Source organism: Ambystoma mexicanum, chromosome 1p, assembly GCF_040938575.1.
Source record: "Ambystoma mexicanum isolate Mex_15411 chromosome 1p, UKY_AmexF1_1, whole genome shotgun sequence".
Lineage (NCBI taxonomy): Eukaryota > Metazoa > Chordata > Amphibia > Caudata > Ambystomatidae > Ambystoma > Ambystoma mexicanum.
Window position 1 is genome coordinate 244,595,819 of NC_090921.1, and position 575,366 is coordinate 245,171,184.

A 575,366-nucleotide genomic window follows, 5' to 3' on the forward strand; every position below is an offset into this window, starting at 1 on the left:
ACAATCCCATTATCCTTATCTGTTTACCTCCTCACTCTCCCCGAGGGTCAGAAACTGCAGTGGCAGCTGTGCTTATGGCCAGAGCTCAGCACAGGATTCCCCACACGGAGTGCAGGTTGCGAACTAACTGTGTAATTTGGCTGGCCAATCTAGCTTTAATTTCACAGATGTCATTGTGGTTGCCGCGATTAGACCTCTCAACTCCCAGGTTTTTGTAGGAGTCAGTATAGTCGATGATGCCCAAGCTAGTATTCAGGCGAGGTTCATGAAGTCATCTTTATGAAATAGAGCTTTGTTTCATCTCCTTAAAACAGTAACACGCACCAATGGTATATAAGGCGCTATATAAATGCAAAATAACAATAACAATAACAATTAGAGATGAGAAGATATCTGGTGAAGGGTCTGAAGGTAAACTGGAATCAAACCCCATTTTACCGAAATCGTGACCCAAGACAAATAATGTAATTTCTCTGTGCTGTATCTTCCGTAATTGTGATGCCATGTACAGGGTGCAGAGAGGAAGGATATCAGGTATGGGTGTGTGTTGTAGGGGGGTGGGGGGGTGGGGAGGGGTCGCGGGGAGTGGTCATTGGTTGGAGGATACCAGGTATTGGGTTTTTGTTGTGGGGTTGGAAGTGGCAGGATAACAGATATGGGTTCTTGTAGCATCCATATTACTGGAGATCAGGTAAGAGACTGAGAATGATTATTATAAAGGTACATGAGCTTTATTATTAGTTACAGGGTAAGCTTATATATATATGTGAGACAGGAGCTAGGCTAAATGCATCCAGTTGGTAAGCTCTACCATCCTGAAAGTCCCAACTGTAGGATTCAGAACCTTGATGACACATAAGGTTCTAGATGACATAATAACATTCCACTATCTGCACAGTGTGCACCCAGTGCAGACAACCCGTCTAGATATTACAGTTCTGTGGTTGAGAGTGCGGAGGCAGAAGACAGGCATCTTTGGCGGCTCAGCTTGTGTTTTACTCTGAGAGCCAATGCCAGGCACCATGGCTTGACTTTGTCTTGGCTTTAGCCATTAAATCTTTGCCTCCCTCACCTCTTATTGGACGTCGCTATTTGTATCCAAGCTCTTATGTCATGCACCTCTTCTGATAAAATCTACATGAAACTTTGTGTTATTTTTAGTTACGTTGTGACATAATTGTGAATTAATTGTAAACTGGTTTAGTGCTAGTGTCACAGATGGCACAGGAATTACTCCATGACTCAGAGACAGAGAGGGTTTTATTGAATTTTCAATGGGGCCTATGGCCACTCTCTCTCTCTCTCACTCTCATTTTGTAAATCACCTCCGCCCTAACCCAGTTTCTCAGGCCCCCAGGTTAGTAAATAGTGATTAATGACCCCTACTGTCTAAGATCTGACCTGCACTGGATGCGAGGACCTAAAGGCCAGGCGCCTTATCCATATAACCCCTACTAAAAATTAGGCACTTCATAAAAACTGTCCCTTTACTATCCAGTGGGTAATTGCTTAAAGACAATGTGGGAAATGTACCTTACACGTTTATCTATTGGTTATTTATAAGGTGCTTGTACAACAAGACAGTGTTTCAAAGCACCATAAAGCAAAAAGGGAAGGGAACAAGGGAGTCAATAAACAGTGGAAAAGACAATGCATCAATAATAAGGCAAACTGCGGTCCTAGTAGGCCTTGTGACATTCAGAACGTGCAAGTGCAGTGAGAGAGTAAAGGGGGAGGACAGGGGTAAGTTCTATTAGGGTCCCTCGGGGGGGGAGGACAAGAGGTGCCTGTTGAGGGCGGGGGAGGGGCAACAGGTAAATGCATGGATGGAGACTTTCCTGAGTGAAGAGGGAACCGCACAACAGATAAGTGCAGGATGCCCAGTTTGAGTCAAACTGTGCCCTTTCATGCATCTCCCGCTTTGTCTCGCTACCGCTCTCTCTCCTTCCTTGTCTTCTCCTCTTTCCCCAATGTCTCCCTTCTCTATTCACTCTTCCCACCACTCTTCATTCCCTTGTAGTTCCCACTCCTTCTGGTCTTCCCCTCCACCCTTAGATGTTACTGCCTCCTCTATGCCCTTATAACTCCCGTTTATGGTTGCATGTAATTTCCCCGACCCCCTTTTTTCCGACAAGTGTTTTGCCGCAGGAGTTTTGCCGAAGGTTTCCCCCAAGAACTGCTTCATTTAATTGTTTTTAATTTCCCTTCTCCCCCAACGCTTTATTTACCCTTTCTCACCCCCACCCCCAAAATTTAGATGGACATTTTTGGGAAAACTCCAGCGGTAAAACTGGTTGGAAAAACGGGTGTCGGCAAAAAGACGCAATACCCATTTTACTTAATCTCCCACTTCCTCCTTAACACTACTACTCACTCTTCCACACTACTGTTCCATCCTCCATACTACTTCTCCCTCCTCTGCACCACTACTACTCAGTCACCTTTGTTCTGCTCAGAACCATACACTTCACCACAGTCACTCCTTATCCAATCTCCCCTATACTTACTTGCCACACTATCATGCACACTCACACTGCAGCATCACTACCACTCACTATCCAATACCTCACCTTCTCCAGAATACACCTTCTCCTTCTTTCCTGTTGCTGGTCTCATGGTCCACCTCCTCCACCTCCTGTGACCTCACCAAAACAACTCACAATGATTACTTCTTCCTGTGAGCCCGTTTTATATTCCTCTCATTTCCAGGGTTGGTTTGCTACTCCTAGCACGGTCTTCCCCTCCCGGGCTGTATGCTGTTTGCGAATTGCACAGTCCGATTTGCAACCAATTGGAAATGTTCTGCCGTTTTAGAAATCTGCCTTCCTAATCTTTAGTTGCAACCAAGGGGGTAATTCATGGAATTATTGTGCGCTGAAATCTCTAGTGTAAGCGTTAGAAATGCAGGACACGTGTGCGAAACGCACGTGTGTGCCCTTTTACCGAGTCATGGAAGGCACTGTTCGTGGATTACCTGGGACCTGTGCTGAACCTGCGCATGGCGCACATGTCACTGCGACATCCCAAAAGCTGCGCGCCTGTCGCCCACTGAAGGCGCACAACATCCAGCTCACACACCTAAAAAGGGGGCGGAACACGCAAAAAGTGGAACAACAAGCGAAAATGTGGTCGTGGAATGTAGAACCCTTGCAATGCCCACACCCACACTAACAACAAGTATTCATGGAATTGAACAGGGCAAACCGACGCATGCCAAAAGATGTGCAAAGCCGGAAAGACGTCCGCCACGCGAAAGCAGGCAGAAGTGGCCAAGCGCAGCATAAAAGCACGCACAAACAACAAGCAAGCATATGCAGCTATTCCTCCCATTCCTCGCAGCAGTGATCGTGGGACAACGCAGGAGGAGGAGGATAGCCAGGTACCCGCATTTTCTTACCCAGGACCAGCCTTTTTGGGATGCCTGATGACCAGGTCTATGGCAGGTATAGGTCTCCACCTCATATCATCCTAGACCTGGTCACTGAGTTGGAGGATGACCTCACATCACCCACTTTGTGCTCCCAAGCACTGAGCCCCTTGGAAAAGGTGCTCAATGTCCTGAATTTTTTGGCCACTGGGTCATTTCAGCGGACAACTGCCATAGTTGGGGGCGTCTCACAGGCCACGCAGTCACGCTGCCTACACCAGGTGTTGGCAATAATGACTACACGGCCCTCAGTCCGCAGACACATATACATGCCCAGAACACCTGCAGAAAGGCAGGCCGTGGTCCAGGACTTTTACGGGTGGCACACTTCCCCAGAGTGCTTGGTGCCATTGATTGCACCCATGTGGCCCTACGTCCACCTAGGGCCACTGAGCACATCTAGCGCAACCACAAGCACTGGCATTCCATCAACGTGCAGGTTGTATACAATGCCACGGGAATCATCACCTCTGTCTATACAAACTATCCCGGGTCCACCCATGACAGTTTCATATACAGAATGTCAGCCTTACCTGGAAGCTGGGAGGCATGGCAACACATGGCTCATTGGTGAGTACAAATGCCTGTGCACATGCATGCATGTGACACACAGACAAATAAACAAACCCAACTAATGACAACCATTATCACCTCCCCAGGGGACAGTGCCTACCCTTTGAGCACCCACATGATGACGCCAATACGGAACCCCACCACAACACCGGCCGCAGCGCATGGGAGGGGAAAGGGTATGTGGCGGGGCAGTCCGTACCCAGCTTGTGGCTACATTTTTCACCTAAACTCCCCCCCTGTGGAGTACACACAGGCCTCGCACATTCCAGGTGACAATCGATGATGACAAAGGGACTGTCAACTTTCACAACCTTAACGCCCTGAGAATGTGTCCTTGGAATTTCAGCATTGTGTGCATCCCTAGCCACTTAAACAAACACAATCCCGTGTGACCAAAAGGCACACATTCAAGCCACAGATTCCAAACCCCCCATGCAAAATAGCACATCCAAATGCTGTTATGTCACCTACACCTCCCTCAGCCCCAGGTCACCCACCCCACACAGCATGGCATGACATGCAAAGTGAAAACCTCAATAAAATATCAACACACATGACACAGCTGTCACAAAGTGCACTGTTCCAAATAGAAACAGGCCACAGACAATCCCCTCAGACACGCACTCTGAAGAAAAGAGTGAGCAAAAACATCCAACCTATACTAAAAGTAGGTAAATGCATGCCACCAAAGGCCTGAACACCAAAACCTCGAACCTTTGATGGCATGCATTTCAGGGAATCACAAAAAATATAAGAAAATGCGGGTGCTGCCAGTAAGTGGTGTCACTGGCCTGGAAACCGCTGCAGCTGCATAAAAAAAACAAAGGAAAAAAATGAGCCAGCCGCGCCAGTTCACGATCACGAAAGTCAATGTGAACATGTGCAGCAGGGACACAGCATGTCTCGGAAGGCAAATAGTGAGTGGGTGGGTGGATGTTGGGGTGGGGGTGGGCTTGGGGGTGTGTTGTGTGTGTTGAGGGGGCGATTCAATGCATGTTAGCATGGGAAATGCATGAACACACAGTGTAGCATACATTTTCCATGTTAACCACTCTGTTGTGGACACATCTGCAACGGAAACATATTGCTGATCCTGTGACACATCATAAGCAAAGCCAACACAGGTCTATCAATTTACCAGCATAACACATCATGAACCCAGGACCCAACAGTCACAATGTCAGACAGTGAGTAAACACCATAGCACAAGTGCCTCAATGTGACATTGCCACCCCACGTCCCCCTACTATCATGAGAGTGGCCTTGACAGCTAAAGTGGGCATGGGACCGCATACAGCATGAAGTGCATCAACATTGTACACAGACAAGCCAATACATGAATTAGCAGAATGAAATCATGCACAGTCAACAATATACTCACCAAAATGCAGTCCACCCATGCACTGGAGAAACCATCATGAATCCCAACTAGGGGTGTATGCACAAGTTGGACTTCAGACTGGCCACAGATATAACAGAAGTCCAATGCCTCTGTGTAAGTTACTCTCACACGGTGCCATCCTTCTGAGCCCATGGAAAGGGGAAGCAGGAGTGGCATATGTGTCCGGACCCCAAGCCACAAGCACAAGACAAGGCTGTATGGGCCCAGCTGGAACACACAGTGGATGCCATTGGATGCTCCATAGCACCACACTGCAACATAAATGCACAATAGACAAAAAATAAAAATGGCCATAGTGGACCCGGGGGTTGAGGGGCCACCCAGGAGGGGGGAGGTGCAGGGTGCTCCTCAACACCCATATGTGTCGATGTTGAGACTAAAAATAAAATCCTCCATGGGCTCATGGTCTTCACGGCATGACCTGAGTGAGAGATAGGTCGTCGTCACCCCCTAGTTGTACATCAGGAGGTGTGCGTGGCACAGGCGCCTGACCACACATAGCCCCAGCAAGCCCCTCCACGGCTGCAAGCATGCAGGCCTGGTGAACCTGGTTCCATGAATATGGCACGGAGGTTCCCATGCACCACCTCGCGTGTAACACAGAGTTCCTCCTGCAAGGACGCACGTGTTACATGGAGGTCTGCCAGGGAGGCCTCCCGTGCCAGTCGGACCTCCTCCTGGCTTGCATGGAGCTCAGCCGAGAGTGTGCGTTCAAGCTGCACCATCCTCTGGTCTGCCCGTTCATCCTGGGCCATGATGAGAGCACCCAGAGTACTTCTGAGGGAGGAGTAATCTTTCCTCAGGGCTTCGTTGTTGGCCAATGCGTCAGCAGCAATAGCTGAGCGCAGAGCCACCAGTTCAGCCCGGCGTGCCCTGTTGGACGCCGCCATTCCCAGCCTGAGTGAGCGGCACGTGGACTGCATTGCCTGCTGCTGGAGCTCCACCTGCCTATCAGGGGGGAGAATGAAATCAGCCACACGTTCCATACCTTGAGCCAACACGTCAATTGCTCCCCCCTGTTGCTGTGCAATGGCATACATGGATTGCTCCCACCCTTTGTTCCCCGGTGGCGCACGGCCACTGCATTGCTGGGCACCATGCGTGCGGGGCCCAAGGAGACGTGGACCTTGCTGTGAGGGCAGAGCCTGTGACTGCAAGACACCATTCCTCTTTCGATCTGCTGCCCCAGGAACCGGAGCAACTGGTGTGGAGTGTGCCTCTGCACCCGTAACCGCCACAGGTCGACATACCAACACTGACTGGCCCCTTGAGGGCTCTACCCCCACTGCAGGTGTGGCAGAAAGAACAGAATCCATAGCAGAATCACCCACCATCGACGGCATAGATTCATGAGCATCCGACTCAACTTCAGAGTTAGAGGGGGATCCTCAAAGCCATACCCAGAGGCAGGCCTGGACAGGATGGCCTGGAGCTCCGAGGGATGTTCGTGGTCTACCACCCCACGACCATACACTGGTGCTGGGATGGTGACCTGAACCCTCCACCCTGTCTGCCTTCTCCTCCTCCACTGCTTCGGTGCATCATCACCTGTAAAGAAATTAAAATAAACATTAGTACACATATCAGCAGCACATACCACACACATATACAACACTATATTGAGGGCCAACACATGAGGCAGCCATGTCAAACATGACACAAACTCTGGCATGGATGCAGTGGCAATGAAATGGAAGGGGACCCTAAAAGCAGACATGGATGCGTGTCAAATGCAAAACCCACACGAGTACTGCATGTTGCATATCAACTGCATCACACACAACCTTCTGGCAGGCATGAATCTTTGCCAAAATTTACAGATGTCAACTAAGAGATGGCAGGTAGCATAGCCCTGGCACAAATTCCAAATAGCCACAGCAGTATGTCAAATAGTAGTGTCCATGACACATGCAAAATGCATGTCAACATGCACTACAAGAACATTAATATCAATAAAAGCACACGTGTCACAGGATACAACAACGCTAGTGCCTTGAAATACAGTGAAGGGAGGCAAATGGATACATACATGGCAGGTCACTTTGACAACACCCCAGTGAATAAGCATGTTGAAGGGTGAAACATGGCTCAGAAGTGCGTGGGTGCAGAGCAGCACATGGACAATTGGGGAGAAGGGAGTAGGGTACGTGATGTAAAACACACCCCTGTGCTTCTGCAAGGCTGTCTGTGACCCCTGGTGATAAAAGACGGGTCACACAATGCTCAGGCACCCCAAAAAATTATAATAAACATGCACGCAACCCACGGTAGCCCACGTGCGTGGAACAAACCTGCCACAGTACGCTGTGGCACCCAGGGACACCAAAAATACATACGCGTGGAACACACGGGCTTCTCTGACCTCAAAAATGGGTGCGGGATACACAGGGGCAACCACAGTGGGAAAAATAAGCATGCGTGACTCACCGTCTGCCTTGCGTGGAAAAGAAAATATTAAGAGTGTGTGCGCGTAGGCATCTCCCCCACCAAAACAAGAAGTACGAACGTTAAGCGCTGTGAAGTAATTGTGTGTGAACCCACAAGAAGAAGAAACACGCAGTCGATCTCCACGAAAAGCTTGTACAGTGAACTGCTTACCCGCACGGACCTTTAACCCCTGGCGAAGCAACGCCCGCACGTGTCACATCACTTACGCGCGTACACGCTAAGGGCCTTTCCTCGAATTACACGCTCACGTGCTGACTCTGCATGGACTCACTCTGCATCAAGCTGGCCACGCAACAACACATGGAAGACCACGCTCCTGTCCAGAAGGCCATTTACCTGCCCCCCAGAGCCCCGAGCAGTATCATATGAGCCATCTGCTGCTGCCAGCCTGCCTGCTGCCAATGTGCCCTGCCATTTGGTGCCTGCACAGAAGCCATTACAAGGGATCCTGTTCCGGAGACCACCTCTGCTGACCCAGAAGACTCCCGACTGGTGTACCATCGCTCCACAGCCCAGCCCCAGGATCCAGTTGCCCACCCACACCTGCCTCGGGGATTGCCATGTCGGACCAAACACCATCTGGGGCCAGTGGCAACCCCCTGGCAGACAGGCAGAGGGCTGTCAACTTCACTGAAAATGAAGATGGCATCCTGGTGGAGCAAGTCCTGGGGCACTATGATGCCCTCTTCTCAACAACATAGCGCCTCGACAAGGAAGGCCGGAGGAGGATCTGATTGGGCATTGTGGATGCCATAAACGCGGAGGGGGTGGCATCCCATGACTACAAGTACGTCCTGAAGCGCTGGGAGGACTTCAGATCCTGTACCCACAGCAAGGCCCAGCAGGACCAGTTGACCAACATCCAGATGAGGTTTCTAGAGCACACACTCCCAGCGCTTCACTACCACGTCCTCGAGTTGAAGACCCGTCTGGAGTCGAGTGGTAAGTGTCCATGTGTACTTGTCCAGCGTAGTGCATGTTGAGGTGTGTCAAGTGTGTGCACCTTCGACGTATGTCTGGCATGACCCATGTATGGATGTCTGTGTGCAGGGACATGAAAGTGAAGCATGTAAGTCCGGTCAATCATGTGCAACGACAATGGTGTGTGTGTTGCTATGCATGATGTGCACCTGCATGTGATGATGCACACATGATTGCATGCCTGTGTCTGTGCCTGGCCATGTCTGTTGTGTGAATCATGGATGCTGATATCACCCTCATGGACATGCATGGTGTAGATGTGTGTGTTAGTGAGTGGTGAGAGTGTGACTGGGAAACGCCATGGATGCATGATACATGCACATCTCGATGCGTGCATTAACTGTTGTGGCATAGCTGTCCTTGATTGCACTGTGATGGGAGGTGGACACAGATGGATGCATGACTGTGCGGTGGTGTATGTGCATGTGTGCTGCTTGCAAGGACCGTATGTTGTGGAAGGTGATGATGGATATGACATACGACAGTGCCACTCATGTGCATTTGCTTTGTGTCTAGCAGACTTACGTTCAGTACCCTGATGCTTGTGTTCAATGTCTCCCTTTCCACAGCGGCCAGTGAAGAAGAGGGCAGAGGCGGCGCTGTGGAGCAGAGCGGCGGTGATGCCTCCACCGGCAGGAGATGCAAGGCCCAGTCACTCTCCCAGGTTATGGCATCTACCGGGAGCGAGGTGACTGGTGCTGCATCTGCCACCACGGCCGCAGCTGCCGAGGGGAGGCCCAAGAGGCCAAGGTTGGGAGTGGGCTCCTCGGCAGAGGAAGGGGCAGGTGAGCTCCCACAGGGGCAAGACAATGCGGAAGACGGTGCAGAGGTATCCAGGTTGGTGGTGGGTGAGGAGGAGGAGGAGGAGGCCGCATTAGATCCACATTGGGCCTGGTGGGGGTGATTCCACTGGTGCAAGTTGTGCAGTCCAGGGGCAGGAGGCAGCACAGGTCGCCGCGGAGGTGCCTGTGGCTGATCCTGTCCCTGAAACTGAGACTGCATCACTGTGCACAGGAACGGAAGCCTCAGTCCAGGCCCGTCCGCAGGTAGATGATGTGTCCACGTGAACTGAATTTCCTCTACCTGTGGACGAGGCAATCCGTGACAGTGTTGAGCCCATCCTAGTCGGTGTCGTGATGCGCACACGTGTGATTCGTGATGATGTGTGTGATTCCAGGAAGGACAACGCACATCATCACGAACAGCTGTTTGCCATCTTGAACTGGCTAGGACGGCTCATTGTTGCTGGGTTCCTCCATGTGCTGGCCGTTCTTGCGACCCTCTCCTCCTCTGCACCCACTATGCGCCAGTTGTCCTCCATGCCGTCTTCCGGTCCAGATGCCACCAGGGTGGAGATCACATCCCTGCCACAGTCGGGAGTCGGAGGTGCAGCAGAGGTGGTCACCCAAGCAACAGGATCCCTGGCAATGGAGGATGTGCAGGCAACTTCCAGCAGGGCACGTCCACGACAGGCCCGGGGGGCGTCAGCATCCCAGAGGCAGTCGTGGTGGCACAGGCAGATGACATCAAGGCAGCAGCTCCAGGCTCGATGTAGGAGGCGTCCGGACTCGGGGCATACAACATCACAGGGGCAGGCATCGGCTGAAGGGCAGGAGGACCGTGGACTAAGTGTGTTTTCCGTGTGGCAGCGGATGGGCAGGCAAATGGATGCAGAGCGGCAGCGGGCAGAGAGGGCACGACTCACCATGGTCAGTGTGGAAAACTCCATTGGGCAGGCATTGAGGCAGGCACAGTTTCTCGAGGAGACTCTCAGGGAGTTGGTGGAGAGCATGTCAGCGTCTCTGTGAGCCCTCGAGGACAGAGCCCAGTCCCGCCTCCAGGCCATAGACTCAGAGTTTGATGATGCCCTGGCCAAGACTCTTGGGGAGAAAGGTGAGCATTGTATATAGTTTATTAGGCTTAGGTTTCCATTCCATTTATTTTTATTTTGGAGTGCATGGACATTGCTCCACTTTTTGTACATAGTTGTATTTTTGTAGGAATTTTACTAGGTTTCATTTGATTTTGGGATCATGAACCCTAAGAACTTTCATTGTAAATAGTTCTGGAACTGTGGACTTCATTCTTTTTGTTTTTGACACCCATGATGGAATGTTTTTTTTGATTTACCCTTTGGATTCTGATTTTTGTTTTCTGGACATGGACCACTGGGAGGTTTTCCTTTTGTTTTAATCACTTTTATTTTTTTATTTGCATTTCAGTTCAGTTCACATTCATTTATTTTTCCTTGTCATGGTTGTTTTTCGTTTGGGAGATTTCTGTTTTTTAATACATTTTCATCAGTTCACATATTTGTGTTGTCTGCTCTCATTAGTTTGGTGCATGTGTCAGTCGTCATTGCCTCAGTCATGTGTTGCTGGTGTGTGGCCATGTGTAACGTTCACCTGATTCCCGTAGAGGAGCCGGTCTTGACTGGGCGTATACCGTATCTTCAAAGGTGATGTGTAACACACGGCTGGCTCTTTGGGCTGGACCTCTGTGCACTGTATGTCTGACTCGAAGGGTAAGATGTCTGCAGATAGAAAATATGGGATTAAGGAACTGGGTTATTGAATGTCTCTCTCTTCTTCCCTTTCTCTTCTCCTGTAGAACCCCAAAGGTTAACGCTCTCACCTTAGGTAAGTGAACGCCGTGCTCTCCATCTGCCTCGGGGCAGGGTGCTGTAACCAGTTTCTTCACTGGATAAGGGGAGCAGGCCTCTTGACTTCAGAGGACTGCTGTCCGTCGTTTACTGCACGAACGGTAAGTTTCGAGTAATTCTAATGTCTTTAAAGTCTTTAGTAATGATGTTTCTTGTTTTGCAGGGTTCCGCCGATGGCGGATGACGGGCTGAAGTGAGTTGAAGATGGAGCCCGTGTGATGAATAGAAGCGCCTGGAAGCACGTAAGTAAGCGCTTGTTGCCTGCTTCACGATGCGCTCTAACTGTCTTTTTATTTTGCAGGTACAAGTTCGGAGCGGCTGCAGGGTGCCGGAATACCCACTGGGTTAGATGTGGAAAGGAGTAATGGCACGTGAGTATTAAAGTTCCCCAATGTCTTTAAAAGCACCTTGTTTTGTCTTTCAGATGCGGGATGCAGCGCCGAAGGCCTCCGGAGCGTGCAAAGAGTTGGTAAGCTTTTGTCTTTCAGATGCCGGAATGCAGTGTGAAGACCTCCGGAGCGCACGAAGAGTAGGTAAGCCTTTGTCTTTCAGATGCCGGAAAGCAGCGCGAGGCGTTGGTGACAGCCGATGGACCAGGTAAGTGAAGAGCTGTCACTGAAGACCGTAATGCTAACCTGTTCTTTCTTGTCTTTATAGGTGTTGCTGAAGACTGGATTCAGGATGGTAAGCCTTTTTCCTTAGGCCCAGGATCAGATGCAGAAGACACGATGAGCGTTCTGCTGCAGAGGATGCAGAATAACGCAAAGCAAGATTCATCCATCGGGTGTGGTTTAAATAGCCTCCTGTAGTGCTTAGGTGTCTCCTTCCACAGCCACGCCTAGGTAAGAAAAGAGTTCCTGCTTTCCAGAAGAGTTCCAGTGTTCTGAATCTAGGGAGTGACTCCTGCCCCACCCAACAGGAAAAGTAGTTCCAAACAGAAGAGGATCAGAGGCTCAACTGGCAGGCAAGTAAGCAGCATGGTCTGCTGCAGGTAAGTCCACCCAAGCATTATGAGCCCGGCGCTTCCAGCGCTGGGACTGGGCATATTTATGAGCCTGGTGCCACTGGCGCCAGGACTGGGTCCAAAAGGTCCCAATTGGGACTGGTTGGCACTCGGAACCTGGGTTATGGATCTGCTTCCAAGGGAGTTGGGAAAACCCTGACCTTTTGGAAGCAGAGATCATGACAGTACCCCCCCTCAAGGCCCCTCCCAAACCGGGCTTCTCCGGGGGTTTTGGCTTGTCAGGAAATGTTCGGTGAAATCTTTTGATTAGGCGAGGAGCGTGGACATATTCAGCAGGTTCCCAGGATCTCTCTTGGGGGCCGTAGCCTTTCCAGTCAATTAGGTAAAATAGTTTAGATTTGGAGATCTTGGAGTCCAGAATGCTTTTGACTTCAAACTCGAGTTCTCCATCAACTAGGATAGGTTTTGGAGATTTAGTTAGTCGGGTTTGAGGTTGTACGGGTTTTAATAGAGAGACGTGGAAGACCGGATGTATCTTCATGTGCGGGGGCAAGTCCAACTTGACCGCTACTGGGTTTACTATGGTAGTGATGGAATAGGGACCAAGGTATCTTGGGTTGAATGTGCGTGGCCCTTTTAGAGGTAGATATTTGGTGGATAACCAGACTTGATCCCCTACTTGATATTGAGGGGCTTCCTTCCGATGTTGATCTGCTCCTTTCTTGTATTGTTCTTTAGCCCTTTAAAGGTGAGAAACAGCTTCCTTAAAGGCTTGGGTGATTGTAGAATGCAGGTAGTCTACTGCTGGTGTTTCAAGATCTTGGAGGGGATCCAACTCCGAGGTTCGAGGGTGACTGTCGTACAAAAGAAAAAACGGGGTTTTCCCAGTTCCCGAATGGACAGAGTTATTGTAGGCATATTCGGCTATCCAAAGGATGTCTTTCCAAGTTTTTTCAGTTTGTTGCAGCATGCAGCGTAAATACTGTTCCAGAGTTTGATTGGTCCTCTCGGTTTGTCCGTCGGTCTGAGGGTGGTGACTGGTCGATAGTCTCACATCAATTTGAGCCGACCGACAGCAACTTCGCCAAAAATGAGAAATAAATTGACTACCTCGATCCGAAATTAGAACCGAAGGAAAACCGTGCAGTCGGACGATGTTTTCGAGAAATTCTCGGGCCAGAGTTGCTGCTGTTGGCAAGCCTTTGAGCGGAATGAAATGCGCCATCTTGGAGAATAAGTCCACGATTACTAGAATCGTATTGTATCCGGAGCATGGAGGTAGATCGGTGATGAAGTCCATAGAAAGCGTATGCCAAGGGCGAGGTGGGATGTCAATAGGGCGTAAGAGGCCTGCTGGTCTTTCCTTTTGACTCTTGTTTTGGGCGCATACTCCACAGGACATTATAAAGTCTCTGATATCTTTTTTCCAAGACGGCCACCAGAAGTAGCGCTTGATCTTTTCTGAGGTCTTGGCCATACCGGGATGTCCTTCCATTAAAGAATCGTGATAACAAGAGATTACTTTTTTCTGTAAATCTGTGCTGGGTAGGTATAATCGTTCTTGGAAATACAATAAGTTGTCCTTTACTGCAAAGTCCTTTCCCTGCAGATGCCAATTCTGTATGTCTGCTGGAGTTACAAGTTGCCTGGCTTTATCCTTAACTTCCTCTATGGATTCTGTGGCGATTACACCCAGAATTCTTTGTTCGGGAATGATTGGTACAGGTTTAGGGTTGATCAAGTGTTCTTCCACTCCCATCCGAGAAAGGGCATCAGCTTTACCGTTCTTTGTACCAGGTCGATAGGTAATTATGAAGTCAAACTCGGCAAAGAATAATGCCCAACGGAGTTGTCTAGAGGATTGGGCTTTTGCGGTTTTCAAATATTGCAGGTTTCGGTGATCCGTAATCACAGTAACGGTGTGTCGGGCCCCCAGCAGATAATGCCGCCAAGCCTTAAAGGCAGACTTGATAGCCAGAAGTTCCTTGTCAGTAATCGTGTAATTGATTTCAGGAGGCGAGAATTTGCGGGACCAAAATGCCACGGGATGCAACTGATTGGTTACCGGGTCCTTTTGTGATAGAACTGCCCCCATGGCAAGGCTTGAAGCATCAGTTTCCACGATGTAGGGGAGTTCGGGGCGAGGGTGTTTTAAGATTGGTGCAGAGATAAATTTACTCTTCAAATCCTGGAAAGCTTGTTCCGCCTCGGTAGACCATTCAAAACGTTTGTTTTTCTTTAACAAGGCAGTGATGGGCTGGACTATTCGAGAGAATTCGGGGATAAACCTGTGGTAAAAGTTAGCGAAGCCTAACATGCTTTGCACACCTTTTACGGAGGATGGTGATGCCCATTTGAGAACTGCATCTACCTTCTTTGAATCCATACGCACTCCGCCAGGTGATAATATGAATCCCAAGAATTCAACTTCAGTCACGTTGAAAACACATTTTTCCAACTTAGCGAAAAGTTTGTGTTGACGCAATCTTTCGAGGACCATTTTCACGTGTTTCCGATGTTCAGATTCCGATGAAGAATAAACGAGGATGTCGTCAATGTAAACAACAACACACACATCTATGAGCTCTCTGAGGACATCGTTCATAAAATATTGAAAGGCGCCCGGGGCATTGCAAAGTCCGAAGGGCATGACCTGATATTCAAATAGCCCATACTTGGTGCGGAAGGCCGTCTTCCATTCATCGCCCTCTTTTACTCGTACCAAGTGGTAAGCTCCTCTAAGATCCAGCTTTGTATATATGCATGCTTTTCTGACTTGGTCCAGGAGTTCAGGGATCAAAGGTAACGGATATCTATTCTTAACGGTGATCTGGTTCAGGGAGCGATAATCTATACAAGTTCTAAGGTCTCCTTCCTTTTTTGGAACGAAGAACAAAGCTGAAGAAGCAGGGGACTTGGAAGGACGAATAAACCCATTTGCCAGGTATTGATCCAGGTATTGTCGAAGGTGAAGGTTCTCAGGCTCGGTGAGGGCATAAATTCTACTACAAGGAGGAGTAGATCCAGGTATCAGGTCTATCTGGCAGTCATAAGACCTATGAGGAGGTAGAGAGTTAGCCTGATCCTTCCGGAAAACATCTTGGTATTCTAGGTATTCGGGAGGTAACTGGGGAGTCTCTGAAGAAATTGCTGCCAGTGCAACACCAGGTGGAGGGTGACAAGTAGAGACACATTCTGGAAACTGGACCGTTCTTGCTCGCCAATCGATCAGAGGATTGTGTTTCTCTAACCAAGGTATTCCTAGAATAATCTGAAACTGAGGGGCCTTGATCACATCGAACACGATCTTCTCATGGTGTCCATCTTGACTTACTAGCGTCACCTCTTGAGTGGTATGCGTTACTGGCCCGGAGGCTATCTCCGTACCATCCACCGTAGTGATGACGTACTTTACAGCCTTGGGACAAAGAGTTAGATTCATCCTCAAAACCATTTCATGATCCACATAATTGCCGATGGCACCGCTGTCGACGTAAGCTTCAATTGCATGTAATCGATCCGGATTATCAGGGCTAATGAGGACCATAGGTATCACGAAATGCAAGGTCACGGAACTGGTTTTCACGCTCGGCAAGAGGACCTCTATTCTTGTCGGGCGAGGTCGTTTTCCTGCTCAGAGTTTGTAACTTTGGTAACTGCAGCTCCTACTGCCTTCTTGGCAGGTTTCACCGGACAGTCTCGAAGAAAGTGCCCTGAGTTTCCGCAATAGAGGCATAATTGCAACTGTTTTCTCCTTTCCCGCTCCTTTTGTGTTAGAGGACCTTTCAGACCCCCTATTTGCATGGGTTCCCCGGAGTCTACTCCTTTGGAAGGAGTTGGCGGTTTGGAAAATACTCGAGCATCAAACTTGGAACGATCGGCCTTCCTGTTCTGCAGTCTGTGATCTATTTGAACGACTAAGTCTATATAGTCCGAACAATCTTGTGGGGGATTCACTACTTGGGCTAACACATCTTTGAGCTCTCCACGTAGACCTCTATAAAACAGCGTAATCCTTTTGTCCTCAGGCCATTGAGTTTCCACTATCAGTCTGTTGAAAGACGCAATATAAGCCAAAAGGTCTTGATTACCTTGTCGCAACGAAAGAAGCTCATTGTCCAAGGCCTGCCCCTGTGAATGTCTTGCGAACAGTTTTTCCATACTGAGCTGAAAAGCTTGAAAATCATGGAGGACCGGATCATCTTGATTTACTAGAGGGATCGACCAGTCTGCCGCATTGCCACTAAGGTACGAAAGCACGAAAGCTACTTTAGCTTGATCAGTTGGAAAGGCTGCTGGCCGGCATAAGAAATGCAACCGGCACTGATTGATAAATACTGCAAACCTCTTTGGGTCACCAGAAAATCATTTGGGCGGAGCCAGAGGTACATTCCCAGGTAGGTTGATCTGCACTGGATTCATAGAGGATGTAGAAGGAAGATTTCCCCCAGATGCGGGTAACGGGGTCTGTCCGGCTTGTGACTGTAGCAATTGTCTAGCGAGATCATCTGTTCGCTCCTTGGAAATAATCAGTTCCCTTCTTAGAGCGTTCGTTTCCTGACGGGCTGCATGCACTTCTGCCCTTAGTTCCCCAAGTAACTGGGCTAGCTGGTCGGTATCCGAGGTTTCCATAGCGCCTGGACGGGAGTTTTGTGGTAGGCTTTGCGTTCTGTAACGCTCACCTGATTCCCGTAGAGGCGCCGGTCTTGACTGGGCGTATACCGTATCTTCAAAGGTGATGTGTAACACACGGCTGGCTCTTTGGGCTGGACCTCTGTGCACTGTATGTCTGACTCGAAGGGTAAGATGTCTGCAGATAGAAAATATGGGATTAAGGAACTGGGTTATTGAATGTCTCTCTCTTCTTCCCTTTCTCTTCTCCTGTAGAACCCCAAAGGTTAACGCTCTCACCTTAGGTAAGTGAACGCCGTGCTCTCCATCTGCCTCGGGGCAGGGTGCTGTAACCAGTTTCTTCACTGGATAAGGGGAGCAGGCCTCTTGACTTCAGAGGACTGCTGTCCGTCGTTTACTGCACGAACAGTAAGTTTCGAGTAATTCTAATGTCTTTAAAGTCTTTAGTAATGATGTTTCTTGTTTTGCAGGGTTCCGGCGATTGCGGATGACGGGCTGAAGTGAGTTGAAGATGGAGCCCGTGTGATGAATAGAAGCGCCTGGAAGCACGTAAGTAAGCGCTTGTTGCCTGCTTCACGATGCGCTCTAACTGTCTTTTTATTTTGCAGGTACAAGTTCGGAGCGGCTGCAGGGTGCCGGAATACCCACTGGGTTAGATGTGGAAAGGAGTAATGGCACGTGAGTATTAAAGTTCCCCAATGTCTTTAAACGCACCTTGTTTTGTCTTTCAGATGCGGGATGCAGCGCCGAAGGCCTCCGGAGCGTGCAAAGAGTTGGTTAGCTTTTGTCTTTCAGATGCCGGAATGCAGTGTGAAGACCTCCGGAGCGCACGAAGAGTAGGTAAGCCTTTGTCTTTCAGATGCCGGAATGCAGCGCGAGGCGTTGGTGACAGCCGATGGACCAGGTAAGTGAAGAGCTGTCACTGAAGACCGTAATGCTAACCTGTTCTTTCTTGTCTTTATAGGTGTTGCTGAAGACTGGATTCAGGATGGTAAGCCTTTTTCCTTAGGCCCAGGATCAGATGCAGAAGACACGATGAGCGTTCTGCTGCAGAGGATGCAGAATAACGCAAAGCAAGATTCATCCATCGGGTGTGGTTTAAATAGCCTCCTGTAGTGCTTAGGTGTCTCCTTCCACAGCCACGCCTAGGTAAGAAAAGAGTTCCTGCTTTCCAGAAGAGTTCCAGTGTACTGAATCTAGGGAGTGGCTCCTGCCCCACCCAACAGGAAAAGTAGTTCCAAACAGAAGAGGATCAGAGGCTCAACTGGCAGGCAAGTAAGCAGCATGGTCTGCTGCAGGTAAGTCCACCCAAGCATTATGAGCCCGGCGCTTCCAGCGCTGGGACTGGGCATATTTATGAGCCTGGTGCCACTGGCGCCAGGACTGGGTCCAAAAGGTCCCAATTGGGACTGGTTGGCACTCGGAACCTGGGTTATGGATCTGCTTCCAAGGGAGTTGGGAAAACCCTGACCTTTTGGAAGCAGAGATCATGACACCATGTGTCTCATGTCTTTGTGTGCATGCATGTTTGCTTCTGTGAATGACATGCCATGGGGCCTGTTCTGGGAAGTGGGGACAATCGATGGGTGTGGAGTTGCACTGTGGGGTGGAGGGCAGCGTGGGGTGTGATTTGGGTGGACATTTGCTACTTACATGTATGTTATGACAAGGTTGGTTGGGTGGATGGACATGAGTCGGGGCCTGCTGGCAGGTGCCCATCACTGATGGGGGGACATGAGTCGGGGCCTGATGGCAGGTGCCCGTCACTGGTGGGGGGACATGAGTCGTGGCCTGCTGGCAGGTGCCCGTCACTGGTGGGGGCACATGAGTTGGGGCCTGCTGGCAGGTGCCCGTCACTGTTGGGGGACAAGAGTTGGGGCTCGCAGGTGCATGGTGCCATGTTGGCTACCTGTGGGGCATGGTCAGGGGTGATGGGCTGCCTGCGGGGCATGGTCAGGGGTGATGGGGTGTCCCCTGTGGTGTGAGCTGCCTGCGGGGCATGGTCAGGGGTGAAAGGGTGTCCCCTGTGGTGTGGACTGCCTGCGGGCATGGTTAGGGGTGATGGACTGCCTGTGGGGAATGGTCAGGGGTGATGGGGTGTCCCCTGTCTTGTGGGCTGCCTGCGGGGCATGGTATGGGGTGATGGGCTGACTGCAGGGCATGGTCAGGGGTGATGGGGGTCCCTTTTGTTGTGGGCTGCCTGCGGGGCATGGTCAGGGGTGTAAGGGGATCCCCTGTGTTGTAGGCTGCCTGCGGGGCATGGTCAGGGGTTTAGGGGGGTCCCCTGTGGTGTGGGCTGTCTGCGGGGCATGGTCATGGGTGATGGGCTGCCTGCGGGGCATGGTCAGGGGTGATGGGCTGCCTGCGGGGCATGGTCAGGGGTTTTGGGTGGTCCCCTGTGGTGTGGGCTGCCTGCGGGGCATGGTCACGAGTGTAGGGGGGTCCCCTGTGGTGTGGGCTTCCTGCATGGAATGGTTAGGGGTGATGGGGTGTCCCCTGTGTTGTGGGCTGCCTGCGGGCCATGGTCAGGGGTGATGGGCTGCCTACAGGGCATGGTCAGGGGTGATGGGGGGTCTCCTGTGTTGGGGGCTGCCTGTGGGCATGGTCAGGGGTGTAGGGGGTTCCCCTGTGGTGTGGGCTGCCTGCAAGGCATGGTCAGGAGTGTAAGGGGGGCCTGTGTTGTGGGCTGCCTGTGGGGCATGGGCAGGTTTGATGGGGGTCCCCTGTCTTGTGGGCTGCCTGTGGGGCATGGTCAGGGGTGTTGGGGGGACCCCTGTGGTGTGGGCTGCCTGCGGGGCATGGTCACGAGTGTAGGGGGTCCCCTGTGGTGTGGGCTTCCTGCAGGGCATGGTCAGGGGTGATGGGCTGCCTGTGGGGCATGGTCATGGGTGTTGGGTGGTCCCCTGTGGTGTGGGCTGCATGCAGGGCATGGTCATGAGTTTAGGGGGTCCCCTGTGGTGCGGGCTGCCTGCGGGCATGGTCAGGGGTGATGGGTTGCTTGTGGGGCATGGTCAGGGGTGTTGGGTGGTCCCATGTGGTGTGGGCTGCATGCAGGGCATGGTCATGAGTTTAGGGGGACCCTGTGGTGTGGGCTGCCTGCGTGGCATGGCCAGGGGTGATGGGGTGGCCCTGTGGTGTGGGTTGCCTGCATGGCATGGTCAGGGGTGATGAGCTGCCTGCGGGGCATGGTCAGGGGTGTTTGGTGGTCTCCTGTGGTGTGGGCTGCCTGCGGGGCATGATCAGGGGTGATGGGCTGCCTGCGGGGCATGGTCAGGGGTGATGGGGTGTCCCCTGTGGTGTGGGCTGCCTGCGTGGCATGGTCAGGGGTGATGGGGTGTCCCCTGTGGTGTGGGCTGCCTGCGTGGCATGGTCAGGGGTGATGAGCTGCCTGCGGGGCATGGACAGGGGTGTTTGGTGGTCCCCTGTGGTGTGGGCTGCCTGCGGGGCATGTTCACAAGTGTAGGGTGGTCCCCTTTGGTGTGGGCTGCCTGCTGAGCATGGTCAGGTGTGATGGGCTGCCTGCGGGGCATGGTCAGGGTTGTTGGGTGGTCCCCTGTGGTGTGGGCTGCCTGCAGGGCATGGTCACGAGTGTAGGGGGTCCCCTGTGCCATGGGCTGCCTGCTGGTAAACCAGCTTCAAAGTATATACCTATCTGCTCATTCGGACCACAATGACTCCTAGAATGTTCACAAATTCCTCCTTTTTTGAATGGGCCCCTTCTTTTTTTTTTTTATAACTTTTATGAATGAATTTCCCTTGGACAGCCCTGTGACAATAGATGGACGGGGAGCCTCTTCTTCTAGACAGGAAACCAGGGAAAGGGACTGAACATATCAGTGGGCAGTGACAGGAAGAGCATGCAGCTTCCCACTCATCTGCAACATGGGAGCTTCTGGCTGCAACCTTTCCTTCTTTACAACAGAGAATGGACTTACCCACTAGACTTTTGAGGTGGGCCAGCTCTCTGCCTCTCTCCTTCAGCCATTCCAGAAGGAAGAGGTTCTGTGGCAGACGGAGGGACACTTCAGATGCACTCGCGTGGAATAAAGTGGCAGCCACATCTGGTGCGCAAGAGGATCACTTGCTGTTTAGAGTAGACCATTCTGGATCAAAAACCAATTCTGCCCTAGAATGATGTATGTACTTGCATAAAAAGATTTTTATTGGAGCCGGGGACTTTTAAATATAGCCAGTATGCTCCAATCCCCAAACCCAGCAGAGATGTATTTGAGTACAGAGAGACATAGGGCCAGATTCATAAAAAAACGCACATAAATCCTGTAGAGTCCGTGGCACCAAAAACGACTATGCGCATCCTTGAGCGCAAAAGATTCTGTGCACGCTCCGGCTATTCATGGAATTTTGACCGCACAGATACCCAACGCACAAGTAGAGGCCGGAGCGCCCACGACTATCCCCAAAGCAAAGCAATCCAGCAATGTATAGCAACCTATGCACCCTCCTTGTCCATGAAATAATGCACCCCGCCAATACTGTGTGCGGAACATGCATATGGGGAATATGCATGTTCCGCCCCCTATTTAAATCTCTGCGCAGGTCCAGCCCACACTCTGTGTGGAGTTTTGCGCAAGGCACTCGACTGCTCGCAGAGCCGGGCCAGACCTGCACAGAGTCCCCGCAAGGTGCAGAAAAGTCCTGCAAAGTCGATTCCATGAATCTACGGAGGGGGGCGGGGGGGATTTACGCAATGTCCAGCATAGTCCCAATTTTCCACACAAAGAAATCCATGAATCGGGGCCATAATGAGGAATTAGGAAACATGCTGGTGGTGCTCTTATCACCTCTGTAAATGGAGTAACTTGAAGTGCCATGACAAGCTATACTATGGTGATAAATGTGCTTCAATGCCTTGTTGTCATTCATAAACCTTTGGTGCAATGCCATGTTTGACTATATAAGTACTGCAATGTAGACTTGTGTGTAAAAGTCTAATGATTGCATGCATAATGAAAGGGATGCTCTCCTGGGCTGCAAATCTTTCTGAAGTGGAACCGCAACTGTGGGTACTTGTGGTCTGTGCTCTTGGTGTCCAGTGATAAAGTCATCTGGGAAACGGACGCCAGGGGTCGATATTTCCCCAAAAAATGCACCCTCAGTAAAATCAAACACTGGGCCTCATTGCGAAAATGGAGGTAGCCATGGAGCTATTAGCTCCATGGCTGCCTCTGTTACGGGCTCCATTACCGGGTTCCTGCAATGGGGACTTACCAGGTTACTCTGACATAGGAGGACCCGGTAATTCCTCCTGGCAGGAACCCATCCCCATTCCCATTTGAGCCCCCATAGGGCTCAATGGGAATGGGGAGGGAGGTAATAACAGGCAGATTACATCTGGCCTGTTATTTCCTCCCTCTTCCCCTCGTGTGATCCGGGTCTCGCGATGGGAAGCTCGTAATTGGCACTCCCGGAATGAAGGTGGCCGGTCCCATACCGGCCCCCTTCATTACGGGAGTGCCAGACTCATAATGAGGCCCACCTTCCTCAAATGTTCTAGGATTGGAGTTTATAATATAAAATGATACCCCTCCTAGAATATTTGGGGGAAGTATTTTAGGGCTCAGGAAAACAAAGTTCGCCCACCTGGTGACCTTTTCCAGGCAACATTATCACATGGAACCGTGCTCTTGGGGGCCCCAGTTCACCGGTCCTTGCAAATGATGAGTTGCTTTTGGTATCTACTTATCCATTACTCTTTTCTGAGCAGGCGCCAGGATCTTAAGTAGTCTTCCTGGGCTGTATTATGTCTGTGAACCAAGAACCTTAGGCAGGACACTTCAATACAAGCCAGTATAACACAAGTTTATATTTAGTAAATAATGACATATTGGAACCTTTACTAAGCAGATAAAGGCTCCATGTGTTAGAACCTTGGGGACATGCACTGTTTACCACACGCCTTTAGTGGTAGCAAGGCGGATAAGATAAACTACCCTTCGCCCTCCCAGAGTTGGATCTCAAGCCAGAAGTAGAATAGCAGACGAGTCAACCCGTTATCCCAAAAATGCCCTCAGAAATGCCGAACACAGCCAAGATAAAAGCGGCAGCTGGAATTTAAAAAAATTGAATCTAAGCTTCTTGCAGCCGAGGGATCAACAAGCGCCTTGAAGCCAGGAATTGCAGTTCAAATGGGTTATTACCAACAGACAAATAAGATGATTAGGTATAACTGATCTCAAGAAGGGTGAAACTCTAAGGTATGATTACAAAAGGTAAGAACTTGTTTTAGCAGTGTGGTCCTCGGTTCTACACTCTCTCTTCTTGTGTAATTGTACTCTATTGGCAAATAGACAGTAACTCAAAGTCCCTGAAGATTTAAGTGAACACGCACTTCTTTCTTGAGCACTGTCTAGACCCTGGCTTGTCCAAATCTGTGGAAACTTTCTTGGTTGGCCTGGTACTTCTTAGGATGGCCCAATAATTCCTCTTGTGCCGTCTTGAAACCTGGTCTCCGATGTGGTCAGGGGTTAGACTCTGGCAGCAGTTTGACCCTTGGGGTATTGCATGTTCTCTTCCCCTTTCTAGGGTGCAGGCTCAGCTCATTTGCTTCTTGCACCCTCTTGACTGGTGCCCAGGCTTTTGCCATCTTAAGATGATCAGGTGCACTCTCAAAAGTAAGGCAACCCCCTCTGTCCCACTCTCAGATGTTGTCTTCTCTACTCCAGTTTGCATTTGATGTGCTCCTCCTCTCCCGCTACGGCTGATCGCCCTACTTCCTTCTCTCAGGCCTCCTAGATGTCAGCCATGCAGGTTGTGCCTTCGTTCTCTATGGCCTCCTCGAATATACTTCTCCATTTTATTACTACCTAATCCCCCCTGCGCTCTGTCACCTCTGCTCATCTTCTTTTCTCCTCCACTCCTCTTTTTTCGCTCTTCCCCCTTTCTCTGCTCTACTCTTCTCTTCTCTGTTCCTCCTTTAACATCTTTCTTGCCTGGCCTCCCAATCCTCTCGTGCTTCACTCTCATCTTCAGCTCCTTCTCACTCCTCTATGCCTCTGCTTTCCCTCAGACATTCTTCCCACCTCCTTCATCTCCTCTGTTCTTCTCTTCATCTGCCTTTCTTTCTCCACATTCTATTTAGTTTCTGCTTCATCAATACTCTCCTCTGCACCTACCTTAAGCAGCATTTTTTTCCTAAAAACGAACGCTTCTGAGCTGAGAAGGGGCTCTTTCTGGTCCTCTGTCCCGTGCCTGCTTCCTGGAGGAGGCGTGGCTTGAGTGACACACGTGAGGCATCACGTGACCCCCAGCTGCCTCAAAATACGGAGACACTCACCCTCGCAGCGTTAAGCCCGAGAGGAGTAAAGACCAGGGACTGTTGAGCGACTGTTTGGCGCACTGTGGCAGCACCAGATAGCCGAAGAGCACGTGTCGTCCCGATTCCATCGTATAAACCCCGTAGACATCCTCTCACCACACTCATTACACATATGCCTCCTCTATCACCCACGGAGGGCGATATTAGCTGCCGGCTGCGCAGCAGCAGCAAAACAGACCAAGAGAACCTGCAAGATCGCCCTGCCAGTACTAAAACAACCGATAGGCACTGGAAGGGCGAGGCTCGTCCACCAACAACACCTACTACTCCAAAAAAACGTGACCTTGACTCGGATCATGGAAACTTGAAGCCCGCCACACAAGCAGGGGGTCGGGAAAGTCTCGCCACCACAACTGGAAACTCGCACAGTCACCCCAGCCAAACAGCAAGAACGGAGCGACTCCAGCCGCCCAGTCTGACTACCGTCTCGACGAGCGACCCCCTGCCGGTGACCACTGGAGGGTGGGCACGGCAGGGTATTGCAGAGCATGCCAGGCCAAACACGATCCATCTGCAACCTACTCATCCCACTGACGGAAAAAGTGACCCGGAGGCCTCGCCAAGTCACCCTCAATCAGCACCCCAGAAACTGGGGGAAACCCAGATCGGGCTACCACGCGGTCAGCAGCGCGGCGCGCGCTGATGCGACCGCAGCATAAGAACACTTATGCGATACAGCCATCAAGGTTCAGGCTCAGGTACATCAGAGTCGAGCCTATCAGACGAACCCTGAAAAGAGATCTCATTTTAGAAAGGCCCAGCTAACCACGAGACGAGGCACTACAACTTCCTCATGGGACACGGAATCCGAAGACGACGTATTCACGAACAAAGGGCTGGAAGGGTACTTACCATCAGAAACACCCAGCACCACGGTCCCGGAGCAGGCCCGAAATCAACCAGTAGTAACTCAGTCCGTGGGGTCCACAGGGTCCCCAGAAGGGAACGAATCCCCAGTCCAGGACCTAGACCGACATCTGAGTCCTCAACCATCAAAATCACCAGAAGGTACGCCTTTGGTGCTGGCTGAATCACAGCTGAGCGACAACGATCAACACGGCACAGTCTCAACAAACTCACCCCAGAGAGGAAAGACTCCACGCAAAAAGGAAAACCTTAATCTGAATGCAATAAGGGAGAAAAAAATGATATCAAAGACCCTGAAAAAAAAAGTCATCTCTAAACCATTGGGAGGGTACAAAGGTAACCCGACCCTGACAAACCTAAGCAGCCTAAAGGACTACTTCTTAAAGCAACATAAACGAAAGATTAGCCAAGAGTCTGAGCTATCAGACGCTGAAATCCTAGAGGCTATCCAAGACAAATCTCCACTGAGCAAAGCCAGAAAAACTGACACAAATCTTCAAGGACGGATTCAGACGGCATATGCTGTCACCGACCATGAGCCCACGCAACTGGGAGACCTGAACCAAAGGAGACCAGCGCCGCCTGAACTGTCTCAGCAGGAAGAAAGAGAAAAAGACCCGAACAAAAAGAAGGCAGAGGAAATAAACAACTTCCCCAAAGTCTCTTTCAGTCTCCCAAAGCTGCTACACGCAAACTTTCAAAATCCTGTGCCCACCTTAGAGGGACCAAAGCAGACCTACAACTCCTGCCCCAGCCAACAACGAGAAAATTACGCGCGGAACAAGCCGCATACTTTGGGGAACCTGACCCAATCGTCGGAAAAACCATCTCAGCCTCCCCAAAGGAACGTATCATCGGTAGAAAGAAGATCCTCAGAAAGATTTGCGCCACTCTATGCCGCCAAAGACTCAAATACCCCGCAGAAAAGCAGACGCCCTGGAAACACATCAAACATGTCAGAAAACGACTCTCCCGCGACAAAGAAAAAAGACCTTCTGTCAGTGATGTCTGCATTTTCAATAGTGCTAAACCCCTTCACAAAGCTATACGAATCAATACACGAGGCCTTGACAGACAATACAGCAATGATCAGTGAACTAAAGGACAAGCTAATTTACGTGGAAGGCTATCTCACAGCAATGGAAAGAACGTCAAACTCCAAACATTCAAGATGGGAGGAGAAAATAGACATCGTGATGTCAGAACTACTAAAGAAAGAGGGCACTAAGCATAAAAATATGGAACCACCAACCAAAACCACACAGTCTACACAAACCGAGAAGAACAAAGAAGGTGCCCCAATCTTCACAAAAATTCCTCCAAAACATAAAACTGACGAGAATACACTAGCACTGTCCCCCTCAAAATCCACAGCTAGAGGCAAAGTCAAAGAAAAGACCAAGAACGGCACCAAACCCTCTGTGTGGCCGCGCCCAAAGGAATCCCCTCAAAAAACCCTTCAAAATCGAAATTATACTGGGGAAACAGAGACGGGAGCTAAGCAAGGAGAAGTAACCACGAACCTCACACTCACAAACTTGAAGCAGTCGACCGCAACAGACAAAACCAGAATAAGTGTAGACTCAATTTCATCCTTAGACTTATCAAACATATCGTTGTACCCCGACGAACGGGAAACAGATTCCCCACTGCGGTCAAACTGCGACGACGCTCCAAAACAAATGCAAACAAACCCCTTATCTAATGACGAACCTATCCAAGAACAAAAGAAAAAAAATCATTCCCAGGTATCAAGGGAGCCGCCCAGACAACGATCTCGCTCAAACTCCCCATCCATTGCCTTAGAAGCCCTGAAAAACTTAAAGGAGACTCATGAATACGTTGGACACGAGCCTCACAGAGACCGAGATCAGAAACACTACAAACCGAACTATCCTGCCAGAGTTCAGTCATCGAAGGATCATAGAGCAAAAAAGAACACTGCCTCAGACAAAGATAAGATCTCTGAAGGGGGAAAAATTTTCAAGCTAGAACAAACCTCATCTAAAGATTCTTACCTGGTCCTAAACCGTAGAACAGTCTTAAATAGACTAGGGAAAATAGGAACACTCTGCCACCTAAGAACGGAAGACTTCACATTGGTCGAACCCTACCACCGGGAACACAAAGCAAAAGCTTACCTCCATTTAAGAAGAAAAACTGCACTGGAGTTAACTCCCGACGTGCACAAGGACCTCCAAAAAATGGGCCTAAAAATCCACTGCCTTCAGAAACATTCGAAGGAAAACATCAAGGCGACAAAAGAAAAAATTGAAGATCCAACTCGAGACAGGGAGCGACACAGAGAAAACTATGCACAGAGGCTTCCAAGAAAACAAAATGCGGCACACGGCGACGAAAGGTGGGGGCGGAGAAACCAAATTACCCTTCAAACTACGACCCGAACTAACAACTACGAAGCTTCAAAAACACAAAGTCATCACGAGAAAAGAGAAACAAGACAATCTAGAACGGAACTCACAAAGGAGAGTAGACCACCAGCACGCAACCCATGGAAATGGATTTCAGAAACCTTTGCGCAAACTCACAAGAAATAGCAACAAAACCAAGGATCACATTCGAGGGAGAAACAATACATCGGTCCTTTAAACCCTCTACAAAAATGCTCCCTAAACATGGCTTCGTGGAATACGAGAGGTCATCAACATCTTACAACGCCTAGTGACACAAATTTAGGTATGTTCGAACTGATCTGCCTTCAAGAAACATGGTTGGTTCACAAACCAGCCATGGATGGATACGTAACAGAGGCCTCGCCCGCCTGTAAATCCATCCTAGGACGCCCCTCCGGAGGCATACTAACAGCTATCCGGATTGGCTCAGGGATTACTCCAAAAGGGAAAATAGCAGAGGGTTACGGAATGCTGACGACGTTGGCCACATTGTGCCATCAAGACTCAATCAGAGACGCTTGGACAAACTCGGACTTAGGCATAATAAACCTCTACTGGAACCCGGCGAAAACCAGCACTACAGAATTCTGCACCATGGTCGCCAACCAAATTGACGACCTAACGGTGGAGCGGAAAGTACCCAACATCATCATTTGCGGCGATCTGAACTCTAAATGTGAGGGGAGAGTGGAAAACAAACAAAGCCCGAACTCAACGATGGACGAAAGAGGTCGAGCCTGGTCCCTCCTAATGAAATCAAGGAACTTCCACAATGTATCATCACAACAAGATCGAGAATCACAAATCCCTACGTGGGAAAGACTGAGCTCGTCCGCCACGCTGGATTACATATCCATCACGGAAGGGCTGATAGCTCATTTCACCGACTTCACGGTGGTAAAAACGCAGGAAAGCGACCACAACCTTCTAAAAATGTCATGGAACGGAACAGCTCCATTAAGACCCTTCTATCCTGCAGTAGTGGAAACTAACGCACAACAAAACAGGCTTCGCTTAACCCCCGAAAACGTAAAAAACTTTTTTTCTACCGTTGCGAGGAAAACCGTCCAAATAATAAAGAGCAAAAGCGACAGACGACCAGAATACGTGTCGCTCTTGGCCGCACACAAAACGAAATTTGCGGGAACAAAAACAGGGAAACCAATCCATACGCATTCCTTCGACACTGAAGTGGCAACAAAAAGAAAAAAGCTTAACAAACTGAAAAAAACGGCCATACGAGCTGACTCGCCGGAAATATGGCTCAATTACCAAGCAGAACAAAAGTCCTACAAATCATGGCTAAAACAGCACCGGTTGTTCATGTACAAAAACGACGCTGAAGAAATGCTCCACACTTGTGCCACAAGGAACACTCGAGACTTTTGGTCACTACTGAAATCCATTAATGGGCAGAAGGTAAACGTGCTGGCAAACTGTGTCCCAGAGGCAAAGTGGATTCAGCACTTCACGGAGTTATACCGCTGCCCCACCTCCACGTCACTATATCTTCCAGTCCTCTCAGACTCCCCATGGATCACTCTTTCATCGGTCGAGGACATCACAGAAGCAATCAACAATCTTAAATCTTCAAGGGCTCCTGGGCCAGACGGCTTGACTACCACTGACCTTAAGGCACACCCACTTCTATGGGCGCAAGCAATTGGTGAAATATTTACTCAAATTCAGCAAACAAAACAAATTCCCAAAACCTGGACAGAGGCTGTATTGGTACCCATCTATAAGAAAGGAAACAGAGACACCTCTGCCAATTACAGACCTATTGTCTTACTGGATGTTATAGGGAAGATTTTCGCAGCATTACTCCTCCGCCACTTCAAAGTCTGGGCCAGTGCCTCCCCGGCAGCCGACATGTTTCAAACAGGATTCCAGAAGGGAGCAGGAACGTCAATCAACCTACTATTTCTGAACATACTCAAAGCAAATACAAAGAGGGGCATGGGAAAGGTCCATATGGCAATGGTGGACTTGTCCCAGGCCTTTGACCTGGTTGAACGAGAAAGACTGTGGACCAAGTTAGCCAACTGGAAATGTCCAGACTCGATTCTCGCACCAGTAATGGCACTCCATGAAACCACCTCACTCAGAGTCCGCCTAAACCAACAAGGCACACTCTCAGAGCAAATCTTTACAAAACGGGGAGTAAAACAGGGCTGCCCGTTAGCCCCAGCTCTGTTCATCTCGTTTATTGGAGACTTCCAAGACTCAGTGAAATCAGTAAGATCTTTCCCACCGCGAGTGGGTACCTCTAAAGTCCCAAGACTGTGGTATGCCGACGACTTAATTCTGATTGACCAGACGGCAGTGGGCCTTCAGAGACAGCTAACAAATCTGGCCAAATACATGGAAGAAAATAATCTGCAAATAAACAAAAGCAAAACTAAAATCCTGTCCTTTTCAAAAAGCAAAAAAAAGACAAAGAAGTGTTCGGTATGGTTTCTCGAGGAAGAAAAAATCGAAGTAGTAGATGAGTTTAAGTACCTGGGCATTCAACTAGACAACACTTTAAACGACTCTTCACTTCAAGCCTCGTTATGGGCAAAAATCAAGAACCTGACAGCCCAATCTCGAGCTGTCGACAGTAAATTCGGCAAGTTCTCTTGGACCCCGGTACTGCAATTTTACAAGACAAAGGTTGTACCGGCCATAACATACGGAATGGCAGCCAACTTAACTCTACCTGCTGAATTTTGGCTGAGACTGGAAGGATTTCTATGGAAATCGGTCTTGGGACTTCCTATCGCAGCCCCCATGCCAGCCATTCGGCGCGATCTTGGCCTTCCTTCACTAGCCTCAGTTGTCATGCAAAGCGCGATTCTACTTTACAGGAAAATATGAACCCCTGACTCTCTGCCGATTTTTCGGATACTAGAAAACGAACTGGAAAACGGGAAGTGCACACCATTCACCAACTGGGTGAAGAAAATTGGACAAAAATTAGAAGAATTCCACTGCACGGACGACCTTCTCATCTAAAATCCTGGGTGTGTGAAGCAAAAACTTTTAGAACAAGATTGGATACGTACCAACGAGAAAATCCTAACGTACACATCCCTAAAAGATTTGCCACCTACTTGCAACCGCCCAAAGATTCCGCTGAAATATTGCGAAAAATTTCCTGAAAAAAGGCTGAGAAAAATTCTTCTACGAGCCCGCCTGAATCTTTTGCATACGAGAGAAATTTTGGCCAAAAGGGCACTGGCAAATTCTCCTGACTGTCGGGTCTGTGGACTAGTTGACCAAATAGAATCTGTCCGTCATCTACTCACCTCATGTCCTGGACTGACGCACGAAAGAAGGGCTTACTTGACACCACTCATCACGTGCCCGCTCACACTCGACGAAGAGACAATATGGTTTCGGCTAATTGCAGGCGATTCCACCAGATGGTCCAGAGCGGCAGCTACATTCCTTGAAGTAGCTCTGGCAAAAGCCAGTGACAGTACTTTGTCGCCTGCAATACCAGCAAGAGACCTTCAAGGAAATTTGAGAGTGGTGTCGTAAGTTCTGGGTCTAATTTCTTAGAAGTAGCACAAACAGTTCACCACAGCACAGATTTGTAAAAAACCTTAAACAGGTTAATAAACAAACAAAAAAACAAAAAAAAAATACTCTCCTCTTCTCCTCCCATCACCTATTCCACTTTCGCAGCAGATTTTCTCCCAGCCTCCTCCCTTCGCTCTCCAATCACTGGCCATTTTCTCTCAGTCTACTCTTCCACCATATCACCCCTCGCTCTCCTCCTCTGCTTTTCCCCACCACTCCTGCTCTCTCCTCTACCACTTTCATCTCTCTCTGTTTTGCTCTGTTCCCCTTGCCGCACTGCAATGCTTCTAACATCTTCTTCATCCTCCTAACACCCACACCAGCCTCTGACTTGCGCTATGTTTTAACCCCATAAGTGTGGACCATGAACTGTGTGCTTGCGTAAAGAACTGCAGGCGTGTTGAGCGTGGGAATTAAAGACCCAGCATAGGAACTACAGTTTATCGACTGGATTTTAATGGGTGGGCCGGCTACTGCGCAGCTTCTTCCATTGAGGTTACATTAAGTTGGTTTGCCATTTTTAGTTCATACCATGGAATGCTAGGATCACCAGTGTTTGGCCTTGCTGACATCTCGCCATTAGTGCGCTTTTGGATTCCTCAGATCTCAGAAGGCTTGAACGTACCTGTGTGTGTGTGGTCCGTGAACATCAAGCGAGCCGCACTTGCAGATCAATGTCTTCCTGTGAACCACTATACTCAATGGTATGACCTGTTTCATGGTGGTTGAGACTGTGTCTGGTCTCTTTAGCTGTTTATCTGTCTGCATTGTGGCCTGTCTCTAGTCTGCTTAGTGTGTTGTGGAGAAATACTGCTCCCTCTGTGGAATCAGAAAATACAATATTAAGGCATTTACACCATGCAAAGAGAAATACAGCAACATAGGCTTGTAAAGATTCCCAGAATCTTTATTGCAATTCTGTACAGTTTACAAACAAAGTATTTGGCCGTCAATACATCAGAGAGACCACCAGCAGGGTTCAATGTGAGCAGTGAACAGAATTTGCTAGCTGGACATCAGCATATTTATACAGTTTCGTTATAACGATGTCCAGCCTCTTACAAGTTAATCATGTACTGGGCGAGGGTCGCGCCAGGTTCGTTCCTAATTTACATATCTCGTGCATGCGGTTACTTTTTAATACATTTGCTAACAAACACTATTATTCTCTAGGTTTAACTTTACACTCTTTACACATTGCTTTAATACAGATCATACAGATGTTTCACATATCGTGTTTAGATAGCGTTATTGTTCTTGTATACTTGTAGGCTAACATCACCTATTCAAGTAATCCCCTGATCCCGAGGTCAACAAAGGACAAGGCCTACATGACCCTAACATGTAGCCTGAAGGCTGGTTGGACATTAACTCTCCTGCAGAGGTTGAAGAGGTTAAAGCAAGAACAAGAGAACACAGGTCGGCCATTTTAGGCCACAGGGTGACTTTGCACGATAAACTAAAATTGCGGCTTTAACCTAAAATGGAGGCTTGATTCACTTAAGGTCACGACCTTGCAATACGGATTTCCTCGCAAAGCGACTGGGCATAGGCCAACATATACAATGAGGACAAAACAATATTATATCAGCTCTAACAAACCCTCCTTTTGGCCTATGCCAAGCGCTAAACTACCTTTAATCACTCTGCGACTAACTCCACATGTCAACGTCTATACACCCCGAATCATTGTCAGACATATCTATTGCCATTAGATCAGACATTAAAGTTTCTTTCAACACATACTCCTTGGAAATCTTATCTGGGGCGTATATTTTATGCCCTAATGCACTTGTTGTTTGCGCGCAACACCCCCCTAATACTGAACATATACTAGGGAGACACTGTATACAACAACAAATGAACATAAAACTACCCAAGATAATCAACAGGGCCGAAAACAACTTCCATCCCCACGACCGTAGGAGGTCCCAAAACCATGCACTAAATTCCCAGTTTCCTTCAGGAACATGCACTTCTGAACTAGGAACATGTAGATTTTCGATAGCCCTAAAGATCGTTGGAGAGGAGTCTGGTGCGTAAACGCAGCAAGCGTACCCCACTAATTTACATACTCCTCCACGCTCAGCCAGAATGACATCTAATGCCATCCGGTTCTGAAGAGCCACTAATCTTATTGCTTTCTGTTCTAACGTCATATTATAGTCATATGTCATTGGTCCGGTTGATGGTTCTCTCCAATACTCTCGCTAGTCCACTGATATCTTCTGAATTCGTAATTTGCCCAAAAAATGGCACAAAGGATTTCATCATGTCTCCTAGAGTTTGCGCTGGAGTATCCCCTTTCACATCTCGTCGTGGACGAGTCTTCGAAATTTCTGCAGTACTGGCAATAAACACCCCAGGTAATAGAATCCCTAAATAGCAGGTTCCTTGCCAATCCCTGGGTAACCATGGAAATGCCACATTACCGCAAACAAAATAGGTTCACCTACGTACAGAGGTCTGTTCTCACTAGTCAAATTTGCAACGTTGGCGCATTTCCTAAAATTACCCATTGACCATATTCCATTCCTCTGTACGCAGAAGGATACTGAATCGGGGCTATGGTTAACAGAATAAGATGTAGGCGTGGCATCCTTATTGCCTATATGAGCCATTTTGAAAGAGATCAAAGACTGAAAAGGACGAGTCAATCTATCAGAGGGCCTAACAGAAGCAACGTTTGGCTTACTCCTATTTGCAAAAAGCGAGCATCCCAGGGGCATCAAAACATGTTTTTCAAAACTATTCAAATTTGTACCATCAAAGTTCCCTGAGATGCTGTCATTCCATCGGCCAAAGAATAGTGCTCTAAGGGAAGCATAACAAGCAGTTGTCAACGGTAAAGTATGAATATACCAACCTAGCCCCTTATCCCCATGTTGCGGTAGATGTGAGCAGATCCAGCAATTGGTCCTATTTAAAATTGCATGAGTGGCATTCATTATTAACAAAAGGGTATTATTCTGATAGTTCCGTCTATGCGAAGAATCTCTAGGCGATGATGTATGCAATTGCACGAAAGGAGTGGGGAAAACAGATACATTTTCAACAGGTAAAAAGTCCTCTAGCGGATATGCTTCCTCCAGATACCATAACCCAAAACCAGTAGTTACTAAAAACCCAGTTATTATTACAAAAAGGCAACAATACATTTTGGGGGTCCCATTACATGCTTGATCATTGTCTCTGCTAGTCACATATTTATCTAAAAGTTCGGTACGAGCGGTAGCGGGTGCAGGCATCGCAGTATTCAATCGAAAAAATGCCAATTGTTCATTTGCTGGTGACTCCAGTCGCGCGTCTTCTTAATGTCCTTCCCACAACCCTTAGCCAACAGAATCCTTTCGTACAGTCGGGCCAAAAGGCAAGCCCTAAAATGATTTCCTCAATCGCACAGTCAAACCGTGCTGTATTTCCTTGGACGTAAATTATATTTCACAATTTCTGGTGCCGAAGGATCGGATAACAATATGTCTTCACTTCCTACTGGAGGTGGCGAGTGAACGGAAATGGGATCAGAAAATGATTGATCCGGAAGTACCATTGTTGGAGAGTGCGGAGACAAGATGGCCGTGTTGTCTGGCCTTGCAAACGCTGGAACGGTCTCCGATACTCTCGTGTCAGTTGTTGCTGTTTCGGGCACGTTGGTAACAGCAGTGGAAAGGGATTCTGTGTCTTCTGTATCATATGGCATGGGCTGTGGGATCCGTTTGGTGTGCGTCGCGTGGATCCAGTTCTTACGACCCGCTACCCGCACAGCAGTCTGGGTGACTAGCAGGACCTGGTAGGGACCCCTCCACAGAGGTGCAAGGCAAGATGACCTCTCGAAAACTTTCGTGAGGATCCAGTCCCCCAGTTGTAGACTGTGACCAGGACCCTTGTAACGTTCAGGTAATGCCTCTCACACCTGGTGATAAATTGAAAACAGATTTTTAGTCAACTGGTTACAGTAACCTGAAAGAAGCACATTCTCTACATCCCGCAATGAGCGACTTTTTGGCATACCCCAAATATTAGCAGGCCTCCCCATTACCACCTCAAAGGGAGAGAGCCCAGTCTTAGTTTGAGGGGTTGTTCTCATCGACAGCAACACGATCGGTAAGGCGTCCGGCCATTTTAACTTGTTGCCAGCACACGTCTAAGCGAGCTTGTTCTTTATAATGCCGTTATGCCTTTCCACTAATCCGGCACTTTGGGCATGTCTGGCCGAATGGAACCGTTTATCAATCTGTAATCCTTTGCATATTTGTAGAATTACAGCAGCGATAAAGTGTGGCCCATTATCCGACCAGATGACTCTCGGCAGCCCGAACCTAGGAAAAAACTCTTTCAAAAGAGTTTTTGCCGTGGTTATGGCCGTTGCATCTCTAACAGGGAAGGCCTCAACCCACTTACTAAAGCACAAATGACAACCAACACATATTTAAGATTGTTGCAATGTTCCATTTCAATAAAATCAAAGTGGATAACCTCAAACGGAACAGAAGGTGGAGCGAAACTTCCTCTAGGAGTCGAGGTACCCTTTCCTACATTGTGCTGCAAGCAGACCATGCACCCTTGGACAAAGCGCTCTGAAATTTTGAAAATGTTATCATAGGCCCATACACTGTGTAACATTTTAGTCTATTTACGCGTGCAGACGTATCGGACCATGAGCCATAATAACCATCATTGTAATGTAGGCGTCAGGTAGTAACCATTTTCCTTCAACATTGTCCACCCAAAACCCATCATCATCCAATCTTCCTGCACCCACGACCCATTTCTTGGTTTCCTCTATAGTAGCATCTGCTTGAATGTCTTTTACAGAATCGATACTTTCACCAAAAGTGCAAATATTTACAGTTTCTCTTACAGCATACATTTCTGAACTAAAATCAGTGGCAGTTTGCTTAGCTATCTGATCAGCGAAAGCATTCCATTTTCCTATCTCATCTGTAACCTTTTGATGTGCTGCACATTTTATAATAGCTAACTGAATTTGAATGTGGGGAGAAAACAAGATCAATTCATATCTTGTCAATCGTGCGGAAGTGAGGTGTTGCGTTTGAGTTCTATTCAATAAAATATCTACAGAGTGAGGTACCATTAGCGTTAACGCATGACCCAGGACCATTCCCTCACTCTGTTTTACAGATGCAGCAGCAGCAGCGACAGCTCTCAAACATCTCAGCAAAGCGCATGCAACAGGATCAAGGGCGGATGAGAAATAGCTGCACGGTCTATTCTTCCCTCCATGTTCCTGCGTTAACACAGGCAAAGCACATCCATCACGTTCATGCACATACAACACAAAGGCCTTTTCATAATTTGGAGTTCCTAAAACCGGCGCTGAACACAGTCAAATGCTGTCTGGTGTTCCAAAGTCCATGGCAATGGCAAAGAAATGCCCTTCTTTGTCAAAGCCAGCATTGGTTTAATCGGTAACGAAATGTTAGGGATCCACAATCTACAGTAAGAAGCCATACCTTTCAGGGCTCTAACTTCCTTCTGCGTATTTGGGACAGACATGCCAGAAATAGTTTTTATTCGTTCAGGTATCAACCGTCTTCCCTCCTTTGACAGGATATAGCCTAAATAGGCGACCTCCTGACAACAATATTGGAATTTTTTGAGTGAAGCTTTGTGGCCATGTTTTGCTAGATGACAAAGCAACAACATGGTGCCTTCTTTACAGGCACTCTCAGAATCAGCAGCCAAGAGGAGATCATCTACATACTGTAGTAACGTGCAAGTAGAAGGCAACTCGAGGGTATCGAGCTGCTCTTTTAATGCCCTACTAAAAATACTTGGACTCTCAGTGTACCCTTGTGGTGCACGAGTGAATGTGAACGAGCGTTCACCTAGGGTAAACGCGAACAAATACCTACTATCCTTGTGTATGGGAATACTGAAAAACGCTTTTTTAAGGTCAACAACGCTAAAGTGAGTGGCAGAAGCCGGAATCATGGTTAGTATCATTGTAACATCAGGTACAATAGGGAATTGAGGAGCCACAATTTTGTTAATAGCTCGTAAATCAATTATAAACCGAAAGGGAATCGCATTAGCACCTTTTTTGTATACTGGCAAAATCGGGCTGTTACACAAGCTACCCGTAATTTCCTCGATTACTCCACGATGTACAAAATCAGAGACTATACATTTCAAAGCCTGTTCGCCTTCAACTGAGATCTTATATTGTGGGATGCGAGGCAATTTAACTCCATGTTTCAGAATCATTCTACCAGGTTCAATTTGAAGAATGCCCACATCATTATCATCAATTGCCTATAATTATTCCGGAATATTACTGAATTCTGGCGTTAAAGGTCGAGTCAAAAACTGAGAGGCGAGTGATTGCTGAGGTGAAATTGTTAACTGAACTCCATCCGGAGAACAATGTATTACTGCATGCAATTCTTTCAACAAATTTAACCCCAGCAAATTCTCCCCACAGTTTGTGGTAAGTAGAAATGGACACTGCTCCGTGAAGGGACCCAGTGTTATCGGTACCGGCAAAGAGACCGGACAAACTACAGGTGTGCCTGAAAACCCTACGGAAACGTTGGACTGCCCTGACAGGGGAATATTTGGAACCCACGAATGGTCAATGGAACATTTCTGTGCTCCCGAATCTATTAAAAATAGATGCTTACTATTTCCCACCGCTGTCTCAACGTAGGGGCCTTTCTGATGAACGGGAATAGGCGTCGGTTCCAAATCCTGCTTCTGGCAAACCTAGCGAAACAGAATATCGTCGAAAGGAAGCTCTTCAGAGAGGTACGCGGCAGAAGGGTGATAAAAAATGTTTCTATTATCCACATTCGAAACTTGCTTATCCTGTGGAGGAGGTTGCTGTGATTCTGGTGCAAACTGACCTCTGCCAGGGCCCCCTGCACCTGGGCGACCTCTGGATCGTCTACCCATGTTCCCAAATGACCTTTGCTGCAAGGCCGGACATTGGGCACGCCAGTGGCCTTCCTGTCGACAATAGGCACACTGGTTAATGGTTACCGGAGCCAGGGGCGTACTTCCCTGTGAAACGTACTGACCTCTAAATTGATTACCCCCTCTAGGGTTTCTAACAATCTGTTGTAATAGGACTTTTGTTTTCAGGTCACCCTTTTTTTTCTCAAGTTTTTCCTTTTCATTATTCACACGATTTTCATAGTACTGAGCCATGTGCAGTACTTCTGATTGAGACTTCGCCTGCCAAGCGCTTACGGAAGACATAATCTGTAACTGGATGTCAGGCAGCAATCCACGTCCAAATTTGTCGACAAACAGCCTTTTCCCTGACTCTGTGCCTAAGTCTTGTCCACTGAAATCTGAAAATACCTGTTCAAACTGATTGAAGAAATCGGTAGCACCCTCCGACTTTCCTTGGACACAGGCCGTAAGCTTGTCCCAAATTATTCTTTTTTCAGGAACTATAGTTTTTAATTTTACAATAATCCTATCAGGCAAAGTTAATATCACTTGAGGCGGTCGCTCGCCAGCTGGTCTTTCTCTGTCGAGCCTAACCATGTTATCCCATGTATCTCCTAACCCAGGTACATCATCTACAGTCCTAATCTGTTTCCACAAATCAACTGGCAGGAGTACGGGAAATAATAAGTCAATATCACTTAAGGTGAATACCGATGATTGTAAGACTGACTCTATTTCTTTATAGAACCCGCTAGGATTCTTTCTTACATCGGGAATAGATTGCTTTATGGTGTTCACTTCCTGTCTTGAAAATGGGACGTGAACAAACTGTGATACGTAATGTGCAGGAATTTCCCCGGCGAGTATTCCTCGTGCAGGATCGGCCGCCATCTCAACTTTTGGGACAAATGTTGGAGGGACCTCTCTCATAGGCAACTGAGAAGTAGGTAGCTCCGAACGCTTACTAAGCAACAGAGCCAAATCAAGCGCTAAGGCAGTCGAAGAAGTATCAATCGAAAAGGCTCTCTTATAAACACTCAACAATTCTGCGGGACAACAAATCTTTCTTTTTACACACTCATTCTGCAGGTATTCTACCATAACCTGTATCACTTTCTTTTGCATTTCTAACGTATACTGACTGTATGTGTCATATACTTCATCTGGAGTTATCGACATATCCGAAATCCATCTTATCGCATCCTTTGTACAAATTCGTGCTTCCTCACCTTTTAATTCACGGCGAGGAGAAAACCGTTTCTGTAAGAACATAATACCTAAACTATCACCATCTGCCTCCTCATTCTGTAACTCTTCCAACTCCTTCCGATACACAAAAATCCTCTGGACATGCTCATATACTTTCTCCGCAGTATCTCTGGACAACGCTAAGGCGTTCAAATCCCGTAACCCTTGTGGGGGATCTACATCGTTTAATCTATTCCACATTATACTCAAATGAATCCCTAATCCTTTAATAAAGACATTTTTCTCAGGAATACCTTTTAAATTTTCGAGTGTGGAAAAAGCATCAGCTTTTTCACCCTTCTCCATGCAATGTTTAGCCCAAGCAATCAATTAATTCTTTTTATCTGGGGACACAGTATTATGAGTCACAACCCTTCATCCCGCTCCCTGGTCTACTACAAGCCATGCAGAATCACTTGGAAGAGGAAGAGTAGGCACATTCTGAATGTCAACAGGTGGAGGCAAGGGGGCAGGCAAAGGAGCGACTGCTGGAAGAACAACAGGAAGAACAACAGGGAGGACCGGAGGAACCATAGGAGGAGGAATAACAACGGGAAGGGGCAAAGCGCCAGGAGGAGGGAAGTACGGGGTGGCGCGGAGGCATGGGGCCTTCGTTCATGCAAAAGTTTATTAATCAATTCATCTGACGTATGAAAATCTTTTGAAGGGTACATTTTTTGAATGCCTAATTGAAATGCTCAGTCCGTGTTCCTGACTCCAATTGTTTATTTTGATCATATAACCGTGCCTTTTCGACACTTGTCATATGTCGACGCATATGTTTCTCTCTACTCTTTTGTTGCTGCAAAGCTTCTGTTTTCCAACTGTGCAATGCGTCAAATGCTGCAGGTCTAGCCTTTTTCTTTACTAATACAGACTCTAGATATTCTATACGAGAGATTTCAAAGCTACCATTGGTTGGCCACCGAAGATTAGAGTTATGTCTGGTCTGTCTGTGCCAAATGTCATTAAATGCTATACTACCAAAGCCTTTCTTACAGTACATAGTACATGCCGGTGACCCCTCCTGTGGTGCGGGACGGCTATCTTCCAAAGATTGTCTGTCGCTGCGGAATAATGCCCTAAAGCAGGCAGACAATTTCCCAGGCATATCAAAGTTCTGGTGTTACCTGGTCAAATAATTGTGCTCGCGAGTACAATGCGCCAAATTCAAATTGTCAGGGTTAAATTAAGAATCGGGTAACGATTCACCTGACCAAAGGACTGGGAGGCCCGATCAGGTTACTAAGGACAATGCTAAGGACCCACGTGTCTGGTGATTTCGGCAAATTTACCCACCTCGATATATGGACCCTAGTCAAGTCGTCGTCTCGGTCTACAGCTCACCGTTCAGGGATCGGATCGTGCAGTTCTGTCGAGGAATTCACTTCTCGTCCAGAGGGGCCGTTTCTGTTGAAAATACAATATTAAGGCTTTTACACCATGCAAAGAGAAATACACCGACACAGGCTTGTAAAGATTCCCAGAATCTTTATTGCAATTATGTACAGTTTACCAACAAAGTACACAAATATCTATTTGGCCATCAATACATCAGAGAGACCACCAGCAGGGTTCAATGTGAGCAGTGAACAGAATTTGCTAGCTGGACATCAGCGTATTTATACAGTTTCGTTATAACGATGTCCAGCCTCTTACAAGTTAATCATGTACTGGGCGAGGGTCGCGCCAGGTTCGTTCCTAATTTACATATGTCGTGCATGCGGTTTACTTTTTAATACATTTGCTAACAAACACTATTATTCTCTAGGTTTAACTTTACACTCTTTACACATTGCTTTAATACAGATCATACAGATGTTTCACATATCGTGTTTAGATAGTGTTATTGTTCTTCTATACTTGTAGGCTAACATCACCTATTCAAGTAATCCCCTGATCCCGAGGTCAACAAAGGACAAGGCCTACATGACCCTAACATGTAGCCTGAAGGCTGGTTGGACATTAACTCTCCTACAGAGGTTGAAGTGGTTAAAGCAAGAACAAGAGAACACAGGTCGGCCATTTTAGGCCACAGGGTGACTTTCACGATAAACTAAAATGGCAGCTATAACCTAAAATGGAGGCTTGATTCACTTAAGGTCACGACCTTGCAATACGGATTTCCTTGCAAAGCGACTGGGCATAGGCCAACATATACAATGAGGACGAAACAATATTATATCAGCTCTAACAAACCCTACTTTTGGCCTATGCCAAGCGCTAAACTACCTTTAATCACTCTCCGACTAACTCCACATTTCAACGTCTATACAGCCCGAATCATTGTCAGACATATCTATTGCCATTAGATCAGACACTAAAGTTTCTTTCAACACATACTCCTTGGAAATCTTATCTCGGGCGTATATTTTATGCCCTAATGCACTTGTTGTTTGCGCGCAACACCCCCCTAATACTGAACATATACTCGGGAGACACTGTATACAACAAAAAATGAACATAAAACTACCCAAGATAATCAACAGGGCCGAAAACAACTTCCATCCCCACGACCGTAGGAGGTCCCAAAACCATGCACTAAGTTCCCAGTTTCCCTCAGGAACATGCACTTCTGAACTAGGAACATGTAGATTTTCGATAGCCCTAAAGATCGTTGGAGAGGACTCTGGTACGTAAACGCAGCAAGCGTACCCCACTAATTTACATACTCCTCCACGCTCAGCCAGAATGACATCTAATGCCATCCGGTTCTGAAGAGCCACTAATCTTATTGCTTTCTGTTCTAACGTCATATTATAGTCATATGTCAGTGGTCCGGTTGATGGTTCTCTCCAATACTCTCGCTAGTCCCCTGATATCTTCTGAATTCGTAATTTGCCCAAAAAATGGCACAAAGGATTTCATGATGTCTCCTAGAGTTTGCGCTGGAGTATCCCCTTTCACACCTCGTCGTGGACGAGTCTTCGAAATTTCTGCAGTACTGGCAATAAACACCCCAGGTAATAGAATCCCTAAATAGCAGGTTCCTTGCCAATCCTTGGGTAACCATGGAAATGCCACATTACCGCAAACAAAATAGACAGGTTCACCTACGTACAGAGGTCTGTTCTCACTAGTCAAATTTGCAACGTTGGCGTATTTCCTAAAATTACCCATTGACCGTATTCCATTCCTCTGTATGCAGAAGGATACTGAATCGGGGCTATGGTTAACAGAATAAGATGGAGGCGTGGCATCCTTATTGCCTATATGAGACATTTTGAAAGAGATCAAAGACTGAAAAGGTCGAGTCAATCTATCAGAGGGCCTAACAGAAGCAACGTTTGGCTTACTCCTATTTGCAAAAAGCAAGCATCCTAGGGGCATCAAAACATGTTTTTCAAAACTATTCAAATTTGTACCATCAAAGTTCCCTGAGATGCTGTCATTCCATCGGCCAAAGAATAGTGCTCTAAGGGAAGCATAACAAGCAGATGTCAACGGTAAAGGATGAATATACCAACCTAGCCCCTTATCCCCATGTTGCGGTAGAGGTGAGCAGATCCAGCAATTGGTCCTATTTAAAATTGCATGAGTGGCATTCATTATTAACAAAAGGGTATTATTCTGATAGTTCCGTCTATGCGAAGAATCTCTAGGCGATAATGTATGCAATTGCACGAAAGGCGTGGGGAAAACAGATACATTTTCAACAGGTAAAAAGTCCTCTAGCGGATATGCTTCCTCCAGATACCATAACCCAAAACCAGTAGTTACTAAAAACCCAGTTATTATTACAAAAAGGCAACAATACACTTTGGGGGTCCCATTACATGCTTGATCATTGTCTCTGCTAGTCACATATTTATCTAAAAGTTCGGTACGAGCGGTAGCGGGTGCAGGCATCGCAGTATTCAATCGAAAAAATGCCAATTGTTCATTTGCTGGCCACTCCAGTCGCGCGTCTTCTTAATGTCCTTCCCACAACCCTTAGCCAACAGAATCCTTTCGTACAGTCGGGCCAAAAGGCAAGCCCTCAAATGATTTCCTCAATCGCAAAGTCAAACCGTGCTGTATTTCCTTGGACGTAAATTATATTTCACAATTTCTGGTGCCGAAGGATCGGATAACAATATGTCGTCACTTCCTACTGGAGGTGGCGAGTGAACGGAAATGGGATCAGAAAATGATTGATCCGGAAGTACCACTGTTGGAGAGTGCGGAGACAAGATGGCCGTGTTGTCTGGCCTTGCGAACTCTGGAACGGTCTCCGATACTCTTGTGTCGGTTGTTGCTGTTTCGGGCACGTTGGTAACAGCAGTGGAAAGGGATTCTGTGTCTTCTGTATCATATGGCATGGGCTGCGGGATCCGTTTGGTGTGCGTCGCGTGGATCCAGTTCTTACGACCCGCTACCCGCACAGCAGTCTGGGTGACTAGCAGGACCTGGTAGGGACCCCTCCACCGAGGTGCAAGGCAAGATGACCTCTCGAAAACTTTCGTGAGGATCCAGTCCCCCGGTTGTAGACTGTGACTAGGACCCTTCAGGTAATGCCTCTCACACCTGGTGATAAATTGAAAACAGATTTTTAGTCAACTGGTTACAGTAACCTGAAAGAAGCACATTCTCTACATCCCGCAATGAGCGACTTTTTGGCATACCCCAAATATTAGCAGGCCTCCCCATTACCATCTCAAAGGGAGAGAGCCCAGTCTTAGTTTGAGGGGTTGTTCTCATCGACAGCAACACGATCGGTAAGGCGTCCGGCCATTTTAACTTGTTGCCAGCACACGTCTAAGCGAGCTTGTTCTTTATAATGCCGTTATGCCTTTCCACTAATCCGGCACTTTGGGCATGTCTGGCCGAATGGAACCGTTTATCAATCCTTAATCCTTTGCATATTTGTAGAATTACAGCAGCGATAAAGTGTGGCCCATTATCCGACCAGATGACTCTCGGCAGCCCGAACCTAGGAAAAAACTCTTTCAAAAGAGTTTTTGCCGTGGTTATGGCCGTTGCATCTCTAACAGGGAAGGCCTCAACCCACTTACTAAAAGCACAAATGACAACCAACACAAATTTAAGATTGTTGCAATGTTCCATTTCAATAAAATCAAAGTGGATAACCTCAAACGGAACAGAAGGTGGAGCGAAACTTCTTCTAGGAGTCGAGGTACCCTTTCCTACATTGTGCTGCAAGCAGACCATGCACCCTTGGACAAAGCGCTCTGAAATTTTGAAAATGTTATCATTGGCCCATACACTGTGTAACATTTTAGTCTATTTACGCGTGCAGACGTATCGGACCATGAGCCATAATAACCATCATTGTAATGTAGGCGTCAGGTAGTAACCATTTTCCTTCAACATTGTCCACCCAACACCCATCATCATCCAATCTTCCTGCACCCTCGACCCATTTCTTGGTTTCCTCTATAGTAGCATCTGCTTGAATGTCTTTTACAGAATCGATACTTTCACCAAAAGTGCAAATATTTACAGTTTCTCTTACAGCATACATTTCTGAACTAAAATCAGTGGCAGTTTGCTTAGCTATCTGATCAGCGAAAGCATTCCCTTTTCCTATCTCATCTGTAACCTGTTGATGTGCTGCACATTTTATAATAGCTAACTGAATTTGAATGTGGGGAGAAAACAAGATCAATTCATATCTTGTCAATCGTGCGGAAGTGAGGTCTTGCGTTTGAGTTCTATTCAATAAAATATCTACAGAGTTAGGTACCATTAGCGTTAACGCATGACCCAGGACCATTCCCTCACTCTGTTTTACAGATGCAGCTGCAGCAGCGACAGCTCTCAAACATCTCAGCAAAGCGCATGCAACAGGATCAAGGGCGGATGAGAAATAGCTGCACGGTCTATTCTTCCCTCCATGTTCCTTCGTTAACACAGCCAAAGCACATCCATCACGTTCATGCACATACAACACAAAGGCCTTTTCATAATTTGGAGTTCCTAAAACCGGCGCTGAACACAGTCAAATGCTGTCTGGTGTTCCAAAGTCCATGGCAATGGCAAAGAAATGCCCTTCTTTGTCAAAGCCAGCATTGGTTTAATCGGTAACGAAACGTTAGGGATCCACAATCTACAGTAAGAAGCCATACCTTTCAGGGCTCTAACTTCCTACTGCGTATTTGGGACAGACATGCCAGAAATAGTTTTAATTCGTTCAGGTGTCAACCGTCTTCCCTCCTTTGACAGGATATAGCCTAAATAGGCGACCTCCTGACAACAATATTGGAATTTTTTGAGTGAAGCTTTGTGGCCATGTTTTGCTAGATGACAAAGCAACACCATGGTGCCTTCTTTACACTTCTTTACAGGCACTCTCAGAATCAGCAGCCAAGAGGAGATCATCTACATACTGTAGTAACGTGCAAGTAGAAGGCAACTCAAGGGTATCGAGCACCTCTTTTAATGCCCTACTAAAAATACTTGGACTCTCGGTGTACCCTTGTGGTGCACGAGTGAATGTGAACAAGCGTTCACCTAGGGTAAACGCGAACAAATACCTACTATCCTTGTGTATGGGAATACTGAAAAACGCGTTTTTAAGGTCAACAACGCTAAAGTGAGTGGCAGAAGCCGGAATCATGGTTAGTATCGTTGTAACATCAGGTACAATAGGGAATTGAGGAGCCACAATTTTGTTAATAGCTCGTAAATCAATTATAAACCGAAAGGGAATCGCATTAGCACCTTTTTTGTATAGTGGCAAAATCGGGCTGTTACACAAGCTACCCGTAATTTCCTCAATTACTCCACGATGTACAAAATCAGAGACTATACATTTCAAAGCCTGTTCGCCTTCAACTGAGATCTTATATTGTGGGATGCGAGGCAATTTAACTCCATGTTTCAGAATAATTCTACCAGGTTCAATTTGAAGAATGCCCACATCATTATCATCAATTGCCTATAATTATTCCGGAATATTACTGAATTCTGGCGTTAAAGGTCGAGTCAAAAACTGAGAGGCGAGTGATTGCTGAGGTGAAATTGATAACTGAACTCCGTCCGGAGAACAATGTATTACTGCATGCAATTCTTTCAACAACTTTAACCCCAGCAAATTCTCCCCACAGTTTGTGGTAAGTAGAAATGGACACTGCTCCGTGAAGGGACCCAGTGTTATCGGTACCGGCAAAGAGACCGGACAAACTACAGGTGTGCCTGAAAACCCTACGGAAATGTTGGACTGCCCTGACAGGGGAATATTTGGAACCCACGAATGGTCAATGGAACATTTCTGTGCTCCCGTATCTATTAAAAATAGATGCTTCCTATTTCCCACCGCCGTCTCAACGTAGGGGCCTTTCTGATGAACGGGAATAGGCGTCGGTTCCAAATCCTGCTTCTGGCAATCCTAGCGAAACAGAATATCGTCGAAAGGAAGCTCTTCAGAGAGGTACGCGGCAGAAGGGTGATAAAAAATGTTTCTATTATCCACATTCGAAACTTGCTTATCCTGTGGAGGAGGTTGCTGTGATTCTGGTGCAAACTGACCTCTGCCAGGCCCCCCTGCACCTGGGCGACCTCTGGATCGTCTACCCATGTTCCCAAATGATCTTTGCTGCAAGGCCGGACATTGTGCGCGCCAGTGGCCTTCCTGTCGACAATAGGCACACTGGTTAATGGTTACCGGAGCCAGGGGCGTACTTCCCTGTGAAACATACTGACCTCTAAATTGATTACCCCCTCTAGGGTTTCTAGCAATCTGTTGTAATAGGACTTTTGTTTTCAGGTCACCCTTTTTTTTCTCAAGTTTTTCCTTTTCATTATTCACACGATTTTCATAGTACTGAGCCATGTGCAGTACTTCTGATTGAGACTTCGCCTGCCAAGCGCTTTCGGAAGACATAATCTGTAACTGGATGTCAGGCAGCAATCCACGTACAAATTTGTCGACAAACAGCCTTTTCCCTGACTTTGTGCCTAAGTCTTGTCCACTGAAATCTGAAAATACCTGTTCAAACTGATTGAAGAAATCGGTAGCACCCTCCGACTTTCCTTGGACACAGGCCGTAAGCTTGTCCCAAATGATTCTTTTTTCAGGAACTATAGTTTTTAATTTTACAATAATCCTATCAGGCAAAGTTAATATCACTTGAGGCGGTCGCTCGCCAGCTGGTCTTTCTCTGTCGAGCCTAACCATGTTATCCCATGTATCTCCTAACCCAGGTACATCATCTACAGTTCTAATCTGTTTCCACAAATCAACTGGCAGGAGTACGGGAAATAATAAGTCAATATCACTTAAGGTGAAACCGATGATTGTAAGACTGACTCTATTTCTTTATAGAACCCGGTAGGATTCTTTCTTACATCGGGAATAGATTGCTTTATGGTGTTCACTTCCTGTCTTGAAAATGGGACGTGAACAAACTGTGATACGTAATGTGCAGGAATTTCCCCCGCGAGTATTCCTCGTGCAGCATCGGCCGCCATCTCAACTTTTGGGACAAATGTCGGCGGGACCTCTCTCATAGGCAACTGAGAAGTAGGTAGCTCCGAACGCTTACTAAGCAACAGAGCCAAATCAAGCGCTAAGGCAGTCGAAGAAGTATCAATCGAAAAGGCTCTCTTATAAACACTCAACAATTCTGCGGGACAACAAATCTTTCTTTTTACACACTCATTCTGCAGGTATTCTACCATAACCTGTATCACTTTCTTTTGCATTTCTAACGTATACTGACTGTATGTGTCATATACTTCATCTGGAGTTATCGACATATCCGAAATCCATCTTATCGCATCCTTTGTACAAATTCGTGCTTCCTCACCTTTTAATTCACGGCGAGGAGAAAACCGTTTCTGTAAGAACATAATACCTAAACTATCACCATTTGCCTCCTCATTCTGTAACTCTTCCAACTCCTTCCTATACACAAAAATCCTCTGGACATGCTCATATACTTTCTCCGCAGTATCTCTGGACAACGCTAAGGCGTTCAAATCCCGTAACCCTTGTGGGAGATCTACATCGTTTAATCTATTCCACATTATACTCAAATGAATCCCTAATCCTTTAATAAAGACATTTTTCTCAGGAATACATTTTAAATTTTCGAGTGTGGAAAAAGCATCAGCTTGTTCACCCTTCTCCATGCAATGTTTAGTCCAAGCAATCAATTCATTCTTTTTATCTGGGGACACAGTATTATGAGTCACAACCCTTGATCCCGCTCCCTGGTCTACTACAAGCCATGCAGAATCACTTGGAAGAGGAAGAGTAGGAACATTCTGAATGTCAACAGGTGGAGGCAAGGGGGCAGGCAAAGGAGCGACGGCTGGAAGAACAACAGGAAGAACAACAGGGAGGACCGGAGGAACCATAGGAGGAGGAATAACAACGGGAAGGGGCAAAGCGCCAGGAGGAGGGAAGTACGGGGTGGCGCGGAGGCATCGGGCCTTCGTTCATGCAAAAGTTTATTAATCAATTCATCTGACGTATGAAAATCTTTTGAAGGGTACATTTTTTGAATGCCTAATTGAAACGCTCAGTCCGTGTTCCTGACTCCAATTGTTTATTTTGATCATATAACCGTGCCTTTTCAACACTTGTCATATGTCGACGCATATGTTTCTCCCTACTCTTTTGTTGCTGCAAAGCTTCTGTTTTCCAACTGTGCAATGCATCAAATGCTGCAGGTCTAGCCTTTTTCTTTACTAATACAGACTCTAGATATTCTATACAAGGGATTTCAAAGCTACCATTGGTTGGCCACCGAAGATTAGAGTTATGTCTGGTCTGTCTGTGCCAAATGTCATTAAATGCTATACTACCAAAGCCTTTCTTACAGTACATAGTACATGCCGGTGACCCCTCCTGTGGTGCGGGACGGCTATCTTCCAAAGATTGTCTGTCGCTGCGGAATAATGCCCTAAAGCAGGCAGACAATTTCCCAGGCATATCAAAGTTCTGGTGTTACCTGGTCAAATAATTGTGCTCGCGAGTACAATGCGCCAAATTCAAATTGTCAGGGTTAAATTAAGAATCGGGTCACGATTCACCTGACCAAAGGACTGGGGGCCCGATCAGGTTACTAAGGACAATGCTAAGGACCCACGTGTCTGGTGATTTCGGCAAATTTACCCACCTCGATATATGGACCCTCGTCAAGACGTCGTCTCGGTCTACAGCTCACCGTTCAGTGATCGGATCGTGCAGTTCTGTCGAGGAATTCACTTCTCGTCCAGAGGGGCCGTTTCTGTTGAAAATACAATATTAAGGCTTTTACACCATGCAAAGAGAAATACACTGACACAGGCTTGTAAAGATTCCCAGAATCTTTATTGCAATTCTGTACAGTTTACCAACAAAGTACACAAATAGCTATTTGGCCGTCAATACATCAGAGAGACCACCAGCAGGGTTCAGTGTGAGCAGTGAACAGAATTTGCTAGCTGGACATCATCGTATTTATACAGTTTCGTTATAACGATGTCCAGCCTCTTACAAGTTAATCATGTACTGGGCGAGGGTCGCGCCAGGTTCGTTCCTAATTTACATATGTCGTGCATGCGGTTTACTTTTTAATACATTTGCTAACAAACACTATTATTCTCTAGGTTTAACTTTACACTCTTTACACATTGCTTTAATACAGATCATACAGATGTTTCACATATCGTGTTTAGATAGTGTTATTGTTCTTGTATACTTGTAGGCTAACATCACCTATTCAAGTAATCCCCTGATCCCGAGGTCAACAAAGGACAAGGCCTACATGACCCTAACATGTAGCCTGAAGGCTGGTTGGACATTAACTCTCCTACAGAGGTTGAAGAGGTTAAAGCAAGAACAAGAGAACACAGGTCGGCCATTTTAGGCCACAGGGTGACTTTGCACGATAAACTAAAATGGCGGCTTTAACCTAAAATGGAGGCTTGATTCACTTAAGGTCACGACCTTGCAATACGGATTTCCTCGCAAAGCGACTGGGCATAAGCCAACATATACAATGAGGACGAAACAATATTATATCAGCTCTAACAAACCCTCCTTTTGGCCTATGCCAAGCGCTAAACTACCTTTAATCACTCTGCGACTAACTCCACATTTCAACATCTATACACCCCGAATCATTGTCAGACATATCTATTGCCATTAGATCAGACACTAAAGTTTCTTTCAACACATGCTCCTTGGAAATCTTATCTGGGGCGTATATTTTATGCCCTAATGCACTTGTTGTTTGCGCGCAACACCCCCCTAATACTGAACATATACTAGGGAGACACTGTATACAACAACAAATGAACATAAAACTACCCAAGATAATCAACAGGGCCGAAAACAACTTCCATCCCCACGACCGTAGGAGGTCCCAAAACCATGCACTAAGTTCCTAGTTTCCCTCAGGAACATGCACTTCTGAACTAGGAACATGTAGATTTTCGATAGCCCTAAAGATCGTTGGAGAGGAGTCTGGTACGTAAACGCAGCAAGCGTACCCCACTAATTTACATACTCCTCCACGCTCAGCCAGAATGACATCTAATGCCATCCGGTTCTGAAGAGCCACTAATCTTATTGCTTTCTGTTCTAACGTCATATTATAGTCATATGTCAGTGGTCCGGTTGATGGTTCTCTCCAATACTCTCGCTAGTCCCCTGATATCTTCTGAATTCGTAATTTGCCCAAAAAATGGCACAAAGGATTTCATGATGTCTCCTAGAGTTTGCGCTGGAGTATCCCCTTTCACACCTAGTCGTGGACGAGTCTTCGAAATTTCTGCAGTACTGGCAATAAACACCCCAGGTAATAGAATCCCTAAATAGCAGGTTCCTTGCCAATCCCTGGGTAACCATGGAAATGCCACATTACCGCAAACAAAATAGACAGGTTCACCTACGTACAGAGGTCTGTTCTCACTAGTCAAATTTGCAATGTTGGCGCATTTCCTAAAATTACCCATTGACCGTATTCCATTCCTCTGTATGCAGAAGGATACTGAATCGGGGCTATGGTTAACAGAATAGAATGGAGGCGTGGCATCCTTATTGCCTATATGAGCCATTTTGAAAGAGATCAAAGACTGAAAAGACGAGTCAATCTATCAGAGGGCCTAACAGAAGCAACGTTTGGCTTACTCCTATTTGCAAAAAGCAAGCATCCCAGGGGCATCAAAACATGTTTTTCAAAACTATTCAAATTTGTACCATCAAAGTTCCCTGAGATGCTGTCATTCCATCGGCCAAAGAATAGTGCTCTAAGGGAAGCATAACAAGCAGTTGTCAACGGTAAAGGATAAATATACCAACCTAGCCCCTTATCCCCATGTTGCGGTAGAGGTGAGCAGATCCAGCAATTGGTCCTATTTAAAATTGCATGAGTGGCATTCATTATTAACAAAAGGGTATTATTCTGATAGTTCTGTCTATGCGAAGAATCTCTAGGCGATAATGTATGCAATTGCACAAAAGGCGTGGGGAAAACAGATACATTTTCAACAGGTAAAAAGTCCTCTAGCGGATATGCTTCCTCCAGATACCATAACCCAAAACCAGTAGTTACTAAAAACCCAGTTATTATTACAAAAAGGCAACAATACACTTTGGGGGTCCCATTGCATGCTTGATCATTGTCTCTGCTAGTCACATATTTATCTAAAAGTTCGGTACGAGCGGTAGCGGGAGCAGGCATCGCAGTATTCAATCGAAAAAATGCCAATTGTTCATTTGCTGGCGACTCCAGTCGCGCGTCTTCTTAATGTTCTTCTCACAACCCTTAGCCAACAGAATCCTTTCGTACAGTCGGGCCAAAAGGCAAGCCCTCAAATGATTTCCTCAATCGCACAGTCAAACCGTGCTGTATTTCCTTGGACGTAAATTATATTTCACAATTGCTGGTGCCGAAGGATCGGATAACAATATGTCGTCACTTCCTACTGGAGGTGGCGAGTGAACGGAAATGGGATCAGAAAATGATTGATCCGGAAGTACCACTGTTGGAGAGTGCGGAGACAAGATGGCCGTGTTGTCTGGCCTTGCGAACTCTGGAACGGTCTCCGATACTCTTGTGTTGGTTGTTGCTGTTTCGGGCACGTTGGTAACAGCAGTGGAAAGGGATTCTGTGTCTTCTGTATCATATGGCATGGGCTGCGGGATCCGTTTGGTGTGCGTCGCGTGGGTCCAGTTCTTACGACCCGCTACCTGCACAGCAGTCTGGGTGACTAGCAGGACCTGGTAGGGACCCCTCCACCGAGGTGCAAGGCAAGATGACCTCTCGAAAACTTTCGTGAGGATCCAGTCCCCCGGTTGTAGACTGTGACTAGGACCCTTCAGGTAATGCCTCTCACACCTGGTGATAAATTGAAAACAGATTTTTAGTCAACTGGTTACAGTAACCTGAAAGAAGCACATTCTCTACATCCCGCAATGAGCGACTTTTTGGCATACCCCAAATATTAGCAGGCCTCCCCATTACCATCTCAAAGGGAGAGAGCCCAGTCTTAGTTTGAGGGGTTGTTCTCATCGACAGCAACACGATCGGTAAGGCGTCCGGCCATTTTAACTTGTTGCCAGCACACGTCTAAGCGAGCTTGTTCTTTATAATGCCGTTATGCCTTTCCACTAATCCGGCACTTTGGGCATGTCTGGCCGAATGGAACCGTTTATCAATCTGTAATCCTTTGCATATTTGTAGAATTACAGCAGCGATAAAGTATGGCCCATTATCCGACCAGATGACTCTCGGCAGCCCGAACCTAGGAAAAAACTCTTTCAAAAGAGTTTTTGCCGTGGTTATGGCCGTTGCATCTCTGACAGGGAAGGCCTCAACCCACTTACTAAAAGCACAAATGACAACCAACACATATTTAAGATTGTTGCAATGTTCCATTTCAATAAAATCAAAGTGGATAACCTCAAACGGAACAGAAGGTGGAGCGAAACTTCCTCTAGGAGTCGAGGTACCCTTTCCTACATTGTGCTGCAAGCAGACCATGCACCCTTGGACAAAGCGATCTGAAATTTTGTAAATGTTATCATTGGCCCATACACTGTGTAACATTTTAGTCTATTTACGCGTGCAGACGTATCGGACCATGAGCCATAATAACCATCATTGTAATGTAGGCGTGAGGTAGTAACCATTTTCCTTCAACATTGTCCACCCAACACCCATCGTCATCCAATCTTCCTGCACCCTCGACCCATTTCTTGGTTTCCTCTATAGTAGCATCTGCTTGAATGTCTTTTACAGAATCGATACTTTCATCAAAAGTGCAAATATTTACAGTTTCTCTTACAGCATACATTTCTGAACTAAAATCAGTGGCAGTTTGCTTAGCTATCTGATCAGCGAAAGCATTCCCTTTTCCTATCTCATCTGTAACCTTTTGATGTGCTGCACATTTTATAATAGTTAACTGAATTTGAATATGGTGAGAAAACAAGATCAATTCATATCTTGTCAATCGTGCGGAAATGAGGTGTTGCGTTTGAGTTCTATTCAGTAAAATATCTACAGAGTGAGGTACCATTAGCGTTAACGCATGACCCAGGACCATTCCCTCACTCTGTTTTACAGATGCAGCAGCAGCAGCGACAGCTCTCAAACATCTCAGCAAAGCGCATGCAACAGGATCAAGGGCGGATGAGAAATAGCTGCACGGTCTATTCTTCCCTCCATGTTCCTGCGTTAACACAGCCAAAGCACATCCATCACGTTCATGCACATACAACACAAAGGCCTTTTCATAATTTGGAGTTCCTAAAACCGGCGCTGAACACAGTCAAATGCTGTCTGGTGTTCCAAAGTCCATGGCAATGGCAAAGAAATGCCCTTCTTTGTCAAAGCCAGCATTGGTTTAATCGGTAGCGAAACGTTAGGGATCCAGAATCTACAGTAAGAAGCCATACCTTTCAGGGCTCTAACTTCCTTCTGAGTATTTGGGACAGACATGCCAGAAATGGTTTTTATTCATTCAGGTGTCAACCGTCTTCCCTCCTTTGACAGGATATAGCCTAAATAGGCGACCTCCTGACAACAATATTGGAATTTTTTGAGTGAAGCTTTGTGGCCATGTTTTGCTAGATGACAAAGCAACAACATGGTGCCTTCTTTACAGGCACTCTCAGAATCAGCAGCCAAGAGGAGATCATCTACATACTGTAGTAACGTGCAAGTAGAAGGCAACTCGAGGGTATCGAGCTGCTCTTTTAATGCCCTACTAAAAATACTTGGACTCTCGGTGTACCCTTGTGGTGCACGAGTGAATGTGAACGAGCGTTCACCTAGGGTAAACGCGAACAAATACCTACTATCCTTGTGTATGGGAATACTGAAAAACGCGTTTTTAAGGTCAACAACGCTAAAGTGAGTGGCAGAAGCCGGAATCATGGTTAGTATCGTTGTAACATCAGGTACAATAGGGAATTGAGGAGCCACAATTTTGTTAATAGCTCGTAAATCAATTATAAACCGAAAGGGAATCACATTAGCACCTTTTTTGTATACTGGCAAAATCGGGCTGTTACACAAGCTACCCGTAATTTCCTCAATTACTCCACGATGTACAAAATCAGACACTATACATTTCAAAGCCTGTTCGCCTTCAACTGAGATCTTATATTGTGGGATGCGAGGCAATTTAACTCCATGTTTCAGAATAATTCTACCAGGTTCAATTTGAAGAATGCCCACATCATTATCATCAATTGCCTATAATTATTCTGGAATATTACTGAATTCTGGTGTTAAAGGTCGAGTCAAAAACTGAGAGGCGAGTGATTGCTGAGGTGAAATTGTTAACTGAACTCCGTCCGGAGAACAATGTATTACTGCATGCAATTCTTTCAACAGATTTAACCCCAGCAAATTCTCCCCACAGTTTGTGGTAAGTAGAAATGGACATTGCTCCGTGAAGGGACCCAGTGTTATCGGTAATTGCAAAGAGACCGGACAAACTACAGGTGTGCCTGAAAACCCTACGGAAACGTTGGACTGCCCTGACAGGGGAATATTTGGAACCCACGAATGGTCAATGGAACATTTCTGTGCTCCCGTATCTATTAAAAATAGATGCTTCCTATTTCCCACCGCCGTCTCAACGTAGGGGCCTTTCTGATGAACGGGAATAGGCGTCGGTTCCAAATCCTGCTTCTGGCAATCCTAGCGAAACAGAATATCGTCGAAAGGAAGCTCTTCAGAGAGGTACGCGGCAGAAGGGTGATAAAAAATGTTTCTATTATCCACATTCGAAACTTGCTTATCCTGTGGAGGAGGTTGCTGTGATTCTGGTGCAAACTGACCTCTGCCAGGGCCCCCTGCACCTGGGCGACCTCTGGATCGTCTACCCATGTTCCCAAATGACCTTTGCTGCAAGGCCGGACATTGTGCGCGCCAGTGGCCTTCCTGTCGACAATAGGCACACTGGTTAATGGTTACCGGAGCCAGGGGCGTACTTCCCTGTGAAACGTACTGACCTCTAAATTGATTACCCTCTCTAGGGTTTCTAACAATCTGTTGTAATAGGACTTTTGTTTTCAGGTCACCCTTTTTTTTCTCAAGTTTTTCCTTTTCATTATTCACACGATTTTCATAGTACTGAGCCATGCGCAGTACTTCTGATTGAGACTTCGCCTGCCAAGCGCTTCCGGAAGACATAATCTGTAACTGGATGTCAGGCAGCAATCCACGTACAAATTTGTCGACAAACAGCCTTTTCCCTGACTCTGTGTCTAAGTCTTGTCCACTGAAATCTGAAAATACCTGTTCAAACTGATTGAAGAAATCGGTAGCACCCTCCGACTTTCCTTGGACACAGGCCGTAAGCTTGTCCCAAATGATTCTTTTTTCAGGAACTATAGTTTTTAATTTTACAATAATCCTATCAGGCAAAGTTAATATCACTTGAGGCGGTCGCTCGCCAGCTGGTCTTTCTCTGTCGAGCCTAACCATGTTATCCCATGTATCTCCTAACCCAGGTACATCATCTACACTCCTAATCTGTTTCTACAAATCAACTGGCAGGAGTACGGGAAATAATAAGTCAATATCACTTAAGGTGAAACCGATGATTGTAAGACTGACTCTATTTCTTTATAGAACCCGGTAGGATTCTTTCTTACATCGGGAATAGATTGCTTTATGGTGTTCACTTCCTGTCTTGAAAATGGGACGTGAACAAACTGTGATACGTAATGTGCAGGAATTTCCCCCGCGAGTATTCCTCGTGCAGCATCGGCTGCCATCTCAACTTTTGGGACAAATGTCGGCGGGACCTCTCTCATAGGCAACTGAGAAGTAGGTAGCTCCGAACGCTTACTAAGCAACAGAGCCAAATCAAGCGCTAAGGCAGTCGAAGAAGTATCAATCGAAAAGGCTCTCTTATAAACACTCAACAATTCTGCGGGACAACAAATCTTTCTTTTTACACACTCATTCTGCAGGTATTCTACCATAACCTGTATCACTTTCTTTTGCATTTCTAACGTATACTGACTGTATGTGTCATATACTTCATCTGGAGTTATCGACATATCCGAAATCCATCTTATCGCATCCTTTGTACAAATTCGTGCTTCCTCACCTTTTAATTCACGGCGAGGAGAAAACCGTTTCTGTAAGAACATAATACCTAAACTATCACCATCTGCCTCCTCATTCTGTAACTCTTCCAACTCCTTCCTATACACAAAAATCCTCTGGACATGCTCATATACTTTCTCCGCAGTATCTCTGGACAACGCTAAGGCATTCAAATCCCGTAACCCTTGTGGGAGATCTACATAGTTTAATCTATTCCACATTATACTCAAATGAATCCCTAATCCTTTAATAAAGACATTTTTCTCAGGAATACCTTTTAAATTTTCGAGTGTGGAAAAAGCATCAGCTTGTTTACCCTTCTCCATGCAATGTTTAGTCCAAGCAATCAATTCATTCTTTTTATCTGGGGACACAGTATTATGAGTCACAACCCTTGATCCCGCTCCCTGGTCTACTACAAGCCATGCAGAATCACTTGGAAGAGGAAGAGTAGGAACATTCTGAATGTCAACAGGTGGAGGCAAGGGGGCAGGCAAAGGAGCGACGGCTGGAAGAACAACAGGAAGAACAACAGGGAGGACCGGAGGAACCATAGGAGGAGGAATAACAACGGGAAGGGGCAAAGCGCCAGGAGGAGGGAAGTACGGGGGTGGCGCGGAAGCATCGGGCCTTCGTTCATGCAAAAGTTTATTAATCAATTCATCTGACGTATGAAAATCTTTTGAAGGGTACATTTTTTGAATGCCTAATTGAAACGCTCAGTCCGTGTTCCTGACTCCAATTGTTTATTTTGATCATATAACCGTGCCTTTTCGACACTTGTCATATGTCGACGCATATGTTTCTCTCTACTCTTTTGTTGCTGCAAAGCTTCTGTTTTCCAACTGTGCAATGCGTCAAATGCTGCAGGTCTAGCCTTTTTCTTTACTAATACAGACTCTAGATATTCTATACGAGGGATTTCAAAGCTACCATTGGTTGGCCACCGAAGATTAGAGTTATGTCTGGTCTGTCTGTGCCAAATGTCATTAAATGCTATACTACCAAAGCCTTTCTTACAGTACATAGTACATGCCGGTGACCCCTCCTGTGGTGCGGGACGGCTATCTCCCAAAGATTGTCTGTCGCTGCGGAATAATGCCCTAAAGCAGGCAGACAATTTCCCAGGCATATCAAAGTTCTGGTGTTACCTGGTCAAATAATTGTGCTCGCGAGTACAATGCGCCAAATTCAAATTGTCAGGGTTAAATTAAGAATCGGGTCACGATTCACCTGACCAAAGGACTGGGAGGCCCGATCAGGTTACTAAGGACAATGCTAAGGACCCACGTGTCTGGTGATTTCGGCAAATTTACCCACCTCGATATATGGACCCTCGTCAAGACGTCGTCTCGGTCTACAGCTCACTGTTCAGGGATCGGATCGTGCAGTTCTGTCGAGGAATTCACTTCTCGTCCAGAGGGGCCGTTTCTGTTGAAAATACAATATTAAGGCTTTTACACCATGCAAAGAGAAATACACCGACACAGGCTTGTAAAGATTCCCAGAATCTTTATTGCAATTCTGTACAGTTTACCAACAAAGTACACAAATAGCTATTTGGCCGTCAATACATCAGAGAGACCACCAGCAGGGTTCAATGTGAGCAGTGAACAGAATTTGCTAGCTGGACATCAGCGTATTTATACAGTTTCGTTATAACGATGTCCAGCCTCTTACAAGTTAATCATGTACTGGGCGAGGGTCGCGCCAGGTTCGTTCCTAATTTACATATCTCGTGCATGCGGTTTACTTTTTAATACATTTGCTAACAAACACTATTATTCTCTAGGTTTAACTTTACACTCTTTACACATTGCTTTAATACAGATCATACAGATGTTTCACATATCGTGTTTAGATAGTGTTATTGTTCTTGTATACTTGTAGGCTAACATCACCTATTCAAGTAATCCCCTGATCCCGAGGTCAACAAAGGACAAGGCCTACATGACCCTAACATGTAGCCTGAAGGCTGGTTGGACATTAACTCTCCTACAGAGGTTGAAGAGGTTAAAGCAAGAACAAGAGAACACAGGTCGGCCATTTTAGGCAACAGGGTGACTTTGCACGATAAACTAAAATGGCGGCTTTAACCTAAAATGGAGGCTTGATTCACTTAAGGTCACGACCTTGCAATACGGATTTCCTCGCAAAGCGACTGGGCATAGGCCAACATATACAATGAGGACGAAACAATATTATATCAGCTCTAACAAACCCTCCTTTTGGCCTATGCCAAGCGCTAAACTACCTTTAATCACTCTGCGACTAACTCCACATTTCAACATCTATACACCCCGAATCATTGTCAGACATATCTATTGCCATTAGATCAGACACTAAAGTTTCTTTCAACACATACTCCTTGGAAATCTTATCTGGGGCGTATATTTTATGCCCTAATGCACTTGTTGTTTGCGCGCAACACCCCCCTAATACTGAACATATACTCGGGAGACACTGTATACAACAAAAAATGAACATAAAACTACCCAAGATAATCAACAGGGCCGAAAACAACTTCCATCCCCACGACCGTAGGTAGTCCCAAAACCATGCACTAAGTTCCCAGTTTCCCTCAGGAACATGCACTTCTGAACTAGGAACATGTAGATTTTCGATAGCCCTAAAGATCGTTGGAGAGGACTCTGGTACGTAAACGCAGCAAGCGTACCCCACTAATTTACATACTCCTCCACGCTCATCCAGAATGACATCTAATGCCATCCGGTTCTGAAGAGCCACTAATCTTATTGCTTTCTGTTCTAACGTCCTATTATAGTCATATGTCAGTGGTCCGGTTGATGGTTCTCTCCAATACTCTCGCTAGTCCCCTGATATCTTCTGAATTCGTAATTTGCCCAAAAAATGGCACAAAGGATTTCATGATGTCTCCTAGAGTTTGCACTGGAGTATCCCCTTTCACACCTCGTCGTGGACGAGTCTTCGAAATTTCTGCAGTACTGGCAATAAACACCCCAGGTAATAGAATCCCTAAATAGCAGGTTCCTTGCCAATCCTTGGGTAACCATGGAAATGCCACATTACCGCAAACAAAATAGACAGGTTCACCTACGTACAGAGGTCTGTTCTCACTAGTCAAATTTGCAACGTTGGCGTATTTCCTAAAATTACCCATTGACCGTATTCCATTCCTCTGTATGCAGAAGGATACTGAATCGGGGCTATGGTTAACAGAATAAGATGGAGGCGTGGCATCCTTATTGCCTATATGAGACATTTTGAAAGAGATCAAAGACTGAAAAGGTCGAGTCAATCTATCAGAGGGCCTAACAGAAGCAACGTTTGGCTTACTCCTATTTGCAAAAAGCAAGCATCCTAGGGGCATCAAAACATGTTTTTCAAAACTATTCAAATTTGTACCATCAAAGTTCCCTGAGATGCTGTCATTCCATCGGCCAAAGAATAGTGCTCTAAGGGAAGCATAACAAGCAGTTGTCAACGGTAAAGGATGAATATACCAACCTAGCCCCTTATCCCCATGTTGCGGTAGATGTGAGCAGATCCAGCAATTGGTCCTATTTAAAATTGCATGAGTGGCATTCATTATTAACAAAAGGGTATTATTCTGATAGTTCCGTCTATGCGAAGAATCTCTAGGCGATAATGTATGCAATTGTACGAAAGGGGTGGGGAAAACAGATACATTTTCAACAGGTAAAAAGTCCTCTAGCGGATATGCTTCCTCCAGATACCATAACCCAAAACCAGTAGTTACTAAAAACCCAGTTATTATTACAAAAAGGCAACAATACACTTTGGGGGTCCCATTACATGCTTGATCATTGTCTCTGCTAGTCACATATTTATCTAAAAGTTCGGTACGAGCGGTAGCGGGTGCAGGCATCGCAGTATTCAATCGAAAAAATGCCAATTGTTCATTTGCTGGCGACTCCAGTCGCGCGTCTTCTTAATGTCCTTCCCACAACCCTTAGCCAACAGAATCCTTTCGTACAGTCGGGCCAAAAGGCAAGCCCTCAAATGATATCCTCAATCGCACAGTCAAACCGTGCTGTATTTCCTTGGACGTAAATTATATTTCACAATTTCTGGTGCCGAAGGATCGGATAACAATATGTCGTCACTTCCTACTGGAGGTGGCGAGTGAACGGAAATGGGATCAGAAAATGATTGATCCGGAAGTACCACTGTTGGAGAGTGCGGAGACAAGATGGCCGTGTTGTCTGGCCTTGCGAACTCTGGAACGGTCTCCGATACTCTTGTGTCAGTTGTTGCTGTTTCGGGCACGTTGGTAACAGCAGTGGAAAGGGATTCTGTGTCTTCTGTATCATATGGCATGGGCTGCGGGATCCGTTTGGTGTGCGTCGCGTGGATCCAGTTCTTACGACCCGCTACCCGCACAGCAGTCTGGGTGACTAGCAGGATCTGGTAGGGACCCCTCCACCGAGGTGCAAGGCAAGATGACCTCTCGAAAACTTTCGTGAGGATCCAGTCCCCAGGTTGTAGACTGTGACTAGGACCCTTCAGGTAATGCCTCTCACACCTGGTGATCAATTGAAAACAGATTTTTAGTCAACTGGTTACAGTAACCTGAAAGAAGCACATTCTCTACATCCCGCAATGAGCGACTTTTTGGCATACCCCAAATATTAGCAGGCCTCCCCATTACCATCTCAAAGGGAGAGAGCCCAGTCTTAGTTTGAGGGGTTGTTCTCATCGACAGCAACACGATCGGTAAGGCGTCCGGACATTTTAACTTGTTGCCAGCACACGTCTAAGCGAGCTTGTTCTTTATAATGCTGTTATGCCTTTCCACTAATCCGGCACTTTGGGCATGTCTGGCCGAATGGAACCGTTTATCAATCTTTAATCCTTTGCATATTTGTAGAATTACAGCAGCGATAAAGTGTGGCCCATTATCCGACCAGATGACTCTCGGCAGCCCGAACCTAGGAAAAAACTCTTTCAAAAGAGTTTTTGCCGTGGTTATGGCCGTTGCATCTCTAACAGGGAAGGCCTCAACCCACTTACTAAAAGCACAAATGACAACCAACACATATTTAAGATTGTTGCAATGTTCCATTTCAATAAAATCAAAGTGGATAACCTCAAACGGAACAGAAGGTGGAGCGAAACTTCCTCTAGGAGTCGAGGTACCCTTTCCTACATTGTGCTGCAAGCAGACCATGCACCCTTGGACAAAGCGATCTGAAATTTTGAAAATGTTATCATTGGCCCATACACTGTGTAACATTTTAGTCTATTTACGCGTGCAGACGTATCGGACCATGAGCCATAATAACCATCATTGTAATGTAGGCGTCAGGTAGTAACCATTTTCCTTCAACATTGTCCACCCAACACCCATCATCATCCAATCTTCCTGCACCCTCGACCCATTTCTTGGTTTCCTCTATAGTAGCATCTGCTTGAATGTCTTTTACAGAATCGATACTTTCACCAAAAGTGCAAATATTTACAGTATTTTTTACAGCATACATTTCTGAACTAAAATCAGTGGCAGTTTGCTTAGCTATCTGATCAGCGAAAGCATTCCCTTTTCCTATCTCATCTGTAACCTGTTGATGTGCTGCACATTTTATAATAGCTAACTGAATTTGAATGTGGGGAGAAAACAAGATCAATTCATATCTTGTCAATCGTGCGGAAGTGAGGTCTTGCATTTGAGTTCTATTCAATAAAATATCTACAGAGTTAGGTACCATTAGCGTTAACGCATGACCCAGGACCATTCCCTCACTCTGTTTTACAGATGCAGCTGCAGCAGCGACAGCTCTCAAACATCTCAGCAAAGCGCATGCAACAGGATCAAGGGCGGATGAGAAATAGCTGCACGGTCTATTCTTCCCTCCATGTTCCTTCGTTAACACAGCCAAAGCACATCCATCACGTTCATGCACATACAACACAAAGGCCTTTTCATAATTTGGAGTTCCTAAAACCGGCGCTGAACACAGTCAAATGCTGTCTGGTGTTCCAAAGTCCATGGCAATGGCAAAGAAATGCCCTTCTTTGTCAAAGCCAGCATTGGTTTAATCGGTAACGAAACGTTAGGGATCCACAATCTACAGTAAGAAGCCATACCTTTCAGGGCTCTAACTTCCTTCTGCGTATTTGGGACAGACATGCCAGAAATAGTTTTTATTCGTTCAGGTGTCAACCGTCTTCCCTCCTTTGACAGGATATAGCCTAAATAGGCGACCTCCTGACAACAATATTGGAATTTTTTGAGTGAAGCTTTGTGGCCATGTTTTGCTAGATGACAAAGCAACACCATGGTGCCTTCTTTACAGGCACTCTCAGAATCAGCAGCCAAGAGGAGATCATCTACATACTGTAGTAACGTGCAAGTAGAAGGCAACTCAAGGGTATCGAGCTGCTCTTTTAATGCCCTACTAAAAATACTTGGACTCTCGGTGTACCCTTGTGGTGCACGAGTGAATGTGAACAAGCGTTCACCTAGGGTAAACGCGAACAAATACCTACTATCCTTGTGTATGGGAATACTGAAAAACGCGTTTTTAAGGTCAACAACGCTAAAGTGAGTGGCAGAAGCCGGAATCATGGTTAGTATCGTTGTAACATCAGGTACAATAGGGAATTGAGGAGCCACAATTTTGTTAATAGCTCGTAAATCAATTATAAACCGAAAGGGAATCGCATTAGCACCTTTTTTGTATAGTGGCAAAATCGGGCTGTTACACAAGCTACCCGTAATTTCCTCAATTACTCCACGATGTACAAAATCAGAGACTATACATTTCAAAGCCTGTTCGCCTTCAACTGAGATCTTATATTGTGGGATGCGAGGCAATTTAACTCCATGTTTCAGAATAATTCTACCAGGTTCAATTTGAAGAATGCCCACATCATTATCATCAATTGCCTATAATTATTCCGGAATATTACTGAATTCTGGCGTTAAAGGTCGAGTCAAAAACTGAGAGGCGAGTGATTGCTGAGGTGAAATTGTTAACTGAACTCCGTCCGGAGAACAATGTATTACTGCATGCAATTCTTTCAACAACTTTAACCCCAGCAAATTCTCCCCACAGTTTGTGGTAAGTAGAAATGGACACTGCTCCGTGAAGGGACCCAGTGTTAACGGTACCGGCAAAGAGACCGGACTAACTACAGGTGTGCCTGAAAACCCTACGGAAATGTTGGACTGCCCTGACAGGGAATATTTGGAACCCACGAATGGTCAATGGAACATTTCTGTGCTCCCGTATCTATTAAAAATAGATGCTTCCTATTTCCCACCGCCGTCTCAACGTAGGGGCCTTTCTGATGAACGGGAATAGGCGTCGGTTCCAAATCCTGCTTCTGGCAATCCTAGCGAAACAGAATATCGACGAAAGGAAGCTCTTCAGAGAGGTACGCGGCAGAAGGGTGATAAAAAATGTTTCTATTATACACATTCGAAACTTGCTTATCCTGTGGAGGAGGTTGCTGTGATTCTGGTGCAAACTGACCTCTGCCAGGCCCCCCTGCACCTGGGCGACCTCTGGATCGTCTACCCATGTTCCCAAATGATCTTTGCTGCAAGGCCGGACATTGTGCGCGCCAGTGGCCTTCCTGTCGACAATAGGCACACTGGTTAATGGTTACCGGAGCCAGGGGCGTACTTCCCTGTGAAACGTACTGACCTCTAAATTGATTACCCCCTCTAGGGTTTCTAGCAATCTGTTGTAATAGGACTTTTGTTTTCAGGTCACCCTTTTTTTTCTCAAGTTTTTCCTTTTCATTATTCACACGATTTTCATAGTACTGAGCCATGTGCAGTACTTCTGATTGAGACTTCGCCTGCCAAGCGCTTTCGGAAGACATAATCTGTAACTGGATGTCAGGCAGCAATCCACGTACAAATTTGTCGACAAACAGCCTTTTCCCTGACTCTGTGCCTAAGTCTTGTCCACTGAAATCTGAAAATACCTGTTCAAACTGATTGAAGAAATCGGTAGCACCCTCCGACTTTCCTTGGACACAGGCCGTAAGCTTGTCCCAAATGATTCTTTTTTCAGGAACTATAGTTTTTAATTTTACAATAATCCTATCAGGCAAAGTTAATATCACTTGAGGCGGTCGCTCGCCAGCTGGTCTTTCTCTGTCGAGCCTAACCATGTTATCCCATGTATCTCCTAACCCAGGTACATCATCTACAGTCCTAATCTGTTTCCACAAATCAACTGGCAGGAGTACGGGAAATAATAAGTCAATATCACTTAAGGTGAAACCGATGATTGTAAGACTGACTCTATTTCTTTATAGAACCCGGTAGGATTCTTTCTTACATCGGGAATAGATTGCTTTATGGTGTTCACTTCCTGTCTTCAAAATGGGACGTGAACAAACTGTGATACGTAATGTGCAGGAATTTCCCCCGCGAGTATTCCTCGTGCAGCATCGGCCGCCATCTCAACTTTTGGGACAAATGTCGGCGGGACCTCTCTCATAGGCAACTGAGAAGTAGGTAGCTCCGAACGCTTACTAAGCAACAGAGCCAAATCAAGCGCTAAGGCAGTCGAAGAAGTATCAATCGAAAAGGCTCTCTTATAAACACTCAACAATTCTGCGGGACAACAAATCTTTCTTTTTACACACTCATTCTGCAGGTATTCTACCATAACCTGTATCACTTTCTTTTGCATTTCTAACGTATACTGACTGTATGTGTCATATACTTCATCTGGAGTTATCGACATATCCGAAATCCATCTTATCGCATCCTTTGTACAAATTCGTGCTTCCTCACCTTTTAATTCACGGCGAGGAGAAAACCGTTTCTGTAAGAACATAATACTTAAACTATCACCATCTGCCTCCTCATTCTGTAACTCTTCCAACTCCTTCCTATACACAAAAATCCTCTGGACATGCTCATATACTTTCTCCGCAGTATCTCTGGACAACGCTAAGGCGTTCAAATCCCGTAACCCTTGTGGGAGATCTACATCGTTTAATCTATTCCACATTATACTCAAATGAATCCCTAATCCTTTAATAAAGACATTTTTCTCAGGAATACCTTTTAAATTTTCGAGTGTGGAAAAAGCATCAGCTTGTTCACCCTTCTCCATGCAATGTTTAGTCCAAGCAATCAATTCATTCTTTTTATCTGGGGACACAGTATTATGAGTCACAACCCTTGATCCCGCTCCCTGGTCTACTACAAGCCATGCAGAATCACTTGGAAGAGGAAGAGTAGGAACATTCTGAATGTCAACAGGTGGAGGCAAGGGGGCAGGCAAAGGAGCGACGGCTGGAAGAACAACAGGAAGAACAACAGGGAGGACCGGAGGAACCATAGGAGGAGGAATAACAACGGGAAGGGGCAAAGCGCCAGGAGGAGGGAAGTACGGGGGTGGCGCGGAGGCATCGGGCCTTCGTTCATGCAAAAGTTTATTAATCAATTCATCTGACGTATGAAAATCTTTTGAAGGGTACATTTTTTGAATGCCTAATTGAAACGCTCAGTCCGTGTTCCTGTCTCCAATTGTTTATTTTGATCATATAACCGTGCCTTTTCGACACTTGTCATATGTCGACGCATATGTTTCTCTCTACTCTTTTGTTGCTGCAAAGCTTCTGTTTTCCAACTGTGCAATGCGTCAAATGCTGCAGGTCTAGCCTTTTTCTTTACTAATACAGACTCTAGATATTCTATACGAGGGATTTCAAAGCTACCATTGGTTGGCCACCGAAGATTAGAGTTATGTCTGGTCTGTCTGTGCCAAATGTCATTAAATGCTATACTACCAAAGCCTTTCTTACAGTACATAGTACATGCCGGTGACCCCTCCTGTGGTGCGGGACGGCTATCTTCCAAAGATTGTCTGTCGCTGCGGAATAATGCCCTAAAGCAGGCAGACAATTTCCCAGGCATATCAAAGTTCTGGTGTTACCTGGTCAAATAATTGTGCTCGCGAGTACAATGCGCCAAATTCAAATTGTCAGGGTTAAATTAAGAATCGGGTCACGATTCACCTGACCAAAGGACTGGGAGGCCCGATCAGGTTACTAAGGACAATGCTAAGGACCCACGTGTCTGGTGATTTCGGCAAATTTACCCACCTCGATATATGGACCCTCGTCAAGACATCGTCTCGGTCTACAGCTCACCGTTCAGGGATCGGATCGTGCAGTTCTGTCGCGGAATTCACTTCTCGTCCAGAGGGGCCGTTTCTGTTGAAAATACAATATTAAGGCTTTTACACCATGCAAAGAGAAATACACTGACACAGGCTTGTAAAGATTCCCAGAATCTTTATTGCAATTCTGTACAGTTTACCAACAAAGTACACAAATAGCTATTTGGCCGTCAATACATCAGAGAGACCACCAGCAGGGTTCAATGTGAGCAGTGAACAGAATTTGCTAGCTGGACATCAGCGTATTTATACAGTTTCGTTATAACGATGTCCAGCCTCTTACAAGTTAATCATGTACTGGGCGAGGGTCGCGCCAGGTTCGTTCCTAATTTACATATCTCGTGCATGCGGTTTACTTTTTAATACATTTGCTAACAAACACTATTATTCTCTAGGTTTAACTTTACACTCTTTACACATTGCTTTAATACAGATCATACAGATGTTTCACATATCGTGTTTAGATAGTGTTATTGTTCTTGTATACTTGTAGGCTAACATCACCTATTCAAGTAATCCCCTGATCCCGAGGTCAACAAAGGACAAGGCCTACATGACCCTAACATGTAGCCTGAAGGCTGGTTGGACATTAATTCTCCTACAGAGGTTGAAGAGGTTAAAGCAAGAACAAGAGAACACAGGTCGGCCATTTTAGGCCACAGGGTGACTTTGCACGATAAACTAAAATGGCGGCTTTAACCTAAAATGGAGGCTTGATTCACTTAAGGTCACGACCTTGCAATACGGATTTCCTCGCAAAGCGACTGGGCATAGGCCAACATATACAATGAGGACGAAACAATATTATATCAGCTCTAACAAACCCTCCTTTTGGCCTATGCCAAGCGCTAAACTACCTTTAATCACTCTGCGACTAACTCCACATTTCAACATCTATACACCCCGAATCATTGTCAGACATATCTATTGCCATTAGATCAGACACTAAAGTTTCTTTCAACACATACTCCTTGGAAATCTTATCTGGGGCGTATATTTTATGCCCTAATGCACTTGTTGTTTGCGCGCAACACCCCCCTAATACTGAACATATACTAGGGAGACACTGTATACAACAACAAATGAACATAAAACTACCCAAGATAATCAACAGGGCCGAAAACAACTTCCATCCCCACGACCGTAGGAGGTCCCAAAACCATGCACTAAGTTCCTAGTTTCCCTCAGGAACATGCACTTCTGAACTAGGAACATGTAGATTTTCGATAGCCCTAAAGATCGTTGGAGAGGAGTCTGGTACGTAAACGCAGCAAGCGTACCCCACTAATTTACATACTCCTCCACGCTCAGCCAGAATGACATCTAATGCCATCCGGTTCTGAAGAGCCACTAATCTTATTGCTTTCTGTTCTAACGTCATATTATAGTCATATGTCAGTGGTCCGGTTGATGGTTCTCTCCAATACTCTCTCTAGTCCCCTGATATCTTCTGAATTCGTAATTTGCCCAAAAAATGGCACAAAGGATTTCATGATGTCTCCTAGAGTTTGCGCTGGAGTATCCCCTTTCACACCTAGTCGTGGACGAGTCTTCGAAATTTCTGCAGTACTGGCAATAAACACCCCAGGTAATAGAATCCCTAAATAGCAGGTTCCTTGCCAATCCCTGGGTAACCATGGAAATGCCACATTACCGCAAACAAAATAGACAGGTTCACCTACGTACAGAGGTCTGTTCTCACTAGTCAAATTTGCAATGTTGGCGCATTTCCTAAAATTACCCATTGACCGTATTCCATTCCTCTGTATGCAGAAGGATACTGAATCGGGGCTATGGTTAACAGAATAAGATGGAGGCGTGGCATCCTTATTGCCTATATGAGCCATTTTGAAAGAGATCAAAGACTGAAAAGACGAGTCAATCTATCAGAGGGCCTAACAGAAGCAACGTTTGGCTTACTCCTATTTGCAAAAAGCAAGCATCCCAGGGGCATCAAAACATGTTTTTCAAAACTATTCAAATTTGTACCATCAAAGTTCCCTGAGATGCTGTCATTCCATCGGCCAAAGAATAGTGCTCTAAGGGAAGCATAACAAGCAGTTGTCAACGGTAAAGGATGAATATACCAACCTAGCCCCTTATCCCCATGTTGCGGTAGAGGTGAGCAGATCCAGCAATTGGTCCTATTTAAAATTGCATGAGTGGCATTCATTATTAACAAAAGGGTATTATTCTGATAGTTCCGTCTATGCGAAGAATCTCTAGGCGATAATGTATGCAATTGCACGAAAGGCGTGGGGAAAACAGATACATTTTCAACAGGTAAAAAGTCCTCTAGCGGATATGCTTCCTCCAGATACCATAACCCAAAACCAGTAGTTACTAAAAAACCAGTTATTATTACAAAAAGGCAACAATACACTTTGGGGGTCCCATTGCATGCTTGATCATTGTCTCTGCTAGTCACATATTTATCTAAAAGTTCGGTACGAGCGGTAGCGGGAGCAGGCATCGCAGTATTCAATCGAAAAAATGCCAATTGTTCATTTGCTGGCGACTCCAGTCGCGCGTCTTCTTAATGTTCTTCCCAGAACCCTTAGCCAACAGAATCCTTTCGTACAGTCGGGCCAAAAGGCAAGCCCTCAAATGATTTCCTCAATCGCACAGTCAAACCGTGCTGTATTTCCTTGGACGTAAATTATATTTCACAATTTCTGGTGCCGAAGGATCGGATAACAATATGTCGTCACTTCCTACTGGAGGTGGCGAGTGAACGGAAATGGGATCAGAAAATGATTGATCCGGAAGTACCACTGTTGGAGAGTGCGGAGACAAGATGGCCGTGTTGTCTGGCCTTGCGAACTCTGGAACGGTCTCCGATACTCTTGTGTCGGTTGTTGCTGTTTCGGGCACGTTGGTAACAGCAGTGGAAAGGGATTCTGTGTCTTCTGTATCATATGGCATGGGCTGCGGGATCCGTTTGGTGTGCGTCGCGTGGGTCCAGTTCTTACGACCCGCTACCCGCACAGCAGTCTGGGTGACTAGCAGGACCTGGTAGGGACCCCTCCACCGAGGTGCAAGGCAAGATGACCTCTCGAAAACTTTCGTGAGGATCCAGTCCCCCGGTTGTAGACTGTGACCAGGACCCTTGTAACGTTCAGGTAATGCCTCACACACCTGGTGATAAATTGAAAACAGATTTTTAGTCAACTGGTTACAGTAACCTGAAAGAATCACATTCTCTACATCCCGCAACAAGCGACTTTTTGGCATAACCCAAATATTAGCAGGCCTCCCCATTACCACCTTAAAGGGAGAGAGCTCAGTCTTAGTTTGAGGGGTTGTTCTCATCGACAGCAACACGATCGGTAAGGCGTCCGGCCATTTTAACTTGTTGCCAGCACACGTCTAAGCGAGCTTGTTCTTTATAATGCCGTTATGCCTTTCCACTAATCCGGCACTTTGGGCATGTCTGGCCGAATGGAACCGTTTATCAATCTGTAATCCTTTGCATATTTGTAGAATTACAGCAGCGATAAAGTATGGCCCATTATCCGACCAGATGACTCTCGGCAGCCCGAACCTAGGAAAAAACTCTTTCAAAAGAGTTTTTGCCGTGGTTATGGCCGTTGCATCTCTAACAGGGAAGGCCTCAACCCACTTACTAAAAGCACAAATGACAACCAACACATATTTAAGATTGTTGCAATGTTCCATTTCAATAAAATCAATGTGGATAACCTCAAACGGAACAGAAGGTGGAGCGAAACTTCCTCTAGGAGTCGAGGTACCCTTTCCTACATTGTGCTGCAAGCAGACCATGCACCCTTGGACAAAGCGATCTGAAATTTTGAAAATGTTATCATTGGCCCATACACTGTGTAACATTTTAGTCTATTTACGCCTGCAGACGTATCGGACCATGAGCCATAATAACCATCATTGTAATGTAGGCGTCAGGTAGTAACCATTTTCCTTCAACATTGTCCACCCAACACCCATCGTCATCCAATCTTCCTGCACCCTCGACCCATTTCTTGGTTTCCTCTATAGTAGCATCTGCTTGAATGTCTTTTACAGAATCGATACTTTCATCAAAAGTGCAAATATTTACAGTTTCTCTTACAGCATACATTTCTGAACTAAAATCAGTGGCAGTTTGCTTAGCTATCTGGTCAGCGAAAGCATTCCCTTTTCCTATCTCATCTGTAACCTTTTGATGTGCTGCACATTTTATAATAGTTAACTGAATTTGAATATGGGGAGAAAACAAGATCAATTCATATCTTGTCAATCGTGCGGAAGTGAGGTGTTGCGTTTGAGTTCTATTCAGTAAAATATCTACAGAGTGAGGTACCATTAGCGTTAACGCATGACCCAGGACCATTCCCTCACTCTGTTTTACAGATGCAGCAGCAGCAGCGACAGCTCTCAAACATCTCAGCAAAGCGCATGCAACAGGATCAAGGGCGGATGAGAAATAGCTGCACGGTCTATTCTTCCCTCCATGTTCCTGCGTTAACACAGCCAAAGCACATCCATCACGTTCATGCACATACAACACAAAGGCCTTTTCATAATTTGGAGTTCCTAAAACCGGCGCTGAACACAGTCAAATGCTGTCTGGTGTTCCAAAGTCCATGGCAATGGCAAAGAAATGCCCTTCTTTGTCAAAGCCAGCATTGGTTTAATGGGTAGCGAAACGTTAGGGATCCAGAATCTACAGTAAGAAGCCATACCTTTCAGGGCTCTAACTTCCTTCTGCGTATTTGGGACAGACATGCCAGAAATGGTTTTTATTCGTTCAGGTGTCAACCGTCTTCCCTCCTTTGACATGATATAGCCTAAATAGGCGACCTCCTGACAACAATATTGGAATTTTTTGAGTGAAGCTTTGTGGCCATGTTTTGCTAGATGACAAAGCAACAACATGGTGCCTTCTTTACAGGCACTCTCAGAATCAGCAGCCAAGAGGAGATCATCTACATACTGTAGTAACGTGCAAGTAGAAGGCAACTCGAGGGTATCGAGCTGCTCTTTTAATGCCCTACTAAAAATACTTGGACTCTCGGTGTACCCTTGTGGTGCACGAGTGAATGTGAACGAGCGTTCACCTAGGGTAAACGCGAACAAATACCTACTATCCTTGTGTATGGGAATACTGAAAAACGCGTTTTTAAGGTCAACAACGCTAAAGTGAGTGGCAGAAGCCGGAATCATGGTTAGTATCGTTGTAACATCAGGTACAATAGGGAATTGAGGAGCCACAATTTTGTTAATAGCTCCTAAATCAATTATAAACCGAAAGGGAATCGCATTAGCACCTTTTTTGTATAGTGGCAAAATCGGGCTGTTACACAAGCTACCCGTAATTTCCTCAATTACTCCACGATGTACAAAATCAGAGACTATACATTTCAAAGCCTGTTCGCCTTCAACTGAGATCTTATATTGTGGGATGCGAGGCAATTTAACTCCATGTTTCAGAATAATTCTACCAGGTTCAATTTGAAGAATGCCCACATCATTATCATCAATTGCCTATAATTATTCCGGAATATTACTGAATTCTGGCGTTAAAGGTCGAGTCAAAAACTGAGAGGCGAGTGATTGCTGAGGTGAAATTGTTAACTGAACTCCGTCCGGAGAACAATGTATTACTGCATGCAATTCTTTCAACAACTTTAACCTCAGCAAATTCTCCCCACAGTTTGTGGTAAGTAGAAATGGACACTGCTCCGTGAAGGGACCCAGTGTTATCGGTACCGGCAAAGAGACCGGACAAACTACAGGTGTGCCTGAAAACCCTACGGAAATGTTGGACTGCCCTGACAGGGAATATTTGGAACCCACGAATGGTCAATGGAACATTTCTGTGCTCCCGTATCTATTAAAAATAGATGCTTCCTATTTCCCACCGCCGTCTCAACGTAGGGGCCTTTCTGATGAACGGGAATAGGCGTCGGTTCCAAATCCTGCTTCCGGCAATCCTAGCGAAACAGAATATCGTCGAAAGGAAGCTCTTCAGAGAGGTACGCGGCAGAAGGGTGATAAAAAATGTTTCTATTATCCACATTCGAAACTTGCTTATCCTGTGGAGGAGGTTGCTGTGATTCTGGTGCAAACTGACCTCTGCCAGGCCCCCCTGCACCTGGGCGACCTCTGGATCGTCTACCCATGTTCCCAAATGATCTTTGCTGCAAGGCCGGACATTGTGCGCGCCAGTGGCCTTCCTGTCGACAATAGGCACACTGGTTAATGGTTACCGGAGCCAGGGGCGTACTTCCCTGTGAAACGTACTGACCTCTAAATTGATTACCCCCTCTAGGGTTTCTAGCAATCTGTTGTAATAGGACTTTTGTTTTCAGGTCACCCTTTTTTTTCTCAAGTTTTTCCTTTTCATTATTCACACGATTTTCATAGTACTGAGCCATGTGCAGTACTTCTGATTGAGACTTCGCCTGCCAAGCGCTTTCGGAAGACATAATTTGTAACTGGATGTCAGGCAGCAATCCACGTACAAATTTGTCGACAAACAGCCTTTTCCCTGACTCTGTGCCTAAGTCTTGTCCACTGAAATCTGAAAATACCTGTTCAAACTGATTGAAGAAATCGGTAGCACCCTCCGACTTTCCTTGGACACAGGCCGTAAGCTTGTCCCAAATGATTCTTTTTTCAGGAACTATAGTTTTTAATTTTACAATAATCCTATCAGGCAAAGTTAATATCACTTGAGGCGGTCGCTCGCCAGCTGGTCTTTCTCTGTCGAGCCTAACCATGTTATCCCATGTATCTCCTAACCCAGGTACATCATCTACAGTCCTAATCTGTTTCCACAAATCAACTGGCAGGAGTACGGGAAATAATAAGTCAATATCACTTAAGGTGAAACCGATGATTGTAAGACTGACTCTATTTCTTTATAGAACCCGGTAGGATTCTTTCTTACATCGGGAATAGATTGCTTTATGGTGTTCACTTCCTGTCTTGAAAATGGGACGTGAACAAACTGTGATACGTAATGTGCAGGAATTTCCCCCGCGAGTATTCCTCGTGCAGCATCGGCCGCCATCTCAACTTTTGGGACAAATGTCGGCGGGACCTCTCTCATAGGCAACTGAGAAGTAGGTAGCTCCGAACGCTTACTAAGCAACAGAGCCAAATCAAGCGCTAAGGCAGTCGAAGAAGTATCAATCGAAAAGGCTCTCTTATAAACACTCAACAATTCTGCGGGACAACAAATCTTTCTTTTTACACACTCATTCTGCAGGTATTCTACCATAACCTGTATCACTTTCTTTTGCATTTCTAACGTATACTGACTGTATGTGTCATATACTTCATCTGGAGTTATCGATATATCCGAAATCCATCTTATCGCATCCTTTGTACAAATTCGTGCTTCCTCACCTTTTAATTCACGGCGAGGAGAAAACCGTTTCTGTAAGAACATAATACTTAAACTATCACCATCTGCCTCCTCATTCTGTAACTCTTCCAACTCCTTCCTATACACAAAAATCTTCTGGACATGCTCATATACTTTCTCCGCAGTATCTCTGGACAACGCTAAGGCGTTCAAATCCCGTAACCCTTGTGGGAGATCTACATCGTTTAATCTATTCCACATTATACTCAAATGAATCCCTAATCCTTTAATAAAGACATTTTTCTCAGGAATACCTTTTAAATTTTCGAGTGTGGAAAAAGCATCAGCTTGTTCACCCTTCTCCATGCAATGTTTAGTCCAAGCAATCAATTCATTCTTTTTATCTGGGGACACAGTATTATGAGTCACAACCCTTGATCCCGCTCCCTGGTCTACTACAAGCCATGCAGAATCACTTGGAAGAGGAAGAGTAGGAACATTCTGAATGTCAACAGGTGGAGGCAAGGGGGCAGGCAAAGGAGCGACGGCTGAAAGAACAACAGGAAGAACAACAGGGAGGACCGGAGGAACCATAGGAGGAGGAATAACAACGGGAAGGGGCAAAGCGCCAGGAGGAGGGAAGTACGGGGGTGGCGCGGAGGCATCGGGCCTTCGTTCATGCAAAAGTTTATTAATCAATTCATCTGACGTATGAAAATCTTTTGAAGGGTACATTTTTTGAATGCCTAATTGAAACGCTCAGTCCGTGTTCCTGACTCCAATTGTTTATTTTGATCATATAACCGTGCCTTTTCGACACTTGTCATATGTCGACGCATATGTTTCTCTCTACTCTTTTGTTGCTGCAAAGCTTCTGTTTTCCAACTGTGCAATGCGTCAAATGCTGCAGGTCTAGCCTTTTTCTTTACTAATACAGACTCTAGATATTCTATACGAGGGATTTCAAAGCTACCATTGGTTGGCCACCGAAGATTAGAGTTATGTCTGGTCTGTCTGTGCCAAATGTCATTAAATGCTATACTACCAAAGCCTTTCTTACAGTACATAGTACATGCCGGTGACCCCTCCTGTGGTGCGGGACGGCTATCTTCCAAAGATTGTCTGTCGCTGCGGAATAATGCCCTAAAGCAGGCAGACAATTTCCCAGGCATATCAAAGTTCTGGTGTTACCTGGTCAAATAATTGTGCTCGCGAGTACAATGCGCCAAATTCAAATTGTCAGGGTTAAATTAAGAATCGGGTCACGATTCACCTGACCAAAGGACTGGGAGGCCCGATCAGGTTACTAAGGACAATGCTAAGGACCCACGTGTCTGGTGATTTCGGCAAATTTACCCACCTCGATATATGGACCCTCGTCAAGACGTCGTCTCGGTCTACAGCTCACCGTTCAGGGATCGGATCGTGCAGTTCTGTCGAGGAATTCACTTCTCGTCCAGAGGGGCCGTTTCTGTTGAAAATACAATATTAAGGCTTTTACACCATGCAAAGAGAAATACACTGACACAGGCTTGTAAAGATTCCCAGAATCTTTATTGCAATTCTGTACAGTTTACCAACAAAGTACACAAATAGCTATTTGGCCGTCAATACATCAGAGAGACCACCAGCAGGGTTCAATGTGAGCAGTGAACGGAATTTGCTAGCTGGACATCAGCGTATTTATACAGTTTCGTTATAACGATGTCCAGCCTCTTACAAGTTAATCATGTACTGGGCGAGGGTCGCGCCAGGTTCGTTCCTAATTTACATATCTCGTGCATGCGGTTTACTTTTTAATACATTTGCTAACAAACACTATTATTCTCTAGGTTTAACTTTACACTCTTTACACATTGCTTTAATACAGATCATACAGATGTTTCACATATCGTGTTTAGATAGTGTTATTGTTCTTGTATACTTGTAGGCTAACATCACCTATTCAAGTAATCCCCTGATCCCGAGGTCAACAAAGGACAAGGCCTACATGACCCTAACATGTAGCCTGAAGGCTGGTTGGACATTAACTCTCCTACAGAGGTTGAAGAGGTTAAAGCAAGAACAAGAGAACACAGGTCGGCCATTTTAGGCCACAGGGTGACTTTGCACGATAAACTAAAATGGCGGCTTTAACCTAAAATGGAGGCTTGATTCACTTAAGGTCACGACCTTGCAATACGGATTTCCTCGCAAAGCGACTGGGCATAGGCCAACATATACAATGAGGACGAAACAATATTATATCAGCTCTAACAAACCCTCCTTTTGGCCTATGCCAAGCGCTAAACTACCTTTAATCACTCTGCGACTAACTCCACATTTCAACATCTATACACCCCGAATCATTGTCAGACATATCTATTGCCATTAGATCAGACACTAAAGTTTCTTTCAACACATACTCCTTGGAAATCTTATCTGGGGCGTATATTTTATGCCCTAATGCACTTGTTGTTTGCGCGCAACACCCCCCTAATACTAAACATATACTAGGGTGACACTGTATACAACAACAAATGAACATAAAACTGCCCAAGATAATCAACAGGGCCGAAAACAACTTCCATCCCCACGACCGTAGGAGGTCCCAAAACCATGCACTAAGTTCCTAGTTTCCCTCAGGAACATGCACTTCTGAACTAGGAACATGTAGATTTTCGATAGCCCTAAAGATCGTTGGAGAGGAGTCTGGTACGTAAACGCAGCAAGCGTACCCCACTAATTTACATACTCCTCCACGCTCAGCCAGAATGACATCTAATGCCATCCGGTTCTGAAGAGCCACTAATCTTATTGCTTTCTGTTCTAACGTCATATTATAGTCATATGTCAGTGGTCCGGTTGATGGTTCTCTCCAATACTCTCGCTAGTCCCCTGATATCTTCTGAATTCGTAATTTGCCCAAAAAATGGCACAAAGGATTTCATGATGTCTCCTAGAGTTTGCGCTGGAGTATCCCCTTTCACACCTAGTCGTGGACGAGTCTTCGAAGTTTCTGCAGTACTGGCAATAAACACCCCAGGTAATAGAATCCCTAAATAGCAGGTTCCTTGCCAATCCCTGGGTAACTATGGAAATGCCACATTACCGCAAACAAAATAGACAGGTTCACCTACGTACAGAGGTCTGTTCTCACTAGTCAAATTTGCAATGTTGGCGCATTTCCTAAAATTACCCATTGACCGTATTCCATTCCTCTGTATGCAGAAGGATACTGAATCGGGGCTATGGTTAACAGAATAAGATGGAGGCGTGGCATCCTTATTGCCTATATGAGCCATTTTGAAAGAGATCAAAGACTGAAAAGACGAGTCAATCTATCAGAGGGCCTAACAGAAGCAACGTTTGGCTTACTCCTATTTGCAAAAAGCAAGCATCCCAGGGGCATCAAAACATGTTTTTCAAAACTATTCAAATTTGTACCATCAAAGTTCCCTGAGATGCTGTCATTCCATCGGCCAAAGAATAGTGCTCTAAGGGAAGCATAACAAGCAGTTGTCAACGGTAAAGGATGAATATACCAACCTAGCCCCTTATCCCCATGTTGCGGTAGAGGTGAGCAGATCCAGCAATTGGTCCTATTTAAAATTGCATGAGTGGCATTCATTATTAACAAAAGGGTATTATTCTGATAGTTCCGTCTATGCGAAGAATCTCTAGGCGATAATGTATGCAATTGCACGAAAGGCGTGGGGAAAACAGATACATTTTCAACAGGTAAAAAGTCCTCTAGCGGATATGCTTCCTCCAGATACCATAACCCAAAACTAGTAGTTACTAAAAACCCAGTTATTATTACAAAAAGGCAACAATACACTTTGGGGGTCCCATTGCATGCTTGATCATTGTCTCTGCTAGTCACATATTTATCTAAAAGTTCGGTACGAGCGGTAGCGGGAGCAGGCATCGCAGTATTCAATCGAAAAAATGCCAGTTGTTCATTTGCTGGCGACTCCAGTCGCGCGTCTTCTTAATGTTTTTCCCACAACCCTTAGCCAACAGAATCCTTTCGTACAGTCGGGCCAAAAGGCAAGCCCTCAAATGATTTCCTCAATCGCACAGTCAAACCGTGCTGTATTTCCTTGGACGTAAATTATATTTCACAATTTCTGGTGCCGAAGGATCGGATAACAATATGTCGTCACTTCCTACTGGAGGTGGCGAGTGAACGGAAATGGGATCAGAAAATGATTGATCCGGAAGTACCACTGTTGGAGAGTGCGGAGACAAGATGGCCGTGTTGTCTGGCCTTGCGAACTCTGGAACGGTCTCCGATACTCTTGTGTCGGTTGTTGCTGTTTCGGGCACGTTGGTAACAGCAGTGGAAAGGGATTCTGTGTCTTCTGTATCATATGGCATGGGCTGCGGGATCCGTTTGGTGTGCGTCGCGTGGGTCCAGTTCTTACGACCCGCTACCCGCACAGCAGTCTGGGTGACTAGCAGGACCTGGTAGGGACCCCTCCACCGAGGTGCAAGGCAAGATGACCTCTCGAAAACTTTCGTGAGGATCCAGTCCCCCGGTTGTAGACTGTGACCAGGACCCTTGTAACGTTCAGGTAATGCCTCACACACCTGGTGATAAATTGAAAACAGATTTTTAGTCAACTGGTTACAGTAACCTGAAAGAATCACATTCTCTACATCCCGCAACGAGCGACTTTTTGGCATACCCCAAATATTAGCAGGCCTCCCCATTACCACCTTAAAGGGAGAGAGCTCAGTCTTAGTTTGAGGGGTTGTTCTCATCGACAGCAACACGATCGTTAAGGCGTCCGGCCATTTTAACTTGTTGCCAGCACACGTCTAAGCGAGCTTGTTCTTTATAATGCCGTTATGCCTTTCCACTAATCCGGCACTTTGGGCATGTCTGGCCGAATGGAACCGTTTATCAATCTGTAATCCTTTGCATATTTGTAGAATTACAGCAGCGATAAAGTATGGCCCATTATCCGACCAGATGACTCTCGGCAGCCCGAACCTAGGAAAAAACTCTTTCAAAAGAGTTTTTGCCGTGGTTATGGCCGTTGCATCTCTAACAGGGAAGGCCTCAACCCACTTACTAAAAGCACAAATGTCAACCAACACATATTTAAGATTGTTGCAATGTTCCATTTCAATAAAATCAAAGTGGATAACCTCAAACGGAACAGAAGGTGGAGAGAAACTTCCTCTAGGAGTCGAGGTACCCTTTCCTACATTGTGCTGCAAGCAGACCATGCACCCTTGGACAAAGCGATCTGAAATTTTGAAAATGTTATCATTGGCCCATACACTGTGTAACATTTTAGTCTATTTACGCGTGCAGACGTATCGGACCATGAGCCATAATAACCATCATTGTAATGTAGGCGTCAGGTAGTAACCATTTTCCTTCAACATTGTCCACCCAACACCCATCGTCATCCAATCTTCCTGCACCCTCGACCCATTTCTTGGTTTCCTCTATAGTAGCATCTGCTTGAATGTCTTTTACAGAATCGATACTTTCATCAAAAGTGCAAATATTTACAGTTTCTCTTACAGCATACATTTCTGAACTAAAATCAGTGGCAGTTTGCTTAGCTATCTGATCAGCGAAAGCATTCCCTTTTCCTATCTCATCTGTAACCTTTTGATGTGCTGCACATTTTATAATAGTTAACTGAATTTGAATATGGGGAGAAAACAAGATCAATTCATATCTTGTCAATCGTGCGGAAGTGAGGTGTTGCGTTTGAGTTCTATTCAGTAAAATATCTACAGAGTGAGGTACCATTAGCGTTAACGCATGACCCAGGACCATTCCCTCACTCTGTTTTACAGATGCAGCAGCAGCAGCGACAGCTCTCAAACATCTCAGCAAAGCGCATGCAACAGGATCAAGGGCGGATGAGAAATAGCTGCACGGTCTATTCTTCCCTCCATGTTCCTGCGTTAACACAGCCAAAGCACATCCATCACGTTCATGCACATACAACACAAAGGCCTTTTCATAATTTGGAGTTCCTAAAACCGGAGCTGAACACAGTCAAATGCTGTCTGGTGTTCCAAAGTCCATGGCAATGGCAAAGAAATGCCCTTCTTTGTCAAAGCCAGCATTGGTTTAATCGGTAGCGAAACGTTAGGGATCCAGAATCTACAGTAAGAAGCCATACCTTTCAGGGCTCTAACTTCCTTCTGCGTATTTGGGACAGACATGCCAGAAATGGTTTTTATTCATTCAGGTGTCAACCGTCTTCCCTCCTTTGACATGATATAGCCTAAATAGGTGACCTCCTGACAACAATATTGGAATTTTTTGAGTGAAGCTTTGTGGCCATGTTTTGCTAGATGACAAAGCAACAACATGGTGCCTTCTTTACAGGCACTCTCAGAATCAGCAGCCAAGAGGAGATCATCTACATACTGTAGTAACGTGCAGCTACCCTCGGCCTCCTCCTCTCCTTCCCTCATCTCCGACTGTCTGTCTGCTATCCAGGAATGGTGTGCCGCCAATGACCTCTGCCTCAACGCCAGTAAGACTGAGATTCTACTCATCGGCACACCCACTCCCTCCTTCCCTGGAGCTCTCTGGCCGGCCTCCCTTGGCCCCCTTCCTGCCCCTACCTGCAAGGCTAAAAACCTCGGGGTCATCTTCGACTCCACACTCTCCTTCTCTCCTCATATATCTGACGTCTCTAAGAAGTTACACTACCAGCTGCACCTCCTCAGAGGTATTCTTCCCTTCCTCTCCTTCCCCCAGAAGCTCACTGTCTCCCGAGCCCTGGTTCTCTCAAGGCTGGACTACTGTAACAGCCTCTATCTTAATCTGCCTGCCTCCACTCTCCGCCCTCTGCAACTTATCCAGAACAGAACTGCGAGACTTGTCCTTGGCCTCAAGCCCAGGGACCGTATCTCTCCAGGACTGAAATCTCTTCACTGGCTCCCAGTGGCTGCGAGGATTAAGTTCAAAAACCCTCTGCATTGTCCACAAGGCCTTCTGGGGCCTGGGACCTAAATACCTTCAACTCTTCATAAATATCTTCCTTCACGAGCCCTTCGCTCATCCGTCTCCAACTCCCTCATGGTCAGCCGCTTCTCGAAGCAACGAGCTGGGGGTAGATCTCTCTCCGCAGCAGGGGCCTCCCTCTGGAACAGCCTTCCTGCCTCCCTGAAACTTGAGGAGAACCATCTTCGGTTCCGGAAGCACCTCAAAACCTTCCTCTTCGCTTCTGCCTTCTCTCTCCCTCTCCCCTGCTAATCCTGCTTAACTCCCCACTGAATTCAGCACTAAACCTGCATCTGGGCCACTCTCAGCAACCTCGGTCCAGGGCCCAGCCACTCTCCACTTGCACTGCCTCCCTGGCTCCCCCTGCACTGTGGGACTGTCACTGTATCCCTACAGCCCCCTTCCCAGCACTTGCTCTGCACTTACCTCGCACTTGCCACCAGCTGGCCCTTTTTATTTATTATTTATTATTTTTGACGCTACTTGTACTGCACTTCCCTCCCACCTCCTCCCCCTGCACTTCCTCCTTTTCCCCTTACCTCTGCACTTGCGCGATCTGAATGACACCTGGCCTAGTAGGATCGTTTGTCTGTCTTCCCCTTGTTTCCCTCCCTCCCTGCCTCGTCGCGCCTTGAAACACTTGTGTATAGGCGCGTTACAAATACCATATCATATCATATCATATCATATCAAGTAGAAGGCAACTCGAGGGTATCGAGCTGCTCTTTTAATGCCCTACTAAAAATACTTGGACTCTCGGTGTACCCTTGTGGTGCACGAGTGAATGTGAACGAGCGTTCACCTAGGGTAAACGCGAACAAATACCTACTATCCTTGTGTATGGGAATACTGAAAAACGCGTTTTTAAGGTCAACAACGCTAAAGTGAGTGGCAGAAGCCGGAATCATGGTTAGTATCGTTGTAACATCAGGTACAATAGGGAATTGAGGAGCCACAATTTTGTTAATAGCTCGTAAATCAATTATAAACCGAAAGGGAATCGCATTAGCACCTTTTTTGTATACTGGCAAAATCGGGCTGTTACACAAGCTACCCGTAATTTCCTCAATTACTCCACGATGTACAAAATCAGACACTATACATTTCAAAGCCTGTTCGCCTTCAACTGAGATCTTATATTGTGGGATGCAAGGCAATTTAACTCCATGTTTCAGAATAATTCTACCAGGTTCAATTTGAAGAATGCCCACATCATTATCATCAATTGCCTATAATTATTCTGGAATATTACTGAATTCTGGTGTTAAAGGTCGAGTCAAAAACTGAGAGGCGAGTGATTGCTGAGGTGAAATTGTTAACTGAACTCCGTCCGGAGAACAATGTATTACTGCATGTAATTCTTTCAACAGATTTAACCCCAGCAAATTCTCCCCACAGTTTGTGGTAAGTAGAAATGGACATTGCTCCGTGAAGGGACCCAGTGTTATCGGTACCGGCAAAGAGACCGGACAAACTACAGGTGTGCCTGAAAACCCTACGGAAACGTTGGACTGCCCTGACAGGGGAATATTTGGAACCCACGAATGGTCAATAGAACATTTCTGTGCTCCCGTATCTATTAAAAATAGATGCTTCCTATTTCCCACCGCCGTCTCAACGTAGGGGCCTTTCTGATGAACGGGAATAGGCGTCGGTTCCAAATCCTGCTTCTGGCAATCCTAGCGAAACAGAATATCGTCGAAAGGAAGCTCTTCAGAGAGGTACGCGGCAGAAGGGTGATAAAAAATGTTTCTATTAACCACATTCGAAACTTGCTTATCCTGTGGAGGAGGTTGCTGTGATTCTGGTGCAAACTGACCTCTGCCAGGGCCCCCTGCACCTGGGCGACCTCTGGATCGTCTACCCATGTTCCCAAATGACCTTTGCTGCAAGGCCAGACATTGTGCGCGCCAGTGGCCTTCCTGTCGACAATAGGCACACTGGTTAATGGTTACCGGAGCCAGGGGCGTACTTCCCTGTGAAACGTACTGACCTCTAAATTGATTACCCCCTCTAGGGTTTCTAACAATCTGTTGTAATAGGACTTTTGTTTTCAGGTCACCCTTTTTTTTCTCAAGTTTTTCCTTTTCATTATTCACACGATTTTCATAGTACTGAGCCATGTGCAGTACTTCTGATTGAGACTTCGCCTGCCAAGCGCTTCCGGGAGACATAATCTGTAACTGGATGTCAGGCAGCAATCCACGTACAAATTTGTCGACAAACAGCCTTTTCCCTGACTCTGTGCCTAAGTCTTGTCCACTGAAATCTGAAAATACCTGTTCAAACTGATTGAAGAAATCGGTAGCACCCGACTTTCCTTGGACACAGGCCGTAAGCTTGTCCCAAATGATTCTTTTTTCAGGAACTATAGTTTTTAATTTTACAATAATCCTATCAGGCAAAGTTAATATCACTTGAGGCTGTCGCTCGCCAGCTGGTCTTTCTCTGTCGAGCCTAACCATGTTATCCCATGTATCTCCTAACCCAGGTACATCATCTACAGTCCTAATCTGTTTCCACAAATCAACTGGCAGGAGTACGGGAAATAATAAGTCAATATCACTTAAGGTGAAACCGATGATTGTAAGACTGACTCTATTTCTTTATAGAACCCGGTAGGATTCTTTCTTACATCGGGAATAGATTACTTTATGGTGTTCACTTCCTGTCTTGAAAATGGGACGTGAACAAACTGTGATACGTAATGTGCAGGAATTTCCCCCGCGAGTATTCCTCGTGCAGCATCGGCTGCCATCTCAACTTTTGGGACAAATGTCGGCGGGACCTCTCTCATAGGCAACTGAGAAGTAGGTAGCTCCGAACGCTTACTAAGCAACAGAGCCAAATCAAGCGCTAAGGCAGTCGAAGAAGTATCAATCGAAATGGCTCTCTTATAAACACTCAACAATTCTGCGGGACAACAAATCTTTCTTTTTACACACTCATTCTGCAGGTATTCTACCATAACCTGTATCACTTTCTTTTGCATTTCTAACGTATACTGACTGTATGTGTCATATACTTCATCTGGAGTTATCGACATATCCGAAATCCATCTTATCGCATCCTTTGTACAAATTCGTGCTTCCTCACCTTTTAATTCACGGCGAGGAGAAAACCGTTTCTGTAAGAACATAATACCTAAACTATCACCATCTGCCTCCTCATTCTGTAACTCTTCCAACTCCTTCCTATACACAAAAATCCTCTGGACATGCTCATATACTTTCTCCGCAGTATCTCTGGACAACGCTAAGGCATTCAAATCCCGTAACCCTTGTGGGAGATCTACATCGTTTAATTTATTCCACATTATACTCAAATGAATAGCTAATCCTTTAATAAAGACATTTTTCTCAGGAATACCTTTTAAATTTTCGAGTGTGGAAAAAGCATCAGCTTGTTCACCCTTCTCCATGCAATGTTTAGTCCAAGCAATCAATTCATTCTTTTCATCTGGGGACACAGTATTATGAGTCACAACCCTTGATCCCGCTCCCTGGTCTACTACAAGCCATGCAGAATCACTTGGAAGAGGAAGAGTAGGAACATTCTGAATGTCAACAGGTGGAGGCAAGGGGGCAGGCAAAGGAGCGACGGCTGGAAGAACAACAGGAAGAACAACAGGGAGGACCGGAGGAACCATAGGAGGAGGAATAACAACGGGAAGGGGCAAAGCACCAGGAGGAGGGAAGTACGGGGGTGGCGCGGAGGCATCGGGCCTTCGTTCATGCAAAAGTTTATTAATCAATTCATCTGACGTATGAAAATCTTTTGAAGGGTACATTTTTTGAATGCCTAATTGAAACGCTCAGTCCGTGTTCCTGACTCCAATTGTTTATTTTGATCATATAACCGTGCCTTTTCGACACTTGTCATATGTCGACGCATATGTTTCTCTCTACTCTTTTGTTGCTGCAAAGCTTCTGTTTTCCAACTGTGCAATGCGTCAAATGCTGCAGGTCTAGCCTTTTTCTTTACTAATACAGACTCTAGATATTCTATACGAGGGATTTCAAAGCTACCATTGGTTGGCCACCGAAGATTAGAGTTATGTCTGGTCTGTCTGTGCCAAATGTCATTAAATGCTATACTACCAAAGCCTTTCTTACAGTACATAGTACATGCCGGTGACCCCTCCTGTGGTGCGGGACGGCTATCTCCCAAAGATTGTCTGTCGCTGCGGAATAATGCCCTAAAGCAGGCAGACAATTTCCCAGGCATATCAAAGTTCTGGTGTTACCTGGTCAAATAATTGTGCTCGCGAGTACAATGCGCCAAATTCAAATTGTCAGGGTTAAATTAAGAATCGGGTCACGATTCACCTGACCAAAGGACTGGGAGGCCCGATCAGGTTACTAAGGACAATGCTAAGGACCCACGTGTCTGGTGATTTCGGCAAATTTACCCACCTCGATATATGGACCCTCGTCAAGACGTCGTCTCGGTCTACAGCTCACCGTTCAGGGATCGGATCGTGCAGTTCTGTCGAGGAATTCACTTCTCGTCCAGAGGGGCCGTTTCTGTTGAAAATACAATATTAAGGCTTTTACACCATGCAAAGAGAAATACACCGACACAGGCTTGTAAAGATTCCCAGAATCTTTATTGCAATTCTGTACAGTTTACCAACAAAGTACACAAATAGCTATTTGGCCATCAATACATCAGAGAGACCACCAGCAGGGTTCAATGTGAGCAGTGAACAGAATTTGCTAGCTGGACATCAGCGTATTTATACAGTTTCGTTATAACGATGTCCAGCCTCTTACAAGTTAATCATGTACTGGGCGAGGGTCGCGCCAGGTTCGTTCCTAATTTACATATCTCGTGCATGCGGTTTACTTTTTAATACATTTGCTAACAAACACTATTATTCTCTAGGTTTAACTTTACACTCTTTACGCATTGCTTTAATACAGATCATACAGATGTTTCACATATCGTGTTTAGATAGTGTTATTGTTCTTGTATACTTGTAGGCTAACATCACCTATTCAAGTAATCCCCTGATCCCGAGGTCAACAAAGGACAAGGCCTACATGACCCTAACATGTAGCCTGAAGGCTGGTTGGACATTAACTCTCCTACAGAGGTTGAAGAGGTTAAAGCAAGAACAAGAGAACACAGGTCGGCCATTTTAGGCAACAGGGTGACTTTGCACGATAAACTAAAATGGCGGCTTTAACCTAAAATGGAGGCTTGATTCACTTAAGGTCACGACCTTGCAATACGGATTTCCTCGCAAAGCGACTGGGCATAGGCCAACATATACAATGAGGACGAAACAATATTATATCAGCTCTAACAAACCCTCCTTTTGGCCTATGCCAAGCGCTAAACTACCTTTAATCACTCTGCGACTAACTCCACATTTCAACATCTATACACCCCGAATCATTGTCAGACATATCTATTGCCATTAGATCAGACACTAAAGTTTCTTTCAACACATACTCCTTGGAAATCTTATCTGGGGCGTATATTTTATGCCCTAATGCACTTGTTGTTTGCGTGCAACACCCCCCTAATACTGAACATATACTAGGGAGACACTGTATACAACAACAAATGAACATAAAACTACCCAAGATAATCAACAGGGCCGAAAACAACTTCCATCCCCACGACCGTAGGAGGTCCCAAAACCATGCACTAAGTTCCCAGTTTCCCTCAGGAACATGCACTTCTGAACTAGGAACATGTAGATTTTCGATAGCCCTAAAGATCGTTGGAGAGGAGTCTGGTACGTAAATGCAGCAAGCTTACCCCACTAATTTACATACTCCTCCACGCTCAGCCAGAATGACATCTAATGCCATCCGGTTCTGAAGAGCCACTAATCTTATTGCTTTCTGTTCTAACGTCATATTATAGTCATATGTCAGTGGTCCGGTTGATGGTTCTCTCCAATACTCTCGCTAGTCCCCTGATATCTTCTGAATTCGTAATTTGCCGAAAAAATGGCACAAAGGATTTCATGATATCTCCTAGAGTTTGCGCTGGAGTATCCCCTTTCACACCTAGTCGTGAACGAGTCTTCGAAATTTCTGCAGTACTGGCAATAAACACCCCAGGTAATAGAATCCCCAAATAGCAGGTTCCTTGCCAATCCCTGGGTAACCATGCCACATTACCGCAAACAAAATAGACAGGTTCACCTATGTACAGAGGTCTGTTCTCACTAGTCAAATTTGCAACGTTGAGCATTTCCTAAAATTTCCCATTGACCGTATTCCATTCCTCTGTATGCAGAAGGATACTGAATCGGGGCTATGGTTAACAGAATAAGATGGAGGCGTGGCATCCTTATTGCCTATATGAGCCATTTTGAAAGAGATCAAAGACTGAAAAGACGAGTCAATCTATCAGAGGGCCTAACAGAAGCAACGTTTGGCTTACTCCTATTTGCAAAAAGCAAGCATCCCAGGGGCATCAAAACATGTTTTTCAAAACTATTCAAATTTATACCATCAAAGTTCCCTGAGATGCTGTCATTCCATCGGCCAAAGAATAGTGCTCTAAGGGAAGCATAACAAGCAGTTGTCAACGGTAAAGGATGAATATACCAACCTAGCCCCTTATCCCCATGTTGCGGTAGAGGTGAGCAGATCCAGCAATTGGTCCTATTTAAAATTGCATGAGTGGCATTCATTATTAACAAAAGGGTATTATTCTGATAGTTCCGTCTATGCGAAGAATCTCTAGGCGATAATGTATGCAATTGCACGAAAGGCGTGGGGAAAACAGATACATTTTCAACAGGTAAAAAGTCCTCTAGCGGATATGCTTCCTCCAGATACCATAACCCAAAACCAGTAGTTACTAAAAACCCAGTTATTATTACAAAAAGGCAACAATACACTTTGGGGGTCCCATTGCATGCTTGATAATTGTCTCTGCTAGTCACATATTTATCTAAAAGTTCGGTACGAGCGGTAGCGGGAGCAGGCATCGCAGTATTCAATCGAAAAAATGCCAATTGTTCATTTGCTGGCGACTCCAGTCGCGCGTCTTCTTAATGTTCTTCCCACAACCCTTAGCCAACAGAATCCTTTCGTACAGTCGGGCCAAAAGGCAAGCCCTCAAATGTTTCCTCAATCGCACAGTCAAACCGTGCTGTATTTCCTTGGACGTAAATTATATTTCACAATTTCTGGTGCCGAAGGATCGGATAACAATATGTCGTCACTTCCTACTGGAGGTGGCGAGTGAACGGAAATGGGATCAGAAAATGATTGATCCGGAAGTACCACTGTTGGAGAGTGCGGAGACAAGATGGCCGTGTTGTCTGGCCTTGCGAACTCTGGAACGGTCTCCGATACTCTCGTGTCGGTTGTTGCTGTTTCGGGCACGTTGGTAACTGCAGTGGAATGGGATTCTGTGTCTTCTGTATCATATGGCATGGGCTGCGGGATCCGTTTGGTGTGCGTCGCGTGGGTCCAGTTCTTATGACCCGCTACCCGCACAGCAGTCTGGGTGACTAGCAGGATCTGGTAGGGACCCCTCCACCGAGGTGCAAGGCAAGATGACCTCTCGAAAACTTTCATGAGGATCCAGTCCCCCGGTTGTAGACTGTGACCAGGACCCTTGTAACGTTCATGTAATGCCTCACACACCTGGTGATAAATTGAAAACAGATTTTTAGTCAACTGGTTACAGTAACCTGAAAGAATCACATTCTCTACATCCCGCAACGAGCGACTTTTTGGCATACCCCAAATATTAGCAGGCCTCCCCATTACCACCTTAAAGGGAGAGAGCTCAGTCTTAGTTTGAGGGGTTGTTCTCATCGACAGCAACACGATCGGTAAGGCGTCCGGCCATTTTAACTTGTTGCCAGCACACGTCTAAGCGAGCTTGTTCTTTATAATGCCGTTATGCCTTTCCACTAATCCGGCACTTTGGGCATGTCTGGCCGAATGGAACCGTTTATCAATCTGTAATCCTTTGCATATTTGTAGAATTACAGCAGCGATAAAGTATGGCCCATTATCCGACCAGATGACTCTCGGCAGCCCGAACCTAGGAAAAAACTCTTTCAAAAGAGTTTTTGCCGTGGTTATGGCCGTTGCATCTCTAACAGGGAAGGCCTCAACCCACTTACTAAAAGCACAAATGACAACCAACACATATTTAAGATTGTTGCAATGTTCCATTTCAATAAAATCAAAGTGGATAACCTCAAACGGAACAGAAGGTGGAGCGAAACTTCCTCTAGGAGTCGAGGTACCCTTTCCTACATTGTGCTGCAAGCAGACCATGCACCCATGGACAAAGCGATCTGAAATTTTGAAAATGTTATCATTGGCCCATACACTGTGTAACATTTTAGTCTATTTACGCGTGCAGACGTATCGGACCATGAGCCATAATAACCATCATTGTAATGTAGGCGTCAGGTAGTAACCATTTTCCTTCAACATTGTCCACCCAACACCCATCGTCATCCAATCTTCCTGCACCCTCGACCCATTTCTTGGTTTCCTCTATAGTAGCATCTGCTTGAATGTCTTTTACAGAATCGATACTTTCATCAAAAGTGCAAATATTTACAGTTTCTCTTACAGCATACATTTCTGAACTAAAATCAGTGGCAGTTTGCTTAGCTATCTGATCAGCGAAAGCATTCCCTTTTCCTATCTCATCTGTAACCTTTTGATGTGCTGCACATTTTATAATAGTTAACTGAATTTGAATGTGGGGAGAAAACAAGATCAATTCATATCTTGTCAATCGTGCGGAAGTGAGGTGTTGCGTTTGAGTTCTATTCAGTAAAATATCTACAGAGTGAGGTACCATTAGCGTTAACGCATGACCCAGGACCATTCCCTCACTCTGTTTTACAGATGCAGCAGCGACAGCTCTCAAACATCTCAGCAAAGCGCATGCAACAGGATCAAGGGCGGATGAGAAATAGCTGCACGGTCTATTCTTCCCTCCATGTTCCTGCGTTAACACAGCCAAAGCACATCCATCACGTTCATGCACATACAACACAAAGGCCTTTTCATAATTTGGAGTTCCTAAAACCGGCGCTGAACACAGTCAAATGCTGTCTGGTGTTCCAAAGTCCATGGCAATGGCAAAGAAATGCCCTTCTTTGTCAAAGCCAGCATTGGTTTAATCGGTAGCGAAACGTTAGGGATCCAGAATCTACAGTAAGAAGCCATACCTTTCAGGGCTCTAACTTCCTTCTGCGTATTTGGGACAGACATGCCAGAAATGGTTTTTATTCGTTCAGGTGTCAACCGTCTTCCCTCCTTTGACAGGATATAGCCTAAATAGGCGACCTCCTGACAACAATATTGGAATTTTTTGAGTGAAGCTTTGTGGCCATGTTTTGCTAGATGACAAAGCAACAACATGGTGCCTTCTTTACAGGCACTCTCAGAATCAGCAGCCAAGAGGAGATCATCTACATACTGTAGTAACGTGCAAGTAGAAGGCAACTCGAGGGTATCGAGCTGCTCTTTTAATGCCCTACTAAAAATACTTGGACTCTCGATGTACCTTTGTGGTGCACGAGTGAATGTGAACGAGCGTTCACCTAGGGTAAACGCGAACAAATACCTACTATCCTTGTGTATGGGAATACTGAAAAACGCGTTTTTAAGGTCAACAACGCTAAAGTGAGTGGCAGAAGCCGGAATCATGGTTAGTATCGTTGTAACATCAGGTACAATAGGGAATTGAGGAGCCACAATTTTGTTAATAGCTCGTAAATCAATTATAAACCGAAAGGGAATCGCATTAGCACCTTTTTTGTATACTGGCAAAATCAGGCTGTTACACAAGCTACCCGTAATTTCCTCAATTACTCCACGATGTACAAAATCAGACACTATACATTTCAAAGCCTGTTCCCCTTCAACTGAGATCTTATGTTGTGGGATGCAAGGCAATTTAACTCCATGTTTCAGAATAATTCTACCAGGTTCAATTTGAAGAATGCCCACATCATTATCATCAATTGCCTATAATTATTCTGGAATATTACTGAATTCTGGTGTTAAAGGTCGAGTCAAAAACTGAGAGGCGAGTGATTGCTGAGGTGAAATTGTTAACTGAACTCCGTCCGGAGAACAATGTATTACTGCATGCAATTCTTTCAACAGATTTAACCCCAGCAAATTCTCCCCACAGTTTGTGGTAAGTAGAAATGGACATTGCTCCGTGAAGGGACCCAGTGTTATCGGTACCGGCAAAGAGACCGGACAAACTACAGGTGTGCCTGAAAACCCTACGGAAACGTTGGACTGCCCTGACAGGGGAATATTTGGAACCCACGAATGGTCAATGGAACATTTCTGTACTCCCGTATCTATTAAAAATAGATGCTTCCTATTTCCCACCGCCGTCTCAACGTAGGGGCCTTTCTGATGAACGGGAATAGGCGTCGGTTCCAAATCCTGCTTCTGGCAATCCTAGCGAAACAGAATATCGTCGAAAGGAAGCTCTTCAGAGAGGTACGCAGCAGAAGGGTGATAAAAAATGTTTCTATTATCCACATTCGAAACTTGCTTATCCTGTGGAGGAGGTTGCTGTGATTCTGGTGCAAACTGACCTCTGCCAGGGCCCCCTGCACCTGGGCGACCTCTGGATCGTCTACCCATGTTCCCAAATGACCTTTGCTGCAAGGCCGGACATTGTGCGCGCCAGTGGCCTTCCTGTCGACAATAGGCACACTGGTTAATGGTTACCGGAGCCAGGGGCGTACTTCCCTGTGAAACGTACTGACCTCTAAATTGATTACCCCCTCTAGGGTTTCTAACAATCTGTTGTAATAGGACTTTTGTTTTCAGGTCACCCTTTTTTTTCTCAAGTTTTTCCTTTTCATTATTCACACGATTTTCATAGTACTGAGCCATGTGCAGTACTTCTGATTGAGACTTCGCCTGCCAAGCGCTTCCGGAAGACATAATCTGTAACTGGATGTCAGGCAGCAATCCACGTACAAATTTGTCGACAAACAGCCTTTTCCCTGACTCTGTGCCTAAGTCTTGTCCACTGAAATCTGAAAATACCTGTTCAAACTGATTGAAGAAATCGGTAGCACCCTCCGACTTTCCTTGGACACAGGCCGTAAGCTTGTCCCAAATGATTCTTTTTTCAGGAACTATAGTTTTTAATTTTACAATAATCCTATCAGGCAAAGTTAATATCACTTGAGGCGGTCGCTCGCCAGCTGGTCTTTCTCTGTCGAGCCTAACCATGTTATCCCATGTATCTCCTAACCCAGGTACATCATCTACAGTCCTAATCTGTTTCCACAAATCAACTGGCAGGAGTACGGGAAATAATAAGTCAATATCACTTAAGGTGAAACCGATGATTGTAAGACTGACTCTATTTCTTTATAGAACCCGGTAGGATTCTTTCTTACATCGGGAATAGATTGCTTTATGGTGTTCACTTCCTGTCTTGAAAATGGGACGTGAACAAACTGTGATACGTAATGTGCAGGAATTTCCCCCGCGAGTATTCCTCGTGCAGCATCGGCTGCCATCTCAACTTTTGGGACAAATGTCGGCGGGACCTCTCTCATAGGCAACTGAGAAGTAGGTAGCTCCGAACGCTTACTAAGCAACAGAGCCAAATCAAGCGCTAAGGCAGTCGAAGAAGTATCAATCGAAATGGCTCTCTTATAAACACTCAACAATTCTGCGGGACAACAAATCTTTCTTTTTACACACTCATTCTGCAGGTATTCTACCATAACCTGTATCACTTTCTTTTGCATTTCTAACGTATACTGACTGTATGTGTCATATACTTCATCTGGAGTTATCGACATATCCGAAATCCATCTTATCGCATCCTTTGTACAAATTCGTGCTTCCTCACCTTTTAATTCACGGCGAGGAGAAAACCGTTTCTGTAAGAACATAATACCTAAACTATCACCATCTGCCTCCTCATTCTGTAACTCTTCCAACTCCTTCCTATACACAAAAATCCTCTGGACATGCTCATATACTTTCTCCGCAGTATCTCTGGACAACGCTAAGGCATTCAAATCCCGTAACCCTTGTGGGAGATCTACATCGTTTAATCTATTCCACATTATACTCAAATGAATAGCTAATCCTTTAATAAAGACATTTTTCTCAGGAATACCTTTTAAATTTTCGAGTGTGGAAAAAGCATCAGCTTGTTCACCCTTCTCCATGCAATGTTTAGTCCAAGCAATCAATTCATTCTTTTCATCTGGGGACACAGTATTATGAGTCACAACCCTTGATCCCGCTCCCTGGTCTACTACAAGCCATGCAGAATCACTTGGAAGAGGAAGAGTAGGAACATTCTGAATGTCAACAGGTGGAGGCAAGGGGGCAGGCAAAGGAGCGACGGCTGGAAGAACAACAGGAAGAACAACAGGGAGGACCGGAGGAACCATAGGAGGAGGAATAACAACGGGAAGGGGCAAAGCACCAGGAGGAGGGAAGTACGGGGGTGGCGCGGAGGCATCGGGCCTTCGTTCATGCAAAAGTTTATTAATCAATTCATCTGACGTATGAAAATCTTTTGAAGGGTACATTTTTTGAATGCCTATTTGAAACGCTCAGTCCGTGTTCCTGACTCCAATTGTTTATTTTGATCATATAACCGTGCCTTTTCGACACTTGTCATATGTCGACGCATATGTTTCTCTCTACTCTTTTGTTGCTGCAAAGCTTCTGTTTTCCAACTGTGCAATGCGTCAAATGCTGCAGGTCTAGCCTTTTTCTTTACTAATACAGACTCTAGATATTCTATACGAGGGATTTCAAAGCTACCATTGGTTGGCCACCGAAGATTAGAGTTATGTCTGGTCTGTCTGTGCCAAATGTCATTAAATGCTATACTACCAAAGCCTTTCTTACAGTACATAGTACATGCCGGTGACCCCTCCTGTGGTGCGGGACGGCTATCTCCCAAAGATTGTCTGTCGCTGCGGAATAATGCCCTAAAGCAGGCAGACAATTTCCCAGGCATATCAAAGTTCTGGTGTTACCTGGTCAAATAATTGTGCTCGCGAGTACAATGCGCCAAATTCAAATTGTCAGGGTTAAATTAAGAATCGGGTCACGATTCACCTGACCAAAGGACTGGGAGGCCCGATCAGGTTACTAAGGACAATGCTAAGGACCCACGTGTCTGGTGATTTCGGCAAATTTACCCACCTCGATATATGGACCCTCGTCAAGACGTCGTCTCGGTCTACAGCTCACCGTTCAGGGATCGGATCGTGCAGTTCTGTCGAGGAATTCACTTCTCGTCCAGAGGGGCCGTTTCTGTTGAAAATACAATATTAAGGCTTTTACACCATGCAAAGAGAAATACACCGACACAGGCTTGTAAAGATTCCCAGAATCTTTATTGCAATTCTGTACAGTTTACCAACAAAGTACACAAATAGCTATTTGGCCATCAATACATCAGAGAGACCACCAGCAGGGTTCAATGTGAGCAGTGAACAGAATTTGCTAGCTGGACATCAGCGTATTTATACAGTTTCGTTATAACGATGTCCAGCCTCTTACAAGTTAATCATGTACTGGGCGAGGGTCGCGCCAGGTTCGTTCCTAATTTACATATCTCGTGCATGCGGTTTACTTTTTAATACATTTGCTAACAAACACTATTATTCTCTAGGTTTAACTTTACACTCTTTACGCATTGCTTTAATACAGATCATACAGATGTTTCACATATCGTGTTTAGATAGTGTTATTGTTCTTGTATACTTGTAGGCTAACATCACCTATTCAAGTAATCCCCTGATCCCGAGGTCAACAAAGGACAAGGCCTACATGACCCTAACATGTAGCCTGAAGGCTGGTTGGACATTAACTCTCCTACAGAGGTTGAAGAGGTTAAAGCAAGAACAAGAGAACACAGGTCGGCCATTTTAGGCAACAGGGTGACTTTGCACGATAAACTAAAATGGCGGCTTTAACCTAAAATGGAGGCTTGATTCACTTAAGGTCACGACCTTGCAATACGGATTTCCTCGCAAAGCGACTGGGCATAGGCCAACATATACAATGAGGACGAAACAATATTATATCAGCTCTAACAAACCCTCCTTTTGGCCTATGCCAAGCGCTAAACTACCTTTAATCACTCTGCGACTAACTCCACATTTCAACATCTATACACCCCGAATCATTGTCAGACATATCTATTGCCATTAGATCAGACACTAAAGTTTCTTTCAACACATACTCCTTGGAAATCTTATCTGGGGCGTATATTTTATGCCCTAATGCACTTGTTGTTTGCGTGCAACACCCCCCTAATACTGAACATATACTAGGGAGACACTGTATACAACAACAAATGAACATAAAACTACCCAAGATAATCAACAGGGCCGAAAACAACTTCCATCCCCACGACCGTAGGAGGTCCCAAAACCATGCACTAAGTTCCCAATTTCCCTCAGGAACATGCACTTCTGAACTAGGAACATGTAGATTTTCGATAGCCCTAAAGATCGTTGGAGAGGAGTCTGGTACGTAAATGCAGCAAGCTTACCCCACTAATTTACATACTCCTCCACGCTCAGCCAGAATGACATCTAATGCCATCCGGTTCTGAAGAGCCACTAATCTTATTGCTTTCTGTTCTAACGTCATATTATAGTCATATGTCAGTGGTCCGGTTGATGGTTCTCTCCAATACTCTCGCTAGTCCCCTGATATCTTCTGAATTCGTAATTTGCCGAAAAAATGGCACAAAGGATTTCATGATATCTCCTAGAGTTTGCGCTGGAGTATCCCCTTTCACACCTAGTCGTGAACGAGTCTTCGAAATTTCTGCAGTACTGGCAATAAACACCCCAGGTAATAGAATCCCCAAATAGCAGGTTCCTTGCCAATCCCTGGGTAACCATGCCACATTACCGCAAACAAAATAGACAGGTTCACCTACGTACAGAGGTCTGTTCTCACTAGTCAAATTTGCAACGTTGAGCATTTCCTAAAATTTCCCATTGACCGTATTCCATTCCTCTGTATGCAGAAGGATACTGAATCGGGGCTATGGTTAACAGAATAAGATGGAGGCGTGGCATCCTTATTGCCTATATGAGCCATTTTGAAAGAGATCAAAGACTGAAAAGACGAGTCAATCTATCAGAGGGCCTAACAGAAGCAACGTTTGGCTTACTCCTATTTGCAAAAAGCAAGCATCCCAGGGGCATCAAAACATGTTTTTCAAAACTATTCAAATTTATACCATCAAAGTTCCCTGAGATGCTGTCATTCCATCGGCCAAAGAATAGTGCTCTAAGGGAAGCATAACAAGCAGTTGTCAACGGTAAAGGATGAATATACCAACCTAGCCCCTTATCCCCATGTTGCGGTAGAGGTGAGCAGATCCAGCAATTGGTCCTATTTAAAATTGCATGAGTGGCATTCATTATTAACAAAAGGGTATTATTCTGATAGTTCCGTCTATGCGAAGAATCTCTAGGCGATAATGTATGCAATTGCACGAAAGGCGTGGGGAAAACAGATACATTTTCAACAGGTAAAAAGTCCTCTAGCGGATATGCTTCCTCCAGATACCATAACCCAAAACCAGTAGTTACTAAAAACCCAGTTATTATTACAAAAAGGCAACAATACACTTTGGGGGTCCCATTGCATGCTTGATAATTGTCTCTGCTAGTCACATATTTATCTAAAAGTTCGGTACGAGCGGTAGCGGGAGCAGGCATCGCAGTATTCAATCGAAAAAATGCCAATTGTTCATTTGCTGGCGACTCCAGTCGCGCGTCTTCTTAATGTTCTTCCCACAACCCTTAGCCAACAGAATCCTTTCGTACAGTCGGGCCAAAAGGCAAGCCCTCAAATGATTTCCTCAATCGCACAGTCAAACCGTGCTGTATTTCCTTGGACGTAAATTATATTTCACAATTTCTGGTGCCGAAGGATCGGATAACAATATGTCATCACTTCCTACTGGAGGTGGCGAGTGAACGGAAATGGGATCAGAAAATGATTGATCCGGAAGTACCACTGTTGGAGAGTGCGGAGACAAGATGGCCGTGTTGTCTGGCCTTGCGAACTCTGGAACGGTCTCCGATACTCTCGTGTCGGTTGTTGCTGTTTCGGGCACGTTGGTAACTGCAGTGGAATGGGATTCTGTGTCTTCTGTATCATATGGCATGGGCTGCGGGATCCGTTTGGTGTGCGTCGCGTGGGTCCAGTTCTTATGACCCGCTACCCGCACAGCAGTCTGGGTGACTAGCAGGATCTGGTAGGGACCCCTCCACCGAGGTGCAAGGCAAGATGACCTCTCGAAAACTTTCATGAGGATCCAGTCCCCCGGTTGTAGACTGTGACCAGGACCCTTGTAACGTTCATGTAATGCCTCACACACCTGGTGATAAATTGAAAACAGATTTTTAGTCAACTGGTTACAGTAACCTGAAAGAATCACATTCTCTACATCCCGCAACGAGCGACTTTTTGGCATACCCCAAATATTAGCAGGCCTCCCCATTACCACCTTAAAGGGAGAGAGCTCAGTCTTAGTTTGTGGGGTTGTTCTCATCGACAGCAACACGATCGGTAAGGCGTCCGGCCATTTTAACTTGTTGCCAGCACACGTCTAAGCGAGCTTGTTCTTTATAATGCCGTTATGCCTTTCCACTAATCCGGCACTTTGGGCATGTCTGGCCGAATGGAACCGTTTATCAATCTGTAATCCTTTGCATATTTGTAGAATTACAGCAGCGATAAAGTATGGCCCATTATCCGACCAGATGACTCTCGGCAGCCCGAACCTAGGAAAAAACTCTTTCAAAAGAGTTTTTGCCGTGGTTATGGCCGTTGCATCTCTAACAGGGAAGGCCTCAACCCACTTACTAAAAGCACAAATGACAACCAACACATATTTAAGATTGTTGCAATGTTCCATTTCAATAAAATCAAAGTGGATAACCTCAAACGGAACAGAAGGTGGAGCGAAACTTCCTCTAGGAGTCGAGGTACCCTTTCCTACATTGTGCTGCAAGCAGACCATGCACCCATGGACAAAGCGATCTGAAATTTTGAAAATGTTATCATTGGCCCATACACTGTGTAACATTTTAGTCTATTTACGCGTGCAGACGTATCGGACCATGAGCCATAATAACCATCATTGTAATGTAGGCGTCAGGTAGTAACCATTTTCCTTCAACATTGTCCACCCAACACCCATCGTCATCCAATCTTCCTGCACCCTCGACCCATTTCTTGGTTTCCTCTATAGTAGCATCTGCTTGAATGTCTTTTACAGAATCGATACTTTCATCAAAAGTGCAAATATTTACAGTTTCTCTTACAGCATACATTTCTGAACTAAAATCAGTGGCAGTTTGCTTAGCTATCTGATCAGCGAAAGCATTCCCTTTTCCTATCTCATCTGTAACCTTTTGATGTGCTGCACATTTTATAATAGTTAACTGAATTTGAATGTGGGGAGAAAACAAGATCAATTCATATCTTGTCAATCGTGCGGAAGTGAGGTGTTGCGTTTGAGTTCTATTCAGTAAAATATCTACAGAGTGAGGTACCATTAGCGTTAACGCATGACCCAGGACCATTCCCTCACTCTGTTTTACAGATGCAGCAGCGACAGCTCTCAAACATCTCAGCAAAGCGCATGCAACAGGATCAAGGGCGGATGAGAAATAGCTGCACGGTCTATTCTTCCCTCCATGTTCCTGCGTTAACACAGCCAAAGCACATCCATCACGTTCATGCACATACAACACAAAGGCCTTTTCATAATTTGGAGTTCCTAAAACCGGCGCTGAACACAGTCAAATGCTGTCTGGTGTTCCAAAGTCCATGGCAATGGCAAAGAAATGCCCTTCTTTGTCAAAGCCAGCATTGGTTTAATCGGTAGCGAAACGTTAGGGATCCAGAATCTACAGTAAGAAGCCATACCTTTCAGGGCTCTAACTTCCTTCTGCGTATTTGGGACAGACATGCCAGAAATGGTTTTTATTCGTTCAGGTGTCAACCGTCTTCCCTCCTTTGACAGGATATAGCCTAAATAGGCGACCTCCTGACAACAATATTGGAATTTTTTGAGTGAAGCTTTGTGGCCATGTTTTGCTAGATGACAAAGCAACAACATGGTGCCTTCTTTACAGGCACTCTCAGAATCAGCAGCCAAGAGGAGATCATCTACATACTGTAGTAACGTGCAAGTAGAAGGCAACTCGAGGGTATCGAGCTGCTCTTTTAATGCCCTACTAAAAATACTTGGACTCTCGGTGTACCTTTGTGGTGCACGAGTGAATGTGAACGAGCGTTCACCTAGGGTAAACGCGAACAAATACCTACTATCCTTGTGTATGGGAATACTGAAAAACGCGTTTTTAAGGTCAACAACGCTAAAGTGAGTGGCAGAAGCCGGAATCATGGTTAGTATCGTTGTAACATCAGGTACAATAGGGAATTGAGGAGCCACAATTTTGTTAATAGCTCGTAAATCAATTATAAACCGAAAGGGAATCGCATTAGCACCTTTTTTGTATACTGGCAAAATCAGGCTGTTACACAAGCTACCCGTAATTTCCTCAATTACTCCACGATGTACAAAATCAGACACTATACATTTCAAAGCCTGTTCCCCTTCAACTGAGATCTTATATTGTGGGATGCAAGGCAATTTAACTCCATGTTTCAGAATAATTCTACCAGGTTCAATTTGAAGAATGCCCACATCATTATCATCAATTGCCTATAATTATTCTGGAATATTACTGAATTCTGGTGTTAAAGGTCGAGTCAAAAACTGAGAGGCGAGTGATTGCTGAGGTGAAATTGTTAACTGAACTCCGTCCGGAGAACAATGTATTACTGCATGCAATTCTTTCAACAGATTTAACCCCAGCAAATTCTCCCCACAGTTTGTGGTAAGTAGAAATGGACATTGCTCCGTGAAGGGACCCAGTGTTATCGGTACCGGCAAAGAGACCGGACAAACTACAGGTGTGCCTGAAAACCCTACGGAAACGTTGGACTGCCCTGACAGGGGAATATTTGGAACCCACGAATGGTCAATGGAACATTTCTGTACTCCCGTATCTATTAAAAATAGATGCTTCCTATTTCCCACCGCCGTCTCAACGTAGGGGCCTTTCTGATGAACGGGAATAGGCGTCGGTTCCAAATCCTGCTTCTGGCAATCCTAGCGAAACAGAATATCGTCGAAAGGAAGCTCTTCAGAGAGGTACGCAGCAGAAGGGTGATAAAAAATGTTTCTATTATCCACATTCGAAACTTGCTTATCCTGTGGAGGAGGTTGCTGTGATTCTGGTGCAAACTGACCTCTGCCAGGGCCCCCTGCACCTGGGCGACCTCTGGATCGTCTACCCATGTTCCCAAATGACCTTTGCTGCAAGGCCGGACATTGTGCGCGCCAGTGGCCTTCCTGTCGACAATAGGCACACTGGTTAATGGTTACCGGAGCCAGGGGCGTACTTCCCTGTGAAACGTACTGACCTCTAAATTGATTACCCCCTCTAGGGTTTCTAACAATCTGTTGTAATAGGACTTTTGTTTTCAGGTCACCCTTTTTTTTCTCAAGTTTTTCCTTTTCATTATTCACACGATTTTCATAGTACTGAGCCATGTGCAGTACTTCTGATTGAGACTTCGCCTGCCAAGCGCTTCCGGAAGACATAATCTGTAACTGGATGTCAGGCAGCAATCCACGTACAAATTTGTCGACAAACAGCCTTTTCCCTGACTCTGTGCCTAAGTCTTGTCCACTGAAATCTGAAAATACCTGTTCAAACTGATTGAAGAAATCGGTAGCACCCTCCGACTTTCCTTGGACACAGGCCGTAAGCTTGTCCCAAATGATTCTTTTTTCAGGAACTATAGTTTTTAATTTTACAATAATCCTATCAGGCAAAGTTAATATCACTTGAGGCGGTCGCTCGCCAGCTGGTCTTTCTCTGTCGAGCCTAACCATGTTATCCCATGTATCTCCTAACCCAGGTACATCATCTACAGTCCTAATCTGTTTCCACAAATCAACTGGCAGGAGTACGGGAAATAATAAGTCAATATCACTTAAGGTGAAACCGATGATTGTAAGACTGACTCTATTTCTTTATAGAACCCGGTAGGATTCTTTCTTACATCGGGAATAGATTGCTTTATGGTGTTCACTTCCTGTCTTGAAAATGGGACGTGAACAAACTGTGATACGTAATGTGCAGGAATTTCCCCCGCGAGTATTCCTCGTGCAGCATCGGCTGCCATCTCAACTTTTGGGACAAATGTCGGCGGGACCTCTCTCATAGGCAACTGAGAAGTAGGTAGCTCCGAACGCTTACTAAGCAACAGAGCCAAATCAAGCGCTAAGGCAGTCGAAGAAGTATTAATCGAAAAGGCTCTCTTATAAACACTCAACAATTCTGCGGGACAACAAATCTTTCTTTTTACACACTCATTCTGCAGGTATTCTACCATAACCTGTATCACTTTCTTTTGCATTTCTAACGTATACTGACAGTATGTGTCATATACTTCATCTGGAGTTATCGACATATCCGAAATCCATCTTATCGCATCCTTTGTACAAATTCGTGCTTCCTCACCTTTCAATTCACGGCGAGGAGAAAACCGTTTCTGTAAGAACATAATACCTAAACTATCACCATCTGCCTCCTCATTCTGTAACTCTTCCAACTCCTTCCTATACACAAAAATCCTCTGGACATGCTCATATACTTTCTCCGCAGTATCTCTGGACAACGCTAAGGCGTTCAAATCCCGTAACCCTTGTGGGAGATCTACATCGTTTAATCTATTCCACATTATACTCAAATGAATCCCTAATCCTTTAATAAAGACATTTTTCTCAGGAATACCTTTTAAATTTTCGAGTGTGGAAAAAGCATCAGCTTGTTCACCCTTCTCCATGCAATGTTTAGTCCAAGCAATCAATTCATTCTTTTTATCTGGGGACACAGTATTATGAGTCACAACCCTTGATCCCGCTCCCTGGTCTACTACAAGCCATGCAGAATCACTTGGAAGAGGAAGAGTAGGAACATTCTGAATGTCAACAGGTGGAGGCAAGGGGGCAGGCAAAGGAGCGACGTCTGGAAGAACAACAGGAAGAACAACAGGGAGGACCGGAGGAACCATAGGAGGAGGAATAACAACGGGAAGGGGCAAAGCGCCAGGAGGAGGGAAGTACGGGGGTGGCGCGGAGGCATCGGGCCTTCGTTCATGCAAAAGTTTATTAATCAATTCATCTGACGTATGAAAATCTTTTGAAGGGTACATTTTTTGAATGCCTAATTGAAACGCTCAGTCCGTGTTCCTGACTCCAATTGTTTATTTTGATCATATAACCATGCCTTTTCGACACTTGTCATATGTCGACGCATATGTTTCTCTCCACTCTTTTGTTGCTGCAAAGCTTCTGTTTTCCAACTGTGCAATGCGTCAAATGCTGCAGGTCTAGCCTTTTTCTTTACTAATACAGACTCTAGATATTCTATGCGAGGGATTTCAAAGCTACCATTGGTTGGCCACCGAAGATTAGAGTTATGTCTGGTCTGTCTGTGCCAAATGTCATTAAATGCTATACTACCAAAGCCTTTCTTACAGTACATAGTACATGCCGGTGACCCCTCCTGAGGTGCGGGACGGCTATCTTCCAAAGATTGTCGCTGCGGAATAATGCCCTAAAGCAGGCAGACAATTTCCCAGGCATATCAAAGTTCTGGTGTTACCTGGTCAAATAATTGTGCTTGCGAGTACAATGCGCCAAATTCAAATTGTCAGGGTTAAATTAAGAATCGGGTCACGATTCACCTGACCAAAGGACTGGGAGGCCCGATCAGGTTACTAAGGACAATGCTAAGGACCCACGTGTCTGGTGATTTCGGCAAATTTACCCACCTCGATATATGGACCCTCGTCAAGACGTCGTCTCGGTCTACAGCTCACCGTTCAGGGATCGGATCGTGCAGTTCTGTCGAGGAATTCACTTCTCGTCCAGAGGGGCCGTTTCTGTTGAAAATACAATATTAAGGCTTTTACACCATGCAAAGAGAAATACACCGACACAGGCTTGTAAAGATTCCCAGAATCTTTATTGCAATTCTGTACAGTTTACCAACAAAGTACACAAATAGCTATTTGGCCGTCAATACATCAGAGAGACCACCAGCAGGTTTCAATGTGAGCAGTGAACAGAATTTGCTAGCTGGACATCAGCGTATTTATACAGTTTCGTTATAACGATGTCCAGCCTCTTACAAGTTAATCATGTACTGGGCGAGGGTCGCGCCAGGTTCGTTCCTAATTTACATATCTCGTGCATGCGGTTTACTTTTTAATACATTTGCTAACAAACACTATTATTCTCTAGGTTTAACTTTACACTCTTTACACATTGCTTTAATACAGATCATACAGATGTTTCACATATCGTGTTTAGATAGTGTTATTGTTCTTGTATACTTGTAGGCTAACATCACCTATTCAAGTAATCCCCTGATCCCGAGGTCAACAAAGGACAAGGCCTACATGACCCTAACATGTAGCCTGAAGGCTGGTTGGACATTAACTCTCCTACAGAGGTTGAAGAGGTTAAAGCAAGAACAAGAGAACACAGGTCGGCCATTTTAGGCAACAGGGTGACTTTGCACGATAAACTAAAATGGCGGCTTTAACCTAAAATGGAGGCTTGATTCACTTAAGGTCACGACCTTGCAATACGGATTTCCTCGCAAAGCGACTGGGCATAGGCCAACATATACAATGAGGACGAAACAATATTATATCAGCTCTAACAAACCCTCCTTTTGGCCCTTCTGCCAAGCGCTAAACTACCTTTAATCACTCTGCGTCTAACTCCACATTTCAACATATATACACCCCAAATCATTGTCAGACATATCTATTGCCATTAGATCAGACACTAAAGTTTCTTTCAACACATACTCCTTGGAAATCTTATCTGGGGCGTATATTTTATGCCCTAATGCCCTTGTTGTTTGCGCGCAACACCCCCCTAATACTGAACATATACTAGGGAGACACTGTATACAACAACAAATGAACATAAAACTACCCAAGATAATCAACAGGGCCGAAAACAACTTCCATCCCCACGACCGTAGGAGGTCCCAAAACCATGCACTAAGTTCCCAGTTTCCCTCAGGAACATGCACTTCTGAACTAGGAACATGTAGATTTTCGATAGCCCTAAAGATCGTTGGAGAGGAGTCTGGTACGTAAATGCAGCAAGAGTACCCCACTAATTTACATACTCCTCCACGCTCAGCCAGAATGACATCTAATGCCATCCGGTTCTGAAGAGCCACTAATCTTATTGCTTTCTGTTCTAACGTCATATTATAGTCATATGTCAGTGGTCCGGTTGATGATTCTCTCCAATACTCTTGCTAGTCCCCTGATATCTTCTGAATTCGTAATTTGCCCAAAAAATGGCACAAAGGATTTCATGATGTCTCCTAGAGTTTGCGCTGGAGTATCCCCTTTCACACCTAGTCGTGGACGAGTCTTCAAAATTTCTGCAGTACTGGCAATAAACACCCCAGGTAATAGAATCCCCAAATAGCAGGTTCCTTGCCAATCCCTGGGTAACCATGGAAATGCCACATTACCGCAAACAAAATAGACAGGTTCACCTACGTACAGAGGTCTGTTCTCACTAGTCAAATTTGCAACGTTGCGCATTTCCTAAAATTACCCATTGACCGTATTCCATTCCTCTGTATGCAGAAGGATACTGAATCGGGGCTATGGTTAACAGAATAAGATGGAGGCGTGGCATCCTTATTGCCTATATGAGCCATTTTGAAAGAGATCAAAGACTGAAAAGACGAGTCAATCTATCAGAGGGCCTAACAGAAGCAACGTTTGGCTTACTCCTATTTGCAAAAAGCAAGCATCCCAGGGGCATCAAAACATGTTTTTCAAAACTATTCAAATTTGTACCATCAAAGTTCCCTGAGATGCTGTCATTCCATCGGCCAAAGAATAGTGCTCTAAGGGAAGCATAACAAGCAGTTGTCAACGGTAAAGGATGAATATACCAACCTAGCCCCTTATCCCCATGTTGCGGTAGAGGTGAGCAGATCCAGCAATTGGTCCTATTTAAAATTGCATGAGTGGCATTCATTATTAACAAAAGGGTATTATTCTGATAGTTCCGTCTATGCGAAGAATCTCTAGGCGATAATGTATGCAATTGCACGAAAGGCGTGGGGAAAACAGATACATTTTCAACAGGTAAAAAGTCCTCTAGCAGATATGCTTCCTCCAGATACCATAACCCAAAACCAGTAGTTACTAAAAACCCAGTTATTATTACAAAAAGGCAACAATACACTTTGGGGGTCCCATTGCATGCTTGATCATTGTCTCTGCTAGTCACATATTTATCTAAAAGTTCGGTACGAGCGGTAGCGGGAGCAGGCATCGCAGTATTCAATCGAAAAAATGCCAATTGTTCATTTGCTGGCGACTCCAGTCGCGCGTCTTCTTAATGTTCTTCCCACAACCCTTAGCCAACAGAATCCTTTCGTACAGTCGGGCCAAAAGGCAAGCCCTCAAATGATTTCCTCAATCGCACAGTCAAACCGTGCTGTATTTCCTTGGACGTAAATTATATTTCACAATTTCTGGTGCCGAAGGATCGGATAACAATATGTCGTCACTTCCTACTGGAGGTGGCGAGTGAACGGAAATGGGATCAGAAAATGATTGATCCGGAAGTACCACTGTTGGAGAGTGCGGAGACAAGATGGCCGTGTTGTCTGGCCTTGCGAACTCTGGAACGGTCTCCGATACTCTCGTGTCGGTTGTTGCTGTTTCGGGCACGTTGGTAACAGCAGTGGAAAGGGATTCTGTGTCTTCTGTATCATATGGCATGGGCTGCGGGATCCGTTTGGTGTGCGTCGCGTGGGTCCAGTTCTTACGACCCGCTACCCGCACAGCAGTCTGGGTGACTAGCAGGACCTGGTAGGGACCCCTCCACCGAGGTGCAAGGCAAGATGACCTCTCGAAAACTTTCGTGAGGATCCAGTCCCCCGGTTGTAGACTGTGACCAGGACCCTTGTAACGTTCAGGTAATGCCTCACACACCTGGTGATAAATTGAAAACAGATTTTTAGTCAACTGGTTGCAGTAACCTGAAAGAATCACATTCTCTACATCCCGCAACGAGCGACTTTTTGGCATACCCCAAATACTAGCAGGCCTCCCCATTACCACCTTAAAGGGAGAGAGCTCAGTCTTAGTTTGAGGGGTTGTTCTCATCGACAGCAACACGATCGGTAAGGCGTCCGGTCATTTTAACTTGTTGCCAGCACACGTCTAAGCGAGCTTGTTCTTTATAATGCCGTTATGCCTTTCCACTAATCCGGCACTTTGGGCATGTCTGGCCGAATGGAACCGTTTATCAATCTGTAATCCTTTGCATATTTGTAGAATTACAGCAGCGATAAAGTATGGCCCATTATCCGACCAGATGACTCTCGGCAGCCCGAACCTAGGAAAAAACTCTTTCAAAAGAGTTTTTGCCGTGGTTATGGCCGTTGCATCTCTAACAGGGAAGGCCTCAACCCACTTACTAAAAGCACAAATGACAACCAACACATATTTAAGATTGTTGCAATGTTCCATTTCAATAAAATCAAAGTGGATAACCTCAAACGGAACAGAAGGTGGAGCGAAACTTCCTCTAGGAGTCGAGGTACCCTTTCCTACATTGTGCTGCAAGCAGACCATGCACCCTTGGACAAAGCGATCTGAAATTTTGAAAATGTTATCATTGGCCCATACACTGTGTAACATTTTAGTCTATTTACGCGTGCAGACGTATCGGACCATGAGCCATAATAACCATCATTGTAATGTAGGCGTCAGGTAGTAACCATTTTCCTTCAACATTGTCCACCCAACACCCATCGTCATCCAATCTTCCTGCACCCTCGACACATTTCTTGGTTTCCTCTATAGTAGCACCTGCTTGAATGTCTTTTACAGAATCGATACTTTCATCAAAAGTGCAAATATTTACAGTTTCTCTTACAGCATACATTTCTGAACTAAAATCAGTGGCAGTTTGCTTAGCTATCTGATCAGCGAAAGCATTCCATTTTCCTATCTCATCTGTAACCTTTTGATGTGCTGCACATTTTATAATAGTTAACTGAATTTGAATGTGGGGAGAAAACAAGATCAATTCATATCTTGTCAATCGTGCGGAAGTGAGGTGTTGCGTTTGAGTTCTATTCAATAAAATATCTACAGAGTGAGGTACCATTAGCGTTAACGCATGACCCAGGACCATTCCCTCACTCTGTTTTACAGATGCAGCAGCGACAGCTCTCAAACATCTCAGCAAAGCGCATGCAACAGGATCAACGGCGGATGAGAAATAGCTGCACGGTCTATTCTTCCCTCCATGTTCCTGCGTTAACACAGCCAAAGCACATCCATCACGTTCATGCACATACAACACAAAGGCCTTTTCATAATTTGGAGTTCCTAAAACCGGCGCTGAACACAGTCAAATGCTGTCTGGTGTTCCAAAGTCCATGGCAATGGCAAAGAAATGCCCTTCTTTGTCAAAGCCAGCATTGGTTTAATCGGTAACGAAATGTTAGGGATCCAGAATCTACAGTAAGAAGCCATACCTTGCAGGGCTCTAACTTCCTTCTGCGTATTTGGGACAGACATGCCAGAAATGGTTTTTATTCGTTCAGGTGTCAACCGTCTTCCCTCCTTTGACAGGATATAGCCTAAATAGGCGACCTCCTGACAACAATATTGGAATTTTTTGAGTGAAGCTTTGTGGCCATGTTTTGCTAGATGACAAAGCAACAACATGGTGCCTTCTTTACAGGCACTCTCAGAATCAGCAGCCAAGAGGAGATCATCTACATACTGTAGTAACGTGCAAGTAGAAGGCAACTCGAGGGTATCGAGCTGCTCTTTTAATGCCCTACTAAAAATACTTGAACTCTCGGTGTACCCTTGTGGTGCACGAGTGAATGTGAACGAGCGTTCACCTAGGGTAAACGCGAACAAATACCTACTATCCTTGTGTATGGGAATACTGAAAAACGCGTTTTTAAGGTCAACAACGCTAAAGTGAGTGGCAGAAGCCGGAATCATGGTTAGTATCGTTGTAACATCAGGTACAATAGGGAATTGAGGAGCCACAATTTTGTTAATAGCTCGTAAATCAATTATAAACCGAAAGGGAATCGCATTAGCACCTTTTTTGTATACTGGCAAAATCGGGCTGTTACACAAGCTACCCGTAATTTCCTCAATTACTCCACGATGTACAAAATCAGAGACTATACATTTCAAAGCCTGTTCGCCTTCAACTGAGATCTTATATTGTGGGATGCAAGGCAATTTAACTCCATGTTTCAGAATAATTCTACCAGGTTCAATTTGAAGAATGCCCACATCATTATCATCAATTGCCTATAATTATTCTGGAATATTACTGAATTCTGGTGTTAAAGGTCGAGTCAAAAACTGAGAGGCAAGTGATTGCTGAGGTGAAATTGTTAACTGAACTCCGTCCGGAGAACAATGTATTACTGCATGAAATTCTTTCAACAGATTTAACCCCAGCAAATTCTCCCCACAGTTTGTGGTAAGTAGAAATGGACATTGCTCCGTGAAGGGACCCAGTGTTATCGGTACCGGCAAAGAGACCGGACAAACTACAGGTGTGCCTGAAAACCCTACGGAAACGTTGGACTGCCCTGACAGGGGAATATTTGGAACCCACGAATGGTCAATGGAACATTTCTGTGCTCCCGTATCTATTAAAAATAGATGCTTCCTATTTCCCACCGCCGTCTCAACGTAGGGGCCTTTCTGATGAACGGGAATAGGCGTCGGTTCCAAATCCTGCTTCTGGCAATCCTAGCGAAACAGAATATCGTCGAAAGGAAGCTCTTCAGAGAGGTACGCGGCAGAAGGGTGATAAAAAATGTTTCTATTATCCACATTCGAAACTTGCTTATCCTGTGGAGGAGGTTGCTGTGATTCTGGTGCAAACTGACCTCTGCCAGGGCCCCCTGCACCTGGGCGACCTCTGGATCGTCTACCCATGTTCCCAAATGACCTTTGCTGCAAGGCCGGACATTGTGCGCGCCAGTGGCCTTCCTGTCGACAATAGGCACACTGGTTAATGGTTACCGGAGCCAGGGGCGTACTTCCCTGTGAAACGTACTGACCTCTAAATTGATTACCCCCTCTAGGGTTTCTAACAATCTGTTGTAATAGGACTTTTGTTTTCAGGTCACCCTTTTTTTCTCAAGTTTTTCCTTTTCATTATTCACACGATTTTCATAGTACTGAGCCATGTGCAGTACTTCTGATTGAGACTTCGCCTGCCAAGCGCTTTCGGAAGACATAATCTGTAACTGGATGTCAGGCAGCAATCCACGTACAAATTTTTCGACAAACAGCCTTTTCCCTGACTCTGTGCCTAAGTCTTGTCCACTGAAATCTGAAAATACCTGTTCAAACTGATTGAAGAAATCGGTAGCACCCTCCGACTTTCCTTGGACACAGGCCGTAAGCTTGTCCCAAATTATTCTTTTTTCAGGAACTATAGTTTTTAATTTTACAATAATCCTATCAGGCAAAGTTAATATCACTTGAGGCAGTCGCTCGCCAGCTGGTCTTTCTCTGTCGAGCCTAACCATGTTATCCCATGTATCTCCTAACCCAGGTACATCATCTACAGTCCTAATCTGTTTCCACAAATCAACTGGCAGGAGTACGGGAAATAATAAGTCAATATCACTTAAGGTGAATACCGATGATTGTAAGACTGACTCTATTTCTTTATAGAACCCGGTAGGATTCTTTCTTACATCGGGAATAGATTGCTTTATGGTGTTCACTTCCTGTCTTGAAAATGGGACGTGAACAAACTGTGATACGTAATGTGCAGGAATTTCCCCCGCGAGTATTCCTCGTGCAGCATCGGCCGCCATCTCAACTTTTGGGACAAATGTCGGAGGGACCTCTCTCATAGGCAACTGAGAAGTAGGTAGCTCCGAACGCTTACTAAGCAACAGAGCCAAATCAAGCGCTAAGGCAGTCGAAGAAGTATCAATCGAAAAGGCTCTCTTATAAACACTCAACAATTCTGCGGGACAACAAATCTTTCTTTTTACACGCTCATTCTGCAGGTATTCTACCATAACCTGTATCACTTTCTTTTGCATTTCTAACGTATACTGACTGTATGTGTCATATACTTCATCTGGAGTTATCGACATATCCGAAATCCATCTTATCGCATCCTTTGTACAAATTCGTGCTTCCTCACCTTTTAATTCACGGCGAGGAGAAAACCGTTTCTGTAAGAACATAATACCTAAACTATCACCATCTGCCTCCTCATTCTGTAACTCTTCCAACTCCTTCCTATACACAAAAATCCTCTGGACATGCTCATATACTTTCTCCGCAGTATCTCTGGACAACGCTAAGGCGTTCAAATCCCGTAACCCTTGTGGGAGATCTACATCGTTTAATCTATTCCACATTATACTCAAATGAATCCCTAATCCTTTAATAAAGACATTTTTCTCAGGAATACCTTTTCAATTTTCGAGTGTGGAAAAAGCATCAGCTTGTTCACCCTTCTCCATGCAATGTTTAGCCCAAGCAATCAATTCATTCTTTTTATCTGGGGACACAGTATTATGAGTCACAACCCTTGATCCCGCTCCCTGGTCTACTACAAGCCATGCAGAATCACTTGGAAGAGGAAGAGTAGGCACATTCTGAATGTCAACAGGTGGAGGCAAGGGGGCAGGCAAAGGAGCGACGGCTGGAAGAACAACAGGAAGAACAACAGGGAGGACCGGAGGAACCATAGGAGGAGGAATAACAACGGGAAGGGGCAAAGCGCCAGGAGGAGGGAAGTACGGGGGTGGCGCGGAGGCATCGGGCCTTCGTTCATGCAAAAGTTTATTAATCAATTCATCTGACGTATGAAAATCTTTTGAAGGGTACATTTTTTGAATGCCTAATTGAAACGCTCAGTCCGTGTTCCTGACTCCAATTGTTTATTTTCATCATATAACCGTGCCTTTTCGACACTTGTCATATGTCGACGCATATGTTTCTCTCTACTCTTTTGTTGCTGCAAAGCTTCTGTTTTCCAACTGTGCAATGCGTCAAATGCTGCAGGTCTAGCCTTTTTCTTTACTAATACAGACTCTAGATATTCTATACGAGGGATTTCAAAGCTACCATTGGTTGGCCACCGAAGATTAGAGTTATGTCTGGTCTGTCTGTGCCAAATGTCATTAAATGCTATACTACCAAAGCCTTTCTTACAGTACATAGTACATGCCGGTGACCCCTCCTGTGGTGCGGGACGGCTATCTTCCAAAGACTGTCTGTCGCTGCGGAATAATGCCCTAAAGCAGGCAGACAATTTCCCAGGCATATCAAAGTTCTGTGTTACCTGGTCAAATAATTGTGCTCGCGAGTACAATGCGACAAATTCAAATTGTCAGGGTTAAATTAAGAATCGGGTCACGATTCACCTGACCAAAGGACTGGGAGGCCCGATCAGGTTACTAAGGACAATGCTAAGGACCCACGTGTCTGGTGATTTCGGCAAATTTACCCACCTCGATATATGGACCCTCGTCAAGACGTCGTCTCGGTCTACAGCTCACCGTTCAGGGATCGGATCGTGCAGTTCTGTCGAGGAATTCACTTCTCGTCCAGAGGGGCTGTTTCTGTTGAAAATACAATATTAAGGCTTTTACACCATGCAAAGAGAAATACACCGACACAGGCTTGTAAAGATTCCCAGAATCTGTATTGCAATTCTGTACAGTTTACCAACAAAGTACACAAATAGCTATTCGGCCGTCAATACATCAGAGAGACCACCAGCAAGGTTCAATGTGAGCAGTGAACAGAATTTGCTAGCTGGACATCAGCGTATTTATACAGTTTCGTTATAACGATGTCCAGCCTCTTACAAGTTAATCATGTACTGGGCGAGGGTCGCGCCAGGTTCGTTCATAATTTACATATCTCATGCATTTACTTTTTAATACATTTGCTAACAAACACTATTATTCTCTAGGTTTAACTTTACACTCTTTACACATTGCTTTAATACAGATCATACAGATGTTTCACATATCGTGTTTAGATAGCGTTCTTGTTCTTGTATACTTGTAGGTTAACATCACCGATTCAAGTAATCCCCTGATCCCGAGGTCAACAAAGGACAAGGTCTACATGACACTAACATGTAGCCTGAAGGCAGGTTGGACATTAAATCTCCTACAGAGGTTGAAGAGGTTAAAGCAAGAACAAGAGAACACAGGTCGGCCATTTTAGGCCACAGGGTGACTTTGCACGATAAACTAAAATGGCGGCTTTAACCTAAAATGGAGGCTTGATTCACTTAATGTCACGACCTTACGGATTTACGGATTTCCTCGCAAAGCGACTGGACATAGGCCAACATATACAATGAGGACGAAACAATATTATATCAGTTCTAACACCACCCCTTCATATGCTGGAACAGGAGCCCCCCAGCGTTGTTGCCGCCGTGTGCTGCAGGAGCAGCACACCCAACTCAGAATCAACGTGCAGAGGAGGTAAGCTCTAGGCATTTTAACCCACTGCCTTGAAGCCCCTCAATGCACCCCTGATCCGCGCCTGATCCACGCTACCAGCTGTTAGGTTTTCCCTGACATCCACAATCTTCTAGTCTTTAACAAGCTACCTGCATTGAAGTAGATGCATATTTCGTTTCTGTGACCCAAATCCATTAGAAACCACGAAGCAAAAAGCTTCCAAAATGGCCGCCGCCCAGATTTGAACTTTTTCCTGATCTTGTAGCACTGTGTGTCTGGCCTCCCTCGCATTGGATTGGCTGCCGCATTGCTTATTCATTTCCCCAATAGCCGGCAGGCTGCTAGCCGGCCTATGAAGTAAGGCCTAGGAAAGAAGGCCTGTGCTGACAGAGCACCACAGGAGCCAGGTGCCATGTTTCCCAGTGCTCTTGAACTGCCTTGCAAATACTACTTAGGTGAGTCCAGCCCATGCTCGCCACAGCATAGATAACAACAAACCTAATCACGTAAATCCCTTATAGACTACTGACTATCATCTTGCTACTACATCTTCACTCGCTGCGTTATGGACATTGATAACAAATTGCCTCTCTATGCCTAATTTAGCACATTCATTGGTGACTGTGACCACCACACTTAGATGTTGCACATTAGCGTGTGAAAATTTGTGTTCCCCACAATGCATATACGATTAGCACATGACATCCATAACCTGTTGTCTTTCCATTGTTATTGAATGCCTGCATTTACAAATCGCCTTTGTTGATTATCAATACTATTGCCTATAGTTATATCTGACTCATTAATGCTGCCGGCCTTTACCTACACTATCTATTGTTACTGCAATGTTCATTTCATGATAAATATACCCTGCTACCCTAGAGATCCTTTAACTCAATTGCAACTGCCTATGCACTGTTCAAGTATTTGTTTAGTTTGACCAGCCCATTGACTTAACCTAGTTTGTACCAGCGTGCATGCCTGAATTACTCATTTGGTCCATGTTTACAATGTTTATTATCTTCCTTCACCAGACAGCCCTTGGTTGATAATGTCTCCTATGAACACACACCCCCTAGATATGCTTACTGAAATCCCCAAATGTATTCTTAGACTGGAAGTGATCTCCCTAAGCATGGAACAGACCTTAGGAAAGGAATTTACTCCCAAACTTATTATAAATAACATTCCATGTGACCTCACACAAAGGAACTCTAAGCTACGCTTGAGATTACCGAAGATATACGAACTGCCTGCTAGATACCTTACTACCAGTGCTCATAATAGGAATCATCACAAGGATACTGCTAAATTAAACTACTCCTCTGTAAATACTACTACCAACTACAAAGATAAAACAGACAAACACCACAAACGACATACCAGCCTATCCAAACACAATAGATCTGCCTTACCTAGCCCCACCCTTAAAGGAGCACTCATTAATGCCAGGTCATTAATAGCCCATGCCACAGAAATTGCCGACATTATAGAAACAGGTAACTATAACTTCTTAGCCGTTACCGAATCTTGGTTACACCAAGCAGCCGGCCCAGCCCTAATGCTCGCTGTGCCCACCAATTATACCATTTTCAGGGAAGACAGAACTAATTCCCGTGGAGGAGGCCTGGCACTCATTGCCAAAACTGATTTGTCAATCAGAATAGAAACACCCCTGCACACCTGTGAGTCCTTAACTGTCAAGCTTCTAACTTCCAACTCACAAACCATTAACATACACCTTATCTATAGGCCACCAGGACCCAGTGGATCTTTCGAAGAGGACATCTCTACGATACTCTCTGATAATTTAAAAAATACATCTCAAGCCATACTATTAGGAGACCTGAAACTGGGCTTCAATGATCCCAAAGACACTCAAGCCACAAACATTGCCAATGTCCTATCGGAGTCTGGCTACACCCAAAGAGTGACACAGCCTACCCATTAGAAAGGCCGAACACTTGACTGGGTGGCAGACCATAAATGCAACACAACTATTACTTCCATCAGTCCACAAGCTTGGACCGACCACACTCTTATAGCCTTCTTTTTAGACGTTAAAATCCCCCAACCCCAACAGAACAGTATAGCACCTCCAACGCTAACAAGGACCAAAAAAAACATAACCACAGATAGGTTATTACCGTTAATTCTAACTACCCTAAATTCAATGCCCGACACTCTTGATCCCTCATCGCTAGTCGACGAATTCAACACAATTATGGCCAATGCCCTTGACAATATTGCCCCGCTAAAAATAAGAAACAGCAAATCTAGAGCACACGTAAATGCCTGGTTTACTCCCTATTTGAAATCACTAAGGCTAGAAAAACACAAGTGCGAATCCTCCTGGAGACTAGCCCCTTCAGAAGCCAATAAAGCTAGCTTACCGACATATCTACAAAATACATATCTTAAATCAAGCAAGCTAAAAGAGAAAGCTTTGACACTACAATAATGCAAGCCAAATCAGGAACTAAGGAGCTCTTTACAATCCTAAAGGAACTGGAGAACCCTATCCCGGTATCTGATAACTGTGTTAAAAACAAGGTATGGTGTTCTAACATACAGAAAGCCCTGGGCGACACAATCGCCACACTCCAAACTAAAATTGACAAGAAGAAACTAAACCTACCTCCCACAACTACCCAAACTAACACACCTCGCACTACGGCCAAACCTGAACTAAAATTCAACTTCACCAAAGTGTCCATACTGGAGGTTGAAAAAATAATCCTATCACTTAAACCATCAAACTGTCGAGGCAATAACTGCCTGGTACAAATAATAAAAGATGATGCTAGAGACCTATCACCATTTATCTCAAAACTCATCAACTCCTCATTCTCATCAGGTATTATATCAAGTAATCTTAAGCAATCTTGCGTCCTCCCCCTCCTCAAGAAGCAATCGCTAGACCCGGCCATACCCACAAACTATAGGACCATCACCACAGTGCCATTTTTACTTAAGATTTTAGTGGCCTACTTACAGATCCAAAAATTCTTGGAACTGCACCAACTCCTAGGCTCATGGCAATCAGGCTTCCGACCACAGCACGGAACCGAAAGAGCATTCATTGATCTTAAGACACATGTCGACGAGCTGAGAGACCAAGGAAAAACGGCCCTGCTTTTCCTTCTGGATCTCTCTGCAGCTTTAGACCTGGTGGATCATAAAGTGCTCTGCAACCACCTAGAGTCTGCAGCACATTTCTCACCCCAGGCTATAGCATGGATCGAATCCTTCTTTAGTGAAAGAACCATGAGGGTCTTCTCCACCTCAGCGGCTGCAGACCCCGCTCCTATTACGTGTGGTGTACCCCAAGGATCATGTGTCTCCCCTACTATGTATAACATTTTTACTAAGCCCCTGTTAGATGATTTGGACCTTCTAGGTGTCACCTACCCTAACTATGCAGATGACACCCAGATTCTCATCCCACTTTCTGGGGATTACAAACAGGATTTGGCCTTGGTGAAAGAGATATACCTCATCATCCAGGCATGGATGGCACGCCATGGTCTATGCCTGAATGATGACAAAGCAGAACTCATCATTCTGGGGACTACACTGAACATCAGGAAACTTAGCCAAGATTACACCACTTTTGTCATAGATGGCCATACAATAAAAGTTGCCAAGGAGGTAAAAACACTAGGTTTTTACCTCGACTCCTGTCTCACCTTGGCTAAGCAAGTAAACGCTATGGTATCCTCCACAGCCTATACTTGTAAACTGATCAGATCAGCTAGACCTTACCTCTCTACAAATAGTTGCACCACGTTGGCAAGAGCACTCGTGTTGACCAAACTGGATTATTGCAAAGCCCTCTATTTGGGGTCTAATAAATACATCATGCAAAAAATCCAAATACTGCAAAACAATGCCCTTACAACTGCACTAGGAATCTCCAAGAGAGCTTATATATCATCGACTAGAAGACAATTTAACTGGCCTTCCACAGTCGACAAAATTAAACTTAAAACTGCTTCTCTAACTTTCAAGTGTCTCAACAACCTAGCACCAAGCTACCTAACAGAGAGATTTAAAAGAAGAGTCACATCTAGACCCACGAGAGCTGCCTATACGAACTGCCTACCAGTTCCCCTGTTCAAAATAACCACAACTGGAGGAAACAGCTTCCCCGTCAAAGCTGCCCAGTTGTGGAACTCCCTCCCACCCTCATCAAGGACGGGCCAATCATACCCAAATTTTAGAACAAATGTGATTAAGTGGCTTAAAGAAAATGACCAATAGCCCAGCCACACGACCAAGTTGACCTAGCAAACAAATTGGACTTTTTGACCTTCGTGCACGACCCGCACCTGCACTGCACTTGGACTACATATCATATTGAATATTCATTTGTAATGCATATGTATTACCTGCTGCATTCTGTTATGCTCACCTGGTCTCTGCGGGGACGTTGGGGAACGGTTGGAGCCCTACCTGGATTCGGCTCCCCGGGATCGGTTCTCACCCCCAGCTGCTGCCAAGTATACAGTTCTGGATGCTGGTACTGCCCCTGCGGAAACATGAGAGGCAATGAGAAGGGTGCGGAGGTATTGTGACTCCCCTCTGACCTTTCGTGCCAAAATGAGGCAAGTAAGCGTTTACCCATATAGGCCCACCTGAAATATAGTTAGGGCGAGCTATCCATCCTGCTTCTCATCATCAGGGGTGCTTCAAGATGACCCAGTTGCTTCACTGGTCCATAGATGTGGTGGCCCACGCTGGCTTTGACCGAACCACTTTGAAGGTAGGAGTCTTTGTGATGAATATTGTTTATATAAGTATTAATGTCTTGTCACATGATTTAAGTTCGTGCTCTTAATAATGTCTCTTTCTCCCTTATAGGTGATGGCAGCCCAGCGGAGCCATTGTGCCGGTGGAGGACTTCGAAGTGTTCCCAAGAAGATGACTAGTTGGAATCCAAAGGTAAGCGCTAGATGCGATGGCGCGCGACCTTAGCAAATGTCTCAATTAGGTTTCTAACCTTATTTGTTCTTTCCTCATGCAGGTATAGTCTGGCGGCGCTTGGAGAAGAGTTGCGGTGCGCGGACCTGGCGGCAGGTGAAGGATGCCTGCGACCGCGATGAAGCTGGCCGTGTCGAACTTCTGAGTTGGTGTCCAAGCTGAAGGTCAGGTAAGGCGTGCAGTCGGTGGTTGTATTCCACGAGCCAGGTAAGTGCGCTCTGGTCGATCGCGGATGGAGTCACTGCGAGCAGGTAAGAGACGCTTCAGCGATGATTCAGCTGGTTCTGATGGTGAAAACGGGTAAGTCGCGCCGCCGCAATGGTTTGGCTGGCTATGCAGGTAAGATGCTTCTCCGCGATGGTTTCACTGGATGACAGGTAAGATGCTTCTCCGAGATGGTTTGCTGGAAGACAGGTAAGAGGTTTCTCCGAGATGGTTGCACTGGAAAACAGGTAAGATGCTTCTCAGGTGGTGGTGAGCGTTACGCTGCTTAGGCAGAATAACGCGAAGCCTAGGCCTGCGGGCGGGGCAGACTTAAATAGCCTGGTCCCAGCCACGTCCCCTTGCTCTGCTAGATGGTTGTACCCTGCCACTCCCAAATGATGCTGCACGTGCAGCTTCATTGATTCCTATGGCCACGTCCGGGCCAGATACACGTGGTTGACTGATATGAGATGGAATGACACATGACCAAGGGAAAAAGTGTGCAGAGCACACTTTCTTATGAGCCTGGTGCCGAAGGCACCAGGACTGGGTCCAACTGGACCCTTTAGGGGATGTGAACGGGGTTCCTGTCCAGTGGCCATGACACATTTGGACTAATCTGCATTTTTGTCTTTGTAACCTATCTAACTATAATCAACTTGTAAGCCTAAAGTATTCTTATTCCCGCGCCCTGATACCTTCGGGTCTGGTGCGCGCTACAAATAAATAAACAAACAAACAAAGCTGTGGGTAACACATAGAAGGCTAGGGATGGGCTGGGCAACCTCAATAATCCACCTTATTCCTCCTCCAAGGAATTCAACGTAGAGTAGGTATGGTTCTACGCCCCCGGAACTCCCATAGTAACCCCAGCCGGACCCTCCAGCTCAAAACATGTCACCTCTTCGTAGCATTGAAACCACATCATGTTATTTAACTTTATGGCATGAACTCTGAGCTCACACACTTCTACAGGCACATTGTGTAGTAAGATAACACAGGCATGCATTTGAATTGCTTTCGATGGATTGGAAAGGTTTTAGGAACCTACTACTAAATACAAAGCAATATTACAGCAAGCACATATTTACTTAACTTATCAGTAAGTGCAGGTTAAGTTAAATAAATAGTGTTTACGGTGGTATCATTTTTGGATCCACAGATAACACAAGCCAGTGCAATGGCAACAGCAGGCAAATCAAAAACAAGTACACATCACCCCCATCATTTTCAATGCATTACAGTTAGCCTTAACTTAGCCCATCAGCAAAGGCATGGGGTTGATGAAGAAGCCAGAGGTGTTGGTGATAGACAGTGGCTTGTATTGGGAAAGCACAGAGCATGACAGCGGATGTCTGTAATCTCGCGGGCATCTACTGCACAGGGGGAGAATTGGACAATAGTCATGTTCTATACTATGATTGACGAGATCACATGGCATCAAGTGCTAAATCATCCCAAAATCTTGAAATCTGTGAAAAATCACTTAAAAGTGATTAAATGTTCTTCCTAATCAAGTGAAGAATAGATTTATTTTGGTACACTTGATACCATAATGTTCTTCCAAATGTGATTAGGTGTGTTAGGCCATGCTCATTCCATATCCAAGAAATTTATTTTACTAGCTACTGTGGTCCTAAAACGTTTTTATTAGGCCTCAAAAAAGGAGGGGCAGCTCGATGCCCTTTCATCAAAGGAAAGCTATTGCCAACTCAACGTGGCCACCAAGATAAAGCAAGAGATGCTCTGGAGAGAGTCTTTTCTCGCTTTCTATGGAGGTGAAGGGGCAGAAGGTAAGTAAGGGTCACAAGAACGTGAGCGAGTGGGAGCAGAGAGGGAACACAGACAAATGAGGGTAAGGGGGCACAGCTTCAACAGTGACACAATGGAAGAGCCCCAGCGCAGAGGGAAGCAGCGAGGAACAGAGACAAATGTGGGTCAGGGGGTACAGCTTCAACAGTGACACACTGGAAGAGTGCCAGTGCAGAGGGAAGCAGCGAGGGAACAGAGACAAGTGGGTCGGGAGGGAGGATACAGCGTCAACAGTGACACAATGGAAGAGCGCCAGCTCAGAGGGAAGCAGAGAGGGAACAGAGACAAATGGGGTGGGGGATACAGCTTCAACAGTGACACAGTGGAAGAGCCCCAGCGCAGAGGGAAGCAGTGAGGGAACAGAGACAAATGGGGGGCAGGGGGTACCGCTTCAACAGTGACACAATGGAAGAGCACCAGCGCAGAGGGAAGCAGCGAGCGAACAGAGACAAATGGGGACACACAGCTTCAACAGTGACACAATGGAAGAGCCCCAGCGGAAAGGGAAGCAGCGAGCGAACAGAGACAAATGGGGGTGGGGAGATACAGCTTCAACAGTGACACACTAGAAGAGCGCCAGCACAGAGGGAAGCAGCGAGCTAACAGAAACAAATGGGGGGATGAGGGTACAGCTTCAACAGTGACACACTTAAAGAGTGCCAGTGCAGAGGGAAGCAGCGAGCAAACAGACACAAATGGACGGGGGGGGGGGGGGGGACAGCTTCAACAGTGACACACTAGAAGTACGCCACCGCAGAGGGAAGAAGCATGCACCTCCATCCCCAACGCAAAGGGAAGCAGCGTGCACCTCCGTCCCCAGCGCAAAGGGAAGCAGCGTGCACCTTGTCCCCAGCGCGGGAAGCAGCGTGCACCTCACCTCCATCGCAAGCACAGAGGGAAGCGCGTGCACCTTCATCCTCAGAGCAGAGGAAAGCAGCGTGCACCTCCATCCCCAGCGCAGATGGAAGCAGGGTGCACCTCCATCCCCAGCACAGAGGGAAGCAGCGTGCACATCCATCCCCAGCGCAGGAAGCAGCATGCACCTCCATCCCCAGATCAGAGGGAAGCAGCATGCACCTCCATCCCCGTTGCAGATGGAAGCAGCGTGCCCCTCCATCCCCAGCCCAGAGGGAAACAGCATGCACCTCCATCCCCTGTCCAGAGGGATGCAGCGTGCACATCCATCACCAGCGCTTGAACCAGCGTGCACCTCCATTCCCAGAGCAGAGGGAAGCAGCATGCACCTCCATCCCCAGTGCAGATGGAAGCAGCGTGCACCTCCATCCCCAGCGCGGGAAGCAGCATGCACCTCACCTCCATCCCCAGCGCAGAGGGAAGCAGCGTGCACCTCCATCTCCACAGCAGAGGGTAGCAGCGGGCACCTCCATGCCCAGCGCAGAGGGAAGCAGCGTGCACCTCCATCCCCAGTGCAGCAGCGTGCACCTCGATCCCCAGCACAGGAAGCAGCGTACACCTCCATCCCGAGTGCGGGAGCATCGTGCACCTCACCTCCATCCCCAGCACAAAGGGAAGCAGCGTGCGCCTCCATCCCCAGAGCAGAGGGAAGCAGCATGCACCTCCATCCCCAGCACAGATGGAAGCAGCGTGCACCTCTATCTCCAGCGCGGGAAGCAGTGTGCACCTCACCTCCATACCCAGCGCAGAGGGAAGCAGCGTGCACCTCCATCCTCAGAGCAGAGGGAAGCAGCGTGCCCCGACATCCCCAGCGCAGTGGGAAGCAATGTGCACCTCTAGCCCCAGCGCAGAGGGAAGCAGTGTGCACCTCCATCCCCAGCACGGGAAGCAGCGTGCACCGCCATCCCCAGAGCAGAGGGAAGCAGCATGCACCTCCCTCCCCAGAGCAGAAGGAAGCAGCGTGCACCTCCATCTCCAGCGTGGGAAGCACTGTGCACCTCTCATCCATCCCCAGAACATAGGAGGGCAGAGTGCACCTCTATCCTCAGAGCAGAGGGAAGCAGCGTGCACCTCCATCCCCATTGCAGAGGGAAGCAGCGTGCACCTCCATCCCCAGCGCAGAGGGAAGCAGCGTGTACCTTCATCCCCAGCGCAGGAAGCAGCATGCACCTCCATCCCAGAGCAGAGGGAAGCAGCATGCACATCCAACCTCAGAGCAGAGGGAAGCAGCATGCACCTCCATCTCCAGCACGGGAAGCAGTGTGCACCTCACCTCCATCCCCAGCGCAGAGGGAAGCAGCGTGCACCTCAATCCCCAGTGCAGAGGGAAGCAGCGTGCACCTCCATCCTCAGCGCAGAGGGAAGCAGCATGCCCCTCCATCCCCAGCACAGAGGGAAGCAGCGTGCACCTCCATCCCCAGTGCAGAGGGAAGCAGTGTGCACCTCCATACCCAGTACAGCAGCGTGCACCTCCATCCCCAGCGCAGAGGGAAGCAGCGTTTACCTCCATCCCCAGTGCAGAGGGAAGCAGCGTGCACCTCAATCCCCAGAGCAGCGGGAAGCAGCGTGCACCTCCATCCCCAGAGCAGAGGGAAGCAGTGTGCACCTCCATCTCCAGCATGGGAAGCAGCATGCACCTCCATCTCCAGCACAGAAATCAGTGTGCACCTCACCTCCATCCTCAGCGCAGAAGGAAGCAGCGTGCACCTCCATCCCAGGTGCAGAGGGAAGCATCGTGCAACTCCATCCCCAGCGCATAGGGAAGCAGCATGCACCTCCATCTCTAGCACGGGAAGCAGTGTGCACCTCACCTCCATCCCCAGCGCAGAGGGAAGCAGCATGCACCACCATCCCCAGTGCAGAGGGAAGCATCGTGCACCTCTATCCCCAGCGCAGAGGGAAGAAGTGTGCACCTCTTTCCCCAGTGCAGAGGGAAGCAGCGTGCACCTCCATCCCCAGTGCAGAGGGAAGCAGCGTGCACCTCCATCGGAAAGGTGGGTGCTCATCTGCAGAGTTTGCAAAGCATTGGGCGGAGCTGATTGGCTGGCTCCACCGCACCAGGTGCTGAAATGTATTAATTCCACTATCAAGGCATACTTTCATGGAAGTCTTGGAAATTCCACTAGGTGGTATCTTACCCCATTCTGGGTGGGGAAAGATCACAGGACTGTACATTCATCACGAGAGCCAAAGACATGACATCTCCCTGCTTACTCTGAAAACATGTAATGGCGCTGTTGTGTGTGTAAGTCTCTGGCAGAACAGTTACTTTATTCTCAGGTTCCCACCGTGGGCCTCATTACGAGGCTGACGGTAGCCGTGCTTGTAGTAGAGGCACGGCTGCCGCCGGTATCCATTTTTTTCCGGCACCTGCGAATCGGCAATTACCGGGTCATGCCGAGTTTGGCGGACCCAGTAATTGCCCAGTCGCAGGTGCCGCTAATAAGGGACGGGACTCCCCATCCCCATTTGGCCCCATAGGGGTGAATGGGAAAGGGGAAGGCGGTAGCACCAGTACCGTTAATAACAGTACCGGTGCTACAGTCCTGTTCTCGAGGGTGCGGGTACGGCCACTAGGTCAGACCTCGTGGCTGCAAAGTCACCTGCTAGTAGAACTCGTAGTATGGTGGTACGGTAGCAAGGGTGCCGGTAGCGCTACTGGCACCTTTGTTGCCTTACCGCCATAATTGTTATGAGACCCACGTTATGAAACATGGGACCGTATGCTGTGAACGCTCGCTTACTCACAAAATGTACATGCTAAGATCAACTAGTTAGGGTCTTAAACATCTCTTGTCACCTGTGGGGCGATAATTGAAATTGTTTTTACTTTGTGTTGTGTTTGTGTTAGTGTATCTGTAGTTATGTCAATTGATGCCTTTAATATAGGAAAAAAGACAAAAAAATCACAAATAGATTGTTACTGTGCTTACTAGTCTCAAGAAATCCTCTCTCAGTCCTTCTAGCCATTGGCCTATATCACTCCCGTGCTTTCTCTCGAATCTCCGTGAACGCCTGTTCTAGTCTCAGAACTCTAACGATATTAACTATAATTCTTTGTCAAGACTGGAGGTGATCATTATGCTTCAACTTCTATTTATTTGCTCCTCATCAGTTTCAACAAAAACATAAGAAGACACTGAAAAGGATCCTCATCTCACTTTTCTTTTCTTATAAACTACAAATCCCAATGTCTCTGTAGTCCTATCCTGCTCAGTCCAGCTATGACACCCTTCCTGTTCCTGGACTCCTCCTCTTCTTTACGTGCTCTGAACTGCATATCTCAAATCCTTTTACAACAATGCCCAACCAACAGGGCGAACAATTTCAACTTATCACAGACTCAGCATAGCTGCTTCACGCTATTCGGCTTCTCTCAGGCCTTGGTGCCCATTGATCCTCGATTCTCAATTATTCTTCTGGATAATGTTCTCTATATCAACCCTTCCAAGAATGAGGATCTTTTCTTTCTGACTAATACTATGCTTCTGCATGTCCCACCTGACTTCTATTTCTTTTCCCCCTGCTTCTCTTCCTATCGCCCAGTCGGATTGTAACCTTGATTTTCACATTGTTTCTTCCCTTGCCTTTTCTTCTCATATCTCTGTTCTCTCCTGTCTTTTCCATCTCTTGAACAGAAAGCTAGGACTTTCCTTTCTTTCCACACTACAAAATGTCTTGTTTCATTGCTAATTTTTTTCTCGTTCTGTTGCTTTAGCCTCTTTTTGGTCTTGCTACTACCCACATGACTCCTCTCCATTCTTGTCTCTATTTGAACGTGATTCTATTTCCCTGGCACTAGCGTCACTTTGCTGACTTCCTTTCCATCTCATCTGCGCTTTTTGACTTTCTCTGTCATCTTCAAATCTTTTCACAATCTGGCCCCACAAAATCTCTCTTAGCTCCTTCCCTTCTGCACCCCTGCATGCTCTCTTTGCTCTCAATCCCTCATTTTACTTTTTGTCCCTCGACCGACCCTGTATGCAATTCCATTTTCAAACGTTCTCTTACTTGCACCTAGGTACTGGAACCCACTTCCTCGTCCTCTCCTCTCTCCATCCTCCTATCCTCAGTTCCGTTCTCACCTAAAGGACCACCTTCTTTTTTCTTATATCTTAACATTTCCATTACATGCATTTGATTTGTAGCATTTTATAATTTTGTTAAGCGCCTTGGTGTAAAGCACTCTACAACACCACTTGATCAATCGTCTCCTTGACAACCTGGGCATTACGGATCAGGCCCTAGCCTGTGTGGCCACCTTCCTCTCCGCTCGACCCTCCCAGGTCCAACCAGGGGTCCTTTCTCTCCACCATCGTTCTCTCCACATCCGGTGTTCCTGATGGCTCTAACTGGTACCGGGCTCTTCAACCTTTACTTGGCAGCTCTGGCCCATGTCATCTCTACCCTCTCTCCAATCTTTCAGTGTTATGCGGATGACACTCAGCTCTCGTTCAGGTTCCCCGCAGCCTCCTCTCCTTTCTCACTTATTCCTGATTGTCTATCCGCGATTCAGGAATGGTGCACCTCTAACGGTCTCTGCCTGAATGCCAGTAAGACTGAGATCCTTCTCATTGGGACCCCTGCTCCCGCTTTCCCTCTTTCACTCTGGCCACCCTCCTTGGGCCCTCTACCTGAGCCTTTCTGCGAGGCAATAAACCTTGGTGTCATCTTCGACTCCACCCTCTCCTTCTCTCCTCACATCAAGGACGTCTCTAACAAGTCCCACTACTAGCTGCACCTCCTGGAAGGTATTTTTTCTTTTTCTCACTTTCCCCAGAAGCTCACTCTCTCCAGAGCTATGATCCTCTCTAGGCTAGACTACTGCAACAGCCTTTTTCTAAATCTGTCTGCCTCCACTGTTCGCCCTCTGTAAATAATCCAGAACAGGACTGCAACACTTGTCCTTGGCCTCAAGCGCCGGGATCGGATCTCTTCAGCCCTGAGATCTCTCCACTGGCTCCCAGTGGCTGCAATGATGAAGTTCGAGCCCCTCTGCCTTGTCCACAAGGCTTTCTGGGGCTGGGGACCACAATACATCCAACCCTCTCTTCCTCAGCACTTTCCTTTGTGAGCCCTCTGTTTATCCACCTCCAACTCTCTGAGGGTCAGACGCCTCTCCAAGCTAAGAGTGGAAGAAGCCTCTAGAAAAGCCTCCCTGTCTCTCTCATACTTGACCAGGACCAGAAGCAACTTGTTCCAGAAATAACTCAACACTTGTACCAGAAGCAACTCAAGACTTGTTCCAGAAGCAACTCAAGACCTTCCTTTTAACCTCTGCTCTCTCTATCTCTCTCCTCTGCTGATGTTCTTGTCTGCTGTACTAACTGGTGCCTGGGCTCCCTCCGAACCTTACAGGGACCAGGCTCCTTCACGACCAGTAGCCCCATGCACTGCCTCCTGGCCTACCGCACACTACGCACTGTATCTGCAACGCTACAGTCCCCTGCCTCCTTGCACTTTCTTAGAACCGGCCACCACGGCTGCACTTAATTGAGCTTTGCTATTGCACTCTCCCTTTCCCTCCCCCCTGGCACTTCTCCTTTCCCTTCCCCCTGCACAATCTGAATGACACAAGGCCTAGTAAGATCGATTGCTTTGTTCCCCTTTGTCTTCCCCTTCCTTCCCTTGTTGCGCCTAGAAACACTTGTGTACAGGTGCGTTATAAATGACTTATCATATCATATAAATGCAAATAAATAAATACAAAAAATACAAAATATACAAATGTTTGTTGATATGCTGGGTGCCAGTAACCCTTTCTCTTGTTAAATGGGGGATAGAGATTGGGATGTTGAGACACCGAAACCACCCCCTGCAAACCCTCAAGATCTTAGGACTGTAAGAAATATTTCAACCCAGCCAAAAGGTGTCACTGTCATATGTGTAACAAGCATACATGTCTAGGTTCATGGAAAAAGATTTCCTGCACACCAACAGGTGCGATGAAGGTCTAACTTCCTATGAAGAGAAAAAAGGCATGGAACCCAACCTAGCAGTGAGTGACAAACACAGTGACCTGTTCTTATCTACCCTGTGTGATGATGCAAGACCAACAGAACACATTTGACACAGGTAAGATGAGGCAAAACCTTTGTTAAACAAGATGGGTTTGATGAATGCCTATAAGAAAGTTTAGGAAGCAAAGTAGTATGGCCTACCTGGCCTTGGGCTAATCAGTCATTGACCAGGAAGGGAATGAAGAAAAAGGTGAAGATTTTACTATTTATCCTGGGTTTCCTGATCAGCCTGGGACTAAAGTTCAACCTCCTGAGGCAGTCCGAATCTGTCCTCTGGCTCCAGCCTCTCATGGGAGTGGGAGGAGATGATCGCCTACAGAGTCTGGGTGTTTCCCACTATAACTCAAAAGGGGACAGCTGTACTTAAGCTGCCAGGATGGAGAACTAAAACAAGGTGCAGGGGCCCTAGCTACATGCCAGGATTCCCTACTCTAAGGTATACAGTCTCAGGGATATGGGGCTCTGCACACTTCCTCTATTCAATCATACTATCTTGGATATTGCGACCATTCTTAGTTTTTCTTGGGTTTTTTCTTGGTAATGAAGATGTCCCTCTCCGGGCTATAGGCTGCTTTCCTAGGCTCCTTTGTGTCAGCAATGCCTTCTATCAAGTACTTCATAACCAGTCTTGCCTTAAGGGTTACCCTGCATGCAGGATTATCTTATCAGCAAGTATGGCTTCGCTCTTGACAGAGTTATTATTACCCACCAGGACGGGGCTGTCCTCCTGGGCCGACGCTTCCAGCCTTCAACACTTTAAAATCCTCTTGGTTCCTGCTCTTGCTAATGGCATGGTCTGAGACATAGCCTTCAGTAGGCTGTAGGTTTTTTCTTTTGCTTTAGATCTGATCTCTTCCAGTGTCTGGCATTAAGCCCCCACCAGGCTCGTTGGTTCTCTTTCACTGGGTCTGGTCCCGATGATTGTCTGGGATAAACCTGCTGAAGATGTTCTGGTTTCTCTTGAGCCCTGAATCTACATCTGTAGCCCCTTCCGAGGGCCCTTCACTCCCCCCCCTGTTTCATCAGTCCCCCACGGTCTGGCTTTCTCTGCAAGTTATTTCATGCTGCAATTGAGAGAATGCTTTTTTCACCATTGAATGGTATTCACACCCGGGGTAGGTCACTCAGCCAATCAGGTGGCTGGTAAAGTGGATGAGAACACAATGTGTACTGCCAGCATTTTCCAGCCAGCCAAGGCCCTTCCTCGGATGGCACCATCTTGATTATGGGGAGGCAACAGGAAGTCTCTCCTTGTTTCCACCTCAGATACCCATCCTGCCCCCAACGACATCCCGCAGCCTTTCCCCACTGCCATGCCTCCCTCCCCACTTACATGCTGGACCAGAGCTTTGTGCACTGGTCATGACACTCCTTCCATCCATGGCTGCAACCATGGAAATTGATAAAGTACTAAACCCTTTTCCTATTGTGGCGACCATCTTGTTTTTTGCTTTATTTATGGGAAATTGGACTTGTGCAATATGTGCAGGGCTCATCCCCCGTTAAACAAATAAACAATGCACTATTTGCATCCTATTTGCATCCTGTACAAACCCTTGGGTGCGAATATTGATAACCCCCCCACAGGGCGGGGCGTTCAGGGCTGGTAACGGCCCAGGGCTCTACCCTGGCTCTGAGACCACAGGTTTGTCAAGAACATCTGCACTACTGTTTCCCTTTCTGCCAGCTGAGTAAACAGAACCTGTTCTACATTGTCTGAAGCAAGTGTCTACTCCCTGGATGATTGGGGTGGTCAGTGTTTCTCTGCAGTGATCTGCTTGAGAGAGAGACTTTGCAGTTCAGAACTCCAGGCAGGGCTTTAAAAAGTGTGTTGGCATTGTTAATTCATACTATGTGCTTTTGGAGACCTGTGAGCAGCTTATTTTCCTCCCTTATTTGCTTGCTACATTCTTTGCAGATACAATATTTTAGACTGGGGAATTATGAATTTCGGGACCTGGTTGCTTCCTTTATGTTTAGGAAGTGTATATCTGTGTTTCCAGTGTGGTGTTTAGTGTACCGGACCTTTGGCCTTGTGGAGTGGAGCTGGTGATTCCATTTAAAGCAACATCGTGACCCATCGCTGGAACCTAGATTTGTGGGGAATGGGAGGAAAGTTCTTGGAGCCTGACACGGTTTTTGGAAGTCATATCTTCAGTCACCCTGTGCCAAGGGGTACTAGGACCTCAAAGACTTTTACCAGGAAGTGGATTGGGTGATGGCAACACCCCTTATTTCGGAGTTTCACCCTATTAGGCTGCTCTCTACTGTAGAGGGAATCTGAGAAAAGTGCTGTATATCAGTACCAGGGCTCGCAACACTTTGTATGCTGTTTCCCCAAGGCAACATGGCGCTCCTAGGCCCTGTGCATGTAGTTCCTGACTGTTACAGGTTGCCTCTTAACGTCCACAAACATTGATTATTTCATGCTGGGTACACGGAGACAGGACGCACACAAAAAACCCTGAGATCCCATAATGACTGTGTGATCCTGAGACAATTTGGCTTCAGCTGTTCTCAACAAACTGATAAATAATAATGCTCCACAACAGGGCAAGGCATGTGTAAACTACCTGCTTGCTTTATCAAGGCCTGCTGACTGTGTGTCCCCCATTGTCCCAAACACTTTCGGGTCAGGATTTGTGTAACTCTTGTGTCGTGGGCAGTGGTGTGCGGCGTCCAGGATACCCTTACAGCCATGACATGCGATTTGAAATTCCGAGCCATGAGAATTAGCATGGACATTGTTGGTCCCCTTGGACTCTCTCAAACAGGAAACAAGTTCATTTGAGTCATCATGGGCTTTACCACCTGTTATGACAATGTCTTCCTGTTGAGAAGTAGCACCACAAAAGCAATCCTTAAGATGTTGATCCCCTTTTGCACCCAAGTGGGATCCCCCCCAGGAGACTTTGTTAGATCAAGGCAGTAGTTGTATATCAAGATTAATGAGGTTATGAAAGAACTCATGAACATCAAGACATTAGGCACCTTGGTGTACCATTCCCCATCCCGACAGACTAGGGGAAAGATTCAATAAGAACTTAAATAAGATCCTGAGAAAACAGGTTTATGAGGAATGAAAGAATTGTGATGACTTGATATCCTGCTCCCTTTTCGCTGTTCGGAAGACCACCAAAGCATCCACAGGGTTTTCACCCTTTAAGTTGGTCAATGGGTAGCATCTACAAGACATGTTAGAACTTATGCGAGAAAAGTGGGTTATCTGAAAAACCAACCTAGAAGTGACAATCCCTTGATACAGAACACAAGAGAACATATGAAGAAAGTCAGATCTTTGTTGAAATCGCATACCCTGGCCACATAAGTGATAGAATAAAAATCCTTTAATCAGAAGGCAAAGCTGCAAAGTTTCAACATTGGGACTAGGTGATGATCCATCTTCCGAAACCGCAGAATGAGCTGTTGACTAGAGGACATGTCCTCACTGAAGTGGTCTCAAGGAAAAAGTCCAGCAGGCTGACTGGCTGAAGCCATCCCAACTTCATCACATTAGTAAACTTAAAACATTGATGGAGAGTAGTAGCCCTTATCTGAAAATATACCAGGGAACCTTCAAAACACATAGAGCTCCATTCGGTAACGTTTTCTCCCGGCCTGTCGAAGAAAAACATACCCTGTTCATCAGCCATAATTTATACCCTCAGGCTGCAGTTACTATATAGAGGACCTAGAATATTTGGCAGTAAAATGGGTAGAATTATATTAAACACAAATGAGCAAAAGCATGTGAACCCAAAAAAGCAAAACACTAGCTCCTGATGGTCAGTGAACAAAACAGTGAGTATCAATGGCTGCTACTTTAATCCATATTGTAAAACTTAGTAGCCAGTTTTATTTACACAAAAGAAAGTCATAGGATACTTAATGATACACAAAACATACATAGAGCATGTGGGTATAGTACATCAATGGCATGACCCAAGAACAAGTAGCTGGGTTACAAATTCAGCAATTACATTTCAAAAGTACTCTTACTGAGAGTAGCATAACCAATCAAGAAACAATCACAGTACACAATACAGTGGTGCAAAGTAGTAACTGAAGTGACACATGAGAGAGGGGTCAATTGGTCAACACAAAAGTGTTTCGGCCTCTGTGCTATCTTTCGGTAGCTGTTCTTTGGTCGGCCTTCATCAGAACAGAAGACAACAAGTGAACGTGGAAGATCCTATGTGTGCTGTCAAGAGAAATGGACAGGACAAGAGATCAGGAGAGTGTTGGTTTGAAAGTACTATTATATTATTTCATGGGCTATTAATGCATGACTAAGAAATCTCCTGGTGGGAGAATGTAGAGTCTAATCACGGTGCTTACCGTAATCAGATGCACAATGGCATGAGAATCTGAGAGTCCACATCTTCAGAGAGGGATGGGAATTAAATCCACAAAATGTCCAGTCTGTGAAAAATGACCAAACGATGTATGTAAGCGAATAAGTGTGACAGGAGGTATCAAGACACTATATTGAACAAGAGAGTTAATATCCTAGAGGACGAACAATGTCTTACCAGCCACAGTGAGGCGCCAGGGATAAATCTACTGGTACTTAACTTTGGTGAGAGGATAAATCATCTCGTCAGCGTGATTTCACAATCCAAAATCTGGAGGACTGTGAAAAAAAAGGGTGAATCAGTGATTCAACCTAGTCTGGAGAGACTGGTATCTACGGCATTATCTATGGTATGGGGTTGAGTGTATTGTCGGTTGCAAGCTGGAAAAGGTGTGTAATACACCAAAACGTGTAGTGAAACTCTTGCTGTCCAAATAGATACTGTTAGGGCAAGATTAGAGTGATGTTGCCTAGAAAAACACGTACAACAACACTGAGCCATATAATAAAACCCTACTGTGCTAAAAGAGTGGTGTTGAGGCAAGAGCAGGGTAGAGTTGGCGTCAGCGGGACAAATGCCAGTGGTTGAAAAAACTGCTGCCTTGGAGGGAGTCCTAATGCAGAACTAGGTAGTCCTCATGCAAGTACTGTGAGTGGTGTGAGCATGACACTAATATGAAAAAAATGCCCGCTATGTTCCACAGTAAGCAAGAACGCCAGTTATTTTCGTGCTGTATCCTATGAAGCAGTGCATAATGTGTATAATTAAAAAGGAATCCGTTGAGGAAAATGTCCAACGTCATAAAGCTCGTGCACATGAACGCGTGATCGTCTGCTAAACTCCACGAGTCGGCGATCCAGTGCCTGAGAAATGATGATATAATGTACCTGGTGAGGCTGAGGTCCTGCAGCCAGTGAGCTTGTCTCGTCCGTGGCTCGGCTAAGCTAAACGGTCGTCATGGTGATGGCAAGTTTATATGTCTGCGGCCATTTTCTAACTACAGTGTCTATTTAACCAACCCTGACATTGCATGATTCGTTATGGTGTGATTAACATTACCATGTGAGCAAGTAATGTTATTTTTGTAAATAACGTATCACTTCTTTTTTTTGCATATCATGCACTGCTCTTTTTAGTTCTGTAAACTATACCAGTTTTGTGCGCCTCAGGTCGTTCCATCCAAATCAGATTGTTACAACACATGTATGATGATGTACCTAATAATTGTAACATGCCAGACCAGGACAATGTTAGCTCACTCTGTGTGAACAACACCGCACTTTGTTTGCATTATACGTACCCAGCATTTAAAGGAGAGTTCCGGGACTTTTTTTTTATTGTCCCTACGGTTCGGCCATGTGTTTTTAAGCATAACTCGGTAGATCGTGGAAAACTTTCCTATGGACCTTACCCGACTTTTCGTCCATTAACGCACTCGAAATCAGCCGCCATTTTATGATAATCCTATCACTTGCCGCATCGCCCTGGCTCACCTGCTTTTGCGGCACTAAATCAAATCCCCCGCCCCCGAGCCTGACATCAGCAGACGCGTACCGCCCATTTCCCAACGCCAAAGCACGTTTCGTGTCAACAATCGCTGCGCCTCAGCTAATGAAGTGTCGCCATGGAAACGGCAGGACGCCTCTTTCCACAATAAGTATAAACACACCGTTTCACAACACACAGCAGCAGATTTTCGATTCCATTACTCTCGCTGTGTTACTTTGAGTATTCTGTGACTCGTTTCTGTGCTCTGGTCAAATACCTTCGTTGATTGTAGCCCGTGTGAACAGATACCAGTACCACCGCTATAAATTATTTTACTTTCTTTACCACACAATGGCTACAATAATGCCGTATATGTACGAGCCCGAGTACACCGAGGAAGAACTACTGGAAAGGCAAGCACGCGAAAACGATGGGGATTCGGACGGCAGTTGGGAGGACCAGTCAACGGATGAAGAGCCTGGACCATGTCGCATGGACGGCGTCTCCACCTGGTGCACGTGCAATCGTTGCGAGCTAATGCCAACTGAGGAGGAGAACTGCTGCTGCCGTGAAAATTCCGGGTGCTTGGCCTACATTTCGGAAGGCGAGCCAAGTCCGCAATGCATCACCGAGCTGCCAGAGTTCAGGGAAGCCTGCCTCTCACGGACAGTGTTGAGGATGATGATGGTGCTTATGCACGAACTTTGCGGCACTGTTCGTCCTCGTAATCCGAGTAACGAGTAAGTATACTCTGGTTGTGATGTCAGTGATGCCACTACTATTTCATGGTCGTCTCCCACATATAAAACTACATCTACATATCATTCGAATGCATGTAAATTGGTTCCATGTTGTGCATTTTCTAGATAGAATTTTTTTCAAAGCAGAATGACATTTTTGTACCTGAATCGACAGTGATAAGAAAGTTGTCATTTTAATACAGTTTGCATCTTTCATTTTCACAGGTGGTACAGGCTGGTGGCCTATCGTTGCTTCACTTGGTGGCTTCACGGGAGGCTCGGACACCGCGTTCGGAGAGTAATACCTGCCTGTGCGGTACTTGCCATTAGACAACATTTCCCCAGCGACAGTGGACAATACCGCGGCTTTTCCCGGGATGTGCTGCAACCGCAACTTTACAATGTGTAATGTTTATTATTTATGTTCAATTGAAATTAAGATCTAAAATAAAACCCAACATATATTTTAACAATGGTTGTTTTGATTTTTTAAATGAATCTAGTGTGTCTCCATTGAATAGTCTTCCTGTGCCTTGTCTTGTCACACCACATGTCTCCGGCCAGCATCCTCCCTCACGCTGGCCGCCCACCTTCAATCCACATAACCGTTGAACCCATATGCAGCAGACATACATATGTTATTTTGCGGGTTGGCATCAAGCCTCCCGGCCTTGCCTCCTCCCCCAAAAATACTTACCACACCACTTTGTTCAGGGTCTCCAGGGTGAACTGCACCCATATATTCTCCTGGGAGGCTGAGGTATTTATAAACTCACCCCCCTGCCTTCCATGTACTAGATCCTGCAGCCTGCCTCTTACATGCAGTTAGATGGCCTCTCCTTGGTGAGGCCCTACGGCAAACGAGTCTTGTCTGCACGACCACCGCCCGCACCGGGGTACTTGCGCTGGCAAGTGGAGCTGTCAGGGAGCGATAAAGGCCAAGAGGTGCCAAAGACCATGTACACTTCAAAGTGGTCTATAGAGCATGGGTTGTTGTTCCCATGTCTACCGCCAGACCCCGTGTCTCCTGCCAAGCATCTCCCCTCACGCTGGACGGCCCCCTGCAATCCACATAAGTGTGTCTCCATTCACGAGTCTTCCTGTGTCTTGTCTGCACGACCACCGCCCCAATCCACCCCCCGCCCTATCAAAGGCAGTTCGCACCGGGGTACTTGTGCTGGCAAGTGGAGCTGTCAGGGAGCGATAAAGGCCAAGAGGTGCCAAAGACCATGTACACTTCAAAGTGGTCTATAGAGCATGGGTTGTTGTTCCCATGTCTACCGCCAGACCCCGTGTCTCCTGCCAAGCATCTCCCCTCACGCTGGACGGCCCCCTGCAATCCACATAAGTGTGTCTCCATTCACGAGTCTTCCTGTGTCTTGTCTGCACGACCACCGCCCCAATCCACCCCCGCCCTATCAAAGGCAGTTCGCACTGGGGTACTTGTGCTGGCAAGTGGAGCTGTCAGGGAGCGATAAAGGCCAAGAGGTGCCAAAGACCATGTACACTTCAAAGTGGTCTATAGAGCATGGGTTGTTGTTCCCATGTCTACCGCCAGACCCCGTGTCTCCTGCCAAGCATCTCCCCTCACGCTGGACGGCCCCCTGCAATCCACATAAGTGTGTCTCCATTCACGAGTCTTCCTGTGTCTTGTCTGCACGACCACCGCCCCAATCCACCCCCCGCCCTATCAAAGGCAGTTCGCACCGGGGTACTTGTGCTGGCAAGTGGAGCTGTCAGGGAGCGATAAAGGCCAAGAGGTGCCAAAGACCATGTACACTTCAAAGTGGTCTATAGAGCATGGGTTGTTGTTCCCATGTCTACCGCCAGACCCCGTGTCTCCTGCCAAGCATCTCCCCTCACGCGGGACGCCCCCCTGCAAACCGCATAATGCCACGACATATACACGTCATTCATTCACAAACACACCCCTGTTTCGAATTCTTTATAACCCACTTCATATTTCTAATGAGAACTTCTTTGCGCTTTGCTAGTCAACCCGTGAAGGTGCTGGTTGTCTGCTCTTCGTCTCTGTGAACTTCCGTGACCACTTTGAGCAAACTCATCAGTTTGCAACCTGTGAACTGCTCCCTGTTCTACGACAAGAAACTACTCTGATCCCTGCATCTAACTGTTTGCTCGTCAAGGTAAGGCCATGTACCATACTCATTTTGCGTCCAATTTCTTTTCGTTCAAGACAGTACATGCAAGGAACTAGTCACATGTTCTGAGTTTAGTGAAATTATTTTTGTATTTTTTTAAAGTTATTCAAATACTTATCCGCATGTGAATAACGTGTATAGTTCCAAGAACCAAAACATACCTTGCATTGAACCTTTTATGTATTTAATTTTTTAACACAATGGTATTCATAGAGAATTGTTGATCTTTACTTTTCAGAACTTTCCACAATGCCTGCCTGTTCCATTGGCGGTTGTCCTTCGAAGACCCATAATAAATCTGAAGGTACTATAATGCATGTTTTCCCTAAGACAATAGATCAGATAAGAGAATGGGTCCGATATTGCGGATATCCACCCTCTGAGCTTGAAAGTAGAGTCCTAGAAGTCTTTGCGGACAAGAGGGGTGATCGATACCGCATCTGCAGCAGGCACTTTACCTCTGACATGTACTCCACATCATTGCTAATAAAGAAGAACACACCGCGAGCGAGGCGAAAATTGCTCTCAACCGCTATTCCCACTCTATTCGTCCACATCCCTCCACTGGTGAGTCAAGTTTACGTATTTATCTCTCGGCCTTGCGGTAGTGTGTAGCATTAGCTAACAATAATTTCCCCATTTATGTATCCACTCAATATGAAGGCGGAAGATTCTCCATCCGTGTCGTTATTGCAGTCATCAGCCACTTCAAGCGCCTATCGGGTAATCTTACTTGGCTATTCTGCCACTGACTTGTTTTAGGCATGTAAATCAATAGTTTTAATTTATCGTGTAATTATTTTACCTAATGGTACACCCTTGTACTCGTCCTCTAGTCTTTGCTTTCAGTTATAATTATTGTTATCCAAAATAATTCAAGTACTGTCTTTCAGGGAGATGCTGAGGAGTCCAACGTATTGACGACTACCGTTGATGTCACTCAGATGCTCGAGGTACGTTTCAGGACAGTTCCATCGATGGAGATCATCAGATCTTGCATTCTTGTAGCGTGATTGTTACACACAATGTTTCTATCATTTTTAGCCATTGATATGTCCTTCTGTCGTCGCCCTCCTATGTGTCTTCTTTTTTCAATATTGTGTTCATTACTAATGAAAGTCCTATGTTTCAGGGAGTCGATGGAGCATTAGTCCAAGAAGAAGGGGGAGCGTGCAGTTACGGGTCGGCGCAACAGCTTGCAGAAGTGTGCACCGCAGTCACATCGTCCCTTGATGTTCTTATGCATTTCGAGGTATGGATACTGACAGCTCGATCAAGCGAGATCATATGACTTGATTACATCCGCTATACTTCCTTCTTTATTAACGCAAGTACTATGTTTCAGGGAGATGACGGAGCTTCTTCTACAAGAACATCACCCCTAGTAGTTGATGCAGATTTCTGGGTGGTGACACTTCCAACGATCGAGCAAATCGAATCATATTTAGATATCCATTATTTATTTTAGACAACTGATCATTTGTGCAGGTCTATTTAGATGAGCCGTTGACGCCTGCACAAACTTTATGTTCTTTTTATCAAAATAGAAAACCATACTAATGCAATTACTGTGTTTCAGGGAGTCACTGAAGCATCATCTTCAATAATATCATCAATGGAAGTCTATGAGGAGCCCGAGGTATGGATCTTGACAGTTCCATCTAACTAGATCAACAATGCGTGAATAATTGTCGTTTGAATGTTCTACACAAAGCGTTCATTCGTGTTTTGCTATTGAGATGTACGTGGGTATTGGTCCCCAAGTACATTTTGTGTTTTCAATATTATTATACATAATAATGAAAGTTCTATGTTTCAGGGAGTCGATGGAGCGTCAGTGCGTGATGGATGTGCTTATCATGAAAATATAGTCGTTGCAGCGCAAGAGGAAGTGGAGACATGCACACATGAGTCGGAGCAACAGCGTCCTGATGTTGAAGTTCGAGGCAAGAAAGTTTCAAAGAAAAGAAAGCAAAAGAAGGTTAGTGTCCTGTTCACTATATTATGTTGTCTTTCACTGTCAATAGTTCAATACTGTAAGTTGTGTTTAAACTGAACATCCCTTTTCTAATCTGTCCTCTAGTTGCGAGTGGGTGTAAGAACTAGATCTACACAGACAGTGAAGCGAACGAGAGATGTTGCTTGTCAAACCTTTTGGCAGGGACTTGAGACTGGAGAAGCATCGTGCCAATGGGAAGAATATGAAGTGATTGACAACGGAGCTATACCACCACCAGCCATTGATAGTGAATGTCCTCCTGGTAGTTCGGATGCAGTCGGAGATCAATTCACAGAATCCACACCCGCAAAAACTAAGACCGCGAGAAAGTTGAAGAAATTGTTTTATTCACCCATCGCCGGAGAAGGAACAGATGTTGCAATGGAAGAGAATGAAGTAGACGACAATGAAACACCATCAATATCACTGAACATAGCGGAAGACGATATCAGAGATTCTACCTTTCATGTGAGTGACATGTCCTCAACGTTACAGGCCGAACCAGCTGGGATGCAGAGTGACAGTATAAGGAAAGAGGCCAAATTCATTGTATTCGATAGTTGTTTGATTGATATTATTATTCGGATGAAATGTGGGCATTTGGTTGGTGGGGAAGTATGTGGGGAGCCATTGATTAATGTGACTCGTGCAATTCGAGGCACTAACCTTAAAATACATGCCACCTGTACAAAATATCATCCTTTCACATGGTCTGCACAACCTATGCTGGGACAACTGCCAGCAGGCAATCTACTTTGTGCAGCGGCTGCACTTTTTAGTGGTTCAAGTTTTAAAAAATTAGAGTCGTTCTTTCAGTTTGTGGGAATCCATTTCATTGCGAAAACTCAGTTCTACAAATACCAAACCGATTATCTATTTCCAGCCATTAGCGAAGCTTGGAGAATGGAAAAAATGTCTATTGATAGTACATTCGCGGGCAAACGGTTCAGGCTAGCCGGTGATGGACAGTGCGACAGCCCAGGATTTTCAGCCAAGTACTGCACCTACCACTTTCAGGACATGGAAAGTAAGAAAATTGTGAGTTCGGTGGTCGTGCAGGTGTCACAAAGTACATCCTCAGTGGCCATGGAGAAAGTTGGCTTTGTAGCATCATTGCAAGAACTACAATCGCGGGGAATGGTGATCGACCTGATAGCCACGGACAGACACGTTTCAATTGCCAAGACAATGAGAGAACAGTACAAAAATATAAATCACCAATTTGACGTTTGGCATCTTGCAAAATCAATCAATAAAAAATTGTCGGCTGCAGGTAAAAAAAAAGAATTGCAAGGTATTTCACAGTGGTCCAAGTCAATCAGCAACCATCTTTGGTGGAGCTCAAAAACATGTGGAGGGTCGTTGGAAATTCTACTGGAAAAATGGCGGTCAGTAATGCCACACTGTACAAATGTTCACCGATGGAACACGAACCAACATTTCCACAATTGTGAACATGGCCATTTGTCCACAGAGGAGGCACGGAAGAAGAAGTGGTTGATTCCTTCATCACCCACTCACAAAGCCATTGAAAAGATTGTATTTGATAAAACTATAACAAAAGCTTTGAGTGGACTCACGGAATTCTGCCACACAGGAGATTTGGAGGTGTTCCACAATATGTGCCTAAAGTACAGGCCAAAACGATTGCATTTTGGCATGGAGGGCATGATAAATCGGACTCTTTTAGCGGTCTTGGCACATAACCATAATGTTGGCCGTCAACAAAGTAGGACGACCGGAACTTTAGGGACGCTTCGCTACAATAAGGCCTTCACTAAAAGAAGTAAACAATGGGTGATCAAACCAGTGTTTGAGGATATGCAATATGAGTTTATTGAGAAACTTATTGTTGACGTCCTAGATAGGCACATAAATGGAGCTGTGAACGAACCTGTGCAGGGGACAACTGCATTGCCACCCAACATTGCATCTGTTCCATGTCCACCTAAAGAAGAACTCATTGAGAAATACACATCACGGTTTAAATGATTGTAATTTGATTGTCTGTTCTCTCAAGTCTCCTCATGTCGCAGGCCCATTGAATATGTGTATCTATGTATTGTGTAAATAAAAGTGATTCTAATATAAATCATTTTTCAATAAATATAGAATCTCTCCGTATTTATGGTTCTGTGTGGCTGCAAAGCACACAGACAAAATGCAAAGATGGAGTGTAAATTTCAAGTCCTGTGAGAATGCCTTACACTGAATGTAGCTAACTTGGAATGTGTGCTCGTTCGAAGTGAAGGTCAGCTGCTTTGATTTTTTCTCGGGTGCCAGAATGGCCCACGACTCAGAATAAGGTTCTATTGTATTTTGACCTTGACAGGCCTGGACCACGTAAGAAACGATAATGGATATAATTTCAGAAACGAAAGCCATTTCATGTTCGTTCATTAGAAGAAATAACGTCGGCATAGAAGGAGTGGTATTTCGGGGCTGCCCTACGCACAGACGCAATGGAAAATGCAAATATAATGTAAGTAACTCTTTAGATGAGTTTATACCGCCATTTAATTACTATACAGTTGCTTTAAAGACGGGTTAAGTTGTACTTGTTCGTTCTATGTGGCATGTTGTTTTGTACCGCGCACTATCTTGGGGAGAACCGTCTACTTGGCCCCCTTCCCGCCCCTACCTGCAAGGCTAAAAACCTCGGGGTCATCTTCGACTCCACACTCTCCTTCTCTCCTCATATATCTGACGTCTCTAAGAAGTCACACTACCAGCTGCACCTCCTCAGAGGTATTCTTCCCTTCCTCTCCTTCCCCCAGAAGCTCACTGTCTCCCGAGCCCTGGTTCTCTCTAGGCTGGACTACTGTAACAGCCTCTATCTTAATCTGCCTGCCTCCACTCTCCGCCCTCTGCAACTTATCCAGAACAGAACTGCGAGACTTGTCCTTGGCCTCAAGCGGGCCCTTTTTATTTATTATTTATTATTTATTATTTTATTACGCTACTTACCTTGTACTGCACTTCCCCCCCACCTCCTCTCCTTGCACTTTCTCCTTTTCCCCTTACCTCTGCACTTGCGCGATCTGAATGACACCTGGCCTAGTAGGATCGTTTGTCTGTCTTCCCCTTGTTCCCCTCCCTCCCTGCCTCGTCGCGCCTTGAAACACTTGTGTATAGGCGCGTTACAAATACCATATCATTTCATATCATACTTTTACGGAAGCACCTCAAAACCTTTGCTTCTGCTTTCTCTCTCCCTCTCCCCTGCTACAACTGGTCCACTGTCTGCGATCTCGGTCCTGGGCCCTTCCACTCTCCACCTGCACTCCCTGTCAACCCCTGCACTGGGGGACTGTCTCAGTATCCTACAGCCCCCCTTGACGTATAAAACCCAGTTGCACTGTCCTAGCTATGAAATAATTTCCAGACCTAATATATAAAATGAATAATTTTAATAAAGATCTGATGGTGAGACTAATTTCCTTTTTTTATGTTTTTCAAATAGATACATCGTCCATTATTGTCTGTGTCACGAGTACCAGACACCGGCGGATGGGTTTTTTAACCGCCAGTTGCTTCTCCACGTGAACAACGTTAGCACCCTGACCATTTTGTGGGACGATCGCCAAGTACAAGTATGCCCTTACGCGGTACTAACGGCTAGATGCAACATACAGACCGTTGTGGTGCCCTAGTGCCTCGTTGTTGGAATAGCCATGCGATTATCAGTGCGACCGAAGAGCTTATTTTATCGTAAACCAACACCATGTCTACTGCACACGAACATCGCTTGCCTCAAGACGAAATATTTTGGATCGAGAGCAAATAAAAATTCATTTATCTAAGACCCTGTGTACAGCAAAGGAACATCGTGTGCCTCGAAACGAACTTTTCGGAACGTGAACAAATAAAAATGCAAATCGCTGAATATTCTCAAAACATTTGATGTCAAATAAATTTACTTTACCAAATTTACAATCTTGCGGTTTAATTTAAAATTACAGTTTCATATTCCCAATTGTGGCGCGCTGTGTTGTTTGAGCTCATCTGTGTTGATTTCCTGGTTCTGTGTGGAGTCGCGTATAAGACGCCTGGGCGCGTTTGCCTACGCAGCTCAGTCACGTCACGGATAGAGGCGGGGAATATGAATGTTTTGATCAAGTCTTTTTCAGGGGCGGGGGATTTGATTTAGTGCCGCAAAAGCAGGTGAGTCAGGGCGATGCGGCAAGTGATAGGATTATCATAAAATGGCGGCTGATTTCGAGTGCGTTAATGGACGAAAAGTCGGGTAAGGTCCATAGGAAAGTTTTCCACGATCTACCGAGTTATGCTTAAAAACACATGGCCGAACCGTAGGGACAATAAAAAAAAAGTCCCGGAACTCTCCTTTAATATATACTGGGCATTTGCCTTGGATACTGAGTTTTTTAGTTACAATGCTAAGACACATTTTTCTTTATATCCTCAGCTCTGTCTCCCTTTTATCCATCATTGAGATGGTATATACCTTATGACCACGGGGCGGTCTACAGCAATTTGTGTCGCTCACGTTTTGGTCACCATGGCAACCCGTATAACAAACTCACGCTGCTTCCGCCAGAATTAGTGCATTCATGCCACTAAACAAACAAATTAATTTAGGAAGTTTGTTATGCATGCAATTTTTTTTTTTACAGTAATACGTCGGGCGAGGGGCTGCTTAGTCATGCTTTTGCCACATACGCATAAACAAAATGGCAGCAGCCATATAAACTTGCCGCCACCATGACAACCGTTTAGCTCCGCGGAGCCAGTTATTTTGACATTATATCATCATTGCTCGGGCACTGCATCACCGACTTGTTGAGGTTAGCAGACGATCAGGCGTTCATTTGCACAAGCTTTACGACGTTGGGCATTTTCCTCCACTGATTTTTTTCAGTTGCATGTTCACTACCACATTATGCACTGCTTCATAGGATACAGCACGAAAATCACTGGCGTTTTTGCTTTTTTTTTTCTTAAGAACTTTATTTTTGAATTTTCAACTGTTATACAAGCCACATTAGGGCGTGTTCCCATGCATCAACCAAAACCACCTCCACCGCCCCTGCCCCCCGACCCTTTCCTCTCTCAGTCCGTTAGGTTGATGATACATTGCTCAGTCCTCCTCGTATATCTATTATCGGGCTGGCTATTAAATATTAATACCGGTCAGACTCAGCGTCCTGGGAGCCATGCTTTTCTGGCGAGGAGGACTGGTCTCTGTCTGCTTCGTTCATTAGATATGTTACAACTGGCCCCCAGATATTGGGGGGACGTGCGTGTTGGGGCAATATCTTGATGAAATCAGACTCTATGTCCTGACAGTAGAGAATGTCTTTCCGCCAGTTCATAAGCGTCAGCGCTGGTCCCCGGCCCCATGACATGGCGATTCTTCTGCGTGCAAGAGTAAGCAGTAGTCCAGCCAGTTTCCTTACTGCTGGCGACAGCTGGTTTGTCAATCCCAGCAGGGCTATCGCTGGGATCGGCTGTGTTTCCTATCCTATGATCGATGCTGTCATCTGAAGTACCTGAGTCCAGAACGGTGTCAGTTTTGGCCAGTCCCAAGCTAGGTGTATGAAATCAGCCGGCTGACCTCCACATCTTTCACTCTTTGAGGGTATCTCTGGTTGTTGTCGATTCTTTTTGACGGGGTAAAGCACGTTTGGTGGAGGAAATTAAAGTGGATTTGTTTGAAGCGGTAGTAGACGTTCGATCTGCACTATCTGGCTGAGGAACTGCGCCTGGGCTGCCCAAAAATAGCGTTCGAGATCGGGGAGGGCTAATCCACCGCTGGATACTGGAAGTGTCAATGTTGAGTAGGCGACCCTAGCCGTTTTGCCTGCCCATAACAGCTCGAGGACCAGGCTTTTGACTTTCTTTAAGAAGGATTTGGGGATCAGAATGGGGATGTTAGTGAAAAGGTATAATAGTTTCGGCAGGATCACCATTTTGACAAGTGAGGCTCTTCCCCATAGGGTTAGCGGGAGAGACCGCCAGCGGTGAGCTTTCTCTTGTAGTGTTTTTAACACCACCTCGTAGTTGTCTTGGAGCACCTCAAGGTAGTTTATTGACATCAATATCCCCAAATACCGCACCCTAGAGGTTTCCCATGTGAAGTGGTAGTCATCAGTGAATGCTCTGGTCCCTCGGGTGAGTGGGAAGATGATGGATTTAGACTGATTGAGTTTTAGGCCGGACATTGCCCCAAACTTAATTACCTCTCTCATCACTGGGTTCAGGTTTTCACTGGGGTTGCTAGTGAATAGTGATACATCGTCCACATAGAGGGAAGTGATTAGCCTGTGTGGGCCAAAGCTAAGCCCTCTGTGGAGTTGTCAGGCTCGAAGGTTTGACGCCAGGGGTTCCTTTATTAGTGCAAATATTAGTCCCGATAGTGGACAGCCCTGACGGGTGCATTGTAGGTGAATTGTGGAGAGCCCACTAGAATGTTTGCTTGGGGGTTTTTGTATAGCAGGGAGACTAATCTAATGAATCATGCCCCCAGGCCTATCTGCGTGAGCACTGAGAAAAGGAAGGGCCATTCCACCAAATCGAAGGCCTTTTCGGCATCCAGCAGTACCACCACGGTTTGCTGAGAGTGGTCAAGGGCCCGATGATTCCAAACAGTCGCCTAATGCCAAATGTTGTGTTGCGGCCGGGCACAAACCCGGCCTGATCTGCCAGCACGAGGGCAGGCATCAGCGGTAGTAATCTGTTCGTGAGTATTTTCGCTAGACTCTTGTTGTCGAGGTTTAGAAGAGATATGGGCCTGTAGGATGCACAGTCCTCGGGGGGTTTGCCAGCTTTGTGTAATAGTATTATGTTGGCCGCGTGGGTGGACTGTGGAAGGCAACCTGTGTCGAGTGCCTCAGCGTACACTTCCGCCAGGAGGGGGCCTAGGGTGTGGGCAAATGCTTTATAGAATTCTCCCGTTAGGCCGTAGGGCCCTGGAGCCTTTGTGTTTGGGAGGGTTTTGATTGCTTCTATTATCTCGTCTGGGGTGATGGATTAATTGAGGGGTTTGCGCAGCCCCCCTTCGACCCAGTAGAGTTCAGTGTCATCGAGGTAACTTTTTAGGGAGTCAGTGTCTGAGTTGTGTTTCGAGGAGTACGGGTTTTGGTAAAAGGCTTTGAATTCAACTGCTATTTCTTCATCAGTGTGCACCAGTGAGCCCTGTCTGGTCTTTATCCTTTCAACTGTCGTTAGCTCTCTATCAGCGTTCAGGAGCCTCACAAGGAGGGCTCCGGGCTTTTGGCCTTCTCCGTATTGACGGACTTGACTGTTTCTTCCTAAGAATTTTACCTCCCGTTCTGCCGTGGATCTGAACTTTTCCAGCTCCTCTTTAAGCTCTGCCTGGGAGCGTGAATCGCTTGTGGTGGAAAGTTTAAGTTCGAGGTGTTTTAGCTGTTCTTCGGTGGAGGACAGTCCACAACGGATCAGCTTAAGGATGACATTCTCCTTTGCCAGGCAGACGCCTCTTACGAAACATTTCAGCGTTTCCCAGATAGTGCTGATTGAGTTCACGGAGCCTTGATTCGATTCTAGGAATAGCGCAATTTCATCTCGGAGTTCAGAGGCGAACACTTGGTCTTGCAGGGACCCTGGTTTAAAGCACCAGTGTAGTAGATGGGATTTGGCGATTGCCGGGCTGCAGACAAGGGTTACCGGGGAGTGGTCCGAAAGCGTTCTGGGAAGGATTTGACATTGTCCCCATTGGAGTGGACCCTTGGCCGAGATGAACAGGTAGTCAATTCTTGAGCTGGTGTTATGCACTGCTGAGTGGAATGTGAATTCGCGCAGCTCACAAATGCTGTGTCTCATTGCGTCCACAAGGTCGTAGGCTCTACATATTTCATCTATCTGGAGACCGGCTTTGGACCTGGTCGATATTGTGGTCTGTGACTTATCCTTCAAGGGGTCTAGGGTGGTGTTCAGGTCGCCTCCCCAGATGATGGTTGTGGAGGTTTATAGCGATAGGTTTGTGAGCACCCAGTCGAAGTTATTAATTCCATCTATATTGGGACCGTAGGAGTTGACTTGGGTGATGTCTTGGCCATCTACAATCCCTCTCACCAGCAGTGCTCTGCCCTCCGTATCTTTGGCTGTGTTTATCAGCCTGAAGCCTGTTTTTCGGTTGATCAGTATCGCCACTCCCCTGGCGTATGATGAAAATGAGGAGAAGTGTCTATGGCAGCCCCAGTGACAAGCCCATTGGTGTTCTCTTTCAGGTAGGAGATGTGTTTCTTGGAGCATAGCCACATCAATGCTGTGTCTTTTCAGATATTGAAGGATCTTCCTGGTTTTTGAAGGGAGGTTGCCTCCTCTAATGTTCCATGTGGCGACTTTGAATTGTTCGCTCGGCTTGTGAGTTGAAGCTGATATTTGTTCTTTTGAGTTGTAAGCAGGCAGGGTGCCGTTGACGGTTTCTACGCCTGAGTGTTGGAGGTTTATGTAATGCTTGAGAGAGAGGGCATAGTGTAGCGTGGTGGTCTGAGGGGTCGGTGTGGGTGGGTGGCTCGGGGGTGCACGTCCCTCCCTTCTTTCAACTTCCTTCCTTACACGGGCAACCCCCAACTCGCCCATTTGTTTGCTTGAACAAAGTAAGGACTGCAATGGTGTGCGTCCGTTACCTGTAATTCCTCCCATTAACAGTAACAACTGAGGTAACTGTGCTGTGCAAGGGGTGCAAGGGGCCTCCCAGGCTGCACGGCCTCAGAGTGCATGGCTCCTTTGGTTATTCCGGTGTAGAAGCTGTGCTTTATTTGTGGGACTTGTGCCTTCGCTCTTGAATAATTTAATTTGGGTTTCTGTGGAATCTTTCCCACTGCACGTGTGGCTGATTGGGATTGCACGGCACGGCTGATCGGCACTGTCCAGGAAATCATTTGTCTCCTCAGGTGTCAGGAAAAAGTGCACCCTACCCCCATGCTGCACCCTCAGCCGGGTAGGGAAGATCATGGAGTAGGGTATTTGATTGTCTTTGAGCCTTTGTCTAACCGACGTGAAGGATCTCCTTTGTGTCTGGACTGCTGGGGAGAAGTCGGGAAAAAAGTGTATCTTGTCTCCATAGTGTTGTATTTCCCCTTTTTCTCTGGCCAAACGAAGTATGGTGTCGCGATCCCTATAGTTAAGCAGTTTGGCTATTATCGGCCTCGAGGGCGCACCTGGAGCGGGTATGGCGGATGGAATTCTATGGGCTCTCTCTACTACGAACATGTGGGAGAATATTTCTCTGCCAAACAGGGTGGTGCAGAGGGCCTCGATGAAGTCTTCCATTTTGGATTGCGTTGTCTGCTCTCGTACCCCGACAATTTTGATGTTACTTTTTCTCGACCGACCTTCCAGGTCCTCACATTTAGCAATCGTTGCTTTCATCTGTGTTTCTAGTTGGGCAACTTTTGCCGCCAGAGTTACAGCCCCATCGTCTAGATTGGACACTCGCTGCTCAACTTCATTCAGGCGTTCGGTATGGGTGTCCATGCTGCGCTGTAGGAGATCTACTTTGGAGGCGAGGCCGTCCATCTTGTTGTTTAGGTTTCCAATGCCAGCTTTCAGATCGAGGAGGAGTCCCTTGATGTCAGTGGCGGAGGTTTCCTCATCCATTAGGTGTGAGTTGGCCATCGAGGGTTCTGGGTCTTCTTGGAGTCTGGGGGACTGTTCCAGTTTCAAAGTTTAGCTTCCTTTGGAATCTGTCCATTTTGCCCCGTGTGATCAGTGGGTTTCGCTGCTGAAAATCGGGGCTCCAGTGGTACCTTTATGTTGGAGTGGGGTGTGAACTGGTTGGAAGGTTGTTGCTGGTTGAGCCAAGGCCCTTCGGGGGTCGGTGGCAGGGTGGAGCGTATTAACCCGGCTATTTTTATAGGCCTGCTGTTCTCAGAGAGGCTCAGGGTCCCAGAGACCTATTCTCGGCAGGAAATAAGCCATTTTTTGAGAGGCTCAGAGGTCTTTTCCTTGCGGGTGAGGAGGGAAGTTGGGGGCCAAGGGAGTCTCGTAGCTATGCCCGTTATGGGCGAGGATAACTCAGCGCTGTGTAGCTTTATGTCGGAGCACGCAGGTGGCCTTGGAGATGTGGTTTAGCTGGGTGCTGCGGGAACTATGCAGGAGCGCGGGGTGTCATGCCAGTGCAGAGTGAGCTTGCGCTGTACCTTTGCGCCCCACTGCAGGGGGCTGTCTGTTATCAGGTTCCCTTGGTCTTCTTGCAGCAGGCGCTTGATGGTTTTTGTCTGGGGGGGCTGGCGATCACAGCCCCCAGCACCCCTCCGCGCACTCTCTCCCTCTCATGCGCGGGGAGCGGGAAAGCACCGCGGCCAGCCCGGCTCTGCAGGCGAGGAGAGCACAGAGAGATGGGAGGCCTCGGGGAGCTTCACTTGGCCGCAATCCACGGCCCGCCGGTGGCCGCCACTCTCACGGTCCCGGGCCCATGGCCTCGATGCGGTCACTGCGTGGGGGTGGGGAGGGGGGATGGGGGCTCCACACCACAGCCTCTGGATCTCTCGATCCGCACTTCCCAGGAGACAGTTGGAAGGGGGGGAGGGTCCGCCAGTCAGGTTTCTGCTCGGCCCGGGCTGTAGCATGGCACCGCGCGGCTTTTTGGACTCCCCCGCCTCCGGATGGCGTCAGAGCAGGACAATCGCGTTGGAGGTTTCTGCTTCCCCGTTTTGGTTCCAGATTCCGTGCAGTAGCGGGCCAGCGATTCCCCAGCTGGGATATTGTTCGTCAAGGTGACAGGTTACCGAATTACAGCGGATTTCACAGGATTTATTGCGGCCGTGCGGGAGCTCGCTAAGAAGCAGCCATCTTGGGTGGCCCTCTAGCACCCTCTCTGGTCTTCTTGCTTACTGTGGCACGTAGCAGGCATTTTTTTCATATTAGTGTCATGCTCACACCACTCGAACTACTTGCATGAGGGCCAGCCCATATCTCGTTCTGCACTAGGGCTCGCTCCAAGGCAGCCATTTTTTCAACCACTGGCATTTGTCCCGTTGACGCTAACTCTACCCCGCTCTTGCCTCAATACCACTCTTTTAGCACAGTAGGGTTTTATTATATGGCTCGGTGTTGTTGTATGTGTTTTTCTAGGCAACATCACTCTAATCTTGCCCTAACACCAATCTATTGGGACAGCAGGAGTTTCACTACATGTTTTGGTGTATTATACGTCTTTTCCAGCTTGCAACCGACAATACACTCAACCCCAGACCGTAGATAATGCTGTAGATACCAGTCTCTCCAGACTAGGTTGAATCACTGGTTCACCCTTTCTTTTCACAGTCCTTTAGATTTTGGATTGTGAAATCACGCTGAAGAGATTATTTATCCTCTCACCAAGATTAAGTACCAGTAGATTTATCCCTGGCACCTCACCGTGGCTGGTAAGACATTGTTCTTCCTCTAGGCTATTAACTCTCTTGTTCAATATAGTGTCTTGATACCTCTTGTCACACTTATTTGCTTACATACATCGTTTGGTCATTTTTCACAGACTGGACATTTTGTTGGATTTGATTCCCATCCCTCTCTGAAGACGTGGACTCTCAGATTCTCATGCCATTGTGCATCTGATTACGGTAAGCACATTCTCCCACCAGAATATTTCTTAGTCATGCATTAATAGCCTGTGAAATGGTATAATAGTACTTGCAACCAAACACTCTCCTGATCTCTTGTCCTGTCCATTTCTCTTGACAGCACACATATGGTCTTCCCCGTTCACTTGTTGTCTTCTGTCCTGATGAAGGCCGACCAAACACCAGCTACCGAAAGATAGCACAAAGGCCGAAACACTGTTGTGTTGACCAATTGACCCCTCTCTCATGTGTCACTTTTGTTACTACTTTGCACCACTGTATTGTGTACTGCGATTGTTTCTTGATTGGTTATGCTACTCTCAGTAAGAGTACTTTTGAAATGTAATTGCTGAATTTGTAACCCAACTACTTGCAGTCATTGATACTCACTGTTTTGTTCACTGACCTTCAGGAGCTAGTGTTTTGCTATTTTGGGTTCACATGCTTTTGCTTATTTGTGTTTAATATAAGTTTACCTACCTGGGTTGAGCAAGGCATTAACCAGGTGCCCTGTTTATTTTAGTAAAATGGGTAGCCCACAGCCTGAGATGTTACCTTGCTGGTATAGAGTTTAAGCTGGTCACACATCATGCACCTGTGGTTTGGATGGCCCACAGCTGGTTTCTGGTTATGCATACATGTTATTTCTGCATAGAGCATAGGACAGGTTGAAAATAAGCGACCCTGTTGGGGTTACAGCACCTCCTCTCAACCTGGGATAGGCGGGCTACCAGGGCACGTGACAGAGAGGATGCTCAACCGGAAATGGGGGTGAGGGAGTCTGTGGAGAGCCCAGTGCCTGATCCCGTGAACGTGCCTGCCAAACTTGTAATAGTGGTCTCTCGCACCATGCCTCCCAGCTGCTTGGCTGGCCATAGTTCTTTTCTTTTACTTACAGGTCCACATACTCTGGCATTCAGTCACTAGCATAACAGGGGCCCCTACAGCCCTCGCAGTGCGGTGGGCCCCATGCTGCCCATGCCCAGCAGGGGGAGGGGCAGTGGCGGTGGGTGGCCTGGTCAGCAGGGCTTGCAGGGGGGTCCCCAACATTTTGTGTTACGCCACTGCAGCCAATCAATTAACAGCAGAGAACACCTTGGATAGAAACTGATGCACCGAACATGAGTCTCATTCTCCAGTCACCATCCAAACAACTGGCAGGAACACCATTTTCTTGAGGCTGCAGCAAGACCAGGCTGCAGATGCCCGTGAGTAAAAAAGGTGCAATGGCAAGTGGGGTGTTTCAAACCTTGTGCCAGCATAACCCAGAACCCGGGACCAGTCAGGTGCTGGTAGGGACAAATGAGAAGGGACAGGTGGCTGTGAAGAGGAAGAGCATGAGTATAAAAGCCCCAGCTCACAAAAAGAGATGAAGGCTTTACGGGTGAGGTCAGGAGGTAGAGGCTGTTGACCGAGAGAGCAGGTGGAGGACAGAAGCTAGAGCCGAGTGTTGAAAATTTGTTAGAAATTGTAGAGGCGAGGTATTACATGTGTGACAGAGTGGTACGAAGTGTGAGAAACTGTACAGTAGTTGTGAGAGTGAGTTTTCCAACACAAGTGAGAGGGGGAGTGGTAGGAGATAGGTGAGTGAGAGTAGAGGGTGATTAAAATGATACAATTGTTCAAGAGAGGGCAGGGCCGTCACGGGGGGGGAGGGAGTCCATGGGGGGCAAACTGCCCTGGGCCCTGCACCTCCTGGGGGCCTCGCTGCACCCTCTCCTAAGCAGAAGGCAGCAGAGTCCACCCGTGTCCTTTTATTCACACGGGGGACTGTGCTGCCCCTGCAATGATTATGCTGTTTGTTGCGTAGCCGTTTGGCTCCGCAACAAACAGCAAAATAATGGGAGACAATGAGCTCTGCTGCCTCCTGTTATTCAGCTGACAACGCAGACATGCTGCATGGCATGAGAGGACTCCTCTCCTGTCAGTCAGTGTGTTCACGTTGCTCAGCGTGACCACGCTGACTGATGGGAGAGGAGTTCTTTCCTGTCAGGCAGCATGTGTCAGAGTGCCCCGGGTACTTTTGAAGGGTGCATGGAGGTAAGGTAACTGTTTTATATTTTAAAATAAATGTGCATATATGTGTATTTAAATTAGTACATATATGTGTATGAATGCGTGCGTGCATGTTGGTGTCAATGTGTGTGTCAATGCTGTGTTTGGTTTTATGTATGCATGTAAGGAGTTCTTTAACTGGTGGATGAATGCATGGGTGAAAGTGTTTGATGTGAGTGTGTGTTCAGCCCCACCCCTAAATGTAGTCGCCCTGGGGGCCACTTCATTAAGGGATGGGTTCATGGCATCAGAGGTGCACCTAGGCTAAAATGTCAGTGGGGGGAGACTAACACTTCAAATGTTGGGAGAGGCGCTAACTTCCGAGGCTGCGAGGGGGGCAAACTTACTTGTGTGGGGGCATCTAACATCTTTCCACATTGGAATAGGCTGTGAGGGGGGGGCAAACTTACTTGTGTGGGGGCATCTAACATCTTTCCACATTGGAATTAGACTATCCTGGTGAAGCTTTAATGTTACAAGCAGCTAACTCTCGCCCCCATTTCTGAAACGTCACACTTAAGTACTGCTGTGAGAATGAGATGTCAAATTTCACCACTTCTGTTCTAATCTCTCCTCTGGCATTCAAGTGCTAACCCCAGATCACGATTCCAATTACCTAAAAATGTATGCATATGAATGCAGGTGCTAACAGTGAAATGTTTTATGTTAGTAATTGCAGGGCCTTTGTTAACAGCGAGGCCAAGGCCCCATTTAATGTCTGTATCTTGTTCAGTCTGGCCACGCTCTGTTGGTCAGCCCGGCAGGGGCTGGGTGACAGATTTGAAAGCGGATAGTGAGTGAGGCCAATATACCCATTGCGCTGTCAGTCTCCCCAATGAGGGATAGCATCTGGCCCTTACAAATTTTACAGTTGAAATGGCCCACCAAGAAGCTGTCCCCATATTGGCAGTCTTATGACACAGAAACCTACTGATAATCTGCAGCTTTTAACCACCTTGCTGCATTAGTTTGACTTCATTATTGATTTAAGCACTCCACAGGTGCCTGGGACCATATTTCCAATCAGTAAGACAAGGGTTGCCCCCAAACATCAAAATGAAATGGGCACCAGCCCTAACAAGTCTTCAGTCAGCCCTGCTCCAACCTCCCTCCGAATTCCCTGAGCCCAGATAGGAAGCCAAATAGCTTTGCACCTTCCCTTTGGCCACTAATCATACCTTTCACCCCAATTCAGAGGCTGTTTACTTTCATAATGCTATGCTAATCTCCGGAGAGGGGGGCCATCTAAAAGCTGAGACCAGAAGTTAAGACTTTGCTTTTATCAAAGTGAGTCTGTAGAGATCGCATGGATAGGTTTTTGTGTTCTGCATGTTTGAAACAGATGCCGCTCCTTAACGATCTGCTCAATGGTGTTGCACCACTGCACAGCATTCTTTTTGTTTGGGTTATTCGGTGTGCCACCAATAAGCCAAACCCATTGCTTTAGCGAACAGACAGATGTGGAAATAGACTTTTTATCTTAGGCATCCCTCCTCCACAGTGAAAGAGGGTCCAGCGACAGGAGGATTAGGAGGATGTAGGGCAGGTATTTTAGCCACCCCATGAACATTTACCTCTTCCCCTCAGAGGATTTATCATCAGCAAAGTTCAAAATCTTCACCACTATTAAACCTAAAAAATGCACATCAGTATTTCCAGTACTTTGCAACATTGAGAAGAGATTTCACAGGGCTCCCGCTCAGACCCTCAAGTAGTCTTGTGGGGAGGTATCTCACTTTGGAACCTAGCAACCACCGTTCATATCCCTGCCCAACATAGTTTAAAGCTCAAACACACCACAGCATTTTAAAATAAACATATAGTGCACATAGATTTCCCAGATTGTGGAGCTATATCTGAGATCTGGTGAGTAATTATTTGCCAGATCCTGGATCTGGGAAGATCCGTCGCAATGCCAGTATTGAGTACAGATAGGAGGAAATGGCATATGAAGAGGGACACAAAGCTTGTAGATGTTGTTTAGTTATTTGCCCACACATTGACTTCTCATGGCCATGCTAATCCCTATGGGAATTCTCATCCAGTTCCTGCCCTCCCCACCCAAAACACCTAATTGGAACTCTGAGCTAGCTTTAAACAAGCCTTGCCATCAAACGTTGCCCTCAATGTGACTGAAAGTGTTTTCTCAAAGGAGTCTTCTGAGAGTTAAGGACTTCATTGCAGTTGTAAACACGGTATTTATAAACAAAAGGGGTGCCTGGGCAAAACCCTGGTACTCCAGGCTAGTAACAATAGCAAAATACAACAATGGACCAGTAGAAAAGGGAATGGTGCACATTATTACACTTTTATCTTTTTATAAATACCAATAAGTGTCAGTCATTAAATTCAAATTCATTTTATTGTCATAAACATATAAAAATATCAAGTTTAAACACACATATCACAAAGTATTTATCACAAAAAATTCAACTCACTCTCAATCATTCCTACCATTCATTCGCTATTTTAAAATGTATTAAATCACACTTCGCTCGTTAACCGCTTGGTCAAAAAATCATCTATTTCCATATGTAAATGTCCTCCACCTCAGTAGCAGATGGTACTTTCTGTATTTAAACAATTACACAGATTCGAAAAAAGTCTACATATGTTTCGGTTGACTAGATGAACATCACAACTTCGTTCTCTTGATGGAGCAACCTTCTTCAGGACCGTAATAGGGAATGAAATCATTCACCTGTAACCAAGTAGGGTGAGTGCCACCACACGAAAAGCGAACAAAAGAAGGCGTATCTGCTTTCTTTGTCTCAATAGTTTGAAGATATCATATCATTGGTCAGATGGGGAGGGCTTCTTCTTAGCCTGGCCAACGCTCACCACAGGGACATCAAATCATAACATACCTCTAAATGTCATCTACAAACGTGATTTTTAAAAATGTTTGTTTCCTGATTCTGTAGATGTTTTCAGGCTGTCTAAAAAAAGATGGTATTTGCATATAGGGCATAGCCTCTGTATTAGTATGTCTTCATATAAGCATACAGCCACAAATATCCTTCAGAGGAGCCCACCTGTGGAAAGACCCCACCTGTGGAAAGGTTCATAGTGCAGACACTAGGGGGTGACTCAGACTGGGGCCCCCTAGCCCACAGTGGATGAGGAGTGGCCTGGAGGAAAGGGCTCACCATGGATGATGGGCAGTCAGCCCCCCCCCAAGGAGAATGGCAAGCACCCCACCTGTGAGGATCTAGAGAAGAGAAGCAGAGGGCACCTGCGGCTGGTGGGAAGTGAAGGCAACGGGTTGGAAAACTGTGACCACCCCAGAACTTCGGGCTCCAGCCCTCAGAGGGCAGTGTATGCCACCACAGGGTGGGCGTCCCACACCGCCTGAGTTGGAGGCTGTGGGGCCGGGGGGGAGCAAGGTGCTTTGCAGTCTTGGTGGGCCACCCGGCCAGCACAGGAGGAGGCAAGAGGTGGCCGTAAACTGAAGAGGCGGGAGCCCATTGGAGAGGTCTAGGAGTGAACTGTACCCATTGGCGATGACTGGAGCGACAATGTGGGAGCTGACACTGGGAGCATTCGGATACCCTGGCTGAGGTGACTGGGGGCTGCCTCCCTGGAACCCCAACCCACCCCCTGGCCCATGAGCTGGAGTATTGCTACAGAGGTTTCAATTAACAGGAGGAGAGCAGACAGAAGCAGCCCCCCACACACCTGCGGCCAACATGGAAGGGGAACCAGCGCCCACGAAATCCGACGTTGCGGCCCTAATGGAGGAGTTTGGGGCATCAGATCAGCCCTGGACCAGAGGTTAGATAAAATGGACCAGAGAATCCTCTCAGTGGAGTATAAGATTCAAGGGCTGGATGGACTCACCGCTCTGGGCATTATCCCCGGGAGAGACCGCTGGAGCAGGGGCCTTGCGTACGGGCACCAGAAACAGATGCAGAATGGCGGGGGCCTGCAAGTATAAAAAAAAACTCAATACCCCACTGAAGGGCCCCTTGGGTCCATGACCGGCCCACAGGCGAGGGATGGGGCTGGCAAATGTTGGTGTTGAAAGCGAGGGCTGACGTTGGGCTGCTTTTGAGGGTGAGGCCTAGAGAGAGATCTAAGATGGGTTAAAAGTATGCCCTATCGACTCTAGGGTGACGACTGTGTTTCAAAATTGTGGGGGTGGGTGGGTCAGAGGGTGGCTCAGGTACAATAAGGTGTGGTTTGATAGTGTCCTGTTCACTCGGGACCTTCTGGTGATCCTATCCTGATTCATAGTGGTATGGGTGTCAGGGTTAGATTCTCAGGAGTGGGAGGGGGGCAGTTTGGGGTTCACCCAGAGGGTGTTTACATGGTTTGACATTTCTTCAGTGGCTCAGGGGACAGTTCTATCTCAAGGCGGTATGATTTCTCTAGGGGAGGGTGTTAGGTAAGAGGGAGAGCTTTTCCCCCACTCTTACCTGCGTTTTGCTATGTGTTTTTGTGATTGTGGACTCTGAAGTACACCACTTCAGTAGCCCCCTTCTTTTTGTGTGTCACACAGCACCTTCAGTGCCTTGGCACAGGGTTGTCTTTGAGACTTCCCTCGACTCCATTTCTGAGGCGACTACTGTCCCCCAGAAAAGGGAAAAGTTACCATTAACTTTACTTAGTCAATCTACCACAGACCCAGTACACCCCATCGTCCATGGAGTACTGGAAAGGGTTAACTCGTATCCCTTGGTATCTGTACCTCCTAGAGCATTGGTTCGCTCTTTTAACATTTAGACTTGACTGGGGCAGTGGTATCTACCCTAACTTTTCTAACGCGATTATATTAGATAAACGTGATACCGTTCTTGGCTATTATATTAGCCTCGAACATAAACCTGCTTTACCAAATCGTCTTTCTTTTGGCTCCGGTTGGGTTTATTCGCCATTTCTTTTTGTTAAAGTCCTTTTTGTGTTTTACTTTGCGCGGCAAACTAGGTTTGCCTTCTTTGTTCACTGTCTTTTGGTGGGCTTCTGCCCAGAAGCCCTCCTCAAGGCGCCTGGGTGTCTAGGTGGGCTGAATGTGAGGGAGGGGTGTAGTCACCCCCTGCACAGGGTATCCTAGGAAACCCAAGTCGCACTTTGTCATGATTGGCCAGGGTAGTTGTCCGGGCTGGACAACCCCCTTGCTGGGTGATTGACAGCCAGACTGCGTGAATGGGGGTTTTTCGCATAAAAGGCAGGTCTCTTGGGCTGGAAGTCAGATTTGCCACTGGAACTACAAGGAACCGAAGAGAAGCAGAGAGAATGACGGCTGCTGCAACTACCCTGTCCCGGTGAAGGCCTGCTGCAGTCCTGAGCTATCTGCCCTTCAAAGACTCAGAGAAGATCCAGTCCGGAGTCTTCTTCCCTTGAGCTTGGTGGGGATAACCAGCTCATCTTCTATAGCCGGAGGATTCTCTTCTGTGGTCTCTTCTGTGGTCTCTTCTGCACACTGCTGTAGTGGTCCAGATAGCCACCTGAAGAGCCTCTCCTGTTTTTAAGGAGCGCACCTTTTATTCCTTATCGCTAATGCCGGCTTCATTGCTATGTGGTGCAGACCCCCTTCAGATGTCCTCCTTCACACGAAGCTCCAGGAATCATGGCTCTGCGGGAAACCAACAGGAACAACTGCCAGGGCACCAGCTGCACCACTGGAACAAGTACTGTGTTCTGTTGAGGAAACTGGGTGAATCCCTTTTTCTTCATTTCCAAGGCTTGCCCTTGTCTTCCCTTCTTCTTAAAACTTTTGCTTCCGAACATTGACAATATCGAAGTACTTTTGGCTACGTTGAATCGTGAACTATCGGACCGTATGATCTTCGGCAACTGGCCCCGGTGTCTTTCGACCCTGGCTCCAGCCCTTTGACTTTTGACCTCCTGTCTCTGAGTGTTTCTTGATTCTGCCTGCCTAACGAAAATATTGCCTGTGATTTTTGCCTCCAACTCCCTCTGGGTATCTCAGGTGCTAAGTGCGTTTTTGCCCTGGTAGCATTTCATGTCACAGATACACGTTTGTTTAGTAGACCGAACTGTCAAAAAGTGATCGCAATCGTATTTGCGGTAACGTGTTTTGTTCATAACACCGGTTCATTCAAACACAGGGTACTTACCTTGAGACTTACTGTACAAAGTGAATTGGTTTGTTGTAGTATATTTAACGTTTGGTTTTTATTGAAGTTTAATAGAAGTGTTGTGTTTATAACAAATGGTTTAAAAATGAATGTACTTATATTTTTCTACCTGAAACCTTGAGTCAGTGTTTGCTTGAGTCACAGTAATTGTGGTCCCTTTGTGCAATCTCTGCTACTGCTCATATACTCTTGAGATAAGCCTGGCTGCTCTGCCACTGCTACCACTCAGACATAGTAGTACAGGCTTGTACCAAAGGTAAAACTTGTATTGCCACCTGTAGTCTTAATTGTGTGTAGTGGTCCCTAAGGGCACTGCACAGGATTCTGCCTAACAGAGGGATGGCACAAATGGAAAGACTGGAACCGGAGACATGTCAGAGGGCTAAATTCGCCTAGCAAGCCATCATTGACCCTATGAGAACTTAGACAGGCCAAATTGGCCATCCTCATGGTTCAGGAGACACACTGGGAGAGGCCAAGGAACCAAGATTTGGGATGAAACAGGTGGGGATTTGTTCATGGCTTCGGGTGCAAAGAAAAAATGGTGGGGTGGCGATTATCCTATCAGCACACGTGGGACTGGTGGTGGACGGGACACAAAGGGACCCGGGCGGGCGCTATCTGTTCATCAAGGGAAGTCTGAAAGGTGAAAGGATTACCCTGTGTCCGATATAAGCCCCCAACACTGGGCAGGTAGACTTCTGGGAAGGGGTCACGGTCAAACTGATGACGTTTGTGGAAGGCTGTCTGATGGTGGGAGGACATTTTAATATGGTCCTGGACCCAACAAGGGACCACAAGAGATTGGGAGTGGGTGCGGGTGATACCATGGGCAGAGCCGCCTCCAGGAGATTTGGGAGCATTAACTGGGACCTGGGCCTTGTTGACTAACCTTCACAGTTTTCTCAGCAGTTCACAAGTCCTACTCACGCATTGATCAAATACTAGTGGATGTCGAGTTGAAGGCGCAGGTAAAGGATTTGGTGTTATCCCCAGTCCCATGGTCAGACCATGGTATGGTGGTATCCACAGTGGGAAACCCCACAGACCGAAGACTTCTGGTGGGTGGCGTTGTAATGATTTTCTGCTAAAAGATAGAGGAGTCTCATAGTCCGTATTAACTGAGATCATGGATTACTTTGATTTTAATGATAAGGGGGAAATGGGGGCGCAAACTCTTTGGGAGGGTTTTAAGGCCACAATCCGGGGGCGTGCTCATTAGAATAGGCTCCCAAAAAAGAAAGAGGGGGAGCTGAGGCATAATATCTGACACCTACAACCTGGGAGGATGGCTCGCACGCCGTCTAGCGTGGCAGAGCGGAGGCTCCATAGGGCCATACTCAAGACGATCCTAGTTCAGGACACGAAAAAGAAATTACTGTCCCTAAAGCAAAAATACCATGAGCGACGGGAGAGGGCAGATAAAATACTTGCTTTGAGACTGAGCGAGGAGAGGAAGAAGAAGCAGATTGGGACAATAGGAGCAAGGACGGGGTGAAATGCACGACCCAGAGGGAGTGGGGAAGGAATTTTCCAGGTTCTATGAAGGGCTCTATACGTCTGAATTTGAAGGTGACGAGGGGCAAACAGGGATACAATAGGGGGATGCGGTCCACCTGGAGGAGCCCATCTCAGAGGAGGAGGTTGTTCAGTCTATTAAGGGGGCAAAGTCGGGCACAGCCCCAAGGAGCGATGGCTTCTCAGTTCAATTTTATACATGGTTTAGATCCACACTGGCCCCATATATGGCATGGGTATTTAACGCAGTGTTGGCAGGGAACCCCTTGCCGGGCTCAATGTTGGAAGCACTAATTGTAACGATACACAAAGAGGGAAGAGAACCGGAAAAGTGTGCTTCATACCGTCCGATATCCCTACTAAATAGCAACGTGAAGATCCTGGCTACAATCCTTGGTGCTAGACTGGAGAGTGTTATGCCGTCCCTGATTCATGGGGATCAAATGGGGTTTATCAAGGGTAGACAGGGCGCCGATAATATCTGCATAACAATTAACCTGCTGCGCCAGGCCCAGACCCAAGGGAGCGACATGTGTTTTGTCTCGGTGGGCTCTGAAAAAGCGTGCAACAGGGAGAAATTACCCTTTATGAAATTGGTACTGAAGAGAATGGGCCTTTGGCAGGGATTTTTGAAATGGGTGGAGACGATGTACAAACAGCCATCAGAACGAGTCAGGGTGAATGGAATCATGTTGGCGGCATTCTGCCTGACGCGTGGGACGAGACAAGGATGCCCCCTATCCCCGCTGCTATACGCCCTCTCGATGGAGCCGCTGGCGATCATGATCAGTGCCAATCTGGGGATCAGCAGTATTAGATGTGGGGAGGTCAAGTTTAAACTATCCCTCTTTGCAGACGATATCTTGGCCTACAACACCGAGGATGGCTCCTCGCTCCTGAAGTTCCTGGAACAAAAACAGAGCTATGGGCACCTCTCAGGCCTGAAAATCAATGTAGATAAACCCACCATTATGCCAGTGGGTCCTGACTTCTTTCGACCTGGCCCTCGGCTGTGACTTCGTTCTGGGGCCTCCCATTCCATCTGACGAAGCTGTGGATGAGGTGTGCACAGCAGTGGTCGGATGGGGGGCTGGAAGGATGGGACAGCTATTTGAAGAGGGTCACTTTAGGGCATATGAGGAAATCCAAGAGGGACTGGGGAGGTACAGGATTTCGATCTTTGAATACCTGAGGCTGAAGGGGATGTTTACTGACCGAAAGTGGGACACCCGCATATTTAGAGAACTAACTCAGTTTTATAAATGGCTGGACGAGACTACCACCCGGAGGGGCGCTCTCTCTAGCATATATAAGATGCTTATCTCAACTCCAGCGGTGGGGAGATACACTTTTAAGATATATTGGGTGGAACTAGCGGGTGGTGAAATTACTGAGGACTGGGCTAGAATCATCCGGGTGACATCCCACAACAATCTTTTCATCTCCACCATCAAACATAACTTTAAGATGCTGTAAGGGTTGCATGGGGATATGCTGAAAATGTTAAGAATGTTTGCGGGCACATCACCCATGTGCCCCATTGGTTGTGCTTTGGTGGGGTCCCTCACTCACATGTGGTGGGAATGTCCCAGAAGTCGCATCTTCTGGCAGGAGCTCCTTAGCTGGATGAATGACCTCGTAGGGGCCCAGCTGAGCCTCGACCCACTCCAGATAGTACTAGGATTCCTGACCAGGGAGAGTACTGATTGCCTAGGGTATGTGAGGTGATGCTACGAGCTGGGCGACTGGCAATGGGAGTGTAAACTGTGTAACATGATTGAAATGAAGAGGTTGAGGGCCATTGTGAACGACTACAGGGATTCCTTCAAGGAGGAATGGGGGCTGTCCAGGATGGAGGGTAATAAGAGTCTGACAGAGAAGCTGGGAAAGTGTTGATGAGATCTGCTGGGTGTATCCATCCCTGACAGGTTCTATTGTTGTTTGAATGTTTGTCCCATGAACTCAATGTCTGAGAGAAGGTGGGGAAGAGGGAGTGGGAAGGGACTACATTTGTCAAATATGGGTCTAAGAAACACTGTTATTGATTGTTTAAATGCAAATATAAAACAAAGTTTAAATAATGCAGGCTTGGCCTCGCCAAGATACTTTGATTGCGTCTTGGACAGGAGGGTGCACAATTTACAAACCTATTGACAAGAACCCACCAACACCCTAGGCAACAACTATAACCACCCACAACAGACCTAATCATGGCAGATAGCTGTTAAGATGGATTTCTGAACTCTGACCTGATAGGCAGATGTTCAGAAGGCCAGCCTATTTTCTTGGAACAGGATAACCTCTGGACAAGCCAGACCAATCAAGGAAGGTAGCTATGGCAGGCGGTCAAGACTAAGTCTCAGGAGGGGTGAGGGTGACTGAAAGACCTCAATGAGCACACAGAGCAAGGACACCTACAAAATACTCCCAGACAGGTGTATATATGAAAAATATAAACACATGTATCACAAGGTCTTTGTAACTCAACACACAGTAAAATAATCACAGCAATCCAACACAACACAATCGATACATGATATATACAAGACCATTGGGGTCTTAAGGGTTAAAGGCACGGAATATGTTCACAACCTAGAGGGGAAGGAAAATAGGCAGTGCATATAGTCTTTACTCCCCTTCAACATCAAACACACACCTAACTAAGAGGCAGTCCAAACCCTAAGAAGAGAGGTGCCACATGAACAATAGTACATGTAGTACAGGCGCATGCGGTTGTTCCAATGGGCAAAACAGGGTCTCTTCAGTGGTCTCTAGCAGCTCAGGATGGTGGGTGAGGCGATGAAGAATAGATTCCCACTATTCGAGGAGGGCCTCCACTTGAGGGCAAAGTAACTACCACCCCGGGGGCATTACCTGGGGCAGTATTGGCCTGCCGTCTCGTGGCTTATTGCCACAGTTGTCATTCTTCTGTTGACCAGCCTGGTATTGTTTCTTTTTGGCTGGTGTTGTGCGAAACTAGCTTTTACATTTCACAACATTACCTTTTGTTTATGTTTTTGCATTTATTGATTGCAAGGGCTTTTTCCAGTGCTTTCTGTACCATTTCCAATTCCTCTTAACTTTTTTTGGGTCACTTTGTTTTTTTTCCGCTGTACGCTGTATAAAGTTCCCATGTTCGTATGCTTTGATAGCCTGCAATACTACTTGTATATCTTCAACACTCCATTTATTTGGGGATCAAAGTGATTTGGTCTTATTCAACATCTACTGAATGCATGTGGGTTTCCCAGTGCTTTGGCCTTCTATTTCACCTATACTATGCATATGGATTGCTCAGTGCTTTGACCTTCTATTCCACCTATAATATGCATGTGGAATGCTCAGTGCTTAGGCCTTCTCTTTCACCTATATTATGCACGTGGATTGCTCAGTGCTTTGGCCTTCTCTTTCACCTATATTATGCACGTGGATTGCTCAGTGCTTTGGCCTTCTCTTTCACCTATATTATGCATGTGGATTGCTCAGTGCTTTGGCCTTCTCTTTCACCTATATTATGCACGTGGATTGCTCAGTGCTTTGGCCTTCTCTTTCACCTATATTATGCATGTGGATTGCTCAGTGCTTTGGCCTTCTCTTTCACCTATAATATGCATGTGGAATGCTCAGTGCTTAGGCCTTCTCTTTCACCTATAATATGCACGTGGATTGCTCAGGCTTTGGCCTTCTCTTTCACCTATAATATGCATGTGGAGTGCTCAGTGCTTAGGCCTTCTGTTTCACCTATAATATGCATGTGGATTGCTCAGTGCTCTGGCCTTCTCTTTCACCTATAATATGCATGTGGATTGCTCAGTGTTTTGGCCTTCTCTTTCACCTATATTATGCATGTGGAGTGCTCAGTGCTTAGGCCTTCTGTTTCACCTATAATGTGCATGTGGATTGCTCAGTGTTTTGGCCTTCTCTTTCACCTATATTATGCATGTGGAGTGCTCAGTGCTTAGGCCTTCTGTTTCACCTATATTATGCATGTGGCGTGCTCAGTGCTTAGGCCTTCTGTTTCACCTATAATATGCATGTGGATTGCTCAGTGCTTTGGCCTTCTCTTTCACCTATATTATGCATGTGGAGTGCTCAGTGCTTAGGCCTTCTGTTTCACCTATAATATGCATGTGGATTGCTCAGTGCTTTGACCTTCTCTTTCACCTATATTATGCATGTGGAGTGCTCAGTGCTTAGGCCTTCTGTTTCACCTATAATATGCATGTGGAGTGCTCAGTGCTTTGGCCTTCTCTTTCACCTATAATATGCCTGTGGATTGCTCAGTGCTTAGGCCTTCTGTTTCACCTATATTATGCATGTGGATTGCTCAGTGCTTTGGCCTTCTCTTTCACCTATATTATGCATGTGGATTGCTCAGTGCTTTGGCCTTCTCTTTCACCTATAATATGCATGTGGATTGCTCAGTGCTTTGGCCTTCTCTTTCACCTATAATATGCATGTGGATTGCTCAGTGCTTTGGCCTTCTCTTTCACCTATATTATGCATGTGGATTGCTCAGTGCGTTGGCCTTCTCTTTCACCTATATTATGCATGTGGATTGCTCAGTGCTTTGGCCTTCTCTTTCACCTATAATAGGCATGTGGAGTGCTCAGTGCTTTGGCCTTCTCTTTCACCTATAATATGCATGTTGATTGCTCAGTGCTTTGGTCTTTTCCTGTGCCTACAAAATGCAAGATTGGCTCTCAGTTCTTTGGCCTTCGACTATGCATGCAAAATACACACTGGGTTCTCACTGCTTTGGCAGTCTCCTACACTTACAGAATGCATGCAGGATTCTCCATTTTGTAGCCTTCTCCAGCACCTATAAATTGAACATGGTTTTCTGTGTTTTGGCCTTTTCCTACGCCTACAAAATGCACTCCAGGTTGGTAGTGTTGTGTCCTTCTCCAATGCTTAGAAAATGATATTGGGTCTCTCACACCTTCTCCCTCACCTATAAATGGAACATAGCGTTCTCAGTGCTCTGGCTTTATCCTATACCTTGTATATTCACACACATGGGGTTCTCAGTGCTCTGGCTTTATCCTATACCTTGTATATTCACACACATGGGGTTATCAGTGCTCTGGCTTTATCCTATACCTTGTATATTCACACACATGGGGTTCTCAGGGCTCAAGCCTTCTCCCACACCTGAAAAATGCATGCTGTGTGCTCAATGTTTTGGTCATCTCTTCGAAAATGTGCTCATGGTTGTTAGTTCTTTGGCCTTTACCTGTGCTAATTAAATGCACAGGTGTTCTCAGTGATTCAGCGCCTCCTCCCACAAATTGGGTTCCCCCAAACCATACCAAACAATTTATATTACTAATTACCTACCTATGCCTTATTACTAATGTAATTCTACTCTAACCTACACTATCCTAGCTACAATCGCATTCTCTAATAAGCCTGACCCCCTCCGGCCTCTTCAAATGCCAACCATCAAGGTTGAACTCGCCCTCCTTCCTATAGACACAAGCTTGATCCCAGTAAAACCTCGTATCTAGCACCTTGAGAGAAACGTGTAAAGTGTGTTCTTTGCAGACACCATCCCACCCATGCTTATGTGTGGAAACGTGCAAAATATACAGGCTTATAATGGATTCATTTAGTGGGAAGAACTGGGCTCCAGGGATTGGTTCCAGCATGGACTTTATTGATGTTTACAGCACACATTGACTGAATAGATGATTTGTATTGGATGACAATTGGCCGTCTGTGTTGAATGTTGGTTTGATCAGTAGGTGTGGCATCTGACCCATCTATGCCTAGGGGAAGGAAGCTTGCCTAAAGGGAGCGTTGTTGTAGTGTAGTGCCTGCCACTGATGGGTTGAATCAGTAGGTGGGGCAAGGGTTCATCTTCTAAGGATCTGGCTCACTATCCTTGCATGGAATTCTGCACTTAAAATCCAATCCTTCTCACTTTCACCTCATCATCCCTGCTCTCTGGGCTGCCCTCCACAGCTGACATTACTATACATATCCGAAAATCATGTGCCATGCTTTTCGTTTGCCTTTGCTGTCACCATCACGTTCCATGTTCCAACCCCCCCCACGACATCTGACCTATACCACACATGTATTTCAGCATTCTTAAACATTGGCCATGGGTTGGACAGTGGCTGATCTATTCTCACACACCACACTCACCTCTGCTCAGTAAACACACATACATGTTGGGGGTGTGGGATGTGTGTATGGGGTCCGTGTGTCACTGTATTTGTATTTATTTGCATTATTGAGCACATTTGCCAAAGCTAATTCCAGTAAATAAGAAACACGGGACATAAAAATCAGTTCCATGTTCAAGGATAGATCAGTCAGAGACAAGGGGACGGGGACAGTAGAAAAAGTCCTTTAAGATGGGTTCGAAGGATATAAAGGGAGGGAGAGACACGGATCTCAGGCTCTAGATTGCTCCATAGTTTAGGAGCCAGAAGTGAAAATGACCGGAAGCACGAAGGAGCACCGGGAGGATTCATATAGGTAAGAAGGTGAAGGTGCAACGAACGGAGAGAGCGTGCGGGAATGCAAGGAGAAATGATGGAGGACAGATAGTGAGCGGCAGGACCATGATAGCATTTGAATACAATACAAAGAAAATGGAAAAAAAGGACAGGAGTCGAAGGGAAATGGAAAGAAGCGATTGTTTAAGAGAGCAGAGAAGGTGAGCAGCAGAACTGGAGATAGAACATAGAAGGTTGAGATGAGCGGAGGACATGGCAACAAGCAAGGCTGAGCTATTGTCGAGTCTCGAGAAGATAGAAGAGAACAAGAAGAGTTTAGCGGGCCTGGAACGAGAGAAAATTGTGAATTTTAAATGGATTAAAAACAACAGGTACGGGCAGTGGATGAGATGTGTTGAGAGAAGAATAGCGCACAATCAAAGTAACCCCTAGGTTATGGGCAGCAGGAGATGGGGAGATAAGGAAGGGGGGGGATAGAGGGAATAGCAAGTTGGGAGAGGGGGAAAGAAGAGAATTTCCATTTTGGAGGCATAAAGAGTAAGAAAACGCATAGACATCCAGGATGTACAGCTGGGAGATAAGAGACACGATCTGGGAGTCATATCCGTAGAAGTGACACAAAAGATTTAAGGATTCAATTAGAGATGCAAAGGGAATTGTATAGATGGGCTAAAGGAGGTGACCCGGAACCGAACACCATAGACTAAGGGGCCAGAAGAGGATGTGCTGCCAGACCATGAGACAGAAGGTTCCAGCCGAAATATAGGAATTAAGCCATTGTAGAGTTGGACCTTAAGAACCCAGAGAGAACAGTGCTGCGAGTGGAGGAGAGTAGGGTGATCAACAGTGTCAAAGGCAGCAGAAAGATACAAGAGAATTCAAATAGAAGATAGTTTATTGTGTATATTCAGTGGAATGAGCAGAACGAAAACCAGATTGAGTAGAGGGTAGAAAAGAGTGTTGAGTCAGGGTTGAAGAGATCTGAGAATAGGCCCCCAATCTAGGAGCTTGGAAAAAAGGGAAGAAGGGAGCTGGAGAAAGTTAGACTGGATTGAGAAATCCTGGGAAGGTTTTTCTTAAGTATAGGGATAACAGTAGCAGGTTTGCAAGAATAAAGGAAAGGAGAGGTCCTAAGGGAAGTATTAATAATAGTGGTAAGTTCGGGAAATAACAATGGATAGAGTTGGGGAACAAGAAAAGCAGGAATGGAATCAAGAGGGCGAGGATGTAGGAGGAGCAGGAGATAAAAACTTGTGTCAGTCAACTGTGAAAAGCAGGAAGTAGTTGTGGCATGTTGGACAAGAAGGGGAGATGAGGGGAAGCAGCTAATGCAAATGAAGCGGGAATAGCAGGCATTTCTATAGTGAAATAATTCAAGAATTCTGAGGCTGAAAGTTTAGATGAGTTTGAGAGATCATGAGCAGGGGGAAAGTACTTTATTAATACTTTGGAAAAGGTGATGAGGATGGTGTGAGAGGGAAATAGAGAGGAGAAGTTGCATTTTCTGGCAGCCAAAAGAGAGGAATCCTAACAAGAAGGAAGAGCCAACAGGTGGTCGAGATTAGCTTCGGAGTGAGATTTCTTCCAATGCCACTCTGCTTTAGAGAGGGATGAGCGAAGTGTCTATGGAGTGCAGTTTACGAGAGGAAAACCACAAAGAGGGAGTGTGAAGTGTGTCCCAACTAGAGAGCAGATGATATTCAGTGTAGAAACAGCAAGATCAGGTGAAAAGGTAGAGAACGCATCAATAGACGATAAAAGAAAAGAAAATAATTAGAGAAATAGAGTGGAGAAAACTGCCAGAGATCGCCATGAAAAAAGGGGGTAGGAGCGGAAGAGGGGATAGTGGCGAGAGGAGGTTGAGAGGTGAAAGACAGAAGAAAATAGTCAGATGAGAAAATTGGGAGAGAAGAAACAGGGGTGGGAGAGGAAATAGATGAGAAAATCAGATCTAGTGGGGAGCCTGAGATGTGAGAGGGGGCACATAGAAAAGTGGATAGTGTTAGTTTGGAGTAGAGGAATAAGGGCGAAGAGGCATGAGTTGAAGATAGATGGAGGTTAAAGTCACCTAGAAGATAGAATAGGGTCAGGAAGAAGAAGAGTGTAATAAGTCTAGGTCTTCATAGAAGATGCAACGCGAACCAGGAGGATGGGAAATAATCAGAAACGCCAAAGAGTGTGGTTTAGAAAAGGCAGAATAGTGATATGCGAAGGACTAGAAGCAAGGTAAAGTGGGCAAAGGGGAGAACGGGACCAAGAAGGATGGTACAGAATACTGGTGCCACATCCACAAGAGTGATGGCGCGGAGTACGAGAAAATCCAGTAGAGGAGGAGAATAGGGAAGTGGGTGTAGCAGAATTATGAGAGAGCCATGTTTCTGTAAGGCAGAGAAATTGGAGTTAAAATCAAGAATGGAGTGAGTCTTATTACAAATGGAGCGCATGTGGAGTAGACCAATAGATCTGACTGGATAGAGGGTAACTGATCAGGAGGATAGACAAGATAAGTAGTACATCGGAGGGGAAGCATGTTGGGAGAGTTAGTGAAGCGAGAATGAGGAAGGGAAGACTACATAGGAAGTGAGAGACATAGGAAGTGAGAGATTAGGAGAGAAATGGGACAACAAGCAAAATATAAGTCGGAGTAGACCCGCTACCAGTGCTACTGTAGTACAAACAAATAAAACGTTACGTAGGGGTAGAATGAAAAGTGACAGAGGGATAGAAACCTATGAGCGGGGGTATGGCGCACCTCAGCGCAAAGAGGGCATACTCTTGCTCTTTGAGGGTTAGCCCTTTTATTGGACGCCACCCTATGTAGATGAAACAAGTAAGTGAACGATGCTGGTGTGATCCGTCACATGAGGGCGGCGTTGGCTGAGCATGCCCCCTGGTTTCACAGCCATCTCTGTGAGACACCCTCTACTTAGAGCAATCGGAAATCATGCTTTAGTTCTCTGTGCAGCATTCAAATAAACTCAATACTGAACACTTACGCCCTTCAGCCGTTAGAACAACCCACATAATTGCTTCCCGATCATTGTCCACATTACAAAAAGCAAATTGACATATATGCTATAAATGTGCCTGCTTCTGTATGAGTTAGTGTGATTTTACTGAATAAAAACTTTCTTTCTTGAAGACTTTTACAAATCACAAAGTGCACACACTGGCATCCTTAACATTCTTGGCGAGGGTGACTCCACACAGGGGTGCGCATTAAGCTTCTAACACATGCGCATGGATGTGGATCATGTGCGTCGGTACTCTTGGAATACTGGACATCTCAGGTATTCTTCATATTTTAGGCTCTTCATGGAGGAATCGTTTTGATGGTGTTCGATGTGAGTCCAGTAGGTCTTTGGCTTTGTTTTTCTGTTGCTACAAACTAGATGTCAAAGAGCCACTGTCTCACCTGCCCGAGGTGAACCAATATCATCCTGGTGACCCCTGTATTTCCATTGGGAATGAACCTTCAATCAAGCTCCCATATTAATGCTTTAGATATAGGTTGTCTGGATCTGGTGACCATGTTAGCCAGTTGACCCTGAAATGGGTTACAAGTTTAGAACAGAACATCATACATCCCCTCAAATGTCACCTTGAACTTGGAAGCTGCTTAGAACTACAAATAGAAGGGTATCCAGAAAATTGCTAAGAGCTACACACTGACCTAGGTTTAAACCACGCTAAATGCTGCAGTGTTGCACATCTGCCAAGTTACGTACTCGCTCATGGGCCAGTGGCTTGACCACTGTGCCAGGTTCACTGCCGGTTGGGCTCTGTGTTGGAACCAGCAGCTCTCGGGGACAGGGCAATGTGCATTGCCAATATCTTGCCATGCTAGCTTTCCCTGCAGATTGGCTGCTTTCATAATATCCACACGCTTCCCACATGTATCCAGGATCTCTGTACAGTCTACATTTTGTTGCCAATAGCAGCATCCAGGTGCTGCATCAGGCTAGTGCTCAATGCTCCCCTAAACATGTGCCCTTGCAATGCTTGCCTGCAACTCTTTCCTCTACACAGCCCTGGAACGTAGCTGCAGCGCTAGCCATTGGTTCGGAAATTCCATGGGTCTCTCTAGGTTTATACTGTGCTCTTGGTCAATAAATCACCTATTTTAGTTTTATTTTTGGTCTGTCAACAGGGACGTCATTTCACCAAAATGCCAGGGGTAGCGGAAGTGACATCACATGACCCTTGACCTCTGATGTCATTTCACCCCACCCTGAAGTGATATCACAGGAAGCAATGAAAGACGACCTTTAATCCCTGGACAAAACAGGGAGTGGCATCACAGAGCATTGTTCCTAAGTACACTACTAATTATATGGATAAGATATCACTGTAAAGTGATATACATTTCATACAAGAATGGATCACCATATGTATCAATAATATCAGTGTGTACAGGCCCATATTACCACGTTCCTGTGAATGCAAGCAGACGTCCAAACGATAATGATGTGTTATTATACAGCACTTACGCTTAAGCACTTCATATAGAACAAATATACATACAATATCACCCATCCTATGATGGTACTCATTCATCAACCTCAGCAGGGTGAAAGGCTGAGTTGACCTTGCTGGGAGTCGAACCTGAAACCTGCAGACCAAACACACATTGCAGCAGCAAGCAATCAACCTACTGAGCTATCTTATCTCTATAGCCATCAGAAAACCAGCCACTCCAGAAACAAAGAGCCACATGCTGCTGGCCACAGCCCACCTTAGTTGCTGTGTTTCAAGCCAGAAACACTTTTACCCATCTCAGGTATTTCAGAATTTAGTTTCATCCCATTCGTGTGCAGCTGTTTGTAGTCTTTATAGATGGTGGCTAGTTCCTTTTTTTTATGAGCGAGTGGGAACTAATGGAAAATGTTCTTGTTTGAATTAAAGTCTAACTCATTTATATTTTGTGGTTGTATTCCTTATTGTGTTTCCCTATAGCAGTTGCCTCTAAACTGGAATCTCTTTTAGCATGTGTTCAGGAAGCCTGGATGACATCTCACCCTGGATGGACCTAAGCTGCCAGGAATGATGAGGGGGAGCGCCGGCTAACATGGGGGAGGAACTCTCCTCACAGATCTCCTCTCCCTGATTTATGGAAAACTTGTCATCTCAGATCGCATGCTTATATGTTATAGTCGATCGAGGTCCATGGCATTGGGATGCTATTTTCATATCATTTGACTGTGTGATATGTGTCCCTACATGCCAATGTGCAGGTGTGTGGTTGCGATAGGAGGGCGTAGGACATTGAGGGGGAGGGCAGGTGGGACAAAATGCTCTATGTGTCACATTGCTACTTTAACTTTTACCGAGAAAAGAAACGTGCTTGGCTCTCACGGATCAGAGATGTGCATGAGAGTTGTGCTGCATATATCCTGGCTGGAGCCGTTACCATCTACATGCGAGTTCTTCTTGTGCGCTCCTGTGCATTTGACTAGGGAAAATTCACTCGTGGCTCTGAAATGGTTTTAACGTGGGCATTGCCGTAATGCACAGTTTCAGCAATTAATTCTGTAAAGGTTGCTCTCGTGTGTGCTACTGGCCATGTGTGAAGCCCAGTATTATGGGGAAGAACTGCATTTGTTAAACCACATAGAATCTGGCTACTCATGGCATGAGGAATTAAAAGCAATGTAATTGCAATTTAATTTGCTCCCATTTAGAAAACGTGGCATTGATTCCCGCTACCTAAGGTGGAGGAGTGTACAGATGTGTGCCTGGTCTGAAAGAAGTGTGTGATGCAATGTCATTTTGCAAAATACACCTTAAAAATTGCAAAAAAAGAAATAAGTGTTGGTCCGGAAGGGCATCACGCTGACCTGCCAATTGCACTTTCCATCTGGTCTTTGTTTCGTGCAGTGCACTTGTAATTTGTACCTTTTATAACCGGGGCTGCCGAATAAATGGCAATGAGTAAGGAGTAGATTAAGAGAATCCCTTTTCTGACAAGTTCCAGTTCCTCTGGATATGATCGTGTTTTATGTCATTTGCATGCATTGTTCTAGTCCAATCGCTCGCTAAATTCTCAAACTGCCTAAACAGCCCCAGTTGCCCACTCAAACTCCTTTGCAGTCTTTCAAGATACAGGCGCAAACCTGGTTTGTTTAAATCTCACAAAGCGGGCTGGTTCAGTTCTACAATGTCCGTCTCTTTCAAATAAGAAAGAGGGTTATTTTTGTTGTTGTGGCATACCTTTTTAACTCTCGTAAGTCATGACAAATTGCTGCCTGGATGGATGAAAAAGTAAGTACAGGCGGCCACTTTACTAATGACAGGCTAATCTTGGCTAGAGGTGGCCAACAGGGGTGCCCAGTGGGCGCCAATGCAAACGGTTGATATTTCAATGATTTACCGGGTGCAGAACTGAAGTGGAAGATGGTTGCAGCGTTTAGCTGCTGTTGAAACGAAACTGCTGTTGCCGCCTCTCACTCAAAGGTGGGGGATGCACAGCAACAGCAGCCTTGGGGAAAGAGAGCGCAGATGGGGTGCACATTTCCTAATAAAGAAGCATGGGGACCCTGGTGCTAGTTGGTGGTCTTGTGCACATGGCTCAATGCTTTAAAAACAGACTAGCCCACCGGCACCTGAGTAGTGCGGGCTCATCGAGGGACTATGAGAATAACATGGGCAAAGTTATTCAGAGGGTTCAACTTCAGCAGGCAATTTATGGCACACTGTTGTAGGCTAAGGTAGGTTGAATGTACTGCAGTGTCTTGAGGCAAACAAACATAACCATTCCAATTTCGGCCAATCATGATTTTGTGACCCTCGGGCACAAGGCAGGAGTAAACCAAAAACCTCTCAATAATCCCAAAATCTGGGCTTGTTCCATCAAAGTGCAATCAGCTACGCAAACTATTATAACCCAGTGTCCCCTCGGTTTTAGCTGCGTAGACTTTCAGCTCGTTAGCAAGCATCCTGCACCACATCAGTGACATACAGTCTGGAAAGCAGGAAGGAACACAGGAGCTTTGCGGAGATGGTCTCCCGGAGGGTGGAAACATCCTGCTGTGCGCTCATCCTTGCTACCCCACTCTCCAACACAGGGTACAGGACAAAACAAACTGACCAAAACATAATTCTGACCCTTGATTAATTTCTGGGATCTTTGTCATACCACTTGACCACAGTGGGCTGACCTTGGACAAAAAAATAACCAAATATATGTTGGATCTTAGGAAAATCACTGTCTCCATTTGCCCCAACCTACATTTTTGCAAAAACCAGGGGGACAGGGTTAAAATATGTTACTCCCCCAGCAACAAGCACCGATATGTCTGCTGGAGAAATGTGTGCCGCAGGTTGGTTACAGGTTCGAATCCCAGCATGCTCGAAGTACGAATGGGCGGATTTCAGATATCTGTGCATATTCTGTAGGTGACAAATTCAAACCCACTTAGATAGCTCAGGCAGTTAGGGTGACTGCTGCAGACTGCAGAGGTTACACAGTTTAGGGATCTGCCACTAACCCGAAGGTACAAGTTTTCATTTGGAAAGAAAACTCAGTGGTTTGTTGTACCTACTGCAGAGTTCTAGATTTAAACTGGAAGACTTGCACAACTGCAGAGAAAGTAGAAACGATCCAAGAACCAGACCTCCAGGATCAGGTATTCCAAAGCATGCAAATCACATGTGGCTGGGATTAACCAGGGGCAGTGTATCTCCATTCCAACATAACCTAGTTGTATGGGAAAGTGAAACAAGGCTACGGTTTGTGTCCCTTATTACTGCAGAATCCTCAGTTTATAGGTGAGAAATAAACAAGTGGGCACTCATAAAACTGCAGTCCACACCTCCCACACACCCCAGTAGGGGATGCACTAACCCTAACATCTTCCTAGGTTAGGGTGGGAGTGAATGAAAAATGACAAGTGCTGAATATGCCCCCTGGGGTAAGCAGGAAGGACCCCATAGTTTGCAGATAATTCCATGTATCATAGAATAATTTTCCTGAAGACTGTTTTGTGCTGGGGCAAGTGGGGAGGGTGTCCTTCTGGACTGCAGATGGGGACACTACTCGACAGGACACAGTTCTGAGAAGGACAATTTCCTGATGGGTAGGTACTTGGACGATGACACTTCGGTTAGGGAACAGCAGCCAAAGGCTCACCCCGGGATGAGAGGCTATTAAAGAGCGGCGCTCTCGCAAAGTATGTTGTGCCTGAGCACTGCCCCAACCCACAGACACGGGCCAGCAGACCGCTTTCAGTCACAGAGCACTGCCTAGTCTTCTGAAAGCAGTCTTCTAGTGAAAGTTCATGTTCCACTATGTGTTGCTCTTTCCTCAGGCCCAGGAGAAGCAAATCTGAAGCTGCATTAGTATTGCACGCATGAGTAACAAGCTCTTCAACTAGCTTTGGGAAGTCTCAGTACTGGAAACTGCCAAAGCCTTCCAAACAGCGTCACAGCTGTCCAAACTGATATATATGTCCTGCAATTTACAGACATCTCTTTATTAGGGTGAATATTGCGACCATTCAAAACAGAAGAGTCCATTATTCACTTAAAAGGGCTTCTTATTGAATCCATATAGGACATATTTAACATTTAAAAATGTGGACATTATGAAGTTCCGATAATGCTCTTTGCTTTTATGCAGATCGCTAGGATTGGGTTCGATGAAGAGATAAAGGGCCTCATTACAACCCTGGCGGTAGCCAAAGAGGCACGGCTGCCGCCGGAGTTGCATTTTTTCCAGTGCCCAGAAATTGGCAATTACCGGGTCATTACTGCCCTGCCGGACCCGGTATTTGCCCATTTCTGGACACCGGAAAAAATTCTTCCCCATTCTGATTTGAGCCCAATAGGGCTCAATTGGAATGGGGAAGCCGGATGCTGTGCTTGCGGGTGCCTTTCATTCCGCCAGGTCAGACCTTACTGGTACCATTGTATCCAGACTGGCAAACTCATAATGAGGCCCACTCAGTTGTGCAATCTGGCCGCACCCCCTTCCCACAGCACCACCCCTCCAAAGAGGTGACAGGTCCCCCCAAACATTGCTTCCATTTCCAGCACTGGTATTTTCGTATGGTGGCGATAAGCAGCAGCAACGGTTGCTTCACTGGAAAGGGTGCACGCCTGGGCGGGGGAATTAGAGGAGGGAATATCTAGTTCAAAAAGGAAAATTGACAGATTTTACTCTGTGGTTTGTGGCTGTAGAAGTCCAAGGTGTCCCCTGTCCCCCCCAGATTATATGTGTCTCCTACACCCCTACGTGACTAGGTCGCTTGGGCTATTGCAATGTGCACCTGGGGGGTACTTCTATGAAACGTACAAACAGACTACAGGGGGCTAAACACGGATTGGTCTCTGGATGTAGGAAGTGTGAACATGACCAATCAGCTCAGCTTAGAATGCTCTGATCATCTTTACATGCATTCATGGTGCTGCTACTGCCAACCTTTAAAGTGCATCACACAGTATTTGTATTTTATTGAATTTATATAGCGTTTTAATCCAAAACGCTTTATAAGAGGAACAAGCAAGATACAACAAACATTAGATATAACAAGCATTAGATAACAAATTGAATCAAACCAGAAAACAGTACAAGAAACAATTTACATTACAGGTGAGGATTGGTGAGCGAGAAGAAGGAACAAGGCGTGAGAGGGAAAAAGAGGTATGAGTAGTGGTAAAAGCAGAAGTAAAGAGGAAGCAAACAGAGAAAGGGAGAAGAATGGAAGGGATAATAATTAGAGAAACTGGAAGTAGGGTAGGAGGGAGTAGAGTGGAAGGGTTAGGGAGGTGAATGGATGAGATAAGATTTTAGACAGGGGCAGAAGGTATGGTAGGAGGGAATGGAGCGGATAGAGAGGGGGAGGTTCCAGTAGAAAGGAGCGAGCAGTTGGAAAGAGTAGAAGCGGGATGGGGCGCAGGGGGGGAAGAGGAGAGTGTAGGAAGAGATCAGCAGATCGGAGAGAAGGAGAAGGAGTATAGAAAGTGAGGAGGGAAGTATCCTTAGGTTTATTGCGATAATAGCCAATCCGTCCTTAAGACTCTCTGCCAGACCAGAGGAGATCAAATACTTTCATTCTTGAGCCGCAGGCTTAGGAATCCATTTCTAGAGTAGATTCATGACAGCATAAGATGTTTGACTTAAATGCCCCCAATGAAGCATCCAAGGTTGGACTGGGCAATAAAATTGTCTCGGGCACCTAGGAAGAGGCCCCAGTTGCAAATGGCTATTCATTCCTTTTGTGACCTGTTTGAATAGTAACTAAGAGGGAGTTTTTGGAATAAATGTGATGCAAATTGTACATTTTAAAGACTATTTATTCAGCAACACTGGTCAAAACTACTAGCTGCAGAGGGAATGAACTCATCAAACTGGAACAAATTGGCCAAAAAAGTGTCCCTCAAAGTGGGCCACACCAGCATTTTGTGTTTTGGTTCAGCCATGGGCCTATTGCCCTATAGGCCAGTCTGAGCCTGGAAGCATCATCTGTACAGCAGGTTCCAGCAGTTACAATCAGCAAGTAGAGTCCAGTAATTTAACAAAGGCAATATACACATGTAACAGTTGACTGACATATAGATAATAAAGCTGACTGACAGGCAGGACAAAGGAACACAATACAGAGGGGTCTCCTTCCTTGGCCCGTTCCACCACTCGGCTGTCTAACTTCACCGGCCACAACCCCTTCACAAATGTTGGACCATGCTGCCACCTTCTCTGTCCTCTGTTGGGGTTACGGTTCCACTACTTCTTTTGGTACACTTCTACCACTCTGAGAGTAGCTTCCGGCTGATGGCCTGCAAGGTCGTGCACTACCTCAGCAGGGTTGATGCTCTCATTGGCTGTGTCACATTGATTGCAGAACATTCTGGAACATTCTTGCTGGTTGCTTGCTGAAATCAGACAATCTATGACGTGCTTGTGTCTCAGTCGTCAGATACTGGGTGTTCTTTCTGGATATTATTGGAATTTAAGGGTATGTGGGCTTTGGTGGGCAGTGCAGGGGGTGTTTGCTGGCTCCTTATTTACGGTTATATGGACACGCTGTTCTCTATCACTTTGGGGTTCAGGTAGTTGTACTTGATGGGTAAGGATGTGTTTCTGTGCTCAATCTCTCTGGATATCTCAGACAGACGTTGCTGGAATGCCCGGATGCACTGTTTGGGTCCCTCCTCCATGAAATGTTCATCAGGGTAGGTGCCCAGAGGTCTCTGAAAAACAGGACATGTGAAAAAAGATAAGAAAATTGTACGTGAGACAAGGAACACAAGTTGTCTTCATGGAACGATTAATCCAAGCATGCAGTGAAGAGTACTTGGCTGTTCTAGGATTGTGCTAAGATTAATTTGGACTAACTGTGAAAGTACTCCAGCAATATTTAATCAACACTCTGTATCATTTTGAAATTCATTGTTTACTTTAAGTAATTTGGACTACTCGTTTCAATAGTCTCACTATTAGGCTTGTGATCAAATCAATGTGCCTCATTACAAGTATGGCAGTGCGGGAAACAAAAATGGTGGTAACGTGCCAGTAATTCCATTACTGCTTCATTTCTTTACTGCCATACTACGGGTTTGGCGGGGTGTCCACCAAAATCCCCATGGAGTCCTGTGGACTGAAATAAATGTGGACTAATACTGCCTAGCACCACTTGTAATCCAGCTGTAACTCCTTCAGGCCAAGTGCCAATAGCCGTAAATCTGTTTGGTGGGATTTCGGTGGATTTACTGCAGAAATACCACCAAACCTGTAATGATACCCAATGTCCTGACCCCAACAGCTGATTAAGATGCTATTGACCAGGAAGGGCAGCCAACTAGAGTCCTCACGTCAGTGACATGAGGTACGTGAAGGGGGGGCGTGTTAGAGATTCCCAAACTCCTCCTCGTACTACCAATCCAACCCGTTGAGCAACTAATTAGAGACACCACATATGCTGTCCAGGTTTCTTTCCCCTCTCCCCTTTTCCGGTGTTGCATCATTCAATTATCCTAGTAGCAATGGCACTCTACCATCCTGTGAGAAAACAGAAGTATGAGAACACATGTGAGAAACATACATCAGCTTTGTGTCGCCATCATGAAGCTCAGGCTCCATGCATCTCTATTTCTGCGGCACAGACACACGTACTGAAACACAGCACTTCCATCCAATAAGCGCCCGGGGTCCATATGCAGTACTTTTATCCATGACAACGCAAATGTGCCAGAACCCAGCATTATGGTCAGTGAATCTGCTCATCCGTTCGTGTTAGATGCTTGGTGGAGAACAGCACGCACCGGGAGCTGCAGGTTCACCGGATATGACAGACTTACCTGAGCTAAGCAGGCCGCATACCTACACTCATCGATGGAGCCATGAAAGAATGACTTCTTCCGAAAAGAGACTAGTGCTCATGGAGGCAGAAGGAAACTTGTAGGCAATGACCAGTGTTTAACACCTTTAAGGAATAGTTATGCATTAAGACATACAATACAGCATAGAGAATGGCATAGGATGAGCTGGAGTGTGGGTAGCACCATGGAATCGTGGAACTCTACTGAATCTTGAGTTGGGGGTTGAAGGATCAGACTCCTAATGCATGAGGACTAAGGGGTCAAGAGAGCATAGCCGAGGACCCCAAACCAAATCACTTGAGGATCCACAACTAGAAGGTCTTACGCCCATTGGTCTGGATGCCTCCTCCTGATCATTTTTTCGGCAAAGCACATGTCCGTGCAAGATTTGAATGGTAGAGAAGGGAACTGGCCCGCAAGTTTAGTCACTGTGCCACTGGTTTTACGCACCATTATAAGGTTGAGCCACCTCCGTTATACTGAGCTGGTTTTAGATGACCGCTGACTATGCCAATGGGATGCTCAGGTGAAACGCCTGAAGGTCCAGCCAGTATGTTAGCCTCAAAAGGCTCTTCTAACATTAGGAAGGTTTTATACCGAGACAGTACCTCAGGTGAGTACCCTGTATTAGGCCCTAAGAGCACCACAGCGTGAGTGCCGGCTGTAGACCTTGAACAAACCTCAGTGGTGGCCCTTGGTTCGAGGGTCAGACACAGCAGGAGTCAAAGAGCCTCCACTCTTTGTTGCACGTTCTGTAAGAAATAGATCACCAAGTTGAAGCACCTGTGAAAATATAGATTTACCCACACAGATCTTGTTTCCAATGAACTACTTCAGTTCCACAAGTGGAGGCCATCAGAAGAGGTCTTCCCACCTAACAAAGCAAATGATGAGTGGAAAAAGAACAATTGCATTGCAGAACAGACAAGTGGCCCAAGTGACCAAAGACACCCTGGGCATAGGGATTCAAGAGAGTGAATGCAGGTCTGTGCCAGAAAAACTCCACTTGCTTGAAATGTATGGCATGTCCTTAATGGGACAGGACATAGGCGTATGCATGCAGAACCTGTTTGTTGTCTTTCCTAACTCACCCGTCACCTCATGGATCTCGTCTGCAAAGGCTGATCCGCAGAAGGGGTTTTTGGTGGTATACCCCGATTCCCTAGATGGAGTGGATTCTCCCAGCAGCGCTGGTGAACTTGTTTTTCTGCCATGGCTAGCGTTACCATCTGTCCATCATTTCAATCTGTACGTTTACTGTGGTTTTCAACTGTTCATTTTAGATCACGAGCCTGGTTTCTAAGCAGCCATGAGCAGACAAGGGTTGAGGTGTGAAGATTTGCAAAATGTAACTGATCCCTATAAAGGGAGAATGAGGAAGTGAGCCAGAAATAGGAAAGGCTGCAGATAGAGGTAAGTAGATATAAAGCGTCAGTGCTTTAAGTGGGGTAAGACATTGAAGGGGGGGGGGCGGCTTCCATTGTGAGCGTGGCCTAAAACGTGCACAAATGATTGTAAGGTGCGCAAACAAATATATAAATGTATGTGAGCATTTATATATTTGTATGCATACTACTATGGTTTGTGTACTTTCCAAGCCTTATAAACATAGCAATGTTACCTATTTCTATGTTTATAAAAAGGTGGCTTGAAAAGTGCACAAACCGTAGTAATGTACGCACACTTGTATGCTTACCTTACTATGGTTTGTGTAGTTTTCAAGCCACCTTTTATAAGCATAGACATTTATAACATATTTCTATGTTTATAAAAGACGGCTTGAAACGTGCACAATTCAAGGCATCTTTTATAAAGCGTTGATGACGGACAAAACCCAAGGTGGCTTTGTCCGTTGACAAAGCTTTATAAAAGATGCCTTGAATTGTGCACGTTTCAAGCCGTCTTCTATAAACAGAAATATTTCTACGTTTATAAAAGACGGCTTGAAACGTATACAATTCAAGGCATCTTTTATAAAGCTTTGCCAACGGAGAAAGGCGCCTCGGGCTCAGTGATCTCTGCTCAGAGCACATAGATCACGGAGCCCAAGGCGTCTTTCACCCTCTGCAAACCCATGGGCTCTGTGATTTAATCTGCATATTAGATCATGGAGCCCGTGGGTGCGGAGGGTCAGTGACCTGGCGAGGGTAAACAAAGGGACAGTAACTTCCTCTGATGACCACTCAATTTAAAGTGACTATTAGACCGGGAGGCTGGCTCAAGGGCAAGGTTTGTTGCTATGCATTTTCTTGCTTCCAAGATACAGGTTCGAATCCCTCCAAGATGGAGGCTGTGAATGCCTGTAGTGCTAGGCTTGAATTGCGTTCCAACATGGACTCCGCCAATTACCTGTCACATAAACACGTATCAAGGCTGTGATCCACATGCTCCTTGCCTCACTTCTCCCCTTAAAGGACGCATTGTAGGTTTTCCGTTTACTAGGTTTCTTGGAAGCAAGAAAACGCATAGCAACATAGGTTTGAATCCCAGGACCCTCTTGGAAGCAAGAAAACGCAGAGCAACACAGGTTCCAATCCTGGGTCCCTCTTGGAAGCAAGAAAATGCATAGCAACACAGGTTTGAATCCCGGGTCCCTTATATAATTGGAAGCTATATTTTGCTGGTGTGTGACACAGAACATGGTGCAGCTGCATCACCTGACGCTATGGAAAGCTCCGGCTGAGTCTGGGAAAGAGATGATTTTGTTTCCATTTCCCAGACAGACTGACCTTTGTTGCCCTTTGACTTTGGACCGCCAGTTATTCATGTGTTGACTTTTTCTTTGACAAAGGAATCATGTGGAATCAAAAAGATAATGTGAAAGAGTAGTGACAGGGGTAAGACTTTTCACCCTTTGGCCAGATTCTCAAAACGTGTTCATGCACAAGTGAGGAGATGCACTGGCGCCAGTTCGAAAGGGCATCTAAATGACTGCATTGCCCCGTTGCACTTTTGCGCAGAGAGGAAGGCGCGTTTCTGCACATTTTAATGCTCATCAAATGCAAAGAAACTAGGTTCATCAGAACAGGCATAGGGGGATGTGCAAATCCTTATTTGGGGGTTTGGAAATCCTGCTTTTTCGTTGTCTTTTCACTTAGACGGGTCCCTTAAAGGCCCGTCTCGGTGAAATGCGCTCCCAGCAACCACGCGAGCATTCCCTACATTGGTGTTGGGGGTGCGCTCCCAAAACGGATGTATGCAAAGGGGCTGCACAGCACATCGGCGGGCCACTGAACAGCCCCACCTGAAATGCACAGATCAATTTTAAGAATAAAGGTGTTCTGTGCATTTCTAAAAATTGTGCAAATGAAATGAGCGCTTTTTCTATTTTTGGTGAGTCTGACCCTTCGCCTCTTTCATGCTTGTAGAGGTAACGTAGAAACATCCGTCCCAATGGAGCAGACAAACTGGGAGTGGCAAGCAGGCTGCCTTCAGAGTTGACTTGTGCCACCGGTCCATGTGAATCTAAGGTGGAGGGGCAATGGCCATTGGAAAGGTACCCCTGGCCTCGCTGCCTGCTCATGCCCAAGAAATGTAGCCTACAGGTAGGTGCCCCCAGGCCTCGTCTACCCCCTATGAGAATATAACACTGGGGCAACTGGAGCAAAATCTCCACATCAGACACCTCCTAAAATATAGTCCTGGAGGGGGGGACATTAAGTTAAGGGATGTTTCGCAATAATGGCAGATGTCATATTTTGGAGATTTTATTTTGGGCGAGGGGGGAGGTGTCATGTTTTTGCCTAAGGGGAGTTAGGTTTCTGGGTGTGGTCGTGTTAATGATTTGGGATGTTGCACGTTTAAGAATGACTGTCATAAAGTACCAAAGTATTGACTGAAAAGGATACGGTACTCAAAAGGATACAGATGGTAGGGTCTTCCGGATCCCTGTTCACACGATTTGATAGTTGTGAAGTCAAGTTTAGACCTTCCAAATGATACAACTCTCTGACTGATAAAACAGGCAGAGAGATGGATCACTGGAAAGGGCGTGGGTAAGGTATAGGAAGTCAGCCTAGAACAAAATAAAGTATCATAAGAAACTGCCCCAATTTGACTCTCTATGATAGAACAGTAATTGACATTAATGCACACACTGACCTTATGTCTAGGGCAGAAGAATCCAGCAGAAGTCTCTTGAGGAAAATCCAGAAGTAGAACAAACGACAAGGAAGGGAAGGTTAGTAAGGGAGACTTATCCCGAACGGAACGAAGCTCACGCTAGATACCGGGTTGATGCACCACAGGATAGCGTCCAAATTACTGTTCACTGTCACCTTCCAATAGTCCTTGGAAAGCTTCCTTCCCACGTAGAGAAAAATATAGAGATGAAGAAATCCCCCTGTTAATATCACAGGTGCAGGAGTTGGAAATAGCGCCCTTTTATGGTATAAACAAAGTACACGCGGTTCTGAACAGCCGCGAAGACAATAGTGTGCGTGTGTGGAATTACACGCGACTAGAATTCACGCAGTCTTGGAACCGCGCTTGAAGACAACGTGTGCGTGTGGATTTACACGCGAACAGGATTCACGCAGCCTAGGCCAGCCGCGTTTGAAGATAGCGTGCGCTTGTGGATTTGCACGCGAACAGGATTCACGCAGCCCAGGACAGCCGCGTTTAAAGACAACGTGCGCGTGTGGAAGTACACGCAAACTAACCGCTCCAGGAATCAGCGTGTGGCGGAAAACACGCTATAGAAGGCCCAAGAAGCAGCTGAGGAAAACTGCAAGGACGCAGATCAGAGGTTCAGCTACACAACGCCAAATGATTCGATCAGAAGCAGCGAGTGAAGTTTCCACGCTGCTTATATACGTAATGCCGTAGTTCACGTGAGGAAGCAGAATACACGTGAAGTTAGCGACGTGAAAAGTGCAGACGTCGTTTTCCCGGCAACGTATCGAACAACCGCCATTTGGAATAGAACGGTCTAGCTGATCTATGAGCGTAAGAGGTAGAACCACGTCCAGCATGCATGACAATGACAGGATGGCCAGGGGATTGGGAAAATATCATGGCCATGTTTTGGGACAAAGGACGAGGGTCAGCATTTTGGATGTCCATGAGTGGAGGATTAGATAGGTGACTGTGGTGGTCTGGGTGTGCTGGATAAGCTGTTGTGTGTGAGAAGGCTCACATTATTGGACACAAAGGTACATCTGTTGACGCACTGATGGATTGATGGATAAATGCATGGGTAGGTTTGGGCTGGGTAGATTCATGTTTGAATGGATTGGTCATTCATGTGTGGATTGTTTGATGGAAGAGCAGATGGAACATTAGAGTGAGAAGAACTATATGTGGATAGATGGATGCATTGAACTCTCCCACGATTAGCATCACTAGTGAACATAAGCATCCTAGCTCTGCATCCCTCAACCAGCATCTTTAGATCTTTGCAATGGCTAGGTATTCTATGCGTGACATGTTCAGTCATCTCTGTGCTATCGCCCTTCATCCATATCATTCAGATCTCAATATTCACCATCAAACCCTTTGACCTGTTTGCATCCATTGATCAGAGGATTCCCTGTTAATCCATCTTTCCAATTTCATGGGGCAATGTACCCAATATCAATGACCGTCTCTAGTTCAGGCAGGTCTCTGCTACTCTTAAACATAATACAGTAGATCTGCTTCTGAAAAAAACCCAGCCCTGGACACGCCCAACCCCATTATTTTCAACCCACGACCCTGCTCCATTTGTGTAAAAGGTCTTGGAGAGAATGTAACCCTTTGAGACTTTAACAAAGATACAGACCAGATCAGTCCAATCAGCCTTAGGCAGAGGGCGGCTGGCAACACTGTCCAGCTATTGGCTTATAAAACCCCATCAGTGGCTTTTTTACAATCAAACTTCAGCAACAGTTACAGGGTCTCTGAGGCAGATATGAAGGCATTGGTCTAAAAAATAATTTGGCTTTTCTTACAGAACGCACCATCTGGCAAGGGGCTTTTTCTGTCAGTGTCATTTTTTTTGGCTATTAGGTGGTGCTGAAAGCGCTACCTTTAAGCCAAAACTATGGTCATTAAAATAAGAGCCTAAACATAACAGCTTAAAATAGGGGCTTTGAATGCGGGTCTGTAATACTTTTCAATGAAGATGATTTATGAGGATGGATTTGTGTTGCTCGGCTATGTGACCCACCATTTGATGCCCACCTGTAAGTGAAATTTATATGATTTTCCTCCCATTCCTACCCATCTCGCCACAAACCACACCCCTTTTTGAACTCTCTGCTTGCATTTGGATTGTATGCTGAATGAGTCAGCCATTTTTCTTCCAAAATGGCAGCCGCCATATGTCAATAAAAAAGCTTTTTGACTTGATTGATGCTTTAAAACATATTTACTACAGCTTTTAAACTATGTTACATATGTTAATGTATTTTGTAATTTATGAAAAGTTACTGTTACGTGTTGATCTAAAATGTCTCTCAAACTGCCCAGGTACTGAATTGTGCGGTTTGCTCTAGTGTGCAGAATGTTAGTGATGTCACTGTGATTTCATTGGATCTGCAGTATGTCCTTTTTTCGGTAAGATAGCCATTTTCTTTCACACACAAACAACTTCAGTAGAAGACGTGTTTTCAATACATTAGCAAGGGCTGCACTATACCGGGCCCAGTTCATAGGCTCAGTTCCTAACATGGCTTTATGGACATTGTTGGGTTGATAAATAAGTGCGTCCGAGGCTTGTGCACTGCTTTGAGGGTGGGGCGAGGAATCCTGTCCTTTTGCCAACTCTAGCCCCAGTTGCCAAGCTCTGCCATTAATCCCATTATTGTCAGGCTCTCCATTGTGCGGGGGACCAGTGTGCTTTAGCGTTCAGTCTCGCACTGTATCTCGCGGAGATCCTGGGCACAAAAGGAGTGAGCAACTGGTGATTGAATTAATGCTTTGGAGTAATGTCGCCTCCAGCACGAGTGAACCATGTGGAGTGCTGTCAAGTCCAGACGTAAACATACATTTCTGTTCCCCGTGGTGCGTTTACAAGTCTAGTCACTTCTTGGATCGCGTGCCTTTTTTAATCTTTTCAAAACTTGAGGGTTTCCAGGTGAAATGCTTTGAAAACAGATTGGCCCACCAAGAGGCCTGCCTCAGTGCCTGAGGGAGTTTGCTGAAGGTTTACCCCCAGCCATACCGGCTTTTCAGTAGCAAAGCATGTGGGTAAATGACCTATTTCTCCAGTAGGTCCTTCTCAGCATTATCAAGCCCTCATTAACGCCCCTGGGCCAAGGTCAACAGCCGTTTAGGGCCCTGGCTGAGCTTCCGTGCCATCTCTCGCCATTCCCTGATGGATGAAAGGCCACTGGCAGGCTTAGGTTGCCTTGTAATTGCTGGCAATTTGCGCACAAATAGAGCAGATAATGGCTCTGAAAGTTTCTGGCATTGGACTCGACAACAAATTTCAGGGTGTCCTGGTGCCTGTGTTCCATGAGAGCAGCAGTCCAGAGAAGAGCATCCGGCCTAGGGAAAGGTGGAGTGCTTCAGCTTCTGTCAGAAAAGCGGAAGGGTCTTTGTGAAATAAAAGCCCGAGCACTGGTGTATGGCTAAGAGACCACCTCACAGCATGCAAGCAGAAAAGATGAAACACTATTTAAAGAAAGAAAGAGAAAGAGAGTCATACTGGAGACCAGACCATGAACTCTAGAAGCACCAGTGGGGCTTTTTGGGATTAGTAAAATCCCATTCTGACTGCAGTTGTGGGGAGAGGACACATTAAAGTCAGGGCTGAAATCTCATATTTCGTTCCATGTTTTCCTGTGGATTTGAGAAAACGATGTGACGCTTTTTGCGGATTCTGCATGCCTCTTATAATTAACAATAATTTGAAAGGCTGTATCTGTCACTTCAACGCTGCTGTTCACGTATATACAAAATACAGCTCACCGTAGGGCAAGTATCAGATGAAACTTCTCTACAGCAGCTACAGGCAACTAACTTCTAACTGAGCCACCCTTTTTAGTTTTTAATTTTAATTAGTGCTCAAGGGTCATATATAAGCCAAAGCTATTGCAATAGTGTGCAGATAGGAAACGATAGGTTATTTATAACACGCTTAATGCCGAGGTTTCTAAGCGCGGACCCAGGGATCAAACCTGTGTTGCTCCGTATCTTGCTTCCACAGCGAGCATGTTACCCCTGTGATATACTCCCGAGATGAGGAGGGAGATAACATCTGAGGTACACACAGCTTGTAGGGTGTGTTTGGTTATTTACCCACCCACTGATTGCCTAGTGCCATGCTAATCCTTTTGACCATTCCCATCCACTTCCTGTCCCTTTTCACCAAAAAACCTCCTCCAGGGATCCCTTTGAGATAGTTATATCAATCAGTAACATCAAACTTCATCATATAAATCTCTCAAAGTATTATTTCTAAGCAGCCTTCTGTGTGCTAGTGGTTTAATTGCAACTGTAACCTTGATACTGTATCTCCCTGACAGTTAGCGCAGACACAGCGCCTGCAGACGTACCCTCCAAGACACCTCACACACAGCACTGCACAGACACACTGCATGCACAGCGTGTGTAGACTGCCAGCCAGCCTTACAGACAGAACACACCCAGCAAAGACTGTCTGTACCCAAGAGTGGAAAGACATCACCACTGTGCCCTGCTTCCAGATGTTCAATATGGCACCAGAATCAGACCCCCGTGCGTTAGGAAATCTGAGATGTTGGGAGGATGAAAGCCTGGCTGGTGAATGGTTTTTCAGCCATAAGGTGCAGCTACAGTGACCAATATATATGAAAGGCATCCACGGCCTGAGTAGCTAATGTGTGAGGATAGGGAATACATAAACGGTAAGGGGGGGACAAAGTTGTAAATATAAGTAGACAAAGGTAAAAGGAGAATATTACACATTGCAATAAATGAATGAGGAATATGCATACACAGCAACGTGACCAAACCAAATGTATATAACCTTAAGGCAACAGCACTTGTTGACGGGAGTGACGCTGCCTTCATGTAGGACACAGAGGATGGGCTTTAAAAAAATGCTCATGCCTGTCTGCCTCATTACTTTTCATTAAAACATTTCACAATCTCGCCTCACATTCGCCACAGAAACCCACATGGTCAAGAGCACTAGTCCATGTGCTATCTCTATGGTCAGAAGTCATGAGGCAGCTGGGGAGCAGGTGTAAGTGGATCTAGGTCACCTGGCCTAAGCCCCGCTCACCTGGTGCCTTCCTGGTTGCCGCTCTTTTCCCTATTTAAGGAGCCCTCCAGCCTCTTTTCCTTTGCAGCTGGGAGCAGGTGCAAGTGGATCTAGGTCACCTGGCCTGAGCACCACCCACCTTCTTAGCCCTGCCTCTTCCTTTCTGCTCTTAACTCTTAGATCAAGGGTGTCTCTCGACCGGGCATCCAAAGTGAAGGTCAGTCAAAGAAAAGGGTAATTCCTGTTTGGACCTGTTCGGACCAGGAGGATCCAGGGTCCGACCCCCTGCTAAAACGGCAGGTAAGCATGCACCAACACGTTTTTACACCCTCTATCCCGACAGGCCATCCCCACCCTCTCTGGTCCGCGCCCCCCAACCCCCGTGTTCTCTTGTGCCCCCTCGACTTTCCAGCACACAGGAGTCTGTCCGGATACATTCTGGTTTAACCACCACAGTCTTGTGGCCAATGCTGGATTTGACTTTTATGGACTTCATTGATTCATGGTGCGTGACCCTTTCTAGGCTCTCATGCTGGACTTCCTTTGCATCTTGTACTCATGGTGGCCATGAATCATGCTGTTCCCATCTTCATCTTGTATCCTGGCTTGCAACATTATGTGTTACTACTGATTTCTGCAAATGTATTCACTCTCCACTCTTGCTTCTCCACTCTTTTTGACTGCTTACTCTGTTCTCTCCTCCCCTCCCCTTTGTCTATCTCCTCCCCTCCTCCCCTTACTTTCTTCTATGCATTTACTCTCAGAATTGTCTCTGGACCTAGTAGAATAGCAACCTCGTCTGTCGCTCCACCATCCCCTTACTGCCCCCCCACTCCATCCAGCACTATCTGAGACGTTGTCAGGCCTAGTACGATAGTCGCTTGTTTTGTTCCTCCCCTCCCTTTCTGCACCCCTCTCCCTCACCTTTTGTTTTTCTCCTACTCTACCAGAAATGTCATCAGGCCTAGTACGTTAGTCGCTTGTTTTGTTCCTCCCCTCCATTTCTGCACCCCTCTCCCGCACCTTTTGTTTTTCTCTGGCTCTACCAGAAATGTCGTCAGGCCTGTACGGTAGTCGCCTGTGTGTTTCCATTTCCTTCCCACTCTCTGCCTCCCTTCCTTATCTATGTCTTAGCTCTTGCACTATCTGAAATGTCGTCAGGCCGAGTACGATAGTTAATTTCACATCCTTACTGTTCATGGCCTGTAAGAATGACGTTGTATTTTCCCTTGCTCCCTCCCTTGCCTTGAAGCGCTTTGAAACACATTGTGTATAGGCTCTATATAATCAAAATATCATATCTTATCATATCAAAACCTTAACCTATTGGTTTTGGTGCATTTTGGTGGCATAGCCACCAAATTATAGCAAACACCATTGCTACAGATAAAAAATGGATGCCAACAAGCAGTCTGTGGTTGGCATGACAACTGGAAATGAAATTATGGGCCATACAATTGTCAACTCGCTAAGTGTTAATTCCTGCTGTACTACGCAAATGTAATCCAATAGTGGCTTTTTAAATGTATTTTCTTGTCACAGGTCACGTGTCTTGTGACTTTCAACGGTGGAGCCGCGGAGCAGGCCTCCCTTCTGGCCACTGGGCGAGGGCAGCCATATTGTCGTTCTTCGTGGGAGGTTTCCCTTGCCCTTTGTTTACTTTTTTAATCTGTTTCTCTGACACCCACATGCACTCCTGCAGTGGTGGAGGCAAAAGTCTCTGCATGGGCGGCCGGCTGATGGGTGTGTTCCTTTTTAGCGCATATGTGTGGATTGGCAGCCATCAGCATGGGTGATGTAGTGTAGCTGCTGGGAGCCACAAATGGAGGCATGCATTGACTTGCTCGGCCTAACAAAGCCAAATATCATGGAGTTGTTCTGACAAGACCCTGTTGCTGGGTGCTTTGTGGGAGGTGGCGGTGTGGTGTATAAACTGGACCAGGGAGATTGTCACGGTTTTGAACACAGTGAGGCCGATTATTAAATCCCTTCCCCCACAGCCTTAAGGCACAGAACATTATTTGATGCGAAAAAACGGTTGCGGTGAACAGGGGAGACAGACAACGATCCTACTAGGCCAGGTGTCATTCTGATCGCGCAAGTGCAAGGGTAGAGGGGAAGGGGAAAGTGCAAGGTGGAAAGGGAGAGGGGAAAGTGAGGAACAGGGTTATTAGCATACAAGATAAAAAGCAAGGGCCAGCTGGTGGCAAGTGCAAGGTAAGTGCAGACAAGTGCTGGGAAGGGGGGGCTGTAGGGATACAGACACAGTCCAGTCCCGCAGTGCAGAGGTTACCAGGGAGGCAGTGCAGGGGAGAGTGGCTGGGCCAAGGGACGAGATCAGTAGGTGGCCCAGTAGCAGATTGAGTGCAGTTTCAGTAATATTTAGCAGGGGAGAGGGGGAGAGAAAGCAGAGGCAAAGAGGAAGGTTTTGAGGTGCTTCCGGAACCGGAGATGGTTCTCCTCAAGTTTCAGGGAGGCAGGAAGGCTGTTCCAGAGGGAGGCCCCTGCAGCAGAGAGAGATCTGCCCCCAACTCGTTGTTTGGAGAAGCGGCTGACCCCGAGGGAGTTGGAGGCGGATGAGCGAAGAGCTCGAGAAGGAAGGTATTTAGGAAGAGAGAGCTGAAGATATTTTGGCCCAAGGCCCCAGAAGGCCTTGTGGACAATGCAGAGGGTTTTTAACTTAATCCTCGCAGTCACTGGGAGCCAGTATAGTGATTTCAGTCCTGGAGAGATACGGTCCCTGGGCTTGAGGCCAAGGACAAGTCTCGCAGTCCTGTTCTGGATGAGTTGCAGCGGGCGGAGAGTAGAGGCAGGCAGATTTAGATAGAGGCTGTTACAGTAGGCCAGATTCAAGAGAACCAGGGCTCTGGAGACAGTGAGCTTCTGGGGGAAGGAGAAGAAAGGAAGGATACCTGACTGCAATGGGTGACCCGGGGCACGTGCCTCGGTTCCCTTACCATTGCGGAGGAGGGAGTAGAATCTGGTTGCATCACACAGCGAGAGCAACGTGCCAGTGTAACTACATCTGCCCGCTGAGGGGAGCTGGTTTAGGAAAGTGGGAGAGGAGAACGGCTCTCAAGTCTCCTCCGCGCATCAACGCCAAGTCCTTTCCCAGGAGAAGTGGGCGACATGTGGGGTGGACTTCCTCATAAGCAGCACTGGCCACATACAGTAATGAAACGTTAGATGAAAACATCTGTGTGCTGGGCTAGTACTGATGGTGCACCGAGGAGTGCACGTCCAGTCGGGTCTCATTAAGAGTGTCAGGGGCTAAAATTGCAGAGGATTACATTACGCAATTCCAGCGCAGCTTTGTGAATACTAAAGTACGGTTCCTCCGATTCATCGGAGTGGTAAAACGGACCTTCTACAGAAATCAGCCTGCTGGGTTAGTGGGCACCCTCTGTGTGGCAGGTGGAGATAGACAATGGTCACCTACCGCACACTTTGACTCCCAGGTCCAGAATTATTTAGTTAAAAGATGTGTACAAGAACACAGGCTTCGGTTAAGTGGTGAAACCGGGATGTGGCAATTTAGGCACATATCTTCCCTGGTTTAGTTTATATGCATATTTATGAAGGATTGGTTTCATGTGCTATTTAGGGGTAATGCTTCGGCTATATTGGCTCCTTCACAGCACCCTTTTTGGTTTTGGCGCATTTGGGTGGCTAATGCTCCATTCTCCTTCCATTTCATTGTCTTGCACGCCTGCGCCCCTTAGCACATACTCCTTTGAAACTTTGCACCCTCTCCTTGCCCCCTGGTGCCTATAAATGCAAATAACGTCAGTAAACGCCAAAACTGTAGGCATTGCCAATGCTTGTCTTGACAGGTGGTGTCACACGGGGATCCTCAGACTCGCCCATTATTCCTAATATTTATCGGCTCCTTTCCACCAAGATCACTCACTGCGTTTGGGGTGATTTTCTCGTTCCAACGACCTACAACTCCACACCTGTTTGAATGGGGACGGGGCTGGCAACTTGTAAAATTGTTGAGTCAACGAGTGGACAGGCCTGCATTGGTTGGTAAAAAAAAGTGGTCTTCTACCATGGATTTTTCCTCTTGACCTGCAACATGTGGGGTGAATCTGGGGTTCACAATCCACTCACTTGTTCCATAGGTCCAGTCAATGGCAGTTTCTACTACCTTCCGTTACTACTCTACCCTTTCTATCAGCTCCCAGTAAAATGTCTGGCCCTGGCCCCCATTGGTTCTTGGCTGGACTACCACAATTCTCTTTATCCGGCTTGAGCATCGTACCTGATCAACTTAGAACACATTTCCCCCCAATTCTCAGCCAACTACAATGGCTTCCTGTAAAGAAAACATATTAGATGCATGTGCCGGTGTGTTATACACAGGACACTATGGTATTGACCCCCAACCTACAAAACAGCGTCAGGGCATATATATCTGCATAGGCACTATGCATTACATTCTCTTATTTTGGACCCATAGCCTAATATGTGAAAAGGAAGTGATGTCACCTTGAATAAGCTGCATACCTGCCTCTTGGAGCGAGCGAGAGGGCGCGAAAGCCAGGGAACGAGAAGAGTAATGCACACTATTCCACATAGCTGGAAAGAGACAAGCCCGCCATACCGAACAAGTGGCCAAAGCAGGGGCGTTGCTAGGGGGGAGCTACGGGGGCTATAGCCCCTGGTCTTTTGGTTGTAGCCCCGGATAGAATCTCAGGATCTACAGCCAAAAGACTAGATAGCCCCCAGTCCCAACAGTTCCGACATCAGCTTAGCCTCGGGTCTTTTTCAGACCTAGCAACTCCCCTGGGCCAAAGGAAGAGATTGTGCGAAGCCCTGGAGGAACAGAGGGCCGGAAGGAGAGTTTGCCAGAATTACGTAAGGCTGCATAACAGGGAGGTCTAATGCACCATGACCAGCAGGAATCCAGTAAGAGGTTGGAAAGCTCTGTGTGGAATGCTGCATGCTGGGAACATGAGTCCTGAACACTTATAATCATGTTTTCCCAGAGTACTGCATGCTGTAAACACTCAATTGTCTAAAGTGCTGCATGCTGGGAAGGGGTATTAAAAGCCCATCATGAACTAATGTACCAAAACACTGCACGCTGGGGAAGAATTTCTTAAAGTGCTGTGTGACGTGAACTCCTGTTTGGCTAAGAACGATGTATGCTGGGAAACGGTCTTAGGGCACATAGCTATCGTTTGTCAAAATCTACTTCTTGTTTGGGAAAAGAATATTGAAGCCCAGAGCAAACATAATGCTAATGGTCTAAAATATTGCAGACTGCGAAAGTATTGAAGTTCAGGATATGCAATACAGCTGCATGTTTGACAGCTCAACTTGCTGTGAAATAAAGAGTCTTAATTCCACTTTCTTCCGTGTGTCTCAAACCTTTGCAAGCTGAGCAGGAGTTTAACACTTTCACTGCCGAGACATAAATACTTTCCCATATAAATTGGAAGAAATGTGTTCTTCCTTAGGCCATTAAAATGGTTAAAGCCCAGAATGATACTATACCCCAAGAAAGTGTGTTTGAAGCCACAAACTGAGAATCTTCCTAAACAGTGTAATGACCAGCGCCAAACCTAACATGCAAACGTACCAGTTATCAGAAAAATAGTTTTTTTTAAATGTTCCACCTAGTAATCTTTAATACCATCATGTGTTTCACGGGGCAGGGTCCAACTCGAGTCCTTCTCTCCTATCTCTACATGTGGTGTCCCCCAGGGGTCTAACCTCTCTCCCTGGCTTTTCAACCAATACCTGGCACTTCTTTACTACCACATTGCTGCTCTCTGCCCCAACTTTCAGTGCTATGTGGATGACACTCTGCTCATTTTCAGGCTCTCTTCAGCCACCTCGTCTCCTTCTCTCATCTGACTGTCTGTCCGCCATCCAAGAGTGGTGTGCCACCAATGATCTCTGCCATTTTGTGGTTGCGACTGCTTTGTAGGCGATGCAGGTTGTCTTGTGAATGAGGCACATTCTTGAAGGAGTAGCCTATTTTCTTAGTGCTGAAATGAGGCACTGTAGTGTGCTGGATGGGTTTTAGAGAGGGCAAAGCGGAAGCTGGGACTCCTGCAAGTTGGGTGTTGCTACTAGTCATGTAGAAGATGACAGTGGCTTGGACAGCATATCTAAGGTCTGGGATAATGGGATTGACATTGTGGAGGAGCACAAGCTGGTAGAGTGCGGTTTGTGTTTTCTTAGTGATGTGTGTTTTTAATGAGAAGTCACCGTCAATGGTAGGGTCAAAGGATTTTGCTCTAATGAACGTTTGGGCATGAATGCATTGCAATGCATTTCCATTCACTAATTCCATACATGGGTATTCATGGAAAATGCATTTGGGCTTTGTTAGGTTTATCTTCAAGTAGACGCTTGGCATCCAAACTTGGATGTGGGTGAGACTGTCCTTTAGCGGATTCGCATGTGCCATCTGCATATTGTGTCTTTACATCAGCATTGGCAAGGAATACTCCAAGATTCCATGTAGAGGCTGAAGATGACTGGGAATAAGATAGACTCTCGTGGAACTACGAAGGTTATTGGAAAGTACTAGACTCTGTTGAGGACCCTCTGGACAAATTTGTGTCTAGTTGAGAAGTAGGAGATGACGCACTACAGGACTATTCCACCAAAGTACATACAGGTGGTGAGGGTGTTGAGGAGGGCTTAATCATCAACACTATTGAAGGCAGATGAGAGTTCGAGTAGCACAAATTGACAGGGATGATCTTTGTCCCAGATGTGGAATCATGGGCGTAATTTTAGTGGGGGGACAGGGGTGCTTGTCCCCCCTCCAACTTTCATGGCACACCATTTTGTCCCGATTCATTTGGCTTGGGCACCTTTTTTCAGAGGTCATGTCTCCCCCCAACATTTTCAGCAAAGTTACTCACTGTGTGGAATGCATTGTAGATAACTTGGGTGGTGCTTGTCTCTGTGTTGCATTGTGGGCATGTCGGAGATTGCAACGTGTGATCCTTACTGGCAGTTGATGTGGACGGCCTTCCTAATGACCTTGCCAAGGAAGGCTAGATTTGTGATAGCTGGCTTGGCTGATTATGGCCTTCAACCGTGAGAGGATTTGTTCCTGGTTTCAGTGCATCTAGACAGCTGTGTGTTGATGTCACTGAAGAGTGGTGTAAGTGCTTCTCATGTGATTGCCTTGAAGGAGAAGACTATTGTTTTTGTAGTTGGTGCGTTGGAGGGAGGCAAGAGTTATAGTCAAGTCGTCTGTAATACATTTCCTGAATTCAATCCATTTTGTTATTTTACCGGCTGGTATGCACAGTATGCCTGTGGTGCGTTTGGCACAATCAATGGGTTCTTTTAACTTCTCTATGTTGGTGTAGAAGTTGTTAGTTGTGATGCACTTGTCTATGGGTTCCTCAAAGTGATTCAGAGTTTTGAAAATGTATTTGCACTTGTTTAGCACTTCCTCAATGAACGCTGTGTAGTTTGCCTTCCCTGTGATGAGGAGGTTATATTGCTGAGGCAGTGCTGAGCAGTGGGCTTTCAGGGTGAGGATGTTATATTGGTCGGATCTTCTCCAGAACCACTCATGCCTGTGGTTAACACACTTGCTGTCACTGAGTTTGTGTATACAGTGACAAATCCGATGATCTCATCACTGATTCTCTGGAGGGAAGCTTCTCCTACGTGATCAGGGAAAGGCAGAAGCCACCTGACTGACCCTGGGGCGATGACTACATGGGGAGGACCAACTCCAGCGAGGTAGAGGGATATTGCATAAAAACAACCCTTCAGATATATCTTAGTAACATCCATGTACCTTTACAACACGCAATTATGACTTATTGTAATGTGGATGGTGAATTACCACATTTTTCTAACCAACATCACTTTGACTCTCCACCCCTTTCCAAATACAGAGACGAGAAAGACGGATGGAATGATGTGTATGACCAGATGCAGTAAACCAACATTCTAGTTGTTGGAGAATGGAAAATAAAACTGGGACCTTTAAAATGAACATAGGTGAACAGCAAGAGAGAGAACCAGGCACAGAAGCAGCGAGAGTGGAAGACGCTGCAGCAGGGGCTACCTTGTTCTGATGCTGTTCGGAAGGCCAGGAAGGAGAAGTCTGCGGAACGCTATGCGAAGGACAGGGACGGCATACAGAGAAGCAAAACCAGGAGAAATGTGTCGTGTCTGTCAATTGCAGCTGGAGCTGTCGCATACCGACAGAGGGAAGATGGAAGCAGAGCGGCTCGCAGCACGCACCTTTCGCAAGCAGTGGGTGAAATTTGAGGAACACCAATGCAGCCACAGAAGACAGGTACGTCTGGGGAGAGTATGTGTGTTACCGGGGCACATCAGGGTGAATGCTGCGGATGTTACACAGTGCATGAGAGTCCAAGAAAAGAAAGTGAAACCGTTAATAATTACAAATATTGTTCCGTAAATAAAGACATTATATTTGTTACCAATACAAATGTTGTTAAGAGTCCAAGGAAGGACATTGAAACTGGTACAAACATTATTAAGAGCCACATTGTTAAGAGCCAAAACAAGGGAAGTAAAACCGACGCGGACATTGTTTAAAAAGCGTTGGTGACCCGGCATATGAAAAGGATAGTTTTCTGGATACAACAGAAAGTGAGTGAAAGGTGGAAAAGCCCAGGCAGGATAGTGAACCAGGCAATGTGCAATTCTGGTACCCGAACACGTGTAATAAAGTTGTAACACCCTGGCAGGCGAGTAAACCAGAGGCAAAAAGAAGAGCACGAGAAACAAGGGATTGAAATCCCAATTGGATATTGTCAAACATTGGAAAAGGGAGGGCCTAACCCCGTTCTAAAGCATAGTTATAAAGTTGCAATACCCTGGCAGGACAGTACACTAGGAAAAGGGAAAAGACTGAGAAGGTCGAGGCATCAGTATCTCTCAGTGAAGTTGTAAAACAGTAACAAGAGAGTTGTATGGGCTTCTAGGAGGTTCAAGGGAAAGGCATTCCCCATTGAACAAACCATTCAAGAGAGCTGTGTGCATTCAAGTGAAATGTGCACTTAAGGAAATTCAAGGGAAGAGCATTCCCCCTGAACCAAACTGGAATTTACGAGGTCTAATGTGTCGGAGGCAGCCACTTGTGGTGTGGCTTGACACTTTCGGGACATCTCTAGGTCCCTTCCTCTAGCACTTGCATGTGGTGAGCTGAGCAGGGAAGGAGAGACGGAATGATATGGGGTTTGAATCCTCCACTACATCCCCCTTTCCGGAACAGTGCTGTGATCTTTTCTGTCTGTTTGTCTTGACTAGTTATTCTTGAGTCTACTTTGACCTGCCAAGCTCTAGGCAGTGGAGGCACTTGACATACAGTGTTTCCTGTGCCCTGGTGCGGAGTGATTTGGCTTGTTCAGTTTATGTAGGCACTTGGGCTGTCACTAGTGAACAGTCTTTTGCCTCTTCTACTGTGTGCCCCAATTACCCCATTGGTTCAAGTGGCTACTGATCCAGTGCGACCTGCTTTAGGGGAACCTGCTCCTTACATATTATGCCTGGGGAAGGAAAACGTAAATAAAGGTGCTCCAAAAAAGCATGCTGGATGCCTGACAAAAGATGAATGCGTTCTGATCCCCCTGGGACTGGCTCTGTGAAACATATCTCCAGTTGTCTCCTCAGCAGCAGTTAACCCATGTGGTAGCGGTGCCTGGCCGCTGGCGACTACACTGGCTGGCTACCTCCAGGGTCATTTTTCAGACCCTGTAGAAGGTTAGCCTTTCTGAAGTTCAGGCGCTGAGTTTGCCCAGGAAGCAATAGTTGTGTTCGGAGAAGGCGGGCTCGGCCCTCATTGTTGGTGATGTCATTGCCTTGAATAAAGGAAATAAGGAGTTGGCCGGAATGGAGTCTAAGTCGAAGCCTCAAATTCTCTCTACGGTACAATTGCCTGACTTGGAAGAAAACCTACGTGCACAGATCTCACCTGATGGATATTGGTAAAAGCTAACACGATCAAATAATTTGATTTGTACAATAAATTCAATGATTTCTGCAAATGGATGGACTCCCAAGATAATTGTGCAGGGAGCTACCACATAATCAAGGTGAATAATGTATGTCAAACAGATCCAATAATTCCACCTAGGATCCTTCAGCATGTAAGTCAACAGAATGATTGTAGCCAATTGATTCCTTTATTGGAAAAAAAATAGATCGGATACAAGCTGTATGGTTTGTGAGACTCGAGGATTTGAGACCTATCACTGATTCCCAGCCAGTGGCTGAACCTTTCATCTCTCTCCCAGAAGTGGTTGCGTGGTTGAGAGATCAAATAATTTACCATCTGTGGACAAAGGAATTTAAAGTCAGGCCAATCTGTTTTGGGCCAACCTGTAAAAGCTTGTACTTGATCATCCACTTTAAAAATCCTATGAGCAAGGAAACAGACTATGCCGGCACTTAAGGATAAGACTTTAAAAGACTTAATTATGGACAACAGACTTTTTATTCTCACCAATATAGAGAAGCTGGGTGGGAAAGAACTGAGTGATGCACTAAAGAATAAAGTCCTGGCCTGGTTGCATCGAAGAATTGGGCCTGGTGTGGTCAGATCTTTAGATATGAAGATATTGCGTGGTCTTGAGATTAATGAATGGTGTACCCAGGAAAACAAGGACTGTTTTTTGGTTGGTTGTGGGGCCAGCAACTTGCAAGCTTTCCTTAGCAATTGTAAACCTATGCCATGGGGCTCATCGAATTTAAATCTTATAGTGGGTTAAATTCTGGCTATTAATCCCATGTGAAGAATGTTTATGACATATGATGGTGTTATATTTTTGTTCCCTTTATGTGTATGATTTATGTTTTTCTGTTTGTAATGTATTCTTGCGACGAGGCAACGGAGGGGATCGAGGGAAGACAAACAATCCTACTAGGCCAGGTGACATTGAGATCGCGCATGTGCAGGGGAGGGAAGGGGAAACGTGTGAGGGGGAAGGGGCCGGGGAAGTGCAGTACATAGGATAAACAGTAAATAAAAAACAATAAATAAATAAGAAGTGCAGCCAGCTGGTGGCAAGTGCAAGGGTAAGTGCAGACATCAGGTGTCAAGTGCCGGTAGGTGGCTATAGGGATAGAGAAACGCCACAGAGTGCAAGGGTTAGAACTTTGAACTATGGTGTTAACTTTGGGAAAGTTACACGTTTTTAGTTACAAAAATCCCAATGTACACATTGTATTAATTTTAGCATGTAATGGTCAGTTTAGGGATTCTGGACACAGGACATGGAATGCTGTATGGATTAACATCCTGACATGAACATTACTTCGTTTTGTTGGGGCATGGAAACCCCTATTAGAATTTGGGACAGATAGGGTTTCTCCAGCATGTTTTCTTAATTTCATTTGTAAAGTGCGCACAAGCCCTAAGGCATCAGGGCGCTGTAGCACCAGTTAAATGGGGCCTAAAGGCGTGAAGGCATAAAAGTTACAGAGGAACCGGCAGCCGACAACATTCAAAGTATCAAGCAGGTTACAGTTTGCTTTACGTGACAGATTAGTTGAACAATCAGATTTTGAGGACTCTGCGGAAGGCCCAGAAGGAAGCTTCAGCTCTAACAGCAGGTGGGAGGGAGTTCCACTGCTTGGCTGCAATGACAAGAAGCTTGTGCCTCCTGCTTTTGCACTTTTGAATTTAGGTTGCACAAGCCTGTGAGAATAGGGAGTTCTGGTGGGCCTAGAAGGTTGGGACATGGCGACTTTTTGTGACGGGTATAGTGGGGCGGACTTGGAGATGCATTTGTGTGTGATGGCGAGAGTCATGAAGGTGATTCATTCTTTGATGGGGAGCCAGTGGACGTCTCTATGGGTAGTTGAGGTATGCTCTGAGCGGGGTATGTTAAGGGCTGCGCAAAGGGAATTGTTTTGTATAGTGTAATTTCTTTAGATTACGAGACAAGGTGCAGGCACACAGGGCGTTGCAGTAGTCTAACCTGGCTCCCACCACCGAGTGGGCGATGGTTAGACAGTTGTCATTGGTAAGTAAGGCTCTGGCAGCATAGATGAGTTTGGTAGAGTAAGCTGCTGCTGAAGAGATGGCCTTGACTTGGCGGGTAAGGGGATAGCGTTGAAGCATGGTAAACTCTTAGGGTTTTCACAGATGCAGAGACTGGGATAACTGAGCCCTCTATGTTGAAGGCTGAGTACAGTGGGTTCAGTTGCTTCAGGGCTGAGGCATAGTCCATTGGTAGCCATCCAAGCTTGGATGGTGGAGTTTAGTGTGGTAGTATCAGCATGGTAGGATCCAGCTAGGAGAGGGAGGATTAGTGTCATCGGCACTGATCTTGTAGGTGATGCCGAAGGAGTCAAGGTGATCAAAGAGGGGCGTCATGAAAATGTTGTAAAGCACGGGGGACATGCATGACCCTTGTGGCACCCCGCAGTTAATGGGCCGCAGTTAAAGGGGAGGGCACTGCAAAGGCATTCTCTGCAAAGACTTTCATAACTCTACCTTTGAGAAAAGAGGCAATCCAGGAGGCTGCTTCCATGGAAAAGGAGGCTGAGGAAATCAGTTGTTGGCACAGAAGGTTATGATCGACCAGGTCGAAGGCAGCGGACGGATCAACGTGGAGGATTAAGGCTAGTTTTCCCTCATCTCTGATCTTGTCCATCTGGATTTTCAAGTCTAGGAATGCTGATTCCGTGTAATGACCTGGGCGGGAACCAGATGGGCGGGAACCAGATTGGTGCATACCAAGAATTTGATTAGGCCCAAGACGATGTTGAGTTTGGATGTAAGACGCCCTGTCAAGAATTCTGAGGGGGAAGGGAACTGTAGTGATGGGCCGGTAGTTGCTGGGTGAGGTTTGATCGACAGTGTTTTTTTTTTTTTAGAAGCAGGAGTACCCAGGCATGCTGGAACCAGCCCGGAGGTGAAGTAAGCGTTAATGAAAGCTGCAATGAAGGGTGCTGTTTCAGCACAGTCTTTGATAAAGGGGGAGACATCTGCTTTACAACGTGAATGATTGATGTTTCACAGAATGTGCAGGGATTCCTGTGTGGTAATTATGTTGAAGGTGAACAGGGGGACTCCAGGCTTGTTTAGGATGGGGACATAGGAGAGCCTGTGCAGATGGGTGAGGCTGGTTTGTTTGGTGATTTTTTTAATCACATGCCAATTTTTAGCAGCAAGGTCTCCTGGATACTGTGTCACGAGGCCTATAGTGTAATTTCTTTAGATTACGAGACAAGGTGCACCAATACCAATAGGTTTAAGGCCCACTAGCCATGGCATTTCAGCATGATAAGTGGCAGAAAGACCCATTACCCGCTGCCTAGTACATGTGATCACAGCAGGTGAAACATTTCTTTTTTTTAAAAACTATTTTCCGATTCTTGCAGTATTAGTCTGATAATGTCACCAAACTATACAAGGTTTTGTTGCAATGTCTTATTCAACTTAACGGTTTTCAAACTAAACGTTTTTCAGTGAATTTCAAAGGATTTGTTGCTATGTACCTTTCACATTGAAACTCTCAACTAAAGTTTTATCACTGAATATTAAGCCTTGTTTTATACTATAGTTTCTTTGGGGCCTACTAGCCATGGCCTTTGGCCATGGTCACTGTCCATGTTGCACCAATAGCTTTCTTCAGGGCCCACCATCTATGGCCTTCAGCCTCGACCATTGGCCACCGCCGCCCGCCTTGGCCTCTGTACATCTTACATCAGTCGTTTTTTTTGGGGCCCATTAGCCATGGCCTTCCACCATGACAAGTGGCCATGGCCTTTGGTTGTAGCCACTGCACATGTTACACCAATACGTTTCTTTGGGGCTCACTAGCCATGGCCTTCAGCCACGGCCAGTGGCAACAGTCTTCAAACTTAGCCACTGTCCATGTTGCACCAATAGCATTCTCTGGGAACCTGTAGCCATGGCCTTTGGTTGTGGCCCTTGGCCAAGGCCTTTGACAATGGCCACAGTATATGTTGCACCAATTGGGTTATTTGGGGCCCACTAGCCATGGCCACAACCTTTGGCCTTGAACACTGTCCATTTTTGCACCAATAGCTTTTTTCAGGCCCACTAGCCATGGCTGAAAGGCCATGAGCAGTGGCCAGGGACATACGAATTGGCCACTGTCCATGCTACACCAATAGCATTCTTTGTGGACCTGTTGCTATATGGCTTCAGCCTTTGCCACTGCCCATGTTGCATGAGAAGCTTTCTTTGGGGCCCACTAGCCACGGCATGGCCAAAGTATCTACCAAACCAATAGGTTTCTTTGGGGCCTACTAGACATGGTCTTCGGCCGTGGCGACTGTATGTGTTGGACCAATACATTTCTTTGGGGACTACGACCCATGGCCCTTGGCATTCGTCCTTGGCCACTGTACATATTACATCAATAGTTTTCTCTGGTAGCCATAGCCACTAATTACATTACACGTCACATCTCTGATAACATCTCCGATGGCATCACTTATGACATCACTGATATTAGTGGTTTTGTTACATAACATTATGTACATTATTTCATACTTACACAGTACATTGTATTTTTCCCGGGTTTCTTTAAATGTAGTGTGAAGTGCACACTTGTAGAAGCATAAAGAGATTATTACACAAAATCGCAGTATATAAGTATTACATACTTTGGAATGTAATCCGTTATATTGCAATTCAAATCCATAATTTATTTTTAAAGGAAATGACTAAAAATATCAATACAATTGCCATGTCTAATTAAATATTTTCTTTCTAATCATGTTTTTCTTTTAAATTTAATTATGTAGTATAAGTAAATTATTTGTTTTTGTATATTAACCAAACTTAGAAAATGTGTTCATGTAATGTTATTACATCAGGGAGAATTGTAAATTTAAATGTGTAAATTTACTATTTTCATATCACTTACTGTTAAACATGTTTTTACTTCTTATTTTTACTACTACATATACTTTTTATATATTTTTTTGAAATACCCGAAATAGATTTACCTGAATCAGGTAGTTTCCCTGCAATTAAGTATTGTATTTGCTTACTAATATATGAAATTCAACCCATTTCTATAACACAACATTTCAAATAAAAAATATATTATAAGTTGATAAGTATTATAAATGGATGCTCCACACATTATGATACTTCTGTATCAGTATGTTGTTCCATGTTAGGTTATTGTGAAGTGTAATAAAATACACTCTGTATCAAAAGAGGTGACCAAAGATATTCTAATGCATTTGATCAATAATGTCATATGATGTAATTAGTGATATAAGTGATGTCATTAGTAACACCAGTGATGTCATCATTGATGCCATGTGTGATTTAATTCGCAATGTCACCAGTCATTCCATCATTGTGTGTATACGCTGTGCAACAGGGGCCGCATAGTAAGTGCACTTGCTTGAAGTGGGAGTGCTGAATTTTAGGGGGTTTGTTGCATAAAATCTGAACACCTTAACTCTTAACTAATGTGTTTTCACTCAATTTCAAAGGTTTTTTTGTACTTTAGTTTCCTCCCCCAGATCTGACTTCACATGGTGTCTTCTTTGCCACTCATGACTTCTAGGCTGATATGATTGCTATCACTATTTATGTAGCGCCTATGGCCAGGCCATCTAAGCAATGTCTCTCAAAACAATTAGTTTTCCTCTAGGAGTGACCCTGTAAACAGAAGAGTTTTGAGTCTCTTTCTGAATTCAAGAACATTATTAGACTCTGCAAGGATATGGGGAGGCCATTCCAAAGTTTGAGAGAATGCTTTTTTCCTCCTCCAAATAAGTGTTTTGAGTTCTTTCATTTTCAGCTTCTCCCGATGATATCACTTGCAGCATTTCTGAAAAGCCTCTCTGCTGCAATGCTCCAAAGCCTATATATATATATATATAAAGATTTAAAGGGGCAAAGGGTCCCAATCATGAAGGGAATTAAGTCAATGCTTTGTGCCCGCATTGTTTCATATTTGGTCCCAATCTGCCAAGCGGTTTTCATGCTATGGCTGTTCAAAAACTGCACATTTTCTCTATGGGAAAATAAATGGGAGTTGCTGACAACTGCGTTTTTATGTTGTCATAATTATTTCAGTTTTTAACGAAATGTTCCCAAACGTCCAGTTTGGGGGTGTCTTTGACAGCCTTTTTATTTGGAAAATGTTATCCAAATCCTTTCAGCAAGTCAAAAGTAATTCACCTTGCTCAGCCTCACTGCTGCAAAACAGCAAGGCGATATAAGGTTTAAGGAACAGGAGCACCCCCTTCTCTGCTGAATATTTTAAAATCTACTGGATGGATTTTCCCCAAGCCAGTCAAGGAAATTAAGTTAACACTTTGTGCCCAATTTGTTCCAAATCTGCGCAGGGGTTTACAAACTAAAGCAGTTCAAAAATTGTATTGTTCTCAGGGTTTGCAGTTTTCAAAATATCATCCAAATCCATCCAGCAAGTCAAAAGTTCTTCATTTAAACATGTCCAGGAAATGAAGTCAACACAAGTTTCTCATTTGGTCCAAATCCATCCAGCGTTTGTGCTTCAGCAGGCACAACCTTTTCTCTATCGGAAAAAGAATGGGTGTCCGCTAAAAACTGTTTTGCTTTCTTAATTTTTTCATTTCTTAACAAATCTTTCCCAAAATGTCCAGTCTGTGGGGGGGCTGGGACAAATGTTTTGTTTAAAAAATATCAACCAAATCCATCATTCAAGTCAATAGTTATTAGCAATATAATTTCGGATTTGCTATGAATCTAGGCAATCACCTTAAATATAGTGCAGCGACAGCCGTCCTATAATATATATTGGTTGATGGTGATTGTATTAATACCCAGCGCTTGTTTGTGCATAGGGATTGAATATTTAATTAATGTGTGTACGGATGGATGATTGGAGGGTGACACTGTTTATGCAGATGTTGCAACACTCACCTTTAAGGCGGGCATTGAGCTAGAGACTAGGAACCATTGGTGCCAGGGAAACCCACTGCTATGTGATGTAGTCCTTAGGGTGATGTGCAGGTAATCTTAACAAGCCCTTCCACTCTCCCACTTCAGCACCTGCCCAACCTCTCCCGTCAACTTTTGTTTAGATGGTCTTTATTTGTGTTTTAAAGCCTGTAGATATTTCTTCAGTCCATATTTGTGATGGGGTACTCAAGTGGAGTACCTGCTGAGTGCCTCTTTGCCAGTCGTGCTTCCCGTTGGACTTCTCACTCATTTGGACATCACTTGCTGAATCAGCTTGCATGAAGTAAAGAAAACGTAAAATGTGTGTTATTTCCTAAACCCTGCCCTCTTTTGGCATGAACAAACAAATACAAGTACCCGCACGTGCACTAAGCGGAGTACCCGCTGAGTGCCTCTTTGCTGAGTTTGGCGAGGCAGTGCTCAAGCAGCTACTCGTACTTCTCTTGGGTGCAGCGCAGGTTTTTCGTTTCGTATTGTTGTGATTGTATTATCTTCCGCCTAAAGTCGCCACTTTGTGGGTGGCTCTGAGAATCCAGGCCCACCTTAAAAACCGGCATGCCGTTGAAAACAATGCTGCCTTGCAATGGAGCGAGACCACGCTCGCAGTCTGTTAATGGAACAAAACGAGCGTTAAATGTAACATGCTCGACTCCAACTGGCAGAATATATTCCAAATCTAAGAAATGTGCATTCATCGAAGATGTGCATGCAGATATCCGAAAATATTGTAAAGACTATCAATCTGGGAATCTCATGTTTACTAAGCAAACTATAGCTGCCTAATGCACAGACAGTTTTTGCAAGTAGAAATGCCCACACCTACCCCTGTGGTGAGGTTGACAGAACGGAGGCTCAAGGCTTTGGATAAAATAACTCCAATAACATCTGTGATATACTCTCCTCACCTTCGGACAGCATGTTACTAAATAATGCAGTGAACACGGTAGAAAATGCAGTCGCAAATCCGGCTTCACCGCCATTGTTAGATGAGGAGGTAGAAATCGTAATTGTCTCGCCTAACGCAAGGTTTTCAAAAGAAGACTTGCCCGAAAATGTGTCAAGATCTTGTGTATTATTTGTTGATGCAAGTCAATCCAGTAGAAGTTCTATTGCCTCTTACATTGCCCCTACCCCTAGAAAATTAAGAGGCGAGTCCACAACGCCACGTATGGTAGCTCAAAATAATCCGCTCTCTAAAGTATTGGAAGTCACGCTTACCACCATGAATTTAGCGCTCAAAACAATGACTAAATTATTTGATACATTAGATGGTAAAATGAACAAGCAACATAACCAAATTGAAAAAATTCTTCAATGGCAGGCGGAAATGTTCCTCACATCTACAGAATAACTTGAAAGGAAGATCTAAGCGAGATGGCAGCAGTCAAATGGTCAAAAAGTTCTCAAATAATAGATAAAACAATAGAGATTGAACAGCGATGCGTAATTCCCACAATTACTGGAGTCATACGAGATACAAACGGCTCTCCAGATACACCCATTGCAGTAATTACACTGGTGAAAGACAATGAGTCTGCTCAAGTTAAGTCTCCCAAAAATAAAAATGCCTACACAATCTTTGCTAACCCCAAAAGAGCTCCTAAAGGAACAAATGCACAAATCAAATCTAAAAATCAAAATCAGCAGACCAAACCTACCTCTTCAAAAACAATTTTTTTAAAGCCTTTACTATTCCAAAGTCAATGAAAAACTCTATAATAGCTTCTAAGACCATTACGAAAAAATACCATTCGCAAGATTTAGCAAAAGCACAAACTGAATCAGAGCCCAATGAAGCTTCAGCATTATTGTATGCACCACTTGACAACTTAGTTAAAGCTGCTAATCTGTTACAGAACAAAAGCAAACACCCTGAACCTGAGAGCGATCATAAAGAGATTTGCAAGGCCGTAGGTGCCTATATGGCGGGTCGTATGTCAATAGTGACCCCGACCAGTGTACCTACCGGGGACAGTGTGATTATAATCTCCCCCCAATCTCACATCAACCAGAATAAAGAGTCTCTTCCAAGCCAAAATGATAACTTTACAGCTTGAGCAAATCGCGCTCACCCACAGAAAACTGAGCTCAAGTCCTCTCTAGCTCCCACAAAAAGTTTAATAACTCATGCCATGAATGGAAATCAAGATGATTATGTAGCTTTTGCGAGAAATCCTAAAGACCATACAAATGTATCGATGAGGTCTTCCCAAGCTTTACAGTTGTTACAAATGGCCTTAGCCAATCTCATTAGCACAAATGACCCAAGCGGAGAGATCGTGAGTAGTAAGGTATGTGGCGGCGGGACCAACGGAAAGGCCCTTAAATTATCAGCTAAGCGCCCAGCCTTATACACCCTAACCATGGCATGTCGCCCTCATCCAATCACAATATGATCTGAATCGAAAATCAGTCTCAGCAATTTTTTCCGACATTCCACAACTGGAAGACATTATGTCAACAGATATAGCACTTGTTGAATTCACAAAGGACACTGATTTATCATCTGGAAGATTATGGATGAACTCCAGAGTTATACAAAATACAATTTGTTCAGCAAAAGCATGCCTATTCAAAATGGGATTTATAATTCTGACAGAAGAGGTTCAGTCATTAGAAAGCGATCTGGTCAGAATTAAGTCCGCAGAGGATATAGCCACACTTCAGACAGTATATACAAACAATAACTGTTTGACTCAAAACGCTTGCACCTGTAGAGGAAGGGGAGCCCAAAAATAACCAATGCTGTCTAACCAAAGTGACAACTTAATGTTAGCTAGCTAGACCATAAGAGGTTTTAAAAATTTGTTAACACAACTCCAACCATAACCTCTTAGAATATAACATAGTAATGTTACAAGAAACATGGCTCATGAATCCACCGTTATGGGATGACTATGACATATTCTTGAATCCGGCTAGTAGAGTTAATGGACGCCCGACTTCAGGCTTGTCGCTTGTAAAATTAAAACTGGCACACTTGTGGAACTTTGGGCTATGCCAAACATTTTTATGCAAATGTTAGAAAATTACAATCCAATCTTGTGTATATGCAATTAACCTGTACTGGAATCCGGTGGGCTTATCAGACACGTTTCATGGAGGAGTTAAGCAAGTTAATGGTGATAGTCACTCAATATACATCTGTTAATCATATTGAAATAGCAGGTGACCTCAATTTGAACTATATGGGAATAACGACTACAAAAGCCAAATCTAGAGTAATACAATGGAAACAATATATTAAAACCCACAATCTAATAATGCTCAATGGATCGTTTGAATCCGAAATTCCCCCATCCAACGTGGCGTTGAGGCATTTGTTGTGCAACCATTGCCTACATTTATTTTAAGTGACTCCCTTTTTCCTGCTGTTCTGGACTTTTGGGTACTAAAAGTGAATGAAAGTTATCACGATCAGCTGGTTCCAGGTGAATTCCACTACAAAAATATCGCAATGCAAAAATATCGCCATAGCTTTGCGGCAATATTCACACATGGATCCTGCAGGGGACACCCCCGCAACCCTTGCACCCACATAATATCCCCAACAAAAATATCACCTATGGCGAACCAAACAGCCATATCTACGGCAATATTTTTGTTGGGGATATTATGCAGCGATACCGATCAGCTTACCACCAAATGGACTATCACCAACTGGAAAAAGGGCGAACACAAGTGCAGCCATCTCAGGTTTAACTATTAACCCTAGTGAAAACAGACTATGATGCTCGGAGCAATCTTTATGGCTATTTAACTCCTCCCTGGTAACTAACATAACTCAATTGGCCAAGGTCTGCAACCGCGAAATACCATATATAGCAGCATGATGCAAGTATTGCAGCATAAACCATCTAAATTCCAAAGCCAGAAACGTCCTGTACATTGTTAGGTTAGCGAATTGAAAGCTAGGAAAGCCACATCTAGAGCTGATAAATGTGATGCATCTAAGCAACCAAGGGAAATCAGAAGTGCTTTGCTTGGCAGAACTCAATATAAAAATTGGCTACGAGCCAGACGGGCCTCACTTTACCAAAAGGACGGCGGAAATATGCTAAACATATTGCAATATAAAAACATAGCAAAAACCTGGGCAATTTTGAATCAGATGTCCCAAGGCAACCACGGAACAATCCAAGCAAACTGTCACTGAAGGCAAATGGGTAAAACATTTCACCGACCTCTATGCACCACCAGTAAACTGCTCGAGTCTGGATTCCCTGATTCTGCCAACAAAATGTCATCTCTCATTTGATCGTCAGGACATATGTATAAGATCGATTACTCGTTCGAGAGCCTGTGGTCCTGATAGTTTATCAAATTATTTATTTAAACAACATCCAGCCATTTGGGCCGCGATTCTCTTTAATATATTCACCCTGATAAATCTTTCTCAAACAATTCCACCGACATGGAGACATTCCTTAACTGTGCCAATATATAAAAAGGGAGATTGGCAAATGCCAAATAGCTATAGGCCAATTGCGTTATTAGACGCTCCTGGAAAAATGTTCTCGAGTTCCATTGAAAGAAAATCAATGGGCCCGTTCTACACAACTAATGGATCCCTTCCAAGCAGGCTTTGTGACAGGTATGGGAACGACCCCTAACATTATATGCTGCTCAAATTAACCTATATACACATCGCATTCGTTGACTTTAGGGTTGCGTTTCAGTTGATTGATAGGGTTTTACTATATCAGAAGCTAAGGAATTACAATTGTCCACCTTCCCTATTAGCCTTGATTATGCTTTTGCACATGAACACCACCATGCAAGTCAGGCTAACTTTAGATGGAACCCTATCTACCAATATCCTGACACAGAGGTCTCAAGCAAGGGTGCATTTTAGCCTCCACGTTATTTAACATGTTTATGCATTTCGACAGACCAGGAGCGATGCTCTCAAATTAGGCTGCCAACAAAAAAGTTATATTTTGTACGCAGACGATTTGGTTCTCTTGTCCCAAACCCAATTGGATTACATAATCTGTGTGCTCAAGAACAACCTCATAATAAATACAGCTAAAACTCAAATTCTGGTTTGTAAAAATAACAAACACCAGAATTAATTCATACCAGTGGAGTGTGGGAAAAGTGAACCTGGAGAGAGTATTGTCATACAAGTATTTGGGAGTCACTATAACAAACACGTTGAAAGATCATGAACATGAGCTGAATGGTTTATGGTCATAATCTCGAAAAAAAAAATCTCAAATTTTTTTTATGACTTTTTTATTCGAAATGGGGGGTATCCCCCCCCAACACCCTTTTTTATTTATTTTACCATTTTTTTTCAAATCCCGGACCCCAAAATAAATATATAATTAAAAAAAGAGAAATTCAACTTTTTTTTCGGTCTTTTTTTCCCGACCTTATTGTTAGTCGAGATTTTTTTTGGGATATTTTGACTGACCACCGAGCTGAATATAAAGTGCAAACTACAATCCTTGCTATCACAAGCCAAAGTATTGACTTATAGATTTGCAAAATATTCATATAAACTTATCATCATGTTTTATAAACAAAAGGCAATTCCGGTACTTACATATGGCTCAGGAGCCAGTTTACCAAAAAAATAAAAATACAAGTTCTGGGTCATGCTTGAAGGCAAGTTCTGGAAACATATTACAGCATCCAAATAGCACTCCTCTCATCGTAATTCAATTTGAGCTAGGTCTAGCATCGCTATATTCACAAGTACAATGGAAAATGTGCACAATGTTGAGAAAATGCTTGCTAGGTGTACAGTCAGCTAATGTCTTAGGAGTTTTGGCATGTCACCTTTTATCAGCTAAAGATACATTTCCAATAGTAAAGCACCTAAATGCCCTTGCAGATGCTGCTATACCTCTTGAGACGGTGCTATATAATCCTGCTTGAGCAAAAATTAAACTCAACACGATAGGATCCTCACATTAGACAAATGTGACACTTAAAGATTTTGACAATCGTTTTGGGCACAAAAAAGTTGGGAGACTAGTGGATTATCCATTTAAATGTCCTTCCCTGTATATACACAAGCAATATCTACGATTTAAGCTTAACCTGTGGCATAACCGAGATATATTAGCCAGAAGGTGACTAATTTCTCAAGAACAAAATTACAGTCGTTTGTGTAGTGATCAGTCTCAAAAAGAAACCCTCCAACATTGCTTACTATCTTGGCCAAAGTTGACAGCCAAACACAAACAGTATTTTATGAGAGTTAACGCTTCATTAACTCCAATGAGTCAGACACAAGCATGGCATTGGCTATTCACTAACAACAAACTAACAGTACGAATTGCAATCATCCAGTATCTTGATTCAATATTTCAAACTGAAAGCAAGTGGGACAAAATCCAAATAAGTTGAGAGGAATCTCTGAAAATTGATCTAAATGTTTGACAGATCGAAATAGAATTGAAACAAATCTTGTATTCCTATATGATGTATTGTATTGTTGAAGAGTAATTTTTGTATAGATCTTACTTTTATTTTAATTTAGTATTGTCTCACATTGTAAGAAGTAAACCTAAAGAATTCCATTTGAAATGTAATGGATGTAACAAGCATGGTTCTAAACGGTTTTTTGTTTCTTTTTTGAAAGGTTCAATTTTTTGAACCAGTAAAAAAATAAAAAATGGGTTAGTTAGGTTGGGTGGTCATGGCTTCAGGGTTTGAGAGATCTCTGTATTTTGAAGTGTTTGCAGTTTTGCAACTTGTGCTAGGTGTATGCGTGTTTGGAAATTAAATGTTTTTTCTCTCTTGGCCTCTTGTATATAGATTGCAAGTTTTCCTTTTGTGTAGATAGAAGGAAATTGTGTGTGTCTGTGTGGCACCACAGAGGTATGCCTTTCATCACAGTCCACTTATTTTCTGTGAACATCTCATTAATGAACTGGAAGCCCTACAGTCACAGACACAGGAGACAAACACAGCAAGGACAGGAGAAAGGGGCTGGGACCTCCACATAGTACAGAAAATTGAACCAGGCTATGCACAAACAAACTATGTCTAACCTGTTCGGGGCAGGATTACAAATTGAGGAAATTTCACAGGTGCATTAAACAATGCTGTGTACTTGATTAGGTGTATGAAATGTCCCAGGGGATGTTAGAACAAGGGAGAAACTGCCCAACAATAACAAAAGCACAGACATCTCCACCAGCATAAAATCAAGAGATGTAGGAAAGACAGTCCAATAGGTGAGCATGTCTTGGAACCAAATCATACTCTTGATGCGCTTAAGATCACTGCACTCAAATTTACTTTCAGGACAGAAAAAAAAACAAGTGCACCTTCTACTATGAGATTAATAATGAATGTCATTTTCTCAGTGGAATAATATTTCAAGCACTACTTCAGTGAAGTGGCGCTAACATGTAAACCTCCATGGTGATTCAGTACGGTTAGTCCTTCCTCTCTCTCTTTCACAAATGGTTGGGAATTCCTGCACTGCAGGTAGACTGGAAGGTTTCTCCAAAATACAGGTATAGAGGGGAATATACAGAGACTGGGGAGTGTTGCTAGGAGGTGTGAGAATATTCGTGGTGTATAAATGTTTAATAGATACAATAGCTTATGGCATTGGAACATGGTAATGAAAAGGGGAGTTACAATGTTGGATATTTTTTACTTGTGTGGCACATGCATTTTCCACCAGAAAAGGAAGAACATAAAAAGTACTGCTTAACTCTGGTGCGTTCAATCTTAAATCTCACAGTGTGTCACATATAAGGACTATCAAGGATTTCAATAGGCAAAGCAGCGTGACTTAACATGCTTTTTAAACTTCAAAGCCATGGATCTGGTCCATTCACAATGTGGCCCAAGTTATTCACCGGTTGGGTGTGGGAGGCAGCAGGATGAAAGTAGCGAGAAAACAATCCTTACCATGTCCCCAGGCTCTTTACTCAGTGTCCAGACAGTCGTCATTACGCTGGTGCTGATGCCCACCTCAGGCAGGGCTTCCAGGACACTTTCCAGTGTTGCCAAGCCCTTAATCTTGGGAGGAGGCTGGCGCATTGAGCTTGGACTGTTGGGCATCCAGGAGAGGAAATCAAACTACAGCGGCAAATACAAAAGGAAAGAAAAACAATATTTTAGCAAGGTGGGACCTCGGGCAGCAGGAGGTTAACAGACAGGTTATAGGAACACGTCAGAGCGAGAATACACCAATTAAAGAATCATTACTGATGAGGATGACATTGCCACATGATGGGAGCAGGGTAGCTAAGAGGTCATGCTCGCTTGGCCAGGACAAAAGTACAAAAAGCTACCCCTTGCCAGCCACACCTACCAGCCATTATCTATTGGTCCCAATCACCCAATTTCTAGTTCCTAAAAGTACAGAATCACTTTCTAGTGTGTGCCATTGACATTAGTTGATGCTTTTTAAAAGAGTTTTTCTAGGATTTGTGGCAAAAGCAAATTCCAGAAACCAAAAGGGAAAACATTTATTTGTGATATTCAAAATGTGTTCAATGAATTAGAGGGAGAGTCTACAGCATCAGTATGAGCAGCTCAGAGAACAAAATACTCTTCAGTAAATTTAAGAAGGACATCAGTACCATAATCCCAACACTACTGCGGCTTCAGTATTTCCCAATGACTATTAATACATGTGTAGATCTCCTAAGGCAGAAACGTGTTCAAGTCTTATACTCAAATTGCCCAATGTAAGCTTCCCTCGTGCATTTTTGGTCTCACATGTTAGGTCTGATAGAAACATGAAAATATACAATTCTCTCTGCTTTCTATTATATCCAGTGACAGTTTCAAAATGTATGTAATGTTTAATAGGGATGGGTGAAGTTCCCATGGCTTTAGGGATGAGCATGAATCCCGCTTGTATGATTGGGAAGATTTGGCTAAACCAGACAAGAGCAGGGCTTCATCCAGCAATTATATACCTTGCAAATAGATGGCAGATTGGATACCCACTTCAGCAGTTTTATGGGCAGGAGGTTCGCCCGCCTCATAATGTTAATGCAGCCCTTTTTCTTTTTTCTAAATGCTCCAATTGTTGTAAGATAAGGCAGCGGAGGCAGAGAGTGATAAAATATTTCAAGGCTCAGGTATAAAGCCAGAATTAGAATTAGGTTCATCATTGGACCACATCTCCCTTCATTGCAAAGGGCCTGATTTAGCTCATAGCGGCTTCCTTCCGTCCCACCATAAGCTTCTCCCTGTATATATGAAATTCTTTAAGGTGAGTTAAAATGACAGCTGCATTTTGTGTCAGCCTTTAAGTCTCAAATCACAAGTCAAGCATCACTTATTTACAACAGGACAAGTTCAAATTTAGAATGAGGTAAATGTGTTGCAAACCCACATGAGTCTGCTCATAGTTCAATTCAGAATTTACCATAGCATGACCTTCCTTTGAGTTTAAATGTATGTGGTCACATATGTCCTTTACAAACTACTGAAAGAGGTTGGTGCCTCTGAAGAGCAGGCATCACCCTACAGGTTTTACTTCTGTTGAGGCTTAACCACAAATGCCCTTTGGAGAAGGACAGAGGTTCTTGTTGCCAGTGGCCACAGCCAGTGCTATGCAGATATTGATTTCCGAAAGAAAGTGCAGCGCATTCCGACCCACCTGCCCACTGTTGACAGCAGCATGCTGAGCTGAACATGTGAAAATCACCATGGTCAGATACTTAATGAGCTCCGCGCGGGTCTCCAGAGAAGAAGGGATGCCTAAGAGAAAAGAAACCAGGAGAAAACCAGTAACTGCGATGGACATGTTCAAGAGCACCAGAACACTACATACATGAGCAGTCCAGATCCAGACTAGGGTGACAGGTGTGGTCTTGTGATCACATCTCTGGGTTGCTTTTTCCTGTAGCATCAGCACTGCAACACTTTCAGGTTATGGGAAATTGAATACATTTGGGTGCTTGGTGATGGAGTTTGTCTTCGGTTATCTAGATCTGTGGATGCTTGAGCATTGCAAAGAACGTAGCTGTTTTTTAGAAACACAAATCAGATCTTTTTTTGTTTTTTATGTTGAATGAAGGAGAATATTAGTCCACTCCAGTTCACTATAGGTGCTAGTTGACAGCAGCCCATTGCTGTGTGCCGGGCTGTGTGTCCATGTCCCTTTCAATTCCTGCTCCTTTTGAGCATCAGTCTGACCAGCAGTGATAGCCATTTCAGACAAATCTGAGAAATCGTGGAAGGGGCACTCATCACATGAGCCAAAATCTCCAGTAACCTGAAAGGAAATTGCATTGTATGACCTTTTACTCTTCGTGATACATTGTCTATTGGTATCTGTATGATTCAGCAAACCAAAAAAAGTTGATAACAGGCACAAACACCCATATCACAAAGAGTTAAAGGCTTACTTTTTAAAAGCCAAGTATTCAGGGTGTGATATGCTTATTCACTGGGCTTGGAGAAACAGAGGGATATCAAACGTGGTCCGTACCAAACATGAAAGGACCCCGATGCAGCCGAGTAGGCTTACAAAATCTCAATTATATCCAGATAATCAAATAATAAATGTAATTAAGCTGAACCTTTCATGACTTGGGATCTGGTTTACACATACGACAGGCACCAAGTTTCCAGCACTGAAGTTATCCAATCTTACCCGAGGACTTTCTCGCCAAGAAACCTTCTTTGAAGATCTCGGCAACCCAGGCCTGCAGCTCGGGGTCCTTCTGGATGCTCTCCTCACTCTTATAGTAATAGTCAAGAATGCCCGACACATAACTAAGAGAAAAGGGAGGAATTTAAATGAGATACCATCTACTCACCCTAACCCATTACAAGCACTGCGGGATTGTATGACCTTTATAATGCCATCATACGATCAATATATCCAAAACCTCCTGCAAGCACTACAGGATTATGAATATTGCATCATTACTATCAGCATATACCCACAGCCTCCAAGCACTGTGGGGTTTTGAGCTTTGTAGTGCATCAGTACTATCAACATATCTAGGGCTTGGAAGCAAGACACTGAATGAGTAAAACTGGCTTGAATACCGGTCCCATGCTTAGTGACTAGTCTCTGGTATTAAGCACATTATTAAAGGCCAATTAATATCTTCCCCTACAAGCATTACAGAATTATAAAATTTGCATTGCATCAGTACTATCAACATTTCCCAATCCTCTTTCAGCTCTAGGGGTTTATGAGCATTGTGTTGCATCCTTGCTACCAATTTATTACCCCCAGAAAACAACTTAGCATCTACTGTGTTCCTACAACCCTCAGTCCACATGGGAACGCCTGCCACTAAACCTTTTCCTATTCCTTTGGCAGGTAGCTCAGGGAAAAGGTTCATCCCCTCATTTCCCGAAGCCAGTGTCACCTCCAAGACATTTAAATGCACTATTTTCAGTCTAAAAAAAAGATAATATAAACCGAAAATATTTAAACCCTATATTTTTCAATCAATATTTCAATTGGCTACCTGGAAAGCAAAACTTGAATACAGTGCACTAGACACATCTGCCATGTTGACAAAAAGATGAAAAATGTAAGTGCCTACTTTAGATGACTCACAGGGATTTAAATCTATGGCATTCTGGTTACATGGCGATCTCTGCATCAGGTGCATTAACATGCTCAAAAGCTTGTAGGAACTATTTGAAGGGGAAATATCCTTAATGGCTGCGGGAATGCTCTATGAATAAAAGCCTTTTCAATACATCTGAACATGTATTGGTTGCTTGAATTATGAAGCCCATTTTCAGTGAAGGATTGTAGACCTTATTGAATCCAAAGTATGTGATGTTATAGTTTCACCCGAGTCTGTAGTTGCACATGCCATTAATGGGCGAAATCCATAATAAAAGTTCATAAAGCCCGCTGTGCATCTCTATCCTATATTATTTTTTATTTAAAACCGTGTTTGGCTTAAAACAAAACCTTTCACAGTAAAACAAATCCATTCAGCAATATACAAAATCCAGCAGAATATCAGACCCATCATCAAATTCTTCAATGCTTACTTCCTTTTTAAAAGGATGGTTTTACAATAAAAATCACATTTTAAAATGTGATATTTGTACATCCCTTCTTAGTCCACACCCAATAGTAATGAGCGTCCAATCTAAAAGATGTTTTTTACATTTTTTTATTGTAATTGGTCTTATTCAAAACCTTATACACCACATAAATACTTTTAATGATTCCATTTCAACTATCGCACCACTAAAGATACATTAACAATTAGGTATGGAAAAAATATGTTTTGAATTAAAACAAAGTAATATTTACAACCAAGTTGTCACAGGTCATAATTAACAAATCCTCCACCCTACAACAACATTTTAATATGTCATGTGATCATTACTTTTAACTACACTAAATAAAAGAATCAAATGAGTACCTTGTAGGATGCATCTCCAAAAATTCAGTAAACAAATCAGCTAAACAGCTCTTCCGTAATATTCTGCAGTGACGGTCAAGAAAGCATCAGGTGTTTTTGCGTTTGCAATGAATCTTCACAAAACTGACAAATTGCACTCTCCCTTTGACTTCGAATTGATAACACCTCACTTGTTTGCAGAAACTTAATTCTAAACTTCATGAATGTATCTCTAATGCTTATCCGGAAACTTTAAGGTATTTCAAAAGCGTTCCCCTTTTTTAGAATCTATGCTTATTTCCATATATGAACCAAACCTAGTCCTTGCTGCACATATCCATATAATATCTCGCTAACATTTTGACCTATGTGTGTCCAGGATTTACCAATTCCAGGGGCACCGCATAATGTTCCACATGAGTTCATAGTTGAAAATCTCCTCCCCCCACCTCTCCATTCTCCATTTGCGAACCCATTAATGCATACAAGGATTTCTTTCACCAATCAATTTCCTGTATAGTAACAAGGTCCTTAATTGAACAACTGAGATCAAAGAATTCAGACCCAATTCAAATTGGATCATATTTAAGGGTACACAATTAGGCAATGGTAATTCTGTCCTTAAGATCATCCCTTCCAATGTATGCAGTCCCAAATTCTCCACCCAGCAGCTAATTTCCAAACCGTATGATAGTACAGGAATCACTTTGGATCTATACAATTGCATAAGTTGTTGCAAGTTAAACCAGGAGTATTTCTTTCCTCATGTAACACATTTGGGCTGCAGGTTGGTGGCCCCTTGCCCACAGATTCATCTTGCAATTTCTGTACTCTTTTGGCCTAGTGAGTTTATACCCCAAATATTTCACCGAAGAGACAACCGACACTGGAGTACCATCCATCAACTACTGGAAATCAACCGATTTAGATTTACAGCTATTCAATGAGGCACAATCGGCAAGACATTCGAGTAGCCTTTGGAAACCTACTGGTGTTCCATCCATGAGCAAGATATCTGCATAGGCCTCCCAGAAACCCCTTTCCTCATTTATCATAGGGTTGACAAAGAGGATTCTTTCTAATAGTCACCCAGATCTGAAACATGAGTTGAAGAGGCTGGGGGCCAAGACACACCCCTGCCTCAATACCCAGTGCATCTTTATAGATTTAGAGACCTCTCCATTCATATTCAGCCTTACGCAGTTCAATCAGAATCTTCAATATGAATGCAGGTATCCCCACTTAGAAAGCTTCGCCAAATATCTTGCTCTGTTGACTGTATCAAACGCCAAACTGAAGTCTGCACATGCAACATACAAATGGGTCCTTCCCTTCCCTACATGCCTGATCGGTTAATGAATGAATAAGCAGGCCACTTGCATCAGTTCCAGTAGTCCGCCTAATGCCTGTCTGAAATTTGGACAGTCTCTCTGTATCTCTGCACCCAACTTCTATTGCTTTCAGAAGGCATCTTGCAAATACTTTACTTTCTATGTCCATTAATGCAACAGGTCTATAACATGCGGGCTCAAGATGACTTCCCTTCTTGTATATCAGAACAATTATAGAGGTAGACCAAGAGAGAGGGATGCTTTTGCCAACTATAACATTTTGGATCACGATGTTTAACATTCGCCCAGACTCTCGGGTCCTGCTTCAAGATTAAGTTGCACAACCCAGTCAGACCCGGTGCTCGTAAATTGGATCTGGCTTTTATTATTGCTTCCAGATGTTGGGCAGAAATGTCCATATCCCATCCCTCACTACATACCCCTGTAACCGTTTGATTGTTCACTTCTCTATAGTTCTAATAAGTAGGTCTTCCAATCATCTTCCAGAATAGGGTTTATCATCTCTAGCTTGTCCTTCCCTTTTCTTAGATTGATAATATTCCAGAAGTTACTTTTTTCCAGCACTGCCTCAAGCATCATTTCCCGATCCCTTTGGGCAAGCAGCCACCTATGGCTTTTAATCCAATTTTTATAGGCTTTTTATTTCTTTATTGCAGGGATCTTAGCTTTCTCATCTAGGAAACCAGTACTTACTTCCTTAAACTTTTCTACGCATCTCCCTTTTCCTCAGTTGGACCTCCTTCACATATACACGAGGACGATTTGAGTGAGGTCCCCTTACTATGTTCCGGGTACAATTACCCACCTTTTCCATGATGAATGTGGGGAAGCTCTCCACTCCCAAATCCTTAATTTTATTTGGCAATGTGGTGGTCTCTCAGAATTCTCTCATCAACCCATTAATGGTCCTCATACTTTACTGGTTCCAACTAACCCTGTTCATTACTATATTTTTGGTACTAGTTTTTGAATTTGGGATTTTTAAGTAAAAGTTCAAACTCACTATTTAACGATCACTCACTAAGATACTAGTTTATATCCCATCATAGACCCTCTGAGATCACCTTGTAATTCAGCCAAGAGCAAGATTCCTTTCTATGCCAGGTGGGTTTAGCAGGTATATCTCCCACAGTATAGCCATAAAATATAAATAGGCCCCAACCTTCCCAAAACTATCTCCAGTATCTACCATGTTCAAGTAGGAGTTGTACATACAGACTTTTAGGATTCCATTCTTTGTCCAACACTACAGACAGAGGCAAACAGTGGGAGTTCAAATCTCCCACCATTTTCCCTTCCAGGTCCAGCAATTCCAGCTTAATGGTTAGAAACAATTCTTCCAATATCTCCAGCATAACAGCTATTGCACAATGGGAGGGATGCCAATACACGTTAAGATGTTTTACAACCAAGATTCATTTCCATCTCCAACAAAACCCCAGAACACTGCTGTGTTCAGTCAAAATGATTCTTCCCTCAATACCTACCCCATGCTTCATACAAACAGTCCTCGTGAGGGCCGACCAGCATTTAGTCTGAGTGCTAGTTGTTGGAAGCAGGAATAACAATCCCAGACCAGATTTTCCATAGCACATGTTTGCTGAAAGCTTACAATACCATAGGCATTCAGTCTTGCCATCAAATGTAGGTCATGGGTTAGCTTACCAAAACCCTTGATGTTCCATGGTGCCAAGATAAGGCTCTTTGTAATCAATGCTCTTCCAAATTCCCTAGGCTAACTAGACCTATACTCTCTAAATCACAATGTTCCCCATTGAATGGGTGTTGCAGGGCAGAGATAACAGCCAGCCAGTCAATCAATTTGTCCCAAGCCAACTTTACCTTAATTGGCGCCCCTATTGTTGCTTGAACTCTTGCCGTGCACACTTGTCAATTCAAAAATGTTTATCTTCCCAAAATCAACAGGGGAAACCAAGCCCAAATTCAAGGGTCCGTCATGCTCCGAAAGTATACGTTCATGCACGATTTTTGAGTTGAAAGGGACAATGCAGCAGTTTGTATCCCCTTTGTCCAGGAATACTACCCTCTCAATGTCCCTAGTACAAACTGCCCTTAGATTAGGGATTTCAGCCAAAATCAGGAGTGCATTACTTCTATTCAAGCATACATTCTGTCCTCTACCAAACGTGTGTGTGAACATCAATTGAACTCCCTTTGTCACATGCTGGTCTGTCTCCTGATTTCGTCCCAATTGCTTTCTTTGACTCGGGCAATTGAATCTTACCACTTCAGTTGCCCCGGTTTTTGAATTTCTGGGAGGACCAACTGATGTTCTATCACCCACAATGCCTCCTTGTCGACAGAACATAGGGGGTATCCCCTCTCAATTTACCAAATCACTGTCCCAGAACCTGAGTGTTAATGTACACCTCTCTAGGTGGGTTGTACATACGGTTTAATAAGTCACCCAAGTTTACACTTTCTCTAGGACCTTGTTCACCATATTTTGTAAGATCTTAATGCGACAGATTGACCAACAGTTGCACCACCCTGCCTTCTTTCCTTCCACAATATTGCACATCCAGAAGCATGTGGCATACAATCCTTTCTCAACATTTCACCCCTCGAATCCATGTTATCACCATACATCTGGTGACCCATTTTATTACTTGTGTCCCAGACTGCACCCCTATCTTGCTGGAGCCCCATTTCCTGAGCCACTGCATTGGTTTTTACAATAGGAGTCGGTTTCACCCCAGATATCCCCAAAGTCCTTCAATCAGGTTATTATCCTCATGTCCTTTTTGACCCAAAAGGACCAACCTTGTAATACAAGCCTTGTTTTAATTATTTCTTATGGTTAAACTCTGTGGTTATTTGTTATCACCATCTGCTTAAGTTTGATTAGCTGTCAAGCTATATGGGCCATTCAGGCCCAGAAGTTCAAGAACCATTCTCCCCCCTTCCGAGTTCCTCTCCTACTCCTCCCCCTCGAAGGCCCAAAAGGGGTCGGTTTTCTAAAGAAAGACCGCATACGAGTGCTTTTCTTTTTAGTCCCTTTCAAACTTTTAGATTTCTTCATAACCAGACATGCTCCATTTACTTTCCTCTCTCCCTTTTTCACTTGACATATCCTTCGGTTCTAAATTTTGCTCTAAACCCAAATCTCTGCGCGCATCCCATACGCCACGTTTAGTGTTTGCAGCTTCATTCGGTTCTCTGTTTGATTCTTTCTCCTCCTCAGAATCTGTTATAACAATAATAGGAGAGGGGAGGGGATTACACTTTCTTTTTGGGGCCACACACATGATTCATCAACAAATTCCTGATTGCTTGTTGATACACGGTGGTGGGCCATAGAAAGTACCTCCACCTTTGCATTGATGTTTGCCAGTATAATAGAGTGAACACTTACCTCATCTCACATATTGTCATAAAGCATAACAAACTAGCTCAAAACCATATTTAGTGCAATGTTTGTGAGGTCAAACGAATGCGCTCTTCCACATCTCCCAAAGTATGGTAGATGTTACTTGTCCCATCAGAACTAACGTTTCTTTGCGCATTAGTTATATGGTCCGTTCTCTGTTCATTTTCCCAAAAATGTGTGAGATCATTCGGTGAACCTTGAATGGAGGGATCACCAGTATGGTTCATTATTGTATTCCCATACCCTATTCCTACTTCACAAAACAATGAATCTGCATGCTGAATTAAACTGTGGTCATTAAGCTCCTTCATATGAGTCCTATCAAATCTTGCTGGTTTAACACATACCAGTTTGTTCACACTGTTTGTATTTGCAACTTTAAAGAAGTCAGTGATTGTGTTCTCCGCAATAGGCTGCAAGGCTGGATGAGGGGACCAGCTGCAGCTTTGAAACCCTATCGGGGTCTTCCCTATATCTCTTCCTTGTCTAGGACGAGCATGTGTGCGTAGGGACTCCTCAATATTCTGGGCCACCTTGGTCAGTGAACCCTGTGTGCAGATGCGTTTGTCGCCTAAATTGTACACCAAAACAACCATGTCCTGTTCCCCACAAGAGCAATTCATAACTTCTGCCCCAAGTATGACGTCCTCCGAATTAGACCTTTGTTCCAAAGTGTTCCGTCCCTCTTTGGGATGAGTAAGGTTTGCAGAAGTCCCTCCCAATAGGCTTCTCAATTCTGTGCAAGAAGCCATGGGTTCCAACCAAAAGTAAACCTGGGAGTTATAGGGAGGTTTATCCGAGGAAAGTAGAAAGAAAAATGTAAGAAAGTTGTTCCGAGGCAAGATGGATGCACACGGCTCAAAGGACCAACAGTCCCACTGTCACTAGGTATGGAAATTGCACAAGTGATATCCACTTGATCTTCTTACTCTCGGTCCCCCTTTTCTCATGTACAGTATGATGCATAACCGAAGCTCAAAAGGGCGTTGTCCTGCAGTCGCCTCAGTATTTTCTTGCCCACGGTATCTCCTTTCCTCCCTCAACAGGAGGCAAAAGGCAAAACATTTTAAGCAAATTACAGCGAGTAACAGTATCCGTTAACACAACCTGTAGAGATGTACAAGAAGAAAGTCACTGTACCAGAGTACCTGAGTAGTAGGTTAAAGGATCATCCCCCAATGCTGCCCCCGCCCCCTATGGACCATCACAGACCACTTCCTGCAACACTTCACTGATCTTCGTTCCGCGGGTCTCTGGGGTTTAGAGTCCTTCCAGTCAGCACAGGCTTAAGCCACACCTCCAACCAGTAGACATTAAAGATCCTGCACTACAGACCACTTCTTGCATCACTTGTCAGCAATATACAAAATCAAAATCCAGCACAACATCATACCTATGATCACATTCTTCAATACTTATTTCTCTTGTTAAAAGGATGGGTTTACAATAAAAAAATAAAAATAAAAAAAAAACACATTCTAAAATCTGATATTTGTACATCCCTTCTTAGTCAGTCCACACCCACTAATAATGAGCATCCAAACTAAAAGATGTATTACATTCTTGTAACAGTTTGTCTCCCCATTATTAGCATACGGTCAAAACAACTTCCTTCAAGAACTTAATTGTGGCAACCCGTTCTCCACACCACAATATCAGACCTTCTGGTGTGACAGATGTTAGGTCCTCAAAGAACCTAACCAAGTGCAGGTTTCTTTTATTGCTCAATCCACTACATTCCATAACCACGTGCTGTAGTGTTTCTTTGACCCCACTCCCTCGAGTATTACAAAACCTACAAGTCCTAATTTTTCCATAGCTTCCGTGCCAGCAGAATTTCATTTGTTGGGTATAAATTTAAATGAATCTCAAGTTGGGAACAAAGATAGTTACAGGGAAATTTTGTTAAATATCTTGGCAACACATTTAAAGGACAACATTCACAAGGCGGGCTTGGGAATGGGTGAAAGCTGACCTTTGGTCATTCGAGACACCAATCCTTTTTCCACATTTTGTTTTTAACAAGCACAGGGTTCACAAGCAGGGTCCCTTTGCTCATGTCCAAGTCCGCTGAAAGGCTATTAGTCTTCGCCTTCAAAAGCTCTACCCTTGGTGCATCATTCAGACAGGAATTTAATGGCATCCCCAAGTAGGTTAAAGACGCTACTCTTTTCAATGGTTCAAATTCCAGATATCAATTCAGAGTCCTAGCCAATCTACTCAATGATGATGAGATTGTTATAATCTTAGACACGTTAACCTTCATCCAATTCCCATCAACATACAGCTTGAGGGAGTTTAATTTCATTTGTAACCCTATAGGCGTTTGATCATCCAGATCATCTGCATACAAGATGTGACCAATCAGTCTCCTATTTAAGCTAGGAGGGAAACGCCTCCCCTCATTCAAGATTTCACCAATATCTGATATATACAGATTGAACAGTGCCGGTGCCAGGGGACAGCCCTGTTTCAGCCCTAGAGTTGTTTTTATTGGCCTTGATAACAGCCTGGCTCGTTCAGTTTCACTCTCAAAGATGTTCGAGTATAAAGCCCAAAAGGCTTGCACTATGCCTAATGGACAGCCCCCACTGATTCAGTTTGTCCCATAAAAAGGTCCCATTTGTCCCGGGAGGATAGCTCAGTGGCAACGTGATCACCTTGGAAGCAAGACAACACGGAGCGACACAGGCTTGCGCTTAGAAAACTCTGGGTATTAAGCATGTTATAAATAACCTATAATATCATATTTACTAAATAAAAATACTTTGTTTTAGGCTGCAGGGTGCCTGAATTGATTCTATTAGCGATCAGAAGAAGGCTCAATAATCCCACATAAGGACACACCCCAACAGGCAACAAAGTTAAAATGCAAATGTTTAATGTTGCATGGAAATAAATAAAACCAGAAATTGAAATCTCCGATCAGTATGAAAAATAGGCACTAAGGGGACAGTCTCTATCACTCACGGGTGTACCCCTTCTTTATTTCTCCCAAATGTGGACGGAGGTTGTGCCTTTATAAGAGTTACCGGATTTCTAATTATACGAGTTGTTCAACGAGACGGCTCCTGGTAAATGTGTTACCCTGCATTTAGAGACCATACTGAGGAGTGTCACTCTACGCCCTCGCCTTTCTAGGGTTTACTGGCTCTTGCCCACATTGATGGTGTTAGCTCTTGCCTACAATTCTCTAGGCCAGAGTGGAGCTATTTCTAAAGACCTGACACTTCATCTGCGTCTGCGGCTCATTATCAGACCTACAGGTGAGCCATTGGCATTTCACGTTATTTGTTTTACCCAGATTTGAATTTGCAGGAGATCTGTCCTGTTGTAACTTAAGTGTCAAGTTGGTTTTTGCAGCTCATTTGGTTTTTCGTGCATTAGTTATAGGTGAAGGGCTAGCTGACAGCCTTCTTCAACTCAAACTACCCATGTTGTGAGCCCCCACGAGCACCACACAAGGCAATTATAACCTTACTGCTGGTCCTCCGTGAAACGATCAAATTTTAAATTGGGATTTTCGTGTTTCTTACAACCCTCCTGACACAGGAAAAGAACAACTCTAGTTATTCAACAATTATTAGAAACTGATACAATACCAGTTATAGGTTGAATGTATTTTTCAATTTTCTGTTAACCAAACATTTGATTGTTAATGACGAAATCGTATGTGTTTTTTATGTGATAAGTTGAGCATTTGTGTAATGATTTTTGATTTACATATTTTTAACCTTCTATATAAAACACTATCGCTTACCCACAAAGGGCTCAACAACACAGCACCCCCTTACATCTCGGCCAGACTGACCAGAAAATCATCCAGCCACCACACTAGGGCTACCAACCACTTCCTGCTCGAAACTCCTAGAATCAGACGATCCAAAGCGGGCACAGCAAGCTTCCCTGTCAGAGCTGACTAGGCTTGGAACGCATTACCCATTGCGAGCTAACCTACCCTACTCTAACTTCAGATGTAAGGTAAAAAATTGGCTCTGGTACAACGACAACTAATTCTCGTGGTACCTAACGGCCACGATACCCTTGTAACCCAGTCTAAGATGATTCTGCTCTCGCCCCTTTACCTTGTACACTCTCTCTATACTGTAACATGTTAGTTTTTCATTCCAACTGCTTGCATTGACATGTATGTACCGTATTGATATGTTTTTATACTCTGTATGCAACCTAAGCTTAAGTAACCTTGTACCTGCTGCGCCCCGCTACCCCTGGGTTTTGTGCGCATTATCAAATAATAAACATAACAAACATATGTATGAAATTAAAGTTTGTATGTAGGTTTCTTTGTAAACGGACTGTTTATGCAACCTGATCCTTGAGCTCTGTCTCAAATAATTGAATCTTTAAAATAACACCATTAGCTGCCCATGTATGGAACTACACATGTGCTAGTGGCGATATGCCCTGTGGCGGCAGGCCAAACGTGTCGCTAACTGCACCGCCCCCTCGCTAACTGCACCGCCCCCTCATTAAGGGAGACTCGTAACCGACAGGTCAGACCGCCTCCTTGGGGCAAATCATAATCATAGAACGCCTGCTACCTTAAGCCATTCTTGATTTGAGAGGATTACTCTCATCTATGAAGAGAAGGATAGGGACACACTACCCGTCCTGGAAGGATGCTCAGCCCTGGCACTGGAAGCAACCATCAACATAATTACTAAACATGTAGCATATAGGGGCAGGAATGCAGCCCTACCTCATAACCTCTAGCAATATCAAAACCATCTGAAATCTCCCTGCCGGGGCACAGTCGTACCCTAGCCCATGAACCCTCATGGATAGCCTTAATAAAATCAATCTGTTCTAGATCCATGCCTTCTTTCTCCCATACACAGCTCCTGTCAACAGAATCAGACTCAGCCTTGAGGTCAACAAACCCCACAAACAGCAAGCCCTTCCATAGATTCACAATTAGGAGCATCAGGTAGAGACTTTGAAGGTGTAGGCTCCCCATGGAACCCTGCCCCCACTGTACTGAATACAATGCCCTCCCACTTCTGTAACTTTAGATAAGATCTTAAAGTGTCCAGAAAGGAAATAGGCTTGCAATTTGTAGGGTTACACTTGCACATTTGTTATATGAGGTTTCCAGGAAGAAGGGGTAGCTCCTGTAGTTAATATAGAATTGTATCAACTGCAATGAATAGGAACACAAAGGGCAGTGTCTGATTCAAATAGATTAGACATAACCTTTGAATAAGAGACAATGCCTTACTAACCTCCCCCCAGTAAAAAGGGAGTGTTGGCTAGGATTAGGCCGCTGATAAATCCTCCAACCCTTCCAATCTGTTCTACAACCATATATGAAACAAAAATGATTCCTCAAACTGTCTCCAATGATGTTACGCTCAGTTCTATGGGAATAGCCTTTCATTCCGCCAGTGTCCGAAAAGCCCGATTGTCCTGTCAAGAGTTGCCTGGGCCAAAATCATTCCAGGCTCTTCCCAATTCTAAGCTTTGACACTAACAAGCTACCTACATTGGTTCCTAATCAGGTGAACTAGTGGATAGTTCCCCCCCTGCCCCCCTATTTGTTTCATTTTCCTTATAGCCTGGCATAGCTCTCCTCTTGCCACAGCATTCATTACCAAACCAGGAATTCCTTTGGGGCCCATCTTAATGGCAAGAATTAACAGGGATACTCAAAAGACCTAATATCCTGAAGAACTTTGCTCAAAAGAATTTCAGTCCAGGGCCCCTCCTCATAGGTTAAGATACTCTGCAAATTCTGTAAATTAGAACAGTGCATACACTGAAGAATGTTGGTTAAATCTACCTTTCACTACTGTATGCTCCACCCATTAGTTGCAACCAGTGTCCCTACCATGACTTTCCACCTCCACATCTGTTTCCAGATATAGAGAGACGAAAATATGCAAGGGATCATTGTTGCTTTCTATCCTTGAGTCAACCTAAAAGTCACTAAAGTGCACCCAAACTTAGAATGTCAGAACAAACTGGTTGATACTAGAAGACCCCGGATGTGATGTGATATTTTATTTGTATTGCGCTCATACAGAAGTGTTTCAGAGCGCGAGGCGGCAAGGGAAGAAGGGAGGACAAAAACAACAATCTTACTAGGCCTAGTGACATTGAGAACGCGCAAGTGCAGGGGAGAGGGAAGTGGGAAAGTGCCGTGGGAGAGGAAAAATTGGAATGTGCTAAGCAAGGGAGAAAAAGAACAGCAGCAACTGGTAGTGCCGCCAGCAGGACGACAGGGTTTAATGCGCAGCCATGGGGTGTCTGGTAGATTTAGAAAGAGGCTGTTGCAATAGTCAAGCCTAGAGAGAACCAGAACTCGTGAGACAGTAAGCTTCTGAGGTAAGGAGAGGTAAGGAAGGATACCTCGGAGGAGGGGCAGTTGGTAGTTTGACTTCTTGGAGACGTACGAGATGTGAGGAGAAAGGGAGAGTGTGGAGTCGAAGATAACCCTGAGGTTATTAGCCTCACAGATGGGAGCAGGATGAGGGTCAAGAGAGGCCGGACAGAGACAGGAAAGGAGACTGCAGGTATGCCGATGAAGAAAATCCTGGTCTTGCTGGCATTAAGGCAGAGATCATTGGTGGCACACCACTCCTGGATAGTGGACAGTTATATGAGAGAAGGAGAGAAGGTGGCGGGAAGCCTGAAGACAAGCTGAGTTTCATCCACATAGCACTGAAAGTTGGAGCAGAGAGCAGCAATGTGGTGGGCAAGGAGTGCCAGGTATTGGTTGAACAGCCAGGGAGCAAGGTTAGCCCACTGGGGAACACCACAGGTAAAGATTGAGATAGAGGAAAGGAAGGACTCAAGTTTGACCTGGGAGGTTCAGAGAGGAAAGAGGTCAGCCAGGCGAGAGCATGATCGGTGATGCCCAGGTTATCACGGATTTGGTTGAGCAGGATGGCATGGTTTGCCGTAGCAAAGACAGAAGAGAGATTGAGTAGGATGAGGACAGTAGGGATGTTAGAATCAAGGTTGGAGAGCAGGTCTTTGCGGATGTTCAGGAGAGAAGTCTACTTCTGGCAGCTCTAAAGCCAGACTGATGGTCATGGAGACACTCATACTCAGTGTGAAGATTATGCTGGAAGATGTCAGCTTTCCCAGGAGCTTGCACAGGAAAGGAGTGATGGAGATCGGGCGATAGTTAGCAGGCATGAGGGGAAGGCTGTGGGTTTCTTGACAAGAGGGTGCACAAGCGAGCACTTCAGAGGGGAAGGCTCCATAGGTGAAGGAGAGGTTACAGAAGTCAGCCAGAGCAGGAGCAAGGATGTCAATGTGGTCCTTGATGGGTTTTAGACAATCAGGGAAGGATCTGTTTGATGAGACTTTCATAGATTGGACTTGTCTAGAAACCTCATCAGGGGAAAAAAAGAGCAAAGAGAAAGTGGGTGGCAGCTATAGGAGGGCCAGAGGTAGAGGAGATAGAAGGGGGAAGAGGAGGAGAGGACGGGAGGTTGGACAAAATGCGTTTTCCACTGCACTATTCCTTGTGATATCCCATTGAGGGTTCACACATCTGCTCCAACAGCCCATTCTCTTATCAGTTGACCCAAACTATTAGTCACCACTTGAGAACAAATAGCTGTGATACCACTCAGGACCAATAGATGAGCATCCTCACTTTTCCCACACATCAAATTAAAATCTCTAACAACCCTGCCCCTTTAAGACCGGGACCAAACTGCAGCGGGGTTCATAATGGTTAATAGATGGATGGGTCAGGACTTGCCATTAGGGTATTCCGAATGATAGTTAGGAATAATTCCCATAGTACAGCCTCGGCCCCTTTTAAGCTTACTATTAGTCAGCAGAAATGTTTTGTGGCTACCACTAGAAATCCAAAGAGCAACTTCTTTCCCTTGTGTACATTTACTACATTAAATACTATCAAATCTCTACTCAGTTTCTCAATACAGCAACAAGCTTTTATGCTTTCAATATAGTATCCCACAATATTTGTGAAACACGAATACACAAAGAATCATGGCACACTTCTATTTATAGCACATGTATTATTTATAATATATAATTAGAAGTACAGTAGTCAAACAATAACAACAGCCACTCATCTATGTACAGAGCCATCTAAATAAGGCACAGTAAAACTAAAATATGTACTCAAAGTACTCTATGGAAAGGCATCGCTGTAGTCATGGAATGCCAATCCAGCCACTGAAAACCTATTAAAAATGAAAAGCTGAACACATATCAAAATCACTACAAGCTAAATCTAAAGATAAATATGAAGCCACGAGTCAAAAAACACAGGTAACCATAGCAATCCACCTGTTGGGGTCCTCCCTTCTATCCACCAGATGTATGAATGAGAAGTCTACCAACTAGAAGACCTGCAAGAAGGGACACGATTTTTGAAGTGCACTATGCACAGGAGTGTACATGAGCTTGGCTGAGTGCACTATTCTAAACCATGGGAACATGGAAAAATGTAAACTATGGTTATAAATGGTTATAAATGCCCAATTCAAGCTTTAACTACAAACTTATCTAAAATTCCTAAACAAAGAAAGAAAAGAATTTAGAAGAAAATAAAAAAAAAACCAAGAGAGGGACAAGGTGCAGACTATGAAAACAGCAAGGTCTAAGAGAAGTCTAAGAGAAGTAGTATGCTACATATGTGCTGTCAAACCGAGCCATGCTGTAAGCACATCATTCTCTTATTTAGTCAATTTCCTTCAATTCCTCCTAGGACCCCCAGAACCCCATGTTTAGTATCTCTAGTCTGGCCACCTCATTTTAAAATATTTCAAATCTGGTAATATGCCCTTGAAGAAATGTGATAGCGCAAAAATCACTTAAAATCATTTGCACAGTAGAATCATTCCCACCACTCCTAAACATCCACCAACAGGTCGGGGCATTTATGATTAAATCCCCAAGTGTTTTGATCTTGGTGCCCTAAGTGACGCACATTCCAGGAGTAGGTGTTGTAGACTATCTGTATAGTGCTTGCAAAATCTTCAAAGAGAGTCTGTGGCCCCATCCCTTACAAAAAGACCTCTTTGGTGTGTAGAAGGTTCAGCCTGAATCTGAGGAATACATTTCTCTGAGCCAGACCCGGGAATTCCCCCATGTTCAGAGATCTGCTGTTTTTACCAAAGATCCCAGTGTGGTCATTCCCGTTGATCTTTCCGGAAGGTTCCAGTCTGCACACCAGTTTTTGCTTCATCTTTCAGGGTTGGTCTTAAGCTGTTTGGCACAAGGGTCAGTTATTTAAGATTAGTCTGCAATTCGAAGACCAGGATCTCATTACCTCTTCCTGGGTGAATCCCGGCTTTTTCTTGAAGATCTTGAATTGTGCCGGGCTGTCTTCCATGATTATTTTCCTGTATAGACTGAGGGAATTCCGCTGGACTCTGCCATACATAGAGCCAAGGCCCAATCCCCATCTCATGGCAGTGATGGGTAACGAGTTTGGTAAGCCCAGTAACCTTTTCCAGAAGAGACCTAACAGGTCCCAGGTCTCCCAAGATGTAGTAAGGGCTGTCTCTGCGCCATAGGTCAGAACAGAAATAACCATCTGCTTGTAAAATAGATGGTCGGTGAGAGAGAGTTTCCCATACTTCCTGTTAATGGTTAGGGCTTGTGCCCAGAGGTGCTTTGTTTTCCTCTGTAGTTCCGTGTTCTACGGATTCCCATCTCTGTTTGAGTTGATAAACATACCGAGGTATTTCTAAACCCCCACTACTAGCATCAACTCCTTCCCCAGGCACCTGCGAAACAGCTTTTTCTTTCCGGTTGGTTGTGTAGCACTACAATTTTGTATTTCCCTACATTGATATTTAAGTTGTTTTGAGCTGTGTATCTCTGCAGGTTTTCCAGACTTGATTGTAGGCTTACCACTGTTGGGTCCAAAACTACTAGGTCGTCCGCATAGATCATCCAGTCCAGGGGCGCTCTGTTCATTCTCAGGAGACTAGTTGATGTTTTATAAAGAGCACATTTGAAGTCCGATATGTAAAGACAAAACGGGGCCGGAGCCAGCAAACATCCCATCTTAAAAGACAAGTTGCCAGCGCTATCTAGCCTTATTTCAATCATTGTGTCTATATGTAGGGCCATTATTGATGACAGAAGCTCCTGGAGGCACTCCCAGGCTCTCAATTTGTTCCATAAGATGTTCCAGTCAACACTACCGAAAGCCTGTTTTAGGTTGATGAATACTAGATATATTGGCCTTCCTGATTTTAGTGTTCTGATTTTTAAAGCATTAAGTAATAACAGATTAACGTTACATCCTACTCCTTTAGTGAATCAGGTCTGTCTTGTCGAAATTGACAGATTTCAATTCCCAGTTGTTCAGTTGTTTCAATAAGTTCACTGCGAAAAGTTTTCCCAAGACATCCAATGAGGCAAATGGCCAATAGTAAGGTCCAATCGATCCGCCCCTCTTAAAAATTGGAACCAGAATTGCATTTTTCTTGGTTGGAGAGATTTTTGCCATCTTCAAAAACATGTTTGAATCGGGTGAGACAGAAATGTGCCCAGTTCTGGGTACGCTTTCAGTATTAAATTCGAAAGGCCATCAGGACCAGATACATGTGAGGCACTTGCATTTTTTATGAGGCCAAGCAATTTGTGTCCGTCTATTTGGATGTTCCATTGCATATAGCTACTTGCTGCTATTCTCATGTTTTGGGTACCTGGAAAACTGAAGAGTTGAGTGTAGTGGTCAACCCAGACTTCCTCTGTAATGGGGTTAAGTAGCAGTGCTTTCTCCTGGGCACCCAAGTTATTTAAAATTTCAAAGAAATGTCTAAAGTTCTGTCCTAGCACTAATTGCAGCATGAATTCTCAGTCATTCTGGATCAACCAGTTGTGCTATCTTTGTCTTCTTTTCCTCATGGATTCCATTTGTATTAGTTATGGCAGGTCTCTCATGGCTTTTAAATCTTTCCTGAGATATTTCTTTTGTGCCACTATCGTGAGATTGTATTTATGCATTAGAGAAAACTGCAGTTTTCCTGTGGTCTACATCTTTTCCATGTAACCGCTGAGGAGTGTCTGTAGTCTACCCCTCTTACATCCTATTTAATGAGGTCCATTAGGTTGTTACTTAATGTTATGACATTTCATCTGATCCGCAGTCTCTTTCTTCCAAGTTCTACTTCTATCCTTCCAAGATTCATGCCATGTTAGGTTTTTGTGATATGACTCCTATTTATTTCTACGATATTGTGATAACCATTCTCAGTATTTATTACTCTGAATAATGCAATTTCGTCGAATATGTTCCTTGAGACGAAACTTTAGTCTAGGGTGGCTGATTGTGTTCCACGTTGCGCTCTGGTTAGATCTCCTTGGATGTTCCCATTCAACATATGTAGATCCCAGTCTTCCATTGCCTGCATCCAGGTAATTGTCTTGTCCATCTTTGTTCTATGCAATTATCGCTGGTAGTTTGAGTCGTTGGTCGCATATTTAAGTCAATGCTCAAGTCTCCACAGATTATCATCTTCAGGTTATGAGATGTTTTTTGCCTGGGCTATCAAGTCTGTCATCTGTTTGACCATCTTTAAAGTTTTGATCTCTAGCGGCTTCCAGTAGATTTCATCAGAGTAGCCATTTGCAGTTGATCCATGGTTCCTACTACCTTCCAGTCAAGGTTGTTACTTATGATGGTAAAAAGGCCAGATTTCGGTCGGCCTTTCATGGCTGGATTGAGAAATACAGTGAACCCATCAACTAGTGGTTTTTCCCTCGGCCGCGTCTTGTAGGCAAATGATATCTGCTCTTACCCAGTCTTTTCTAGATCTTTTCCAATCCCAGGCTAAATTATTGAAAAGATGTTTGAATCAAGTTCTAGGATACTATTATGATGTTTCCTTTTTGGTTCTCCTGTGGGCGCTACTCCTCAGACCTTGTTGCTTGACTTTACTAGCAAATCCCTAGAATATTCTTTGGATTTACTTCTTTTTGGTATCGCAGTATGTACTTCTAACACCACTCGCTGTCTTCATGTTGATTTTTAGGGGTTTCTTGATTTGGCAGTATTCATCTACTTCCCCCACTCTCTCCACCTCCGGCCAATGTTCATTGACATGTTTGAAAGGGGGGCGTTTCTTTCTGTGTTGGAGCCATTCATTATCCCTCCATGTGGAGGGATCTGCATCTCTCCTAGGGATAGTAGTCAATTTATTTAGTTCTCGGATTCCAAACCCAGTCATTCTTGGGTCTTGGGCAGCAGCTAGAATTTGATTACACACCATATTTGTAAGGATGTGTAAATTAATGCAGCCCATTGTCTCCTCTGTGTGGAATTCAACTATTTGATGTCCCAAGTATTAAGCCATCATCTATGCTTAGGATGTGTTCCAGCTCCAAAACATTGCAGCAAGGTTAGTCTGCTCTTTTGGATTTCACAGAGCGGTCCATCAGATCTGGCTCGGAGTTGGCGGTTTGCTCAGATACGTCCATCTCCTCTTTCCCTAACCCGGTCGATCTCTCTTGGATAATTTCAGATTTCATGTCAATTAGATCGCTGCCTGCTGCTTTTTTCAGTAGATCTTTCTTCCATGTTTAAGATTCCCAGGAAGCTTTTGGAGCAGTTTGATTTTACTTGGCTAGTTGTTTTTACATCCTTAGTTTTTTCCTCTGGAGGTGGTTTTGCTTTTACTGGGCCGTTTGGTTTAAACTTTGCTCCAGAAATGGAGGTTTTTAGCAATTTGAGCATGCAGATCCAATGCAGCATGCTCTGGGCCTTCTGTTTCTAGGTCTGATACCATATCATTAACCATGCCTATTACAGGTATCTTCACGTGGAGTACCGTTTGGTTCTCTTCTGCGATGGCTTTGACCGTTTTGGACTCTATACCAAGGTTACGAACAGTATGACTTCTTGGACACTGGCAATTGCTGCATGTAGATCCGATATCAATGCAGACAGATTGTTCTTTTAGGGGCGAGGTTACATTTTCCCTAGTTAAGTCAACCAGTGTAGTCTCCTCATTTCAACATTGAGTCCCGACACATTCCCTCTGACTCCTTTGGCGGGTTTCACTTCCTTGAGTAGTGTGCTGGAGTGACCAAAACTTTTATTTGGATTGTGGCTTTCAGGATGTCTTTTGAAAGGTTTAAAAAACAACTTTTTTCCTCTCACCTATTTTGGTAGGGTCATAAAATAGTTGTGTGTGGATTTCGGCCCCAATGTTCTTTTCCCAGCTCACCCTTGACAGTTCATGAAGGCTTTGTAGAGGAGAAGCCAAGTATCCCCACTCCAACTACCCCGCCTACATTACCTGAAACGTATGAACCAAAGTATGCGACGTATACTGAACAGGTAAACTGCGCAAGGACTCTGCAGCACACATAAGAATAACTATGTGAGAGCGTATGGGAGGTAAAGTACCCATTGAGGAAACCATACCTGCATCCAAGACAATAGGATGGCCGTTTGAACAATATTCCTGAAGAAACAGAAATTACATGGCAAAGATGAATGGTGACGTCATACAAAATGGAATCGACACCCATATAGAGAGATAACCGGACCAGAGAAGCAGACGATTCATACAGCACAAGAAGGTACCAAGGCTAAGTGACATCTTGAGATCAAGATGAAGAGACTTATGCCACAGACCTGATGAAGATACTTAGTTTGTTTAAATGTGTACAGAAGCAATGAAATGCAAGCAACAAAGCAATCATGAAACTAGCTACATGCTTTTAAATAGACTGTGGCAAGCACCAACATATACATATGTACCTCTACAGACATATGGACTAAAAGGATGGATGTTTCCGCTACGTATATAAGCAGTACTGAACAAAACAGAAGGCCTCATTTCAGTGTCGCAGTCAAGAAAAGCAATTGAATTAAACAGAATGAAAGTTCAGCTAAGGAGTTCACCGAGCCAAGAAAGCCAAGGTCTTATCAAACTGGAATTGGCTGACATTGGATACAATTAACGTGAAAGAACAGATGCTCCTGTTCAGAGAGGTCAAGCAAAAACAAAAGATGTCAGAGGACTATTGAAAATAAAATCAAATACACGAAAAGGATCAATTTCATGGTGTCCAGTCATGTGATAGAAGGAAGTTGGACGAACGAGATGATCACACCTATGCATGGAAGCCGGCTAGTGCCCACACTCCTTAATAATTCTCAGAACAGTACAAACTCAAGGCCAACTTTAAAGCACAAAGGACCCTGGACCATTGAGGTGATGGACGATATTTTAATTGGTGGAAAGCTGGTGCAAAGAAGAGCTCACCCGCACCTGGTTGTTCGGTCTGCGCGCTGCTCACGTAGGTGGAAAAGTACTGACGGGGGTTAGAAGCCAACCAATTGTAGAGGACCACGTAGTTGGGGGTCCTATAGTATGTGTAACCAATGGGACGCCATACATTTAGTGACGTTCATAGTGGCCATTTTAGGGGAGGGCTTAGTTGCCCCACCTGATGTTAACTATCCAATTACCTCTTTCCGTTACTCCATACAGATATAGAATCTATGCTTAGATATTCACTTATAGCCAATCCCACCTCCTGATAGGTGTTTGTAGTTTGCCATGTAGGATGACGTTGGTAGTGACGGAGGTCAGCACGTCAGTGATGACCACATTTGGGAACAAATGCCCAAGTTTTTTATGAAGTAGTTAGAGTCATAGTATCGAGTGATTGCAGATGTTCGTTGTACACCCTGTTTTAGATACTTGACATTAAAACAGATGAACTTTGCCAAACTATTTGTGTCATCTTGATTATTGATGTTTATTTGCAACGCGCGCCAGACCCGGAGGTATCAGGGCTCGAGGACAAGATGATGTTAAGCTTACATGGTTACATATTGCGGTACAAGGAAATGTTGAGGTTACATATTTACATAATGCAATAGCAAAGTTTGCAGAGTATAGATATATTACAAAGGTACAAAGAGATGCAAAGAGGGGATGGCATACAGAGTGACATGTTAGTTAAGAGTCATCAAAGGTAAAGGGTGCTAATGGGACAACATGAAGTGGGGAAGAGATTTAGAGATGCTCCTTTGTCTAAACTAGCGTAGTTATCATTGGATTTAAACCAGTTGATAATGTTTAGTCTGAAATGTGGGTAGGTTTGGTCCGCTCTGAGGTGGGATGGAAGTGAATTCCAGAGTTGGGCGGCTTTAACAGGGAAACTATTCCCGCCGATAGTAACTCGTTTGAAGTGAGGGATTGTCAACCAATTAGAGTATGCCGTCCTAGTGGGTCGGAGTGTCAGTCTTTTGCTAAACGCCTCTATCAGGTAGCGAGGAGCCATGTTATGAAGGGACTTGAATGTTAGTGAGGCGGTTTTGAGTCTGATTTTATCAAAGATGAAAAGCCAGTTAGCATGTCTCATAGCTATTGATATGTCCCCTCTTTTAGGTCATTACCAACGCTGCTCTCAGGGTGTTATTTTGGAGTGTATGAATTTTCTTAGTGATATCTTTGTTAGATCCAATGTAGAGGGCATTGCAGTAGTCCAACTTGGATAGCACAAGTGCTCTTGCCAGTGTTGTGCAGCTGCTTGTTGAGAGGAAGGGTTTAGCAGATCTAATCAGTGTACATGAATAAACTGTAGATGCCATAGCATTTACTTGTTTTGTCAATGTGAGACAGGAGTCAAGGTAGAAGCCTAATGTGTTTACCTCCTTCATCACCTTGATCGTGTTACCGTCTATGTCAATGGAATTATATTTGTGGCCAAGTTTGTTAATGGTGGGTGTAGTCCCCAGGATGATGAGTTCTGTTTGGTCATAATTCAGGCATAGACCATGGAGTGCCATCCATGCCTGCATGATGAGGTATATCCTATTCACAAAGGCCAAATCAGGATTATAATCCCCTGTAAATGGGATGAGAATCTGGGTGTCATCTGCATAGTTAGTTTAGGTGACATCAAGACAGTCCAGAACATCAAAGAGGGGCTTGGTAAATATGTTATACAGAGTAGGTGAGACATCAACCCTGGGGGACACCACATAGGATGGGGATGGATCAGCTGCTTCCATAGTAGAAAGGACTCATGGTTCTTTCACTTAGGAAATATTGAATCCAGGCAATGGCTGGTTGCGAGAATTGTGCTGCTGACTCTAGATGGTTACAGAGAACAGCATGGCCCACCAAGTCAAATGCTGCTGAGCGATCTACGAGAAGTAGTAGGGCAAATTTTCCCCGATCTCTCAGCTCGTCAATCTGGGCCTTAAGGTCAATGAGTGCAGTTTTTGGTTCCATGCGGAGTTCTGAAACCTGATTGCCAGGTACCAAGGAGCTGGTTCTGTTCCAAAAAGCCCTGAATCTGCAGATACACCACCCCGTCTAGTATCTTAAGAAGGAAAGGCACCATTGTAATTGGCCTGTAGTTTGTAGGTATCGCAGGGTCAAGAGTTTGTTTCCTCAGGAGGGGAAGGACACATGATTCCTTAAGGTTACTTTGGATTGTCCCCGAGGTGAATGACGCGTTAATAAGCTTGGAGTTAAGGTGAGAGGTCTCTTGCAGCATCTTTTATAATTTGGGCGGGACATTGGTCTCCTCGACTGTTGGAGGGTTTGAGGGATAGTATTTTTTCAACCTCTAGTATCGAGGCTTTAGTGAAGTTGAAGCATAGTGCTGGTTTTGGTGGGATAGGTGAATTGCTAGTTTGGGGGTAGCTGTCAGGACGTAGAGTTTTTTTTAGCAATTTTAACTTGAAGAATGCAATTTTCTCAGTGAGTGCTTTCTGTATGTCAAAGCACCAGATCTTGTCTGTAGTACTGGTAAATGGGTTCCATGTGTAAAAATCGCAGCAAAAATGGCTGTGAACACAAAATATTGCGGCAAAAATGCCATGGTTTTGACTCCGCAATCCATGTAAAGGATGCGGGGGCACCCCCGCAAACCCCTGGACCCTTTATACCATTTAAGTGCAGCGGGGACACCCCCGCAACCTCCGCTCCCCTTAAATGGTGTAATAGGGTACACCTTTAACGGGTCAAACCACATCATATTATCCACAATTTTGTTTACAGGCAATATTTTTGCAGCGATTTTATCACTGCATACCGATAAATGCACGCATCCCGGGAGGTCAGCGCTCGTATGAATAAAATCTGCATCTCCAGGGTATTGCTAATCATCTTAAAGGCCGGGACGGAACCTCCAGTTCAGCTTCTGTATGAATTAATTTATAGTTCATCATTGCTGTCAGTGTAGTTTGATCCCCGAATTTATCATTTATTGTTTCACAAAGTTTCAGGAACGGGGCTAGGGAAATAGTGACGGTTGACATGAGGATTGCTTGCGAGGATGAGGTGTCATTGTTGGTTGGTCCTGTCGCAGTTAAGTCTGACTGATCTCTTACGCCCAGGTTTTGATTCCAAGGCCTGCTGTCTGTCCCACAGTTGATAGGGTATGACTGAGTCAGAAGAGGACTGGTCTTCACAAGAGTCCATAGACTGATGAGTCCTCACTTGGACATTGGGGCAGTGGTTTTCTGAATAGCTGGTATAAAGATAGGGGCTATCCCTTGGGACAAGTCACACCCTCCAATATCTCCATTAGGGGGCGCAAGGGATCTGTGGTATCAATATCCCTTAGTTGAGTCTATAATTGGCTCGGTAAGGAAGGCCCCTTCTCGCCCTCTTAATACTGGTCAAGTCACTGTAGATACTCTCCTGCCCTCCCTGCACTGCAGGGTACAGGGGTGGACATGGCAGTATTTAGGTGTAGTTCGACCGAGAGGTTTTGTTGTATACAAATAGGCGGGAATGCACCTTTTAGTTTTTCTGAGACTCCGCTGGCCATCGCATTGTGGGCTGTCTCCCACAGAAAGGATTCCTCCAGGAGCAGTAAACTAGTTTTGCTTCTGGCCAATTCCATACAAGTTTGCAAGTACGTCTCCTAGGAAGCAAGGCTTTTGTTATGTCTCCCTGATGCCACAGGAAGCACAGGCAACACTCAGTACACTCCGCTACACTCCACGTTGTCAGGGTGTTTCAAGTTGTAGCTCCTCCTCAGAGGAAGCTCAAAAAAAGACTGCTCATGGCACTGGCAAAATGGGTCACAGGCAGCAGAATGTCCCACCGGTACAGGCAACACTCAGTACACTTAACATTTTAGAAGCAAGAATTAAAGTCAACATGTAGAAAATCTCACAACAACACCAATGTTTTATCATATACTTGCCAAATATATGTCCTTTCTAGCTTTGACCCCAACAGACATGGATTTGTTTACTCAGTGTCCAAGATTCTCTCCTAACTCCTCCCCTTCCACAGTGCATTAAATAGTTTTGAAGTAGGCCTTGTCTTGCGAGATGACATCTAGCAGCCTATCCTGGCTTTCTCTTTTGGAGGGTCATAGCTTCTTAACAAGTCTACTCCTAGTACAGATGAGGTAGAAAGCAGTACAAAGTCTCTTTATAATCATCCAAATCTTTACTATGGAAATATTTCTAATCAAAGTTCCTGGTCTAGTTCATCCTACATATATCATTCTCAAAGAATATATCTGCAATGAGGCTGTGCATGCACATAGCTCCATACGCACAAACATCTTTACCATCAGTTTTCCAGTGTGGTACGTTGAGTGAACTCAGATATCGTTATGTGAGGAGTGTGAGCCACTAGGGAATGGCTGGTTCGGCTGCTATGTGAGGTGCCTCCTAGTGGAGGGAGTGGAATCCATCAGATTGGCAACCCGTGCATGGTAATGTATCTGGAAAGCCTAAAAACTCAACTTCCCACTGGGAGTATTGGGAAGAGTTTGACAATCTGCCAACCGCAAACGTACCTGTAGTGCTGAAAGAAGCAACCGTGGGATGAAGAGCAGTGCAGACAGAGCAAAATACTACATGGTCTGCATACTAGATGCAGAGAGATGAGGAATGCCATGAGACAAGGATACACACTAGACAAGAATTTAAGATGGCTCTGATGTATGTAGTCACTATGTAGCTACAGAAGCATCTGTTCAGAGAAATCAGATAATCTGTACGGGGAGGCTCATCACCACAGATTCCAACATCTGTTAAGAGAAAGCCAGCAAGACCATATTAAAGCCACCAACCAATCCCAGGGGCTGCCAATGATGCCTACTAGACACTATGGAAAGAGCTGATGTGCCCAGTGCAGGGGGCAGCCAGAACAGAAGCAACAGCAGACCGAGAGCAGGAGGATTTGGTTCCTGCTACTTCCTGTCATATCAGGTAGACCAATACTTAGTATAAGGTGGACACTTTGCTGGAGAAATTGATTACTACCTGGAGCCTGATGCAATGCTTTTACCCTGCCAGATGTCTAGGAAAGACTTAAGAATTAAATGCTGAGAATGAAGACATGAGACCCTTTGAAGTGAATCCTGAGAAACCAGGTCATTGTGATCCCTGTCCAAGTGCATGTTGAGAACTAAGGTAATGATGAGACTTGCTCAGGTGAATGTAGAGAACCAATGTAGTGGAGAGGCCTGACTGAATGCTGCAACCCTGAGGTCTGGGGAAATGCCTACTTTGAACCCTCAGGTCTAGGAGAGACCTATCCACTTAAGCAAAGCAGAGGGTGGAGAGAAATTAACATCAAAGCAAGAAATGCTTGCGAGGGTTTATTACAAACTGGGCGATAGAGGCCTAAGTGAAAACTGAAGAGAAGACTGGGAAGCCAGGGGACTAGAAGAGCTCTAATGGAGGAGTTTGAAAGCACACAGCTTAAATAGAAGGTATGTATTGCCACCTACGGCTAAGCACTAACCATTCATACTTGAAGATAGGAATGTTCTTCTCTGTTGCTAAGTCTAGGAATATTCACTATTTCACATTATAGTCAGATGATAACCAGAGATGGTGGCTCTCTTATAAAGGACATTGTTAAGGAACGGTTGAATTCAAAATGCGATCAATGGACATTTCATCCCTATGATGGTCAATCAAGGTGAAGCATCTTAGAGACTGTTATTTCAATTAAAATGTCTAACTGCCACCAGATCATCTCTGGAGGAGAAATACTAATCAAACACCGTATCTGGATATAGTGCATCTATCCTAAAACCTCTGGATGTACTAGCTTTGTACAGGACTCAACATATTTCCTCAAGGAGGTAGAATGTGTACCACTGGATGCACGCTTGGTCAGGCTCGATGTCACCTCAATGTATATGAACATTCCACATGAAGATTCAACTGCTGTATGCATGAGATTCTTATAAAAGTGAACACCAAGAGACACCCCAAACACGGACACCACATATCTCAACAGGCAAAGAGCTTATTTGACAGTTCTATAAATTGCTAAATGGCTTCCACCAATTCATCAAGTTCACCATTATAATATTCTAGGAAGAGCATACACATCTTAAATACAACTATCTCTGTTGGAAGGAACGGCCAACTAGCAACAGCTGTATATAAGAAACACATGGACAAGAATACCTGCACAGGGCAAGTTTCCATACAACCTACACAAAATGGTCTGTTATACACAACTAGGTCATTGGTGGCAGCATATATGTACTATAAGGAAGGCATGGGACAATCAACTTGCCACACTCTTTACATCCTTCTTGAGAAAGGGTCCCTCAACCAGACAAATTGACAGGGAAATACATTGAAAATACCCAGAGAAAACCTGCTGCAATACAGAGACTGTGGAAATACAGAACAAATACCTTTGGTTGCTACCTGCTACCCAGCATTAGCTCAACTGAATTGTGTTATTAAGGGCTTAAAACCAATGTTTTAGCAGAGATGCAGATCTGAGAGATACTTTGAAAGAAGCGCCTCTAATTGCATACAAGAAACTGAGAAACCTAGCCCGGTCTCTGACCAGGAGTACATTGCCACTAGATCAAGAACAAAGACCTGGAATGCACACATGCAATGTTAGGAGATGCAAAACATGCCAACACACCTGCACTGCATGCAACCACATATTTTCTGATGTTGTATACCTCATTTAATGAAAGAAATGGAGCAAGGAGATTATGAGTTTTGCCAGGATCTGCGTAAAAGAATAAACCTATATAGATACACCACCTCATACCACAAATCACGAAACAGAAACACAAGGGCCGACACTTCACACAGGATGGGCACACATTGCAGAATCCATTGCTGATGGTTTTAAAAGGTGACCTCCATGACGGCACACAGAAGAAAGGTGGGAGCTCAAGTAATTGAAGATGCTAAACCTAAAAGATTGTGGGCTAAACAAGTTGTAGGTTTTATGATACTCTATGACCAACTTTTAGCCCAGGGCTAGTCACATGAACAAAGCCAGAAGACTGCCCTCAACTACAACCCTCCATCAACAGCTTATAGACACTACTGTTCCAAACCCCTTAGAGCTGAGAACACAGGGCATCAACAGGGGCAAACTTTGGTTTCAAAGCACAAGTGCCTGGCACCCACTATCAGGCAGGTGGCACACTGAAGCAGACATTGCACAATTCCAAAATTAGTAAAGCATTTTGTATTTGCCACATTGTTTACAAGCCAGGAAGTCATTGCGAAGATTGAGGCATGCTGAGGCAACATTGGACACTGCAGCCATTCAACATTCAGAATATAATTATAGTGTCACATTGTGCACCAGCAGGTCAATCTTAGCATCATATTGAAATTACTACAAGATCCTCACACTATAGAGTCTGCAAAACACACTTCTAGACTGAGGAAAATGCAAAACTTAACTTGCTTTCCAATTGAGATATTTCACTTCAAAATGTTTCTAGTGGAACATCTGTAATTTTAGGAAATTACTCGGGCCTGCATTAAGACTGCCTGTGCATAACTTTAAAAACATTAAAAGTGAATAAGGTTTCATTTCTTAAAATGCAAATAAAAGCTACAGATGTTAACTGTTTTCAGTAAAACTGTTCTGGTATTCCTGCTTCCATCAGTTGTATGTTCCTTTGGATAAGGCATTAACCCCATATTTATTCTCCCTAAATACCATTCCTTCAGCCAAGGGAACTCAAACTGAAACTTTTTTCTTTGCTTGGAGACTGAACTGATTAACAAATCAATGTGACTTCTAAATCGAATGCATTTTACGATCTCTGTATAATATTTCCATTTAGCGCAATAAAAAATATAAAAATGTCAATGTTGTGTGATGAGCAACAAACAGAACATGTCCCACCTCTCGATGGCCAACCAAATTTTCATTCCATCATCTCGGTAGTAAAAATGGGGCAGCGACTCGACCTCACGGGACTGGAGATTTTCAGGCAAACAGAGGGTCGCGTATTTCAGAGTTTCCATGTCTCTCTTTATCAGTTCATTAATACCGGCAATTCCAACTGCGCTGTTCTGGGAATTAAAAATAGCAATTGACCTTAGCCACATTGATCATTTTGATTTATTTAAACGAAATGTTCATTCATACTGGCCCATCACCAGAACCACTCAATTCACCAACCTCCCATATGTAACCATGGGTTGAGGGCTTGTATTGATGGGTAGGCTGGTAGGAGACAGGGCTGGTTAAAGATATTTCTCTTGTCATCCCCAACCTCATCATTCATGTCAAACTACACATGATGTGCTGGTGCTCATTTAATGGCAAGGGCTTGAGTGTAGATGACTTGGCTTCCTCCCAGGTTGCTAAAGGGTCTCCTTTTGAGTTGATGCAATTCTCCAAAAGGCAAGAGCTGGAATAATAAAGCCCCCTAATCCATGTTTTAAATGCTGGTAGTGGACTTAGTCTCATCTAATGAAGCATTACAGTCTGAGCCAAAGGGCTCAAATGTGTGATAGGTGACCACCACCAAAGTTAAGTGTCCACAGTCAAAGGCGGTCACCTTTCACATAATAGTGCCTCAAGGGCAAGGCTACTAATGCTACTGTGGCATACTCAGGGGGAAACAAGGAACCCTCATCTAATGGCTCTTGTGACAGAACTTGTCCATATCCCCGTGCCCATTATCTGGTAGATACACACCACAAAGTGGAGCTTTGAATTTAAGCTTTTACAGGTGGTTAGAGTGTCCATTCCAAGTTTGAATACTTCAGGCACACAATGGGTAGAGAGTCTTCTTTATGGTCTTTAAAACTAGGACCTCTCCCATGATATTCAAAGGTTCTTTTTTCTAAAAAAGCCATCACCCATGACCTGACTGCCTGGACAAATAGAAACTGAAGATGAGCTGTTAGAGGCATTTTCAGAGACTTTTACCCAACATCTCTACTCTAGGAGTCATCGCTAGAGGACAACTGAGTTTTTACACATCCTTCATCATTGACCACTCCTAGAAATAGGGATGGTACCAGGTAAAGGTGCAGTCGGTTGGTCCCAACAAACGTTCATTTCTTGAAATCTCTGAAGGCCCAACTCCAGCTAATGAGATGGGGGAGGGCGAGTTGGAAAATTGTGGAAATCAACTATGCCCCTGTCCTTAAGAGATTAAGTTAAAGTTGCTCTGGGTGTTTGGGGGCTATGTAAGAGACCACAGTAACATCTGTTGCTGCCTTTCGTCTGTCAGACCCTCACATTCAGGCTGGTCTACTTTCTCTCACATAAGGATTTGTCAACAAAATGAACTTGCAAATTTTAAAATGGAAATCTGAACTAATCAGTTTAGCGTGAAAGAGGCTTGATGCATGTGCAGTGCAAATACATGTATGTAATAAGAAAATTAAAGGCGAGCGTGAGCTGAAATTAGCTTGTCTCCCACTGGGTCCTATCAGGAGGCATTCCTGTGCCGCCTCTGTCCAGGAGAGCAGGACTTCTATTCAAGCCACTTTAAGTATCCTCACTAGATCATCTTTTGGTTGCAAACTGGGTGATGGTATGAATGAAATTAAACAAAAGATGTCCCAGTATCTTACCGTATCGAAGGCTCCTCCCGGTCCAATTAGACGCTCTCTCGCAAGCACATTGATCTGCAAAGTGTAGCGATGGTGGGGAACCAGAAGCTGCAGAGAAACATTTTCATGGATTGGTTAGTGGACATTGACAAGTTCTGGGGGTACTCTGAGCAAAGAGTTAGCATAAGCTATATTTGGAGATCTCTGTAGAGTTATGATCTACCAGAATCTAACTTGTCAAATTACTTGCCACTCAACATGGTATGTTAAGAGTGGTCCAGTTCACAGGATGAACCATGGACCTATTTCTCTTCTTTGCTAAAGCTTCGTTGTAAAGTCAGAAACAAAATCATTTTTTTTTCTCACAAATATCATACATTTTCCTTACCTTGTATAGTGGGTGAGCCATTGGTAGCTGCCGCAAGGTGGCCATGTAAAACACCTCTGCAAAGACGTGCGTCCGCAGAAAGTGAGAGACAGCCTGGTGGAAAGCAAAAGTTGTAGACCGTACCCAAATCTTAGCGAGTATCCAATCCCACTCATTGTCGCTTGGCAGGAAGATGGGAGTCTCTGAACCCGGAGTCTGATTTAACTGAAGAATAAGAAAGACAAACTGCAGATATTGGCTGTATCTGACTTCATAGCACCCATCTTATCAGTGAGGATCATAAAAGCAAGAGACATATTTGATTATATCAACTTTTTACATGTACTATGTCTGATTCATTATGCTTTTAAGCATTGCAAGAGGTTTTATGGTTTTATAGACCAATGTAATGGTACCTTATAGACCATCGAAAGAAATCCCTGAGATGACCCTACTGGGTCAAACCTGGGCCAAACCTATGGTGTGCAGGTTCAACAAAAATGTGCAAGTGTTTAACTTAACTTGCTTTGACAAAAAACCCTTACATGTATAAAGAGCTAATGCAGATCGGATGGTCCACCACCACACACAAGCAGAGTCAGCCTTTCCAGAATCTAGACCTGTGGTTTGTGATCTCAGACACTGCAATAATTGCCTTTGGCTAAAGCCATTGGCTTTCTGAACAATGACAACAGCTTTTTGGCCGATTTAATAAAATTGATAGGCTGGATAGCAGATTCAAGAAATTCTTACCTGGATAGCCAATGGGATAACCTCATCCTTAGGTGTGCGGTAGAAGAGACACAAGGGAGCGGCCATGTACTGCTGCTTGCCATTTAGCACATTTGCATGAAGTCCTTCCATCATCTTGTGATCCACAATGAAAATGTTTCCTTTCTGCAAACAAACACATGAGCGTGTGGGAGCATGAAGGCGGAAGAGGACAGAACAAAAGCAGGTCATGTTGAGGGGTGCAATTGCGAAATCTTTGTCGATTATCTGAGCCACAAGCAGAGAAAACACTGCTGCAGTAGTCCTGAAAAGGACAATGTTATGAACTTCCACCAAGTGTTCAAACTTAAGATGCTCACCCTCCTCCACAGAAAAATGATTTGCCCCAATGCAGGTTAATGTAACTGCAAGGATCAAATTCAAGACCCTCAGCATTACCCACTATTAAGGGCTTTGAACAACATTGTGTATAGGTGCTATATAAATAAAACTATCATATTCATGAGGCTTTGAGGCCTGGGACCGCAGTACATTCAATTCCCCCTCACTAAATACTGCTCTGCTAGAGTCCTTCGGTCCTCCAGCTCTAACTCTCTGCAGGTGAGATCGCTTTCTTCTGTCGGAGCCTCCCTCTGGAACAGCCTCTCTGGTTCTCACACTTGAGCCGAATCTCCTTAAGTTCCGGAAGCTTCTCAAGACCTTCCTCTTCTCCTCCTATCCCTCTACTCCTTCCTTGCTCATGCCCCCCTCCGCTGCAAAAACTGGTTTCCTGGTCCCTTCTGAGTCATACAGGAGCCAAGGCCTACCACGACCAGTCTGCCTCAGCACCCCTGCACTTGCCTTGCACTAATGACTGCGTCTGGTCCCCCCCCTCTCGCACTTCCTGACCCTCATCCCTCCCCTCATGGCACTTCGCCTGGCGTCATCTAGCACTTGCCCCCAGACTCCCCCTGACACTTGGCCTACCCCTGTGGCCATTCCCTCCTGCATCTCCCATGCCCTTCCCCTCTCCCTGTCCCTCTACCCCCCTGCACATCCTATTTAGAACAGTCCAAATGTCACAAGGCCTAGTAGGCCTAGTAGGACCATTTATTGTGGTCTTATCCTCCTCTGTTCCCTTCGCCCTTAGCCTTGTGGCACCCGGAAACAGTTTCGGCTTTATAGGTGCCTTACAAATGTTCAATAAATAAACTTCCAATTCACCTAGGCCTCCAAAGATTTCAGACGCAACTAATAAGAGCAATAAGAATGCAGTTCAGAAATTTCAATGTTCTTCCAAAATCGGGAGTTTCTCCCAAATCCACGACTGAAGTTTCAATTCCGTATTGTAAAATGCGACTCATAAAACTTCACCGAATGTATAGAGAACTTCTCAAATGTTTTATTTACTTTCACCAATTGGGGCGTAAGGGCCTTGGCTTTGCTTTTGAAATAATCCCACAAGCAAGACTTAGTGGGCTTTCTGAGTACCGCAAGACCCAAGTAAATCCAATCATCTAGTGGTTTACTATTCAGTTCCCTTGATGTACTCTAGGTCTTACAGTCAATTCCACATTTTCTATTTTAATTGGATTTATCTGCAGCCCATTTTTACCTGCATACTGCGAGAAGGATTTCAAAACTCTTTGGACACCCAAACGAGTCAAGTATTTGCCTTTTTAGAATTTATTTGGTTGAATGGTCTGGCACTTCCAACGGGAGTGCCATACATGGATCAAACAGACCTCTAGTGTAAAAGTACATATTTATAATCATAATTTTGGGGTTTTGGGCATGGGCAGCCAGGCATTACAGGGGTAATGCAGAGGGACAAGTAAAGGGGACATTTGTTAACAGACATTCATCAATATAGTGTACATTTGGGCCAGTATTTACATGAATAAATATTAGCATGGATGTAATGGTTTCGTAATTGCTTTGGTTTCACAATGCATCAGCCACTCCTAAACAGTTTATTATATCAATCCACATTATATACCTGGTTTTAAAAAATCTCATTTGCTACAAACGGTTATTCCCCGTTAAAGATCGGATTTCAAAAAGGGAATGAATGTATTGAGCCATGCCCCTTCTGTATGGGATATCAATTATAAGTCCCAAATTTAGCTACAGAATTCCATGGTCATACAAGATGGAGATGCTCCCAGGTGGTACAGTTTCTTCATCTGTGATGGATAAATGTAGATGATACTGTGGTCTTCAATCCATAAAATGTGTTTTTAAGCTTCATGTTAACAGTGTAAAGTGGTTCAGGAGTGTACGGAGCAAGAATGGGAAAGAGATACATGGGCATGGAAGTGGGAGATGTAATGTGAAAAGGGAATGGTGCAAGACAAGGTTGAGAAAACAATGAAAGTTAACTTTATTGTGACAGCGGCCCCGACACCTACATGCAGCTGAGTATGATAGTCTAAAAGCATTGAACTCAACAGTGTGTGCAATTGTGGTCTCACAGCGAAGAGTGAGTGCTGGACATGCACATCATAAGGGGCTCTTTACTTTTACTTTAATTTATAGTGCGCAGTCCATGGGCCCGGAGCATACAAGATGCAACAAAACGCTGAACACCAAACTCCGCAGAAGAAGCACTCAACGGGAAAAAAGCAGGAACCAACAGAAAGGTGCCCTAGGCAAACATGAAGGTTTTCAATTTCCTTTTGAAAGCATAGGTTGACTCAATGCCTCTTAACTCCAACGGTAAATCATTCCAGGCCCGAGGAGCAATTGCATAGAAGGTTCCCTCTGAGGCCTTCTCAGTCCTACACCTGGGAAGAGCTTAGGGATAAGCAGGCATCTTTCCCTGTCCACACCTGTGTGATGACCAGAAGTCGGAAGAGAATTCTCGACTCAACCAGTAACCAGTGAAGAGCCTGTCTTGCAGTCGAGATGTGGTCTCTACAAGAGAGACCCATTACAAGCCTCACAGCACCATTCTGGGAGACCTATAAACTATTGCAGGTGGACTTATTAATGCCCACTTAGAGGCTGCAACAGTAATCAATTTTAGCTCCCACGATCGCTCTTGCCAATGTCTCAGCATTTGCTTGAGAGACGAGGGGTCTAAGGTGGGCCAGTAATTTGATATAGTATGCACAGGATGATACTAAACAACCTACATGAGTCTTCATACTGAGGTGTTGGTCAAAAATGACCCTCAGGTTTTAACTTTCTTTAGAGGGGTAATTTGAGCAACTCAGATAATAAAGCGGTCATATGCAGTACCCAGTTTCTGAATCATTTTGGGCGAGCTAACCACCAACAGCTCTGTTTTTTGTTTATTCAGGGCCAATTTATTATGTACCATCGAGGTCTCAGGCAATACGTTTTAATTTGAGCTTCATCCAAAACATGATTACCAGACAAGGGTATAACAGACTGCGTGTCGTCAGCGCAGTTTGTAAAAATCACCCCCTCGTGGTCTAGCATGGCAAAAAAAATAAAAAAATAAAAAAGACTGTAAATAGGTTGTACAAGCAGGGCGATGTAAACAGTCCTGCAGAACACCGAAATTGATGTCAATAGGCCTTGCCTCCACTTCTTGATAGAAGACTCTGCTTTCTCGATTACTGACCCATTGGGCTGCTATGGGAGAAAAGTTTGCGACCTCCTCCAACCTGGTGACCTCTATGACAAGATGTGTCAGAAGCCCTTGAATCGCTACTTGTCAGACCAGTCTGCTGGTAACTTTGTTCTGGACAGCAGAGTTGTTGGATCTGAAGTGGGACCTGAGGGAGTTTGCAACCCGTGCATTGGTGGTTGGGAAGAAGCTGATCTTGAGAACATGGAAACCTACTAAGGTATTGAATGTGAAGGATTTATAGGCAGCCATCATGCCCCTGTGCTCATTCGAACAAATGTGTGGGAGAAGGAATGTGCTTGGGAACGTCGAGAAAATGTGTTGTGTTCAGGGTGTGGATGGATGAGCAAAGACAGAATCACTGAGTTTTCTATAAGTGGTGAACTCGAGGTGGTCAGTTAAGGCCTGCACCGTGCCACCTCATTTGTTTGGTTCTTTCTTCTCTGCCCTAAATCTTTGTGTGCAGTCCTCACCCATCTGTAAAATTAGCAGCATTTTTGTACATAGGTTGTGGAACTCAAATGTGATGGGTTTCCATCAGGCAGTAACAATCAAAGAACATATAACTGCCATGAATCTACTTGTGCGGTTCTGGAAATATTGTAACAAACAAAGTCATTAAAAGAAAAAGCCATCATTTAATAGTTGAGATTTGGTGACTGCTTTCTTATCGCCCCTCCTGTGTATGTATTAATTAAAACAAAACGAACTCCTTGCTTTTTAGACAATAACACTTTTTGGGGGTTGGTCCAGGTCCTGGACTGCATTGCCTCAATTTCCAGGCTGAATGTGTGGTGACTGGGTTGCCCGACTGATAATGAAACAACCCTTGCCCCCCACGGCACTTGCCAATCCTTGCTCCCTCCTCCCCTCCCTCCCTCTCTCCTGCACTTCTCTTCACTTGCACGTCTGAATGTTACAATGCCTAGTAGGACAGTGCTGTTTGTTCTGTTTTTCTTATTGTTTTAATTAACCCTTTTTCCCTCCCTACTTTTGCCTTGTGGCATTTTGAAACATTTGTTTTTCAAGAGACTAAAATCCTCAATAAATAAAATAAATGAATGAATGAGAAACACACCGGCAGAGGCAAGCATGGGTCAGCAGAAGAGCAGCTCTAGAACACAGCCAGCAGCAGGCATTTTTCAGCAGAAGAGTAGCTCTATACGTAAGTGACACAGTAGGAGCAGTCAGAGGAGCACGCAATATGCAATAGTATTTCCCTACAGAACAGGTGATGAATGCATTGATGAGGTTTCCAACAGAACTGGAGGCAATAGTACCCAAAACGAACAAGCACAGTGCAGGATCATGGACGCAAAAGGCATAGCCGTGGCCTGAAAATGGGTAGACTGTATGGACTTGGCAGTTTGCACCCGTCTTTGTATTCCTGGTCCCTATGACTGAAGAGCCTGTATCAGGCAAGAGGTTATCAATGGAAACATGAGATTCCTTAAGGAGACTTCTGCTTGCAACTACGATACTTTGGTGGCTTTAGTTTAGCTACCTTTCTAACAGAAACCCTCACACAAAACGCCAACTCATGTGGCCACAAACAAATAGACTAGCTCTCTGGAATTAGATACAGACAGGCGGAGACAAAGGCTGATTTGGATAACCTAAATGGCCCTGGAAGTATATGGGTGAAGTCAAGAGAGAAAGAGAAATTGGCCCAGAGCCGAATTTCGAGGGGGTGTTTGGACCTATGACCATCTGGTTGTCCCATGAGAGGTGGCCGAATCGGGTTCACATAAGGCAATGGATTACTCAAGTCTGCATGAAAGTATCGTCCATCATGTACCTGTGGCATCAATGAACCATAGCTGGTTGTACAGCAAGGCGATTCTGAGCAGCCACCTAGGGCTCGACCATCAGACGCCAGATTGATCACAGACAGAAAATTAGAGTTCATTGCCCAGGAGATGGGGGCAACAAACTATCACTTCACCTCAGGTACCCTTATCTTTGCAACCAACTTGCCCAAAGGAACCAGCAAAGATGACGGACGCTTCAGTGTGTTGTGAAGGGACACAAAGGAAGAGTAGCAGAGCAGTATTTTATCTATGGGTGAGGGAGTACAGGAGGACTGGAGGCAATGCAAAGTAGCAGCACAATAAGAGATCTGCTCAGTTAGAGGTATTGAGCACTCACGCCGTAGTAGTAAAGGTATGGGCAGACCGGTGGGTGGAACTGGAAAGTAGTGGATGACTTCAACTGCAAACAAAGGACCGTTTTTGAAACCCTAGTTCACTGCTAAACAATACAATAGATTGTGGTACACAGGCCCCCCCTGATGTATTGCAGCCCTAACCAGAGCCATCTTGTATGGGCATAATCGAGACTTGCAAAGGACAAAGCTATGAAAGTGAGGATATGTAAGGCATAACTCAGTAAAGAAAGATTTTTAAGAGGGAAGACAGCCAATGAACAGTATGGACTCCACAAACAAATTAATTGTAACTTTTTTTTAAATTACAACATACAGGAAAGACGCAATAAACAAAACAGTTTCACGATTGCAGATGAAATAAATAATAATCAAAACGACGAGTTAAAGAGGTGTACATCTGGGACCAGAAGAACCCGATTGCTATTTTTGATGGTCAAGTCAATCTGCTTCTGCTACTTTGCACAAGTGGGTTTGTTGGGGTGGTTGATAAGGGTCCACAGGTAAAGAGAAGTTTGAATGCACGCGCCATAGTGGTGGCTGGGGTGACAGCGATGTTGACATAATGTGTTAATTTAGTATGAATCCAGTGTAGCTAATGGGAATGGGATATGCTTTATTTTTAGTGTTGTGGTGCTTTATTTGATACATTTTCTAATTGCACGTGCACGGCAAGTGAAGTGTCAAAACTGCTGATACAATATAAACGCAATAAAGGTGCGTCATTCACATAGCGCTTATCAGGCAGAGGGAAGCTCTACATGTGCAAGCAAGGTAAGAGATTGGCAATGGAAAAATCAGTGTGAGTGGATGTGGTAGTCCTGAACATATATGTATGGGTACACATGTATGGGGTTCTCTAGGTAAATAGGTTTTGGGTAGGATGAATATACAGATCTGTTTTGCCACAGAATTCTGACAAGTTAAGAATTGCACTGGCTAAAAACCTGGTTTGAGCAATTGAACTCTGACTGAAAAATGAGTTTTACAAGGTTGGGAAAGACAGCAGCAGTTGCGATGAATATCATATGACCAGTTACGGGCAGGTTATTTTTATGGTCTAGGTACATTGTGAAGGGGAGATGCAATCCCTAAATAAATAGGAGTGTTAGTGAATATTCCGGCTGCCTGTTAGGGCCGGACAATTTAACCGGTTGCGGTCTGCTTGCGGGGAAAGGCACACCATAGACCATGGATTTGCAATAGAGTTGTCAAGATGTGGTCTGGGTTTAGAATGAAATGTGGACCCAAACATGTTTGGGGAATAAATCCAGAAACAATAGATCAAAAGGAAATATGTATGCTCTCCTCTTTTACATCAATGGAATTTCCATAGAATAGCTGTGTGCATCACAAGTAGGAGTAAAGGTCTCTAACCAGATGGAACCTTTGATAATTGAAATTGTTTGTAAGCTGTGTAACCTGTAACTAGGAATTGGGATTATGACCAAATATGCAAAGGCCCCAGAGAGGGTGGTAGCATAAATATGAAACATGTAATTATAAGCTAAAGAGGATGGTTCTTAAATTAATTCATCCAAAAGGAAGTGTGGGTATTAAAGGGAATATGTTTACATTGTATAGGTTTTAGCCAATCATGTGTTTGGGGTAGACTCTGACAGAACCTTTGGGAGTGTTTTAACTGTTGCAAATTGAATAAAATGCATGTTCTCTGTGTGGTTCAGAAACAGGTTAGACTCTTTGATGTCATCCAACCCCTCCCGGCCGTTTGTACAATAAAATTGCTTTATGAACAAAGCATGCACCTACTCTTTAAGGGTGGGCCTGTTTTTGGTTACAGTTCAACTAGAAGAACTTCAGAGAGGAACAGGGAATTATGCTGAAATACTTCAAGCATGCGCAAGCAAGGATGGTCCCAACAACTCGGCCCCACAAGAAATGTAAACAGAGGCATACTGTGGATTGAAAGCAATTCACTGTCCCTCACTAGCACTTTGAATATATTTCCAGGAATGCAGAACTAAAATGATAGAAATATATGTGATCATTCAAAATAATGCATTCATGCCAAAAAATTGATAGATTAAATGACATATCGTTAGACAAAAGGCAGAAAATGTTAAAAGGAAGAGAAATCCATTGCTTTTGAGATATAACTGTTCAATATTATGCTGGCAGATCTTTGCGCCACACTACTTGGTGCTAAAGGGCCGCTGATGTGTGCGAAGGTCAAAATGAAACGTGATACATGGGCAAGAGCCATGCAATTAATATTGAGCTACAGAAGAATAATGCCTCAATCACTCCAAAGGTGACATCTTGTTATTCTTACGTCCAGGAGGCTCTTCCCCCTTCCTAACTCCATGAGACAAATTACAGAACAAAATGATTGTTCTGGGACAGGTGTGATTGCATAGGTCATGTGGCTTCAAGTGTAAATATTTCGCCCCCAGGCCAAAATAAAATCCTGTCTGGAGGAAACAGCCATGTGACCGTACTTAGAGAAGACCAAAGGAGTAGCCCACAGGATATACGATATATGGCATTTACAACACGCCTACACAAGTGTTTCAAGGCACGACTTAGCAAGGGAGGGGGAACAGAGGTAAGACCGATAACGATCCTACTAGGCCAGGTGTCATTCAGATCGTGCAAATGCATGGGAAGGGGGAGGGGACACTGCAGTACATGGGAAAATAGAACAAACAATAGGTGAAAGTAAGGCCAGCAAGTGGTAAGTGCAGGGGTAAGTGCAGACATCAGGTGTCAAGTGCTGGTAGTGGGACTGTAGGTATACAGAAAAGTCCCCAAGTGGGACGGGGGGGTTGCCAGGAAGGCAGTGCAGGTTTGCGACTGGCAGGTGAGGGGACCTGGGCACCGAGTTCATAGGGTGGCCAGGTAACCAGTGCAGTTTCAGCCAGGAATGCAGTCCCGAAAAGCACCCTATAGACTTCAAGAACGGGTTTAAGACTTTTGAAAGCTACTGATGCTGCCGTTGGTCAGGTGGAATGTGTTTGTAGTGTCTTGGTAACAGGGTGATTGTGGGCCACACGGGGGAAAGCCTGCAACTCAATCTCCCTCCATGCAGAAGTGATTGCAATAGGAAAGGCAGCCTTCCAGCAGTGTCCATAGTGGCCACATGAACTGATAGGTCAAAAGGCTTTTCATAAAATAATCTAGAACCAAGTCGAAATCATCCTGAGGGAGAAGATTTCCAACATGGAATGTCAGAGCCGAGTTGAGTCAATAAAGGGTCAGAGGTAAAAATACATCTTAATTAACAGGAAATACTCCTCACTGCGGTAAAAACTCAAACATAAAATGTTGTGACAGTCTTTGTCAACAGTGCTACCAGTTAAAGGATATGTCATTTATTTTATTTTTGTTTATTTATAGTACGCCGGAGGCTGCAGGCATCAGGGCTATTTGTCGAACAGATGAAAGATTTACTCAAATAGGCAGGTCTTCTGGCGTTTCCTAAAGATGGAAATATTCCCTTCCCAAGTTCGACCGGAAGGTTGTTCCAAGCTACGGCTGCTTGAGCCGAGAAGGATTGTCCATTACCTCTCATCCTTCTAGTACGTGGGTATAATAATCGTTTGGTGTTAGTGGAGGATAATGTTCTTCTGTGTTGATACTGCACCAGGCATTGTTTAATGTAGAAGGGGCAGCTCCATAAATGCATTTATGAGTTAAGGTATTCACTTTGAAATAGACTCTGGTGGCTACAGGTAGCCAGTGTAGGTTCTTCCTTGCAGTGGTGACATGTTCTCCCTTTGGGATATTTTTTACGGTCCTAACCGCTTTGTTTTGAAGCACTTGAAGACTTTGCGGACTGGCTTTATTGGCTCCAACTAGGAGAGAATTTCAATAATCAATTCTGGGCATAATAAATACCCTCTCTAGTGGTTCACAATTTTTGCTGGAGTCAAGGGGTTTAATTTGTCACAACAGCCTTATATAGTATTGTGGTTTTTTTGCGGTAAGATTTTGGTGCATCTTCCAGTCACTTAGTCTTCCTTCTCCAAAACTCCTTGCCCCCTGTTGATGGTTGGAAATGACCACTGCTGACCCTAAGTCCTGCAGACGTCTCTTGATCATGTGATATGCCATAGTTCCATCTGCAGTTTCTCTTCAACTTGCAAACAGCTTAGCGATTTGCCAGTTACAGTGGAGCTTAAAAGGGCCTCACCAGCTCCCTTTTCTTTGGTCCAAAGTTCTACCTTCTACTCAACCTCTATCACTCCTCTGATGAACTGGACTGACAGTAACGATTATATGTACTTGTATGTGCTTCTCAACATTGGTCATTTAGAGGATCGGACCCTCGAAAAAGGATCAGGCTTAGGAGATGGATTTGTACGCCTCATACAATGGCTTTAGTATACACTTTTATGAACTACAGTTACAATGTTTTAATGAAATATGTTCTCTCATTTCTTTAACAGATTGGCTAAGTATAAAATAAAACAAGTTATAAAATAAGGGGTCAATTACAGCGAAACGCTGTATCAATCTTCTCTCGATGTCACAACATGTGCTCGTTACTTCTTCCACAGGAGGTTTATGCCCTTTGTCTTTGGCCTCAACCCTACCCACTGCATTGGGCCAAGCATGCCCCCTCACTCCTTTCTGCTCTCCCTAGTCCTTTATGCTTTATCCTGGTTGCCACCTGATGTCTTCCTCCTACCTCATCCTGATGTCTCCCTCCTAATATGTCCCTCCTTCCCCCTCTTGATGTTTCTTCTTCCCCTCTTGCCTCCAGCCACCTCCTCTTTCTTTTCCCAACATCTTCCACCTATTTCTTCTTGAATCACCAATTTGCTCCAAACTGCAACTAAATCCTTTCCCAAATGCCCCCCCCCTCCTATGACATCCTTTTGATATGCTAGCTGGTCCCCCTTTGGGCTGTTCGGGCCTGGACTTGTGCATCCTTATTGGTGCTGCTGTGTGATTGATGTCTATGGGGAAAAAGGCAATTCCACTAATCTAGATTATGTTGTAGCATGTATCCCAACCAGTGGCTGCAACACAGATTTAAGAAGCCAGTTAGTCATCTTGGTTTTCTTGTCTGTGAGACTGTGCATGTGGGTGGGTGTTAGTGGACCCAATTCTAAAGCTGGTCTTGTGGCAAGCAATGTCAGTCTTTCAGGGGTTTGAAGATGGATGCAGGTGAGGTTGGGGCCTCTACGCTGGTGACTCTTGTTTGAGGAGTGTGTGCATTGCCCAGTATGAGGGCAACGGTCTCCTGCTGAGTGCTTGAAAGGATCAGGAACACTTGGACAACATCTGACTGACTCCTTCCAAGTGGCGGAATAAGCGAGGGTGACAAGGGGAACCTCCCCATACTGTCCTGGGACCATCACCCACTAGCTCTGTAAGGCCCCCAGCCCCTTGAGTCACTGAACTAGACGTCCTCAGATTAAGGCAGAGGACTTCGGTGAAGCAAGATGCCCAAGTTTCACTTGATAGCTTTATTCTGCAAGGAGAAAACATTCTCACTCCTGTTTAAACAGCCCCCTAAGGCGATAGGTTGGGTGTATATTGTCGATGTTCGCAGTCAATGGATTGGTACTGTGACCCAGATCACATGACAGAAGAACATCATTGGCTCTTATATTGTTTCCTAGTTGAATTCCTATTGTCCGCACACTATTTTACCTTTGGGTCCTGAAATCTCATGGAGAGAGTGAGCTACCTCCTCATGTACCAAGCTCTCAAGCTAAGCAAGGCAGATCTGCAGTCCCATTTGAACTGACTGCTTTACCAGAGGAGACATTTCCCTTTGTAAATCATTATGCAAAAAAGCTCAGAATCTTTTGAACCCAGATTGAATGGGTCATATCATTTTCCTGGAAGTCTGATGGCCCCTTTGAAGGCAATAGTTCTCACTGAGGGAGGGAAACTAATTTACCATCAATGTGTTGAGACCAAACATAAGGAATTAAATTCATCACCCTGAAGGCAGATTACATTTCTCCTGGTTTACTGCAAATCCAAGGTTGAACAGAGTGCATACACATACATGCCAACCCTCTCGATTTAGGTGGGAGACTCATGATTTTTTTTATTGAAGATGTTACTATTTGTTTCTTAAATTATTATAATAGTCATAAAACTAAATGAAACACATCTGAGATTCAATCAACACATTTACATTTAAGCATAAAATTATAACTGGAGGAAACAATTAGCTGTGAAATTAATATCTAAAGATGTGTTTAATGGTAATGGTGGGAAATTCCATACTGCGCACATCAGCACTTCCTTCAAACAAGATTTTTCAATCATAAAAAGCAGGATGTTAAGTGTCTCTGCAAACATCTAAAAAATGGGGGCTGTTATGATTTGCACAACCCAAAGCAACTTCTAAAGCCCTCTTTTGCAAGTTTGTTTAAAAAAAGATTATCCAACATGTACATGTCCCAAATGCCAGCACAATTAACAGAATACAAACTGAAATTGCCATAGGCCAGCAGCACCTTCCTTCGTAGATTGTCAAAGCTTTGGCCCTCAACGAGTAGGTTATTTGCGGTTTCCAGTATGTCATAGCCGCAGAATCCACAGCAGCGCACAGATCTTGGTATACCAGCTCTAGCACCAGTTACTTCCCTGGAATTCACCTTATAAGCCTAATAATATTTATTGTTGACACATTAAAACAAATAGGAAGGAGTAGATGTGTGTTTGATTCAATATAGAACACATACAGCATTAACTCCTTTAGTAGCTAAATCAACCAGAATGTGCATCAGCTATATGGAGCACTCACCTGAGCTACATTCCATTACCAATGCTACACAAGTTATCAATAACACTGCCTCTCATTTGAGGAATTAAGGTCAAGTACCCATCGTGACAAATTGAGGGATTCAGTCACTTCTCCCTATGGGGGAGCCTTTCCTTTTAAGACTAGGGAGGTGAGCATGACGCTCAACATTCCCCCCAAGAGGTGGCAGTAAGTGGGATCATACAGGGAGAGACTCCCCTCCTGGGGACAAGGCCTCATTCCAATGAGGAATTTCCTTTTCATTTCAATCAGAAACAAGCTATATATCAGTCACCAGAAAACCAGAATCCTTCTACATCTGTTATTGCAACACCTCTGCAGAAGATAAAGATTCGTCTGACACATACGAGTAAAGACCTAGGAGTAAGGAAGAATAATCTGACACTGGGACGAAGAAACGCAAAGGAGTTATGATGAGTTGAAGTCTGACAAAGTAAGTACGGCTACTGGAAACTGGGGAAGCCTGCAAACAGCCTCATACAAGGGGGAGGAGCCACAGATGTGGAGAGAGCGACCCAGAGTTTCAAACCAGCTGTAACCAGGAGAGGACACGGTTATCCACGCAAGCGAGCAGCTGGAACATAGCAGTGCTAGAGTTGCCCTGTGCGAGGGGCAGGTCAGAGGATGCTTGCCAAACAAGTAACAGTCCCTGGAGGGACATTGCAGAAAGTACAGAAGGTAGAAGTCTTGGCTCAGAAGCATCCAAGCCACAAGTGGATGCCCAGACAGAGTACTTACCTGATGGTGGCTGTGAAGGAAAATGAACAGCAACACCTTTCCATGCTGGGACCACATGTGGTGATACACACTGATGCATTGTCAGAACGAGGAGATTAAATGCCTGCAACCTACATTGTGATGCATTACAGAGGAACGCCAAAGGAGAGTGCCGACCAGGTGATGCAACTCTATTACATTACAGGTAACAGGGAGAACAGGAGATGGACAAGGCACATGCAACAATAACCCTATTTACAATAACGGCAGCGGATATAAGGAATCGAGTAAGCCTACGCATCCCAGCCAATGTGAATACATTAAGAATGAGAATCATAAAGGGACTCAGCCTACTCGCCCCAGTGATCCTATAAATAATAAAGTGACTTGTTTACAATCTCAACAAATTAGTTCTAGTGATTTAAAAGCCTACAAAAGGGAGTGAAACGTGTCGCTGGGTACATCACATAGATCCCAGTGTGAAGACGGAGATAGCACAATGGATAACCAATAAAAATCAAGGGGCTAAGAAATTGGAGGAACTGGTGTCAGGAAAAGAAAGGTTTACAATAAGTGAGAGAAACAGAGTAAACACATCCAGGTGCCAAAGCACCAAAAGAAAAGAACTTGAGAGTTCAAACAGAACCAAAGAGATGCGTGGAAAAATCCCTTGAAAGAACTAAATGCATTGGTACAGGAAATAGCAAGAAGCGATCTTAAAAATTGATGCTAAGTACATGCTGACAAAGCAACTCCAGGAGAAGGAAGTCGTTCTCCTGGTCTTAACTTATTTAGTATAACTGGTAGAGTCAGTAAGGATTCGTTTTTGGATGGAGGGTAGACTCACTTTGGACTTTCAACCAGTTTAGTTGCGTTAGGTAGGAAAGTCCCTAGAATAGGGAATATTAGGCATTTTCTCTATTGTTTCAATTAAAATCCTAGAATGGAAATTATTGCTCTCCCTCCTTCTGAATTAACACACCATTAACAGTCCGAGATAGCAAAGAGGAGTCAGGGACTGCCAAGCATTCATGGCAATAGTTGAGACATCTCATAGCTAGCCAAGCGCTGATCCTACACTGATGGAATTCAGAAATAATACATTCAACTGCAGAGCTTACTGGAAGCCTAAATAAAGATTTAAATTATGTTGTCATTAAATGCAATTCACAAATAAATTTAAGGTCCCAAATTTCAGCCCCACAGGTGAGAATGGGGACAATTTTGGCTTTGGCTTTGCATACTTTCAATATAGAGACAACAGAATAGTCACCCTGTTCGTATGCAAAGGGTCTGAGTGCTCCAAGATGTATCCCAACTGAAGGTTTTGTGGAATGGCATCCATTTCAATTGGTTTGATAGTAACACCCAAGTATTTACAATGTAAAAATGTTTCAACAATTTCATCACTAAATCTCCATGTGAAACCTTTTTTGTTCTTTTGACAATGGGGATGGAAACACATGATCTTTGTTTTATTGGTGTTGATTTGCAAACCATGGAGAGTTACATACTCGCAAAGTAGATGCATCTGTTCCTGGAGCCCCTTAAGGGTGCCATCTAATAGAGCAAGGTTCTCAGCGTAGCCTAGAAAGTTCACAGATAAGTGACCGAGTTTAGGAGGGTAGATGGCTTGCAAAGAAAAGACTGAGGGAAGACCAGAGAGATGCAGGTTAAAAAGGGCAAGAGCCAGAATACATTCATACTTAACTCATACATAAAGTGGTAATCCACTTTCCGACCTTGACCTGTCCTTCAGTCTTTCAGCCTTGTGCAGAGTCACAACCATTCTTAGGAGACCCAGGGAGTTGTTCCATCTAATGAGTTTACACCTAAGCAGCGATCTCTGGACACTGTCAAACACAAAAGTACAGTCCATGGACACAGACTAGCTGTAAACCTGGTGTTCAATGCTTGCTGAACGATGGTTACAAAGGCAAGAATGTTATCCAGCATGTTGGAAGACTTGTTCAACCAAGTTTGATTAATGGGGATACATTGTTGGCATTTGGTCAAGTGTTCAGGTCTTCTGAACAGGTGCAAATATTTTGGAGGACATGTCCAGCATGGCCAGTATCCTGTAATTGATAGGATCACAGCGTGCCCGTTTTTTGTAGACTGAGAATGGTGCCATCAGTCCAAGAGGATGGCCAAGTTAGTTTTAAAGATAAATAGACGATGAAGTGTGTATTGGCCCACCAACATGGCTTTCTTTTTAGAATGATATTACAAACGCCATCAGAACCAGGTGCACAAGAAGACTTTGCGCTCATGATAATTCTTATACGTTTTGGTATTTGCAATGAATATGTTCACGATTTGCAAGGAATATACCAAAATCAATGTGGATAAAGAAGCTCCGTTAGGTAGGGGGAACAGTGTTTGAGCGATTAATCATTTGCCAGAAGATTCTCAAATCTTCAGAATGTGAGCAGAGGGCTAATGATTGCCAGTGTTTATCCATATTATACTTATGTTTGAGCAAAGATTGGTGCTTATTTTTCCTTAGGCGTATGGCAGCGTAAATTATGTTACATCTGAATGAGAATTGGCAACATGACGTGTGTTAGGTCTTAGTTACTTTTTGACTTGCAGATGTCTAGATCAAAAGGTCTTCTATGAGAAAAATTCTGATTAGTAAAAGGTCTGAGCCCCCTTAGGATTTGCGGGTAACGTGAGCCAGTAGCTGCTTAATTAAAAACTCCATATCTAAGATATAGTTAGTGGTTGTGGAGATGCTACAAGGAGTTGATATTTTAAAACTTCTATTAAATTAATACAATTCTAACCCAATGAATTACAATGGGAAGATTACAATCTCCAGCTTTCATTGACAGAATCTCCCTCCTGCAAAATCCGGCATGTATGCATACAAGCCAAGACTCCTGGTTTAGGTTGAAGACTCCCATTTTTGTATACCAAGCATGTTACTATTTTTAATGTATTAATGTGTTACATTTTATAAAGAAACTTTTCACATAATTACAAATCATATTGACATTCTCATTAAAAAAATCCATATATCTAAAATAGTTCATAAACATAATCATACTCATGAATCGCATCATATTAACTCAAACACAATAAATATACCAAATAGGCATTGTCTTATAGATGTAATTACTGTTCAGCCTTCCATTTCCATATGAAACCAAGTATACTAAATAGGCTCAAGGTCAGGTACTAAACAAATCAGTTGTGGTCAAATAGAGATCCTAGTAAGCACTCAATCACTAAACAAACATTATACATTGCTATACAACACTTCACGTTTATGGAATTAATGTTACGCCACCAGAAGATTGCCTCCTTTATATGTTCTGTATTATGTACATATTTATCAGAATGTCTTTTGTAGGTACTTGTCATCTTCGGGCAGCTGTAAATAAAGGTTTCCCTGACTCAACCGATTCTTTGTCCTCGCATAATCTGCAACAGCGTTCTGAGCTGGTTAATTCATTTATTGCTCCGGTGTTTTCCAGGACTGGGAGATGATTAATCCCAACTAGCAGGATAAATCTTCTAAGTCTTATTCCTGGACATAGGTTTAAATATTGTTGTGACTTTTCATAAGTGTACAACAGATTTCACAAATTGATAATTTTTATGATCTTCAAGATGAGCATAGTTTTCTAACCAAATGCCTAGATCTATTTTTCTTGACAAAGCATATTTTGCAGTGGGGAGAATTCTCCCTGTCAGTTACTCCAGTTTATCAGAGTCAAACATTTTTCAATATTGACCTTTAAAGGCAACTTCTTAGATTACTTCCACATTTAATGTCGCAGAGAGACCAATAGTTGGTTACTTGAGGTACTCCATATCTTCAGGTAAAGTTCTGCCCTTCTCTTGAGAACCAACGATTTCAAGGATTGCATCCCCAGTTCAAGTCTGATATTAGCCATAGGGATACAGGTAGGGAGGCCCAGAATTAGTTTCCAAAAGTTGCCCTCCACTACCTGTAGCCACTTAAGATCAATCTGTTGCAAAGCTTCAAGGCCATATATCATTGGGGTGTAAACCTGCTGAACAATAATCGTGCACCCATATACTGAAACCCCCATGGGTCTTAGTAAAATGATAGACCAGAGTCATGATTTGGGCAGCTCTAACTTTTCTAGCTTGGATGCATAGAAGATAGTCATTAGTAGTCTCAAATTCAATGCCCAGCTATCTGTATTTAGGAGTATATAATATAACTAGTTCTTGCACTTCAAGTTTTATGCGAGCAATCTTTTTGCTGGAGCAAACCATAACTTGGGTCTCCTCCAAGTTTATTATCAAATCGCTCCTATTAGCATAGAGCCACAATGCTTCAGCTGATCGTAGACCACTAAATGTGTGGTCAAGAATGACCAAGTCATCTGCATAAGCAAGAACCGGGCATCCTTCGGCACCTATTCGAGGGGGACAATTATGAACTGCGGAAATTGCTTCAGGGAGGTCATAAACAAAGATTTATAACGTAGGTGCCGTAACAGCCCTGCTGAACAGCTCGATTCTGTTCAATTTGTGCTGTCATAATACCTTGGGAGTCTAGCTTCAGAGAAGCCATATTATTTTCATGGAGAAGTCTTAAGTAATATAGAAGGCCATACAGGCAACCAAGTGTTTCTAATTAAAAATGTAAAAGCTCCCTACGAACTCGATCGAATGCGGCTTTAAAGTCAAAGAGGGCGGGGGGGTTCCCAATTTGCATGTGTCTAAAATGACCAGGTTGTACATGGTGGAATAGCCCTGCCTAAAACCACCCAGAAAGCGGTTTAAGAGCCCCCTCTTGTCTATCCATCTTTGGAGTTCGTTTAGAAGAAAGCTAGCAAAGATTTTGCCGTTACAATCCACCATAGATAATCTTTAGTTTGCTGGGTCAAACTTGTCGCCCTTTTTGTATATAGAAATGAATGTAGCCTTCTGCCATGAGATCGGAATTCTTCCTTCACTAAATCTTGAGCTCTGCCCAAAACCTCAATTTATTCTTCAGTGCAATGTTCGCCAAGCCATTAGACCCCCGGCACACAGGATGATTTTTATTTTTATTTTAATAGGCTGGTCTACCGTGATTATGTACGGGGGCCTGGGAGGTTCCGTCCAAGTGGAACTGCTCCCTACCTCTCCACAAGGGATTTTACGGTCCCGCAAGAATCTTTACCACCTGTGAGCTCCAATGGGATTAAATCATAGGGGTTAGCCTGTTCCCCTGGGCTTCCCCCAATAATGCCCATATGTTGCGGGTGTTCTTCGTGCACAATACTCATAGCGTCTTGCCGTTGCCTATGTTTTAATTTTTTTTTGTTGGATCCAAGCTTTATGTTTGTTCTTTAGCGACTTGCTGATAGTACGATAAGAAAAGTAGAGCAAGTATTCATGGCTTTAAGAATTGCTGCTCCGAGTGCTCTTTTGGCATCCCTAATTTCTGGATCATACCAGTTTGTCTTAGACTGGTTGATCTTTGCTAGCACCATCCTCGCCTGAAAGGTGGAAGTGTCAGGGTGACGGTCAATGAGAGTAAAGCATGGTCACTCCAGTTATTAGCGATTACCTCAAAGTCTTTAACACATGCCACCATATCAGGCGTGACAAAGGAGTAATCGAGAGTACTCATGCATTTGCCATTTCCCCACCTTTCTTTACCAGGATAGTCGCCAATTGTTCTTTCGTTTATCATTTCCATATACTAATAGTTTAAAAAAACTCATCCATCGCTGCCCCACCAAGTCTTTTATCGTATGAAGCATTCTACTCTCCGATCTTAAGAGAAGGTTGTTTGAGGCCCAGTTCCCTCCCAACATATGACAGTTGAAGTCCCCCGACAATCACAATAGGTTTATTACCCTGCTTTTGGGACCAGATTATCATAATCTCATGCAAAGATTCTTGAATTATTTCATTATGGGCAGTGCCTGGCTGGGAAGAGATGGTAGACAGCAATAAGAAATGTATCGAGCTTGGTCTCAATTTGACAGATTTCACATTATGTGCAATTCCCACAGTTAGCCCCCCATAAGGTCTACCCCGTGGTCCCTTGTTGGAAGTAGATTGATAAAGCATGTAACCATTTAGTACAATGAGAAGTGAGCCATGTTTCTTGTAAACAGAAGCATGGGTACTTTGTGATTACAGAGAATGAGCCTCCTGGCAAGAACCGGTGGTTAAAACCCCTGCAATTCCAGCACGTGATTGAGAAGTTTCATTCCTTTTTGGAGGACCACCGGGAGGGCTTCTGTCAACCACTTCAAGACGTTTTGAATGTCTTCCACCTGTGGCGATTTCTCTTTAAGTATATTGGGAAAACTGTCCTGCTCTTGGACACACCAGCTTTGTCCAAGGGCAGGTGAGATCTTTTTCAGGGTCATCATCAAGTTAAACATATACCTCAACTAGATTCTTTGTGTGATTACATTTGTTGAATAGTAAGTTGAAATTTGAAATGAATAGCAGACTCATTAGTGTTCAAACAACTGAGTGGCTTTATGAATTCCAAGTACTCTGATCTTAATACTCTCAGTTGCAGGATTGAGTGCAGTCGGGTCAAGAATTCGGTTCTCGTAAGCCAATCAGATTCACCATTTTGATAAAGGTTCTTAATGATGCATATGTTCTTCTTGCTCCCCGCTGGAACTAGGACCGTGTCCGTCAATGTTAAATTAATTTTTCCTCTTAACAGCAAAATCTGGCTTCTGCCAAGAGGAGTAGAAGAAATCTTGTCCGGCCCCTTTTCCATGAAGGAAGCCACCGAAGCGTCCTTCTCCTTGTCAGTAATCAACCAGCTAGTCAGGAAGCCCTCCTTTGCTTTTTTTTGCTTTTTAGCCCGCGCCACTTTTTTCTTAGATTTTTTCGTAGTCTTTCAAGGTAAAGCAGTCTCAGGTAATGGTGAGGCCTTGACACACGGACGCTTTATCATGGCAGCCCTTCTTGCCAGTCTCCGCTGCTTACGGGAAAAAAATGAGTTGGACTCATTAATTTCCTGGATAGGAATCTTGTTCGACTCAGCAGCAGCAAGCCCACAGCTATAGACCAGTTACTCTCTGCATCATCCGTCAAATTACAATTTGCTACATTTACAGGAGTCAAGTTGATAGTATTCTCCAAAATGCGTCCACACATTTAATAGTATCTTAAGTGCGAATTGCAATGAGGCAACTGAAGATTGTAACTCCCTCAACGCATCCGGCGTGAAGAAAGAGTCAATAGATGGTTACATAACCAAATGGTCAGCATGAGCCTCCAGATTTAGAGAAACAGATAGTCTTTCTAACGCAATTGGTGGTAACACCAAATTTGATAAAACATTCGATGTGTGGTCTACCAATGCCTTAGGCATAGCAGGGGTCATTTGTCTTTGCATTGAGAGACAGCTCCAAAAGGGAGTTATTGTCTATCTCTCCATCATTAGACTTCTCCTGTGAGTTATTGCCAGGTATAGAGGTTAGTTCCACTGTTTCCAGTACTGTCAGGTTCTTCTCTTCTGGTTGATTAGGCTGGAAAAAGGAGGTAATAGCGCCTGCGGCTACTGGAGCAGGGTTTTTAGTTTTACCTTTACCCTCCCAGTCCCACAATAAGTTGCTTTTTATAATTCGCTCCTGATGTACTGGTACTAATTTTCTCCTAGATTGTTCTATGACAGGAGCCAGAGTGATTACTCAATGTATATGTGTCAGCTTCCTTTTTTATAGTGTGGCAATCTGAACCAGAAAAGTACTAAGAATCGCAGTATTTGAATATGACAGAAGTGTGCCTGTACAATATGGTCGCAGAGATCAAAGGAGTCGCTCCAGCAATCTCCCCACCCACCACTCCAGGCTGTGCAGTGACCACCCACACTAAACTTGCTCAATTCAGCCCAGTATGTGCAAGCAAAAGGTAAGCACGTCGGTCCAGAGCTACAAACCCCAGCTAGGTGTCGTAGTAACCAGCTCGAACCCTCACCCAGCCCAGTTCAGGCTCATGGGCACTCTCCGACCAGCCCAGTCACAGGACGAAGAATGCTTGCAGTGCTCACTCGCAACGTAACAAAGTCCATTCTGCGGCGCCAGCCGCAAGTGATGTAGTCGCTTCTGTTTGCAACTGCCCACTGTTTGTTCCGCTTACAGATCCACAAGCAGCCGTCCACCACTGATGTGGCGCAGCTCAGAGCCGCTTGAAGCCGTGTGCCACTAACAGCAGGCCCAAAAAGCAGAGACGTACGTCTGCCTCTCAATGCCGGCTCTCTGTACACTGCTATGTACACCGCACCCCACTCCAAGTGAGTTAGAGTAAGAGACCCACAGTAGCTACACAAACGTGTCAAGCTGCAACTCACTGGGATCAGAAAGAGGCCGCTTCCGAAACAGGCACCTCACCTTGGTTGCTATTTCTACTTTCCACCCCCCCAATCTAAAATAATTCTAACCCTAGTGAAATCCAAGGAGAAAATTCAGTTCACGCTTTGCGACAGGTCACTCCCAGGTGCACCAAAATGTGGGATGTTCGAGTGTTACCCACCATAGGTGAGGAACCTATGTTAAGCAACTGGGAGGGGAGCGTCGGAAAGCCCGAGAGGAGAACGCCTGCAGGGCAGTACTACAAGGGACACGGATCACACGCAATGTAACGTGGAGGAAGAATACGGAAGGGGATTGAGAGCGGGCCACTCCACAGCTGACTGGACTCACTAATTGTCCCCCAGAGCCTGGGCTCCTCCACCCACTGAGATCTTCTCAACAGTCCACGAGTGGGAAGGGAGGGGTACATTGCCACAAGCTGAGCCATTACCTGCCCCGGACCCGGCGACGCAGGGACCACTGCGCAGAGATCTACAAGTGCTGGATAACAAATAACGCCTAGAAATAGGCTTGGACAGAAAAAGTGAAGCACCTGAAGAGGAGGACTCAGGTGGAGTCAGTCCAACCGTGGGTACATTCCCTGCTTCAGAAAATGTGGTGGACCACCCTGAGACTCATTCGGAGGCCCTGGACCACACTCCACTGACAGTCAAACGGCGGACACCTAGACTGTAGCCCCACAGGGCAACTGACCGCTCCAGGCCACAGGGGACGAGGGCGGGGGAGGCGCTGGCGCACTCGGTTCCCCATCCTGAGCTGCTTCATCTGCCACTGTTCACAGAGGAAATATAGTTGGAAGGATCCCGCTACACACCCGAGTTTGAACAAGCAGCAGGCACGGATACGTACCTGCTCTAGAACAGGCAGAAGAGAGTAGCAGGCCTTGGGAGGGGTGAACCCCCAGTTCTGCGGCATGTGCCCTCGTCCCAGGCCCCCAAAGACAGTGAGCACCCACCCACCAGGTACAGCCGAACTCAGAACGCGAGTACACCCGCCAATAGAGGCTCTGTACAAGGTGGACCCCAAAGGGTTCAAGGAGACGAGATCACGGCGAAGGGAGATAGTTTGAAGCCCTCCGACCTTAAAATCTGGTGTGGGGGACTGAGAGCCGTCAGAGAAACGTGTGCATCTGAGACGGGAGACGCTTCCAAAGAGAAACGCAGGTGGATATGGAGAATTGAGGGGCACGTATACGACAAAGGATCGACGTGCATGGAAGCATGATAGAAATTGGCCACCTACAAATACAAGTCACACTGCTCCGGCCCAGAGACTCCGGTTCAGACAAAAATGGCTTCAACTTGGCTTCAACTTCAGAAGAATTTGCAGCAACCAAAAAGGACATGGCGGCTCTGATGGAGGAAATGAGGAATATGAGGGTGGACATTGGACAGAGTCTGAGCAAGACCTGAAAAAAATGCTTCACAAGGTTACAAAGTTGATGTTTGAGGATGACTATTGATGAGGCGAAGATCGAGAGAATACACAGCCAGGGGAGCCCCCGGGGGATCCAGGACTGTTCTAGCCCGATTCCATAACTACAGTGACAAAACCAAAATCCTGGAAAAGGCGAAGCAGAAGGGCCCTATAACCTATGGCACGGCTAGGGTGACTATTTTCCAGGATCCATCTTCACTGACCCTGGCAAGGAGAAGAATGTGTATGCCCCTAACAAAGTGGCTACATGAAAAGTCGGTGCGGTACAAATGGGGCTTTCTGTTCTCCCTCTCATTTGAACTAGACGGCCACAAACAGACACTTACAATGGAGAAACCGCAGATGCACGTCCAATCTGATGGGTGAATCAGAGAGTGAGAAGAACCAAGGCAAAAGATTAGACGATGACAGGCAGTGGCTTATTCAAGGGCCGAGATGGAGGTGCATTCCAGGCTCCAGGAAGTACAGGAAACTTAATACAATGCATCTCCTGTGGTGGACACATGAAGCAAATGGTTCATTAATGCTGTCGAACGAGTCTGGGGCGATGGTTTCGATAGCACTCTAAGAATGTCCTGGATGCGTTACAGGAAATGTCGCACTCACGGGCCGCACCACAGGTGGGTACCAGACTCCAGAAGCTCCAAGCAAATAAACGTTTTGTGGGTGTGACACCTGGAGCACAATGGATGGGGTTAATGTTGGGTATATGTAAGGAATATAAAATGGTTTTGGAGAGTCCACATATTTGGAGGCGTGACCGTGTGGGAGCTCTGGATTGTGGAGGTCCTGGCGATGCACTGGATGGTGGGATATGTCACCTATGGTAATGGTAGTGGATTTGTGAGGGGTGAAATGTTCAGGGGGAGGGGGCTCAATGTTTGAGGTTGTTTTAAGAAGGGACCGGGACTTAACATGGTCAGAGTTCGGCCTGGTGATGTTAACCGGGTGGTGTTGGATGTCTTTAGAAGGTGTGGGGGGCTTGAGGGAAGAAAGGGTAGGAACAGGACCTTCAAGCAGAACTCAAGTGGCAGCGTGGTGGCAGAGTATTGGGAAGAGCCACCCGGGGAGGCCGATGGGAAGTGGGGTGCGTCAAAATGAAAATGGCAGTAGATTCAGGCTCTCCTAGGGGAAACCAAATATGCAAAAGTAGAGGAACGTAGAATCATGGGTGTGAAACTGGGATATTAATATTGGTGCTTGGGTCCTCTGAGGAAGGATGAGGTGGTCTCTTATCAGGAAAGGGTTGAAAATGGAGGTGACTAAAGTGTGGGCAGATGTAGAAGGTAGGGCCCTGATGGTTGTGGGCACTGTACTGAACGTGAGCTTCACACTGGCAACAGTGTACTCCCCCCAACACGGGTCAATCACGGTTTCTGCTGAGGACGCTCCTGAAAATAATGCTGAGGCCTTGATGCATGTAATTCTGAGAGGGGACTTCAACCTCTGGGTGGACTTTAAACTAGACAGGCAAGTGGGAGACCCTGGAACACAGGACCCACTAGGTGGGGGGTGCTCTGGGGTTACAGAAATGTTGGAGGTTTATGAGCTAAAGGACGCATGGCGGATTTTCCACCCAAATGAGAAGGGGTACACTTTTTATTTGGCACCCCACGGTATTTTCACCAGAATAGATTATTTGTATGTCAAGGGTGGCCTATGGGAAGTGGAATTGGGCTTCGAAATCTCCCCGATTACATGGTCGGACCGGTAACGGTTTACTTAAATTGGACCTACCACACAAGGGGTCAAAGTGGAGATGCAATGAGTCACTGTGTAAGAATCAAGTGTTCCGAGCAGAGATGGCTGGGGAAATAGGGGAATACTTAAAAATGAACAATATGGGAGAGGTCCCAAGGAAGACTGGGAAGCAGGGAAGGCGACATGGCTTGGGATCCTGATTAAGGAAGTGGCTTGGGAAAAGAGGGGGAGGGCTCTAATAAAGGTCAGGCTGAGGGGGGGAAATAGCCCACCTAGATGGGGGGCAAAGGACGCCAGAGAGGAGAGGGAGAGTATGGGCCATGAGGCCATGTAAGAGGATTCAATTCAACACTACAGCTAAGTCAACGCCTAGTCTATAATACTGAATGAAAACCCTTATTGATATATCTTTATGTCCAGTTCATGCGTTCTGGATGACTACCCCTATATAACACCCCTCTCTTGGAATCCCCCTGACCCCACTGAGCCAAGAAGTAGTTCTGTTTTGCAAGTTAAAAGGTTTATTTGATAATTTAAAATATATATATATCACACTTTATAATAAATTAATAATTGAATAGCACACTTAATCTGATATGATAAAGATCAACAACGGAGAATCTGGCACTAGCACACTTCTTATAATCACTAATGAGTTGACATGAAATGGATAAGGTAGCACACTGGTAAATAGGAACAAAAGTATAATGTGGTAGAGGATGCTTTATGTAAGCTCAGGTGGATGCAATATTCAATGAATGCAGTACAGAAAATACTCAATATGATTTCAACCAAACAATGTAATCACTTTTCTCTGGCAATCCCCTCCCCCCCTTGATGCAAGGCAAGGAAATGGAAGGAAAACACACAGTTCTCAGAAATGCAATCAATGTAAATCAGTTCACCCCAGCAAGCTTAGACAACAGAAGTTTAAAACACAGGCAAATGCTTTGATATGTGCTAGCAATGGATGAGAAATATGCTGGAAATGCTTTTTATTCCCTTTCAGAGGTTCAGGGTGAGTGGTATCTAGTTAATATTAGTCCAGGCTCACACTGGCAATGATGCAGGGATAGTTAGCAGGTTAAACGAATTTCTGGCAAATGGAAGGCAAGCAGCAGCAGTTTTTACATGTGAAGAAATTTGCAAATCGCGGTAAAATTCGCGGATGCGCCGAGCGCTATTACAGAGGAGCCACAAGGACTATCTCTATCGTTTTGGGGTCCTAGGAAAGCCTAGGATCTCAGCTTCCAAATGAAAGTTACTGCAAGTCTCTAGCACAAACGGTTGCGGAGATATGAGCGATTTTGTGAAGGTCGTTGTTCAGATTTGAAATTTTAAAGTTCAAAAAGACAAGTGCAGCTTTACAAATGACAGGTGACAGTTAGGAGGCAGTTCTACTTAGATTAAATAGGATTGAATTATATTATTTTAACTAGGAGATTGGTTCTGCACAGTTTTCTAGGTACTCACACTATATTCTTGAGTGAAATGGGCCTCATCACGGATCTGGTCAGGGTTTTAGACTGGGCTCGGGTCTCTCTCTGGGCACAGCACTGCTTTCTCTCTGGGTACAGCACTGCTTTCTCTCTCTGGTCTGGTCTCTAGTTTGGCTTTCTGGAGGTTGATGAATTTGAAGTCTGGATCTCTGGATGTTGTATGGTCCGGCAGAGCGCGTTGCAGCAAATGGAATTGAAGGTCCCTATCTGTCCTGTCTGTCTGCTTTTATGTGTTTAGAATGTGGGTGTGTTCTAGCATCACTGACCCTACCTCTCTCTCAGCTTCTAATTGGTCAAACTTCCATTTATCATTTGATTGGGGAATGAACTGTGAGTCAGAGGAATGTCATTTTATGGCTTGCAGATAGGACACTCCTCTGTCAGATTGCACACATTCTATATTTGATAATAAAAGACATATTTCACAGTTACACAGTTGCTTGAAATTACATATACATGGTGTGGCTGAATTTAGCCATGTCTCTGTCCAAATCTGCTGTTTCTAAGAGCTTGCATTCAGAAATGGCACATATTTCACTTTAACTGATTTTTCAATTTCTGACATTGACCCAACTTTACATACATGTGCGCGGGGAGTATGGACATTAACTGATGAAGTTTCAGACTTTTAACATGCATACATTTAGAGTAATATCCACTTTTCCGCTAAAACCCCCCTGAACATGCCACCGGGTCGAAAAACCTCTTAAAATGTGGGCAGAAAAATCACAAGAATTATGGTATCATTTATAAAATTTTCACATGTCCGCTCTATGAATGATCCATCTTTTTAAAGTTATGTTCTGGCTCCAAAGGGGTGTGGTTTCCTCTCAGCACAAGGTAGAAATACTGGTTTATCCAGTTCTGCCAAGCCAGCTTGCTCTCACAGGCAGTGCCCCTCCCAGCTTCTGCCAAGAGGAAGCTACATTTTACGACTGCTGTAATAAAACCTTTGCCTGAGTGAAGAGGGCTTTGTTCAGAGCTCCTGTAGAGCCCAGGTAATTCAATTATCAGGTAGATGGCATATCCTTAGTGTAGCCAGCAAAAGGCAGATAGCCTGGGAACACAGTTGTGACTCAAGTTTCACTCCTGATGGGGGTAGCTGTCAAGCAAAATCAAGTTCCTTAAGCCAGACCTTCAGCTAACTGTCATGTTTTTTTGTTGCTTTTTAAATTAACTTGCAATTTTACACATGCAGCTAGAATGCTGATTCTAAGTGCAAATCTATGACATTTCAACAGTTACAAAGGCATGTGACACCAAACATAGGTCACTCATTTAATCTAAACATTTTCGATTTTAGTGTCTTTAAATCCAGTGCAACTTAAACTGCTGCAATCCACAGCTCAGCCAGTCTTGTTATAAACCTTGTCTTATGATCTTCATTTCCCAGATTTTGTAGGCACACAAAACTCCATTCTGCCAAATGTCTGCTGGTGTTCAGTAAATATTTTGCACATATTGCAATGTTTGAAAATAGGCATTTTGACTTGCCTTCAGGGAAACACAGAGTGGTTTTAAAACGCCGGCTTTTGGATAGTGGTGAGTACTGGTACTGCACCCATTTTTGGGATTTAAGAAATGAATTCCTCACAATTCTAGGTTGCATTTGGCAATCAGCATTGCCATTCCCAATGGTTTCAGACTACTGTGCGGGTAGTCCAATGGTGGTTTTAAAGCGCTTTGAAGCTAACCGGCGCTACTGTTTTTCCTTTGGCAACCCATTTCCCTCATGGCAACCCGGCCTTTCATTCTCGCACTGGTGGGTGGCAAGTGAGGCAACCATTTTAGTGTGCGCACAAACTGCGCAGCTTTCCTGGATTTCGGCGCACATGTGGGTTTTCCGCCATCTTGAATTTTCTAAGCCCACAGCACCAAATGTTGTGGCATGATAGCTTTAACGTGGGTCAGGACACCCAACAACCCCCCCCCCACGTGACTGCCCCTTGAATTTGAGTCGATGGGGAGTCGCGTGCACAAGGGTTTTGACCCACGCACCGGTCTGTCCGCATAATCTTCTTCCTCTTCTGTAGATGGCACAGTTCAGCATCTTTTCCTCCATCCGGTACTGATCGATGGGTTCGCCTCGCCGGTCCTGATGGGAATATTGGGCGGTCCACTGGGCCCATTGGATCTTCGTTCCCGGTCTCCGGATCGCCCTCCTTGGCCCGTCTTCAGGTTTTCTTTCTCCTAGGACGACAAAGGAAGAGCGGCAATACCTACTCATAGACGTTTTTCCACCACTGTTGAAATAGTGGGGCAGCATATGCATTTCATCATAACGAAACATTACATTCTTATTTTAATAAAAACAGTATGACTAAGAGACAGTTTCATACAAATCACAGTATGTTAGAGACTAGATGTGGTATGTTTTATGATTGGAACTGAATTAGTCTGATACAGTACCCGCTAGGATTCCAGAGGATTCCTCCAGTTGTTGCAGAGTGTGCCTGGGATGGCAACACTTCAACTGGTTTATGTGTACCCACTTGTCTTCCCCCGCTGCCAAAGGACCTTTGGGGATGTGGATTTTGTAGGCCACCGATGAGATTTTGTCGATGATCTCAAAGGGTCCTTTCCATGTAGGCAAAAATGTGCGCTGCTTGGCCTGGTTCCTTTGGAAGTTGTAGAGATAGACCCGGTCCCCCACCTGATATTCCTTCCTGGAAGTTTTCAGGTCATAATGGGTCTTCATGCTATCAGCTGATCTTTCCAGATTCCGCTGAGCATAAGCAAAAGCATGTTGGAGGTGTTTCCTTAAATTCTCTACATACTCATGAGTAGTGGAGGCATTTATCAGTGTCTGCTCTTGGGTCCTGTAGAGCAAATGCTGAGGAAGCACCATCTTGCGCCCAGTCATCAACTCAAATGGTGACATTTTGGTTGCAGATGAAGGGGTAGATCTGATAGCCATTAGGACCAGAGGTAATCGGATATCCCAACTCGGCACAGAATCTGCCACAAACTTCTTTAATATGCTCACAATTGTCCGGTTATATCTCTCTACTGCCCCAGAAGAAGCTGGTCGATGAGCAATATGCAGCTTTCTCTTGACCCCCAGTATCTCCCACATCTTTGTCATTACTTCACTGGTGAAGTGGCTACCTCTGTCTGACTCAATCCTTTGAGGTAGACCAAAACGGGAAAAGATGTGGTTAATCATCAAGGCAGCTGCAGTTTCTGCCTTGCAATTTGGGGCTGGGAGACATTCCACCCACTTGGTAAACAAGCATGTCACAGTCAACATGTACTTATTCCCCCTAGCCGAGCGAATCACAGGGCCTACAAAGTCGATTTGTAAATCTGACCATGGCAGTGTCATCCCACTCTTTTGGAGAGGCGCACGGTGCGTGAGGGATGATGGCTGAAATTGTGCACACACAAGACACCCCTTCAAGTATTGGTCGAGGTCCTGCCCCATGTGTGGCCAGTATGCAACCTCTCTTAAGATTTCCAATGTTGTGTGAAACCCCCTATGACCGGCGGTGGCCGCATCATGGGCGTGACTTAACATCAGGCTTCAGAATGAGGTAGGAACCACCCACTGATCGTGGCCAGCTTTGGATTTCCTTACCAGCAAACCGTCTTGGATCCGGAACATTTTTGGACATTTCATCAACACTCTTAGGTCCTCTTTCCCAATGTAATCGGTATCCGTCAGGGGAAAGTTCTCAGGGTCCTCAAGGTGCTGGTAAAATTTACCAATTATTGAATCCCCCCTCTGAGCTGTAATCAAATCAGCATCAGGGGTCTCCTTACTCCATTGTACAATTGAAAGGTCGTTGTGAGCATTTGTCTGGGACCTAGTGATGGCAGTGACCTGGATTTCCCCCAATAGGGACTCAATCTCAATTAGATCCCCTTGGATGGCCCCGGTTTTGGCCAGCTGATCAGCTAAGACGTTTCCAGTTTTGTCTGGTCCCTCTACTTTAGAATGACCCTTGATCTTTTTCCAATAGATGGTCATCTCATTCGAGGTGACCAGATCATCAATGTTTTGGATCAACTTCCCATGTTTCAAGGGTTTGTTGTTAGCACATAACATGCCTCTGGTTTTCCAATTAACCAGGTGCTCCACGAACCCGTTCCGTACATAATCCGAATCTGTGATTATGACCAGTTCGTGGAGTTGATGCTGGACAGCAGTGAGGATGGCATGATGCACAGCCATCAATTCTGCCACCTGACTACTTCGGGGACCGATTTTGTATCCAGCGGAGGGTTCTGGGGACTCATTCACCCATGCATTCCCTACGCCGGCCACTAGTTCTTTCTCCCCGTCGTTGTCAACATGGTAAGAGCATCCATCCACATACACAGTGGGCATTCCCTCACACTTGTCTTCTTCAAAGACTTTGTGGGGGGAATTAAGGTATGCCTCCATGTTGTCCTTTATTTTTAGACTTTCGTCCTCGAGACAGTTTTCTCTGGCACAATCATGCAAGTCAGCCAGACCTTGCGCGAGGGGACTCTTCTTGTTTTGGCCATATCGGACCTCCACAGGAAAGCCTTGCATTGACAGAATCCAGGAAGTAATTCGGGAATTACTCACATTTCCGGCCCGGATTCTGTCACTTTGGAGATATTGCAGAGGCTGGTGTGGAGTCTCCACTATGATGTGTTCCCCCTGGATAAACGGGCGGTAATTCTTCAATGCCCACACCGTTGCCAGGAGTGCCTTCTCACAATCGTTGAATTTTTCCTCCACAGAGGATAAAGTTTTGCTCGCATAGGAGATTACTTTATTGACCTTGTCATGCTTTTGGTATAATACTGCCGTCAAGCACGTATTAGAGAACCCTGTCTCTAGGAAGAACTCCTTGTTTCTGACAGGGTAAGCTAGGCAAGGCGCTTGTGAGAGGCTTCTCTTGAGTTGTCTTACTGCCTCGGATTGTTCTGGACCCCATTCCCACTTGACCCCCCCCCTTTAGGAGATGAATCAGGGGTCTGGTGATCTCTGCGTAGCCCTCAATGAACTTTCTGCTGTAATTAGTCAGTCCAAGGAGGCTCCTTAGTTCCCGCAGAGTTGTGGGGTCTTTCAGTTTCTGAAGTGCTTCCACTTTCTTTTCCTGGGGACAGAGACCCTGAGGAGTAATCTCATGCCCCAAGAAATTAACACGGGTTCTACACCACTGTGCTTTCTGAAAGGAAAGTTTTGCTCCGGCAGCCCTCAACTGTGTCAGAACATAACGGATCTCCGCTATGTGTTCCTCCACAGATGAACTTTTGATGAGGACATCATCTACATATGCCAGGTTACCCCTTGCACCCAAGTCAGGCATGGCCTTGTGTAGAAAAATGTTGAATTCATTGCCGGAGTTGAGGTATCCGAAGGGAGTCCGGGTCCAGCTGTACTGCTGGCCCCCAAAGGTAAAAGCCAGCTTGTATTGGTCCTCCCTACTGACAGGCACAGTCCAGTATCCATTGGTCAGGTCTATTGCAGTGAATACCTGTGACCCCTGGATCTGGGCCAGCCCTTGGTCAATGTAGGGCAGAGGCCATCGGGAAGTATGGACCCGTTTGTTGAGCTCCCTGAGGTCGGCACAGAGTCTCCACTGGCCGTTTGGCTTCAATATTCCCAGCACCGGATTATTGAAGGTGCTGTGGACTGGACGGATTATTCCCCGGGACTCAAGGTTCTTAATTATTTCAGTAAGGGACTCCATTGATGCGAGAGGCAAGCGATATTGCTTCACAAACACAGGAGTCATGCCAGGGTCCGTGGGGATTGTTGTTGTGTGGATGTCAGTGCGACCACAGTCATATGAGTCTACCGCAAAGAGATCTCGGAAATCCAAGAAAACTTGTTTCAACTTTTGCTTTTGTTCCAGAGTCACACAGGCATCAGCTAGGTTGACTCTCTCTTCCACCATCTGCCTGAAGCCTGGAAAGACTTCTGGTTTGGCTATCTCCGCGGCCTCCTCCAGCTGGGTGGAGAAGTCCCTGGTCAGAGTGCTGATTTGGACCGGAGGCTTCAGGTGGGAAAGGCAGCCCTCATGTACCTGGAAAATCACCTCATCCCTCCTGAAGTCACACGTCACATCTTCCTTACCATAGGGGCAGGAAGTGTACACCAGGAAGTTCCCCCCATGCCGGGTAAAAATCCTGTCTGGTGTTGTATTGTCCTCACTGTCACTGTCAAAACAGTCCTTGGGGATTGGTCCTAACAGTTCATTTCTAAGATCAATGGAGAAATGTCGGTCATCAACCGCCATTCCAATAATGGTGCCTGCGGCTAGAGTAATACTCTTTAAGTCGCTGTTATCCACCTCTATTGGAATGGTGTCATGTTCTATGTTGACTAATGGTGTTGGGTTTACCCCCAACCCTTGCTGTTGGAGAGAAGCATTTAGATGTATGTAAGCATCAGGGTTTTTCAACTCTTGTCCCCTTTTAACTTTCACTTCCAGGGAGAATTGTCGGGTCCTTTCTGGGATGGTGACTTCCTCTTTAACCTGAATTTCAACTGCATAAGGTAGCAATTGAGCTGACCTAAATGCTTTTTCTGGATCATCAAAGCCCATGGGATTATCCGCTAATCGGGACCAAGCTTTGAAGTTTATTAGGTCCAAACTAATGGCAAAGCGATTGAGAATGTCACTGCCTAAGTAAAAGGCGGCAGGGACGTCTCGCACGACCCAACAATTGTGGACTATGCTCTTGTTGCCAATGGAGATTTTGAGCATACACCTGCTTGGCAGGAGATGTTTGGAATTAGGTGCTTCCAGGTCCATTTCCCATTTGTCTATCAGTTTGAAGGTGGGAATGGCTGGATCTTTTGGGAGTTGGCGAAACATGGCTTCGCTGATGAAGCTCTTACCGTTGTTCACACACACTCGAGCGAGAACAGAGTCCTTCCCATCATTTAACTGAACAGGGATGAACAACTGCTCTCCAATTTGCTGAATATCAGCCAGGCTCTGAGCTGATTTCACATCTTTCTGGACTATAGGAGTGGGAGTTTCAGATTGTGGATTGGTATAGAATTTCAGAGTGTTTCCTTCCAGCGTGGAATACCACCTTAAACTGGAAGGAAGGTTGATTTTCAGAAATAGAGAGGACCCCCCATTACTAGTCTGTTGTCCTACTGCTATTACTGTCACGTCTGGAATCTGGTTGTTCTGGAAGTGAAATTCTACTTGGTCAGATTTTTGTTCAACCATGTGGCATGTGCCGTTTAAACTAACATGGTTGACACTCTGTTTTAATTTTATTGGTCGGCTAGTCTGGGTCCAGAGGACCTTGTTTACACAATCTATTAGGGGTGACAACCTTCTCAGGAGGTCATTCCCTAGTAAACAAGGGGTGCCCTCCGGGGTCACAACTATGACCGGGTGTTTCAGCTTGTGTCGCCCAATTTTAATGTCCAAATCTGCCGTCCCCTCGACAGGAATTTCCTTCCCGTCAAAGTTCTGGAGTTGTCCATGAAGAGAGGTGAGAGGAATTTGGTAATTCTCTCCCCTTCCTGCATTCAGTTCATCAAAGGCCCTTCTGGACAGAAGGGTAGCTTGAGATCCAGTGTCCACCAGTGCCGAGATTGTACCCTGCCCCTGTACTTGTACCGGGGCATAATATCTTCCCTCCTTCTCCTCAAGGGGGCACAGGTAATGTACATTTTTGGACAACTGGTGGGCTAACTTTCTGGTTTTGGACATTGCTAGCGAAGAGATTTGGGCAGAATTCTGTGGAGAGCCTTGGGAATCTGAAAGAAAAATTTGGCAACTAGAGATCAGAGCCATTGTGGGTTCCCCTGGCTCCGGTTCTGGGCCGCCCCCCCCTTTTTGGAGGCAGTCACCAGGATGGGTTTGAACCAGGGGATTTTCTTGCTGTTGGTTCTGGGATGAGATGGTGGGCGGCGGTAGCTCAGTCTCCACATCTCCCCAGTCTGGATTTGCATCCCTAGGGACCCATTTTTCTTTGGGAGGAGTTCCCCCCTCTCTGAAGGAGAAGATCCTTTTCCCAGGATCCTCTGAGGATCCCTCTCCCTCAAATTGGAAGATCTGTACCTCCTCCTCAAACTGAGTCTGTTTGGGTCTTTTGTTTCTCCTACCCCCCCTCTGCTCCTTAGGAGGCAGACTTTCAGGGGCAAGAGATTTTGTTTCCGGTTCCTGGGTTTCCAGGGGCTGTTTACAAGTGAGGAAGGAAGCTTCCTCCAAGGCTTTACACCCCCCTTCCCTTTGTGCCTCCTCCCTGGGAACCGGTGAGTTATCGGGGTGCTGCCCCCGTCATTGTTCTGGAGCACCAGGTCCAGAGTTGGGTGCGTTCTGCGCCGGCACGCCCATCTGAGGGTTCTGCTGAGCCCTCAGTATGTGACCCAGGTCCCGCGCCATGTTTTGAACCTGGCGCTCTAACTGGGAAACCCGCTCAGGCTGATACGGGGCCCTGTTTTCTCCCCTGGGCTGATCCCGGGAAGGGTAGCTGTCCCTCCTCTGGTAATACCCCGGGTTGGGAAGATTTGGGTACCCCTCCACCCTTGGCCTCCCCTCTCCCGGATTCAGTGGTCTGGGCTCAGGGAATTGGGGAAAGAAGGATGGATGGTTTTGGGGCTGAAAGTCGGGTGGATATCTGGGGAAAAAGTTCTGCCCAGGGTTTGGTAAATTTCTGCCCTCCTGAGGGAAGTTTGGAGGGAAGTTCCCTGGGTTAGGTGCTTGGCTGGATCCCCCCCCTTGGGCTGGAGGAGTCCACACATAACCCAGGATGGGTCGATTTCCCTTGTAACGGGGACTTACATAATCAGGAGAGCGAGGGACCCCATTTGTGGGGCTGCCTCCTTGGCTCCCTGATTGTGACTGACCCGAGGACCTTCTGGGCCTAGCATTATTAGGTGCAGGTAGGTTTTTAGGCCCCCCCATCTCCAAATCCAAAACGGGGGTGACCTTTACCTCTGCCACCTTGGCAGCAGCAGGGGTGCTGTTGGCTTTGGGGTTTTTCTGGGCATTACTTTTGCTATCTACCGGTTTCTGCACCTCATAGATCCGGGTAGCCTGTTCAATGACCCAGTCTAAAGATCTTTTCTCGTGAAAATCCCTCACGAGCTGGGTCATGATATATTTGGGCAAGGCATGGAAAAACGTATTAATAAATTCCCTGCTATCCGTGCGCACCCTTCTTGTGGTCTGTGCAAAAGCACGCTTTAACTCCTGCACAAATTCTTGTGGGCCCTGATCCTCCCCACATTGCGAATTGTAGGCTGCCTTGCGAGCCTCTTGAGGATTTCTGTGAACAGAAAAATGTTTCAAGATGGCCGCCTTATAGGTGGACCATCTTAAATGATTTTGGTCCTCCAGCCCCGCAAAGAAACTGGAGTATTCCGGGGAGAAGGTCCACTTTACATATTGAATGCAGCTTTGGCTGTCCTTCAAATGGAAAGTCTCCATCATTTGTTCAAACAACTCTAAGTGCTCCCAAACAGAATACTTAGCGTTCTTATGGTAAGGCGTGATGACGCTCCTGATCGCCTTAATCTGCTTTAAGGGGTCCTTAAGCAAGGCCCTTTTTGCCTTATTGGCCTTTTTGGTTCGGGTAACCCTTGTCCATTCTTCCTCGGACTCAGAGGCACTGCTCCCAGAGGTTCCCGTCTGTTCTTCCAGGTTTTCCCGGATTCTGCGAGCCTGGCAATGGCTGGCAGAATGTGGGGACCTGGTCTCCTGTGTCCTGCGCAGTTCAGAGGAGTCTTCAGATTCCTCCTTGCTGCCAGGATTTGATGGGTACCCCCTCCACTGACCTAACTGGGCAGAGGTTTTCAGGATGCCCTTAATGGGCCTACTCTCCTGGGGTTCCCCATTGAACTGTACTGTACTTGGGTGCCCATACCCGGATGCCCACCCCTCCATTCCTGAGTGGTACTGGCCTATGAGCCCCATACTCTTAGCTGGATAGTAATCTGCCATCCCTGCGGCCCTGTGCTCATGTGCGCCAGGGGACATGGGGGTGGTAGAGTCCAGGGACTGGGGGAGATGAAGGCCCCTGGTGTTAGGGCTCCTGCGGTTATGGTCAGGAGTCTCTCTTTCCCATCGGACCTCATCTCTATCCGCCCCTGCTCCCTGTTGCAATGCAAGAGCCTGCATTTGTGCTTTCAGTTCCTCTGTTAAGGCCTTACTCAACTCTATCAGTTTCTCCTGCATCGCTACCTGTTGTTGGAGCCTATCATTGTGTTGACAGAGGGCCTCATTTTCCCTCTGTGCTTCCTGGCTGGTCCTGGAGAACTGGGCCAGTCTTTGCTGCAGGAGGTTTACCTCCTGAGTCCCATCCATACTGGCCTGCTCCTTTCTTGCCAGAGCATCTTCCACCCTTCTGGTGTGCTCTACCAAGTTCTGGTTTTCTTTTTGGAGGTCACCCAGTCCCTGGAGGGCCAGGTGATTTTCTTCCATTTTTCTTTTTAAATGGCAGACTTCCTGGCCTAAGGTATCCCTTTCCTGACTAAGAGCCTGCATCTGTGCCGCCAGGTCGTCCCTTTGCCTTTGGAAGGCACCAGCATTCTGGCGCTCCTGATCAAACTCTGCCTGGGTATCCAGGTCTTTCAGGATTAGTTTGTTGCTCTCCGCCTTCACTCTATCTAGGTGGCCTTGCAGGGTGACTACCTGCTCAGCACATACCCTGTTGAAGTCCAGTTGTTGCTCCAGCTTTTTCTGGTTTTGCAGTAGGGAGTCCAAACCTTCTTGGTATTCCTTCTGCAAGGCCAGAAATCTGGTATCCTGTTCTGACTTTTCCTTTTGCAGCACATCCATATCCTCCTTTATTTTAGTGATGTACAGTCTGCTGTCATTTTCTGACTCCTGGCTCCTCTGCAGCCTCTGCTCAGAAGAGACCAGGTCAGATTGGACCTTCTCTAACACCATATGTTGCCTATTTGCCAGATTTTGGCTTTCAGCACATCTATCCTGCATGTCTCCCATATATAGGTACAGGTATGCTGCTATCCTGGCAATCTTATTGTGTTCCTCTTTGGCTTTAGGAGCCATATATAGTTCACTCAGGGCCACATGTAATGGACCCTGATCTCTCCATAAGTCTGACCCTGTTTCAGTGACCTGTCGCGTGATGGCCTGCAACCAGGCATCCTGGCCCTGCTCAGCCCATTCACCTCTCACAAATAGTTTATGTAAGAAGTGCTCTCTGGCTATTTTCATATCTACCAAGGTCGTCATTCTAGAGATTGGTCTCTGTCCTGACTTACAGAAGTTAGTATTTTATTTTTGCAGAACAGAACTTTTCTTGGAGTGTCCCTTTTGAGGAATGCTTCACAGCGTAATGCAGCGTGGTGATCCGACCGGATGTATGTATCCCGTCAGTTAGCACACTGTATTAAGCTGCACAAGTGGTAAATCTAACCCAACGTCTCGGCTCGAGCCCCCAATTTGTAAGAGGATTCAATTCAACACTACAGCTAAGTCAACGCCTAGTCTATAATACTGAATGAAAACCCTTATTGATATATCTTTATGTCCAGTTCATGCGTTCTGGATGACTACCCCTATATAACACCCCTCTCTTGGAATCCCCCTGACCCCACTGAGCCAAGAAGTAGTTCTGTTTTGCAAGTTAAAAGGTTTATTTGATAATTTAAAATATATATATATCACACTTTATAATAAATTAATAATTGAATAGCACACTTTATCTGATATGATAAAGATCAACAACGGAGAATCTGGCACTAGCACACTTCTTATAATCACTAATGAGTTGACATGAAATGGATAAGGTAGCACACTGGTAAATAGGAACAAAAGTATAATGTGGTAGAGGATGCTTTATGTAAGCTCAGGTGGATGCAATATTCAATGAATGCAGTACAGAAAATACTCAATATGATTTCAACCAAACAATGTAATCACTTTTCCATGGCAATCCCCTCCCCCCCTTGATGCAAGGCAAGGAAATGGAAGGAAAACACACAGTTCTCAGAAATGCAATCAATGTAAATCAGTTCACCCCAGCAAGCTTAGACAACAGAAGTTTAAAACACAGGCAAATGCTTTGATATGTGCTAGCAATGGATGAGAAATATGCTGGAAATGCTTTTAATTCCCTTTCAGAGGTTCAGGGTGAGTGGTATCTAGTTAATATTAGTCCAGGCTCACACTGGCAATGATGCAGGGATAGTTAGCAGGTTAAACGAATTTCTGGCAAATGGAAGGCAAGCAGCAGCAGTTTTTACATGTGAAGAAATTTGCAAATCGCGGTAAAATTCGCGGATGCGCCGAGCGCTATTACAGAGGAACCACAAGGACTATCTCTATCGTTTTGGGGTCCTAGGAAAGCCTAGGATCTCAGCTTCCAAATGAAAGTTACTGCAAGTCTCTAGCACAAACGGTTGCGGAGATATGAGCGATTTTGTGAAGGTCGTTTTTCAGATTTGAAATTTTAAAGTTCAAAAAGACAAGTGCAGCTTTACAAATGACAGGTGACAGTTAGGAGGCAGTTCTACTTAGATTAAATAGGATTGAATTATATTATTTTAACTAGGAGATTGGTTCTGCACAGTTTTCTAGGTACTCACACTATATTCTTGAGTGAAATGGGCCTCATCACGGATCTGGTCAGGGTTTTAGACTGGGCTCGGGTCTCTCTCTGGGCACAGCACTGCTTTCTCTCTGGGTACAGCACTGCTTTCTCTCCCTGGTCTGGTCTCTAGTTTGGCTTTCTGGAGGTTGATGAATTTGAAGTCTGGATCTCTGGATGTTGTATGGTCCGGCAGAGCGCGTTGCAGCAAATGGAATTGAAGGTCCCTATCTGTCCTGTCTGTCTGCTTTTATGTGTTTAGAATGTGGGTGTGTTCTAGAATCACTGACCCTACCTCTCTCTCAGCTTCTAATTGGTCAAACTTCCATTTATCATTTGATTGGGGAATGAACTGTGAGTCAGAGGAATGTCATTTTATGGCTTGCAGATAGGACACTCCTCTGTCAGATTGCACACATTCTATATTTGATAATAAAAGACATATTTCACAGTTACACAGTTGCTTGAAATTACATATACATGGTGTGGCTGAATTTAGCCATGTCTCTGTCCAAATCTGCTGTTTCTAAGAGCTTGCATTCAGAAATGGCACATATTTCACTTTTTAACTGATTTTTCAATTTCTGACATTGACCCAACTTTACATACATGTGCGCGGGGAGTATGGACATTAACTGATGAAGTTTCAGACTTTTAACATGCATACATTTAGAGTAATATCCACTTTTCCGCTAAAACCCCCCTGAACATGCCACCGGGTCGAAAAACCTCTTAAAATGTGGGCAGAAAAATCACAAGAATTGTGGTATCATTTATAAAATTTTCACATGTCCGCTCTATGAATGATCCATCTTTTTAAAGTTATGTTCTGGCTCCAAAGGGGTGTGGTTTCCTCTCAGCACAAGGTAGAAATACTGGTTTATCCAGTTCTGCCAAGCCAGCTTGCTCTCACAGGCAGTGCCCCTTCCAGCTTCTGCCAAGAGGAAGCTACATTTTACGACTGCTGTAATAAAACCTTTGCCTGAGTGAAGAGGGCTTTGTTCAGAGCTCCTGTAGAGCCCAGGTAATTCAATTATCAGGTAGATGGCATATCCTTAGTGTAGCCAGCAAAAGGCAGATAGCCTGGGAACACAGTTGTGACTCAAGTTTCACTCCTGATGGGGGTAGCTGTCAAGCAAAATCAAGTTCCTTAAGCCAGACCTTCAGCTAACTGTCATGTTTTTTTGTTGCTTTTTAAATTAACTTGCAATTTTACACATGCAGCTAGAATGCTGATTCTATGTGCAAAACTATGACATTTCAACAGTTACAAAGGCATGTGACACCAAACATAGGTCACTCATTTAATCTAAACATTTTCGATTTTAGTGTCTTTAAATCCAGTGCAATTTAAACTGCTGCAATCCACAGCTCAGCCAGTCTTGTTATAAACCTTGTCTTATGATCTTCATTTCCCAGATTTTGTAGGCACACAAAACTCCATTCTGCCAAATGTCTGCTGGTGTTCAGTAAATATTTTGCACATATTGCAATGTTTGAAAATAGGCATTTTGACTTGCCTTCAGGGAAACACAGAGTGGTTTTAAAACGCCGGCTTTTGGATAGTGGTGAGTACTGGTACTGCACCCATTTTTGGGATTTAAGAAATGAATTCCTCACAATTCTAAGTTGCATTTGGCAATCAGCATTGCCATTCCCAATGGTTTCAGACTACTGTGCGGGTAGTCCAATGGTGGTTTTAAAGCGCTTTGAAGCTAACCGGCGCTACTGTTTTTCCTTTGGCAACCCATTTCCCTCATGGCAACCCGGCCTTTCATTCTCGCACTGGTGGGTGGCAAGTGAGGCAACCATTTTAGTGTGCGCACAAACTGCGCAGCTTTCCTGGATTTCGGCGCACATGTGGGTTTTCCGCCATCTTGAATTTTCTAAGCCCACAGCACCAAATGTTGTGGCATGATAGCTTAAACGTGGGTCAGGACACCCAACAGCCAGACAGAAAATTGAAGAGCTGCGACTCTTAGCGGAAGGCAAGATAGTTCGGAAATTACAGTTCCGAAAGGTGGGTGATGGCCATAGAGGATAAGGGAGGTGCACAGGACCCAGGGACGGGGATCCCGGAGGCATTCACGACATTCTACGAGGACCTATATAAATTGGAGGCCGGACAGGGGAAGAGGGGAATAGAATCATATCTGGTGGATATGCCAAAACTCTCGCGCATTGAGGCTGATGCTCTGGACGACCCAATCACTGCAGAGGAAATTAAAAGGGTGGTGATGAGTTTTCATTAGGGAAGAAACCAGGAAAAGATGGCTACACGGCTGGCATTTATTAGTCATTTATCTCTTCCCTCCTACCCTTCATGGTGGAACTTTTAATGATACTCGAGACAGGGGATGCCCCTGAATCATTCTCGTTGGCATTAATTACGGCGATCCCCAAAGAAGGTATGGACCACCAAAAGGTGTGGGTCCTACTGCCCCATATCGCTCCTGAACATCGATGCCAAGATTTACATGGGGCACTTGCGGAGTTACTTGAAATATATATGCCTCGTCTGATACACTCAGATCAGGTCGGATTTATAATGGGACGACAAGGGGTTGTCACGATGCGGAAAACAATGCATTTGATTCACGAAACATGGCGGTGACCCGGCCCTTCTCTCAGTGGACGCTGAAAAAGTATTTTATAGGGTGGAATGGGGCTTCTTGGAGTAGGTCCTGGGCAAAGTGGGATTGGGCCCTAGGTTTAGGGGGTGGGGGGTCACGGAGGTGTATACCTCTCCTAGAGCGTCCGTGGCGGTTAACGGAGACTACTCCCGATGGTTTCAATTAAGTAGGGGAACGAGGCAGGGTTGCCCCTCTCTCACCGATCATGTTCGCTCTCTCCCTTGAACTCCTGGCCCAGACACTAAGGGGAGATCCGCTGGTGGATGGTCTCAAAGCTGCAGGGGTGGAATATGATATGATATATGGCATTTGTAACGCGCCTATACACAAGGTGGCCCTATACACGGATGACCTGTTGCTACACATAAGGAACCCATTGACCTCCGTACCTAGGGCGATCCAATTGATTGAACAGTATGGGGCATTATATGGCTTCAAGATCAACAGGGCCAGGTCAATCCTATTTCCACTGAAGGAACATAGATAGCGAGAGACTAGTAGATTTTCCCCACTGGGCTTAATGGTTGGAGGGGACACCCTGCGATATCTGGGGATAAATTTCATGAGGGAGATAAGTGCCCTATCCGATGCCAATTTCCCCCGCCCTTGTCTCTGGTTTTCGGGCCGATCTAGAAAGATGGGAGAAATTAACCATATCCTGGTTGGGGAGACTGAGCGCCTTGAAGATGGTTTGCCTACCCAGATTCTTAAACCTGTTCCAAATGCTCCCGATCCACCTTCCCGAATCCTTCTTCCATTAGGTCAAGGAGGCAATGCTGAGGGTTCTATGGCAAGGGAAGAAAGTGAGTAGCATATGAGGTCCTTACATTGCCCAAAGAAAGGGGTGGGGCTTCTGAATCTACAGAAGTATTATGAAGTGGCGCAGCTAAGGGGCCTTGCCCCCCACCTGAGAGGGCTGAGGGAACTTCAGTGGAATGGTTTAGATAAACTCAGTCTCGCCCCTGCCACGGTGGCAGAATGGCAGCAGGTACCGAGAAGTAAGCTCACGCGCAGGGTCAGGGACCATCCGATATTGGGTACCATATGGTAGGTGTGGCGGGAGCGGGTCAACATGCGAGGGATCACTTATGGGCATCTCCCTTGAGCCATATCTGGGCAACCGGGGTCCGGGAGGCGATCCCTAACCCGAAAGGATTCAATCGTGGTTCGAGGCAGGCCTGGAGAGAGTGCCAACTCTGGAGATCGGGCAACTTTATTACAATCACAGACCTGGAAGAGGCACTGGGCATAGGTCCCCTCCCTCTTCTCCTTCCTTCAGCGTAAAGGGGTTTTACAAGGGAGAAATGGAGGGAGAAAATTCAGAGAGACCTAACCCCTTGGAGGAGCTTTTAGATAAACCGAGGGAGACAAGGGGCCTGATCTCCGCCATGTACAGAGCATTGGTGAATGCTGGGAAGGGGGATGGGGGGGGTCGACTGAGAATCTGAGGCCAAGGTGGGAGAGAGACTTTGTTACAGACATAGACCCTGACCTTTGGGGGAGGATATGCAAAGTAGCATCACAGATTGATTGCTAGTCAGTATAGGTTGCATGCCATTAAACTACTACACAGATGGCAATATGATCCGCTTAGACTATCAAAGATGTTCCAGTCGACTAGTCCCATTTTCTGGCATCTGTGTGGTGAGAGGGCTGACTATTGGCACATGTGGTGGGGATGTCCCTGAATCAGGATGTTTTGTGACGAGGTCCTGGGATGGATTAGGGAGCTGATGGGATCCAACGTACTAATGGACCGTTCCTAATACTATTTGGGATGGAGGAGTCCGATGGGGAACTCAGGAGGGTGACAGGGGGGCTGCATCCCTTTTTCTGGCGGCACAGGTCTGCCTTGTGATGCAATGGACATGGGCCAAGATACCTAGGAAGAAAGACTGGATTAATGTTGCCACAAACATATGCATAATGGAAAGGATAACTTCAGCATTCCATGGGAAACTGCTATGGGGTGAATTTATGGCCAAACACTTGGACAATCAGTAGAATGCATTGTATTATGTGGAGCTACATGGACCACGGTATTTGGATACACCATGTGAGGGCCCACCCTCAGTTAAGATGGGTTCCACCCAGTCGATCTATATTGCATACCGCAGTGTGCCTCTCTAGAGGCGGCCAAAGGCATTGGCCCTCATTCCGAGTTAGGACTACACCATGGAGTAAATAGCTCCATGGTTGGCAACCATGGAGCTATTTAATCCATGGAATACCGGCATGGTGAATGGAGTAATTACCGGTCCATTCCAAGGTTGGATGGACCAGTAATTCCCCATTCACCATAGCCCTTCCCCATCCCCATTTCTGCCCCATAGGGCTCAATGGGAATGGGGAAGGAGGTAATTACGCCGCCGTAAATTACGGTGCCGTAATTTACTCCAAGGTCACTTTGCGGGTCCCGTAATTTACTCCTGCTAAAAGCAGGAGGTAAAGCGGGACCCGCAAAGGGAACTCGGAATACGGAGGTAAGGGATTACCGCCATCGGTGCCCTTACAGGCGCCGGTAATCCCTTACCTCCAACCTCGGAATGACCCCCATTGACTTATAACAACTAAGCATACTGTCCACATACTATAACTGAAGATATCTGCTGGAGAAGACACCGTTCAATGGGGGGGAGAGAGGGAGGTGGGGCAAAGTAGTAATAAGGAGGCAATGGTGGGGGAAGGGAGGGAAAAGGAAAATTCATGTTATCACACTCCAAGTTATATTTCTGATATGATGTCTTCAGAAAACTTCAATAAAAACAAAAACAAAAAATTAAAAAGGAGAAGTATCTTGATCTGAAGGCTCGTATTATTCATAAATAGAAGACAAAGATTTGAAAAAAATCTTTTCTAGGTAAAGGTATCATTTTTCAACCTCCTTAGAGGGTAATAAAGACTTCATGGGTAAAGACGTTGATGGCCTCGACACTGATGACTTGGCACCAGTGGTGACAAGGTTCGACACTGACGATGTCGACCTTCGACAACTTTGGCATCGACGGAGCCCTCAAGGGGCTTGAACCCCAACTCAAAAGAGACTTTGATGAGTTGTCGTAGAGTCGAGAACTCGATGGTTCTCGTGGGGTTCCTGGCTTACGTCTCGGGCGTGCAAGATTTTGTCTTAGCTCTTTCCTTGTTGGCTTTAATAGGCACGACAGGAGCATGACTTATCTTTCCCTTTCTATGGGATCGGGCCTCCTTCTCGAAGATTTAACATTGCTAGTCTGAATGACTCCCACTCAGCAAGAGTTGAAGATTTGGTTGGGCATGTAATACTCCTTTTAGGATACGAGTTGGATGAGGATGTAAAGGGGATCTATGTTGCCTTTTCTTCATCTTCGAAAATGGAGTGTAGACATTCACTCCTGGACAGATAGTGCTTTTTGGATTTTTTTTCCTTTGAGGGGAGTCGCCTCAACTCGTCAGGCGATCGTTTTTCCGACTGAGTCGTTGAGGGGGATTTAGTAGAGGGATTAGTACGGGGCCTAGGCACAGCTAATTTCCCTTTTTGCTCTTTCAAAGCCTTACCAGTCAAAGACTGACAGGACCCACAGTCTGCCGTTCGATGCTGCACGCCCAGAACTCCCCCCCCCACACACACAATGAGGATCCGTGAGAGACATCTTAGCGCCGAAATTGTGGCCTTTTTTTTACCTGGTTTTTGGGGTGGGTTTTTAAGACGAGGCTATAGTTATTCCAATATGTCGCCGTTGTCACTGGAACCGAAGCGCGCCGTAATTTCTCGAAGCATCAGCTATCACGGAAAAACTGAACTGAAGCCAACGGGCGCTGCATGTGCTATATATACACCAGTGATGACGTCAACAACTTCGAGACAGAGTCCGTCGAGGTACGTCGAGTGGACTGAATCGATGCAGTGCCCTCTTCTGAGAATATTTTTCTGAAGCAGCTAAGCTGGAGAGGATATCTATGTAAAGATGAGGAATACGTGGGAGGACAGCCCATTTGACAAAATGCATATATAGTACGTACGTTGGATTTGAGAGAGCTCCCAACATTTTTCGTTCAGGGAGGGGTTGAGCACACAATTTCAATTTGGGCAGGTGAGAGTCCATAGATATTAATGGACAGATAAGGAGTTGGCCAAAAGCATGTGAGTTGAGAGGTATTTAAATAGCATTCTTTCTTCTATATCATGGTGGCTGAACTGGCCAGATTAGGTCATTACCACACGTGTTCAGACGGTCACATGACATTTGTTCAACAGGAATCTTGGTGCGTGGTTTAAACGCTAGCAAACATTTTTGTGCTGATCAGCAAACTTGCTGGAGCATGTCCTGCGGGCTTGATTACCATGGACATTAAATCATTTGTAAAAAGGCTTATCGTGAGTGTTGTGAATATTTGGAACACACTGAAGTATTGGAGGCAACAGCTCTAATTTCTGATCAGACTATTTACAGTTACTTCACTGCTGCAGCTCCCATTGTAGCCAGGAGGAGTGCTGAGAGGCAGCCGCTCCCTGTGCTGCCCATGCTCGTCTGTTGGCATGCTCCCCGCTCCACATCTGCTGCGGAGTCTCGCGAGGATACGGGCGTACCGCATCTCGTGAGACGTCTCTACACTGAGTCTTTGAATGGTAGAGAACTGCATTCCAGTTTCCGTTTCACTGAATGTTATTGGAGGTGGATGGGGGGTAGGCAAGGTTTGAAGGTGAGTCCATCTGGATGTTTAATGTGCACTTTCTATGCATTCCATTCGTTTTTTTAAACAAATTATGTAATTTGATGTTTCCATTAAATTTCTTTTTCCAGGGATTCATGCGCACGGAATCACCCAAACTGAAAATGTATAATGTGGATGCTTCATCCCAGTTATATGTGGGATTGACTGTGTGCCCTGCATTGTAATTTGCTCATGGTGCTGATGTCTTTATATGTTTGTATGCCATCTTTGTTTTTCTGAGCAAGATGTCTCCTAAAATTCCGACACAGCAAAATGACTCTGGGCAATTTGAGACTTGAATTTTTGCACACATGTATGCATATATTTATAGTATTACTTTTATACAATTGTAAGTACAAGGCATATGTGTATGCATTCTGTCCTTTCCATGTTTATAAATGAAAAGTAGCCAAGTTGACATTGGTTACAGCTGTTAGGCTGAGGATGCTCTGCTATATTTCTGTCTTCAAAACAACCTTACACAAAATATAATTCTGTCATCCATGCTTGTGTATTAAGGCTTGGATAGATGGGTTCTATGTCGTTTGCCGACAGAAGTTTTTCCGATCGAATTTTTACTGAGAAATTCGCTCAAAAAAACGACATTTTTTGTTTGAGGCGAGTCCCAATCCATTTGCCTATATTTGTATACCTACCCTCAACCCCCTCCATACCACTTCTACGCTCTGGTCATTTAGCCACATGCCTGAGATTATTATCTCAACTATGGACTACTGCAACCCACTTATGAGGAAGCACCAAGTCTGTGATGTCACAATTTGAGCTACTTCAGAACAATATTGCCCATTCTATAATCAATTCTCCATCGCACTCAGGCCTCTTATATCCTAAATACTCTTCAATAGATCCCGATATTTGCATGCATCAGATTCAAAGAAGCCTCTTTGGTTCAGTAAAGCCCCCATGGGAACTCCCCCTCTATTCATTAACTATATTCCTTCCACGTCCCTTGAGTGTGTGAATGCTTCTAGGCTGCTAGCACCAGACTTAATCCTAAAATCGAGCAGGAGGAAAAAACCTCAGTACGTTGTGCAAAAATAACAACCCACCATCGTTCTTCAAACATGAGCACAATTTGCTGTTCAGGAAATGGTAAACACACCTCTTTCAACTACACTAATTAAACTAACTGTATGGACCTCATGGTTATAAATACCCAATGACAATTGCAAGCGTAGTGGTACGATTTAGAAAAAAGTGTCCTATTATGTATTCCATGCTGTTTTTTTTTATCAGTAACATAATTTGACATTTTTACTGTGCTGCCGAATTCCAAGTCTGGAGCTAAAGTGCAGGTTTCACCTCAAGCAAAGTGCTGGGAGTAAAACCTCCACTTTATCTTCAAAAACTGGATTCAGTGCACGGTATTACCACATACAGTAAACCCACCGAAAATTCCCATGAGTCCTATGGAGTCCAAAAAATAGGGATTTAGACCACCCTTCAACCACTCGTAAACCTGTGGTAATGTTATGGGACAAAGTGGTGGTAACGGTAAATTTGTTTGGTGGTAAATCGGCAGTCAATCTACAGACCTACTGCCAAACTCAAAATGAGGCCGCTATATCTTTATTTTTTGATCTGCTAACTGAACTGTATTAACCAACTCTTTAGAATCTCAGTACTTTAATACCATTTGGTCCGTTGTGCAATATAAGAAGCATTTGACATAACATGCCATAACACAGCATAAGATGAGAAGTAGTGTCACTCACTTTTTCATTGACTTTTAGCACGCAGACGTATGAGTAACCGGGTCAATACAATTATTTTGGTGCCCTGGCAGAGCCAATCTCAAGAGCAATTTTCTGGTCCAGCAGCTGCTGAGCCCCAAGGAACTTAAAGCACAGAACATTAAAGGCTAGGATCGCCACACTCTGGTGGGCACCACTGAGAAACAGAAAGTGTTCCTACCTGCAGCTCCTTCTCAAGGCTCGTTGAAGCTCCCAGACTGTAGGACACCATCTCATCCGTAACTGGGAAGTTGACAGGAATTTTGGTGCACCTCTTGATCAGCGTGGGGTCAGCACCATTCAGGTACTGGTACCCAAAGAATGCGTCTTCTTTCCAGTGTTGAGACACATACTCTGAGGGACAAGGAGAAGAAAGGGTTAGGAAAAGATTGCATCCAGCTGGAGGAAAGTTCTTCCAGGACATATCTTCTGAAGACCAATTTCACAGGAATCCCAATTTTGACGCTGCCCAACTTGTGGTGTTACAATATTTAGCTTTATTTATAAATCCCATTGAGTGTCGGGGTAAATCGTGCTACTGTTTAACCTTTTGCGCATGGATGGACCACTTAATTTCATTAGACAGCATTAACTTCCAGCTCCTCTCTACTTGCTTGCTCACTTTTCACTACTAAATGGTGCACATATACCAATCCAGGAAGGAACCTTCACTTTAACAATGCACTGCATATCAAATGACCACACCTGTAATTTCCCAAAAGTACAACTTTATGCAACAAGTAACAAACCATATTAAATGCTACTGTCTTTTCAGTGGTTAAAGCCAAACAATTCAAGTAGTCCAGTTAAGGTCCATCGTGGCAAAGACTAGGCAATAGGTCTGTTGAGATGATATTTGGAATTGCCCAATTTCAGTCGGTGGGCATGGAAAGCTACAATATAAAAGATCTTTCCTCCCAGCCTCATCACGTCCAGACAATTTCTGTTGAAGATGCCATGCCTTATTTGATGGTTCTTAAGAGGTTAAGCTTGCCAATCCATTAGGTTTTAGTAATTTCAAAATCAATAAATTGTCTCACTACTGGGGAAAAAGGCAAATATAACAAAGAAAGAGGCAGCCCTACTAGGCCTTGTGAGCATTCAGAGCATGCAGAGGGAGAGAGGGGTGGGGGCGTTAAGTGCTAGGAGTACAGGAGGAAGTAAGTTGTAAACTGCTAAGTGACTGGCAGAGATCACTTGGTGAGAGTGTTCAACTGCCAATAAGTGCAGTTCTTTGGTAGCACAGGCCAGTGGGCGGCTAAGGCAAGTGCTAGGAGTGGGCAGAGGCTGAAGGTGATTGTAGGTGGCAGGCCAGGACCTAGGTGGACACAGAAGGGTGGGGAGGAGGTGAAAAGGAAAGTCTTGAGGAGCTTCCGGAATTTGAGAAGATCTGGCTCAAGATGAAGAGGAAGGCGGACGCTGTACCTTACGAGGGAGCCAGTTGAGGAAAGATCGTCTACCAGCTCACTGTATAGCGAATCGCTTGAAACGCAGAGAGTTGGTCCTGGAGGAACCACAGGTACATATTAGAAAGCTATGGCAGCTTGACAAGTGCAGTTTGGTATAATCACCAGGGCACGAATTTCTCTAGTGCAAAACAATATAATCTTTGATGCATTTTAGCACCAGGGTAAAGTTTGCCCTAGTGCTAATACCATTCCATATTAGCAATAGGGTAAACTTTGCCCTGTTGCAAAAAGGCAGTGAAAATGTATCTTACAACATACCAAACTGCACTGTGCAATGTTTTTCTAATATGTCTCCGTAAATAGGGTAAACCTTTGCTCTAGTGCTAATGCCAGCCACTTTAGCACTTGCGCAAAGTTTCCACATATGTACATGACACCCATCCCACAGAGGTTGAAGGCACAGGAAGCTGCTTTGCCATTCGTGGGACAGTGTGCCCAACCCTGCGATCGCCCATTTCTTTAATGCACATGTGCATTGGTAGGTGTTTTATTGTCTAGGCTATGCAGGTGTGGGATAAAATATAGCCCCTGAATGTCAGAAATAAACAGGCCATGCCAGTATTTAAGAGTGAAGCTGGCTGGTGCTATCCATTGGAAAATGCAGGCCAGTCCAAAACACTTTTTCCGACTTAAGGCCTAGTGCCATTGAAAGAAATGGTCCTAGTTAAATTCTACTAAAAAAGGCAAGTGCTTAAGTGGAGAAAGACACTTTCCACAAATGAAGAGATTTAACTGGAAAGACCTACGTGGATAATTAAGGGGACAGTTTCCCATGTTAAATAATGGCCTATGCTTGGACAATACCGAAGGGATACTCATGCCGTTTCAACTGTTATATTAAAGAAATACATTACACATGGACAGATTTAAATAACGCAGCAGTACATATGGGGTGAAAAGCAATAGCTGTGCATTTGAAACCTAAAAAGGAGGGCTGATGCCTTTCATTTCAGAATTAGTTGAATGACAGACTGCTTTCATCCAGTAATAAGACTTGATTTTAGCACATCAAAATGACATTTGCAATAGAAAGGACTATTACGTTTTTCCATAAAGGAACACTGATGACCTGTGCTGAGTATGGCCTATTTTGTGTGCAGGAGATTGTTTCAATGACCTCTGTTCACATATTGTATAAAGAAAAGATTTTATTGTCAACAGGCCCTGGTGCAGTATTAAAAGTTACATGTGCACGGTGGGTAAATGTAATATGCTAAATATAATATGCTAGACTTTCAGAATGGTAAATGGCAACCTGTTTTTCTCGGAGCTGAAATCCCCCCACTGAACTGTGGGCTGAAAGGGCTGACTAGTGTATCTGGATCCGGACCTTGCAGCCCTTTGGTTGATGCATACCAGGAATGCCAGGGTGGTTTGAAGTAAATGCTTAAATATACAGAGAAAGATCGCTGATAGCGATAGCACAACCAAAAGAAACTATAAAGGTCAGGTTCCCCATTAATGGTGCATTAGCTCTGAACATAGACCCTTTGAAAATCTGAACTCAAGACCTTTGGGGCTGGTCCCACCAAGGAAACCAGTTTGGCTGACAATTTAAATACTAAGATATACAAAGTAGATTGAAATGATGGGAGTTGCTAATAACATGTCCTGCAGAATAGACCTTAATGTCAGGCCTTCCCATAAAAAGTGCATTATCTCTGAATCAAGACCTTTGAAGCCAACAAGGGCAGAATCACATGGTCTGAAAGCCAGATGTCCTGTAAGTAGACTTGGGAAATGGAAACTTAAGGAATGGTTGGTAGATGAAACTTGCTGACACATGTAATGCATTGACATTGACTAACATGGAACACGTTTTCTCAAAAAGTGCAGCAGGTGTCCCACCAAGTTCATTCCGGGCTTATACTAAACAGTTTAGCAAACTCTCTTTACATTCTAAGCGCAAGTGTTGCCCCTGGGGTGCCCCAAGATTGCTTCAAACCATCAGCAATCACAGGGTTCCCAAAAGCCTCAAAAATAATAACGAGAGGGGAATAATGTGTGGCTGTGCGTTTCCCCAGTCATCACTTTCCACTCATTCATTGATGCTGGTCATGGAATGTTCGATTTATTTTGAGCACACATTTGAGTGGTTTAGGGGTGTCTTAATCACCCATATGTTAGTGCTAGAGATGATGCTGACCGAATACACCACAAACTGTTTCCATGGATTAATTCAAAGCAACTAAAACCAATAAGGGTGCCATATTAGTTTAAAGTGACACGGCTTCCTTTGCGTCACCACACATTGTGGCCTATTCCAGAAGGGCAGTCACCTACAGAGTGCTCCTACTCTGAAGCTGTGAAGAAAGGTTTAGCACGCATGTGAGCATTTCCACCACTTCTGTCATAGGGCAGAAGTTCACCCTGGCAATGGACCACCAGGCACTACTGTCGCTCTTCTGGAACACTCTGACAAAGATGTCTCCTCGCACTGAAAGATGGGGCAATCGCTTGCAAGAGTATGATTGACATTGTAAACCTCAAAGTGGGTGATCGGATTCTGGTGGATTACATCTCCCGACACCCATGAAAGAACACTCATGCCGCTGCAAGTTGTTGCCGAACAATGCATTCATAATGTAACCACAAATGCCCTCTCACCAGTGCTCTCGCTAGATAGAAAAGCGCTAATCGATGACCCATCATTAGTACTAGCTGTTGAACTTTCCAACACCAGCAAGTGGAAAGACTATTACAGAACTAGTACACCTGTAACGCTCACCTGGTTCCCACGGAGGCGCGGCGTCGAAGGCGCAGAACTCTGAAGATGGACAGGAAGGGCCCCTCTATTCTGGCTTCCCTGGCTCGTTGGATACCCTCCTGTGCGTGAAAAGGGAGTATTACCAACTGTGGAACAATGCTCAAGCCTCCCACTCCCTTCCAACCCTCCACAATTCCCCGTGAAGCCTCACCTTAGGGTTTGGAAGGATGAGCTCTCCATCCTGCTTCTGATGCAGGGGCGCGTTGAAACCCAGTTACTTCACTGGATTGAGGATTGATGGGAGTTCAGGTAAGCTTGACTGTTCAGGTAAGGCGCTGTAAAAGTTCTGTTCAAAAGTTCAAGCTTAATAATAATGTTCGTTGTCTAATTGCAGCAAGCGCTAATGCTTATGTCTTTTTCCCCTTAGGGGCCGGGGTTCGGAGTGCCGGAGATATGGCGCCGACCCGAAGTGAAACAGTTCTGGATGAGCGCTCAGGTAATGTCTTTGCATTCGCTCATTCAATGTCTTTGTCTTTTTTCCCCATGGGGGCCGGGGTCCGGAGATGCCAGGAAGCGGCAGGACCCGAAATGCAGTGGGAATAATCCAACAGGTAAGACTTAAAAGGAAACTGAGCTTTCCTTATTCCTTTTCTCCCTCTCACCTTTGTTCTTGTCTTTTTTCCTCTAGGCGCCGGGGCGTAGCTGAATCCGGAAGATCGCTGCTGAAGATGGAAGCGCCTTGCAAAGGTGAGTAAAATGCAGCGCTGCAGCGATCGAAACGAAATGCCTTTAAAATGATGTCTTCCTTTTCAGGGCCGTTGGAGAAATGACTCCGGGATGCAGATTTAGCAGGTAAGGGCTTTTCTTCTCCTATTCACTTCCTTTCTCCCCTTGCAGGGTGCTGGCAGGCGTGGCTGAAGTCAGGATGCAGGAGCTGACACGGTGAGCGTCCAGCTGCTAGGTGCAGAACAACGCGAAGCATGTGTGGCTGTTCGGGTGGGGTTTAAATAGCCTTGGAAGAAGTTCCTGGTATGTATCCTTCCACCAATCAGGTATGTATCCTTCCCTGACCACACCCGGGTGGTGAAGTAGTCCTACAGGTTAAGTAGTCCCATTCAGGCCTCAAGAGGGCCTGGATGAAGCAGCAAGGTCTGCATCAGGTAAGTGTGCACCCAAGCACAAACACATATCCTCTTCTATGAGCCTGGAGCCTAAGGCGCCAGGACTGGGGTCCGCTATTAGCCTGGCGCCTAAGGCGCCAGGACTGAGTCCAAAGGGCCCCGACTTGGGCCCGCTGAGACTTCCCTGGGGAAAATGATGTCTGCCTCTGGGGTTGCTGGGCCCGGCCTGGCTCCTTAGAGGTAGGCATCATGACAGTACCCCCCATCAAGGCCCCTCCCAAGGTATTTTCCTCCGGGGGTTTTGGTTTGTGCGGGAATCTTCGATGGAATCTTTGAATTAATCGTGGTGCGTGAACATAGTTACTGGGTTCCCAAGATCTTTCCTGAGGTCCATATCCTTTCCAATCAACAAGATAGAAGAGTTTCGACTTAACTATCTTGGAATCTAAAATGTCTTTCACTTCGAATTCTAATTCTCCATCAATTTGGACAGGGCCTGGGGGCTCAGACAGTCTGGTTCCAGGTTGTACTGGTTTTAAAAGAGATGCGTGAAAAACGGGATGAATCCGCATGTTGGATGGTAAATCGAGTTTAAAGGCCACTGGGTTGATAATAGCTTTGATGGGGTAAGGCCCAATGAATCTGGGACTAAAAGTTCGCTGACCCTTGAGGGGTAGATGTTTAGTTGCTAGCCATACCTGATCTCCTACTTGGTAAGGAGGAGTTTTACTTCGGTGCAAATCAGCGTTTTCTTTATACTTTTTCTTGGCTTGCTGTAAGTGGGTAGTAGCTTCTTTGAAGGCTTGGGTTATTGTGGAATGTAGGTGATTTACTGCAGGCATCTCCAGGGTCAGAGGTGGATCTAGGTCGGAGGTCCGAGGATGGTGACCATACAGGGTATAAAAAGGAGTCTGTCCGGTTCCAGAATGCACTGAATTGTTGTATGCATATTCTGCAATCCAAAGGATGTCCTTCCAATTCAACTCGGATTGGTGTAACATGCACTGCAGATATTGCTCGAGAGTCTGATTGGTTCTCTCGGTTTGTCCGTCGGTCTGGGGGTGGTGGCTGGTGGATAACCGCACGTCTATTTGTGCTAGTTGGCAACATTTCTTCCAAAAGTGGGAGATAAATTGACTCCCACGGTCTGAGACTAATATGGAAGGGAAACCATGTAACCGCACTATATTTTCCAGAAATTCCTTGGCCAAGGTGGAAGCTGACGGCAATCCTTTTAAAGGGATAAAATGGGTCATTTTGGAGAATAGATCCACTATTACGAGAATCGTGTTGTAACCACCACAAGGAGGCAGGTCAGTTATAAAGTCCATTGACAAGGTGTGCCAAGGTGCTGGTGGAATGTCCAAAGGTTGAAGTAGGCCGGCTGGCCTTTTCTTTTGACTCTTATTTTGGGCACAGATTCCGCAATACAACACAAATGACTTTATGTCTTTTCTCCAAGAAGGCCACCAGAAGTAGCGTTTGATCTTTTCTTCTGTTTTCGCGATACCGGGGTGTCCTTCCATTAATGATTCATGATGACGGGTAATGACAAGTTCCTGCAATTCTTTACTTGGCAGAAATAACCGCTCTTGGAAGTAGGGTAAATCATCCTTAACGGTGTAGTGAGGACCCTTTTGACTCCATTCCAGTAAGGCAGAAGAGTCAAAAAGCTGTTTTACTTGAGCTTGGATGTCCTCAATGGTTTGCAATGAAGTCAAGCCCAGAATTCTTTGTTCCGGTATGATTGGCACAGGTTCTAAACTCGAATTGGGTTCTTCCATGCCTATCCGGGATAAGGCATCTGCCTTACCATTCTTGCAGCCAGGGCGATAGGCAATTACAAAATCAAATTCCGCAAAGAAGCCCATCGGAGTTGTCGCGAAGATTGAGCTTTGGCCGTCTTTAAATACTGCAAATTTCTGTGGTCCGTAATTACGGTGATGGTGTGTCTTGCACCGAGAAGATAGTGACGCCAAGCCTTGAAAGCTGATTTAATAGCCAGTAGTTCTTTGTCGGTAATTGCGTAATTGAGTTCAGGTGGAGAGAATTTTCTGGACCAAAAGGCTACAGGGTGTAGTTGGTTAGTTTCTGGGTCTTTTTGCGACAGGACAGCTCCCATGGCCGAACTGGATGCATCGGTTTCCACGATGTAAGGGAGATCTGGGCGCGGGTGCTTCAATACAGGTGCAGAGGTGAATTTGGTTTTCAGGTCCTGAAAGGCTTGTTCAGCCTCAAGAGTCCATTCAAAGCGTTTATTTTTCTTTAGGAGAGCTGTGATGGGTTGAACAGTTCGAGAAAATTCCGGGATGAACCTTCGATAGAAATTGGCAAAGCCAAGCATGCTTTGCACTCCCTTCACAGAGCTAGGAGATGGCCATTTGAGAATGGCGTCCACTTTCCGCGAGTCCATTCGGATTCCTTGAGGTGTCAGGATGAATCCGAGAAACTCCACTTCTGTGGTATGAAAAACGCATTTTTCGAGCTTGGCAAATAATTTGTGCTGGCGCAATTTCTCAAGAACTGCCCTAACATGGTTTCTGTGATCAGATTCTGAGGAGGAATACACCAGGATGTCGTCAATATAAACGATGACACAAACATCGATAAGTTCCCGAAGAACATCATTCATGAAGTACTGAAAGGCGGCAGGTGCGTTGCACAAACCGAAGGGCATTACTTGATATTCGAAGAGCCCAAATTTGGTGCGGAATGCATTCTTCCACTCGTCGCCCTCTTTTATACGTACCAGGTGGTAAGCTCCTCAGAGATCTAGCTTGGTGTACACACGAGCATCTTTTACTTGGTCGATAAGCTCAGGTATCAGGGGCAAAGGGTAACGATTCTTAATCGTTATCTGATTTAGGGCGCGGTAGTCAATACAGGCCCTAAGGTCTCCTTCCTTTTTAGGTACGAAGAACAAAGCGGAAGAGACTGGTGACTTTGATGGGCGAATGAAACCATTGGCCAGGTATTTATCCAAATACTGGCGCAAATGCAGGTTCTCAGGTTCAGTAAGAGCATAAATCCTACTATAAGGTAGTTGTGCATTGGGTACCAAGTCGATTTGGCAATCGTAAGATCGATGGGGAGGTAAGGTGTTAGCCTGCTCTTTCTGAAAAACGTCTTGGAATTCTTGGTATTCAGATGGTAGCTGTACAGGGGTGGAAGTTACAGAGGCTAGACCCATAGCTGGATTCCTTGGGTAACAGGTTGGTTCACAATCAGGAAAAGTTATCTTCTTTGCTCGACAGTCTATTCTTGGATTATGTGTTTCTAACCAAGGAATTCCACGAAGTACTTGAAATTGTGGGGCCTTGATCACATCAAACACGATTGCTTCCCGATGTCCGTCCTGACCCACCAGAGTGATTTCAACTGTGGAATGCGTTACAGGCCCTGAGGCTATTTCGGTTCCATCAACTGTAGTAATTACATCTTGGGTTACTTTCGGGCGGAGAGGAAGCTTAATCCTGGAAGCCAATTCACGGTCTATGTAATTTCCAATAGCTCCACTGTCTATGTATGCTTTTATAGCATGCAACTGCTGAGGCTGTTTTGGGTTCACAAGCACCATTGGCATGACAAAATGCGAGGTCAAAGAGTTTGTTTTCAAGCTCGGCAAGCGGACCCCTACGCTTGTCGGGCTAGGTCGTTTCCCGAACCAGGTGTCAATAACTCGTTATCAGTGGCTCCAACCACCTTCTTGGGTGGTTTAACTGGACAACTTTGAAGAAAGTGACCGGAAGTTCCGCAATACAGACAAAGTTGCATTTGTCGCCTTCTCTCTCGTTCCTTCTGCGTTAATGGTCCTTTAACACTGCCAATTTGCATAGGTTCGGAAACTTCAGTACTCTTGGAGTTAACATGGGTCTTGATAGGTACTCTGGTTTCATACTTGAGCCGATCTGCTTTTCTATTTTGAAGTCTGTGATCAAGTTGAACCACTAAGTCTATGTAGTCTGCGCAGGCCTGGGGAGGATCTACTATCTGAGCTATAACATCTTTAAGCTCTCCGCGCAGGCCTCGATGAAACAATGTGATCCTTTTATTTTCAGGCCATCCGATTTCCACAACTAGTCTATTAAAGGTGGCGATATAGGACAAAAGATCCTGATTACCTTGTCGTAAGGATAGCAGTTCGTTGTCAAGGGCCTGTCCCTGCGAGTGTCGAGCGAACAATCTTTCCATGCTGGCCTGGAAGCCCTGGAAATCCCGGAGAATGGGATCATCCTGATTTACCAATGGAATAGACCAATCGGCAGCACAGCCACTGAGGTAAGATAGTACAAAGGCTACTTTGGTCTGGTCGTTGGGGAAGGCCCCGGGCCTGCATAAAAAAGTGTAAACGACATTGGTTCATAAAAACGGCATATTTCTTGGGATCCCCCGCAAAACGTTCCGGCGGGGCCAAAGGCATGTGTCCAGGTAGATTGATTTGTACCGGGTTATTCGAACCCATTGTTGTAGAAATATCTCCGGAAACAGGTAAAGGAGTGTGCTCTGCCTGGCCCTGCAAATAACCTTTTGGCCAGATCATCAGTTCTTTCCTTGGATAGGATTAGTTCCCTTCTGAGAGCATTAGTCTCCTGGCGGGCTGAGTGCACTTCTGCCCGTAATTCCCCTAAAGATGGGCCAGCTGATCTGTCTCGGAAATCTCCATAGCGCCAAGGTGGGAAATTGTGGTAAGGCTTCGCGTTCTGTAACGCTCACCTGGTTCCCACGGAGGCGCGGCGTCGAAGGCGCAGAACTCTGAAGATGGACAGGAAGGGCCCCTCTATTCTGGCTTCCCTGGCTCATTGGATACCCTCGTGTGCGTGAAAAGGGAGTATTACCAACTGTGGAACAATGCTCAAGCCTCCCACTCCCTTCCAACCCTCCACGATACCTCCTCCACGATTCCCCGTGAAGCCTCACCTTAGGGTTTGGAAGGATGAGCTCTCCATCCTGCTTCTGATGCAGGGGCGCGTTGAAACCAAGTTACTTCACTGGATTGAGGATTGATGGGAGTTCAGGTAAGCTTGACTGTTCAGGTAAGGCGCTGTAAAAGTTCTGTTCAAAAGTTCAAGCTTAATAATAATGTTCGTTGTCTAATTGCAGCAAGCGCTAATGCTCATGTCTTTTTCCCCTTAGGGGCCGGGGTTCGGAGTGCCGGAGATATGGCGCCGACCCGAAGTGAAACAGTTCTGGATGAGCGCTCAGGTAATGTCTTTGCATTCGCTCATTCAATGTCTTTGTCTTTTTTCCCCATAGGGGCCGGGGTCCGGAGATGCCAGGAAGCGGCAGGACCCGAAATGCAGTGGGAATAATCCAACAGGTAAGACTTAAAAGGAAACTGGGCTTTCCTTATTCCTTTTCTCCCTCTCACCTTTGTTCTTGTCTTTTTTCCTCTAGGCGCCGGGGTGTAGCTGAATCCGGAAGATCGCTGCTGAAGATGGAAGCGCCTTGCAAAGGTGAGTAAAATGCAGCGCTGCAGCGATCGAAACGAAATGCCTTTAAAATGATGTCTTCCTTTTCAGGGCCGTTGGAGAAATGACTCCGGGATGCAGATTTAGCAGGTAAGGGCTTTTCTTCTCCTATTCTCTTCCTTTCTCCCCTTGCAGGTGTTCCAGGGTGCTGGCAGGCGTGGCTGAAGTCAGGATGCAGGAGCTGACACGGTGAGCGTCCAGCTGCTAGGTGCAGAACAACGCGAAGCATGTGTGGCTGTTCGGGTGGGGTTTAAATAGCCTTGGAAGAAGTTCCTGGTATGTATCCTTCCACCAATCAGGTATGTATCCTTCCCTGACCACACCCGGGTGGTGAAGTAGTCCTACAGGTTAAGTAGTCCCATTCAGGCCTCAAGAGGGCCTGGATGAAACAGCAAGGTCTGCATCAGGTAAGTGTGCACCCAAGCACTTAAACCCATATCCTCTTTTATGAGCCTGGCGCCTAAGGCGCCAGGACTGGGGTCCGCTATGAGCCTGGCGCCTAAGGCGCCAGGACTGAGTCCAAAGGGCCCCGACTTGGGCCCGCTGAGACTTCCCTGGGGAAAATGATGTCTGCCTCTTGGGTTGCTGGGCCCGGCCTGGCTCCTTAGAGGTAGGCATCATGACACACCTGAGGATGAACAAAGAAGGGACAACGAGAATGGGCAAGATCCATGCAGAGCTGGCTGTCTCGGATCGACCAATACTATTGAGAGGCTGATGACTGGTCGCCCGGGATCCCTACGAAGGAGAGTGGTACAAACTGCTCATGAAAGGCATCATGGGATCGGTAACACTATAAAGCACCTCGGGCAACAGGTGCTTACCATTTATGGATCGACTGGTTGATGAAATGGTGCATCACTGCATCCCCTGCCATTGCACAAAGAAAGCTGAACCTCCCATAGCGCTGCAGGAAAAGAGCATTCCTGAAGGGCCATGAAAGATTTGCTTTGGGCTTCTACTGGTCTATGGAGGATGGTGAATACTTGCTGGAGGCTAATAATGAGTTTTCTTGGTTTCCTGTGGTCAAGCAGATAGCCACAACTGCATTTGCCCACATAGCAGGAGTGGTAGACGAGATATTCAGTGAATGGGGAATCCCTCATACTGTGAACACAGACAAAGGACCCCTATTCAATAGAATGATTTCAATAGATTTACATGGCACATGGGGTTTCGAAAATAGAAGATTACACCCCTGTGATAGCAAGCCGCTGGAAGGGCTGAGGTTTGTCAAGAGGACAATTAAAAAAGCATTGATTGAATAGATGTCCATCCAGCAGGCACTATGTAGGATGTTATGTCACTATAGAAATACCTTGCTTGCCGATACAGGGAGGACACCAGCGGATCTCCTACCATCCAGGGACCCGATTATGCAGAATTCACCCAGGAACGAGAGCAGGAGATGGAGAAGTTCAAAGGAGAGATACTTAGATGAAATTTCTGATGAGAAACAGTCGGACCAACGGAGAGGAGCCAGGCCCAAGGGGTTTAACATAGGTGAGGAAGCATAGGTGAAACAACGGCCAAAGAAGACCGATTCAAGATACGCACCAACACCGTTCAACATGACTGAAGGAACAATGGTGATGGTCCAGAAGGATTCCCAGGTGATAACCAGGAACGCATCCCATTTTAGGAATGGAGAAGGTATAAGTGACGAAGAAAGGGAAGAGACAACAGAGCATGAACAACTGCCTGGTGGATCGGATAGAGAAGTGAGTGATGGGAAATAGGATTGAGTACTAATGCTGCCGGATTGTGTCAGACCTCAGGGGATGCTAAAGAAGCCAAGACGACAGGTGGAGGATATCCGACAGACCAAAGATGATATGTGATGGGGTGATGTCATAGGTCACAACCAGTGGGGCATCAGTCCTTTAAGCATGGTCCTGTGAACAGGGGATCACGTGGAAGGGGGCCGAGTGAGGGGATGGAAGAGGGGCATCAGTGTGAGGGGAAGGAGAGAGAAGGTTAATAAAGCGATGTCCTCCTGACCTGGTGTTTGTTCAACTCCAAATGGGTAACAGTTTATACCATCTTTCCCATTCTGTAAATGTTCCAGCTTTCAATGAAAAGGGTGCTTGCTTTAGGTACGGGTGTCAGACTGGCCAACTCAGTCACGAAATTGCATTGCTGTGTTACTGCGGTGCCACTGCTAGGCTAGGCCAGGGGTCTGTACCTTGCGGCTCCCCAGATTATGTGGACTGCAGTTCCCATGATACCTTGCAATTCACTATAGTCGATAAGGTTGACGGGAGTTATAGTCCAAAACATTTGCGAGCCAAAGGCTGCTCTGTGCACTAAACCTACCTGAAGTTTCCGTTTTTAGGGTCCAATAAACCCTCTTGAGTTCATCAAAGGATTTCCAGGATTCCTTGCGTCCATCAAAGCCTTTCAGTTTTATCGCGATGGCTCTGTAAACATGAGAGGAGGTGCAGTTATTGACTGGAAATACATCAGACGAGTCATAAAATATCAGAAAATGTTATACTAAACATTAAGTTTACCAACATGTTGTGCTTGCTAACATCAGCCTTAGGGCACACAGCAGCATTTTATTAAACTTTAAGCACAGCCTAATAGGCAGATTAGATACTAAAATGCACTGCTTCTTAAACCTGCAATGAAAGACCCACCACCAGGTAGCCCTCCAGGGTTCACCGACCAAGGTGAATGCCTATTCAGCATCCACCATAAATCAAGCAGCTAAAATGTTAGGTTAACTTTGTTAAAGTATTGAGAAAAGATGTTTTATGAAGTAGAATTACCAGGAATTAAACCAGCTTGATCGGGTGCATGCAAAGTAGTAGTCTAAAAAGACTGCCAACTGTCTTATGTTTCGATAGGAACATTAAGACCTCTCTGCTAGATGCTGGTAGACTACCAGATTCTAAAATGATCGCTCTGCTAGATGCCGGTAGACTACCTGATTCTAAAATCATTAAGATATCTCTGCTAGATGCCAGTAGACTACCTTATCCTAAGGAGTTATTAATCCTAGCCAATAAATGTGAAAAATGTTAAATCACAAAAACGATGTATAGAACCTCACTCGGAACATTTGACCATTTGATATTGAGAGATGGGTAAAGGGACTTCTAAATGGGAAAGAAGGTGACATGTATTGCATTATCTCAAGCTTAGGAGTCGCCACCAGGGACCGAAATGTCAACAGGCTTACATACAGATCTCACAACATGTTAAAGCCAGCCATGGGGTGTATGGACTATCTTGCAGCCATCTTCCTGCAGACAATTGATCTCTCGCTCAGCAGTTAAGCAAAAATCCTCCAGCAAAGACTTAAGGCCACTGAACATTCCATGGTCTCCAGAGGATTCATATATGGTTTGAAACAACTTCAAATTGGTTTCCAAGCTTGTCAAAGTATTTGTGAGAGCAAAATACTCTAGCTTCACCCGATTTGCCAGAGCCCCTCAAGTAGGCTTTAAACGTTTCCTGTAGCCTCTTCCTAGAGCAGCTAACTAGAGCTATGTAGTCCTCTTTTTAGGGGCTTTGTGGGTGAGGACAAATATATGTAAAGAACGCAATATCCCACAGACCAGCTTCCTTCCTTTCTGTTATTAGTGAGTTCTCAAATGCCCTTTGAGATAGTCATGTCATACCCTTTCATCATAAATGAGGGCAAGTAACCATGGATTATCACAAAATATACTCATGTTTTAATATTTATCAAAATTTAAAAAAATCAATAGTACATATATTTAAAAACACAATGACATAGTCATAATTCACTTTTGCATGAACATAACACATTTATACATATAACACATGTCACTCATATGGCAAAGAAGCACCTCTAATTAAGCCCCTTTTAGATCTTAGCCGTGAGCTACTGTATGGTTCTACTGGAATCCTACCTTATGAAACCCCCTTAAATGAGAGGGCAAAAACAATGTGCCTACAATTCAAACACACTGTTTCTAGCACCAATACTATTTTCTGGAAAATACACACTAGTCAATTCAAATTGCATTCCTTATTGGTGCTGTCCTCAGGGCACTAATTCTGATTTTCATGGACTCACATTCATTGTGAGACCTCACAAGATTTTGCCATCTTTCTGACATTTCCTTTTGTGTCCCACCATGTCCGGATGTTTGCCTTCTTTATGTGTATCAATTCACGTGGTCTTTTTAGTCAGGTGATACGCTGCCATCAGAAGCAATCTGTGGGCTAAGCCGTTGGCCACTACAAGGCCTCGAGAGGATTAGGTTCCTAGGAGACGAACGCTACATAGACGTTTTGGAGCCAAGACACTGATACGCGTACCGCACGCCACGTCTCCTAAGAACAGTCCCCGGGATAGCGACTGCATTAGTATCTGCAAACGAGGTGACAGAATACATCAAGCCATTCTGAATTGATACACCTAAAGAAGGCAAACATCAGGACATGTTGGGACTCAAAAGGAAATGTCGGAAAGATGGCAAAATCTTGTGATGTCTCACGATGAATGCAAATCCATGAAAAAGTGCCCTGAGGACAGCACCAATAAGGAATGCAATTTGAATTGACTAGTGTGCATTTTCCAGAAAATAGTATTGGTGCTAGAAACAGTGTTTGAAGTGTAGGCACATTGTTTTTGCCCTCTCATTTAAGGGGGTTTCATTGGGTAGGATTCCAGTAGAGCCATTAACTAGCTCACAGATAAGATCTAAAAGGGGCTTAATTAGAGGTGCTTCTTTGCCATATGAGTCACATATGTGTTATATGTATAAGTGTGTATGTTCATGCAAAAATGAATGACTATGTCATTGCGTTTTTAAATATATCTACTATTGATTTTTGTAATTTTGATAAATATTAAAACATGAGTATATTTTGTGATAATCCATGGTTACTTGCCCTCATTTATGATGAGTGTATGGCATGACAATCTCAAAGGGCTTTTGAGAACTCACTAATAACAGAAAGGAAGGAAGCTGGTCTGTGGGATATTGCGTTCTTTGCCTCTTCCTAGAGGCCATTGAGAGTGGGATCCTCTTAAAAAAAGAAAATCAGACAGAACTGATTGAAAGAAAGGGAAAGAAAGATACATTACAAATGCCATCTACTTTGAGCCAACAATACCGTCTTCAATGAATGTAGCAAACTCAAAGACACCTGATTTAGGGGAGTGGTGTAAGTGTTTGCGGATGGAATATGCAGAGTTTATACAATAATGAGCCTTTTCAGAAAAAAAGTAAAAGACAGATTAAAGAAAAACAGTGATGGAGAGATTATTAAAAAGAAATCACACAAAGCAGGGCGCTCACCAGACCAAATTTCCTAGAAAAGAAGCAACTCCATTGTCTCAATGACTACCTTAACTGAACGTTCATGCGGACGAGCTGTTCAAGCCGATTTATCCAACTTCGGATTAAGGATTACATTGAAATCACAGAAACAGTAATGGCGAGCAGGAGTACTTGGGCTAAGAGTAACCACCCCATCAAGCAAGTTTGAGTAAATCAAAATGGGGCCTTTATAAGTTGACAAGGAGCACTTAATCCACCCACAAAACCCGCAACCAATAAATACCCATCACGAGGGTTCAAGACTGATTCAGAAATTTGGAAAGCAAGAGAATGATCAATCAGAATCGCCATTCCAAGAGTGACTGCTGTGGTGTGAGAATGAGAGGTGGGGCCCCCACGACCATGCAGAAGCCCCCTTCCCAGCCAAGCTGAAGTGTGTATTTGAAGTATCCTGGGTTCTGGTGACCAGAGATGATGCTTGAGGCAAGTTATTATAAAAGGAAAAGTAGCTTTGTTATGTTTCAGGGTAAGCTATGAAGAGGGAGGTAGGAGCTATTTCATATGCATCCTCTTTCATGTTATCTCCCATACCTGAATAATCATCTGCCAGTCCTAGAACCTTGGAGCCCCAATGGGTTCCATGCTACCTCACTACATTACGCTGCCTGCATCAGTGCACTTGATGCAGGGCAGCTACAAACCAATACCAGATACTACAGTATTCTACATGAGGGCGACCTTCACGTGGTGTCCGGAAATGAAGACAGGGAATGAAGACAGAACCCATCTGTCTTTTAATAGGGCGATTAGGGCCTTTCCATGAAAGGAGCCTAAGTGTCAACGTAGGTAAAACGGCTTTGTGCTTTTAGTTCTGAAAACGAACATTGATGGGTAAATGATTTATTTTTAGCCACTAAACATCATTCTCAACATATTTTAGGACTGGTGCAGTTATATAAACATAGAATATGTGGGGAAACGGTTGGATAATGGCTGAAATCCCTGGATACCAGATACACTATCCATAACAAAAAATACCCAACATATCGAATTCACAATGAATAACAGAAATATCAAAATACACATCTACAATATAAGACAAAACACTGTTTTCTTCATACAATGAAGATATCAATGACCATCACTGCACAAGAGCATCCTGATCAAGATCAATCTGTTATTCTAAAATGTAAAAACCACAAATGTAATGTGTATACTCATTATTATATCGTTCATTGCCAAGACGGGCACACATTTCTGGTATTTTCTTCTCAATTTCGAAGCACATCATTTATTTTGCCACCCACAGCCGCACAGATGGGACGCAAGATGATTTACAAAGAAAGTAAAAGTGACATGTAAATAGCCAATCGGCGCTGGGGCAATTTTGTGAAATGTTAACATACCCCAGCACTGGAAATCTCCGGCACTTTTCCCATGCAGCCAAAAACAGCCAGTGAGCGCAAGCCCTCACCCATAAATCCAGAAGCAAAAGGAACCTATATAGGCAACTGCTAGAAGGGGCCATGGGTATTTCCCTTCACCCATCATCCTGCCCAAAAAACAGAACAAACTCGCAAACTAGAAACACCATTACACAGACCAGAAAACCAACAGTGTGCCAGTTTGCCCAGGAATAAGGTGCATAAGCATATAAAATAAAATATAAACAGGAAAGATTCACTTCTCCACGGCCTAAAAAGAAGTGGGAGACGAGGGTGATACATCCATGAATGTCACCAAAGAGGATTGGGGACTCTTCTGGGGTTTCTCTCCAGGAACACAATTACTTTTTTTTTTTTAAATGGTCTTTATTATTTTCCAGGTATCAACATCATCAAACATTGTAACAACTCCCCCACCCCCCACCTCCCCAACTGCCCCCCCTCCCTAGGGACACGTGTTTTGATTCGTGGATTACATTATGCATTAAAAATGTCCGTGACCTTGATGTTGTGTGGGCACCATTGTTCCATAAAGTCTGACTGGAGATACTCTAGGACTCCTCCCCATTCCTTAGCAAACCTGTCCCTCGTTACTTGGATTGTGTGAGTGACTTTTTCCATTTCCAGCTGCGCCCAGACTTTTTGAAGCCACATAAAAATCAGAGGGGTATCTTTCTTTTTCCAATTCTGGGCTATTGTTGTCCATGCCGCAATGAGAAGTCCCATAAAGCTTCTCCATTGTGCTTTATTGTATCTTCTTGCTGTGTCATCTCTTATTCCACACAACCAAACGCCCTCTCCCAGTTGTCCCACATCTGGAAATATTTTACCCATTTCTCCCTTAACTTCTTCCCAAAATGGCACTATTCCTTTGCAGGTCCACCAGGTGTGTTTCCACGTCCCCACCTCTCCACATTCCCTCCAGCATAGGTTCGAGGCTTTTGGGAACATTGTGTGAAGCCCCTCTGGGGTGTAGTGCCACTGTGTCACAATTTTAATCCACATTTCTCTTATTTGTGCTGATCTGGTCGTTTTGGGGATCAAAGTCCAAAGGTCCTCCCACTGTTTTCTTGTCGGTTCCGCCCCCAGAGTTCTGCTCCATTTGATCATGTATGACCACTTAATTTCCTCATCCTGTGTATTTATGAAGGAATATAAAGTCAATACCCATTTCTTTGCCCCTGAGTTGGTTGCGACGTATTTCTCAAACGGAGTGAGGGTTCTCGTTGCTGCCTTCGCAATGTCCGGGGATTTTAACCAGTGTTTGAGTTGTTCGTGTCTATATTTATCCGGTGTGGAGAATGATGAGCATGGGAGGCAGGATTAATATGATCTAAATTCATTGTTGATGAACATTTCCCCAATTGTCGTTATTCCCGCCTCCTCCCAGCTTTCATATGCCTCCTGTTCCATCCCCAGTGAAAACTGTGGATTCCTACATATGGGGGTAAATGGGCCTAGCGTGGTGGTCATTACACCCTTTCGTGTTTGGATGTACCACGCCTCCATCGTTGTTTTCATTATTTCGCTAATCCCTATGTTGGGGTGTCTGTGTTGTTTCTGTTTCCAGAGTAGTTCCACTAGCGGGGTTCTTGCCACTGCTCTGTCTTGTGCTGCCCAGATCGGTTGTGGATCGTCGCCCAGCCACTCCCGTAGCACTTTTAACTGGGCTGCTTGATAGTATTTCTGGAAGTGAGGGAGCGCCAGCCCACCCTCCCTGGTAGGTGTGGTAAAGATAGCCCTGGCCAGTCTCGGCATTTTCCCCTTCCACACAAAGCTTGTGATTATCTTCGACAGTGTTTTAAAAAATGATCTGGGTACCCCAACCGGGAGGGCCTCGAAATAGTATAGTAGCTTTGGGAGGATGGTCATCTTTACTGCTTGAATCCTGCCCCACCAAGAGATCAACAGGGGGTTCCATCCTTCTAAATCTCTACGGACCCTCCTGAGAATCTGCGGGTAGTTTTTACCATAAAGCTGCTCCACCCTGTGTTTTAGTGTTATTCCCAGGTATTTAATGCCTTCCGCTGCTATCTTGAGGTTGAGTGCTTTTGCTTCTCTTTCTATCTCCTCCCTGTCTCCCGGCAGAACTCGGATTTCCGATTTGTTCCTATTCATTTTTAGACCTGAGAGGACCCCAAAGTCTTCCAGCTCCCCAACCGCTGCTGCCAATGTTCGGCCCCGCTCCTCTAGTGCTAACATCATATCATCCGCGTATGCGGTTACCTTGTGTTGTATGCCTGCCATGTCTATCCCTTTAATATGTGTGGCTTCTCTTAATTTCATTAGTAGGGGTTCTAGAAAGATAGCGCATAATAACGGGGAGAGCGGACATCCCTGTTTTGTTCCACGGGATATAATACCTTTTCAGTAACCACCCCATTGATGGCCACTCTGCAAGTTGGGGCGTTATAGTTCGCTCTTATTCTTGCAATAAAGTGCTCCCCAAATCCCATGAGTTGCAGGGTTTTAAATAGCATGGACCATTCAACCCAGTCGAAGGCTTTCTCTGCATCTACTGCGAGTAGAATAGCCGGGGTTTGCTTCATGCCCATTTTTTCCACCAAGTGGATGATCCTTCTAAGGTTGTCGTGGGTTTGTCTTCCTGGGATAAAGCCCGATTGATCTAGATGTATTAGCTTTGGGAGAAGAGGGGAAAGTCTTGCTGCTAACATCTTAGTGTATATTTTGGCGTCAATATTTATTAGGGAGATTGGTCTATACGAAGCTGGTTATGAAGGGTCCTTCCCTGGTTTGTGAAATACTAGGACCTTCGCTTCGTTCATTGTGGGGGTCACGTTGCCACAATCTTTAAATGAGTTCAGAAGCCTGGTTAGGACCGGGATTAGCAGAACCTCATATTTTTTATAAAAATGGGGCCGTGTAGCCATCCGGACCTGGAGCTTTATTTAATGGTAGATCATTTATTGCTTTTTTAACTTCCTCTTCCTTAATAGGGACCTCTAAGGCCTGCTTGTCTGCTTCTGAGATTTGCGGGAAGGTGAGGGTTTTCAGATAAGTGTCCTGTGCGTCTACCTCCGGGTGGTCAGTGGAGTAACGTTTTTGGTAGTATTCTCTGAACACTTCCCCTATGTCCTGTGTACGCGTGAGATGTTCCCCTTTCGTGTCTGATGCTTTTTATCGTAATGTCTTTCTGTTTTGCGCGGAGTTGTCTCGCTAGTAGCCTATCTGCTTTGTTTGCTTTTATGTAGTATCTTTGTCTTAGGTACAGCAGACTCCTTCCGCTCCTTTTGTGCGTAGCAACTCTAGTTGGTCCTGAGTGTGTCTAAGCGTCTTCTTTAGTGCTCTAGTGGGTTGTGTCACGATTTGCCCTTGTAGTTCTGTTATGGACTTTTCCAGTTCCTTTTCCCACATATACCTGTTTCTCCTCTGTGATTTTCAGTGCCATTTTCTTCCCACGGATCACCGCTTTAAACGCCTCCCAGACTGTGCCCATAGATACTTCCCCTGTGTCATTTTGCGTGAAGTATTCTATCATTTCCCTGATGGATTCCCCCGTAACTGGGTCTTGGGTTATGTCCTCCGGTAACCTCCACCTCCATAGACCATTAGATTTCCCTGGAAGTTTCAGATCGAGCCACAGGGGTGCATGGTCTGATAGTGTGATTGCCCCCATTTCCAACCCCTGGATCTTGCCCATGAGCCCCACTGATGCCCAAAAGTAGTCAATTCTTGACATGGAGTTATGCACATGTGAAAATTATGTAAACCCTCTTTGCTCCCCCTTCAGTTCCCTCCACACATCATTTAGGGCTAATTGGTCCCTTTGTTGCTTGAGGCGTTTTGACGGTGCCCCGTGGCCATGTACACTCCCTGTGCTTCTGTCCAGTTGTGGGACCCATGCCATATTCAGGTCTCCCCCCAAAATCACCTCCCCCTTGCGAAGGTTTCTAGTTTTCCCAGGGTGTCTCTCAGAAAGCCATCCTGTCCCACATTGGGCGCGTATACTGATGCTAGAGTGATCCGCTGCCCTTCCAACACCACGTTAGTGAACGCATACCTTCCCTCCTTATCTGTGATGGCGTCCTCAAGTATGGCGTCCCTTCCATCCGTCACTGCTATCAGGACCCCCGATCTTTTTTCTGTTGTATTCGCCTGGGCCCAAATTTTAAATCCCCTTACACGGGTTTTCTGTTTGTCCTTTGCTCTGATATGAGTTTCTTGGAGGAGCAGGAGGTCCGCACCTTCCCTTTTGAGTAGTTTCTCCAGCATCACCCTTTTCGTGGGATGATTCATCCCCCTAATATTATATGTTACAATGCGGACCTTCCCCATTTAGTAAGGCACATGTTCATTGTACTGGAGTCCCCTTCTTTGCCGCTGCTCTAGTTTTTGTGTCCCCCTCCCCATTTCCCTTCCCCCTGAACTCACCCCCCCAACCAATAACCAAAAACCAAACAAGTTGCCCCCGAGCAGGGCGTGGGTTCCTACTGATGCCAAGGCGTTGCGCCCACAGCTCCCTGCCCTCCATCCTCTCGGGGGGAATTTTTGTGGGGGATCCTAAACCCCACATTACCGTCTGTCCTTACCAGATTCCTAGCCGATGGGTCCCTCCCGGGCCGCCGTCTCTGCCTCTCATGCAGCGGTTCTTGTTCTCACCGTCCCTTCACTGGTGCCTTGTGTGGCTGCCGTCAGGGTGCCCATGGCGTTCCTTTTCTCGTTCTCCGATCATGGCAGCTTCCTACAGCCTTCTCTTCCCGTGTTTGGCTTTTGTTTGATCGTTTCCAAGCCTTTTGGTTCTCCTTTGCTCCCCACTAGATGTTGCTTGATCTGCTTCCTCCCCGTCGTCCTGGAGCCCCATTATGTTGATGCCCTCTTCCCATGTGGTCGCTCCCATGTGAAGGTCAGCCCAAAAGGGAAGGTCCACTTATATCGGATTTCTTTTGCCACCAGTGCCTTGACCAGTGGGGCCATCGCTCTTTTTTGCAATGTGACCAGGGCCAGGTCTTGGTAGAGTTGAATTTCTTGTCCGTTCATTCTGATGTGATCCATTACTCTGGCCTTCCCCAGGATCTGCTCTTTTTGTGGGTATGAGGAGAGTGCCACCAGAACGTCCTGTGGTCTTTCCCCCGGTGCTCCAGATTTTTTGGGATACGACCCGGTGGACCCTGTCCACTCCGATTGTATCTGTCTCCGATGCATCTAGAATATCTCTGAACACCTCCTTCACAGCTGTCATACGGTCTTTGTCCAGTACTGTTTCCGCCATGTTTTTGATGCGAATGTTAGATCGTCTGGAGCGGTTCTCCAAATACTCACATTGTATCTCCAGGTTATGGGTGAGTCTCACCAAGTGTTCCTGAGTTTCGCTAGCCTGTTGCGTTTCCTCCTCGACCCCCTGGACCGTTCTTTCCAATATGTCTGTTCTCTCCTCCAGTTTAGCCATGTCGACCCTGAGGTCCTGAACCGCCGGTTTCATGTCGTTTTTCATCGTCGTGAACTGCTCCTGCACTGAAGACATGAATTTTTCTTGCAGATCCTGGAACCATGATTGCATGTCATCCCTAGAGGGTGGATGATGGGGGTTCGTCTGACATGCCTTTGCCTTGTTGGTTGTCCTGGGGCTTCCCTTTAGCTTGCGTAGTGTCCGTTGACCACAATTGTACGATGTTTGCGTCTTGCCTTGAGGACTGCGGGGTCTGTTGGGAAGCGTTATTTTTGCTTTTTGCCCTTGACATGTTCCGTTTGATTTCCTGGTGTGTGCGTGGGCTCTGTTTTACCCCTGTGAGCTGAGGGATGTACCCCCTGAGATTCTCTTGGAGCCGCCTTGGATCGCCCAGAGTCGCACCCGTTCGTAGAGTCTGTGACGGTTAGGGCCTACTTGGGTGGGCCCTTACCCATTTGAATGAGTTTCCCTTCCAGGTCAGGGTTTCCTATCTAGGCAGCGGGAGCACCCCGCGCAGGTCACGTCTTTCCGGTGGGCTCTCCCTTCTCCCGATTGCGGTGTCCACTCTGCCCTCTGATTGTGTCCCCTTGGGCGCCTTTACTGCAGCCGGTGGGCTCCTCCTCTTTGCCCCGCTACAGATTACCATCTCTGTGCCCCTTCCCTATGGGATGTATATTGCTCCGGTTGTGGAATATGGGGATGCCAGGGGAGATCACTTGAGTCAGGCCCTGTTTCCCCTCAGCTGCTCCACTCCGCTCACCTCAAGGGGGCTATTTCAAGCCATATCGCTGCAATCATTGTTGCCCTCACAATGCGGGAGCCGGTACGCCCGCTCCACTGCCTTCGGTCTTAGCCGCTTACGATCCGATGCCTTGGCGGAGCGCCGGGGGAGGGGGAATTCGCACCCGTCGCTGCGACTCCTTTTTCCTCGCCTTCTGTACACGGCATGCCAGCCTGATCCGCTCCGGTGTAGTTGCCGGCACGGCGGCAGGGAACTCCTGATTGGGGAGGGGCGGCCGCTGCTGCTCTCGCTTCCTCTGCGTTCACAGCGCCCCACTGGTCGTACTGCCGGACCGGAGACCTCGGGAGGCGTTAGGGGATATAAGGGGGGGCAATCCGCTCACCGACCGCACGTGTTCTGCTGCAATAATGTGCTTATTTCGGCGGCCCGGGGAGAGCGCGGCTTAGACGCGGCTCGTCACCCCGGGGGCCATCTTGGAATCATACACAATTACTTTTTAAGGAGAAGAAATGAAATGCAACCTGTCATGGAAATCATCCTTAAGACATGATGGGTACATCCTGGGACACCAAAGCTGGCTCTCCCTCAACACACCATTAGATTGAAGGACCTGCAAGCGGCCCGGACTGCTGGAATTAAGTCAGGGTACATTGCAAGTGAGGACCACTGGACTGCAAAGTGCCGATCATTCTGGACATCTGAAGAACTGACTTCATGGCCCTCATTATGAATTTCCCGCTACATACCGGGAAACTGCCTGTACCGTCTCCGCCGCCCGATATCCTGGTATTACCGGGATATTATGGGCGGTGTAGATGGTGGCAAGTTCCCATTCCATGGAGGCCAATAGGACTCCATGGGATGGGAATTCCTGAATCACTGGCACTACGGGTGCCGATGAGTCAGGCATTTATCTGCCAGTAGGCGCCTGAACTACCGCCATGTCAGGCCTGCCAGGAGATGCATGGCCCCCACCAGCAGACTTGAAGTGTGCTGGTCTGGAAAAAAGTCTGGAGCCAGAAATGCCAGCATTTCTTCCAGACCAGCACACTTATTTGTCTTTAAAATTAAGGGATTTTGCAATGACCGGACTAGGAGTGCTCCCAGTCACAGGCCTGGGACTAATTAAAGAACAAGCCCACTCGACAAAAAGAACGGGAAAAATACTGCTTGCCAAATTACTCCAGAATCATAGTTTCAACAAAGGCAGCAATACCTGCAATTACCAAGGTCTCTGGCAAGCCAACCATCTGGATGGCAGCACATGTGGAGTGACCACTAAAAATCTTACTACTATGCCAGATGAATCCGGACCATGCTGGTTTAGCAATGTGGTTCACTGCCTTAAGATGATAGCCATGTTTACCAAGGAAAGTCATTAATAGGTCCACCTAACAAGCCAGAAGGTCCAGTTTAATAGCCAATCCTTCAATGCCTATCTTTTGGCTGACATCTTCTTAATCTCTATTGCAGACATGGCGGGGGTGGCAAACCAGCTGAAGAATGTTTCGGGAAGGCTAAATGAGCATCCAGAGACTTAGAGTAGGCACCCTTACCAAAGTTTAAGCAGGCCTGGAATTTATCGTGCTTTCCCACATTCAAGATCCCATGGCCAAGTCCAGGCAAAAACATGCAAAGGAGAAGTGCCTCGCTGAAATATCTGGAGGAAGCTAGCAGGATCAAATAAGCTCTGAAACACCAGCAGTAGGGGACTACTGGGAATGCACTAGCAAAACAGTCTACAAGAGGTAACATTGGCCCCAGTAAGTCTCAAAGGGAATCCACCAACACACCCAACATTGTTCTATATCATGATGAGGAAGATAAACCAGCCACGTCAACAATAAGGACTCACAGGCCTCCCAGAAAGACTGCAGTGTCATCACCAGGACCCACAGCCAAAATCGACCTGAGAGGGAGCTCACCGCAAAACAGGCATGCTCGCCAAGCAAGTGTGGGTTCCAATGCCCAAGAGGCTCTCCAGACGAGAGAGAACATCTGGACCACTGCAAGCCATGCACAACAATGGGCCAATGAGGAACAATGGTCAATTACAAAATGCAATTACCCCAGCATTCCAGCTCCAAGCAAGCTTACAGCCATTAGACGTTGAAGGAGCAACTCCACTCTGCCACAGTCCGACAAAGCTGAAAAAGAAGTAAAACAGGCTCGGCACTTCAGAGGCACAGAGCCACTAGTCCATTAGTAGTCCTCACATCTACATTCCAATAGTGAGGCCCCATCAACCATTCTGCCACCTCTATTTTAATGTAATCCAATTTGAGTGGTCTTGTATAGCTACCCTGTTTGCCACTACTGGTAGCCTAGCTGCACTCAGAAGACATATAATCAGCATAGTGAGAGACTACGGAAGTCGTCTGACCTGTAGAGACGATCTCCATTAGGTTGAATGAAATCCATGAGTGGGACAAGTTGCCACAAATATGGCAAACTCAACAGGGATGATGCCCATTGACAACTGATCCTATAACTAGCGCCACAGAAATGATTGGCAGGGGTGCTGCGGGTTCTTCCACCAATGGCCAATGGACATCTTGTTGGCTAAAAGCATAGGTTCAATCGAACATATTACACAGCCCCCTCATATTCCGCCACATGTACAACAACTGAAGGGTCCCAGGGCAAGCTAATAGGAGTAATTTCAAGAATCAAGTACAACAGCTCCCTCCAAGACACGTGCATGGGGGGGTTGCATCATCAGATATAGACCACAGAGCCTCTGGATCCCCTTTCGGCAGACAGGAAGAGTTTGAAGAATACATCTTGTGTATGAGATACCTAAGGTTTAATGAATCAGCATTTTCCCCCTCTGCTGAATGCATTGAGTTGATGTGGCAGCTCTTTCCATGATCAGGCCTTAGACAGAGGAAACCATTTCCCTTTTGGAGGTCCCTTCCGCAGCTTCTAATTTTTAGAAGTTTGTCTTCGGTGGATTGACCACTGAGAAACTTCTGAATCAACAATACTAGCTGGGATGATGAGCTTGTGTTAAAGCAGTTCTTGAAATGGGTGCGTGTTCTCATTCCCCCTCACAAACACAAGCTTGGGAAATCCAATGCCTATTCTGAATCGGAGTGAATCCATCACGTTCCAGTAGACCAAAAGGTAACTTTGCATGACTCAAAGTATAGTGAAACACCTACAGAATATAGCAGGCTTGCTGTGGAACAACCACCCCCCTCCATCATCCAAAAGACTGGGGTGAAAGCAGATGGTTCTAAAATAATTTGGTGATCATTGTGAGGTTATATTCTAAAACCCAATCACCTTTCTATGATAGTGTTATCAGTCAAGGGACAAGCACCCACCTAAAAAAGGCTGTGAGAAGTGGAAGTTAAAACTACCAGCATGGCTTTCAGTTGGATCGAGACAGCATACGAGGTGGTCAGGAGACACCAGTCCCCAAGATCCTTTGCTGACAGAGGACACCCATAGGGAGGGTAGATGGGCTAGCACCCTGGATCCCTGTAGAAGAGCAAGGCAATCTCTTGGACCCTGTGGACATTGGCAAATCTGCGCCCACTCTGAATGAAACCCACCTGGTCAGGGTGAGCTAAACTGGCATAATGTGGACTATTCAAGACCACCAGCACTTTATAGAAGGTTTTTACATCTTGATTTAATGGAAGTAGGATTGTCATTTGCTCCTTCAAGGAGGAGAGAAATTGCTTCCTGAAGTGGATAACACTACCCAACATTAACAAATTAGCGAGGGGAGAGGACAACTCTATTTGAAATGTTTTGTAAAATATCCAAGTGATCCTGTTAGGATTTAGGTCCCAGCGGTTGCTGCTTCCGCAGGAGTCGTAAGAGATTCTAATGTCTTTGTCTTGGGATTTGGTTATGGAGGGGTGTCTCAGAGAACAATCCTGAACCTGATGACGACTCACTGGCTCAATTAAATAGAGCTTTGTCTAACAAGAGTGAAAAGTGAAAAGCAAAGGGTTTATGATCTGTTCTGTAGTACTGCATGGCACTTTTCAACATTGTAACTTGTTATGTAGGTCTGGCTTTATTTGGCCTTTAAAACCATGAGCCAGTAGCCTTTCGGATTCATTAATTTAACAAAAACGATGTGTTGCAGATTATGGGGGTGCTTCACGGTACAGGCAAGACAGATGGACACCAATTGGCTTCTAATTTCCGTGGCCTGGAAGAGAGTCTTACCAGAGCCTGATTGTATCACTTTTCAGCTAGCTTGTTAATAGTGAGTGTTTTAGACAGTTTAAGAAAAGCTTACGTGGTTAATATTTCGCTGTGACCAACCATATCACTGGTGTTAAATAAACAAGACGATTAGGCTTGCTGGCATTGTTGGTGAAGAACTATTGCCGAGTTGTCTCAATTGTACAGCCTCTACAGAGAATTGTCACACCACCAGTGAAATGGTGAGGTGTCCTTAGACCTCCAATGAGAGTGACTTGACATCCATCTACCAGCTGCACCTCCTCAGAGGTATTCTACCTTTTCTCATGTGCCCCCAGAGGCTCCCTGTCTCCAGAACCCTGGTTCTCTTCGGACTGGACTGCTGCAGCAGCCTCTTTCTAAATCGTCCTACTTCTACGCTCGGACCTCTTCACTTATCCAGAACAGAACCGCAAGACTCATCCCTGGCCTCAAGCCCAGGGACCACATCTCTCTGGTGCTGAAATCCCTCCACAGGCTCCTCGTGGCTGCAAGGATCAAGTTAAAGTCCCTCTGCATGGTCCACAAGACTTTCTGGGGCCGGGGCCCTTACTATCTACAACGCTCTCTTCCTAAATACTCTCCTTCCAGAGCCCTCCGCTCAGCCTCCAACTCTCTGCGGTTGAGACGTTTTTCCAAACAAAGATTTGGGGGTGGATCCCTATCCTCTGCACGTGCCTCCCTCTAGAACGCCTACCTGCCTCTCTCCGTCTTGAGCCGGACCTCCTTAAGTTCTAGAAACTCCTAAAGACATTCCTCTTCTCTTTCTCTCTCCCTCTCCCCTACTAACCTTCTCATCTCTCCTACGTTCCTCCTTCGTTCTCTTCACCAACCTGCTCAGTTTGCCGACTGGTCGTCTGATGCACCTCCAGAGCCTCAAAGGTCCCAGGCTGGCCCGGCAGTCCTGCACTTGCCTCCAGGCCGCCGCACTCTGCCTCGCACTTGTGCACTTTGATTACATTCCATGAGAGTGTAACCACTCTGCACTCAGCGCAGACCCCTGCTGGACTGGGAACACTCACCTTCCTCCCTCTCTGCGCAATTGCACAACCTTGAATCTACTAGGCTTAGCATGTTTGTCTGTCCTATCCTCTGTCACCCCTCCCTAGCGGTATCAGGTAATAATATCGCCACATATATGGTTGCCGTAAATAATATCGCCGGGAAAATGTCGTGGCGATATTATTTGGGTGGACCATATATATGGCGACAGGGGCAACAAAAAAAATCTAAAAATAAAATAAAAATAAAAGCAAATTTGGGGGTTGCGGGGGTGTCCCCCGCATGTTCCATGCAATAATGTCTCCACAAAAAACGAGAATTTTTCGGCGATATTTTTGCATGGCGATATTTTTGTGGCGACATTACTACATGGAGCCTCCCTAGCTTGGTTGTGCCCAATATACTCATCTATAGGTGCACCGATTACCAACCTTTTTGTCTTTGTATGTCCTTCTCCCTCTACACCACCCCCTTTCTCTCCCCAGCCTTTGTCTCTCACGTATACCAGTTGAAAGGCCTCAGGCCTAGTGTGCTAGTTTTTGTTGTAGAGCATTCAGAATGTCAAGGCCTAAGACTGACGGCGATATCCCCTTGTCCCCTTCCCTTCTTGAAGCACTTCACTTGTGTATGAGCGCTTTACAAATAAACAATTACAATGGTCCCCAATTGCCATGGGTCCAATGTTTATTGCAGAGATGTTCGCAAGTAAATACTGGGAGACTAAGAAAAATCCAGCCTAGTATAGGAAATCTGTGGGACAGAGTAAAACGTACAGTTTGTGGCTTTGTAAATGTCTCCATGTGCAAGTCCGTTCTAAGTCAGCAGTGTGTTTGAGCAGGGCTTTTGTACCTTTCCTGCTATACAGGTCCTGTCAGAGATGTGTTGAAAGATTTATTGGGGATAGCATTAAAGTTCCATCAACACCAATTCGCTCATGAACATTATGATGCATAGTAAAATATTAGCAAAGATAGGAGAGTTCCCAATATTGAGGGCGTATATAGAAACAATCATGACTGCGATCTGTTCGATAAAGCCCCTCACCCAACCATCTGCCCTGCAATGCCTGAAAGGGTTTCTTGGAACCTGCAGGGGAGGCCTATGTGTACCAGGATGGCCATCCCTATAGACCCGGAGGAGTGAGAAGTGGGGTGGAAGAGGTGAAGTGAGAATGTTCTGTCAAAGAGCCTCAGATTGTTCTGCTTTATAATGCAGGTCTCTTACAAAAGTACAAGATCAGAGCCCAACTGATTCAGGTTGGAAAGTACAGGGTTCTTCTTACTGGGGTGTTGAGAACCTTGATACCAAGGGTAACACATGTAACCTTCAGTATGATATGTCATGTGGTTCTGTATCAGGGACGGAGTGAAATCCCCCCCAGTCCATAAGTAAGAGGGTAGGCCGTGATCTGGAATATCAGCAAAATAGAGGGTGGAATGGAGGCTACCTGCAAGGGTAAGTTATTTACCTTTATAATATAAAGGAGCATGAATAAAAACAATTGCAAAACAACCAGTAATCACTGAAGATAAACTTGAAGAACACACATTGGGTCTGTACATAGTGTTGATACAAATCAGTGTCTGATTAGTCTCCTCAACCATGAAACCTGCCTGGATCCCCTAGAATGCTCAACAATGAAAGAATAATGTGCATTGACCCAGCGCTCCTGCCAGCAGAGGCTGCATCCAAAGGATATGTAGGATCAGTCATCAACTGTTATGTTCCCAAAATGTTCATGTATCCAGTAGCCAAGATCCAATCCTATAGTAGGACTACAAGAATAAACTATTCCCCAATTCAATTTCATATCGTGCAGAGCTAGAATGGCTCATTATGTGCCTTTGGATATCTTGGAACATGTGCAAGGACTGATTGGTTCTAGCTTTAGTCTTTCATGCTCCTGAACTGTGTAGGCCTCGGGGTACTTCCCAGCATACCTCCCTGACAACTGTTGGACTTGTTGTGCTGCCTCTGCCTCACACGAGCATATGTTTTTTAAGTGTCCCTAAACTTTCAATTTCTGGCAACAAGTATGGAAATATCTTAATTCTATTTTTTTCACTAACATCCCACTTTCCTTCATAAATAGTGTCTTGGGAAGCCTTGCAATAGCCACACACTTACCATCTGGAGCAACCAAACTTCACAATCTCTTTATAAGTCTGGCCTTGAAGAACATAACTGCCAATTGGAAAGACTCTCATACCTTGTGTATCAGAAGCTGGTGGAATATTATATGTCTCACGCAAAGGTTGGAACTGTGTATGGTAAACAATTTAAACTCTATACATAAGTATAATGCTGCTAAATGGTATTTTTATCCTCTATTTGGATAACTTTAATGTAACTACACATGGTACGTGACCTTCTGTTACCTCCTATACCCCCTGGACGCACCTTGTATATTTACATATCTGTATTTAAATCTCGAAACCTTATTGAATATTATTGTCATAAGTCTTAATGCACCCAACTCAACCTTGATCACTTTGAACCCATTCTGAGGGCCTCATTACAAGGTAGGCGGTAAGGGTTTACCGTTACCGGTAAACCCTTACCGCCTTACTACGAGGTCCCTTTGCGGGACCCGACCTTAACGGCTGGTTTTACCAGAATGTTAAGGAACAGGCCCATAAAGGGACCTTGGTTCTAATTACGGTACCGCAATTTGAGGTACCGTAATTAGCGCCTTCCCAATTCCCATTGAGCCCTATGGGGCAAAAAGGGGAATGGGGAAGTGCCTTGGTGAATGGGGAATTACCACCCCCACTCACCTTGGAGTAGGGCGGTAATTCCGCCATCCACCAAGGCGGACACGGTAAAATACCGGAGGCAACCATGGCGCTAATAGCGCCATGGTTACCACCTACCGTGCAATGAGGCCTCGAGTCATTTGCGAGCTGTACACGATCCCAACGCACGATTTGCAGCCATTTGGCATTTGCTGCTGCCTGTACTCCACACAACAGTAGAGATGCGAAAAAGGATACTGCTGAGCTGAAGAGTCGGTACTCCTCTGGTATTTCAGCAAGCAATGCAGAGGAGTCTGGATATGTAATTAGATCTTTTCTTCCTCTTTAGTTGTTGGAACTGTCCTTTCCCTGGCAGTATTCAGAGCACTTGTGTGGATAATGGGTTCTCTTTCAAATACGGTGGGGCCAGTTGGTTCCTCAGCAGGCAGTGCTCCCCCTTCAGGTGGTGTTCTGGGATTACTAGTAGCGTGGATTGCAGCGTGGCTAGTGGACAGCAGCCCTTCCATGATGGGAGGTGCACAAAAGTTTGTTGGCCACAGACCCAGTAGTAATCCATCAAAGCTGCCGTTCCCTTCTTCAGGTCTGAAATCAGGAGGGTCTTATTGCAACGTTCGTTCAAGCTGACAAAGACTGCACCTTTGCTGCGGAATCAAAGTCCAAACTCTTCTTCGCTGTGCTTTTGCACCGGCTTTTCCATTGTTGCAATCCACGTTAACTTTGTGATATGGTTCTGGACACGAAGTGCGGGTCCTACAGACCACTCTCGCTGCTCAATCAGGACAGTAAGATCCTGACAGCAGTGATGGCGAATAGGTTAAGAACAGTCAAAGAAACTCAAACCAATGTCCCACGTAGGAATATATCCGACAACCTGCAAAGACTCCATCATGATATTGATTATGTCCAGGTGAGCTCCCAAGAGGCGGCAATGATCTCACTGGATGCGGTGAAAGCCTTCGACTCGGTTAAATGGCCCTGGCTATTGGCGGTTTCGGAAGAATGCAGAGTTGGATCCGTATATTGGAGATGGGTCCGATTATTATACAGTGAGCCATTGCAGAACAATGGCAACTGAGCAGAGGCACCAGGCAGGTAGGCCCATGATCCCCGATGCTTTTCATCCAAGCATTGGAACCCTTAACGGCGTATTTAAGCAGCAATACAGGGAAGTAGGAATCAGCACTAAGGGAGGGCAACACTTGATATCGATGTATGCGGATGACATGCTGTTGTACCTGACGTACCCAGAAGAAAATCTACAATACATTCTGGAGCTGATGGAACGGTATGGCATAACAGTCAACCCAAAAAAGTCAAGTTTATTCCCCTTGGGGAGATAAGTAGGAAAGCCACAACACAAACTGCCGCTATTACAGATAAAGTCGGAAACTGAGACGTTTAGATACCTGGGTATAGACGTATATCATAATACCGAAGACAAACAAGCAGAATACAGTTAAGGCGGTATCCAAAATAGAAAAAAGTATGATGTTTTGGGGCAAGCTACCTTGGACTATGATGGGAAGAGTGGCGGTATTAAAGATGGTGGTACCTCCTAGGCTATTACATTATGTTGCATTATGTTGCTAACATCCCACATACAATACCTAAGCGATTCTTTTGAAATTACAGAGCATATGCAGTGGATTTATCTGGCATAATTCTAGGAATAGAATAGCATTATGGAAGTTACAAAACTTGTACGAGATAGGAGGTATTAGATTGCCCAACTAGTATACTATCTGGCTAGCCAACTCCAATATGTAGCAAGGTGGCCATCGGAAGATCAAACACTCTCTAAACTGTTAGTGCTGAATGCACCCCTTATTTCTTGAGAGGATGTGGTTGACAACTTGGGCGTGAGCTCCCCTTGGGCGTGCCTGTTGGGGGTGGCATATATACTAGCTAAAGGTAGAATAGCAATGAGCTGGAAAGCATGTAGGAAACTGCTGGCACAGGTCTGGTGTCAAGATCTTATGAAATGGGCTAATGCCGAAACAGTGTGGTACGAAGCTGCAAGCGGAGTAGGGGAGGAAGAGGCAGACATGTTGGTCGCCTGGAGACAATCAATAGTGACACTATCCATAGAAGACCGGGCAAGCCAGAGAGAAGGTAGCCCTTCAGGGGCAGAGTAGAGATGGAAACGTTAGTAGGAGCGGGCGGTGGGGGGGGGGTGTGACTGAAGCTGTAGGCAGAGGGTGAGGGGGAATTTGGAGGTTGGGGAGGGAGGAGAAAATTCAACAAGAAGCCATACACAAGAGTTAATCTGTACAATGGTGCATTGAGCTGTATGGTTGTCATGTTAGGAAAAAAAATGTATGATATGGTCGGACCACATTTGTGCACAAATCTTGTTCACCCACATTATCGCTTCATTGCTTTAGGTTACCAGTCCTTCTACCAGACAAAATAGCGTGGTGTACTGCCGTTTGTTGTTGACATGTTTACACCCCTTCACAATCAAATAGGGTAGCTCCATCCTGTTCTTTGGATTGTTGTTGCACTTCACAAGACCTGGGCCCACCATTTGCATTTGCACACTGTGCCTGGAACGTTCCTTTTATTCCGCAAGATAAACTAAGCATTGTGCCTCTATAATTGGCACTGCTTGTGGTACTAACACCTTGGGAGGCCCGTTGCGTGTGAATGAGTGAACACACATAGCTACCATTCGCAAAGTTTCTTCCCATGCCACTCATGTCAGTATACCAGCTGTTGGTAAACTCAGGATGGCATATATCCTCAATTGCATCCAAATCAAGCCCTTGATACGTATAATGCTTCTTTTGTGCTTCCCTTTTCATTATTCTATACACTCTCAGGGGTGCCAGCTTTAACAGTGCTATCAAATATATCATCATATTGTCCTGAATTATTAAACAGTCCTTGAAGTGCTGGAAACAAAAACTTTACTATTACTCTCAATGCCCATTATTCATGCTATAATCATCACTAATACTTGTGTGAACATTATTGCTACTCCTATATGCATTTCCAATATTATTAACATTCATGTTGCTACTAATATATGTAGATCTACTATTAATATGTATATTTACTGTACCATTAAGTATACAGTCCCATTCCCCCTTTATAAGACCTCCCCCTATAACATACTCTCCCCAATAATTCCCCAACAATAGCATCAATATCATACATAAACCTGCTATAACAATCATTCCACAGTAATAGGCATAGGCCCATATGTAGTCATTTGTGCATCTACACTTGTAGCCCTACTTAATGAACAGTTATTTACATCGGTGAGGTTCATCATCTCTCCTGAAATGAAAGCAAGATACACAGAACAAAGAAAAGGAGATATGTACAAGACGTACTTTTACACAGGGAGAAAGAAAGCGAGAAAGAGAGAACAGAAAGAACGCTCCCAAAAAAGAAAAATATGGTGCTACCAACTGAGCGTCGGCCCGTTAGAGGAGTGCGACATTGCACACGTTACTGGGCCAACACAGGCCGATGAGGTAGAAAGGGTGCAGGCACTACTGCTCCTCCATTGAGATAACTGAAGTGCTGGCGTGCTGTCTGGAGGTGACCTGCGGATGGAGAGGTGGATCCAATATCGTAAGCCCTTTACCTTCACAGCGAGGGGACTATAAAACACCACCTCATAGGTGAAACAACCCTCGGTTCAACGGGCCCTATGTACAAAATTGCAAATGTACAAAAAGTCACCAAACAGCAGCAGTTGTGTGGTCATGCACTCGGGAGCAGTCGCCGTTGTGGTTGCTACATCCGGTGTGTCTGCCGTCTCAATTCTGGGAGGTGCAATCTGTTTGGAGACACATTTAATTGCCCGTGTAAGTGTGGTTAAATAATCTTTGAACTTGTCACCTAACATCGCAGCTGCCCTATATGCATCTGAAGCTCTTCTCACAGAAGTGGTGGGGGTGTGCATACGCCGACCAGTGACCACCTCATGAGGTGGTAAATGGTGTTCTTTTCTGGGCTGTGTCAATAAACTAAAGAGGGCCAGGGGCAAACAGTGTACCCTGTTTTTCTTCAACATGGTACACAGTTTGGCCAATTTTCTTTGTTGGTGCCCGTTGATCCTCTCCAAAACGCTGTTGGCCTTTGAGTGGTAAATTGAACACATCCGGTGCTTAATGCCAAGTAGTGCTGTGAAGTGCTGAAAAAATGTGTACCATTGTCTGACCTTAGAACCTCACACACTCCATTGAGGGAAAACCTTGCGTACCAAATATCTAGTAGCACATTTGGCATCTGCATGTGTACAAGGGCCTGCTTCCACCCACCTTGAGAAACGGCAAAACATCGACTATGAGATCCCTGGAGCCATTGCAATGCTCAGTATGTCGGCATAATCTATGTGTAATTAATGGAATGGCCCAGTAGGGCACGGCAATGTGACCCGGAACATCCGTAGTGTCCTCCCTGTATTAAAACATGAACATGTGGTGTAATGAACGACCATTTCTGTAATGCTCTACTGGATGTTTGGTATGTACCAGTCCTCCTGTATATATGCTGCAATGTGCTGCTTTGAACTGTGGGATGGATAGTGTAACTGTTCAAATGCTACTGCTAGCAGTTCCTGGGGCATTACTGTCTTCCCGCAGCACTCTTGTCTCCACAATAGATCTGTTGAGGATTGTCTGCATCCCCTTCATAGCCACAATTCCCTCTCCCTTTCTGGTGCTCCTCCCTTTAACCATTATCTGGGAGATAGGCAATGATGTGCAAATTGTTGGATGTTTGCTTGTTGATGGAGTGGTCACAATGTACTCAGCAGGCATTTTATGTGGTAGATACGCCACCATTTTGGCTTCCGCATCGGCAGTTGCGTTCCCCATTGATATTTGGTATGTCCCGTTAGTATGGGTGGTGCACTTTAAAAGCGCCACAACAGATGGCTGAGATAATGCATCTGTTAGTGTTTCTAGCAGTGCTGCATGCTGCACTGGTGACCCATCTGCCAACCGGAACTCCCTCCTTTTCCAGCGGAGTAGACCGGCATGCACAGTTGTGACGTACGTCGAGTCGGAATATATTGTGACATGGCACCCTTAGGATGCTCTCAATGCTTCAATGAGCGCTATGAGTTAAGCCACCTGTGCATAATAATGCATGGGCAATCTTTTCATAACCACCGTCTTGTATGCCCCTTTCTCAAGCTGTACTAACGCTGCCCCTGTATGTCTGTCAATCCTCCTAGCTAATTGTGGATGACCCATCAACGAACAGTACCTCACCCTTCGTCAATGCGCAATCTTTCACTTTGGGGATGTCATCCTCCCCCTCGTATGTGGCACAGTCGTGCACCATTAGAGCTTCGGCAGTGGGCATCTGTTAGGAAGGTGTCAGGATTCCCTGTCTTGCATTTAACCACATGAATGTGGGGCTTTGAACTAATAATCTTGTATGCCAAGGATCTGTGTAGTTAGGGTGGATTTTGACCTTTCCAGGATGGCGAATAGAGAGTATTCCACATACAACATAACTGAACACCCATTGCAATAATAGAAATGTTTTCTATTTCAAATGCAGCAGCTGCTAAAGCTTGTTTGCACGCAAACTGCCCTTGCATCATTGAATCCAGTGTGCCACTGTAATAGGCCAAAAGCTAGTGGCCCATAGTGGTCTGCTGTGGCAATACTGCGGCCATGAGCTGGCCATCTGAATGTGATGGCAAGTAAAATTCCTGTGTAGTCTGGGGTGGCCAGTACAGGTGATAAACTAATAACTTATTTTAGAGCAAACAGTTTGATCATATCTGTAGTCCACTAACTTATGGTCCTTTGTTTTTGTTGTGCTTTCTTAGGGGCTTGCAGTTCAAGGGTATTTATTGAACAATGAATGCAGTGTGTAGGTTGGAAAAACGCTTAATCTAATACTATATCTAAGATGGGAGCAAGTGTCAACCATCAAATGAAAAATAAGAGTCCTAGTGGCATTGTGTCAAAATAAAAAGGGCCTTTACTAAAAAACCTACTGCCAAACCTCACAACTAATACAAAAAGCGGTGTGGGGTAGTTCCCAAGAAAAGAAAGAAGTGTTCTCAAATAATAGGTCAGGATGCTGTAGCCTAGGTCTCCTTTACCCACATTTTGGACACAGGGTAAGATGGGACCTTGGAGCACAGTACAGTCTCAGGCTTCTCCGGCACGAGACAACAGTTGCAACTGCAGTTCTCAGGACCGTCGATGGCCAAGTCTCATTTCCCCTTTGAACGTCTCTTGCCTTTGGGCATGGCATGTTCAACAAAAACAAAAGTTCCTCTAACAAATTAAAAGTTTGTTTCCAATGTTCGCTGGGTGACGAGTTCACCGCTGGTCCCCTTCTAGGCGCTGACCCTTCTTTTATTGTATGCCACAAAACTTAATGTCTTTTTAAACAGTTCCAAACACTGGTTCTTGGGACTTTAGACTTTGCCCCTCTTGGGATTCACTTCCCTTGCTGCTCCTTACTGCAGGATTCACTTCCATTTCTTTTACTTAGTTTGTAGATCAACGTATTTCGATTGTATAGGGATTTTGCTTGACCCACTGTATGACCACTTTGACCTATTTCACTGGCCCTACTACGGCCTTCTGGTATATGTCGTTTCGCTCAGATGGGGATCAATCACGGTCTAGTGAGTTGGTGCTGATTTCTCACTGCAGCTGACATCCCCTAAATCTCTTTGCATTTCCTTCATACATCGAACTTGGTTCAAAACTTTACGATTCTCCTCAACACAGCCCGGTTCTAATCGGTTCCCCTTTGACTCACCGGCTGTGATGAACCGCTTGGCTTGGCTTTTCTTCATCGGAGTCAAGGCCAGTATCATGATTGCAGGAGCTTCCCTCGCTCAGCTTATCGGCGTAGGCTTGTCCTATGTACCGTCGGAATCTGTTACAAGACACTGGTGCTAATGTTTGCGGTATTAGGCTCTCTTCCATGAAGGTTCTGCCCATCTGGGACGAAAATGGCACGGTCACTTCTCTACTCAACACCCTCTCGATTCCTGCTGCCTTTCTCCTTCGTTTGAATTGCTATGCTTGCTTAGCCGTCTCATCGTGCCATCTGCCCTGCTCGCCTTGCTTGTCCTGTGCTCTCTGGCTCCACCTTTTATACCTGTTGGGAAGGGAAATGGTGGTCAGGTGTGTGTGTGAGATTCTGATCAATTTCCTTTGCTGGACCCTTGTATTGGGACAGGTCAGGTAATCGGCTCTCGTGTTAGTCCGTTTTCCTTTGTGTTGTGTGAAAGTGTTAAAGTTAGAAAGGGGGGCAGAGGTTTGGAATGTGCTACATGAGAGGATGGGGGAAAAGGTGTTAGGGTAGGAGGATACTGTATCTCACCTGTCAGTGTCCCACTCCTACTCCCTGAGGGCCCCCTCATCAAGCTGATCCTCCCTCACTGGCCCACCCCCAGGAACTGGATCCAATAGCATTGTCCGTGTCCTGGCCACCTGGACGGCAGATCCCTGGGGACTAGCTAGGGTGACGCCTTCAGGTTTCTCATATACCCATCCTCCATGCAATGTAGCCGCATTTGTTTCACTGGGGAACCGGGAAAGAAAATTCACATTTCCCTGGTCTTTTCCTACACCAATCACTGTGGCCCACTTGGCTTTAAAACATGGCCGGGCCCCTCTCTTGGCAGATCTGAAGGCTTCACCAGAAGCAGAAAAAAGAACTCCTTGGACCATGGCTGAAGGTACAGACTGCCTTTTATCTTCCACCAATGAATGAAGGCTAGGATTTCCAAAGAGGGAAGCAAGATCCCTCCCCTAAACATCTCCCAAGGAACAGACGGAGATCCAGAACTCACAGGACCCGCCAGAAACAGTACCCTGCAAACAGAGTGACCTGCTAGGCTTTGCAGCAATCTTCCTAGAGGGAGTGGGGGGTGACAGAAGGTCTCTGAACCTACAACCAAGGAGAGGGCAGCTGCCTGCAGCACACTCCACAGCTGTAGGCCATCTGCCTTAAAGGACGACACAATGCCATCGAATTAGCTTGGAGAAGTGACTCAGCAAGCATCTACTGACGTCTGCCTTTAAAGGACATTTGAGCCAGTCAAGGTGCTCGAGCTGCAACCAACTGCAATGCTGACCGTTGCCAAGCCGCAGTTGCTTAGACATCTGAGACATCTCGACCAGTGCCCAACCGTTTGTCCAGCTTCGTTCTCTGAACCGTTTTGCCGCCGAATACCTGCAGCAGACTCCCATCTTGAACTCTGTCACAGAAGCCTGCAAAGTGCCCTGAAGCCGACTCGACCCTGTTGAGCACCAAGAACATCTGCAGCCAAAGGTGCATTGTGGGTCTCTGCTCCTGGTCCTTCCCCGAAAGCCCTAGAGACATTTTAAGACCCATTGCACCCTTTGTGCTAAAGCGAAGAAACAGTAACAAACTCTTGTGGTTATTAACCATACCAACTATCCTTCATCAGTATCCAGATTGCATCCCTTTTCCTTCTTTGAAACTGTCTGTTCTCTGAATTCCTTTACAGGGTGGGTTGTGTTTCATAGTGTTGCTAGAACTGTCTATTGTGATATAATAAAGTAGATATTTTTGATATAACCCTGACTGGGCAGTTTCTTTTGTCTTTGGGTAATAATTGTATTTTTGCTGTATTGCAACTAACCAACAATTCACAACCTTTCGGAGAGAAGCCCTGCTACCAAAATTGGACACAGGTTTATAATTTGCTTGTTAGGCCAATCTGTTCGGATCCCTTCTGGTGTATTAGAGATGTGGGGCTGATTGATGGCTTAGAAACTGATATTCACCACATAGAACACTTGTACTGCAGAAGTTGATTTTTTCACAAAGATAGTCACTCTGGCCCAGATCCTGATATGATATGGCATTTGTAACACGCCTATACACAAGTGTTTCAAGTGATCCTGCAAGCCCTCTATCTGCAGGATTGGTTGGGTTCCCTGGACCTTCATGGACACCTACTTCCATGTGCAGATTCATCTGAAGCACAGAAGTACCTGAGGTTCACAGTGGGCCAACAACATTGCCAGTTCAAGGTCCTGCCTTTCTGGCTTGCGTCGGCACCCAGGGTTTTCACCAAGCTGCTAGCAGTGGTAGCAGCTCAACTCAGAAGAGCAGGCTTTCGTAGTTATTTATATGGCACCTTACACCAAGGTGCTGTACAAAACCAATTTACTGTACAATTATAATGAAAAGGATAATACAATTGGATTGAAGAAAGAATGTTTTCAAAGCACAAAGCAGCATGGAAGGTAGGATAGGAGTGAATAGACTGCAGACAGAGGGAGAGCATTCCAGTAGAGAGGAGCCAAAAGAAAAAGAACGGCACGAGAAGCACATGTTAAAGAAAGTGGGATTGAGAGTGAACAGTACAAAAAGCAACATAAAAGGAAACGAGAGGCGAGATAAATGGGAGCAAGTCCATAGAGGGAATTGCACCCTATACATAGAAAGTTGAAATTAAGCTGAGTGGAAAAAGGTAGCCATCGAAGAGGCCAAAGAAGCAGCGATGGAGTCACGAATAGATAAAGAATACAGAAGATGAAGAGGAATAAAATGTCTTTGCCTACCTGGACAACAGGCTTGTTAGAGCTCGTTAACCAGAACTAGTGTCAGAGCATCTACTCCATACATGCACTCTTCTGCACAGTTTGGGCTTTTCCAGGAACTTCAAAAAGTCTCTGGTTCTGCCGTCCCAGTCTCTCCGATTCGTCGGAGTAGTCTTGGACACGCACCTGTGCATGGCTTTCCTGCCAGAGGATAGAGTGGCGAACATTTCCCACATGGTCTGTCTTGCAGTCGCAGACATGAGTCAGAGCCTCACCCTTTCTGCGCCTGTTGGGCCTCATTGCCTATTACATTCTAGTGGTACCAGAGTAATGTTCTTTCTAATGGATGTTCCTGCCACGATTTACTCATCGCCCTCCTACTTAGCCCTCTTGTTGGAAGCTAGTACACCATCCATTGTACGCTCCCTCAGTGTCAGAGTGCTAGGGCATAGGGTGGCACTACCGCCTTGGAGTGCAGTGCAGCTGCTTATAATGATCAATGTCACTTATGGCACGGATGTGTGCAGGTGTTGGATGGCATTATGTGGAGCTGTCCAGTGCCCCGCAATGTTTCCAAAGAACAGCTGGGCTGGGATATGGATATCATAGATGAGGAATCCGTGGCAGGAACATCCATCAGAAAGAACATTACTGAGAGTTAAGTAATTTGTTCTTTACTGATTATTAGCATAGACCTCAAAATGGAGGCCTCTCTTACTGTTGTCAGCAGCCCTAAAGATAAGGAGTATATCAGCCACATTTACTCCCTACAAAGAGGCACATAATCTCCAAAAATAATAGGTAGTAAAAATACTCCAAACAAGAAATAAGAAACAGACACAGACCCTTGTCCCCCTGCTTTCACCCACAGTGCTCCATGGATATGTTTAGCCCAGTACTGCAAACTACTATTAGTATGGCCTGATCGGAAGAACTAAACATGCATCTTTTGATGTACACGACTACCTAGGTGCAAAGTCGTCATTATTACAAAAACAATTCCGTTTTCCAGTTAAAACATATTTTTACCCGCTTATAAAATACTCCAATTGGGAATTGGACTTACAGGTTTACGTCCTAAAAAATAATTTCAGTCCCAACTTTGAAAAAAAATAGGGAGTAAAATACCCCCACCTGCAAATCCTATCTGGAGCGTGGGATGTCAGCCTGCTCCTTAGAGTGGAAATGAAGATATGTTGGGGAAAGCATTGTACAGGCTCTGGATAACTTACGAAACAGTCTTGTTGATGATAAAGTTGACTGTTTTCGTGATGGAGTACTTGGCGTCGTTGTCCAGCTCATCGTTGTTGGCCACATCAATGCACTTGGGCAAGCTGGGGTGGTAGACTCTCCACCTGGCACAGGAGAAGAAGAAAGGAGACAGAGGGAGAAAGGTCAATAATTTCCGCACAACAAAAAAAGCAGAAATGTAGGAAAAACATTGCTGGAGGTTCAAGAACACTAAATTTGATACAACTGAATCACAGGTTTTTAAGTCACATCAGAAAGGTTAGTAAATGTTTGTTGGACTAAATACATCCTAAAGCAGTGGATCTTTACTGTTTTTTGTTCTTGTTCACCAGTCTGGTATCTATCGTTTGACAGGCTGACAACCAATCTCCAGTTTTTAGAGCATGAACATTCCCCCCTATTATTTCTGGTTCTTGATTTCCTGCTAGTGCAGATATCGATAGCTCCTGAGATGATCCTTTATCGCAGAAAGTTTTCCCCCATTATCTATGCACTCCCTTTGGCAGCCCTAGTGTTCTTCCCAAATATATATTTATGCTTCCAGCATTAAAGAACTCCCCAGATGCAGCAACTATCAGCAGTTCCCCAGCTGGTTAATTTTCCATTTAGTGCCTCTCCCACTCCGCGTCATCTAAACGGCAGGTGTATTTGAGGCATGTCTTCTTTGGTATACTTGTTTTTAGATCAGACCCATCTTATTTATTACTTTATGTGTTTATCTATAACTTGTCTTCCCTTGTTTATTTTCTTTACTCATGAGCAAGCATATTCAAACAATAAACCGAACATTGGGAGTTGTGGTGGAATCTGTTTACCAAACCCTGGGGCAGGTGATTTTTGACGGGTCAACTGAAAATAGTCCTAGGGCATGCACAGCTCGTTTTCAGGATAATCTTGAAGACTGAGGCAGTGGCAGGAGGATTCTAGAGAAGTTGTAGCAATATGCTTTAGTAAAGTGAGAGTTATTAAAAAAAAATTAAAAAAGGGATTTAGTATAAGGACATGTTGAAAATTTTAAAATCATAGAACACCAATGTGTAACTCAGTACTAGAAAAATCGAGCATTCCAGCGACAACCCTGCATGACATTACATTCGATTTCTTTTTGGAGTTGAAGAACATTCTAGAATTGTTTGGAGTGTCACATGTTTGTTGCCTGGGACCAAGTACGCCAAGGCCATATGTTGGATTCAAGTATTTTTATTTGGGAATGTGTTATAAAACCGAAACCAGCTGAAACCGAAATTGCACTGGTTACCTGGCCACCCTCTGATCTGGGGTCAAGGTCCCCTCCCCCGCCAGTCGCACACCTGCACTGCCTTGCTGGCAACCCCTGCACCTGTGGACTGTTTTCTGTATCCCTACAGTCTACCAGCACTTGACACCTGATGTCTGCACTTACCCTTTTACTTATTGTTATTTATTCTATTATCGCATGTACAGCACTGTCCCCTCCCCTTCCCATGCACTTGCGTGATCTGAATGACACTTGTCCTAGTAGGATCGTTGTCGGTCTTTCCTCTGTTCCCTCTCCCTTGCCTTGTTGCGCCTTGAAACACTTGTGTATAGGCCCGTTATAAATGTCATATCATATCAGCTTAAACGTAAACTAACAAAGCAGTAGACTGGATAGTTGGAATTGGGTCCTTTTCTCCTATACCCTCCACCCCCTCATTTGCAATGTTCTTCTGTTCACAGGTACCTAGGTCTTGATGATCTTTGGATTGGTGGTCAGTTAATATAGCCCGAGAGGGTTTCACACCTTCTTTGGGCTGCAGACTTTAAGGTGACCTGAACCGTTCTTCAGTAATTGATCTAGAGGCATGCTTTCTGGGGTCCCGTACTTCAAGACTCACTGAGGCACAAAGTCTTGAAAGCAGATAGGTCAGTGGGTATAGCTATCGGGCAGAGCTAGAGTGGCATCCATGGGAATTTACTTTCCTGCACTTCCTCCTGGTATTTCACCCATCACCTCTAATCTCATAATTTCCCTGACTCGGTCTCATTCCTCCTCCTTGCCCAAGGCTGATCAGGTACAGCACAACCTTCATACTATGGTTACTTAAGAGAATTCTCTGTCTTCTCTTTGGACCCTTTGAAGCCTGATGCTCTTGTCTCTTCTTCCACTAATGCTCCTCTACCTTCTGATACCCTATACCCCTAGTCTCTCGTTTTGTCACTACCTGACCTCTGCTGCTTTCTCTGCCCGTTGTCACAACTCCAACCCCTCTCCTTTATTTTTATTATTTGTATTGTTCATTTAGAACGCGTTTAATACCAGCAAGTTGTTTCTAAGCACAGGATTGGGATTCAAACCTGTGTTATGCCACGTTTCCTTCATTCTAAGATGAACCCGTTGCCCCCGACTTTTCCCTTTGAACTTCTTGCCCAGAGTATCTCATTATCCCCACAATGTTACACTTACCAATTCCTTTGTGCAACCCTCACAACAACTTCCAAATTGTGGAATTGCTTCTTCGGTTTACTTCATGTCACCCACTACTATTAACTATTAATTTCTCTGTGTCATGTCTGGCTACAATGTTATAACCTCCTACTTCCCCCCTTAGTTGCATCACCTCCTACGGTACCCCAAGTCTCACCACCTACTTGTAACATTTTGTTCCTTCTCTGGAGGTCATCACATCCTCCGACAACTGCTCTGCTTCTGATTTTACCAACTCCACCTTCACCTTCTTATCTCCCACTGTCTCGTCCTATGCCCTTCTCATCCAAATGTTACCACCTCTTTTTTCGTCCTCTTAGATCTCACCGCCTCTTCCTTCTCTCCACAGTTGCCACCTCTCAACTGCTCTGTCACTCCTGCCTCTTCTGCCAATGCTCTCCAGTTTCCAGCTAATACCAAACTCAAACCTCTTGCTCTTCTAACCTAAACCGGCATACTGGTGGCTTTGCATTCTATACTCTTTCCTCTCTGCTGGGTATGACTCTTAGGGAGGGTCTGCACCTGTGGACTGTCCGTGGGAATAGTTGCTGTTTATGTGCACACCTGGGGCTGCTATGGGCTTAGGGGGCTGGATTAATCCTATAACTGGGCTAGCCAGCTTCTTTGATTTAACTCTTCCCTTCCTTTCCCTTCTCTGGTGTTGCCGCTATAGTCTAGATCTGCAGCATGTGAATTTAATTCTGATGAAAACTTTGTTCATGAATAAACTGCATGCATATGAAATTGCAACATTGTAGCCTCTGCAACAGAGTGGTCTGCCAGGAGAAAGTATAATATCTATAGTCAGCAATCCACGATTCCAAAATTATATCAAAGGGACTTCCTGTTGCACCACATACCCCTTTGATGTTTTCACACAATCTCCCAGATATTTTGGCCTCACTTGCAACATTATTTTAAAAAAATACGTTGCTAATAATATCAGTTTAAGGGACGGGGGCTTTTCTAAATTTTATACTTTGGGTCTGCTTAGTGAGAGCTTTAGGCAGTTTGCATTACTGAGAGGATATTCTGCAGGACATCTTGCTGGACAGTGTAAGGTCTTACTAGGGTGCTGAAAATGGTCAAGACCATCATAACCAATCTTAGCTCTTGAAATGGGAGGAAACCAGAAACCCCTTAATTACCCTTTAATGAGGCACAGATATTTTGACCTGCTACATGACAGCTACGAGTGGAGGATAAGAGGATCTACACCTTACCCTTGGACCCAACATCTACTGGCTTGGGGGTGGCACCCAGCCCCGCCAACAGTCACCCCTTTGAGGTCCCTAGAACCAGGCAGAAGACTTCATCACATACCCACTTCCAACTACCTCCTTTCTATTCTAACTCTTAGGAAAGGTTGGCCTTTAAGGTTGCTTTGCCTTTTTCAGGCAGGAAATCTCAGGGACACTCATCACTGTTGGTGGTATACCCAACCAACTTGGTCTTTCTCCAGGCCAGTCTACTCCACTGAGGCCTTCTTGAACTGCTAAATTGCAGCAGGTCTGTGCCCAAGATCACTTCTTTGTGTAATCCAAGAAGCACGCCATCTTTGTCTCGCTGTGTTCTTGCCCCACATGGAATTTTAGTCACTCCTGGGTAAATGTCTTGTTCACCATAGACAATTAAGGGTAGGATAAGAACCGGAAACAGTTCAGAGAAAAACAGGGTAATTGAGAGCAGCATTTAGAGGGTGATGTCAGCATGTATACAGCAGCGTCTGAAGCAGGAAGAGGTGCAGGGTACAAAAATGTTCTTTGAAAGTGTGGGGGCCTGTTCCAAATGTAGGGGATCAAATTTGAGGACCATCGTGAATTATAGTATGTTGGTGGTATTTTTGGTGCCAGAGGGTAAGATGTTTCAGTAGTGTGGTGCACAGAGTGAGGAGGGTAAAGGTAATAGAGGGTATTGAGACAGCCATGGTATCGAGAGGATACAGACAATGAAAGTATAAATAAACAAAGTTTTATTAATGTTCAGGATGGTGTAACACCTAACTAACCATATGCTATGACGGGATTTCCCTGCCTAAGGAAAGTCCATGTCTTACAAAACCAAAACAAGAGTGTCTGTCAATACCTATGCTGTCCTCACAACTACACCAAAACTAGTGGGGAAAATCTTCTCTACGAATTATATGTCATGATCTCTGCTTCCAAAAGGTCAGGGTTTTCCCAACTGCCTTGGAAGCAGATCCATAACCCAGGTTCCGAGTGCCAACCAGTCCCAATTGGGACCTTTTGGACCCAGTCCTGGCGCCAGTGGCACCAGGCTCATAAATATGCCCAGTCCCAGCGCTGGAAGCGCCAGGCTCATAATGCTTGGGTGGACTTACCTGCAGCAGACCATGCTGCTTACTTGCCTGCCAGTTGAGCCTCTGATCCTCTTCTGTTTGGAACTACTTTTCCTGTTGGGTGGGGCAGGAGCCACTCCCTAGATTCAGAACACTGGAACTCTTCTGGAAAGCAGGAACTCTTTTCTTACCTAGGCGTGGCTGTGGAAGGAGACACCTAAGCACTACAGGAGGCTATTTAAACCACACCCGATGGATGAATCTTGCTTTGCGTTATTCTGCATCCTCTGCAGCAGAACGCTCATCGTGTCTTCTGCATCTGATCCTGGGCCTAAGGAAAAAGGCTTACCATCCTGAATCCAGTCTTCAGCAACACCTATAAAGACAAGAAAGAACAGGTTAGCATTACGGTCTTCAGTGACAGCTCTTCACTTACCTGGTCCATCGGCTGTCACCAACGCCTCGCGCTGCATTCCGGCATCTGAAAGACAAAGGCTTACCTACTCTTCGTGCGCTCCGGAGGTCTTCACACTGCATTCCGGCATCTGAAAGACAAAAGCTTACCAACTCTTCGCACGCTCCGGAGGCCTTCGGCGCTGCATCCCGCATCTGAAAGACAAAACAAGGTGCGTTTAAAGACATTGGGGAACTTTAATACTCACGTGCCATTACTCCTTTCCACATCTAACCCAGTGGGTATTCCGGCACCCTGCAGCCGCTCCGAACTTGTACCTGCAAAATAAAAAGACAGTTAGAGCGCATCGTGAAGCAGGCAACAAGCGCTTACTTACGTGCTTCCAGGCGCTTCTATTCATCACACGGGCTCCATCTTCAACTCACTTCAGCCCGTCATCCGCCATCGCCGGAACCCTGCAAAACAAGAAACATCATTACTAAAGACTTTAAAGACATTAGAATTACTCGAAACTTACCGTTCGTGCAGTAAACGACGGACAGCAGTCCTCTGAAGTCAAGAGGCCTGCTCCCCTTATCCAGTGAAGAAACTGGTTACAGCACCCTGCCCCGAGGCAGATGGAGAGCACGGCGTTCACTTACCTAAGGTGAGAGCGTTAACCTTTGGGGTTCTACAGGAGAAGAGAAAGGGAAGAAGAGAGAGACATTCAATAACCCAGTTCCTTAATCCCATATTTTCTATCTGCAGACATCTTACCCTTCGAGTCAGACATACAGTGCACAGAGGTCCAGCCCAAAGAGCCAGCCGTGTGTTACACATCACCTTTGAAGATACGGTATACGCCCAGTCAAGACCGGCGCCTCTACGGGAATCAGGTGAGCGTTACAGAACGCAAAGCCTACCACAAAACTCCCGTCCAGGCGCTATGGAAACCTCGGATACCGACCAGCTAGCCCAGTTACTTGGGGAACTAAGGGCAAAAGTGCATGCAGCCCGTCAGGAAACGAACGCTTTAAGAAGGGAACTGATTATTTCCAAGGAGCGAACAGATGATCTCGCTAGACAATTGCTACAGTCACAAGCCGGACAGACCCCGTTACCCGCATCTGGGGGAAATCTTCCTTCTACATCCTCTATGAATCCAGTGCAGATCAACCTACCTGGGAATGTACCTCTGCCTCCGCCCGAACGATTTTCTGGTGACCCAAAGAGGTTTGCAGTATTTATCAATCAGTGCCGGTTGCATTTCTTATGCCGGCCAGCAGCCTTTCCAACTGATCAAGCTAAAGTAGCTTTCGTGCTTTCGTACCTTAGTGGCAATGCGGCAGACTGGTCGATCCCTCTAGTAAATCAAGATGATCCGGTCCTCCATGATTTTCAAGCTTTTCAGCTCAGTATGGAAAAACTGTTCGCAAGACATTCACAGGGGCAGGCCTTGGACAATGAGCTTCTTTCGTTGCGACAAGGTAATCAAGACCTTTTGGCTTATATTGCGTCTTTCAACAGACTGATAGTGGAAACTCAATGGCCTGAGGACAAAAGGATTACGCTGTTTTATAGAGGTCTACGTGGAGAGCTCAAAGATGTGTTAGCCCAAGTAGTGAATCCCCCACAAGATTGTTCGGACTATATAGACTTAGTCGTTCAAATAGATCACAGACTGCAGAACAGGAAGGCCGATCGTTCCAAGTTTGATGCTCGAATATTTTCCAAACCGCCAACTCTTTCCAAAGGAGTAGACTCCGGGGAACCCATGCAAATAGGGGGTCTGAAAGGTCCTCTAACACAAAAGGAGCGTGAAAGGAGAAAACAGTTGCAATTATGCCTCTATTGCAGAAACTCAGGGCACTTTCTTCGAGACTGTCCGGTGAAACCTGCCAAGAAGGCAGTAGGAGCTGCAGTTACCAAAGTTACAAACTCTGAGCAGGGAAACAACCTCGCCCGACAAGAATAGAGGTCCTCTTGCCGAGCGTGAAAACCAGTTCCGTGACCTCGCATTTCGTGATACCTATGGTCCTCATTAGCCCTGATAATCCGGATTGATTACATGCAATTGAAGCTTACGTCGACAGCGGTGCCATCGGCAATTATGTGGATCATGAAATGGTTTTGAGGATGAATCTAACTCTTTGTCCCAAGGCTGTAAAGGACGTCATTACTACGGTGGATGGTACGGAGATAGCCTCCGGGCCAGTAACGCATACCACTCAAGAGGTGACGCTAGTAAGTCAAGATGGACACCATGAGAAGATCATGTTCGATGTGATCAAGGCCCCTCAGTTTCAGATTATTCTAGGAATACCTTGGTTAGAGAAACACAATCCTCTGATCGATTGGCGAGCAAGAACGGTCCAGTTTCCAGAATGTGTCTCTACTTGTCACCCTCCACCTGGTGTTGCACTGGCAGCAATTTCTTCAGAGACTCCCCAGTTACCTCCCGAATACCTAGAATACCAAGATGTTTTCCGGAAGGATCAGGCTAACTCTCTACCTCCTCATAGGTCTTATGACTGCCAGATAGACCTGATACCTGGATCTACTCCTCCTTGTAGTAGAATTTATGCCCTCACCGAGCCTGAGAACCTTCACCTTCGACAATACCTGGATCAATACCTGGCAAATGGGTTTATTCGTCCTTCCAAGTCCCCTGCTTCTTCAGCTTTGTTCTTCGTTCCAAAAAAGGAAGGAGACCTTAGAACTTGTATAGATTATCGCTCCCTGAACCAGATCACCGTTAAGAATAGATATCCGTTACCTTTGATCCCTGAACTCCTGGACCAAGTCAGAAAAGCATGCATATATACAAAGCTGGATCTTAGAGGAGCTTACCACTTGGTACGAGTAAAAGAGGGCGATGAATGGAAGACGGCCTTCCGCACCAAGTATGGGCTATTTGAATATCAGGTCATGCCCTTCGGACTTTGCAATGCCCCGGCCGCCTTTCAATATTTTATGAACAATGTCCTCAGAGAGCTCATAGATGTGTGTGTTGTTGTTTACATTGACGACATCCTCGTTTATTCTTCATCGGAATCTGAACATCGGAAACACGTGAAAATGGTCCTCGAAAGATTGCGTCAACACAAACTTTTCGCTAAGTTGGAAAAATGTGTTTTCAACGTGACTGAAGTTGAATTCTTGGGATTCATATTATCACCTGGCGGAGTGCGTATGGATTCAAAGAAGGTCGATGCAGTTCTCAAATGGCCATCACCATCCTCCGTAAAAGGTGTGCAAAGCATGTTAGGCTTCGCTAACTTTTACCGCAGGTTTATCCCCGAATTCTCTCGAATAGTCCAGCCCATCACTGCCTTGTTAAAGAAAAACAAACGTTTTGAATGGTCTACCGAGGCGGAACAAGCTTTCCAGGATTTGAAGACTAAATTTATCTCTGCACCAATCTTAAAACACCCTCGCCCCGAACTCCCCTACATCGTGGAAACTGATGCTTCAAGCCTTGCCATGGGGGCAGTTCTATCACAAAAGGACCCGGTAACCAATCAGTTGCATCCTGTGGCATTTTGGTCCCGCAAATTCTCGCCTCCTGAAATCAATTACACGATTACTGACAAGGAACTTCTGGATATCAAGTCTGCCTTTAAGGCTTGGCGGCATTATCTGCTGGGGGCCCGACACACCGTTACTGTGATTACGGATCACCGAAACCTGCAATATTTGAAAACCGCAAAAGCCCAATCCTCTAGACAACTCCGTTGGGCATTATTCTTTGCCGAGTTTGACTTCATAATTACCTATCGACCTGGTACAAAGAACGGTAAAGCTGATGCCCTTTCTCGGATGGGAGTGGAAGAACACTTGATCAACCCTAAACCTGTACCAATCATTCCCGAACAAAGAATTCTGGGTGTAATCGCCACAGAATCCATAGAGGAAGTTAAGGATAAAGCCAGGCAACTTGTAACTCCAGCAGACATACAGAATTGGCATCTGCAGGGAAAGGACTTTGCAGTAAAGGACAACCTATTGTATTTCCAAGAACGATTATACCTACCCAGCACAGATTTACAGAAAAAAGTAATCTCTTGTTATCACGATTCTTTAATGGAAGGACATTCCGGTATGGCCAAGACCTCAGAAAAGATCAAGCGCTACTTCTGGTGGCCGTCTTGGAAAAAAGATATCAGAGACTTTATACTGTCCTGTGGAGTATGCGCCCAAAACAAGAGTCAAAAGGAAAGACCAGCAGGCCTCTTACGCCCTATTGACATCCCACCTCGCCCTTGGCATACGCTTTCTATGGACTTCATCACCGATCTACCTCCATGCTCCGGATACAATACGATTCTAGTAATCGTGGACTTATTCTCCAAGATGGCGCATTTCATTCCGCTCAAAGGCTTGCCAACAGCAGCAACTCTGGCCCGAGAATTTCTCGAAAACATCGTCCGACTGCACGGTTTTCCTTCGGTTCTAATTTCGGATCGAGGTAGTCAATTTATTTCTCATTTTTGGCGAAGTTGCTGTCGGTCGGCTCAAATTGATGTGAGACTATCGACCAGTCACCACCCTCAGACCGACGGACAAACCGAGAGGACCAATCAAACTCTGGAACAGTATTTACGCTGCATGCTGCAACAAACTGAAAAAACTTGGAAAGACATCCTTTGGATAGCCGAATATGCCTACAATAACTCTGTCCATTCGGGAACTGGGAAAACCCCGTTTTTTCTTTTGTACGGCAGTCACCCTCGAACCTCGGAGTTGGATCCCCTCCAAGATCTTGAAACACCAGCAGTAGACTACCTGCATTCTACAATCACCCAAGCCTTTAAGGAAGCTGTTTCTCACCTTCAAAGGGCTAAAGAACAATACAAGAAAGGAGCAGATCAACATCGGAAGGAAGCCCCTCAATATCAAGTAGGGGATCAAGTCTGGTTATCCACCAAATATCTACCTCTAAAAGGGCCACGCACATTCAACCCAAGATACCTTGGTCCCTATTCCATCACTACCATAGTAAACCCAGTAGCGGTCAAGTTGGACTTGCCCCCGCACATGAAGATACATCCGGTCTTCCACGTCTCTCTATTAAAACCCGTGCAACCTCAAACCCGACTAACTAAATCTCCGAAACCTATCCTAGTTGATGGAGAAATCGAGTTTGAAGTCAAAAGCATTCTGGACTCCAAGATCTCCAAATCTAAACTATTTTACCTAATTGACTGGAAAGGCTACGGCCCCCAAGAGAGGTCCTGGGAACCTGCTGAATATGTCCACGCTCCTCGCCTAATCAAAAGATTTCACCGAACATTTCCTGACAAGCCAAAACCCCCGGAGAAGCCCGGTTTGGGAGGGGCCTTGAGGGGGGGTACTGTCATGATCTCTGCTTCCAAAAGGTCAGGGTTTTCCCAACTCCCTTGGAAGCAGATCCATAACCCAGGTTCCGAGTGCCAACCAGTCCCAATTGGGACCTTTTGGACCCAGTCCTGGCGCCAGTGGCACCAGGCTCATAAATATGCCCAGTCCCAGCGGTGGAAGCGCCGGGCTCATAATGCTTGGGTGGACTTACCTGCAGCAGACCATGCTGCTTACTTGCCTGCCAGTTGAGCCTCTGATCTTCTTCTGTTTGGAACTACTTTTCCTGTTGGGTGGGGCAGGAGCCACTCCCTAGATTCAGAACACTGGAACTCTTCTGGAAAGCAGGAACTCTTTTCTTACCTAGGCGTGGCAGTGGAAGGAGACACCTAAGCACTACAGGAGGCTATTTAAACCACACCCGATGGATGAATCTTGCTTTGCGTTATTCTGCATCCTCTGCAGCAGAACGCTCATCGTGTCTTCTGCATCTGATCCTGGGCCTAAGGAAAAAGGCTTACCATCCTGAATCCAGTCTTCAGCAACACCTATAAAGACAAGAAAGAACAGGTTAGCATTACGGTCTTCAGTGACAGCTCTTCACTTACCTGGTCCATCGGCTGTCACCAACGCCTCGCGCTGCATTCCGGCATCTGAAAGACAAAGGCTTACCTACTCTTCGTGCGCTCCGGAGGTCTTCACACTGCATTCCGGCATCTGAAAGACAAAAGCTTACCAACTCTTCGCACGCTCCGCAGGCCTTCGGCGCTGCATCCCGCATCTGAAAGACAAAACAAGGTGCGTTTAAAGACATTGGGGAACTTTAATACTCACGTGCCATTACTCCTTTCCACATCTAACCCAGTGGGTATTCCGGCACCCTGCAGCCGCTCCGAACTTGTACCTGCAAAATAAAAAGACAGATAGAGCGCATCGTGAAGCAGGCAACAAGCGCTTACTTACGTGCTTCCAGGCGCTTCTATTCATCACACGGGCTCCATCTTCAACTCACTTCAGCCCGTCATCCGCCATCGCCGGAACCCTGCAAAACAAGAAACATCATTACTAAAGACTTTAAAGACATTAGAATTACTCGAAACTTACCGTTCGTGCAGTAAACGACGGACAGCAGTCCTCTGAAGTCAAGAGGCCTGCTCCCCTTATCCAGTGAAGAAACTGGTTACAGCACCCTGCCCCGAGGCAGATGGAGAGCACGGCGTTCACTTACCTAAGGTGAGAGCGTTAACCTTTGGGGTTCTACAGGAGAAGAGAAAGGGAAGAAGAGAGAGACATTCAATAACCCAGTTCCTTAATCCCATATTTTCTATCTGCAGACATCTTACCCTTCGAGTCAGACATACAGTGCACAGAGGTCCAGCCCAAAGAGCCAGCCGTGTGTTACACATCACCTTTGAAGATACGGTATACGCCCAGTCAAGACCGGCGCCTCTACGGGAATCAGGTGAGCGTTACATTATAAGTGTTCCAAAGTAAAAGTTCCACATTTGGTTATTAGAGTAAAGGTTAGATTCATAAATATGAACCTTCACATAATTTGTTGGTCTCCGAGGCAACAAAGTTCATACCACTCAGTAGTCTTAGGACTCCCTTCCCAAGATAAAGGCAATAAAATTCACACAATTCAGTGGTTTTGGGTTTCCCTTCCACAAGACGAAAGCAATAAAGTTCAGGTAACACTGATCTTGGAGCTCCCTTCCCTAAGATCAACTTCAGCCATTGACTTGTTCTCCTCTGCTTCACAAAAGAATCAGGTCCACTTGACCCTTCTTTCTGTTATCTTCACCAAGGAATCACTACTCTTTGCTGCTTTCCAATTTTAGTGGTTATTGGTCGAGGCGCATTTATGAGAACACACAGACCACCCATCACAGGTCACACAACCTGCAACCACATGTCTTTTGTGCTTTCAATCTGAACATTTAAAAATACCTGCACTCGGAAACTTCCTGGTCTAGGAGCAGTTAACAGACCACAAGGTCCACCCATTAGAGATCACGCAACCATAAGTTTCCCCAATGCCATTGTTCATAGTACATTAGAACATGATACATGTAGAAATCATGTGATTTTAGTTTCACTTGGTACAGGTTCAACAGACCCTTTAGCAGAGTTAGTTTTTCACAAATAAAATGTTTCACTTCATAGGGGCTTACCAGCCCCTTTCACAGTGTTCGGCATTCAATAATGCCATGTTCACTTTATACAGACTTAACAGCCATTTGGATCACCCGGAGTCCCAAAGCGCTTCCAGAGCCTTAATAGGTTACTGTGCTCCACTCAGTTGCTTCTCTTCTTCCGTGGAAAAGCAACTCGCCTGTTTGCCAACTGCTTAATTCCAGGGATGCCGGCCTCGGCTCCACCTCCACTGCTCTGCAAATCCTGCTGAAGACGGAAAATGGGAAGATCCCTTCCCCTGATTCTCGTCCAGACCATGGCCTAGGACGTCACGGCCCAAGCACCCACCGCAAGAGAACTTCGACCTGCTCATGGCCGCCCCAGAGGTCAAGATCCACTGTGGCCACGCCCCACACATCTAAGAAACCTGCCTGTCAAACCACTTGCGGGAACCTCAGGTGGAACGGACATCGACCATATGGATCAACTTGATTAGACAGTAACCACAAAATACCGCCATCATTAGAGATGCCGTGACAGCCAACGGGTAAGAACACACATGCCACCAAGCACCTTGGACACCCACACACCAATCCAAATGAAGAACACACTCAGTGCTATGACATAGAGGACCACTTACACCCACACATGCATCGTTATGTTTCACATAGGCCACCTACAGCACAGCAGAAACGTAAGACACCAGGAGAGCTCGTGTACATGCTTGCAGACGCTTCCTCGCTACTACAACTGTGAAGATGTAACCCTATATATGTACTAATGCATATGAATCTGTCTCCCCTCACGACCCACATATTATGGGGCATGTACCGCCACCAATACGCCAGGCCAAGGTAGGCCGCAAAGCAAGAGTCCCCAGACCAGAGCATCTCTGACAAAGCTGCAAGGTGCTGACCATGCAGAACGAGCCCCGACAGCCAAGGCCGCAATGTTGCAATCTACATGCCGCGCTCCCCGTGCCAAGGTTACACCTGCCACTGCCAAACGCTCCCAGAGCCGAAATACAAATCAAATGCTCAAAATTCTGCTCCAGCCATGGTCTCACAACATGTGACCAGGCCGACCTGATACGATAACAAGCCCCATGGGCCAGAGAAGTGCTGGGGTCTCACGTCTGGGACAGACTGCAACAATGCAGTTACAAATTGGACACCGAACGCGATGGGAAAGACATGCACACCATCTAATAGTCGGACCTGTCCATTGTCCACCACTGACAGTCATACTTTGTTGCCAGCATCAGGTACATCGCAAGCTGGGAACAACGATGGTCCCAGGCTTGGGGGTTTAAGAGTGAACCAATCAAAATACGAGGGGCCCACCACTGACGCCATTATAGTTTAGCAATCACTAATTGTCCCCTTGTAACAACTTGTGTAACAATTATTAGGGATGGCCCAAGCGTACCACCTGACCCTTCCTCCACCACTAACAGGCTTTCCTATATGTACCTATACTGACCCTACCACTCGGGGAGCCAACCCAAGATGGCATTAGGTTTTGGGGCCATTCTTCCTAGGTGACGCACATGCCGCGTCATACAGCTAGAAAAAGGGTCTGCGAGCCACCGTGATCGAGAGGTCTCTCGGATGCCTATGACCTCTGAGCCCGTCCCTGCCTGTTTTTAATATAATAAACAGCAGTAACTCTTTGCTCTTGTGTGTGCCTCATACTCTGTTGGACGCGGGAGGAGTTGGGGCCTTCCCCAACCCCACAGGTCCGCTGACAGCCCTGCTGGCCCCTGGGAAATTACCCCGACACTGCTCTCTGCTTTCCCTCACACAGGGCTCCCGCTCCTGTTTGTTCCACTCGGCAGGACTCCCGGGATTCTCGGCAGCATTTCAGCTTCTCCCCACCTCTGCACGCCCACTTCCTGGTCTCCTCATTTAGCTCCACCTGTATTTCTAATACCTTTCATACCTCTTGACACTTGACTTCCAGCTTTTTTACTTTGTCCATTCGCAATGGGTTGCAGGTGAAACAAAGTATTCCAATTGTCTGACCTTGGTCTGGTCTATTAGTGTGACATGCCTGACCTCTCTTGTCACATTACCTGAGTGGTACTTGCAATAGGAAATCTGCATTACTGCTAGTTTCCTCTTCTCAGTACTTAATGGAAAGTCATAGGGGATAATGGACTGGAACTGGCAATAGCCCATAAAGGCTAAGGGAGGGGATGGTAGGTTAGTACTAGGAAAGAGGGGGGGCACTGTTTCGCCTTTAGGCACCCTCTCTCCAATCCCCAAGGACCCTCTACCCAGGTGATCCTCCCTTGCTTGTCCACCCCCAGGGTCGGGATCCAAAAGTGATGGCCCTTCCCTGGCCACCAGAACAGAAGATCCCTGGGGAGTAGAAATGAGAGCACCTTCAGGTTTCTCACAGTATCCAATGTAAGGGCTGAGAGATTATGGAGGGTGCTATATCATAGGATCTGAGGAGTCATGTGTTGAAAGATGGGTAATAGAAGCCGTCATGGAGTCGGTGTGGGGCGCTAGTCTAATAATATGGAAAGCTTCACAAATTTGCAGCTACTTCCTGCCAATTTCATCACACAGCCGCTGTTCGTTACTTTCATTGTATCTAGAGCATCTTGGACTGCACTGTCCACCAAATCCCACCAGGTAACCACTGCACTGAAATGCATACAATGTGTTCTTGCACGCTGGAACAGGCGATATCGTCAGCTGCCACCATATGCAGGTACTGTGATGAATCCAATGAACTCATCCCCGTTTTCCCGGCGGTAAACTCCTCCCATGTGGCATGGGGCTGTAGCCGCTACCTGACCCTGTGGGTGGCGATATGCAGGAGGAGTACATGGGAGTAGACATCTACTGGGGAGATGTCATGACTTCTGTGTTTCATCCAATTAATTCCCCATTCCCACGAGGAAAACTGACACCCAGGACCTTAATGGCCCATTGTTATCCAACGGTTCCCCCTTATAAAGTAAGCCAAGAAACCCCTTCTTTACAACACTCTGGTCAGACCCCCACTTGACCCAAACACCCACAATGCACACAACATTTTTTGTTTCTAATGTGTCTTCATATGAAACCTCAGAGTAAAGTCCAAAGACATCCATGGACTCCAACACCTATAAACACTCAGGTACTGAGACGAGGAGGAAGATGAGGGAGTTTGTGCAAACTGACAGGAGCGAGAAGTACAACATGCAGGCAAGTTTTTCCAGATCTTCAGGTCGTGTCTTCAGTCTGCGGGACATTAGGGCAACCGCACTATTGAATCGAGCAGTGCAGGAGAATACTTTGAATCCCATGCTGAGGCTCACGATGTGCGGTACACGGGTAGGTGTGGTAATACAGAGAATGCTGAAGATACAGGACGCGAAAAAATGCTTGCCAGGCAGAAGGGACGGAGTTTGTTTGAATGCAGACAAGGCAAAGTACAAAGGCAAACCCCAATCAAGTATAGATGCATGAAATGCCAGTGTGGGGTGGGGGAAGGTTTGAGCAACTGTTACCATAGACCAAGCACCTCACAGTATATGCTATTTTGGTGTAGCCAAAAACTGAAATGCACAAGATAAATCCTGGCAGGTGAGTACTGCAGGCAGCTGAAATTGTATCAAGATTCCTGGCAGAAGAGTATACCAGGCGATCTGCAAAGTTGCAGGAAATACTGCAGTAAGAATGTTACAGAACTTATTGTTTAAACAAAAACGTTGCAAGTCCAGTGAAGACACAAAGGAAGTGTTCAGACATTTTTGCCATCCTATTTAAGAATCCAGGGGAAGGGGACCACCCTCCGTATCCAAGATTCTTACCTTGGAGAACCTTTTTGTTGGAGTAATTCTTATACTTCTTGGTTTTGAACACTCGCCAACATCAAGTAAAGACATTTCCTTGCACCCTTTGCTGTTTTTAGATTGTCAGGATAGGACGTTTTGGACACAAGGACGGCTTTTCAGCTACTGACATCCTGAAACGGACAGATCCTTAGTTTTTGGTTTCTAGGTAGGGAAGATCAGCTTTAGAATAGGGCCAGAGGGGCGTTTTCCCAACCCATTTTTATTTAATGAATGTCTAACCAAAAACATGACAACTTTGTGTCCGGCTTTCATTTGACCCCTCACAGTACACCCTAACCTTTCAATCTCAGTGCGATACACAATCAACCAAGCTAACAAGTATTTTAGTGAATATTCAGATGTGATTGGACCTTTTTCTCATATGGCCATGCTCTGCATTGTGGTGGGGAACAATCTGCACCTGTAGATATGCTAACAGATGCTTCATACACACGACCAGAGGTCACTGTGAAGAGGAGGCGATGGATGCCACTTGGGTCGGAAGCATCTCTTATTTGGAACACCCAATGTACGTGTACATTCCAGTTGGGCTCAATGCATAATTCAGTGTTCTAGCCATGCTTCACTCTTCCTTCAGTTCTTACACACAACTGTACACTCCTCTGCTGCATCATTCCTCCACCCCCCCAGGGCTGCCATATCTAGAAGGGGCAGAAAGTTTTGGGGCAGCAGCATTTTAGTACCATTTAATTTCTCCAATCCATAGCAACCAGCGTCAGCCTCTTTCTCTTATGGCTGCTACTGCTCCTGCTTCATCTCCTGTCCTTCCTCCAACTTCATGTCCACATCATGTCCTGCATTTGCTTGGTGTTCCACCTCTTTCTTACCCATATGCCTAACATACAATGTTGGGAGAGCGTGGCCTATGAAGAAGTCTGCACACCCTGTACTGGAAGTTCAATTTTTAGACGCTCAGACTTCATAGAGCCTCCTGCTTGCATGACCTATGTTTATGGTTTAGTCCTTGTGGAGGTACTTTCTAGATGGGTGGAGGGATATCCCCCCCCATAGAAAAGAAGACTGTCACAGTGGCTTGGAAGTTGTTAGCGTTTAAACCTCGGTTTGATTTGCCCCGATAGCGAATGGGGTACCCATTCTACAGTTCAGGTTATTCGAAGTGTGCAAAGCTCTAGGAATAGCTCAGTTTATTGCTCTTAACCCCTGCGCTATAACCCATATGTAGAATGCCAGACAGGGAATTTACGTTGAGGCTGTCGAAAGTGTGTAAAGAGACAGGGTTGAAATGGCCCCAAGACTTGCCTCTGGTTCAGTTTGCCATGCAAAATAATTCTCAGCCTAATACAAACTGTCCGCTAATGAAATCCTTACTGGTCACCCTATGAAAAGGGGCACTGCACCCCAGCAGTTCCCCAAATGCAAAGTCTGTCATTAGAGGACGATACCTCGATTGAATATTGTTTCATGTCGATTGAAACAGTCCGATCCCTTCATGCATAAGTACGTAAAGCTCTGCCCGAACCGGATACTGAACCTTGCCATCCTCTACAGCCTTGACACTGGGTCCTGGTGAAGGTCCACCAGCAGAATTATGTGTGGCAGGTGGCATGGACCATTCCAGATTCTTCTAACTACAAATTCTGCCATCAAATGCATGGGGATCCCAGCCTGGATCCATGCAGCACATTGGTGCAAAGTCGCCTCCCCATCAGATGGCATCACCTTGGTGATGACCGATCTTCCTCAGCTTGACTCCAGTTACACCGTGACCACCGACACCACCCGCCAGGACATCTGATGTTGGTGTGCATGGCCCTCGAGCAGTTGGTTTACATGCTGAACCAGGATCTGCAGCTTATGAATCTCTTCTACACAGCCAGGTCTGTGCAGCAATCTATTGCTGTGGCTTCGTCAGGTGTTTGAACTTCCAGAAGAAACACCCCCGATTCAGACCCCACTATTGGTGCACCATCTTCGGTATCTGACCCCTTTGGACCTCACAAAGCTACCTGCATCTTCAGAGAGCCTATAAATGTTGAACTGGAAGTTTGGTCCGAGACTTTTTTTGCACGTTACCTTATGCTACCTGCTTTGGTTAACAAAATCGGCTTTTGTTTGCAAGTCATGAAGTGTTGTACTGGTGGGACGACTGCAGCAAAGTGTATAGCAATGTTCAAAAGTTCCAAGACTCAGGTAGTGGGCAGAGACATTGTATTATCAAAAGTTCCACCCAAAAGTCCACACTACAAATATACCAGTTACCAGAGCCATCCACATATGAGGGTAATTATAACCAACAGGATGATCAACGGATGATGCAAGTAGGGGCTAAAACTTGCAGGTGCGGGTTCAACAGCAGTAGCCTCTACTCAGTCATGAAATGCAGCTGGCTTTCCTCAACTTTATGTTGGGCAACATTTCTGTCATTGTAGTCATTGTCAGAATATGTATATATTATTGCTTCACTATGACTGATAGTTTCCGCACCACCCGTCATGAAAATGGTCCTTCTGCACATCCCTGGATTCACAGTAAAAACACTTACTTGCACCTCTCCTGGCAATATGCCTGCATTTTGTATCTTACTGATGGCTGGGTTTGCACCCATTTGCCATATGGTTTAGCCTCCAGGTTTCCTATTGCACCCATCCCCTTTCAGTAAGGGACCGTATGTTTAGATATCAAGTTGGTAACTCAGTCCCAAGGCCCAGGATCCTGAAGGGATGCACATTTCCACTTGGGTTGTACCCATCCTCTGAATTTTCCCACCCCGGATCAAGTATGCGCTAAACCAGCAGCACTCCACCTTCCCCCCCAGCAACTGGCTTCATAGGTTACAATAATTCTGGACCTTTGGTCATAGGAATTATCAAATTCCATCATTACCTGTCCACGGATTCCAGTGTAGTGATCAATAAAGTTACATTTGCCCATGAACGTAATTTCTCATTCTCCCAATCTGGGTAAGCTGCATATACAGGATCTTACTTTATCTGTGGGGACAAAGCTTAACCCTGGCGACCGATCAGATGGGGAGGGAGTTGTTACATGGGCTATATTCTGCCCGCAGTACATCATACTTCCACCTTTCCAACCCAGTCCCATTTTAGGGAAAACGCCGACTGGGAAATCTGTGTTGCGGTGGTGGATGCCAGCTCTTGAGATAAAGATAAATAGAGAACGTCCAACCAAAATGCCACAGTTTGTGGGGGATATTGCAAATGCCACTGTGTCCTCTATTAGTCAAACACACCAAAGCAGATGGAGCTAGCTTCCCCTTTATAGCGGCCAAACATTGGAACCCCCTGGCCCCATCACTCAGAGCAGAACCCTCCCACGGAGCCTTCTGCAAAGCACTCAAAACATGGCTATTCAAGTAAGAGCAATATGTATGGTGTACTCTCTCATGCTCATTCTAATGATAACGGTGTATATGCCTAGATTCCTCTATTGCCATGTAACATGTGCCTAAGATTCCGCCATGATGCCCATGGGCTGCTGCATGCTTTATGAACAAATAAAATAAAAAATAAATTTAGCAAACATGTAGCCATCCGAACCACGGTGCTCCAGAATCGTATGGCTCTAGACATTGTTCTGGCCTCACAAGGAGGCACCTGTGCAATCATGAAGAATGAGATCTACCTTTATACCAAGTTTCTTCAGCAATATTGCTGACAGCGTCACTCACATTCGCCACACTGTAAGGCTCCAGAATAGGCCGGAGGCTTCCTGGACCATTGGGTCTTGGATTGCGCATCTATTGGGACACCTGTCAACATCTATTGGTTAGATTTTACTTATAGCACTAGTTATAATCCTAAATTTGTCCTGTCGGACGATGGTTTATAAGTCTTTAATATCTGCTATTCAACACCTGTTCTGAAGTTTTTCAAAGTGCCCAGATGCTTTGTCATGCTACTGAACACAATTTTATATGATATGCCAGGGTGTCAGGTTTGTTTCCCTAGAGTTTTTTGTAATGAGACGGGAGTGAAGGTCTCATAGGAGGGGACTGTGGGAGAAAGTTTGAGATTGTGAATTGTATGTACTTTCCTTGCATATTACTGCATTATAACGTTGAGCAGATACTGCAAACTGCCATGTTTAAACTACTGTTTCTTGCTTGTGCGTGTCGAGACTTTACTGTGCATGTCTTTGCAATGGAGGCTCTTCGCCTAGCATGTAGGAATGCTAGACTTCACATCTCTTGTATCTGACGTGTATCCTTTTGGCATATGTTGAGTGTGTTTCAGGCTCCCGCTTTCTTAGGACATAAGTTCTCGCATGCATCAGAGCATGTGGGAATCTTTGAGGAGTATATTTCACCTTCACTTAATGTATTAAGTTATGCTGTCCTCTCTGATAACACTAACATGAAAGAACGCAACTGCTATCAAAGGTCTGTATAGTGGGGCATGTTCCCTGCATATAAAAATGTTGCAGTACGAATCCTTGCCCTATCCGGTCCACCCTATCCATTGAAACGCATGTGTTCCTTTCAGTATAAAAAAACGGTGCACGGAGGGAGGGGGTGCTCACTTGTGCCAAAGTCTCTTGCTGCTATTGGTTTTGCTTTTGTTATTGCTTTTTATGAATACATTTTTCACCAATCTACCAGAATCGGGAGTGGTAATTTTGTTTCACCACAATCTACGGCAGCACTGCCGTAACAGGGGCCCCGCAGCCCACGCGGTGCGGGCCACCAGCACATGTCCTGGGAGGGGCCCCCACGTGTAGAAAAATCTTTTTTTTCTTTTTGAATTCCCTCTGCATTTATAAAGAAATTTCTGTAACAGAAATAATTTCTTTATGAAGTCAGTGTGACTTCAAAAAGAAATGATGGGCCTCATTACGGGTTTGGCGGCAACTGTGCCATTGCTACCAGCAGGTTGCCGCCAGACCCGTAATGATTTACCACGCCCAACTTCCCGGATTACAACCCCGGCGGTCTGGGAAGTCAGGCGCCGCCAAATGGTAAATGCCCATTTCCATAAAGTCCTATCAGACTCTATGGGAATGGGGACCATAGAAGCACCGGCAACCGCCCGCAGAGCTGTAATATGCCGGCCCGAAACAACAGTGCCAGTGAGTTTACCAGCACTGTTTAGAGTCGGCATAGTTGTAATGAGGCCCAATTTCTTTTTTAAGTGTTAGGACTCCCCTCAACCCCATGATGTGTGCGTGTGTGAGTGTATGTTGAAAGGGTTCACACTTAAATGTATAGGTGGCTGCCTGTGCGAGTGTATGGTGATAGGGTGCGCACTTAAATGTATGGGTGGGAGCCTGGTTGTGTGCCTGCATGGTGAAAGGGTGCACACGTAATTTTATGGATGGCTGCCAAGGTGTGCCAGTATGGTGAAAGAATGCACACTTAAATGTATGGATGGCTGGGTGTGCGTGTGTGTATATGGTGAATGGTGTGTGTGCTTGCGTTCAGGGGCAAAACAAAACCTACATTTCGGTGACTAACCCTTCAAATGTTGGAAGGGGTGCCAACTTCATGGCCGGTGGGGGGGGGGCAAATTTATTTGTTTGGGTCATCTAATTTCTTTATGCATTTTTATGAGACTATTCTAGTGCAGCTTCAATGTTACAAGCAGTTAACTCTCTCCTTTAAGGTTTAAAGCACCCACTTATGGACTGTTGTGAGAATGAGTGGTCTCCTGTTCCCTCTCTACCCTTCCAATCACTCCCCTGGCATGCAAGTATTAAACCCACATCACGATTTCAATTGCCTAAAAAATTTGGCATGTGAATGCAGGTACTAACAGTGAATTGCTTTATGTTAGTAATTGGTGGGTTCTTGTTAACAGAGAAACCCAGGTGCCGTTTAACATCTGTCTCCTTTTCTGTCTAGCAACTGCTCTGAAGGTCAGCCAGGTCTGGTCAACATAGCCCAACATTTCAGGGGGGAAGGGGAGTGCTGAATCCCAGTCAACTCAATGGTGTTGCACCAATACTTGTGTTTAATGCCTGGATTACTTATTGGTAATCTTAATTACTCCTAGCCCTATTCTTCCTCGTCCCAGTGTGTATGAGACAGTACTTGTGTATAAGGCACTCTGCCTCATACACAAGTACTGGGATGAGGTAGAGTTACATGGAAGTAATGCTTGATTTAGCTACCTGTAATCTTCATTACTCCTAGTCCCACTCTTCCTCATCCCAGTACTTACCTATGAGGCAAGGAGCCTCAACTGTAAGCTCTGGGGCAAGGAAGAGGGAAGTGGAGGTAATTCTGGGCCAAGGAGCTGATTTTGGAGGTTGGGGTGGGAGGGAGAGGGGATGAGCGGGGGGGGAGTAGGATTATACAACAAATTATAATGGCTGTCCATGTCCAGGATAAGCAGGCATGATATGTGGTATTAGTGGCTAGAGAGGCATTTTGGTGCAGCCAGTCTAGTCATTCCTCAGTTTGGTATGACTTTTTTTTAATGGGGCATTTATGATAAAGCAGTCCTGCTAAGTGAATTACCTGGCTAGACTGCCATTTGGGTGCTGCCAGTCAGCCGTTTCTTAATGCAGCATTGTATATTTTTCTGTGCATCTGTGATCAAATGATATGATCACAATCATTTATAACGTACCTGCACACAAGTGTTTCTAGGCGCGACAAGACAAGGGATGGAAGATAGAGGGAGGACAAGACAAACGATCTTACTAGGCCTTGTGTCATTCAGATCGTGCAGGAGAGGGGAAAAACAGGACAGCAATGCTCTGAGTAAGTGCTGTCAGGGCAGCACAGCTCTGGGTAGTGCAAGGAGAACCAGGGACTGTAGGGTTACAGTTACAGCCCCTAAGTGCATGGTAGGACCAGAGGCAGTGCAAGGGTGACTGATCAAGAAAGAGTCTTGGCTCAGTGAGACTCTGAGGGTAGCCAAGCAACCAGTCGGTACAGCAGACAGGTAGGTCAGGTAGGCCAGCAGGGGAGGGAGAGAGAGAAAGCAGAGGAGAAGAGGAAAGTTTTGAGCTGCTTCCAGAACTTCAGGTGGTCTGCTAAAGCTTGAGAGGGGCAGGGAGGCTATTACAGAGGGAGGCACCTGTAGAGGAGAGATCTACCCCCCACTCTCTTCCTGGAGAAGCGTCTAACCCTTAGAGAGTTGTAGGTAGCTGAGCGAAGGGCTTGAGAAGAAAGATATTTTGGAAGAGAGTGTTGGATGTAGTGCGGGCCCGGGCCCAGAAAGCCTTGTGGACAATGCAAAGGGTCTTGAACTTGATACTTGCAGCAACTGGGAGCCAGTGGAGAGATTTCAGGGCTGGAGAGATACGATGCCTGTGCTTGAGGCCAAGGATAAGTCTTGCAGTCCTTTTCTGGATTAGTTGCAGGGGCTGGATAGTAGAGGAAGGCAGATTGAGAAAGAGGCTGTTGCAGTAGTCCAGTCTAGAGAGAACCAGGGCTCTGCAGACAGTGAGCTTCTGGGGGAAAGTGAGAAATCGAAAAGTCCCTTTGAGGAGGAGAAGCTGGTAGTGGGACTTCTTGGCAACGTCTGAGATGTGAGGAGAGAAAGAGAGTGGAGTCAAAGATGACACCAGTGTTGTTTGCCTCACAGGAAGGCGAAGGAAGAGGGCCCAAGGCGGGCGGGCATAGTGAGAGGAAAGCAGGGGCAGGAGTCCAAATGAGAAGGATCTCCAGCTTACTGACATTAAGGCAGAGATAGTTGGAGGCACACCAATCCTGAATAACGGATAGACATTTGGCAATGAGCGAGAGGAGAGGAGTCCGAGGGGAGCCTGAAGGAAAGCGGAGTGTCATCCACATAACACTGAAAGTTAGAGGAGAATGTAGAGATTAGGTAGGTCAAAGGGGCCACATAGAGGTGTAAAACCAGAGTGAGAGGATGGAGCGGGGAGAAAGGGACCAAGTTGGACCTGGGAGGGGCAGTCCAATAGGTAGGAGGTCAGCCACTCAAGGGCCTGATCCGTGATGCCCAGGTTCTCATGGAGTCGTTTGATCAGGATGGCATGGTTGACCGTGTCGAAAGCACAGTGAAGATCAAGGAGGATTAGGACAGAAGGAATGCTGGAATCAAGGTTAGAGAGCAGAACTTCACAGGTGTTCAGGACAGCAGTTTCCGCGTCTCTGGCACTGAAGCCAGACTGATGGTCATGGAGACAACCAACAGATTCCGTGTGGAGAGTAAGCTGGGAGATGGCCAGCTTTTTCAACAGTTTGCCCAGGAAAGGGGTGATGGAGATTGGGCGATAGTTCGGCAGAAAGCTTCTTGAGGAGTGGCTGCATAAGGGAGTGCTTAACAGGAGAGGGGAAAGCGTGATTACAGAAATTGGTCAAGGCTGGAGCAAGGGTGTCAGTATGGTTCTTGATGGTTCTGGTGGAGCAGGAGAGCACCCGTTTGGATGACACTTTCATAGATTGGAATTGTCTAGAAACCTCGTCAGGTGTTGTCAGAGAGAAAGAGGAGAAAGGAGGAAGAGAGGTAGAGATGGCCAAAAGGGGGCCGAGAGAGGAAGAGGAAGAGGAGATGGAGGACAGGATGTCCTGAGTTTTAGCATAGCAGTGAGATGACAGAGCCATACAGAGGGCCTGGGAGGGAACAGGAGATGTAAAGACCTCAACAGGATGACCAGTTCTTTTCAGATTTTAAAGAGTTTGGGCGTGTTGTTAGAGGCCACAGAGACACAGGCTTGAATGTGTGTTCTATTCTTGATGAGTGTTATTGCTTCGACTGCCATTTTGGTGTAACCAGTCTAGATATGTCTAAATGTGGCCTGGCAAGCTTTACTATATTGTTATTACATGTCGCCACTGGTCTACCTTGTGCAGCCAGTTGGACATGTTTTCAATGTGACATGGCATTTTTAATAGGAAAGTTTTAATGTTCCTGTGCTCTGTTGGTGACTTGCATCTATTGGATTGGTGTTACCCTACAAAACAATTGCAAACACTCTGGCTTTTTAGCCAATTTTTCTCAGACAGTGCGCTGTATGTTATATTAAAACACATATGTATATCTTTCTCCTAGTGCAGTGTGTGGCATATCCGTTCAGCAGCACGTTTGTGCGTATTGCGCAAGTGTGATAATCTAGGCTGGCCCAGAGTGTGGCGCGACCCTTGATTTGTTGCTGAGTTGGGGGCCCCCTCAGCATGGCTCACGGGGGGGCCCCACATCTTGTGTTACTCCACTGTACAGCAGTGGTGGATATGTATGCAAAAAATAAATTGGATTCATAAAAACCTAACTGTTAAAATGGTCTTTGCCATTCCTTGGTTTCAGAAATCCCTTCGTATAACAGCTTTTGCAGATGGCCTCATCACGAGTTGGGCGGTAACTATTAGCGCCGGATCACGGGTTTGGTGGAAGGGTTATTGCCCATTCACCATTGGGCCCATTCGGGAATTCCGCAGTCCCCATTGGGCCCAATGGATAAAATTCGTGCTATTACCGGCGGCGGATTTCACGCCGGCGGTAATTGCACCGAAAATCTGCAATTTTGCCACGGATTTCCCCCCAGCTCAGAGCTGGGAGGGAAATCCGCCAAAGCCATGATCTGGCGGACCCTTAAATGCGGCAGTAATAGCGCTACCGCCGCATTTAAGGGTTACCGTCAGACTCGTGATGAGGCCCAAAGTTGTGTGTTTGTGCAATGAGTCCTGGCATTTAGTAATGTCCAGTTGACAAGTCCGCCTCATTTTCCTGGTAATAACGTTCCATGTTATGCTCAACCATTTCAGATTAGAGGAAAGAAGGACGTTGTGTTGACCATTCACAATAATGCGCCATAGTCTCACCTCACACTTAAGAATTATAAAAGAACACTGTTCACTGAAGGAGTGCAGGGTGTTTCAGTTGACCAGTAAATCTCATACAAAGGACACCCTGCCTCGCCCCCAAATGAGTGTAAAGGTAGAAAAGAAGGATCTACACATGCAAATCAGAAATACACATGGTTTATCCCTTTGCCAACCAGCTGTTAAGATCGGAGAGCAAGTCCTAGAGACCAGTAAATTAGGTCTCCATCACTTATAACAGAATGGGTGAAGGGCATGGCTGGGTGCTTGTTGGTGAAGAGCACACTTGTGTCTTCTCCCACTGCACCTTCTGGAATCGTGCCCACCCTCTGCTCTGGCTGCACATTTCTTAAATGTTTCCCCAGAACTCCAACATAAAAGACGAGCACACCAAGCCAGACCAACCCAATGCACCAAAACATTTTACCCCGAACCTAGATTGACAGTCTGCCCCTGCATACACCAAATGTACAATGCCACCACGCTGTGCAAGATGTCATCAACATACTGCAATGGGCAATAGTACCCCATGAATGTAGGTGTAGGAGTGAGACTAATCAACTGCCAGGATTTTGGTTTTTGTAGCTTAGATCCTGGAGTACGTTTCCCTACATAAAAATACACAAAATGGTAACCCGTTGTAAGACACCTCACCTGTAGACCTTTCTTCTCTGTTCCAGATCACTCTGTCGTTGTTTTTGTAGTGCCACGTGAACATTGCTTGCAGAACTCAGCATAGCTGCTCAAACAAAAGGGAATATCAATATTTACAATAAAGAAAGCCAGAGCATAAAATACATATTAATAAAACTATTAATCCCAGTGGATATTGCCAGATTCCTTCCTTGCCAGTGATGCATAGAGAGCTCGAGTGGTCTATCCCAACACCAAAGATCTTTAATGATTACAATGATATGGCACTATTGATTGGGCCATGTGTTGGGGGGCTTCCAAATTGACAGGTCTAGGGAAAAAAACAGCTTTACTGAAGGTTGTCTATGGATCGCACCCACCACCTGAATAGTTGCTCTTCTACCACTAAGGATTGGGTTTGCTTAGTACAGCTAAAGTTTAACTACATAAAATGCTACATTTTAACTTGCCACTTAAAATAGTTACTCTCCAGATCAATCTTCCTTGTGGCCCTCCTTATATAGATGATACTTCACCTTGGCTAGCCTTGTGGGCTAAATCTTTGTTGTTCCTTTCATTTAAACTCACTACAAAGAAAGTGCAGACCATGAACTACTGTAGCACTGGTTTCTTTTGGGAAAGACCAGAACAGTTGACTTCCCTGATGAATTTAGATTATTTTTACTATCAGTTTACCAACATCACGGCCTTACCACACCCAAATCTTCACTTCATATGGCTGCCCAATTACCCTTCCCTGGCTGGCAAATCAGATCACGCTACTCAAATCTGACATACTTGACTTTCTTGGAAATACACATTTTTGTATACTGCAGTTTTAGTCTTTAAAAAAGATGGATACTCAAGGAATGTCTTGCATAATTCAAAGCATCTTTTGTTATCATTTTCCCACACTAAGGCACAATTTCTTTTGAAATGTTGCCAAATAAATTGAATAAGTATCCTGCAGCACCCATGAGCTTGTTGGAGGGGAGGAAGAGAGAGGATAGACTATCACCAGTCGTCATGGAAACTAAGCTCAATTTGTAATGATCTGATTTCCAACTTTGGTAATGGGCTGCCCTATCCTTACAGGATGTTGGCAGGGACAGCCAACTCTTCAACAGAATCTGAAGGAAAACGGTTAAGGATTTACCTAGATTGCTTGAGCGCTTTCAGATTAGATCATTGACGTGGTCATCAATAAGTCTCAATTAGGAACCGAACAATTTTTGAATACATGTTCTACAATGTAAAATTATACATTCCTTTTGTTGCTGACTGTAGAACTTTTAATGTTCTTTGCCAATGAATAGTCCTCGTGGAGTGTTATGTAGGCAGTTTTTATAACTAGTTTTAGTTACTGTATCATGGAATCACGCTCTGTGCTACTGATGGACTTTTTTTATGATACAACGATTCATGCAGCGTAATGCTTGCTTTTGCCTTTCCGCCTCCGCATAGTAGATGGTACCCATCACATTATTGGACATTTATCCATTTACTAGTCGGTTTACCAAAAGGAGACGTGAAGAGACATTAGCTATTCTATGATTTCTGCAGAAGTGCCTGCGAGCCTATGCGGTACCGAGCCTTTTAGTTCTTTGGTTCAGTACCTATTAATTCTTCCTACATTGCTTTCCCGCTGTACTATTTGATGTTTTGATAAGCTCACCTGTATTTGAGGTTTTTCTTGTTTTCTAAATTTGTTTGTATATCCACGTTAATACCAGAATAGCATGACTATTTATTGAAAGTATTGTCCATATTATTAACTTTATCAGAAAATGTGCCATTTATAGATATAACATTTATCATACTGATTTGTTATTCATCCCCCATTAAGGCCAACCCAGAATGTCACCGGGGACCCTTCCATTTACCATGCTAATTGAATTGTGACCACCACTTATTTTGGCGATTGTTTGCCTTATTTAATTGCATCACCATTGGTGGAGATCATAAAGTTTAGGGATTGTGCAATCACCCTCTGTTATCACCATAAGCTCTTCATTATTCCACATTAATTCTCTTGACAAACCTAAAACCTGCATTATTATCTCATTAGTGGGTAAACTCCCAGGAGGTTCATAAACATCAATTATCATGATGGACATGAATCACCCATTATCATAATGCCTGTCAATATATGTTGGTTGCACCCTGCTAAATTATATTCTTTAAATGTGTATTTCCAACCGCTATCACAAGGCCACAGGACACCCTACCGTTGTATGTTTCACATTTCTGGTGTGTCTAGAGGAAGATCAATGTAGGTGCATTACCAGGTTTCCTGTAATAATTTCATATCATGATCCTTAAATTGATCATACCCATCTGTCCTGTGTGTGTATACCTATGACCTCTGGTGTGGTGTTCCTAAAGAAAGGTTTTAGGTTTGCAGGTTTTGGGCTGGGATTTGTTACTGTTGTGCGGTCAATGCTCTAGGAAGCCATCCAAAAGTATTGACAGACTCATTTACTAAAGGATTTTCCCCATAGCATTTGGCCATAAAATATGGCTGCCTTTTGCTGAGCTCACAAGCTTGATTTTTTCAAAAGGCATCATAGGCCTCATTTCACAAGGTTTATGATTAACATTTCATTAATAAATTTCGCAGTCATTTTCAAAAGAATTTGTTGCATCAGGGTCATAATGTGGGGAGATGAACAGTTTACCTGCGTTACAAAGCATCTTGAGTCTGGTGCATGCTCAATGTAGTCAATGCCTGTACTTAAAAAACCACACTTCAGGGCGGCATTAAATCTAGAAGTGCCAAATGGTGCACTAGGACCGGACACAAACAGACCTTCAATTGTTTTTATCCATTATCCTATTATCCATCTTCATACAAGGCGTTTCTAAATCAATGGCAGAGGTTTCCAAAATGTGCACACTTAAAACTTAACCAAGAGAGGGAGGTTCTCAATAGCAATAGATTGTTTATATCAACAATAAAATGATTCTCCTCATTGGGATTTCACAATTGAGAAGACCGAGGTTTGGTTATACAATTATTCAGTCGACTCTAATGCAGGTGGGCCTTTTACTCTTTTTTCTTAACCATGTTAGGCATGTTACAAGTTGATTTGTAATAGTTAGATTCAGTCTCCTTACCAAAATACTAATTTGTATCAAATTTGACACCAAATGTTCTATTGGATGCTCTGTTTCTTTTTGGTGTCGACTTTAGGGTTTTTTCTTTTATACTCTGACTTGCGGTTTCGTGACAATTAAGCACAATAGGCCTAGATGGCATGCAGGACCAATACACATAGATAACATGCATGTACAGTGTGCACATACTGACCACACGCTAACATATTGGGGGTGCGATATCAGACAATTGAACCCTAGAGATAAGGTTCCATCAACAATTGAGTGACTGCAAATGTGGTCACATTTTTAAATTGCCCATTTAATCAGATGTTATATAAATCTGAAATTTTGTTCATTTAGGTTCACACCTGTATCTTTGTAGGTGTATGTCCCCTGTGGCACAGGCTACGGTGACAGCGCGCCCCTCTCTACAAATTACCAAGTTATTCGTTTTGGGAGCGTGATCAAACTGGGTCAGACATGAGTTATCCCGGGGTCTCAACCAAGACTTCACACAGGATTACATCTGAGCACTTGGGTGTCCCCTAGGATAAGCCTCTCTAGGCATGTAACACACTTGAGGATTGTTTGTAGTCTCCTTCAGGAAATCTAGGATTGTGGTCATCCACATCGCAACTTTAGAAACCCATTACATATATACATTCCAGCCTTGTAATTCATTGTGTTAAAAAAAGGAGTAGAAACCCCAAAAATGACATTTTTTGGCAGGGCAATGCAAGGCATTACCTGTCGCTTCTGCAAGCTCCAGTGTCAGGTAGCCTTCAATCCAGCGGTAACAGGGGAATCGGTACCTTGCTCCGCCAGGGGATGTCACAGTTACATACATGCAGTACCAATTGTCCTCAGGGAAGATGGAGAAGGGCTCCTTGTGGAGACGGATTAGCAGGATTTCCCCCAGATCACGCTCTTCTTTGATGTGGTACTCGTCCACCTGACCAATTAAAGAAAGGCTTTACATTACCATCTCATAAGGATTTGCATTGAGCACTCCAAGTTTTACCTTTTCTGTAGAATGAACACTAAACATTTTTTTTTTAAAAATGTCAAAATTTGTTGTAATCTGTTAACAATGTATAATTTGAGGGTCTATAATCCCCGGTTGACAAATATGCATTGGGATTGACTAGATCTGTTATGTTTGTAAAGTTATGGGGATTTCTAAAAGCTAACTGCTCCCAATACAAAGTGTGGCTGTTTTAAAATGTTGTTGCATTTGTTTATCTTTTTTATGATGTGGCAGTTCCGAAGCTATCATGCGTTCTTAGGAAATACAAGATACACATATGTTTCCTTCAAAATAAGGTAATTAGTTACCAATCTGGCAATAAAGTGGCAAAGTCCCTCAATCGAATGCAATTATGGCATATGGTGCGTTTGTCAAATTGCAAAGAATACATTCTTTCGAAGCTTTGAGAAATGCATGTGTTCTTTCTCTCCATTGCCTTGAAGCTTCCAACACAAAGGAGATCGTTTTCACTGGGGGAGCCAGTACCTTTATCAAATGGCTGGAAACAAGAGCTGGACCATTTCTCCCACATGAACATTCACAATTTATTTAAAAGGACTAACATTTAGGCCTTTTTCTCAGTCATCAACAGGTGGATGGATGCTATCCAAGTACCATTTTCATGTAATTTTCAGGAGATTTTGGGGATATAAAATTAATCTTGCTGTGACTCAGAGAACTTTAAGGGCCAGTTCAACTAGGTTTCTGGCTGATCTGAACATGTTCCAAATGTGAGCAGGTGGAAATTGAAATGAGGGATTTGCTTAATAATTTACATATTCATAATTGTTGTGCTTTTTACGGAAACGGCAGAAAGGTGACACATAGCCGTGCTACATGATACAGATTTGGTGGTCAGCTTATCTAATTCCCCATGCTTAGCAGAAACAGAAAATAAGTTTAATACGGCAGTTGCTAGTAAGATTATGAAATCGTCATACATAACTAGTTTTTGCCAAAAAGCTGAAAGGTGACCAAAGGGGCGATTACAAGTGGCAATTGCATATGTTGCTTCAGACCCCGAAACCAATCCGGACATGGAGGCTGGGTTTGGAGGAGAGAGAGAAGGGTAACTGTCCAATCCTAGTGGCAGGGATTATTGCAGGTTACCCCCAAGATTGTTGATTCTTTGGTAGCGTCATCGCTCCTATATAAGGGGGGCCGCACTAGGACAGGGGGGCAGAACAATGAGAGATACAGGAACAGACAGACCAGAGATAGACCATCAGGAAGGCTGCCGAAACTTGCCATCCGACATCTCTAAGGAGCCACCAGAGGAGATTGCTAGGAGTGCTTTTCTGAATCTTAAACACAGCCTTACTATGCAAGTAGAATCGAGCTCTAGCAACCAAAAGGTGGGAGAGTCTGCTTGCCTTAAATCCTTTCTCTTTATAGAGGGCGGGCGGGGACTGGCAAAACTAGATCCTTAGCCTATGTAGCCAAAAATATTAATTTAATTAATTCCCCATTTGGTTGAACACTAAGGGGTGAATTTTGTTAAAATTTCGAAATTAAGAAAAGCTCACATTCCAGTGTGTGCTGAAAACTACCCTATAAATTAATTGGGTAATCTTTGTTGTTCAGCTGACCCCGACTTCTTTAAGGAAGAGGGGGGTTTTGTTCTTAATCCAACCATTTTATCCAGCTTCCCCAACACAGGCCTTTTAGTGAGGGAGGTCCGATATCCAAAATTCCCCAAAGCATTCCAATTTTTCTGTCTGACTTCCCAACATAGACCAATTAAAAGGGGGGGGTCTGAAAAACAAACTGATAAATCCCCCTGTATTTACTTTAAACCAAACTTGTGGGCAAAATTATAATTGCCATATGTATTTTTACCAATCTTGAAATCCTACTGCTACCCTTTCAAGCCTGCAGGAACATCAAAAATCGAGCACTTTAAATAAGTGCCTTTTTTATTGATCAGTGTAATTATTTTGCATAGGGAAATTTGAAGAAAGTAAGAATTGTGTCCGTTTTCTTTAACTCGCTTTTGTGATTTATGCCGAGAGAAGTTGATTGTGTTGTACCACAGATAAAGTGGTGTTTTGATATTTGTGTCAATTTCCATTACTGTTAATTTGAATAAATAGCAATATATTTCCTGTACACCGGCCTGGTTCTTGGCTCATTGATAGCTCAGGGGAGAGGGATCAAGATGCCATGATGTGTCAGAGAGGGCTAAAAAAAGAATCAGTTCAGTTTGTTGCATAACCACATGAGTGGTGAGGGAAGGAACTCCCTGTGTTGAGGGTTACTTCTCAATAAAAAGTTACAGGAAGAAGTGGTTCAGGGCATGCTATACCATAGCAGGTGCTACGGAACATTCACTGGTTACCAGTGGAGGCCAAAGTTACGTTCAAGTTACTTTGTTTGGTTCACCAGGCTTTTTATGGCTCAGGAGCCTTATCTTTCTGAGATGTTTGTTTAATGTGTTCCCTCACCTAACCTTCGCTCGGCTAACTTTCTGCTTCTCTGTGTACTGCGGGTTTCAAGAAATACAGTCAGTGGTTAGGCTCTCAGTTCTCTGGAATTCATGTCCACTCTTTGTTGTTAATATACATTCATTTGGCTTTCAGGAAAAAGCTAAAGATGTCTCTTGTCTAAAAAGCTAGGAAGAGTACGCCTCTCATTCACTATGATCAACATTCTGCAGACTTTTTGATTCTTCAGCACCACGATACCTTCGGGTCATAGCTGCGCTCAACAAATTCTTCTTCCTGATCAGTGTGGGCAGTCCCATTTATCGTGAGCCTTGTCTGCGGAGCGCAGAGTCCTCGGCAGATGTCTGATCCGAAGCGAAGCCACAGCACCCAGCATGAAAGAAAATCGGTAAAAAGAGGTAAGGACTCTCCCGTCTACCGAGGCGACATCACAGCCCCCATGCAACTTTTGCATCATCCAATGGCAGGCCTCATAACTACTTCAAGTGCTTCTGACTGACTAACGAGATCTCTCCCACATCGGTCTTACTTGACCTACCTGTTTTAAATGTCAGTATTGGGGGTTGGGGGGAGGCCAGAAAGTCTGGACGCACACCTGTAGCACATGTCACGGGCAGGCAAGAAATGCCTGTATCCACCTCTCCTCCCCGTCAAGCACTACTTCAAGCACCGCATCCAGTCAGCAACCTACAAGCCTTACCTACCACTCACCAAGTCTCCGCCGTGGCGAGGAGTGTTCCTACCAAGACCGTCAAAGGACGTTCCTGGGTGGACTCTGACCTGGTTTGAGTGGAGGATTATAGGAGACGAGTCTATCGCCTTACCCAAGATGGCAGTCATGGACCAAATCAAACCACAAATGAGTAAAAACGCTGAGCAAGGGTTGAACCACACCCTTACAGAGATTTTGCTTAGATTGTATCTGCAGACAGGGACAGTCCATACGACATCAGAGGCGGTTCTTGACAGTGTTCTACTGAGGAAATAGACCGACCGGCAAAATTCCCAGAAACCTCTGGCAGTGTACTTCTCACGGCAATGGCCCAAGAACATGCGGACGCAGCGGCTGTTCCAGATACAGTTGCCCAAAAGCACGAGCAAAGTCTAAACAATCAAAAGTCATCCTCAAATACAGCCTCCTCAGTGTCAGACGCTCTGCAACCTGACATTGATCCTGTGCAAGACGAACAAAATGAACCAGTAACATCTATCGGGAGCAGCAATGATTGCTCAAATCCCAACTTCTAGAGATCCATCATAGAGGCATCAACGCCGAAAAAACCTCGGCTCACATCGAAGAGAATACCATACAAAAGAGGCAGGGGAAAGACAAGGGCCTGTGAACAGCGAAGATCTGGACTTCAGAGGCGAAGAAAAACATTGCAACCAAAATACCAAAGAAAAACCAACTTGGTGCAATTAAGAAAGCCAACCATGGCAAGAAACCTCTACCTAACCCACTGATCAAGCGCATTACTTAATATCTTCAAAGAACAATGTAAGCACAAACTGGACACAGAAGCAGAACTATCTGATGCAGAAATCTTGGAGGCAATTGACGTAACGCCACCAGTTAATAAGTTCAGGAAAACAGGAAAATTCGAGCAACCATAATGACTCCCTGCCAGCACTGGCCATTCAAAGTAGAACTTTAAGTCCTCCATCTATTGATCACCACCCTGCAACTCAGCAAACGGGCAGCAACACGAGGCCACCAAGTAACCAACTAGCCGAGAGGCGAGAAGACCTAAAACACTCAGGTGGCGAGGAACCAAAAGTATCCCAGACATACATGCCCAGTTACCAACCACGCTGGCGGCAAACCTAGCTTGTCAACCCCGTCAGGCTGCCAGTCCCCTTACCAGGAAGGAGTCTGAGGGCCAGATGAGTCATCAAGCATGGGCCAACATTCATTTTCAGCCACCAGAACTGGCCAGTATATTGACGGGTACATCTTACGAACCCACAGCCGGAACCCAAACAACGCAGGCGCAAAGTCACTGCCATCAACACAAATTCCAGGCGCAGAGGACAGTCACCTGGCTGCAACGTTAATGTCTTCTCTGTTAACAAATTAGTGTGCAGAGACCACTCGGACTACACTTAATAGAAGACTAATTGAAATACCTGCAGAACCACAATAAGATTCTCCAAATAAGAAAATGTACCTTCTGACAGTAATGTCAGCAATGACAATCGCTTTGGCCCTGTTTGGCAAGCTTTATGAAGCAATTAATGACTCAACCAAGGATAATACAACAACGCTTGCAACGATGCATTCTCAACTCATCTTTGTTGAGGGCTATATAACAGCCATACAGACTAAAAATGTCGAACAGCAGGCCCGATGGGATGCCAAACTTGCACGTCTAGAGGCCAAAATAAATGCCAAATCAGTGATCCAGCCGGATGCTGTAGACGGCATTGGAAAAGCCACACAGACACCCACTCAGAATTCTTTGGAATAGCTCCAATTTTCAACAAAACAGCTTTGAGAGCGACCTAAGCGACAAGTCCATCGAATAACTTGAGTCTACTGACCTCCCAACCTGTTAGGAAACATGACACAAAAGAAAAAGTGGCCTTACGACTGGCAGGCACAGGCTTGCCTGTGGTTAATAACACAAACATCTTACCAGCCCTATCTTCAGCTAAGACATTGTTATACCGATTCTACTTTACCAGTTGACCAACAAGTAATAACAGGGGTGACAAGATGATTTTAGATCTCACCACAATGCCTGGGTCAGCCACTGAACTTCTAGTTTCTGGGGCCCTAATGGACACAACGCAACACTGAGAGCTGATGGGCAACTGAAACAAAGTAGCTTGAAAGCCATTCCAGAAGGAGGTTCTGCTATCACAGGGAGGACTTCAGCAACCACCACCAAGGCCACTATCCAACTACCTCCCGACAGCTCCTCACACTCTAACCTCGCTACTGGTTAGCGGACGTTCGAGGCAAGTCAACATCTGGAGTGCATTCAACTGGCCTCCCAACCTCGACATCCGAGGTCTGCAATTTGGCAGATCACCAACAAGTGCAAAAACACCAGTCACCAGAAGCCTCTCAAGTGAATCAAATACGCCATTCACAGCTGAACAACATACAAGGAAAACTTGCATCTTCAAACTGGAACAATCTGGCAAAGACAGGTACATGGTACTAAATAGAAAATCGGTGCTTAGAATACTAGGTAAAATAGATAAGTTGTGATTATTAAGAACAGAAGACTTCATTTTAATTCCGCATCACAGAGCAAAAAGCGAAAGCTTATCTCCACATCAAAGCCACTGCTCTTCTAGACGTTCCGCCAGAAGTGTTCAATGACCTCAAACACGCCGGCTTTATTCTCTCTGAACTCTCAGGATCACACGAGGAGTACCGCAAAACGAAGCCCAGTGACACTGGCACGAAAAAGAGCCATTACATATCAAAAACTGAACTATACCACTATAACCAGTATGAGTCAAACAGGAGTCCCCGAGAGAAAAATTACCACAGTCTGATAGGTGGGGATCTACCAACTATTGTGCACGCAAGGAAAGTGAAAAGAAAAGCAGCGACAGACAAACACAAATGGAGTTCTAGCTTCCAAGCGACTAGGTCACTTCGGGACAAGTCAGTCTAAGAAAGGATCTACAAGATTGAACAAGAAAAGCTCATCTAGAGAATCATTGCCCGATCAAACTGATAAGAACTCCGAGAGGGCCATGGAAATGACTACAAGCAGCATTAAACAAACTCCGGCTGATAGCAATTACAACCCAAGGACACACCAGGTCGCACGGCTGTCTAGCATGAACTGGAAGATGTCGTTAAAACATGGGATCATGGAATACCAGAGGTCACGCTTATTTAACCAATCCAGAAAACCAAGAGTTGGGGGGCCTTCGACATCTTGTGTCTGCAAGAAACTTGGTTGGTGGATAAGCCCTCTTTAGATGGCTTCCACATTGAGATATCACCTGCATCAAAAGGCATACTCGGCCGCCCCTCTTCGGGCCTACTATTGGCGGTTCGTCTGGGGACAGGAATTAAGGTCATCAGAAGGTTGGTAGAATCATATGGAATCCTCACAGTTTTAACATCGTGGTATCACTAAGACACCAAGCTCTAAACGCTGGATGACAGCTAGCTATCATCAACCTTTACTGGAATACGCAGAAATCTTCCACTGCAAATTTCTGTACTTTACTGACAGACGTTATCGACAATATTCTTGTCGATCAAAAAATCATGCATACAATCATATGCAGAGACTTAAACGCCAAATGTACAAGAACCATCAGATCCACCGACAGCCAGTCGACACATTCGTCAACAGAAGAAAGAAATGTCATGGCTGAACTTAATGAACTCTCGAAACTTCAACAACATGGCATGGTTGAAAGCCTGGCAACCAATGCCTCTGACTTGGGAACGGGATATGTCAAAAGCAACCCTCGATTATCTCTTCATCTCTCATAGCCTGCTTTTGCACATAGAGTCGTTCGAAGTTATGAGAACTAAGGAAAGCGACCATGACCTATTAACAATGTCTTGGTTCTCCGTCTGCCCTCCGGCTAAAATGTACAACTCCAGTGGAAGCTAATAGCCAACAAACATGCCTTCGCTTCTGCCTCAAACATAAAACAACTTACAGAAAAATACAGAGGAGAAGTACCAACCAAATCAGCAACCACAGAGGCAGAAAGACCCAACTACCAACCTTCCTTGATGAAATATAAGGTGATGACGAAAGGAGGAAAGAGTCTTGAGGAACATCTGCCACGCGTATGACAAGCGCGTGGTTGAAAAAAGAAGAATCTTGAGGAAATTGAATAGAACTGCCATTACGCAAACTACAGAAAAGGCATGGGCTTTCTGGAATCATAACTACAGACCATGGATAAAAAATATGAGATACAACCTTTATCAAAATGACGCCAAGACCATGTTAAGGACACTCAGTTCCAAGAGATCAAGCGGCTTTTGGTCACTAATCAAAAAATCTGCCTCCTCAGCGGAGACCCAACTTTCCAACTCAGTTCCGGAAACATCCTGGGTAAAATTCTTCTCAATGTTGTTTGCTGCTCCACTCACGCCAAATGTGAATTTGGAGTCAGACAGAGAAGCTCCATGGATTGATTTAACATCTGCAGATGACATAAGAGAAGTAATAGCGAAACTTAAATCAAGAGCACCAGGCCCAGATGGCCTAACAAACATCGATTCAAAATACCCTGAGGAATGGACCAACTTTATCAGTGAGCTATTCAATGACTGCAGAAAAGCAGAACTAATCCCGAGTTCCTGGACGCAAGCAGTTGTGGGGCCAATCTTTAAGCGGGGCAACAGAGAAGATCCAGCTAATTACCGCCCGATTGCCCTCCTGGATATTATTGGAAAGCTATTCGCCATGCTGCTACTGAAACACTTCCAGAACTGGGCTAGGACATTGCCGAGTTTCGATCCTTTTCAAATGGGCTTCCAAAAAAAAAAAAAAAAAAAAAAAAAAAAGGAGGTACGGCAGTGAACATTTTATTGTTGAGCATACTAAAATCAAAAATCAAGGCAGGTGCCCCGAGAGTCTTTTTGGTCTTTGTAGACTTGTCTCAGGAATTTGACAAAGTGGATAGACGCCTACTGGGGAGTAAACTGAAATCATGGAACTGCCCTTCTGCAATTCTAGAACCGGTAATCGCCCTCCACTCAAATACCACACTTCGTGTACGTCTGAATCATCAAGGCTTAATGTCAGAGGATATACCATCGGAACGTGGAGTAAAGCAGGGCTGTCCCTTAGCCCCAGCCCTCTTTATTGCTTTCTTGGGTGACTATAAGGACTCAAACTACGACAAGGGTCTTCCCCCCCAAAATAGGCAAAGAAACTATTGCGCATTTTGTATGCTGATGATCTGATCCTGCTAGATCAGACACATTGGTTTACAACACCAGCTAACAAACCTTGCGCACTACATGGAAGTAAACAAAGATTCTGTTCTTGGAAAAAAACCATCAAAGAACAAAAAGAACTTAAATTGGTTTCTGGACAGCATCAAAATTTAAGTGGTGCCCGACTTTAAATATCATCTCTGTGTCTCAATAGACGGCTCTACCAAAGGAAAATGCAGCAGGTGCTTTGGGGAAAAAACAAGGAACCTAGTAGCTCAAATGAGAGCCATTGATAAGAAACACAGCAGATTTTCTCTACTCCCGGTCATTCAGTTCTACAAGGGAAATGTGGTGCCAACCCTAACATACGGGATGGACGCCACGCTAAATGTGCCAGCGTCACTGGCCCAAACTAGAAGGCCACCTCTGGAAAGCGGTTCTCGGATTGCCCAACTCTATCTGTGGCTGCTATTAGGTGAGAACTCAGTCTTCTGTCCCTAGCGGCAACAGTGGAGCAGAGCACCAAGACTCTGCTTCCTGATAGCCTACCTATATATAAGGTGTTTGCTGAAGAGATCAAAAGCCACTTCTGCAAAATACTAACACATGGGTGAAGGATCTAAAATGACCTAGCTTGTACTGAAGAGGATCTGAAAGTAAACCCGCAAATTCAATTTGGAATGCCAAGACTGGATTGTAACATCTGAAAAAGCAGCAGCCAAGAGACTTTTAAAACATCTGCCAACAAACTAAAAACTCTGTTGGGATACTGCATTAAATTTTCAGACAAAAGATTGATGAAAATCTTTGAGAGCATGTTTGAACCTGCTCCAAACTCACGAAATCTGATCCATCAGATTACAGGCCAACATCAATGAGTGCAGACTATGCAAGGCTTCGAATCAAATAGAAACTCTAAGACATCTCCTGATGCAGTGTCCTCAAATGAGACGAGAGAGCAGCGTACTTAACCCCGCTATGTGTGGACTCGTCCATTGCAGAAGAGGGCGTATGGTGGAATCGTTTCATCGCAGGGGAAAACACCAAATGGACCATTACTGCGGCAAAGCTGTTGGAAATCGCCTTTAAAAAGACCAACGCACAATCTAACTTGGTGGACTAACATGTGATGCCAACTGCCTCTTAACTTTTAGTGAACTTTGTGCTGGGGTTTATTACCCTCTTTAGGACTTCACTGATCTGCTTTGGCTTGACACTTTAGTGTGTTTGCATTCTCCATGTCTCTTCACCAATTTTTTTGGTCTGTTTGTTTACGTTGGTGTTTTTTTTTCCTCTTCTTCTCTATGATCTTTATCGTCTTCGTCAAGATCTTGTAAAAATCTCATTGATTATACACAAGTAATTGAAAAAAAAAAAATTCTTCTAACATAGCGATAAGAGGGAGTAAACTCTGGGTGGAAGGTAGTGCTTGAGAATTCTTGGCCACAAGCAAGGATGGGCTAGTAAGGGAGCATGATTTCCTGGGTGGAGATGTGTAGGCGACTTCAAGGAGATGAGTGCCTAGTATGTGAGGCGAGAATGCCTCAGGAATGAAAGCCTGTGCATGCTCTGGGTAAAGGTAGAAGTGGCATTCGGGAAAGGGTCGTGAGGAGTAAAAGCGAGGGGGAAGTATAGAAACACCAAGGTCGTTGGGGGGGGGTCGAGCCCAGGTGGGAAATGAGAGAGAGGCAATCACTTTTATTATATATGCTGTAGTGAAATGCAAGCGATTGAAAAAAAGAGTGAAGAGAGGGTGAGAAAAACTGGAAGCGGTCACTGATGAAACCAAAAGTAGTCTAACAAGTTAAAAGCTGTAAAAGTTGGAGGAATGTGGGAGCGGGCCATCTAAACAAAAGTGACCTCAAGCAGTGCTTCAAAAGAAAGAAACCACCAACAGCTAGCAAACAACCAAAAGTTAATACGACTCCAAAGAGCCAGCGAAAAAGTTACAAAAATAAGAGTTTTAAATCTAGACAAAAACTAAAAATAAAAATGAGTTTGTGCAAAACAGGAGTACCATTCTTGATTGTGAGTTGGCTTGGCCACTGCGCCAATTTCAGACCCATGCCTCAGCCAAGCACAACATCCTCAGCCTGAGCCTTCGGTCCCAAAGTAAGCAAAGCCTCACTACTATTATTGTATTTAATATGCGCTGTCGTAGCTGCGAGAAGCAATGGAGCGCTTTACATCGATACAACGGAGCACTTTTAAACTAACTTAATTGCCTATTAATTTCCACTGCATTTATGCTTCATAGTTGCCATCACTAGGCATAGGCTCCAGAGAGGAGACCACTTGACCCTGCTGTTTATTTATTGGATATTTGTAAGGTGCCTATACAACAAATGGGGTCTCAAGGCACCCCAGGATAAAGGGGGGGAGGGAGAAAAAACAATAACGGTCCTACTAGGCCTTGTGACATTCGGATTGTGCAAGTGCAAAACAAGAAGTGCGACAGAGCGGGTGGAGGGGGGTGTGCCTGTCTGGGCAAAACCAAGTGCTACAGTGGGAGGGGGAAAAGGGTGAAGAGGCAATGTGCAGGTGCTAATGGGGGGCCAGAGGGCAAGTGCAGGGAAGGAGGGACTGGGTGGGGGCCTGGAACCTTGTAGTACTCCTAGGAAACCAGACAGCCAGTCAATGACGCAGGACAAAAGCGTTAGCAGGGGAGGGTGAGAGTAAAGGAGGAGGAGACAAGGAGGGTCTTGAGGAGCTTCTGGAACTTTAGGTGGTCCGGCTCAAGCCTGAGAGGGGCAGGAAATCCCATTCCAGAGGGAGGCTCTGCAGAAGAGAGCCATATACCCCCCACTCTTTGCTTAGAGACGCATCTGATTAGCAGAGAATTGTGCTAGCAGACCTGAAAGACTCTAGCAGGAGATATTTAGTGAGAGAGTTGGATATAGCAGGGTCCCAGGCCCGAGAAAGCCTGGTGGATGATGCAGAGGGTCTTGAATTTGATCCTAGCAGCAACTGGGAGCCAGTGGAGAGAAATTAGGGCTGGAGCGATGCGGTCCCTGGGCTGGAGGCCAAGTAGCAGTCTTGCAGTCCTATTCTGGAGTAGTAGAAGGGAACGAAGGAAATTGAGAGAGAGGCTGTTATACAAAATGCATTACTATTAGAATTGTGAAAATATACACGCATTTCCCTATGTTAAACACACACATTTGTGGAAATGTGCATAAAATGTGGAAATTGTGTTCATAACGAAAAGGGAAAAATTCTGTAGGAAGTTGAGGCAAGATCCCACCGCTGCGGGGTTTTGAGGAATAGCTGCCACACAAGATATGGCATCTTTATGTGTTATTTGTATAAAGGTGACCAATGTAGAAATGTACATTAGTATCAAATCCGATTGAGACCAGTGGCTAAAGGGAGGTCTGAGGATTGTAAAGCAAATCATAAAATGTGACATCATCCGGCCTTGATCCAATCACTCAAAATCGCAAGGCGGAGATGAAGTGTGGTCCTATCCCAGCTCACAGGGGCAAGCTTAGCTAAGCCGGCCCCCACACCCTTTTGTGATGTCATTCTATAGCATAAATAGAGACATCTGACAACACATAGGCACTCACAGATCCACTCACTTTCCTGATTCCGGCGAATCACTCTGATCCAGCATTCTACATCCAGCTTTAATATTCTTCCAGATCCAGATGCCAAATCTCTTGCCAGCAATAGAGAACTATTGATTTCCAGCAAGGCCCACATCCTCAAATTTATTCTCTACCCAGTAAAGCGCTGGGTGGTGTGAGAAGGCCTTTTGAACCAGTATCCTGAAAGTCTCTGGCTCGCCACCACTAGGCTTGCCTGAGTAACTCGCCATCCAGCTGATTGAAATATCCACAAACAAGGACAGATCCTGTGCAAAACCGGCGACCGGCCTAGCTGATCCAATCCCGTACCTGATGTGCTGTTCTTCCTAGACCAGATACAATCCCTGACCAGAACTGACGATCCAATCTAATAACTTATTTTGTGAGTATTAATAGGAAGAAAAGTGACCCTAATATCTCTGCATAGTCTTATCCCAATCTCAATTCATCCTATCTGCAAATTCCGAATCATAGTATTGTCAGTACCTTTCCTGTGCTGATTTTTCTCATTTGTAGATCCCAGAACGGAAACTAGAGTATCACACGGGAAGGGTTACGCTGGCCTCGTAACCGGGATCTAAGTGGATCGAAATTCCTGTGCGACATTCCTTTTTCATAGTCATAATCTAGTGTAAGCAAACCCATCTTTCATTTTCAAAAGTGCATTTGTTTTCCATTCTTGCGCCTATTTTACAAAAACGACCTTTGCTAAAACCTCCATAACTCCCTCCGTTTTTGTGATAGAAACCAGTGTGATTCTCCTGTTATCGCGAATATCGCGCAATGAAAAGTTTGCCGCTATTTTAAAAATCTAAAAGGTTTACATGTGTAAAATTGCTTTAAACTGCTTCCGACTTGGACCTTAAGATTTCAAATGTCTTCTGCTGACTAAATCATTGTTTGTGATTGTTTGCACCTATTCAAAGCGGCTCCTATAGGAATTTATAACAATTTAAGTATTTCTGACCATATTGGTGTTTTGCCCAGTCAATTCTAAAGATAATTTATCCATCCTGTCAGCTGAAAAGTCAATTCCATTTTTCTCTTGTGTTTAAAGGGGGAAAGTGGGACTGATATTCTGTGTGATTTGTGCTATTCCTGAATACCTGCTCTCTCTCTCCTCCCATCTCTTTACATTGCATATTGGGGGGTTGAGGGGTGTTGCAGGGGGAACCTCTAACCATAGTGCCATCTGATCTGAGCCAACACAAAAGTATTATTTTCTGTGCTGCATTTGTTTTGCTCTTACTTATTCCTAGTGTATTAAAGATATTCTTCAGTGTTCTGTCACCCCATTGGTGTGTACCTATTAAAATGTATTGTGATAAATTCTAAATACATAAATAAATATTTACCTTTGCAAACCAGCCTAATTCCTGGTTGAGTGTGACCGGGGAGGTGAGGGGGGTTCCAGGAGAAGGGTGTGATATGAGTGGTATATCGTTCAGAATATTGAATTTATAGACAAAAATAAATAAGGGTTTCAGTTGTGCACTACATGCTGAGCTTTGACTTGGGTGTGTGCCGGATTTAAATCACTTACAATGGGTTTGTGTGCAGGATATCTCCTCCACACATAACCCAAAGGTGATCATGAGTTCCTTGAATAGTTTGGAAGTTAAGTAATTCTGTTACTAGCATTTATTTTACCAAACCGCCAAACTCCTTTAGGAGTTGACTGTTTTGACCATTGTTATTAAACTGTGTGATCTACCATTATCTAATAACTCAAAGAAAGAGGGACTTCTACAGTGATTCAGCAGGTGCGTTATGGGAGATGTAGTTCAAAGTTCACTTTGATACGTTGAGCTTTTGACATCACCCAAAAAGCATCTTTCTCAACCACTGTAAGACTCTATAAAGAATTCCCAAGTTTCAAGGCAGAACAGAAGTGTGTCTCCAGGTGATAATGGTAAACTCCTTTTCTTTTTCCTACGAATGGTGTGAGCGTCCAATTTTTTTTTGAGTTGTCATAGTTGTAGTTCATGTTTTACTTAATTGTAATAATTTAACGTTTTGAAATGATGCATTAAATGCACTTGGGTAGCGGGCAGGGCATGTTCTTTTGTTCGGTACAATGTCATACATACACTCAGACACATGCAGAGCAGACACCCCTATATACACACACATACCCCCCCACAACTGAACAAAAAATGCCCACCCCCACATAATAAAACCTTTCACCTGTACCTCCAACACACACAACGCACACTTCGGCAGCATGGACACAAACACGCCAGACCACCGGCCCAGCCAGCCAGCAACACACATTATAGCATAGATTTTACCATCAGACTATTGTTGGCTGCTTGGAATGCAACAGTTTTTTTCCCCAGCCGATTGCTTCCACTGTGGGTAATACCCTGTCAGTGGGCAGCTGTTGAAGCCATGTTTTTGGTCATGGAGGAAGCATGTCATGGGGTGACATGCACCTTTTCATGGGCATTAGGTAATGGCATGAGCTTTGGGCAAGGATGCATGCACATTCACTGATGAGATAAGGAGATACTTACTCAGCTACTACTTGCAGGCCTAAAGATGCTGGCTACCTTGGCACCAACAGCTTCCAGGCGCTACGTTTGACTCTCCAGGCCTACTGGTGCCATACGCATGGTGCATGCGGCGATTGCCGGTCTAGAGAAACATTAAGACATGTGTCTAGAATAAAGCATCATTCATAAAATGGTGTAAAAGTTATAGTTCGGATCTCATGTATACATTTTATTTTTTATATGCTCTGTGCCAACTCCTCGTTCTCTCAGAGGTAGTCCCTGCTTGCTAGTTTAGGCCGGATACTCAAGAGAAGACGGAGATCCTAGAGAGTAACTGCTGCCATGTCTACTACAGGTATGGTGCCCGAGGCTGCAGTGACAGGGAAGCGCAGCAGGAGCAGAGCCATTCATTGACTTACGCATCGAAAAAAAACCCCACAAAGGTTAGTGTTGCACTGTAGATCCTGAAATGAAGACGCCGTCTACTGAGGATGCCCTCCTTGCTAATTGTACTCTACTAGAGAGAGGTTGCCTAGTTTACACATGTTCATAATTTTCCAGAGATAATCCAAATCTGCGGGGCAGATTCTGCAGAAAATGTAAATTGAGCACAGATTTTCGAAATTCTCCGCCGATTATTGAAATCATCAGCAGATATTGAAATATGTGGACATGTCCCGCAGATTTCTCCTCTGTAACTATGTAATTTCTGACTCTGCATAATATTTCTGCAGATTTTCAGAAAGTTTCCATAGATTTGAAGGTCTTTAGCAATTGCACCTGCAAGACGTGGGCCAGAGGACACTGCCGGAGTTCACATGTTGGTCATATTTTGGCATGACTTTTTGTTATGACTTTATATATCGTGTCCCTTACGTAAAGATAAGCAAAGAACGATACATATACAAAGGGGTGCCTCATAACAAATATTAAGAAGCAGTCTTAGTCAAGCACCTTAAAAACATAGCTTAAAATGTAAACACATACCGATGGGACCAGATTCCTGTATGGTTACCCTGAACCAGCATAACAACCAATCCCATAGCACACTGAAAATATATACTTGCATATAAATTCACCCTGGCGTAATCACTAGTGAAAATAGTTACGGCATTGGACAGTTTTGCCCCCCTTACACCAGATGTAATTAATGCCTTTTTTTTGTTGGTTTGGTCAAGAAATTAATCTGACCTTTCAACATAAATGTACAAAAAGGTAAAAACACTCAAAATTAAATTAGCCTATACAATTACATTTAAATTCAATTACATTTGACCTAATGAAAGTACATAAACCAAAACTAACCATCTTCTTGTTACCAAAATCAGATTCCTCAATATTAACATTGACTTTGATCTTCAATTGATTTAAGTAATTCACAACTGCATATTTCATACGCTTATAATTCCCGGTATGCATTATTAGCCACAGTTCATCAGGGAATAACAAATGATCATCAAACAATTGCTTAAAATGAAAAATCTATAGCGGTAACAAGGCTTTGCACTCAACCATTAGATGTTTCATGGTTTCAATCATTTGATTACAAAAGCGACATTCAATGTTGTCTTCAGAAATGCTTCCCCAGTTATACATTATTTCTTTCGTTGGGCATATATTCAATCTGAATCTCATAAGATCAGAACGATGAGTCGGATTGGGTGATTGTTGTAAATATTTTTCAACTTGACCATATGCTTTAAGTGCAAACAAATTCCGATTGAATTTTTGTATTTTCATAAATGCAGCTCTTGTCTTGATCCAATCTGATCTCCATAGCTTGATTTTGGCTTTATTTGGATTTTCTATTAGTAGCGATTGTGCTATATTTGCACCCATCAAGATTCTTCTAGCAAAAGCATGCCAGCTTGTAGCAAATGGTTCTTCAGATGTTAGTAAATATTTAGACAAAATCAAGAGCAAACCATCACTATTTTCTCTCATTATGCATTTCCTATACATTTGGCATACATTTGTAGATTGCAAAGACTGAAATAAATCCCAACTCATGCCTGATGACAGGCATGGATTCAGACATTGGTAACAATAATGACATCTTCCAGTAGAGTTTTTCATATTTCGACCAATAGGTATAAGTTTAACACCTTTTTGTTTTGGGGCCATACAATACGGTAGGGATGTACTTTTGCTTGTAATTTGCAATCAAGGGATCGATGGAAAATTTACAGTATTTAGTTCGAATGAGTCTCATTTGTGACAAAACCGTATTCTGTTTTAAATGAAGGTAATCTTCATACGGTTTGTCAGACATGTCATCATTCACACAGATTCCAAGATAAATATATGTATGCACTACCTGTAGTTCGATGTTTTGCAACCTCCACTGATTTATTTTTGTTCCAAATTGCATAACTTGTGTCTTTTTATGATTATTGCTAATGCAATTTTTACTGGCATAAACATCTAAAGCATTCAACAAATTACGCAATCCAACTGCTCTTTTCGATATGAGTACCACATCGTCAGCGTAAAGTAACCAATTAATAGCTGAGCCCTTTAACTTAACTGGATCTGTGATCAAGCTACGAAAACCAAAACCAATATCCAAAATAAAGAAATTAAAAAGAGCTGAGGCCAACAGGCATCCTTGTTTTAAACCCCGAGTGGTTCCTATGGGCTCCGACAATAGTCCATCGTTACTCAACCGTATTTGAATAGAGGTATTAGAGTGGAATTCTATGATCCATTTTAGGATGAACCAGGGACATGCCAAAGCCAGTAATTTTTTTAATAAAAATTCTCTTGGCACAAGTTTGTTTGTTTATTTTATTTATATAGCGCTCCGGACCCGGGAGTAAAAGGGCGCTTAGTACAAGTTACAAGGCAAGTGCATGGTAATTAACAGTGATATTTTAGCAACAGTTATATACAGAATATACAGGAGGTGGAGGTGAATACATCCAATAATGACATAAATGAGGCATGTACAATATATACAAATTGTAGCTCAGTCTAGCTTAAAGGTTGACTTTTTGTCAGTAGCCACCCAATGGCAAGTTTCCTGAACAAGTGGAAGGATTTGGATGACTTGATATTCAGTGGCAGGGCGTTCCAGAGTTGGGAGGCGAGGACAGTGAAGCTCGAGCCTCTGGCTCTTTTAGAGATAAATCTGGGCACTGTGAGACATAGGGTGTTTGAGGATCTAGTGGTTCTGATGGAGGGTTTCATGGTGAATTTGTTGGTAAGGTAGGGGGGCTAGTTGGTTGAGAGCTTTGTAGGTGAGGCAGAGGGTTTTTAGATCGATTTTTTGTTGGATGGTGAGCCATTTGCATGTGATTCTGGTGGCAGAGATATGCTCTCGCCTAGGAATGTTTAGTGCTGCTCGTAGCGCATTATTTTGAAGGACTTGGAGTTTGCCGATTATCGCTTGGTTGGCACCTAGGTAGAGGCTGTTGCAGCAGTCTAACTTAGATTGTATGAGAGCTCTAGCTAGCGCAAGGCAACTGTTAGAGCCTGCAGACCATTTCTCTCCTCCAATTAGTTTTCCTGTATAGGCAGTGGCTGAGGCGGTCGAGTTGACTTGTTTGGTGAGGTTGATATTGGCATCGAGATAAAAACCAAACGTCAAATGCCGACCTAAAGTTGACAAATGCAGTGTATATCGGTTGCTTGCTCCGTTTCCCCTGCACGATGATGGCATTCAGGGCTGTTAAATGAATGGCGGTACCCTGACCCGGAATAAAGCCCGTTTGAAACGGGTCCCTGTAGTTCAATTTATTTAGCCATTTGTTAAATTCTCCCAGAATCATCCAGGCGATTATTTTCCCCGGGCAATCCAAGAGAGCAATCGGTCTGTAAGAAATCAGATTTGTACAGTCTCCTTTCTTGAATATGGGGAGAATTACAGATGTTTTCCAGGAGGGGGATATGTTTCCGTTTCTCATGATCTCAGAGAATATTAGATGTAATATATCTGCCCATAAAACCTTGTTCTGCTTGTTCATTGAATTATGAAGTCCATCCGGGCCAGATGCTCGGGAAGTACTCAACTTGGATATATAATATGTAATATCATCCAGGTCAAAGTTTACCATATGGTCAGCATCAATTCCATCCCATTCTAAACAAATCTCCGGAAATGGAGTACGATAGATGTTCTCAAAAAAGGTTTTCCAACCATGTTCCGGGGTGGATTAATCTGGACCGTTGTCTGATGCTTATGACAAGCAGTATTCAGGAGCGCCCAGATTCCCCCAGACGATTTCACAATGATCTGTTTCAACATAGCTTCACCATCACCCTGATATTCTAAGGCACGACGGCCCAAATGCCATCTCTTGTAATTTTTTTTAACCATTTTATCTGCTCAAAGTTGGAAGCTAAAGAATTCTTAGGAGTCCTTAACATCTTTGTGTTTTCTTAGATCCCGCTTTATTTTTTACCTCTATATCAAAATTATGAGTGTGGTTGGAATGACCCCAATAAGCAGTCGAACCCCTAGATGAAAACTGCATAGCATGGATATAAGAAGGGCTGTCAGAGACATTGGAATAACCATAGGCATCACTCAAATTTTGCTTGTAACAAAGTAATTTGGGTCTGGACCATTTTATGCGGTTGCCCACATCACTAACTAATAAACCCGATGTATTATGATTAATGACCCTAGATTGTACTAAGGGCCAATCACAAGTCATACATAGTTGACTGATCACTCATTGTAGATTTTATGTTGAAAGATAGAATTTCAGAGAAAAACTGGTTATTAACATAAATGTAATCCAGCGTAGAGTGACAGCCATCGTTATGCCATGTGACCCTGGGGGGGGGGACATCTCCCTGAACTGAGCCATTCAACATCACAACATTTCTATTAGCCATTAACATTGACCAGCAGTGTTCATCCGTTGTTCGAGATGATGTACATTCAGACAGAAAATGCAAATTCAAATCACCCATGATGAAAGAGTCCATAATGGAATTATCCAATAAAAGCTGATCCAGAAGGCTATTGAATTGACCAAATAATTCATCCGAGGTGAGATGTTTACTACCCCAATAGATATTTACCATGGCACAGTAATTTACTCCTCGTCGTATTTTTGTGATTTGAAAACAAGGAGACCGGGAACTACACCAGTCAACATTTTTGTCCTTGCGAAAAGCCATCATTAGGCCTACCATCGGCCTGCCCATTGGAGATGCAATGGCAGGTACCATGTATATATAATAAAGATCCCAGACTGGGGCTGGAGGACTATAATGTCATATTGTAAAAGATACCTACTTTTGCTGTTAATGAGATGTTTAAATCCCCTAATATTCCAGGAGACAAGGCTGACAGAATCAACTATTGGTATTGTTATGATCTTCCACCATGATTTCGATGCACCCGTGCATCGTTAGAACTCAGTTCAGAGTTCATTTGTGCGACTCTATTGTCCCCGTAAATTCTGGTTTGTGGTAGAATTGATTTAACCATCATTTGTTCCTGCACATACACATCTTGACTCAGAATAAAGCCTAGATTATAAAAGGCTGTCCAGGCTAACCATAAAGTGTTAAGTATAACTTCCGATTGGATGTACAGTCGCGCCTCTGTTAGGTCGGGGGGATTCACAAATTCAACTAGATCAATCTCTGCTGAGGTCAGATCTTCTAAAGCAGTTATTTCCGTGCAGATGTTCAGCACACTGTTACAGTTCAAGTCATTTTTTTTTATAGACTTAGTTTTGTAAAAGAAAACAAACTTTTTATCAATCATGTTCCCACTCCCCAACCCACATCATTACATATTTTTTACTTTTCACATTTTTGTAATGTTCCATTTAGTTTCTTTACACTAGATTTATGCGGACGTGGGCTGGTCAATCCATCTGTGGTAGTGTTCTTAGGGTGAAGGACCAGGTTTATGATGGTTGTATCAATAGCATATCCATGAAGTTTATTACGTTACAAGTTAGCTGCACATTTCTTCCCGTGATCAAATAGGACCACCACTCCACCATATTGCCGTTTTTAGGGGCATAACTTTCCAGGTGTAGGGTGCGCTGGTCATTAATCTGTGAACATTCAATTATTAGGTGTTTAATGGATTCCGGTTCCTGCTTGCAAAGCGGCAGTTTTCATCAGTAATCATGGGATCTTTTATTCTCCTCATGCGCAGCTCTGTATTGTGCAGGTTGAGGCGTAACCGTAAAAATTGATTTCGGTGGTAGTTTGACAGAAATTTAGCCAGATATTTTGGTAAGGTGCCTCTTTTTTGTTCACACAGACCAAGGTCAATTCCTGAGGATAACGCAGATCGTCTTTCCGCATTTTTGATCCACTTTGATTACATAAATTTTATTTTTGACAGTTTTGGTGTCTGTAGGACCAGAGACATTTTTATATTTGTGTCTTCCAGAATACCTAATAGGTTCTCTTCCTGTCTGCCTAGCAGAGAGGTGGATGTATCATTATTCTTATTGACCAAGATTGAGTATGCCTTTGTCTGTGGGAGTAGTCTCATTTTCCTTAGCAATAGTATAGATTTCCACACTACTGTTGAATGCAGAGATTCTAGGCCAATTCGTGTCTCAAGGCCACCATTGAGACACATTGGGGCAGCTGGAGGACTTTACGCCAAAAGCAGCCCTCTACTTGAGCCCAGAGGCAAGCGCTGATGTTCCACCCTGTTTCACTGCCGAAACATATTGCTGGTGTCACTTTTTGCAAGTAGAAAGTCGTCACCGGTTGAAGTGAAAAATTCCCATAGATTGTGTGTAGTTTGCGCCCTTGTAGTGCGAACATTCACATACGCGAGATGATTTCATTCGTCCAACTCCATTCTCTGATATATTGAATGAGATGCCCAGATATCGAATCGCATCAGTTCTTAGCAATATCTCCTTGTCAATTTTCCAGTTGAACCTCGCTTTTCTTGAATTAGTGTTCGGTCCAAAGGCCATCACCTGGGATTTGTTCACGTTTATCATTAAGTAGTTTGCTATTAGGTAGGACTGTAGTGCTACCGGCAATCTTTGTAGGCCTATTTCAGTGCTGTCAAGCAACACTATGTCATCCGCATAAATTATATGCGTTACATGTGTGCCGTTGATTTTCGGGGGAAAGCATCTAGTTAGTGAAAAGGCTTCAGGCAAATCCGAAATGAAAAGTTTGAACAGCAAAGCTGCAAGTGGGCAACCTTGCTTTAACCACTTTGTAGTTGTTATTTCGTCGGTTAAGTCCCCTTCTGCATTTAGGCGCACGCGAATGCTGGTTTTGGTATGTAATGCCATCAGTGGGGCCAGTAGATCATTTGGACATCCCCACGTCTTTAGTTTTTGCCACAGAAGATTGCGGTTTATGCAATCAAAGGCTTGTTTTAGGTCAATGAACGCTAAAAACAACCTTTTTTTATGTTTTAAAGCGTCCATTTTTGCCAAGTTTAGTAATAGCAGATTAAGTTCCACGCCGACCCCTTTGGTGAACCCAGTTTGTCTCACGTCGTAGATCCCATTTGTTTCAGCCCATCTAGCGATTTTCGTTTGAAGGAATGTAGCAAAGATCTTCCCCATAGTGTCTAACAATGCTACGGGTCGATAATTTGCTGGATCTTCTTTGTTTCCTTTTTTGAACACTGGGACAGTTATTGCTTTTGCCCAGGTATCGGGGATTTTTGATATTTGGGCTATTTGATCGAATAGGACCTTGATGAACTTTGCCCAGTTTTCTTTGTTCGTTTTGAGCATGACATTTGATACACCATCGGGGCCGGCGGCTCGTGATGACTTTAACTTCTGAATTGCTTGTGTTATATCTTCAAGTGATTCCTTGACATTCCATTTGCACTCGTCTATTTTTGGCTTTGGGGTGTTATCACCGCCACTACTATTGAAGACAACGTCATAGTGTTTTGTCCAAGCGGCTGCATTCACACCATTGGCTAGGTGGTTCGATTATATCAAGTGGCTACTATTTATTATCTTCCATATATTGGAGCTTTCTTTTTGAATTAAAAGGCGCAACATGAGTTTCGCTTGTTCTTGATTACGAATAATTTTAAAGGACTTCAACCAGTTTCGATACCGTTGGCGCCTGGTGGCTAATTGCAGTGTTAGATTGATTCCGCCAGTAGCCTTTAGTTTTTTCACATCACTTGCAAGTAGTTTCTTTGCTTCACTTAGTTCAGGACTAAAAGGGTGGATGTGATCCCTTATCGTTCTTTTGTTTGTGTTAGTGTACTGTTTCAAGAGAGATGCGTATTCTGCATATAGATTTGTGGAGCATGCCTGAATGAAATCCGATGTCATGGAGTCAATCTGCCTACTATTTATCCTTAGGCGATTTTGGGAGGTGTTAATATCTAATTGAGTGGTGTAGCTTTGTTGCATTGCTGTTGTACCCATATACCACGATAAGATCAGTGGATTATGATCACTATTGGATGCTTTTCTTACTTGTAGGTCTGAGAGCGTGCAAATTCTCAGATACTCAGATGTAATCTAGGGTTTTGGTTGAATCTGCCCGCTGCCACGTTGCAGCAGCTAGGATGTCCCCTCTAGTGCATCCATTCAGCAATACACAATTACGAGATGATAGTTCGTAAGCCCATTTCGTGCCACGATCAGAGCATTCAGTTGGGATCACTTTCATGTCGTTCAGGTTACGTTCATCTATTTTGTCGAACCAAGAAAAATTTAAATCGCCACAAACTAGTATGAATGGTGCATCAAAAGAAGCATTGCAGCTATCTATTTGTGTGGTTATTGACGTCAAATAGTCCTCATCAGAGATCATTGCAGGATTCCAATAAGTGTTTACCAAAAACAAATGTTTGTATTTATTTCCCTGTCAATTGCTTGTAGCCAATTCAAGGGTGATAGCTTGAACAAATAGGTTCGGATTTTCAATTCCAATTACTTCCCATCCCGACGAATTTTTTAACATGGCGAGTAGGCCAGAGAAAGGGCGTCCCAAGAGGTTTTTACCAGCCTCATTTTGATATATTGTGTAACCATCACAGGACGGCGTCTTTCTTAGCCAAGTTTCTTGGAGACCAATAAACAGGCTTTTGATGTCATGGGCGCTTCCTTCATGGAAAAGATGGTCAAAACCTCTGGTGTTCCATGATGTTAACAATTGGGTCGTATGCCTAGACCCTGTGTCATCCTATACGTTGTTTCTTAGTCGACTTGCATCAGTGTCGTGTGTTAATTGATGTTTAAGTTGGTTTCTCAGCTCTGCCCTTTTTGTAATATTCGGCTTTTGGCATTGGCCATTTCTAAGTGATTGGTTAGTATAGGCTTGAGAATCTATTGCAGTGGTTAAATTGAATCCATAGAACAATAAGTCGTCTTTCGCATCAAGAATTGGTCGTGCTACTGTTTTAGACTGCATGTGCAAGATTACCCAGTCTGATCTTGATTCGTTTTTATATTCAAAGATTCCGATATCATCGGATCGGATGTTCCTCAGGGCAGGTACGTTGTGCAGCAGTTTCATCACATTTGATCTGTTTAGATTTATTTAGTTTATGTCTTCAAGAATATTAGTTTATGTTTTCACGAATATTTTCAAGCTCTAGTTTATACAGACTTTCCTTGAATGGTTTCTGTTGTTCAACTCTGCTTTGAGTACCGTGTTGTGTTAGGTTTTTTGTTTGCGCCTTTGTGTACTTAGGATTAAGTTTTAATATCGGTTTGTCAGAGACTCTCTGGAATTTGCTTTTTGTGTCTGACTTGTCCATACAAAGTGTGGCACGTCCTTTTTCGACTCCCACTGGCCGTAACTCAGCAGGGCCAAATGGGTAATGATCCAATTGGACGAATCTTTCATCTCTGTTTGGTGATTTTGTCCTAACACTTTCTTTTACCGACACATCTCTCCCATGAGAGGCACCCTCTGTTTCATACTCGTCTTCTACCGAGTGGGTCGATAAATCGCATAGATCAATCGACTCTACCGTTAATTGATCAACAGATGGGCTAATATCTTCTCTTCTACATTTTGTAGGTATAGCAGAGTTGTCTACGTTGTGAACTAATTGTGTCTTAGCAGTAGGTTGAACATCCAGTTTTTTTGGCTCTGCTGTGGTTTTTGATACCACACAACGTGGAGGCGTCGTCAGATTTCTTATGAACTTTTTTGCTTCATTTGTTTGTGGACGTTTTGGTACCAGGCCTTTCTTTGCTTTTTTCAAGGCGCTGGATTGTTTTGCCTTTGATATGGTCTGAGTTTTGGTTGATTGAATTGTTTTTGCTGTTCCTGAAAATATGTCAAAAGAGATTTTTCTCTCTATTAGTACTGTGTGGTTCACCAGTGCACTCAGGGAAGAAGGGTGATCTTCATTTGTCACTGCTCCACACACTACCGCTGATGCCTCAATACTTGAAATAGGAATACTGTGTTTGTCAATCAAGGTAGAAGAATCTGCTATCGGTCTTACTTCAATAGTAGATTCTGCAACAAGAGGCAAGGCGATTTCGGGTGTCGTAGTTGCCTCATTCGTTCTGGTGGTTTTGACACCGCGAGTCTCCTTTTGTTTAGAGTTTTTCTCAGGATCCTTTGATAACAGCGGTGGATAATCGCAACTTTTTTGTTGCGGGGGCATCAGACCCTGATCACGGTAGCGCCCACTACCGATTACAGGCTCACTCATTACGTGGCTGAGTGGATGAGTAGCAACATTGTGCCTAAACCACTTAGTACATTCTACTAGGGCTTCAGCAAGATCTAGTTTTTCATGACTCCCTACGGGTTATTTCATTTAGACGAGAACGAGAGTGCCATTGATGAGTTGATGCAGCTTCTAGATCCAAACGGTTGCTTAGATGTTCGTTGCATATTTCTAATGCTGACAATTTGTTGTTTAACAGTACCAAAATAGAATTTTGATCGCGTACAGTATCGTTTAGATGCTCATATAGTTTCATAAATGGCATTAGGGCTATTGAAGTAGCCGCCAAGACATTATTATGAATCTGAATTCCTGCTGCGATGGAAATGGTTCCTTTGCAATTCGTGGATGTTTTACTTTCATTTATTTCCAGTGGTCCATTTCCTGCAGGTTTGGTTGCAGTTTGGCTGACTTCAGAGTCGTCCTGATTTTCAGTGTCAGTTTTTTTCCTTCGATTTTTTTGGTGGGAGACATCCGACACATCTAGATTTATACGACCCACTGTGGTGCCAGAGTTCGATGGAGTTACCACTTCATGAGGTGGGTGATTTGTTTCCTTGTGGTGAGTGCTTGCCTTGCGCTCAGGAGTTCGCACGTTTCCATTATTAGTTAAGCTTTCATTTAGGCGTTCACGCATCAGGTTGAAATCCGATTTTAGCCGAGCAGTTAGTCGTGCTTCACGGGCGGCAATGTCAACTGGCATAGATGTAGTCATGTTGGATAATGGCTGTGACATTGCCAGAGCCATTTCATTTCCAGACGTTACCAACAGATTAGGTGTAGCACGACTTTTAGTGTCATTTATTATGCTTTCAGCAACCTTATTTGCGGTTAGTTTTGATGCTGGTGTTTTTGCATACAAGTGGGAGGCTCCCTTGTGTATGTCAGGCCTCATGTCAGACGGTATTGCCATTTTTCGAGGTTCCCCTATACTAGTGTGGCCATGCTGCATCTCAATGTTATGTAGTGGAGCATCAGCCTGCGTGGACCACGTTTGCTTTACAGGTGATTTCATGCGTCCGACTGACGGAGACCGCATTGCCAACAAATCGGCATCGGTTATATCAAACAGGAAGGTCTCAGAGGCATCTAAGTATGCTGTTGGCGGAGGCTCCAATCAGTCAATTAAGATTGGCACACACGTAGCATGGTCATGACCGCAGTTTAGTAAATGCTCCGTTTTTGCTTCTGTAAAACTTAAGACACTTATGTCAGGCGACAACTTCGGTGCATGCTGTAATGGAGTTTTTTCCTGCAGTTGTGACGCTGCATCGGATTCAATGTTACTATTATTGGGAAGTTTCACCACTTTGCAGGCTAGTGCTGGGGGTGTGTTGATTGCCGTGGCCTCGGCAGCCACCTCAGCCTCCGCCATAGCCTCAACCTCGGCTAACCCGGGATGCTCGGGTGTCGCTGATAGGGTCTGTTTGGAGGTGTTTGACATTGTCAGTGTCTGTTTGTCAGACGTTACAGTTTGTGCCGTTCTGACCCTCCCCTCAGCTCCACGCGGCATCGAGGACAGATTTCCCGGCGTTGTACAGCCAGGGACACGCGAATCAGCTTTCGACGGAAACACGTTATTAGTAAGGCAATGTTGACTTGGCTTACCTTTCTCCGTTTTAGAATTCTGCTTCCGCACGCGATTTCGCGTGTGTGCTCCTACGGCCGAGAGCAGAGTCTCTGCGCTGCCTGGGGACGGTTCCATCTGCCCAGATGCACAGTCAGCAATCGCCCGAGAATGCTCAGAGTTGGACTGGGCTGACTGGACTCACTGCCGAACTCCGTTGGATTCTCAGTCGCTGCAGCTCCTCTTTGTAAATTCAACCAAAACCTGGGGCAGAAGTTGTTAAGTGCCACCATCCGCTGAACAGCCGCACAACAGCCAATGACCTCTACCCCTGCCAGGCTCAATGCCGCAAGGGTGATTACGGGTGTGTTTTACAGGCAGTTCTGGTCACATGATGCTTCACGTGTGCACCACCAAGCTCCGCCCCCTCCTGGGAACGAAGCTACGGGCGGCAAGAGTCCTGAGCGACTCGAGATGCTAGGAATCCAAGATGCTGGGAAACACTTCACAAAACACCTTTCCAAAAAACGAGGTGTCCTTGAATGCACCGCTCGCCTGATTACGGGTGTGTTTTACAGGCAGTTCTGGTCACGTGATGCTTCACGTGTGCACCACCAAGCTCCGCCCCCTCCTGGGAACGAAGCTACGGGCGGCAAGAGTCCTGAGCGACTCGAGATGCTAGGAATCCAAGATGCTGGGAAACACTTCACAAAACACCTTTCCAAAAAACGAGGTGTCGTTGAATGTCATATTTGGTAAAGGGGTGGCCTCGACATTTTATCACTAAACGATGGTGCTTTTTATATTGAGCCTGACCTTTGAAGGTGGAAGGAAATGATCAAGGCTCAACATTAGACTCTGAATTTGGCCTGCCACCCGATGATTGTGGAGGTGCCGTATTAGAACTCATGCTCACTTGTGAATCATAGTCCCGGCTCAACAACCCCGGGCCTTTCAGAAGCGGTTTAACATTCGGGTAGGTAGTTTGCAGCAAGTGACTAGCATCATTGGACAGGCCTTGCTTCGATAGCAACATAATCTGTTTGATGTTTTCATTTTCCTTATTATAGCTTGCAAAAGAGGCTCGTATCTCATCACGTAGCTCTTGTAATGTACAATGTTTGTAGCTAGTCCTCCATATACATGGTGAATGTCAGAACACGAATTCTGTAACAGCTGTTGTCGCTTGAGTACCTGTAAACACTTAATTGTAAATTCTTCACTATTTCTGCTGTTACTGTAAGGTCTATTGGTTTTTGATTGAGGCTAGGAATTGGAGCTTTCAGAAAAGACACAGAGGCTGAAACAGCCAATAAATCATCCAAAGGTTTATATGCTAATGGCACCTTCCTTTGTGACTGTGTACCCTTTTTAAAGTGTAAATGTCTTTTTTTTGGCTGCCATAAATAATCTTGAAGCCTTCTTGATTTTGATTCTACAACTCGGTTCACTAGTGATTTGCATTGGATTAGATGGTTCATTAAGGTTTGAAGGGGAAATTTTGGTATTAAGGAACAGATGTAAAAGCTGTTGTCAGTGTTTTCAAGGGAAGCTCGGTTGATAAGGATGGGCCCCCCTTCAAGATTGTTTGCGTAGCTTCTTGCGGACCATCAATTACAACAATGTCAGGGCAAATTGTATGAGGTACATGCTCTTAGAAAACGGGTTGGATGGAAGTAGACTTATCTGCTATGTTCATCTGAGTACCCTGACTGATGTGGTTAGATGGCAGTTTAGTAACTTGTTGGAACTTTATTCCTATCTCACTAAGAATATTTTCATGCGATTGCTGAATAATATCCATCTGATTTTTTATTTTTTCATCTAACGACTCATATAGCTTAGCCAGCAAGAGTAGCGCCGTATTCATAGCCATCAGAGTATTATTAAGGGCAGGCGCTTCGGGGAAGGAGAACCTATTATAGTTGGCCTGCGGATCACGTATGAAATATGGATTGCCAATGGGTTCGCCTAGGAGTGGGCGCTACAAAAGAGAGTGACCGATTAGAAACACTAGAAGGTGATTTGTCAAACATTACTGGTGATTTATACAGCTCTTGTTTATCCTTATCCACATGTTTGTCCTGCAGGACAGAAATACCCTCTCTAATGGGCAAGCTTTGTCTGACGGATCCATCATTAAGGTGTATCAGGTCACCTGTATTAGAGCAGATATACTGCACCTCAGGGGTAGCAGGCTCATGACAACTTGATGTATTCATGAAGTCAATCGCCTATGCATCAATTTACCCAGCTACTGTCAATTTCTCATTCATTTTTTAACAAATTCTTTGCCTGCACTGAGCACAAGGGGGGATTTTTAAGTGGTGATTTAACACCGTCATCAGGAACTTGAGTAATGCATATTTCACGCGATTTTCAGGCCAAGGCGAGAGAGGCATCAACTAATTCTTTACTGGGCATATTCGCAGTATTCTCATTCGACTCTTCTAAATTCCCCTTGTCCAAAGCTTCCTGAGGAGGTTTGGCAACTGACAAGGAACACAATGATTTTAAGTTGTGAACACTAGTTGTTTCCACATGTACTACATTTAGTTACTTCGCACCGTCTGTTTGGCAGAAAGCACGAACAACATTTAGCGAGATTGATCATTTTTTTTCCTCTTGATTCTCTTTTAGCCTCTTCGCAAAAAAAGATCTTTCTAGATTCAAGGGGCAAGATATTATATAGGTCTGCACCAATTTTAGGCATGCCTGATTTTAAAGACAAGATAGAATTGGACATAGTGCAGAGTGTTACCATACCAACAAAAAATAAACACAACACGTACCTTTAAAGGAGAACCAGATACCTTCTACCAACAAAATGCTCAACTCCAAGAAGTTGAAAATGTAATAAGTTTACCAAAAGCGTTGCGTATGCCGCCCCGCACCTCCCCCCCACTGCTGCGCGGCCAAGAGGAGGGAGAAACGGTACTTAAGATGGTACTTGCGCTTGTGCGTGGCTGTGCCCGTCTTATTGGAACGGTACCGTGAGTCTGCGAGTTGGTCCGCAGTTTCAGCCACTCATGGAGCTGTAAAGACAACACAGTGATCACAGTGATCTTAAAGCAGTCCGCGCCACCTGACTGGCTCCACAGTCGATTCGTATTATTCACCTTGGGCAGCAACAGGCGAATCGCTAGAGTCCACACAAAAGTCCTGCAGCAAAAAGTCACCAAACAGCAGTTAGGGAACAGCACCAGACAGCGAAGCGGTACTTAGATGGTACTTGCACGTGTGCGCCGGTTTTAGGTAATGTTGCCAAAAAATGAGTAGCAGGTTTGCGCACAGATTCACCACCCCAGGCACAGACACTACACTGTTGCCTCTTACAGGCTGCGGAAAAGGAGGACGCTCACACGGAGATACTGGATAACTTCTTTATTCCTTGTCTACACATAGAATACTGGCGCCTCTCGCGCCTTACCCAGAAACCCCGCTTTCTCCCTTGGCGCTGTAACATGGCTCCGCCTCCACAACGGTGGGGGCAGCACTCCTTAACCCCTGAATGCTTGGTAACATCACCCCCGAACAATATATTCAAACATCGAAATCAACATTCTTCAACAAGTCTCATAGGTTTCCTTACGACTCTCCGTGGCCTCTCCTCTTGGTCACCTGCCTCTTGCAGTTCCGTGGTTCTCACTTCCCCGCTTGTCCCTCCTGGGTCTCCTCCCGGAGGGATCCACAGGTCGTCCCGCGACTCTCGCGGTTCTGGAGAGGTCGATCGCTGGAGCGGCTCTGTTCCCTCTCGTCTGGTGTAGTGTCTAAATTGTTGACAGTTCCTGGTGACAGCTCTACTTTGATCCTCGGCTGTCACCATCGTGCCTTTCACTGCGGTTACCCTCATGGGGCTTGGAGGAAACCGCGGATGTCTTCCTGGGCGTTGGTTGCTGGACGAGTACTTCGTCCCCTATGTGGAAATCTTGTATCACCGCATGGCGGCGAGCATCTGTCTCTTGTCTTGCTCTCTCCTTGGCTTCCGCGTCCCTTCGGAGTACGTCCATGTCAGGCAGCTCCTCATCAGATGAATTGTGCGGTATGCGGGTTCGCACTTTGTAGCGAAACATTAGCTCAGCAGGTGTCTTGTTGGTGGCTTCATGAGGGGTGTTTCTGTAGTCCCGTAGGAGTCGGCACAGTGCCTGGTGCGGATAGACAGCTTCTACTCTGGCTCTTTGTCTTGTTTTCTTGATCGACGCCATGAAGCGTTCAGCCATCCCATTCGCTTGTGGGTGGCGAGGAGTTATCTTCATATGTTCAAACCCTAGGTGTTCCGCTAGTGTACCAAAATCGTATCCACTGAACGGGGGCCCGTTGTCCGATTTGACTATTTTGGGGATCCCCCACTCGCTGTATACCTCCTCTATTGCCGCTGCTACTTGAGGAAATGCGGTGGTGGTGACTGTTTTGACGATCGGGAATCGTGAGTGTCCGTCTATTATGAGCAGGAGGTAGTCACCCTCTTCCGTGGGCCCGTAGAAGTCCATGGCTACACGCTCCCACGGCCGATCGGGTATCTGTGTATGTTGGAGCGGGGGTGGATATTCCGCAGGAGCCGTGCATTGGCAGGCATGGCAGTTCTTCACCCATTCTTCTACTGCCGCGTCTAGAAATGGGAACCAGACATGGCACCTCAGCTGTCTTTTGGTGTTCTCCGCTCCTCTGTGTCCCTCGTGGGCCGTACTGACTACTTTGTTCCTGAGCGTGGCGGGGATGACAATTCTGCACCCTCTGAGGAGGATGTCGTTGTCCTTGACGGCCAGTTCGCTATGTACCCTGGCCAGCCTTTCAATTTCTTGTCTGCACACCCCTGGGTGTGCCAGCATTGCTCTGTGGTGATCCCTCCATTTGTTGGTCACTGTGAGGCTGATGGCGAGGGCCATGGTGGGGTCAGCCGCTGATGCAGCGGCAACTCTCTCCAGGGACAGCGCCGGTGGTAGTGAGTTGGACGCTATGTATTGCACGTAGGGGATATCTCCCTCGCGGGTCAGTGGGGCCCCAACTGGGTGTCGTGACAGATAGTCAGTGGGGTTAAGGTCACCCCCGGGTCGATGCACAATGTCGTAGTCATATTCTTGTAAGCGGATTTCCCACCGCTCGATTCTGGGGGGCATCTTGGTGTGCGGGTTGCCGAAAAGTGATAACAAGGCCTGGTGGTCCGTAATTAGAGTGAACTTTTTCCCAATGATGAAGTCATGGAAATGTTCGCACGCCCAGACGGCAGCTAAACTCTCCTTCTCCGCCTGGGAGTAAGCCAGTTCCGGGGTGGACAGGGCCCTGCTCGCATAGGCGACCACATGTCTCGGGTGGACATCTGCTCCGCTGGTTTGGGCTAAGAAGGCACCAAGGCCCACCGGGCTTGCGTCCACCACGATTTCAGTGTGCCATGAGGGATTGAAATATGCCAGGCGGTGAGCTTCCGTCAGGGCACGCTTGATGTTAGAGAATGCCTGGTGGCAACCAGGGGTCCACTCGAACACAGTTTCTTTTTGGAGAAGCTTCCGTAGTGGGTCGGTAAGGGACGCATAGTGTGGTATGTACCTCGCACAGTAGCCAGCCATGCCGAGGAATGAGCGAACGTCCACAACCTGTCGCGGTTCACCCAAGTTGGTGATGGTGTCAACCTTGTCAGGATCCGGCATCATCCCTTCGCTGGAGAAGATGTGTCCAAAAAATGTCAGCTTTGTCTTGCTGAAACGGCACTTGGCAATATTGAGAGTGAGGCCTGCTTCCTGGAGTGCGGCACACGCGGCGAGTAGGGCTTTGTCATGAGACTCTTTAGATGATCCAAAGAAGAGGATGTCGTCGCTGTAGTTCAGTGTGCCCTTAATGGGTCTGATCACCTGCCGGATGGCCTCCTGAAAGATTTCCGCAGCTGATGAGATCCCGAAGTTCAAACGCCGATACCTGTAGAGGCCGTTGTGAGTCGTGAACGTCGTGATGGGTCTGGATTCCGGATGTAGCTCCAGCTGAGGGTATCATTGGTTGAGGTCGAGTGTGGAGAACATCCGAGCGTTGTTCAGTTGTACGATCATGTCCTCAATGCACGGTCCCGGATGTCTCTCTCGCTGAATGGCGGTGTTTGCCACCCTCATGTCCACGCACAAACGGATCTTTCCTCCCTCTTTGGGTACAACCACGAGTGGGGAAACCCATGGTGTCGGACCTGTGGCTGGTTCAATGATGCCATCAGACAGTAGTTGTTGGAGTGCGTCTGATACCGCCGCTTGTAGGTGAAAACCTACTCTCCGGGGATGTTGCAGTACTGGCCTCACCGATGAGTCTATGTGGAGCCGGATGGGAGGGGCCTTGAGTTTGCCCAGCCCCATGCAGAGGTTGGGGAACTCCCTTGTGATGTCAAGCTGTGTGACCAGGTTCTGCGGCTGGTAGCACGCGATGGTGCCAACTGTGTCTCTCGCGTTTGTGCTCTCGGAGGTCGCTGTGATGGAGTCTCCCGGCCTCACGTGTATTTCAATCAACCCCAGGCGGGATGCCGTCTGGTAGCTGAGTAGGCATCGGCTTCTGGCAAGTGACCGGATAATGTGTATTTTTGTGTCAACTTTCCGGCCATTTAGGAGGAGGCGTTGTGTGAAACATCCTACCGTCGGTAGGGGGGTGGTAGCTCCCCACTGAAATATCCTTGAACGGGATTGTTCAAGCGCCGGTGGGTTCGGTAGTACGGCATAGCCTTGCTCGCCCATCATATTGACAGTAGCGCCTGAGTCAATCATGAATTGAAATTGCCTGTTTCCCATTTTGATGGGGATTTTTGGGGCTTCTCTGGCCTGTTCAGTGTCGAGTATGAGATTGACAAACTCGTCTTGGTCATATGGGTCATATGGCATGTCATATGCAGCTCCCTGCTCGTCCTGGTAGAGGGTCTCAGGCCTGTATTCCTCTGGTGGATGGTCATATTCGTCCACGAAATATTTGGTCTGATCAGCCTGCTCTGGCTGTATTGGGTACCCCGGCGTTTGGTATTCGTCGATGGTCCTAATATACCGCCTCTGTCTCTGGCCTTGTTGGTAGTATCTGGGTTGGATGTATCGTGGAGGTGGCGGACGAAAGAATGGCCTGACAGGCGTTTGAGGCTTTGCGGGGGGAAAGGGTATGCCTTCCCGTCACACTGAGTGAAAATGCCCTTCTCTTCCGCAGTTCGTGCACCGTTGTGATAGGGCTGGGCATGAGCCTGCATGTGGAAAAGACATCCCACAACGATAGCACTGTCTTTGTTGGCGAGGAGTTTGGATGGTTTGAGTTCTGTATGACTGTGGCCCTCTGTCACCTGGACGAGAAGGTTGTATGGTTGCGACCAGTTCCGCTGTGTCTTGTTTGGGGTTGCTCGGGTTGCCCATGGATGTGGCTTGGGCATCAACCCTCTCATGTATTCGAGCGAGCTCGCTCACCTCCTGGATGGTGAAGGGTTTCTTCAGAAGCTGTTTTTTGAGAGCAGGGGATAGGCAGCCTTCAATGACCCTCAATCTTATAGCTTCATCCAACGAGAATGCGTCAAATTGGCAATTTGCGCCTTTCACTCTTAGGCGGGTTATGAATTTGTCGACTGTCTCCTGTGGCATTTGGGTGCACTTGTTGAATAGGTAGCGTTCATAGTCACGATTAACTTCTATGATGAGGAGTCTATCTAGAGCCTTGATCAAGTCCTTGCAAGTGTTCTGTTCAGCTGCAGGGATGGTCTTGACCACAGTCTTTATCTCACCCCCTACCAGATTGAGGAAGATGTCCCTAATATTGGGGGAATTGCCATCACCAGACCCCCTGACGTAATGCTGGAAATCTTCCATCCAGTCAGCCAGTCCATCTGGGCCCCTTTGTGGCTTGTGGAGTCATGGTGAAAGGCGGGGGTGCAGCTGAATCGGCTGTACAATATGGGCTGGTGCAGGTGCTCCAGGGTTGGACCCTGCGGTGGAGGCCGGTGTGCTCATGATGCCAGACGGTGGGTGTGTGTTCGGCCCTTGTGGATGCTCTGGTTAGGCTGGCGGAGCGTCACCCACCTGGGAGGTCGGGTGCCACAGATGGGCATGCAGCGTCACAGGCGTCGTGAGAAAGGATGGCACTCAGCACAGCTGGGGCTTCGCAGCGAGCGCTGGCAGTATGGACACTGCTAAACGTCCTTGTTGGTCCTCTGGAGGGCGTGGGCAGGCTCGCCGGCACACGTCGTAGGGGGGGGGCCGTAGCGGATGGCTAGGGCCCAGCTGCACACTTCCCTGAGTGCCCGTGGTAGCGTGGGGACCAGACGGACTGCCAGGGTCCAGCGTCGTGCTTCCCGATGTAGTGCGGGAGAGAAAGAAAAAAAAAATTGCAGCGTTTTCGGGTGCGGCCAGCAGCTGCCGCCCGTGTAGGAGGTGGAGGGGCGGGAGGAGGCCCAGTCGCAGCTGGAACGAGGAACTGGCGGATTGCCAGCAGGGACGGCTTCGAAACGCGCATGCAGCGCGGAAGTGGCGGAAAGCCACGGAGGAACGGCGGACTGCCGAAAGGAGGACTCCGTGACCGCGCGGAATTGACCTCGTCGCCAGTGTTGCCTCTTACAGGCCGCGGAAAAGGAGGACGCTCACACGGAGATACTGGATAACTTCTTTATTCCTTGTCTACACATAGAATACTGGCGCCTCTCGCGCCTTACCCAGAAACCCCTCTTTCTCCCTTGGTGCCGTAACATGGCTCCGCCTCCACAACGGTGGGGGCAGCAATCGTTAACCACTGAGTGCTTGGTAACATACACTTCCCATGCTTTTATTCCAAGAAAGGGTTTTCCAAAGGGGTTCTGAGAGGCCAACTTAGTGTCCACCCAAATGTACACTGCAGTCTGGCCAAATGCTCCAGAGTGGCAGAGTAGAACGGCTTAGACTCTGGAGGAGGGAGACCTCGTATAAAGGTAGGAACACACCATTAACAAACGGGCATCCACAGTGGATCACTTTACACTTCAGTGTCCACACAGTTAAGCATATGCACTCTAACCGTTCTTAAAGCACAGACACATTCATGTTGACATGTACTTATAGCACAAACCACTAACCTTATAATGTTTTAAGGCGTGCAAGTTCTCTGGAAGTCCAGCCCTATTTATGCAGTGTTCAGGTGTGTTACATGTAGGCAGTTGTAGTCTAAACATTGAGATAGAACAGCTCACACACACACCTTTTGCTTGACTCATTGGCCATAGAATAGAGCAAAATTGATACTGATAAGTATTTAAAATGCAAGGCTCTGAACAAAGAAAGAGACTGGTTATCAGTCTTTAGTGTCCAAGGCAGCCAGGATTACTATGCCCAGGTACCACCAACAAGGGCAAGGCGTGGGTGAACTTCAACTGCTAATGCTTTCGATAGGGGACAAAGGCGTTTAAAGACACAAAAGTTATCTAGCACTCAAAAAAGCCAACAGCAGGGCTTCAGACTGTCCCACTAATCTAAAGGGAGGAAGGCACTTGTTGCAGGTCTCCCCCGACGGTGAGAAGGCAGGTCTTTGCTTGCTGAGCCAATGTTCGTCATAGCAGCAGTTCTCGCCGGGTGCCTCGGCACAGGATACTAGGCCCCAATGCCAGATATGAAGATGGCTCTCCTTATATCCTACATTCAGGCTGGGCGAGACCACAGTCTTCCAAGGAAGGGGATCTGTAACCTTCATATAGGTAGAGCCATGGACAACTACTACCTCGCATCTGCCCAGCAACAAGACGCTCTGGCAGGAATGTGGGTTGGGACCAGTCTCCTGTTCCAATCCATTCAGCAACACAAAGCACGGACTGGCTTCATCTTTCAGGAACCCCACAAAAGTGCATAATATATGGTAGTTTCCAACTTTAAAAAGTGCAGGAAAATGGAAATTAAAAAAAGGTGCTACAACGGACATGGTTTCAACCATGACGGGTAGCAGCTTTGACTATATGATAATCAAAGCAGCATGATCAAGGTACACGTAGTGCACTGTGATAATGGTAAACATCTGAACACTACCACTAGGCTGTTCAGTGAGCAAAGTAGTAGCTAAAAGGTTACTTATAAAAAACGTAGGGGAACATGCTGTGTCCCTGCGTCCCTCCACTGCAGGTGGTGTGTGCGGTTCAGTAAAAACACGTGGTAAGAAAAGGGGAGGGGGCTCGCCCTGCGCGTCTCTCTCAGTGCACCACAAACAAAGCAAGTTGAACAGGTGAGTGGGGCAAGAGGACCAGATTGAAGTCAAGGGAGAAAAGTAGCGATAAAAATCAAAGAGTTCCTAAATCCTCAAACCCTGATATTGGGGAGAAATTCCAGCCCATGCTTGCAATCCTAATGCCTAAACTTTGGCGCAGGGTAATGTGGTGGTCAATAAAGCCATTGCAAGGCAGGGCTCTGTCCGATGGTCACACATCTTCCTGGATCTACAATTATTGATTGTATGTATTTATTTGTTTTAAGTCGGACATAATTCAGGTCTAACAGGCAACAGCATGGCACCTCTTGCAAAGCAGGGGCGAGCACATTCGGCCCAACTCCGGTCATTCGAGTTCTCAGTGTGAGGAGCAGTGGATGAAGTACCAGCAGGAGTGATGAGTGGATATCAGCAGTAGCAGTGGAGGGGAACCGGCAAGAGTGCAAAGTAACAGCATGAGTAGGGGAGCTGAGTAACAGCAGAAGCAGTGAAGGGGAACCAGCAAGAGTGCAAAGTAAGAGCATGAGTAGGGGAGCAGAGTAACAGCAGGAGCAGTGGAGGGGAACCAGCAAGAGTGCAAAGTAACAGCATGAGTAGGGGAGCAGAGTAACAGAAGGAGCAGCGGAGGGGAACCAGCAAGAGTGCAAAGTAACAGCATGAGTAGGGGAGCAGAGTAACAGCAGGAGCAGCGGAGGTGAACCAGCAAGAGTGCAAAGTAACAGCATGAGTAGGGGAGCAGAGTAACAGCAGGAGCAGCGGAGGGGAACCAGCAAGAGTGCAAAGTAACAGCATGAGTAGGGGAGCAGAGTAACAGCAGGAGCAGAGGAGGGGAACCAGCAAGAGTGCAGAGTAACAGCATGAGTAGGGGAGCAGAGTAACAGCAGGAGCAGTGGAGGGGAACCAGCAAGAGTGCAGAGTAACAGCATGAGTAGGGGCGCAGAGTAACAGCAGGAGCAGTGGAGGGGAACCAGCAAGAGTGCAAAGTAACAGCATGAGTAGGGGAGCAGAGTAACAGCAGGAGCAGTGGAGGGGAACCAGCAAGAGTGCAAAGTAACAGCATGAGTAGGGGAGCAGAGTAACAGCAGGAGCAGTGGAGGGGAACCAGCAAGAGTGCAAAGTAACAGCATGAGTAGGGGAGCAGAGTAACAGCAGGAGCAGTGGAGGGGAACCAGCAAGAGTGCAAAGTAACAGCATGAGTAGGGGAGCAGAGTAACAGCAGGAGCAGTGGAGGGGAACCAGCAAGAGTGCAAAGTAACAGCATGAGTAGAGGTGCAGAGTAACAGAAGGAGCAGCGGAGGGGAACCAGCAAGAGTGCAAAGTAACAGCATGAGTAGGGGAGCAGAGTAACAGCAGGAGCAGCGGAGGTGAACCAGCAAGAGTGCAAAGTAACAGCATGAGTAGGGGAGCAGAGTAACAGCAGGAGCAGCGGAGGGGAACCAGCAAGAGTGCAAAGAAACAGCATGAGTAGAGGTGCAGAGTAACAGCAGGAGCAGCGGAGGGGAACCAGCAAGAGTGCAAAGTAACAGCATGAGTAGGGGAGCAGAGTAACAGCAGGAGCAGCGGAGGGGAACCAGCAAGAGTGCAAAGTAACAGCAGGAGTAGGGGAGCAGAGTAACAGCAGGAGCAGCGGAGGGGAACCAGCAAGAGTGCAAAGTAACAGCATGAGTAGGGGAGCAGAGTAACAGCAGGAGCAGCGGAGGGGAACCAGCAAGAGTGCAAAGTAACAGCATGAGTAGGGGAGCAGAGTAACAGCAGGAGCAGCGGAGGGGAACCAGCAAGAGTGCAAAGTAACAGCATGAGTAGGGGAGCAGAGTAACAGCAGGAGCAGCGGAGGGGAACCAGCAAGAGTGCAAAGTAACAGCATGAGTAGAGGTGCAGAGTAACAGAAGGAGCAGCGGAGGGGAACCAGCAAGAGTGCAAAGTAACAGCATGAGTAGGGGAGCAGAGTAACAGCAGGAGCAGCGGAGGGGAACCAGCAAGAGTGCAAAGTAACAGCATGAGTAGGGGAGCAGAGTAACAGCAGGAGCAGCGGAGGGGAACCAGCAAGAGTGCAAAGTAACAGCATGAGTAGAGGTGCAGGTATTTTGTAGTCGGGAGCAGGTAGAGCCAGTGGGTAGCAAAAGCTTCCTGGCGGGACATGGGACTCCTCCACGTGCCCCTTTTGAATTTGAAAGCTGCCATTACAGCGTCTTCCTTTTAGAGGGGTGCCAGCTTCAGCCAGTATTCATGTACCTACAAAACATCCCGCCGTTGGCATCCAACACCTACATACCCGGACCCAAAACACTCGTATACCATGTATGTTTTTCCCAACAGAAAACCTCAACGCCCCATCTATCTCTCTAGCCGTCCCCCACACTCGCCCCTCTCTGCACACACTACTCACCGCTCCCGGCAGGAAATCTATGCCGAAGTTGTCCAGCACCCTCTTCTGGCCCGCCCCGAGGGCCCCCACCAGGGTGATGGAGATGTAGTCGCGTGTCCTGGCTTGCAGGAAGTTGCCGGTGGCCACGGTCACTTTGTACAGAGCCATGTCCTCGAGTAGCGGAAACTGCGCCGTGGAGCGTCAGAGCAAGTTCTCTCCGCCGAGCTGCGAGCGGCGCTTTTAGAAACTGCGCCGTGGGTTCCCTCTCCGCTGATTGGCCACATTCCTCCTCACACCTGAGAGGCGGGTCAGGGGTCAACCTCCTCTGACGCTTTCTTCAAATCCTTATAAATAACCCAACCCCAAGACATACCAACATTTCAGAATAACCTGTTTCTTTGCTTGTGTTTAGCTTTTTTGGTACTGTCCAAAACCTGTGTAAAAAGTGGCATTTGAGACTTGCCTCTTAAAACAAGGTGTGCGGTAAAGTAAAGGCCATGGAAATGTTAACACCCTCGGCTAATTCCTTTCACATTAAATCAGGAAAAGGCACACAGCCGCGGCACAGGAGTGGTCTTGCCAAGTCCAGGTCCCGAAACTACGGTGTGTATCCGGGGCTGGCAGAGGGTGAGGAGGGGCCCATTTCAAAGGTCTGCTGGGGCCCCCCTCCCAAGACCCAGGATCATCCGTGTCCGCCCAGCTGGTCTTTGCATGCACGCCAGTGCCACGGCTACATGCACAGTAGCTTCACTACAATAATACTATGAAGTATGAAACCGTGAATGAGGAGACTTTCCCTGTCCATATGATGCCGCCGTGGCAGTTAACACGCGAGTGGGGAAGGTGAAATGTAAGCACTCGTTTCCCAATCCAGCAACTTGCATTCTAAACAGCGGGAATCCTGCATGTTATCTTGCGCTATTGTTAGTTTTAGAAATAGAATCGACATACAGTGCTTGCTGTGAAGGTGTATTTCATGGACTGAGCGAGTACTGGCTTCAGTAACGCCGTCTTGGATTACATCGACTAACATGAAATATCGACCGGGAAGTACATACAAAAAGTTACATGGAAACAGGTTTTCAATAACAACAAAAAAACCTCTCAAATGAAAAATAAGAAAGGAGCAGAGTTGACTACCCAAGGATTAAAAAACAGCAGTGTCATGTAGCTTAAACATGTTTCTCAGCTACAGTTACACAGCCTGAAGAGCTAACTCCTATCATTTAAACACAGGTCCCCTGATGCAATGTTCAAGCAATGTGGCCGCATAACAGGGAATCTCGGGCGCTCTAGGGAGGCAGGGGGGTGGCAGGTCGAGTCACATAGCAGGCGCGGAGTACAGTACTCGCCAGGAAAGAGCAAATGGGCTTGACTACAGCAACACATCTCTGGGGGGCGCTTTCTTTTCTTTGATTTTGTTTGTAGGGCAAACACTGGAAAAGGCAGTCACAGTTTCGGGAAGTGGGGGCTGCATAGCCTAACAATGGTAGATAGTAGTGAGCCTTGGCAGCGCTGCGGAGGGGGCACACTGCAGCTAGAAACCGCGGACAAGTAACCTGAGGGGCAAGGGAGACAGAGGAACAAAGCTGCCACTGGCAGTATAGAGAAACACTGGGTCACCACAACCCCCCCTTGCCCAGCTTGGCGGGGCCAGGCGGGATGGGGCTCGCATCAGGGTGCCGAGGCACATTAGCAAATGCTGCACCCAAAGAGCAGTAAGGCAGTCCCAGGTGACCAACAATAGGGCACCGAAAGGTGCGAACAGCCATCGACACCAGCCGGCCGGGGGGGCGCGACAAAGCCCCCACAACATATGCATAGCCCAAGGCAAATCTGGGTAGAGATAAGGAGCTGCTTGGGCATAGGCAGAAAACTTTTCTTTTCTTAGAGTATTGCCCTGTTCATGAAACGGGACCGTGAGCTACACCTTTCTACGGTTGGGAGGATTTCAAATTACTTTTGGTTTCCACGAGCACTGCACGGCTTGGGGAGCGAAACCGTGTAGAGGAGGTCCCAACTAAAACCTGCACTTCAGTCGCCCATTTTGAAGTACCAGGAACGGTCACACCAAAATATGTGATATATGATGAGCAAATAAACCAGCAGAGAGCCGCAGTAGGGCTCTGTCCAGTGCCTACCAGAAGAGCAGCACCTATTGAAGTACCAATACCAAGGAAGCCATGGACAGTAAGGTATCCATTAAGAAAACCCTACCAGTAAATGAGACAAAATTAAGATTGCCTAAGTACAGTCCCGGAAGAAACCAAAAAAGTCTTAATGGAAGATGAATGGTGACATCACATGGACCCGGACAGACTCACAGATAGAAGAAATGACAACTCGAGAATGACACAAAGAGACAAAATGCCATGAGTAAAGATATTGTGAACCTAAAGAAAAGAATTGTGTCCAAATGCATGAGAATTAAGCTGTAAGCAATACGAAGACAGTCGACCAGTTTACACCTGGAAATAAGCTCGGAACCGCAAGAAAGCTAAGAAAACAGTGCAGCTTGCTATGCTAAGTAGAAGAGTAGTTCGGCCAGCACCATTATACATAAATCTACCTTAAACAAAGTCCTTTAGTATAAGTATATTCCACTTTGCAAACAGCAGAATCAACCCAGGTTACTAAAGGACGAATGAGCAGAGATTCATATTTAGCAAAACGAGAAGAGACGGCTGAATCGAAACTCGGCAGAAGCAACTTGTGCCAAGGAAACCAAGGTCATACCAATAGAGGAGGCAAACAGAAGCTACTTTTTAATTGAAACTAAGAATAGAATATTCTATCTCTGAAAGGTCAAGATAAGGAGGCGAAGCCAGGTGGCAAGCTAAATAAGAATCAAATACACAACTTAAGAGAAACGAGACAAATTCATGGCGTGGGAAGCACGTGACCAGCCGAGCGAGAAGCACAGGTTCACACCTACACTTGACATCCGCCCAGGCAGAGATATCAGAACTTTTCCAGACAGAAGATGCAGTCTCGAGACCAACCACAGTGAACTAATTGACACATGGCTACTAAAGTGATGATTGATTGTAACCATAATCGGAGGAAGGCCGGGTAACTAAAGGGCACCCCGCACCTGGCCAACTATTCTGCGTGCTGCTAAGCAAAGTGGAAGAATATGCATGGGGTTGGTGCCAACCCAATCACAATGGATCAAATAATCTAGGGTCCTATAGTTAGTACAACTAATGAGACGCTGTACGTTTAGTGACGTCTTCAGTAGTCATTTTTGAAGGTAGGGCTTAGATGCCCACCTGACGGTGTTTACCCAATCCCCTCACTCCGTTACCATATACAGATATAGCACATATAGTAAAGTTACCTTTTCCTAACCAATAGAATTGCATGTTAAATTTTGAGTGTTACACGTCAATTATGACGAGCTTTGAGTATAAATGTTACAACTTGCATGAAGTTCGTTGGAGTTGAAGCGAGAAGGACGATCGCATCACTGCTGATATCCATGACTCCCCATTTTTTGTACTTGTCATTAAACAGACTCCCTTTGCCAAACCATTGAGCTGTCCTTATTGATTGGCGTTGGAGTACTAAATCTGCACCCCCATCCATTTCAAGGGTGCAGCTATCTCATCTTAAAGTACTTCTGAGCAAACCTCGGCTGCCATGGCTACTAGTCGTGGGGCTAGTCCTTCCTCATCCCCTGGGTCCCACTGGACCCAGTCCTGGTGCCAGGCTCATCTTAAAGTGTGCTCTGCACACTCTAGGCCGAGGGTGTGTGCAGCTGGGCCAGGCGTGGCCATGGATCAGAAATGGAAGGCACGTGCTACAGGCCCAAATAAGGGCAAGGTGGATTTAGTAGGCGGAGTTAATGGGTGGGGCCTGAACCAGCCTATATAAGGCCAGCCCATCCTCGTGCCCTCGCTTCACGTTATTCTGAAATCACAGAATGAACACACGATTTCGAATGCAGTTCTAGGCAGGTTGAATTGGATGGGATAAGCTTATTTTAAACTAATAGATGACTATGCACAGCTCTGGCTGGATACTGACTCCTAATTTTGGAAGGGATGGGCCTCGTCACAGATCTGGTCAACAGGTTTAGCTGCGGTTCTCTCTGCTCTGCTGGTCTGGATCTCTGGTTCTGGCAAAAGTTCTGGCACTACACAGCGGTCTGGTTCTGGGTCTGGTTGTGGCAAAAGTTCTTGGCACAGGGTTCTGGCCAGAATCACACAGCTCGCCCGGCTGTTGAATGGTTTGGTTAGGTTGCTGGAATCTGAGGCGTCTGGAAAGGATGCAGCTTGTGGACTAGGCCTTTCTGCTACAAAGTTCTGGAATCTGGAGTCTGGTTTTCTAAGTTCTGGTCTCTGAATATTGTCTGGATTTGAAGTCGTCCTGCAAAGTGCTCCGCAAGAAAGTGGAAAGAGCAGTCCCTACCTGGGTTTCAGTGGGTCTTTTTATGTCTTTTGAAAGTGGGTGGGATGTCTGACTTTCTATGCCTAACCCTCTGAGGATCCTGATAGGTTAAAGGATTTTCTGTGCTCTCATTGGAGAACAGAGTTGTGAGTCAGAGTGTTGCTACATTTTACAATCTATTGAAGAAACGCCCATTGTCAGTTTGCACACAAATCTATTTTTGATCCAAATACATATTTATTTATGTACAATTTTTCTAATATTATATGTCCAGTTAACATATTTTCTGTAGCACCAAACCATCCCATCCCTGTCTTTGGAAGATGTTGTGTTCACTTCTGACAGAATTCTGCCCTTTTCATCCAGAACACAACCTCTAAACTGTTCCAGAATTTACACAAATGTGCTCAAGGAATATGGGCATGAGATGATGAAGTGTCAGATTTTTAACATACATACATTTGGAGTAATGCCCTATTTTCCGCTACTAACCCCAGAACATACCACAGAGTCCTAACACCTCTTAAAATGTGCACAGAAAAATCAAAGGAATAATGATATTATTGATATAATTTTGTAAATTATGTACAATGAATTATCCATCTTTTTAAAATGTATGCTCTGGTCCAGAGGGGTGTGGTTTCCCAAAGCACATGGGGGAATTTCTGGTTTGTCCCCTTCCTCCAAGCTCAGCTGGCTCACAGAGGCTGTGCTCCTCCCAGTTTCTTCCAAAAGGAAGCCATTTACGACCCCCTGTTTTAGCAATTGTTTGGAGCAAAGGGAAGTCCATTGTTCTGTTTCCTTGCAGTCCCCTCCCCTGATTCAATCATAGAAGTCTGATCGCCTTTTGGTGGGGCAGCAGAAGGCAGCCAGGCCTGTGAATACAGTTGCTGGGCAAGTTTCAACTCCTGTCGGGGGTAGTTGCCGGGCAGAATTCAGTCCCTTTAAGCCAGGCTTTAGCCAAATGTCACTTTTGGTTCCAATTTTTCTTCATTCAAATCAAACTTCCAATTTTTACACATGCAGCTAGCAGGCTGATTCTAAGTTCAAAACTATGACATTTAAACAGTTGCAACCTATGTGACACTCATTTATTTTAAACATTTCGATTTTAGTGGCTATAAATCCCATTTCACTTAAGCTGCTGACATCCACAGCTCAGCCAGTTTTGTTATGAACATTATTTTAGGCTATTCGTCTTTCCAGATTTTGTATGCACACAAGACTTCATTCTACCAGACGTCTGCTGGTGTTCAGTAAGATTTTTGAATATCTCACAATGTTTGAAATAGGCATTTTGAACTTACATTCAGAGAAACAAGGTGATTTCAAAGCGCTTTTTGAGGTAACAGGCACTGCTGTTTTTCCTTTGGCACCACGTTTCACTCATGGCGCTTCTGGCCCATCACGCTCACACTGGTGGGTGGCGGGTCAGGCGACCATTTTGGTGTGTGCAAAAACTGCGCGATTTTCCTGGATTCTGGCGCAAATGTGGGCTTTTCGGCCATCTTGGATTTTCTAAGCCCACAGCACCAAATGTTGTAGCATAATAATTCAAACATGGGTCAAGACACCTGACAGTTGGCAGCCACCTATGAGGAAACCAGAACAAACAGGTTCGGACTCATATGCATTCGCATGGCCGCATAAACAAGAGACTAAAGCTCCCTTATAAAGATTATCTTACCTGTTGGAATTCTATCAGCCTCTAGGGTCTCCCAGATCCTCTTCGATCCAGATTCTCCTCCCATACCTATGGAATGGGAATAAGACATTGCAAGAATTACTTTTAAAACGGAATACAAACACTCTAATCAAACTATAATCATACTAAAGACTTACCTTATACGTGGATTGGTCACAGCTGGTATGGATCAACACCCCCACAGACCATTGAAGTAACTTGGTCCATTCTACGCGCTCCTGCTAAGGAAAGCAGGACGGAGAGCTGGTCATCACAAAATTACAGGTGAGCGTCTATGAGAAACTGCTTGCCCATCGTATTCTGGCACGAAAGGCTGGGGGAAGTAACGATACCCCCACTCCATACTCATTGCCTCTCCTCTTCACGCAGGGGCAACACCCAGCTCCAGAGCCGCAGGTCCAACCATTCTCAGAACGGGAAGGCAATTTCGAGGAGCCAGTTCTAGGGAGGGCTCCAACCACGCTCCAACGCCCCCGCGGAAGCCAGGTGAGCGTAACACCGGCTCTATGGGCCGGCCGGGGTCTTGGAGTACAACCGTGAGCTTCACCGTGCTCAAGTCTAGAAGACTCTTATCTTTATCAGCATCTGGGCACTGCTCGGCTCGGTGAGTGAGACCGTGAGCTTCTCCGTAATCCGGTTGGTTAAAGCTGCAAGCAGATCAAACGAGTATCGCCCGGCACGCAACGGGCACAGGGAGCTGACTTCAATGGACTATGCTTAGGATCCAAGAATTGGCAGCACGCCAATTCAACACGTTAAAAACTACGAAACTGGCTGTGTTCAGTTAAGAAAAAACTCACCGTTGGCATCGAGTCATAGCGCAGAAGTGAAGCAGAGGAACAGCAGACACAGAAGGGGGCAGAGACTCAGAAATGAGCGTTCAGCATGGAAAGAAGCCAAAGGCGAGCCTGGCCTCGGTTGCCAGGGGCAACAAAACAACAAAAAGCAGGCCTGCACGAGGCATCCGCACCTTGGGTCGGAGGCGATTATTGAACAAGGGGGCAGTGAGAATGGGCATCTAAGAGCATGGGTGGGGCCCCACCACCACCCAAAATGACAGAGCAGGGCCCATCACGGCAGGGGCCATAATAGAGGCAGCAACAACAGAAGGCGCAGGAGCAACACCAGACACAGCAACAGAGACATTGCTGCAAAACAACCTCAAGAGCAAATCACAGTAGTTAATACCCCACAGTTGCTAGAAATACTAAAGGTGTTGGAGAAAGATATAATAAACAGATTTAAGAGATCACTGGCTTGGAATATCGAGCAAGTGGCCAAGTACACTATTTGAGGAGAAAGGTTACATAGAAATGTTCTCATTACTTGAAGCCCAGCAAAAAGGGTTGGATGTGTTTAGGGATCCTAAAAAGATTGCAGAGTAAATATTGGCAAGAAAATCACAAGTTGAACACAGTTGGGATAATTGGTTAAAGGCTTTTTGTATAATGGCGACAGTGATTTAAGAAAAATCCCCGGATGAAGGGGTGAATCTATTTGCATATGTAGATAAAATCTGAGAGGTAAGGGAAGTTTTTGGGGGGAGAATGATTCACTTTTGACAAGCAATTTAGGAGGGCCATGACAGTACACCCTGAGATAGAATGGAATGAAGTACAGAATAGCTTGAACATACAGGAGGTGCTGCATACAAAAGCACCTTTCTGGGGGGAGAAGAGTGCAGGGCATGCAAAAATAACCCAGATAAGCAACAATAAAAACACACAGCCAGAGAGGCAAAGCAAGAGCGAACAGCCCTTTTGGAAGAATCAGCCATGGGTGGCTAGGTCAAATACCCACAGCCAGAATACAAATAAACCTTAAAACACCAACAGAAACAACATTACATGTTGGAAATTCGAGAAGAGATATTGTCCCTGGGGCAGGGAGTACAGATACAACCATGCTTGTTGTCAGGTGTATTGAACCACATTTGAGTCATTAAGCTGCAACATTTGGTGCTGTGGGCTTAGAAAATCCAAGATGGCCAAAAAGCCCACATGTGCGCCAGAATCCAGGAGAACCGTGCAGTTTGTGCGCATACCAAAATGGTCGCCTAACCTTCCACCCACCAGTGCAAGCGTGATGGGCCAAGGGTGCCATGAGTGGAATGTGTGCCAAAGGAAAAACAGCAGTGCCCGTTAGCTTAAAAAGCTTTTTGAAATCACCTTGGTTTCTCTGAATGCAAGCTAAAAATGCCTATGTCAAACATTGCAGGATATTCAAAAATCTCACTGAACACCAGCAGACGTTTGGCAGAATGAAGTTTTGTGTGCATACAAAATCTGGAAGGAAAAAGAGCCCAAAACCATGTTCATAACAAAACTGGCTGAGCTGTGGAGGTCAGCAGCTTAAGTTAAACTGAACTGAAAACCACTAAAATCGAAATGTTTCAATTAAATGAGGGACCTACTTTTGAGTGTCACATAGTTTGTAACTGTTGAAATGTCATAGTTTTGAACTTAGAATCAGCACTCTAGCTGCATGTGTTAAAACTGTCAGTTTGATTTGAATGTAGAAAACTGGGAACAAAAAGTGACATTTAGCTGAAACCTGGCTTAATGAAACTGGATTCTGCCTGACAACTACCCCCGACAGGAGTTGAAACTGGATCAACGGCTGTGTTCCCAGGCCTGGGTGCATTCTGCTGCCCCACAAAAAGGAGGTCACATGGCCCTGTTGATTGAAAGGGGAGTGGCAGCTGGGGACTGCAGGAAAATGAACAATGGGCCTTCTTTGGCTCAGGCAAATGTTATATTGGGGGGGGCCGTAAAGTGGCTTCCTTTTAGGGGAAACTGGGAGGGGCAGTGCCTCTGCTAGCAGCTGAGCTTGGGGGAAGTGGATACACCAGTTATTCCACCCTGTGATGTGGGAAGCCACACCCCTTTTTGACCAGAGCATAATTTTAAAAAGATAGATAACGCATAGTGCGGACTGGTCAAAATTATATAATTAATATCATTGTTCTTGTGATTTTTCTGTGCACGTTTTAAGAGGCGTTAGGACCCTGTGGTGTATTCTGGGGGGTTGCTAGCAGAAAATAGGGTCTCACTCCAAATGTATGCATGTTAAAAATCTTACACTTTATCATCTGAAACCCATCTCCCTGGTGCACATTTGTGTAAAATCTGGAAAGGTTTAGAGGTCGTTATCTGGATGAAAAGGGGAGAATTCTGTCATCAGTGGACACGACATCGTACAAAGACAGGGATCGGATGGTTTGGTGCTACAGAAAATATGTAAACTGGACCTATAATATGAGAAAAATGGTACATAGCTAAATATGTATTTGGATCAGAAATAGATTTGTATGCAATTTGACAAGGGGAGGTTCCTCTGACCATAAAACCTACAGCATCACTCTGACACTCCATTTCTTCTCCCCAATCAAGGGAGAGAGGAAAGCTTGGCCAATGATAAGTGAGAGGGGCAGGCTTAGCTAGGCCCAGGCACACACCCATTTTCAAAACACATGAAAAGGGCCACAGAAACCCAGGTAGAGGACATTCAATTCCATTTTCTGTGGGACGCTCTGCCGGGAGACTCCAGACTTCACATCCATCAATCTTCAGAGACCAGAAATTTACTTCAGAACTTAAAGCAAGGACCTAAACCCACAAACTGAGAACTCTTCTCAGCAGGCCTCAGCATCCTTAAAATCATCTGCAAACTATTCCACAGCCGGGCGAGCTGTCTGAATTCTGTGCCAAGAACAGAGATCCAGAGAGACCCAGACCGCTGTGAGCAGAACCGGTGCCTGATTGACCCGCTGAGCAGAGAGAACTGAAGTCCAGTCCAGTTGACCAGATCCGTGACGAGGCCCATTCATTTCAAAATTAGGAGTGAGTATCCGCCAGAACTGTGCAGAACCCAATCTCTTAGTTAAAATAATCTAATTCAAGCTATTTTAACCTAATTAGAACAGCCTCCTAGAAATCGTGCCATCTGTCATTTTTAAAGCTGCACAACTGTCACCTGTCAATTCTGCAGCTGCATGCTGTCACCTGTCATTTTGGGTTTTACTTTAAATCCGAAAATCTACCTTTATTAAATCGTCCGTATCTCCGAAACCGTTTGTGCTAGGAACGAGATTTAACTTTCATCTGAAACCGACTTCCTACCCCCTATACTTTTTCCGTAATCGCGAGACACGCACTCGCGAAATTTACCGCGATTTGCGATTTGGCCCGATTTCTTCATCTGTAGAAATCAGCAGCTTTTTGCTTCTCTTTGCTAAAATTCGTTTGCAATCTGCTAATCATTCATAGAGTATTGTTAAAGTGAGCCTGAACTAATATAAAGTAGCCATCACCTACCCTCAACCTCTAGAGGGAATTAAAAGCAATTTTAGCACCTTTTCACTTCCTTGCAAACCACATTAAAGTAATTTGCCTGTGTTTAAAACTCATCCCTGTTTTCTCTAAACTTGCTGGGGGAACTTGAACTGTGTATTGCATTATAAAGTGTGATTTGTTGGGATTCTTGAAGACTGTGTGCTATCCTTCCATTTCTTGTATTGCATAGGGGGGGAGTGAATTGTCAAAAGAAAAAGTGATCATATTACCTTTTGCTAAAATCATAACAAGTTATTTCTGTACTGCATTTTATTCCACCTTGCGTTTCCTTGAACCATATAAAGCATTCTTTCCCACCTTATTCTTCTGTTCCTATTCATAAGTTACCTCTTGCTGACTACTGCTCATATTCACAAGTGTAATATCCATTATCAAATTATTTATAGAAGTGTGATATATATATATATTTTTTAAATTTTCAAATAAACCTTTTAATTTGCAAAACAAACCTACTTCTTGGCTCAGTGCGGTCAGGGGGATTCTAAGAGGGGGGTGTTATACCAGGGTTGTCATCCAGAGTACTGAACTGGATATAAAAATACACCAATAAGGGTTTTCCTCAGCATCCCAGACTAGGCATTGACTTAGCTGTAATGTTGATTGAATATCGCTTACAAAAGTGGGGGCTCGCAGCCGGGATATTCTGGGTTAGAATTACCACTTGTGCAGATTAATACAGTGTGCCAACTGACCAGATACACATATCCGGTTAGATCACCACGCTGTTTTACACTGTGAAAGCATCCCTCAAAGGAACGCTCTAAGGAAACGGTCTGTTTTGCAAAATAAAATACAAACTTCTGTAAGTTAGGAAGGAACTCAAATTCCAGAATGACGACCTTGGTAGATATGGAAATAGCCAGAGAGCACTTCTTACATAAGCTATTTTTCAGAGGTGAGTGGACTCACCAGGACCAAACGCTCTGGTTGCAGGCAATCGCGCAACAGGTCACTGAAACAGGGTCAGATACATGAAGAGATCAGGGTCCATTACATGTGGCCCTGAGTGAATTATACATGGCTCCTAAAGTTAAAGATGAACACGACAAGATGGTTAGGATAGCGGCATATTTGTATCTATATATGGGAGCCATGCAGGACAAATGTGCTGAAGGCCAAGATCTGGCAAATAGGCAACAGATGGCATTAGAAAAGGCCCAATCTGACCTGGTATCTTCTGAGCAGAGGCTGCAGAGGAGCCAGGAGTCAGAAAATGATAGTAGGCAGTATATCATTAAAATAAAAGAGGACATGGATATACTGCAACAGGAAAAGACAGACCTGGATACCAGAATTCTGGCTTTGCAGAAGGAGCACCAAGACAGTTTGGACTCCTTACTGCAGAGCCAGAAAAAGCTGGAGCAACAGATCAATTTCAACAGGGCATGCACAGAGCAGGTAGCCACCCTGCAAATCCAACTAGACAGAGAGAAAGAGGAAAGCAATACATTGATTTTGAAAGACCTGGATACCCAGGCAGAGTCTGATGAAGAACGCCAGAAAGCTGGTGCCTTTCAAAGGCAGAGGGATGACCTGGCGTCACAAATGCAGGCTCTTGGTCAGGAAAGGGATACCTTAGGCCAGGAAGTCTGCCATTTAAAAAGAAAAATTGAAGAAAATCACTTGGCCCTCCAGGGGCTGGGTGACCTCCAAAAAGAGCATCAGCGCTTGCTAGATCACACCAGGAGAGTTGAGGAGGCTCTGGCAAGAAAGGAGCAGGCCAGTAGGGATGGGACTGAGGAGGTAACCCTCCTGCAGCAGAGACTGGCCCAGTACTCCAGGACCAATCAGGAGGCACAGAGAGAAAATGAGGCTCTCTGTCAGCACAATGATAGGCTCCAGCAACAGGTAGCCATGCAGGAGAGACTGATAGTCTAGTAATGCCTTAACTGAGGAACTGAAAGCGCAGGCTCTTGCTTTGCAACAGGAAGCAGGGGCGGATAGAGATGAGGTTCGCTGGGAAAGAGAAACTCCTGAGCATAACCTCAGGAGCCCTAGTACCAGAGGCCTTCATCTCTCCCAGCCCCTGGACTCTGCCACCCCCATGTCCCCTCGCGCACATGAGCCCAGGGCCACGGGGATGGCAGATTACTATCCAGCTAGAAGTATGGGGCTCATAGGCCAGTACCTCCCAGGAATGGATGGGCGGGCATCCGGGTATGGGCACCCAAGCACAGTGCAATTTAGTGGGGAACCCCAGGAGAGTAGGCCCATTAAGGGCATCCTGAAAACCTCTGCCCAGTTAGGTCAGTGGGGGGGGTACCCATCAAATCCTGGCAGCAAGGAGGGGTCTGAAGACTCCTCTGAGGATTACAGGACACAGGAGACCAGGTCCCCACATTCTGCCAGCCATTCCCAGGCTCGCAGAATCCGGTAAAAACCTGGAAGATCAGACGGGCACCTCTGGGAGCAGTGCTTCTGAGTAAGAGGATGAATGGACCAGGGTTACCCGAACCAAAAAGGCCAATAAGGCAAAAAGGGCCTTGCTTAAGGACCCATTGAAACAAATAAAGGCAATAAGGAGTGTCATCACGCCTTATCATAAGAACGCCAAGTATTCTGTTTGGGAACCAGCAAGAGTGCAAAGTAACAGCATGAGTAGGGGAGCAGAGTAACAGCAGGAGCAGTGGAGGGGAACCAGCAAGAGTGCAAAGTAACAGCATGAGTAGGGGAGCAGAGTAACAGCAGGAGCAGTGGAGGGGAACCAGCAAGAGTGCAAAGTAACAGCATGAGTAGAGGTGCAGAGTAACAGAAGGAGCAGCGGAGGGGAACCAGCAAGAGTGCAAAGTAACAGCATGAGTAGGGGAGCAGAGTAACAGCAGGAGCAGCGGAGGGGAACCAGCAAGAGTGCAAAGAAACAGCATGAGTAGAGGTGCAGAGTAACAGCAGGAGCAGCGGAGGGGAACCAGCAAGAGTGCAAAGTAACAGCATGAGTAGGGGAGCAGAGTAACAGCAGGAGCAGCGGAGGGGAACCAGCAAGAGTGCAAAGTAACAGCATGAGTAGAGGTGCAGGTATTTTGTAGTCGGGAGCAGGTAGAGCCAGTGGGTAGCAAAAGCTTCCTGGCGGGACATGGGACTCCTCCACGTGCCCCTTTTGAATTTGAAAGCTGCCATTACAGCGTCTTCCTTTTAGAGGGGTGCCAGCTTCAGCCAGTATTCATGTACCTACAAAACATCCCGCCGTTGGCATCCAACACCTACATACCCGGACCCAAAACACTCGTATACCATGTATGTTTTTCCCAACAGAAAACCTCAACGCCCCATCTATCTCTCTAGCCGTCCCCCACACTCGCCCCTCTCTGCACACACTACTCACCGCTCCCGGCAGGAAATCTATGCCGAAGTTGTCCAGCACCCTCTTCTGGCCCTCCCCGAGGGCCCCCACCAGGGTGATGGAGATGTAGTCGCGTGTCCTGGCTTGCAGGAAGTTGCCGGTGGCCACGGTCACTTTGTACAGAGCCATGTCCTCGAGTAGCGGAAACTGCGCCGTGGAGCGTCAGAGCAAGTTCTCTCCGCCGAGCTGCGAGCGGCGCTTTTAGAAACTGCGCCGTGGGTTCCCTCTCCGCTGATTGGCCACATTCCTCCTCACACCTGAGAGGCGGGTCAGGGGTCAACCTCCTCTGACGCTTTCTTCAAATCCTTATAAATAACCCAACCCCAAGACATACCAACATTTCAGAATAACCTGTTTCTTTGCTTGTGTTTAGCTTTTTTGGTACTGTCCAAAACCTGTGTAAAAAGTGGCATTTGAGACTTGCCTCTTAAAACAAGGTGTGCGGTAAAGTAAAGGCCATGGAAATGTTAACACCCTCGGCTAATTCCTTTCACATTAAATCAGGAAAAGGCACACAGCCGCGGCACAGGAGTGGTCTTGCCAAGTCCAGGTCCCGAAACTACGGTGTGTATCCGGGGCTGGCAGAGGGTGAGGAGGGGCCCATTTCAAAGGTCTGCTGGGGCCCCCCTCCCAAGACCCAGGATCATCCGTGTCCGCCCAGCTGGTCTTTGCATGCACGCCAGTGCCACGGCTACATGCACAGTAGCTTCACTACAATAATACTATGAAGTATGAAACCGTGAATGAGGAGACTTTCCCTGTCCATATGATGCCGCCGTGGCAGTTAACACGCGAGTGGGGAAGGTGAAATGTAAGCACTCGTTTCCCAATCCAGCAACTTGCATTCTAAACAGCGGGAATCCTGCATGTTATCTTGCGCTATTGTTAGTTTTAGAAATAGAATCGACATACAGTGCTTGCTGTGAAGGTGTATTTCATGGACTGAGCGAGTACTGGCTTCAGTAACGCCGTCTTGGATTACATCGACTAACATGAAATATCGACCTGGTAGTACATACAAAAAGTTACATGGAAACAGGTTTTCAATAACAACAAAAAAACCTCTCAAATGAAAAATAAGAAAGGGGCAGAGTTGACTACACAAGGATTAAAAAACAGCAGTGTCATGTAGCTTAAACATGTTTCTCAGCTACAGTTGCACAGCCTGAAGAGCTAACTCCTATCATTTAAACACAGGTCCCCTGATGCAATGTTCAAGCAATGTGGCCGCATAACAGGGAATCTCGGGCGCTCTAGGGAGGCAGGGGGGGTGGCAGGTCGAGTCACATAGCAGGCGGGGAGTACAGTACTCGCCAGGAAAGAGCAAATGGGCTTGACTACAGCAACACATCTCTGGGGGGCGCTTTCTTTTCTTTGATTTTGTTTGTAGGGCAAACACTGGAAAAGGCAGTCACAGTTTCGGGAAGTGGGGGCTGCATAGCCTAACAATGGTAGATAGTAGTGAGTCTTGGCAGCGCTGCGGAGGGGGCACACTGCAGCTAGAAACCGCGGACAAGTAACCTGAGGGGCAAGGGAGACAGAGGAACAAAGCTGCCACTGGCAGTATAGAGAAACACTGGGTCACCACAACCCCCCCTTGCCCAGCTTGGCGGGGCCAGGCGGGATGGGGCTCGCATCAGGGTGCCGAGGCACATTAGCAAATGCTGCACCCAAAGAGCAGTAAGGCAGTCCCAGGTGACCAACAATAGGGCACCGAAAGGTGCGAACAGCCATCGACACCAGCCGGCCGGGGGGGCGCGACAAAGCCCCCACAACATATGCATAGCCCAAGGCAAATCTGGGTAGAGATAAGGAGCTGCTTGGGCATAGGCAGAAAACTTTTCTTTTCTTAGAGTATTGCCCTGTTCATGAAACGGGACCGTGAGCTACACCTTTCTACGGTTGGGAGGATTTCAAATTACTTTTGGTTTCCACGAGCACTGCACGGCTTGGGGAGCGAAACCGTGTAGAGGAGGTCCCAACTAAAACCTGCACTCCAGTCGCCCATTTTGAAGTACCAGGAACGGTCACACCAAAATATGTGATGTATGATGAGCAAATAAACCAGCAGAGAGCCGCAGTAGGGCTCTGTCCAGTGCCTACCAGAAGAGCAGCACCTATTGAAGTACCAATACCAAGAAAGCCATGGACAGTAAGGTATCCATTAAGAAAACCCTACCAGTAAATGAGACAAAATTAAGATTGCCTAAGTACAGTCCCGGAAGAAACCAAAAAAGTCTTAATGGAAGATGAATGGTGACATCACATGGACCCGGACAGACTCACAGATAGAAGAAATGACAACTCGAGAATGACACAAAGAGACAAAATGCCATGAGTAAAGATATTGTGAACCTAAAGAAAAGAATTGTGTCCAAATGCACGAGAATTAAGCTGTAAGCAATACGAAGACAGTCGACCAGTTTACACCTGGAAATAAGCTTGGAACCGCAAGAAAGCTAAGAAAACAGTGCAGCTTGCTATGCTAAGTAGAAGAGTAGTTCGGCCAGCACCATTATACATAAATCTACCTTAAACGAAGTCCTTTAGTATAAGTATATTCCACTTTGCAAACAGCAGAATCAACCCAGGTTACTAAAGGACGAATGAGCAGAGATTCATATTTAGCAAAACGAGAAGAGACGGCTGAATCGAAACTCGGCAGAAGCAACTTGTGCCAAGGAAACCAAGGTCATACCAATAGAGGAGGCAAACAGAAGCTACTTTTTAATTGAAACTAAGAATAGAATATTCTATCTCTGAAAGGTCAAGATAAGGAGGCGAAGCCAGGTGGCAAGCTAAATAAGAATCAAATACACAATTTAAGAGAAACGAGACAAATTCATGGCGTGGGAAGCACGTGACCAGCCGAGCGAGAAGAAGCACAGGTTCACACCTACACTTGACATCCGCCCAGGCAGAGATATCAGAACTTTTCCAGACAGAAGATGCAGTCTCGAGACCAACCACAGTGAACTAATTGACACATGGCTACTAAAGTGATGATTGATTGTAACCATAATCGGAGGAAGGCCGGGTAACTAAAGGGCACCCCGCACCTGGCCAACTATTCTGCGTGCTGCTAAGAAAAGTGGAAGAATATGCATGGGGTTGGTGCCAACCCAATCACAATGGATCAAATAATCTAGGGTCCTATAGTTAGTACAACTAATGAGACGCTGTACGTTTAGTGACGTCTTCAGTAGTCATTTTTGAAGGTAGGGCTTAGATGCCCACCTGACGGTGTTTACCCAATCCCCTCACTCCGTTACCATATACAGATATAGCACATATAGTAAAGTTACCTTTTCCTAACCAATAGAATTGCATGTTAACTTTTGAGTGTTACACGTCAATTATGACGAGCTTTGAGTATAAATGTTACAACTTGCATGAAGTTCGTTGGAGTTGAAGCGAGAAGGACGATCGCATCACTGCTGATATCCATGACTCCCCATTTTTTGTACTTGTCATTAAACAGACTCCCTTTGCCAAACCATTGAGCTGTCCTTATTGATTGGCGTTGGAGTACTAAATCTGCACCCCCATCCATTTCAAGGGTGCAGCTATCTCATCTTAAAGTACTTCTGAGCAAACCTCGGCTGCCATGGCCACTAGTCGTGGGGCTAGTCCTTCCTCATCCCCTGGGTCCCACTGAACCCAGTCTTGGTGCCAGGCTCATCTTAAAGTGTGCTCTGCACACTCTAGGCCGAGGGTGTGTGCAGCAAGGCCAGGCGTGGCCATGGATCAGAAATGGAAGGCACGTGCTACAGGCCCAAAGAAGGGCAAGGTGGATTTAGTAGGCGGAGTTAATGGGAGGGGCCTGAACCAGCCTATATAAGGCCAGCCCATCCTCGTGCCCTCGCTTCACGTTATTCTGAAATCACAGAATGAACACACGATTTCGAATGCAGTTCTAGGCAGGTTGAATTGGATGGGATAAGCTTATTTTAAACTAATAGATGACTATGCACAGCTCTGGCTGGATACTGACTCCTAATTTTGGAAGGAATGGGCCTCGTCACAGATCTGGTCAACAGGTTTAGCTGCGGTTCTCTCTGCTCTGCTGGTCTGGATCTCTGGTTCTGGCAAAAGTTCTGGCACTACACAGCGGTCTGGTTCTGGGTCTGGTTGTGGCAAAAGTTCTTGGCACAGGGTTCTGGCCAGAATCACACAGCTCGCCCGGCTGTTGAATGGTTTGGTTAGGTTGCTGGAATCTGAGGCCTCTGGAAAGGATTCAGCTTGTGGACTAGGCCTTTCTGCTACAAAGTTCTGGAATCTGGAGTCTGGTTTTCTAAGTTCTGGTCTCTGAATATTGTCTGGATTTGAAGTCGTCCTGCAAAGTGCTTCGCAAGAAAGTGGAAAGAGCAGTCCCTACCTGGGTTTCAGTGGGTCTTTTTATGTCTTTTGAAAGTGGGTGGGATGTCTGACCTTCTATGCCTAACCCTCTGAGGATCCTGATAGGTTAAAGGATTTTCTGTGCTCTCATTGGAGAACAGAGTTGTGAGTCAGAGTGTTGCTACATTTTACAATCTATTGAAGAAACGCCCATTGTCAGTTTGCACACAAATCTATTTTTGATCCAAATGCATATTTATTTATGTACAATTTTTCTAATATTATATGTCCAGTTAACATATTTTCTGTAGCACCAAACCATCCCATCCCTGTCTTTGGAAGATGTTGTGTTCACTTCTGACAGAATTCTGCCCTTTTCATCCAGAACACAACCTCTAAACTGTTCCAGAATTTACACAAATGTGCTCAAGGAATGTGGGCATGAGATGATGAAGTGTCAGATTTTTAACATACATACATTTGGAGTAATACCCTATTTTCCGCTACTAACCCCAGAACATACCACAGAGTCCTAACACCTCTTAAAATGTGCACAGAAAAATCAAAGGAATAATGATATTATTGATATAATTTTGTAAATTATGTACAATGAATTATCCATCTTTTTAAAATGTATGCTCTGGTCCAGAGGGGTGTGGTTTCCCAAAGCACATGGGGGAATTTCTGGTTTGTCCACTTCCTCCAAGCTCAGCTGGCTCACAGAGGCTGTGCTCCTCCCAGTTTCTTCCAAAAGGAAGCCATTTACGACCCCCTGATTTAGCAATTGTTTGGAGCAAAGGGAAGTCCATTGTTCTGTTTCCTTGCAGTCCCCTCCCCTGATTCAATCATAGAAGTGTGATCGCCTTTTGGTGGGGCAGCAGAAGGCAGCCAGGCCTGTGAATACAGTTGCTGGGCAAGTTTCAACTCCTGTTGGGGGTAGTTGCCGGGCAGAATTCAGTCCCTTTAAGCCAGGCTTTAGCCAAATGTCACTTTTGGTTCCAATTTTTCTTCATTCAAATCAAACTTCCAATTTTTACACATGCAGCTAGCAGGCTGATTCTAAGTTCAAAACTATGACATTTAAACAGTTGCAACCTATGTGACACTCATTTATTTTAAACATTTCGATTTTAGTGGCTATAAATCCCATTTCACTTAAGCTGCTGACATCCACAGCTCAGCCAGTTTTGTTATGAACATTATTTTAGGCTATTCGTCTTTCCAGATTTTGTATGCACACAAGACTTCCTTCTACCAGACGTCTGCTGGTGTTCAGTAAGATTTTTGAATATCTCACAATGTTTGAAATAGGCATTTTGAACTTACATTCAGAGAAACAAGGTGATTTCAAAGCGCTTTTTGAGGTAACAGGCACTGCTGTTTTTCCTTTGGCACCACGTTTCACTCATGGCGCTTCTGGCCCATCACGCTCACACTGGTGGGTGGCGGGTCAGGCGACCATTTTGGTGTGTGCAAAAACTGCGCGATTTTCCTGGATTCTGGCGCAAATGTGGGCTTTTCGGCCATCTTGGATTTTCTAAGCCCACAGCACCAAATGTTGTAGCATAATAATTCAAACATGGGTCAAGACACCTGACAGTTGGCAGCCACCTATGAGGAAACCAGAACAAACAGGTTCGGACTCATATGCATTCGCATGGCCGCATAAACAAGAGACTAAAGCTCCCTTATAAAGATTATCTTACCTGTTGGAATTCTATCAGCCTCTAGGGTCTCCCAGATCCTCTTCGATCCAGATTCTCCTCCCATACCTATGGAATGGGAATAAGACATTGCAAGAATTACTTTTAAAACGGAATACAAACACTCTAATCAAACTATAATCATACTAAAGACTTACCTTATACGTGGATTGGTCACAGCTGGTATGGATCAACACCCCCACAGACCATTGAAGTAACTTGGTCCATTCTACGCGCTCCTGCTAAGGAAAGCAGGACGGAGAGCTGGTCATCACAAAATTACAGGTGAGCGTCTATGAGAAACTGCTTGCCCATCGTATTCTGGCACGAAAAGCTGGGGGAAGTAACGATACCCCCACTCCATACTCATTGCCTCTCCTCTTCACGCAGGGGCAACACCCAGCTCCAGAGCCGCAGGTCCAACCATTCTCAGAACGGGAAGGCAATTTCGAGGAGCCAGTTCTAGGGAGGGCTCCAACCACGCTCCAACGCCCCCGCGGAAGCCAGGTGAGCGTAACACCGGCTCTATGGGCCGGCCGGGGTCTTGGAGTACAACCGTGAGCTTCACCGTGCTCAAGTCTAGAAGACTCTTATCTTTATCAGCATCTGGGCACTGCTCGGCTCGGTGAGTGAGACCGTGAGCTTCTCCGTAATCCGGTCGGTTAAAGCTGCAAGCAGATCAAACGAGTATCGCCCGGCATGCAACGGGCACAGGGAGCTGACTTCAATGGACTATGCTTAGGATCCAAGAATTGGCAGCACGCCAATTCAACACGTTAAAAACTACGAAACTGGCTGTGTTCAGTTAAGAAAAAACTCACCGTTGGCATCGAGTCATAGCGCAGAAGTGAAGCAGAGGAACAGCAGACACAGAAGGGGGCAGAGACTCAGAAATGAGCGTTCAGCATGGAAAGAAGCCAAAGGCGAGCCTGGCCTCGGTTGCCAGGGGCAACAAAACAACAAAAAGCAGGCCTGCACGAGGCATCCGCACCTTGGGTCGGAGGCGATTATTGAACAAGGGGGGAGTGAGAATGGGCATCTAAGAGCATGGGTGGGGCCCCACCACCACCCAAAATGACAGAGCAGGGCCCATCACGGCAGGGGCCATAATAGCGGCAGCAACAACAGAAGGCGCAGGAGCAACACCAGACACCAGCAACAGAGACATTGCTGCAAAACCACCTCAAGAGCAAATCACAGTAGTTAATACCCCACAGTTGCTAGAAATGCTAAAGGTGTTGGAGAAAGATATAATAAACAGATTTAAGAGATCACTGGCTTGGAATATCGAGCAAGTGGCCAAGTACACTATTTGAGGAGAAAGGTTACATAGAAATGTTCTCATTACTTGAAGCCCAGCAAAAAGGGTTGGATGTGTTTAGGGATCCTAAAAAGATTGCAGAGTAAATATTGGCAAGAAAATCACAAGTTGAACACAGTTGGGATAATTGGTTAAAGGCTTTTTGTATAATGGCGACAGTGATTTAAGAAAAATCCCCGGATGAAGGGGTGAATCTATTTGCATATGTAGATAAAATCTGAGAGGTAAGCAAAGTTTTTGGGGGGAGCACGATTCACTTTTGACAAGCAATTTAGGAGGGCCATGGCAGTACACCCTGAGATAGAATGGAATGAAGTACAGAATAGCTTGTACATACAGGAGGTGCTGAATACAAAAGCACCTTTCTGGGGGGAGAAGAGTGCAGGGCATGCAAAAATAACCCAGATAAGCAACAATAAAAACACACAGCCAGAGAGGCAAAGCAAGAGCGAACAGCCCTTTTGGAAGAATCAGCCATGGGTGGCTAGGTCAAATACCCACAGCCAGAATACAAATAAACCTTAAAACACCAACAGAAACAACATTACATGTTGGAAATTCGAGAAGAGATATTGTCCCTGGGGCAGGGAGTACAGATACAACCATGCTTGTTGTCAGGTGTATTGACCCACATTTGAGTCATTAAGCTGCAACATTTGGTGCTGTGGGCTTAGAAAATCCAAGATGGCCAAAAAGCCCACATGTGCGCCAGAATCCAGGAGAACCGTGCAGTTTGTGCGCATACCAAAAAGGTCGCCTAACCTTCCACCCACCAGTGCAAGCGTGATGGGCCAAGGGTGCCATGAGTGGAATGTGTGCCAAAGGAAAAACAGCAGTGCCCGTTAGCTTAAAAAGCTTTTTGAAATCACCTTGGTTTCTCTGAATGCAAGCTAAAAATGCCTATGTCAAACATTGCAGGATATTCAAAAATCTCACTGAACACCAGCAGACGTTTGGCAGAATGAAGTTTTGTGTGCATACAAAATCTGGAAGGAAAAAGAGCCCAAAACCATGTTCATAACAAAACTGGCTGAGCTGTGGAGGTCAGCAGCTTAAGTTAAACTGAACTGAAAACCACTAAAATCGAAATGTTTCAATTAAATGAGGGACCTACTTTTGAGTGTCACATAGTTTGTAACTGTTGAAATGTCATAGTTTTGAACTTAGAATCAGCACTCTAGCTGCATGTGTTAAAACTGTCAGTTTGATTTGAATGTAGAAAACTGGGAACAAAAAGTGACATTTAGCTGAAACCTGGCTTAATGAAACTGGATTCTGCCTGACAACTACCCCCGACAGGAGTTGAAACTGGATCAACGGCTGTGTTCCCAGGCCTGGGTGCATTCTGCTGCCCCACAAAAAGGAGGTCACATGGCCCTGTTGATTGAAAGGGGAGTGGCAGCTGGGGACTGCAGGAAAATGAACAATGGGCCTTCTTTGGCTCAGGCAAATGTTATATTGGGGGGGCCGTAAAGTGGCTTCCTTTTAGGGGAAACTGGTAGGGGCAGTGCCTCTGCTAGCAGCTGAGCTTGGGGGAAGTGGATACACCAGTTATTCCACCCTGTGATGTGGGAAGCCACACCCCTTTTTGACCAGAGCATAATTTTAAAAAGATAGATAACGCATAGTGCAGACTGGTCAAAATTATATAATTAATATCATTGTTCTTGTGATTTTTCTGTGCACGTTTTAAGAGGCGTTAGGACCCTGTGGTGTATTCTGGGGGGTTGCTAGCAGAAAATAGGGTCTCACTCCAAATGTATGCATGTTAAAAATCTTACACTTTATCATCTGAAACCCATCTCCCTGGTGCACATTTGTGTAAAATCTGGAAAGGTTTAGAGGTCGTTATCTGGATGAAAAGGGGAGAATTCTGTCATCAGTGGACACGACATCGTACAAAGACAGGGATCGGATGGTTTGGTGCTACAGAAAATATGTAAACTGGACCTATAATATGAGAAAAATGGTACATAGCTAAATATGTATTTGGATCAGAAATAGATTTGTATGCAATTTGACAAGGGGAGGTTCCTCTGACCATAAAACCTACAGCATCACTCTGACACTCCATTTCTTCTCCCCAATCAAGGGAGAGAGGAAAGCTAGGCCAATGATAAGTGAGAGGGGCAGGTTAGCTAGGCCCAGGCACACACCCATTTTCAAAACACATGAAAAGGGCCACAGAAACCCAGGTAGAGGACATTCAATTCCATTTTCTGTGGGACGCTCTGCCGGGAGACTCCAGACTTCACATCCATCAATCTTCAGAGACCAGAAATTTACTTCAGAACTTAAAGCAAGGACCTAAACCCACAAACTGAGAACTCTTCTCAGCAGGCCTCAGCATCCTTAAAATCATCTGCAAACTATTCCACAGCCGGGCGAGCTGTCTGAATTCTGTGCCAAGAACAGAGATCCAGAGAGACCCAGACCGCTGTGAGCAGAACCGGTGCCTGATTGACCCGCTGAGCAGAGAGAACTGAAGTTCAGTCCAGTTGACCAGATCCGTGACGAGGCCCATTCATTTCAAAATTAGGAGTGAGTATCCGCCAGAACTGTGCAGAACCCAATCTCTTAGTTAAAATAATCTAATTCAAGCTATTTTAACCTAATTAGAACAGCCTCCTAGAAATCGTGCCATCTGTCATTTTTAAAGCTGCACAACTGTCACCTGTCAATTCTGCAGCTGCATGCTGTCACCTGTCATTTTGGGTTTTACTTTAAATCCGAAAATCTACCTTTATTAAATCGTCCGTATCTCCGAAACCGTTTGTGCTAGGAACGAGATTTAACTTTCATCTGAAACCGACTTCCTACCCCCTATACTTTTTCCGTAATCGCGAGACACGCACTCGCGAAATTTACAGCGATTTGCGATTTGGCCCGATTTCTTCATCTGTAGAAATCAGCAGCTTTTTGCTTCTCTTTGCTAAAATTCGTTTGCAATCTGCTAATCATTCATAGAGTATTGTTAAAGTGAGCCTGAACTAATATAAAGTAGCCATCACCTACCCTCAACCTCTAGAGGGAATTAAAAGCAATTTTAGCACCTTTTCACTTCCTTGCAAACCACATTAAAGTAATTTGCCTGTGTTTAAAACTCATCCCTGTTTTCTCTAAACTTGCTGGGGAAACTTGAACTGTGTATTGCATTATAAAGTGTGATTTGTTGGGATTCTTGAAGACTGTGTGCTATCCTTCCATTTCTTGTATTGCATAGGGGGGGAGTGAATAGTCAAAAGAAAAAGTGATCATATTACCTTTTGCTAAAATCATAACAAGTTATTTCTGTACTGCATTTTATTCCACCTTGCGTTTCCTTGAACCATATAAAGCATTCTTTCCCACCTTATTCTTCTGTTCCTATTCATAAGTTACCTCTTGCTGACTACTGCTCATATTCACAAGTGTAATATCCATTATCAAATTATTTATAGAAGTGTGATATATATATATATTTTTTAAATTTTCAAATAAACCTTTTAATTTGCAAAACAAACCTACTTCTTTGCTCAGTGCGGTCAGGGGGATTCTAAGAGGGGGGTGTTATACCAGGGTTGTCATCCAGAGTACTGAACTGGATATAAAAATACACCAATAAGGGTTTTCCTCAGCATCCCAGACTAGGCATTGACTTAGCTGTAATGTTGATTGAATATCGCTTACAAAAGTGGGGGCTCGCAGCCGGGATATTCTGGGTTAGAATTACCACTTGTGCAGATTAATACAGTGTGCCAACTGACCAGATACACATATCCGGTTAGATCACCACGCTGTTTTACACTGTGAAAGCATCCCTCAAAGGAACGCTCTAAGGAAACGGTCTGTTTTGCAAAATAAAATACAAACTTCTGTAAGTCAGGAAGGAACTCAAATTCCAGAATGACGACCTTGGTAGATATGGAAATAGCCAGAGAGCACTTCTTACATAAGCTATTTTTCAGAGGTGAGTGGACTCACCAGGACCAAACGCTCTGGTTGCAGGCAATCGCGCAACAGGTCACTGAAACAGGGTCAGATATATGGAGAGATCAGGGTCCATTACATGTGGCCCTGAGTGAATTATACATGGCTCCTAAAGTTAAAGATGAACACGACAAGATGGTTAGGATAGCGGCATATTTGTATCTATATATGGTAGCCATGCAGGACAAATGTGCTGAAGGCCAAGATCTGGCAAATAGGCAACAGATGGCATTAGAAAATGCCCAATCTGACCTGGTATCTTCTGAGCAGAGGCTGCAGAGGAGCCAGGAGTCAGAAAATGATAGTAGGCAGTATATCATTAAAATAAAAGAGGACATGGATATACTGCAACAGGAAAAGACAGACCTGGATACCAGAATTCTGGCTTTGCAGAAGGAGCACCAAGACAGTTTGGACTCCTTACTGCAGAGCCAGAAAAAGCTGGAGCAACAGATCAATTTCAACAGGGCATGCACAGAGCAGGTAGCCACCCTGCAAATCCAACTAGACAGAGAGAAAGAGGAAAGCAATACATTGATTTTGAAAGACCTGGATACCCAGGCAGAGTTTGATGAAGAACGCCAGAAAGCTGGTGCCTTTCAAAGGCAGAGGGATGACCTGGCGTCACAAATGCAGGCTCTTGGTCAGGAAAGGGATACCTTAGGCCAGGAAGTCTGCCATTTAAAAAGAAAAATTGAAGAAAATCACTTGGCCCTCCAGGGGCTGGGTGACCTCCAAAAAGAGCATCAGCGCTTGCTAGATCACACCAGGAGAGTTGAGGAGGCTCTGGCAAGAAAGGAGCAGGCCAGTAGGGATGGGACTGAGGAGGTAACCCTCCTGCAGCAGAGACTGGCCCAGTACTCCAGGACCAATCAGGAGGCACAGAGAGAAAATGAGGCTCTCTGTCAGCACAATGATAGGCTCCAGCAACAGGTAGCCATGCAGGAGAGACTGATAGTCTAGTAATGCCTTAACTGAGGAACTGAAAGCGCAGGCTCTTGCTTTGCAACAGGAAGCAGGGGCGGATAGAGATGAGGTTCGCTGGGAAAGAGAAACTCCTGAGCATAACCTCAGGAGCCCTAGTACCAGAGGCCTTAATCTCTCCCAGCCCCTGGACTCTGCCACCCCCATGTCCCCTCGCGCACATGAGCCCAGGGCCACGGGGATGGCAGATTACTATCCAGCTAGAAGTATGGGGCTCATAGGCCAGTACCTCCCAGGAATGGATGGGCGGGCATCCGGGTATGGGCACCCAAGCACAGTGCAATTTAGTGGGGAACCCCAGGAGAGTAGGCCCATTAAGGGCATCCTGAAAACCTCTGCCCAGTTAGGTCAGTGGGGGGGTACCCATCAAATCCTGGCAGCAAGGAGGGGTCTGAAGACTCCTCTGAGGATTACAGGACACAGGAGACCAGGTCCCCACATTCTGCCAGCCATTCCCAGGCTCGCAGAATCTGGTAAAAACCTGGAAGATCAGACGGGCACATCTGGGAGCAGTGCTTCTGAGTCAGAGGATGAATGGACCAGGGTTACCCGAACCAAAAAGGCCAATAAGGCAAAAAGGGCCTTGCTTAAGGACCCATTGAAACAAATAAAGGCAATAAGGAGTGTCATCACGCCTTATCATAAGAACGCCAAGTATTCTGTTTGGGAACACTTGGAGCTCTATGAGCAAATGATGGAGACTTTCCATTTGAAGGACAGCAGTAGCTGCATCCAGTACGTCAAATGGACCTTCTCACCAGAATACTCCAGTTTCTTTGCAGGGCTGGAGGATCAAAACCATTCAAGGTGGTCCACATACAGGATGGCCAACTTGAAACATTTTTCTGTGCACAGAAATCCTCAAGAGGCTCGCAAGGCAGCCTACAATTTGCAATGTGGGGAGGATCAGGCCCCACAAGAGTTTGTGCAAGAATTAAAGCATGCTTTTGCGCAGACCACCAGAAGGGTGCGCACGGATAGCAGAGAATTTATCAATACGTTTTTCCATGCCTTACCCAAATACATAATGACCCAGCTCGTGAGAGATTTTCATGAGAAAAGATCTTTAGACTGGGTCATTGAACAGGCTACCCGGATCTATGAGGTGCAGAAGCCCATCAAAAATAAAAATAATGCGCTGAAAAACCCCAAAACCAACAGCACCCCTGCTGCTGCCAAGGTGGCAGAGGTAAAGGTTTCCCCCGTTTTAGATTTGGAGATGGGGGGCCTAAAAACCTGCCTGCACCAAAATATTCACAGCCCAGAAGGCCCTCGGCCCAGTCACAGACAGGGAGTCGAGGAGGTAGTCCCACAAATGGGGTCCCCCGCTCCCCTGATTATGTAAGTCCCCGCTACAAGGGACACCGACCCATCCTGGGTTATGTGTGGACTCCTCCAGCCCAAGGGGGGGGATCCAGCCAAGCACCTGACCCAGGGACCTTCCATCCTAACTTCCCCCAGGAGGGCAGAAATTCACCAAATCCTGGGCAGAACTTTTTCCCCAGGTATCCACCCAATTTCCAGCCCCAAAATCATCCATCCTTCTTTCCCCAATTCCCTGAGCTCAGGCAACCTAATCCGGGAGAGGGGAGGCCAAGGGTGGAGGGGTACCAAAATCCTCCCAACCAGGGGTACTACCAGAGAAGGGATAGCTACCCTTCCCGGGATCAGCCCAGGGGAGAAAATAGAGCACTGTATCAGCCTGAGCGGGTTTCACAACTTGAGCGCCATGTCCAAAATATGGCACGGGATCTGGGTCACATATTGAGGGCTCAACAGAACCCTCAGATGAGCATGCCACCGCAGAATGCCCCAAACTCTGGACCTGGTGCTCCAGAACAATGTCGAGGGCAGCACCCCGATAACCCACCAGTTCCCAGGGAGGAGGCACAAGGGGAAGGGGGGTGTAAAGCCTTGGAGGAAGCTTCCTTCCCAACTTGTAAACAGCCCCTGGAAAACCAGGAACCGGAAACAAAATCTCCTGCCCCTGAAAGCCTGCCTCCTAAGGAGCAGAGGGGGAGTAGGAGAAACAAAGGACCCAAACAGACCCACTTTGTGCAGGAGGTACAGGTCTTCCAATTTGAGGGAGAGGGATCCTCAGAAGATCCTGGGAAAAGGATCTTCTCCTTCAGAGATGGGGGAACTCCTCCCAAGAAAAAATGGGTCCCAAGGGATGTCAATTCAGACTGGGGAGATGTGGAGACTGAGCTACCGCCGCCCATCATCTCATCCCAGAACCGACAATACCAAAATCCCCTGGTTCAAACCCATCCTGGTGACTGCCTCCAAAAAGGGGAGACGGCCCAGAACCGGATACAGGGGAACCCACAATGGCTCTGATCTCCAGTTGCCAACTTTTTCTTTCAGATTCCCAAGGCTCTCCACAGAATTCTGCCCAAATCTCTTCGCTAGCAATGTCCAAAACCAGAAAGTTAGCCCACCAGTTGTCCAAAAATGTGCATTATCTGTGCCCCCTTGAGGAGAAGGAGGGAAGATACTATGCCCCGGTACAAGTACAGGGGCAGGGTACAATTTTGGCACTGGTGGACACTGGATCCCAAGCTACCCTTCTGTCCAAAAGGGCCTTTGAGGAACTAAATGCAGGAAGGGGGGAGAATGACCGTATTCCTCTGACCTCTCTTCCTGGACAACTGCAGAACTTTGACAGGAAGGAAATTCCTGTCGAGGGGACTGCAGATTTGGACATCAAAATTGGGCGACACAAGGTGAAACACCCGGTCATAGTAGTAACTCCAGAGGGCACCCCTTGTTTACTAGGGAATGACCTCCTGAGAAGGTTGACACCCCTAATAGATTGCGTAAACAAGGTCCTCTGGACCCAGACTAGCCGACCAATAAAATTAAAACAGAGTGTCAACCATGTTAGTTTAAACGGCACCTGCCACATGGTTGAACAAAAATCTGACCAATTAGAATTTCACTTCCAGAACAACCAAATTCCAGACGTGACAGTAATAGCAGTAGGACGACAGACTGGTGATGGGGGGTCCTCTCTATTTCTGAAAATCAACCTTCCTTCCAGTTTAAGGTGGTATTCCACACTGGAAGGAAACACCCTGAAATTCTTTACTAATCCACAATCAGAAACTCCCACTCCTATAGTCCAGAAAGATGTGAAATCAGCTCAGAGCCTGGCTGATATTCAGCAAATTGGAGAGCAGTTGTTCATCCCTGTTCAGTTAAATGATGGGAAGGACTCTGTTCTCGCTCGAGTGTGTGTGAACAACGGTAAGAGCTTCATCAGCGAAGCCAGGTTCCGCCAACTCCCACAAGATCCAGCCATTCCCACATTCAAAGTGATAGACAAATGGGAAATGGAACTGGAAGCACCTAATTCCAAACATCACCTGCCAAGCAGGTGTATGCTCAAAATCTCCATTGGCAACAAGAGCATAGTCCATAATTGTTGGGTCGTGCGAGACGTCACTGCTGCCTTTTACTTAGGCCGTGACATTCTCAATCGCTTCGCCATTAGTTTGGACCTAATAAACTTCAAAGCTTGGTCCCGATTAGCGGATAATCCCATGGGCTTCGATGATTCAGAAAAAGCATTTAGGTCAGCTCAATTGCTACCTTATGCAGTTGAAATTCAGATTAAAGAGGAAGTCACCATCCCAGAAAGGACCCGACAATTCTCCCTGGAAGTGAAAGTTAAAAGAGGACAAAAATTGAAAAACCCTGATGCTTACATTCATCTAAATGCTTCTCTCCAACAGCAAGCGTTAGGGGTAAACCCAACACCATTAGTCAACATAGAACATGACACCATTCCAATAGAGGTGGATAACAGCGACTTAAAGAGTATTACTCTAGCCGCAGGTACCATTATTGGAATGGCGGTTGATGACCGACATTTCTCCATTAATTTAGGAAATGAACGTTTAGGACCAATCCCCAAGGACTGTTTTGACAGTGACAGTGATGACCATACAAAACCAGACAGGATTTTCACCCGGCATGGGGGGAACTTCCTGGTGTACACTTCTTGCCCTTATGGTAAGGAAGATGTGACTTGTGACTTCAGGAGGGATGAGCTGATTTTCCAGGTCCATGAAGGCAGCCTTTCCCACCTGAGGCTTCCAGTCCAAATCAGCACTCTGACCAGGGACTTCTCCACCCAGCTGGAGGAGGCCGCTGAGATAGCCAAACCAGAAGTCTTTCCAGGCTTCAGGCAGATGGTGGAAGAGAGAGTCAACCTAGCTTATGCATGTGTGACTCTGGAACAAAAGCAAAAGTTGAAACAAGTTTTCTTGGATTTCCAAGATCTCTTTGCGGTAGTCTCATATGACTGTGGTCGCACCAACATCCACATGACGACAATTCCCACGGACCCTGGCATGACTCCAGTGTTTGTGAAACAATATCGCTTGCCTCTCGCATCCTTGGAGTCCCTTACTGAAATAATTAAGAACCTTTAGTCCCGGGGAATAATCCGTCCAGTACACAGCACCTTCAATAATCCGGTGCTGGGAATATTGAAGCCAAACGGCCAGTGGAGACTCTGTGCTGACCTTAGGGAGCTCAACAAACGGGTCCATACTTCTCGATGGCCTCTTCCCTACATTGACCAAGGGTTGGCCCAGATCCAGGGGTCACAAGTATTCACTGCAATAGACCTGACCAATGGATACTGGACCGTGCCTGTCAGTAGGCAGGACCAATACAAACTGGCTTTTCCCTTTGGAGCCAGCAGTACACATGGACCCGAACTCCCTTCGGATATCTCAACTCCGGCAATGAATTCAACATTTTCCTACATAAGGCCATGCCCGACCTGGGTGCGAGGGGTAACCTGGCTTATGTAGATGATGTCCTCATCAAAAGTTCATCTGTGGAAGAACACATAGCGGAGATCCGTTATGTTCTGACACAGTTGAGGGCCGTCGGAGCAAAACTTTCCTTCCAGAAAGCACAGTGGTGTAGAACCCGTGTTAATTTCTTGGGGCATGAGATTACTCCTCAGGTTCTCTGTCCCCAAGAAAAGAAAGTGGAAGCACTCCAGAAACTGAAGGATCCCACAACTCTGCGGGAACTAAGGAGCCTCCTTGGACTGACTAATTACAGCAGAAAGTTCATTGAAGGCTACGCAGAGATCACTAGACCCCTGATTCATCTCTTGAAGGGGGGGGGTCAAGTGGGAATGGGGTCCAGAACAATCCGAGGCAGTAAGACAACTCAAGAGAAGCCTCTCACAAGCGCCTTGCCTAGCTTACCCTGTCAGAAACAAGGAGTTCTTCCTGGAGACAGGGTTCTCTAATACGTGCTTGACGGCAGTATTATACCAAAAGCATGACAAGGTCAATAAAGTAATCTCCTATGCGAGCAAAACTTTATCCTCTGTGGAGGAAAAATTCAACGATTGTGAGAAGGCACTCCTGGCAACGGTGTGGGCATTGAAGAATTACCGCCCGTTTATCCAGGGGGAACACATCATAGTGGAGACTCCACACCAGCCTCTGCAATATCTCCAAAGTGACAGAATCCGGGCCGGAAATGTGAGTAATTCCCGAATTACTTCCTGGATTCTGTCAATGCAAGGCTTTCCTGTGGAGGTCAGATATGGCCAAAACAAGAAGAGTCCCCTCGCACAAGGTCTGGCTGACTTGCATGATTGTGCCAGAGAAAACTGTCTCGAGGACGAAAGTCTAAAAATCAAGGACAACATGGAGGCATACCTTAATTCTCCACACAAGTCTTTGAAGAAGACAAGTGTGAGGGAATGCCCACTGTCTATGTGGATGGATGCTCGTACCATGTTGACGACAACTGGGAGAAAGAACTGGTGGCCGGCGTAGGGAATGCATGGGTGAATGAGTCACCAGAACCCTCCGCTGGATACAAAATTGGTCCCCGAAGTAGTCAGGTGGCAGAATTGATGGCTGTGCATCAGGCCATCCTCACTGCTGTCCAACATCAACTCCACGAACTGGTCATAATCACAGATTCGGATTATGTACGGAACGGGTTCGTGGAGCACCTGGTTAATTGGAAAACCAGAGGCATGTTATGTGCTAATAACAAACCCTTGAAACATGGGAAGTTAATCCAAAACATTGATGATCTAGTCACATCGAATGGGATGACCATCTACTGGAAAAAGATCAAGGGTCATGCCAAAGTAGAGGGACCAGACAAAACTGGAAATGACTTAGCTGATCAGCTGGCCAAAACCGGGGCCATCCAAGGGGATCTAATAGAAATATAGTCCCTGTTGGGGGAAATCCAGGTCACTGCTATCACTAGGTCCCAGACAAATGCTCACAATGATCTTTCAACTGCCCAATGGAGTAAGGAGACCCCTGATGCTGATTTAATTACAGCTCAGAAGGGGGATCCAATTATTGGTAAGTTTTACCAACACCTTGAGGACCCTGAGAACTTCCCCCTGACGGATACCGATTACATTGGGAAGTAGGACCTTAGAGTGTTGATGAAATGTCCAAAGATGTTCCGAATCCAAGACGGTTTGTTGGTAAGGAAATTCCAAGCTGGCCATGATCAGTGGGTGGTTCCTACCTCATTTCGAAGCCTGATGTTAAGTCACGCCCATGATGCGGCCACCGCCGGTCATAGGGGGTTTCACACAACACTGGAAATCTTAAGAGAGGTTGCATACTGGCCACACATGGGGCAGGACCTCGACCAATACTTGAAGGGGTGTCTTGTGTGTGCACAATTTCAGCCATCATCCCTCACACACTGTGCGCCTCTCCAAAAGAGGGGGATGGCACTGCCATGGTCAGATTTGCAAATTGACTTTGTAGGCCCTGTAATCCGCTCGTCTAGAGGAAACAAGTACATGTTGACCGTTACATGCTTGTTTACCAAATGGGTGGAATGTCTCCCAGCCCCAAATTGCAAGGCAGAAACAGCAGCTGCCCTGATGATTAACCACATCTTTTCCCTTTTTGGTCTACCTCAAAGGATTGAGTCAGACAGAGGTAGCCACTTCACCAGTGAAGTAATGACAAAGATGTGGGAGATACTGGGGGTCAAAAGGAAGCTACATATTGCTTACAGGCCAGCTTCTTCTGGAGCAGTAGAGAGATACAACCGAACCATTGTGAGCATATTAAAAAAGTTTGTGGCGGATTCTGGGCCAAGTTGGGATATCTGATTACCTCTGGTCCTAATGGCCATCAGATCTACCCCTTCATCTGCAACTAAAATGACACCATTTGAGTTGATGACCGGACGCAAGATGGTGCTTCCCCAGCATCTGCTCTACAGGACCCAAGAGCAGACACTGATAAATGCCTCCACAACTCACGAGTATGTGGAGAATTTAAGGAAACACCTTCAACATGTTTTTGCCTATGCTCAGCGGAATCTAGAAAGATCAGCTGATAGCATGAAAACCCACTACGACCAGAAGACCACCAGGAAGGAATATACTGTGGGGGACCGGGTCTATCTATACAATTTCCAAAGGAACCAGGCCAAACAGCGAAAATTCTTGCCTACATGGAAGGGACCGTTTGAAATTATAGACAAGATCTCCCCTGTTGCCTATAAGATCTGCATCTCCAAAGGCAATTTGGCAGAGGGGGAAGATAAGTGGGTCCATATAAATCAGCTAAAGTGTTGCCATCCCAGGCACACTCTGCAACAACTGGAGGAGTCCTCTGCAATACCAGAGGGGACTGCCCCAGAGTAATTCAATTCCAACCCTAAAATATCCCACATATAGTCTCTAAAATATTATGATTTGGAAAAAAAAATGTCTTATCATTGTATCTTGTTTTTTGTTAAAATAAGAATGCAAATGTTTTGACTCTAAAATGTATATGCCACCCCACTATATCAATGTTGGGGAAGAAATGTCTACGAATAGGTATTGCCGCTTTCCTTTGTCATCCTAGGAAAAGAAAACCTGGAGACTGGCCAAGGAGGACGATCCGGAGACCGGGGGCAAAGATCCGAGGGGCCCGGGGTACCGCCCAATATTCCCATCAGGACCGGCGAGGAGAACCGATCGATCCAACCGGATGGAGGAAAAGATGCTGAACTGTGCCATTTGCGGAATCGGAAGAAGATGATGCGGACATACCAGTGCGTGGGTCAAAACATTCTTCGCACCCGACTCCCCCTCGACTAAAATTCAAAGTGCAGTCAGGTGGGGGGGGCTTTGTCAGGTGTATTGACCCACGTTTGAGTCATTAAGCTGCAACATTTGGTGCTGTGGGCTTAAAAAATCCAAGAAGGCCAAAAAGCCCACATGTGCGCTAGAATCCAGGAGAACCGCGCAGTTTGTGCGCACAACAAAATGGTCGCCTAACCTTCCACCCACCACTGCGAGCGTGATGGGCCAGGGGTGCCATGAGTGGAATGTGTGCCAAAGGAAAAACAGCAGTGCCCGTTAGCTTAAAAAGCCCTTTGAAATCACCTTGGTTTCTCTGAATGCAAGCTAAAAATGCCTGTGTCAAACATTGCAGGATATTCAAAAATCTCAATGAACACCAGCAGACGTTTGGCAGAATGAAGTTTTGTGTGCATACAAAATCTGGAAGGAAAAAGAGCCCAACACCATGTTCATAACAAAACTGGCTGAGCTGTGGAGGTCAGCAGCTTAAGTTAAACTGAACTGAAAACCACTAAAATCGAAATGTTTCAATTAAATGAGGGACCTACTTTTGAATGTCACATAGTTTGTAACTGTTGAAATGTCATAGTTTTGAACTTAGAATCAGCACTCTAGCTGCATGTGTAAAAATTGTCAGTTTGATTTGAATGTAGAAAACTGGGAACAAAAAGTGACATTTAGCTGAAACCTGGCTTAATGAAACTGGATTCTGCCTGACAACTACCCCCGACAGGAGTTGAAACTGGATCAACAGCTGTGTTCCCACGCCTGGCTGCATTCTGCTGCCCCACAAAAAGGAGGTGACATGGCCCTGTTGATTGAAAGGGGAGTGGCAGCTGGGGACTGCAGGAAATTGAACAATGGGCCTTCTTTGGCTCAGGCAAATGTTATATTGGGGGGGCCGTAAAGTGGCTTCCTTTTGGGGGAAACTGGGAGGGGCAGTGCCTCTGCTAGCAGCTGAGCTTGGGGGAAGTGGATAAACCAGTTATTCCACCCTGTGATGTGGGCAGCCACACCCCTTTTTGACCAGAGCATAATTTTAAAAAGATAGATAACGCATAGTGCGGACTGGTCAAAATTATATAATTAACATCATTGTTCTTGTGATTTTTCTGTGCACATTTTAAGAGGCGTTAGGACCCTGTGGTGTATTCTGGGGGGTTGCTAGCGGAAAATAGGGTCTCACTCCAAATGTATGCATGTTAAAAATCTGACACTTTATCATCTGAAACCCATCTCCCTGGTGCACATTTGTGTAAAATCTGGAAAGGTTTAGAGGTCGTTATCTGGATGAAAAGGGGAGAATTCTGTCATCAGTGGACACAACATCGTACAAAGACAGGGATCAGATGGTTTGGTGCTACAGAAAATATGTAAACTGGACCTATAATATTAGAAAAATGGTACATAGATAAATATGTATTTGGATCAGAAATAGATTTGTGTGCAATTTGACAAGGGGAGGATCCTCTGACCATAAAACCTACAGCATCACTCTGACACTCCATTTCTTCCCCCCCAATCAAGGGAGAGAGGAAAGCTTGGCCAATGATAAGTGAGAGGGGAAGGCTTAGCTAGGCCCAGGCACACACCCATTTGCAAAACACATAAAAAGGGCCCCAGAAACCCAGGTAGAGGACATTCAATTCCATTTTCTGCGGGATGCTCTGCCGGGAGACTCCCGACTTCACATCCATCAATCTTCAGAGACCAGAAATTTACTTCAGAACTTAAAGCAAGGGCCTAAACCCACAAACTGAGAACTCTTCGCAGCAGGCCTCAGCATCCTTAAAATCATCTGCAAACTATTCCACAGCCGGGCGAGCTGTCTGAATTCTGTGCCAAGAACTTTTGCCAGTACCCAGAAAGCACTGTTACATCCAGAATCCACTTGATCCGGACCCGAAGCAGACCAGAGATCCAGAGAGACCCAGACGACTGTGAGCAGAACCGGTGCCTGATTGACCCACTGAGCAGAGAGAACCGAAGTCCAGTCCAGTTGACCAGATCCGTGATGAGGCCCATTCATTTCAAAATTAGGAGTGAGTATCCGCCAGAACTGTGCAGAACCCAATCTCTTAGTTAAAATAATCTAATTCAAGCTATTTTAACCTAATTAGAACAGCCTCCTAGAAATCGTGTCATCTGTCATTGTTAAAGCTGCACAACTGTCACCTGTCAATTCTGCAGCTGCAAGCTGTCACCTGTCATTTTGGGTTTTACTTTAAATCCGAAAATCTACCTTTATTAAATTGTCCGTATCTCCGGAACCGTTTGTGCTAGGAATGAGATTTAACTTTCATCTGAAAGCTTAGAATCTAGGCTTTCCTACTCCCTATACCTTTTCCGTAATCACGAGACACGCACTCGCGAAATTTACCGCGATTTGCGATTTGGCCCGATTTCTTCATCTGTAGAAATCAGCAGCTTTTTGCTTCTCTTTGCTAAAATTCGTTTGCAATCTGCTAATCATTCATAGGGTATTGTTAAAGTGAGCCTGAACTAATATAAAGTAGCCATCACCTACCCTGAACCTCTAGAGGGAATTAAAAGCAATTTTAGCACTTTATCACTTCCTTGCAAACCACATTAAAGTAATTCGCCTGTGTTTAAAACTCATCCCTGTTTTCTCTAAGCTTGCTTGGGGAACTGGAACTGTGTATTGCATTATAAAGTGTGATTTGTTGGGATTCTTGAAGACTGTGTGCTCTCCTTCCATTTCTTGTATTGCATAGGGGGGGAGTGAATTGTCAAAAGAAAAAGTGATCATTTTACCTTTTGCTGAAATCATAACAAGTTATTTCTGTACTGCATTTTATTCCACCTTGCGTTTCCTTGACCCATATAAAGCATTCTTTCCCACCTTATTCTTCTGTTCCTATTCATAAGTTACCTCTTGCTGACTACTGCTCATATTCACAAGTGTAATAGCCATTATCAAATTATTTATAGAAGTGTGATATATATATATATATATATATATATATATTGTTTAAATTTTCAAATAAACCTTTTAATTTGCAAAACAAACCTACTTCTTGGCTCAGTGGGGTCAGGGGGATTCTAAGAGGGGGGTGTTATACAAGGGTTGTCATCCAGAGTACTGAACTGGATATAAAAATACATCAATAAGGGTTTTCCTCAGCATCCCAGACTAGGCATTGACGTAGCTGTAGTGTTGATTGAATATCGCTTACATTGTAAAGAATGTGAGGTAAAGCATGACAGCAGCAGATTACCCCACAAAGGCCCCAAGAAAGAGGAGCAATGAGATGCCAGCCTCCAAAGACAGGCTAGCGCCAGGGAGAACACCCATTATTAGAGTGAAGGATGTTATGCCGTTATTAGCAGCAGACCCAGACAGAGAAATAAGTCAGGCTATAAAAAATGTTTCCTGGAAGGGTTGAACATCCCGTTCCAGGGCACAGAGTCCAAAAGGATCCCAAAGAATTTAAAATCAGCAATGGAAAACCCAACTGTAATAAAGAATAGAATTCGGAAACAATTAGAGCTAGGCAGAATTGGGGGGCCTTGGGAATAAATGCATTTCAAAGAGTACATCTGCTCGCCACTGGGCCTGGAACCCAAGAAAGAACCAGGGCAATTTAGAATGATACACCATTTGTCTCACCCTCACGGCCAATCAGTGAATGATGGGATACCAGAAATAGAAACAGCTGTGACATACACGCATTTCCAGGAGGCACTCAGAGCTGTCAAAAAATGTGGCAAAGGGGCTTTGATGGCAAAACTTCACATCGAGTCAGCTTTTAGATTACTACCTGTACACCCAAACTCTCAACCCTGGTTAGGCTTCACATTTGAAAACAAATTTTACGTGGACAAGTGCCTACTAATGGTCTGGGCGATATCATGCGCATTATTCGAGCAATTGAGTTCATTTTTCCAATGGGCCTTTTTGAGATTACGACCAGAAGTACAGGTAGTGCACTATTCAGACGACTTTCTACTGATAGGTCAAACAGGTACAGGGGAATTCCAGGATGTAATGTCAGAAATGATGTACATGGCAACACAGCAGAGCATACCTCTAGCAAAATAAAAAATGACCAACCCAGCTACACACATAATTTTCCTGGGCCTAGACATGGATTCAGATGCAGGGATGTGTAGGATACCAGCCAGGAATGTAGAAGAGTTGCTGGGTAAAATCAGAGTGCTAAGGGGTAAAGACAAGGGCACAGTTAAAGAAATACAGTCATTGGCAGGGAGCCTCAATTTTGCAGCCAGAGTGATGCCACAAGGAAAAGTGTTTCAAGGAGTTTGGAATTAAGGAGCAAAGGCTCCCAGAAACTCCATTTACACATAAGGTTGGGGGAAGAGGTTAAGAAGAATTTGGTGATAAGGGTTTTCCTTTCGCGAACATTTAAACATGTAACATCCTCTAAAAATAGCCGTGGCTAGCGTCAAAAACGTGCTTGCGTGATGACATCATCACGTCACGCACACTAACGTTGCGCGTGACATGATGACATCATACCACAATAAGCACGCTATAAATAGCGCATTTCGGCTGCATTTCATTGTGAAAGCAGCTGAGGATGCACGTACAGCTTATCATGGCAAGCGAGATTTCTCTAGGAAACCCAAGGATTATCTTTAATTAAGGTAAGGTTAAACTAGAAACTAGAAGCTAAGAACCTATGTTCCATGACTCTCTCCAAACCACAAAATGAGTTTTTTTCCTCAGCCCTATTATTGAAATAATCAAGATTAGTTTTTTTTCCTCTTTTTTGTTCTTCTCTTCCCAGAAGTAATTGGTTCTTAACCACAAACGAAATAATTTCTCATTTGAAGTGGCCTATACAACCATTTTGGAAAAAATTATACTGGTTCAAGGATAATCATAAAAACAGTTACAAAAATAGGGTGAGTCCATTTATTAGAGATCAATAACAAAAATGATGATGTTCTTTTCATTTTACCAAACTTTAGACAAAAACCTTATGTTTGTCTTTTCTTTTCTTTTTGTCTTTTTACATATGGAAACAATGTCTTTTCTCCTGATGAACCATTGCAACTGGCAAGGCCGGCAACCCATCCAGGTGTGGTGGCACGGGCCAGGGGGTCCAACCCTGGACCTCGTTCCCAAAAGTGTACATTGTGTATTATGTGGGATTATGTTGTGTACTATTACGTGGTGTGCAATAAAAACCACAGCCTTTTATTGCCAAACACTTTCACAATGTTTCTGTCATCATTGGGTAAGCACATCATGGGGAACAGTCCCTACCTCTAGGCTCCACCGGTTATATCCAGCGCTGCAGAGGGGGCACACCGCAGCTAGAAAGCGCAGACAAGTAAACTGGGGGGGCAAAGGGGACAGAGGAACAGAATATATGCTGCCACTGGCAGCATAGGGAAAAACCAGGTCGACACAACTCCCTCGCCCAGCTTTGTGGGGCCAGGTGGGATGGGGCTTACATCAGGGTGTCAAGGCACATTAGCAAGTGCCGCACCCAAAGGAGAGCATGAAGGCAGTCCCAGGTGAGCAATAATATGGCAGCGAAAAGTTCTAACAACCGTCGGCGCCAGCCGGCTGGGGGCATGGCAAAGCCCCCACAACATATACATAGCCCAAGGCAAATCTGGGTAGATATAAGGAGCTGCTTGGGCAATGAGAAACCAGTTATATGGTACTCTTTTCGGAGCACCACAAGCTGTCTGCGTACGCAGAAATCATTTCTTTTCCCAAAACCCACACATCCAAGAAAAGGGGGAAAGGGAGAAGAAGAGAAATACAGGGCAATGAATGTGACCCATGTTGTCGTGGGAGGAAGAAAGGCAGCACTGGCCAGGGGGCACAACCCTGGACCTCGTGCCCAAAAGTGTACATTGTGTATTATGTGTTATTATGTTTTATACTATTTTGTGATGTGCAATAAAAACCATAGCCTTTTATTGCCAAACACTTACACAATGTTTCTGTCATCATTGGGCATGCACAACATGGGGAACAGTCCCTACCTCTTGACTCCACCGGTTACAGGAAATCATGCAAGCAGCCTGCGTTGCGGGAACTTTCAAGCTGCAAAGCTCCAGTCACGTTGCAGCGGGGACAGGCGCATAATAAAAGCTGCAAACATGTTCCAGTTCTAGTGTACTGGGGAGACCCCCGGCCGGACCATAGAGCCGAGGTTTGCTCTGGAGTACTTTAAGACGAGATAGATGCACCTTTGAGATGGATAGGGGTGCAGATTTATTACTCTAACACTGATCAATAAGGACAACTCAATGGTTTGGCAAAGGGAGTCCATTTAATGACAAGTACAACAAACGGGGAGTCATGGAAATCAGCAGTGATGCGATAGTCTGTCTCGCTTCAACTCCAACGAACTTCATACAAACAGTAACATTTATATCCAAAATGTGTCATAATCTGACGTGTAATTCAAAAGTTAATATGCATTTCTATTTGTTAGGGAAAGGTAACTTTAGTATAGGTACTATATCTGTATATGATAACGGAGTGAGGGGATTGGATAAACACTATCAGGTGGGCGTCTAAGCCCTCCCTTCAAATATGACTATTGTAGACGTCACTAAGAGTACGACGTCCCATTGGTTCTGCTCTCTATATGACCCTAGATTATTTGGTCTATTGTGATTGGGTTGGCATCAACCCCATGCATACATTTCCACTTTACTTAGCAGCACACAGAACTGTCATGGCCTTCCTTCAATCAATCATTACTTTAGTGTCTATGTGTCAATTAGTTCACTGTAGTTGGCCTCGAAACTGCATCTTCTTGTCTAGAAAAGTTCTGATATCTCTGTCTGGGCGGATGGCAAGCATAAGTGTGAACCCGTGCTCCTTCTCGCTCGGATGGTCACGTGCTACCCACACCGTGAATTTGCTGAGTTTCTCTCAATCTGTGCATTTAATTTGTATTCGGCTGGCCGCCTGCCTACGCCTCCTTATCTCGACCCTCCAAAGACCTGATATTCTGTTCTTAAGTTTCAATTATGTGAAGCTACTGTTCATTCCTTCTATTGGTCTGACCTTAGCTCTTCCTGGCGCAAGTTGCCTCTGCTGAGTTACGATTCAGCCGTCTCTTCTCGTTTAGCTGGAATCCGAATCTTGTCCTGTTTGGCCTCTAGTAACCTGAGTTGATTCTGCTTTTTGTGTAACATGGACACGCACTTATAATACTGTGCTTCGTTTTGAGTTAGTTTATGTATAATGCCGCTTGCCGCTCTATTCTTCTACTTAGCACAGCAAGCCCCACTGTTTTGTTAGCTTCCTTGCGATTTCAAGCATATGTACAGGCGTTAGCTGGTTGAATGTCTTCATCCTGCTTACAGCTTAAGCTTCTTTATATTTCAACATTGTTCTCTTCTTCTAGGTTCACGATATCCTAATTCATGGCATTTCGTCTCTTTGTGTCATCCTTGGTTTGTTATATCTTCTATCTGCAAGTCCGTCCGGGCCTTTGTGATGTCATCATTCGTCTTCTATCAAGATTTTAAATAGGCAATGGAACGCTCAGCGCGCGGTGTGTGCAGTGTGTTCTTTGTGTTCCCCGTTGGATCGTGGGAGCTGGGGGAAGCATTTACCTGCTCACTTACAGGTATATTTTTTTTTTATTGATATAGTTGAAATTTAACAACTTTTCAATATAAATTAAATATACTTTACAACTTATATGAAAAAAGGGATATACAGAAATATGCAAAAAGCAAGACTATTCGGACAGAGACAAAGAAAACAAATCTAAAATACAACTAAAATACAGTACCTCTAAAATAGAGTAACACTAAACACAACAACATCATAATGCATTGATTATTATAGTTTGTAATTTACAATGTCTAGTCGAACATTAGCCCAATAAGTTCTTAGTGTGTAACTATAGCTTCCTTTACTACTAATTTGTTTTAGTTTCATCAAGCTTTAGTTCATACAGAAAGGCTAATGCCCCTAACGACACGGCTGTTGAGATACCAGAATAAATGGTTCTCCAGAGTATGTCCGATGTTGTAACTCCAAAAGGTTCAGTTAAATGTTTGAAAAATTTAACACGAGAATTTAAAAGTGACCCACATTCAGTGAGTAAATGTCTCAGAGATTCAATAGTGTCTTGCTGTTCACAAAATCTGCAAGTCGCTTGGTCTTTGTTGATAAACTTACGCCGGGCCATCACCTGCCTCGTCGGCCATAAATTGAATCTTAGCCGCAGTAAGTCATTGCGATGTTTTGAAGATGGCGATTTGATTAAATATCGTTCAGGAAAAGATTGCTTCTTGAATGTGAAAGTTAATAAATCATGATCACAATAGGTAGCACATTTTATTTGGGTATTATTCCAGTCCATTGCGAAAATTCTTGTCTTAACATGATCTGGATTCTGAAGTAAGCTTTATGTGGTAAAGCAATCTTGAATATCTACTACCCAAACAGGAGTTTCCTGGGCTCCTTCTATCTCCCTGCCCTCCCTGCTCGCGGGTGTAAAGGTGTTCCATTGGGCCTGGGGCTGCTATCTTACATTGGGATAAGTGGCGCGGGAAGGTAAATCGTAGGAGGGAGTGTGCCAGTATTGCTGCCATAGCCCTCAGCCTGATTCTTGCCCCATAGTGCCCCAAGTCCTGTGATACCATTGAGAATACCCGGTGGGGTTTGGACCTAAATAAAACAATTCAGACATTTCACAATGCCCGACAGAGCAACAAGCCATAATAAAATGGCAGGAACACGTGCAAGAAAACCTTATGACCTTCGCTCCAGCAAACAGTCCACAGCTGGCACAGGGAAAAAGGCTGCCCTAGACAATACAGGGGCAAAGGGTCCATTAGACACTTTTTTCCTGCCAAAACGCCGGAAGCAGGGCTGGCCATGGCAAACCCCGAGCGCAGTATCTCACATCTAGAGGGTGAAGGCAGCTATCTTGGACTTGGATAATGACTCTCTCCTGCAGGTGTGCCACACCCTCCAAGATCGAGTGGCACCACAAGTGGGAGAACAAGTTGGGGTAGTGGTACCGAATACATCAGCAATAAAATGCCCTTCAGCAGAAAAGGGAGAGGCGGAGAGGGTATTAAGCCCACGGGCTAAGACACATAGAGAAGCGCAAATATTGGGGGTGAAGGCAAATCAGGAACTCCCTATTGATGTGCCATCGGTGCTCCAAATTGAGGTACCTCACTTATCACCACCCGTTATGGCACCTCGCCTCTCCGCCAGCCCCAACAAGCTATTTGACTCAGCTAACCCAACCTATGAGCCCTCACAACCGGCGTTCAGCATGCATGACACTTCACAAACAAGTCAAGCAGTGCTTAACTTTGCCGTGAAAATACTGCTGAAACAATGTGGAACCATACACGAAGATCTGAAAGCGCAGGGGAGGGTGATTGCTTCCCTCTATAAACTCCTGGGAACACCAAACTAGGGTACAACCATGCCTATCATTGATTTGAGTGGAGACTTATCTCCTACCAATCCATCTAGTAGTAATGGCGGAGATAAAGCTGGCCCAACTACGGACAAGGAAATCCCACCCAAGCCGGGAGTGGCCAGTCCCCCCTTGGTGGGAAAAGGTGTGGTACCTGCTGTGGAGACAGACTCGACTGGCAAATAAACGGCTGGCGAAGGTCCATACCCAGTTGAAGCTGGCCCTGTCAACCCTGGAAGAAAGCCTGCAGGTGGTGTCCTCCCCTCGGTGGAATTCTACTCCACGCCCATCCAGTAATAACATCTCCAAAAAACAATGTAAACGGGCAGCTCGGCGAAAAAGAAGATCTGCCCAGACGGTGGCAACCTTAACAAGTTGGTTACTAGAGGAGCAGCCGAATCAAGAGCAACCAGTGCCCACAGAGCAGCCGGCCTTTGGCCCGGGGCCAAAGCACATTCCCCCCCGATCGGTCTCATTGTCATCCCTTGAACCCGAGGTTCAATCATGCTCGGCCTCTTCGAGGACACCAGTGGGGGGAGGGATGCCTTTGGTACCTGCAATTAAGGTTGACATAAAAAAGATGATCATCTCGCTGGTGGACAGCAGTAAATCTGGTGTCCAACTAAATCGCCCTCACTCCTCACTCTTTGCCGTGTTCGCCAAAATACCACCTCTTCGTATTCTTAATTCAAGAGATGTTGATTATGTGGAACCCTTACGCTTGCCTGGTGCAAAATTTACAACAATCCATTGCTGCTTACCTGAAACTGCAACATTGATAAGGGCTAATCAGGCGTCTTTGGCCTATTTGGGATATGTATTGGACTCTCCCCTACCAAAAGGCCCATCCCCTGATGAATGTCAGAAATGCAAGTGTGCTTGTTCCGCCCGTGCCTCTCCAGTATCCCTAGTAAAAGCCACCACTAAGCTTATTGGCGCACACGAGTGGGAGTGGCTGCAAGAAATGTTCGCCCAAAGGAAAAGGGGCTGACATTCTACCATAATGAGTTGGAATACGAAGGGTTTTAGTCATTGGTTAAATGTGGGGGGTTCCTGTGATTTGATACTATGAGTTGAGATATTCCTACTGCAAGAATCTTGAATTTGACGGCTATGTCACCTACCAGTCTTTGGCAACAAAGGGTGAAAGGGGCAGACCCGTGGGTGGCCTATTTACCAGTGTTATGTCCTCCCACAACCCCAGACTTATCTATGGGGACTGCCCGGGGGGAAATCTACTGGTAATTCAGATATCTCTGCAAGTGGGTTCGGGGGGGGGGGGTTTCAATGACGTCCGAGGGAGCCGATCACGGAAGCCCTAGGTGATAAATTGGACTCACTGTTGACCACATGGTGTATGGGTAAAAAAGACCCTACTCCCATGATATTATGTGGAGACCTAAATGCCAAATGCCACAATTCTAAAGGGTGCTGGGAATATGCCTGTGTTTTGGATACTTGTAACCTACCTCTGACCAAGGGTAACAATAAGGGGAAAATGTTTCTGGACATCTGCAAAGACTGGATCCTGCCAATACTAAAGGGCCGCACTATGGGTGATGTCCCCGGCAGTTGCACCTGGGCAGTGGGGCATAAGCGCACAGTGCTAGACTACATGGCAGGGACTGAGTGCCTCCTGGGTCAAGTTTTGCAACTATGTATAACAGTGAATAACTATAGTGACCATGCCACCCTAATGTTGATTGTGTAGGTAGGGATGAAGTTTGGAAGGGTGGGTGTTTGTAGTGAGGTAGTACCAAATCACGCTGGAAATAGGATCCGGTGGCCCAGCGTAACATTGAAAAGATGAATGCTATCTCCTTCCCCATCCGCACAGAAATTAACAGTTGCTGTGGGGCAAAAGTCCACAGGAGATCGAATCTTGGATACTGCAACTAACCCAGACACTCTTTAAGGGCTGCACAGCCCCAGGGATAAGATGAAAGGCGGGGGGAAACTCTGCCAGAAACGGGGGATGCGTCGAGCTATTCGAGCCCTAAGAGTGCCAGTGACGACTGTAGTAGATTATGGGCTGTTAAAGGCTAAAACCAAAGAGATAAAACAAAAGTCCGTTCTTGGTTACGAGCCTATCGACTGTCCCTACAGAGAGTCCAGTCGCAAAAGTTTCTCTGTAGTAGAAACAGTCGTAGAATATGGCACTTTTTAGCTCAGGCTTGGGGTGAGCAGAAGCTTAGGGTCCTGAACCATATTTCTGGGGAATTATGGGTTAACCACATTTCCAATGAATTCTATGAGGAGAAGGCAGTCACAACTAGTCTACCTGTGGGGGTAAGGTCTTGGCCACTCCATCTCAGCCATAAAATTGTAAAACAAACAATTATGAACTAAAAGCCCTCCAATGCCCCGGGCCCAAATGGCCTAGCCAATTCTGTGCTAAAAAAAGACACGAACAATTGGGCTCAGGTACTGCTTACACTGTATTCCCGCATTTGTAGAACCTGTCAGGTACCCTCCTTATGGAAAAAGTCTGTGTTGTGTGTGTATAAAAAGGGAGATAGGAGGAGTCCTGCCAATTACAGGCAATTGTCAATGCTTGACGTTACAAGTAAAATCTTTTTTGACACTGGTACTCAAAGAAGTAGAAGCCTGGGTCACAGTAAATTGGATATTAAATTACCCACTGACTGGCTTCAGACCTGGGGCGAGTACTACCCATAACATTCAGGTTCTTGATCAGCTAACTAACAACACCACTAGTAGTAAAGAGGCCACCCTGTAGATTGCCTTTATAGATTTTAGCAGTGCTTTTGACCCAGTGGTGCGTGACATCTTGGGGTCAACACTAAGAGCTATGAATCGCCCTGCCTGGTTAATGCACATATTAATGGCGCTCCATAGCAATACCTCCACTAAGGTTCGTCTTAACAACAATGGAGACGTGTCTGCCACAATCTATACCAAGAAAAGGGGTAAAGCAGGGATGCGTAACTGCGCCCATGCTCTATAACCTCTATATTGCAGACCTGTTAGTGTGCATGGCCCTAAAATCAAACTGCCCACCTGAATTGGGCGACACTCCTATTTTTGGCATGCTCTATGCCGGTGATTTAATTTTATTTGATCGCACGCTATCCGGCATAAAGAGCATGCTAAATGAGCTGTCAACCTATGCTTCTCAGTTAGGTTTGATTATCAACCTGGAGAAGACAAAAATAATAGTGATAGCCAGAAAGGGCGCAAGTTGCTCTGGCATCGACACCGAATTGGGTACTATTGCAGTGGTGGAATCCTACCCATATTTGGGATTGGACTTCAAAGCTCTGGCTAATTACGAAGATATAATTAGACATAAAAAATGCTGTGCCAAGCTGCTTACATTGCAGGCATGTAAATTCGGGAAAGGATCTGCTGCCTTCAGTATGGCAGGAATCTTAAGATTGTATCAACAGTGTTTTTTGTTCCTGCCATCCTCTATGGCTTGGAGGCAATGGCCATGCAAGATCTGAAGTGGCTTAACATTTTGGAAGGTCACTTTTGGCGCACTGTGTTGGGAGTAGGGCCTTCCTGCTTGGTACAGTTTCTACGCCTGGAGTTGGACCTCAGCACTTTGACAAGCATGGCATTGCGTGCGAGAGGTAGATTCTATCTGAAAGCTTGTGCAGATCCCAGGTGTAAACTGTTGAGTCTGGCTGGGGACAATTAGGAGGCTGAGAGGCACCGATGTGGCCTCAATTTCAAAGAACTAAATGAGTCCCTGTTTAAGGAGATTGATTGGCCCTATGAGAATAGGACACACCTGCCCTTTATCCACCAGAAAAAATCATTCGAAGAAAAATTGAACAGATGGGGTTCGAGTCTGAACTCTATCCATCTGTCCAAGTTGAGTGGATATAAGGCAGTATCCCATGTAATGTATAAATAACGAAAGCCCCAGCTCTATTTGCTCTTGTTCCCGGCGCCAGAGGTGAGGCAGTTTCTATTACGACTTCGGACAAACCAGCTCCCGGTTTTGGTGATCATTGGGTCCCACGTGAAGGTGCTGATTGAGTCCAGGCATTGTCGGATTTGCCAGGCCATAGGAGTGCTGGAAACCACTAGACATGTCCTAACCCTTTGTCCAGAATAACATATATGTGCGCATTTGGGAAATGGGTCAATAACTACGAGGCAATAACCGAGGAAGCCTTTTGGGATAGCTGCCTTAATTCCGAATCACTGGACCTCCATCTTGCTCTCTTCAGGGTATGGTCCCATGTCAAAACCTTACTCCCAGATTCCACTTACCATGGAAGCCTGCGCAGATTGTCTGGTGGGTTGCTTTGAAATTCAATCTGGAGAGGCCTAATGATCTCTATACTGTTCCAGGTGCCTGAGAGTAGTGCCTGGATGATACTCCTTGTTGCATGGTGACAGATACTAACAAGCAGGAAGCACGGTTGTTCACTTCGCCCCCACTTTCCTTCTCCCCCCTCTAGAGTGGGATATTCTGAAAATGTGAGGGGAGGTACCCGTACCTGCTCCCGTGTCACTATCTCCATGTGCCTATGTTTATGCCTATGCTTATGGTTCTGGTTCATTAAACCCTGGACTAGTATTGTGATTGTGATTGTGATACTGTGATACTCCCCATACACTTTAGTGCTTATATATTGCATTTCATTTTGTTTTATTTTATCTCCATTTTATCCTCATTGATTCATTTACTTTGCTTTTATTGTATCGCCTAATTGTATCGTATTGTATCATGATGTATTATTTGATCCCCTGATCTTTATTCTATGTCTTGTATGGCTTGAGAGATATATATGTTGAGTAAAATTCTAAAATTTAGGATTATATCATAATGAAGTATTATTATCATGGGGATTTATCTGGGACAGGAGACTCTCCAATATGCATTTTCTGGTTATCACTGGCAATATACCAGGGGCAAAACCTCAAAAGGAATCTGCACACGCGGCCCATGCGATTGCCAGTTGCTTGTGATTTGCGCAGGGAGTGGGTGGTGGTTTCCAGGGGCAGACAGGGGGTGACATCACTTTAAGAGATTGCAGGACGGGTAGTTGTTTTCTTTCAATTCCTGCCTGCCTGCCCCAGCATTGATCTGAACAGAGAGAGGTAGGGGAGTCCCATAGGGTTTGTGATGTGGCATTGGTGGAAGTGTGTTTGACCATCGCACCAACGGAATTGCCAAAAGGTAGCATGCCTGCTAAGCATCATTGCCCTGGATTTTATAGATGGGCATCAGAAGCAGAGACATTGGTCGGCAACTAAGCACACACTAGTAGCCATTTATACTTTAGCCCTGAAAGGAGACAGTCCACAGTGAAATTTACTTTACATGTCATCGCCCCAACCTTTGTGGAACTGTATTCCACTTTACCTTAAGTCTCCCACCTTCTTGGTCGACTTCAAAACGGGGACGCAATGTCAAGGAAATGGTGTGCAGGAATGACATTAGTAACAAGTCTGATAAACAAACCACCATCACCCAACAGTGGGGGTTACCAAAATTGAGAGGACATGCCCCTTTTGGCATGTGTGCCTGTTGTCCCCTCACTAAACGTACCGCCAAGGTGGATATTGGGCTCCCCAGACCTTGGGAACAAAGAGGGTTCTCGAATTGTAATTCGAGCTTTGTTATATATGCTATCTGGTGTCCCTGACACAAAATCTATATTGGAAAAACAGAACGGAAAATTAAAGTCTGTATCAGTGAACACAAATGTTGCATTAGATTAAGGAATTTAACAGCACCCATGGTAGGGCATTTTATAATGCGGAATCATGGTTGTGATGATTTAAGATGGACAATCCTTAAGAAAATTGCGGTCACCAATAATATTTCTGTGGACAAACAAACTCTATCCAGGGAGGAGACTAAACTTATTTTTCTGAGTGAAAGCTATGTGGTAGGCTTAAATGAGGCAATAGATTGGAATTTCTAATCTGTAGTGTTTTACACTGCAAACCACCTTATAATCAGAGCCTCAATTGTGAGAAATGGGTTGGGCACTTAGCGCTGTCTAGCTGATGTCCGAGATATTTTTTCTTTGACCTGGCCAGGTCGGTGGCATGACATATACCTCATCTCTTGAGTAACCGTGTGTCCGGGGAGTTCTGTACCTTATGTACTAACGTGCGAGCATTCGTGTGTCAGCATTTTTGCAGGGTTACGCCGACTTCGGTGGAGTGATTTGTGCAATCAATTAGAACAATTCTTTTGATTGAATGTAACGGGCTCCACTTACTTTATTTCCGATTGGCAGCTGACAATAACAGGTGTTATTATGAAGGAGGGCTGCTGAGTCCGCACGGAGAATGAGGGGTATGTATTCTAATGACACCTGATGTTACGTGCCGGTCACGTGATTACGCGAGCACGTATATTACCCGCAAGCGTTTAGCCTGACCTTTGGACACGCCGGCTGATTTTATTTTCATGGCTACCGGCGTCGTACGCTCGAGAGTTACGCAGGTAAGATGGGTTTCTGTTTTGGTTCCCATTTATGTTGTTGATGGCATTAGGGGGATACTGGCAGAATTTTACGACGGTTTTTTGTCACCAGTCTTTGTTCCCCTTTTACGATGTTATGGCAGGAGGGGGCACTTATTTCTTGATCCCCCGCGTTGGACACGAGTTTGCTAATTGACACTGTCCTTTATTCGCGCAAGGGAAAGTACGGGTCAGCTGTTTCCAATTCCACAATTTGCGTTATTTTGAAGACGCATGGTGTACCTTCCATATGTGTGGATGTCTCGTGCAAACGTATTGATCACTTTATAGTGATGATTCGGTTTATTGATTCGTCTTCGTTACTTCTCTTTCTTCGCTACAGCAATGTTAAATCTCACAGTCAGGACCAACACCGATGCCGTTTCTGTTGCTGCCCTATTGGAAAATTCATTCTAGGATGCAGTTATTGTAGATGCATATGCTGGATAGTGACAAATCCTTGTGATAAAGGTAAGCCTGTGTTACTTAAGCATGTTCTTGTGAGAATTCGTTCTATGTTGTGTGTTGTCACCACGAATGGAGAATTCCTATACAGGCTTATTTCGAAGACATTATGTACCTGTTTGGAATAACAGAGATCTTTTTTCCTCATAGTTCCGTATTGTTTTGTAACTGGTCATGCTCCGCCTCTGTATTTACAGGTGTGCGAGAAGCTGCCGCAATACATATTCAGAGTTTACGAGATTGGGCTCATCTACCCAATTAGGTGCCGAGCACCGTTTTGTTCTCCGGTGATTGTGGACCACCGGGGCTGGTATACACCAGTGGTATTACTCGACAAAGTTATAGAAGATCGATTGTGAGTGTTCGGCCTGAAATGACTGCATGTTTAACACTTCTTTCTCTAATATTTTTTTATGCATGGTACACAGTTGGTTCATGGTAGGTTCGACTTCATTGTGAGGTATGACCTTAGTGGTTCTGGAGGTCCCAAAGTGTTGGTGATGGTGGTAATATTTTGGACATACCAACTAATATGGTGTTTCTTGCATGGTTCTGGATCACGGTCCACATGTTTTCCCTAGTTATAGAGACAGATGGAGGGTATTGATAACCTTTTTTCTACGCCCCGTTCATTCATGGCACGGTGGTAGTAAAGATCAATATAGAAATTTAAGCATTCAGTCTGATTGATGTTGTGTTTTTATGTTTATATTCAAGTGAACCCTGTTGGTGTAGTATACACGTTCTCTTTTCCATCCACATTCCACGCGACCTCGCTGGACCATAGTACCCTTGAGGAATTTTTGTTTACCGAGAATTATACAGAAAGAAACATGTCGGGTCGGGGAATGTACTGTTATTTGTAAACAGTTTTAAGTGATATCAGCTTGAGTCATATTAGACCATATATATGAACAAGAGACTGACTCAGCTGTGTTAAATTCACGGTTCATATTTATAATGGACTAGAAATTGTATAATTGTGTTTTAGTATGTTTGTTTTTATTGATGAAATATTTGTTTCAATTGAGTGATTTGATGAATTGTTTGAGTATGAATGTAGTATGGTTGAAGTGTGGTTTATTGTGGTTTTAGATGGGAATGATGTATCTTGTCAGACCAACCATGAATTTGATGGATTGATTAACGAATTTATTGATACGTACATTGATGCATGTTTTTATAATCATGAGATCAGTTTTTTAATGATTCGTTCTATATATGTTAATAAAAATATTGAAATGTGTTGGAGCGTCGACTGGGTTGAATTCAATTTGTTTCTTCTCAGGATCTGTTTTTTTTGAAAGACGCGTTTCTCCATACATGTTTTTTGCATTGTGAAGTTATTATGATTGTGTAGACAGGTGTATTGCACTGGGACTCACCAAATAAACACAACAGTATTCTGACCTTCCATGTTAAAATCTTCTATGTTCTATCCAGGGCAGGTCACAGTACTCAGATATTCCTGGTATCCCCTGTTACTCTTGTGTTTTGGCGACTTCAAAACAAACCTGAAGACTTTCCTCTTCACTGCTCCTTAGCTTTGCGCATTCCTGTTCTTGGAGCTCTCCTTTAGTTTCTGACTGTCTGTACGCCGTGAGGCCTGGGGCGATTTGGTGCTATATCAGGAATTAAAATAAATAAATACATTTGTTGGGAAGTGTTAGGGCTCGGACTGTATTTGCTCAGTCATTTACTCCATTTAGCTCACCCTCCTCTTTTTGTGTCTCTGTTTCAAAGACGCATACTGCTGGACCCACTTGAGCCAGAGGGGACATCACTTTAGTCCATTCCCTAGGTTTGGCAGTGAAAAGAAGCAGCCATTTTTGCAAGACCCTCTCCCTAAAGATAGGCCTCTTTCAGCCAGCTGGACCGCTGTAACAGGAACTGAGGAAGAGGTCAGCTGACCTTTGCAGCACCTTGACTAGGGCAACTCCAAGGTTATTTCTCAGCCTTAAACCCAAAGAAACAAACTTGTCTGCAATGTCTAACCCAGTGCGTAGCATCACAGAGTAGAGTCTGGACACGATGGTCCAGGGTCCTTTTCCTAGTTCTACAAGGCCAGAGACTCTTGGTGCAGCAGTGCCACCCCCTTACCAGAACATGTGTGGCTGTACATTCGAACTCACCTGATTAGCACTTTGCAAAAGCCCAGGCTACTGGAGCAATTAACAGGCTGACTCTGGTTCGTCTTCAGCATCGTCTGAGGCTGCCAAAAGGCAAAACCAGGGCATGACGGGGAGAGTGCTGCTTCTACTCTTCCACAGAGGACATCTTCCAATGTGCAGAAAATAGTATCCTTTAAGTGTGCCACAGAGATCGCCTTTATCACTTCCGACTCTGCCCATAATAAACAGACATCACTTGACATTGGTATTGGATAGACATTAGCCTCACTTGGTGCACTCAAGGAGGAATCGCTCTTGAGAAATGTCCTCCTAATGTTCAAGCTCCCCTAAAGGAATTATAAGGTTTTGTAGAACCACAAGACCATGCCTCTTAACTCTGTTGCCCTCCATCTACCTCAAAAATTCAGGCCTATCTGGTCTTCTCTGGGCGTTATGCAGAATACATTGTAGTCATTGCTTGACTTTTCCTGACGGGATCCATCTGCGGTGGCATCAATTGGGGGTAGACCTAGACCTTTCTGATGCACCCCCACCATGTCGGTGCTGTAGACCTAGACCTTTCTGATGCTCCCCCACCATGTTGGTACTGTAGCCCTAGACCTTTCTGATGCAGCCCCACCATGTCGCCACTGTAGACCTACACCTTTCTGATGCAGCCCCACCATGTCGCCACTGTAGAACTAGACCTTTATGATGCAGCCCCACCATGTCGCCACTGTAGACATAGACCTTTCTGATGCAGCCCCACCATGTCGCCACTGTAGACCTAGACCTTTCTGATGCAGCCCCACCATGTCGCCACTGTAGACCTCAACCTTTCTGATGCAGCCCCACCATGTCGCCACTGTAGACCTCGACCTTTCTGATGCAGCCCCACCATGTCGCCACTGTAAGACATAGACCTTTCTGATGCAGCCCCACCATGTCGCCACTTTAGACCTAATCCTTTCTGATGTAGCCCCACAATGTCGCCACTGTTGGTGCAAACATATAACACCTCAACGGTATTACCCAAATTGACCAAAAACAATTGTCCGAATGACACAATTTACCAAATTACAGTGGTCCTAATTGACCTTCTGTACAATTGTTTTTAAATATATAGTGATTTGGTTTGGGTTTTTAATAATGTAAGGGGATTGGGTGGAAGGCTGTGGGGGGGGTTCGGTTGGGGTGGGTGATCACAGGGTGGTTCCCCTTGCATATATATCCTAATTGACCTTTTAAATTCGGTAAATTGTGCAAAAGGTCATTTGTCATTCAGACATTTGTAATTCGGTCAATTCGTATACAACCACCTCAGCCACTGTTGCTCCATACTTGGAACACCTTCTCAGCCACAGAACGTCTCTATTCTCGTGAGATGTTATTGTGTTATTGAATAAAGGGCATGCTTTATCATTTTATATTTTGAGCACACAAATTAAACCCGGTAGCATTTCAATCCCAAATTACTAGATAGGTAGAAACAATTAGGTATTTTGTTCAGAAAATGCATACATCAAATCCTAAATCATGTATGTTTCCATGCTTATTCCGTTCAAATCACTGTTAAGACATGTATCTGTTTATCTTGAAACTTCAAGAAGTTGATTGCACAAACCCTATAATGTTATAAAGAGATATGCTTGTTACAGTTCTTTAAGTTAAGAAGCATGTATTTTAGTTGACCTAAAAGATTAAAGTATTTTCAAAGGAGCTCTTTCAGCCTTTGTTCTACATGGACATTGGTTGTATTCAAATGACATCTTCTCTACATTTGCAATCAGAAATAGCACAAACGTATTCTATTTTATCTTGGAAATGTAGTACAAGTACATTATACGACTTTTTTTGTGCAGAATCTGCTAAATGTATTATGGGATGCAGTTCGAATATATCTGAGATTTATTTATTTGTTGTTGGGTAATTGAGCTGCTAAGAACACCTTATATTTTATATCTCTATTTTATTTTATATCTTTGTAATTGTCTTAAAAAGTGCTAAATGTGGAATTGTAATAATTGTTGATTATATTTATTATTCTTTTCTTTTCTGATTGCTCTGATATTTGATATATTTGTGAAAAGTTCTTTTGAACTATAACACAATAAATAAAAAAATAAAAACATTAAAAAATTATGGGATGATGGAATATGAGTTGCTCTCAAGATAATTGTCTCCTGTAAGCAGGCGGATCAAGAGTTCACAAAGATATCTGGCATAGGAACCCTTGGTTTGTATTAGTACATGTGCAATTTAGGTTTCCCATCCTAGGTATTGTGGCTGAGAAGCCCATTCTTCAAATTGATTGTTATTTCAAGCTTAAAACCACATGATACTATTGCAAGCTTAAAACCACATGATAAGGATCCATTACAAATGAGCACTAAAGGTATTTAAACAACATCTGGTCAGTGATCAATGATCCTCATTATTCCACATTACGGTGGCAAACCAAGAAGAAAAATCAATTGGAAAGACAAAAACCCTAGAAGAGGCTAAATTGGAGGATAAATCCTGGGACTGGCTAGCAGGGGCACTGGGAAAGTCAAGGGGAGAATAGACTCAAAGCGGCGCCGGACTAGAGTCCGACAGAATTGCCCCATGGAACACCAGAGACTTCAAGGCCCTGTTTGTGGAAAAATCACCTGCTTTGGAGAAATTTGATGTACTCTGCTTTCAAGAGACATGGTTAAGAACCGCACCTCTCAGTGAAGGATATGCCGCCTATTTGAACCCGGCACCTAAAGGTCTAACTGGGCATGCCTATTCAGATCTTCTAACCCTGGTTAAGGCAGGGACTGGCTTGAACGTAGTAAGAATGGAATGTCCAAACCCCTACGTCCAGATCATGACCCTGATCAGATTGGGGGTGGAGGGGATCAAATTATCCCTCTATTCTCAAAACGGTTCTGAGTCACAGGTAGGGATAACACAGACCTCTTGCTCTGTGAGCATACACTTCTATATACAAAAAGAAAGTCTGATATTTCCATAGGTGTCACTAAACACTCTTCCCACAACCAAAGTGGTATCAAATATCACAACATTTTATTAAGATTCTATATTTCATAAAACAATCATAAAAATGATCATAGTACATAAAACATATACATTATGTTTAAAACCACACAAGTAGAAACACCATAAGTGAGTAATGTTTGCAGTTATTCCTTAGGGATCGTACACTGTGTGTATATTTCACACTCTGATTCCTATGCCACACTACTAATGGCCTATTTTCTATTGGTGTAATACAAACAACCCGACTTGTACAAGTTTCTGTCCTTGAGATACAGTCATGTCCTCTTCAGGGGAAATTGTCCTGTGCCGGAATTAAAAAATTCTTCTTTTCTAGGGGAGAATCCTGTTAATCAAAAAATGGACACCTTATTAGTATCTAGTAACCAAGTATCAATCTCTATTGCCATAAACAATATGGATGTCCCCTCATCCCTCAAAGGGTAAAAGATATGTCTAGAATTACATACCTCTCTTCCCAATAATGAATCTTGGGCTTTTTCTGTTGTGTATTGCAGATTCCCAATTTCTTCAGGAATTCTTGCGTTTCCTTTCTCTCCCTTCTCTATAGTAGTGTGCAATTAGGGCAAAATGAATGGGGATTTTCCAAAAACTCCCATATTTATTAACTTCCTAGGTTAATAAAAAGTATCTATATAGGTGGTCAATCTTACCTATTTCAATGCAGGATTATGCTGCAGTATGGCTAAACATCTCGGTCCCGAATATTCCATAAGAATCTTGCCCATATACGGGTAAGTGCCAAAATCTCCACTCCCCTTAATGGGTCAATTATCTGTAAAGAATAGAAATAGAAATAGAACCCCCATTCAAATACCTCTCATCTCGAAATTATTCAGTAAATTGTCACCTCCACAAAGGAGCTTCACAAAAGACCTCGCCTCACTTACTTGTGGATGTTTTCTCTTTCCTGCCAAATCGCGCTCCTTCTATGTTCCTGCTAGGATCTGTGGCCCCGCGAAATTCACGGGTAAAAACGACCCAAAACGTGATGCTGTGACGTCATTGTGCACAAAACGGCAACGCGATGACGTCACGCCGCCACCGGCACCAGTAATGGCCGTGCGACACGTTTTGGACGTGCCGGTGGCACTGTGATGTCATCGCGTTGCCGTTTTGTGCGCGATGACGTCACGGCGTCACGTTTTGGGTTGTTTTTACCCGCGAATTTCACAATGTGTACCCAAACAAGAAAAACAGTGAATGTAGATTTGGGCCTTGACAGAATGTGGAACATCAATGAACATACCAATTGTAATACGAATAATGTGATTTACTTGATTGTATGTCCATGTAAACGGATTTATATTGGCAAAACGAATAGAAAATGCAGAACCAGAATGATTGAACATAGGAGCTGTATTAGGAATAAGGTGGTACAAGCTCCTGTGGTCAAGCATTTTATAGAAATGAAACATTCATGTAACGATTTCGAGTGGTGTATTTTGAAGCAGGTCAAGGGGCAGTCTCAGATGGTTATTAACAGAAAACTATTACATCTGGAACAGAAACTCATTTTCTTGTCTAAAAGTCACATTAAAGGTCTGAACGAAGGTGTTGACTGGCATAATGCCTAATTAGGTAATTAGAGAATGATAATAATGTTTCTCCTGTAACTGAGTCGAATTATCATGAATGTACCTTTTTATAATAACTAGACCTTTAGGAGTTGTTGACATGAGAATTGGGTTTTTTGCAGTCCTTCTCTCTTTCTTTTTTTGGGGGATTGTATTTGTGGTACCCATCTGTTGCACTTATCTGTGTTTCCCTTATAATGAGATGTAAAGTTGATGTGTCACAAGATAATGCCAATGGGAATAATGGTATATAGTACTGTTTATGACACTGTTTTCCATCATTTGTGGTACATGGTTTTTGATTGTTGGGTTTTTGTATTTGTTTTGCCATCAAATGGGGCTCCAATTTTTTGACACACAGTAATGTTTTACATTCAGGTGTTGCTTTCCTGTTTATTCGGGTAGACCTGCATGCCACATGATGGCTATATAGCCACTATCATTTCCATATAAAAAAAACAGGAGGCTCGAAATGAAATCTGAAGGGTTTTTCTATGTGGCTGGTATTTCTGTGCTTTTAGTCAATTGAGAAGAGAGATGACTGTCAACTTTTAAAATTTAGGTGGGTTGGCTTACCTCCCAGTCCCTGAAGGACACATTTGCTTCATGGCAGTTTTTGGTGTGTACACACTTGGCGCCTACAAATCCCAGTACCACATGGGTTAGCCACTTAGTCCCAGAAGGACACGGGACTGCCGTTTTCTAGCTTCACGGCATATTGATGTATTTATACACAGCGCCTACGAGTCCCAGAACTGCATGGGCTTGCCAGTAATGGCCGTGCGACACGTTTTGGACGTGCCGGTGGCGCCGTAACATCATCGCGTTGCCGTTTTGTGCGCAATGACGTCACGGATTCACGTTTTGGGTCGTTTTTACCCCCAAATTTCGCGGGGCCACAGATCCTAGCCAGAACATAGAAGAAGTGCGATTTGGCAGGAGAGAGAAGACATCCACAAGTAAGTGAGGCCAGGTCTTTTGTGAAGCTCCTTTGTGGAGGTGACAATTTACTGAATAATTTCCAGATGAGAGGTATTTGAATGGGGGTTCTATTTCTATTTCTATTCTTTACAGATAATTGACCCATTAAGGGGAGTGGAGATTTTGGCACTTACCCGTATATGGGCAAGATTCTTATGGAATACTCGGGACCGAGATGTTTAGCCATACTGCAGCATAATCCTGCATTGAAATAGGTAAGATTGACCACCTATATAGATATTTTTTATTAACCTACGAAGTTAATAAATATGGGAGTTTTTGGAAAATCCCCCATTAATTTTGCCCTAATTGCACACTACTGTAGAGAAGGGAGAGAAAGGAAACACAAGAATTCCTGAAGAAATTGGGAATCTGCTACACACAACAGAAAAAGCCCAAGATTCATTATTGGGAAGAGAGGTATGTAATTCTAGACATATCTTTTACCCTTTGAGGGATGAGGGGACATCCATATTGTTTATGGCAATAGAGATTGATACTTGGTTACTAGATACTAATAGGGTGTCCATTTTTTTGATTAACAGGATTCTCTTCTAGAGAAGAAGAATTTTTAAATTCCGGCACAAGACAATTTCCCCTGAAGAATGTCCTACATGACTGTATCTCAAGGACAGAAACTTGTACAAGTCGGGTTGTTTGTATTACACCAATAGAAAATAGGCCATTAGTAGTGTGGCATAGGAATCAGAGTGTGAAATATACACACAGTGTACGATCCCTAAGGAATAACTGCAAACATTACTCACTTATGGTATTTCTACTTGTGGGGATCAAATTATTCCACTCCTCCTTATTAACATCTATTGGAGAGTAAATATACCCAATGAAGTTAAATTCATAGAGTCAATCACAAGGATGATGTGATGAGAGAGGGTGATACCCCTAGAATTATTATTTGTGGTGATTTTAATATCAAACTCCTAAATAAAGCTGGGAGTCCTCTGAAATAAGGGAAATTAGAGGGGAAAACTTGGAAGTGGATGCAAAGTATGAGTGAGAGAGATATGTATATGCTTAATGGTCAGACGGAGGGCAATATCCCAGGGAGATGCACGTGGAAATGTGGGGAGCTAAAATCCTGTGTCGATTATTGTTTCATGTCAGAAAAGTTAAGAGAGAAGGTCAGCAGCTTTGAGATAATGCCGCAGAAATCTAGAGATCACGACCTGCTGGCATTCTCTATATATGGGTGAAAATTAAGGGAATGCTTTAAGATAATGGGAGAGGTTGAATTGGAATGGGGAAACATCGGGTAAGGCTTAAACCTAAGGAGGTGATGCAGATAGCTGATCAATACAGGGCCTACGTCCATGAACATCCAAATAGGGTGGACTACCTGGTAATTCTGAAAGAATTTGCCATGAAAGGGTCAGCAAAGAGGGAATGGACTCAAAAGCATGTTTAGAATTTAGAATTAGTAAAGGTCAGAAGGCAACTGCAAAGTTCCATCAGAAAAATTCAGAGGGACAGGGAAAAACTAAAGAAGGAGAGAATACTCAAAGCCAGGCAAAAATATCAGAATTGGCTAACTGCTACCAATATGAGGAGGGCCCAGAAAGATGCAGAGCGCATGCTTATAGCAGATTGTGCTAAAAATACTAGAAACATGTGGGAATTGATTAACAACAGAGGAGTATTTTGACCAGCACATTCCATTAGTATGATAACAGAAATGGCCTGGGTCACTCATCATATGGCCCTATTCTCTGACCCAGGTTGCATATAGCACAAGACAATGGTTCCCCAAATCGGAAAATGGAATTTCGCTTTAGATGAGGTTGATGCTAAAATCATGATAGGGAATCTAAGTGCATCTAGGGTGGCAGGGCCTGATAGCCTCTCCAATCAGGAATTGAAGAAGAACAAGAGGGATTGGGAGAAACCTTTGTTAATAATGTTTGCACAGATTATGTAGAAGAAGGAAATACCAGAAACGTGGAGAGAAGCTAATATCGTCCCCATCATTAAAATGTGGGGAGGACTGACCCCAAGAACTACAGGCCCATTGCACTCTTAGATTCGGTGGGAAAAGTGTTTACCACTGTTCTTTTGAAAGATTTAAAGATCTGGGCGGATAAAAGTGGAATCGTAGACCCAAGACCAACAGGCTTTGTTAAGGGGTTAGGGACATCACTTAACCTCTTTATCGTTAACCTCCTTAAAGAGAGGGCATTGGATACCAAAACCTGCCTCTACTTGGCATCTATGGACCTCGAAAAGGCGTTTGATGGAGTTATTAGAGAAAAGCGTTGGACTAAGCTTAGAGCCTGGAAATGCCCCATCGACCTGGTAGAGGTCATTGAGGCCTTATATACAAACACTTCTGTGCAGATAAGACTCTCAGGAAAAGGTCATCTGTCAAAGAAAATTCCAACCCATCGCGGCTTAAAACAGGGATGCGCTTTGCTTCAGTTTCTATTCTACCTCTAGATTGCTGACTTGGCTAGCTCACAAAAGGAGGTGAATGCCTTCATGCCCAAAATCAATAGCAATGTGCTACCATGGATACTCTTTGCGGATGATTTAGTCTTTCCGGATTTTACACATGTTGGGCTCCAGAGAGGGATTGACGCCTTTGTCATTTTTCTTAATGAAAATGTAATGTGGATCAATGTGACCAAGTCTAAAGTTTTGAATATGAAGTCAGCAAGGCTCAAAAAGAGCTGTGGATTCACATGGAGAGTGGGTGCAAGCCGCTGGAAGTAGTGGATTCCACGGTCTATTTAGGGGTAGTGATAAATAGGAACGTAACTGAAAGGACTTAATACCTATACTTAAGGTGTAGCCTAATAACTCTGACCAACCAGGGAATGGCATTGCATTGTAAGTTTTGGAAGTTCTCGATGGTCCCGATCATCTGCTTTTATAAGCAGAAGGTGGCCCAGGTACTAATGTGTGGGGCAGAATCCTGCCTGCATCTATCCTGGAAAATCTGGGAAAGATTGGAAGGATTCTTCTGGCGCCGAGTTTTGAGGCTCCCAAATGCATTGCCAATGAGCACAATTAGGCAAGAATTTAAATTGCAATCATTGAAATCTATGGTGGTGTGGAAAACTGTTGCCCTCTACAGAAAATGTGTCTATGAGTCATGGGGAACCCCATTTGCAATCTTGGATCCGCTCAAAGAAGGGCAAGACAGATACTTAATTCAGTTGAGGACAAAGGTTGAAAACATCCTAACTGAAAGGGGGGTCCCCATTGGTGATCTCACGGCTAATCCCACTAAAGTAAAAAAGAAGCTCCAACACTTAGATTGGATATCTACAGTGGTGAAATGGGGCCAGAATAAACTGAGACAATCTTTAAATTTAGAAAGATAAGACATCAACTGTCTCCCGAGATACCTACAAAAGTTCCCCTCACCACGCTACCGAGACCTTCTCCTCAGATTTTGGCTTAATATATTAAGCACTAGAGAAATACTGTGGGCAAGAAAAATGCCGGGGGTTATGAATGCTCAATGTATATTTAAGTAAGAGCCACATTTCTTGCTGGACAAACAGTTGCCTGTGAATCATTGAGTAGTTCTGAATGGTGGTAATGGGTCCTGTTGGGGGGAAACAAAAGCATGTGATTATGGTGATGAATATGTGTTAAAAGAAGCAGATAGTATAGAGGATGTGAAAATAACTAATAAGGCAGGGGAGTGACTCCCATGAATAATGAGTTCTATGCCACCCTTGGTGTATATGGGTCCTCCTTGGAGATCTCCAGTTTGAAATTGTTTCTTTTGCTCTCCTTCCCTCCTTTCTATTAAGAAGTAGTGAACCAAATTATGAAGATTTTCTTTTATTGTGTCTATTCATCTTTTAGTTGGAAGATACATGAAACATACTGATGAGAAGATGTTTTAGAGACGGGAAGGGATTGGGGAATCAAATGTTAAAGGTTTACATTTGCTTTTTGTTGTAAACCAATAAAATATTTTTTAAAAAAAGATCCTCAAGATACCACATCACAAAACCAGTCTTTTAGTATTGCTAAACAGTTGCAGGGAAATGCACGAAAAGGTACAATGAACATTTGTCATTGAATTGTAAAAAATCCCATAACTCCATTACCATACATCGTAGGAAACCATAACAAAATATTTTCAGAATACCCATGCAATGCCTGATTAAATCATTATATTTTCATATCACGGAAAATCTATAATTCTGCATATAATTAGCTAATATTGGCAAGGTCAGTAATCTCTTGCTAATGGCGTTGTGTTGGAATGAGAACATGCTTACGAAAAACATCATTTAATTTAACACAATCTTACTTGTGCACAAATTAAGTTGTATGTGAAATGATCAATGTAACAAACTAGCAAAAAGTACCCGTACTCCACACGGGTTCTGTAGACAGACATGATGACACTCCCATCATTTTTTGAAAATCAATGATCCTGTAGGTTGCTGTTCCGAGTTGCTTATCACTTGATGTGCTTTGGCCTCTGAAGTAAACTGCACTGAGAATGGACCTGTGTGGGTGGCTAACATACCCCACAGAAGACTTTGAGGGAAGGCAAGAGTTGGCGTGCTGCAGCATAGTGGGAACTTCTGTGCCTTCTGCCCAGTGGTCTAATTTTATGAAAAGATGTGCACGAAAGTGTTCAGTGTGTCATTGAACTCCGTGGTGAAGAGACATGGAGTTGTGCTTGGTCCTGGATTTTGGTTTTGCATACTGTGCCTTTAAGGATGCTCAAACAAAACTCTAGCAAAGTGCGCAGAAGTGTTCAGTGTGTTCAGCTGTGGGCAGGTTGGGGAGGTTCTACCTTCCCACACAGAGCTTGCTTTCTAGGGCCTGTGCTTGGCAGTGAACACCTGTCCCCGCTTTCTCGCCAGGATCACTGAACGCAGTTCTGAATACAGAGGTGGAGTTATTTTTTTTTCATCGTCTACTTCCTTTTGTTTGTACAGTTATCCAAATTAAGTCTCTCAAGCAGCGGAAATATACTTTGCACAGTTCTGTGCGCCATGCTGGTAAAAGAACTAGCGCCCGGCTGCGATAAATGAGAAAATCCACGGTCTTCCAAGAAAAGCAGCCAAAAATCGAATTTTTCTTTACATTTGCTTCAGCAGAGGCTATGTCAGAGACGAGGGCAGGAATTAAGGTGATTGATTTATCTCCTTTATCTCTTAGTCAAGAAATCCTTATAGAAAAGTAATTTTCAGGTTTGCCAACAATTGGCAATGACAACTCATTACTAAAGATGTGGATAGGTTTGCAGAGGGAATCAATAGGTGGAACTCCGCTACAAATGAATGTGTCTGCGGAATTCGATAACATAATTGGCACTCAGCTTTCAATGAGCCAGGTCCTGCAAAGACTGCTTTCTACATCTGGCTCTTCAGATACAACTAATCGGATATAACTAGCGAAGGGGAGAGTACATTGCAGTCTGACGCAATCTTTTTTGCGGAAGCAACTGGAATCTTAACTCCGCCTCTAGACATAAACATGATGTCGGCCAAAATTGATTCTTTACTGACACTATATTCGGCAATGGCGGAAGAGCTACGCGACTTAAAAACCAACTTGGCTAAAATAGTGGACGTTATATGCGTTATACTCGTGTGTAATGCTCCAGTGTATGGGTCAAATGAAGCACTTGAGACTCCTTCATCTCATTTAGAATTGTCCAATCCGCCCATTTGTGCAGGTGAAGAGCAGCAGGATGCAGGCGTGGTATTGGTTCGTGAGCGGTCTCTCTCTGTGATAGATATTGAGCCGGATGAAGAGGGCGATAATTTGACTATTGCATCGCCATGTCCTCTCAGGTTTTGTAGTTGAAAGCACGCTAGGCTTATGCTTAGTAAATCGGGCAAGCATAGAATTTGTAATCGAGATGCTAATATTGACGCCTCTGGTAACCCTCAGGATTGTGTGTTGCCCCCGCTTCTCTAGGGATCAGGGTGATGGTTCTACGCGGCAAGTCTCCCTGCAGGGGCCTCTGGACAAACGTCTTTATCCGGCGTGATGCCACCTTCACAACCTGTGTCAAGGCGACATTCCTTTATGGTATTACCCCAGGTTAATCCTGGCAATAATATGGTGCAGAATAATAATTATGATAATGATATTATTACACAGGCTCCTTGTGTGCTTTGTCAGTACCCAAATGTTAACGGACTGAGCTCTTCATCTGCCCCATTGCACCCTTCTATGTTTAGTAATTTGGCACTTCCTTTGGTTGGACATGGAGATAACCTGGTCTTGAATAATAACAATAGTGATCATATAAATATGCAAGGGCCAACACTGATTTGTCAACACTCAAATGCTAATGCTTTGGGCCCAACAATTGCAACATCTCAATCTTCCATGTTTTGTAATTTGGCATTACCTCGGTCTGGTCCCGGTGATAATCTGGTTTGAAGAAGAAAATGCAAACTCGCTTAATCTCTGGTTGAGCAACTCAACACAATAAAACTATGTCAGTTGGTTAAAGGAGCAACACACACAACGGGATACATGCTCAACGCAATCTTCACTAACAAAAACCTTGTCACCACTGCACCACCAATGCAGATACTCTGTAGCAACCACCTCATCATCCCATTTGTGATCATGCTACCTACTAAAGCAGGCAACCAGCCCAAAAAACGTCTGACTGTCATGAACAGAAACTGTAAGAGGTAACACCTTATTAGAACAACTTGACCTCACAAAACCATCAACTACCAACCTGGATGAAGGTGACCTCAATGGAAAAGCAGACCTATTTCATAAATTGATCACATAACAATCGACAACATCTCCCAGGAAAAACAACCAGAAGCTGGAACTAAAATGGAGGAAAACACATGACCAGGCAAAAAAAAATCACAATATCAATGACAAATCTGATCATACAAAAAGGAAATTCAAAATGCCAAAAAGAAACACTATGACAACTGAATCACCAAAGCCAGCAACACACAAAAAGAACTGTTCAACACCATAAACGACCCAATTGGTTGCAACAACGCTCCGGTACCCTCGCTGAAACTATGCAACGACCTTGCAGACCACTTCAAAAATAAAATCAGTGGCATCCGTCAAATCACACTGTAGAGGAAGAGCCAAATGCCTCTACTAGAAGTCCCGCCCCTATTCTGCCTATATGTTGGAAGCCGGAAATTGCGACACGCACAATGCCAGAAATGATACCTATACCGCGAAGAATCCTTGAGACAAGGTATCCATTGGGAAGACCCTATAAAATGTATGCTCGGAGAGATGACAGTCTATTGAGAGGGATCCCTGAAGACGTGTGAAGATGAGTGAAATAGAGGTTTGGTGACGTCACATGAAGTGAAGACGACGTACCAAGAAGAGATGCCAAGGAAGATAATGTGTAGACCGTATAGAATCTGATGACAAAATAAAGAATCAAGTAATCTTTTATGTGCGGAATGAAGATTACACGTGTGAGAAGCAATGCAGAAGCAGTTTATAACTGTTCAGACGCTGTAACACAAGTAACACAAGTAGACTAAGTAATCGTAAAGGCTGGCTATACGTAGTAAATAGACTGCAGGCGGTGCCGCCATTATATAGAATATGAAATATTCGATGTCACAACTTTAGTAATCCAGGACCAATGAAGAGGAGAGCTGAAAGTGTGGCACAGTAGGAAAAACAGCTAAAGATCGAGGACAGATCGAGATATAAATTTCAAGGGTAGGGACAGCCAAGTACTGGTTATCTATCTGTGAAGATACAAAAGATGTGAGAAGCGAGACAAGCTCCTTTTAAAGTGCGAAGGAAAGACACCATGAGTGGCAAGTTTTATTCATTCAATATTGTTAAATACAAAAAAGGAGCTAAAACACGGTCTCCTGTCACATGGGGTAGATGAAAATAGAAAATGGGCAATCAGCACTGAGACTCACACTCCCTTCTATTCTCAGGAGCAGTGTTACTTTACAAGGCCAAGTTCAAAGAAAATTCAAATGGCAGAAGGCATGAGTGATGATGAATGATGGGCTAATTGGGTGGGGAGGCATGGTCAAGTCCACTCGCTAGCATCTGTGGTACCAGCTTGCATGCTGCTAGCGAGTTGAATATTCCAGAAGGCTACAAGAGTGCCAACCAATTATAGAGGGCCACGTATTGAAGAGCCCTATGTTTGAAAGCCAATGATATACTGTGTAGTTAACACATGTTGAAGATGACTTGCACTAGGGGTGGTCATAAGTTGTCCACTTGACTATAGAGACCCAATCACAATCCAATCTCCTAAAGAAAGTATATCTAGATGTTCCCAGTAGACCAACCACAATCCCAAGTAGATTTTCTAAGTTTGCCACATAGTATGACGTCACGTATGATGAATTTTTGGTATATAAATGACGTTTTTTAATTAAATCCATTGAAATTATCCTGTACGATGTCCGTTGATGTCCGTTGTACTCCCTGTTTTAGACAATTGAGAATGAAACAGATTGTTTTGCCAACTTCCTGAGTCCGTTTTTATTATTGGTGTAAGAGTTATTCTGCATCCCCATTCATCTAATGATGCGCTACCTCATTTAAAAGGGCCATAACAGTTCACGTGGTAGCATGTTGGATGGTTAAAGACCCATCGGTTAAGTAGAGACTCCAGTATTTCAGACGATCAAGCACCCTTCACCATCTAGCTGGAAGATGGCAAGGTTTCCTGTGGAGAGCGGCTGAAATAGAATTCTTGCAATAAAAATCGAGACGGTGGGATGGGTCCCTCTTTGACGAAATCCCTACTGGTTTCCACAGGCGCTTTGCTGACGGCAGGCAAAAGTGGTCGATTGGAGGGGGAGCCGATACCGAAGGCCTCGAGCTGAACGAGCGAATGGTGAGTAGACTGAGGGGAATGGCAAATTGAGGGGATGGGATTGTGGTAGTTTAGAAAAGTAACGGGTTGATTACAAAAGTAACGGGTGGTGTAAAAAAATAACAGGGTTGATTACAAAAGTAACGAAGAGCGCTTTAAGTGTAAATAAGAGGAATAGAGAAGAAAGCTAGAGATTCCTAGCTCAAGGGAGCTTTAGAAGAGGTCATCTCACACTCCAATCGGAGTAAAATAGGCTGCGCATAAACAGGTTTATGTTAGGTGATGACCTACACTCTAGTCAGAGTATTTTCAGGGCAAGATGATGAAGATGGGTACCATGGTGTAAATGTAAAAGAATAGACTAGTCTGTCTGTGTGTTTTGCATTAAAAAAAGAGTGTCGAAGAGCAACAAGAATACGTTTTGAAAAAGTTGAAGTTAAGATAAGAAGCTATTACCTATTTAGGGCGATTGTCGGAGCCGACCGAGAAATAGCCTGAGATTGTTGAAAAAATAGAGGTTTTGAGCAGCGAAGTTCTGGAGAGCACTCATATTTGTTGTTTTTATAAAAGTATTTGTGTAAACACTGGTAAGTATTGTCAGTCAATTGAGACTCGTCACAATGGGAGAAGTCACTCCACTGATGCATTTATGTAAGACATTGCCAAAACACATGCCTAAGCTCAAACAGTACAGTGCGCAGTGGGTAAAGGGCATGGCCGATAAAATGTTCAAGCCATGGCCAAAAGGGGGATTGCTGTCAAAAACGGTATTGCAACACATGACCACACACTTGTATGCTGTGAAATTGGAAAAGAGGTTAGCTATTTTAGAACTTTGGAAGATGTACTAAGAGGAGAGCGAGGATCCACCACCTGAGGAGTGTAGGGAGGAAGGTGTTGAGCTTTATGCTCACCTTACCTTGCCATAAAAGAATGGCGATGGTACGGAAGACGCAGGATTGTACCTGTTAAAGGAACTAAAAGCGGCAACCAGGTATAGTAATCTGATATATGAACCGCCTCCATATAGCAGTGACGATAGTCCAGAAGAGACCAAGAGTAAGGAGGAAATCTTTTTAAGATCTTGAAGAATAAGGAGGAGAAAAGTGAGTTATCAAATGTAGAAACAGACATAGAACGAGAGATTAAGAGATGGAAAGAAGAAAAGGATAGAGTTGATGAGATAGCGCTCATACAGAACGAATGGATGGGAGGACAGATATTACTCAAACTAGATGGGAAAAATATTGAGGAAGTCAGGCAAAGGGAAGATCAAGACATACAGGATAGAAAAACCAGGGAACGAGAAAAGAGGTTGAGGAAAGATGAACACAAGAGAAAGAGCAGACAGCGGCGAGAACAGATGTATCAGGAAGAGCAGCAAAAGAAGGAAGAAAGTGCGGATGAACAAAAAAAAATGACAACAGGCAAAGAGCAATTGAAGAACAGGATAGGCAAGACAGGAAGAAAGAAGAGGAAGAAGGACAGAATTTAAGGGATAAAAGGATGCAGGGACAAAGGGAAGAGGAAGAACGAAGATCAGAGAAAAGTAGAGAGGAGAAGGGACAAGAAGAGGATAGAATTAGATGGGACGCAAGAAAGCGAAGAGAATTAAAGAATTGGAACAAGAGATAAGACAGCAGGAGCACGATATTTAACACATCCACAAAGAGCTAATAGAACCGAGTCCAGTAATACAATGGTGCAATATAGAGGAGTTTCTTCCATTAAAGGAGGCAACACCAGGGTCATCTAGAGTAGCCCTAGGAGAGAATTTTGATATAGGGAACATCGGAGATAGGATCGAGCAAATCAGGAAGCTGAGCAAAGGGAGGTTGATCCCTGGTCTTCCAATCACGAAGCGAAGAGAGAGATCCATTCAGCCTCGAGCATAAAGCGCTGTCCTTCAACAGACTGACCTTAAATTAGAATGAGGGGGATAAGAGTCATACCAGTTGGGGGCTCGATATGTCAGAGGAAGAGGAGGAGGGAGGGAGGAAGTGCATGTGCCCCGGAGGGATGCCTGCAGGCAGACAAGGAAGTAAGATGGTCTGATCTAGAGCAGACTAAGGATAGGATGCCTGATCATATGGAGTATCCAGAGCGTCCCAAAGGTCGACCGTATAGTGAGAAGGGAGAGTCACCGCCATATCTGAGTAGGCTGAGGTCATTGCCAGGAAGAAGGCGATCAGGAACCATTGTCTCTACTATGGATAGGAAGACGATGGGAGCCGATTGCGGGCTGAGATTCACGCAGTTCCCTTTATTGGAAAAAGGAGGAACAAGGCCACAGTATATTCGGTGGCCACAGATGGATAGGGATATTTTAAGATGAAAAATCCCCATTTTAACAGCAGGTGCGGGAAAATGGATCTATGAGCTAGAAAAAATGACAGGGGGAAATACTTTCGCAATTGGGGACATCAAGGGTCTCCTAGCAGCAATCTTGGGGAAAGAGCTGATGACATTTGGACGAGAGCAGACTATTCAAGTGTCACGGCACAAAACCCAGCGCATGATGGAGCACAATTTAACAATTGTAGAACAGATGTCTGGAGAGCTCTCAGGGTGCAGTATCCTGATACATCAGAGATGGGTGCAATTATGACACGTAAAATGAAAGAAGACGAAGATTCACTTGCTTACATTTCGGACATTCAGGAGCACTGGGCTCTTGAAACTCGCAAGCCGTGGGGAAAAACAGTGGCAGTATTTTACCATATCAGGGGTTGCCCGAGCAAGTACAGAGGTAACTCAAGAAACTAGTGGGAATGGAAGCGAAGCCATGGGCAGAAATACAGTTGACTACAGTGCATCACTGGCAGCTGTTACAAGAGAAAAATAGGAAGAGGGAAGATGCTAGGTAAATTGAGGAAGCCAAGTTAGTTCAGAAGAAAATTTACAAAATATGCCATAGAAGCGGTGGTATTGACAAGCGGAGAAGGACTGGGTATGTAGCAAGCAGTGGGTGCATAGCAGGCAAATATCAGCGCCCGATGAACCCAGGGGGGCATGGGTTTGTGCCAGGAGGCAGAGGAAAGGGCTATAGAGGAAGAGGTGATGTTCAGAATAACCAAGGAGGGTTTCAGAATATGCAGAATTATAATCAGACTATGCAAGGAGGTTCTAACCAAGGTGGACTAGTCAAAAGGGCTCCTCCTGTATGTTGGACATGTGGGATGACAGGGCACATTGCACGTGTATGTGTATAAAAGTTATATAGAAGTCGGCTGTGAATCCATCAAGCCCGGGAGCTTTGTTATTGGGCATCGAGTTAATTGATTTGTGAAACTCCTCAGCCATTATAGCCTGTTCTAGGTCCAGCCTTTCTTGGCTTGTTAAAGTTTGAAGATGTAGACTTTCCAAGTATTTTAGTTGTACTTGTTCCAGGGGATTCTCCGATTTTTACAGATCTCTGTAAAACTCTGTAAATTCTCTTTTTAGCACTGATTGCTCAGTACTCTCCCCCCCTTTACTTAGTTTGATTTTGGTTATAGTTCTATCTCTTTCTTCCTTCCTTAGAAGCCTGGCTAGCAGCCTATCAGCCTTGTTGGCTTTTACATAATAATGTTGTGGTTGTTTGCAGCAACTCCAATTGTCCTCTTATAGCCCTATATTCTCTTCGAGTTTCGCCACTGGCCCCGATCCCCATCCGGGTCATAACTTTTTTTGATTTGCTTTCTAGTTACCTTTCCAGCTGCCTCTTTTCCTTGTCTCTCATGGCTTTAACTGTGATGGTTTTTCCTCTGATCGTGGCAGCATTAAATAATAATAATTTGGCATTTATATAGCGCTACAAACCCTCAGGTATCTGAGAGCTGCTTATTATTACCCATGGTGTGTGGTGCTCATTTATCAACCTCAGAAGGATGAAAGGCTGAGTTTGGCCCCGCCGGGATTCGAACCTGCGTTAGCAGGCTCTGCACGGATGTCAAAGCGAGCGCTCTACTCGCTGTGCCACTTCACCAACAAATGCGTCCCACCTTGAGTTTTGGCTTGTGTCTCTCCGCTTGTTGAGTAGAAAAAATTCTTTAATGGCCTATTTTATCTCCTCCCTGATAAGGCCCTCTTTAACTACATATGACGAGGATTTCCACTTCCACAACCCCTGTTATGGGCACGTGGTCTGATAGAGCTATTGACCTTACCTCCATTTCTGTTACTGTGCCTAGCAAGCCCTGTGAGACCCACATCGAAGAGGACTTGTGAATGTGGGAGAAAAATGGGTACCCCTTTGCATCTCCCTTCCTTTCCCTCCAGGTGTCTACTAGTGCAAGCCTGTCCATTTATTCTTTCAGTTCTTTCGAGGGTCTTCCCTGGGAACCTTCTCTACCTACACTTCTATCTGCTTCTGGCTACCAGGCCATGTTAAAATCCCCTGTTAGGATAATCTGGCCTTTGGCAAATCCTTCCAGTTTAGTTAATTTCTGTTGTATGAATTTATCCTGCCCTGAGTTGAGTGCGTAAATGGTGGCTATAGTATACACATTTCCGTCTGCTTGTAGTCTTGGGGCTAGGTACCTCCCACTGTTCTCCTTCTCCCAGTCTGTTGCAATGAGATTGAGGAAGGTCCCTATTGCCCGCAAAACCCCACCTTTCTTCCTTCCCTCATTTGCTTGATATAGTTTGTTGTATCCCTGGATTCTAAGCTTATGTGCATCCTTCGCTTGTATATGCATTTCCTGGAATGTCAGGATGTCCTGCTTCTGCCTCTTCAGAAATCTCTTGAGTTTTTCCTTTTCAAAGGGGAGTTAACACCCTGCCGTTCAGTGACATGATGGTCATTTTGCTAACCGTTTCCATCCCTATTGTGGTATCTGGAGCTGTTTATATATACCTTTGTGGTTTGGATGAGTTCCCGTTCCCATGTCCCCTCCTCCCGTCCTCCCTGTCCTTTCCCCCGTATTCCCTTCCCTTACCCCCTCCATTTCCCCCTGTCCCCGCTGGGTGGGCTCAGTCGACCTCTAGCCCCTCTCAATGTGGTGTCTCGGGTATTGAGCCCTTTCCTTACCCCAGCCCGGCAAACTGCGGGCTCTCCCAAGCCCAGAATTAGATCCCAATTCCCACCTCCCCCCCTAAATGTGTCATGCTGTGGCGTTTACCCTCCCTTGGTGATCTTTTCAGGTGTAATCTATTCCCTCCTGGTCATCTTATGAGGATTCTGGGCCCTCTTGATGCTCTTACATTTCACTTTTTTTCATTCCAACATTTTCTTTATTCCCGGGCCCCTCATTCCTGTTTCGCTGAGTACTGCTTGTTCCTCCTCTAATCCTAGCATCCTCACTCCCTCATTACAGGTTGTGATGCAATGTTGTTTACCCTCCCATTCGAACACCTTTCACTCTCCTTACTGCTCTGAGAATCTCCTCCTTCTGGCTGTACTCGTGCAGGGCCACCAGGGTGTCCCTGGGTCTGGCTCCCTGCTCCTTCCTCAGAGGCAAAAAACAAGGGGAGTCCTTGGAGTCTCTCTGCCAGAAATTAGTCCTGGTTATGAGAGCCTTACCAAGATTATTTAGCTCACTATCTTTCACAGAGGAGAAATATCCCAAACATGTCAGTCTTTATCCTGCCCAGGGGCAGTCCAGCACCGAAATGCTAGGCAATTCTCCTCTGAACAAGAGTACCAACAGCAACCCCAGACATGTGTTTCGGTCTGGTTGGACCTCATCAGTAGGGTGGAGCTGTACCTCTCTAGTTTAAATTCAGTGTCTCCTTCCAGATCTATTAGGTCTGAAAATATCTGCCGGACCGCTGCCTTGAGGTCTTTGTCTTGGACATCTTCAGACAGGCCTTTTATCCAAACATTTGATCTCCTTGACATGTTTTTCAGGTCCTCTGTCTGAAGTTCCAAGTTGTTGGTGGCGGTTGCCAGCTTTTCTACAAGGTCCTCTGTTTTCCTTGCATCATCAGCCGGGTCCTGCAGTGCCGTTTCATTGATGTCCGCGCTTTCTTCCAGTTTACTGATGTCTCCTTTCACCTCGTGGAGGGCCGATGCCCAGTCCTCTCTGATCTTGTCCAGTTGGGTCTCAACCGTTCCTGCAATTTATTTTCAGGACTTTGGAGATAACTTTCTAAAGATTTCTTGCGTTACTGGTTGACCTGGTCCCTCCTCATCTTGTACGGGCCTGCTATCCTGGTTCTCTATACTCCCTTCTGCATCAGGCTGGGTGTCCGTGTCCTTCCTCCAGAGCTGTAGGATGGGGCCTCCTTGCATTTTTTTTAGCCTTTTATGGCTGCTTGCGGGTCCTTACCCTTGTTTTTTGACATCTTCCTCTGGACTTCTTTATTACGGTGCTCTGGCCTTCGGGGTATATCCCTTTCCCCTTGTTGACCATGAGGCTTTACTTGTGGCCACTTTGCCCCTGTAGACCTGCTGTTTTTAGGGCCTTTATGCCCTCCCTTGCTTCCCCACCCTGCTTCTTACTGTTCCTTCCATGCTGGTAGGTCTTCAAGATCCGACCGTGAGGGATGTCCTCTTTCACTTTTCTCTCTACCTAGTGACCTCCTGGGCCAGTTTCTCCTTGGGAGCGAGTGCACCCTCCTTTGTATTCCCATCACACTGTGCCGTTATTTCCCTTTTCACCCTGGTTTCGGCCCTGATATCTATCCCCTCCGTGCTTGGTGGTCTTTCTCTGTTGGAGGGACCACGAGATGTAAATGGGGGAGTTGTCCTCCTCTCCTATCTTTCTGCTATATGCCTCTTAGGACTGCTGCATCTGAGGGCCGGCGTTCATATCCTTGTGGGCCCTTTTCTCTATCTTCTTTTGGGCCTCTCAGTCCGTGGGGTCCGTGCCCGCAAAAGCAGTCTACCCCCTTCGGTGGGTGGGGGGCAAAGTGTGGGGGAAGTTCCTTTGCTTGGGTGCTCTCCAAGTGCCCCGTGTGGGTCACCTCACTCCGAGCCCCGGGCTATGCTCTTTGTATCTCACCTTGTGTGTTTCATGGGTTGCAGCGATAGGAGCTTGCATCTCACCTCTCTGTTAGGTCTGGCTGCTTGTTCCCTGCTCCAACCTGTCAGATGTTTGGTGCTCCGGTCCAAGTCCACTGCCGTCCCGTGATTCTTCTTCTCCTCTCTGGGTCAGCTGGTCTTCGGGACAGCTCCTCTTTTCTGGATCTGCTGGGCTTCCCTCTCCGGTCCACTCACTCGGTTCGCTGGCTCCTCCTCTCTGGATCTGCTTGTCTTCCCTCACCCGCTACACTCACCCGTTCTCTGGGCTCCTCTTTGGACTGGGGGGCCTCACCATCACCGTCTGCTGGGGCAGCTCCTCCTCTCGGTCCCAAAACTATTTGGCTCCTTCTCTGCTCCGCACTCCCGGTCACTGGATGCATTCTCTGCCCCGAGTGTTTCCACCGCCACGTCTTCCTTCCCCCGCTCCATGGCGTTCTGCCTAACAACTCTCTGGGCACCGAGTCAGGGCACTCCGCAGTCGGGGCACTCCGCAAGTCATCTCGATTAGGGCTGGTATCAGGTTCCCTCATTTGCTGGGGGCCTCCCCTTCCATTCTGCTCCTCCAGGCTCACAGTGTTCACCTCATATTATACAGGGCAGGCGCTGCTTCTCTGCCATACACCACTCGGCTGTCGCTCCGTCCTTTGCCCACGTTGCATGCTTGTTTCTCCACTGGACCCGACCCGCACTATAATGTGTTTCTTTTTCTTGGTTCTACTTTCCTGCCAGCTTCTTTCACTGGGCCATTGCTTTGTGCCCGAGGAGGGAAACACGCTTGCAGCTATTTAGCTTGTGGGGGTTCGGGAGAGCGTCTTTCAAGGTGCTCTCCCTATGGTGGCCATCTTGGAATCCCCATTTTGACTATATTTGCAATAGTTTTCATTAACTGCGTTTGGCTACTAACTGTGGCTAGTGTTCTAACATGGCCGTGCCACAAGGTTTTTGCTTGTTCTTTTGGCCATCTTGTTCTATGGCCTTCTTCCAGCCATGCCAAATCAGGAAAATCCTTTTATGGTTATGCATAGACGAGAAAACCTTGGTTTTCGCAGGCTAGTGCATGGCCATGTTTGTGTGTTCCCAGGAAGTGGGCTGGGACTGTCTGGTCCCAATCTGCAAACTGGTTTCTTTATGTATAGAGTGAAAGCATTGGTTTCACCATCAGTAGTCCTGATTGTACCACTGCTGGGGTGTGTGTGAGGGGCATATCTTCCATTGTGTGAGAACAGTGGTTCTGTCTCACCTGAGTTTCTGGATAAGAAGAGGAATCCTGCAGTCATGCCTCAGTGATCCTGGAAAAATCCTGGAAGAAGCCAAGTATCCTGCCCAGCTGCGAAAACTATGGAAAACCCGTGGACCATCATAAGAAGTCCTGGTGACCAACATTTGCTGCTGTCCCGGTGGATCCCTGTCTGGTTCTTCAGAAGGCCTTTGGTAGTGCTTCGATCCTTGGAGTGGTGGTACCAACCATTCCCTGCATCTGCTCGCTGCACAGTCATCTAGACTCTTTGTTAGCGTTCCTGGAACCATCCTGTGGACTGACCAACTTAAGTTTGTGCTACTACAGTAGTGGCATTGTGGTTCTGCATTTGGCTTAGAACTTTGGAGACCCTCAGCTTATGCTACAAAGGTTGGCGTTCCAGCCTCAACGTGACCCAAGATAGGGGACTGACTCTGACTGCGACAACTGTGTCCCTTTCTGTCGCTGTGCCTTGAAGAGTGCTGCATCAGTATGAGTTGGAGTCATCAACCGGAACAGCTTCCACCAGCTTCTGTGTCCAACCAGGACCCCTCTTGCACCTGTGACTCCTGGGCTCTGGTGACACGAACTAATGGCAGGAAAAATGACCTCTGACGACCTGCCAAGTCTGAACCGGAGTACGGGGGTGAATTACAGCTATACTTACCTGCCCCCCAGCTCCTTTCTTAAAAGTTTTTTTCTAACTTTCAAAAGATTTTCATTAGTTTGACTTTGCCATTGCTAGTTCGGGCAAGCATTCCGGAAGCTGTGGACAGTTTTATTCACTGGAATAGACCCATACCTGACTTTTAGAACCCGCCTCACATCCACAAGAACATCCTCCTAACTTTTACCCAGCTCCCAAAATAACGTGGAGCTTTGTGAACTTCCAGGGCACCAGGCCCCAGTCAATTTAGGGTTGGACTTCTAAAGTTAGTGTTATCATCTTGTGGACTGCCATTGTAATTTCTAATCACTGTCTTTCCTTTCAGTATTGTGAGGTGGGGGTATTGTGGTTTTATTGCACTTGCTACTGGGACTGCATATATGTATTGTATTAATAGTTTGTGTGATAGTATAACTTGCTTATGGTCATTTTTGGCTAGTCTATCAGGACAATCCATGACAAAGATTCTGAATTTCAATATCTTGGCATTTGGTTATCATAAAATGGAGGATTTGCAGACCAGCTGACAAGCAACATAGATCTTGAAGGAAGAATTATGTGCCTCACCTTCACCCATTGGTTTTCATTGGCAAAGTAATCGCCCCATGAATGCCAGTTAAAGTCAGTTACAGATACCCTGTAACAGGTAGATGTGACAAATCAAGTTCTGGGGCACCAGTTGTCCAGGGATGACTATTGGCTTCTAAACCAGTCCCGTAGCACACTCGCTTTGAAATCTGTACAGAGTCTGCTGATGCGGGTTCGAATCCCTGAGGCCGATAAATGAGCACCACACGCCATGGGTAATAAAAAGCAGCGCTCAGATACCTGAGGGTTCATAGTGCTATATAAATGCTAAATATTATTAAACCATCAATCATCCCCACACCTCTAGCACACCAGAAGGGATCAGAGCAGATTGTGAACACAAGCAAATTACAAACCTTCCTCTACACTTATGGTAACGTGGACAGAACAGCAGTCTTATCCCCGAAAGGTTGTGTATCGTTGGTCAGTTGCAACACAGCAAAAGTACAAATATTACCCAGTGATAAAAGGGACTGTCCAGTCAAGGTTGTGTAAAAATATCTACTTTATTATTTTCACAACAGAGAGTTCTATCAACACTACGAAATACAACCCACCCTGTAAAGGAATGCAGATGACAGTTTCAAAGAAGGAAAAGTGATGCACTCTGCATACTGACAAGAGGGTGGTCGCTATAGTAAATAATCATAGCAGTTCAAGGATACTTGGCTACAGCACAAAGGGAACAATTGGTCTTAAAATGTCTCTTGCACTTGGTGCTCGACAGGGATCGAGTAGGTTTCCGGGTGCTTTGCAGCTTCTGTGACAGGATTCATGATAGGCGACAGCAGCGCATCTCAGGCGTACAACAGTATGGCGAGCGAAGCTGGATGAACGGCTGCAGGCTGCCCTACACGGTGGCTCAGGGTCAGGAATCGTTGTCTCAGTGCTGTCCAGCGGTTCTGAAACACTGATCGAGGCGTCTCAGATATCTTTAAGCGAATGTGGCATAACAACAGTCAGCGTTGCAGTTGGTTGCATCTCGAGGAACTCAACTGGCTCGAAAATATCCTTTAACACGGATGTCGGTAGATGCTCGTCAATACACTTCTCCCAGCTTCTTCACTGGGCTTGTGTCATCCTTTAAAGTGGAGGGCTTAAAGCTGAGGAATGTGTTGCAGGCAGTTGCCTTGCCCTTGGGTTTCGGGTGCAGAGACCTTCTGGCACTTCCCACCTAGGAAGCTTGCTACAGAGCCTAACCAGGCATGTTGTGTGATGGCACGGTAGTGATTTTGGAGCTGCTGGAGGTTCCTCTAGATTTGGTATCTCCCTCTGTTCACGCGCGACGTTTAGGGGAGGGATCTTGCTTCCCTCTTTGGAGGTGCTGGTCTTCCTTGACTTGTGGAAGGTGAAAGGCAGACTGAACCTTCAGCCAGGATCCACTGATGAATTCTTCTTGCACTTCTTGGGAAGTCTTCAGATGATCTGCCAAAAGAGGAGTTCAGCTCTCTTTTAAAACCAAATAGAACACGGGGATTGATGTAGGATAAGCCTACCTTAATGAACCAATCCTGGGTCCCCACCAACAATCTCCTGTATGCTAGAAGTCATAACCAAAGTGCTTTGCAACAGAAAAGGTATAGGGGTGAAAACGTACTACTAACTCCCACCCATCTTCCTGTATATTGTGGATCAAAGGGTCTCTCTGGTTAATGGAGCTCTTTGTGGTTCCTGATTAAACTGTCAGGTCTCCCTTGAAACTGCAGCAAGATCAGAATGTCTGGCTCCTGTAAATCACATTCTTGTACCTTATGAATGGGGTCTCCCTGCAGGGAGGACTACTGTAAACATGCAGCCCGAGACATGACTGTTCTCTGTCAATCGATACTGAGGGGGGAAGCTGGCTTCATGTTAACACAGTTGCATATGAAAGGTGGTTGGGGTTTCCTGTCCCCTTTGTTAGCCCCTGCAGCCAGGCCCCATGTGGGACTGTTTGAATTACCCTCTGATTGGTATGTGACTCACTGCCACCAGCTGCAGGGCTCAACAAAAGGACAGTGTGGATCCATGCAGCCTTTGTTAGTTAATCAGGCTGGCCATGGCAGAGGGAGAATGTGGTCCTTCCCCTTCTGGAGCTGCATCGTGAACCCTGGGTGTCATATCCCAACTAAATATGACAGGGGGACTGTGTCTGTAGGCTCTGTCCACCCAGAGTACACAGATCTATGCATTTGTCATGTTGTGAGCATAGGAAAATGTGTGTGGATTAGCCCCACACATTTTCTTGAGGTTGGTCTGCCATCATTCCATTGAATACAAAATTTCAAAAAGCCCAGTGGAGCGCACAGCCACTGTGCGGATGGTCGAATTCCTTACAGTAGAGAACTAGGACGGACAGACACAGACTTGTAGCACAACACACAGGCACAGACTTGTAGCCCAAGAGTATACCTTTTTCGAGAGTCTGTTGGGCACAGGTACAAGGCTTTGGGTTTGAGGATAGACACCAATACAGTACTTAAAAATCAAACTTCCCTTAAAACCTGGATCTTTTGTGCCGCACTCTGGCTAAACCTACGGCCAGCTTGTAGAGCGAAGTGATGGGAAATAAACGATACTCCAGAGAGAAAGGCAGTTTGTCTGGTCAAGATAAATAGGGGCCTATGAGAGTTGAGCTTCTTGAGTAGTAATCCCAAGTGGATCATGAAGCAGAAGGTCTAAAGTATAAAAAGGGCATTAGAAGTAAGGAAGCATCAGCATGTGGCAGCTGCAAGCCATAAGGCTGTACACAAATGTCACTGTTGTTGTATTGCCACTGGCAGTCCATGTTGGTGCGCAAACCCCTGGAAGACTGTGCATGCACAATTGGCAAGAAGAACTGACAAGCTGACACATTTCTTCCCCCCCCCCTTCGCTTGTTCTACAGTAGCTGGTCGCCTCGGACAGCAAGTAGTGTTAAACGTCATGGGGACCAAATGCTCAAACAGTAGATGTGGGAGACGTGGTTGGTGCTGCACATTACCTTGGGGGTAGCAGGGCGGGGCATGGCCTAGAAGATGTCGGTCAATGCAGAAGGATTGACCTCTCGCCTCTTCTCAAGGTCGTAACTCATACAGTGCGAGACAGGGGTGGCCCTGAAATGTGTTTCAGAAGTGGCCCTATGTTGCTCCATGGAAAGAGTCCCAACCCCACCCCGGTTCTCCATCCAAGAAACCTTTGGAATAATGGGTCCAAATAGTTTACTTCCAAGCACTTTTATCATTAAATAGGGATTCAAAAGTAATTCAACGTAAGAAAAAACGGCCACAAAATATGTGTTACTCTTGAGGAAAAACATACTCGAAGTTGTATAACATTCTCTTCTTCAAAGGGATGTAGGGATTAGGGGTCAATGAAGGAAGGGGTGGAGAGCATTGAGAGAGGGTAAAAGGAGCAGAAAACAAGACTATCCAAACCAAAGAGGCCCAAGGTGGAGACGCCCCATTGGAAGTCCACTGAGTTTCCTGCAGGCCGGTCAACCACGGTTCTCCCAGGTCAATCTGAGTACACAGCAATGCAATTTATAGTCTGTTTCTAAAGATATGTTCCTGTCTTCATGTGTTTCTTGTGACATTTTCCAGATAAACCTTGGGATGGAACCAGCCTGGTTCATGTGTGATGATGGTGGCCAGATCCGCAGACAACAAAATCATTAGGCTGTCATTATGTAAATTCTCACCATAGGGGATATGGAACCATCAGCCCAATTGTGTGTTCTGCCCACCACTGTTAGTAGTGAGGCGCATGCATCACCGACTTCAGTTTATTTATTGTTTTAGAAGGTGCCAATCACAAACATAGTTTCCCGGTTAAAATGTGGATCATGCATGTACTGCAGAGACACAGAACTCTACACGCGTGCCTAAAAATGGAAATGCGATACTCATTGACTATGTAGCCTAGAGTTATGGCACGAACTTTGCAAGGCAAGGATTTCCTCCCAAGGGATCAAGAGTTGTCAAACCTTCTCCAAGATGGCCGCAGGCAAGTAGTGACGATTCTGAGATCTTCCAGGGGCAACCAAGACAGAAGCAAGAGGCACAGCAGTTGGAATGACACTGGCATCAGGGCCACTTGTGCAGTCAGCATAGAACATTTCAGTTATATTTGAAGGATCCAGGCCAGTTATTTGATGGAAATGGAAATTCGAAATGAATTCATAAATAAAGTGAATGTAGTTTTCAACCCTGAATTAGAATCAGAGGTCTGCAACCTGCTACTCTCCAGATGTTTATGACTGCAACACCCAGGGATCCTCACCATTGACTATGTTGGCTAGGGCTGATGGGAGTTGCAGTTCATGTCATTCGGGAAGCACAAGGTTGGAGACCCCTGGTATACATGCAAGCCCCTTTTGCACTTTCACACTCTCTCTCTCTCACACACGCACACACGCACACACACTCTCTCTCTCTCTCTCTCTCTCTCTCTCTCTCTCTCTGGGAGAGAATAATTAGAATGTATGCGGATGCAGAGGAGAAAGTGGAGTTACAGACTGGACTGGTGTGCCAATCTCCGAATCCACCACTCCACAGTGGAGTGGTGGATCCGCATCCTTTCACACCATGATTGATGGCTCAAGGGGCGTAATGTGATCGGAATTTTACCGTTGGCATTTAAACAAGAAAGGGTAGTTAAAAACAGGTTTCCCAAGGCATTTCGTGTGAAGACCTGCATACCTCTGGAGTTTGGCGTCTTTGAACATTCGTTTACAGGAATAGATTGGAAGCAGGGCCGACCGGTTAAGATTTGCCCATACAGCTGACTCGCTTGTCCATAATGGATGAGGTGTTCCACGTTTGCCCAACCCCCCTGACGGAAACCCTAAATGATGCCCTTTAAGGAGATAGCCTTGCAAGTTCTGGGCACTACGGGACCTCAGACAAAATAGTGCTCTGTACACTCAACACCCCTGCATTACTGCGTTACTGTGAATGTGTGTGTTCATGTACTCATTCTGTAATGTGCAGAGGGGTTTATATGAACGCTTTTACCAGGGTTCCAAGCAGCCAGAGGCAAGTGCGGACTCCTTAAACTGAGCAGCTGGTTTACACACGTCACATAAAAGTCTATACGTTCATTTACTCCTTGACTATCATATAATGCACAGCTATCACGGCTTGGTGTCTGAATCAGGGCCTTTTGAAGTGTTCCAGCTGTGGATACACAAATTATCCGAGTGAAAATTTGATAACACCTTAGATGAGTCCAAAAGTAGTAGGAGTCCACCTGCAAAAAGTTAAAATCAATAAATCAAAGGGGGGCCTTTACCCGCCACACCACAAATGCAAAATTGAATTGGAGAAATGAAAAGGATTAAAGACTCTTTCCTTAGGTGTCAAAGTATGACAGCACTTAAAAAGTCAGCTCTTACATTAGCATTTTTAGGATGTCTTTGACACCATTAAAGTATAGCAAATTAAAGCAGGTGGTTTATTTTAATCCTGCTGTCCTACAGAAAAATATTAGTATTTGGTGAAACTCAAAAGAGGTGGCGGATATCAAAGAGAAACAACTGGATACCACACAAAGTGACAATCAAGTAGCACTGTACAACTGTACACAAAGCACACCATATACCGTTTGTGTTTGAAGCTTCGGCCCCTTGATATTTGTTATAGAAGAAACAAAATGAACAGAGGGATGCACAGGGGCAATGCGCTGCGGATCCGCACTTAGAAACCGAACTCAGGCACGGTATTAGGCGCGTTCTATAACCAGTACACTAAAATAAATAAATAAATAAATCAAAGGAAACGCATAAAATAAAAAAAGTCAATAAAACAGGCCATTGGAGATGAACCATTTGGTTAAATAAATAAATAGCTGTCATCAGAGTTGGAAGGCCAAGGGTTTAGAAACATAGTAAATAAAGCGCAGGGCAGCCTTTCCTCGACTTTTCTGCTTGGGCATCCAAGGCACAGGATTAGTTGGAGCTGTGATGCCCACGACACCATTATCATTTTTGAGAAGTGTCGCACTCAGTTTATTAAAGAATTCTGTTAATTTCAATTCTGCATTTCTGTAACTAGATACTATCCCGGTTCCAACAAGGTGTTGGCGGCAGTGGCATTCGAACCCAACTCTCATGATTGTGCCCTAGTGGAAGGCACATGATATATCCACTTACCAGTCCAAGACTATGACTTGAAGCGCAGATGAGTTTTAACACATCCCCATCCATCCCTCGGCTTTTGACAAACCTTGTTCACAGGAGAACGTTTTCTGTCTAGCATCACACTGTGGAGGAAGTGGGGGGGCGAGGGGGGGGGGGTGGCGTGCAGTTAGTTTCCCTTTAATCATATGGGCAAAGGGAACACATATATATGAAGCACAGGTGGATAGAGGGGAGACCTGGTCTCAAATTGGGACAAAAGGCACATCATGTGTTGGTCATTTTACATGTCAATGACAAGCATGTACATGCACACAATCACCCCCTTTAGGGTTCTTACGTAGAGCAGAAAACCTGTACAAATCTCTTAATTAGCCCCAAATAAGTTCCACTTTTGACTTGTGTAGGGAGCCATTCTATAGATGTTTTTCAGATTCTCTGTTAGGTTTTCAAAACAAGTATCACAGCCGCAGGCCTTCATTTTCAAAGAAGCAAGAGCACAAAGTCACTGGTGCGCGCAGGAAACACTTCCTCAAATCGCAAGTGCAGGGAAGTTAAAGGATGCAATGTAACGCAAGCTGACTCCGCCGCATACAACGCACAATGCTGTGTACAGCTGATATGTACATCCGAAGCAAGTCATGTTTAGTGTGCTGTGCATGCTCTGTAAATGCCATGATCACATCAACTTGTGAGCCTAGCAGCGATTCCCCATTGGTCTTTGGGAGACTTAGGACTTCAAACGCATGGAGAGAAAGCAACATACATGGGGGAGGGTGGGTTAGATTGGGAGCCCCCCCCAAACTTATTACAGCGACATTTCAGACCTCGGATCCATAGAGTGGCTGATGGTACATACCAGCTTAGCAGGTTCAACTAGAGACCAGAGGGCCACCCACTGAACCTGGAAGAAGACCTGCCATTACCAGACATGATGTTGTTGCACTTTGACCTTTTGTGCTATGGAATAAGCTGCCCACTTAGTTTTCTTTCAGCTTTCAAGCTTCACCAGGTACAGCTTTCTTTGAGTTATCATCAGTGCAAATACCAAGAGGATATTGATAAAATATCTAACCAATCATTCCCAGGCTTGTTTAATAAAAAAAAAAATCACAAATATTACTTTCTAAACATCATGATCAGACCAATCACATAACAGCCACTCCTTGGCCTGGTAGCAGAGCCTTCACGCTCCTTCCATCGGGAATGAGATGAAGGCTTGAATCGCATCTGGAGGGGGACTCGAACATGGCTGGTTTACACTGTAGCACACTACGTTTCTATCATTGAGCCTCATTTTCTAGCCTCAGTGGATGAACTCATGTTCTCTGCAAAGCCAGCATGCACCACCAGCCACAGTATGGAAATACCACAGTGCGCAGGTTGGAGGCCCCTGCTGTGCATTGCTTTGTTCACGTCTAATGAAGTATCCTAATATGAGACGATCAATGGCCATCATCATTAAAGACTCCCCAAAAAGAAGTCTTAAAAGAGTTCCCCGTCAGGCCCACACGCCCTTGCTACAGCTCACATCAAAGGGGAGCACTCTGTGGTGCTGCAGAGAGGATAAACAGGACGAAAAGGGACAAAGATGTGGGATTATATATTTACTATTTAGAACATGAGTCGGCTTCACTTATAAGCTTAAGCAAAGCACGCGATCGGATCCCGACTGCTTCCTCCCGTGGTTGCTTGTAGATCCGATTCTGACAAATTGCTCTCCTTCCCCTCCTGTTAGATCCTCACGCCCATGTTTTTCTGCTTTCCTAACCATGTTCTTCCTCCTAATTGTGAGGAAGTGGGGAGCTAGGGTGTCGCATGTTGGTTTATGTGGCTGGATTCACAACACACAGGCTAATAAGCCCTGTAGATGAGGTGCGTTGGGACACCAGACAGCTTTTGGACCACAATTCCCATGTTTCTGTGGATTGGTATAGGCGTTGCACATGACCGCCATCACCAGGCAGAGGCCTTCTTAAGTTTCAACCCGGCCGGTACTGGTGATTTTTCTATGGACACAAGCACTGGCCGGGTATCTGGAGCGTCACAGCAGGAAAACGGGAGGTAGCAGGAGACAAGGATGGAGGCGGTGGTCCATTTGCTGACCGCTGGGACCGCCGCACGTGGTAGTGCCAGTGCTTTAAGTGGGCCGGGGCCTGCCGGGGCCGGGCCCCGCCAGTCTCCAAAAAGTGGGGCTGAGCCGGGGCCCTGCCGGGGCCCCCCCCGTCCCACCACGCCATGGCAGGACGCATTATCCCGCCACGGCCGCAGCCGCGACGGGAGATGCGCCCGCCAGTGTAACGTTAGGCAAGTGGACAGAAGTGCCAGCCAGCCACAGCATCGCTGAGGCTGGCTGGCACTTCTGTCAGTCACTGTAACTTCCCTGATGACCCCCCATCTGAGGGGTCATCAGGGAAGTTACAGTTCCTTTGTTTGCCCTCGCCAGGTCACTGACCTTCTGTGAACCTGCGGGCTCCATGATCTAATATGCAGATTAGATCACGGAGCCCGCAGGTTCGCAGAGGGTGAAAGACGCCTCGGGCTCTGTGATCTCTGCTCAGAGCAGAGATTACAGAGCCCGAGGCGCCTTTCTCCATCGGCAAATCTTTATAAAAGATGCCTTGAAATGTGTACGTTTCAAGCCATCTTTTATAAACGTAGAAATATTTCTATGTTTATAACAGACGGCTTGAAACGTACACAGTTCAAGGCATCTTTTATTAAGCTTTGTCGACGGACAAAGCCACCTTGGGTTTTGTCCATCCTCAACGCTTTATAAAAGATGGCTTGTACGTTTCAAGCCATCTTTTATGCACATAGAAATATGTTACAAATGTCTATGTTTATAAAAGGTGGCTTGAAAAGTACACAAACCATAGTAAGGTAAGCACACAAGTGTGCTAACAAACTATGGTTTGTACACTTTCAAGCCACCTTTTATAAACATAGAAATATGTAACATTGCTATGTTTATAAAAGAAGGCTTGAAAAATACACAAACCATAGTAAGGTACGCACACAAATATATAAATGCTCAAAGACATTTGTATATTTGTTTGCGCACCCTACTATGATTTGTGCACTTTTAGGCCACACCCACAGCGGATGCCACGCCCCCAAACGAGGGCCCCCCCTCAATTTCTTACCCCACTTAAAGCACTGGGTAGTGCTGCATGCAGCTGGCTGCCCTATTACTGGCCGCTGGGTCCGCCACACGTGGAAGTGCTGCGGGCGTCCTTCTCCACTTTCGCACCCGGAAGCAGAGCAACATACAACCTGGTCGCTGGTAGCAACACTGTGAACCTTGCTCACTCTACACAGCCTAGGGAGGTCCTGGGAAGGCTCCCCAGGCAACAGATAAGTTCTTGTACAATTTCTGGATGTCTGAATTCTAATTCCACAGTAATTGTGTGAAGTCAACATGACTGGAGGGCAGCTGTGAAAAAGCCTTTGCTGTGCTTAGAACTTTACGCAACTAACACTTACATGTGCTTAAGCTCTATGTTTATTCATGCTGTCCTGTGTCAACACATCCTGTCCAGAGGGACGCAAATGTGATTGCTAAAAATGCTTTTCCTATTGCAATGAAGAGGCCGCAGATTCCACCCCACGCAGACCAGGTAGGCCAGGAAACCCGGAGCCCAAACACAGACGAGTCAGAATAAGTGCCAGAAGCCTGTTTTATTCAACAATTGCAGAACAGGGGAAGAAGTAAAGCGCACAAGTCTCAAAGCTCTCTCTTTTCATAATGCAAAACAATGTTCGAAAAGCAAAAATGTGTCACTTCCAACGAATGCCATTACGTTATATGGGTTAGTAAAACCTACGGGAAGGTGGGATTGGGTTAGTTGTATCATATAAGTATATAATCTATACGAGTCAGCATGCTGATTGGTTTTACAATATCTGATGGCTCCATGTGAAACCACCCCTAAACTGATAATAGTGGATACATGTAATTTATACACTACTTGATTGGTTAGTGCAACAGTTTCAAAACAACACCCTTTTGAGAGCAATGATTGGTTAGTATTGGTTACATTTCATAGCAGGAGGATGACATCCAGGTGCTGTCTTTCCCAATTATAACCCACCATCTCTGATTTCCGGTGCCACGAGCTAGGGATACAGCTTTGAATTGGGTTCTTTCTTGTATCTTTTATTCTGATAATTCAGAAGGAGTGAAGATCTTGACTTCTGTGTGTCTGGAGCTAATCAATAGCCTTTGTTCTCCAACTGCAAGTCCCGTGTGAGGGGGCCACGTTTTTAATGTTTTAAGTCCGGCTTTTACCTGGGTTTTAGCCTATTTCAATAAGTGTGTCGTTACCGTTTCTGTCCACTGGAGACTTGTTTGGGCTACTTCTCTCCCAGTATTATTCTTAATTAATGAGCACCTGGTCCTAGGAGTCTGTCTGTTTCTTTATTTAATCTAAGATAAATATGTTTTGTGCTTGGGAAATGTTTATCTTATACGTTCCTCAGTGTGAAGTCCAAACCTCCCTTTTCTTCAATAACCTTGGCATGCTGTGCAGCTACTGTTTTGTTTGTTCATCTCCATGCTTTTAGTTAATTCAGTGGGTCTGTTTTCCCTGAGGTTCGATGCTCCTTCAAACTCTCCCATTCAATTGACCATGGCAGCGCCATCCATTGTATCCAAGATGTTGACTTATTATTTTCTCATTTCTGCATTAAGCAAGCATTATATGTGTTCTCATGCATCTTGCGTTACATCGGTCATATTCAAGTATTTGTTTCCTAGTGTCTATTGAGTGCAATTTATGTTCTTAATGTATAAATGCAGGTTGAGGTAATGTTTGTGTGCCTTCGTGATGAATGTATATGTGCTTCGTGTCTTGCGCGTCTGCCTGTGTCAGAAGTGGGATGACATCACTTGACTTCGTCATTCTTTGGCTACAGCATGTCCATGTATGTCAGATCTTGTAGGCTCATCTCTTCTTTGATCTTTTTGGGGTAAGGCCGATAGGAGCGTCTTAGTGAATAATGCCTTTCATGTCTGCAGTATGGCACTGGAGGAGGGCAGTGCCTGGACTGACATGCTGTGCTCATTTCTGAAATATAGACGCAGGGGGAGGGGACGAGCCCATGGATGATGCTTTCATCTGTCTCTCGACATTGTTGTTACTTGTTTGTGTTAAACCTCTGGAACCATCATGTTCTCTAGAGGCTCAGGAACCATTAAGTAAGAAAGGGAGTACACGTCAAGTTTCAGGTGTCCTTGAAGGAAGGGCAAGGGTGTAATATTCAGCAGGTGTTGTTGAAATGGAAGACAGGTCTATGTTTCAAGCTGTCATTGCGCCTTAGGTAGGTATGGGGTGTATGTATAAGTGCAGTGTGAATAGTGTTTTCCCCTAAAGCCCCTCACCTATCCAACACGATTTACGAACTCTCTTTCTGGTTTTCCTAACTCCCCTCCCTATCCACAAATTCTCCCTAACCAATTGGCTGTCTCGTGGTCACCTGTTATTGACAATCAGGAACACGTGCCAACCAAGGTGGGATAGTCGACTTTCATTCGGCTTCTGTGGTCAGGAAGGAGTTGTGTGGAACTCCCTTGGGCTTGACACTAAAATTGCAAAGCGCTCCATTGCTTCCTGAAGTGAGGTCCGCGCTTAATAAATTCCCTAATAATAAATAACCTAATGATAACGGAACTTCACTAGGTGCCGGGATCCATCCTGGGTACAATTTAGGGAAGTGGATAATAGGACATGATGGGTAGGGCTAAACGCGTGCACAGGGACAGTGCAATTCTCAGCTAGCACATCCTGTTAAGAGATTTGAGGGATGCAGTTGTTTTGCTGTTGGGCTTCTGGGTGATAGGGACTCAAAGCAATAAATGTGCGGGAGACATTTTGCAGAGGTGAATGTTAAACAAAGGGGGGTCTGGGAATCTCTCTACCAGCACGAACACAGCCCAATGACCTGTTCTTGGGTGAATAACCCCTGGGAGAGACTCTACCAAGTCTTTAGCTCACTGTTCTTTTCACAGAGAAGAAATGTCCCCACATATCAGTCTTTGTCCTGCCCAGGGGCAGTCCAGCACCAAAATGGTAGGCAATTCTCCTCTGAACAAGAGTACCAACAGCAACCCCATATACGTGTTTCAGCCTTGTTGGGCATCATCAGTGAGGTGAAGCTGTGCCTCTCTAAGAACAGTGAGCAAGGGGTCTACGTCTGGATCGCCCTGGTAACTTAGGGTGGGACACAAAGTTAATTTATGCAAAACAAAGGGAGGTCTGGGAATCTCTCTACCAGCATGAACACAGCCCAATGACCTGTTCTTGGGTGAATAGCCCCTGGGAGAGACTCTACCAAGTCTTTAGCTCACTGTCCCTTTCACAGAGAAGAAATCTCCCCACATATCAGTCTTTTTCCTGCCCAGGGCCAGTCCAGAACCGAAATGCTAGGCAATTCTCCTCTGAACAAGAGTACCAACAGCAACCCCATACACATGTTTTAGCCTTGTTGGGCATCATCAGTGAGGTGAAGCTGTGCCTCTCTAAGAACAATGACCAAGGGGTCCACGTCTCGTGGTAACGTAGGGTGGGACGCAATGATAATTTATGCAAAACAAAGGGAGGTCTGGGAATCTCTCTACCAGCACAAACAAAGCCCAATGACCTGTTCTTGGATGAATAACCCCTGGGAGAGACACTACCTCTTTTTGTGGGGTTTCCCTTGGAAGTCTGGGGTTAAAATCAGGTTTCAAGATTTTAAAGGCCAAGCTGAGAAGGGTGAGAGGTCCCTCTACTCCCAAATCTCAGAATGTATACATGTGACTACATATACATTATTTCACAATGGTATATTTTAATAATCTTGAGATAGAGTACCAAGGGGTATTCTGAAGAAACAATACAAATGAGTATGATCCACATGAAAAAATTGTGTTTTGTTCATTCAAGTTTACCTACCTAGGTCTTTCAGGGCTTTGCCAGGTACCCTTACATTTAAATCAAGCTGAGAAGGGTTCAGCTTTGGAGTTGGGCCTCTCTGCTTTCAAACTTCTGGTGTCTTGGATCTGGGTTCTCCTGCAGAGTGCTTCGCCAGTAAGTCCGTTGATGGGTGAATATGTGTCTGTCTCTAGGTCCTAAACTGTCCCTATTTATGTATTTCCCAAAGGGGTGGGTAAGCTACATTATACTAAGCGCACCCTCTAGGAATCCTATTGGTTAGAGTATTTCCCCTCTCCTGATTTGAGAAGGAAATCTAGTGTCATGGTGATGCTGCATTTTATAATCCAGGGAGTACCTCCCCTTTGTTTCTGTACAGTATATCTATTTTTCACACAAATCATATTTACAATATCACCAACTTGCTAGCAATACATATATACATCAAAGATTTAATAGAGCACGTATCCGTCCGAGTCTCATTTTAGTGCGAGCTTTGGTTCAAAATTGACACTTTTTCGCGCACTTGGTGGGATACCCAGTGTCAGATCTGTCCACATTTTTCCCCATACATGCGCATGACATCTGGGCATAATCCTGTGAAGTTTCATATTTCTAGCATTGTCACAATTGCTGCAACATCAACATTTTGGTAGTCCTGTCTCTGAACATCGCACCGAGTTCAGAGTAGTTTCAAACTGTGAGCAGAAATTTCATTTTAACAACACTATATTTACAGATGTTTACACATTTTGCACAGTTCTCTGTGAGTCTTTTTCAAAAAGATATTTTCTTGTGGGTCAAGATACACATATCTGTCTGGTCCCGCCCCCAAGGTTTGGCTGGGTCCAGAGCACCCCCAGGCTCTCTTCCTGCTGGTAGTTGTTTTCTGTTGACAGTTGAATCTGCATATCTTTTCAATCAAGGGAGTCTTTTGTCTCTCCTCAGAGCAACAGGCCAAAATCTCCTCCCACCTCCATTAACAACTCAATGACATTTCCTGAGCAGGGAGAAGGGGGAAGATGCCTTTGTTTGGGGCAAACTGTGGAATGTGCCTTTGAAGTACTGTGGCTAACATTAGTTCACTTTTAAAACCCCTTGTTTAAAATTGTCTTTTCTAAATAAACTTACATTTTCAACAAATATACCCACAGATCTCATAATTTCCAGTATTTTTCTAACATAGAGATTGAATTGTAGCAACCTATATTGCTTTTGATGGCAAGTCTCTTCTTTTCCACAATTTGATCTTAATGTACAAGTTTAACTAACAGTATAAGTAAATGACAGCTCTGACACAGGCGAGCGGCGGTATTGCGCCCATATCTGACAGATTTTTCCAGGCAAGCACCTTTTTGAATGTGGATTTTCTTGTGATGAAATGTGCTTCTCCTGAAATTGTGCTTAGGTGGATTCTTTAAATAAAGTGATGTTTAACACCCAACAAGGATGTTGGATCTTTTCTGGTGTTTGGGAACCATAATTTTGAACTTCCAACAGCCAAGGAAAAACGAATTTTAAAGCCCTTCTTGGTTTTCCTTGGAATGTAGCACTGCTTTTTCAAGTAGTTTCATTTCACTCTGCTGGCAGCCCAATGACAGGTTTTGGTAGTGTGGTCTCCGGTTCCACCACTGACACAGGCAAAATGGATTGGCGGCCTATTTTTCAGGTTTCCCTGAACACTTCTCAGAGATTTTTACCGCATAGAGGTTTTGGCGGCCATCCTGTTGTTTCTGATGAAAGCAGTACACAGTGATGTTGCAGGGCAGAGCCTAGTGGGTCAGAACATCGCACAAGCCCCACATTGCGATTTGGCATTGATCGTCCATCAATGGGAAGTCGCAAGACTGTGATGATCAGTCTCATTTCTTTTGGTTCCAAAAATGGCAAAGTTCATCATCTTTTCTTCCATCAGGGGTGGATAGACCAGTTCCTCGCCCAGTCCTGATGTCGGTATGAAGCAATACCCCTGGCCCCTTGGATCTTTCCTTCCGGTCCCCGGTGGACCTCCTTGGTTTTAATCTCTATGGTTTCCAAGTCCAGGATGACAAAGCAAAAACATATTTGTAGACATTTCCCCACCACTATTAATGTAGTGGGGCAGACACATACATTTTGACAAATCAGGACACATTTTTCTATTGGCAATTTATTGACTATATAGATGGAATAATTTTTATAGTGGGAATTCTAGGGAGCTGGAGTGACCTCTTCTGGGGTTCCAGAAGACTCCTCCAGTTGCTGCAGAGTGTACCTAGGATGGCAACACTTTAGTTGGTTAATATGCACCCACTTATCTTCCCCCTCTGCCAAACTGCCTTTGGGGATGCGGATTTTGTAGGCGACTGGTGAGATTTTGTCTATAATTTCAAAAGGACCCCTCCAGGTAGGCAAACATTTTCGCTGTTTGGCCTGGTTCCTTTGGAAATTGTATAAGTAGACCCGGTCTCCTACATGGTATTCTTTTCTAGTAGTCTTTAAGTCATAGTGGGTCTTCATGCTATCTGCAGATCTTTCTAGATTCCGCTGAGCATAAGCAAAAGCATGTTGAAGGTGTTTTCTTAGATTTTCAACATACTCATGAGTTGTGGAGGCATTGATCAATGTCTGCTCTTGGGTTCCGTAGAGCAGATGTTGGGGAAGCACCATCCTGTGACCAGTCATCACCTCAAACGGTGACATTTTAGTTGCAGATGAAGGGGTAGATCTGATGGCCATTAGGACAAGACGCCGGTGAGTTTCATTTTTCATTCTTCTTTTTCTGGCTTTTTTAAGTTTTGGATCGCGATCTGCACGATTAGGAATGGCTCACTCTGGTAGCTCCTAGACGTTCCAGGCCTAATCTTCCCGCCTGCAGGACCCGAATTATCTCTGAGTCAGCCCATGTAACCCCTGGGCATGGATTCTTCATAGTCCAGCATTTCCCTAGGACTTTAAGCACAGCGTCCCCGCTGCAACCACAGCAGACGATTACCCACACGGACAGTCTCACGATCAACTTTCATCCTGATGGAGGCCACTACAACTCTGGGCTCTTACCCAGCCCCACATGGCCGAAACACTCCACTGTCGATGATCCATGACACAACCCCATTGTTTATGTGTTTGTAGATAGTGTTGTGTACACCGTCCTGTTCAGCATCCCCGGACCTATTATAGTCCTGGGCAGCACCTTGTAAAATCCTTTGTTCTCACTTGCCTGTATTTTGTATTTGTGCATCACTTCGGAAATTGTACCTCATTAATAGAGAGGTCGATACTTACCTGTATTTCCTGTGTTTAAACAAATATCTGTCCGTACACTTTCGTGCTTATCGAAAGTCATGTAAACATTTAACTGTATTATCTGTGCAAAATTGTTTTGGAGACAAAATAAAATAGTTTCCAAACCAGATAGCTTGCTACGTATCTCCCACCCTGTTTCTAGTACTTAATATACAGGAACCTTCCTGGGCAGATCAGGGCTCCGCCAGGTACCCTTTATATATCTTTTGACATTAGGACAAGAGGTAATCGAATATCCCAACTTGGCCCAGAATCTGCCACAAACTTTTTTAATATGCTCACAATTGTCTTGTTGTATCTTTCTACTGCACCATTAGAGGCTGGCCGGTAGGCAATGTGTAATTTCCTTTTGACCCCAAGTATCTCCCACATCTTTGTTATTACTTCGCTAGTCAAGTGGCTACCTCGGTCTGACTCGATCCTTTTGGGTAGTCCAAAACGCGAGAAGATGTGGTTGATCATCAGGGCAGCTGCTGTTTCTGCCTTGCAATTTGGGGCTGGGAGACATTCCACCCATTTAGTAAACAAGCATGTCACGGTCAACATGTACTTTTTCCCCCTAGAGGAGCGAATCACGGGCCCAATATAATCAACTTGTAAATCTGACCAAGGCAGTGTCATCCCCCTCTTTTGGAGAGGCGCATGGTGTGTGAGGGATGTTGGCTGAAATTATGCACACACAAGACACCCCTTCAAGTATTGGTCGAGGTCCTGCCCCATGTGTGGCTAGTATGCAACCTCTCCTAAGACTTTAAGTGTTGTATGAACCCCCGATGACGGGCTGTGGGCGCATCATGGGCGTGACTTAACATTAGGCTTCGGAATGAGGTAGGGACCACCCACTGATCATGGCCAGCTAGGGATTTCCTTACCAACAAACCGTCTTGGATTCAGAACATTTTTGGACATTTCATCAACACTCTGAGGTCCTCTTTCCCAATGTAATTGGTATCTGTCAGGGGAAAGTTCTCAGGGTCCTCAATGTGTTGATAAAACTTAACAATTATTGGATCCCCTTTTTGAGCCGTAATCAAATCAGCATCCGGGATCTCCGTACTCCATTGTGCAGTTGAGAGTTCATCATGAACATTTGTCTGGGACCTAGTGATAGCAGTGACCTGGATTTCCCCCACCAGGAACTCGATCTCAAGTAGATCCCCTTGGATGGCTCCGGTTTTGGCCAGCTGATCAGTTAGGTAATTTCCAGTTTTGTCTGGTCCCTCTACTTTGGAATGATCCTTGATGTTTTTCCAGTAGATGGTCATCACATTCGAGGTGACCAGATCATCAATATTTTGGATTAATTTCCCATGTTTCAAGGGTTTGTTGTTAGCACATAGCATGCCTCTGGTTTTCCAGTTAACCAGGTGCTCCACGAACCTGTTCCGTACATAATCCGAATCTGTGATTATGACCAGTTCGTGGAGTTGATGTTGGACAGCAGTGAGGATGGCTTGATGCACAGCCATCAACTCTGCCACTTGACTACTTCGGGACCAATCTTGTACCCATTGGAGGGTTCTGGGGTCTCATTCACCCATGCATTCCCTACGCCGGCCACAAGTTCTTTTTCCCCGTTGTTGTCAACATGGTAAGAGCATCCATCCACATAGACAGTTGGCATTCCCTCACACTTGTCTTCTTCAAAGACTTTGTGTGGGGAATTGAGGTCTGCCTCCATGTTGTCCTTGATTTTAAGACTTTCGTCCTCGAGACAGTTTTCTCTGGCACAATCATGCAAGTCAGCCAGACCTTGCGCGAGGGGACTCTTCTTGTTTTGGCCATATCTGACCTCCACAGGAAAGCCTTCCATTGACAGAATCCAGGAAGTAATTCGAGTATTACTCACATTTCCGGCCCAGATTCTGTCACTTTGGAGATATTGCAGAGGCTGGTGTGGAGTCTCCACCATGATGTGTTCCCCCTGGCTAAACGGGCGGTAATTCTTCAATGCCCACACCGTTGCCAGGAGTGCCTTCTCACAATCGTTGATTTTTTCCTCCACAGAGGATAAACTTTTACTCGCATAGGAGATTACTTTATTGACAAGAAGAACTCCTTTTTATTGACAGGGTAAGCTAGGCAAGGCACCTGTGAGAGGCTTCTTTTGAATAGTCTTACTTCCATGGCTTGTTCTGGACCCCACTCCCACTTGACCCCCCTTCAAAAGATCGATCAGGGGTCTTGTGATCTCTGCATAGTCCTCAATGAACTTTCTACTATAACTAGTCAGTCCAAGGAGGCTTCTTAGTTCCCGCAGACTTGTGGGGTCTTTCAATTTCTGGAGTGCTTCCACTTTCTTTTCCTGGGGACAGAGATCCTGAGGAGTAAACTCATGCCCCAAGAAATTGACACGGGTTCTACACCACTGTGCCTTTTGAAAGGAGAGTTTTGCTTTGGCAGCCCTCAACTGTGTTAGAACATAACGGATCTCCGCTATGTGTCCCTCCACAGTCGAGCTCTTGATGAGAACATCATCTACATAGGCCAGGCTACCCCTTTCACCCAGGTCGGGCATGGTCTTATGTAGAAAAATGTTGAATTAATTGCCGGAGTTGATGTATCCGAAGGGAGTCCGGGTCCATGTGTACTGCTGCCCCCCAAAGGTGAAAGCCAGCTTGTATTGGACCTCCCTACTGACAGGTACAGTCCAGTACCCATTGGTCAGGTCTATTGCAGTCAATACCTGTGACTCCTGGATCTGGGCCAGCCCTTGGTCAACGTAGGGAAGAGGCCATCGGGAAGTATGGACCCGTTTGTTGAGCTCCCTAAGGTCGGCGCATAGTCTCCACTGGCCGTTTGGCTTCAAAATCCCCAGCAACAGATTATTGAAGGTGCTGTGGACCGGACGGATCATCCCACGGGACTCAAGGTTCTTAATTATTTCAATAAGGGACTCCATTGATGCGAGAGGCAAGCTATATTGCTTCACAAACACTGGAGTCATGCCAGGGTCTGTGGGGTTTGTTGTTGTGTGGATGTCGGTGCAACCACAGTCATATGAGTCCACCGCAAAGAGATCTTGAAAATCCAAGAAAACTTGTTTCAATTTTTGCTTCTGCTCCAGAGTCTCACAGGCATCAGCTAGGTTGACTCTCTCTTCAACCATCTGCCTGAAGCCCGGAAAGTCTTCTGGTTTTGCTATCTCAGCAGCCTCCTCCAGCTGGGTGGAGAAGTCCCTGGTCAGAGTGCTGATTTGGACTGGTGTCTTCAGGTGGGAAAGGCAGCCCTCAGGGACCTGGAAAATCACCTCATCCCTCCTGAAGTCACAAGTCACATCTTCCTTACCATAAGGGCAGGAAATGTTGTATTAGGTCAATTAGAAAAATACTAAGAATAAAAAACAAATGCAGATCTACATACTATATACACAATGCACAAGCTTTCATCTTTATACACCCACTTTCAATTTCTATCCTTAGCAATTATGCATTCTAAAAGGAAAGATTACAAGTGTAGACACTTATCAATTCATAAATAATACGTTGTCGCTCTGACACTCCTTCTTACACATGAAGTTTTCCCACAAAGCATTACACCTATATAGTTATACCTAGCAGGCTCTCAACAATTAACCATATGTCATACATTGCAATATGAAGTTTCATGCCGATTGTGTTAGCCACCCTAAACCAGAAGTCATTACTGCTCATATGATCGGCACTATGGACAAAACCACCAGACTCAGACTCAGATTTGTTCATACAGAGTCGGCAGAAGAGTTCTGATATAGGAAGATTGTTCATAATCCCAGTGATAGCCAATACCGGCAGCTGGTCGATCCTCATTAAAAGGATGAATCTTCTAAGACGTGGTGAAGGGCAGAGAGACAAGTATGGCAATGATTTCTTAAAGGTATACCGCATGTATGGAACAAACTTATAACGTTTCATATCTTCCAGATGAGCAAAATTGTCAATCCAATCACACAGTTCGGACTTCTTTGCCAGTGCCCGCAGTGAACTGGCTGTGTCCCCATACAACCTAGTTGTCCAACCAATCTTGTCCAAATAGCTGTCCATGTGTTTTTTCATAAGTGGAAATGTGGAAGACGTTTTAATCTCGCTGTGCAAAGCAGTGAGCAAGGGGTTACCTGCATTCAAGGACATTTTTAAGTACAGTTCCGCCCTCTTTCTGAGTACCTGAGATTTCCACGAGATGAGACCCAATTCCAGTCTAAGAATGGACATGGGTATACATGTCGGGATACCTAGTATCCTCTGCCAGTGTTTCCCCTCATGTATCTGCAGCCACACAAGGTCCATTATTTGTATTTATTTTATTTATAGAGCGCACCAGGCCCAAGGGCATCCATTAGCTGTAAGGCTTCTAGTCCATAGGTGATCATGGGTGCTAACACCTGCAGATACAGCTGGTGTGCGGCCCAGATAGTGTACCCGCAATGTGAGGTGGAAAAGCAATATATTAATGCAGTGATTTGGCCCGCTCGAGTGATCCGAGCTTGTTTACACATATTATATTGTCCCTTGGGCTCTATCTCTATGCCCAGGTATCTATAATAGGGTTTGTATTGAATTACTGACTCGTAGATTTTGATACTCACTCGTGCTACTTTGTTGCTGGTGAAAGCCACCATCTGGGTCTTACCCAGAATGATTGAGAGGCTGTTTCTTTGTGCATAAAACCATAGGGCCTCTGCTGACCTGCGCAGTCCACTGATTGTGTGGTCCATGATGACTAAGTCATCAGCATACGCTGGGACCTGGCAGTAGGCTGTGCCTATTTTAGGGGGACAATTGTGTTCTGCTGTTAGTGCTTTCGGTATGTCGTGGACGAACAGGTTGTATAATAAAGGTGCTGTAACACAGCCTTGTTTTACGGCACGGGTTTGCCGAACCTTACTAGTCATGTTCCCCTTGGAATCTAGCTTCAGAGAGACCGAGGTGTTATGGTGTAATAATCTGAGGTAGTATCCCTTTGGGGCAGCCCAAGATCTCAAGTTTGGACTACAAAAGTTCTCTCGGCACTAGGTGAAAGGCCGCCTTGAAGTCAATAAATAATGCATACCAAGTTATGCACTGTGGAGTATCCACCCCCTAAACCCACATTGAAATTGATCTAAAATATTCTCACTGTCCACCCATGCTTGTAATTCATGCAGTAAGCAAGTGGCAAATAATTTGCCTGTGCAGTCCAACATGGACAGGAGACGATAATTAGATGGGTCTGCCCGATCTCCCCTTTTATAAAGAATTGCTGTCTTCCAGAATGCACCCATCATTAAGGATCTTATCAAACAATATTTTCAGGACTTCTGTCCAGTACTCCGGATTGCTTTTTAGTATAACATTTGCCAGGCCATTAGGCCCGGGTGCTCTCGATGATTTGAGCTTTTTTATCCTGGCAGTTAGTGACTCAACTGTCACCTTAAAAGGAGGTGGGGGTCGACTCCAGTTTCCTGTCTCCAGGGTCTGTCCAGGAGCAAGGGCATTACGGCTTCTGAGGAATTCCTCCCATTGTCCTGCACCGATGGAGTTAGTGAGGGAACTGCTAGTATCATCCCTTGCCTTACCCAGCAGTCCCCATATAGACCGGGAGTTCCCTGTGCATAATACTTAAACCGTCTTTTGCCATTTGAATAATTTGGATGCTTAGCGCGTCCGCCTAAGCCATGATCTGAAGGCGTTCTTATGCTTCCTAGTTGAGATCTGATAGCTATTCTAAGAGGTGCAGACTTTATGAAGCTTCTTGAGCTCTGCTCTTAATACTCTTTTGGTGTCTCTTATTTCTATGTCAAAAACTTTAGATGGTTTAACTTCTGGGGCTTGCATATTTATTTTAATAGTAGCATACCTATATGAGAAGGATGCTATCCATTTTTCGATCTTGCTGCTGTACATTGCAAGAAGCTCATCACGCCCCATACTTGTCATGTCTAACGTGGCTTCCATTGCTTTCTTGATATTATAGTCGGACCAGCGTACATTTGAAGAGGCGTGATTCGTTCTCATTTCACCAGTAGGTCTGGTCCGACCATACTGTATCAAGAAGTTCAATGTCAAGGTTAGTATAGCATGATTACTCCAGTCATTATTATTGACCCTCATATCGGTGACCCAAGTGGCCATTGAAGGGCTTACAAAGATGTAATCAAGTGTACTTCTGGATTTTACATTACTCCATGGTAAGCCCTGAGGACTGAAGGGCTGGGGCGACGCTGTTAAGCTGTGGCGGCATCTTTCTCTGCTGAATAAAGCATTTCTGTGAAGTCGGAGAAAGTTGGAGAAACATTTCCATCTGTTTCCATTTGTTTTCTGCACGCCTGCAATCTTGGTAAAGCCGTGCTGCAAAAGGCGAAAAGGACGCCTACAGCTTTAACCAGATTTGGAACTGGACTGCTGAGCTCTGACCCTCTGACTCAGCTGCGCATACAACCGCACCCCTGACGCCCTTGCGGCGTAAGCCCTGAGGACTGAAAGGCTGGGGCGACGCTGTTAAGCTGTGGCGGCATCTTTCTCTGCTGAATAAAGCATTTCTGTGAAGTCGGAGAAAGTTGGAGAAACATTTCCATCTGTTTCCATTTGTTTTCTGCACTCCTGCAATCTTGGTAAAGCCGTGCTGCAAAAGGCGAAAAGGACGCCTACAGCTTTTACCAGATTTGGAACTGGACTGCTGACCTCTGACCCTCTGACTCAGCTGCGCATAAAACCGCACCCCCGATGCTCTTGCGGCATAAGCCCTGAGGACTGAAGGGCTGGGGCGACGCTGTTAAGCTGTGGCGGCATCTTTCTCTGCTGAATAAAGCATTTCTGTGAAGTTGGAGAAAGTTGGAGAAACATTTCCATCTGTTTCCATTTGTTTTCTGCACTCCTGCAATCTTGGGAAAGCCGTGCTGCAAAAGGCGAAAAGGACGCCTACAGCTTTAACCAGATTTGGAACTGGACTGCTTACCTCTGACCCTCTGACTCAGCTACGCATAAAACCGCACCCCCGACGCCCTTGTGGCGTAAGCCCTGAGGACTGAAGGGCTGGGGCGACGCTGTTATGCTGTTTGGCGGCTTTGGCGTGCATGCCAGAACTTACATTATAAAAGTAAAGACTGAGTGTGAGAAGGGCAAGTGTTTATTTTTTTTTTTTTTTCTTTTCTTTTTAATTATTAATTAATTTATTAGTTAAAGTTGTCTTTATTTTTTAAGTGATTTTTGTGTATCAATCTTATTTAACTGTGTTGGGATTCTTGTGGCAAACTACGAAAAGAGAAAGTTAAAATCATTTTACGAATTGCACAAGTGAATTGCTAAGTGCTTTCCTGTCTCGTTGTGTCTCGCCGGGTTGCCAGAGGATTCTTGTCGGACAAACACATTGCTGGACACGCTTTCCTGCTTTTGAAGGACTGATCCTATTGGGTTTAACTTTATAATATACCTGTGTTTTTATTTGAAGAATTATACGATCTTTCTTTATGTCACGTCAAATCAACTCGCTAAAAGCGGGAATGCCTGAGTCTGTAGCTAATACGTATAACCTAGTGCCCCCTTTACCTAAAAAGACCTTGATCACTAAAAGAATTAAAGAAAATAAAGAGAGGAAACGAGCACTTCTCTTAATGTGGATATTCGTTCCTATTGCATCACAGATGTTGTGGGATCAGAAAAAACTTCAGCAATGCCCTTACAAATGGAAAAAACTCTGTCGTCAATAACTGTTTCCTCGGCGCCAGAGCTAGCTATGGCCAATCAGATGATTTGCCCTAATGTGTTTGAGACGGCCATTATTCAGCACTTGGTCTGTCCTAACACTACAGTTCTGTGCAGAGTCTCGCCGCCCATAATTCCTGTCTCTAAAGAGTTTGTAATAAATTCAGTGCCCTTAAGTACTAACTTAGAGATGGATGTGATTGCCTCAAAAACAAGTATTACTAGTGTTCAACTTCAACAAGCAAGAACAGAAGTAGCTGATGCCTCAATTGCATTAGCCTATACATCAGGCGAAATATGCACATCACAAGCTGTTACTATTGTAGCGGCTAAACCGAATGCACCCCCCCCTGTACCTTTATGCTCTGTTGAAGCTCAGCAGTTACTACGAACTGAATATGCTAAATTGACAGCGGTTGGGGAATTTGGAGATGATACATTAGCATCTATCTTAGCATCCAGTCCTCATGAATCCGCAACACCTGATATACTGTATATTTGCTCAAACACGGGTGATCTGATCCAATTGGCTGATCACTCACACATCCATACAAGTGAGTGTATAGACCATGCTCAAAAGCTAAATACCACCCCACCAGTTGAGACTGAGAATCCTGATTTATATAAATCTCCGGTCTTATTCGACAAATCTCCATCATCAATCTCAAATACATCTTTTGTGGCCCCAACACCTACACGTACCAGGTTCATAGAACCTGATACTAGTCATCCTTATTTTATTCGTGATAGTCAGATGCCATTTAAAGAAAATAGGTTCTCTTTTCCTGAAGCACCAGCTTTAAACAACACGTTGAGTGCTATGAATACCGCCCTATTGTCTTTGGCTAAGCTTTACGAATCATTAGATGAAAAGATGCGTTGCCAGAATAGCGAACTACATATGTTACACATGCTTCTTAAAAAAGAACAGAAGGCACGCATTCTGACAACTCGCTCTACTATACTCAAGATGACAAATCAATCTATGCAAACAAATACAAGTGATGCACCAGATGTGATGGTAGGCTTGCCGTCAAATTCAATACCAAATATAAAGTCAGTCTCAAGTATCACCCTTGATGCTGGAGCTCATTTAGTGCCTATCATTCCTTCTGAGGTAATGACAAAAGAACAGAGTATTTTGTCTCCAATTCCAGTTTCTATCCAGTCAGCACCTCTTATGCCGATCGGGATAATCCCGAAAGTACAAGATGTATCATTTGCTCCAATTTTCAGTACCTTGAAAGCTCTTCCTGTGTCCATTTTAGGTCAAACTCTACTTGAACTGGAACCAAAAAAGCGTTTACCATTTGTCAATATAAGTTCTAAGTTAAAAGTAAAGAAAGCTGTTAGACTTGTGACATCAGCCAGGAAAAAACAAAAATTGAGCATAGACATTGAAAATCAGACTACACAAGATGCTTTAAAATATCAACCACTTGATGATTTGCTTGATAGTGTAACAACATTATCTCTAAATCCATTAGATCAGAGTATTCAGACTCAAAATGGGGCAACTATATCCCAGTCTGCAATTGTAGGGGGTCCTCAACCACCATCTGTTGAAGAAAGGACATTGGCTAAGAGCTTATGTGCTGATCGAGTTCAATCCTCTGCTGTTTTTGAAAATGCTTCAAGTACTACTGATGACATCTTACACGATTTATGAGCTGAACTACGAGCCTCTTTTGACAAACAGATTAAAGTCAATGAAGCTCTTGTACAGCGTTATATTGCGCTAACTAATGAGAATAAGATTAAACAAACAAATATTACCCGCCTGCAAGATGATAAAATGCAAGCGCTTCGTGCTGATGGGATACTACAAGATTTGCGTGAGGAGATACAAGCTTCTTTCGCAAGATATACTAGAGAAATTGAAGCATTTATACAAACTGTTAGGTCAGTTAACCAGGGCTCACTGGGTAAAATTGATCTAACTGCCCAGGATTTTCAAAGGGCTATACCCAGTATTGAACCCTTGTTACTTGGACCTCAAAAACCTCAAAAAATAACAGCACATAACACTGTGGATGTGGGAATCAGGGGTTCATCATCTTCTATCATGCTACCTATGAGCAAACAGAGTGAGCATATCCCAGGGTCATCTGGACTTGTCGGTAAAGCGCAATTTAAAAATCACCATCGCCTTCTTATAAAATGTCGTGGTCACCCATTCCCCACTTATGACCTTAATGGAGCCAGCTTTTTGAATATCTGTGCTGATATCGCTGCTCTCGAAGATTTAACATCAGCTGATATTAGCTTGGTTGAATTTACTAGTGACCAAGATCTAACAGAAGCACGTTTATATGTACAATCAAGAGTGGTTTTAAACACGCTCTGGCTGGCTCGGACTGCCTTTTATAATTTGGGCTTTCTACTATCACAAGATGTGCTCCATGATGATCTGAAACATTCCAATAATCAACATCCTAAAAGTCGAATGTATGGTGACAACATAGCCTCCACGAGATCGTAACCATCCCAGAAGATGGAATCTGTTAGTCTACTCTCTTGGAACACTAGAGGTCATAGACACTTTATTAATAATGGAAACAACAACCTCTTCCAGTTTGATATACTAGTGTTTCAGGAGACATGGCTTTGCAATACACCAACATGGGATCAATACAATATCTTTGTGCTACCAGCCATAGAGCCGTTGAAGGGACGACCTATGGCCGGGCTCCTCATGGCCTTCCGAAAGAATAAGAACATTGAAAATATTTGGCACAGATCACCGTCACCCTGCTTTCAGTATGTAAAGCTTCATGTTGGAGAAAGCTTTTATGCCATGATAAACATCCATTGGGGGAAAAACATATATCCTCAAAGGTTTTCTTTGAAACTTTGACCATGATCCTTGATCAATTATTATTAGATGTTACCATTACCAACACGTTTATAATGGGGGATCTGAATCTTCACCTCTTAGCTCCTAATCTCTCGAGTCCCATGTCTGATGAACGTCGCTGGTTAACTCTAATGGTTGATCGCAATTTTGTAATGGTTAATGGATCTATACCTGGGGATGTACCTCCTAAACCTACATGGCACAATGCTAATAACCATGTAACGCTGGATTACATCTTTGTTAATACTCCTTTTTTGAATAATATAACTATGTTCTCCATTAAACCAACTATTCTGAGTGATCATAGTTTACTACATCTAAAATATGATTGGGCTGAAACGAAGAAACTCCCTCAGAATATGAATGTGACTAATCTATACATTAATAATGCTGGTAATCGATTAAAATGGACTCACAGAAAATTATGTCAGCTCAGAGATACCTTGTGGGAACAGTATACTGGTAATAATGAATGTCTTAGTGGTTGTTATGTACATGCCATACAGCGTTTTTCAATACAGAGGGCGTGTCCTAAAGGCTCCACCCAGGTTCATCGTCATGCCTTTGATTTAGAAGTAAAATATAGGAAGAGTGAATTGAGAAGGCTTGTTAGGAGGTTATCAAATGGGTACACTCTTGTCCCGGGGTCTAATCAAGAACAGACCAAACGAATAAAAAAGGAGTATAAAAATTGGCTTAGACATCGCCGTGCCTCCCAATACCAACTTGATGGGGAGGCGATGTTGAAACAAATCATCCTCAAATCATCGGCAGGAATATGGGCTCTGTTAAATAACACCGCGGTTAAAAACCAACATTCATTACAGGTGAATTCCATCTCCCAAGAATCTTGGAATGATTTTTATGGCAATATATACACCTCGCCTTTCCTAGATCTTGACATAACCTGGGATAACATTACAGCTAATCATACTGTTAATTTTGGCCGCGAGGATATACTGTTTTTTATATCTAAATTGAGTGTATCCAGAGCTGCCGGACCAGATGGGCTACATAATGCCATGATAAAGCAAAATAAACATTTGTGGTCAGACATTCTATTTCATATGTTTCAACACATTATGTTAACAGGTTTAGTGCCCGCGAATTGGAAAACATCAATCATTCTCCCCATATTCAAGAAAGGAGACAGGACAAATCCGGCATCATATAGACCCATTGCTTTGCTTGACTGTCCAGGAAAAATCTTTGCCCGCTTGATCCTAGGTGAGTTTAACCGTTGCTTAAATCAACTCAATTACAGAGATCCTTTTCAAACTGGGTTTGTTCCAGGGTTAGGCACTGCCATCAATTTGATCACCTTAAAGGCTATTATTCACCTGAACAACCAACGCAACCAGCCAATTTATATGGCTTTTGTTGATTTCAGGGCAGCTTCTGATTTGATCCCAAGGGAATTGTTATTTAAACAATTGATGGATTTAAAGTGCCCCTGGCATATCCTAAAATGGATAATTCAATTACATTCAAACACCTCAATCTCTATTCGCCTGAACAACGAGGGCCTCTTGTCCGAACCCATACAGACCACTCGGGGTCTGAAACAAGGATGCCTGTTAGCGTCCGCCTTGTTTAATTACTTTCTTTTGGATTTTGGCACTAGTATTGAGGGGCTGATTGTTGATCCTCCGAAATTACAAGGTGTAGCAATCAAGTGGCTCTTGTGCGCCGATGACATGGTGTTACTGTCCAAAACGCCCATTGGCCTATGTAATCTGCTAAATGCATTAGATATATATGCTAAACGTAATTGTATTAGCATTAATACTAAAAAAACTCAAGTAATGCAATTTGGAGTTAATAGAGGTCAGAAAACATGGCGTTGGCAACTTGCTGCTTGTAAGATCATACATCTATTTGGGGGTCTGTGGCTAGCAAATTGTCCAATAAAATGCAGGAACATCGTCTGCAACTAAAACATTCGAGTGCACTATCTCAACTACGAATAATCCGGGCAAAATATTGCAAATTTTCTATTGACCCTATGGTTATATTTTACAAGCAAAAATATATGCCTACCATTTTGTATGGTTCTGAAGCCGAGATATGCCAAACATACACATATTGGGTTAAATATGAAAGCAAGTTTTGGAAAAGATCGCTCATGCTTCCAAATTCTGAATCTATTTCTATCATTAGATACGAACTGGGGCTTATATCCCTTTACGCTGGGTATAAATGGAAGGTTTGTTTATTATATCGAAAATGTATCATGAAAGATAGCACTAATGGGCTACTTGACATCACATCTAGCTACTTATTGTTATCAGATGAAATCTTTCCAATGAAATGGCGTACTTCTGTTAGAAAATTCTTGAAAGGAGCTGATGCCTCTGAAATCTTGCTTATCGAAAATCCCAATAAAGCCAAAACTAAGTTGTGGGAATCCGATTGGATCAAAACCTGTGATGCATGCATGAAAATAATTAAATTCAGGTCGAATCCTTTTGCCTTAAAAGCACAAGGCCATATAGAAACTTATTTAAGACAATCTCCAAATCCGAGACATCGTGCAGATTTCATGCGCTTTAGATTGAACATTTGGCCTACAAGAGAGATTCTGTTTAGATGGAAGAAGACATCTGCTCAAACTTGTCGATTCTGTCACAAACAGATAGAAACGATGAAACACTTAGTGGTACAATGTGTTAGTCTTTTATCATCAAGAATAAATTATTTTAAGCACTTGATCAACAAGATGGTGGTTATGCATGATGAATTATGGTTAATATTATTTAGAGGACATTCAAAACAATTAAGGTATGCGCTTGTGAATTATCTAAATTCATTGAAAATTAGGTTACCAGAGATTAATGCTGTTCAAGAAGAAGAGATGTAACAACTATATGTATCTCATGTTATTTAACTCTGAGAGTGAACCAGGTCCAAATCATGTGTAAAATCTGAAGATGACTTATTTAAAAATGTGTGAAATTTAAGTTATCAGAGATTAACGATGTTAAAGAAAGAGCGATGTGATAAATCTTTTAATTTTATGTTGAATAATTTCGAAAAGTGATGTATGTAATAACTGTATAAAGATTTGATGGTTGTTTATTATGAAATATTGTAAAATTGAATGTAATATATTTTTATTTTTACATATTTTTCTCTTTTTTCTTTTTAAAATTTGTAATGATATGTTGAAAGGTCAGGTTTTACTGATCAAAACAACAATAAATAAAAACAAAACAAAAAAATTACTCCATGTAGGCTGCCCCGGGTAATCGCTGCTGGTTCTACCATTTAACATTTCAAAATCCCATGATTTGAGAATGTTAAACCATAATGATCCCCCTGGATTCGCAGCTGAATGCCACAGCTTGCCTTTGCTCTTCAACAAGGGATTGTTACTTCTACCCATGTCACCCATTAAATGACAATTAAAGTCACCGTTTCCGGTTTGCCAAAGTCAATATTTTGGAAGTGGAAAAAAAAAATCATCTTATCTCTGAAACCGTCCAATTGCCAGGGAGACTTGTGCCCTGCTCAGCTCATCAAAGATGCTGCCCTGGACCTCTCCCCTTTCATCACAAAATTGATTAAAGCCTCCTTTGCCACTGGATCCATCCCTACTAACTTAAAACAATCCTGGGTACTCCCATTATTGAAAAAACCCACTCTCGACCCTGCCATACCCACAAACTACCGACCCATAATGACCGTTCCCTTTCTCCTAAAAATTCTGGACAAGGTTGCTTATGTACAAATACAGAAGCACCTGGAAGAACACAACCTCTTAGGATCTAGACAATCTGGGTTCCGGCCCCAACACGGGACCGAAACCGCTCTCATTGACTTGAAAGCCCAGATCGATTCGCTCAGAGACAATGGGCAAGCTGCCTTACTCCTTCTCCTTGACCTATCTGCAGCTTTCAATCTGGTCGATCACTCTGTCCTATGTTCACACCTCCACACTGCAGCTCATTTCTCAACTGAAACCATCACGTGGATCACATCCTTCCTTAACGGTAGAACCATGAGGGTCTTCTCTCCCACGGCTGCAGCAGACCCGATACCTATCACCTGCAGTGTTCCTCAGGGCTCCTGTGTCTCCCCCACACTATACAACATATTTACCAAGCCCCTTTTCGATGATTTGGATCATCTCTGTATCACCTACACTAATTATGCAGAGGAGGTCAAAACATTGGGATTCCATCTAGACTCCAATTTTTCCTTCAAAAGACAAGTGAGCTTCCTTGTATCCTCCACGGCATATACATGCAAATTAATCTGTGCAGCTAAACCCATCCTGTCGGACTCCAGTTGCCTGACACTCGCCAGAGCTCTTATTCTGTCTCGCCTTGACTACTGCAATGCCCTATACCTGGGATCCACCAAGGCTACCACCAGTAAACTGCAAACCCTTCAGAACAATGCTCTCAGAGCAGCTCTGGGCATTTCCAGAAGGGAACACATTACACATTTTAGCCAACAGAACAATTGGCTATCCAATTTTATCCAAAGATAAAATTCTACTAAAAACGGCATCACTCACTCATAAGTCTCTGAACAATGCCACCCCAACTTACCTGATCAACAGATTCCACTGGCAGTCCTCATCAAGACCCACCAGAACCGCATACAAAAACTGTCTATCTGTTCCCCACTACAAGCGGGCCACCATAGGGGGCAACAGCTTCCCAGTAAAAGCTGCTTTGTTGTGGAATTCCTTGCCTCCAAACCTTAGAATTGACATGCCCTACCAGAATTTCCGCTCACTGGTAGTCTCATGGTTGAAACTCGAGACCCACTAAGACCATGAAGTGCCCAGCGCCAACCGCACGTGTGCCTTCTTGCTTACCTGCTTGTGTGCCTTCCTGCTTACCTGTATATAATTGGCCTGCAGGCCTACTACTGATTTGTATATAACATTGGTGTATTTTATTCTTGTATTATGTATATTCTTTGTACTGTAACCAAGTTTCGAAAATTCTTGTAAAGGCTGCGCCCTGATACCCCCGGGTACGCTTGCGCATTATAAATAATAAAAATAAACAAACAAACCAACAATTGTTACAATGTCATTTTCTGGAGCTATCATCCAATCAATCAGCAGGTCATGACAAGCTTCCTGAATAAGATCTCTGTGTGAGGCTCCTGGGGGATTGTAAAGGCTTATCAATAGGATATTGTCTATTGTGTCTTCTCCGGGGAGTTCTAGCTCGACCGCTAGCACAAACTCATCCATATTCCATATTGGAATGGATGCGAGTAGACTTTAGTGGGTGTATAACCCCAATGAGTAGACCCCCATATGGCCTTCCCCTCGGCCCCTTTTTAGCTAGTTCCTTGTGGATAGTGTATCCATTTAGAAGAGCCCGAGAGGTAAGCCACGTCTCCTGGAGGCAAATACAGGTATGACCTGCTAACAGGGGGATGGAGCCGCCCGCGGCTAATAGATGGCTAAATCCCCGACAGTTCCATGAGACCAAACGTTGATCTCATTGTCTTAATGTTACAGCGGGGAGAGACTCAGTGAGCCACTTGAGGACTTTCTGTATATCAGCCATTTGCACAGAGTTGCCTTTAGGTAGCTGCGGTATGATAATTTCTTCAACGTTGGTACTTGGCGGTGGCAAAGGCCATTTGGGGTCAGCCGTATTCGGATCAGCATCCACTTCGATGTCAACTTCCCGCAGACTGGTTTTTAAAGTTGCGTATCATATTTCTGTTGCTAAATATTTACAGTGTATTGCCGATGTGTTAGAGTTTTTCACTTTCAATGGTTCGAAAATTCAAAGTCCTCCGATGTCAGCACTCTCAACTGTGGAATTGAGTGTAGTCTGGTCATCAGAGCTGATCTAGTGATCCAGTCATGGTTGCTATTTTGGTACAGGTTCTTAATGATGCAGGTCCTTCCACAGTGGGGTAAAGTAGTATTGACTTTGTTCTCAGGAGGCGGTGCAGGTACCACGTCTAACTGGGGTGGCGAGGTTGGTTCAGTGTTTTTAATGTTTGGAGCTGAGTTCGCATCCTGCTCGCTTAAACAGAGCAATGGCTCCAACTCCACCTCTTCGACTGGATATGAGGTATTGCTCTTGTCGAGGATGAGCCAGCTAGTCAGCTTGCCCTCTTTGCCTGACGTGCGTTTGCGAGCACTCACGGCTTTCTGTTTCGTTTTTCTCAGTCCCTTTTTGGGAGTGCTCCCTTCAGTGGGTCTGGATATTTCCTCCTCCAGCTCTGCTGTATCAGCTAATGGTATGGTCACAGTATGAGGCCTTTTCCTTGCGATCGCTCTTCTGGCCATTCGTTGCTGCTTTCGTGAGAAGTAGACATCCAAATTATTTGTAGTACTTGTTTCCAAGTCAGCTATCTCCGGACATTCAGGGAGAGTGATGTTCCCTTCCTTCTGTGCCGGCACCAGATTGCTATTATTATGGACTGTGTTTCCTGCCGGTAAAGTAAGGGTGACTTCCAGTATCCTCTCACACATCTTTAACAAAATATTTAGTGCAATTTGTAGCGATGCAACTGAAGATTGCAGTTCCACTAGGGTTGTGCGGCTTTCCCCCTGGTCCCCACTACTGTCTGGTTCAGATGACTCCAGATGTACGTCCAGATTAGGGGAGGCAGATAATCTGTTGCATGTTTCTCGTTGTGAGTCTAAAGTGGGCTGTTGATAGCCACCAGTCTGGTACCGGCACTGCTTCCTAATAAGGCTGTCATGGATCTCTGCATAGATAGGCAGAGTTCCAGTAAAGAGTTATTATCAATTGCACTTTCCCCCAAACCATCGTTGGTGCTATTCGTACTATGGCTGCCAGTCTCTCTCTCATCTAGCAGATGTATGGTTGGTATGTTGGAGGTGCAAGGGAGCAGGAAAAAGTCTGTAATTGCACCTTTTTCCACAGGTGCTGTTTTAGTCCCCTTGCCTCTGTTGGTGCTAGCTATCAGGTCCTGCCCCTCTGATTGCGAAGATTATATCTTGCCGCAGAACATTTCTTAACTGTGAGCATTATGGGTCTTGCAGCGCCACTCGATATGGTGGTCTCTCTGGGTCGAGTGTGGAGTATCCGCTATTGGAGGGACTGAATTGCTGGCAGGTCTTACAACCAATTGGAGACCAAGCAATAGCAATAGTTAGTATCTATTCACTTTTATCGTAATGTTACTTTTTCAGTTTAACAATTGTAATGCTTGTAGCTATTACAATTGCACCTTACACCTAACCCCAGGATCAAGGGGCGTGCCCAGAGCCTCCCAGGTGTGGCAGTCAAGTACTTGTCGCTATTATAAATTGCTACTTACGCCTAAAACCGGGATCAAAGGCAATGCCCACAGTCTCCCAGGTGCGGCGATCAAGTAGCACAATTAGGTTTCACAAGCGCTGCATGGTAAGGACAGTGCGAATATGCAAGAATTAGGCGGACATTGCGGGCTTATCAGGGCAAGGATCTTTTGTGTGGTCGCCACCCTGACACAACCCAGTAGGTTGTGTACTGCGTTCAGACCCCCCGTTCACCCGCCGCAATGCGTTTCACACGGGCCTCACCCGCTCCTTCCTGTGAGTGAAAGCACTCTGCCTTCTTCACCCGTATGCTGGACTTACGGTAGCAGGGGGTGGGGTAGCCGGTTCAACTCCTGAGGGAGGAGGTGCCTGGCCGCCTAGGTCGCTTGCCGTCTCTGCGGTCCTCCAAGGGCCACAGCGGTCCTCGCGATCCTCGCTTGTCTCCAGTCCTTTCTAATCCTCGTTGCAGCTAGAGGAATGGACCTTGCCTCGTGATCATTGCGTGACGCGTGATGCGTGACGCGTGATGCGTAGGAACAGAGTAACGCTGTGTGTGAGAATCAAGCCGCACTGATACTAGTGCTGAGAAGTCTCACAAGACCTTTGCTTTTGTAATCCGGGCCGGGAGAATCATTTTCAAAGTGGCCCTGTATGACACATTTTCAGCAAGCTCAATGCTTTTCCTATGAGAAAATTTGGAACTACCACACAAAAGAGACCCAGGGTGCAGAGGCCCACCGGGAAATCAGAGTTCCCTATAGGCCAGTCCGCCCCTGGTCGTCAGAAGTTCTGGCTCATAGCTCTCACAGGAGAGGGCGTGTTCGTGCCAGGCGCTCTGAGTCACTCTTTTAGTCCATGGGCCCTTACGAGGAGCCCTGTATAACTCCTACTAAAGAACTGCCTCCATATCTGAAGAGTCCAACAACTAAGGGCAATCAGCAATACAGCGTATGGGGTAGTCAGCCCTAATAAATATAGTGGATGCATTTATTTCTCCCCCACCAGGAACTTCTAGTGGGGTGGATGGGACTGTCAAGGTCATTGGAGAGGGTTTCTACATCTCTTCTCGCCTCTTCCTCCGTTTTGTCAGAGGATGTTGAGAGGAACTCTATTTCTGAATCCTGGAGTCTGTGGAAAGACACCCTTATAAAGGAATTGAACAGCTTTGATACATCTGAGGACTTCGATGCCTGGTTAGTGTCTCTTGATATCTCTGCAGAGAAATATCACGCCGCCTTCTTCGGGAAAAGCCTGCAAGCAGCTAATGCTCTACCAGGGAGTTTGTTGTTCATTAGCAAAGACAGCCGTTCTTCACAGACAGATCCGCCTCAAAAGGAAGCTGATAATTATGCATATTCAACTGGTGCCCTGCATGTCAACATTAGTCCCGAGCCATGGTCTCCTCGGACAGGATTCCACCACCCTCCCCTTCCTTAACTGATAGGTTACCAGTACAGAACCATAGTATTGCTCGGTTGGAACCCGTTATTGTTCCTGCTAAGGGATGTTTGGTTGGGTGGCAGGAGGCCTTGAATCCAAGAGCAGCAGACTTAAGGATTTTGCGCCGAAGAAAATCCACCATGCCAATACCTGAGGATAAAGCTACCAAAGCTCTGGTCATGGACAACGAAATTTCATCATCACTAACGTTCCAAAACCCTCTAAGAGTGAACCCAGAGATGTACTTCGCAATAAAGTACTTGCTTGGCTTTGTGTTAGAACGGGGCGCCGGGTAGTGCCTTCTTCTGACCTGAAATTCCTTTGCAGTATAGAACTGGATAACTGGTGTGCCCAAGGGAACAGAGATTGCATTCTGGTGGGGTGTGGAGCCTGCACCCTGCCTTTGTATCTGAGGCTGTGCAAATATCTGCCCATGGGTTCTACGAACCTTGGTCTTATAGTCTGACCTTGCTTTAGCACTTTTTAGTAGTAATATGATGAGTTTCTGTCTTGATTGTTTTTTGATGCCTTCTTTAATGGTCCGTTGAGTTTCTATTTATGTATTGTTTGTATGTTATGTTTTTTTGGAAGCGCTTTGAGGCCTGCGGGTATAAGGCACTATATACGAATTTTAAATAAATAAATAAACTCAATTTAAGTCATTAATTCACTCGCAGACTGCTTTAAAAGAACACTGACAGGCACTTGAGTGCAATGTTTGATGGTAAGGCTTGATTAAAGCAAGCTCGCAGAGTTCCCAGGAGAAGGGGTTTTGGGCAGAGAGGGTTAGGGACTGGGTGGGAATGGCCATAGGAATTAGAATGACCATGGACAGTCAAAGGATGAGCAGATAACCAAACAACACCTACAAGCTGTGTGTCCCTGCTCATATCCCATTTCTCCTTATCTGTACTCTAATGCAATAGTTTTGACTTATAGGTGTCGCAAGCTTCTGCTTCTGCCTTCACCCCCCCTCACCCCTGCTAATCTGTTCTCTCTCGGCACCATGCACCTGGCCTACCCTCTGTTTTCTGGGTCCAGGTACCTGCTCCCCCTGCCACTCACTTGCACTGCCTCCGGGCCACCCCTTGCACTGGGGTCTGTATCTGTACCCATACAGTCCCCCCACTTTTTCCTGCACTTATCAGACATCCCCTGTCTGCTGCCTTAAACCGAGCACTTGCCACTTGCTGGCTGCACTACCACTGTTTGTTCCATCCTTTGTGTGTGACATATATTATTCCCCCAGCTTCTTATGCACAAGGATTGGGATTCTTTCCAGTTGGCAGTTATGCTCTTCAAAGCCATACTGATAAAGAGATCGTAGAGTTTGGTAGCACCAGATGGTAAGATGGTGGTTATAGCAATGCTTCCCAAGACAATGGGCCTCATTACGAGTCCGGCGGTAGCCGTGCCGGAAAAACCGGCAGGCTGCCGCCAGATCCCAAATACCATTCCCGCTCCGTGATTGCCAGCATCACGGGGGCATTACAACCCCGGTGACCCAGTAATTCCGGAGGCGGAATTCTGAAAATTCCCATTCCCATGGAGTCCCACAGGACTCCATGAGGATGGGGACCATGGAAACACTGGTTCCGTCTATGACAGAGCTGGTGTTTCCATGTCCGCCTGCAGGTGGGTGGTGTTAAACCCGCCAGGTCAGACCGGGTGGGAGTGACACCTCCCGCCTGCAGGACTCTGAATCAGCCGGTCCGGAAACAACGGTGGCAGCGGTTTTATCGCCACCATTCTTTCCGGACCGGCAGGGTCGTAATGAGGCCCAATGTCTATGAAAGAAAATGGAATGTCAGTGAAAAATATTGATTTAAGATATTTCCATATTTGTTGCCAGAACTTGAATGTATAGGGACACTTAAAAAACATATGCTCATAAGAGGCAGAAGCAACACCACAGGTCCAACAGTTATCATTGCTGCCCAAATTAGATGAAGATAACTTAGCAGGTGTGATGAATGCTCTATGTATAAAGAAAAAAAAAATGCTGAGAGATATTAGCTGATGTAGAGATATGTTTAATTCTAGAGAAAATGGTAAACCACGTATGATCAACTAAAATGTGACCAAAATCATCCTCCCATTTGGATGGCACAGTGCATATCTTTAAGGATGCTATAAGGATATTGTAAAATTTTGAAGCCTTTATGTCTGAAAGCATTGTTAGCTGTAGTAGTCTAAAGGCATCAGGGGTTAACATGTTATTAGAAAAACTATGAAGAGCATCAAAGCAAGAGATGACACATTTTTTGTAGAAATTAAATTCTATATTAGGAATGGAAAATTGATGTTTGAGCTGTTGAAATGATAGAATAGAGGGACCATCAATGATTTGTTGTAGAAACCTGATCCCCTTTTTCAACCAGGATATTCTATTAAGGGCTCTATTATTAATCAGCATCTTTTTATTATGCCATAATAAAGGGGAGAGACGTTTTTTGGAGATTTTGTATGGGGAAAGAGAAAGAATTGAAGGACGGATATAGTAGCTTTGATAGGGTCTGAGATGGCCGAAGAGGAATGAGGAATGAGTAGCGGCAGAGTAGCAGTCTGAAGCAGAGACTGCCAGTTATTCTACGTTCCAGTCTTTCTACCGTGGTTACTTTTCAAGATCACCTGACCAGCCTTTAAAAACTCCTTGCTCCCGCGGAGTGGCCGCAAAGTAGCGGCAGAGTAGCAGTCTGAAGCAGTCTATGGCAGCTATGGACGCTGGGGATTCTACTCTGCTGTCCCCGCATACTGCAGAGAAAAGCGTGAACGATTTGCAGCAAAGGAGCTCACGCTCGCGCACTCGGGCTGAAATGGAGGGACTATATGTACAAAGCAGAAGAAACCCTTAGCCACAGTCAAATTTGCCCACTTTATTGACTCTAGAGACTAGTGGGGGCTCTTGCCCGAAAACAACGTGGGGCAAAGAAAAACCATCGGCAGAGTCATCTTCTCCAACACGGGGGTTTCAGCCTACGGCTCAAGACTCCTACATTAATGATCTGGGAGAGATGGATTCCCGGACCGTATGCCGAATAAATGATGAAACATTTAAAAACTCACAGGGCCGCTCCGAGGCTCTTCAGGAAACTCTGGCCGACGACTCATGTGGAAATGGCCGCGTCTTCCCAACGGTGTGTGCTCCGCCGTCTGTCGGAGGACTGACGGCGTCGAGCTTGGCGCAGCTGGTGGAGAACGGTCTGGGAGATCGAACTCAAGGGCCCGCGGGGCCTCTGGTGATGGACCCGGGGATCGCGGCGAGGCTCCCTACGGAGGGACCGCGGGGACAAAAATCTACGGAGGAGGAAACGGAGGAGAGCAAAGCTCAACAAGCACCGGCTGAATCAGAGGGCCCTCTGGTGGCCGCCACGAGACAGACCACGACTGAAAACTCGATTGCGGAGCCATTCCAGGATTTCCACAGACCTGATACCCAACTGAAAGACAGCTCAGTGGGTACGGCAGGAGTAACATCTCTGAAACCCCCATGGGAGACGACAATTCCTGATTTGAAAAAATTGCCCTTATTAAAAGAAAACTATCAGGTGGAAAATACAAACCACCTAAAAGACTGTCAACCAACAAAACCACCTGTAAGGCAATCAGAAAAAGGGCCGTGCTGTAAAAAATTGAAAATTACTCAAAAACCAAATAACAACTCGGTGGCTAAAATATACCCCGAAATTGTACAATCAATTCCAGGTCAGCTGCCTGAATGTAAAGGCTTTGACTTCAACAACGCTGGAAAAAAGAGAAGAAAAAGACAAATAAGGCGAGTACTAGAATGTACAAACAGCAAAAGCCGACAAGAAACTTCCATATTCTCGCCTCAGAGCATGGCAGATTTTTTTGTGAATCCTAGAAAAAGGAAACTTGATAACACACGAGAAATAACTGATAGCGAAATGCTGGAAGTGGTGCACTGTGCAGAGGACTTACAGCCGGAAACATCTCCTTTGGGACTGAATATTGGAGACCCAAATCTAGAAAGCCATAAAAATTTACCCGGTTGTGCCATAGATGAGCAAGATAAACTTGCGTCCAGTCCTCCCCCTACAAACGAACCCATGGGGGATGAGAATCAAGTAAAGACACCAGAAAAGGAGCCCGAAAGGGGCAGCACTAAATCGGCCAGCTCTGGGATAAAAAAAGACCCAACTAATAATAATAATGAAAAACCTATATCGATTAACTCTATAGAAAGCAAGGATCCAGAAGACTGGCTTGCAACAGCTAAGGATGTTAACATATCGACACATGAGCCAGACGCATCTGAAACAGGCAAGCCAATCAGGGATTTTGGGAGAAACCCTAGACATGATTCCTTGGTAGCGAATACACCGGAAAAGAAATTGGACATGGTGACTTTGATGGCCGCGGTGGCAGTTGCCATGGCCCCCTTCACCAAACTGTAAGAGGCTATAAATGACTCATTAAAAGACAACTGCGCTCTACTAGCTACAATGCACACCAAGTTTGTTTATCTGGAGGGGTATGTTACCGCCATGGAAACCGAAAAGTTAAAGGCGGATGCATCAAGACCATCGCCGACAGGGACAGGAGAAAAGATAACAAATACTGGAATTGTATACACTGAAAAGGGCGCCCAAACACGGGATAATGTGTCAACAAAAACTCAAGTGCCTACAAAACCAATAGAAGAAGCCGAGGTATTCATTATAGAGGAACCTTCTCTTACTCAGCTGCTAACAATGAGACCTAAGTCTACAAGTACACATCTTCACCCAAATGTAGCAAGGAATGACTCCTTGCCTAGCGGACATAAACCAAAAACAATGCAAACTCCGGCTTCTAAAAAAATAATATCTGCTCTAAAAAACTTCCCAAATAAGAGTATGGAATCTGTTATCAATAAAGATTTCTCCATTTTTTCAGAATGTAAGTCATCAGCTATATCAGCCGCCTACAACGAAAAACAACTTGTGTTTTGTTTACCAGTCCAGGAAATGAGCTTCAAAGATAGGAAGAAGACACAGACGGCGAAAATAAAAGCAAATACTGACGCAAACTGTTTAATTTCAACAAATATAGAGACATCCAACACACCAACAGGTGTAAATGAAATGGGTACCTCCAAAACTCCCATAACATCAAAGTGCACAGAAGATCTCCTGATGGATGAAGTGCTTGACAACCTAAATCAACCCTGCGGATCACCGACCATAGAGAAGGGCCATTATAACTTAGAACCTCAAACAGATGGAGGCCAAACAGAAACAAGGGATGAAAGAACATTTTTATTCCTAGAGGATCGTTGTAAAAAGATCTCCTGTAATGCAAACTGGGGTCTTGCAAAGCAGGCAAAAGTTGGACAAAATATTGTTAACAATGGCTCGCAAAACTCAGACTCAACAAAAGATTTAGGATTTTGGGATAAAAGGGGAGAAAAACAATCTCCCACTATAACCGAAAAAGAGGTAGTAAAACAAGACAGACCTGAGTACCGCACATGGAAAGAAGACAGAAAAGTAAATAGACATGAAACAAAACAGGAAAGACATGAAAAAAAATACGAAAGAAAGGCCCAAGGTCGAGGGGCGGCACCCAAAAAGTATTTTAGAGGCACTCCAGCCTTTAAAATTGAACAACTTGTAAACTGTCATGACTACGTGATCTTGAACAGGAGAACTGTTATGGAATTATTACATAGTATCCCGAACCTAAGATCAGTGAATTCCAGAGATCTGGAACTAGTTGAGCCCTTTCATGAAGGACGCCAAGCGATGACCCATTTAGTCATTTCCTCTACATCAGTTAAGCGGAGACTGTGTGACTGCGTGAAGTACTTCCTAAAAATGGGTTATGATATCATTGAACTGGGAGAAGAGAGAGGAGCAAAAGGAACAGATTTAAACAATCTGAGCGAAAAAAAGAAAAAAAACAGTTCCAGAGGAAAGAAAAAGACCCACGAGGTGATTACAGAACCCGAGAAGAGAGGAGTCAAAAAACAGACCTTCCAATATACTATAAAAATGATAACTCAGAACTTGGAGTCCAGAAAAGGACGAGGCATCTGTCTAAACGAGAACATGGCCAAGAAAGGACAACAGAGCCAGACTCTGGGTCTTCCGCTTTAGGGCGCACAAACAAAGATCTAGACACCGAAGTGACGAAATATGATAGAAAGCCAAAGGGGCCAGCATTGCAGATCAAAAGAACGTGCACACAGGAGACAAAAGTGGCAATCAATACCAAAGGAACAAAAGAAAATCTAAACCCTCTACAAAACCTGTGGGCTTGGCTCCCGAAAGCTTTGAGCTCTCAAAGCAACAAATAGAAACTCATCTCTGGCAAAAACTGTGGAGACTACCTGAAAAGAGGCCAAAACACAAACCACGCAAAACTTTGCTCATGGAATACGCGAGGGTTTATGCACCTCACTGTACAGAACGAAGTGAACTTCGCCTCTTTCGACATAATATGTTTACAAGAGACATGGCTTACTACAAAGCCTATTCTTGATGGATTTGAAATTGCTTTTGCGACTGCCAAAAAGGGACAAAAAGGACGACCATCCTCTGGCCTGTTAATCGCTGTAAGAGAAGGAAAAGGAATGAAATTGATTAAGATTCTGACTCTGTCTCTCTTGATGATCTCAGTACAAGTCAAATGGAAATACTGGGATATACAAAAAATGAAACCAGTTTCAACAACAGCTATCATTATAAACTTGTACTGGAATCCTGAAGCTATCTCCAATCAGGATTTTCTGGACATGGTCGAACTAGAAATAGACAAAGCATACTCCGACCACTTTGAAACACATCTATTAGTCTGTGGAGACCTAAATGCTGTACGCACTAACAACCAAATCAAAACCAAAGCCGAGGCTAGGGGAAAAGCATGGTCACTACTGATGAAAGCCAAAGATCTGACAAATGTGAGCTCAACGTTCCAGAACTTGGACCTGCTGCCAACTTGGGAAGGTCGAGGCTTGGTGGCAACAATAGACTACAACTATGCCTCGACAGCCTTACTGTCTATTATCTCATCTTTTGACATCATTAAAACAAAGGCGAGCGATCACAACCTTTTGTCCTTAACTTGGCCAAACGTCTCTCATGAACAAACATCCTCGACCCCAAAGCTCGAAGTAAATACAAAAGGAAACCGACTTGCCTTGAGCTTGGACAACGTCATTTCTTTGACGAAAAACTACATCAAGCTAGAACAAAAGGTGCAAGCTGACAATTTACCAGACTATAGTACCTTATTGAATGTCTTCAAAAAACCAAGATTGCAAAATCGCATTAATACGAATAAGTCAATCCACACGTATGACAATCTTTTAGTTGAAAAAAGACGCCAACTTAGGAGAGTCAAGCGAAGACTAATAAAACACAGCTCAAACCATAATAAACAACTATGGTTAAGCGAACAAAAAATCTACAAGTCCTGCCTGAAAACTCATCGTCTTGCGATGTATCAAAAAGACTCTGAAGATATGCTGCGATGTATAACCACTAAGGACTCGAGAACCTTTTGGGCTTTAATCAACGCAACGGATCGGATAAACTCGGATGCTTTCATAAATGGCATTCCGGAAGCCAAATGGACAGCGCATTTTGAAAACCTCTTCTTTAACCGAGAGGGCATGGAACTTACAAACTTTACAGACATCGAACCCAGGATTGAGCTTCACGATCCGCAGGACATTTTATTCATCTTAAAAAAACTGAAAAATTCCAGGGCACCTGGGCCAGATGGCCTTACAAACATACATTTAAAAGAAAACCCTGAGGCATGGGCCAATTTCATAAGCGAGGTATTCCAAAGATTGACAATTGCAAAGGTACTACCGAAATCCTGGACAAATGCAGTGGTTGTACCTATTTACAAAAGAGGGTCGAGGGACGACCCAAAAAATTTCCAGCACATTGCTTTGCTGAACGTGATTGGGAAGGTGTATGGTTCGCTACTTTTACGACATTTCCTAAGATGGGCAAAGGAGGCACCCTGTGAAGATCCTCTTCAATTTTGCTTTAAAAAGAATGTGGGAACTACAATCAATATTCTAATGATTAACATCCTAAAAAACAAAAGCCAGTCGAGAGGGACCAGAACTTATATGGCCTTCATTGACCTAAAACAAGCTTTTGACCAAGTCAATAGACAGAGACTATGGGAGAAACTAAGATCATGGAAATGCCCTGAACAAATCCTACACCCAATCTGTCATGATCTCTGCTTCCAAAAGGTCAGGGTTTTCCCAACTCCCTTGGAAGCAGATCCATAACCCAGGTTCCGAGTGCCAACCAGTCCCAATTGGGACCTTTTGGACCCAGTCCTGGCGCCAGTGGCACCAGGCTCATAAGTATGCCCAGTCCCAGCGCTGGAAGCGCCGGGCTCATAATGCTTGGGTGGACTTACCTGCAGCAGACCATGCTGCTTACTTGCCTGCCAGTTGAGTCTCTGATCCTCTTCTGTTTGGAACTACTTTTCCTGTTGGGTGGGGCAGGAGCCACTCCCTAGATTCAGAACACTGGAACTCTTCTGGAAAGCAGGAACTCTTTTCTTAGGCGTGGCTGTGGAAGGAGACACCTAAGCACTACAGGAGGCTATTTAAACCACACCCGATGGATGAATCTTGCTTTGCGTTATTCTGCATCCTCAGCACCAGAACGCTCATCGTGTCTTCTGCATCTGATCCTGGGCCTAAGGAAAAAGGCTTAACATTCTGAATCCAGTCTTCAGCAACACCTATAAAGACAAGAAAGAACAGGTTAGCATTACGGTCTTCAGTGACAGCTCTTCACTTACCTGGTCCATCGGCTGTCACCAACGCCTCGCGCTGCATTCCGGCATCTGAAAGACAAAGGCTTACCTACTCTTCGTGCGCTCCGGAGGTCTTCACACTGCATTCCGGCATCTGAAAGACAAAGGCTTACCTACTCTTCGTGCGCTCCGCAGGTCTTCACACTGCATTCCAGCATCTGAAAGACAAAAGCTTACCAACTCTTCGCACGCTCCGGAGGCCTTCGGCGCTGCATCCCGCATCTGAAAGACAAAACAAGGTGTGTTTAAAGACATTGGGGAACTTTAATACTCACGTGCCATTACTCCTTTCCACATCTAACCCAGTGGGTATTCCGGCACCCTGCAGCCGCCCCGAACTTGTACCTGCAAAATAAAAAGACAGTTAGAGCGCATCGTGAAGCAGGCAACAAGCGCTTACTTACGTGCTTCCAGGCGCTTCTATTCATCACACGGGCTCCATCTTCAACTCACTTCAGCCCGCCATCCGCCATCGCCGGAACCCTGCAAAACAAGAGATATCATTACTAAAGACTTTAAAGACATTAGAATTACTCGAAACTTACCGTTCGTGCAGTAAACGATGGACAGCAGTCCTCTGAAGTCAAGAGGCCTGCTCCCCTTATCCAGTGAAGAAACTGGTTACAGCACCCTGCCTCGAGGCAGATGGAGAGCACAGCGTTCACTTACCTAAGGTGAGAGCGTTAACCTTTGGGGTTCTACAGGAGAAGAGAAAGGGAAGAAGAGAGAGACATTCAATAACCCAGTTCATTAATCCCACATTTTCTATCTGCAGACATCTTACCCTTCGAGCCAGACATACAGTGCACAGAGGTCCAGCCCAAAGAGCCAGCCGTGTGTTACACATCACCTTTGAAGATACGGTATACGCCCAGTCAAGACCGGCGCCTCTACGGGAATCAGGTGAGCGTTACAGAACGCAAAGCCTACCACAAAACTCCCGTCCAGGCGCTATGGAAACCTCGGATACCGACCAGCTAGCCCAGTTACTTGGGGAACTAAGGGCAGAAGTGCATGCAGCCCGTCAGGAAACGAACGCTCTAAGAAGGGAACTGATTATTTCCAAGGAGCGAACAGATGATCTCGCTAGACAATTGCTACAGTCACAAGCCGGACAGACCCCGTTACCCGCATCTGGGGGAAATCTTCCTTCTACATCCTCTATGAATCCAGTGCAGATCAACCTACCTGGGAATGTACCTCTGGCTCCGCCCGAACGATTTTCTGGTGAGCCAAAGAGGTTTGCAGTATTTATCAATCAGTGCCGGTTGCATTTCTTATGCCGGCCAGCAGCCTTTCCAACTGATCAAGCTAAAGTAGATTTCGTGCTTTCGTACCTTAGTGGCAATGCGGCAGACTGGTCGATCCCTCTAGTAAATCAAGATGATCCGGTCCTCCATGATTTTCAAGCTTTTCAGCTCAGTATGGAAAAACTGTTCGCAAGACATTCACAGGGGCAGGCCTTGGACAATGAGCTTCTTTCGTTGCGACAAGGTAATCAAGACCTTTTGGCTTATATTGCGTCTTTCAACAGACTGATAGTGGAAACTCACTGGCCTGAGGACAAAAGGATTACGCTGTTTTATAGAGGTCTACGCGGAGAGCTCAAAGATGTGTTAGCCCAAGTAGTGAATCCCCCACATGATTGTTCGGACTATATGTCGTTCAAATAGATCACAGACTGCAGAACAGGAAGGCTGATCGTTCCAAGTTTGATGCTCGAGTATTTTCCAAACCGCCAACTCCTTCCAAAGGAGTAGACTCTGGGGAACCCATGCAAAAAGGGGGTCTGAAAGGTCCTCTAACACAAAAGGAGCGGGAAAGGAGAAAACAGTTGCAATTATGCCTCTATTGCGGAAACTCAGGGCACTTTCTTCGAGACTGTCCGGTGAAACCTGCCAAGAAGGCAGTAGGAGCTGCAGTTACCAAAGTTACAAACTCTGAGCAGGGAAACGACCTCGCCCGACAAGAATAGAGGTCCTCTTGCCGAGCGTGAAAACCAGTTCCGTGACCTCGCATTTCGTGATACCTATGGTCCTCATTAGCCCTGATAATCCGGATCGATTACATGCAATTGAAGCTTACGTCGACAGCGGTGCCATCGGCAATTATGTGGATCATGAAATGGTTTTGAGGATGAATCTAACCCTTTGTCCCAAGGCTGTAAAGGACGTCATTACTACGGTGGATGGTACGGAGATAGCCTCTGGGCCAGTAACGCATACCACTCAAGAAGTGACGCTAGTAAGTCAAGATGGACACCATGAGAAGATCGTGTTCGATGTGATCAAGGCCCGTCAGTTTCAGATTATTCTAGGAATACCTAGGTTAGAGAAACACAATCCTCTGATCGATTGGCGAGCAAGAACGGTCCAGTTTCCAGAATGTGTCTCTACTTGTCACCCTCCACCTGGTGTTGCACTGGCAGCAATTTCTTCAGAGACTCCCCAGTTACCTCCCGAATACCTAGAATACCAAGATGTTTTCCGGAAGGATCAGGCTAACTCTCTACCTCCTCATAGGTCTTATGACTGCCAGATCGACCTGATACCTGGATCTACTCCTCCTTGTAGTAGAATTTATGCCCTCACCGAGCCTGAGAACCTTCACCTTCGACAATACCTGGATCAATACCTGGCAAATGGGTTTATTCGTCCTTCCAAGTCCCCTGCTTCTTCAGCTTTGTTCTTCTTTCCAGAAAAGGAAGGAGACCTTAGAACTTGTATAGATTATCGCTCCCTGAACCAGATCACCGTTAAGAATAGATATCCGTTACCTTTGATCCCTGAACTCCTGGACCAAGTCAGAAAAGCATGCATATATACAAAGCTGGATCTTAGAGGAGCTTACCACGTGGTACGAGTAAAAGAGGGCGATGAATGGAAGACGGCCTTCCGCACCAAGTATGGGCTATTTGAATATCAGGTCATGCCCTTCGGACTTTGTAATGCCCCGGCCGCCTTACAATATTTTATGAACGATGTCCTCAGAGAGCTCATAGATGTGTGTGTTGTTGTTTACATTGACGACATCCTCGTTTATTCTTCATCGGAATCTGAACATCGGAAACACGTGAAAATGGTCCTCGAAACATTGCGTCAACACAAACTTTTCGCTAAGTTGGAAAAATGTGTTTTCAACGTGACTGAAGTTGAATTCTTGGGATTCATATTATCACCTGGCGGAGTGCGTATGGATTCAAAGAAGGTCGATGCAGTTCTCAAATGGCCATCACCATCCTCCGTAAAAGGTGTGCAAAGCATGTTAGGCTTCGCTAACTTTTACCTCAGGTTTATCCCCGAATTCTCTCGAATAGTCCAGCCCATCACTGCCTTGTTAAAGAAAAACAAACGTTTTGAATGGTCTACCGAGGCGGAACAAGCTTTCCAGGATTTGAAGACTAAATTTATCTCTGCGCCAATCTTAAAACACCCTCGCCCCGAACTCCCCTACATCGTGGAAACTGATGCTTCAAGCCTTGCCATGGGGGCAGTTCTATCACAAAAGGACCCGGTAACCAATCAGTTGCATCCCGTGGCATTTTGGTCCCGCAAATTCTCGCCTCCTGAAATCAATTACACGATTACTGACAAGGAACTTCTGGCTATCAAGTCTGCCTTTAAGGCTTGGCGGCATTATCTGCTGGGGGCCTGACACACCGTTACTGTGATTACGGATCACCGAAACCTGCAATATTTGAAAACCGCAAAAGCCCAATCCTCTAGACAACTCCGTTGGGCATTATTCTTTGCCGAGTTTGACTTCATAATTACCTATCGACCTGGTACAAAAAACGGTAAAGCTGATGACCTTTCTCGGATGGGAGTGGAAGAACACTTGATCAACCCTAAACCTGTACCAAACATTCCCGAACAAAGAATTCTGGGTGTAATCGCCACAGAATCCATAGAGGAAGTTAAGGATAAAGCCAGGCAACTTGTAACTCCAGCAGACATACAGAATTGGCATCTGCAGGGAAAGGACTTTGCAGTAAAGGACAACTTATTGTATTTCCAAGAACGATTATACCTACCCAGCACAGATTTATAGAAAAAAGTAATCTCTTGTTATCACGATTCTTTATTGGAAGGACATCCCGGTATAGCCAAGACCTCAGAAAAGATCAAGCACTACTTCTGGTGGCCGTCTTGGAAAAAAGATATCAGAGACTTTATAATGTCCTGTGGAGTATGCGCCCAAAACAAGAGTCAAAAGGAAAGACCAGCAGGCCTCTTACGCCCTATTGACATCCCACCTCGCCCTTGGCATACGCTTTCTATGGACTTCATCACCGATCTACCTCCATGCTCCGGATACAATACGATTCTAGTAATCGTGGACTTATTCTCCAAGATGGCGCATTTCATTCCGCTCAAAGGCTTGCCAACAGCAGCAACTCTGGCCCGAGAATTTCTCGAAAACATCGTCCGACTGCACGGTTTTCCTTCGGTTCTAATTTCGGATCGAGGTAGTCAATTTATTTCTCATTTTTGGCGAAGTTGCTGTCGGTCGGCTCAAATTGATGTGAGACTATCGACCAGTCACCACCCTCAGACCGACGGACAAACCGAGAGGACCAATCAAACTCTGGAACAGTATTTACGCTGCATGCTGCAACAAACTGAAAAAACTTGGAAAGACATCCTTTGGATAGCCGAATATGCCTACAATAACTCTGTCCATTCGGGAACTGGGAAAACCCCGTTTTTTCTTTTGTACGGCAGTCACCCTCGAACCTCGGAGTTGGATCCCCTCCAAGATCTTGAAACACCAGCAGTAGACTACCTGCATTCTACAATCACCCAAGCCTTTAAGGAAGCTGTTTCTCACCTTCAAAGGGCTAAAGAACAATACAAGAAAGGAGCAGATCAACATCGGAAGGAAGCCCCTCAATATCAAGTAGGGGATCAAGTCTGGTTATCCACCAAATATCTACCTCTAAAAGGGCCACGCACATTCAACCCAAGATACCTTGGTCCCTATTCCATCACTACCATAGTAAACCCAGTAGCGGTCAAGTTGGACTTGCCCCCGCACATGAAGATACATCCGGTCTTCCACGTCTCTCTATTAAAACCTGTGCAACCTTAAACCCGACTAACCAAATCTTCAAAACCTATCCTAGTTGTTGGAGAACTCGAGTTTGAAGTCAAAAGCATTCTGGACTCCAAGATCTCCAAATCTAAACTATTCTACCTAATTGACTGGAAAGGCTACGGCCCCCAAGAGAGATCCTGGGAACCTGCTGAATATGTCCACGCTCCTCGCCTAATCAAAAGATTTCACCGAACATTTCCTGACAAGCCAAAACCCCCGGAGAAGCCTGGTTTGGGAGGGGCCTTGAGGGGGGGTACTGTCATGATCTCTGCTTCCAAAAGGTCAGGGTTTTCCCAACTCCCTTGGAAGCAGATCCATAACCCAGGTTCCGAGTGCCAACCAGTCCCAATTGGGACCTTTTGGACCCAGTCCTGGCGCCAGTGGCACCAGGCTCATAAATATGCCCAGTCCTAGCGCTGGAAGCGCCGGGCTCATAATGCTTGGGTGGACTTACCTGCAGCAGACCATGCTGCTTACTTGCCTGCCAGTCTCTGATCCTCTTCTGTTTGGAACTACTTTTCCTGTTGGGTGGGGCAGGAGCCACTCCCTAGATTCAGAACACTGGAACTCTTCTGGAAAGCAGGAACTCTTTTCTTAGGCGTGGCTGTGGAAGGAGACACCTAAGCACTACAGGAGGCTATTTAAACCACACCCGATGGATGAATCTTGCTTTGCGTTATTCTGCATCCTCAGCAGCAGAACGCTCATCGTGTCTTCTGCATCTGATCCTGGGCCTAAGGAAAAAGGATTACCATTCTGAATCCAGTCTTCAGCAACACCTATAAAGACAAGAAAGAACAGGTTAGCATTACGGTCTTCAGTGACAGCTCTTCACTTACCTGGTCCATCGGCTGTCACCAACGCCTCGCGCTGCATTCCGGCATCTGAAAGACAAAGGCTTACCTACTCTTCGTGCGCTCCGGAGGTCTTCACACTGCATTCCGGCATCTGAAAGACAAAGGCTTACCTACTCTTCGTGCGCTCCGCAGGTCTTCACACTGCATTCCGGCATCTGAAAGACAAAAGCTTACCAACTCTTCGCACGCTCCGGAGGCCTTCAGCGCTGCATCCCGCATCTGAAAGACAAAACAAGGTGTGTTTAAAGACATTGGGGAACTTTAATACTCACGTGCCATTACTCCTTTCCACATCTAACCCAGTGGGTATTCCGGCACCCTGCAGCCGCCCCGAACTTGTACCTGCAAAATAAAAAGACAGTTAGAGCGCATCGTGAAGCAGGCAACAAGCGCTTACTTATGTGCTTCCAGGCGCTTCTATTCATCACACGGGCTCCATCTTCAACTCACTTCAGCCCGCCATCCGCCATCGCCGGAACCCTGCAAAACAAGAGACATCATTACTAAAGACTTTAAAGACATTAGAATTACTCGAAACTTACAGTTCGTGCAGTAAACGACAGACAGCAGTCCTCTGAAGTCAAGAGGCCTGCTCCCCTTATCCAGTGAAGAAACTGGTTACAGCACCCTGCCTCGAGGCAGATGGAGAGCACGGCGTTCACTTACCTAAGGTGAGAGCGTTAACCTTTGGGGTTCTACAGGAGAAGAGAAAGGGAAGAAGAGAGAGACATTCAATAACCCAGTTCATTAATCCCACATTTTCTATCTGCAGACATCTTACCCTTCGAGCCAGAAGGGCAGAGGTCCAGCCCAAAGAGCCAGCCGTGTGTTACACATCACCTTTGAAGATACGGTATACGCCCAGTCAAGACCGGCGCCTCTACGGGAATCAGGTGAGCGTTACACAATCATGGCTTTACACACAGCCACAAAGATACAAGTGAGGCTTGATAATCAAGGTACACTTTCGGAGGAGATCCCAACCAACCAGGGGGTCAAGCAAGGATGCCCTTTGGCTCCTGCACTCTTCTTGAGTTTCATTGGAAACAGAAGAAAAAATAAGATCTTTTCCACCGCAAATTGGTCAGATGAAAATTTCAAGAATCATGTACGCGGACGATGTCTTAATTGCTGATCAAACCGCAATAGGGTTGCAGAGACAACTAAACAACCGTGCGGAATACATAAATGCAAATGGTCTTGAAATAAATAAACCAAAGACAAAAATCATGCTCCTTGGCAAAAGAAGAAATAAAGGTGACTCTTTTACTTGGTTCCTGGAAGGCGAACAGATTGAAATAGTAAATGAATTTAAATATTTGGGCATTATTGTGGACAATTCATCCAAGGAGCTTGCAATGCAAAAACATCTGCTTCAAAAAACAAAGAACTTAACATTGCAAGCAAAAGCGATTGACAGAAAATATGGCCGTTTTTCACTTATCCCAATTGTGGACTTCTACAGGGTAAAGGTTGTCCCTACACTGGTTTATGGAGCTGAAGTGATGCTTGGGATACCACAAAACATCTGGAATAAGATGGAAAGTCAATATTGGAGAGAAGTCTTGAAATTACCTAAATCAACGCCAATAGCCCTGATTAGACGCGAAATGAGCCAGCTCTCACTTGTCTCTATACGAAAGGAACAGCATGATGCTGTTTAGAAAATTACTGTTGGAAAATCGTCCAATGCTTGTGGGAGCAATAAACAAAGAAGCTGAAGAAGGCGGTATGGCCAGTCTGACCAAATGGTACAGAATCCAGGAAGCAAAACTCGATCATATCCAATGCTCAAAAAAAGATCTAATGGAAAATCCGACAAAAATCCAAAAAAAAATAAACGAGTTGGATTGGATATGTACTTTGGAAAAGGCAGCCTCATACAAACTAACTTCACATTTGCCACATACTGCTCACAAACTACACGAACTTCAACCATATGTGAAAAAGTATCCCAATAGAAAGCTAAGGAATACTTTTCTAAGAGCCCGCCTCAATTTACTACCCTCAAACGAAATCTTAGAGATAAGAGGCCTGGCCAATACAAATATGTGTAGATTCTGTAACGATCTGAGCACAGTGGAAACAATTGAACATTTGTTGTTAAGATGCCCAGGAGTCGACTCAATAAGAGGACCTTACATGAAAGAAATCTTAGCCGCGGCCTATACCTATGAGGTAGAAACCTGGTGGCCGAGATTGATTGGAGGCGGTAGAACCACCTGGGTAACTGCCATGGCAAAAATCCTGGACATAATTCTGTCAACGGTCGAAAAAGGCATATAAGTGGAAAGAAAGAAAGAAAGAAAGAAAGAAAGAAAGAAAGGAAGAAAGAAAGAAAGAAAGAAAGAAAGAAAGAAAGAAAGAAAGAAAGAAAGAAAGAAAGAAAGAAAGAAAGAAAATAGACAGTTCACTTTTAAAAACCCTCGGGTTATATAAAGTATAAAAAAAAAAAATATAAGGTCAGTTATTTCTAAGGGATAGATCAACTGTTTCTCTAGGGTACACCATGTGGGAATATCTGATAATTTGGGACATGCAAACCAACATCTAGATTGTTTCAGGAGGAAAGCAGAGTGATATAATTTGAAATCTGGAAACTTAACACCTCCCTTATCAAAGGGAGCTTTCAATTTGATCAAGGTAATCCTTTTGCTCTTACCTTCTCCCCAAAGGAAACTTAGTAGAATAGAGTAAATAGATTTAAAAAAGGAAGGAGACATAGGAACACATAAAAGTTGCAGATGGCATAAAATTATTGGTGATAGCATCATTTTGATCGTGTTGACTCGTCCCCACCATGAAAGGTACAAGTCGGACCGTCTAGAGTTTAACTCTTTTAATCTATCCAATAAGGATCGAGTATTGAGTTTTATGGTGTCCTGGATAGTAGGGGCAAAACGTATACCCAGATACTTAATAGAGGAGCTACACCATTTAAAACCAAAGGAGTCTATGTCATGTTTAAGACAGTAGGGACTAAGGAGCATAATTTCGGATTTGTCTTTGTTAAATTTGTAACCTGATGCTAGGCTAAATTGAGATGTGCGTTAAGAATGGGAGGTGTGATTTAGGGTTCTTTATGAGAATAAGGATGTCATCTGCAAATGCAGCAATTTTGTGATGTACCACCAGGTATGCCTGGGATATTTTTGTTAGATCCGATTAGTTCTAATAGCGGTTCTAATGAGAGGATGTATAAGATGGGTGAGAAGGGGCAAACCTGTCTGGTGCCTCTGCGCAGTGTAAAGAATGGGGAAGTTAGACCATTAATACATATTGAAGATTTTTGGGAGGAGTAAAGTAATTTAACAAGGGAGATGAACTTGTCACTACACCCGTGCCAAAGTAGAAACTGAAACATGACATCCCAATTGACCCGATCAAATACCTTTTCTGCATTTAATGCTATGGCAGCAGAATCCTGCTTATCTCTTTTATGTTTGGCCGATAGGTGGATAGCATTCAAAAGTAGTCTGGCATTGGAAGAAATATTGCGCCCTTTTACATAACCGACTTGATCAGGTTTTATTAGGGCCGGAAGAGAGGACTCAATCCTGTTGGCTATGATTTTTGCAAGGATTTTCCTTTCAACATTGATAAGAGAAATGGGCCGATAATTACCAGGGAGTGAGGGATCCTTGTCTGGTTTGGGGAAGAGTATGAGTAAGGCATCTGAAAAAGATCCTGATGAGTTTTTTTGGGAAATAAAGTAAGAGAATAGATTTTGGAGCTTGGGGATGAGGGGTTGACATAGGCTATCAAAGAATTCAGTGGAAAGACCATCTGGGCCAGGAGCATTGCCTTTACCAAAGCCTTTGATTGCTTTGGAGATTTCATGAAGGGTGGTGTCCTTATCTAAGTGGGATAGATCTAATTCAGGGTATGAGGATCTGTCACTGTTATCAAAAAAGGATGTAATGTTATGGAGAATGGAGTTTTCAGGAGTGCATAGATGAGTATAGAATTTCTTGAAGCAGTTTAGACTATCGTCAGGTTGATGATACACGGTGCTGTATGAGTCTTTGATGTGGGAAATAAGAAATTTCTCTTTTTTTGTTTTTAAGTAAGAGGCTAGTGCTTTTCCGGCTTTATTGGATGTTTGATACATTTTTGTTTTATATTTAAGAATGGTCCGAGCAGCTAGATCAGTGATCTCATTATTAATTCGGAAGCGTGTCGCTAAGACTTGACTTAGATTGGTAGGGTTGAAGTGAAGGCGTGATGAACATTTTGCTAAGCTAGGGTGAGCTGAGAGTAAAGGTGATCCAGACGCTTTTTGCGTAGAGCTTTCTTTTTCCCTGAGTAGGCGATAATGTGGCCTCTGAGAGCTGGCTTGAAAGCGTCCCAATTATTCACTGCAGTTGTATTGCAGTCTAGATTCTTTGCATAAAACTGTTCGGTGAAAGATTTAATGGAAAGAATAAATTGAGGATCTTGTAGAAGAAAGTTGTTAAGTTTCCGACAAGAAGAAGGTTTCTGCACATGCATGATCAGATATAATAATATTTTCTATTTTAGAGTCCATAATGGAACCTGTAATGGTTTTAGTGGAGAAAATGTAATCTAGGCGGGATAGAGTGTTATGAGGGGATGAATGGAAAGTATAGTAAAGTTGGGTAGGATGGGATAATCTCCATGTATCAATAAGGCCGGTTTCAGCCAAAAAACCCAGAAACGATTTGTGTGATTTGTTATTTTTGAACAAGCAACTAGATTTTCTGTCAAGAAAAGGATCAAGGACCTGATTGGTATCCCCGCACAGGATTAAATTAGTGAAATTATTTTGAAGAATCAATAATTTGATGGAGACTCAAAAATTGGGGTCAGGATTGGTAGGACCATAGATGTTTAGAATGGTAACATGTGTAGATTCTATCCAGAGTTTGACCCAGACCCATCTCCCATTTGTATCCGCATGTTGGTCAAGAATTTTAAAGGGTCATTTCTTACTAATTAATATAGCTACACCATTTGTCTTAGCAACAGCTTGACTGGAAATGATTTCCTTAACCCAATGGGATTTCAGTTTAATTTCTTCTTTGTTAGATAGGTGTGTTTCTTGAATGCATGCTATGAAAGGGTTGAATTTCTTAAGATGAGAGATGACCTTGCATCTATTAATGGGGTTATTACACCCTTTGATGTTCCATGTGACACATTTGAAAATCATCGTAACATTTCGAAAATTTTGCTAACATAATTTACCATGCAGATATAGAAACTTAGGGGCTGATTCATGGAATTTGTGCACCGAAAAACAGGGATTTGTGCGCCATTCGGCCGCAAATCTCTGTTTAACAAATGGGGATTTGCGGGCAGAATGGTGCACAAATCCCTGTTTTTGCAGCGCACAAATTCCATGAATCAGCCCCTTAATGCCAACAAATTACATAATGAATCATAAATATTCAAAAGGAGACACAGGAGGATGACACATCGTGTAAGGGAAGGACAGGATGGGGGTCTGATCATGAATGGGTTAAGTAAGGTACTAAATGTTAACACAAAAATAAAGATCAGACGGGAAAAGGGAGATAATGGGAGAATAAAATTGCGGGGATGAGTGACACCCGCTGAGTCATCAAAAAAAAGGGAAAAAGAGCAACTCGGGATGGAAAACGGACATTGCAAGAACACCCGTCCCACAGGTTAAAGTTAAATGATAATCATGGCATTACATAGAAGATAGGAAATCTTATGAGGGAGAAGCACATTCATGTGATAAAGGAGGTAGAAGTGGCAGGGGATGATGTGTCCATGACTTTGGATTTGATGGAGTGTATAAAAGCACTGAGGTCAGCTGGCTCATCAAACATGGTTGTCCGACCTTCATGGGTTACTTTGAATGAGTAAGGATAGTATAGACCATACCGAATATTAAGCTGTTTTAAGGCGGAACGGAAGGATAGGGAAATGTTCCTGCACTGGGACGTACTTTTAGCAACATCTTGTGAGATATATATCTTATTGCCATTCCAAATGAGGTATTTTCGTTCCTTTGCAGCTGTCGAGATGAGTTGAGGTTGGGAAAATTCCAGAAGATGAAAAATCAATGTTCTGGACAATGTTTTTGAAGAGGTAGAGATAGATGACTAACCAATTCTATGAGCACTTTGAATGTTGAGTATTAAATCAGGAGGTTGGTGGAGCAGGGTGGATAGAATGTTTCGTAAAAATGCTATAACGTTATTCCCTTCTGAACCCTCAGGCAGACCTAAAATGCGAAGATTATTACATCGACTACGATTTTCTAAATCTTCATTGTGCCTTTGAAGGTCTTTGATGGACTTCTCAAGTAGTGCCACTTTGGTAGAAACCTCCTCCACTAGACCTACTCTTCTCTCCATTTCGTCCATTCTATTTTCTAGTAATAGTTGCAATTTTTGATTTGTGGTCTCGATGAATGGTTTAAGTGATTTCATTTCTGATAATGTGGCATTGATGGCAGGTTCAGTGAAACCCAGCGGAGGTGGTGAGTCACTCTTGGGTCTCTTAAGGTTGGAGGCTGAGACATTAGGTTCTTTTGTAGTCATATTTTTTTTATTGGCAGCCATGTTGTTAATTGATATAGATATGTATATTTAGATAGTTGAAATATTTGAATTAGTGTACAGAAGTTGGACCTCTCGAAGATGCCTGCCTGTATTATCTGCAGTATATACCAAAATACAGTAACTGTGCACTCTCCAATAAGGCTTATGGTGGTGTCTACAAAATAAATAATGTTGACATGGAATCTTTGAGTTTATAATTATTATTTCCATATTATGCATGTTGTGTGGTTCCCATTAAAGGAGGTTAAATGAAAACACTAGAAAATAATGAATAAACCAAGGATTAATTTATGAAGAGCAACCAGTTCTGTAGTATTAAAAATGCATCTAGCACACACAGCCTATTAGTTGAATACTGGTCAGCGTGGAATTTATCTTGCAGCACTATATTGTTATTGTTATTGTTATTTTGCATTTATATAGCGCCTTATATACCATTGGTATTGTCTGAAGGTGCTGGTAGGTTGAACGCCCTTGGGAACCGAAGTTCAGGTCAGTAGAGAGAGTCAAGGTGCGTGTGAGCACCGGGTATGTGTGCAGCTGGTGTGGTATTCATGTAATAGCTGCTTCTTAGCGGTAGGTGTTGTGGTTGAGAGATCAGGAGTATGTGTTTGGTCTGGCAGGAATTACCAGACCAAGTGTGGCTGCGTTAGGCCTGAGGAGAACACCTGGCTGGGGGTGTGGAACCTGCAGTGTTTTACTTGATGTGTAGAATGCGGCGGATGTTGGTATGAGAACAGTTATACCGAATGGTTTCATAGTATCTCTGTGTTCTAATGGAGTGGCGGTGTAGAGGGGAGAGTAAGCGTGGTGGTGAGATATGTTGGGTTGCATGATCTTTCAAAACGATCTCTGCATTCTAAACCATACCATATACTATATACGTCACGCAATTCAATGTGCTCCAGTTTGTTCCATGCACTCCTATCCACTCCATGCGTCACATATCACATATACTAGTGTATTCATTTAAGAATGATCAGAAAGATTATGTATAGTCATTTACTGAGGGGGATATTAAAGTATTTGCCCGTGAGGCCCAAAAAATGGCAGGAAATAGAAAGGGTGAAAGTCCACCTCTTTGTATGATGGCATGAACAAAACAGTCAATTTTATATGCAAAATATCCTTGAGGAAAATACAGAGTCTCCAGTTATACTTTAAATAGCATATGTATGGAATAATATTACCAGTACATGACTGGATAAAGCTATTATCCAAACTTTATGTGGAGAAATAGTTTGTAGAAGATGTTTTATTATAAGGTGCTCCTGTACCTTTAAACGTTCTGTGTTATTCGAGGAACGTTATCAGGAAGTTCGTCTTTTTTTTTTCCTTTTCCTTTTTCCTTTCTTCCTTTCAGAGACGTTTCAGCAGACGCCACCGGAGGCAGTGCTGTGCAGAAAAGGCCAACCAGGCCCGAGCCAGCACGTCGCAGTGGGTGCAGCGCCGAAGATCACCTCATGAGGGACGGATAGCTGTGGCTGTGGTCTCCATGGATGGAACGCCGAGGCTCTCCAAACAAAGGGGAGAGGGCAGCAACCGAATGTAAAGTTTTGAAGAAATGGTAAGTGAAAAAGATTATATAATACTTAAAAAATCCTGAATTTAGATATGCGTGGGACAGAGCGGCAAGACTACGCATCCATCTCCTATGGCGTCAGGCCACGCCCCCCTTGCTGAGCCTTCTACCAATGAGCCGGTGCCAAATACTGTCACATGCAAATAACTCGGTACTGATTTGGTATAAAGGGGGGGCATTTGGGTTCATACAGTTTCCATGGTAATATGGGCCTTGACACACTGATAATAATGCTACATATGATAATCCATCCTTATATGAAATGTATATTGTATTAATGTTATATCGTAACCATATTGTTCTTAGTGTACTGAAGGACAATGCTGTGTGATGCCACTTGCTGTGATGTCAAGGAGTGAAAGGTTGTTTGTCATCACTTCCTGTGATGTCATTTTGGGCCTGGATTAAATGCCATTACACCACTTCCTGTAATGTCGCTTGAGGGCAAGGTCAAATGAAATCACTTTCTGTATCATCAGGGAGGCCAAGGGCCTCGTGATGTCACTTTTGCTACCCCTCGCATTTTGGTGAAATGACGTCCTTCAACAGTGGGCAATCAGAATGTTGATTTAATGCGGTGCTATTGTTTTAAGGCTAGACAAGGACACAAATGAGGCCGCGGTAATCATTTTCAAATTGGCACCATATTACAAATTTTCAGCAAACCCAACAATTTTCCTATGAGGAAATGTGAAAATAAAATAAGTTGCCACACAAACGAGACTCTGGGTGCAGAGGCCTACCGGAAAATCCCCAGAGTTCCCTATTGGCCCGTCCACCCCTGCTTAGGCCTATGTCGGTTGAAATCTGTATTTCAGAGCTGGAACATTATGATGCGGCCTAGCATTCCACACGGCCTTACATGACGGGATCAACAGTGCTTAGGATCTTCCAAACAGCACCAACTGACAACTCATACCAGGATGCAGAAGATGCAATGATAGCACACAATTGCTCATTGGTCAATGATGACTTGGAGCCATCCCTATTGTGATAGGTGAGACATGAAGACAATGGGCCTCATTACGACCTGAGCGGCCACGGAATGTACGTTGCCGGTAAGGGACCGGTTCCATACATTCCAGGCCGCCCTATTACGAGGTCTGCTAGCGGGACCTGCTGAGGACGTCTGGTAAAACCAGGCATCCTTAGCGGGGCCCGCTAGCGGACCAGGATGCTAACAATGGACCCGTCATTAACGGGCCCGTTGTTAGCATCCTCCCCATTCCCATTGAGCCCTATGGGGCTCAAGTGGGAATGGAGATTAATTTTTACCGGTGCCCAGAAAAGGGCAATTACCGGGTCCGCCAAGGTCGGTTATTGCCCTTTTCTGGGTGCTGGTAAAAAATCGTTACCGGTGGCAGCCGTGCCCTTAATGAGGCATATGGGCCTCATTACGAGTCAGCCGGTCCGGAAACAACGGTGGTGGTAAATCCGCCACCACCTTTGTTTCCGGACCGGCTGATTTCGAGTTCTGCAGGTGGGAGGTGTCACTCCCGCCAGGTCAGACCTGGCGGGAGTAACGGCACCTGTCTGCAGGCGGAAATGGAAACACCGGCTCCGTCAGAGACGGAACCAGTGTTTCCATTGTCCCCATTCCCATAGAATCCTATGGGACTCTATGGGAATGGAGGAATGGAGAAGAACATAGTTACCACCTCTGGAATTACCGGCACCCACGGTCGTAATACTTTGGTTTTACCGTGAGGCGCGGAGGCGGTAACTGTTTATGGGTCCGTTGACTACCTGCCGGTATTTCTGACACGGTTACCGCCGGACTCGTAATGAGGCCCAATGAGTCAGTGGATGACTTCCTTGCATGTCTGCATCACCTGGCACTAACCTGCACCCTCTTGAAGAAGATGAAGTTAGGGAGCAAGCAACCTAATAGGTAGCTCACTCCAGCGGATCCTGGACGTGGGACGCTCCCTCAAATTAGCATCATAGAGAGCATTGTGCACAGGCCCGGCGTTACGATCAATCATTATTGAAGATTCAAGAGCAGCCTTGAAAACAGCCACTGCGCACAAAAGCCCCAAGTCACTTTAAACTACTGTACCGTGGAACCCGCCACACGCCGGTCCATACCCTGCTAAGAGACAGACGGGCGGACGATGGGGAAATCAGAATCCCTTCGCAAGGGGAATGCAGGGCTCTGACTCGCCGACAGCTGTCTAGAGGAAGGTCTACCCTGCTAAGAGGTAAAAGCACAAGTGGTCAAACTGCAAGTCAACCTGAGGAGCAAGTGCAGAGGCGGAAGAGGTGGTCTTCATCTAAACTGTCTGAGGAGTCGAGCAAAAATGACGTCGTCAACCGAGATAAACAGTTGAACAAGGGACACATCAATCTTAATTGGTACTGATGCATCTGTAAAATGATGGCACATTTCCATTTCAAGGCACTGATAAAGTCCTAGCTGCTCTCACTGACAAAGATTTGCATATTTACATTCAGTGGCTTGAAACACAATCCCCTTAATGGTAAAAAGAAGAAATACTCAGGTTTTTGCCTGATAAAGATAAGCAAAGACACTTTAGCAGGATGAGCGCTGCATGCGGGGTACACGTGGAAGATGTAGCTACCCCCCTCCATCCATATGGCACACTCTTTCAGGGAGTAGGGTGTCTCAAAGTAAACCAGTAAGGCTGCATACCGAAGGCACGTGCACTCGGACTCAAGCACCGGCTAGTTCACTCGCAGCAACATGATAACAAGAACTGGACCAGCTGCAGCGGGAAGACATCATGGAGCGAATCACAAAGCCCGCTCCCAGGATATGGCTCATGGTAATAGCCACAAAACTAAGACAGCACTTATGCGTTGCCATCTGCCTTCCAACCAATGCAACCAAGAGGGAGAACCACCCAACTCCCACCATCAGTGATATTGTGGAGGACACAAAGGGAGCAGCATTGCATCAAAACTAGATCTAAATGTGGGCTACAACCAGGTCAAGTAACACCCCATGTCACGATACATCATGTCCTTTTCAACTAACCAATATAAAAGGCTCGGTTTTAGGGTCTTCTCGGAAGTGGAACTGTTTCAGCACACTGTACAGAGTATGCTAATGTGGAGCAAGGTGCTCTGTATGTCAGAAATGACGTAATGATCTAATCCTCCAATTAGGCATGACACATTGAACGTCTAGATTGCAGGAAAAAGGATTAACTCTCAACAGATTGAAATGCGAACTGCTTCAAACATAGATCAGCATTTTTGGCTATGAGACTCACAATTTTGCAGGTGCGGAAATATGGTGCTGGTAACAATGTGTATCAGTACCTTTTCCGACCGGCAAATTTCAAGTCTGCCAGTAGGGGCTGTGATCTACCGGCAGGACTGACATGCCGGTAGATCAGGCCCCTACTGGCAGATAATTGCTACAAACACAGGCACCAGTATTACCGGTGTCTGTGGTTCTAGCAATCCATTCCTTTGGGACTCCATGGGAATGGAGAGGTACCGGTGTCCTTGCCACCGATATATATCCTGGTAACACTGGGATATCAAGCAGCAGAGAAGGCTTTGGTAGTTTACCAGTATGCCATCAGAATTACCGGCAGGATAATGGGGACTTTATAATGAACCGCTATGTCTTTCATATCTCTGTAGGCCGACCTAGCCATGGTCAAAGATTCACACCTAGCAGCAGCCCCTGCCAGCCCTTCAGAAGTCCAAGGATTTTAGGCATGATGATGTTCGTCAGGAGCTTTATCAAGTTTGGGGTCTTTGCTGATGCAGAAGGAACTAAAATGGCACTACATTCTGCATTGCATATGCCAGTAGGGCTCTCACTATGATAGATCGAAGGTATTCTCAGATTGAGCTGAAAGCCCCAATGTTCCTTAGGGGATGCAGTGATTACATGTGTATGGCTATGGTCTGCCGGTGGTCATCGTCGCAAACCAGAACACACTGGTTCCCATCATGTCAGGGTCTGCCCTTCACCACCCTGAATGCACTGGGAAGCTGCTGCTTCTACTCCAGGCATATAATGTAAAAGGTGTCTTTGATCTATCGACCAGGTAGTGATAATCCGGTTGACTACTTGTCAACCCATCCCATTGTAAAAGAAGATCCCTGTACCAGTGACAAGGCAGCTGGAGACTACGCATACATGATCACCAGATCGACCTTGCCAGTTTCAATGACAAATGAGGAATTGACTGACGCAGCAGCAACAGATGAATGGTTTTCCATGGTATTACATGTGGTTAGGTCAGACCAGCGCGAATATCACTGAGCGATGGCCACCAAGACCATGCTGCTGCTGAGTCTGTAGAAAATCAAGTATGAACTGGCACTATTCCCTGCAGTCCTGCCACTATGGGACACACGTATATTCATACCAGTTTTGCTAATCCCAGGGTGCTAGACTTGGAGATGAAAGGGCATCAACGATCATCCAAACCAAAGATTGCTTGAGGGAAAAGTCTGGTTCTCACACCTTGAACACATAGTGGATCTCATGTTGTAGAGGTGCGACTGTTGCCCGGTGTCAACCCTGGTGAATCAGCTCACACCATTTCTTTGAGCTGTAGACTAACCTTAAAGTGGCCTCAGACTCTATCAACACTGAGAACAGAGGACATCAGCCACTTAGTGTTCTGGGACTGGGGACCATTAAAGAAGAAAGACGGATATGTGACAATGTCCCCTGCCTGGCCACCCTCTTCCCCCAGCCCTGGGCACCCAGCAGTGACATGGGCGCAAGGGCTACCTGGCCCTACCTGCCAAGCTTCCCATTAACATGCGTGACAACTCGATCCAGCCTTGGTTTTTGCTTCCAATTGCATGCTGGAACTTGTAGTTTTGTTTTCCCATCTTAAAGAAGGGCCTTCAATTCCTAGCAGGCAGTTTGAAAAGAAACCAGGACTGGTTCTGTCGGTGTCAAAATGAAAGGTAGAATATTAAATAGCCCGCTGGGCACAGAAGATGTTAATTAAGGCTAAATGCTGACCATTGCCTAATCTGTGACAACACGCATATGCTTTTTGATGGCACCAGTTACATCACAATTGGCGTGTGTTTTGTGTAAGCAACTATTAATGGAATAAATAGTCACAGAATGGCCACATCTTACTTCCGAGTAAGAAACAGTCTAGGCTCAAAAATGGTCTGGTCCCGAAGCGGTGAGACTATTAAAACACTAACCCAGGGGTAGAACAAGACAAAGCGGGTTGACTTCTAAATAAGCATGGCATGTTTGGAAACCAGGCTCAAGGAAAAGACAAGGGTGGTGCTAGAAAAGTTTAAGCGTGGCATGTTAGGAAACCAGGCTCAAGGAAAAGACAAGGGTGGTGCTAGAAAAGTTTAAGCGTGGCATATTAGGAAATGTTGGGTATTTGGTGTAGATTTGAGGCCTAGCAGTATTTTCTTACCGCCAAAAATAAAGATAATTTAGCAATAATCACTCCTTGCATTGAGATTGGGTTTGGTATTATAGTGGTATCGTGGCTAAGCATTATTTCAGTACACAGATATATTTGGTTGGTATACATTTCGTTGTGCTATAGTGATGAGCATAATTTCTTTGTTTTATTTGTGGCCCCAACATACAAAACCCCTTTCTTTTGTCTAGACTGTTCTTGTGATCTCTAGAGGTCTCGGGCTTCAGGCTTCTACATTATTCAATAACACCACATTTTCATATGGAGTGCCACTTATGGCTCTTATCACTGATTTATCTACACCAGTGAGCTATGCTTCCATAAAGTATTCACAATAATATGTGGTATAATCACTAATTTATTTACATTAGTGAAACTATTTCCAGAGGCCTCTCTCTCTGCTGACTCATGTACGTCCAGCAGACTATCAGATTGTTTTCCACTCAGAAGTCACACACACATATACACTGAGTGGAACCACGCACACAGCTATTTATAATTACTCATAACATAACTTTTCCCACATGGGATGCTTGGCATATATTACCTAATAACCTCCCCTTTTATCATGTGATATGGGCTAACTGCACCAGTGAAAAACAGAAGCAAATAGAACCCTTTACACAGATTGTGATTTACATCAGTTTCATTTAAAAAAATCATACATTACCAGTTTTGCGAGGCAGTCTTTTCTAGAATAAACATAAGAGAAACAATTGCAAAATACATGGCATTTCATTAGATTCTTTGCAACAATAAAAAGAACAGTGCATCAGTTGACTTGCATTTATGAATGGCAACATTAGAATGCAGCTATCGCTACGCTGCCTGACTGAAATAGATTTCATTCACACACCGCACTCTCACTTTGTATAAGATAATTACCAGCAAATTGTAGCTGTTCAGCACGCGAACTCTCTGGGCTGGTCGCTTTCTTTAAATGGCTCAGGGCTTCCTTTTAGAGCACCCCAGCGAGGACATGCGTGTTCCAATCTGCACTCTTTTGTCCTCAAGCCGGTGCTAATTGACTGGAATCTCCAGCCTGTGAAGGTCAGCAGTGCACTGGAACAACGCCTCTCAATCAGGCAACCCCACAGCAACTCCCGCCAAGTCTTCACCGAAGCTGTGCAAAATGTCCACTGCCTTTCTTCCTCCCCGAGATGCACCAAGAGACCTCTGTTACAGCCCCTAACGTGACATGCATCCAATAAAAGTCTATCATGTCATACCCTCCTTCTTCAAACAATAGCTCACTCTTCAGTAAGAAACTGTATCCACTAATTTCCTGCTTGTTCGAGTTCTGTTTCCTGAGCAAGGACCGTGAAAAGCACAGAGAAAAAGAGAGAAAACTTGCATTTCTGAATGCACGTTTAAAGTGAGCCTCAGCCTGCCACATTTTGCACATGGAGAACACATTACAATATTAAGAAGCTAAAATTGTGTTAGTACTTGTTAATTATATTAGTTCATTAATTATCTAATGTGTCTCCTGCAATAGAGGCATTTCAGGTGAGAAAAGAAAAAAAAATGGTGTGCTTTTTAAATGAGAAAATGGTTTGTTTTTGACCTGTGTAGCCTGTCTTCATTTACATGTCCATGTTACACTGGCAACACATGGCTTGCTGTATCACATTATAGTAATACATTGATCCCATTCAATGGTGCTGTGCTCCCAAAACACGCTAAATAATCCTACAGAAACCAGGCTCAAGGAAAAGACAAAGGTCGTGCTAAAAAAGTTTAAGCGTGGCATGGTAGGAAACCAGGCTCAAGGAAAAGACAAGGGTGGTGCTAGAAAGGTTTAAGGAATCAAAGCAGTCATGAAACAATTCACAGGTTTGTGCAGATTTGAGATGCTTTGCAGCAAATTGCGTATTTGAGAGCACAGCCCCAGGTCAGGTTTTGGGGTCACGGTGTTAATGCACACATACAACAGGAAGGTTAGGGAAAGGTTATGAAGTGAGAAGAATCTGGATTTAGCAAGCACAGCTGAAATCCGAGGAGTGGCAAAATGTCATAAACAAACTTCAAGGAACTAAAAATGTAAACCATGGAGGCTGTTTGCGCCATCCCCGGCAGCCCACACAACCCATAAACGATGATGCATAGTGTGCAGATTCAAGTGGAGAAATGGTTGAGGCAAGAAGTCCCTTCTAGAGCTAAAGGAACGCTTCATTCTAGAACAAATCATTCATGTACTATCCCTGGACCTACAGAGGACAGTTTAGCAACTGAAGCCTGCAGTGTATGCCAGTCGGCTCTCTTGAGGAACAACTCCTGTGAACTCAGTGCGATTCTGAGGAAGCCAGGTATCTGCTCCCTGCACAATTGAACCCCCATTTTATTTATTTATTTATTGATTTATAGGGCGTCGAAGCCTGCAGGCAACAGGGCGCACAAACAAAAACACAGTGGGCAAACATAAAGGCACAGGACAAAAGTACAGGAAGAACCAGAGAATCAGGGAAAAGGCATTAGTTCATGTCAACATTTCACAAACTGGTTTTCTGTGTTTAACAGCATTCCTGGACCCTGAGGGGTAATTCCAATGTAGGCGCATGCCCTTTGGCCTGGCAAGTGCTTCCACGGTATTTCAGAGGCCCATGATGCATCTGGCTAAGGGTGTGGAGTGTCACTGAATTCTAGGGCGACCGACTAATTTATAAAAAAACACTGCAAGAGCATTGTAGGAAGTTTGCCTATGTCCTTGATGTGTTTATGAAAAAAGACCGGGCTTCCAATTTGCCAAGTTCAATGTCTGAGCCATGCTGACGAGGGTGTGAAACCTAAAAAGAAATGGTTAGAAGTCGTTGTGTAAGCACCGGGTCCAGAATGCAGGGAACAGCTCTTGTAGTTTGTAGAATTATATTCTAAGGTTGATAAAAACGTTGCTGAGAAAACTTAGTTGATGACGATGCTATTACATATTGGCCAGCCCTATGAATGGAATGACAAAATTGCCAAGTGTGGGCCCCACTGATGTGTTGAGCGGTAATTAGAGAAAACTAAATAAATAGTAAGGTCAAAATGAATCGGAGCGTACCAATAAAGCCTTGACACAAGGATGTAAGGAATCCACAAAAGATAAGCGAAGGAAAAAATCCCTACTTCATAGTACGCTCACATTATGTGCTTTCAACAAGTGGCAACTCTTTGTCCATTGCTCACGCAGTGTTCATAACGCTTCAGAAATTATAGTCCATAACTTTTTCATTAAAAGTTTCACAATTATTTTAATTGCATAAAAACTAGTGTGCATCAAAGAAAGATGTGTTGCAACAGTATTTGTCTGTGCATCTCGGAACTTAGTCCATCTTCAGGGCTGGACACTGGCTATGGCAAAAGCCTTTAAGTATCTTGGGATGTATAGTCATCCCAGTGACTATCTGAGTAGATTCATCTGTACCTGTTGCCGTGTAGATCGCGGAGTAGATTCATCTCTACCTGTTGCCGTGTACATCGTGGAGTAGATTCATCTCTACCTGTTACCATGTAGATCGCGGAGTAGATTCATCGCTACCTGTTACCGTGTAGATCGCGGAGTAGATTCATCTCTACCTGTTACTGCGTAGATCGCGTAACCAGGCAACAAGTAGGGAATGATTTGAAAACATGAAGTTGTGCATGCTCCAGCTCTGAAATCATTTAATGCAAAAAAAGAGTGCATGACCAAAGTTGGTGTCAGCACTGACGGGGTGAGAGCGGCCCTTTTGCAGAGACACAAGGGAACATGATGTACGGTGGCATTTGCTGGGCGCCACACCGGGCAATTGTACTCTGTCATCGAGCGTGAAGCCTCGGATTGCTTGTGGGCACTGGACCTTTTCTACATGTTTCTATGGGGGGAACGATGTGTGCTTATGACTGACCTAAGACAGCGGATTGATGTGCTATTTGCTGGAGCAGGGAAATTGCGCCACCTACCGGTTAACCACGAACATGCAACCTTACTCTTAGGTTGTGCAGTAGGTTACTGAAAAGGCTATTGTACACGCATATCTTTTGTATAGCCAGCCTCTAAATCTAAGTGATGCACTAAAGATGAGCATTGTGTTGTTGCATGGATACATGATTGGGTGATTGTCGTGCGGGCTATTCCTTATTGGCACCATAGAGCTCTTTATTTATTTATTTATTACATTTGTAAAGCACACAAACAGCCCGGGGCATCGTGGCGCTGTTTCATGCAAAGCTTAACTTACTTACAAGAACACAGAAATGAATGTAAAGCCGGGGACTGAAGACAGGTGGTTCGAGGTTACAGTGAACCAAAACAAGCAGTGGAGGCTCGTGATTTCATTGAATCTTCACACAAGTGACATAAGAGGAATGCAGCAAAGCACAAGGAGAGGCAGGAAGCAGGAGGGGTGACCATAGAACATTGATAAGTGAAGAGAGTGTGAGGTTCTAGAAAGACCAGGGGACAGCGTGGCTAGTTGAAGATGGTGATTTTCAGGGCTTTCTAAAAGGCCAAGCGGGATGTCTGGTTCATTAGGGGGAACGGGAGTGAGTTCCAGAGTTTGGGTGCTTATTTAACTGCTTGTGGGCAGGGGTTCATTATAAGGCACGTCAGAGAATGTGGTCTCATGGTTTGGCTCCAGGAGAAGAGGCTGTGTGCACATTTGCAACCATTTCGGAAAATGAGGAACAAATTGTACGTCACAAACGGAGAGATTTTGTGAAATGACCTCCTAAAGAACTGAGAGACAAAGAAATGGACTTTGGATGTAGGCTCCACAGTGGCGTGTGGGCCATGAGAAGAAGGTCTGAGGCAGGGATTCTGGTAGCCCGCTATGGATGTATATATTGAACGACTGGTGAGGAGAGACAGTGCATACATCAGCAGTGATAAGATCCTAAGTAGTTCGAATGCGCCAGTCACACCTGTACAATGCCCTCAAGACCCTGGTCAAAGGTAGCCATGGGCACCACTGGGCCATTTCATGTGCAGCCAGGGAATTATTATGTCATGCTCATTGTTTTAAATTATTTTTATTCAAGGTGGCCCTATCTCATGGCAGCACTCCAAGAGAGTAAAACAAGTGTTTTAAAGGTTCTTAAGAAAGGATTCACTTTTAAATGTTGACATCTGCCATTGTCAATGATAATGGTGTCCAGTTTGTTTCCCAAGTAATGTGGCCATTTTTGACAGCAAGTAGTGTAAGGCATACATCCTTATACCATGCTCACGGCGTGAGCTCTTCAATTGGGTTTAATTGACAATGTCAAGATTACATTGAGGAACCAGTGGGAATGGCAGAAGTTATTACACAGTATGTTATTGTATGACTGATCAACTGCATACCTCACTACTACGGGGAGAACGCCTTCAGCATTGCTTAGTGGGTTTTACCTCCAACAACCTCTTCCTTGGGTGGATAAGAGACAGAGGTCCTAAATTCAGTATGATCAACAAAGACATATTTGACATGATGGACCACGCGCGTGATAAACAGTACAAGATGACGGAGTATTCCAATGTCAAGACGGGTGCAGAGCGTTGCATACTGCAAGTGGATGATTATGTTTGGATCAACTTTCCTAGGAAGGTGAAAAAAGATTCATCATAATTTTCAGAACCCATCAAGCTTAACAGATTTGTTTTCTGTTTTGAGATCTTAGACAATGGTTCGAGGTGGAATGCGGCTATGATCATGAAAGTTGCTCATTCGGATGAACAATTTGCAGAGACTGGTTCTGAATGTGTGCCAATAACAGTGTGTGTGGCTGGACATACCGCTCAAGGAAATGCAGGCTTTTTCCCTAGGCGCAGGTGCGGCTGGGCCTCTGATCACCTCCACCCAAAGTAGCCCCACTACTTAAGAAGCGAGTACATGTTTATCCGTAAAGGAAGTTCATTGTAAAGGGACAGGAGGGGCTAGATGACACCGTAGAGTCAAACTAACCACAGTCTCCCTGAACCACACACACATTTTGCATTATATACACTCCTGCATATTTTATTACAAATCATCCCCCACACATGGTTGTTCAAACCTATACAAAATAAATCCAAATTTCCCTAATTCCGACATTCTCATTGGTCACACTTATTCAGATGTCATCATCAACTCATATTCATAGCAGACCCCTTTACTGAAGTCTTGCCTGGTAGGTCATGACGTCATCACATAGTTACACATTCACATACAAACATAATTCATTACAACTATCGGCTGGCCTGGGACCTTCTAATCCCAGACGTGATGGACCTGGTTTGCAAAGACAATATGAGGAGGGGGAGAATAAACAAGTTCCCTTTAAACTGGTGATAACTATTTCCCCCACCCAGACTTGCTGGCGTCCTTGTTACATGCTAATCTAAATGACTACCAATTTAACACACATGGCCTCTGAACACAACCTGAGAAAGTAATCGAAACGCATAAAGTATTGGTCATCTCTGCCCTTAGGGTGTCACTTCACCCCAGTTTTATTATTCAGCCGCAAGAAGATGGCCAGATTCACCTGAACTATAAATAACAAGCTCACATGCACTTGAATAGATTGCATCCCCTTTCCGCAATAGTGCCACTTCGTAAAAACCCTGGGCCTGCCTGTGGCAGACCATCTGATATTGTTGCAACTGCCTGTTGTCCTTCCTCTTTGCTAAAGCAGTTTTCCCAGTAACAAAGAGTTCACCTGGCAAACCCTAGTTACAGGGCCTGCCCAAACTATGAAAGAACAAGCGGCATACAGATGTTACATATTCGCCATGTTCCTCAAACTGCCCCAAACATATGTCTCTTAAGTTGTATGTTGGTGCATGCATGTTTAAAACTACTGGGTCCTCTTCGCAGTGGTTTCTTCATTTCAAATCTCCTTTTCCGCATGTGCATTATGAACCTCCTTGTTGCCCAGTTTCTAGGCGCTATGTGGCACACCACACCTATATTATGTTTATATTTCATCCGCTGTTTTGATATTCATCTTGCTGCGTGCATGCAAATCTAAATCTATCAACATAAAAAAAAGTAACACTAAACGTAACACATATCCTTTTCTCTTAATTATGCTAGATACATGTGAAGTTGCAACATCACATCAATATCGTTGTTCCCCAAGTCTTCAATTCTTCAATATGGCACGCGTAAAACATGAACCCCTACTTATTATGGGGACCTTTATTGACCACCCCAACATTCCTGCATTAGTAAATACTTTAACTAATAACCCAATATCTTCTTCTTCAAAACCACATTCTCATGGAAATAAACTTCTACAACCACCTCTCACATCAGTCCCACTATGGGCATATTCCTCTGCTGAAAAAACCCAATTCATCCCCCCACCATTTCCGCAATCTACCCGTTGCTCCACACAATCATGCCAATTTAGTGGAGGGCACAAGACAGCTTCAGTCTGAGTACCCATTTCAGATGACATGATAGGGGTCCTAGCCTTGGACAGGGTCACAATCATCATGGCAGCTACTTTTGGTACCTGGGTGGAACATCATCATAAGAGCATTTGACAGGAACAAAAGATAACAAGAAACACTAAAGACATTGACATTCAAATCTTGTTGGCTGTGCTCATCCAAGAAGACACCCAAGAAAATAGTGAGTCCAACCAAGGATCATTTGTGATCCTTTGCTTTGTTCTCCATGACCACCCTAAGCTTGGCAAAGCGGCAATTGTTTCAGCCAAAGTCCCATTCTTTGAATCATTAGGAGGCATAAATGAACAGCAAGTGCTCCCTAGTTGCATTCGAGGATATATTAGTACTGCAAGGAAATGAGCCTCAGTTCTTACTTGGTGGCACTAAAAGCTGATTCGGAGGAATTCACAAATAACAAGACTATGTATCAGGTTACCTGGAGCCACTCTGCATTCGTGGAAGTTCGGACACCAGGGGCCAGGAGAGAGGCAAAAAAAGATTTCAGTCCGGCTGAACAGACGATACTGCTCAGGAATGTTCATTAGAACTTTTGAAGATGTCGCTGAGATATAGCTCGATCGCTTGGTCCACTGCAATAGTTCCTCTTCTCTATGATAAGTCAGTCATCGGGGTATCCATATATATGCTACAGGAGACGCAAGAGGCATAGTGGACACAGGGGGCACAGATGTAGCTTTGATCATCGGGTAGGCAAATATTAAGTGTCCTTCAGGAACAACAAGGACAGGCATATGTACAGGGTGAGAGTGCACACACCTCGCCAAGCTGCAGGCAATTGTCTGTATGAATGCTGTCCACAAGTCCTAAACACATGAAGAAGGGCCACTGTACCTCCAGCCAGCTCATTGATGTGGAGCATGCGGCTGAAGATCCCATTTGTGCAGACAGGCACTGTGCCATCACCCTTGAAACACAAGAGTGAAAAATGTGTAAGTGTCTATAACTTAACAGTTTTTTCTCGCTCCTTGAGCCATATCAGATATTTTAAAATACTTCTACCACACATTTCCACATTCTTAGTGTACACATGCCACTCCTTTTTCTGAGAATCTCCTCATCCATCCAGCTCTGCAACTCTTCACCCCTTGCTTCCATTGATTGTTTACTATAATGGCCCCTTTTAAGTTCAACTGGACTATTTGCATACAACGCATGTTCTTCTGCTCTTAACGATCTGTGGCTGAACATCCTTTGTCAACAGGTAAAATAGATGCTGTGACTGATTGCCCTTGAAACTGCCCTCAGACCCTATACAAAGCTAGACCACTAGACACAATGCCTCCACTAGCTCTATCTCGTCTGAGATTAACACTCTAGGGACACCAGAAGCATGGGGGGTGAGAGAGCAGGTATAGTAAAATCCTACAGATCTCTCTCTTCCCACTCTGCCCACATGGCTATACCATACATTATCTGCTGCAAACCGATGTGCATCCATTATTGAATATGAATTTACATCATCACTGTTCATAAAGTCAGAATCTATACGTCTTAGTGACCTCAACAATATTTGATCAAATTCTACAACACTAGATAGGTTTAAACCACTCACATACATATTGATTACCATTTTTTAACATAACAATGAGAACAAATAAGAAAGACATATAATCAAAGATCCTAATATTTTAAATCCAAAGTTTACTTTTTATTCTTCAAAACAACAGTTGCTGGTCTACATTCACTCGCCCCTTCTCTACTGGAATGAACTGTGGATCCATAGGGCATACTTAACTTTGAGCCTGCCCCAGCCCCTGTGCCGGTGGAGGAGTGCCGGTATCCCTTTGCATGTCACTAAGGTGGACCCAGTTCTTGCTGCCCCCCACCTTCACAGCAGAAGGATTTTCTAAAATCAGGCGGTGTGGCCCATGAAAATGCTGCTCATTCCAGTGTCTGTTGAGGGTGCAGACATAGATAAGGTTCCTGGGGAGTAATGGTGGCTAGGGTCAATCGCCACATTCCTTGCATCTTCCTCCTGTAGACTGTTGATGAGAAGACACAACCTGTGAAGATATAAGTTTAACACTTTTGGCTAAAGACCGAAAATACTCCTTAAACTCCTCACCCAGGACATCTGCTGATTTATGTCCATCTGATGCTGTGCGTGCAGGTGAGAGTGGAGTGTGTAAACTATACTTAATCACAATCCCATGAGTACTAAGGTAGCAATCTTTGCCTGGCTAATTCCTCAAATAAAACAGAACAATTGATAGGTAATAGTGCCAATTCTTTTTCAAATCACTGCACATCTTTGACAACAGTTTTTTAAGAAGACCATTTAGTCTTTCCACTACTCTGTTGGCTTGAGGGTGGTACACCAAACACACAACCTGTGCTTGATCCCCAAGAGTGAACACATTTCCACGAACAAAGCATTAGAAAAGAGGGTCACATTGTCAGGCTTCAGTACCTCACAAATTCCCCACCAAAAATGTTTCTGCAGACTTAGCATCTTAGTGTACGCAGCGACCACCTCATGCAATAGGGAAAACTGGCAAAAGACAACTATGAGGTAACAACAATTGTTACCTTTCTGAACCATATCTATTTAATCAATATGGAGTTCCTGAAATGGCAAAGAGGGCTTTGGTAAAACTCCCCTTACTGACCTCATGGTGTTTTCCGGATTGAATTTCCTACAAACTATGCAGTTCCCTACAACTCTACTTACATATACTTGGAGGTTTGGTAAAAAAAAATCATTCTTCCTGTAGCTCTGCTGTGATTTGTCACAGAGAAGTGTGTGATGGGTAATGTAGTTGCTGTAGAGCCACAAGAAGCAATGACTACAGGCATTACTACATTCTCCATAAACTCCTGTCTCCACAGCAAATGTGTGAGCGAGAGGGCACATCCACTCTTTGCCCAGAGCTCTTTTTCATCCTTAGTTGCTCTCTCTTGCATCTCCATGATTTGAATCGAAGGGACCGCAGTGTACAGGGATGGTGACTGTACCTGCTGGGTCATGATTTCCCTTTTCAGGGAATCTGTAAATGACAAATATGCTGTTTCTTTCACCGCCCTGTCTGCTGCATCATTTCCAATCACTATTGGGTTAGCACACTTAGTGTGCACAGCACATTTAGCTATCCCTACATCTGTGGACTGTGTTAGTGCTTCGATTAACCTGGACAGCACCACAGATCCTGCAGAGGGGTCCTGTCAGAGTTCCTCTCTGCCCCCTTGACAAGCCTGAGTGCACAGTGGAGGTTACATACTCAGAGTCAGAATAAATAGGGACTGCCATCCCCTTACTAATTTATAGTGCCTCTACAAGTGTCTGGGGAGGATAGCTCAGCGGCAATGTGCTTGCCTTGGAAGCAAGACGACACGGAGCAACACAGGTTCGATCCCCGGGTCCGCGCTTGGAAACCTCTGGGTATTAAGCGCGTTATAAATAACCTGTCATATCACATCACTTGTGCCGCCGCTTGCATGGTGTAATGCGAAGGCAACTGTTTTTTTAGTCTGACCTGGTATTTCCCATCCACGAGGCTCACAACGGCTGCCCCCGAATACCTCTTATAAGTGTCCTAATTTATTGTCTAGGACCCTTGAACAAAAAGAACCTCACCTCCCTCCAAGGCATCCTCCTTAACACTCATCCTCTCTTCTTCTTCTTCCTCATACATCACACAATCATGGAAAATATAATCAGGTTTCACTGGCTCGGCTACAAATGTCACAGGATTGACTGGGTGACACTATATGGGATGTATGGATGCATTTGATAGAATTATCTCATATCCCAAGACTCTCTGGGTTGTCAAAGTCGACTAAGACATTTACAAGATCGCAAAGACAGCATGCTCCATGTACAATGTCACCAGGCAACCCAAAGTAACTGTTGAAGACATTTGAATCGCAAAAGCTGCTGCCGCCAAACCTTGTTCCAAAGGCAACTATCCTTGCATTACTGGGTCTAGGAGTTCGCTATAGTATGCTAAAGGTTTAAAGCCTTCACATTGTTGGTTGGGCCAGGACGGCTTTCATTACTTGCCCATTTGAGTGAGAAAACATATAAAATGGTTCTTTGTAATTTGGGGTCGCCAAGAACGGAGCATTACTGATTGCGGCCTTGAGTTTCTGAGCGCAGCTCATCATCTCGTCAGACCCTTCTATCAGCCTCATCACCTTTTGCGTTTCCTTAAATCCCTGCAATAAGGGCCACATGTAACTTAGAGTAGTCAAAGATCCACAAACTACATTAGTTACAGAGTCCCAAAAACTGCTGCATTTGTTTTATTGTGACTGACTGGGGCATATTTTGAACTGCAGTGGATCTCTCTGGCATTATCATCCTTCCTGCAGGCAATATCACTTGCCCCAAATGTACTACCTATGTATGGCAGTATTGCAATTTTTCTTTGTCCACTTTGTACACCTTCTCTGCAAGCAGATTGAGGAGCATTATACACTGATCTTCTGACTACAGACTAATAATTCATCCATTTAATGAATTACTGAACTGAACACATGTAAGTCCTCAAATCCATTTGAACCACCATGTTAAAAACTCTCTGCGGTTCACAGTACCCATGGGGCAACCTTGTGTGCTCGAATTTATGACCACAATACATAAACACTGTGAGGTATTGAGAATCGGGGTGTAAGGGGATTGAGAAAATTGCCCTCTTTATATCAATCACCATGAAGTGGGTCGACCCAGTAGGGATATTACAGAGAATTGTACCAGGATTCAGTATCATCGGGAGTTCCACCTCACAAAAATTATTCAGAGGGCACAAATTCTGGACCATCCTCCAATTGGACCACTTTGCGTTCTTCACAGGATAGATGACCGTGTTACATGGGGACACAGAAGGTTGAATTATGCCTTGCTTCAACAATTCCATAATGGTGTCATAGATCCCTTCGTCCGCCTCTCTAGACATGGTGTACTGCTTCACACGTAGCAATATCTCACCAGGTTTCAATTTTATCCGCACTGCTCCAACACTCTTTAGCATCCCCACATCATAGGATTGCTGGTCCATAAATGGTCCAGCACCTTCTGCAAATCCTCCTTCCAATATGGCGATGTATTACTAATAATGAGCATGGCCTGTGGTAATTCCCTTTTCTCAATCGCTATCTGGCAAGGCACACCGATCTCAAAAACCATCTCTCCTGTGTCTTCGAACAACTGCTCATCAGCCAGGCCACTCTCTGCCTTTCTCATCAGTCCCTGAGAGAACCAGCCTGTTCATCTCGATTACTACTGCTTCTAGAAGAACCGTAACAATGGTGCTTGGTGTTAACTGTTGTGGCATAGCAGCCCAAAACAAAAATTCATTCATTAGCCACAATGTCTGATCTCTAATTCCCGGGACCCAACTCAGCAAAACCATTCCTCCATAAAGAAACAAAGTAGAATATACAGGTACCCCCCACCCCTTATCGTGCTATAACTGCAGTATTCGTACAAAAGCACTTTTTCTTGCCAGATGCAAACCTGGAGTCAAACATACTATACCTTCTTCCGTGAAAGCGATCAACATGTGAAGTCAACTGAGGAAGTCTCTGCCCAGGATTTCAATGGGGTATATGTGCAATACAAAAGTACAGATCCATTTTCTGTACCTACCTTTAATAAGCAGTTCATCGGTGTAAGGAACTGACAGGGTAGCCCGGGAGAATGTCTGTGTGTCTATTGTTTTGGCTGACTAGAGGAATTCACCTTCGTTGATGCAAGATCCTGTAGCCCCTGCACACCTATATGGGGATCATCTTCCAGATCGGCAGTAACAGACAGGACTAGACACATCAGAGATTCCTGTGGGCTGTTCTAATCCAGGTACATATTAGCACCGGGAAGCGGGAAATGATTCCCTCCAAAAACACTTGCTCCAATGTAGTGAATGACTGTTCCTTGTGGTAAAGGATTTTCCTCCCTTGTATATACCGGTGCCTGTGTTGGCATGGATGGTTGAATTACATAGGTCTGTACAGCCCCAGTCACTGGGTTCTGTTCAACATGTGCCTGCTGTGATTGCACAGAACCTGGGGCATTGGCATGGTTGGGGGTTGCATTTGCTGGGCATGTACTTTGAAATACTGTGGTCTGCTCTGACAAGCTCCCTCCACATGACCAACAATGGATCCCATATAACCCTCCATAATTATTTCCCATCAGCCTGTTAAACCAGGGCCCCATTCCTCTGAACCCACCAAATTACCAATTTCCTTGTGATAATCCTCCCCTACCCCTTGGAAAGTGTATCATTTGCCTTGGACCGGGAGCATACCTGTCCATCCAAACGTGTGCCATACCCGGTTCACTATATCCCTGTTTTCCCAATTGTCCCTGCTGTCCCTCCGTTGAGCAAGTAGTCACTGCTCCTTCCAAAAAAGATCTTCGCTAGCTTTTCTGAACAAGATTAGCCTCTGCCTTTTGTGCATATCCTATACTCTCCTTTTCCTTCTCCTGCTTCCTTTTACAAAAATGCACAATACGTGCCTGAATTTCTGGCCGACTCTTTGCCTCCATCCCTACTACTTTTTCTAGATCGTTCTGGACCTCTTTAGGAAGTCCCTTTTTAACATATGGTAAAAAATTGCCATGTTCGTATCCCATGCTTCTCCCATCTCTGCCCTCCACATCTCCTGAATTAATTGGATGTGTGGGGCAGGATCATCATCTAACTTCATTGTATTGGCCAAAATAGAATTTATATATGGCGTATCAGGATACTTGACCCATAGGCCTCTCCATACCTGTGCCATGTAATTATTAAATGCTGCTCCATCGTGGGTGTTTGTATCCATCTGAATTCCCAAGTACCCTGCTCATCTCCAACGGTCACCTAGCCGTTCCGCCATAAGAGCCGTGAATAAGCTTTGCATGGTTACTATGGCCAACATCACACTGGCAGGGTGCTTTTCTAATGCATAAATCCACTTCCCCGCCCCTACAGTGAGCGATGGAGTGTCTTCATTAAATTATTCTGTTTGATGTTTGACCACGGGGCATAATACAGCCTTCTCCGACCCTTCTGAAGCAATGGAAATTGAGACACACCCGCTTTTTACTTGGGCTTCTCTGATCTCTCTCCTAATACGTACTACAGCCATAAGAGTACCATGGTGTGTCCAATGTCACTGCTGCTGGACATCTGACTCCCATTCATCGTTGTCTTCTACTCCTGTTACCACATCTCCTGATACTTCAATGGGCATGGAAGCATACTCAGTACTACCGTATGGTGCCGGTTCCAGTTCATCTTACTCAAATCCTGTACCCATAGCAACACTTCGGTCCTCAAGGTCCACATTGACCTCATTGATAACTGACATATCCAATCTAACAAGTACTTGTTCAAGCCTCCATCTTCCTTCTTCTACATCCTTCACCTTCCTATTCACTTCTTCCCGCTCTTCACTCTTCTGCTGTCATGACAGCACTACCTTTTCCTCCACCAGCCTCAATGCTTCTTCCAAGTTTTTCCACTCCTGTGTCTCTACTGTCTCTACTGCCTATCCTCTATCCTAGCAGTAGAATCCCCTTTTTTGCTCATTCTCAAACTTCATCTAATCTTCTGAATGCAGGTCTCACTCTCTCTCGTTCCTCCACCCTTAATCTTTCTCCCCTTCCACTCTCCGTTCTCAACCTCACTGCAGCCCTAACCTTTGAAGGAGTTACCTTTCCACTTTCTTCAGTATCCCATTTTTTAGGAATCGTAGCTGATAGTAGCATTACCTATGACCGTTTTGCATCCACTGGCATGGCCACTGGAGAAAATGGAGCTTTGAACTCATGGTCGGTATACCCTTCTGCGGGTGCTTAATGATAGCACCAATGTGGGGGTGTTGCGGAAGGAATTCCCACACCCTCCTTTCCCGGCCCTTCCTCTAAGAATTTAATATTATGGGCTTTATCTCCTTTCTCATACATCCTCCATAACTCTAAGATATTTAAACAATTCTCTAATGTTGAACCCTTATGCCTTGTGACTAAGAAAGTATACAGGTTTCCAACATTCCCTTATCATATGTCCCCTCAGTAGGCCAAGAATTGAGCATTTTGCCTTGAGTTTCCCGCAGCCATTCTCAATGGTACTTTAAAATGTTTACCTTATAACCAGAAAATATCTGACACAAATGATTCAAAGAAGTCTCCATACTCCAAACCTGGTCCAACTCCTACATATTACTTCAAAATATATGACTTAAAACACTGACGCCGAACCCGCGGCACAACATTTCAACCCAAGGAATACCTTTTTTCCTCTTCCCAGTTTCTTAACCTTTCCCCACACTCACTCACCTTGCTTGCTTTCACTACAATCATCTCACTTAGCTATTCACTTTAATTACAGTTCTCACTTTCACACAAAAGACAGCATCTTTATCCAAAAAACACACAACGGCAAATATCTCTGAGATATCTCCTCCACTCGAGCATAGAAGAAGCACAATGTTTTACACTTCAAAATCGCTGCTCTCGCTCTCTTCATCAATAGTGCGGTACAAACCAGTCTTTTCCTGACTACAGGAAGATTCCCTTCACTACTTCGACTAACCAAGAAAAGCGAGACAAGAGATCCATCCAGTCAATGCAAAATGAAGGGTGTGTAAGGAAGAAATGTTATCAACAGTAGGATAGACACAAGTGACCACAGTTCACTGGTGTTTATTGAACTTCAACAAGAGTGTGATAAATGCCTATCTAATCCTAAATCTACAGAAGGGAGCCAGCTACGACCATCAAATAATAATAATGCAGTCCTACTGGAGTCTCGTCAAAATAAAAGGGCCTATGCTATACTAAAAAAACCTATTGCCTATCATTACCGCTAAATATAAATAGTGTGGGGTAGTGTTCATGAAAATGAAAGAAGTGTTCACAAAATGATATGTCAGGATGTTCAGTCCGTTGTCCACCCTTCCCCACGTTTTCAGCATGGGATGAGCAGTTCACTCGAGCAAAGCACACCCTCGGGCTTCTTTGACATCTGGATACAGTTCCATTACCAGCATCAGGGCCTTCTGTGCACAAGTCGCTTCACTTATCAAAGTCTCTTGATTCAACAGGCCTAATTTATTAAAACAAAACACAAAGTTGATTTCATCTTATAAGTACTCAATTCAGGTGATTCACTCTGGGTCCCCCTCAGCTGGGGTCAGATCCCTTTTATATCACAATCATTGCTGTGGATCCCCCTCTTCCGGTCTCAGATCCCCCTTTTTACAATGTTCTGAGAATACTCTTTCTTGGGTGACTCATGGTTCTTCCCGGATCCCACTCAACTGGGCTCAGATCCTACCTCTTACACAATTAGTCTCCCTCAGCCGGGCTTGGACCAATTTCAGTTCACATCAAACTATCAAAGACTTTCGAATGTGCACATGTGCACAGGGTTTAGCTTGACCCATTGCAGGACCACTTCGATCTCAAAAGTCTCTCCTCACAGTTGCCAACCGGTTGGATACCTAACATAGACTTTCGAATGAGCACCTATGTGGCGCCGCACCACTCTGTCTACGGTATCTTTCTTGGCCTCCAAAGGTCAATCACTCCTCTGGGTTCTAATTACATTTGCATAACTCATCACATACATTTCACATACTGTTCTCTTTAGAGTTCTTCATACAATGTTGCTGCTTGCAACACTGGTTCTTGCACAGGCTGGTTTGGTATCAGTCTCTCCGACAGGACCAAGGACTGTACCACAGTGGCAAACTCTCCTCCCTGCCTGGGTTATCGACACGGGAGAGCACGGGTACCTTCGACACACAATTTAGGTTCCTTCAGCTTTAGTCCCAGGTCTTAGATTTCTTATCATCCAAGATTCATGAAAGTAACGGTCTGTAAAGGTCAAGGGCACTTCCCTCCTTGCAACCCTTTCTGGTCTCGACATCTTTCTCCTCGTATTAAACTGCCATCTTGGAACTACTGCTTTCTCATGTGCATTGCTCAGAGTGTGCTTTTGTGCTCTGCCTTTCATCCATGTGGGGAAGTGTGATGAAAGTCAGGTGTGTGCAATGATCCGTAATTGCCTCACCTTGCCTGACAATTGTATTGGGACATGTCAGGTATACAGCTCTGGTGTTAGTCTGTGTTTGCTCACGGCGAGCTGTCTGTTAGAAGGTGTTTGTGTCAGGAAAGGGAGGGGGGGTTGAGTTCCTAAGTATCCTACCTGGTAGGATGGGGAAAAGGTGTTACAGGGAAGCGGATACCGTGTCTCACCATCTAGTGCCCCACTCCCACTCCCCAAAGACCCCTCATCCAGGTGTTCCTCCCGCACTGGTCCACCCCCAGGAACTGGATCCAAAAGCAATGGTTGTGTCCTGGCCACCTGGATGACAGATCCCCCGGGACTAGTGGACGAGACACCTTCAGGTTTCTCACAGGTGCCAAGGGTATACTGCAGAAAGGTATCTATGGGTGGATTTACCATAAGATGCCACCTCACCACTTGGTGAGGTCTCCAGCCAAACAAACAAGAATACTGAAGGGTATCAGGGCAAACCTATCAATGGACATGCTGCTGGGGATACCAGCTCACACCTCTAAAATAACAAACTAGGTAAAAATATATACAAAACCTCGTCTAACTCCACACATGCACAGTGATTCTACCTTAGCAAACCCCTTAAATTAAAGAAAAACCCTCTTTGTCCCGTATTACCCCCTTTATTTATCGGTCAAAGGTGCACTCACATGAGCATAAACCCTGATGCACTCCGATGTGGTGCTCCTTCAAATCACCCTGCACAGCTATACCACAGTATCATGCCTCTGGGGAACAGACATACCTCTACCCAATATGGTTCCTGTGCATCTCTCCTTTTATCATGCATGAAAAACTGGTCCCTGCAGAGAAGCACCGCTACAGAGCTGTGCAGACAGGAAACCTCCAACATCTCGGAAGGCCTGGGACCTACTCAGGGATGTCAAATGTGTGGATGGGCCTATGATCACCTCAACCCGAAGTTGATCCACCTCTTAAGAAGTGAGTGCATGTTTGTCCATAAAGCAACTTTATTGTACAAATGGCCGGGAGGGGCTAGATTACTCTGTAGAGTCAAATTAACCTGAGTCTCCCTGAAACACACAAACATTTTGCATTATATACATTTTGCAACAGTTAAAACACTCCCACATATTTTATTACAAATCACCCCCCCCCCACACATGATTGGTCAAACCTATACAAAAGAAATCCAATTTTCCCTATATTCCACATTCTCATTGGTCACATTTATTCAGCTATCCCCCTTTCCTGGAGTCTTCCATGGTAGGCCATGACGTCATCACATAGTCACACATTCACATGCAAACATAATTAATTATAAGTTACAGCTGGCCTGCGACCTTCTGACCCCGGACGTGATGCAAATGGTTTGTAAAGACACTTCAAAAAATATGAGATGGGGGAGAAAAAACAAGTTCCCTTTGAACTGGCTATAACTATTTCACCTGTCCAGACTTGCTGGTGTCCTTGTTACACCCTAATCTAAACAACTGCCAATTCAACATGCATGGCCTCTGGACAAAACCTGAGAAAATAATTCAAACCCATAAAGTAGCGGTCAACTCTGCCCTTAAGTGCCCCTTATTATGCCATCCTCTTTATCTTTTTTTAACTCACAAAGTTCTTTATTTAGCAGAGCTTTACGTAGTTTCGTCTCAACATCGAACATATGCTTGTGGTTACATTTCAATTTTTTTTGCTGTCTTTCATTAATACAAAATGTTCGCAATGCATAATCGCAATGCATAATCTAGATTATCATTAAATTTAGCAACAGAATAGTTAGCCAGTTTATTTTCCAGAGTGCTTAAATTGAAGTCATATAACAGCATGTTATTAAATTTGTCTGTTTTTAAGGGGTTCCATTTTATAAGAGTACCTCTAACTTTAATCTCGCTGTGCTCACAATATGGCTTTTCTTTATATCCTTTTTTATCCCAAAGAAGATTAACAAATAACATCACATGATCGCTGTATGCTGTGAATTGTACATTCATGTTACCCAGAGTCATATACAGTTGCTCACTTATATATAATCAATAATGGATGACTCCCCTCATGCCTGCCATGTAGGTTTGCAATTATACATTGGGATTAATCCCCAACTTCTGGCGAAGGCCAGCCATAAGCAGCCTCTGTAAGTTTTACTTTCGTTTTTGGAGTTATGGTCGCCTAAAGTAGTTATAACCCATTCCATGTCACTATTTGACATGTTGCAGTCTGCATTCAAATCCCCAGCGACAATAATCCAGCCCAAAGCGAGTCATTCGTCAATCAAGATATATAATTTTTCAATCGCTTTACCAATTGTTTATCGGACAGATCTAAAGCATTCCAATATATATTAATTAGCATTAAATGCACTATTCCATGTCCTATTTTAACTCTAAATGTCACTATCATAATTGAATCAAAAATGTGCACTACATATGCCATAGTAATTGTTTCATCATTGCAGTATGCAAGGGCTAGTCCTCCTTTTGGTCAACCTCTAACTCTACTTTTAGCTGGTAAGCACAAGACTTCAAAACCATCCTGAACCAAGAGACCATTTGCCCATGATTCTTGGATTAAAGTAAGATAAAATCATGCTGGGCCAAGGCCTCACATACTCTATTATTCAATACCAGGTGAGAGCAACCTCTGGAGTTCCATGAAACTAAGCTGAAAGTAACTGCTTCGCTAAAGTGGTTTACCTATTGATTTTAGCTGCACGATTGACTCCCTTAAGGATATTGCTAAACATCGCCTTTCCTGCATATCTTTTAAAAGGGCTCTGTCCTCATTTGGCCGGTTAATATCATCTTTTACGGGTCCTAAAGCTTCTGTTTGCTGAAGACTTGATACTCTTTCAGGACTGAATTTCGTAGGTTCTTGGTAAATGAAAGTATCAAACCCTCTCTTCTTTAGCGATCCTGTTTCCTTCGGGATCAGAGACCTAACAAGTGGTGATGGGATTATCAAGCGCACGTAGTCGTATCGGCTTTCTTAGAATATGTCAGTACAGTACATGTCTATGTTGAAATGTATGCACGTAGGTAGAAGCATGCTGTTTCCATGGAAGACTCCTACGCATGTAATGTACGTCAGTGCCACTATGTATAAACAGTGGATTTCTGTTGAGTAGAGGAGCGAGTGAGATCTCAGTGCTATGGTGTGCTGGGTGAGTGTGCTAGAGAGCTCATTGCTAGACTGTGCAGTTTGCTCATTTGCTAGGGCACCCTTGGCTAGTGCTGAGTGCTGAGTGCTGTGCTATTGCTAGTGGTAGTGTAGAGTGCTAGGGGCCTTGGCTTGTTAGTGAGCAGCTGACTTCTCCTGCCATGCCTAATAAACTGTTTTCAGTTTAATATCTATCTCTGTGCCTCTTGTGATCTTATTTTGTTTTCATAGTATATAATGTTGTGACTTACAAATGGAAGAAGGAATCCTTCCAAAGATGATCGAGGACGGCGTTTGGACCAGACTATCAGGGATCCCTGCCAAGTAGAACGAAGTTCCTTGCAGCAGTTGCTACTCCTGATCCACGTGTTGGCTAATCGATCATCTCCGGCGAGGGTTTTGAACCGTTGCAGCTGTGATGCTGTTTTACATCTTTTGAATTAAGATCACCTAGCACGGAAATTGAGTTTTCGTTTGATGGGAGATAGTGTTGCCTCTCTTTGATATTAGGTGAGCTTGCTCCAAGTAGTCTGTCTGAAAAATATATGCATACATTTTGCCAGGCTAGAATAGTTTTTTAAAGATGCCTGATGTTAGAAAAATTCACACATGTTCAGATTTTTGTCATGAGAAAAAACCCACTGGGTTAGAAAATGAAATAATAATGACCCCCTACTTTAGTGAACTAAGAGCAATACAGGGGAGATTGAGGAGTATTTTGGACAATTGGGATGCGGTCCCAAATCTAGTACACCAGTCCGTTCAAAAGAATGAGAAGCTAGGGGTCTCCCAAGAACAGCAGTTACAAAGAGCACAACCATTTGTGATAGATACCGGGTCACAAAAATGCTCCACTGATCACTCATTGTTTCCCGATACTCCTGTCAGGGGAACAAAAAGTTTCTTTAGGGTTTGCATGTACACCAGAAATATGCCATGTGTATCAGCTAATTAATGTTGGTCCCTTTACAGGTAAATGTCACTTCTTGCTAACATCCAATTATGGAGAGAACCTATTGAGATTGAATATGTTGAAAGAATTTGGGCCTCATATAAGTTTGCCGGTCCCAGAACTACGGTACTGGTAAGCTTGCCGGTACCATAGTTCCCAGAGCGGCAAACTATGAGTTGTGCTTACGGTTGCCTTTCTGCTCTCCAGGTCGAATCCCGGCGGGCAGAGCGGCACCCGCGAGCACAGCATGTCGGATACACCGGCACCGTTTATAACGGTACCGGTGCATCCAACCTCCCCATTCCTATTGAGCCCTATGCGGCTCAGTGGGAATGGGGAGCATTTCGTTCCGATGCCCACGCATGGTTAATTACCGGGTCTGGCAGAGCCGTAATGACCCGGAAATTGCCCATTCGCGGGCGCCGGAAATTTTCGGAAGTTTGGCGGCAGCCTGTCGGCTTTACAGCCAAGGCTACCGCCAAACTTCTAATGAGGCCAATTGATTCATTGCAGCACTGATGATGTATACATAACAATGTCCTCACAGAAAAATGTTTCCACACAGTATTTAGCATTGCCTTCTTATCTGGTGAGGAAAGTTGTAATTGAGGAAATATCTAACAGCACTTGTAACAGAACCATTTTGCCAGTCTTTGAAAAGGGTGACAAAGTTTTGCCATACCGTTTTGCAATTTATTTAAAGGCTATTGACAAAATAGTTGTGTCACAATTTCGATTTGTCCCTGACATTAAGGACAAATTGACCACGATTCCTGCTCAGGGAACGTACTTTTCTGTGATTGATGCATTCACTTTTACTAGAATACCACGAGGATACACTGAGAGTTCTAGCATTTACAGTAGGGCTCTTAAGGAACAAGTAGATATATTACAGTTGCCACAATATTGCACATTGTTACTAGTTGCAGCAGACTCCTGTGAAGTATGCCAGAAGCGCACTATTAGTTTACAAAAGGATCTTGCAAATACAGGTCACAATTGTCAACATGAGGTAGCCTATGTAGGGTACCTCTTGTTGAAGGAGTGTAGGAGCTTTGCTCCAGAGAAAGTACATGTTGCATCACCATTACAGTGGGATGCACACTATCAGAACGCTTTTGTCATACTGAAAACAGTTTTGTGTTGCGCTCCAATCTTGGGTATTTCTAATTATGTCAAAAGGTTTGTCGTGCTTTTATATCTCAAAGATGGATGTGCTTTATCAGTACTAACCCAGGAACATGGTGGGAAAAATAGTCAATGGGGATATTTTTCCTTCACATTGGGTCTTGTTGCTTATGCGCTACCTGAATGTCTTAGAACAGTAGCTACAGTCGCTGCATCATGCAAACAAAGTGAAGGCATGGTGTTGGGCCACTGCTTAACCATGATGCCTCACTCAGTTGATGTGTTACATCAGCTCGAATTATGAATTTACTCTGTTCACAACACACATTAAGATCACAAGATGTAACATATAGACACTGCATCCACACTACACATCTGAAATAATTACCTTTGCCTATGCCCTATGACAAACTGGGTAAAGGAGGGCGTAGGGGACAAAGAAATATGGATCAAGTACGTACCCCAGTATGCCTTTCAGTGAGAAGAAAAAGAAATACAGTCCCAGGTTTTGAGCAACCTTAGGGTCTGCTGAGATCTGAATATAACTGAATTGTTCAAAGATCCCTCTGTGTCCGGAGTGCCACGATACAATCTGTACCAAGGAAGATAGGGAAAAACTTTGGAAGAAGGAAAGTGTTGCAGCAATTTGTGCAGCACCCATAAGAAACCAATGTGTGTTCCCTCTATACCTGCCCAAAGACACCTGGAGGTACAGGGGGCAGGGAACAGAAGACTTGAATTGAGGAAGGACATGTGGTCAAGTGCCACCCATGGATGAACTTCTAGAAGCTGTATCAGTGAGGCTCTTAACAGACACTGATAAACTATGCCCATTTTTGGGTTGCGCAGAAGTGAGGATATGGACACTTTTGCCACATAAATGATCAGGTCCAGGAGACCATGGTCAGCTAGAAAGAAATATGTGATACTTGGTTTGCTAATGACTGTGGTAAAAATGATCATAACTGTTTTATGGGTACTAGAGACTGCATAACAGCTCACAAAACAGTTGCCCACCTCCATCCCACCTGCTATGCTATGCTTTCTTTCTTTCCAACACACACACACACACACACACACACATACATGCTTGATAGTTTTCATCTTGAGCACCAGGTTGAGATATATATCTGTTTTTGTACACAGCATGCTTAGTTTCCATGCTATGTACATGTATCCAGAGATCTGACACACTTACCAGCAATCATGGCAAATTGCCAAAGATTTGCCTTCTTGCACTAAGGATATTGCACTGTCCATGTTACTGCCTTAGTATGCCTTAGTATCTAGCTACAGTTGCTTCTTTTTATCCCTGTTTTTGACTGACCTCTGTCATGTAACTTGCCTGATGTCAATGTACCGTCTCCTCCACACTACTGCCTAGCTTTACTGTCCTAGAATTGATTAGCACATGCTAAAAGGAGTGTTTGTTAATCTGCATTGTTTTATGGTCAGCATGAGCTAATCTATTAATTCATTACTGTAAAATCTGTTTAGCAATATGGTTTGTTCTGAGCTATCATGAATCAACATTTGCTGAGAGCCATGCATAAAGATATAATGTATACTTGTTATTTTGTAAAGCGCAAATTCTAGTTTATCAAGCGTTAAATGTGGTCTGTTTTTGTCCATTATGAATCAGGCTTTGCTGAGTGTGCAGGGAAATGTGTTCATGATAAATGCTGAACGCAGATGAACAGCAAACAGATGTTATTATAACAGTGGGCCTCATTATGACCCTGGCACTCCCGTAATGAAGGGTGCTGGTATGGGACCGGCACCCTTCATTACGGGAGCACCTATTACGGGGTTCCACTTGCGGGACCCGGAACAGACGTCTGGTAAAACCAGACGTCCTTTCCGGGTCCTGCAAGGGGAAGAGGGAGCTAATAACGGGCCATTTGTAATGTGCCCGTTGTTACCTCCCTCCCCATTCCATTGAGCCCTATGGGGGCTCAAATGGGAATGGGGAATGGTTCTACACATGTAATGCATGTCAATGCCACTATGTATAAACAGTGGATTTCTTTTCAGTAGAGGAGCGAGGGAGCTCTCAGTGCTATGGTGTGCTAGGTGGGTGTGCTAGAGAGCTTGTTGCTAGACTGTGGATTGCTAATTTGCTAGGGCTCTCATGGCTAGTGCCAAGTGCTGAGTGTTGTACTATTGCTAGTGTGACAGCTGAGTGCTAGGGGCCCTGGCTTGTTAGTGAACAGCTGACTTCCCCTTCCATGCCTAATAAACAGTTGTATGTTTAATAACTATCACATGCTCCTTGTGATCTTATTTTGTTTCCATAGTGTATAATTTTGTGACTAACAGTCTGGCTGCTCTGCTCTGTTCCGATGAGCGAGCTAGGCAGGCCATGCTGGGAAGGGTTTCTGAACTGCGAGTGAGGTATGTTTATGTATAAGTGGTGTTTGAGTTCATGTTTCTGTCTGTGTCATGCAATTGAACATGAAATAAAAGATTATTGTCACAAGAAGCCTTGATGTACACTAGGCTTCAAAGGGAACAATGATTACAGTTGAATAGGTTCAAGAAAAATAGGTGCTATCAGAATACTCCTGTTTTTTGTCACCCTCTGTATCATGAAAGAATAAATATTTTCAAACTCTGTTGTAGAATCAATCTTATTCTTTATCTAAAGTTAGTACAGTTCAACATAAAATGGACGTTTCAGAGTTAGCAACAAGAAAAAGGGGGAGGTCATTGACCTAAAGTACAGAAAATATTTACATCACACAATCAAATGTTTTTCGGTAAAACAACCATTTTGTGTGTGCAAGACTAAATCAAATTCAAATTTCATTTGTCAGGGAATTCGCATGGAAATGGCAAACATATAAACAATTGGACATTTACAACATCACTTGAACATTTCAACAAAAACAAGTCATTCTCATTGTGTAAAGCAGCATGGATATTCTGCAGTTGGAGATAGTGCGTCTACACCACAGTGTTTCAGCCGTTTCTAGGTGGGCTTAATATGCCACATCTGGTATACGGCCTTCATCAGGACGGGGGTCTGTACTGTATGATGTCTGTGCTATGGGTGTATTAATTCCAAAGGTTCTGTTATTGGATGTTGTATAAGCTACAAGGGCTAATCTCTGTCTGATCCTCACATCACACCCCATACTGTACCGATAACTCTATCATACACTACACAACCTAGTATCACCATACCATACACCATAACAGACATGCAACAGCCCACATTACACTCAAAACCATACCGCATACCATAACCTTCAATTCACCAGATATAGCCACACTACACTAACCAACCTACCCATACTTTTATCCCGTATTACATGATATCCTAGAACACTTATAACAAACCAAACATTACCACTGCCAGGTCCTCCATACACTGCACAGCATAAACACACAAGGGGGTCACTGTCTCACCACCGAGGCATGCAACTGCCAGGTTCCACATAGCATACACAGTATCACCTCTCCCACACCACAGCCCGAGGTGCTGACTGTGCTCACCCTGGCGCAACCATAATCTGTGTCCCTTCCGATGCTTCATAGCACTGTGCCAATACCCACTTAAGAGAGCGCACATGTAAACCTGCTCATGCCATGCTACGAGCTTGACCACAGTCTCCATGCCCATCAGCAGGGCCATCCTGGGTTAATAGGGCTTTTCCTTGAATTACAGCACCATATTCTTTTCTATATCACTTCGTGCCGACCAGGTTGCTCCTACTCAGACCCTCTCCCGACAGTGGCACTGGGAGTGGGAGACATCGTGATTTGACCAGGATCACATAGCATTTAATTAAGTGATGGAAGCTGGGATTCATTCTCTGTGCAGTTTACTTTCTGTTGCTGTGTTTGGGTTGGCAGTGTGGACTAAGCCACCAATACCACCACATTGCCTCAAGAGAGAGACCAGTATCATTCGCAAAGACCCAAGTTCTACTTCCGCATGACTTGTAGTTTGATATTGAGGCAGGACTTGAGACAAGAGTAAGTCAACTACTTGAGAGGACAACGGCCAACTATTACCAATCAAGGGTATCAATCATTATTAATGGCAGTGCATGTAGCATGGTTTATTTCCTTCTATGATAACGGTGCATTTCACGGTAAATGTCTATAGAAGAATGAGGGAAAACACTGAGTGTCGGATCACACGGATAGAAATAATGTGAAATAAACCAAGAACCAAAAGAATCAGTCGCAAAGTACCGGCTCTCTCTAATTCTGCCTTTCATGCTCAGGTGCTTCTTAACCATTAATTCCTTGCCAAAAGGATGGACGATCCCCGTTAGAATTGTCAGTACCGATTAGGACCAGACTGTCAGAACGGGAGCGAGGAGCTGCCACATTTCAATGGAGAATGCGCCTGGGCTCCTGCTCACTAGTGCAATGCATAATGCTACCGGGATTACAGAGAAGAGCATTTTGAATGATATTTGCTGGCATGTCACTACAGGGTTGAAGCCTCCCTCGTTTAGTGAGGTGCTCACTGACTAATTCCACGACGAAATATTAAAATACAGCTTTCAGCTGCAAAGAATCAGGGAGACCTCGACATGCAAACGGACGCCATTCAAGTGTGAGCTACTGCATGCCAGGCAGAGGCGTTGCTGGGGGGGCTGTAGGTGGGTGGCTGAGGGGCTATAACCCCGGGTATTTTGGTTGTAGCCCCGGATAGAAGCTCAGGGGCTACAACCAAAAGGCTATATCAAGCCCCGAGTCCCACCAGTCCTCACATTAGCTTAGCCCCTGATCTTTTCCAGACCTAGCAACACCCCTCCAAGATGGAGCCTTTCTGGGTTGAGGCCATACTGTTTTATACCAGCGGTCTGTATTCACACACACATGATTGTTCAAATGTGGATGTTCTTCAGATTTTTTAAATCAATAGCTGTAATAAGTGACGCTTAAACAGCAGAAGCCCTTTCGTTTAATTCCTGGAAGTAATTTTTAAAACCCTATTTTGCACACAATATAAAAATGCAACCGGCATTCGGCTGTCCTTGAGGACAGGGACACGTGTGCAATGAGCTTTGTGCCATTAGAGTGAGTTACATTCATTTCTCACACCTGCATTTTCTTTACTGTTTACTAAAATGCTTGACCAGGATATTAGACAATAAAAATGTAATCTTAGCACCTATAAACGATTTTAAAATGATCATCTATGTCTACTGGGCTTAATTACCACCAGTGTAACAGCCATTAGCTGTCTATAACAAACAGATGTTTCTGACTCATTCTGAGAAATGCAGTAGCAGGAAACATCCAGGCGAAATTACTTTTGCCATGATTTTCCTCACACCCACACAATCCATCCATTACAGCGCTGCTTTAAATGGGTCGGTCCTATTAGTCTCTCAGTACCGACACTTTTCATTTTGACCAATTTGAGTACTGGCAGTTCTCCAAGCGAAAGAATAATACCTGTACTCAACTGTGTTGTGAGGCACAGCATGTAATCATTTCTTAATTGCATAGAGGGAAAAACTCTAGCAGCTGTTACTGCGAGAACCCTTTCATCAGTGGGAGATTTGGGAAGGGGCTGGGAGTCCGATGCTATCCCCCCAAACCACCCTCCCCAGGGGTTCCTATGTGTGGTTTCATCTCACCAAGGCAATTATTATTTATTCGTTACATTTTGCCTAAAATAAATGTTTTCCTGTTTTTTTCTAAGCTAGTCCTGCCTTTATTGTTTTCACAGCTACAAAATCAGTGGCATACTGAGTGTCAGTGAGGGTGCCCAACGGGAAAGGTGTCCTGCTGGCAATGTGTGCTGAGCAATTCATGCTCAGCACGCTCATTGTCCTGGCAGCAGGACACCTTACCCTTTATGAACGGGAGAGGTGTCTTGCTGCCAGGACAATGTTCCAAGGAGCTCACGGCATCAGAGTGGCTCTTGCGTAGCTCTGTGTTAACAGAGCATTTCAATGTGAGCCACCCGTCCACGCCCCGCAGGGAGTGCAGAAAGAAAAGAGTCTGTGTACCGTACAACAACAACTTGTATTTATTTAAACATGCTGCATGGTGGCAACATGTAGTCATAAATAAATAAAACAATATCTTCCCTCATCTCACTGCACTCGTGTGACTGGCCTGGGCCTGACCACAGGGGCGCGTCCCATTTAACACAGTTTTCTTTTGTTTATACTGCATGGAGCTCATAGCTCCATGCACTTTACGTAGCACTGACTAATAGCAGTTTAATGTAGTTGCTTGGTGGGGCGCAAGAGAGGTGGCAATGGCCCGCCAGTGTAAATCTATATTCTGTGCGCAATCAGCGCAGTGATCAGAGTGTCACTGCCTCTGCATATTCTGCATAGTAACAAGAATGTACAGTTTTCATTGGCTGTTTGCCAGCCAATTAAATGCATTATTGTCATGAGTTTGGGGTAATGGGCACAGCGCCACTTGTTATGGCCGAGCCCAGGGCGTGATTGACTCTTGCTCCTCCTCTACAGTCGAGCAGAGCCTGCCTGAGCCAGCCCAGCAGCCTTCCAGCCAGGCGTAGTGCCCGTCTCGGCTGAGTTGCCCTTGCCTTGAGTTTGGCTTGTGAGTAGCCCTGGA

General features: G+C 45.1%; 1 protein-coding gene across 2 annotated transcripts; it reads right to left on the reverse strand.

Annotated features, from left to right (window-relative positions):
• Positions 1-174,860: 174,860 nt before the first annotated feature.
• On the reverse strand, positions 174,861-419,892 carry LOC138568674 (polyunsaturated fatty acid lipoxygenase ALOX15B-like). 2 transcript variants are annotated; one of them, XM_069646459.1, is made up of 14 exons: positions 419,673-419,892; positions 366,507-366,711; positions 362,682-362,766; positions 335,835-335,957; positions 306,582-306,685; positions 293,682-293,854; positions 245,769-245,912; positions 245,037-245,240; positions 244,670-244,756; positions 242,982-243,151; positions 214,410-214,531; positions 213,411-213,511; positions 211,703-211,873; positions 174,861-176,615 (listed from the first exon to the last, which is right to left on the reverse strand). In XM_069646459.1, the coding sequence occupies exons 1-14, from the start codon at positions 419,817-419,819 to the stop codon at positions 176,436-176,438; spliced, it is 2,016 nt and encodes a 671-aa protein (XP_069502560.1). In that variant the 5' UTR covers positions 419,820-419,892; the 3' UTR covers positions 174,861-176,435. The 2 variants fall into 2 exon arrangements, with proteins under 2 accessions (XP_069502560.1, XP_069502559.1); XM_069646458.1 differs by lacking the exon at positions 419,673-419,892 and adding an exon at positions 405,923-406,171.
• Positions 419,893-575,366: the final 155,474 nt, after the last annotated feature.

What these genes read in the sequence shown, in the direction of transcription:
- LOC138568674 (XM_069646459.1), bottom strand. Translation starts at nt 419,819, where the DNA reads ATGGCTCTGTACAAAGTGACCGTGGCCACCGGCAACTTCCTGCAAGCC. An exon ending in TTATCCCATTGGCTATCCAG is followed by an intron (nt 245,241 to 245,768) that starts GTAAGAATTTCT and finishes CTTATTCTTCAG; the next exon opens with TTAAATCAGACTCCGGGTTC. An exon ending in ATTTGGTTGGCCATCGAGAG is followed by an intron (nt 214,532 to 242,981) that starts GTGGGACATGTT and finishes CTTTTCTCTTAG; the next exon opens with TTATGTGTCGGGCATTCTTG.